This window comes from Myxocyprinus asiaticus, chromosome 20, assembly GCF_019703515.2.
Source record: "Myxocyprinus asiaticus isolate MX2 ecotype Aquarium Trade chromosome 20, UBuf_Myxa_2, whole genome shotgun sequence".
In the NCBI taxonomy this organism is placed as follows: Eukaryota; Metazoa; Chordata; class Actinopteri; order Cypriniformes; family Catostomidae; genus Myxocyprinus; species Myxocyprinus asiaticus.
In genome coordinates, this window is record NC_059363.1 from 37770389 (window position 1) to 38347104 (window position 576716).

The 576716-nt window shown below is 41.8% G+C and overlaps 2 protein-coding genes and 2 non-coding genes across 5 annotated transcripts; 2 read left to right on the top strand and 2 right to left on the bottom strand.

The window, feature by feature from the left end:
• Positions 1–5118: 5118 nt before the first annotated feature.
• Positions 5119–297058, bottom strand: LOC127410941 (leucine-rich repeat and fibronectin type-III domain-containing protein 2-like). Of its 2 annotated transcripts, XM_051646219.1 has the most exons (6): positions 296567–297058; positions 293609–293749; positions 216609–216754; positions 90148–90249; positions 16615–18010; positions 5119–7223 (listed from the first exon to the last, which is right to left on the bottom strand). In XM_051646219.1, the coding sequence occupies exons 5-6, from the start codon at positions 17988–17990 to the stop codon at positions 6254–6256; spliced, it is 2346 nt and encodes a 781-aa protein (XP_051502179.1). In that variant the 5' UTR covers positions 17991–18010; positions 90148–90249; positions 216609–216754; positions 293609–293749; positions 296567–297058; the 3' UTR covers positions 5119–6253. The 2 variants fall into 2 exon arrangements, with proteins under 2 accessions (XP_051502179.1, XP_051502180.1); XM_051646220.1 differs by lacking the exon at positions 293609–293749.
• Positions 297059–407780: 110722 nt separating this feature from the next.
• Positions 407781–407853, top strand: trnar-ccu (transfer RNA arginine (anticodon CCU)). Its single transcript has one exon. It is a non-coding gene; the product is annotated as a tRNA-Arg (tRNA).
• A 6-nt stretch (positions 407854–407859) lies between these two features.
• On the top strand, positions 407860–407931 carry trnam-cau (transfer RNA methionine (anticodon CAU)). Its single transcript has one exon. It is a non-coding gene; the product is annotated as a tRNA-Met (tRNA).
• Positions 407932–518077: 110146 nt separating this feature from the next.
• Positions 518078–529854, bottom strand: LOC127411114 (THAP domain-containing protein 1-like). The gene is made up of 3 exons (XM_051646473.1): positions 529647–529854; positions 529000–529412; positions 518078–518149 (listed from the first exon to the last, which is right to left on the bottom strand). The coding sequence occupies exons 1-3, from the start codon at positions 529852–529854 to the stop codon at positions 518078–518080; spliced, it is 693 nt and encodes a 230-aa protein (XP_051502433.1).
• Positions 529855–576716: the final 46862 nt, after the last annotated feature.

The window sequence follows — 576716 nt, forward strand, 5'->3', positions numbered from 1 at the left end:
ATTCAAACCCCTGAGCCCCTGGGATATGCTGTCATATCAGTAACCTTATAAAAGCTGTTTTATTCTACAGGACATGGAGAGGACCCTCTCATGGGGGATGCCATGTTAGGATCACATGACCAGACCACATGAATACCTCTTGTTTAATCTTAGTATCCACCCTGTTATTGGACACTTTCACTCATAGATAAATTTATCATGGCTGACGGTGAATAGTGAATAAATACAATGGCATCAGTAAATTAAAACTATTGTATTTGAATGATGCTGCATCCAGGCCCCTAGATGTCAGTTTAAGTCCAAGACCACGAAAAAAACCAGGGTTAAGCAACTGGATATAGTTTTTGCAACCAGGCACCCTCTAGCACCTAACCCAAACCCTGGCCTACGACCACCCTGTGTAAGCCAATTGCAATGTTTTGTCATAATACCTAACACTCATAATTACAGTGCATCCGGAAAGTATTCACAGCGCTTCACTTTTTCCACATTTTGTTATGTTACAGCCTTATTTCAAAATGGATTTAATTAATTATTTTCCTCAAAATTCTACAAACAATACCCCATAATGAAAACGTAAAAGAAGTTTGTTTGAAATCTTTGCAAATTTATTAAAAAATAACGATTGAAAAAAAAAATAAAAAAAAACATAATATCACATGTACATAAGTATTCACAGCCTTTGCTCAATACTTTGTTGAAGCACCTTTGGCACCAATTACAGCCTCAAGTCTTTTTCTGTATGATGCTACAAGCTTGGCACACCTGTTTTTGGGCAGTTTCTCCCATTCTTCTTTGCAGGGCCTCTCAAGCTCCATCAGGTTGGATGGGGAGCATCAGAACACAGCCATTTTCAGATCTCTCCAGAGATGTTCGATCGGTTTCAAGTCTGGGCTCTGGCTGGGCCACTCAAGGACATTCACAGAGTTGTCCCGTAGCCACTACTTTGTTATCTTGGCTGTGTGCTTAGGGTCGTTGTCCTGTTGGAAGATGAACCTTCACCCCACTCTGAGGTCCAGAGCGCTCTGGAGCAAGTTTTCATCAAGGATGTCTCTGTACATTGCTGCATTCATCTTTCCCTCGATCCTGACTAGTCTCCCAGTTCCTGCCGCTGAAAAACATCCCCACAGCATGATACTGCCACCACCATGCATCACTGTAGGGATGGTATTGGCCAGGTGATGAGCGGTGCCTGGTTTCCTCCAGACATGACGCTTGCCATTCAGGTCAAAGAGTTCAATCTTTGTTTCTCATGGTCTGAGAGTCCTTCAGGTGCATTTTGGCAAACTCCAGGCGGGCTGTCATGTGCCTTTTACTGAGGAGTGGCTTCCGTCTGGCCACTCTACCATACAGGCCTGATTGGTGGAGTTCTGCAGAGATGGTTGTTCTTCTGGAAGGTTCTCCTCTCTCCACAGAGAAATGCTGGAACTCTGTCAGAGTGACCATCAGGTTCTTGGTCACCTCCCTGACTAAGGCCTTTCTCCCCGATCGCTCAGTTTGGCCGGGCGGCCAGCTTTAGGAAGAGTCCTGGTGGTTCTGTTTACGGATGATTGAGGCCACTGTGCTCATTGGGACCTTCAATGCTGCAGAAATTTTTATGTACCCTTCCCCAGATCTGTGCCTCGATACAATCCTGTCTCAGAGGTCTACAGACAATTCCTTGGACTTCATGGCTTGGTTTGTGCTCTGACATGCACTGTTAACTGTGGGACCTTATATAGACAGGTGTGTGCCTTTCCAAATCATGTCCAATCAACTGAATTTACCACAGGTGGACTCCAATCAAGTTGTAGAAACATCTCAAGGATGATCAGTGGAAACAGGATGCACCTGAGCTCAATTTTGAGTGTCATGGCAAAGGCTGTGAATACTTATGTACATGTGATTTTTTTCTTTTTTTTCTTTTTAATAAATTTGCAAAGATTTCAAACAAACTTCTTTCACATTGTCATTATGGGGTATTGTTTGTAGAATTTTGAGGAAAATAATGAATTTAATCCATTTTGAAATAAGGCTGTAACATAACAAAATGTGGAAAAAGTGAAACGCTGTGAATACTTTCCGGATGCACTGTAGAATCACCATTTTAAAATATATGCATAATGTACTGTAGATGTGTTCATATGAAGTGTCCCCTGTTTTAAAATTTTAACATCTGAAATGATGGCTATACATGATTTACGCATATCTTGAACACTTTTTTTTGTCACTTAGCAAACTTTTAATCCGAAGCAATTTACAGTACACTAATAGCAGGGACAGTCCCCATGGAGCAACCTGAGGTTGAGTGCCTTGCTCATGGGCACAAAGATGATTTTTTTTGTTTTTTTTTTTCAGTTCATGGTTCACCTCTATGTGAAATCAAACCATTTGGCACAAATTAAGGTTTCTAGAGACAAATGTGATCCAGGTCCTGTCCTAAATGGCTGTCTGTCACTACAATATCTGGCGTAACACCCTGACCAGTATTCCAGAGTTGTCTTCAGTGTTCATGACTGAAGGAAAATCAGAAACATAAAATAATTTTTAACAAGGGGATAGATTTAGTTATACTGTTTCAGGGGGTCAATCCCAACATTAAATATCAGAAGGTTAGTACCCTTACAAAAAAAATACTGGGGCGATACAATGGCACAGTGATGGTATACGAGGAATGATTACCATATTTATATACCATTTGTACTATTTAAAATGGTAACTGTTTCATATACCATTTGCATGATACACCAAGGTTCTTTAAATTATACCGTGGTATTTACGTACCTTGGTACCATGTCCAAAACACCATTATAATAACATTTTTGTATATACCATTTTGAAACTTTATGGTACTTTTTTGTAAGTGTAGTAAAAGTTGATATCACACAGAACCTCTTCTTGGTTGGTTATATAATGTGTCGGTTGGGTATATAATGTGCATTACATAGTATCTATTTGCACGGAGGGTATGTACTGTACTTCTGACAGCCTTTTGTACTTGTACTAGTGACTGGTACTGATTTGTACTAGTACTAAATGTAATATGCAACAGCCAGTTTTCAAAAATTGACATGAGAAATTAATAGCGATGATTTCATAAGTTGAAGAGAGAGGCACATAATGTCACAAAATATTATGGATACATATATGCAGATGAAGTTTGCAGATATGACTATGACATAAAATCTTTCTGAACAATAGAATTGAATTCATTCTAAAGGCAAAATACTTAAATGAAAACAGTTGTGAAAGACTGTGCTATTTTCAACCCTTATGAAAACTCACCATGATAACCACAGGTTCCACCAAATAGTTACTGCAGTCACTATTACCAGAATAAAATAGTGGTAGCCTGGTATTAGCTACCACTGTTAGATATAAAATAAATAAAAAAATAAAAAATAAAAAAACACAAATTACAAATTTGAATATATTATGAAATGTACTTTAGTGACAATAACTAATGTAGTTATATTGGTAACATTTTACAATAAGGTTCCATTGGTTAACATTAGTTAACAGCATTATTTAACATGAACTTACAATGAACAATACTTTACAACATTTATTAATCTTAGTTATTGTTAATTAAAACATATACTAATATTTTTTTTCAATCAAAATTTTATTTGTTAACATTAGTTAATGCATTATGAACTAACATTGAACAATTGTATTTTTATTAACTAACATTAACTAGAATTAATAAATGCTGTAAAAGTATATTTGTATGTTTGTTCATTATGCTCAATGCATTAACTAATGTTAACAAATGGAACAAATTGTAAATTGTTACCGTTATATTTCTGTGGAAACTATGGTTACAATGGTGAATTTCTTTAAAGTCGGCATTAAATCAAAATTGACCCTGTTTATTTTATTAATGCATGTTACTGATCTTATTATGTACGATTTATTCATGCACATTTGCTATTATATATACACTGATCAGCCACAACATTAAAACCATCTGCCTAATGTTGTGTAGGTCCCCATTGTGCCTCCAAAACAGTAGCAACCCGCATCTCAGAATAGCATTCTGAGATGCTATTCTTCTCACCACAATTGTACAGAACGGTTATCTGTTACCATAGACTTTGTCAGTTCGAACCAGTCTGACCATTCTCTGTTGACCTAACTCATCAACAAGGCATTTCCGTCCACAGAACTAACACTCACTGGGTGTTTTTTGTTTTTGGCACCATTCTGAGTAAACTCTAGAGACTGTTGTGTATGAGAATCCCAGGAGATCAGCAGTTACAGAAATATTCAAACCAGCCAATCTGGCACCAACAGTCATCCATGGGGAGGCTAACTAATCGCAGGGTTAGCGGTTCGATTCCCGGCCCACATGACTCCACATGCCGAAGTATCCTTGGGCAAGACACTGAACCCCAAGTTGCTCCCAATGGCAGGCTAGCGCCTTGCATGGCAGCTCTGATGTCATTGGTGTGTGAGTGTGTGTGAATGGGTGAGTGAGTGAGTGAATGAGACACAATGTAAAGCGCTTTTGAACCGCTAAGGTTAAAAAAGGCGCTATATAAGTGTAGACCATTTACCATCCATGCGATTATCTAATCAGCCAATCGTGTGGCAGCAGTGCATAAAATCATTCAGATACGGGTCAGGAGCTTCAGTTAATGTTCACATCAACCATCAGAATGGGGAAAAATTGTGATCTCAGTGATTTTGACTGTGGCATGACTGTTGGTGCCAGATGGGCTGGTTTGAGTATTTCTGCAACTGCTGATCTCCTGGGATTTTCACACACAACAGTCTCTAGAATTTACTCTGAATGGTGCCAAAAACAAAAAAACATCCAGTGAGTGGCAGTTCTGCAGATGGAAATGCCAGGAGAGGTCAACAGAGAATGGTCAGACTGGTTCGAAATGACAAAGTCTACGGTAACTTAGATAACCGCTCTGTATAACTGTGGTAAGGACAATAGCCTCGTGCCGCCAAAACAGCACCAACCCGCATCTCAGAATAGCATTCTGAGGCACATTCAGAGGCACATAACTGAGGCACATAATTCCTCCTTAAATTTACATTTCGAAGGAGGAATAACTGTTAATTTGCGGTTGTGTTCGTGACATTTCACGCATGAATTGCTGAGATGATCACTACTGAATACAATGTGACTCGTATGCCTCTGGAGTTTATTCATATTTTTTAATGCAGGTATCTTGGGATGTACAGCACAAGGTGTTTTCCCTTTGAATTAAGTGCATTGTGATTTAAAATGTTGAAATATTGTGATCTTGTACTCACTTGTTTCTCTTCAGCTACAGCCTCGTCGTGAGCAAAGACCATGATGTACTCTTGTGTTATGTTATCAGCTAGATGAGATCGCTGCTCAACTCAATTTCCCCGGTAACCGGTTCTGGCTCAAGCAGCACAGTGGAAGGGGTGTGTGTTTGTGTCGACTGCAAACTTGCATTAAGATCTGCCTCCATTCAGGTATACAATGCCCACCTTTCAAAATCCAATCAACAACCGATGGATAAAATAATGTCCCAACCTGACATTTGCTCTTGTTCGATATGCCATTTCACTCAGAAATACGTCACAATATGGAAGTAAAGTTGGTAGCAACTTCCGTTTCATGCCGACTTTAAAGGGTGTTGATCAGGAAAGACATTCTGGCATTTTCTTTGTCTGCTCATACAAAATGGTGTGACATTAGGTTACAACACTAAAACTGGGGGGAAAACAACAGAAATGATTAAAAACAACCTACAAAAATTCACTATATTTGCATTTATTTTTTCATTTAATCTGCTGAACAACTGCTGTTGTCCCATCTCATGTGAACGCTTGGTCCTTTGTGATGCACATCCACTTTGCTGAAGAAAGTCCTCTTGGCAAACTGCAGTGCACAGTCAGATAAATTCTCACTTTTATTCCCCTTGCTTCTCTAGTTCTTGGGAATTTACGCATATCTGCTCTAATGCTTGAAGGCAACAAGAGATTTCTCACAACCAAATCTCAATAAACAGGGCCAGCACTGGCCTCAGCTGCTTGCCTTACTCAGACACAAACCTTTGAACATCTTTGTGATCAAATGGACAGAAGGACAATATAACTTACATGGAAAATCATGCATTACACAGTCATGGCCACAGTCATTAGGTGTCTTTTTATTATGGCCGTTTGTGTCCTTCTTGACATCATATGATGCAGCAAGACAAGTTCCTTCACAACTGGCATGTTTGAACAATATGTTATTTTTTGTTGTTCTTGTTTATTGGCAGAGCTAGTGTTTTGTTCCATGTCAGACTGTACTCTCCATGACCCACTCAGAGCTATCAAATGTTGCTTTATCACCTTCCCCTTCACTCTCGTCACATTGCAGGAGCATGCCATTGACAGAGAGACTCCTCTTAGTCCAAATGTTACTGATGCGTCGTGGGGCATTGCGAAGGCACTGCGAAGCACCAAAGTCGCCCATGTCGAATGAGTGGCTGCGCTTGGGCTTGTTCTCTGTTGGTAGCATTACAGGACTTCCAAGTCTGGAATTAACATGGCCTAGTAAAGGCTCCTTGTCAGTGGGTGGTCTCATTGTAATTGCCATAGTTCCTGAGGAAGATGGACAACCTGGATCTCTTGCAGGAGCCCTCAGGTCCAGAGAAGCAAATGCCCCAAGTAGGTTGTCCAGGTTTGGTCGTGTCTTGGTTGACGTTTGCTTCCACCTTTTGGGCAAGGTGCTGGACTCGCCATGCATGTTATAAGACTTGACTTTCTCGCTACCAAGGGAGTCTCCTGAAGATGATGATGAGGACGAGATGCTACTCTGCAAAGAGCCACATTTAAACTCCACCACTTCGTCCCGCATCACCACTATGGTCTTTGGAGCCTGTGATGTTGGAGCACCGTTGTTAAGTTGCTGAGTTGCCTGAGTTCTACCATTGGTCTGGGAGTAGGTGTTGCTCACTGTCACAAACTTTGCAATCTGCAAACTGCTGTTCACTTTGTAGCGAACCATAAGAATGACAATAAAGACCAAGAGGGTGGCCACGATCACTCCACCAATCACCAAGATCATGGTACCGCCCAGAAACTGACTATGTAGTGATTGGCAACGGGGGTACTCATCATGCATCTCAAACTGCACGCAACCAACTATGTTGGTGGCAGTGAGTGTTGTGGCAGTGTCTTCCCAGATGGCAAGCACACACAGGTCATACTGCATCCCTGGCATCAGGTTGTTGACCACAAAGGATTTGCTGGTCACTGGAATCATCCTGTGAATAGCAAGAGAAGAGACTTGCATTAATAGGAGAAGGCATTTTACTGGTTAAAATGATATACCAGTAGAAATGTGTCAACTTGTATACATTTTTGAGTATTGTCGTGGTTAAGCAAAATGTTGCTGCATGGAACAGAATGCACGTTCCATGTTTACATTTAAATAAAACATTTATTTTTGGCCATTACTTTGGAGTATTAATATACTTTAGTATTAGTATCGCCATTCTAGAAGGAAAAGATGCATAGAGTAAATGCAGTAGATTGAAATCACAGGGATATATTACACAGCAGGTAGTTATTCTTAATGTCTCATTGTTCAATGTGTTATGTTGGATTAAATACACACAATGCATGGAGTGTTGGTAGAAAACAATCATTAATCATTTTACTATTTTAAAAAGATAATTACTTGGAAAGCACTGATCATATAAACCTTGGAACTTCAGTTAGATTAAATAATTTTAATAAATATATTGCATATCATATAAATTTTGGGCTCAACATCCTAAAAAGCACCATAAGTACAGAGATAATTACAATTTATCTGTTTCTGACTGCATTAGTGTATTATTATCTACAACATTCTTTGCACATTCCTGGCAGTGGATTTAGACTGAGAATACTAATTACACAGTAATCTGGTGACCACTCAGCTCTGAGAAAGTTGAGTAACTGTTTAATGGATCAGCTCCGTTTTTTTTTTTTGTTTTTTTTTTCTCAGGATCTGTGCAAATGGAAGACAGATGTCTATGCAATATCATTATATATAATGTAAACTTCACAATTTTTATTATTCGTAGTACTATTAAAGCTGAAGTGTAATCTTTTTTTTTTTTTAATACTCAGTTTAATATGCACAGACAACTATAATAAAGCCATTGGTAGGCTGATTTGCCCAAAATTTGTAAATAATGTGGCACTATCCAAGCATTGCTCTGTTTGTTTGAGCAGCCCAATATAGCAACACTGACTTCAGATGCCGCGAGTTTAGGTTGTAACTTTCTGACGCTAATGGCACAGAGTTTACACACATCAGTTTTAAATAAAACATCAATTATGAATTCCATAATATGTAGTATTTAAATAATTGACGAGGTATAATAACAAAATGTAATATATAATGATGTACCAAGGTGCAATATACAATCAGCGATTACAGGTCATGTTTACTAGGTAATTGATGTGGTTCTCAATCCTACAATCTGCATATAGAGTTGCGGCACTTATAGGATCCCGTACTCTGTGTAAGAGACATCCTTTACCATGCTAAAACTATAGCATGGTGGCCTGACACATTGACTATCCTCGATGCTAGCTAGTCCATTACTCTTTCATAAGTCCCTTCCCATCACACTGGAAGATACTACATTCAGTGTTGACAGCTGAACAAGAGAGTCCAACCTTTTTCCACTCAAGCCTTTGTGATTGTTTTTTTCCCCCTGTTGTTGTCAGCAACCACAGGTTAACACTGCTCTTCAAGACTAGAAGAAAACAGATTTATACATAATGCCACATTTAGTTCAACAGCTTGATGTCATTAAGCAATTGAGAGTCTCCATTAAATGAAAAGTCTAGTTATTTTCGGTTGATTATATAATATTCTAAAATATTTATTATTTTTTTAAGACACATTTTGTTTACCGCTTATATTGATTTTCATATGAAATGCTGTATGTTCATCTCTAGTCTATGAAACAAAGGAGTTAGGGAGGTATTCATCCCCTTTTTATAGTCATCTTGTTGAGTAATTAAGCTTTTAATATTTTAAAATTGATCATTGTTGGCAGGCATTATATAAATCCATCTTACTAGCTCTTATAGAAAGCCTAATATTATAATATGTTTAAATTTTCATAGATGTTTTTGTTGTTGTTTGTTTTGTTTTATGGCTAGAGTATGTAAATGAAAAGCAATTATTTAGTATTTAAATAAAATACAAGACTTCATCTGCCAAAAATTATATTTAGACTCTCAAATAAATAATTTAACTGTATTTATTCATTTATTCTGTAAAGAATGCTTTAAGAGACACTGGGGATATATACAGTGCATCCGGAAAGTATTCACAGTGCTTCACTTTTTCCACATTTTGTTATGTTACAGCCTTATTCCAAAATGGATTAAATTAATTATTTTCCTCAAAATTCTACAAACAATACCCCATAATGACAACGTGAAAGAAGTTTGTTTGAAATCTTTGCAAATTTATTACAAATAAAAAACAAAACAAAACAACAACAAAAAAAAAAAAATCACATGTACATAAGTATTCACAGCCTTTGCTCAGCACTTTGTTGAAGCACCTTTGGCACCAATTACAGCCTCAAGTCTTTTTGAGTATGATGCTACAAGCTTGGCACACCTATTTTTGGGCAGTTTCTCCCATTCTTCTTTGCAGGACCTCTCAAGCTCCATCAGGTTGGATGGGGAGCGTTGGTGCACAGCCATTTTCAGATCTCTCCAGAGATGTTCAGTCGGGTTCAAGTCTGGGCTCTGGCTGGGCCACTCAAGGACATTCACAGAGTTGTCCCGTAGCCACTCCTTTGTTATCCTGGCTGTGTGCTTAGGGTCGTTGTCCTGTTGGAAGATGAACCTTCATCCCACTCTGAGGTCCAGAGTGCACTCGAGCAAGTTTTCATCAAGGATGTCTCTGTACATTGCTGCATTCATCTTTCCCTCGATCCTGACTAGTCTCCCAGTTCCTGCCACTGAAAAACATCCCCACAGCATGATGATGCCACCACCATGCTTCACTGTAGGGATGGTATTGGCCAGGTGATGAGCGGTGCCTGGTTTCCTCCAGACATGATGCTTGCCATTCAGGCCAAAGAGTTCAATCTTTGTTTCTCATGGTCTGAGAGTCCTTCAGGTGCCTTTTGGCAAACTCAAGGCAGGCTGTCATGTGCCTTTTACTGAGGAGTGGCTTCCGTCTGGCCGCTCTAGCATACAGGCCTGATTGGTGGAGTGCTGCAGAGATGGTTGTTCTTCTGGAAGGTTCTCCTCTCTCCACAGAGAAATGCTGGAGCTCTGTCAGAGTGACCATCAGGTTCTTGGTCACCTCCCTAACTAAGGCCCTTCTCCCCAATCACTCTGTTTGGCTGGGCGGCCAGCTTTAGGAAGAGTCCTGGTGGTTCCAAACTTTTTCCGTTTACGGATGATGGAGGCCACTGTGCTCATTGGGACCTTCAATGCTGCAGAAATTTTTCTGTACCCTTCCCCAGATCTGTGCCTCGATACAATCCTGTCTCGGAGGTCTACAGACAATTCCTTGGACTTCATGGCTTGGTTTGTGCTCTGACATGCACTGTTAACTGTGGGACCTTATATAGACAGGTGTGTGCCTTTCCAAATCATGTCCAATCAACTGAATTTACCACAGGTGGACTCCAATCAAGTAGTATAAACATCTCAAGGATGATCAGTGGAAACAGGATGCACCTGAGCTCAATTTTGAGTGTCATGGCAAAGGCTGTGAATACTTAAGTACATGTGATTTTTTTTTGTTTTTTATTTTTAATAAATTTGCAAAGATTTCAAACAATCTTATTTCACGTTGTCATTATGGAGTATTGTTTGTAGAATTTTGAGGAAAATAATGAATTTAATCAATTTTGGAATAAGGCTGTAACATAACAAAATGTGGAAAAAGTGAAGCGCTGTGAATACTTTCTGGATGCACTGTATATACATATATATATATATTAGTACTGTCAGCGTTAACACATGTTATTTAATTTAATTTAAAATGTTTAACGGATAAATGTTTAATTAAGACATGTACCAATCTGACATTATTCAGCTCCGTGTGAGTGCTGAACACTGTTAGATGGTGGAACCCTTGTGATGTGTTTAGTGGGGACATTACACTCAAAACACACAACAGCGAGTCTGTGCCAATGATCATGTGCAGGAGGAAGAATCTCTTATAAAACAAATGCTGAAGGGACTTCGTGGAACTTCACTGAAGTACTTCACGTGTCTTTTGTTAGTCAGCATTTTACCACATAAGCATGTCGATTCTTACAAGCCAACTGTGCAGCAAATGTTTCTCCCTGTGCTATCACTGTGGTAAATTGGGTCACCAGGCAGCAGATTGTTGGTATAAGGACATGGACTATAGAAAATGTGGCAAGAAAGGCCTGCAAAAACAAAAAGAATCAGCTAAGTAAAAATGCTGAACAAAATGGAAAATACATGTTACACACAGAGTGATTCTGGTTCTGAGGAGAAGGAGGATACTTTGCATGTCCAATCTGCTTCAGGTGATGGACAGTGGTACTGGGTGACTTTCTTCTGGAAGGGAAACCAGTGCAAATGCAGGTTCACACTGGGGCAGCTCTATCTCTGGTGACAACTACAAAGAAAAGTTGCCACATCTCACACTCCAGCCATGTCACAGAGGTGAAACTGTTCCAGCTAAGGCATGGTTGAGGTGACCGTGGAACTCAACATGCAAAAAGGAAGTTACCACTGTACCTCACTGGAGGCAACTGACCAGCTTTGTTAGGGTGAACTTGGCTTGGAAGAATAAAGCTTAACTGTCAAGAGGTCACCTTGGTCAGCAAAAACACAAAACCCCAAAGAATTTTGAAAAAGTATTAAGAAATGTTCATTGCCGAACTGACAGTGAAACCAGGCAGTAAACCAAAGTGTTTCAAAGCCAGACCTGTTGCATACACAATCAAACTCAAAGTCAAAGCTGAATTAGAGAGACTGTTGAAGACCGGAGTACAACAATCAGTAGATGTCAGTGAGTGGGTTACGCCCATTGTGCCGGTCATAAAAAAAGATGCAATTCATCGGCTCTGTGGTGATTTTAAGGTGACTGTAAATTCTGTCCTTGCTGCAGAGAAATCGACCTGAGTCTCATTAAAGACCTCTTTTCATGTTTAGCTGGGTGTAAAAATTTTAGCAAGATAGACCTGTGCCAGGCATACCTACAGATTCAAGTTGACCTAAGCTCACAATAATTTCTGACCATTGTGGCACACAAAGTAATGTACCAGTATTAGAGACTTCCTTTTGGAATTACTTCAGTGCCAGAATTGTTCCAAAGAGCAATGGCTCAAATCCTCAGTGGATTGACTGGTGTACAATGCTACCTTGATGATCTGTTCATCACAGGGAGAGATGAACAGGAGCACTTAATTAATAAAGAACTATGGTTTGAAAGTCTGTAAGGACATTTGTTTTTCTGTTCCTCAGTAGATTATCTGGGCCATGTGATTGGGTAGTTCTGGGCTCCACAAGGCACCCTCAAAAGTGAAGGCCATTGTGGAGGCCCCATTTCCACAGAATGTGAGTCAACTTTAGTCATTCCTGAGACTGTTTATATACTATGCAATGTATGTGCCAAACCTAGCAAACATGCTTAAGCCATTGAAAAAACCGTTGAACACATCCAAATGGTGGAATTGGGCCAAAAAAATGTGAGGAGGTTTTCAGACAAGTAAAGACAACTCTGGCACAGTCGGAGGCTCTCACTCATATCAACTCTGCCTTGCCAGTACAGTTGGCATGCGATGCATCACCTCATGATATGGCCGTGGTAGTGTCACACATCATGCCATCAGGGGAAGAAATACCTATCTCTTTTGCATCACGTACCTTGATCTAAGTAAAGAGAAATTATGCCAAAATAGAATGTGATGTGCTTGCATTCGGGTTAAAAGGTTCCATCAGTTTGGAAGGCGATTTACACTCTAAAATGGCCATATACCACTCATCTCAATCTTTAGCCCACATACTGGTATCCTTTCACTAGCAGCTACTAGAATACGGCATTGGGCTCTGCTCCTTTCTGCTTGTCAGTATGACATCAAATATAGATGACATTGTCTTCAAATGTAAATTAAGAGAGCAATAATCACATTTAAGGCTTTATATGACCAGGAGAAATTGGCTAACTGTAGAATCTGGATGTCTATTATGTGGCTCAAGGGTCATCTTTCCACCACCCTTAAGGCAACAGGTCCTTGAGGAACTCCATTCTGGGCACTGTGGGGCTACTTCTGGTGGCCAGGCTTAGATTCAGAGATTGAGGAAAAAGCCAAATTGTGCAGTGCATGCCAAAGATAGAGAAATGTACCACAGCCAGCACCATTACATCCATGACAATGGCCAGAGGAACCTTGGATGAGAATCCATATAGACTTTATGTGCCCATTGGAAGACCACATGTTTTTATTCATCGACACTCACATCAAGTGGCCTGAGGTCGCTGTGTTGAAAACATATCATCTAAAAAATCAGTTGAAGCTCTTGGATCAGTTTTTGGTAATTTCTTTTTATTCCAGCAACTGGTTAGTGACAATGGACCCCTGCTGGTCTCTGAGGAGTTTGAAACCCTGTACACACATGCAGCGACTTTATTGTTTAAAGTCGCTAGTCTATGTATTATGAAGTCGTTCGTGGGCATTCCTACTGCTGTCGCTCTAACTTAATTGCTAAATGTGATCACAGATTAGATATATTGCAAGTAAAACTAAGATATTATTCTAATTTGACAAGGTATTAGTTTTCATTGTTGCTAAAAATTTACATTCTGCTGTGGAGAGTGTTGTTTTGTAAACTAATGCAGAGCTCAATGCATTAAATCATTAACAGATTAACAATCTTCGAAATGTACAAAACAATCTCACTCAGACTGCCAAAAATTTCTAAGAAGTCATTCTAATTTGACCAAAAAAATCAGTTTTCTTGTTCCTAAAACAGAACATTTTGCAGGGGAGAGTGTTTTAATATGAACTGCAGCAGTGGTCAACTACTCATTGCATCATTTCATTAACCACATGAACAAACTATCAATGTACTAATCAAACTCACTCAAGCTACCGACATTTCCTTTCCACGTATCATTTTGTAACCATGTATGTAGTTACACATGAATCACACAGAACAGTGAAATCACTCACAGAAACTTCTCCTCTGTCCTGCCTGCAGTCAACTCTATTATCTCAAAGGAGACGGGTGACGTGATCTCCATTGACACCCTCTTCACTCCTATTGGTTGTCGCTCCTGAAAGTTGCTCCTCATTTGCATAAAGATAAACTTTTCTCAATTTGGCCACATCCACACCTGGTCGCCAGAGGTCGCTCTCGCTCGTGTCACCAGCTCTCAGCGTAAATGAATGTGATCAGGTCACTTTGTTGCTGGAAGTCGCTGCATGTGTGTACGGGGCTTGGAGTTTTTATGAAGGCGAATGGAATCTAGCACATCCGATCAGAACCTTATCACCCTTCCACTAATGGGCTTGCTGAGTGATTTGTTCAATGAAACAAGCTCTAAAGTCATCACAGGGTAAGGGATCACTTAACAAGTGCCTTAATACCTTCCTGCTGACCTATCAAAACACTCCTCATGCCACCACAAGAGTGTCTCCAGCCACAGCCATATTTAAAAGACAACTTCGCACCCACCTGGATCTGTTGAAACCACTAAAGACAAAACAGACTGCCCATGCTCAACAGCGCACTCAGGCAGAGAGACGCACTAAAGCTAAACACAGAAGCTTTATACACGGAGATAAGATCCTTGCTCATAACTATGGTAAGAGATAAGGGCACCAAACGGATACCAGCTTCACATTTTACATAGACTGGCACAGTGTACACTGTCAAAATAAATAACAACAACAACAACATCATCTGGAGATGACATGTGGATCAGATACTCGCTACAAAATTCAGTGACATCTCCGTCGAACAGGCAACTTCAGCGTCTCCCTTAGAGACTAACAGCCATTATGTGAACATCCACCATCACCATCTGTGAAGACTGAGGTGGCTGAGAGTCCATCAACCTGTGACAAAGACTGTGTTCAGAGCACAACTCAATTTGTGCCCATGCCCACATAGCCCCTTGTGAAAGAGACCGCAATTGTTACAGATCACTTCTACCCTAAGGGAGAATGATGACCTCCAAATAGACTGACACTTTAGTCTAGAGACTAACCCTCAACATTGGGGCAGGATAATTCCCAGGGTTGCATCTGGGAATCGAGGTAGTCTACCCTCTTTCCCTAGTAAAAAAAAAAGGTTGTTTGTTGTCTATATGTTGAAACAATGCTTTATTTTCTTAATAATGTCAAAAGTAATGGGGAAGGAATGTTGAATATTAACAGTTACTGACCCTTATGGGTTCCTGTACCCCCTCCCAATAGCATGTAATACAGATGAACCCTGTATGTTTAATACATACAGTAAATAAACAAATTGCTAAGCACCTAGTAAATTTCCCACCCGACTCCTGTGTATTACCCTAGTTAATTAAAAGGGAGGATATGACACTCCCTTTTTTATATTTTTATTTTTTATTGTATAGCTGTATAGATGTATGGCTGACATAACAATTTAGCAGTTTTATGGAAAGAAGATAAACATTAAATGCATCTATATATAAATAAACTTATTTTATATACATTTTCCTTAAATCAGTGATTTAGATCACGTTTTAAAGAAGAACATTTGCTCAAAAACCTTAAACTTGATTAGTGACTAGAAAACTTAATTACTGGCTGAAGTGTCTTTTCTTTCAATAAGTGGATCCTGGCATCCTCTCTCTCTCTTTCTCTTTATATATATATATATATATATATATATATATATATATATATATATATATATATATATATATACACTACCAGTCAAAACTTTTGAAACACTTGACTGAAATGTTTCTCATGATCTTAAAAATCTTTTGATTTGAAGGCATATGCTTAAATGTTTGAAATTAGTTTTGTAGACAAAAATATAATTGTGCCACCATATTAATTTATTTCATTATAAAACTAAAATTTTATATATATATATATATATATATATATATATATATATATATATATATATATATATATATATACTGTGTATTTACTTGAATAGCACGTTTTTAGGTTAGCTGACAAAACATGATCTGCAGTGTCCTTCCTTTCCTTTTACTCTGTGTGTATGCTCTTCAAATTTATTTATAGCTGATATTACTGTATGGCTGCATTTACTTCATACTGCAATTCACAATGGAATTACTGTGTAATGACCAATTCCTGCAGTTGTCATGTAATAGACGCTTGTCATTTTCAGTACAGACTTGCTGATTGAAAACAGGATGTAGCAACTGGTGTCTAGGCTGCCTAGACTCATCTTTTAAATGCCACCATATAAACTACCTTTGGTGTTAACCCAATAAACATTACATTTATCTGATTAAATGAACTGAATTAATTACATTAATAAGGTTGAATTGTGTTCTTGAATTTATTCATCATGTATCTCCAAGTACCTCCAAGGTCATGAAAAAGTAATGGAAGCTATTGGTAAGAAAGTGTGGGAACATTGCAATTGGTGTGTACGTAGATGTTTTAAGGAATAGAAACATGGAATATTAACCTGTAAATCAGGACGTCATCTTCTGAACAGTTGTACTGGAGCTGGTACATTTTGACTTTGGGTGCCACTTTGCTAACTGTCCACTTGACCAGAACAGAGACTGCTGTGATTTCTGACACTGAAACTACCTGCTCTGGTTGAGCATGTGTCTCCCCTTTACTGGTTTTAGTGGAGCTGGTGATGTCTGATAGTCTGGATTTGGGCTGGGATGTGTGGTTAGTGCTATTACTAAGGTGGGGGAGCTGAATGATGGAGAGCTCGATTGAGGCTGTCGATTCTCCAGCTGCATTTGCTGCAATGCAAGTAAATGTCCCATAATCCTTAGAAGTGGTTACAATAATGTCCAAAGTGCCATTTTCATAGACTGTAGCCCTGGATGAGTTACTGATTAGTCGGTCATCTGGAGCAACCCAGTGTATGAGAGGCATGGGGTCACCCACAGCCTTGCAACGTAAGCTGGCAGTCTGACCCTCTAGGACCAGTAGCTTATGTGTGTGTTGAGTAATTAATGGTGGCTCACAGACAAACTCTTCCTCTCGCACATACCAGAAGTAGCGACCTTTTAGACTCTGAGGGGAGGCACATGTTTCCATATCATCCTCCCGCTCTAGACGACGCAACCAGAGAATCTCACAGTTACAATGTAGGGGGTTTCCACCAAAGCTAAGAGACAGGACTGGGACAAAGGGTGTGCTGAGAAGAGTGTTGCTCTGTGATCGAGCAAAGATAGGATCTGGAGGAAGCTTCTGGAGATGGTTTGATGTCAGGTCTAACCGTGCCAACTTTTCAAGATCAGTAAAAGTGCCCTCTGCAATGTGGCTAATGAGGTTGTGGTCTAGACTCAGCTGGTGTAGGTTGAGCATTTTCCGGACGGCCTCCCAGGGCACACTCTGCAGGTTGTTGTAGGAGAGATCTAGGTCCTCCAGGGTAAGCAGCAGGTCATCAAAAGCTTCTTTGGAGATATGGGTCAGTTGGTTGTTGTTTAGGATGAGGTGTTGCAAGTTCACCAAGCCTCGTAGAACATCTGGGCCCAGCTCTGTCAACCGGTTACTGTCCAGGTGCAGCGAACGTAACGTTTCCAAATCCACAAATGAGAAGGGCTGGATGAAGCTTATGGTGTTCCGTGACAATGTAAGGTCCACAAGGCCAGTCATGTTGGTAAAGTCCTGTTGGGTGATCTTAATAATGTAGTTTCCTCCCAAGCGTAATTCCACAGTTCTTCTGTCAATGTCAGGGGGCACGAACAGCAGGCCTTTGGATGGGCACAGTGTACCCAAAGATTCTGAGAGGTTCTGGCAGACACAATATTTAGGGCAGGCGGTGGTAATCATCACTGCACTTCCCAGGAGAAGGAGGCTGCAGAGCACTTTGGCCATGGTAAATCACATGCAAGGACCTGGCAATGCAACAGGAAAAAAAGTGGTGAGGCCGACTTGTTCATACAATCATTCACTAACTCTGCAAAGCCTATCTGATACATATAGTATGATCTAATTATGAGATAGTTATTCTTAATTCTAACAGAAAAAAGTAACAGGCAACTGCCAAAATCCTGTCAGGCCCTGTTGTCACAAAGCAGGGAGCTTGAAATACTATACAGGTCTCTCTTTAATGGCTCTTTAATGAACACATTTTAGATGTGTAATCAAAACTGTTTGCATCCAAATAAATACATTGTCGCATGCAAAAGATGAAGGTTTTTCATTGGGCCAATGACTGAAAAGCAGTCAGCCTTTGGTAATGCCAGATCTTTATGCCTAGGCTGCATTTTGATAGAAAGAAAATCACAGATTTATACCAAGACATGTCAAACAGTTTGCCCTTGCAGCAATTACAAATACCCATCAGAATTCTAGCACACTAAAACAAAATGCCTTCTTGTTTCAAGGTCTGTAGAAATGCAATATTTAAAAGTTTCAAGAATGCCATTAAAAGATGAAAAAATAAATAAAAATAAAATGCTTAAATGGTATGCACTGTGCACCTAATTTCTAATTTCACACTATTTCACACAAAAGTAGACTTCTCGCAGAAAAGGAAAATAGTGCAGAGCGTATTTCCTTTTCCTTTCTTCTGAGCCAATTTCTCAAGCATCAATCCCAGTGAAAACATACTAATAAAATGTATAGCTTTAATCAATATATGAAATTAACTTCTTAATTAAGTGGCAATATTTGTCTCCAGGAATTAATTTTCAGAGGCATTTTAAACCTTCTATCTATCTATCTATCTATCTATCTATCTATCTATATATATATATATATATATATATATATATATATATATATATATATATATTTCTAACCATATGAAAACACAATCATGTTAAATGCTTCTATTACTGCATATCATAAATATATATTTAAATTATATAAATACAAATAAAAACAAAATATCTCACTATAGGAGCATTTTTTTAAATTTTTTATTTTATTTTTTTTGCCCCACATTTTAAATACTGTATATGGGCCATTTTTTGTCACTTTCTGTGCAATCTTTGCAATGGTTAATTTCTGACCCTGGCTTGAATGCACTGCAAATGTTTTGGATAAATGCCTCTGCCAAACACAATAAATGTAAATTAAACATAAATAAACAAAAAAAGTGGAACAATGTAAGAAATATGTAAAAAAAAAAAAAAAAAAAAAAAATGTGGGTGGTGGTCAGGCATATTGGTGCAGCAAGCGCAAAGAGCTTTGAAGGCACAGTTTTTCTTCATTAAAGTACTGTAGGAAGAACATTTAACCATAGACATTTGCAACTTTTCATTAGTGTTAAGGTTGTTGGAATTTATGGCTCATCTCATTTTCAATCACCTGCAATATACAGTATCCTACATTGAATAAAACGTCTTGGTTACTGTCGTAACCTCCATTCCCTGATGGAAGGAACGAGACGTTGTGTCAATGTAGTGACACTAGGGGTCGCTCTTGGGAGCCCCAAACACCTCTGATCTTTGAGAAAAGTCCCATGGGAATTGGCGAGTGGAATTTGCATGCCACTCCCCCGGACATATGGGTATAAAAGGAGCTGGCTCGCAACCACTCATTCAGGTTTTGCGCTGAGGAGCCGAGACAGGGTCCTGGCCATTTCAGCAGGTAGCTCAGCATTATGGCAAGAGGGACACAACGTCTCATTCTCTCCATCAGGGAACGGAGGTTACGACAGTAACCAAGACATTCCCTATCTGTCACTCACTCGACGTTGTGTCGATTTAGTGACACTAGGGGTCCCTAAACGAAATGCCACAACCAGCTGAACTATGTTACGTGGACTGGTGGTGCAGGTGCGGGCAGACCACTGTGTGCCTCGTAGCAAGTGCACCCGGCCCCCACGTAACCTCTCCCAACACCCCACGAGTGTCGAACGGCCCCTCGCACCCCGGGGACAAGACGCTCCTGGGGCATATGGCATCCCCAGCGGTGGTCACGCCGCTCGGGTTGATTCATATGAGACAGCTTAAGCACTGGCTTCAGACTCGAGTCCTGACGCCGCATGTTCATCACGCCGGTCTGTTGCCGTCTGTTCAGCCCTTGGACCGACCTGGCATTTCTACGGGCAGGGGTTCCCCTAGAGCAGGTCTCCAGGTGCGTCGTGGTTACGACAGACACCTCCAAGCATGGCTGGGGTGCCGTGTGCAACGGGAGTGCAGCCGCTGGTCCTTGGACTGGTCCACGACTGTGTTGGCACATCAACTGCCTCAAGTTGCTGGCAGTATTGCATGCCCTGCGGAGGCTTTTGCCATTGATCCAGGGCAAGCATCGGTAGCGTACATCAACCGCCAAGGCTCCTCTGGCTTGCTACGACCTGAGTCGCTGCTGACTCCACTCACATCCTGGGCAGCATCAACAGCACAGTGGACGCACTACCGTGGCAGGTTGCGCTCAGGGGAGAGTGGAGACTCCACCCCCAGGTGGTCCAGCTGATTTGGAGTCGATTCGGTCAAGCACAGGTGGACCTGTTCGCTTCCTGGGAATCCTCCCACTGCCCGTTCTGGTATGGCCTGACCGAGGCTCCCCTCGGCACAGATGCGCTGGCACACAGCTGGCCCCTGGGGCTACGAAAGTATGCGTTCCCCCAATGAGCCTACTTGCACAGACTTTGTGCAAGGTCAGGGAGGACAAGGAGCAGGTAGTCCTAGAAGCACCTTACTGGCCCACCCAGACTTGGTTCTCAGACCTCACGCTCCTCGCGACAGCCCCCCTGGTGAATTCCCCTGAGGAAGGGCCTTCTTTCTCAGGGACAGGGCACCATCTGGCACCTGCGACCAGACCTCTGGAACCTCCATGTCTGGCCCTTGGATGGGACGCGGAAGACCTAAGTGGCCTACCACCTGCAGTGGTAGACACAATCACTCAGGCCAGGGCTCCCTCTACGAGGCATCTGTATGCCCTGAAGTGGCATCTGTTCGCTAAGTGGTGTTCTTCCCGACGCAAAGACCCCCAGAGATGCGCAGTCGGATCAGTACTTTCCTTCCTGCAGGAGAGGCTGGAGGGGCGGCTGTCCCGCTCCACCTTGAAGGTGTATGTAGCCGATATATATCGGCACTTCACGATGCAGTAGACGGTAAATATTTAGGGAAGCACTACTTGATCGTCAGTTTCCTGAGAGGCGCAAGGAGGTTAAACCCCCCCAGATTGCGTTTCATCCCCTCGTGGGACCTCTCTGTAGTCCTTTGGGGCCTACGGGGTGCTCCATTTGAGCCCCTGGAGTCAGTGGAGCTAAAGGCACTCTCTTTGAAGACTGCCCTCCTGACTGCGCTCACTTCCATCAAGAGGGTAGGCTACCTGCAGGCGTTCTCTGTCAGCGAAACGTGCCTGGACTTCGGTCTGGCTTACTCTCATGTGATCCTGAGACCCCGACCGGGCTATGTGCCCAAGGTTCCCACAACCCCGTTTAGGGATCAGGTGGTGAACCTGCAAGCACTGCCCAAGGAGGAGGCAGACCCAGCCTTGGCATTGCTGTGTCCAGTGTGTGCTTTGCACATCTATTTGGATCACACGCAGAGCTTTAGGAGCTCCGAGCAGCTCTTTGTCTGCTTTGGTGGACAGCGGAAAGGAAGCGCTGTCTCCAAACAGAGGATCGCCCACTGGGTCATTGACGCCATCGCTATGGCATATCATGTTTGCGAGATTCTATAATCTCCGGGTTGAGCCGGTCTCGTCCCATGTGTTGTCAGGTACGAACAGGTAAGTTCCAGGACAGCTGGCCAGGTGTACCACTTGCGCATAGGGTTAGGGTTGTGGACCCTGGATGTCCTTCCTCCTTAGCCCTGTGGCAGTCGAGTTTACGGAGGAACTCGCTGCCGGCCCAGTACATGTGCTAACTAGGCCCTGTACTGGGGTAGGTGCTCCACATGTGCTGGTTGCCCATACGTAACCCAGTGTGATGTATCTTCCCAAAAAAGTTTCCCTGTTGGTAAACTGCATCTTCCTTGGGCAGAGGTTTCTCTGCCCCCAGTCACCATGTTTGTAGAACTCCTCCCCCCTCGAGTAGGACCACGGTAATTCTCCACATGAGATGCTTCTGACAAGACTCGGTAAGACAATGTGATGTATTTCCACTCAAATGCCCAGGGACCTGGTGCTCAGGCACCTCATCTGGTTGGGTCTGGGCGGGGTGTGGTCTCCATGGTGTCCTCCCCTTGGGAGGGACACCCCCTGATGAACAGACCCTATATGGCCCCCAACTGAATGATTTCTTTCCTCTTGGGGAGAAAAAAGAGAAGAGGCCGCAGCTGGGTCAGCCGGTCCCTAATTTTGGGCAGTCGACTTGTCCCTGAGGTGCAGGGGACCATTTGATGCCTGTTAGAACGTTGGGGGAGGTTATGTGACGGCAAGATGCGCTGGCTATGAGGCACGTAGAAGTCTTCCCATCTCGCACTGCCAGTCCACGTAACACAGTTCAGTTAGTCGTGGCATTTTGTATAGGGACCCCTAGTGTCACTACATCGACACAACGTCTAGTGAGTGACAGAAGGGGAACGTCTCGGTTACTGTCGTAACCTCCGCTTCCTGATGGAGGGAACGAGACATTGTGTCCCTCCTGCCATAACACTGAACTTCCCGCTGAAACGGCCGGGACCTTGTCTCGGCTCCTCAGCACAAAACCTGAATGAATGGTTGCAAGCCAGCTCCTTTTATACCTGTATGTCCGGGGGAGTGGCAAGCAAATTTCACTCACTAATTCCCATTGGCCTTTTCTCAAAGATCAGAGGTGTATGGGGCTCCCAATGGCGACCCCTAGTGTCACTACATCGACACAACGTCTCATTCCCTCCATCAGGGAACGGAGGTTACGACATTAACTGAGAGGGTTTAACCAATCAGTAGGGTGTCATGTCCAACCACTTGTGCAAATCAAATAATAAATTGTTTACTGATTTTAAGCACTTGAATGAAAAAATGAGAAATCGATCTGAATTCTTATATGAAACAAAAAATTTAAAATAAAGTGTTGTCTCAATTTTGCGAATTTCTTTTTAGAGAAAAAATTAGTAAACAGTCAATTTATTGTTTATTCCGTTATGAAGACAAAAACGAAAAAACGAATTATCCGAAGGTACACGGACCGTAAATTATGAAAGAATTTTCATATTTTGGGTGAACTTTCTTTAAGCCACTCCAGTCTGTCACAGAACAGCTGGTTAGGTTATAACTCAGTTTTGTCAAAAGGTGTAGTTACTGCCTTTTTGGCTTGGTTGATTGCTTTTTCTCCACTCTCTGATACAATTTCAATCTCATCCATTTATTTATTTATTTTTTTATTTTTGTGTGTGTGCATGTAGACAGTTTATATTTGTCTAGAAAACTAATTTTACAAATTTAAGCATAAGCATTTAGATTAAAAGTTTTTTTTTTTATAAGATTATGTGTGTAGTCCAAAAGAGAGGGAAGCTCACACACAATGTGAAGAAAAAGTCATACAATTTTTTAGTTTATTGAGAGCCCAAAAAGTGCAAAAAGTGCTCAGTGCAAAGACAAAACATATTCGATTTACATTATCATCAGTGTCCCATTAACAATAGCACACCTGATTCCATTTATAAAGAGGAAGTATTTACCGTATTTGTCCTAATAGAACTGACTTAAAAATATACAAATGTTTGCTAAATGTTATTGACATATACTGCCTCTTTATATGGTATACCGGCATTAACATATATTACTAAAGTAACAAAGACAACTTATCAAGAATCTAGGTGTATATATCAGGAGATAGAGAAGGACACAAATTACATAAAAATTACATATACAAAAATTACCCATTATATTATTATATCACAATCATATACCAATAATATTCATTATTCAAAGAAGAATTGTTGTATGCATACAAATCAGTAAGGAAATATATTTTGTGTCATATATACATTATACATCGAGAAATGTCAATTATGTCAATACAAATGCTGATCATGCATAATTCAAAATCATGGGCATAGTACAACAATCACCCGATATTCAAAAATGTCTACCCGTATTTCCAAAAGTACACAGTGTTCATAGTTATATTTGCAAATGTTTCAAATAAAAGTAAGCATGTGCAAATAGAGATGCGTCATAATAATCCTACAGAAAACAGCTGAGGGACAAATCTTCATTCATTCCCAGGGGATGTAAAGATTTTAAGTGAAATATCCATTGGGATTCTTTCTGTAGGAGTATCCGTTCTTTATTCTTTATAGTATTTATTTGCATACCACTCCCTCGGACATACGGGTATAAAAGGAGCTGGTATGCAAACACTCATTCAGGTTTTATGCTGGGAAGCCGAGACAAGGTCCCGGCCATTTCAGCGGGTAGTTCAGCATTGTGGCAGGAGGGACACAATGTCTCGTTCCCTCCATGAGGGAACAGAGGTTACGCAAGTAACCAGGATGTTCCCTATCTGTCACTCACTCGACGTTGTGTCGATGTAGTGACACTAGGGGTCCCCATACAAAAATGCCACAACTGGCTGAACTGTGTTACACGAACTGGCAGTGTGTGACAGGCAGACCACTGTGTGCCTCGTAGCCAGCGCACCAGGACGACACGTAACCTCCCCCAACACTGTTATGAGTGTCGAACGGCCCTTTGGGACAAGTCGACTACCCAAAAGATAAAGACGGGCTAGCCCAGTCTAAAAAAAGGGGATTATCCGACTGGCCCGACCAAGTCTAGTCGGGGGGGGTGTCCCTCCCAAGGGGAGGACACCGTGGAGACCACACCTCTCCCAGAGAGAGGGGGGGATATGTAAGTGAAAATATGTCACATGGTTTTGCCGGTTCACCAGCTTGTCCCTAAAAGGGGTTGTGGGAACCTTGGGCACATAGCCCGGTCGGGGTCTCAGGATCACGTGAGAGTAGCTCGGACTGAACTCCAGGCACATTTCGCTGACAGAGAACACTAGCATGTCTCCTACCCTCTTGATGGAAGTGAGCGCAGTCAGGAGGGCAGTCTTCAAGGAAAGTGCATTAAGCTCAGCTGAATGCAAAGGCTCAAAGGGGGCTCTCTGTAGACCCTGAAGAACTACAGAGAGGTCCCATGGGGGAACAAGGTGCGGTCTGAAGGGATTCAACCTCCTGGCGCCTCTCAGGAACCTGATGATCAGGTCGTGCTTCCCTAAGGACTTACCGTCCACTGTGTCATGGTGTGCCGCTATAGCGGCTACATACACCTTCAAGGTGGAAGGGGACAGCCGCCCTTCCAACCTTTCCTGCAGGAAGGAAAGCACCGATCCGACTGTGCATCTCTGGGGGTCTTTGCGTCGGGAAGAACACCACTTAGCGAACAGATGCCACTTAAAGGCATACAGGTGCCTCGTAGAGGGGGCCCTAGCCGGAGTGATCGTGTCTACCACCGCGGGTGGTAGACCGCTTAGGTCTCACCCGCTCCTCGTCTTCCCTGACCTTGCACAGGGTCTGTGCAAGTAGGCTAACTGGGGGAAATGCATATTTGCGAAGTCCAGGGGGCCAGCTGTGTGCCAGCACATCTATACCGAGAGGTGCCTCGGTCAGGGCGTACCAGAGCGGGCAGTGGGAGGATTCTTGGGAGGCGAACAGGTCTACCTGTGCCTGTCCGAACTGACTCCAAATCAGCTGTACCAGCTGGAGTCTCTGAGGGTGGAGTCTCCACTCTCCCTTGAAGGTAACCTGCCGTGACAGCGCGTCCGCTGCAGTGTTGAGTTCGCCCGGGATATGAGTGGCTCGCAGAGATTTGAGTTGCTGCTGACTCCAGAGGAGGAGCCGGCAGGCAAGTTGTGACATACAACGGGAGCGCAGACTGCCTTGACGGTTGACATATGCTACCGCTGCCGTGTTGTCTGTCCAAACTAACATGTGCTTTCCCTGGATCAACGGCCGGAACCTCCACAGGGCGAGCAGAATTGCCAGCAACTCGAGGCAGTTGATGTGCCAACGCAGCCGCATGCCCGTCCATAAGCCGGCGGCTGCGTGCCCATTGCATACAGCGCCCCAACCCGTTTTGGAAGCGTCTGTCATAACCACGACGCGCCTGGAGACCTGCTCTAGGGAAACGCCTGCCCATAGAAACATGAGGTAGGTCCAAGGGCTGACAAGGTGTTGACAGATCGGCGTGATGGCCACGCGATGTGTCCCGTGGTGCCATGCCCATCTCGGGATTCGAGACTGAAGCCATTGCTGAAGATGTCTAATATGCATCAACCCGAGCAGAGTGGTGACTGCTGAGGATGCCATATGCACCAGGAGCCTCTGAAAGAGTTTCAGTGGAACCGCTGTTTTCTGTTTGAACGCCTTCAAAAAGGTCAGCATCGACTGTGCGCGCTCGTTCGTTAGGTGCGCCGTCAATGAGTCCAACTCCAAACCAAGAAAAGAGATGCTCTGAACCCGGAGGAGCTTGCTTTTTTCCCAGTTGACCCGAAGCCCTAGTCGGCTGAGTTGCAAGAGCACCAGGTCCCTGTGTGCACACAGCATATCCCAAGAGTGGGCTAGGATTAGCCAATCATCGAGATAGTTGAGAATGTGAATGCCCACTTCCCTTAATGGGGCAAGAGCTGCCTCTGCGACCTTCGTGAAGACGCGGTAAAATCGAGAAGTGGAAGTACGCGTCCTTCAGGTCTACCGCTGCGAACCAATCTTCATGCTGGATGCTCGCCAGAATGCGTTTTTGTGTCAGCATCTTGAACAGGAGTCTGTGTAAAGCCCGGTTCAGTACTCGCAGGTCCAAGATTGGCTGCAACCCACCGCCTTTTTTCGGTACAATGAAGTAGGGGCTGTAAAACTCCTTCATCTCGGCCAGAGGGACAGGCTCTATCACATCCTTCTGTAGGAGGGTAGTGATCTCCATGTGCAAGGTAGCAGCATTCTCACTCTTCACCGAGGTGAAGTGGATGCCGCTGAACCTGGGTGGACACCTGGCGAACTGAATCGCGTAGCCGAGTAGGACAGCCATCGTGACAGATTGGAAAGCGCAAGCCACGCATCCAAGCTCCGAGTGAGGGGGACCAAGGGGACAATCTCGTCGGACGTACCGGCAGGTGGGGCCTCACGGCGGGGTGGAGCTCGAGGTGCCATGCCATGTTGTGGCCGTGCTGAGTTCAGGGACATCAAAGCACTTACCTGGCTCCTTGTGACCACCCCTGGAACAGCCTGGGATGGGGGAGGAAGAGGCCTGTCCTCGTGACCTGTGGAGACTGTCACATTGGGGACGGATTTGTGCCACAGCTGAGCGCGCAGGGGCGGGGAGACCGCCGCTGGAGCACCAAACCTGCAAGGATGGAAAGGTGGACGGTGGTCATGATGATGGCCGTGCACACTGGGTACGTGACCCAGGGAATGAGGAAACCGCTATTTTGCTGAAATGTTGGGTACCGCAGCCACTTGGGCATGCGGCAAAAATAAATGAAAAAGCAACAAAAGATTCTCCTCCCGGCCCTCCACCGGGGGATGGAGTGGTCTGCTTACCAGCTCCAAGGTATGTTTCATCGTCCCTGTGTCGCCCGTCTCAGGGGCGCTTCAAAGCCTTGCGAGGGTTCTTGGCGGCCAGCTGTGAGACGGGTGGGCTCCACACCCCGCTTTGGCCGTCAGGGACAACGTGAACCTACAGGCCTTGGACGGGAGCTTCGGGCGTCCATGCCAGATGGCGGCATTCTGCAGGCATAGGTGCACCGCGAGCGCCTTATCCACCGAGGGAATGGCCGAATAGCCCCTGGCTGCCCCACCATCGAGGGTAGTGAGGGCGGGGGAGCTGAAAGATCGGGACCGGGCAGTAAAAGGTGCCTCCCACGATCTTGTCAGCTCCTCATGCACTTCCGGGAAGAAAGGAATTGGAGTGGGGCGTGGCTGCTTTGAGTGGCGCCGCGAGCCCAGGAACCAATCATCGAGTCGCGAGGGTTCAGGGAAGAGTGGAGGGTTCCACTCTAGCCCGACGCTCGCGGCTGCCCGGGAAAGCATGTCCATCATTTCCGCATCAGCCTGTGACTGGACAACCGCACCCGAGGGGGGGAGCCCAGCTGAGGCTTCTGCGTCTGACTGGATGAGCCCGCTCCCCGATGCTGCGCTCGAGAGCTCATCAGCTTCGTGGTTCCGAACAAGAGGTCGAACTCACTGTGAGACGAGCCGGTGGACTCATCTGGAAGCCCAATCAGGGCAGATGAGCGTGCTGGGGAGCGTGAGGAGGTCCGTGGGGGGATACCCAGTGGAGGTGGTCCCATTGGGGTCCCCAAATCGCCCCCAGTGCTAGCCGCGCTGGCCTCATACCTGTAGGTAGAAGGACCGAGGCGGGGAGCCGCTGGGGTGTTTTGCTTGCTTTTGAAAGCAAGCCACGACCGCAACGTTGCCATGGTCATGTTCTCGCAGTGAGACATGAAAGATAGCGATCGTGACCGTCAGAAGTTGAGAGGTAACGACCGCAACCAGGAATAACACACAATCGGAAAGGCATCTTTAAAAAGATGCGTCTTTAAAAAGACGTTCCGTGTGTGCCGCTATTTTAGAGAAATATACTCTTTTAGAAAAATATACTCTCTTTTTTCTGCTGAAGCACCCAGGGGCATTCTCTGCAGTGCACCAGTGCAGAGGAGGGAGAAGCCGCTGAAATGTGCCATCAGATCCAGCAGAGGTGAATGAACAGTCAGCTCAGTAAACATCGACCGTTCGGGTCCAAAGAGAAAATCTGAATGAGTGGTTGCATACCAGCTCCTTTTATACCCGTATGTTCGGGGGAGTGGTATGCAAATACCACTCACCAATTTTCATTGGCCTTTTATCAAAGACCAGAAGTGTCTCGGGCTCCCAAGAGTGACCCCTAGTGTCACTACATCGACACAACGTCGAGTGAGTGACAGATAGGGAAACTGTTTTATACTGTTTACGGTGTCTGTTATACAGCTCCTAAACGAGCTGATTTTTCTGTTGTAATTCTTATAGGCGGCACAATTCAAACATAGAAAAATACCAGTGGATTCATCCAATCGCCCATCATTCTTATTATATGAAGTGAAAGTGTCTGCTTTAACTAAAAAAATCTAGAATATTTTTTTATCTATAATGTGCAAAGAGCAGAGGATCCTGAAAAAAGATTGGAACAAATAGGATCGCTTTTTAAAACATACCAATGTTTTTATTTTTATTTTTTTTTATTTCTTGGCTGTGCCAAGAAAAGGTTGTTGTACAAACCACAGAGATGTTTTTCTATTGCTTTTGGGTGAAGGAGGAATGGAACGAATTCCGTAAAAAGCATCATCTAGCCACTTTTTAGGATAGCCCCTGAGGTGAAATTGCTTATACATTTTTACTACCTCTGTCTCAAAATTGAATTCCATTTTCCTTTACTCTCAAAAACTGTGTATGGTAAACTCTTTTTTAAAATATGTTGGATGCAAACTCAACGCATGCAAAATACTGTTTTTGTCAGTGGGTTTTGTATATAATGTCGTATATAGCGATCCTAAATGCAAACGGTCTCTTGTATCCAAAAAGGATTCTGAATTTGGGTCTATTTCAGCATAAAATTCAACACAAAGTTTTCTTTAGATCCCCTGAAAATGCAAAAAATGTCATCAACATATCTTTTCCACATCAAAATGCTTTTGGAAAAAGGGTTATTATTCCAAATACTTTTTTTTCTTCTAGAAAACCCATAAATAAACAGGCATAGTCTAGGGAGAATTTTGAACCCATCGCAGCTCCCTGTTTCTGGAGATAATAGCGATCTTCAAATAAGAAATAATTCTTAAAAAGAAGCATGGACGTCACATCAAGAATAAAATTTATCAATTCTTGATTCAAGGAAAAACTCGAGAGCTTCCAAAACCATAACATGCGGGATGTTGGTATATAAAGAAATGACATCTAATGTGACCAGAAAGATATTTGCATCAAAACCTTCAAAATTAAACATCTTTTAGCTGTTGTATAAAATCACCTGTATCTTTCAAATAAGATGGAAGTTGTTCCATCAAAGGTTTAAGAATTCGATTGACATAATGAGATATGGGTTCCAAAAGACTTACATTGAAAGCCACTAAAGGGCGACCAGGAGGATGAATCAAAAATTTATGAACTTTAGGCAAGACATACATGACATGAGTTACTGGAAAATCCTTAATAAGAGCTAATTAAACCTTTATCACATGCATCATGCAAAAAAGGCATCTATCTCTTTTTTGACAAGCAAAGTTGGATTTGAATCCAATTTCTTGTAACAGATAACATTTGAAAGTTGTGATTTAATCTCAGAGATATAGTCGTTTTTATCCATTAGAACCAAACCCCCGCCCTTATCGGCAGGTTTACATCGTGTTTCTTTTGAAGCTACATCAAAGTCTGTTGTTCTTTCTGGCCACAACACTCGGGCTTGGGTAACTTCAGAGTTTTATCAATATATCTGCATCAACCAAATTGCAAAAAGCAATTTAAGATTATGAGAAATAAAATTCTATTGAGTCAAGTGTGTTCAAACGTTTGACTGGCAGTGTAAATGAGCTTAGCATGATCATTAAATCAACAAAAGCAGATTGAAGGGATTTGGAAATGTATAGGCCTGGACTTTTGTTTTGTCGGTTCAGCAGACATGAAGACTGAAGAATCATAGCTTTAATAAGTGAAAGAGTGTAAGAGCACATCAAAAAGTATTTTATCAAACATTGGAGAAGGTGAAACAACAGGATGTGAAAAAGAAAAGAGACAGCCAAACATAAAAAGGTGAGGTAAAAGCAGAGGCGGGCACACTCACACCGAGCTGAAGTGCAAGATGAAGGTAGAGCTGCCATAATATGGAGGCCCATTTATTTGAGTTCCAGGCAAGAACTCCCCAGTGCAGATGCCTGATTACCCACTAGCTAACCATTATGACAGCAGAAAGTCAGTATGACAGCCTTTTGTTGAAATCCTCATGACGTCTGAATGCATGATGAATCCTGCACTTGACATAATATTTAAGAAATGGACAACCATTTTGAGGTTTTTTTCTTAAAAAGCACACAACCATATATAAATGTCCATTCAACAAGAGTGTGAGAGAAAGTCATTGGATAAGAGGTTGTCTGGAAATACAGCAAGCGAAAGTCAAGAGAGCATGTCTCTAATAACATAAGACAAATAAAAAGAGAAAGAAAGCAATATAGACAAGAAAATAAAAAGAGAAAAACATACAATGCAAAAAAATAAAAAAAAATAAAAAAAATAAAAAAACGCTTTTACCGGGCACAATTCATCCATAGTAAATCCGCCCCTTTGTCTTGTTTTCAGAGGAATCTAACAATATTTAGTAACATTTATGCTTATAAGAAAAAAAATGCAAATAGGAGAAGAAAATAAAATAAAAGTTTGATTCAAGGGAAAAGACGTTTTTTTTTTTTTCTTTTTTTTAAGCATAAATACCACTAAAACTTGTTAGACCTACATCTCAAGAAGGAGAATGACATAAGAAATTAAGATATTAAATCTATTTCTCTTGTTTTAAGGATGTTTTGCTATTTACCCAGAAAATAAGACAAACATTTTACAAACAAATGTAAGAACATTTTTATTTATTTATTTATTTTATTTTATTACAGTGTGAAGAACAAAAAAAGAAGGAGAGAGAGAAAGACTTCCTACACTTTTGGACCAATGTATTTCCATTACTCATTTGTAATTAGGGGTCTAGCCCCGAAGTGGCGAAAGACCCCTATTGTTTTCGTTAGTTTTCTTATTTATTCATCTTCCGCTCTTGACTCTATGGCAGCTCACAGAACCGCTTGTGGGAAAATTATGCAATTTGGCACACAGATAGAGGACATTCTGATTTCTTACCACAGCAAATTTGGTGTCTCTACCTCAAACCCTCTAGCGCCACCAACTGCCCAAATTTGCACTCATGTTTATGTTAATAACTTTTTCCCTCTGATTCCTTAGCTCAATACGATTCGATTGCATGTCTATGATGTCATTTCGCGTCATGACAATTTTTCCGGCATTTTGAATTTTCTGAAAAAACTACTTTTTCGAACTCGTCCTAGAGGCACTCACGACAAAAAGTTATTCAAAGAATTTTGATAAACCATACCGTTTTCGAATGGCGCTTCAATCTCTGTAACGCTGTAGCATTTTCATACCAAACTTATTATTTGTCATAGGCACCATGACTCAAGGGTGCCTGCTCAGTTTCAGAACAGTGCCACCTAGTGGTCACGAGATATGAAAAAAGCACATTTTTGCTTATAACTTCTGAACAGTTTGTCATAAAATCATCAAACTGGTCTCATTCAGTGGGGTATAGCGAGTCCAACGATATGAAAAATTCCTATGTCGGCCATTTCGAATTTAGTCATAAAATGCTATATTTTACGAACGACTTCGTAATGTGTATCGTTATGAAACTCGGTATGTGTCTTTGACACCATGCTCTGAAGGGACTCAGTTTCAGGACAGCGCCAACTTGTGGTCAAAAATGATAATACTATTTATAAAAATGCTAATAGCTATTGACTCCTTTTGCCTACTGTTATGAGACTGGCCTTGATAGATTCCGTGGTTCATGCCGAGAACAATGATACCAATTATGTCATGATCGAGCAAACTTCCTGTCCGCCATTTTTAAATGTTTTGAAAACCTACTTTTTCAAATTCCTCCTAGACTGTTTGTCCGATTTGCACGAAAATTGGCCTGCATCATCTAGAGGCATTCATGACAAAAAGTTACTCACATAATTTTGATAAACCATACCATTTTCGAATGGCACTTCAATGAATTAGACAAAGAACGTGCAAAATTTAACTTTAGGCTGTATCTCTGCAACGCTTTGAGGGATTGGGACGAAACTTGGTACATGTCATCACCATTAGGCCCTGAGGTTACCTGCAGCGTTTTGGCACACTGCCCCCTACTGGTCAGGAGATAGAAAAATGGCTATTTTGGCTTATAACTCTTGAAGGCTTTTCTGCATGGTTACCATCATGCCCAGATACTACCTGAGCAGTTTCAGAACAGCACCACATACTGGACAAAAATTCTAAGAAGTAGCTATTTTTAGTTATTTTTAAAATAAATGTTTTTTTTTTTATGATCAAAAGTTTACGTTTTCTAACTCCTCATACACTGTTCATCGGACTCTAATCAAAAACATGTCACAAAGCTTCTTTTGCTGCTCATGGTGTCGATAATTGGCTTGACCCCAGAATCACTGCTTGCAGCTATATTTATTACTGTAATTATTACCCAGGGGCTTACTTGTCACAAGGAAAGTTTTCACAAGGGCTATATCTCTAACTATACAGTTTTGAGTCAAAAGTCAAATAAGAAAAAATTGGTTTTCTCTAGCATTATGCTGGTTTTAAACCCTCTTAAATTAATATCTGTGAATTCATGAAATTCATGAACAATTCTTCTTAAAACAATGATATTTTGATATATAAATACAATAAACAACATGTAAGCTATTTATGTAATAAACAATGTAATCAAATAATGGCCATTACATAAGATGATCAAACCAACATCAAATTCAAAAGTATCTGAAAATAATAGGTGTCATAACCCAATAAATGCTCTGTGAGGATACCAATAATCTGACAGTGCAACAGTTCACTATGTGAGGTGTATGTAGGGTGTATACAGGGCAAATGTGACAAAAAAAATTAATAATTGGGACAATTATTCTAAAATCTAGTCACCATTGGGACAGTGGGGAACACTTTGTGTGCATTCATATATGGTTTGATCAGACATCTTGTGTAATTGAATTACATCTTTACGTGTGCCAGTCTTATGCCGCTTTTCATCCTTTCTGTTGAGATGTGCACTCAAAAACAAAGATGATGTCCAACTTGCGGACAAATTACTACTTTGAACCGGGTCTTTTTATGAATCAGCTGAAAAGATTCACAAAAAGGACTTGAACTCAGGAGCTCAGGTTAGCAGTTTGAATCAGAGTCACTTTCTAAGCAAATTACACAGTGAATCAGCCTGTTAATACACAACTGACTACCGGGATCAAGGCTGTATTAAGGTACTGCAGGGCCCTGGGACTTACCCCTCTGCTGGGCCCTGCCAGTCATCTGATCGGGGTGGGCAACAGGGGGTTGTAAGCGGAATATTTTTACTCTCCAACCATGCACTACACAGACCGCTATCTCTATTGCGCACCATCTCCGTGTTTACATTTGCGACTCCAGCTGCACGTTTACATATGCTTTCTCCGGCGAGCGTTGACGGGGGAAAATAGCATGACGGTTGCCAAGACCACTGTAATCCACCTCTGGTTTGCATTCTGCTGGTGTTTATTTTGTGAAAATGACTGTCCAACTTCTCATTATCCAGCCTATTACAAGATTAATTGGCAGATAAATAAATAAATGGACATGAAACATTGATTTGATTTGTTTTTTTTTTTGCTTGCTTGTAGCAATCACTCAGGGATCCGTGAAGCAGGAAAAATGACTCGCAATACCCAGATGATCGGTCTGATATGTCCTAATCCCCGGATGTGCGTTTGTTACTCAGAGATATCAGGCTGCTAGATTGCACAATTGACAGTCAGAATCAAGTATTCCAGAGCGCAAAGAAATAAATCAAAATAACATAAAAATTGTGATATCTTAATATGTGATTATTAAGTGGAATAGGTACAGCTGTCTACGCACACACACCAAGTGACAATCGCACACCCAGTCTATTCTCTCTATTATTATTATTATTATTATTCTCTACATTCTCTCCATGAATATTAATTTTTGAAATATTAAAATCATACTTACACGTAATGATTGAAATATTGATTTTTAAAACTAAAACTAAAACTACCATTGACAACAAAAAAACAGCCATTGGCTCCTAAATGTTTCAGTTTCAGTGTCTCCATGGTCATTTTTTTTAGTCAGGAGCTCTGGTATATATTGCTTTTCTATTTATTTATTTATTTTGAATGGCAATTACAATAGCCAATACTGTGTGTGTGTGTGTGTGTGTGTGTGTATATATATATATATATATATATATATATACACACACACACCGTTCAGCCACAACATTAAAACCACCTGCCTTATATTGTGTAGGTCCCCTTCGTGCCGCCAAAACAGCACCAACCCGCATTCTCACCACAATTGTACAGAGCAGTTATCTGAGTTATTGTAGACTTTGTCAGTTCAAACAAGTCTGGCCATTCTCTGTTGACCTCTCTCATCAACAAGGCATTTCCAACAAGGCCGATCTGCCACCACTTGTTCAGCCCTTAGACGGACCTTGCATTTCTGCGGGCAGGGGTCCCCTTGTGCAATGCCGTGGGCTCCTGGACAGGGCCGCGACTGCGTTGACATATCAACTGCCTCAAGTTGCTGGTGGTATTGCTCGCCCTGCGGAGGCTTCGGCTGTTGATCCAGGGTGTGGTCTCCTTGGTGTCTGGACTCCTCCACCCCCGATGTGGACGCGGGGAACCGTACAACGCTCGTGGAGCATTGGGGGAGGTTACGTGAGGGCCGGGTGTGCTTGCTACGAGGCATTTTGTATAGGGACCCCTAGTGTCACTATATCAACACAACGTTGAGTGAGTGACAGATAGGTAACATCTTCGTTACTGTCGTAACCTCCATTCCCTGATGGAGGGAACGAGATATTGTGTCCCTCTTGCCACAACACTGAACTACCCGCTGAAATGGCCGGGACCCTGTCTTGGCTCCTCAGCGCAAAACCTGAATGAATGGTTGCGAGCCAGCTCCTTTTATACCCGTATGTCTGGGTATAAATTCCACTCGCCAATTCCCATTGGCCTTTTCTCAAAGATCAGAGGTTTTTGGGGCTCCCAAGAGCGACCCCTAAATGTCACTACATCAACACAATGTCTCGTTCCCTCCATCAGGGAACAGAAGTTACGACAGTAACCAAGATGATTTCTTTCAGAAATCTAACAAACCTTTTTTTTACAACAGTAATACTGTAGTTTCCATATAGTAACCATGATTTTACTATAGTATTGTAACCATGACAGTAAACATGTTAATTTTGTGGTTACTATAAGTTTACTACAAATACCACGGTTAAATAATAGTTACAAATACCATATGTTATAACATAACAAATACCAAACCGTACCAAAACTGTGACCTTAAAACTGTGATACGAACCGAATTTTGAGAAATTTAACCGTTACACCCCTAATTCCTAGAATTCAGCAACATTTTGGCTTTGAAACTTTTTTGAAAAATAAAACATACTTTTACAAAGTAAAACAAACTTTTTGTTTCATAACGGGACATGTTAAATATTGTATTAGTCATACTGGTCAAGCTAAATGACTAAAACAAATCAGATGTCTATCCAGTAAAAAACTGGCAGGGTCAGAGTGGAAAATATAATAACAATAAATCAAGGGACACACAAACAACGTCCACTAACAGTGTTACAATGACACATTTACCACAAATGAATACATCTTAGTGAGAGAATGTAATACTCATCTCTTAATTGTATGGGGAAAAAAATCAATGATTTAGCACTTATTTTTGTCAAAGATGTTTTACGTGCAGCTCTGGGGATATGAGAAAATGACACCATGCCATAGTTGAAAATTATTTCAATTATTTAAAATGTAACGTTTAGGCCCACTGCAGTGCGTAACATTGTAAATTGTCTTTTTTATTTTATTTTATTATTATTATTATTATTATTATTATTTTTATTTTTTTTTTACAAAGCCTATTAAAATAGTAATCAGGTGAAATTAAACAACATAAATACCACATCTTAAATGTCAAGCCAATGTTGTTTCGTGTTTTATTACTGGCTCTGTTGCTTTCCCTTTTTGCTTGCAGACTCTTCTTGGTTCAAGGTTTCTATATTTTGAAAATTGGTGATTTCCCAGAAGGTTGCATTTTTTAATAATCCATGGTCAGTGTTGCTCATGTGCTGTGGATACAAGCTTATCACCACACATATACATGTGCTGTAGTCAGGGTTGGGCTGTAATGGAATACATGTAATGCATTACGTATGCAGAATACAAAAATGAAGTAACTGTATTCAGCCCCCATTATGTTTTCAAGCACCTGTATTCAGAATACAGTTACTTTATGAAATTTTGTTAGAATACTTTTAGAATACTTCTCTCATAATGACCACAAAATAAGGAATAAAGAAAAAAAAAGATTCATGTCAATCAAGTGAGAAACTTGATTGTTTTTCTGAGCAGTTTTTTTTCTAAACAGCGTAGATGCGAGATGCAAAAGCATCCTCGTGCTCTCTCTTCCTTTAGATCAGCAGCTTCAGTTTTCCTTTAGATCAGTGACTGCCTTTTGCCATGGTTTCATGCCAAATTGGGTTAATTTGAAAACACAATCGCGGGTTAAAATTGAAGAATTGTGGGTTGTGTTTTTGGGATACTTTAAAAATGGACCACAGTAACTAAAATGTCTGAGGGTAGACGCTATAGAATAGAATTGCAATGTATTATTCATGTATAATGATTACCGGATTTAATAAACCAGCAAATCTTTACCCTGCTGTGACGTAGTTTCCGATTCATGAGAAAAAGGCTAATGGTTAAGCTACTTCCACTACGGCTTTGTGGCTATTACTTTAGTATACATTTGCCTCAAATAATGCTTCTTACCTCTTCTGAATGGTCTGTTTTACCACGAGTCGCAATATAATGTACACAGAAATGATTTATCATCTTTTCTCAACTGATTCGGCTACACAGGCTGCAGTCTCTTTTGAGTTTATATGCTCAAATACAGCGTTAGTGTGGTTTCTTCAACAGCTCCAGTCTCATTAGCATAAATTAATTTAAAAAAGCTTTACATACTCCAAGCACAGATGCAAAAATACAAATAGAATTCACTATGTCTCATTGAATGTTAAATGCAGTATAAATGTATACATAATCAAATGAATGAAACCAAGTCATCCTGTCAAATTTATTTTCCTATTTTCCTAAATTATATATATATATATATATATATATATATATATATATATATATATATATACTACCGGTCAAAAGTTTTGAAACACTTATTCTTTATTATAATTTATTTTCACATTTTAGAATAATAGTAAAGTCATCAAAACTATGGAATAACATAAATGGAAGTATGGGAATTATGTGGTGACAAAACTGTGTGATATTTGAGCATATTCAAAGTAGTCACCCTTTGCCTAGAATTTGCAGACATGTACTCTTGACATTTTCTCAACCAACTTCTTGAGGTATCACCCTGGGATGCTTTTTAAACAGTATTGAAGGAGTTCCCATCTATGTTGGGCACTTATTGGCTTCATTTCTTTATTATTTGGTCCAAGTCATCAATTTCTAAATCTTTTTTTTTTTTTAGTTAAATTTTAGTTTTATAATGAAATAAATTAATATGGTGGCACAATTATATTTTTGTCTACAAAACGCATTTCAAACATTTAAGCATATGCCTTCAGATCAAAAGATTTTTAAGATGAGAAACATTTCAGTCAAGTGTTTCAAAACTTTTGTAGTGTGTGTGTATATATATATATATATATATATATATATATATACACACAATGTACATTAACCCCACCATCCCAGTAACAGAGCAGCAGAGAGAAATAAGTAACTGTGCAATAAACAATGCATTTTATACTGATTATAACAATATTAATGAGTGCAAAGTGGAGTAAGCACTACATCGGACATTACAGCGTGGATTTACATAGTAACAAGTAACCTGCTTCTCATTCTGGAGCTGCACAGGTGTGTGAGAGAGTGGAGCTGGCTGCCGAAGATTTTCTCCATACACGTGATGTTTTACTTTCAGTAATGCAGAGCTGACCCAAACAGACACGGAGAATAACGATGAGAATTTATTATCTTATTTATCTTATTATTATAGTTATTTATTACTGGTGTAGTCTATGACCAGTAGCAGCTTTAATATCTCAGTGAATATGCTGGATTCAGTCGCATTATGCCTTCCTTAAAGTTGTCAGAATGTTAATTAGAGTTTTATAGAGTCGGCAACAAAGAATAAAGTCAGATCAAACATTTACATGCTATTTAATTTGTATGAAGATTTTGATTTCAGCAGATCTTGCTCATATTTCAATGGCCGTTGTTGATACCGGAGGTAAGTTCACCCTGCGAGGGACACCCCCGGAAGCGAGAAACTTGGAAGTGTGAAAAAGGCCCATCAGCTGTACATCAGTATCAATACGGTGAGCAACGTTTTTTCCACAAATGTTTTATTAACATAAACTTTCCCTTTGGATTGGAATCTCCCCTAAGATGGCTGAATACCACGTGAAGTCCACTTCGGAGGACCCTAACGGTCGATTGGAACGCACCTATTGTCTCCCGGGATTGTTGCTATGAAAATACATTTATGCAGCAGCTGATAGACATGCTTTTCCTTTATCTATATGTATTCTAAAAGTATTATTGTACTCTGAATATGTTACTTTTTATTAGATGTATTTGGAATACTTTACTGAATACATTTTAGAAAGAGTATTAGTATTCAGCCCAGAATACTTTCTTAAAGTAATCCGCCCAAACCTGGCTGTAGTAGCTAGCTGGACCTTCTTTTCTTTATTTACGGACGTGACGTAAACACGCATGGATGACTGACGGAAGTATGTAATTTCCTGCCAAATCCATCCTGACTGCTCTAAAATATAAATCATTTTTATTGGCTTACCGTAGTGAATGTGTACTGTGTACGGAGTTTTGGTGTACTTGCTCATTAATGAAATGAAAGCAAAACTAAACAGATTACTTACAGTATGCTCGCAACTTGTTGGAGTACCTGTTCTTCATATGTTTTAAAATGAACATCCTCAGAGAGTATTAAGACTAGCACACAATATTATCTGTGACACCCAACATGTTTGTCTGTGCAGCTATACAAATGTACTACTCTTGTGGCTTACTGTATATTATTTTTTTCTGTTATGGTACATTTATTTGTGATTGCATGTTGTGTCTGTAAATTAGGTAAGCTGTCTTGTTATTGGTGTCTGTGTTCACATGATGGTGATGATCTTGTACAAACTGGCACAAATAAAATGACTGAGAAATCAGACAAAGTATCAATCAATCAATCAATGATTTTATGAAGTTCCACATTTTTTGTGGGGAAAGGAATGACAATGACCTCATTTACATGCTGAAAATGCAGCGGAATTTCAACACTGATTGTGCCTGCTTAAACTAGATTGCAGGTGGTTTGTGACAGGTACTGAAAAATAAATGTTTTTCATTTCAGTTTGTTCTGAGCAAAAACTGTATTTTTTCATTCCGGTTCAGAAGTTCTGCAGCCTCCTTCCAAATGATAACCGGTTAGAACAAATAAAAGAATGGTTAATAACATTATTTTTTAAATGACAGTACTCTGCACAGTGTTATTATAGTTTTGGATTTTTAATGTTTTTATTTCTATTTTATATTCTATTTGTCATTACAATTTAGTTTAGTTTTTATTAGTTTTCACAGTTTGTCTGTTAGTTTTAGATTAGTTTTCATTTTCTCCGTGTTTTTTTAAAGTGTTTTTAGTTTTCAAAAAGCACATAAAGGCAGCATAAAAGTTATGCGTACGACTCCAGTGGTTAAATCCATGTCTTTAGAAGCAATTTGATAGGTGTGAGTGAGAAACAGATCAATATTTAAATCCCTTTTTACTGTAAATCCTGACATCAGCAATCTCCTTGGCAATCATGATTTCAAGCTCGATTATATTTCCCAGCGCCATCTACTGTACTAGTAAGTGTAATCAAACTTGAAATCATGATCGTTCCTGTAGACTGCAACTGCAAGATGTACAGTGAAACAGGAGTTACATTTTAGTCTGTTCTCACCCAAAACAGATTAGATCACTTCAGAAGACATGGATTAAACCACTGAAGTCATATGGATAACTTCTGTGCTGTCTTTATGTGCTTTATTAGAGCTTCAAGGTTTCAGACACCATTCACTTGCATAGTATGGACCTTCAGAGCTGAAATATTCTACTAAAAGTCTTAGTTTGTGTTCAGCTGAAGAAAGAAAGTCATATACACATCTGGGATGACATGAGGGTGAGTAAATGATAAGAGAGTTTTAATGTTTGGGTCAACTATCCCTTTATCTTTTTGAGGTTTAAAATTGATGATTTTACTTTGGGATGTGTGGCAGAACTCATTTCATGACTACTGGTGTGAAAATCAATCGTAAAGAAAATGACAGAAATTTGAGGTACATCTAGTTAAGCTTATAAACAAGTAAAAGTTAACTTTATGTTATGATGTGAAAGTGAAGAAGAAAATATTAAAATTAATTTCAAATATATACATTTTCTAGAGAATATTTTTTCCTCTGTCCCACTTTACCAGTAGGCCCTGCTGCTTAAACACATCTGGGATATGGTCAAAAGAAGATCTTTAAAGGTTTTACTTCCTAGTATTGAATATTTCTTAATTTTTGCTTTTGACTAAGGTAGAAGACATCCTATGCTTTCTTCATAGATATAATGTTAGGTTATGTGTCGTTTGGATCATAATTCAAAGTCTCAAGAAAAGAAACATTTCCAAAATTGTCCCACTTTGCTCATATTCACCATATTATGTCAAAAACTGAAACTAAAATTAATTTGAGATCATATTTATTTTATTTTAGTTCGTTCTGGAGTAATGAAAATGTATTTTGGTTTAGTTTCAGTTTATTTCCAATAATTTTATTTTAGTTAAGGAAAATGATTTTAGTTAGTTTTCGTTTTCGATAAATATAATAACACTTCTCTGCATTAAGGGGTGGGTGAAATACCAGTTGCAGTGTTGCCAGATCTCGCAAGAGAAACAAGCAATCTGGACTGGAAAAACAAGCCCAAAATAAGCCATTTTCCTCACCAAAATAAGCGAAAATAAGCAATTAATTTTTTCATGTGTGGTGGATTTATCAGCATAGAAATCATAAGCATACAGTTTTATCATTTTAATTACAGATGTGCTTCTCAGTCAAAACCCACATAAAATCTCTAATAAACTTTTCATTGTGTGTGGATTAGCCGTGCATGTATATGTAGTAATTATATGTAGTTTTATTTATTTATTTATTTTTCTCCCCAATTTGGAATGCCCAATTCCCAATGCGCTCTAAGTCCTCATGGTGGCGTAGTGACTCGCCTCAATCCGGGTGGCAGAGGATGAATCTCAGTTGCCTCCATGTCTGAGACTGTCAATCCGTGATTCTTATCACGTGGCTTGTTGAACGCTTTACAGCGCAGACGTAGTGCTTGGAGGCTTCACGCTATTCTCCGTGGCATTCATGCACGACTCACCACACGTCCCAACGAGAGCAAGAACCACACATTATAGCAACCACAAGGAGGTTACCCCATGTGACTCAACCCTCCCCAGCAACAGGGCCAATTTTGGTTGCTTAGGAGACCTGGCTGGAGTCACTCAGCACGCCCTGGATATTTGTGTACAATCAAAGTACTAACGAACTACATCTGGTCGAAATGTTCTGGTCTCCATTACACCTCATATTATTGTCAGAACAACAATTAAATTGACTACTTCCTTCAGAGACATGAAAGCTGGATGAAGTTTGCGGTTACCTGAGGTACTCTATGCTCAGGGGGCTCTGGAGATAATGGGAAATCTTTGTCAAGTATGAGCAAACTGCTGTAAGCAGCTTTGGGTTAAATGTCTTAGTGCAGAGAATGCCGTTCAGTCTGTGTAGCCCAAAAGTTTTGGTAAAGTTTGATGTTAGAAATTTTAAATTGATACTCTCAAATAATGTCATGAAACTGTGGACTCTATGGCAGCACCATGAACTAATCAGATTTCCTTGGAAGCATTTATGCAGTACTATTAAATATCATTTATTTAAAAGCCATAGCATTGCAAAAACTATAACTAATAACTTTAAACCTACTGTAATTCAAAAGTTACTGAACACTTAAGCTACACTTAAAAATGTATACATGTCATTGCATTAGGTAACACAATATCAAACTAAGCAGCATCTGTAAATAAAGGAAGCTACACCTTTTCCCAGAATTACTTTTTTAAAACCATTTTTGCAAGTGCTATTAATTAACCAAATGGTGCCAAGGGTCATTTTAGTAGATGTATGAGGTCAGTTCCTCTCAAGTTATGGTTTCATAGCTGAGTATTGCTTGCTTTGGGACAGAGGGAGAGACAAAATTATCTCTTCTTCTTTTGCTTGGCTCTCTCCAGTCTCTCATTCAATAAATCACCTCATCGCCTCTAAATCCATATCCAGAAACCTGACTCATCAACCACCCTTCTCATCCAAAATGTCTAATCCTCAATCTCATCTTCAGCACACTGGCATTTCATCTCAGAGTTGCCATGCAAATGGATCATTGCACCTTGCTTTCATTTATTCCTTATGCCAGAGTCTTTCATAACAAGCCCACAACAGAAAAGGTCAGATTTATTAAAAGCTCTCTCTCTCTCCCCCTCTCTTCCTCTATTGGCGTACTCACATCCAGTGCCGCTAATCATTTTCGGCCTTACACACAAGCAGTCCCTTTATCTCCCAGTCCTTTGATTAATGTGGGGATGCCACATAGCGCCATTTTAGCGGGAAGCGATGAAAGCCCTCAGAAGGAAAGAGGAGTGCAGCCAAAGGGGAGAGCAACACTTGGTTATTACATGCAGCGGGCAAATTAATTTTCACAGCAGGATGTGGAGGTTAAAAATGAGATTGCCTCTGCTCAACGACATGCTAATTAAACTTAACAGTTTATGTTGTGTCTACACTACCTTAATTTACAATTTTGTGTTTATTGTTTCTAAAGTGTGTGTGACTCTTTCACACAATAAAAACAACTCCATTTAAGTGAGCCTTCACTCTATAATTTGCTGGTTGATAATGAGATAATATAACACATTTGACCTTTCGAGCTGATAAAGATTTGTTTTTTATTTTTATTTTTTTTTTGTGTTTTTTCTATTAGCATTATTATGTGGTGATAGAGAATCAATGTAAATTGTACACAGTTGACAGCAATATGTTATCACATAACAGTTATCAGTGTATGATAGTAGTCTGCATTCCCGCGAAACTCCCGCAGGACCCCATGAGATTTTTTGCGGTGCGGGATTACATTTACGAGTTGAAGGCGGGAGCGGACGGTACTTCCATGAGATATGTAAGGGAGCGGGTGGTCAGAGAATAGCCTGAAAAATCAGATGTATATCTCTTTTTTTATTTCATTAATTAATGAATGCAAAAAAAAAAAAAAAAAAAAAAAATTTTTTTATAACGTAAAATAGAAATGCACACAGCTTGTGCATTAAATTATCCAATATTTAGAGCAGGCAGGTAGTCAACGGGCCTTTAGAAGAATGGCAGAGCAAAGAGCACTCTGTGTCATCAAAGAATGTGAAACTCTGGATAGAAAATGGTCAAATTGGCATAATTTTCACACATCATCTGATATTAGCAATAACAGAAATATAAAACGTTCTTTGTGTACACTTGTCTATTTGAATGGCTTTTGGTCTATGTGTAAAACAAATGCGGGGTTGCGGGAACGGGAGCGGTCATGAAGAAAATCACTGTGGGTGAACATGGAGTAAATTCAGTGGGAGTATTCGGGTTTGGGATAGAAACTTGCAACAGCGGGCGGGAGAGATATGGCAAAATCAGTCCCGCGCAGACCTCTAGTGTATGGGCCATGTACACATCTATAAAGACAACACTTTGAGTAATGCTGTTTTGGAGAGGTATTCATCTGATTTTATTGAATATATTTAATATTAATATATTAATTAACATATTAATATAAACTATCAAGCCACTTGTATTATTTATATTCATTTTCTGTTAAAGCATGATTTTCTGTAAGGACCAGGGCGGAGCCGGAGGCTCGGAGGACCGAGGCAGCACCAAAGGCTCGGAGGACCGACGTGGAGCTGGGGGATCGGAGGACAGAGGCGGAGCCGGTGGGGCTGAAGACCAAGGCAGAGCCAGAGGGAAGGAGGTCCCTGGTAGAGCCGAAGGTGGAGCCAGGTGGCCGACTGACCAAGGCGGAGCTGGAGGGACAAAGGACCCCGGTGATGCTGACAGCCAATGGTGGAGACGAGGGGACGTAGGGCCAAGGTTATGAAGTGAGATCGGAGGGCCAAGGTGGAGTCCAGGGTTAGGAGGGCGAAGGCGGAGTCGGAGGGTAGGCAGATTCCCTTGTCTGTGGAGTCACCGGGGCTGATGGTTGAGCCGGTGTCTTGAGGGGAACCGGCTGATCAGAGGGAGGAGGAGGAGCGGCGAATGGCTTAAATGGCGCAAGCGGAGGAGGAAGGGATAGGGCACGGGATGGAACCAGGGTGTCCATTATGCTGGCTGGAACCAGCAGAGGGTGAAGGGTAGTCAGGTTGGGTTTCAGGGCAGGAATAAAGTCCAGGTCTACCAACTTGGTGAGAGCTGGGTCTGGGACAATCGAGGCTACAGGCTCTGGCTCTGGGACGGTCGAGGCTACAGGCTTGTTGACCATGGCAGGCGTGGGCGCTGGCTCATTGACCATGGAAGGCGTCGAGGAGGGAGCTGTGGGAGGCAGGGGGACCACCACTGTGGAAGGAGATTTAAAGTCCTCTTCCTCCACACCCACAGTGAAAGGTGAGCATCCAGCGAGGATCCAGTGTGGATCCGCCAGAGGCATTAGCTCTTTTAGTGCACTACAGAGACCAGCCCTGAAGAAAACCACAAGAGAGTGGTCTTCATAGAAACTCACGAATGTGATCCTCAACTGGATGGTCCCCTTGCTTGAGGAAGAGGATTCTTACAGCCGGCAGATCCATCTCTGTTGGTCAGTTCTTCTGTCACAAGTTGTGGTAGAGAAGATGATGAAGGAGAGGCGAGAGGCAATGGATCTATTTTCAAGCTTTAATGAAGAAGAAGAAGAAGATATATAACAATGTGGAGAACTATAAACCATGAAAACAAAGAACCAAATAAACCACACACTAACATAAGTGTTACACGGACAACCAAAGAACAAAACAAGAGGGTATTTATACACAAACTGAACTAATGATGGAATGAAAGACAGGTGAGGATGATGGGTAACAGATGACTGTGATAAGGTCAGTGCACTATGGGAAATGGAGTCCAGGGGGAAACTTCAAAATAAGTCAATGGAAACAAGAGGGAGACAGAACGTGACAATTAACCTATGAACGGCTTACTTAAAATAGTCTCTAGAGATTTAGATGGAAACTATTAACATAAAAAATGTGTTTTTACCTTTAATAATGCCAGTATGACAAGTCACAGTGGTGAAGTTTAACAGAGAAGCCAGCAATCTGTGGTTGATAAGCAGGGGAAATAATAGAGTACCCATATTTTTTTTTATGCCAGTGTTTTTGGCTCCATTATGATACTGTCTATTGGCAGCCCACCCTAACTGGGTATGTAGCACATGTACATTAATCGCTGTTAAAGACCATATCCTGAGGGATTTTCTGTCACAGCCATGCAGCACAAGCACCAGTCTCTAACCGCCCACGTCCTCAATAGTTTTTAGCACACCACCATTGATGCAGTCCATAACTTTACCCCCTCCAGGCCCTGCGGGTGGGAGAACCAGGTCCTGCTCTTATCTGAAACTGCCAGACATCAACCCACCACAAGCATCCTACGCCCAGCCTCCAGACATGCCAAGGCATGAAGGGATGGCACCCGTATCAACTGCTGAGAGAGAGAGAGAGAGAGAGAGAGAGAGTGTGTGTGTGTGAGAGAGAGAGAGATAGAGAGAGAGAGGTTTGAAAATGACATAAAAAGTTTTTTTTTGTTGTTTTTTTTTCACTCAATGGAAGAACCTAGTTCTGTGGGAGGAAAGGTTTGTCCACCCCCTAACTTTTGGCTAATCTAATGTGGAGAAATGGCATAAAGCCCCCTCATGCTTTTAGAGAGCACAACACAGCGTCACTCTTAAGGGCTGTGATTTATGGCTGTCACTTGAACTCTGGAGTTCCTCTATATTAAATGTAAAGATGCAGATCAGGTAATTCTAAGTGTTCCATCCATCTTTTCTTATACCTCATTATAACACCCCTAGCAAGAGACAACTCACAAAAGGCTTAGACTCAGACAGTGGCAAACTGGGAAATTACAGTTGAGGAAAGTATGTGGATTTACCTGGATTTCTGCATAAATTGCTCATAAAATTAGATCTGATATTTAACTAAAACCTGGTACACACTGTAAAATTTTCTTTTCTGTCCTTTATGATTTTTGCTTGCCATTTTGTATGATAAGACCCCTGTGAGATCTTGGGTAAAAGCCAAAACGGACTGTGAGACATCAACTTTATGTCAGATTGTATGATATACATCTCAGCTAAAACTTTGGTGAGGATTGATATTGTTTACCAGTATGTATTATGTCACCAGTCTGTTTCAGTTCTGACATCCTCATTTAGATGTGAAATTTGAAAGATACCACACAAACTCAAGAAAACCTGGATGCAAATGTCAGCAATGTCACACTGGGGATGTGACAATGAGGATGTCACATCGGGGGCGTGTGCACCTTTCAAGGATGGTGCAAGTTTACAGGGATTTTTATTCATCCCATGGACCCACGTCTTTTGAATTTTTTCTTCAAAGAGATTAATTTAGATTAATTTACTGATGCATTCACTGATGCGTACCAATTTCTGTAGATTATGCCTTTACGCCAGTAGGTGGTGACAAATGTGTGTAAAGTTATTGAATCATTGATTCAACTAATTTGCCATTGAGTCGTTCACAAACGAAAGAACAGAAGTGAACAAGAATGCATTGTTCATTTAAATATCTCTTTAGAAAACACAGGTTCATTTTACTAACAAAACACTACTAAATTTTCATGCATATACTCAAGTGAAGCGAAAAAGATTGGACGAAACAGTGGAAGTATGACGATCAGTACATAAACAGATACAGATTCATGTGCTTTATGGCAACTACAGAACCACTTTCACAATGTGTTGTATGTTTTGAGATGTTTGCAAATGGCAGTTTAAAACCTGTGAAACTAATAAGACACTTAATTATATAGTATCTATAGAATACAGAATATATAGTTAATTTTATTAAGTGTTTTACAAAAACACTGCACATTGTTTGCTTTTGTCTATGATTTTGCAGTGTATGTGCTTAGGTGATTGACACAGTAACATTGGCATTTTCTCATTTTTTTATTAAACACACCATGTAAAGATTCACAGTGCAGGGTGGAAAAATTATGAAAATCTCTACACTAATGACTTCTCCAAAAGCTTACTGAAGTCAGAAATCAGCTAACCTGGAGACCAATCAATAAAACAATATTAGAGGTGTTATTCGGAGCCACCCTGCCCTATACAAACACATACAAATTGTGAGTTTGCTTGAGCTTCATGGCCCTGCATGCTCAATTTCCATTGGCTGGTCACCGTATGACTTCAAATTTTAGTTGTGGAGCATCATACACTACAAGATTTCTTCTATAGTCAGCTCTTACATTTCAAACATTTTTGATGAACTCTGACTAGAATGGAATCATTGGCTAAGAGTAAGAAATCCAAGAGTCTATACTCTTCATGCATTCCACAAGTTCCTGTGAAATCTTTGAACTCTGACTGGCCAAAAATATGCGGACTGGAGCCGATGCCGGGGGCTTGGAAGGGCATTCGTCAGTGTTCATTGCCTGACTGATCAAAATATTTGGAATCAAATTTAGACAAGCTCCTCATTGCAATAATGTTGAACAGTTTGTAAAATTTAATAATGAGGGCTTCATTTACAATCTGCCAGGCCACCCCAAAATCCTGTTCTCCATGGACAAACAGCTCTGGATTCCTCCTAGTTCTGCTACCATCTAACTAGAAAAGCTAATTATTCACAGTACACCCCTTACAATCTTTTGAAACTGAGCTAGAGATAAAGAAGAATAAAAAAATCAGATAAAAATATATAGAGGAATATAGATGGAAGCAGAGACACAGATTGGGAGGGGTAATACAGAGTTAAGGAATTGGTAAAGCTGAAAAGATGTTTATAGGTTAAAGAAACAGACATGCTAATAGCTTTGCATTTTTTATCTTTAGACAGGAACTACCAGCAGAGGAAAGAGACAACATAGCGTACACAGTGTCCTCTATATGAAAGGTTCCCCCAGCATCTCAAATTAGATGCTTTCTAACAAGTCTCATCCACCTGCTTCTTAATTGAGAATGTGTAGAGCAAACAAAACACGTTTGGCATCTACAGCAGCTGTACTTGTTCTTCATTTGTGAGCACTGTGTATTAACATGGCAGAATTTTGTTTATGCACTAAGATGGGCAGACCCAAGTGGAGGAACGTTATATAATTAACACTGCAGATGCTTGGAGACAGAGAATCCAGTGATAAGGGACAAACAGTCCATGGATTTGCATGTTATGCTGTACTTGGTCTTAATCATCAACAAGATGACTGTCAACACAGTAGGTAAACATTTTGTCTCTTATAGTTTTAAAGACTAAATTCCTGAAATGCTACGTCTATTCAAAAATGTAGATGGTCTAGATATTAGCCATAAAGTTTCAGGATGTATTATGCCATGTATGATTAGCATATGGATATGACAACATTTGCACAGAAATGAAATATGACAAATTTCTTCTGTTTCTCATTTGTAAGTTGTGCTAAATGACTAAAAGGGCTCTATTTCCATGACCGTGCTAGGCGCAGAGCTATGCACACTGACTGCTAAATCTTATTACATTTTAGTGAGAGTTAAAATTATAACTGCAATTTGTGCCAGCGCAAAATGTAAGTGAGCATGGGTGGGAGTGTTTGCACTATCTGTGGGTGTATGCACCCAAACTGTGGGTGTATTGTATGTTAATGAAGTGGTGCAAAGTGCAATTTTCTACTTTCCTGAGCAATAGGTAATTGTGATTAAACATCTGATAGTCACGTTTATTCTAGGCGCAAACTCTAAACTCAGTTCCTGCGTTTGCAGTTTGGGGATTCCACCAGCAGATGGCATCAAATAGCTATCTATCAATTTTAATACTCAGCCTGGCCTCATGAAATTTATGTGAGCATTGCAAAGTTTTTGCAAAACTGCAATTACGTACTTCATTACATGTTTAGCTGCAGCATGGACATGTACAGCATGTGAGGTTGTTATCAAACAATGTTTTTAAGGTGAATGTTAGATGGAGGTTTTAATACGAAAAATGTACCTCCCTAACAAGAAACTTAACCCTAAACCTAAAAAGTGTCAGAACAGGTAAATAAGAGATTAACAAAACAGACATCCTTACCTTAACTAATACCTAACACTAATCGATGCAAATAAAAAAAAAAAATTTTTTTTTTTTTTTTGGCTGGATTCGAACAGCAGTTGTCAAGTACAAAGTCCAATACTCTCTCAGGTGAGCTACCAAGACAGCTATTGATATAGGAATAAGTGTGTATATGTAGATAGGTCTGTAATTCATGTGTTAAAATGTTTTTTAAATCATGCGTTAAAGTAAAAGTGTTTTGATATCATAACATAGTGGGAGGTCAGTAATAGATTGAAAAATATGTTTTATTAATCATAATCAGCAATTGTACTCTTGATTTGTGTAACAATGAATAAAACGCACAGTTGTTGTAGCACCTCTACTGTACATTTCACCAAGAAACTGCAGCAAAATATAGAAAGTGGCACGTAAAAGTCAGTTTACAAAATTGTATATAGAGTAACATTCATTCTATGAGACCAGGTTGTTAATACTAGCAATGATTTGTGTGTCAGTAAAACAATATGATTAATAAAAAAATAATAATAACAATAATAATAATAATAATAATAATAAATATAGCTGCAAGCAGCAATTATTGGGGCCAAGCACTGGTTTTATATATGGCATTGTGGAGCGGGACGTGGTCGTGTGTCTGTCACTGGGGAGAGAGGAAGCGGTAAGGACTATCACCTGGTGATTAATGATGAGTAACACCTGTTTCTCGTTACAGTGATGACAGAGATGGCTTAAAAAGGCCGCTGAGAATGCCAGTGAGAGAGGGTGAGTTGCGTGTAGCTGGAAGCCACATCTGTGTCTGAGAACCTGTTTAGTGTTACGTGAAGCTGAAAAGCATATACTTTGTCTGTGAAGCTGAATGCTGAATAAAAGCTGATTTACCTGGACTGCCAACCTGCTTCCCGCTTCCTTCCTGCTGAAACCTTTACACTAGTGCCGAAACCCGGGAATTTGAAGGAAGACTGGTCGCTATGGACACCTCACTGCTGGGCGAAGTCATCCGCGCCCTGGCTAGCATCCAGGAGACCCATCACCAAGCCCTGTTCACCCAGGAGCGCTGTTTCCAGGAGCTCCTCTGGGCCCAGTCCGAGGATCGGCAGGCTCAACGGAGCTGGTTAGCTCCAGGCGGATCCTCCGCCACGACCACAGAGGTAGCGATGAAGCCGCAGCTCTTCCTGATGAAGATGGGCCCTCAGGATGACCCAGAGGCGTTCCTGGGTCTCTTTGAGTACTCAGCCACCGCCTCCGGCTGGCCTCAAGCCCAGTGGGCCCTCCACTTGCTACCGCTGCTTTCCAGGGAGGCCCAACTCGTGGCGCAACAACTGCCAGCTGTGGACCACCTGGACTATGTGAAACTGAAGACTGCTGTCCTTCAATGGGTGGGCCGCACCCCCGAACAACATCGCCAGAGGTTCCGCTCCATTATGCTTAGTGAAGTCGCCGCTGTTTGTATTTGCCCAGCAGCTCTGGAATGCCTGCCGAAAATGGGTGCTAGCTTGGGAAGGGTGCACCATGGAGGACATAATAGAGTTGATGGTGCTGGAGCAACTGACCGTTCGTCTGCCCAAGAATACTGCGGAATGGGTCCAGTGCCATCACTCCATGTCGGTGGATGATGCCGTCCAGCTGGCCGAAGCCCACATGACGGCCTATCCCGAAGCCAGTGAGCAGTCCAAGTCTCTCTCTTACTCACTCTCTCTCTCCCTCTCCTACTCCTCCCTCTGCCCCTCCCTCTCCACCCTCTCGACCTGTTCCCGCCCCCTGGAAACAGGGGGCGTATTTACCCAAACCGGTCCAACGCTTCCGCGGGCTGCATTACGCGCCAATCCCCTCCCCTACCCCTCTCCGTCGTCCTTCCCAGGGTGATGTCTCCGCCGCCACGGGTGCAGCTGGGGAGCCTGGGCTGGTCTGTTGGAGTTGCGGGGAGCCGGGACACGTCCAGGACCGGTGCCCAGTGATGGAAGTGGGGACGTGGATCCGGATCCCCGACACACCACAGGCCTCCCCCGATTGAGCTGGGATGTATTGCATACCGGTAAGGGTTAAGGGGCGTACATACCAAGCCCTGGTGGATTCGGGTTGCAATCAAACCTCGATCCACCACAGCTTGGTTCATGATAGGGCTTTTGGTACAAATCACAAGGTGTTGGTGAGGTGTGTGCATGGGGATGTTCACGAATACCCGGTAGTGACCACTGTTATTCAATTCTGTGGTGTAAAACATAGAGTGGAGGCTGCGGTTAATTCCCACCTCACCCATCCACTGATTTTGGGAACAAATTGGCCGGGGTTTAAAAGATTATTGAAAGCGTTATGTGCGGATGGGTCCTGCAAACCAAAAACATGGTGTGTGATGTGTGACGCGATGGTTGGGAGGTGGAGCCAGGGCCGTCCGCATCTGCTCAGTGTCAGAAGGATTTCCCTCTAGAACAGTCACGTGACGAAACCCTTAGGCACGCCTTTGGCCAAGTGAGAGTAATTGATGGCCAGCAGCTCCAGTCGGACGTCGCCCTCACATACCCGTACATTTCGATTATTAGAGACCAGTTGTATCGAGTGATGCAGGACACTCAAACTCATGAAAATACAACCCAGCTATTAGTCCCGAGGAGCCGCTGGGAAACACTTTTCCAGGTGGCTCACCTCAATCCTATGGCGGGTCACTTAGGACCGAAAAGAACATTACACCATTTAATGGCCCGCTTTTATTGGCCGGGCATTCACGGGGATGTGCACAGATGGTGTGCAGCATGCCGTGAATGTCAGTTGGTGAATCCACCGGCCACCCCAAGAGCACCATTGCGCCCATTACCGTTAATCGAGGTCCCCTTCGAAAGAATTGGAATGGACCTCATCGGGCCATTAGAACGGTCAGCATGCAGATACAGTTTTGTATTAGTCCTGGTGGATTATGCAACATGATATCCAGAAGCAGTGCCTTTACGCAACATCACAGCACACAGGGTTGCAGAGGCACTCTTCAAAATTATCTCCCGGGTGGGGATTCCGAAAGAAATCCTCACCCACCAAGGCACAACGTTTATGTCACGAACACTACGCGAACTTTATGAATTGCTGGGGATTAAATCGATTAGAACCAGCGTTTATCACCCGCAAACTGACGGGCTGGTTGAACGATTTAATCGAACCCTTAAAAACATGATCTGTAAGTTTGTACACGAGGACGCTAGAAATTGGGATAAATGGCTGGATCCCCTATTATTTGCAGTCAGGGAGGTCCCGCAAGCCTCCACGGGGTTTTTCCCCTTCAAGCTCTTGTATGAACGCCAGCCCCATGGGGTGCATGACGTCATATGGGTGGCATGGGAGGAAAGGCCTTCCCAGAGCAAAAGTGAAATTCAGTACGTCCTTGATCTTTGAGCAAAGCTACACACACTGGGTCAGTTTTCACAACAGAGTTTGCTTCAAGCTCAAGAGACACAAAGCCGGCTGTATAATAAGGGCACCCAGCTATGGGAATTTGCACCGGGAGACAAAGTACTTGTATTGCTCCCCACATCGAGCTCCAAATTACTCACCAAGTGGCAAGGACCCTTTGAGGTTACACGGCGAGTCGGGGATCTCGATTATGAAGTTAAATGAATGGATAGAGGTGGAGCACGTCAAATTTACCACCTCAACCTCCTTAAATTGTGGAGAGAGGCGGTCCCCGTATCCATGGCGACGGTTGTTCCGGAGAGGGCAGAGCTTTGGACAGAGGTGAAGTTCAAAGCCGTTCCATTCACCCCGGTCCCTTGTGGAGACCACCTCTCACCATACCAGCTCACTAAGGTGGTCCGGTTGCAAGAAGAGTTTGCCGACGTGTTCTCTCCTCTTCCCGGTCGGACTAACCTCATACAGCACCATATCGAGACCCCACCGGGAGTCGTAGTGCATAGTCGGCCATATTGCATACCCGAACACAAGAAAAAGGTTATTCGGGTTGAATTAGAGGCAATGCTCGAGATGGGGGTAATAGAAGAATCGCACAGCGATTGGGCCAGCCCAGTTGTTCTTGTACCGAAGAGTGACGGGTCAGTCCGGTTCTGTGTTGATTACCGGAAAGTCAACGTGATGTCTAAATTTGACGTGTACCCAATGCCCCAAATTGACGAATTGCTCGATCGGTTGGGTGCAGCTCAATTTTATTCGACATTAGATTTAACTAAGAGATATTGGCAGATCCCCTTAACTACATTACCCCGAGAAAAAAAAACAGCCTTTTCCACACCGTTCAGATTACACCAATTCATCACTCTTCCATTCGGTTTGTTCGGGGCTCCCGCCACGTACCAGCGCCTCATGGATAAGATCCTCCGGCCACATGCTGCGTATGCCGCTACCTACTTAGATGATATCATTATATACAGTAATGACTGGCAGAGGCATATGCAGCATCTGAGAGCCATCCTGAGGTCACTGAGGTGGGCGGGGCCCATCAAACCCAAAAAAGTGCGCGATTGGGTGAGTGGAAGTACGGTATCTGGGCTTCCACTTGGGTCACGGGCAGGTACGTCCCCAAATTGTTAAGACCGCAGTGATAGCGGCCTGCCCACATCCCAAGTCCAAAAAGGAGGCGAGGCAGTTCATGGGGCTAGCTGGCTTTTACAGGAGGTTTGTTCCTAATTTCTCTGATGTCACCAGCCCCTTGACTGATCTCATTAAAAAGGGGGCACCAGATCCATTCCAGTGGACGGAGCCGTGCCAACAGGCTTTCATGAGTGTGAAATCTGCACTCTGTGGTGGACCGCTTTTACATGCTCCTAACTTCTCTCTCCCCTTTATTTTACAGACGGATGCATCAGAGATGGGGTTGGGGGCCGTGCTTTCACAGGAGGTGGAGGGGGTGGAGCGCCCCATGCTGTACATTAGTCGTAAGCTCTCTTTGAGGGAGACTAAGTACAGCACCATCGAGAAAGAGTGCCTTGTCATCAAGTGGGCAGTCCTAACCCTCCGCTACTACCTGCTGGGGTGGGCCTTCATCCTCCACTCGGATCACGCCCCGTTTCAGTGGCTCCACCGCATGAAGTATACCAATGCACGGATCACTCGTTGGTACTTGGCACTTTAGCCCTACAAATTTAAGGTGGTCCACAGGCCGGGGCCACAGATGGTTGTGGCTGATTTCCTCTCCAGGAATGGGGTGGGGGGGGGAGTTTGCAGGCCGGACGTTGCCCGGGCCTGAGTCGGGTGGTGGGGGTATGTGGATCGGGACGCGGTCGTGTGTCTGTCATTGGGGAGAGAGGAAGCAGTAAGGACCATCGCCTGGTGATTAATGTTGCGTAACACCTGTTTCTCATTACAGTGACGACGGAGATGGGCTTAAAAAGGCCGCTGAGAATGCCAGTGAGAGAGGGAGAGTTGTGTGTAGCTGGAAGCCACATCTGTTTCTGAGAACCTGTTTAGTGTTACGTGAAGCTGAAAAGACTGTTCTTTGTTACATGAAGCTGAAAAGCCTATACTTTGTCTGTGAAGCTGAACGCTGAATAAAAGCTGATTTACCTGGACTGCCAACCCGCTTCCCTCCTGCTGAAATCTTTACAGGCATTTTTATATATATATATATATATATATATATATATATATATATATATATATATATATATATATATTTTTTTTTTTTTTTGGCCACAATATGTATATACAGTATATATTAATTAATTAAATAAATGAATTAAAATTATAGTGCATTGCATTTTCATTTCAATAAACTTAAACTTCTATAATTTAAAAAAAAAAACTTAACTGATTTCACTTGCACAATAATCTCCCAAGTGTCTTCTTTAAAGAGAGACCAAAATTAGGTCTCTAGTCCCAAGCATTCAAGAGTAACAACCATTTAAAGTTAAAAATGTAATTTTCTGGTAAATGCTAAAAAAAGGGGGAGTGGCAGTTAAGGGGATAGTATACCAAACATTTGTTAATTTGAAGTCAGAGATGACTGAGAGTAAAGAAATGCAGTGCAGTGAGTCAGATATTTATGTATTAACTGTTCTGGGCTGTGTTTCCCAAAAGCATTGTCAGTGTATGTTGATCGTAGGTACTATAGGCACAAATGGTCTTTACGAGTAACTTGGGCTAAAAATTATTTTGGTTAACACAGCCCTGAGTGATTCCATTCATTCAGTTGAACGATTTATCAGACTGAATCAACAAGCAAGTTTGTGAGTAAGAGTGAATTATTTAAAGAGGCAATGCTATAGAGTAATTTTTTGAATATGAGTAAATTTAGTGGAATGAGTGAAAATGACTACAAGAAAGAAGTGTTTTTTGGTTTTGTTACATTCAGTTTAGACTGCAAGCTCACAAAAACTTTTGATTAGCATGGTCTGAAGTTGATCTGAGCAAAATTTGGTGAAAATTCGATTATCGCTGTGGGAGGAGTTTGAAAAAGTAGGGTTTCAATTTAATTAATAATGGCTGACAGGAAGTTTGGCCGACCATGACAAATGTGGTATCATTGAACTCGGCTTGACCCAAGGAATCTATCAAGACCAGTATCCTAACAATAGGCTAAAATTATCAAAAGTTATTAGCATTTTTATATATTTCATTATATTTTTTGACCACAAAGTGATGCTTTCCTGAACGTGTTGAGCACCTTCAGGGCATCGTGCCAGTGACACATACCGAGTTTTATAACAATATGCCAATGCGTTTATAAAATACAGCATTTTACAACAAAATTAAAAATGGCCGACATAGGCAAAATTGGTATCATTTGACACAGTATGCCCCACAGAATCTACAGAGTCCAGTTTCGTGATTTTTGGACAAACCGTTCAGAAGTTATAAGCAAAAATAGCAGTTTTTTTTAATATCTCCTGACTCATATGGGGCACTGTACCGAAACGCTGCAGGTCACCTCAGGACATGATGGCTATGACACATATGAAGTTTTGTCACAATCCGTCAAAGCGTTGTGGAGATATAGCCTGTCCTGTGTGTCTCCAGATGACATGGCAATTTTGTGCAAATCGGACGTACGGCCTACAACGAGTTCGAAAAAGTAGGTTTTCCTGAAAATTCAAAATAAAATCTAATTGAACCAAAATTTAATCAAATTGAAACCATGATTCGGCATGAGCTCAGAAATCAGGGGGAAAATAATTTTGTCTCTAGGACGTTCAAAAGTTATTAGCATACACATGAGTGAAAATTTGAACTGTTGTTGGCGATAGAGGGTTTGAGGTAAAGACTTTTTTTGCTATGTTATCACTTCAAATTGTCCTCTACCTGTGTGCAAGGTAGAGGAAAGCGTTCTTTCCCTAGAACGCTTCTATGGGCTGCTATAGGAAACTTATAATAATAATAAAAAGAACACTAACAGAAACAATAGGAGTCTACGCACCTTCAGTGCATATATGGAATATGTTTATTTAATCATTCAGTTAATCCATTTTTGATAATTTAATTAATATGTATGCAATGATCTAAAAATGACAATGTGTAATCAATGTACTATAAATAACTGCATTATGAATGTTATTAAATATGTTAGATATTTAATCATTCACTTATTGATTTAATTATAATTTACTCTAATAATCAGTGCAAATCAATGGAAAAATGCAGCTTGACTTCTCTACAGAGAATTACAGCCTTTCTGTGAATGACCCTTTCTGTGAATGACCCAGAAAAAAAAATTGTGTACTGATACTAAAGGGATGATCTAATGTTTTAATTAGAACAGAGCCAGGCACTGTCTGGTACCTGCCTGAAAGAGGCAGAGGATACATGTGCATTAATTAGTGCTAGAAACGAGATGAAACAAATGTATATGGGTGTGTACACATTTCCCATCTTGCAGGAATGTGTGTAACCAACGACTGTAATGAGGGAAATCATTTAATATACTAATCAAATTAATGCAGAAAGTAATGATTGTTAGTTAATATAAAATATGTAACCATATGAAGTGATTACAGTGTGTTTTATGCATATAAAATGAAATAGTCATGCTTTTGCCACTAGAAGGGAGATGGTGATGTCGAAATTAGGGGGGCATAAGATGATTTTATTGGATGAAGAGGCCATCACTCAAAGAGATAAGGGGAAATAGGAACTGTATAAAAAATGGATGATTCTGAAGTGTAATTTTAGATGCTCCATGGAACACCTCGGCTTTGTTACTTCATAATAATAAAAATCGATTTTTGGAATCAGAACTTTGCACCTCCGAGAAATCTTTGACTCAACTGAGCTTCGATGGTTGTTTTGGGGAATCTGCCAAGACACTTGTCCCCTAATAATAATAATAATAATAATAATAATAATAATAATAATAATAATAATAATTTGTATAGCACCTATTCAAATCTAAAATATCCTGTACAGAAATTAAACATAGAAAATATAACAAATATACATTACAAAACAACTATACATTACAAAACAATGAACAATGGAAGAGAAGCAAAGCATATGTCAAGCAAGTGAGACAAGGGTGGGCAGAACAAGAGCCAACAGGCCGATAGAGAACAAATACAACACATACATCGTGGTCCAGAGCAGTGCAGACAATAATACACAGAGTTACAGAGCATGGATACATTGCATACAGCCCATTTACACTACCAAATTGTTATGAATGGGCTATCTTCATTTATATCAACATTGCTTGACATGAAATAGATTATATAATGGGACGCAGGTGGTACAATAGCCGGAAAAGAACCTCTGAATTAAAATGTACTTGGACCATCCTATTTTTCATGCTCGATTTCGCCAGCATACTTGTGCCTAGGCTTAACACATGCATCCACGAAAATATAAAAACTTCATGGCCATGCCTAATAACTTTATGCGTATGAAGTATCGCAAAGCGGTGCGCTTAAGACATAGTGCTCTTAAAATAGCCCCTAAATGTAAATGTTTTTCTCATTAAGTTTCCTAAGTATAAATAGGCCACAAACACACTGCAGCTAAATTTTAGTGCTTAATCCTGTTCTGTACACACACAGTGCGGTTAAATACGGGAGTGACAACCACATTCTTCAAACGAATTAACTGCCGAAAAATTCAGGTAGTGACAATCGCATTTTAAAAAATTTCACGCAGTGTGTACGGAACCGAAGTCAAGTCAAGTTATTTTATTTATAATTTGCACAGTTTACACAGGGTACCCTGGGCACTGAAATGATTGGGACAAGGCTTAGGTCACTGAAACAAAGACAGTGCAGGACAATTTAACATACAGGCAAACAGCACAGACATGGAAGTGAATGTAGGGTATGCAGATGCAGAGAGGTATTAGTAAAAAGACAGTACTGGGTCAGGAGTAGGTACCAAATATTAAACAATAGCCATAGATAAGAGTGTAGATTAATTGTCATTGCAGTGTAAGCTTTAATGTAGTGTAAATCAAGTACAGAGTGCTAAAGATACAGATGGACTCAGGTGAGAATAGCAGCAGGAGCTGTACAGTAAGTTAGCAGACTGAAGAAGAGTATGCAGTAATAAATACATGATAATAAATATACTATGTGTTATGAATATACAATGTACAGAATAAATACACTGAAAAGTGTTGGAGTGCAGAGTGGAGGTAGCTAGTGGCTGTTCAAAAATCTGATAGCTTGTAGATAAAAACTGTTTTTTAATCTAGTTGTTTGTGACTGAATACTCCTGAAGAGTCTGCCAGATGGCAGCGACACGAACAAATTGTGAGCTGGATTGATGCAGTCCCTGTTGATTTTATTGGCTTCCTTCAGACAGCGTGAATGGTAAGTGTCCTCTAAGGCCAGGAGTTTGCTGTCTATGATGAGCTCTGCTGTTCTCACCACACTCTACAGCGCTTTGCGGTCAAGTGCAGAGCAGCTGCCGTACCTGACCATGATACAGCCAGTTAGGATGTTCTCTATGGTGCAGCGGTAGAAGTTTGTCAGGGTGTCTGAGGCAATGCCAGACTTCTTTAGCCTCCGCAGGAAGTAGTTGATGGGCTGATCTCACTAACTTGTCTGTATGAAGGGACGTGATTAATGGCATGTGTGAGATGTGTCTGTCTTCTCCTGGTGTAAATTACACTTACAGAGGTATGTGTCTTCATTCATTCATATATTACAGTCTTTCACTCTCATCTGTATTTTCCCTCATCAGTACTGCGGTCTGGGGGTAACACATAAAGTACAGTCCAGAGCGCCCACGCTGTTTAACAACAGCCGTTTAGACGTGCATAAAAAAAAAAAAAAAAACAGAGATTCTGTCAACGGCAGCTAAGTAAACATTGTCGTATGATAATACATTTCTTGTGGATGATCTCTTTTCTCAAAAACAGCAAACACAAAACAGGATAAACTGGTGGCATTCATGTTTCATAGGCGCAAGATGCTGCACCGTTGCTATGGCTACAATTGTAAATTATCTCAACTGCGGTAGTCAGTCCTGTATTCTGTACACACATTGAATCCCCTAAATTGTCATTCCCTCTCAAAACTTTGTAGTATGTACGTGGCAATAGAGTGTCCTTGCAAAAAGAATAGCTTAGAATAGTATGTACTCCCATGTTAACCAGCTATTCAACCAGCATGTTTTTTCTGGTGATCCTGGTTGGCCAGGGAAGACTTGTTAGTTCAGATCAGTTTTTTTTTTTTAGTTTTTTTTTTTTAGACATGGTCAGGGTGCTTAAAGTATGAGTAGTTTATGTTTCTATTATGGATCCTAATGTTTGACTTTTATCAGTGCATATACTTTTTGGGATAACAAGCCTTGCCAAATATGCTTGGCTTCCATGTGAATTCACTAGTAAGAAAAAAAAAAGAAAAAGAAAAAGTAAGATCAGTAAGATTCTTTTATAACAAAGATTATATAATAAACCAAAATAGGGATTATAATATCATGAAGAGCTTTGTTTCTAAAAACTACAGGGAGACTTTTAGATAAAACAAGCTTTATGCAAAATATAACCTCAGTATATCAACCAGATTGTGAAAACCCCTCTACACTGTAACATTATTTGTAAAAAAAAAAAAATCCCAATTCTCTGGCATTTAAGCACACATAAATAGCATGCTCAAGTTGGTCTATGTTAAAAGAAGATATTACATGAATATATTCATAAAGAGCAGTTGTGCATAGAATGCTACAGAAGTCTGAATACATCTAGCATACACTTACATAGGCAGCTTGCCCTGTTTTCAGCAGAAAGCAAAATTTTAGTTTTTAACTCACTCTTGCATGTAGGCACGAGTAACCTCTGAGTTCAGTGTCAACAAACAAAGGTTCCCAAAAAGACACTGGGCGGCAATCGTGGCATTTCTGGCACATTAGTTTCACACTGTTGCTTCTGTCACACTGATTTACTGGGACAGAAAATGTATGCAGCTTTCAGTGGATCAATGCTACTCCTCCTGGGGAATTTTTGCATTGTCTGCAGCGCCAAGAAAAAAAACAAAACAAAAAAAAGTGGTGGCCTACTTTTATGATTGTTCCTTCCTGGGCTGTTGAACTGATGACTGTTCTTTTGGAAAGGAATTAAGAATGGAGGGAACTGTTTTGTCTGTGAGTGATTAATTGACATGGAAATAATTATCACCCCCCCCCCAAAAAAAGAGCAATCTCACAGTAATAAGAGATGATAACCTGATTTTTGCACAATTTTTTATTTGGCAGAGTCAGGTGGGGTAATTAACTAGACTTTAACTATAAGGAATTTGCACCCACTGATAGCTTACTTTATTTGCACACTGTCTACATTGTTTTAGCACCCTTTTCACTAAAGGAACAATGCAAACAGGTAATGGTGCAAACACGGCCCAAAATGCTGTGCTTAACAAAATTTCCATGGTGCAATGCCGATTTTGCCAATTAGCTCTGAGTGCTACTGTAGGTTGTGGAGGATGCATTCAGGTTTTGCTTGAACAGTCTTGCAACAGAGTAAAGCTGCTGGCTGCAGACAATTAAGACACAGGCTACCTTCTAAAATAAAATACCCCTGGTTACTATAAGACTTAAGAATAATGCAATAAGTTTAAACACACTTGTGTTCACTTAATGTAATTGCATATAGTAAGTACTAGAGGATACTTGCACACAAAGGGCTGTGCTAGTAACTGTATGTACCACACCTGAGTACAGGCATACTGAGTTGTAGTTCTGCTCTCTGCTTGTTTTATTTACAAATTTGACTGCTCTAATTCCTCCCCCATTTCTCTAGTGTGTGAGGCTGAGCCTGCCTTCTGTATGAAATATGAATGTAAATGTTCAAACAGTGACCTTTAGGGCCATAACACAACAGTATCAGCAAAGCAAACTCTAACACTGACAACAACAACATTGCTACATAGCACAACAGTAGAAACACACAACACAGCATTGTTAAAAACAATGAAATAATAAAATAAATAAATGTTTTTTTTTTTTTTTTTTAGCTTTGAGGACATCTTAATGCTAGTATACTCCTAAATGTTCACAAAATTAACTTTGAGCAGGTATACGCAATTACATTTTGCAGCAATTCTCTTCTGGCTGAAAAGACCAAAAATCTTGATGACTCATGGAAATAAACATATTTTTGTCCAATGAAATGCTCTCTTGAATGAGAATGTCTCTTCTTTTGAATACCACACGTAACCAGCTAGCAAGTGTCAAATCATGGTTCATGGCTGTGACAAACTCAAGCCTAATAGCTATTTAATTACTGTTTTGACAGGAAATACTGTATGTCATAATAGGAAATAAAAACAATTTTATGCTGTCTTTATAAGAAATAAAAATGTCCCACACATTTTTACATTTATACATTTGGTAGACACTCTCATCCAAAGTAACCATGCATGCAAGGTTTAAATTTATCAGTGTGTTTACTGTGAATCGATCCCATGGCCTAGATTATACCTTGCACTACCGGTTGAGCTACAGGGACATTTCCAAATTGTTTATACACTATGTGACATTCTCTTTAATTGTAAAATATCAATTTGTTGAAAAAAGGAGCAATAACTAGATTCCTGAAAGTGAACTGCTTGCAGCTAATTTGACTTTGGAGAGGGCAGTACTCATTGCAAGTCAAGGAAAGTAGTCAATGGCAATGAATGTAAGTTTTGAAAACCCATAAACATGGAATGGAAGGAGCTTTGGCTGTTAGTCTTGATATGTTAACAAAACTGCAAGCTGGTTGACTGGTTCTGGAGTCTTGGATTACTGAATCTGCATCTTCAAAAAAAAAAAAAAAAAAAAAAAAAAAATCTAAATTCTCCTTTGCCCATTTCTCAATAATTGACTGGGCTGGCCAGCATTAGCACCTGATGCTGGCTAGCCCAGTTCTGTATCTTTGTAGGCCATTAATAGACATATGTGTTAGCACTTGTACTAGTAAAAAACCAAAAATAAAATTGTGTTATTGTTATTTTTTTTAATTATGGAGAACGATTAAATTTTTTTTTTACTACTACAATTTACTACTACTGCTTGTGTAATTTTGTTGCAATGTCATATTTTTAATGACATATTCAGTATAATTATATATTTTTTATCACTATAAATATTAATCTCAAGATAAACCATGGTGCTGCACCACCCTCGCAATTTCCTTGACTGGCCATTTATCCCCACCACCAGAGAATATGTATTTTCTTAGTTTCTGCTATGTAATACCACTAATAATAATTAATATTATTACATTTTTTACACTTTTTTTTAAAGAACATAGTAAATGTAATGGCTTAAGAATAGACCACTGAAAAATGCTAATCAATTGACCACTAATATGAATAGTTATTTTATATCATTTATTAATCTTTGTTAATGTTAGTTCATAAAAATACTATTGTTCATTGTTAGTTCATGTTAGTTCATAGTGCATTAACTAATGTTAACAAGTACAACTTTAGATTTTAAACATGTATTACTATATGTTGTAATTAACATTAACTAAGATTAATAAAGGCTAAATAAGTATTGTTCATTGTTAGTTCATGTTAACTAATGTTGTTAACTAAAGTTAACAAATGGAACTTTATTGTAAAGTGTTCCCAGTTATGCTAATGAGGCAGCAGGTTTCTATTAGTTAAGCTGGTCCACCAATGTGGTCTTGCTCGTTAAGAAGTTCTTTGTCTATAATTGAACAGCCTGGTGGGGATAAACCATCACACCAGCACGTCATGTTGAGGACCAGCATACCATCATCCAAAACACAGCACATGATGGTTTTAAATGGGAAATCAAAGTGTAAGTGTGTTTCTTTAGCAAACACACACTATTCATGTGGAGTGGTCAATGGTCTTATGTTTCTCCTTTGCTACCTCATGTACCTTATATTGCCTCATTCACTTCATTTGTTGTTATAGTAGAATTCAATCAATTCCAGGTTATCAGATCTCATCCATTTATGGCTGGTCCCAATATCCCATTAAAAAAAAAAAAAAATTAGATTGCCAGATGGAAAATACAAAACAAAAAATGAACTGAGGCTCTGAAATTTTATTCAGAGTTAGTAGCATTGCCCAGCCTATTTAGTGGTTGTTGATTTTACTGCATTAAGGATTGAGGGTTAGATAAATACACAATGTTTATTTGTGAAATTTTAAGACTTGATATTTGCTAATTCTCTGTTTAAATCAGGCATGTGATCAGCCAAGGACAAAAAAGAAGGAAGGAAGGCTGCAACACACACCATATATTATATTAGGTCACACAGAGGAGGAATTGACCTTGGACGCTAGATGGAGCCTCTAACTCATGCATTAATCTTATTAAATTTAATATTATTAAATGTAATAATAGTATTTAAAAATGCAGCATTTTGCAGTTTTAGTACATTTAAGTAGACCCTTTGTTCCAGCGTGACTTAGAAACGAGGAGTAAGTCAAGCATTTGTATTGTTGTAAACCATTAACTAGTGGAATGGCCTTAAAATTGTTTAAGGCCATTTCACGATTTCAGTCTGTATGTAGTCTATAATGTTGCTTTAATGGATATCGTATAGACAAGCAAGAATTCCAAAATGTTAAGGTTTTACAGCGTTTCGTAACTTATACTGTCATGTCCTTTGCAGTTTCCCACCGAAGTGAAAATTACTGTTAATAAAAATTACTCTACATGTTTTTATGAGTACCAATCCATCTATGTTTGGTGTCTATTTTTCACGGACTCTCTGGATTCATTAAGATAAAGATGACTTACCTGAATTACATCCCGAATGAAGCAGTCGTTCTACGCATTCTCAACAAGTATGACGAAGAACATTGAAAGTGCCAAGGATCCAGTTGGGGGGCTTGGATGACGACGATGCGCGCAATCCCCCACCCCAAAAAATCGGATTTACGCAATTTACACGGCTCATCCCACCGAGGTAAGAAAATATGGAAATCCGTATTTATATGGAAAAATCACATCCCTGTTAAATACAACCAATCATTCTCTCAGTTCTGCAGCATGCACTTTTGGTCCATGAACCTTTAACCAGATAAGGAGTGTAGGCATAAGAGAACGTGTGCAAGTGACATGTGAAACCATTTTGGGGATATGAGTGGTATCTTATATTGTTGAGTGAGAGCTGTCGGATAACAGCAGCCTCTCAAAGACTTTGTTTCCCAATTAAAATATAAATGACCATTACAAGGACATGTTTTAGTGCAACATGATCACACAGGAAATCGGCATGCTGTTTCCGAAACACCCTAGGATCAGCGACAATATCCAGACTCACTGACATGCAACGTTTCCCACCAGACATTTTTTCATCGGTTTCAGTATGGTTCGACCAGCAGCACATTGCATCAGCAGCGTGAGAGACCCAGGTTTGTATCCACGTTAAAACCAGGAAGTAATTGTGTTTGCTTAATCCGTCTCAACATATCGCTAGCTGGCCCACACTTTTTCAGCCAATTAGAAATGCTTTCTGCCTGAGAATCATTTTGTGTGTTCAGGTCAAGGGGTCAAGGTTAAGCTGGTTAGCATGGCCCTGTTATCAACTACTGTAAATACACCATCTGGATGAAAAGAGCATATTTCTCCTTTGACAAACATTCATGCAAAACCTGAAAAAAAAAAAAAAAAAAAAAATGCCATTGAGATGAATTGGAATGCTAATGAATAGCTTTCTCTAGGTTATAGACCTCCTTGGTTTGGGTTTGCTGACATGTCTAGGGAGGGCAGAGTTTTGGAGAGAGTTTGTGTGGTCACGGAGGTTTTCATCTGCATAGACATTTAGTAAATTGTTGTGGCCTGCTATACACTTGTAATTGGTTAACCTTTATACAGTAATACAATCTACTGACTTTATCAAACTGCTGAAGGAAGAGCAAAGCAACAAAGATGTTGATTAGATGCCAGAGGGACTAAAACTTCATATTTAGAGAATAAATGAGAGTTTGTGTCTATAAAAATACCTAAGATTAACTTTTTGGTGGAGTTTTTGTTTTGCATGCATTTTCAAGCAAGAACTTGTGTGTGTGTATATATATATATATATATATATATATATATATATATATACACAGTTGTGCTCAAAAGTTTGCATACCACACCGTAGAAATTGTGAAATTTTGCCATTGATTTTGAAAATATGACTGATCATGAAAAAAAAAAACTGTCTTTTATTTAAGGATAGTGATCATATGAAGCCATTTGTTATCACATAGTTGTTTGGCTCCTTTTTAAATCATAATGATAACAGAAATCACCCAAATGGCCCTGATCAAAAGTTTACATATCCTTGAATGTTTGGCCTTGTTACAGACACACAAGGTGACACACACAGATTTAAATGGCAATTAAAGGTTAATTTCCCACACCTGTGGCTTTTAAAATTGCAATTAGTGTCTGTATATAAATAGGCAATGAGTTTGTTAGCTCTCACGTGGATGCACTGAGCAGGCTAGATACTGAGCCATGGGGAGCAGAAAAGAACTGTCAAAAGACCTGCTTAACAAGATAATGGAACTTTATAAAGATGGAAAAAGATATAAAAAGATATCCAAAGCCTTGAAAATGCCAGTCAGTACTGTTCAATCACTTAAGAAGTGTAAAATTCAGGGATCTCTTGATACCAAGCAAAGGTCCGGTAGAACAAGAAAGATTTCAGCCACAACTGCCAGAAGAATTGTTCAGGATACAAAGAAAATCCTACAGGTAACCTCAGGAGAAATACAGGCTGCTCTGGTAAAGATGGTGTGGTTGTTTCAAGGAGCACAATACGATGATGCTTGAACAAAAATGAGCTGCATGGTCGAGTTGCCAGAAAGAAGCCTTTACTGTGCCAATGCCACAAAAAAGCCCGGTTACAATATGCCCGACAACACCTTGACACGCCTCACAGCTTCTGGCACACTGTAATTTGGAGTGACGAGACCAAAATAGAGCTTTATGGTCACAACCATAAGCACTGTGTTTGGAGAGGGGTGAACAAGGCCTATAGTGAAAAGAATACCATCCCCACTGTGAAGCATGGTGGTGGCTCACTGATGTTTTGGGGGTGTGTGAGCTCTAAAGGCACGGGGAATCTTGTGAAAATTGATGGCAAGATGAATGCAGCATGTTATCAGAAAATACTGGCAGACAATTTGCATTCTTCTGCACGAAAGCTGCGCATGGGATGCTCTTGGACTTTCCAGCACGACAATGACCCTAAGCACAAGGCCAAGTTGACCCTCCAGTGGTTACAGCAGAAAAAGGTGAAGGTTCTGGAGTGGCCACCACAGTGTCCTGACCTTAATATCATTGAGCCACTCTGAGGAGATCTCAAATGTGCGGTTCATGCAAGATGACCAAAGACTTTGCATGACCTGGAGGCATTTTGCCAAGACGAATGGGCAGCTATACCACCTGCAAGAATGTGGGGCCCCATAGACAACTATTACAAAAGACTGCACGCTGTCATTGATGCTAAAGGGGGCAGTACACTGTATTAAGAACTAAGGGTATGCAGACTTTTGAACAGGGGTCATTTAATTTTTTTCATTGTTGCCATGTTTTGTTTTATGATTGTGCCATTTTGTTATAACCTACAGTTGAATTTGAATCCCATAAGAAATAAAAGAAATGTGTTTTGCCTGCTCACTCATGTTTTCTTTAAAAATGCTACATATATTACCAATTCTCCAAGGGTACACAAACTTTTGAGCACAACTGTATGTATATTATTCAATGGTATATTATTATTATTATTATTATTATTATTATTATTATCATCAATTTATTTTCTAAATGTGAAAACTGTCTTTGTGGGCATGTTCTTACTTTTGAAAAAGTCTCTGTTATTTTCCCTGAAGGTGCATCTGCTTATCTGAGGACAGATCTGTCATAGCACAAAGCTTCGTTACCTCTGGTAGTTTGGAGTGTTGATGCAAACTGAGAACGTCAATTGATTCCCAATTTCATTTTATAGGTACACTCTAAACTTAGACACAACACCACAGGGAAAACATATATGTGGCATTGAATATCCCAACATGAAATACTAAAACTTTTCCATTAAAATAGACTGAAAAAGAGTTAGACCACATAAGATCATCATAAACATGTACCCACTCCGATTATGTAATAAATGGGGGGGGGGGGGGGGGGAAATCATGTAGCAATATTATTGCGTAGCCTAAATTTAGAATTACATTCGGGCAATTTGACCTGGTGATGCCGATGCCCCTAACCCTAACCCTCACAGAAAACATTTTTGCATTAAAAAAAAAAAAACAAAAAAAACATTGTTTAGTATGTTTAATAAGCCATTTCCCTTGTGGGCCCCATGTTTATGTAGAATAAACATGTACACACACACTCAAAAATGTCTATTTTTCTTGATACTAAAACTCAAGAACTCAAACATTGCCCATTTGTCTTGATTACTTCTCTTTATCTTTTGAAAGCTGAAGAGGCCAATGCTAAATTGCCATACAGCTTGGCATTTTATAAATCATTCCATCTGCATGAATCATTTCTCATCACAAATATCCATGTGTTGCCAATTCCTGAGACAGTGCACCCGGGGAAAATTATTTTGATCAAAATGTCATCACTCATTGTAATTGTCAGGTAGAGAGGCCTGTATAATCAAAGATGACTACATCATGAGATACTACATCATTACCCATTTTTAGTAAAGGTTTATTCTAATGCTGAAATTAGACCAATTTGAGAAAACAATGTTATAATTATATTCTGAATAACATATTCCTCATAAATGGGCTTTGTGGCTAATAGTCTTTTAGTTCAAGGCTTGTAGTTAAGTCTTAGTTACATATTTTAACAACGTGTTTAGTTGTTATACAATGTTATAAAATGTTAATGCTTAAGTGTTATTTTCATTATTATTGCTAGCAAAAGTACTTCTGAGTAGTTTGAAATTGTAGATATCCCTTTCTTCCATTTGCTACTACAAAGTGTAAGCAATCCTTCAACCTTGATCCTGAAGCATCCAGACACAGCACATTAAAAATTCCATTACATATTCCATTTTATATACATATTCCATTCACATTCAATTTCTAGAAAGTGTAAAAAGAAAACCCAGCTCTCATTCCCAGCACACTAAATTATATATATATATATATATATATATGTATATATTTGTAATTCACTCTGTAATGCTAATCACAGTAGTGTAGGCAGAAACTTTTGTGTTGTTGGCCAGAAGAAAGTATCAATTGCATGATATCTGTAAACTTTTTATATATTTAGTTTTATTTTTTTACATTTTTGTTGTTCAGCTAATTGTAGCGTATTTAGGACATTTAGCTAATAATGGTAGTCTACTTTAAGAATATTGAAATATCATTTGAACAATATTCATGTTTGAGTACATTAAGACATTATTTATTTGATTTTACAAGTGTAACATGAGGAGACCTTGTGGCTGTTATTATTATATGGGGATTTGGGGGATTTACTGTAGAATAAAAAAAAAAAAAATAAAATAAAAAATAAACAGAATGGACATTTTAACCATATAATGGACCTTTTTTTCCCCCTAGCATAATTTGCTGGTGTGTCTTTGGACTGAATGTCGGAAGTGGATATAGTCACTATGTCTCTGCTATGTCAGTAAACTGATTTTTTTTTTTTTTTTTTTTTTTTTTTCTCTGATCATGTCACTGCGTTGCAACTCTACACACATTAAAGTGTGGGATAGATGCTATAGCACGGTCAGAGAAAAAAAGCATAAAGGAAGTTATGACATAAAATTCAAAGCAATAAATTCATGCATATGATATTTGGAAATAACGTCATTTTATTTTAGTTGTAAGAGAAAGAAGAAACTGGAGTTTAAAATGTTTTTGAGAGCATATTTTATCATACAAAATCATTTATTTCAGAGTAGCTTATTTATGCTGTTACGAGCTGCTTTTGATGCAATGAATAGAAGTCAGACTAACAAATACAGTTCATAATCAATTCATTTTAGGGCTGCTCGATTATGGCAAAAATTATAATCACAATTATTCTGGTCAACATTGAGATCACGATTATTTAACACGATTACTCATTGACTTTGGAAACATCATGCATTTATTGAACTTAATTTTTTTTTTTTTTTTTTAACATTGGATTTCCTCGAACTTGAAATGTAAACTGCACTGGGTAGGGGAGGCTATTGGCTATTGTCATATGATAATTATTTTATGTTACATATGGTAGTCAAATAAAGGAAAGCCTCCATCGCCATCATTTACAGCAGTGATGCTCAAACGTCTATGGAATGAGATCTACTTTTTCCAAGATCTACCATGTACAATAAAGGCTATACATTATCACAATACCTAAATTTCACTAGCCGGTAGTGAAATTTGACGATTCTCAATACCAGCTTCAAAACCACAACAAATAATAACACTAATTAATATGTTAATTAAGGAAGAATGGTTTCAAGTTCTTAAGTAATTATTCAAGACTAGTAAACAAAAAGCTTTTTTTTAACAGCTTTAAACGTTTTTACCAACAGTAGGCTATCAAGTATTCAAGTAAACATTCTGAATGAAATGCAACATAAAACTACTTCTGATCTTCACTGTATGATTATAATACATTAATACTTTTTAAAGCCACTAAAGTTACCCAGTCAAGAGCAGAGTGTTTTCTCATTTTCTTGTTATGGTTGTTTGATTATTATAATGACACACTACACTAGACGGCAGCAGGTCTATTAGCTTTCATTTACACTTACATTCACTTTAGGCATAATTCATTGTGTTTACATGAGTATCTCACTAAGACGGGCATTTTGGTGGACTTTTGAAATGTGTTTGACCGTTCAGGTGTGCATTAGTGTGAGCATTTTCATAACACACGCAAGTGCAGCACACACACATAAGCCGCCTGTCAATCAAACAGAGCACAGCTTTTCCTAGAGTCTGAATGAGATGAGGTGTTGTTCATGAAAAAAACTGAATATACTGGTAAACACGTTTACAAATGAAATGAACGACTCACTAAGTAATCTCATTTGTGAATGAGGATCTGCTGAATGACTGAATGAGAGGAGGCATGTCATTAATTTAGTTCACAATGTCAATCGCGTTCAACAGGGAAAGAAAGGGGTGAAATGCACTTGGTTATATATGTAGGCATGCACAAAACATAATCCCCAATTTATGAATGTCTAAAAATGACTAAAGATGTACAGTTAAAATGGCATGAATTACAAATGGAAATGTTGTGCTTTGATGCACAGTGTAAGATATTATTAGGCTTTTCTTGAACTTTTTCTCTGTCTTGGTAAAAAATTAACGCCAGCATTTGACAAGATATCGTGAAAATAAGACCTGTCATTTGTGGTGTAAATGGTTATGGTGTTTATGCTCCATTTTTAAAGTGTCTTCATACATTTGTAGACATGCAAATTCAATTTGTGTTGCTTTGTACTGCTTTTAAAGACTGACTATAATGCGAGATAATAGAATTATAGAGAGGCCTTGAAGGAGCCCCCTTACTGAATTAGTCAGTCATGTCGTTTGTGAATGAACTGAATGTACTGGTAAACTCATTCGTGAACAATATGCTGACTGGCTGAATGAGAGTAGAAGCTACATGTCATTCGTTCAGTTTGTCAATCTCGTTCAACAAGCTGGATTAATTATGAATAAAAACGAGTGAGGACCACACATTAGAATGACATATGGATGTTATTGAAACTCACAATTATATTTAAGCCAGTATTGTTGTCTATTTTTTTGTATATCTTGATAAAAAGTTGTGCTCAGCAGATCAGAATATGATAGATATATTGTATTGTCATTTGTCGTGAAACGCTAATGATGCTTAAACCCTGCAGTACTGAAGTCTCTTAGTAGAATTGTAAACAAAAAATTTTATTATAGGATATTAGACTTGTTCTGGTAATGAATGACTGCTTTTGGTTCAATACAATTACTTAAAAGACAGCCATTTGGCACCATCTACAGGCTTAAAGGTGTAGCTCGATAAAACGGTCAATGAACGAATCTGAACAAATCTTTTTGGTGAACAGTATCAAAATCACCACCACTATTGGTTTATATTTTGCCATTGCGCCGGGTAACCCCATCCGCTATGAACTGGCACCAGTCCAAAATCTTTCTCATAACAGTATATTGAAGTCAGCATCTCAGCTAAGTAGTTAAAATCTTTGGCTACCGAATGTTTTCACTGAGGTCTCTCTCTTTATGAGGAGGTCTGTCACAGATACTCACTGGTTCAGAATAGAGAGGAGGCATTCCCGCCTCCTCTATCCCTCTTAGTTTGATTGAGTACTCCATTTAAAACAAATGAGGCTGGGCATAGAAATGCATCTAGTCTCCCAAATAAAAACTCATCAGACATGTTTAGTAAGTTATGTTCTCTGGTTTGTGTGTAGCTGTGTTGTTGTTGTTCTGTTGTTACGAGGACTGGCAAGGCCCAGAAAAACTGTAAGCCCTGGAGTACCTTAATGTGGCCCTGCTTATGTGTGCTGAGCTCATTATGTTTAAAGCCAGGTGTGCTCATTATGTCGATCGCAAGACTATCATTGGTCGATGGAAAGAGGATAGAGATAGAAATGACAAAATAAAGAAAATCTTAATGATAGACTTTTCATTTCCTCTCCTGAAGGGGCATGCTATTTGACTGACAGGCTGCTTATGTGTGCGCGCTTTACATGTGCATATACTCTGAGAACACTCGTGAAAATGCAGAGATGCGCCTTATGGTCAAATATACTTTAAAATTATGCCTGACTTGGCAAGTTATTAATGTAAAGACAGTCAGTTATTTCAACTGAATGTTAACATTGTGACAAAACAGCTGATTTGTATCAAAATGTCATACTTGAGGTATACATGTAACCAGCCGCGGCCCATGCATTTTAAGTCTAGGCCTTCAGTGCGATTCATGCCATTAAGAAAACACAGTTTAACAATGAATAAGACACCGTATGCCTATTATACATTACGTGGCAGTCAACTAATAATACCAACTGACATTTTAAAAACACGTCCATGCACAAAAGCCAGAACCAAGGTCTAATACCAAGAATAAGCTCTCTAATAATATTTGCGATTTAAATTTTGCTTGCAATAAATTTTGTTTCATCAGGGTACATGGTTACTTTTCAAAACTTGATCCGATACTGAATGCTCAAGCAGACTAATTTACACTTAGAAAACTCCTGATATATTGCTATAACAATGCAAAAAGCACTTACCAATTTGCTTGAAGTGAAAATCAGTCCTCCTTTCCTGTTTAATTAATCAACCGCACGATCATGCAGAACATCTCAGGTTTTTAAATCCATAAGGATCTCAGGATGCCAGCAGTGATGACAGCCGACTCGTCAGCAAGATCTCGCGCTCTTCGCTTTCAAATTACGTACATCACTTAAAGCGTGATTGCATCACTCAAGGCCAGCTAGAAGGCCTGGACTGGGATATAAACTAAACACCACACCCACAAGAACAAATAAATCAATCAATCTGACTATCTGACTTAAGAATTTCCACAGAATCCCTCAACACTGCAGTGAATAGGCATCTAAAGGCTTGACGGGGTGGAGCTCAGACTCACGCGCTGCTTCGGCTAACGAGCATGGCTTCGGGTATGCGATTTGTGAAACAGTTGTCACACTTTGCTTGTAAGCATCGAGGAATAAGTTCTGATTGGATAAATTTGTATTTTTTTTGCTATTCGTTTGTAGATTAATTAGGAGTTGAAAATGAATGAAAATACATAGGCAAAAAGGTCAATGAGAATGAAAGGATGAAAAAATATTTATTTATTAGGCATGTTATGCCAGCAGAGAAGGCTTTGCTGGCCCTGAGAAATCGCCACTGCATGTAAAATAATAGACTTGCCACTGTCTAGTATGCCATTCTAACACTAATCAAACAATATAGGAAACGAGGTAATGATACAACCCCTCACTGCTCTTGACTGAATAACTTGTTTAGTAGCTTTAACAAGTATTGAAGACCAGCATTAGTTTTATGTCACATTTCATTTCATTCTGAATGTTTATGTGAATACTTGATAATGCTGTTAAAGAACTTTTAAAGCTGTTCTCTAACACTCAAGTGTGAACCCTCAAAGAGTAGCCTAAGTCTTTTTATTGACAGTAGAACATGGGCAAAACATTACGAAATTTTGGTTAAAAGGAATCATTAACAATTTCTTTTTTTTTTCTTCTTTTTTTTTTTTTTTTATTATATCACAGGATCGCAATCACAGTATTTGCAAAATAATTGCAATATAAAAATTGTGCAGCCCTAATTATTAAAAAGTGAATTAAAAAGTGAGTTTAAATTGACCGTTTTATTTCACCTTTCAACCATCTGAACTGTCATAATGGAAGGTAATGTTGGGCAGACAAAGCAGTGCAAACCTCTTTATAGTGCAGACATTGGCTTAGATGCTGTCTCCTACACCTGTTGCAAGCCACCACAATGTGATGAGATCTCAACTGAATATGGAATGCTTCAGCATTTTGAGTGCTTCAATACAGGAATGGGGTCCCCTTTAAGCGTCTCGCCATCTGACCATTTAAGCATGCTTTAGTATGGCACACAAAGCCTTCAATATAGGATGTTTCAGTGCCCACTAAAATACAGGACAATAGCGGTCCCATATGGGACACAGTAATTTTTGGCAAAATATATGGGATGAAATTAGACTCAAAATGATAAAAAAAAAAAAAAAAAAGAAAAAAAAAAAAGGTTGCATACTTATCCATCAATTTGATAAATGTTGCAAATGTATCTTATAATCCACAGATAAAATCCTTTCAACTTGTCTGTGAAATTCAAAATTAAATGAATGTGCTGGGATTTGCACAAATGGAGACACATTTATACAAAAGGGAACATTTGTGTTCACAAATATATCACAATTTGTGTATGCAACCAAAGGAAGAGGTTCCAAATCAAACACAAAATGGTCTTGTGAAGTATTGAATGTGCATTTGTGGATCAAGTGACACACATGCATTCGTTGATGTCTATTTGTGTTGATTCTGTTTGATTCATTTAAATTTTGAGACTTTTGTTTAGCTGTTTTTACCATGGCCGACTCCCACACAAACAACTACCAATGGACAAGTCCTAAATTTATTGTGCATATCTACCCATTAATTAGAAAAAAAGTTAACAAATGTGCATTTCAACCCTCAAAAAATGCATTTCAACTTGATTATTTTGGTGAACACAAATTGTTCTTGTGAAGCATTGAATGTGCACTTGTGCAACAAGAGATACACACACATTCATTGACATCTATTTGTGTCGATTCCCTCTGATTCATTTGAATTTTGAGACTTCCTTTCCGCTGGTTTTGCCTTGCACCATCCACACATAACTTTGTATGAGCATAGCAGCTACCAGTAGATGGCAGTCTCATTTTACAGATGTACCATCAGGCGGGGCATGGTTTACTCACAAGATCAACAATGAGCAAGTGGTCCACAATTCAAACAAACAGAGGCTGACATCAGCAGAAAGGATCAAAGGTTTATATAAATTTCTCTCATATATAACCAAGGATGATATCATGTAAGGCGAAAAAAGCCCATTATAGAGAGCAAGTCTGGAGGACAGAGTGTTTGTGTTACATGTCAGTAACTTCTAGTTAATAGGATTCCAACACCTGACTGACTGTGTCGTTTTTTTCTGGCACTAGTCAGCATTAATGTCTGTTGTTTTATTCTTAACAAAGTTTATAGACTGACAGTGGGTTGCAACAACAAGGAACTTGAGAATTATGTTGCACAAATGCATAATTTTGTGGTTACATTTATGTCAGTCTTGGAATCAATAAAAAATGCTATGGCGCAACCCATTGTCAGCCAATAAACTTTGTTAAGATTAAAACAGCAGACTTTAATGCTGACTGGTGCCAGAAACAATGACACAGTCAGTCAGGTGTTGGAATCCTATTAACTAGAAGCTACTGACATGTAACACAAACACAATGTCCCCAGGACTTGCACTCTAAAATGTTTTTTTTTTTTTTTCGCCTTTTAAAATGTGATATTATCCTTGGTTATATATGAGAGAAATTGAGACAAACCTTTGATACTTTCTGCTGACATCAACCTCTGTTTGCTTGAAGTGTGGACCACTTTTTCATTGACCTTGTGAATAAACCATGCCCTGCCTGATGGTATATCTGTAAAATGAGACTGCCATCTAGTGGTAGCTGCTTTGCTCACAAAACCAGCGGAAAGGAAGTCTCAAATTTCAAATGAATCAAAGGGAATCGACACAAATACATGTCAATGAATGTTTGTGTGTCTCTTGTTCCACAAATGCACATTCAGTGCTTCACAAGAACAATTTGTGTTTGGTTTGGAAAATCTCCTTTTGGTTACACACACACTTGTATTCACAAATTTGTCTTTATTTGTACAAATTCCAACACATTTATTTAATGATACATTTCTCAGATAAAAGTTGAAATGCATTTTTTTTAGGGTTGAAATACAAATTTGTTAAGTATTTTTCAAATTAATGGGTAAATATGCACACATTTCTTAATAAATTTAGGACTTATCCATTGGAAGTTGTTTGTGTATGAGTCAGCCATGGTAAAAACAGCAAAACAAAAGTCTCAAAATTCAAATGAATCAAACAGAATCAACACAAATAGACATCAGTGAATGCATGCATGTAACTTTATCCACAAATGCACATTCAGTACTTCACAAGACCATTTTGTGTTTGATTTGGAACATCTTCCTTTGGTTGCATACACAAATTGTGATACATTTATACAAAAGGGAACATTTGTGTTCACAAATATGTCTCTATTTGTACAAATCCCAGCACATTCATTTAATTTTGAATTTCACAGACACAAGTTGAAAGGCATTTGTGTGTGGATTGTAAAATACATTTGCAACATTTATCAAATTGACGGATAAGTATGCACGCATTTGTTAATCATTTTGAGTCTAATTTCATACCATAAAAATTCAGCATGTCCTGGGTAAAAACATGACAGTTGTAAACCCTAGGAGTAATAAACTGCTATTGTCTGTGACAAATGTGTTCATACTTGGATACTGTCCTCATGAAAAACATAATCAATGGCAACACATCCATTACCAAGGTGAACATACACAAGTTTGCATCCTTACTATGACAACCAATGTGGTTATGCTAGCAAAAGCAACTGCAGTATGAAAATAATAATAATAATAAAAATAATAAAAAATAAAATCTGGCCACACATAAAGTAACTTGCAGTTTGAACAATCTGTCTAGAAAATTGGATTTGAGAAAAAATCTGATTTCCCTGCAGTGTGAACAAAGCCTAAGAGTCCTACCCAAAGGTATAATGGTTGTAGAGCTGTAATATGATTATCAAAATTGTCTAATTTATCTTAAATGTCTTCCCTCCCTGGCTTGAAAACCGAAACCAATGCATGCCTATAAAAACCTACAGAACTGTCTGTAGCCAATGGGCTAACATCACACCACCTATTTAGGGATTTTCACACTTGCACACTTGGGTCATCCTTAACCCTGGGCAAACAAAATCCTGGGTTATTTTGTTTCACACTGTTCATACTTTATCCTGGGTTAACAATTAATCCTGGGTATTCATGTTCAGAAGTTTAACACTGTACATTTGTAAACCACCGGGTTAACATTCTTATTTGAATATTTGCAGTTTTATTAACAATGATTGGACAAATACAGCTCACGATGGACACATAACCAATCAAGGGAGCTGCTCTTCTGTGGAAATGTTGCCAAACAAATCACCTCTGTTTGTCTTTAATCTTCTGAAACATACAACAAAAAAATGCGCAAAAGGAATACTCTCTCTTCATCACCAAAGTTATCGTATTTGCCATCACTGTTCAACATTTTACCGGTTTTCCTCAGACAGAGAATGTTAACTGTGCATGTAAGTTTTTGTGACTGCACAAAGAATGAATTAAGAAAATAATAATAATAATTAAGGTAGGCACTGAGGCATTATATGATTGATTGAGTGCTGTTTAACTTTCTGTAAAATTCTAACACTGCGTCTTTTCACAGTGTATACATTTGGCACCACAAAGTGGCGCTAACCCTGCACTGGAGCATGATTTTACAACCCTGGATTAAAAGCGGGGCTAATATAGTATATTTTTATATATTATAGTACATTTTTATATATCAAACATAGAAAAAGTACTTATATAGAATAGTTTGAGCATTATTTTAATCCAGGAAAATAAAGATGAGACTGTAAGGTCTTCGTGACCTTGTTGAGAGAAACCTGGGCACTCAGCCATGACGAAAAAAGCACTCTTCAAAGCACTGAATGGCATAGCCAATAGCCAAATTATCTATCAGATTGTTATATTCTATTTACTTAGAATGTATACTTTCATAGTAAAGTGTTAAGATTCCACCATTAAAAAGAAGCCAGAGAGTCTGTGAGATAACGGTGGCGAACAAAGATAATGGAAAATTACACTTATTGGTTAAAATGGCAAAGAGAGGTGAGCTTATGAGGTAATGTGTTATAACAGAAGTGTATAAACAAGTAAGCTTTGTATGAGACGATGGATGATACAGCTGGCTTCTCTGCTTTGTTGTTTTGCTCAATAAAGTCTAACCTTTGACACCTGGAATCCCTGGACTTTGAGAGTTTTCTTACTGAGAGGGATAGAGACTTCAATATTCCACAACATAATTCATTGGCGCCCAACATGGGGCTGGAAAGGGGCCAAGAGAGCAGGAGAGCCCCTGCACGTTTGCTGACACAGACTACACAAAATCACTGGCGCCAAAATCTGAGGTATGGAGTTTTGTGTAGTCTGCTGTAAGTTTGGCCTGGGTAGTGGTAACTCTAAGAGCCTCACCAGTCCCGAACTTAATTGAATGATTAATTGGATAAAATAGAAAACTGGGTTCCAGGTTTCAAAAATTGTGCATGCAAATATAAATAAGTGTTGTAAATAAGTTGAAGCATGCAAAATCCTATGGATACTGCACTTCTAGGGAGAAGTGGGCTGCATTGGTAGGTCACCCAAGAGGGGTGTTGAAACCCTGCGGATACCGCTTTCTGTAGTGACACCAGTAGGGATAAGGAGCCCATTTTGAACGGTGGCCTTTGAACAGGCCGAGAGCAATGAGCCCACAATTTGATGGTTGGCATTGTTTCTCAAAATAGCACTGCATTAAGGGCTGAATTGGCAGGGTTTTTTTTTTTTTTTTTTTTTTTTTTTGCCAAATAGGGGTATTGAGATAGTTAAAGTATTTAATATTATTTATAAGCCCAGGCTGAATAATGTAAATATCTGTTGAATGGTTTGTTTATACACACACACACACACACACATATATATATATATATATATATTGGCTGTGTTGAGTTGTTTATAAAATTGACTGTATATTAACTGTGTTGGCTGTGCTGTGTTTATATTGAATGTACTGTGCTCATGCTGACTGCTCTGTGATATGCTGTATGTGTGTGAGACTAAACTGTGATTGTGTGACTGGGTGTGCAGATGAAAGTGTTTTTCTTGCATTCGTTTATGAGCTCTGTGGTGTGGAGAAACAGGTGTATTAAGTTCTGTATGTGATAACTGTGAAATGAATGATGAAAAAAGTGTGAAAAAAGTTAGAAAAGTAATTCCAATCACTAAAAAGTTCCAAGATATTGGCTTTGTCGATTATTTGGACATCATCCAAATTGTAGTCATTGTTATCCAGATAAAGAAACACAATTATTAATGAAGAAACTAAATTAAAGTTAAGAAAGACACTTGTTTCTCTCTCACACCGTGAGAGTTAAAGTTGCTGTCAGCAGACAGTTAGAAATCAGAGAGCAATTTTTTTCTCTGTTTTACTCTTAACTAAAATCTAATGTGGAGCCAGGCAATTGCAGAGTTTGAAAGAGTACGTTTAGCTAGATTAGCTGAAGCAGAAGAAAGGAGAGAATTAGACAGGACATTAATAGAGACAAGAGGCATTAGTAATCATTTTTGGAAAGAGTCTGAATATATAGATTATAAAGGACAAATAAAGGAATTGACAGAACAAAAGAAGAAAGAGTTTCTGAAAAAAAAAAATGACTACAATCACAAATTTGAGGGAAATAGAACAAGAATGGCTGTGTGGACTGGCGAGCAATAGTAAATAAACATTTGAATGTTGAGCCATTGATAAAAAATAAAAATAAAATATATGCTGAGTCCTACTCAATTGGGGCAATTAGCAGTGTCTCAGAAATACCAATTAACTCGGTGTATATCCCCTATCTCAGATGTGACGTTCCCTAAGGAATTAAGGGAGCCATCAGCCAGAGAGACTAGGAGCAACAATCTTAAATAATGTTTACCTTGCTGTCAGCTCGAGGGCAAGGTGAAGAAATAACACCAGTCTGCACAATGAATGGGACTATAGGAAGGTTGAAGTAGCAATTGTTTTAAGAAGACACCCAGAACAGATACAACAGGTGTGGGTGGAAATACACGGAGGCAAGAGAAAATAAAAAGAAGTAATACAATTACAATCAACTGTTGTAAATAATGAGTGATTTGTATAGAAGAAGGAGGGAAAAGGACAAAGAGAGGAAGGATAATTTTAAACAAAGTAGAGAGAGAAGCTCTCATTGATTCCCTTGAACCTTTTCATTTAGAATATTGTTATAGAAGTGAATTAAATGTTTCTGTGGTTCTATGGGGAGGGTGTCAAATAGAATTAACCCCATCTCTCACTTTTATGCATTGGGCAGGAGGAATAGCTGCCACAGGCTTGCTAAATGCCTGGGGGGATCCAAGATGAATGAGATCCTTGGAAAAGTATATCTAAGAGGAGCAATTGATAATCCAAAAATGGATGGGGATGCATTGACGGACATCGTGCTTATGTATGGACAGCATTGAGAAAAGAATACCCAACACGAATGGACCCAAAATCTCTGAGAGGAGAACCAATAGGTGAAACAGAAAATCCTTCCACCTACATTCAGAGACAACTAAGAAGATGGAAACAAGAGCTGGAGAGAAACCCAGAAGGAGATCAAGTGAACATTACTCAGAACAGCCATAGTAGATGCTATGCTACCCCCAGTGAAGGCCAAGTTGGAAGATTTATTTGGACTGAATTCCAAGACACACAGGGAGTTCTGTGAACATGTGACTCATGCTATGGACAATACAGGAAGAATGAGTTGAAACTAAAAAAAAAAAACAAGAGAGAGAACTGCAGAGAAAGCTGACACAACTACAACTTGAAGAACTGACTGGCAAAAGAAAGAAGATTTAAGCTGCAGTAAAAGAAAAAGAAGAACAAACAGCAGTAATGGCTCCTGTGAACATGTCTGCCCCCGCTGCCCAGACCACACTAGTAGCACCGGTACCTATGATCCAGAATGCAATGACAACAGCTGGAAATGCGCCACAGCCACCAGCACCAATTGTAATCTACCTAAAACCAGAACAACCAAACAACAGAAACTGGAACAGACAACAACAACAACAACAACGAGGAAGAGGAAGAGGGAGACAAAACAGTGGCCAGCAAAGAATGAATGGCCCACTAGGAATATGCTGGGGATGCAATCAGCCAGGACACAATAGAAGAGACTGCCCCACCAATCCATGGCAAAATGACCAACCACCAAGTCCAAGCAATAATCCATGGCAGCAAGAATATCAAGCTCAAGCACTAGGTCCAGTCAACCTGTGGCATGGACCACAACAGGGCTACTAGGGCTGCCAAGAGGATCCTACAGGGAGGGGTCAGCTTCCAACAATATCATCTGATGCTGATCAAAAACCTATGCTGCAAGTTAAAATAGAGGGCAAAACAACACCAGTTATGCTAGACACTGGAGCTACGTTCACGTGTATAAATCGAAATTATGCCTCTCACCTCCCCAAGTCTGGAAAATATGTAAAGACAGTAGGATTCTCTGGATTTACGCAGCTAATTCCAATGATGGCTCCAGTTAGCATACAAGTAAAAGATTCAGAGATAAAAATTCCCATTCTAGTATCAGAACAAACACCTGTTAATTTGTAAGGAAGGGATGCCATATGTAAAATGAATTTGCAGATATGGTGCTCTCCAGAGGGAATATTCATAGACAGCAGGGGAATTAAACAAATGACTGTCACAAAATTCCAAGAACCCCAAGAGCCACAAGCAAATATATATTGGTTAGGAGATTTAGGAAAAGATGTAGAAAAAAAAAAAGTCAACAAATGGGGAAAATACATCAAAGAGCAGCTTTGTGAATCAAGCTTGTCAAAAACTGAATTTCATTGTACTATAATATATGATCCAGGTAGGGACCCAGAGCTTGAAAAGAAATGGTCGAGTGACACAAAAGGACAATAAGTTCCATTGAGTTCACAATACATAATTGTAGGGCCAGAAGGAACAGCACTACAAACTGAGAAATGTAGTTTCATTGAAAAATGGTTTCAAGTACCTGATTCAGCTCCACATGTTACCTTATATGCAAGTAAGGGAAGTCAGGCAAAAGATTTAGGACCAATGATGAAGAGAGCAGAAAGGAAAAAGTGGGAGGAAACAGATAATCCTTTAATTTTTGAATCACTGGACAAAACATACTTAAAAATTCTGTGTACAACCATTATGACCCCAAGGGTTGTGGTGACAACTAAACAAAAAGAAAAATTGGATTCAAAAACAGTTGAATTAATGTTAGAAATGAAAAAAAAAAAAAAAAAAAAAAAAAAACACATGTACCTGCTGAATTGTGGTCTCAACATGATACAGATATAGGTTTAGTGAAATTTGCTAATCCAGTTAAGATTAAACTCAGGCCAGGAGCACAGTTACCAAGAAAACAACAATATCCATTGAATCAGGAAGCTGAAGAAGGAAATAAAAAGACTATTGAGGATTGATTAAGGCAGGAGTACTGATTGAAACAGCAAGCCATTGCAACACACCCATATTGCCATTTGCTAAGGCAGACAAATCAAAATGATTTGAGAGCAGTTAATAAGGTAGTGGAAGACTGGCCTGCAGAAGTTCCAAATCCACATACACTGTTGACTAATGTTCCACCTGCTGCCAATTATTTTACCGTTATTGACCTGTGCTCTGCTTTTTTCAGCATCCCTTTAGCAGATGAAAGCAGACACCTTTTTTTCATTCACCTATCAAGGTAAACAGTATACATACACCAGAATACCCCAGGGATTCAAACATTCACCACATGTGTTCAATCAAGTTTTGAAAACTGATTTGGAAGATTTTAGACTGAATAGCACGTTGATACAATAAGTAGATGATCTGTTGATTTGTTCTACAACATTAGAGCAATGTCACCAAGATTCTATCATAGTGCTCACTAAATTAGCTGAAGGAGGCCACAAGGTCTCTAAAGAGAAACTGCAATATTGCCTACCACAGGTAGAATACTTAGGACAAATCATTGCACATAAAACTAAAGCTATATCACCAAGCCAATTGGAAGGCATAAGTAAAGCACCTCAACCACAAACAGTGGGACAAATGATGACCTTTTTAGGCATGACAGGTTTTAGTGCTGATTGGATAGAAGATTATGCTATCAAAACAGCTCCCTTAAGGGCACTGATGAAACAGACAGGGCATCAGAATCTCCGGACTCGACTAACATAGGATACTGATGCACTGATCATTGCCTTTGAATCATTGAAAAAAAGAGCTTCAGACAGCTCCAGTCTAGCAACCCCAGACTATGCCAAACCATTTCATTTGTATGTAGGAGATAGAAAACATGGATATGCATCAGCAGTCTTAATGCAGGAAACTTGTAGTGGAAGAAAAAAAAACAACCAATTGCTTATTATAGCACCAAATTGGACAATGTAGCACAAGGCTACCCGCCATGATATCAAGGACTTGCAGCAGTGTATTTTGCTTATGACAACACTTCCACTGTGACAATGGGCTACCCAGTAATAATTTACACTTATCATAAACTAACAGAACTATTAGAACAAGGTAGATTTGTTTTAAACCAAGCTAGGTGTTTGACATATTCAACACTGCTACCTTACCCAGACATCACCATAAAGCGATGCACAACAGTAAACCCAGCCAATTACTCGTTTAAGACCAGATCTAGAATCAACACCAATCATTGAAGCAGAGGCAGATTATTTTGTCGCTGGGTCATGCTTTAGAGATCATCTGGGAAATCATGCTGGGTATGCTATTGTCAAAAGAGAAGCCAAAAACAAGCATTGTGAGCAGCCATGCTCGGCACAATTGGCTGAATTAAAAGCACTGACTGAAGCTTGTCTATTGGCTAAAAATCAAACTGTTAATATTTATACAGATTCTGCATATGCACATGGAGTGTGCCATCTATTTGGAGCAGTTTGGAAACAAAGATGATTCAAAAAGTGTGATGGGACACCAATCCAGCCCGGTGACCAAATAATCAAGCTCATTTCAGCCATGATGCATCCAAAGAGATTGGCTATCATCAAATGTCAAGCACACAAAAAAGGCAATGATTTTATCATTCAGGGTAAAAATGCTGCAGACTTATATGCCAAGAGGGCCTCATGATGCCAAGTAGCAGTAATGGCATCTTCAGTTTTGATTCAGCCTCAACCCCAAATAGATAATACAACACGTATGCAGCAACAAGCTGGCACTTATGAACACAGGGTATGGCAACAAAGAGGTGCAAGCAGGGATGTAAATGGTATATGGCGATCACATGAAGGACACAAGATTGCTCCAACAGCACTCCTTACTATTCTAATCATAGATGCGCATGGTTTTGACCATTGTGCAAGGGGGGAAGTGATTAGAAAAATAAAACGACAGGGATATTGGTCCCCATACCTACAGGCAATGGTAGATGAATTTTTAGCTGAATGTGAAGTTTGAGCCCAAAATAATGTCAGAAAGTGTACATCTGCACCAATACAGTAGGTCACATACCAGTCCCAGAAGGACCATTTAAACATCTGGTAATAGACTATGTGGATATGATAAAATCTGTGAGAGGAAAAAGATACATGCTGGTGATAACAGACAGATTCAGCAGATGGGTAGAAGCAGTACTGTCAGCAAATCAGGGAGCTCAAACTGTGATAACATTTTTGACTAGAGAAGTCATTCCAAGATTTGGTATACCATCTCAAATTAGTTCTGACAATGGATCAGCATTCATTCAAAAAACAGTGAAAACAGTGTTGCAACAGCTGAGAATAAAACAGAGACTAGGGTGTGTCTATCACCCACAGTCACAGGGAATGGTAGATAGAGTAAATGGAACTCTCAAAGCTAAGCTCAACAAAATTTGTGCTGACACTAAACTCAATTGGGTTGATGCTCTACCTCTTGCACTGAGTTACCGCATGCAGACCAATAGAATCACCAATCTAACACCGCATGAAATGCTAACAGGCAGACCCATGCCACTACCATACTTAAGAGGTCCTTATGAAGGCCCACTTCTAGAACAGTTGCAGATGGAATTAAGGGCTTACATGAGACAACTAACTGCTATACATGAAGCCATTTATTCACAGGAACAGAGCAGGGGACCCAGGGAAGAAGAAGAAGCACCCTGTCCCATAGTTCATGAAGACCAAGTGTACCTGAGAGTTTTTTGGAGGAGATGGAATGAACCCAGAATGGAAGGACCTTATAAAGTAGTAAGGGCAACCCCAACAGCAGTACAGGTAGAGGGTAGTACAACATGGTATCATTTGAATCACTGCACTAGAGTGCCTATATTGAGAACAAGAAGACGAGAAGTTCAAATAGATAGGGCAGAAGATGATCAGTAAGATTTAGATGTTGATTCTCCTGAAGTTGAAAGAGAACTTGAAGCTCATGACCAAGAAAGAGCAGAAAAAGGAGAGGAAAGGGCAGAGCAGGAAGGAGAGACTAGTAACACTGTTACACCTCATTCTAGGGCAACTAAACATGCTGAAGCAAGAAATGAAATACAACTGCAGGAGGAGGTACTGAAGTCAGCAGAGACAGAACAGGAAGGTGAGAGAGGTTCTGACATTATATTGATGCTGATACAGCTGATGCAGCAGTTGCCCCAGACCCAAGGATTTCCAGAGACCAATCTCCACATCCAAGGTGGGAAGAGTTTCCCACAATTGACTTCTCAGCCCTTGAGTGGTCTCCCGAATGGTCTCCATAATGCTACTGACCCGGCACAAGGTATTCAAGTAAATAAATACATTAAAAATAGGTCTTTTAGCCCCTCTTATGATGACTATGAAGATTATCAGGATCCGTATGGTGGTATTGATAAAGCAGACCCATTATTGGAAAAAGAACGATTTCTAGAGAATGCACATCAAAATGACTGGTTCAAATGGGCAGAGTGCACAGTAAAACAATCAGGAATGTCTAGTTGCATGTTATGTTCACCATCACCTCTGAAAAAGCTTACAGTAGTGCCCAACCAACATGATTATATACATTGTGCCCAATATTACTCACAAAATTGTGTTAAAAGGGAAAAGGCACCCTTTTGTCCAGCCGAGTGTCTGGCATTTTTAGGACATCCAAAATTTCAAAAATATTACGATAGGGAAGGACGGGGAGATGACTGTAAATATTTTGACATTCCAATAGATGCGAGAAAAAGAGAAAACCCCTTAGCATATGTAATAAACTGTACTTTTGAATATGAGTGTTTTAATAAATCCAAAGGAGAGGTAGATATGGGAAAACTTCGAGGCAAATGTGCAATAATTTGGCATCTGGACGAAAAAATGTATGATCAGGAAGGAGTTTATAAGTTTTGTTTGGGTAAATCTGGGGAAAGATGTCTTATTAACTGTGAAAACCAAACTTTAGTTTCCCCTGTGATAAAAAAAAAAATATATGAGGAACAAACAGTAGCCATAGCAGACTATTTTTTAGATTTGTGGAGGAAAACGATTGAGAGCTATATTACCTAAAGGGTGGAAAGAATATGTACCAGAGTAAGACTGGTGCAAGAAACAATAATGTTAACATGGAACCCAAATGAAGTTGAAACCCCAAATGAGTCTAGAGAGACTGTACAGACAAATTATAGAGTAAAAAGAGCTTATCAGCCTGACCCTAATGTATACTTAGATGCAATTGGTCAACCAAGAGGAATACCACAGGAATTTAAAGCTAGTGATGAAATAAAATCAGGCTTTGAGTCTACACTCAACGGATATGGAAATGATATGGATAACACCCAATAAGAATACAGAATGGATTAATTACATTTACTACAATCAGCAAAGATTCATAAATTACACTGATGATGCAGTGAAGGCCTTAGGAGAACAACTAGGACCTACAAGTAAAATGGCATGGCAAAATAGACAGACACTAAATTGGCTGCTAGCAGAAAAAGGAGGGGTCTGTGTAATGTTTGGAGCTGACTGTTGTACTTATATCCCAAATAATACAGCTCCTGATGGATCCTTTACTGAAGCAATGAAGAAGCTGAAAAGTCTGGGCAGGAAATGACTGAAAACACAGGAAGAGATCAGCATTTTGGAAACTGGTTTGACAAACTATTTGGATCCTGGAAAGAATGGCTTATTAAAGTGGGAGTAATAATAGCCATAGCTGTTGTTGTTTTGTTGTGTTGTGCCTCTCCTCAGATCCATGCTGGCTAGTGCTGCAGCCAAACAGATGATCAATGTGTCTGTAAAGCCATCTGGAATTTATATTGGGGCCACCATATGTACCATAGGCCCTGGACTGGATGAGCTGGACGAATTCTAGTAAAACCCTGGAATTACACAAGAGTGGTAGGGAAGGGGAGCCTTTTATTTTTGACTCTCTATTTATAATTTTCTGTTGTTTTTGGATAGCAAGGGGGTCAGCATACTCATTGTATTTTCTTTTATAACAAAATTAGGTAGTACTTTAGATTGGATAGGGTAGGCAGGAAGATTTTGGCATACGCCCCTTCCTGAAGTTATTACTCTTTTAGTTTTTCGAATTTTTCTGAAGTCATTTATCCTTTTCTTTTAAACATTCAATTTATGATGTTGTCGTTTAATCAAGTTATGTATTCCTTGAATATAATTTATTGTTTGAATCATTTCTGAAGGTACTATTAACCAAGTAAATTACTTTTAAATGAAATATAGTATGCATGTTTAAACTTTAAAAACACTGGAAGTACCACTGGAGGGCCAGAGGATAAGACACCACAAAATGATGAAAGGATCGACGAGCACCTCAGTGCTTAGCAGCAAGAGCAAGACTCTACTTGTGGTTTAAAAAAAAACACTGTCTGCTCCAACACCACCAGATAGCACTCCAGGCTACCGGAAATGTCTGTGAGTTCCTCTGGCACTGTGGGACATATCACATGCTGAGTAATTTGCTGAGATTGTTTAATCACTGAAGTATGTTAATCTACTGAAATATGTCTAATCACTGATGTACTCTACATAACGCAAGGCTAAATCTGCACACACATGCTTTTATACAAGAAGTTGATTTGTTTTTGATTGATGTCACCCCCAAGAAAGAACCTTGTTAGGGAGATGAGATCTTTTACTCCCTCCTAGCCAAATGTGGGGGGAGATGTTTGGTCTTATTTCTACTCTGGAGTACAGTTTCATAAGAGCAGAACATTGTTAGAGGAATGTGTGGCTTGCATTGGTCACTTGATAGAAATGAAGGAGACTGACTTGTGAGGTTGCACTCTGGGTAAGGGCAAGAGAGGTGAGACTTTGGGGAGTCTCAAAGGTGGGAATATATAGTATATTTTTTATATATTATATTATATTTTTTTATATCAAACATAGAAAAAGTACTTATATAGAATAGTTTGAGCATTATTTTAATCCAGGAAAACAAAGATGAGACTGTAAGGTCTTCGTGACCTTGTTGAAAGAAACCTGGGCGCTCAACCATGACAGAAAAGTACTCTTCAAAGCACTGAATGGCATAGCCAATAGCCAAGTAATCTATTAGATTGTTATATTCTATTTACTTAGAATGTATACTTTCATTATAAAAGTTAAAAATAAATTAAGTGTTAAGATTCCACCATTAAAAAGAAGCCAGAGAGTCTGTGAGATAACAGTGGCAAACAAAGATAATGGAAAATCATGCTTATTGGTTAAAATGGCAAAGAGAAGTGTGCTTATGAGGTAATGTGTGATAACAGAAGTGTATAAACAAGTAAGCTTTGTATGAGACGATGGACGATACAGCTGGCATCTCAGCTTTGTTGTTTTGCTCAATAAAGTCTAACCTTTGACACCTGGAACCCCTGGACTTTGAGAGTTTTCTTACTGAGAACTAACCCCCTTTCTAAATTACAAGTGTAAAACGTTGCTTTACCAGGGGTTAAAATGGGGGTTTAAAAAGACGATAACCCAGTATTAAGTGCAGTGTGAAAAGCCATTTTGTCACTGTCAAAGAACGATAATGACAAGTAAAGCAGGTAGAATTGTAAATTGATTGAATCAAAGGGTGTAAATCCATGCACTCTTCCACATCAACAAGTAGTTCCATCTTACCTATATTGTGTTTTCTGCCATATGGTTTCTTCTTGCAGCCTCAGTTTTAAATACTCTCAGACAGCAGCTTACACCCTGGTTTTCCAAAAATAGCCTCCCAGTCTACAAAAAAAAAAAAAAAGGAAAATAAATGGAAGCATTAGCTGTAGTTCTGTCAGGTAGACATGTAGCAGCACTATGCCTTTCATTCAATTCAGGTATCTCATCCAATTATAATCCAGCCTCTGCTTTATAGGATCCACACCTGTTGTTCATTGCTTGTTACGCCACTGTTTGTTTTCACTCACTTGCATGTTAGTGAAACTCACAATCGTCTTCATGCTATACCTTCACTTTTCAAGCAAACATTCGCTTCATATTGGAATATACATCGCGTTTTACCTATCTTGTGTGTTTTGCTGATTGAGGCCAGCTGCACTGAGGAGCGTGGACATCAAGGTAAGTTTGCTGTTTATTCTTCTTTTGGGGGAGCAATTGTCATACAACTAGCTGGTGGCTGTTGGGGTTTTATGCTTTTATGCTATCAATGTTTTCAACTCACTGTTCACCATATTCATTATACTGCATCAGCAATCACTTTTTAAGTGACAATAAGTATTTTATCATGTTTGGCGTGAGAATAATTGCGTGTTCCGCCAGCATGTCGGTTGCGTCACACAGGTGTGCCAGTCAGGTTCACTTTGCTCATGGTTTACCACAGCGTTTGCATGCCTGAGTGTACTCCTCATTGTGGAATCAGAATTCAATATTCATGCATGTCATTAAGCTTAAGTAATTCAGTGTACAGGGTCTAAGTTAAGATGATGCTACCCGCTTTCTGTTGGTCGCTCCTATAGCATGTTAAATCACAAAGTTTCTTCTTGACTTCATATGTCTGCATCCGCTGTTCTCCTTAAAGGGGAAGGATCATCTGTTGCTGCATGCCCTATGCCACCTAGTGGCAGGCATATCTCATTTAATTTCTGTATTTCATTAACAGCACAATGCATATTGCTGCTCTTATACAATAAATAATCAAATCAAATCAAGGGGGTACTAATTCTTTTATCATAGCTATGTTACACATTTAATTCTTTTAGACTCATTCTGGCAATGTTACAGTATAGATATTTATATTATTATGGGTGTTACCTTTTACCCCAGCGGCGATCTCAGCAGCTGTGAGTGTGTAACAGTTCGTTTAGTTCATGTTCGTGTAAATGATGAGTTGGACAAAATTATCCAAAACATGCTGCTTTATTTCCTCAGCACATATCCATATAATAAAATCTTCAGTGTTACAGTGAACATAAATTCCCAGGTGGCTTAAGAGAATGTAACAAAAACAACTTTATGGCTCTCCCTTCTTTTCACCGAGCCACACAGACAACCATGCTTTCTCCAGACTTCATTACCCATATGTAGAGCCAAGGAGGGCGGGGCCGGGCTGGAATGACGCACGCCCGGTGCCCAATCAGCCTGATGGGGCGCGCGAGGGATAAGGGCGGCCGGGGACGACAGTTCGAGAGAGAGAGAATTACAGGCAGCTGTACTGTGTGTTTATGGTTGTGTGTTTTTGGTTAAGTTGTTTATTAAATTATTATTTAAGTTGTCAAGCCGGTTCTCGCCGCCTCCTTTATCCGGGTTTCGGCACCAGTGTAAGGGGGGTTCGATGAAAAGGAGGAGACGAGAACCGGCTTGACAACTTAATAATTTAATAAACAACTTAACCAAAAATACACAACCATAAACACACAGTACAGCTGCCTGTAATTCTCTCTCTCGAACTGTCGTCCCCGGCCGCCCTTATCCCTCGCGCGGCCCGTCAGGCTGATTGGGGACCAGGCGTGCATCATTCCAGCCCGGCCCCGCCCTCCTTGGCTCTACACTATAATTCCCTCCGTTAGGACTACAAACCCCACAGTCTTACAACCTTGAAGTAATAGTCCCCCCCCCCTTCCCCCACAACACTACCCCCACTCTGGATGGTGATTAACTCTAATACCAATCCAGCACCCCTTACATAACTAACATGAAATGCATCAACATAATTTCACAGTGCAAATAACAGACAGAAATACATTCAACATACTGTCTCCCATTTTCTTTTTTTTTTTACCAGTCCGAAGGCAACTCCATTTGATGGAGCATACAGTCCATTTTAGCAAACTCCACTCAATAGACACTGGCCCATATAATCCAACCCCACATGACAGGGTAAACAGTCCATAAGGCAGCACTGTGCTGGGGGGACTTAAGAGTTCACTATACACAGTCCATTTTGAAAGCAACAGTAATCCAGTTCAAATATGGTTTGCTGAGTGCCCCCCCATGATAGACCAATTACACAACAGATAGAATCCACCTGGGTTTACACAGAAAATTTTACAGGCAACATGCTTCAGAGTTTTTTTTTTCTTTTTGTCAGTAGAACAAACAGTAGAACAATAGTGTATTGTCAACAAAGTGTCTTTTCTCAAGTAATTAAGCATCAATTTTTCCAGTCACCAAACCACTTTGGTGGTCCCCTAACTCGTTACGGCCTACCCCCCATTTGGCTGTTAACAGTCCCTGTTTTACTCTGTTGCACCGTGCTACCTTCACTGCACTGAACATCTTTATCCTCCTGTTCTGTAATTGACACACAAGTACAGGCACTTTGTCCATGCCGCTAACATTTACAGGTTCTTCCGCAAACAGGCAAGAGAGGTCCAGGTCAAGATCACTGAACTTGGCTGCAAGACTGGGAGTAGACTTCCTTTAAACACCCAGCTATTCTCCAGGGGTTGCCGGGAATGGAACAGCTTGAGCTTATGATGAACGACCTTCACTTTTGTCTTTGGACTTTTCTGAATCCTATACACCAAATCATCCAGGTGTCCTAGGATGAAGGAAGGACCCTCATAAGCAGGAAGGAACTTCCTGATCTTATTTTTCACCAGTTTAGTCCCTTTTATGAGGTACCACACAGCATTGCCGACCTTATAGTATGTTCTCGCAACCTTCTTGTCGTATTGCTTTTTGGCACGCTCGACAGATCGACCCAGTGCATCTCTGGCAATTTGATGTGCCAACTCCAGCCTTTCTCTCATCTCAGCAATGTATTGTGGGGGAGTTTGAGCTGAGGTATTGCTAGGGAGCATTCCTGCTACTAGGTCAATGGGCTCCGTCAACTCCTGCCCAAAGAGCATCATATTTGGAGTGAAGCTGGTGGAGCTATGTTTGGTAGCTCGGTAAGCCATCACAGCAAAGGGAACCATGAGATCCCATTCCCAGTGACAACGTTCCAAAGTGGTGGCCAGGATTTTCTGGAGGGTAGCATTAAATGTTCGACTTGTCCATCAGACTGAGGTCAGAAAGGTGTTGTTCGGGTCTTTTCAATTCTCAGTAGGTCACACATTGTTTTGAAGACCCCAGATTCAAAGTTAGAGCCTTGGTCGCTATGTAGTGTCGACAGTGCTCTGTAGCGACACACCCATTCAGCAAATATAATCTCTACAACAGTGACAGCTTGGCCATTGGGCAGGCTTCCAGCCACTTAGTGAAATAGTCCTACACCACAAGAATGTAATGATTGAAACGTTCAGTTTCATTCATGGGATCCATCAAGTCAACAGTGATAATTTCCATAGGAACCCCAACTCATACAGTGCACATAGGTGCTTGAGGCTTCTTTGTGGGTTGGGCCTTTGCAGCACAGCTGGTGCATGTGCGACACCAGAGTGTAACTGGCACCAGTAATACCTGGTTTGCAGCCAGGACATCGTCCGCTCCACCCCGAAGTGTCCACCCACTGGCTCATAGTGCATCTGATGCACGACATCCTTCCAGAACACTCATGGCAAGATGATCTGTGGGTAAAACTCTGGACCCTCCATCAGATAGAAGCGCAGAGGAAGGTGGAGCCGTGACTGGCTCGAGGGGTGAAGTTGTGGAAGGCAGAGCCATAGGAGGCTCGAGGGGCGAAGCCGTGGAAGGCAGAGCCATGGGAGGCTCAAAGGGCAAAGCCGTCTCGAGGGACAAAGCCGTGGAAGGCAGAGCCATAGGAGGCTCGAGGGGCGAAGCCGTGGAAGGCAGAGCCATGGGAGGCTCAAAGGGCAAAGCCGTCTCGAGGGACAAAGCCGTGGAAGGCAGAGCCATGCCAGGCTCAAGACAAAGAGTCCTGGATGACTGGGAAATGACCTCCGTGGTCGTGGGCACGGGCAGAGTCTCGGGAATGACCTATGTGGTCGTGAATGCTGGCAGAGACTCGGGGACAACCTCTGTGGTCGTGAGCATGGGCAGAGATGTGGGAACGACCTCTGTGGTCGTGAACGGACGGACGAGGCTGGCAACGCTGGCTCTGGGATGGACGGGGCTTCCAGCTCATTGGCCGTGGCAAGCGTGGGCACTGACAATTTGTGAGGAAGGGTCTTCATGGCCCTATGCACCGACATCAGTGGCAGATCATTCAGCTTGGAGACAGGGGCCATGGAAGGCTTCGAGACAGGGGCCACGGGAGGCTTGGAGCAAGGAGTCGCAGAAGATTTGGCTGTGACGTGGTGTGGAGCAGACTCGGACTTGGATGTGTCTTGGCATGGAGAAGACTCAGACGTGGCCGTTACATGGTGTGAAGCAGAATCAGACTTGACTGTGACAAGGTGTGGAGCCGACTGTGGCGTGGCTGTGACAAGGCACAGAGCAGACTGAGGCGTGGCTGTGACATGGCGTGGAGCAGACTCAGGTGTGGAAGGCTCGGGATAGAGAGAGGAGGATCCTCTGAAGCGAGAGTTTCTAATATTATCTTCACCATATTCCTCCCACGTGTAATCTCCGGTCTCTGGCAATTCCCTCCACTGGCGAGCTGTGAGTCCGATCCGGTATATGGATTTCAGGGTGGAATCATCAAATCCTGTGTGGCAGGCTACAGTGCTGAAGAAATGGGAGTATTCCCTTATCGATAAGTCTGCCTGGCTCAGTTGCACAAAGTATGCTGCTAGATCCATTTTGTGGTGAGTTGTTCTCTAACGTTTGGAAGGAAGTCATGAGAACTGGATCTAGATGCGGCTTTCAGAAGTTTAATAAAGAAATAAAGTAAGGTACAAAATAACATGGAAAACACTGGAACTAAGAAATAAAACAAACATTATATCTATGCTGGGAACTGATACGGGAACAGGAGGAAAAACACAACAACTTACAAAGACTGGGTAGAAATCAGGGCATTATATACACAGGAGGAAATGAGGAAATGAAACACAGGTGAGAACAATAGGGAACAGCTGGCAGTGATGAGGACAGGGAATTATGGGAAGTGTAGTCCAGGGGAAACAGATGACAGGAGCAAAACTCAAGGCAATCGTGTCTGATTCGCTGTTTGTTCAGAGGCGTGCAACGGGACCCTGTCTCGTGGAACAAGCGCATGTAAAGAGTTATCACTCCTTTTTCTCAGTTTCATTCGACTGAAAACTCTTTGCAAGAATAATGTAGTCTATGAGTATGCTGCAAATGATCTCCGATCATCTCGTGAGGTGCTGTGAGTTTAGTTTGCTTTATTTCCATGGAGCAGTTCGCTCTTACACATTGTGAATGCAGCTCTGCAGGTTCATTAATATATACAGGTATCTTTGTATTAAAGAAACAAAGACGAAAGTGATTAAATCATAAAGTAATACAAGACACGTTCACCTTGAACATAAAATTGAGTTCTATTTTCTTTTCTTTAGGCAGCATTAACTTTATTACCAAAACGCAATACAAACACATTCGATAAGAACACACATTTGGCAGCATTGTTTGGGAACACAAGGGAATTTATTAGGCTTATTTATTATAATGATTATTATAATTAACTTTAGTTCTTAATTTGTATGCTATTAGTAATTTTTCACCTGGTGTCATTGGTGGATGCTTGCATGATGGCAAATGGGGCCGTTGGAGATGGTAAATGTTTGGATTTGGCAGGTGGTTATATATAAGATTTTTTAATCACTTTGTTATTTTTATTGCTTTTTTCATTTCGTTCAATTTGAAGTGCACTTTGAATTTAGAAATGTCTTAAATTTTTCGTGTTTCAATAAAAAATTTTAAGGCAAAATCAATAAAGCAAAAATATTCACCGACCCTTGGCAGGGGGGTTTACCGTATAATCTGATATCGTGATATTTTAAAGGCAATTATCGTTAAAATATTTTTTACATATTGCCCAGCCCAAAAGGGAAGTTAAATTTTTATAAAGTAATTTTATGGAGACCCGCACAAACACGTGTACTCAATTCCATATTGCAACATGTTACCTATTAACTTTTGCATATTTGTTTTTTAGTCTATGGGCAATATAAACTTTTTTGAAAATAGTAAATTATTCGTTTGTGCAAATGGCTCTTTCGAACAAAATGCATCAACCAAAAATTTTAAAATGGTCTCCTTAGTGAAAAAGGTTCCTGACCCCTGCTGTAGATAATACAGGTTGGTCTACCTTTTAGGGGCTTAAATGAAGTCTGATTTTACAAAATTTTTTTTTTTTTTTTTTGCTGACATCAATTTTGTTTCTAAAGCAGTGTGATACAAATGCAATCCGTATTTGTTTAATTTAAGAAATGACATGATTTTTTTTCACAACAGAGTTTATTGCAGTAAATGTTCCAGGGTCATAGTATGATTTTAAGGGGTCATGATATGAGGAATCAAATTTTCCTTGATCTTTTGGCATTTAAGAGATAATTGTACTATTAAAAAAAACAAAAACAAAAAACACTAAGTTTCAGAACTGAAAACATCCTCCTTAACAGAAAAATAGCATTTATTTGAACCAAGCTCCAGAAATGGCTTGTTTGGAATTGGTGGAACTTGTGACATCACAAGGACCAAAAACATCTGCATATATCTCTTCAGCAAGACATCAATGCCTATTTTTCTTCATTGCATGCTTGGCCCCACCCACTGGTGCTCTGTCAGTCACACAGGTGAAGAGGAGAGAGGGCCTGTCATGGGAGATTAATGTGCACTTTAAAGGGGACTTACACAGGACACCTTCATGTCCTGGATTAAAATATTTTTCTACATAAACATGCACTAGACGAATGTCTTTGACCGCTATCATGTATCTTGCACTGCTTTTAAAACTGTCAATTTATAACTCTAAAAAGGAGAACTCTATTCTGTTTCATTCAGCTGCGCTGTTTCTTGCTGTTTAGAAGGCATCCTGGACAGTTTTTGCAACCATCTGCTCCATTTTTAATTGTTGGTCTTTTGTAAACAGGAACCAGGTGGACGTCTTTGATCGTTTTGATGTGTTGCCAGTGATGCGAGTAACGTTTTAAGAGCAGTACCAGCGCAACTTTTAAAACGTGTCTCATTCAGCTGCTGCCACTGACTGGGAGAAACCCATGCTGTTCCGTGTGTAACGCCTGGTTCTCACATCCTTCGTGAGCGGGGCTTGAATGAGGCGTGAGCTATGACAGCACGCCACTCTTTAACAAGTGCGAGCACTTTGAGTGAGAAAGTCCCTCAGGAAGGGAATGCATGAGGTACATTTAAGGAGAGTTATGATGTAAAGAGAAAAGAAAATAGATTTTACACGTGTACTTTTCGTCTAATACTTTATTTTAATTATATATTAATATAATTATACATATTATATACTCTGCACCCATCTACTGCGGTACTTTATCTTGGGAATTAACATTTCTTGCATTTGAACATCATATTTACAGGCAAATTTGCATCGTTTTTTTTAGACATTTCCATTGAAGCAAAGAATTGTGGGTTGTGAGTGCCCACGAAGGATACACCTCATGCATCCTCCAAATTCCGGTGAAAGAAGGTTGTATTCGAAGGCTGCATTCGAAGTGTCGAGACTGTCTCATTTCAGACTGTCTCGATGACATATGCAGCTGACAAATGTGACCTCCGGAGGACGCAGCCTTCCAAACGAGACACAGCCCATCTGTGGAAGTTTCACCCCTTTTGGAGTAACCCGCCCCCTTCTGGAGAAACCATGCCCTATTTTGGAGATTCTGCACCCAGCAAAGGAACTGTTATTGAAAGATGGGGCAGTAAAGACGCTTGGACCGCAAAACCGTAAGTAAAAAAATTAATTCATTAATATTTCATATGTCATGAGTGTTTGATAGTTTATGGTGCTGCTTGAGCGAACAGTTTTATATATTTAGATGAAATGTGTTGAATGTGGGTTATACTGTATGTTAATCCTGAAATTTAGTTTTATAAATGTTGTGGTCTTGTGGAGTTGGGTTCATTTTCTTTGGATTGTGTTTCAAATATGGCTGTATTGGAAGGGCTGCACGATGTAAGTGGATAACAGGTAAGATAATAAAATTATAATAAAAAAGTGTATGTCATGACCCCTTTAAGTTAGCTCAACATTTAACAAAGTAACTCTGCATTTCCACTTTGTTTTCTATTTTCACTATTATATAAGAGTCACTGATATTTATTTCTTTATTATTATTATTATTATTATTATTATTATTTCTTTTTTTATCCACCCTGCCCATCATGAGGTTTACTTACTAGCTCCATGTCATGCCCAGATCCACCTTGGCAGCCACATCCACACCTTTGTCCCAACACATGTCTCGCCCGACTCCAGTCCCTTTGTTATGCATTGCCAGCATCCCTAATATTTTCCCATCGTTTTATTTCAGTAGTGTTAGAAGTCAATATATTCATAAATCATTAAACAATTATTTTTATTTTTATTTATTAATACTTAAAGGTGCAATATCTAACAATTTTTTTTTTTTTTTTATTTTTTTTTTTTTTGCCAATGTTTGAACGGCTTTTAACGCAACTTAAAAATGAGCCCTTCCCGGACTTCCTAGGTTGCCTATTAAAGCCTGTAGACTGATTTTCATGCGAAGGGAGCAGGTCGCTTTTGCTTGGAAAATCCAAAGGATGTGAGGTTTATGCGCGCTCCTGGGAGCCTTGCCTCAGACAGACAGTCTGCAACACTAGGTAACTTTACCTTAGAGATGGAATCCAGCAAAAGTCCAGCTCCCAGCACAACACCGACTCCTACACAAACTCGGAGTAAGCCAAAAAAAAAAAAAAAAAATTATCTACTGAATTCCGTCTGGCTAAGCGGGAACATGGTCGTGGTCGAGTGAAAACTAGAGTGAACAACGGCAGGGCATTTGATTCCTGGAGGGAACCATTCGGTTTTGGGGATCAAAACCGACCCTGAATTGCCGTTCTTCTTATTGGACAGGTAAGCTTACATCTGTGGCTTAGTCTGTGTAATTTTAGCTAACTTGATCTTGCCTCTACAGTAACTGTCATAAACAATGTTAATCTGTAAATATTCAGCATGATAAACTACAATAACACATGAAATGAATGCTAGACAATGTTCAAGATAATGCGAAAAGACCCATTCATTAGTGTAACATAACTTGGTTATACAGAAAATATATACATTCTATTATTATAAAACAATAGCGCATCAATATATCAAAATGACAGTTGTGATGGAATCGCATAAATACTGAATTGTGTCAATATATTTATATTTTAGTCTATTTTATATCATCCATAGCTATTGATAAAGCTAGCTAGCTAGCTAACGCTGACATAGGCTATCATATAAATGCAGACAATGTATCATGCATCGTGTGCACGAGCGCGAGTACGAGCAACAGGTAGCTGGCTGCAGTTCACTTAATGGCCACAGGTGTCATTAATAACAAAGGTTTCTGAATCTTACATACTGCACCTTTATGTCTGGATTATGTTAATATTATAATTTGTGTGTGCATGTACTTATGTATATAATGTAATAATGTTATTATAAATAATTTAAGCTTAGATCATCCATCAGTGACCTTTAAGTTCTGGAAATTACAAAAATCTTTCAGGTAATGCAACCTATGGCTTTAGCTTGAGAAGGTGGGCTTCCAGAGCTGAGTTTAGTTTTTTTTTTCTCCAAGGTTTCCTACTCATCTACATAACATTATAGAGAGTTATTTCCTTGACATTTCTCAACATGGGATTGTAATGCACTATTTATTTATTTATTTATTTATTTTTCTGTAAAGTTGCTGTGGAACTACACACAGTAAAAACCATTACACAAATAAAACTGGAACATAGCAACACACTTTTAAAGAGTTTATTTTTTCTTGACATTGCTCAATAGGAGATTTGTAATGCACTTATTTATTTTTTTCTATTTTCTGTAAAGTTGCTTTAGAAAAAATATGTATTGTAAGGAGTATTATACAAATAAAACTGGAACACACTGTCAGAAGTCAGATGTGCTATTATATAGGCACATTTATAGGCACTGCATTACAGGACTGTGTGTCAACATGCAGTGCCTATATATATATATATATATATATATATATATATATATATATATATATATATATATATATATATATATATATATATATATATATATACAGGGGCGGATCTACCGGAGTGGCAAACGGTGGCAAATGCCACCCTAAGAAAATGCATTGCCACTCCATCTGCCACCCCAGTATAAGTATACAAATGTATAAAATATAAATGTAAGATGTTGATATTGTATAGGGGTTTATTCATTTTGAACTGCCTCAACTCTCACCAGATGCACAAATTACTACAAAGACTGATTGTGTGATTGATTACAGCATCAGCCAATAACGTGAACTTTAACCTGTCACGCAATTGACAACTGATATAAGAAGCGGCCAATGGCGTGATGGGTTACAGCAGCAGACAATTGCCTACTTGCTGCTGCAGTGCATGTGCAGTGTTTGGGTACTCGTGGGCTTAGGTCTTTTTTAGCTTATTTCCTCAACCACAATATGGACAAATACATGGAGAAAAAAGCAGTAATTTCTCTGTTTTTTTTTTTTTTCAAGTCTTCACTGAATGATTATTCAATATATTGTCATCAGGTGAGACATGTCCTCAGCACTTTCTGAAATAGCTTTCGTCAGGTATGTGTATAATCCAGATGAAACATCTCCAGTTCTTGAGTAGGAGTTTCTATTGCATCTGTTCTGTCTGTGTATGTTTTGATTGGCGATCCAGTGCTGGAATGTGGTATTTTGAATTTTATGGTAAATGTTCGTTGTGGCTGTTATCAGTGTCGTTTAGTGTCAGCAGTTTTTTCTGCAGCTCACACTCTTTTACTGGAAACAGAAAAGCAAAATATGTCCCCCATTGTGGTGGCCTTCTCGGCCGTATTGTTTGTGTGTATGTAGAGCATGTGTTTTGTCTTTATCTCCATCTCTCTTAATTACTCTCAGGTGTGGGGTAACCAGGTGAGCTGATTGTTAATTGGGAGCACCGGCACGCAGTGTGTTTCCTTCCTATATAAACTGAGTGTTCTATAGCTGGATTGTGCGATGGGACACGGGTGTGCCATCTTGGTCACCGATGCTCTCTCACAGATTCCCGCTGCTGGAGCAGAGAGGTTGTGGTTGTCGCTGTCTGAATTTCAGAGTTCACTGTTTTTTCAAATACAGAACGGTCAATAAATGTGACTGTTTCTGCTACTCTCGTCTCCCCACATCTTTTATTAAACTTTTTTTTTTTTTAAGTGTAACACCCATCCACTGACATACAGATGCAATCTTGATTTATTACAATAAAAAGTTATATTTGGGTGAATTAGAAACAGAACCTCTATAAACTAGACGCAAAAAGTTACCACTAGATCAGTCAGTCATGTTCTTGATTAAATTGCTGATCTATGTGTTCAACTACTGACTAACAAAATCATAAAACTGATAGTGGCAGATGTGGAGATTAAATTACCATATTCTGTGAAATATCTATTTGAGTGCTTGAAATGGTCATTAAGAATGACTCTTTATCAAAATAGGTGATTTAAAATAATCTTTTATTGTGCATAAAATAATTAGTATCGCAGCACTGCCACCCAAAGTACAGTTTTCCTAGAGTTTATTTTTATTTAGAACTAACTTTGTGTTAATGTTCCCTTTCAAATGGCTTTTTCCAGCTGTTACAAAGGTGATAGGCCTACAGGATTTTATTAGCAGAATAACATTTAGTATGCATGCACTCCATGCATACTAAATGGGTACACTTAACAAAATAAAAAATTTGGCACGCATAATGTGAAGTTTATTCCAGATTGCCAGTTTTATGTCAAGCTAAGAAACATTTAAAATTTGTTGATGTGTTTAATAGACAATGTCTTGGTACTCTGGAGATTTTTTTTTTTTTATGTTGGCAAATCAGTAGCAAAATGGTTACTATGTGTGGTTCCTGTGGAAATGCAGTTGTATTGCAAATTCATAGATATTTATCATTTGATAGTGACTCCAATTAATGAACTAGTACTTGTACAAATGAAGCTTGGTACCTTGATCCAAAAGAACTACGCATGGGCACTTGCTTTGGTGTTGCTACCCCTCATAGTCTTCATGTCACCCCCTTGCCACCCCATGAAAAAATTTCTAGATCCGCCCCTGTATATATACACACACAATTATTTCTGAATAACAGCACATGATATGATGTACAGCTGAGGCGGAGGGCATGTGTAAAAACACTGCTTGTTCCCTATCTGTCACTCACTCGACGTTGTGTCGATGTAGTGACACTAGGGGTCACACTTGGGAGCCCCAAACACCTCTGCTTTTTTGAAAAAAAGGCCAATGAGAATTGGTGAGTGGAATTTGCATGCCACTCCCCCGGACATACGTGTATAAAAGGAGCTTGTATGCAACCACTCATTCAGATTTTCTCTTCGGAGCTGAGCGGTTGTATTCAGTGCACTGAATTAAATTCTCTCCAAAGACGCACCTCAAAACTGCTGGATTTATGGCACATTTCAGCGGCTTCTCCACCTCTGCACCCATGGAGTGCAGAGAACGCCCCTGGGTGCTTCGGCAGAGTGAAAAAAGAGAGTATATTCTAAAAGAGTATATTTTCATTCACAAAAAGAGCGGCACACATGGAACGTCTTTTTAAAAATGCCTTTCCATTTGTGTGTTAATCCTGGTTGCAGTCATTATCTCTCCACTTCTGACGGCCACGATCGTTGTCTTACGTGTCTGGGCACTGCCCACGTGGAGACATCGTTCGTGGATGAGTCATGTCCTCATTGCGAGAACATGACCATAGCAACTTAGGGGTCGCGGCTTTCGTAAGAAGGAACGGGGCGCCGCCCCCGGCCATGCCCCGCCCCCATTCCTTTCTTCCCAGAAGTGCATGAGGAGCTGACAAGATCATGGGAGGCACCTTTTACTGCCCGGTCCCGGTCTTTCAGCTCCCCTGCTCTCACTACCCTCGATGGTGGAGCGGCCAGGGGGTATTCGGTGATCCCCCAGGTGGATAAGGTGCTCGCGGTATGCAAGTACACAAAGCCAAGGCGCTACAAGAACTGCACGAGGCTAGTTCTAACCCGGGATTGATGCAGGAACTGTGCTCGGTGACCGACCTCACGGCGCTGTCCACCCTGGTGGTCCAGAAGTGCCACCTTTGGCTCAACTTGGTCGAGATGGGGGAGGAGGACAAGGTACGGTTCCTTGACGCCCCCATTTCCCAGGTTGGCCTGTTTGGCGACGCAATCAAGGACTTTTCCCAGCAGTTCTCGGCGGTGAAGAAGCAGACGGAGGCCTTACATTATATCCTGCCCCGGCGTAGCTTAAGACCCCGCACCCTGTCTGCTCGTCGCCAAGGGTGTCCTCCTGCAGCAACAACACCGGCTCCGCCGCAGCCCAACTATCTCGACGACTGGCTAATCCTAGCTCACTCTCGAGAGTTGCTGTGCGTGCACAGGGACCTCGTGCTCCAGCACCTCAGCCGAGGGGGGCTTCGGGTCAACTGGGAAAAGAGCAAGCTCTCCCCGGTTCAGAGCATCTCTTTTCTCAGTTTGGAGCTGGACTCAGTCTCGATGACAGCACGCATCACGAACGGGCATGTACAGTCAGTGCTGAACCGTCTGAAGGCGTTCAGATGGAGGACAGCGGTTCCACTGAAACCTTTTCAGAGGCTTCTGGGGCATATATCTCATCCTCAGCAGTGGCCACAATGCTCGGGTTGATGCATATGAGACCGCTTCAGCACTGGCTTCAGACTCGAGTCCTGAGATGGGCATGATGCCGCGGGACACAACGTGTGGCCATCACGCTGATCTGTCACCGCCTCTTCAATCCTTGGACCGACCTTGCATCTCTACGGGCAGGAGTTCCCCTAGAGCAGGTCTCCAGGTGCGTAGTGGTTACAACAGATGCCTCCAAGATGGGCTGGTACGCCGTATGCAACGGGCACACAGCCGCCGGCTCCTGGACTGGCCCATGGGTGCATTGGCACATCAACTGCCTAGAGCTGTTGGCAGCACTGCTCGCCCTGAGGAGGTTACGGCCGTTGATCCAGGGCAAGCACGTGTTGGTCCGGACGGACAACACAGTGACGATAGCGTACATCAACCTTCAAGGTGGTCTACGCTTCCGTTGCATGTCACAACTCACCTGCCGTCTCCTCCTCTGGAGTCAGCAGTGCCTCAAGTTGCTACGAGCCACTCACATCCTGGGCAACCTCAGGGGAGAGTGAAGACTCCACCCTCAGGTGGTCAAGCTGATTTGGAGTTGATTTGGTCGAGCACAGGTAGACCTGTTTGCTTCCCGGGGAATCCTCCCACTGCCCACTTTGGTATGCCCTGACCGAGGCAACCCTCAGTATAGATGCGCTGGCACACAGCTGGCCCCCTGGACTATGCAAATATGCATTTCCCCCAGTGAGCCTACTTGCACAGATCCTGTGCAAGGTCAGGGAGGATGAGGAGCAGGTCATCCTAGTAGCAACCTACTGGCCCACTCAGACGTGGTTTTTGGATCTCAAGCTCCTCGTGACAGCCCCCCCTGGCAAATCCCCCTGAGGAAGGACCTTCTTTCTCAGGGATGGGGCACCATCTGGCACCCACGACCAGACCTCTGGAATCTCCACGTTTGGCCCCTGGACGAAACGCGGAAGACCTAAGTGGCTTACCACCTGCGGTGGTAGACATGATCACTCAGGCTAGGGCGCCCTCTATGAGGTGCCTTTATGCCTTGAAGTGGTGGCTGTTCGCTAAGTGGTGTTCTTCCCGACATGAAGACCCCCAGAGATGTGCAGTCGGATCGGTGCTGTCTTTCCTTCAGGAGAGGCTGGAGGGGCGGCTGTCCCCCTCCACCCTGAAGGTGTATGTAGCCGCTATTTCGGCTCATCACTGTGTAGTAGATGGTAAAGTACTAAGTACTTGGGGAAGCACGACTTGATCATCAGGTTCCTGAGAGGCGCTAGGAGGTTGAATCCCTCCAGACGTCGCCTCGTCCCCTCATGAGACCTCGGTACGGGTTACTCTCACATGATCCTGAACCCCCTGACTGGGCTATGTGCCCAAGGTTCCCACGACCCCTTTTAGGGATCAGGTGGTGAACCTGCAAGTGCTGCCCCAGGAGGAGGCAGACCCAGCCTTGGTGTTGCTGTGTCCGGTGCAAGCTTTAAGCATCTATTTGGATCGCACGCAGAGCCTTAGAAGCTCTGAGCAGCTCTTTGTCTGCTTTGGTGGACAGCGGAAAGGAAACGCTGTCTCCAAACAGAGGATCGCCCACTGGGTCATTGACACCATCGTGATGGCATATCAGGCTCAGGACGTGCAACCCCCTGCGGGGTTATGAGCCCACTCCACCAGGAGTGTGGTAGCCTCCTGGGCCCTGGCCAGTCGTGCCTCTTTGGCAGACATCTGCAGAGCAGCGGGCTGGGCAACACCCAACACCTTTGCGAGGTTCTACAATCTCTGGGTTGAGCCAGTCTCGTCCCGTGTATTGGCAGGCATGAGCAGGTAAATTCAAGGACAGCTGGCCAGGTGTACCACTTGCGCATAGCGCCTTTCCCCTCCCTTGAAGACGTGCGCTCTTGACTCCCAGTCGTGTTCACAGACTGTGTTCCCTGGATGACTTTCCTCCTTAGCCCTCTGGCAGTTAAGTTTGCGGAGAAACTTGCTGCCGGCCCAGTATGTGCGCTAATGAGCCCCTGTGCTGAGGTAGGTGCTCCACGTGCTGGTTCCCCGAAGGCGACCCCATGTGATATCTTCTGCAAAATCGTTTCCCTGTCAGCAATCTGCATCTTCCTTGGGCAGAGGCCCCTCTGCCCCCGGTCGTCATGCTCCTGTAGAAACTCCTCCCCCTTTGGGTAGGACCTACCATGGGACCTCTCCACATGACATACTTCCGACAAGACTCAGTAAGACCATGTGACGTATTCCACACAAAATGCCCCCCCCCCCTTTTTGGGTGGGGTGTGGTCCCCACTCTTTTTGGGGAGAAAAGAGAGGAAAACAGGCCTCGGCTGGGCTAGCCGAGCGTTGGGGGAGGTTATGTGATGGCCTGGTGTGCTGGCTACGAGGCACACAGCGGTCTACCCGTCACACACCGCCAGTTCATGTAACACAGTTCAGATAGTTGTGACGTTTTGTATAGGGACTCCTAGTGTCACTACATCGACACAATGTCGAGTGAGTGACAGATAGGGAACGTCCTGGTTACTTTCGTAACCTCCACTCCCTGATGGAGGGAACGAGACATCGTGTCCCTCTTGCCACAACACTGAACTACCCACTGAAATGGCCGGGACCTGGTCTCGGCTCCTCAGCACAAAACCTGAATGAGTGGTTGCATACCAGCTCCTTTTATACCCGTATGTCCGGGGGAGTGGCATGCAAATTCCACTCGCCAATTCTCATTGGCCTTTTTTCAAAAAAGCAGAGGTGTTTGGGGCTCCCAAGAGTGACCCCTAGTGTCACTACATCGACACAACGTCTCGTTTCCTCCATCAGGGAACGGAGGTTATGAAAGTAACCATGACGTTTTATTTATTACTATAAATTTCTGTTATTTTTTTAAATGGATGTGTGGATGCTGTGTGAAGTGCAATAATCTTTCTTGCTCACTGGAGTGAGTCTGATCACTTGTCATGACTGGCCAAAAAGAAAAAAGTACCCTCACTTCCAAGAAATGTTTATTTGAAACAGGGAGGATGTAATTCCACATAAGACCAATAATATGAGAGAGCCCAGTAATATCCTGTTTCTGTGTATACATTTTCTTTCTTTCTTTCTTTCTTTCTTTCTTTCTCTCATGATTCATTGGTCCAATAGCATCACCACAGAAACCAAAATAGACTCATCTAATTGTTTAGCAATTTAGTTGACACACTCACTAGCTCTCTGTTCATATTTTGTCCAAAATGTAGTGTAGTGCATCCTTAACACAGAGTTTCAAACATTAGAATGTTTGTTTGCAATCCTATTTTAGCAAATAATTACAGCGAGGATTCAGACAAAATGCCAGAGGACACAGATAAGGGCAAAAACATGACAATTTGAAAAGCAGTTTCCACAATACTCCATTTGCATTTCTTTTTCTCTGAGGGTCCACGATTTCCATATGCTCCGAGACGGATTAGTGTGATGCTCAAGCTTGAGTTATTTTTTTAGTACTTCCGTCACACCAGTTTACCGTATCACGTGAAGCAAAATGCCTTTCCGGTTTCCAGTCAGTACACTTTTGCAAGCGACATGACATGGGTGGGGTATTGACAGTCTCGAAATAGAAATGATGATGATGTGTGTGTACTTACTGTATACAATACAATTGTGTTTTTTGAATAAAGGATATTAATACAATATAGTGGCAGCCATTGTTCATGCACAGAAATATATGTTTATATATCACTACAATTCAAAACAAAAGCTTAAAAGAATAGATTAGCCAAAAAAATTAAATCTTTAATCATTTGCTCATCATTTATGCTTATGTTATTCCTAACTCTTATTACTTTCTCTGATCTGTGGAGCACATTTTAATCTTCTTTTTTTTTTTTTTTTTACATTATATTCTGCCTGCCCTTTACAATATAAGGAAGGTGAATGAAGACTGGGTCTGTCAAGCTCCAAAATGAAAAAGAAATAAATGTAGTCCATAAGACTTTAAATATAGCACATGAATCATAAGCTATACGATAGATTTGTGTGAGTAACAGACAGAAAATTAAGCTGAAATTCACTGATCACCTTCACCTCTGCAGAAGCTCCTAAACGTACTATAAAAGTTTTATGGACAACAAAAATGGCACATCAATACCATTGATGCCAAACACCATTGGCTCTCTCATGCCTCATGAATACATGCCATATTTGATTTGAGATCTACAGGAGGGGCAGATTTTAGATAATAACTACTTAAATTTATGTCTGTTCTTAACTTGGAATATATGGAAATAAGCATCCAAGGTGAACTATTCACAGTGAACTATTCCTTTAATGATATAGAGTAAGATCAATAATTTCCAAGGTTAACATTGACCTGCTCTAGAATGCATTTATGAAACATCAAAAGTAAAATGACTATTGACAACAAAATGAAATATATTTGTTAAGGCTTTTTAGGTGAATGCACACAGTTGAATAAAACAAATTACAAATTGCTAGCGAGATCTAAAAGCAGCAACATCTAATGGAGGGGACTGACCTTTTCAAAGAGTCTTTGGAGATAAATGAGGAATTACAAAATGCTGTAATGTGCTCAGTGACAGTCTCTGACATTTGCATTCAGAATAAACAAACACCTCTGTTTGGCTAAAAGAGGCTCTTGAGATGAGTACTGTGTTGCCAAGCCTCAAGAAAACAACTATTGAAATATCATCAATTAACATTAGATTAAACTTAGAGATATGAAAACATTCCCAGGCCATTCACAATTTAAGAAAGATTTTCTATGACAACGTGTTCCATATCATTACACACTGTCTGTTTTGTGTGTTAAAGTCACAGTGAGAATTTAGATGCATCTTCCTTTGATGGATGAATAGTCCCATACAAATAAACATCATGCCAACATAGAGACTTAAACAGATGTGTGGCAGCGGGGGCGTGGTCAAGCATCTCTCCGGAGAGAGAGAAAGCGGTAAGGGTGCTTACACCTGAGCTAAATTATGTCTAACACCTGTCTCTAATTTCAGTGAGCACGGGGAGAGTGGCATAAAAGGAGCCACACCGCCAGTAGAGAGAGAGAGAGAGACCGGCATAAGTAAAGCGATACCACCACGAAAGTTATTGTGAAGTTGTGTGTATTTGAAGTCAATAGTGTTCCTGCAAAGCTGTAAAACTTTAAACTGGATAAATTAAAGCACCCACCTGAACTGGGAAACCTCGCTTCTTGCCTCCTCCTTTACCTCGAATCCCCTTACAAGATGTTACATTGATGTTGGTAATTTTTAAAAATCTTAAATGTCTGATCTGTATTGAAAACATTGTGAAAAGTAGGGCTGGGCAATATACTGAATGTTCACAATATATTTCTTATGATTTAACGTGATATAAAACTAAGCAACATCATGAATATCACAATGATTTTAAATATACTTTTAATTTGGCCATTATGTTTTCCAAAGAGCATGGCATTAAACTAGTTTCACAATCATCCCTTGCTTCGCAATGTGCGAGTATGGGAGCAGTAAGACAAAGACTTTAATAGTCTACGTTCACACCGCATTTGAAAGTGTCCCAAATCTGATTTTTTTCACTCACATGTGACACAGATCTGTTAATTGGATGATTGTGTGAAAGTCAAAAGCACTCTGAATCTGACTTTTTCAAATCCGATCTGGGCCACTTTCATATGTGGAAATAAATCAGATACGTATTTCCAATGTGTCTTCGGTGTGAACAGCCAGGTCAGATTTACCTCGAATCCCCTTACACTGGTGCCGAAACCCGGGAATTAAGTTTGGTTGAAGATGTATGGAAGTCACCCCGTAGAGTCCTCCCAGTTGGCGGAGATCCTCCAAGCCCTCGCTGGCCTACATCGGAGCCACCAGCAAACACTGCTTGAGCTCCGACAAGATCAAGATCGCCGGTTTGTCGAGCTCCTACACGCTCAAGCCGAGGACCGGCAGGCGATCCGGAGCCTCCTCAGCCAGGAGGCATCCCCAGCCGCGACCCCGGACACTCACACGCCGTTACCCCTGCCTGCGTTACAGAAAATGGGGTGGGCAGACGACCACGAGGCCTTCCTGGATTTGTTTGAACGGACCGCCAAGATCTGGGGCTGGCCGCTCGGCCAATGGGCGGCCCGACTTATCCCGCTGTTGTCCGGGGAAGCCCAGCTCACGGCTCAACAACTGCCAGCGATGAGTCTCCTGGCTTACGGAGACTTAAAGAAAGCCATCCTGCAACGGGTTGGTCGGAGTCCGGAAGAAAGTCGTCAACTCTTCCGGAGCTGGAAGTTGGAGAGCTCCGACCGCCCATTTGCCTTCGCCCAACGGCTCCGCGACGCCTGCCGAAGATGGTTGCTAGCGGGGGACTGCGACGTCGACGGGATCATCGACCAGGTGGTACTGGAACAATTAATACATCATTAGCCAAAAAGGACGGCGGAGTGGGTCCAGTGCCACCACCCGGCGTCGCTGGAGGAAGCCGTCCGGCTTGCGGAGGACCACATGGCGCCGATCCCGAGGGCGGAAGAGCCCTCCTACACTCTCTCTCCTCCCTCCGTCTCATCCCCCTCCCCTCTATCCTCTCGTTCTGCTCTCTCTCCAGGTCCCGTTCCTGCCCCACACAGACGAGGAGGACTTCAACCTCTGAGACCAGTTCCCCGGGTGTGGGAGGCGATACCTTCCCCTATCCCGATGCCCCACCGCTCTCCCTCTCGGGGGGGGGCGCCCGCCGATGCAAGAGCGGGCATAGCGCCTGGGCCAGCCTGTTGGAGGTGCGGAGACCCGGGCCACTTCCGGGATCAGTGCCCTCTGATGGAGCTGGGGAAGGTGGTCTGGGTCTCTGACCTCCCACAGGCTGCCCCCGACCGGGCCGGAGTGTACCGGATACCAGTAAGTGTCAAGGGGGGTACTCACCAAGCGTTGGTGGACACCGGGTGTAATCAAACCACTATCCACCAACGCTTGATTCAACCCAAGGCATTGGGCACAACTAAAACGGTGAGGGTGAAATGTGTGCACGGGGATATTCACAAGTATCCGGTGGTGACCCTGACGATTAAATTCCGGGGGAAAAAGCATAGAGTGGAGGCTGCGGTTAGTCCCCGCCTCACCCATCTGCTGATTTTGGGGACTGATTGGCCTGATTTTAGAGTTCTATTAAAGGGAATTTGCGCGGATGGGTCCTGTATGAAGTTAGGGAGATGTGCAATGTGCGATGCTCTGGCAGGGGAGGCGGAGCCGGGGCCATCCTCGACAGCTCCGCGTCATAATGACGAGAGAGGGGGAGAGGCTGCAGCCCCTCCCCTTCTCAGGGAATTCCCTGAGGGAGATTTCCCTTTGGAGCAGTTGCGAGACAAAACCCCCAAACACGCCTTCGACCAAGTGAAAATCATCGATGGTCAACAACTCCAACCCGACATTGCCCTTTCATACCCCTATATTGCGATTATAAATGAGCGGTTGTATAGAGTGACATAGGACGCTCAGACTAAAGAGGATACAACCCAACTTTTGATTCCACGGAGCCGTCGGGAAATGGTATTCCAGGCGGCTCATTATAATCCCATAGCGGGTCACTTAGGAGAAAGGAAAACACTGAACCGTCTAATAGCCCATTTCTGTTGGCCAGGCATTGGTGGCGATGTCTGCAGGTGGTGTGCGGCATGCCATGAATGCCAGCTGGTTAACCCACTGGCCACCCCAAAAGCGCCATTGCACCCTCTTCCCTTGATCGAGGTCCCCTTTGAGAGAATTGGAATGGACCTGGTCAGGCCATTAGAATGGCCAGCACGCGGACATCGCTTTGTATTGGTCCTAGTGGACTATGCAATGCGATATCCGGAAGCAGTGCCTCTAAGCAACATCTCAGCACACAGTGTTGTGGAGGCACTCTTCAAAATAATCTCCCGGGTGGGGATTCCGAAAGAAATCCTCACCGATCAGGGCACAACGTTTATGTCACGGACACTACGCGAGCTGTACGAGTTGTTGAGTATTAAATCGATTCGCACCAGCGTGTACCATCCTCAAATGGATGGCCTGCTGGAACGATTTAATAAAACCCTCAAAAACATGATTCATAAGTTCGTGCACGACGATGCTAGAAATTGGGATAAATGGCTCGACCCCCTGTTATTTGCAGTACGAGAGGTCCCGCAAGCCTCCACTGGCTTCTCCCCATTCGAGCTGCTGTATGGGCAACGCCCACGCGGTGTGCTTGATGTATTGCGAGAGGCCTGGGAGGAGGGACCTTCAAACAGCAAAAATGAAATTCAATATGTTAATGATCTTAGAGCAAAACTCCACACTTTGGGACAGCTAACACAGGAGAATTTGCTCCAAGCTCAAGAACGACAGTGCCGACTGTATGACAGGGAAACTCAGCTAAGGGAATTTGCACCGGGAGATAAAGTGCTTGTATTGCTTCCCACATCAAGCTCTAAATTACTCGCCAAGTGGCAAGGACCCTTTGAGGTCACACAACGAGTGGGAGATCTCGATTATGAGGTTAAACAAACCGATAGAGGGGGCGCACGTCAAATATACCACCTCAATCTCCTGAAATTGTGGAGGGAGGCGGTCCCCATGACGTTGGCTACGGTAGTTCCCGAGAAGGTGGGGCTCGGACCGGAGGTGAGTTCAAAACATAAACAGTTCACCCCGGTCACTTGCGGAGACCACCTCTCACCGAGTCAACTCGCGGAGGTTGCTAGGTTGTAACAGGAGTTTGCGGATGTGTTCTCCCCTCTACCGGGACATGCAAACCTCATCCATCACCACATCGAGACTGAGCCAGGGGTCGTGGTACGTAGCCACCCCTATCGATTACCCGAACACAAGAAGAAAATCGTTTGGGAAGAATTGGATGCAATGCTCGATATGGGGGTAATAGAAGAATCCCACAGTGATTGGTCCAGCCCAGTTGTTCTAGTGCCTAAGAGCGACAGGTCTGTACGGTTCTGTGTGGATTATAGGAAAGTCAACGCGGTGTCTAAATTTGATGCGTATCCAATGCCTCGCGTTGATGAGTTGCTCGATCGGTTGGGCACTGCTCGATTTTATTCGACATTGGATTTGACGAAGGGTTATTGGCAGATCCTCTTGACACCAATTTCCCGTGAAAAAACTGCCTTCTCCACACCATTTGGATTACACCAATTTGTGACACTTCCGTTCGGTTTGTTTGGAGCCCCGGCTACGTTTTAGCGTCTCATGGACCGAATCCTAAGACCGCATTCAGCTTACGCCGCTACATATTTAGATGACATCATCATTTATAGCAATGATTGGCAGCGGCACATGCAACATCTGAGGGCGGTTCTGAGATCGCTGCGCCGAGCGGGACTCGCAGCGAACCCAAAGAAGTGCGCAATTGGGCGGGTGGAGGTACGGTATCTGGGGTTCCACTTGGGCCACAGGCAGGTGCATCCCCAAATTGACAAGACTGTGGTGATTGCGGCCTGCCCAAGGCCCAAGACCAAAAAGGGGGTGAGACAGTTCCTGGGGCTGGCAGCTATTATAGGAGATTCATGCCTAATTATTCGGACATCACCAGCCTGCTGACTGATCTCACTAAAAAGGGAGCTCCAGACCCGGTCCAGTGGACGGAGCAGTGTCAGCGGGCGTTCACGCAAGTTAAAGCTGCACTTTGCAGGGGGCCGCTTTTACATTCACCTGACTTCTCTCTTCCTTTTGTTTTACAGACAGATGCTTCAGACAGGGGGCTGGGGGCCGTACTCTCGCAGGTGGTGGGGGGAGGAGTGCCCGGTGCTGTATATTAGCCGTAAGCTCTCGTTGAGGAAAACTAAGTACAGCACCGTGGAAAAGGAGTGTCTCGCCATCAAGTGGGCGGTCCTCACTCTCTGATACTACCTGTTGGGGCGGGCCTTCACCCTCTGTTCCGATCATGCCCCACTCCAGTGGCTCCACCGCATGAAAGATACCAATGCCCGGATCACCCGTTGGTATCTGGCTCTTCAGCCGTTTAAGTTCAAGGTGGTCCACAGACCGGGAGTGCAGATGGCTGTCGCCGACTTCCTTTCCAGGAATGGGGGGGGGAGTGGTAGGCAGGCCGGACGCCGCCCCGGCCTGAGTCGGGCAGTGGGGATATGTGGCAGCGGGGGCATGATCAAGCATCTCTCCGGAGAGAGAGAAAGCAGTAAGGGCACTTACACCTGAGCTAAATTATGTCTAACACCTGTCTCTAATTTCAGTGAGCACGGGGAGAGTGGCATAAAAGGAGCCACACCGCCAGTAGAGAGAACGAGAGAGACCAGCATAAGTAAAGCGATACCACCACGAAAGTTATTGTGAAGTTGTGTGTATGTGAAGTCAATGGTGATCCTGCAAAGCTGTAAAATTTTAAAACTGGATAAATTAAAGCACCCACCTGAACTGGGAAACCTCGCTTCTTGCCTCCTCCTTTACCTCAAATCCCCTTACAAGATGTTACATTGATGTTGGTAATTTTTAAAAATCTTAAATGTCTGATCTGTATTGAAAACATTGTGAAAAGTAGGGCTGGGCAATATACTGAATGTTCACAATATAGTTCTTATGATTTGACGTGATATAAAACTAAGCAACATCATGAATATCACAATGATTTTAAATGTACTTTTAATTTGGCCATTAAGTTTTCCAAAGAGCACGGCATTAAACTAGTTTCACAATCATCCCTTGCTTCGCAATGTGCGAGTATGGGAGCAGTAAGACAAAGACTTTAATAGTCTACGTTCACACCGCATTTGAAAGTGTCCCAAATCTGATTTTTTCACTCACATGTGACACAGATCTGTTAATTGGATGATTGTGTGAACAGTCAAAAGCACTCTGAATCTGACTTTTTCAAATCCGATCTGGACCACTTTCATATGTGGAAATAAATCAGATATGTATTTCCAATGTGTCTTTGGTGTGAACAGCCAGGTCAGATTTAATGTGATTTTTACATGCTTGATTTCCAGAATATATACGCCTGTTATATCTTAAAACTTTTAAGTGCGAGTCATATCTGTCCAGTTAATGCATTCAGTTTCTTTTTAAGGAAAGAATATAAAAGTTTAGGCTTCAACAGTTGGGTTCAGTGATTCATTTGGATTGCATGTTAAATATGCGTATGAAAAGATACAGATGTAGATTTATATAACGGCGCTTTTTGCTTGTGTCGCTCACTCAGAAAACACAGTTTCTACACTGTAAAAAATGTCTGTAATTTTAACGGTAAAAGACTGTAAAATTGCTACAGTAAAAAAAACTTAAATTGGTTAACGAGTAGTTACGGTAAAATATACGTAAAAATTTTTTAGATGTAAAAAGTATGATTTTCCCATATAATAATGGTTACAATTTTTATTATGTTTAACAAGAGTGTACATGTACTTTTTATGGTAAAGTATGAAAGTAAAAAACTGTAATTGGGCGTTCCCAGAATTCCCTGCGTGACCTATTACATTTCATTATATTTTATGGGAATAGTTGTTTCTTCTTATATTTAATATCAGTTTGGGGTGTTATATTTGATGTAGTTTAGTTATTGTTTATTGCATAATTTTAATTTCACATGTGTTACCCTGATGGTGTTAAGTGTTTGTGTGAGTGACACTGAGCACTGTCTCTACAGTACATGTTTATTGGTCATTGCTCCTGGATGGGCCACTATTGATGAACTTTATGTCATCATGTGCCCTTCTGTAATTACTACGGTGATTAACAATACATTATAAAGTGAAAAGCAGATTTGTACAGTTTGAGAATGTCAATGTATTAAGTTTATCATTTAATAATATAAACAACGTTACTGCACCGTAAAATATACTGTAAAAAACAACAGTTTTATACTGTACAATTTAAAGGTTGTTCTGTAAATTTATTTAAAGTTTTACTGCATTTTTTACATAATTATTCTGGCAACCACAGCTGCCAGTTTTATTTTTTTTTTAAACAACATATTTTCTTTTACAGTGTATATTTCTCAAACTTATCAAAATATGAATGCAAGCCAGTCAATGGAAATCTGAAATAAATTAAGATAACACTTCTTACCTTACAAATAGGGTATGCAATGCAGTTTTTCCTGCTGTCTTTCCATTTTATGGTGTGTTTCGCTTGTAGGTAATATTACACTTCGATGATTATTTAAATTCCACCATACAAAAGCAAATGACTGCATGAAAATACTAAGGCTGGGAATCAATTACATTTAAAAAAAATAATTAATCGCCCAATTTTCTGTGATTAATTGCAATTAAATTATGGTACATGATACATTACAACAAACATAAAAAAATCATAAATATATTTAATTTATACTTTGTCTTAAAGAACTTGCAAGAAATTGGTTAGTCATAATTTAAATAAAATAAACAAAAATGTATGTTCAAACGTTTTTTTTGTTTTGTTTGTTTGTTTTTTTTGTTTGTTTTTTTTTGCGAGAGTTAATTAGACACAATTTTACAAGTATTAATCTTTGATACAAGTATATGTATACATACCATAAAATCAGTGGACATGCTGACAGCTTAGGGTTATTGTTACAGTGAGATTGTTCCTCACTTTTAGGAAAGCATGGTGCTGTTATTAAATGCATTAAAGAGCAAAATCCTCTGACATTTTCCAGTGGAATTTGTTTATTAATAGGATCAAATGGGCAGATTCGATTCATATCAAGCTTTATTGGCAAGATAAACTTAAGTGTAATGTACACTGACAATGCATTATTAGACACTATATATACAGATATAAAACATATTGAAGGCTGAAGTTTAATTTGCTGAAGTTTATAATCTCTCTGGATGCTGTTCAGTCTAGTATACTTGTCTGCAGCTTACTGAAAGGCCACACTATCATGCACCCATCCGGGGTGTCACTTTCACGGTTATGCTTTTGAAACTGGTCAGACGACAGTAGTTGCACATTTACAGGCGATGCGAAGAGATACAGCAGCTTGCCTGTTATATCTGGTTCATGCAAAGTCTCCATTCCCCATGCAGTAAATCCGCTCCCGTGTTTATAATGCCCAGGACATACGTTGCGTGTGATGAAATGTGCACTGCTCCACACAATTAGTTTTTGTGCTAAGATGTGCAGTCATGTCGAGTGTGTACCTCCTGAAAATGTATATATGCCAATTAGCCACAGAAAGTGGGGAAAACAATAGTGAAATTTTGCCCATTGTACAAAGGTGCCTGGGTTTGTTCCACCCCCCCACCCCCACCCTATACCTAACCAAACAGACCTAATTCACGCTAGCGCCATCTTTGATTTTTAATGGGAATGACAACGAGGCTGTGAGGGATAGATTTACAGTCTCTTTAATGGGTTGTACTGCAAGTGTTTTTGGATCATTCCGCAGACAAAACATTGATAAAATATCTGTCCAAGGACATTCAGTATACATAGAACTCCAGACAACATGAGTTGTGGAAAATCAGATGTGATCTAGCAGCTTTATACAGCTTTATACCATCCATGCAATTGAAGAGACTGTAAGTCTATCCCTCACAGCCTCATTGTCATTCCCATTAAAAAACAAAGATGGCACTAGCGTGAATAAAGTCTATGGAGCCAGTAAGGATGAGTAGCCTGCCAGGAACAACTCAAGACACCTTTCTCCCATCTTGCGAAGGACTTGGATGGTGAATAAAAAAAATGAATACTCCATTAACTGTTAATTATTTATTTTTTTAACACATTAAACTAAAACTATTAATCGCAGAAATTAACGCATTCAATTTCCCAGCACTAGAAAATACTTTATCTATCAAAGGTCTATCTCCATCACTCACAGACATATTATCAGAGAGGCATGTGTCCTATCTGCATTAAAAACGGATAATTAAATGTTTTATTATAATTTAATTCATTATTCATACTGTAATGATCAACATGTCAGAGTTTGTTATATGCATGCTCAAGGAGTGCTACATGCATGCGGGTCAGTTTAGGAGTGTCTGCTGTTCAGACCAGTGTCTGATATGGGCTACATTTAAAATGTCATGTGAACAACTTAACAAAAAAAACAAAAACAAATAATAAAAATAATAATCTGATTTGAGCAAACAAAACATCAGATCTGGGCCACATTTTGCTGCGGTGTGAATGTTGCCATATTGTCTCTGATTTCATTTGCAAAAGACAGATTTCAATCTTGTGTTTATTTAGTGAAAAACATTCCATGAATATTTAAGCAATTTTTTAAAATTATTATAATTTTATATTAATTTTTTATTTTATTTTATTTTTTCAGGTATTTTACCTTTGAAATCTATTTGGCTGTTTGGTTGTTGTTATGGTTCATAGCAAATTCATTTCAGAACAAATACATAACTATTGAGAGATATTTCAGGAATGTAATCGCAAAACTGAAATATATAGAGATATGCGTTTTTAGCTATATTGCATAACCCCTATCTGCAAGAGATTTAGAATTAGCAGTCTCTAAAAAATAATCCATGGGTTGGTTGTGAACATTGAGACCAGTGCAGCTGAAAGAACAGTCTGTTCCCTGTGGCTTGTATTTTCAATTTGCCTGCATCAATATGGAGGCTTTATGAGGGTCAGTGCTTTCAGAGCATGCGGCACACACATCCAAATACAAAATGGGAGTTACTCCATTGACAGAAAACAAGCCCACTCTTATTATAGTAGTAACCTGGGCTAACCTTCACACCAGTGTTCAGTAACTTACACTGGCTGAGCTTAGTAACACATGCTACTTTCCTCAAATCTGGAGACATATGAAAGTTTCACAGTGTGAAGTCTTATTGAACTTAAATAAGTTATTATGTTGCACTGTGTGGGCGGCTCTGTTGTGCTACTTAACAACACTTCGGCTCACACAAAAATGACATGAACAAAATCAAAGACTAAATGAAATTCTGGCAATGTCATCATACAAATCCAAAAGCAACATTGAGTATGGCAAAATCCAACAGCCAACATTGAGCATGGCAAAACTTGGGCAAGTGGCATAAAAATGAAAGGCAAAGCCACATGTTTCTATTCTGCATTGAATGCACAATAGACAAAGCTGCTATTTTGCACACTATACAAAGCCTCTTTGATTGGATCACCTAAGCCACCATGCATTGCTCCATTAGATTAATGGTTTTAAAAATCTATAGGCATAGACAACAACATAACCAATGCTTTTAGCCAGTATGTGGTAAGAATATTTATTCTTGTAAGACCAACAACAGATTAACCCTTACATTACCCTTTCTTTACACTTGACCAGTTTTGATATGTTTAAAAGACAATAATAAGTACTAAAGCTCCCTTCACTGTTTCGTATGCTTATATTTGTTTTACTGTAATACCTACTATGTTGCCAGAGACCACACTGAAAACCTGGACATAATTGAAACCTATAAAACAAATGCCATTAAAGCAAAAGGTGGACAAACCAAATGCTAAGGAATTCTGAAATCACTCAAGAGATTACTCAAATTGTTATGGTGATCATATATTTTGTATTGAATTTTTAAAAAAAAGCAAATTATAAGTATTTTCACAAGTGGTTTCAGACTTTTGGGTCTCACTGTATCTCTTGGATATGCAGCTGAATGAGTGTAACATGAGCAAGCCATCCAGATATCCAATGTACCATGTGCACGTAAACTTATTACCTGAAACATGTGAATTTGATATTACTGTATCTTTGAAACAAAAGCAGAAAGTAAATAGAAACTGCACTTCATAACCTCAAAAGAGATTCCACTCATCAGTGCCAGATTCCACGAATCAGTCTCATCAAGTGTATTGGTCGAGACCATCATACTTTATGAAGTCTTGTTCTGCCCTTGACCTTGTGGTTGGTATCAAGAATTTTGATGGAGAGCCTGTTCCACATCATGGCAGCTAATGTAGAGGAACTTCCTCTGGGACAGCATGAAATTGATATAGGACAAGTAAAGAAATATAATCACTCTCTCTCTCTCTCTCTCTCACTCTCTCTCTCTCTCTCTCAAAAAAAAAAATAAATAAATAAAAAAAATATATTATTTGGTAGTACTTCACAATAACACTATTGCTATTATTAGTTCATTATGCATTCATAACCGTGGGAAGTAGGGGTGCTGCACCCTACATGTGAGATTAATCAGATATATTCACAACATAAAAGTAATATTACAATTTACATCTGCACAGACAATGAAGTGAACACTCTTTATATGCAATAATTACAGGTGCTGGGCCTCATGTATTCAGATAGAAGACAAAGGCAGGCCTAACACAGTCGTAAACCTAACTGAGGCCCACATACAAAGTCATAAATCTTACTGATAAAAACCACGCCAAAATCAAACAAAGGGAGTCCAAAACAGACTACAAATACCATGAAGCCTTGCTCACTAAAGGATCAACTCCTGTTGGATGAGGCACCCGATAGAATGCCCCTCAACTATGATGTCATCAGGAGTAGAAATATCTCTGAGACGTTTCCGGGATTTACTTCCAGCAACTTTGCTCGCCGTGCGTAGACGCAGCTCATCGCTGCTCTCAGGTGTAGCCTCGTGGCACAAGGAAGTAATGTCCGACTTGAACATGTGGCCAAACAATCTCCATCTCGCTGGATGAGTTGAGATTTCTCTGTGTTCCACCGAACACTCTAATGGATCCCAAGGAGACTGCTGAGCAATCCGCATCTTCATTCATTTGCCTGCAGAAGTGAAGAGATAAAAGATTTCTCTTCCATCTTCAATCAAGTCGACATCGCTGATTTCTCCGCCAGCCCGCCGAGAATCAGCAGTTGTACCGCCCGCTGACAGATCGAGGAAACGGCCTCCCGTCATCACCCGAGCCTCAAGAAACCGAGTCAGAGTTAAAGGACGGATGAACACACATTCTAGCTGCATCCTCACGCGATTCAAATAAGAGGTTTCGTCTGGACAGAGATAGAATATTATAGTTTGTTATTCTTTTGTATCAAGGTTATTGCTTGTACAGTTTACGGACCGCCAAGTCCACTCATTGCTGCTAATAATACTCAAGGTATTACTGTAATGTACTGTTATCACGAATGAGATCTGCTGTGATCTAATACTGTGATGGTATTTCCGCCATCGCGGGTGAGACCGGCACACTGAGTTTATCCATTAAAGAATCAAAGACTGCGGGACGGTTTACGAGCCGTCCACCACGTCTCTGAGTGATAAACTAACAGCTGCTCTCTCTCTCATACTAACCACACACACGCGACCCCTCACAAACATTCTCGAACACACTTTTGGCTAGTAGATAACTTCGTGATAAAGCTCAGCTTTGTCCCTAAATTATCATACAAGTGGAGACACGCGGTAAATGGGCAGACGCCATTGACCGATTTCTCTCTGCCAACATTTGCGGCCATAGTCTCTGGCCGGAAATCTCACTTGATGTACTCTCCATGAGAGTCACGTCTGCCATTTTGTGAGCGTCCCTCCTTTCACACACACACATTCTCTCTCACACACACACACACCTTCCTCTCATGTGTTATAGGATTATTTTGGTTACCATACCTAATCATATCACTGTTTAGTTTGTAGTTGTAAGCCAGAAGTTTATTGACTGCATTGTATTGATTATTAATTGATATTACTGCATAAAGAAACTTTGTTATATTTCAAAGAGAAGTGTTTTGGTTTGTTTTGCATACACCTATGTCAAATGCTGACGGGATGTCAGTGCTCAGATTCAAGCCTTCATTGTTTTTTCGAAAATCGATATTCTTCGGATGTCAATTTTCCTAAGAGAACAATCTAATATTGAGACTGTTATACTATCTGGTTATTAGTTCCTGATTCCAGGGTGGTGCCCCGGCGATATTAATCCTTATTAATATTCTATTGATTTTTGATAATTGATAATTATCTATGATGATTGTTGAATTTGAAGGATCAATAAGCTAGTGTTAATTTTAATCAATGTTTCATCGATGTTAATAATTAATGATTATCTTTGATAATTGTTGATTTAAAGGATTAAAAAAGCTAAAATTGATTCTAATCAATGTTCTATTGATTTTAATAATTAATAATTATCTTTGATAATTGTTAATTATTGTTAATAACCAAACCCGCTCCTGAGCGTAGTACACTACATTTATTGGAGCCCGTATGAGGTTTTAATTAGTTAGATTATATTATTTACTTTAAATATTAATTAATAACTAAAGAAATAATTATTAATTATTTCTGATAGTAACACTGATCTAAACAACCAGTAAAGCCCTACACAGGAGCTCAAGAGCTAACAAGGACAGTTTTCACATGTATATTTTATGATCATAAATTAAATCTTATGTTTAAAAAAACTATTCACTAAAATGTGTTATCTTCGTCTACTAAAATTATTTGCCATTTTAGTTAAATGGACTCATTATAATGAATACAACATGTGTTCTATGTGTTCTGTATAGTGAGACACTTTGTAATAATATCAGTTTACTTAGTTAGGACATAGCATAAATGTAACTTTTGTCATTTGCCCCATAAGAAATGGATCACACAGCCAATGTTCTTTCATTGTTCTACATGACTGAAAACACACTTAATGGATAAATTAAATGCGAGATATAGTTAAGGCATCTTTAAGAAATGTTGAGGGGACATGAATACTGTCTTCACAGCTACCTCACACTCATGGTTCCCCTGTGAAGAGATGTAATCACATTTTCCACTAGGTTTGGGACAAGTGCACCTCAGATAAGAGCTTATCATATTCTTCCATGTTGTCATTATGTACCTCTTGCTTGAGGCCCCTGGGCATGTCCACTTATCTGGCCCCTGCAATTTGAGAGGTTTAGTACTATGTCTCTTTTCTTGCTGGGAGATGCATTTCAGAAAGTGATATTACTTTGCCTCTGAGGTTCCCTGGACAAAAAGAACCTAGAAATAAAATGGACTTCCTGTTGCAAAAAGGCCAGCTCGGAAGTCTAATAAGCACAAAAAATGGGCATTCTCACATAGTATGTATGTGTGTGTGTGTGTGTGTGTGTGTGTGTGTGTGTGTGTTTGTTTCTTTCTTTGTTTGTTTTTTCATATAAAAATCACAATGTTATTTTCTTAATGCTGCAATTCTCTCAGGCTGCCATGATGGATTGCCAAAGCCTTTAAAATATTATGTGCATATGCATGCCAAACAATAAATATTGGTAAGCTTAAGATAATTTGTTCAGTCAATTGTAATTCATAATAAGGATTTACTGTGCAGTACCTGTCACGTATTCCCTGTGTTTTTGCTTAGATGTTTATTTTGAAATTCTTTTTAGTTCCCCGTTCCTGTTTCCTGTTAATTTTGTAGTCCTTTGTAGTTTCTTTTCATGATTGTTTTCCCCAGGTGTTCCTCATTTCTTTGTTTGCCCATTTGTATTTAAGCCCTTGTTTCCCTTGGTTTCTTTGTCAGTCTTCACATGTGTTGTCACGTTCTGTGCCTGGTTGCCTGCGTTTCGTTTCGTTTCGTTTCGTTTCATTTCGTTTTGTTTTGTTTCGTTTCATTTCATTTCATTTCGAGTACTTTGTTTATCTTTGATTTCCATTAAAAGCAGCATTTAGATCCTCATTCCTCACCTGCCTCCTCACAGAAAGACTGACCAAGGAATGGATCTAGCGGCTGCCAGAATTCTACTCCTTCAACAAGGGGACCGTCCAGTTGAGGATCATATCCTCAAGAGTTTTTAGAGCTGGCAAATGAAGTGCACTATCCAGACCGCTCTCTGGTGTTTTTCTTCTGGGCCAGTCTGAAAAGTGCACTGAGGGAACTGATGCCTCTGGCTGATCCTCACTGGATGCTCGGCGAATATGTGGAGATGGCTCTGGAACTTTGCGGTTCCCATTATACAGTGGATTATGATGGGAACCCCGGGCCAAAACCTCCGTCTTCGGCCCCTGTCTCGAAGCCTTCCACGGCCCCTGTCTCGAAGCCTTCCATGGCCCCTGTCTCCAAGTTGTATGATCTGCCACTGATGTCGGTGCATAGGTCCATGAAGACCCTACCTCAAAAATTGTCTGCGCCCATGCCTGCCATGGCCAACGAGCCTCCTGACCCTGTCTCGGCCCTGCAGCTGCCTCCCAGGCCTCCTGACCCTGTCTCGGCCCTGTGGCCACCTCCCAGGAGTCCTCACCTTGAGGTCATCTCCTGGCCATCTGCCTGATCTGCTCTGGTCCCCTTGGTCTCCTGGCCGTCCACCTGATCTGCTCTCTGGTCTCCCTGGTCTCCTGGCCATCCGCCTGATCTGCTCTGGTTTCCTTGGTCTCTTGGCTGTCCGCCTGATCTGCTCTGGTCTCCCTGGTCTCCTGGCTGCCTGCCTGATCTGCTCTAGTCTACTTGGTCCTCCGAGACTGCAATGTCGCCCTGGCCCGCCATCCCTCTGGCTCCGCCTTGGTTCCAAGACTCCCTGACTTTGCCTTGTTCCTCTACTCCCCTTGTGCCCCCCTGAACTACCTGTTTTCCCCCACATAGAAGGCAGATAATATACAGTGCACTCAGAAAGTATTCAGACTACTTTTTTTTCCAATTTTTTTATGTTGCAGCCTTTCGTTGGTGACAGAGAGTGCCTGCAGGTCCCCCACCCTCTGATGGAAGTGAGCGTCACCAGAAGGGCCATCTTCAGAGACAAGTGCTGAGCTCGGCCTGCTCCAGGGGCTAAAAGGGGGCTCTCTGTAGGGCAGGTAGGACCACAGAGAGATCCCAAGAGGGAATCAGGCACGGACTAGGAGGATTCAACCTCCTTGCGCCTTTGAAGAACCTGTTGATCAGGTCGCGCTGTCGTGAGAGTCTCCCGTCCAGTGTATCGTGGTATGCTGATATGGCAGCCGCTTAAACTTTCAGGGTAGAGGGAGACAGCCATCTCTCCAGCCCTTCCTGAAGGAAAGACAGCACAGACCCGACGGCGCATCTCTGTGGGTCTTCCCCAAGGGAAGAACACCAGTTTGTGAAGAGATGCCACTTCAGGGCATACAGCCGCCTTGTAGAGGGGGCTCTGGCCTGAGTGATCGTATTTACTACCGCTGATGGAAGACCCGCTAGGTCTTCCGCGTCCCATTCAGGAGCCAGACGTGAAGATTCCAGAAGTCTGGCCGTGGGTGCTAGAGTGTGCCCTGCCGCTGAGTGAGAAGGTCCCACCTCAGGGGAATGCGCCAGGGGGGTGCTACTGCCAGGAGCATCAGATCCGAGAACCAAGTCTGGTTGGGCCAGTACGGTGCAACGAACAGGACTTGCTTTGCACAGAGTCTGTGCAATGAGGCTCACAGGAGGAAACGTATACTTGGCTGCCTTAGCGGTTTATGTATGCTATGGTCGCTGTGTTGTCAGTCCGGACCAATACATGCTTGCCCTGAATCAATGGCCGAAGCCTCCTCAGGGCCAGCAATACCGCCAGCAACTCTAAGCAGTTGATGTGCCATTGGAGTCGGGGCCCTGTCCAGAGACCTGACACTGCCTGCCCATTGCAAACGGTGCCCCAGCCTGAGTTCGAGGCATCTGTCGTGACCACGACGTGCCTTGAGACCTGCTCTAGGGGAACACCTGCCCGTAGAAATGCCAGGTCCGACCAAGGGCTGAAAGTCTGATGGCACTGTGGCATGATGGTCAAACGCTGGGTGCCATGGTGCCATGCCCACCTCGAGACTCGAGTCTGTAGCCAGTGCTGAAGCGGTCTCATATGCATCAACCCGAGGGGGAGAACCGCCACCGAGGATGCCATATGCCCCAGGAGCCTCTGAAATTGTTTCATTGGCACCGCTACCTTCTGCCTGAAGGTTTTCAGGCAGGTCAGCACTGACTGAGCACGTTCGGTGGTAAGACGTGCCTTGAGAGTGACCCAGTCCATCTCCATATCGAGAAAAGAGATGCTCTGCACAGGGGAGAGTTTGCTCCTCTCCCAGTTGACCTGAAGCCCGAGTTGGTCGAGGTGCTGAAGCACAAGGTCCCTGTGTGCACACAATAGATCTTGTGAGTGAGCTAGGATTAGCCAGTTGTCGAGATAATTGAGAATGCGTATGCCCTTTTCCCTCAGCAGGGCCAGGACAGCCTCTGCAACCTTGGTAAAGACGTAAGGGGACAGAAACAGACCGAAGGGGAGGACCTTGTACTGGTATGCTCATCCCTCAAAGGCAAACTGAAGAAAGGGTATGTGTCGAGGAAGGATCGATACATGAAAGTACGCATCCTTCAGGTCGATGGCCGTGAACCAATCCTGATGTTGTGCTGATGCCAGGATGTGCTTCTGCGTTACCATCCTGAATGGAAGCCTGTGTAAGGCTTTGTTCAAGGCACACAGATCCAAGATTGGGCGCGACCCTCCCCCTCTCTTGGGCACGATAAAATAAGGGCTGTAAAAGCCCTTGCGCAACTCAGCTACGGGGACGGGTTCTATTGCTCCCGAAGGACAGAGGCACCCTCGCCCCGCACCGTAGTGGAGAGGATGCCACTGAACCTGGGCGGGCGTCTGGCGAACTGGATCGCATAGCCAAGGCAAATCATCCCGATGAGCCACCGTGAGGGGCTGGAGAGCGCTAACCAGGCCTCCAGCCTCTGCGACAGCGGCACCAAGGGGACGACTGGACTACTTACCGTGCCCGGGCAGGGTGGTTCGCAGCAAGGCAGAGCAGGCACCCCACCTGGAAAACAGCCCAGGGGGGACGAACTGCTCCGCAAGCCCACAACGGTGGCTGGTGACTGGGGCGGGCGAGCGACCCCAGAGACCAGCACACTTACCTGTTCGCTGGCTGTCTCTCGACGGAGAACGAGGGATTGAGAGGTACTCACGTTCGCCTGATTGACCAGAAAGACTTCCAGTGCCTGGCCGTCACAAGTCCCATAGGGCACTCGGCGATGGAATACTCACCACGCGCTGGCCCAGGGGTGATGGTGGGGCTGAAGAGATCGGGACAGACTGGTCAGCAGTACGCAGTTCCTGCATCAAATTCCACTGCATCCTACCCTCGTGCAGATCTTTCAACGCCTTGGCCTGGTGGACTTGCAGGATGGCCATGGCATGCAGGGTGGAAGTGGCCTGACCCATGCCCTTGTAAGCCTTCGTCATTAAAGAGGAAGATAACTTACAAGCCTTGGAAGAGAGCCTTGGTCGGTCGCGCCAGATGGCTGCGCCCTGCAGGCATAAATGCACCGCTATGGTGTGCTCCACCTGGGGAAGGTTGACATATAGGGCAGTCAGAGTGGACGAGCCCGCGAAGCGTGTACGAGCAGAAAATGGTGCCTTCCACGACTTTGTTAGGTCCTCATGCACTTCTGGGAAGAAAGTCTCCGGGGCAGGGCGTGGCCGTGAGTCACGCTCTGAGCCCAGAAACCAATCATCCAGCCAAGAACATTCAGGTCAGGGTGGAGGGTTTCACTTTAGCCCGATGTTTGCAGCCGCCCGTGCAAGCACGGATGCCATCTCAGTGTCCTCCTCATCCTGTGCTCTACCACCCGTGGGCGGGAGCTCAGAAGATTCATCCGCTTCCGATAGCAGAAGCCCACCCTCCGATGCTGTGACCGAAAGCTTATCCTCGTAGCAAGCCACGAACGACACATTGAACCTGCCCTGAGGCGGGCCACTTGTATCGCTTGACAGCTCTTCCGGATAGAATGAGCATGCTGGGGGATGGGAGGTCCGCGGGGGCTGAGCCGATGGCAACGCTCCCGTGTCCACATCTAGATTGCCCGCGGTGCTTGCCGACCCGGCCTGCTGAGCATCAACCTGGAACGGACCAGGTTGGGGAGCAGCGCGGTGGCTCCTTGCTTCATGTAGAAGGAAGTGAGCTGCGACCGCAACGTTCTCATGGGCATGTTCTCGCAATGAGAACATGACCCTTCCACGAAAGCTGCCTCGGCGTGCTGGCGCCCCAAGCACTCGAGACAGATTTCATGGGAAAGATAATGGCCACATCCAGTAGCGCAAACACGGAAGGACATCTTTAAAAAGATGGCAAGCGTTTGCGTGAGCTCTTTTAGAAGGAAATATACTCTTTTGAATATACTCTTTTAGCACCCGTAGACTCAGCTGCCGAAGTGCCCAGTGGAAGCACAACACTCGACCGTGCGAGGGTGACCGCTGATATGCGCAGTAAAATCCAGCAGTGTAAGCGAAAGGTGAGAGGACGAACACAAGCATGCATTCCGCTCCGAAGAAAAAATCTGAATGAGTGGTGCACGCTATCTCCTTTTATACCCGTATGTCCGGGGCGGAATGTGGCATACAAATTCCACTCGCCAGTTCTCATTGGCCTTTTCTATTTTAAGCAAAGGTGATGGGGGCTTTCAAGATTGAACCCCTAGTGTCACTACATCGACACAACGTCGAGTGAGTGACAGACAGGGAACTTACTTTGTCTCACACAGCAAACCAAATATAAAAAAATTAAAAAATAAAAAATAAAATATAATGAGTAACTAATGATAGAATTTACATTCATTTCAATTCTAACATTTTAAAGTTGAAATATCACATTTGAAATTTTTTATAAATGTGACATTTTGATGGTGGAGAATAAACAGAACTACAGTGACATTTCCTTAAGACAGAGTGTTGCTAAATGGATGGTGGACCCTGAATTTGTCTATCCAAATCTTATTTCTTTGTTTAACAGCATGCACTGGTGTCACGTCTAGATGTGTTTTTGTTCATGTTTTGTGTTAATATCATTTATTTTGAAAAGTGTTTCCATGTCATGTTATTTCCTGTTTCCATGTCAAGTCATGTGATTATCCTGTTTCCCTCATGTTCATGTGTCCTGTTCCCATTGGTTATAGTCTTGTTATTAGTTCTGTTATGTCATTGGTTCATGGTCATTGTCTTGTTATCTTGTTTATTAGTTCAGTCTTGTGATTGGTTGTCTTGTTTACTTGTTGCCCATGTCTGTGTATTTAAGCCCTCATGTTTGCTATTGTGTCTTGTTAGGTATTGTTTATGTAACATTTGTATGTCAAGTCCAGTCAAGTCCAGTCCAGTCCAGTCCATGTTCACGGTTTTTGGATTTCACATTTATGAATAAACTGCACTTGGGTTCTTCACATCACCATCGTCTTCGTCTGCCTGTCATTGCCAGCATTCGTTACAACTGGGTCTCAACAATGGGTCATTTTGTGTTAAACCTCATGTAATAACATTTCTTGTTTGTTTGATGAAAGAAATCAGCCAGTGTTGGACTGTAAATTCAGTGTGTTCCCGCTGGCATCCAACACAAAAACAAGCGTGAAAGAAAAGCCAGTAAGGTTGGCTTTTTTGGTGTTTTGCTTTCACAGCATGCAACATTAAGTTGACATTTAAGAAGTGAGCTTTTTTCCAACAAATTTGCACAATACCTTTCAATTTATTTCCACCCGCAATCCATCCCCCTTCCCTCCTCCAGCACTGTGTAAACTATTTAAAGCCTAAAAATGACATGCAGAGTAAATAAGCTCAATCCAGCATGAGGAATCTGTTGAAGGAGAGATGTATAGTTTTTTTTTTTTTTTTTTTTTTTTTTAAGCTCCTGATATTCAGAGCTTTAATGCCTTTTCTCTCTCTCCCAACTCACCCACCCTTAAAACTGTGATGCATTACACATGGAAATTACAGCACCACACTTCATTCATTTTTCCTGTGGAGGTTTGGGAAAAGCTCCTCTCCGTGACTTATAAGTAATCATCTCATCACTCTAAGCATATTTGTAATACATAGTATAATCTCGCTTAACTTTCTGATAGCTCGTCTCGGTGGATTACGCTATGGTGGAACTGTCGGTTCTTCTTGCCTGATTCTGTACGTCTCCACACTACAGCAATATGTGACATTGATGGAATATAATTTCTTCATTTATTTATCCTCCTGAGACCTGAGCGTGACTGCTGTGTGTATTTCCAATTTCTCTTTTTGATTTGTAACTAGTAGCACCTAACAAACATGCAAAAAAAAAAAAAAAAAAGAGAAAAAAATTAATAAATAAAAATTATAAACAAATAGTTTTCCTAAAAATTAATGTCCACATATTTGGACAGCGGGACTAAAATGATATTAAATAATACCAAGCTATAGAAAGTATGATTTTTAAAATCAAATTGTTTGTTTCCAGGAGTGTTGATTATTCATGTTTTAGAGATGTTACAGTTATTAGGCCTACAGCTGATTTTCTGTAAAGCTGCTTTGCAACAATGTGTATTGGGAAAAGCACAAAAAAAAAAAAAAAAAAAAAAAAAAAAACCTATACAATTAAAAATGAATTGACATGATATGACTTTAAGGTTACAATGTATTACTTTGGCAACAAAATCTCAATGTTCTCTCTTTGTTCTATCTGGCAAACAAACAAGTTATAGCCAGTGCTGAAGCATTTTACCAATAAGAAATTAACATAAATAATTCTGATTCAAAGTAATGGCCAGCATCATCCAATCATTGCCAATCATGATAAAATAAAATTATACATTTTACATTGTGAATCTATATACTGATACCATTGTCCCATGTCTGCCAAACACGTTGAGTGATCCAAACAACATCTGCAGCCTGAAACTGAACTTTTGGTTGGATTTTAGGAGTGAATGCACTTGCATAGGGAAGCTATAGGATGCTCCCTTGCTCCCTATTGAGTGAATGCCTTAAACCCCAGTGTGCTGCCTGTCTGCACTGGTCTCAGAACAGTTTGAAATTCACCTTATTTTCATCCTTTCTCCATATAAAGCCTTTTGAAAGCAATTGTTTTTCTGCTTTTGGGTGAACCCATTGATTATCAATGTGATAATGCACAGTAAATATAGGATTTCTAAGGGAAAAAAAAATTGCTAAAGTACACATTAGTGTACATTGTGTTTAGCAGTGTGGCGTTCTTTATATAATTCTTTATTTTAACAATGGCATATCGGATGAAACTAGAGACTCTAATCTTTTGACTCAAACAGGTTCCAATGTCAAAACTTAATTAGGTTTCTTACCAGATGTAGTTTTGCATTTCTCCCAAAGACAAACTCTGCTGTGATTGGTGCCATATTGTTTTGTCACATGACTCTGTACATCGAAAGTTTAACCCTTTCCTGACAGCCCAGATCATACGCAACACATAATGTCCACGCATGTGTGCGCGGGGTTGCACAAAGTTATACAGTAAGACTCCATGTTCCAAATCTAATGTCAAAAATACTGAAAAGTACTTGTGTCTTCCTTGTGTGTTTGACTTTTTGCTCTTTGCAGCAAAAAGTCTGTTTTTTGTATGCCATTTATTTGTGGGTAAATATGAAATAGATACTGTATATCACAATAACAGACTGGCATGGAAAAGAACCCATTCAAAATATGATGCGGCAGTCTCCATGAATGGTTAGCATCTTAAAATCACAATTGCATGAAAAACAAAATTGCAACTTTGTCTTAATTTCAACTTTCTCTCACAATTTCAACTGTATTTCTTTATACTGCAAGATACAAAGTTGCAATTCTAAGAAACTGATTGCTGACACCGTCTTGAAGAATTTTCACAACAAAGCTTTTCTTGGCAAAATGTAAGTTTTAAGCCTATTTGGTGAGAATTTCATGTGTAAGACTCTGTCAAAATGACTTGCTTCACACTAAAATCATTGTGACAAAGAACTGGTGACTTCTCAACCATAGCTTTCCCCATCAAAAAGTGTTCAAGAGTTGTTGCAGCTGCAACCAATTACTGCATTTCCAGAGGCCTAAACAAATGTTGGTAGTATGTCTCTATAAAACTATCCTCTTTTATACAGACACTTGATGTTGTCATCTATGCCCTGCAAACTCTGCAAAAATGGATTCTACTCTTCAAGTGGCACTTGAAAATGTGGGAGTCCAGAAGATTTGAAATGTTACAGATTGACTATGTTTGCGTGGGAGTGTGTGTACAAGTGCACTTGCCAATTTGTGTGTGTGTGTGTGTGTACGAAAGAAAGAAAGAATGAGTGAAAGAGCGAGGCAGAAGTGCCGTGTTTGTTCTTATTTAAGTATGTGTTGCCTTGAGACATCAGTGCGCTCATAGCTGCAGTGCTTTGGACACCGGCGAATGAAATGTCAGACACCCGGGGACAAGATTCAGATCTCAGCTGCAGCGTATCGGAATATCAACACAACCCTCCAGCTAGATAAAGAAATTAACTGCTCAGAAAGGCTTGTTTTCCCAATATTCTATAGATGGTCTCTCTCTCATTTTTTTATTATTTTTTATTTTATTTTTATGCATAGCAATGTCCTCTGTGTTGAGAGAGATGGATGACTTTAGTTCGATGATGCTCTCCCTGTTCGTCCACATGGCACTCATCATTTTTGTCTTGGCCAATTTAATACTGGTTGTCTCAGGTCACTTATCAACCAGGCCATCTGCCATCTACTGTTTCTTGATATATGATCCAAACACAACTGTTTAAATTATCAACAGCAGCTAACACAATGCATTCAAGTTACACATTTTATTAAATCCATGCATTCCATGTACTTGCACAAATATATTTCCATATATACTGTAGATATTTCTTGACATTTTTCATGAGATTCACTCTTTTATTCCATCAACAAAACTCAATTCCATGGTCTCCCTTTTCTCTTTCAACAATACAGCAAACTAATTCAGTCAAACCCATAGCAGAGAGCAGCTTTCCCTTAAGGGACCTGTGACCATAATACCAGATTAATCCATTTAATTAATAAATTCAATGCACCAAATCAAATTCTGCCACAGAGCTGCTGCCTGCCATTGAGTTACCCATTCATGCCTCAGTCTATGTGACCGTATTAACACTATTACCCAGTGCCATGGAGGATATTTAATTATCAATGTGAATTATAAGGTAGGCTATTTTTTATGCTGAAAAAAAGGCAAAGGAGTCATGTTTGCAGGGCAGAATAGGGGCTTGTCTGATCTACACAAAACTCTGGCTTGACAAGTTATAAAAACAGTTATTTTACACCAGCCATTGCTTTGGTAAATAGAGGGTGCCTCTGCAATTTAGAAGGAGCTTGAGAATTCTAAACAACTATACAGCTGAAATACTGATTTAACCAAACACAACTACCACTTCAATTACGCCGATGCCTTTTAAAGGAATATATATATATATATATATATATATTATGGAACACATAGGAAGAAATGTGACGCTCCACTTTCCCATACAATGACAGTTCAATTAACTGTTCTGTTAACTTGAGAAATGGATGGAGTCAGTAAGTTAATCTTGAGAACCATATTGTGAACAAATTAACAAACTGAGCCTGTTCTTAAAAATGAATCAGTAGATCCGGTTCACAAATTGTATTGATCGTGTTTCTCGGGTTCAACTCACTGATACAATAATCTGGTCCCAATGGTTCTTGAGTTAACAGCTTACTGGAGGATGAAGATTATCAGAGAAAATGTCTTGTGCAAAGTATAGTTTTTAACTGTAAATAGCACACAATTCACATGGACTACTTATATGGTGTTGTTTGGCCTTTTAGAGCTTGACAGACAGTTAGACAGACATGGATATTTGGCTTGGCAGTTTCCATGGGGTAAGAGTGTTGATTTAGTGCTGTAGAGGCTGTTATAATATAACATAACACATTTTAAATAATATTCAGTGTAATATAAGTTTCAAGGAACATATTTCTGGTTTGGTGTCAATAAAAGGGTACTTGGGCATTCTTGATTTGGCTGTAAGGGTACATAGATTACTAAAAAGCTTGGGAAACACTGGTCTACATGACTTTGACTGATACAAATGCATCACTACTCAGCCTTAAAGAATATGCCCCCTCCCCCATGTAAACAAACCCTGAGTAAAATAAGCCTATCAGTTCCCCTGCCAGCACTATTTAGTTTGACATCTCAAAATAGTCCAAATGCTTCACATTCTGCAGTTATCTTGGCTTGGAATATCCCGTAATCACAACATCCCACAATCAATTTCCTCTGGGTGCTTTGGATCCTCTCTTTCCACTAGCTGAAATACCTTATCTGTAATCCATGAAAAATAAAATAAAATAAATAAATTAATAAAAGCTAACATACATTTGCTCAGTGTCACGTTGGGTTTGTTTCCTCTGCCTTGGGGAACAACAAGCCCCAAAAGTGAATCTGAAGGGAAAAGACCTGGGCCAGCAACCAAATTTAGTAAATATGAACCTGGTCAGTTCCGCTGACACAAGCACTTATGCTGATTTGATATAATTAATTTTGCCAGTGACGGTGAAGCCTGTGGTGTGACTGCTAGCAACAATCCCTATATGTAAAGGGCTCTTTTAAAGGGGATGAGGAATGTCGAGACTGGCTTAGCTGGCATGTTCTTATGTTTAACTGAAAAATTACTTTGGGAGAAAATGTATCCTGCCCCATTAAATAGGTGCAGAATTTTTGCTTTGCAGAGCCATTTCAGAGTCCAGGGGCTAGAGTTTATCAGGCAGCCCTTTTAATAGAACAGATCTAACATAATTCTTTATCATCTACCTTATAATTGCTTCAGTTGGTCAGGTCTAGGCAGCAACGTTATGCGGCAATAATATGAAGTCAGCTGACTACCTGAATGTACTGAATGGCCAGGTTATCCCATCAATGGATTTTTTTCTTCCCTGACGGCATGGGCATATTCCAGGATGACAATGCCAAGATTCATCAGGCTCAAATTGTGAAAGAGTGGTTCAGGGAGCATAAGGAATCATTTTCACACATGAATTGGCCACCACAGAGTCCTGACCTTATCCCCATGGAAAGTCTTTGGGATGTGCTGTAAAAGACTTTACAGAGTGGCCCGACTCTCTCGTCGTCACTACAAGATCTCGGCCAAACATTTTTGCAACTCTGGATGGAAATAAATGTTGTGACATTGCATAAGGTTGTTGAAACAATGCCACAACAAATGTGACCGGTAATCAAAGCTAAAGGCGGTCCAATGAAATATCATATCATTGAGTATGAGTATGAGTATGCAACCTTTTTTTCTGGCCAGGCAGTGTATTATCCAGAAGTTGATCCTGAGGTGCTGGCCTAAAGTAACCCCATCATCCAGATATCATTGAAAACATAATTTAGATTTTAAGAAATGTATTCAATATGGTTTAAAGGAATAGTTCACCACAAAATGAAAACTGTCATTATTAACTCATGCTCCAATTAGAAAAGGCGGGACATTTCTCTATTTAACCCAGCCGTCATTAGGAGGAGAGACAAAATAGACGATTACTGTTGAACACATGGACAAGGTTTTCTTGGTGCTGCTTGAGGGTGATATTGCCTCCATTGATGTATTAGGGGAGTCAGGGCCACATTAAAGCATGGGCTTGACTGGGCTGACTGGAACTCCCAGGTGGGGCCCAGTCTCCGCATCCACCATGCTATTCCCCCTTGTCAATGTTTGCAGGAGCATGCGCATGTAAATGCGTGCAGTGGGAGATGCAAATGTGAACACGGAGACAGTGTGCAACAGTGATTGCTGTCCGCGTAGTGCATGGTCACAGAGTAAAAACGTTCAGAAATATATTCCAACTGTAAAGTAAAATGTAATATTCACTGTAGTAGTAGTAGTAATAATAATAATAATATAATCATAATAATCATAATAATAATAAAGCAATATAAAAAATAATTACATTTATCAGATACCATTTTGATGATGAAATTTAATTAAACTTTAAAACATGGAATTCTGAAAAAAGAAAAAAAAAAAAGAATTCAGTAGGGCCCTGCTTAAATACACTTAAGCAATGCATACTTAAAGTAATTGAGAAACACTTGAAGGAAACATGCATATTTGTATTTATTATTTACATTGAAATTTAACTTTAAATAAGCTAAAAGAGTGTGTTCCATAGCACATTACCATATTAACATATTTTTGCTGTGGTATCGAAATTGGTATCGAGAACCATGAAACTTCACTCGTAGCGATACCGACTACTAAAATTTTGGTATCGTGACGACACTATTAGAGCGTAGTGCTAGCAATGGTCATGGATTTGATTCTGAGGCAACAAATACTGTATAAATAACGTATGTATGAATGCACTGTAAGTCGCTTTGGACAAAATTAGTTTATGCAAATGTCAGTTTGTATTGTAAAATACAATAATACAAAATTGACTTCCCTGTGTCTAAAATCTCATGAAACATATTAAGAACATGTCCAGGACTCATTTAAAAACTTAAGAAATAAGAAACTACATTTTGCTTAAAGAAAGTGAAACCTATTTTAAAAGCTTTAGGATCTCATCAGATCAGGGGCGTAGATTCCGGGGGGGTCACCCCCCAATAATCAAAACAAGCAAGTACAACCCCCCCCCCCCCCCCCCCCAATATGTATACCATGATAAATTGAAACATGTAAATGCTTCATGCATGCATCAGATTTCTTTAGGTGCGTGTGTACAGCATTCTGTGCATGTGACAAGAGCGAGGAAGTGTATTTGAACTGCAGTTGGCAATATTTACAGTGAAAACGTGACTACATTTTTGCCTGTTCCTTAACCAAAACCGATCAAACCATTTCACAAGACATTGATTAAAGCACTTGAGTTGCATGGATAACCTTTATGCTGCCTTTATTTCCTTTTTGGAGCTTGGAAATGTTGGAGTCAAGTCATTTTTATTTGTATAGCGTTTTCACAACACACATTGTTTCAAAGCAGCTTTACAGGAAATAATGCATTAAAAAATGAAACTGTAATATCTATAGAGTTGGGATACTCGAGTTTGGACTCAGACTCGAGTCCGAGTCACGAGTCCAATTTTAATGGACTTGGACTTGTCACGGACTCGGATGCATTTTTACTCGGACTTGACTCAGACTCAAGCCTTTGGGACTGATGCAATGAAAAAAATAAATAAATAACAAAACAGAAATTAATGAACACATCTCTGTCTGCATGCAGCTGTAGACATAGCCAGAGTTGTTTCACTGTGTTTAAGCAAACACACGCACATACACATACGCACATGCACAGGCACACTCATCAGTCAACCCATACGCTTGAATGTTACTACAGAGACTACTGTATAACATCGACTACCAAGGTGGCTGGCATGACGAAAGCATAAAGACGGGTATGTATCCAATGTAATAGAAACTAAACAAGGCAGTTTCACATGACACAGGGCCTGACAACTGGTAAAATTGCATGTGGCGTTTGTGCAGCCAAGGCCGTGCTCGCATTGCGGTTTTGTCGTGGTTAAAAACTTCATTGAGTCAAGTCACCCACATCATGTCTCTCACAGTTTACTAAAAACAGCATATCGAAATAAAAATAAAGAAAAATAGTATTACTATTGGATATTAAGTCTTTTTAGCCATAATGTATCTACACATGTAGGCTTCTGTAGTGGAAGGAAAAAGTGTGGAAGAAAAAGATGCACAACCAACCAAGAGAACCGCAGCCTTATGAGGATTGTCAAGCAAAATCGATTCAAGAATTTGGGTGAACTTCACAAGGAATGGACTGAGGCTGGGGTCAAGGCATCAAGAGCCACCACACATAGATGTGTCAAGGAATTTGGCTACAGTTGTCGTATTCCTCTTGTTAAGCCACTCCTGAACCACAGACAATGTCAGAGGTGTCTTACCTGGGCTAAGGAGAAGAAGAACTGGACTGTTGCCCAGTGGTCCAAAGTCCTCTTTTCAGATGAGAGCAAGTTTTGTATTTCATTTGGAAACCAAGGTCCTAGAGTCTGGAGGAAGGTTGGAGAAGCTCATAGCCCAAGTTGCTTGAAGTCCAGTGTTAAGCTTCCACAGTCTGTGATGATTTGGGGTGCAATGTCATCTGCTGGTGTTGGTCCATTGTGTTTTTTGAATACCAAAGTCACTGCACTCATTTACCAAGAAATTTTGAAGCACTTCATGCTTCCTTCTGCTGACCAGCTTTTTAAAGATGCTGATTTCATTTTCCAGCAGGATTTGGCACTTGCCCACACTGCCAAAAGCACCAAAAGTTGGTTAAATGACCATGGTGTTGGTGTGCTTGACTGGCCAGCAAACTCACCAGACCTGAACCCCATAGAGAATCTATGGGGTATTGTCAAGAGGAAAATGAGAAACAAGAGACCAAAAAATGCAGATGAGCTGAAGGCCACTGTCAAAGAAACCTGGGCTTCCATACCACCTCAGCAGTGCCACAAACTGATCACCTCCATGCCATGCCGAACTGAGGCAGTAATTAAAGCAAAAGGAGCCCCTACCAAGTATTGAGTACATATACAGTAAATGAACATACTTTCCAGAAGGCCAACAATTCACTAAAAATTTTTTTTTTATTGGTCTTATGATGTATTCTAATTTTTTGAGATAGTGAATTGGTGGGTTTTTGTTAAATGTGAGCCAAAATCATCACAATTAAAAGAACCAAAGACTTAAACTACTTCAGTCTGTGTGCATTGAATTTATTTAATACACGAGTTTCACAATTTGAGTTGAATTACTGAAATAAATGAACTTTTCCACAACATTCTAATTTATTGAGATGCACCTGTAGATGCATTGTCCTTTGTTAGTTGGCTGATGAAGGCTTTGTTGGCAATTAAATTATAGTCTATGTATTCCATTTCAAGAGTGTAGTCCATCAATAGACAAAGGTGATGCAGGCAGAGATCAATGAGGTGCATCGCAGTTCAACCAGCAGGTCATTTCAGTTTGGTGGGGTACATCCTAAGTCCAAGGTTCAGGCAGTGGCATATAAAGTATCCGATGTCTTACAGTTGGAGTTGGCATCAGTTCATCCTCTGAAGTCAAAAGACTGAAGTGATGTCTGGCTAGCACTGGCTGTAGTTTGTCGTCATCACTCAGCAACACGTAGCAGTGGAGTCCGACACCAAGCAGGAACGGAGTTCGATCTGGCCAGCTCTGGTAACCTCGGGATATGAATATGAATTCCATGAGACATGGAAACAAATAGAATAATATTAGCGTAGATGCCATTAAATTTTATGCTGAGTTATAAATCATAATATATGTTTCTGGTTCTGGCAGACCTAACTAAAGCAGCCAACTTTTGTCTGATTTGACAATTCCTCGTTTACACATACAAAGTGGTAGCAGTCTGATAAATTGGACATAAACCATGTTAATGCAAGTACACTAATGCCAACATAATTCTCCAACCTATTCGAGAGAATGCCTTGATCTATCATGTCGAAGGCAGCACTAAGATCTAAAAGCACTAGAAGAGAAGTGCAGCCTCGATCAGATGATAAGAGCAAGTCATTTGTAACTCTGATAAGTGCAGTCTCTGTACTGTGATGGGGCCTAAATCCTGACTGAAATTGTTCGTATATACCATTTCTCAGTAGAAATGAACATAGTTGGTAGGACACTACCTTTTCTAGTATTTTTGACATAAATGGTAGATTTGAAATCGGTCTGTAATTAGCCAATTCTCCAGGATCAAGCTGTGGCTTCTTAATAAATGGTTTGATAACTACCATTTTAAAGTTTCTTGGGACATGTCCTAAGGATAGCGAGGAGTTAATAATATTAAGAAGAGGTTCTGAGATTACAGGGAATACCACTTTTATGAGTCAGCTGGTATTGGATCTAACATTTATGATGTGGCTTTTGATTTTTTGATACGTTTTGTTAGCTCTTCATGACCTATGACAGCGAAGGATTGAAGTTGCTCGTGAGGAAAATTATGAGACACTGTTTTCTGAGGTGCTGTGACAGTTGATCATATAGTTCCAATTTTATTTCATTACTAATGAAGTCATTACTATTGTGCTGTGACGGAATATCTGGTTCAGTCAATACTCCATTTCTAACCAATTTAGCCTCAGTATTGAATAAACACCTAGGATTATTGTGGTTAATTTCTACGAGTATGCTAAAATATGCTGACCTGGCAGCTTTTAATGCCTTTCTGTAGCGACATTATCCTTCCATGCACCGCAAAATACCTCTAATTTTGTATTCTTCCACTTGTGCTCCATTTTCCGAGCTGCCCTCTTGAGAGCATGAGTGTGATCATTGTACCATGGTGAAGCTATCTTTAGTGGTCGAAAGAATGGTTCTACCTGAACAATAGCGTGGTGTAGATTGAGAGACATTAGCTGATCGTAGCAAACAAGAAACGAGGTAATGATCTGAGATGTCATCACTCTGCAGTAGAACTTCTATAGTATCAACATCAACTCCATATGACAGAATTAAATCTAGTGTATGATTATGGTGAGGAGTTGGTCCTGTCACATTTTGTCTGACTCCAAGAGAGTTGAGAATATCGATAAATGCTAATCCCAATGTGTCATTTTCATTATCTATGTGAATGTTGAAGTCACCAACAATTAAAGCTCTATCTACATTAACTACTAGACCTGATAGAAAATTGGCAAATTCACCAAGGAAATCAGAGTATGGCCTAGGTGATCTATATACTGTAGCAAGGGCAAAAGACGACAGAGATTTTTTTATTTATATCTGATGGTGTCACATTAAGCATTATTAGTCCAAAAGACTTAAACTTATATCCTGTCCTCTGAGTAACACCAAAAACTTCACTTTAAATTGTAGCAACACCTCCTCCTCGACCATTCAGATGAGGCTCATGTTTATAACAATAACTTGGAGAGTAGATTAATTTAAACTAATATATTCATCCGGTTTAAGCCAGGTTTCAGTCAAACAGAGCACATCCAAACTATGATCTGTAATAAATTCATTTACAATTAGTGCTTTGGTAGAAAGAGATCTAATATTTAGTAGCCCAATTTTTATAAGTTTGACTTTAATAAAACAAATTCTAAATGATTTAGTGAGAGTTTTGTGTTTGGTCATTCGGGGAACAGACACAGTCTCGATATGATATCTAGGTGATACAGTCTCTATGTGTTGTAGTTTATGTGACCTGTGTGACCAGTCTCTCAAGGCAACTAGCAGACATTCAGATTAACCAGTTTGTCTGCTTCCTGACCTCGGCCCCAGTTAGTAAAATACTAATCACTATTAAGTCTATGTGCCAAATTACTAGAAGTGGCACCTTCCCTGGAGGGATGGAGTCTGTCTCTCTTTAGCAGGTCAGGTCTACCCCAAAAACTCTTCCAATTGTCTATAAATCCTATGCTATTCTCCGGACACCACGCAGACATCAAGCCATTCAGTGACACTAATCTACTGTAAACCTCATCACTATGATGAGCAGGGAGGGGGCCAGAGCATATTACAGTGTCTGACATCGTTTTTCAAGTTCACACACCTCTTTAACATTATCTTTAGTGATCTCCAACTGGTGAAGCCGAACACCATTAGTGGCGACATGAATAACAATTTTAGAAAATCTAATTTTAGCATTAGCCAGCACTTGTAAATATGATCTGATGTCAGACACTCGAGCCCCGGAAGTGCATTTAACAATGGTGGATGGAGTCTCCATTTCCATGTTCATTACAATGGAATCACCAATTATTAAGGCTCTTTCAACATGATTCTCAGTGGGTGCATCACTGAGTGGGGAGAATTGATTGGAAACTCTAACAGGAATGGGCGAGTGGTGTCGCTTTGCTGAGTAAGTATGCCACCGAGACGTCACTCAAATGCCCTGCTGTGGGGGCTCTTCAGCTGGAAACCAAAGTGTGTGTGTTGCTCGCTGTACTACCAGCATCCGAAACAGTATTTACCGGCTTCTCTTTCTCACTGACCTCCACTAGTCAGACCTCCACTTTTGAGAGACCTTTGTCAGCCTGACTAATTCCTTACATTTATCACATGTGAATCCCTCACTGCTGACAGAAGAAGCTATAGTAAACTTGTGGCATGCAATGCAGGAAGAAATAACATGAGCAGATGCCATGACTTACTGCAATTGTTTGTTGTTGTTGTTGTTGTTGTTGTTGATATGGTTGTTCTTGAGCAGTGAGGGTTTGAGATCGATGTGGTTCATTGTCATTCCTAATCAGCAGATGTTTGAGATTGATGCAATAATCCATGTAAAACACAGTGGAGAAATTGAATGCACGCAGTCGAGACGTGAGATGTAGACAAGAGGAAAAAAAGAAAAAAGAGAAACGGGTGCGCACGGTAAAATACACGCAGTTGAAACTGTAGAAAAGCAGAAAAACCCACAGCACGCGGAAAAATGGCATCAATGATGAACATGAATAAGCAAGAATAAGCAATGCTAAGCAGGCTAGCAAGCTACAAACACAGATTTGTGCAGTGTGCCGGAAACAACTGGAACAGGTTGCTGCCTGGATTCATAAACAAAAAGTTGTTACTCTAAATACAGTCTATGCTATTCTGTCCTTTAAAATAAAAGGCACTAAAGTAACATGTCGTCTTTTTTCAGCAGATGACTCATTTGTGTGACAGCTCTAGTGAATGAATGAATGGCGTTCCTGTTGATAAATACAAACTTACCGAATGCACCTCAGAGGTGGGACAGCACGAGTCCCTTTAACCAATAGGCAACAAGCGTCATTCATAAAATAGTGTGGGGCATGATCATTGTGAGCGTGGGTTTGGAGGTTTCAATACCCTGACTGAAACAGAAACTTGCATTGTATGGTATATTGAAATCATATCTCCATCAAAATATCTCATATGAGTTTGAGATGGGATAAATGTAAGTAAATGATGACAGAATTATTTTAGGTAAACTGTTTCTTTAAACTTCAAGATCAGTGTCAGCAAAAATACCTTGGAATGTGAAAAAAATGCAGTCAAGTTCACACAGTCAGGGTTTACTGAAAATATAATTGTGAGTCCTGAAAATTTAATGGAGTTAATTTTGTTACAGAATGCCAATGTATGTGTAACCATAACTCTGTTTAGCATTCAAAAGCAGGACTAACAACCGAATTCTGCTGCTGTGTGGACATAGCGTAACAGTGCATTTACAGACTAATGCATTTCCGGTTAGAACATTATTGATTTGCTATCTTTACGCCTCTCATCCACACAGGAACAGAACTTGACATGAAACACAGACAACATAAAACACGGAATAGACTTTCGAAAACACTCTACATACCCGCATTTTGGAAAGCTATAATGTTAGTAAACTGAAAACGGTTTCAACTTAAAATGGTTTCAAATGAAAACTGAATAGTATGGAAGTGGAATTAACCTGGTATTAATATGTGTCTTGGGTGGTCCGTTCACATGTGGTCAGGTGAGTCACATCGCTGTTTACACCTGGATCACAAAACATTTTAGACCCCGTTTACACCTGCTCAAAATATATGAATATGCAATGTACAATAAATATACAAGAGGATGTTAAGAAGAATTGTTTGTGTATCAATCAAAGCCATTGTTTTCACCTATTTTGCTTGTGAAATAGCTACTAGATATCCTGCTAGCTAGCATCTGGAAGGCTGTGCATGTGTTTATGCATTTGGCATGTGTTCATGTAACCGTGACATGTGATTGACTGGAACGCACTTAGGTCAAAAGTAGGAAATTTTAACTCAGAATTTCCCACCTCCGACTTTGTCTGGTACGCAGCATTAGATTAATTAAAGTTTTCTTTATTCTAATTTAGCCTAACACACCTTCAAGCCTATCGACTTAACAAACCAACATTCAGCATCTTCCAAATATTACATTATATTGTATGAGTGCTTTGCAAGCATGGAAATGATTATTTTTATATAATAATGATATTTACATAAAGCAGATATTTACTGTCATGTGTATTTTGTTGATTCATGTCTTTTATTTTGAAAAGTTTAGTTCCTGTTCCCTTGTCATGTGATTTCATGTTTTCCCTCCATGTTCATGTGTCATGTTTTCATTGGTTTATTGTTTAATTATCTTGTTAGAGTTCTGTTTGTTCATTGGTTTATGTTCTCCCATGTCTTGTATTTAAGCCCCTGTAACGATCTGTGTAAGATCAGTGATGACTAGTTACACTTTGTTTGAGAAAAACTCTTCTTCTTGAGACCAACACTCTCCAAAACTCTCCTCTTGAGTTTAACCTTCTGGCAGTGTTTACCTTCAAGTAACTTTGTGGATTTGCTGTGGACTTCTTCAACTCACTCCTAAAGAAATTGTCAAGAACCTCGTCTACCGCATCAAGACTCTTATTCAGCAACAAACCAATGCAAGTAACCATTTACAACTGATTAGATGCGTGTTTAAGTTTGAACCCCTTTTAAGGTGAATTGTGCCTCTGATTCTCATTTAGGTTGTGGTTAATTGAGGTGAAATACTGCCTTTTTTTTTTTTTTTTGCTCTTCTCTCTCCTCTCCTTTCCTTTCCTTCATTCTATATATGTATGTTTGCTTAGTTTGTTTGTATGTTAGTTATAGTTTCATTTATTACATCCCTTATATTCACAACTGATTGTCTCTGTGTTCTGCTCACAATTCAAATTCACTGAATGTTGCTCCTTGCTACATGCTAAACTACTGCTAGCAATGTATAAGTAGGAAGGCTATTGTTCCTTGGCCAGGAAAGTAATCTTCCTAGAGTTGATAGATAATTATATTGTCTGCTCGGTGGACGGACAGATCAAGTAATTGTAATATCGATTCTGCTACAGTTAATTCTAAGATCTAATCTAAATATTTATTAATAACCAGTTATAATGAATTATAAATTCCCTTTTTAAGCTAATTTGCTGCATATATTAATGGTGGAGGACCACGGGCACATTCAAACTTTGTGTGTGAGAACTCGGTATCAATTTATTTGTTTTTGTATTATGCGCGCTCAGAGTGAGACAAGCCGCAACGCGGACTCACTCTTGATTGGATGGTTAAAGCCACCTCCAGTACTGTATTTTTAACAGCCTCTATTTGTCTAACATTTAGTCACTGTTAATCGTTTTTGTAAAAGTAAACTGCAGTTCATAATATTAAAATTCTTCTGTAAAGACGAAGAAACCTCTTTGCAGTACATTTAATATTATCAAAATCGCCTGTTGGAACAGAACTTCCTTCATTGCGATAAAGATGGATTTGAGCAAATTTCATTCAACTAGATGATCGTTACACTCTTGGGTTAACCATTAACGTACGAATGGGTGCCTAATTCAAATCTAATATCTAATTGGTATGTAAATGAGTTTTAAAAACCTTGATCAAGTGATGATTTGTGTAATAACAGCGAAGAAACCCTGCCACACACCTTTGCAGTTAATTTGCACAAACTAAAATTCGGTTTGGATCAAATTGCATTGTACTTGTGATCATTGTAGTAAATCAGCTGCTAGAGCGAGAGCAATCACACTAGACGTGCTCAGATTTAATCACAGTACCTTTGATTAACACTAGAGGGCAGTTTAGTTAAGTGTCTAGCACTCCTCAAATTTCACCTCTACCCTCTTTTCCTCTGAACCTTGGGTGGCTCACCCATGCCACCTTGTGGCCATTCTCAGTAGATTGGTTTTCCTTGGTTAAGCCCTGTCATTGCATTTGAAAAACTTATTCCAATTCTTCCTTGGTTTGTTAATTTATTTTATTAACTTATTTTCATCTTTTTTTTTTTTAATTGTTGTTCTGTATTCAGGCCTCGTTCTCTCTTGCCTTAGCCACCCACTTTTTAAATTTTATTTCAAACAGTGTTTGAATTTAAATGTAAAATTAATCTCTGTATTCTAGCCATTTGTGTGCACCTATAGGTAACACTCCCTCTAGTGCTTAGTTGGTGAACCGACAGTTGCCTCCACGGCGGATCACAGTGAGCTGCCACGGGATCCAGACTGGATCACCTCGATCCATCACTAAGCCTAACCCATAGAATACTGACCCTTCCAACTAGCGAAACCCCAAAATCAGGTTTCTCAACTTTTAAGAGCGAATCTTTGAGAATCATCAGAGAAAGCAGAGTAATAGATTGACGACCCAAGCTGCCAAAGTCTTTAGATGATCACGCCGTCAACAATCTTTTGTTAGATCCTTTCTGGTGCCCCACAACAATTAGACTCACCTTGCCATTCACGGCTGAGATAACAGGTGCCAAGTCTACCCTCCGTTAACTGTTTGTATCCATCAAACAGACCGAGCATAGAACATAAAAATTACTATAGTTGTAGCCTGCTAACGCTATAAGAACTTGCATTGGCCTGTGTGCTGTCCCTCTCTCTTCACCAGTGAGCCAACATGTCTCAATCATCCAGCCCTGATGCCCACTGGGACCGACTAGAGACCTGGCTGAGTGCCCTGACTAGCACCCTTATTCCTGAACCTGCCGGGGACCTGCAGAACATGAGCCGGGAACAGCTCGACGACAACCTGAGCGCCTTGATGGCCCACGATCCAACACAGGACTACAGCCACAAAGAGCTGGCCAAGATCGTCGGGTCACTGGCCCATAACCTCCTCAGCCAGGCAAAGCTGAGTGAAGCAAGCATCTCCCACCGGAACAGGAAGCAGCAGCGCTGAAGCTCCAGGCTGAGGAAGCTCAGAGAAACTGGATGCGCGCTCGGAGTCAACTGGACCAGCTAACCTCGGAGACTCGGCACCAGCACAGGACAGCGGACGAAAAGGACCCAGAGCTGCAGGAGGAAGTAGAGAGATTCCAGAACGCCCTGACTGATCTCCGTGTAGATACAGCATGACGAGAGCAGCAGGAAAAGGACACCAGAGAGGAGCTGAGTAAAAAAACTCCAGCAAGCTGAGGCTCTCCTGATGAGAGCAGAGACAGAACTTAAAGAAAAAGAAGCCAAGGCCTGTAAAGACCACCTGCAAAGTGCCCGGGCTGAAGTCAGTGCCCTGGCCCAACAAAGACTATTTGAAAGAAGAACTTGACACAGTTCACCGAGAGCTTAAACATTCATATAGACTGCAAAGTGAGTCTGAAAGGGAAATGCACACCACAGAATTTCCCCTAACCAGTAGACTGATACCTCCTAGACAAGAGAGCCCACTGCTCAAGACATCACCTGCCAGCATCCCAGAACCCCCAGCAGCAGAAAGGGGGTGGGAGCCTTTCCAAAGGCTGTCTTCCAGTCACGGTGTGTCACCTAAAGAATTGGATAAGCTGGCTAGAAACATTCCCACTTTCACTCCAAGCCCTGTAGGAGGCCACGATGTGCACGACTATTTAAAAGACACTGATTTTCACTTGCAAACAGTTGCCAATGTTACCACAAGAGACAGACTCTACCTGCTCAGGATCCACCTGCCATTTAACCATCATGATCCACTGTTGTCTGTCTCAATTCAGAGCATCTTCAGCCAAAAAGGGGGATTCTGTAACATCTGTGTAAGATCAGTGATGGCTAATTTCACTTTGTTTGAAGAGAAACTCTTCTTCTTGAGACCAACACCCTCAAACTCTCCTTGTGTTTAACCTTCTGGCAGTGTTTACCTTCAAGTAACTTTGTGGATTTGCTGTGGACTTCAACTCGCTCAAAGAAATCGTCGAACCTCGTCTACCACATCAAGACTCTCTTATTCAGCAACAAACCAGTGCAAGTAACCATTTACAACTGATTAGATGCGCGTTTAAGTTTGAACCCATTTTAAGGTGAATTGTGCCTCTGATTCTCATTTAGGTTGTGGTTAATTGTGGTGAAATACTGCCTTTTTTTTTTTTTTTTGCTTCTCTCTCTCTCTCCTTTCCTTCATTCTATATATGTATGTTTTGCTTTATGTTATAGTCTCATTTATTAAATCCCTTATATTCATAACTGATTGTCTCTGTTCCGCTCACAATTCAAAGTCACTGAATGTTGCTCCTTGCTACATGCTAAACTACTGTTAGCACTGTATAAGTAGGAAGGCTATTGTTCCTTGGCCAGGAAAGTAATCTTCCTAGAATTGATAGATAATTATATTGTCTGCTCAGTGGATGGACAGATCAGGTAATTGTAATATCGATTCTGCTACAGTTAATTCTAAGAGCTAATCTAAATATTTATTAATTATAACCAGTTATAATTATAAATAATTCCCTTTTTAAGCTAATTTGCTACACCCCCATGTTTACCTTTGTCAAGTATTGAATGTATGTGGATGTGTTTTTGTTCTAGTCAAGCCATGTTATCAGTACCAGCATCGTTACATTTACTGTTGATTTCCTTAACTCTAGAGCCTTACCAAGATAAATTTACACAAAGGGTGCAGCTATGTAGACATTCTTCTGTTTAATTGTAAATTGTAATTGACTGGTATAACAATCAGCTCACAAAGTACAAGGATAATGCTTTCCAATAGGTTCCATTCATTAACATTATTTAATGCATTAGGTATCATGAACAAATGCTGTAAAATATATTTAATATTTCTTGTTTATAAAAAATACAATTGTTCATTGTATTTGTTAACATTAAATAATGCAACTTTTGATTTAAAGGAATTAGTATGTTTAACATTAACCAAGATTAAAATAACTATTCATTGTTGGTTCATGTTAACTAATGTTTACAAATGGAAACTTATTGGGAGCATGGGTAGCTCAGCGGGTATTGACGCTGACTACCACCCCTGGAGTCACGAGTTCGAATCCAGGGTGTGCTGAGTGACTCCTGCCAGGTCTCCTAAGCAACCAAATTGACCCGGTTGCTAGGGAGGGTAGAGTCACATGGGGTAACCTTCTCGTGGTCACAATTAGTTGTTCTGGCTCTCAATGTGAATGGATCACAGATAATGGCATGAGCTTCCACATACTGTGAGTCTCCATGGTGTCATGCACAGCAAGACGTGATAAGCAACACGTGATAAGATGTGTGGATTGACTGTCTCAGAAGCGGAGGCAACTGAGGCTACTCACCTCAACCAGATTGAGGTGAGTAACCACGAGGACCTAGTAAGTAGTGGGAACTGGGCATGCCAAATTGGGGACCTTACTGTAAAGTTTTACCAGTTCAAGGATAAGAAAGGGAGTAACATGGATTTGTGTGCAAATAAATAGCACACAAGGACAATAACAAACCTGAATTTAAGTTTTACAGTAAGTTGGATAAGTTTAAAGTATTTTCTACTTTTAGTAAGGTTCCCACCACTAGTACGGTATTGAAAGCTTAACACTATTGTCCATGTTCTGATGCAAAGCAACGCTCGCTAAGGTAGGACCGCAAGATGACCCTGAGGCCTACACGAGCTGTTCGAGCAGATGGCCGAGGCATGGAAGTGGCCAAACACTCAGTGGGCGGTTCACCTACTGACGCTGCTGCAGGTGTAGGCGTGAAGTCTGGGCCGATCAGCTGGAGCTGCGGTGAACCTGGGCATTTCCAGGACCGATGCCCCACAATAGAGATGGAGACATTGGTCCGGGTCCCCGTTGTGGAGCTGACACTTTTGTACTATTGTACACGTACAATATCAGTGTATTTACACTCTTTAAAACATAATCCTGTTTACATATGTAGAACTTTAGAGACTTACAAATCCTATGAAAACTGGTCAGAACAGATTTCAGGAAGCTTTACCAACACTGGTGACAGTCTTTATAACTCTGTTATATCAGTAACTGATGGAAAAATGTGAACTGCAAATGTTTTTATAAATAAAATCTAGTTGGAATTAATAAAACTTAATTTAATTCAGCCATAATCATCACAGCACATGAAAAACACAGTAGCGGCTCATCAGGAGAGGCACAATACATGCAAGAAAGGCACAATACATGTCCACACATTTTGAGGTGGAAAGTGGGAGAAGACAATTTATTGTAAATAAAATTACCGGTTATTCATTTCATTCGTTCAGAATATTTATTCTTGTTTGCACCAATTTCAACATCTTAAAGCCATTTGTGCTAGCATTTATGACCATTCGGAAAATTGTACTATGGTGAGTAGGGCATAGAGAAGGGGAAGAAAAAAATTGGTTGAAAAAATAAGCCAAACACTTAAGTATTTCACTTTTTCAGAGATTAGAGTGTTGAGGGGAAAAAATGCAAAGGAGGAAAGCTTTCCTCTTTAAATGAAACAATCATCGTAGAGACGTAATATATGTGTTATTAGCTTGATCTGCTCCTGCTAATGATCTAGTCAACTTCTTAATTATGGAGAGTAGAGATATCAAATTGACAACAAATTTACAAAGCTACCATTCAAACAGCAGCTAAAAATAAAAACCCACACCTAAACTGGACATACAGCAATTGTCTTCATTAATGACTGAACGCTTATTTAACACTGACACTTTCAGGAAAACCGAGTTGCTAAGAGGCTCAAGATCTTTTGCTGGCCTGGTCTACTATTCGATGAATCACCTGGAGGATGTAATCCATGGATAACACATGGTTTTCACAACTAGTCCAAGAGCCATATACTGCATCTGCCAGACTTAAAATGAAGCTGTTCAGGCAGATTAGGACTGATGAGGCACATAATAATGAGCAGGTGGGAAAAATCAAGATCTTTTGTGCAAACTGATCATTGTGGTTCAATATTTGAGGAAACAAGAACAAGCATTTTGTGGCCATGAGTCTGCTGCCAGTAAAATCAAAGGGAATTTTTTTTCTAGTACTTCTAGATGCATTTCGAAGTTCAACTCATCACTTGCAGAGCATCTAAAAACATCCACTATTTTCAAAGGTACTTTGCAAAGCAAAATAAATAAGAGAGCACAGCCACTGTTGTACAAAATGAAATGGATGAAGACATTCAGTCTACTCCCTTCATTGCCGTACAAGCAGATGACACTAACAATATTTCTTGTAAATGTCAGTTGTCAGATTCTCCATTATGTGAATGGCAATGGGGCTTTGCAAGAGATTTTTAGGATTTCATAACGTTAGTGCAGACAGAGGTACCAAAGCACTGTTTGTTGTGTCAATTAACGTCATTCAGAAGTACAACCCAGAGTCAGTACAAAATTTTATTTGCTAAAAACAATTAAGGCACAAGTTGTGCAGCATGGGGGCATGAGGGCCCGCATGAAAGCACAATGCCCACATGCACTTTTTGTACATTGTCAAGCCCCATAGTTTAAATTTTGTGTTAGTGCAGGGGACAAAGAGCATTCAAGATGCCAAGACGTTTTATCCCTCACTGGATTTCCACATTTTTTTTCGCTTGATCACCAAAAAGGACCTTGTCACAAGGTTCAATGAATGATAAGGCTGGAGACGGCGATTCCAACTCAGGTACTTCACTCTTTATTCTTATGAACAGAAAACACGTTAGCACAAGGCGTAACGGTGAAGCTTCAAAGAAAAGTCACTACGGCAATGGCCAACACACAAAATATCTTTGGTTTCTCTCCCAGTCTCATGCACGCACACACAGCTTTGCGGCGTCTGTTTCTCTCTCTCTCACTCTATGGACTGGGCACCTTTTATTTCCCCTTCTCTCACTGTGAACATAGAAACAGCAATTACCAGCAATTCATCTCAGGTGAAAACCCTTACCGCTTCCTCTCTCCCCAGACGAACGCTCGACCACGCCCTCGCCTCCACAGACCTCTTCACTGACAGACTGACAATTTAGTTGGATTCCCGGAGGCTTTGCTACCGGGTGGGACTTCAAAAGCAGAGCTGTGAATGCAGTATGTGAAGGCCAAGAAATATCGTCTTTCCCCAAATCATAATAGAACCGGGTGGGACAATGACACTGTAGCTCAAGACATGGCATTCAAACTGAAATTGCATTTTCAAGTTGCTGGATGATTTTTGGACACAGATGTTTTGTTTTAGATTCTCCAAGCTAAGTTCTTAGATTTTATGCAGTCATTTTATCACATGGATGCTACCCTCAATGCCCTGCATTCCAGCATATTTATAATAAAACTGTTACAGCACATTTAAAGGCTTCTTCTTTGACAGAGGCCAGTTAAAAAAATTAGCTGCTTGTGAAGATGATCAATCAGGTCGATTTTCACACCACCCTGCCAGAATTGGTCATGCTAATAATTCCTGTAACATGCATGTCTGCTGAAAGGTCTTTCTCTGGCCTGAATATACTGTAGTGAAATTCTATCATCACAGTGATGTAGACAAGAAAAACTGTCACACCTGGCACCAATCTCACTGGAGTCAGCCTTAATTGGTAACTTGAAGAGGAAAGGAGTATTAAATGATAAAATCATCAGCACATATGCTGCTAAAAAGAACAGGATAGGTGATAATGAAATGAAAGTGAAAATACATTTTTAATGGATCTAAATATATGTCCCTTTCTTTAATTTTCTGTCAAATGATCAACAAAAGAAGCTATTATAAAACAGTTTATATATATATATATATATATATATATATATATATATATATATATATATATATACAAAATAATAATGTTATAATAAAATAAACTTGGAAAGCACATCCTTTATTGTCCTCCAACTCCATTGTTGCACCTTTACTAAGACTCTGAGCACCCCTTCAGTATCGAGAAAGACCAGAGTAAATAATAACAGATTCAAATCTATTAATTTAAACAGACTCTACACATTCACAAAGGATGTCTGGGCTGCATGTGGTCATGAGAGATTTGATAGAGCTTTCAAAAGAGTGAGACACAGTACAGCCCTTTGAATTGAAATTACTGATGTCTTCAAAGAAGCTGCAGTCCACCTCAATAGATCTGAGTGCTGTCATTCATTCATTAGGCAAGGACAACCTTTACTATTGCTTTAACTTGTGGTTTGGGATTTGAACAATCCCCAACTCCAAGTATTAAAATTCAGCATTTGATTTGCCCCATACTTTTTGTGCTATTGACTTGCATAATTGAGGAGAGGTATGGTATTCCTATTTTTTAATCTTAATCATATGGATGTTGTTACCATTCAGAACCAATGTCCATTGTCATCAGAATCATCAGAAATCAATGCATCAGAAAAGCCAAACTACAACATTATCATATTAATTTTTTTTTGATTGCTTGTCATTTGGAGTAACATTTTGAGTTAATAAAATATAGTAATAAAAATAATAATACGTTTAATTTACATAGCGCCTTTCCAGAGCTCAAGGATACTTTACAATAGTAACACAATAATACATAAACAAAGAACAGTCACAAAAACACAGTTCAGATAGCACAGTCATTGAGAGTGAATACATAACACATTAAGATAAATAACAATGAGAAAACAAAAAAGTTTTAAGTTGAGATTTAATCTCAACTTTAAATCTCGAGATAGAAGAGATGCTGCGAAGAGTCGGGGAGTGAATTCCATATACTGGGTGCTACTACCCTGAATGACCTGCCACCCATAGTAGAGAGGCGAGATCTAGGGACAGAAAGGAGTCCGGACCCAGAAGACCTAAGCGAGCAGATCGGGTTGTAGGGGAGAAGCAATTCACTAAGATAGTGAGGTGCCAGACCATGAAGTGATTTAAATGTAAGCAGGATTAGTTTATATTTGATGCAAAACAAAACTGGTAACCAGTGAAGTTCAAACAGGAATGGAGTAATATGAGCTGAGCGCTTGGTATGTGTAAGAATTCTAGCAGCAGAATTTTTAATATATTGCAACCTAGCAATAGAGTTAGCAGGTAAACCAATGAAGAGGGCTTTGCAATAGTCAAGACGTGAGGATATAAATGCATGAACCAGTGTTTCGGCATCTTTGAGACTGATAAAGGGACGAAGGCGAGCAATGCGGCGAAGGTGAAAGAAGGCAATGTTAGATACAGATTTAATATGAGCTTCAAAAGTGAGGGAGGGATCAAAGATGATAACTAAAAACAAATTACAGTATTGGATGGTTTAATGAAAGTGCCATCAATATCACAACCAAAGTCATAAGGAATTTATTTTTGTAAGTGTTGGTGTTCCAATAATAATGATTTCAGTTTTATCCATGTTCAATTTTAGGAAGTTGGAGTTTTGCCATGTTTTTTATTTTTTTTTTTTTATTTCATTTACACATGTTGATAGTGGACTGGTCTGGAGAGTGGGAGCAGATCTACAAGCTGTACATATTTGAATGTCATCAGCATAACAGTGGTAACTGAAACTGTGGTGGCGAATGAGTTGGCCCAAAGGCAGCATATACTGTATATAATGAATAGTAGAGGTCCAAGAACCGATCCCTGAGGGACACCTAATTTCAGGGAAACAGTAGGTGACTGATAATTTTGCATTGAAATGTAAAACTGTCTATCTGTGAGGTATGAAGAAATCCAGGAGAGAAAAGCACCAGTGACACCAACATCCGAGAGGCGGGAGAGAAGTAATTCATGGCAAACAGTATCAAAAGTAGAACTAAGATCAAGTAATAGAAGAATGGAGAGAAAACCAGAGTCACCAGCGACTTACAAGGGCGGTTTCAGTACTGTGAAGTGGGCGAAAGCCAGACTGAAAGGGGTCAAAAAGATCATTTTGAACAAGGAAAGATTGTAACTGGGAGGCAACAACTCTTTCCAGTATTTTTTAAATGAATGGTAAGTTAGAAATAGAACAGTAGGGTCCAAGTTAGGTTTTTTAAGTACTGGAGTTACTGCTGCAGTTTTAAGTGGTAAAGGGAGAGAAGCAGAAGCTAGAGATCTGTTTATGAAATGTGAGATAGGTGCAGAGATGACAGAATGACAGAGTTTGAGGAGGGATGTGGGAGCAGGATCAATTTGGCAAGATTAAGAATTGGACTTCAGTATTAAGTCACTGATAGGGGAGGGGTTTGTAGGAGTAAAACTAGACAAATATTGACAAGAGTGTTCTGGCATAAAACTAAAATCTGAAGCCTCATCTATAAAGCACTGGTGGACAGCATTCAACTTTTCCTGGAAATAATTCAGGAAAGAACAACAAAGCTCATCAGATGCATGGACATCATGAGCTGGAGGTTGGGTGAGCTTATTTATCGTGTCAAACAAAACCTTGGGCCTATTGCTTGCTTTATTGATAATTGTAGAGACATAGTTAGACTGTGCAGAGTTCAGAGCAATTTTGTATCCATTGAGGTGTTCAATGAGAGCTAGATGGTGAACAGTAAGACCTGTTTTCCTATAAAGCCTCTCAAGCTGTCTACCAGTAACTTTTAAGGCCCGGATCTCAGGTGTATACCAGTGGGGCATGTGGGAGGAGGGAACAGAGCTGGTCTTAATAGGAACATGCTCATGCAAAATTTCAGAAATAACAGAGTGGTACTTAGAAAGTAACAATGAAGGACGAGAGGCATATATGATCATATTGTGTTCCTGGAACATGATTTGGGTCTGAATGGGTTAAAAATACAATGGAAAACAGGAAATCAATGTATTGGCCAGCAAGTCATATTTATAGCTGGATGTGGAGCTTCTCAATCAACATTCACTATAGGAATCTTTACAATATAAACAGAACAGACTCTGCTTTGTATATATGTAGTAATAATAATAATAATAATAATAATAATAATAATAATAATTCCTTAGATTTATATAGCACTTTTCTAGGCACTCAAAGTGCTTTATATAGTATAGGGGGAAACTCCTCAACCACCACCAGTGTGCAGCATCCACCTGGATGATGCAACGGCAGCCATAGTGCGCCAGAATGCCCACCACACACCAGCTATTGGTGGAGAGGAGAGTAGAGTGATGTAGCCAATTCAGGGATGGAGATTATTAGAAGGCCATGATAGATAAGGGCCAGTGGGGGGAATTTGGCCAGGACACCTGGGTTACACCCCTTCTCTTTACGAGAAGTGCCCTGGGATTTTTAATGACCACAGAGAGTCAGGATATCGATTTAACCTTTACCAGCCAAAGCTTTCAAATTTGGGAACAATTATTCCCATGGTTCCTGTCTCAGTATCTTCGCCGTCCAATCACTGATTTTATTTCTGAAAACTGCCAGATACTCATGACAATATAAGCTAATAGCACAAATGATTGGTTAAGGGGTTACTGGGCGTGAATAATAAATGTATCGTCATCAGTGTCATCCTCCATTTGCCTGAGCAGAGCCAGAGAGGATATTCCAGGAGATTACCTCCAGTGCTGGACTTTTTTCAATATGAAGCAGTGAGGCGAACTTTCGATGTAAGACAAGTTATTTAACATGTGTTGTCAATATTGTCCGTTGAAAGTCAAAACGTTTTAGTTACGAAGCATTTATTTGTAGGAGTTATGCTAGTTATTTCTGGAAAAAATGACATGACCGTCAGCGTTCATCGGACAGGCAGATAGCCTCTATTTTTAAGCACATTTCTGTGAAACTTGCTAAATAAACATTAACTAGCAATACTATGTACATTTTTAGCTAAATATCAATAACTTTTTTGGCCAATTTTGTCGCTTGTGGATGATAGTCAAACCTTTTTAGTTACGAAGCATTTATTTGTAGGAGTAGTGCTAGCTAGTTTTTTTCTGGAAAAGTTGACGTGACTGTCATCAGCAAGCCTCTTTTTATATCAGCCTTTTTTTGGCAGTTTCTGTGAAACTTGCTAAATAAACATTAGCTAGCAATACTATGTACATTTTTAACTAAATATCAATAACTTTTTTTTGCCAATTTTGTCGCTTGTGAAAAATCTACCTGAAGTAATGTGAGGCAGAGAGCAGACGCTGTTCAGACCTGCCTGGAAACTGGCCTGCTAGTTAGATAAGTTATCTAGCTTGTTGATTTTCCCATGTAATAAAATGGTAGATATCTTTCTATAATTTAGCAGATAGCCTTACCCATCCATCACACAGACATGATTTTAAATAATCAGACATAAATAATCAGACATATATTTATATCATTTGAAAGCCCTAGTTCTTCTCTTCAATATGTTATATACAGTTCAGGTGTGTGATGTTATATGAATATGAATATGGATACGAATATCATATTCTGGCACAGAATGGAATTTTCAGAATTTTGGGCTTTAAAGGGTTAACATCTCATCTGAAAGACGGTGCTTTTTTACAGTATATTGTCCCCATCAGTATACTGGGGCATTAGGACCCACACAGACCGCAGGGTGAGCACCCTCTGCTGGCCTCCCTAATACCTCTTCCAGCAGCAACTTTAGTTTTTCCCAGGTGGTCTCCCATCCAGGTACTGGCCAGGCTCAACACTGCTTAGCTTTAGTGGGCAACCAGGCAAGAGCTGCAGGGTGATATGGCTGCTATGTGCTATTATGTACACATAATGATGAATTTATCTCGACTCTGTGAACAGTGAAGAGCTCAGCCTGTTCCTCTCTGCTGTTGCAGACTGATTTAATGAGTGTGAGGTGGTTTTGGGTGGTTTGGAATTACACTCAACACTGTTGCATTAGTTGAGTGCAGTCTGATGTATTATTAATTTTCAAATGATGGGGAGAGTCATATGACAGCATGCAAGGAACAGACGTGTAAACAATGAGCTCTGAGCACTTTGCTAGTTTTTAGTTATTTTTGTGTTATATTCCGGTGAGATTTGATACACCATGCTACATATTTGCTCTTTGAAGTCAATATGTCAAAAATTTTAAAAGACACTTATGTGCTCAAGCTGAAAACTCTGACGGGCCTGGCTTGGGAGGCACTTAAGGCGGTTCTTGGGGTCAGATCATACAGTATGCCTCATTCATCAAAAAATCCAAAGCACGAGAACTCATGGAGTTGGAAGGGAGTATTAAAAGTGCTCGGCCATTGATATTAATAACGCTTTTAAAGAATTCTATCTTGATCTTTATAGCTCCACGTCTTTGTCTACTGATGAAGATATTAGAAACTTTGTGGGACCATTAGAACTCCCTAAATTGACGACTGAGCAAAAAAGTTCTCTTGATTCTGAGATAAGCTTGGAGGACCTTGATGAGGTAATTAAGGCCCTTCCTACTGGCAAGGCTCCGGGGCCAGATGGCTTTGCCGCTGAATTTTTTAGATCTTATGCTACAGAATTGGCTCCACTTTTGTTAGAGGCTTATACTGAATCACTAAAGAATGGAAAGCTTCCTCCAACCATGACACAAGCCTGGATCAGTCTGATTCTTAAAAAGGACAAAGATCCAAGCGAGTGTAAAAGTTACCGTCCAATTTCCCTGATCCAGCTAGATGCAAAAATGTTGTCAAAATTTCTGGCTAACCGATTAAGTAAAGTTATGACATCTCTTGTACATATAGATCAGGTTGGGGTACTCATGAAATAGATCTTCTGATAACATCAGGTGTCTAATTAATATCTCGTGTTCAGTGGCGAATGATCCGAAAATGCCAAAAAGGCATTTGATATGGAAGAATGGGATTATCTTTTTAAGATTTTGGAAATGTATGAGTTTGGGAATACTTTTATTGGATGGATTAAGTTACTTTATAGACACCCGGTAGCGGCGGTACAAACAAATTGATTAATTTCAGATTATTTTACTCTGGATAGGGGCACCCGGCAGGGTTGCCCTCTTTCCCTATTGTTCTGTCTTGCCCTGGAACCGTTAGCAGCCGCAATAAGAAAGGAGGATGATTTTCCAGGAGTGATGGTGGGAGGTGTGGCGCATAAGCTTTTGCTTTACGCAGATGATATTTTATTATTCGTCTCCAACCCTACTAGATCTGTGCCTTGCCTCCACAGAATTATTAATTCCTTTTCTAAGTTCTCAGGATACAAAGTCAATTGGTCTAAATCCGAAGCTTTGGCTCAGACAGCATACTGTCCAGTAACAGCCTTCCAGCCGGGCACCTTCCAGTGGCCCAAACAGGGCATTAAGTATTTGGCCATTTTATTCCCAGCAAATCTGTGTGATTTAGTTAATTTTGACCCCTTAATAAAAAAGGTTTTTGAGCGATGTGGGCAGGTGGGCTTCATTACATTTATCTATGATTGGAAAGGTTAATGTTATTGAAATGAACTGTATTACAAAATTCAACTACCTGCTACAATCTCTCCCTGTAGATGTCCCCCTCTCTTATTTCAAGCAATTTGATAGCATAGCGAAGTCCTTCATTTGCAATGGTAAATGTCCCAGATTACATTTCAATAAATTGCATAGGCCAATTGATAAAGGTGGGTTAGGCCTACCCAAGATTTTGTTTTATTATTTTGAATTCGGCCTCAGACATTTGGTTCATTGGTCGCTTCCACCTGAGAGAGCCCCTCCCTGGTTTTGTATCGAAAAGAAAGTTCTTGCCCCTATATTGTCACTGCAAAGCCTATCTATTAAACTAACTGGAGAAGTTAAGTCACACCCCGTTATCTCGCATTTGCACACAGTATGGACAAAAGTGTCCAGAGTGTTCAATTCGGACATTTATTTAAATGTTGCCTCGAGCATATGGTGGAACCCAAAATTACGTATTAATAAGTCCCCTTTCTGCTGATCAGAGTGGGTTGTGAGGGAGGTTAATACACTCGGTGACCTATATGAGAGTAGAGTGCTGAGATCTTTTGAAAACATGGTTCAACATTTTAGGATTCCCAGATCTCAGTTCTTTAGGTATTTACAGCTGCGCCATCTGCTTTGTACTATTTTTGGGAGTAGCATACACCCCCCTAAAGCAGCAGTTACTCTGGAAGTGGTGATTACTGCTTTTGGAAAAGGTTATGAGGCATCAGTGTATTACTCCCTGCTAATTCAGAGTCTGGGTGATGGAGCTTTAACTTCTCTCAAGAGAGTGTGGGAGAAAAATGTTGGGAAAAAAAAAAATATGATTTCATGTGGTTGGATGTTGCATTTTCTGTTAAGTCTGTGTGATTCTCTGCATGGAATCAATAAAAATGGTAAAAAAATAAATAAATAAATTCAAATGATGGAAACATGTAGCCCAGAATTACACAGTCTCAAACCCTTTTATACTATTCATGTAATAATGATTATGGTGTTTTCGAGATTGGGACTATTACTGTAAACAGCATTGACTGACTGGTATATTAAAACATGGAATGGAAGGCATGGAAAGAAGAGGCAAAATGAAAAAGAGACGGGTGTGGATATAAATCTCTGTTTTGTTGTTATTATTGTTTATTATTACTGTATTTGGATGAAGTTTGCTCAATGTATTACATGCTGTTGTAAACATGAAACTGTTTATAATGTGATGAATCTGGTCTGTCAGGAAGGTTAGAGAGTAAGCTGTATAAAGGTTTATATTTTTAAAGGGTAGCCCATTCGGTTTTACCTTGACTTGCGTCAGGGTTTACTTTAGTCAACAAGCTAAAGTAAATGTCTTTATGTTTAACTAAGGTGAACGCAACAGTTAGGGGCTGTTTAGACCAAATGTGTTCTTGCATTCAAAAAGGTAGACATAGCACAATGAATGGAACAGTTTGCAGGTGTCTTAAGATGCATTTTAAAAGTTATTTTAACTTGACACGGGGGCTCTAATTTTGTGACTGCAATAGGTGCAGCGCTACGTACAACGTCTTATCAATTTTCATGAGAGCACTAATTCTAAGAGTAATTTTCATGTCAGCGCAACTGAGCATGGGTGGGATGTTTGCGCCATCTGTGGGAATATGCACGCAAAATGTGGGTGTATTGTTTGTAAAATAAGTGGCACAAAACACAATTTGCTATACTTCTTGAGAAATAGGTCATTGCACTAAGACGTCTGAGAGTAATGTCTCTTCTGGGCGCAAAATCTAAACTCAGTTCCTAGATTTGCAGTTTGGGAATTCCTCCAGCAGATGATATCAAATAATTATTGATCACTTTTAATACTAGCCAGGATTTGACTGTCAGTAGATCAATATGATTAATAATAATAATACATTTATTTTGTGTAGAGCCTTTCTAAAGCTCAAGGACACTGTACATAAATTAAACATAAACATTAAACAGAAGAAAATTTAACAAATATACATTTCAAAACAATGAACAATGGGAGAGAAGCAAAGCATATTTCAAGCAGTTGAGACATGGGTGAGCACAACGCAAGCCAGCAGTCCCAGAGAGCCTTTTAGAGGGCATATAGAGGCCGATAGAGACAGAAGCAGTGCCGTCGACAATACAGTCACAGAGCAGGGAATGCATTGCATACAGCCCATTTATACTATCAAATTCTTATGAATCTTCATATACATCAACGTTGCTTGAAAGGAAATGGAATATATAATAGGATGCAGTTGGTGCAATAAGTGGAGAAGAACCTCTGAATTAAACTGAACTTGACCCAGCCCATTAGCGCTTTGTGTGCATAATTCCGCCAACCAACTTGTGCCTAGACTTGCATGCTTACATACATATAAAACTTAACTGCCATGCCCACTGACTTTGCGTGTATGACGTATTGCATAGTGCTTAAGGCAAAATGCTCTTAAAATAGGGTTCGATGTTTAAAAAAAACTTTACTGGGACACCACAGTATTGCTCCATCACTGTAATCCAGACACCTGAGCTGGCTCTCTAAAGAGTCATGAAACCCCAGAATAAATTTTTTAAGATGTTAACAGATATGTATACTGTCAGTGATCTGGCACACTTTAATTGGACTGTTCAGTATTGCTCATCCACTGCAATCCAGACACCTGAACTGGTTCTATAAAGGGTCATGAAACCCAAAAACAGTTTTCTTTAAATATGTTAATAGATATGTACAGGTTGCACATCATTGAAAACAATTATAGCAATCATTATGTTTATTGTTAAGGGTAAAGTGGATTTTTTTTTCGTTCTTCCAGATAAAAAAAAAACAAACAAAAAACGTATTTCTTTCTGAAAAAAGTTCTGATTAGTATTAAAGTACACTATTACGTAAGTCGCTCATGAACGTTTCTCCACATTATTAACAGCCACGCCAGAGTCTGCTCCATGCCATGTCAAAGCAACACCTCAGCCTGCTCCATGCCATGTCACAGCCAAGCTTCAGTCTGCTCCATGCCACGTCACAGCCAAGCTTCAGTTTGCTCCATGCCATGTCTCAACCAAGCCCCAAACTGTTCCATGCCATGTCACAAGCAAGTCTCTGGTCCAATGTCCAGGCCCGCCTCTGCTCCACGGTCCAGGCCCGCCTCCGCTCTACGAGCCAGCGCTCCACCTGCCATGGCCAACGAGTCAGCATCCACACCTATCATGGCCAAGTCAGGATCTTGCTGTAGGGCTTTACTGCTTGTTTATATCAGTGTTACTATCAGAAATAATTGATAATTATTTCTTTAGTTATTAATTAATATTTAAATTAATTAATTGAATCTTAACTCATTAAAACATCATATGGGGCTCCAGTAAATGTAGTGCACTATGTTTAGGAGCGGGTTTGGTTATAAGCAATAATTAATAATTATCAAAGATAATTATTAATTATTAAAATGAATACAACATTGATGAGAATCAATGTTAGCTTTTTCTAATCCTTTAAATCAACAATTATCAAAGATAATCGTTAATTGTTAACATCGATGAAACATTAATTAAAATTAACACTAGCTTATTGATCATTCAAATTCAACAATCATCAAAGATAATTATCAATTAACAAAAATCAATAGAATATTAATAAGGATTAATATTGATGGGGCACCACCCTGGAATCAGGGACTAATAACCAGATAGTATAACAGTCTCAATATTAGATTGTTTTCTTAGGAAAATCGACATCCGAAGAATATCGATTTTTGGGAAAAAAACAATGAATGAAGGCTTGAATCCGAGCACTGACATCCCATCAGCATGACTCAGGTGTATGCAAAACAAACCAAAACACTTCTCTTTGAAATATAACAAAGTTTATTTATGCAGTAATATCAATTAATAATTAATACAATGCAGTCAATAAACTTCCGACTTACAACTACAAACTAAACAGAGATATGATTAGATATGGAAATCAAAATAATCCTATAACACATGAGGGTGTGTGTGTGTGAGAGTGTGTGTAAGGAGGGATGCGCACAAAATGGCGGACGTGACTCTCGTGGAGAGTATGTCACGCGAGATTTCCGGCCAGAGAATATGGCCTCGAATGTGGGCGGAGAGAAACCACTCAATGGTAGCTTAGGGACAAAGCTGAGCTTTATCATGAAGCTATCTACTAGCCAAAAATGTGTGCGAGAATGTTTGTGAGGGGTCGCGTGTGTGTGTGTGTGTTAGTACGAGAGAGAGAGAGAATTAAGTGATGGCCCCAAAGCCGATTTCGCGATCGTGGGAGAGAAAGCAGCTGTTAGTTTATCACTCAGAGACACGGTGGATGGCTCGTAAACTGTCCCGCAGTCTTTGATCCTTTAATGGATAAACTCAGTGTGCCAGTCTCACCCGTGATGGCGGAAATGCACAACAGTCCAATGTGGTTGGACTACAATACAGCAAATCATATTCGTGATAATTAATACCCTGAGTGTTAATCGCAATGAGTGGACTCGGTGGTCCGTAAACTGTACAAGCAATAACCGTGATAAACAAGAATAACACACTATAATATTCTATCTTTGCCCAGACGTAAACCTCTTACTTGAATCACTTGAGGACACAGGTAGAATGTGTGTTCATCCATCCTTTAACTCCGACTTGGTTCCTCGAGGCTCGGGTGATGACGGGAGGCCGCCAATCCTCACTCTCTCGGCGGGTGGTACGGCTGCTGATTCTCGGCGGGCTGGCGGAGAAATCAGTGACGTTGACTTGATTGAAGATGGAAGAGAAATCTTTTATCTCTTCACTTCTGCAGGCAAACAGATGAAGATGCAGATTGCTCGGCAGTCTCCTTCGGATCCGTTAGAGTGTTCGGTGGAACACAGAGTAATCTCAACTCGTCCAGTGAGATGGAGATTGTATGGCCACAGTTTCAAGTCGGACGTTACTTCCTTGTGCCACGAGGCTGCACCTGAAAGCAGCGATGAGCTACGTCTACACACGGTGAGCAAAGTTGCTGGAAGCAAATCCCGGAAGCATTTCGGAGGTATTTCTACTCCTGATGATGTCATGGTTGAGGGACATTCTGTTGTGTGCCTCATCCAATAGGAGTTGAGAGTTCGATCCTTTAGTGAGCAAGGCTTAATGGGATTTGTAGTCTGTTTTGGACTCCCTTTGTTTGATTTTGGCGCGATTTTTATCAGTAAAATGTATTACTTGGTATGTGGGCCTGAGTTAGGTTTTACGACTGGGTTCGGCCTGCCTTTGTCTTCTATCTGAATACATGAGGCCCAACATTCCCCCCTTTGGTCTGAAGAGTTGGTTGTTGTCCAGCATCTTTAGAGCAACTGAAGGGCCGAACAGTCCTTGTCGGCTCACAGTAACCTGTGGGTAACGCCATCCATGTATTCCTGATAGGAAAGAAAACGGTTGCACAGTCCATACAGTTCATTAGAGTTCACAGAGGCTTTATTGTCTGGACAGAGATTGAGGCACATCTGGGCATAGAACTTCTAGCTAAATCTAAAACTACATTCATCACATAAAAACATTTCAAGTTATTGGAAGGCACAGCATTAACCATAACACAATCCTTTGTTGTTCTTTGGTCATAACACAAAATCAAAGTAGATCCTGACATTGGTTACTAGGAACAAAATGTTAGAGGAAAGGAGGGTTAAAGGTTAAAAGGCTTATCCTTGGAAATGATTGGGGTTAACCTGTGGGATGGGCTCAGACTGGTGTGTAAAATGCGGCTGTACAAGGAGTGAGTCCAGTCTGGCCTGTAGGTGTTGAATGTACCTGTACATGGCATGTGCAATAATTGCTATGATCCAACCACTAAGGAGGAGCCAGAGGGCAATCAAACTGATAGGGTGTTCTTGGTAAGATGACAATCTGCTTATGTGACTAGGAATTATAGTGGTCAAGCCAGTCGGTTTGAGACTGAACTTCACTAATTTTGTCCCTTCAACATGAAGCTGCTGTTGAAGGGTGTCATCAATGGTGAGGTTGTGACCTCTAAATGCATCCATGATCTCAATTTCTGCATCATGTTTGTTGACGTTGAGATGATGGAGGACAATATTGTCAATGTGCATGGTTGCTCCTTGGGGAACCGTTAAGAACACCGTTTGGTTTGGTAGTGTTAGTTTAATGGCTGTATCATGGCGGTTGTATGACATTGGGACTTCAGTGGCTGGTGTGTTAACGAGCCAGCGATTGCCTGCTCGCTCTACCCTTGTCTCTGTTCCTTCATCTTTGATGGACATGCTACCTTGACACTTGTTCAGGGAATCTGGCTCTTAGGCCGCAGAGGTAGTTAGTCACCTCTCTAACAAAGGGGTTGCATTTGGACAAACCCAATGAATGTCCTTTGTCTTGGTACACATGTTAAAGTTAGGGATAAGGTAGAGCGAGGGGTCCTCATCATGGTAGGCGAGTGTTGGTGGTGTTTTGAGGTGAATGTGTGCATTACCTCTCTGAAAACCAACATTAAATACAGACTTTAGTCTATATATATTCTGCCTATGATGGTAGATTGAGGATAAATCCTATTTTGAGGTTCTGAGGATTTACATGGATTAGAATTTCAATGCCAAAACTATATGCCAGGTGTATCTGTGAAGGTTGCACAATGGAGGTAGTAGCAGATCTAAGGATTTGTTCGACAAGGTCTAGGGAGACCAGGTAAGCTGGAATCCTTCCACCACTCAGACTGTTGACTGAGGAGCTAATTTCCCTGAGGTTCTGCATTAGATCTCTAACGATACACACATAAGTTGTCTTCTCTGAGAAAGTCCCTAAAGTGTGCAAAGTGTTATTGATAAGAATGGAGTGCAAATTTACAGTGACTATAGTACCCTGAAGGGTTTTATTCAGGCCCTGTAATTGTTCTTATTGGAGTCGTCGTCTCTGCTGGATTTTTGGACGATGGCAACTTGTCCATCCAAGTGGTCTCGGTATGTCAACCTGAGCCCACGTGTCCACGACAGCAGTCAATGAGCAGAGCCAGTCGGTTCAGTAAGTCCTGGCCAATTAACAGTGGCTCTGTATTAATGGGACATATGTAAACAGGGTCTATTAGCATCATCCCTTGAAAGGTAATGTCGATCCACACCCGTTTGTGATAGACGACTTATCTTGCGTGTAGCTTGTGACGCTTACGCTGCAGTTCTGTCTGTAATAGTTTGCCAAGGGAGAGCTTTGCTCTAGCCACCTCTGCGAAGGTGTTGGAACCCATTACACTTATTTCGGAACTGGTGTCAGTAGTGCGTGGGAGCGGAATGACCCATATGTCAGGCGTTGCCCTTACGATACAGATCGCCCAAGAATGTCAGAAAAAGAGGGTGTGGAGTGTTAGGAGTGACTGTTTTGGGGAGCAACTTGGACCCTGTTCCCCTTTCCCCAACCTACAAAGTAAACTTTGGTGTTAACGGGAGAGGGTACATCGTCTAGTCATACTGACGAGGTTTCAGCGCAGTATTCCTTTGAGGAGTTCGGCCGACCTGGTGAACAATGGAGCACGTCAAGCTTCGTTACTAACTCAGTCAAGCATCTCCTTATATCCTCAATCTCTTTTCTCAAATCTTGTTCTCTGAGGGAATTTGAAACCTTTTCTACCCACCCACCTTCTTATTTGGGTTTTCGTTCGAACCGTGCCTTTCCTTTTGGCCAGCTAACGTTTTGTTGTTTAGGCCTGCCATGACCCTGGGGGTGTGTCTGGTCACCACCCCCCTGGTTTTGTTGCCTACCCTGCTGGCGAGGCGATCGGCACCTCTGGGGTCCAGTTCTAGCATTCACCTTAACGCGAGGCATTTCATTGCCTTCAAGCGCTAGGTCTGCATATTCTGAGGCTTGGATCCCCAGGGCTCTGGCGTCGCCTTCATGCCCTCGGGCAGGGCGCACACATGTCTCCCATGCCAGTTGCGCGTACCTTGTGATTTCTAGCATGGTGGGGTTGCCCGTTCTGCAGTGCATCATGACGTCATATCGCACGCACTCGTGGAGGTTGTGAAGGAAAAGAGACTTGAAAGCTCGTTCCTCCTCCAGACCTGGTTCATTACTTCCTTGGAAGTACGCGATTCTCAGGCATCTGTAATACTCACGCGGAGGCTCTTGCCTCTTCTGGGTGAAGGCGAAAGCAGCTATGGTAGCAGAGGGTTCGTCGATATACAGCGAATACTCCTCGCGTAGGGCTTTACACAGAGCTGAGTAGCGGTTTCGTGTACCAGTTGGTAGCGTTTCCATGAATGCATGGACACTCCTTACCATGGTCTTCCATATAAGCTTGAGTTTTTCACACGACGAAGCGTAAGGCAAGTCAACCAGGCAGTGCTCAATTTCTCTGAGATAATTGTCGATGTTTGAATCTCGATTACTTGGGTCAAAGCGCTCTATGTCCCCTGCGAGGGACTCGAGTTGTTGGATACGCAAGCGTTGGTGGCGGTATGACCACGGGTCGTCCGAGTCATCCGAAACACCATAGTCACTCAGATCGCTATAGCGATGAGGACGACTTCCTCCCCTTCGTGGTTGGGAAGGAGTCCAGTCAACATGTGGGGGTGGACCCCGGGTTGCATACAGCTCCCTGGCTAATGGGATCTTCGAGCCGCTTACACAACTCTGGGCTTGAAAATAATTGTCCCCCCTCCATGGTGTGGAATCAGTCAGTTTGAAATGCATGGTGGCGTGACTGAAAACTGACTGAGGAGGGCAACTGTAAGGAGGGGCACCTGCATCCAACCAGCGGGCCACTGGAGGAGCTTGAAAGGTGTCTTGGAGGATGAAGTCAGAGACTGTACCACTAGGGGCGGCTCGGCTCCTAGCGTGTGTCCCTGGGTTTCTCAGGGGCACATTTCTACGCGTAGCACTAAAGAGGGGGCCATCTTCTATGTCAAATGTTGTGCTGTGCATTTTAGCTGCACTTACCTGACCTGACTCTACTCTTGCGCATGGTTTTGTTTTCCTCCTGCATCCGGGCATTATCTTTCTGTGCCTGGACTTTCTCAGCTTGGGTGCACCTAATTTCTTGGTGCAGGCTGAGATTTTCCTTCTGCACCACTTGGTAGCTGCTCTGCAGCTGGGCGAGCTGGGCCTGGTGCTCTACGGTTTGCAGTTGGGTTCTGCGGTGATGAAGAAGGAACATTTGGCCCACTAGGTCTGGGATTGTGCGCTTTGGCTTCCCGACCGGGTTGTTGACATAATCAACTAGTTCCTGCAATGCTTCATCACAACGAATAATATTGTAGCCGTTAAGGTTATCTCTCTCCTCTACGGAGAGACAGAGGACAGCAGCGACCACATCTTGCAGTGCTGGGTCGACTAACCTCTGTGGAGCTTCAGCTCCAGTCACGCGGGGCGATTGGTGACTCATTTTACTGGGGCAGTAAAAATTCTTGCGACACAGTGGCTCTGATAGCTTGTTGTTTTACAGTTTCTATAATGCTAACACGAACGCACAGGTGAGAGTCTTCGACCTGTGGCTTAAAGGCTACTGTTATGTAATGTGCAAATTTCACTGCATTCTCTCTTTGGTGGACGTCAATGAAGTGACTTGGCACCTCTCTGTAACATCTAGATGAAAGCGTTAGGAGTTATATAACAACATCAGCAAATCTTAAGCAGACTATAGTAAATTTACCAACCCCTAATTTACTCTTAAGAGCACCTTCACACCACACTTATCTCACACCACAGTTATTACTTTGGATTCTTATGCATACACACTGTGACAAAGTAGGATGCCTCACACGGGGCACCAATTATTATGTAGGGCTTTACTAGTTGTTTAGATCAGTGTTACTATCAGAAATAATTGATAATTATTTCTTTAGTTATTAATTAATATTTAAATTAATTAATTGAATCTTAACTCATTAAAACCTCATATGGGGCTTCCAGCAACTTTGCTCTCCGTGTGTAGATGCAGCTCATCACTGCTCTCAGGTGCAGCCTCGTGGCACAAGGAAGTTACGTCCGACTTGAAACTGTGGCCATACAATCTCCATCTCACTGGACAAGTTGAGATTACTCTGTGTTCCACCGAACACTCTAACGGATCCGAAGGAGACCACTGAGCAATCCGCGTCTTCATCCGTTTGCCTGCAGAAGTGAAGAGATAAAAGATTTCTCTTCCATCTTCAATCAAGTCGACATCGCTGATTTCTCTGCCAGCCCGCCGAGAATCAGCAGCTGTACTGCCCGCCGACAGAGTGAGGAAACGGCCTCCCATCATCACCCGAGCCTCGAGGAACCGAGTCGGAGTTAAAGGACGGATGAACACACATTCTGCGTCCTCATGCGATTCAAGTAAGAGGTTTACGTCTGGGCAGAGATAGAATATTACAGTGTGTTATTCTTGTGTATCAAGGTCCGCTCATTATTAAGTGAGACCGGCAAACTGAGTTTATCCATTAAAGAATCAAAGACCGCGGGACGGTTTACGAGCCGTCCACCGCGTCTCTGTGTGAGAAACTAACAGCTGCTTTCTCTCCCACAATCGCGAAACCAGCTTTGGGACCGTCACTTTATTCTCTCTCTCTCTCGTACTAACCACACACACACACACACACGCGCGCGACCCTTCACAAACATTCTCGCACACATTTTTGGCTAGTAGATAGCTTCGTGATAAAGCTCAGCTTTGTCCCTAAGCTACCATTGACTGGTTTCTCTCTGCCCACATTCGCGGCCATATTCTCTGGCCGGAAGTCTCGCGTGACATACTCTCCACGAGAGTCACAACCGCCATTTTGTGCGCGTCCCTCCTTACACACACACACACACACTCACACACACACCCTCATGTGTTATAGGATTATTTTGATTTCCATATCTAATCATATCACTGTTTAGTTTGTAGTTGTAAGTCGGAAGTTTATTGACTGCATTGTATTAATTATTAATTGATATTACTGCATAAATAAACTTTGTTATACTTCAAAGAGAAGTGTTTTGGTTTGTTTTGCATACACCTGTGTCATGCTGACGGGATGTCAGTGCTCGGATTCAAGCCTTCATTCATTGTTTTTTTTTTTTCCAAAAATTGATATTCTTCGGATGTCAATTTTCCTAAGAAAACAATCTGATATTGAGACTGTTATACTATCTGGTTATTAGTCCCTGATTCCAGGGTGGTGCCCCGTCAACATTAATCCTTATTAATATTCTATTGATTTTTGATAATTGATAATTATCTCTGATGATTGTTGAATTTGAATGATCAATAATCTAGTGTTAATTTTAATTAATGTTTCATTGATGTTAATGATTAGTGATTATTTTTGATAATTGTTGATTTAAAGGATTAAAAAAAGCTAACACTGATTCTCATTAATGTTCTATTGATTTTAATAATTAATAATTATCTTTGTTAATTATTGATTATTGCTAATAACCAAACCCACTCCTAAACGTAGCGCACTACATTTACTGGAGCCCCATATGAGGTTTTAATGAGTTAGATTAAATTAATTAATTTAAATATTAATTAATAACTAAAGAAATAATTATTAATTATTTCTGATAGTAACACTGATCTAAACAACCAGTAAAGCCCTACACTGCCGTACATGTTACCACGTCATGCCATGTAGCCACGTCAAGTCACCACGGCCGCCACCCTCCCCCCTGCCCCCTACAGCTCCCTCACAGTGAACTTTGTGTTTATGTTTTGGGGTGTCGGGAGCCGCCCCTATTGGGGGGGATATTTCACGTTTATTTGTTTTGTTCTTGTTTTCATGAAGTTTAGTTCCTGATCAGGTCATGTGGTTCCATGTCATGTTATTTCCTGTTTCCCTGCCATGTCATGTGATTCCCTGTTTCCATGTCAAATCATGAGATCATCCTGTTTCCTTCCATGTTCTTGGGTCTTGTTTTCATTGGTTTATTGTCTTGTTAACTGTTATCAGTTCTAGTTTGTCATTTGTTTAAGTTTATTAGTCTTGTTATCTTGTTTATAGTTCTGTCTGTTCATTGGTTATCTTGTTACTCATGTTCATGTATTTATACCCTCATGTTTGCCATGGTCCTTTGTGAGGTATTGTTTTTGTGTAATGTTGGTTCTATGGTCAAGTCAAGTCAAGTCAAGTCAGTTCTAGTTGTTTATTTCTGTTTTGTTTCACGTTTGATTTACGGTTTTTGGATTCCACGTTTGTAATAAACTGCACTTGGGTTCATCACATCACATCATCTCATCTTCATCTGCCTGTCATTGCCTTGCCAGCCATCGATAAATGGTGGAAAGAGTACTGTTTTTACTTAAATAATTCACTTGAGTACAAGTAGAAGTACTAAGAAATATTATGACTCAAGTAAGAGTAAATAAGTAGTTTGCCAAAAAACTACTCAAGTAATTACGTTTCAAGTTACTTTATGAAAATTATATTATATATAGTATATACGCTTCCATTTTTAGAACACAGACATTTTTGTTCTTGAAAGAAACATGCTTCCTTTCACCAAGTATGCATTAAATTGATCAAAAATACTGTCAATATCATAAATTGCCAATATTATTACGGTTTGAAATGATTGTTGTAAGTGATATTTATTCCATTTTTTTCTTTACCCGTGATGGCAAACATATACTGTGTCACCTATTCCTTACAAAAGCATTCTAAAATGCCAATATTGTTCTTTTTTTAGAAAATTTTCTTATTATTAGAACAAAGGGAAATGGTTGCACTACCATGCAGAAATCACAGTACAGTCTGGTTTTTCCACATTTGCTGATGTATCGAGTTCTTACAAGTTGCTTTACATTTGCAAGTCAAATTTTTATTTTAAAAAAGGCAAAAAGAAACATATTTCTCCTGAAATTCTATTTTCTCCTAAAGTCCATTGTTCCCTATCTGTCACTCACTCGACATTGTGACACTAGGGGTCACTCTTGGGAGCCTCTGCTTTTTGAAAAAAGGCCAATGGGAATTGGACATATGGGTATAAAAGGAGCTGGCATGCAACCACTCATTCAGATTTTCTCTTCGGAGCCGAGCGATTGCATTCAGTGCACTGAATTCAATTCACCTAAAACTGCTGAATTTTACGGCGCATTTCAGCAGCTTCTCCCCCTCTGCACCCGTGGAGTGCAGAGAATGCCCCTGGGCGCTTCGGCAGGGCAAAACAAAAGAGTATATTCTAAAAAGAGTATATTTTCTATTCTAAAAGAGTGGCACACATGGAACGTCTTTTTAAAGATGCCTTTCCGTTTGTGTGTTGCTGCCCACGCGGAGACATCGTTTGTGGATCCGTCTTGTCCTCACTGCGAGAACATGACCATGGCAACGTTGCAGTCGTGGCTTGCCTTCGTAAGAAAGCAAGCCACCCCAGCGGCTCCCCGCCTTGGTCCTTCTGCCTATGTATGAGGCCGCATCGGCTAGCACTGGGGGCGATTTGGGGACTTCAGTGGGAGCACCTCTGCCGGGTAACCCCCCAACGGACCTCCCAAGCACACTCGCTTGCCCCGGTCGGGCTCTCGGATGAGACCGCCGGCTCATCTCAGGGCAAGTTCGACCTCTTATTCGGGGCCCGGGAAGACGTTGAGTTATCGAGCGCAGCATCGGAGAGCGGGCTCGTCCATTCTGACGCAGAGGCTTCGGCTGGGCTTTCCTCCTTTGGGTATGGTTGCCCATTCTTAGGCCGATGCTGAGATGACAGACATGCTTTCCCGGGCAGCCACAAGTGTCGGGCTAGAGTGGAACCCTCCACTCTCCCCTGAACCCTCACGGCTCGATGATTGGTTCCTGGGCCCAGAGCGCCGCTCACGGCCACGCCCCACCCCGGTTCCTTTCTTCCCGGAAGTGCATGAGGAGATGACAAGATTGTTGGGGGCACCTTTTACTACCCGATCCCGATCTTTCAGCTCCCCTGCTCTCACTACCCTCGATGGTGGGGTGGCCAAGGGGTATTCGGTGATTCCCCAGGTGGGTAAGGTGCTCACGGTGCACTTATGCCCGCAAAGAGCCACCACCTGGCGTGGGCGCCCGAAGCACCTGTCCAGGGCCTGTAGGTTTACGTCGTCTCTGACGGCTAAGGCCTACGGTGCCGCTGGACAAGCCACCTCTGCCCTGCACGCCATGGCTCTCCTGCAGGTACACCAAGCCAAGGCGCGACACGAGGGTAGTTCTGACCCGGGATTGATGCAAGAACTGTGCTCGGCGACCGACCTCGCTCTCCGGGCAAATCCCCCGGGACTATGCATATACGCGTTTCCCCCAGTAAGCCTCAGGGAGGATGAGGAGCAGGTCGTCCTTGTATCACCCTACTGGCCCACCCAGACGTGGTTCTCGGACCTCAAAGGTCCTCACGACAGAACCCAAAGGCAAATTCCCCTTAGGAATTCTTTCTCAGGGACGGGGCACCATCTGGCATCAGCGACCAGACCTCTGGAATCTCCACATCTGGGCCTTGGATGGGACGCAGAAGACTTAAGTGGCCTACCACCCATGGTGGTAGACATGATCACTGAGGCTATGGCTCCCTCTACGAGGCTCCACCTTGAAGGTGTATGTAGCCGCCATTTCGGCACATCACGATGCAGTGGATGGTCAGTATTTGGGGAAGCACAACTTGATCATCAGGTTCCTGAGAGGCGCTAGGAGGTTGAATCCCTCCAGACTGCACCTCATCCCCTCGTGGGACCTCTCTGTAGTCCTTTGGGGTCTACGGGGAGCTCCCTTTGAGCCCCTGGAGTCAGTTGAGCTTAAGGCACTCTCTTTGAAGACTGCCCTCCTGACTGCGCTCACTTCCATCAAGAGGGTAGGGGAACTGCAGGCGTTCTCTGTCAGCAAATCATGCCTGGAGTTTGGTCCGGGTTACTCTCACGTGATCATGAGACCCCGACCGGGCTATGTGCCCAAGGTTCCCACGACCCCTTTTAGGGATCAGGTGGTGAACCTGCAAGTGTTGCCCCAGGAGGAGGGAGACCCAGCTTTGGTGTTGCAGTGTCCAGTGTGTGCTTTATCTATTTGGATCACACGTGATGGCATATCATGCTCAGGATGTGCTGCCTCCCGTGGGGTTACGAGCCCACTCTACTAGGAGTGTAGCGGCCTCCTGGGCCCTGACCAGTGGCGCCTCTTTGGCAGACATCTGCAGAGTAATGGGCTGGGCAACACCCAACAACTTTGCGAGGTTCTATAATTTCCGGTTTGAGCCGGTTTTGTCCCGTGTGTTGTCAGGTACGAGCAGGTAAATTCCGGGACAGCTGGCTGGGTGTGCCGCTTGCGCATAGTGCCTTTCCCCTCCCATGAGGTGAAGACGTGTGCTTTTGACTCCCAGTTGTATTCACAAGTTGTGATCCCTGGATGACTTTCCTCCTTAGCCCTGTGGCAGACGAGTTTGCGGAGAAATTCGCTGCTGGCCCAGTACACATGCTAACTAAGCCCTGTACTGTGGTAGGTGCTCCACGTGTGCTGGTTCCCCATAGGTGACCCCATGTGATGTATCTTCCGGTAAATCGTTTCCCTTTCGATAAACTGCATCTTCCTTGGGCAGAGGTTCCTCTGCCCCCAGTCACCGTGTTTGTAGAAATCCTCCCCCGTTGGGTAGGACCTACCATGGGACTTCTCCACATGACATACTTCCGACAAGACTCGGTAAGACCATGTGATGTATTTCCACTCAAAATATCCCTCCCCCCCCCCGGTCTGGTCTCCGCGGTGTCTTCCCCTTGGAAGTGACACCCCCCTGATGTGGACACTTATGGCTCCCAGCCGGTAAACAATATTACACTCTTTTTGGGGAGAAAAAAGAGGAAAAGAGGCCATTGCTGGGTTAGCCTGTCCCTATTTGAGTTGACTTGTTACCAAAGGACCGTTCGACGTTCATAAGAGCATTGGGGGAGGTTACGTGACGGCCTGGTGCGCTGGCTATGAGGCACACATCGGTCTGCCCATCTCGCACCGCCAGTCCACGTAACACAGTTCAGCTAGTTGTGGCGTTTTGTATAGGGACCCCTAGTGTCACTACATCAACACAACGTCGAGTGAGTGACAGATAGGGAACGTGCTGGTTACTTTTGTAACCTCCATTCCCTGATGGAAGGAACGAGACGTTGTATCCCTCTTGCCACAACACTGAACTACCCGCTGAAATATTCGGGAACTTGTCTCGGCTCTTCAGCACAAAACCTGAATGAGTGGTTGCATGCCAGCTCCTTTTATACCCGTATGTCCGGGGGAGTGGCATGGAAATTCCACTCGCCAATTCCCATTGGCCTTTTTTCAAAAAGCAGAGGTATTTAGAGCTCCCAAGAGTGACCCCTAGTGTCACTACATCGACACAACTTCTCGTTCCCTCCATCAGGGAACGGAGGTTATGAAAGTAACCAGGATGTTTTAGAGAGATGAAGGCTATCCCATGCATTATTGTTCTGAAAAATGATCTCTAACCAGGATAGAAAGGGAAGTGGATGGGCAGATGCACAACAGAATACAAGTAAATCACAGTCTCTAGTTTGAGAAACAGACTCCTCACAGGCCCTAAACTAGCAGCATCTGCATTGCTGCAAGAGGATTCTTTGACAAAATTTTAAGAAAACAACATTAAATAGAAATAGCCATTTGTAACATTCTAAATGTCTCTAAATCATCTCTAAACTACATAATGTGCATTGTGACAGAAACACATTCATATTTCAGGTTTAATCGCATTCACGTATGTACAAGTATTTTGGCTATTAAATTTACATACTGTACAAAACTAATATAATGCAATATCATAGAGGAGGAAATTTATCCTTTATGATATTGCAGCAATTATCCAGATATGGAATTAAATTATTAAGGAAACTGTTATCAACTCCTACATGCCAACTAAGCAAAAATAAACATTTCACACAGTGTTTAGTGAGAGATATGATTGATTCAAACACTAAAAGTGCTTGTTCTGTAAATGTATTATTGAATTACAGTTGTAATAATAAAGTCTTAATTAACATTATGGTTATTTAACATATTGAGATATTAGTATTAAGTAAATTGTAGCATTTGGTGACATTATGTTTTGTGATTTCTCATACCTTCTTTTTATATAACATCCATCCCTTGTGCACTTTTGGCCTCTAGCAGGTGAAAAATATTGTTCAGTAAAAAGTTAAAAGAAGATTGCAATGTATGTAACTGTAACTATATCAGATAATAATTAATAAAACACAGGTAATCATTGCGTGGGCATTTTTTGCCCCCATATTTTCAATTTTGGGGATTTTTTTTTTGTCAATTTTGGTGGCATTTTTGCTCCGAGTCCCCATTAATTTCCGACACTATTTGCTTTATATCTTTCTAAAGTAAAGGTTTGTTTTAGACATATATGTGGGGATATCTTGTTTACTTGCTACTATATGTCAAACTATGTTGTTTTAATGTTTGACACAGTTAAAACATTGCCTACCTTAAAAACAAGTTAAGTTTGATCAGTGGTTAAACGTGTTCCTGAACATGTTCCCTCATACCTGAATGAATGGCTCCTTTCCTGATTAAAATGAAATATGCAGAAAATCACAGTATTACAGTTCTTGTACAGTGACAGGGCAGAAAGTCTTGAAGAAGCTAGAGAAGAGAGGACACCGGCAGCAGTTTATCAGAGCTGCTGTGCTCATGATGCTGTGCCCTGCGGGCTTCCGTCGTGCCGCACACAGCACGTTTTAGTTTATAAACAGATTTAATACTTATAACTTTCTTCTTCCCAAAAATTCCGAAATGTTATGTATTTTTTTGTACTTTGTAGTTATATACAAATATACAACATACAAAATTTTAATCAACTCAAGTAAAAGTACTATTATTTATTTATACTTAAAAAAAGTTGAAAATGTGAAAAATTTACTGAAGTACTGTAACGAGAGTAGTTGTAATTCATTACTTTCCACCTCTGCGCCTAGCCATCACAAGTTTAACAGCATTCACGGAACAGATAAGAAAGCGGACGTTTACACTAAACACCATGGTGAGATCAGAATCACTTGTCAGAATGGAAAGCAGTCCATAACCAGAACAGAACGAGCATGTTTGTTGGCTGCAGTTCTGCTACTTGCGCTCGAAACATGAAGCAGCTGTTTGTTTAGAGATGCTCATATTCCATTACGTCTTCTCAGTACATCTGATCATGGACAAGATAATACTACAGCTTGTTTAAAAACAGAAGACAATGGTGAAAACCAAAATCTCAAAGTCCTGTGAAATCTCTTTTTTGGTTTCCTTTTTTCCACATCATGTGAAAGGTACCATGATTTAGGCCTACATGGTTTACATGGTGCTCCGTCAAGACAATGAAGTTAAAAATACTGGATAACTTTACACAGACAAGGTTAGTAAGAGATTTCATCACACTAGAGTCATGATAACAAGTATTATGATAAAGTATTGTGGCTATACATTTGAAACAGTGTGTCCTTATTGTTTTGTGTATTGGACTTGTTTACATTAATTATGTGCCTTATATAACGTCGGCTGGCATTGGCAATGACAAAGACGATAACGATGGAATGAAGAACTCGAGCAATTTTATTAACAAAAGTGATATCCAGAAACCCTAACTACAAACGTGAATAAAACATAAACATGAACTTGACATAAACTTGACTTGACAATGGCAAACATGAGGCTTAAATACATGGACAAAGATAACAAGACAAATAAGTTAAACAATGAAAAGACAGAACTGGTAACAAGATAACTAGACAATAAACCAATGAAAACAAGACACATGAACATGGAGGGAAACATGAAATCACATGACCAGGGGACCACGTGACATGAAAAACATGAACCAACAGAATAAACATGACACCTTACTGAATTTTTTTTTCTTTAGAAAAAGAGGAATGAGTTGGAATTATTGTCTGTGGTAATTAATATTATGCCACGAATGCAGTCAATAGAGTTTAACTAGTATTAAACCCGAAACATTCCTTATACATTAATATCTATACATTAACAGTAAATTAGGCCTAAAAGCAGCACTGGTTTTGGTGGCAATGCCTGCTTTCACTTCATTCTCAAAAGTTTGAACAACATATCTGATGTCCCATGATTGATAAGCAAGTGCCCCAAAACTCTTTTGCATTTGTTTCTTCACATATTTTGATGTTTAGCCATCTCTATCATGACTGAGTGAATTGTTGTGCTTGACCCTATCCACTATCCTCCCACCTTTTTACATCTTTTCACACCCATTACATGAGCCTTTTTTTAAAGTCTGAGGTGTGAACAACTGGTGATGAATGAGAAGGATTTCATGGATATCTGCCACGTTGTAACACTCTTCTCTATAATTTGATTAATTACTGCTGCCATCATCAATAAAAATGTACATTATCATCTCTTTTTAATGATTTTTTACAGCCTGTTTTCTTCAAGCAGTAATAGCACCAATGATGCTGTGTCTTGTGAATGAGGCACAATAAGCCTAACCAATATACAAAGGAGGTGTATTTGCAGTGAAAAAAGAATGACAATTATTTAATTTAATTTACTGCTCATGTTGCATTTAGCACCTGGTTAAATTGTATTGCAAGCGGTTAATGAATGCAAGTTTTCACATTTAAATACAGCATAGCCAAAAGTGGTGCAACTGTTTAGTGAATTTGTTTGTATATAGAGTTTAAATGGCAAAAAGTTTTATACTAATTCAATGAGAGTCTCAAAAGCATCTGAAGGACAAAATTCAGAGCAAATTAATCCAATGTTTGTGCAGTGCGGCTACATGCTGCTTCACTCAGACATAATACACTTCCATACAAGAAACTTAGCATATTAGCATAATTTATCTTAAAATCTGATTATTTTACAAATAGGACATACACATAATATTTAGTGTAAATACACAACACAACCCTTACATAAAAGCACTGTGGAGGTACAGTGATGCTACCAGATGGTAATAATATGGTATTTATATATATACCATAATGCTGAATGTTACTGTACCCTATTCATGTACCAACAAATCTTGTCTTGCTATGGTACATTTCCAAATAAACATAGTTTGTTTTTGTTTTTTAAGTGGTATCTCAAATTTTTTCTGAAGTATCATTTATCTTCCTGCTTCTGTGACTGTATGAAAGCAAAATCACTCAAGGTACATTAAGCATTCCAATTTTTATTTTTTTGTATATCACTTGAGTATTCTGATAACGCTACATTAGCCTTGTTTTCATTTATACATATTCAAAAACCACCAGTCCCAAAAGGCAAAATCATGCATTGCAAGCATTCCAAATATGGAGCAATATCCATGGTGCATATTTTTGAATCAGAAATTGGAGACATGCTGGTATTTGCCTTGTTGACGTGATGCTTAGCTAACAGACGATACAGCCGAGAGAGATGCCTGGCTTAGGACCAAACTGGCACAAAGGTAACCACAGCTCTTGTGAGTGTGCTCACATAGTGGAAAACCTGATTCTGTCACCACTGGTCTGGCTATAAAGTGCCAAGTAGCTGGATGCAGCCCAAGTGGTTGCTAACAAGGTGGGCCAGCTCCAATCGGGAAAACATAGGGATCTTCATATCACCCTAAAGACAACAGGCAGCCTGTAATGCCATCAGCGAAGCACTTTCCACCACAAACCCCTTTTTATTGCAAAAGCAGAGAAGAGATCTCCCACAGCAAAAGGTTCTTCTTCTAGCAGGATGGGGACAGCTTAAACAAAGAAGCTACGTCAGCTGATTTAACAAACGAGCTGAGAATATTATCCAAAGATTATTTTAAGAGTGTGTATAACAGATCTCCTGAAAATGATAATGTTTCATACCCGTTTTGGGCATAGGGCTAAGCACTACAACCATGTTTTATCCAATTTTTGTGAAAACACTCAATGCTCAGTATGGACAAATGGTCCACACTTCTATTGTCTTATGTATTGCATACAGCAGATTTATACTTGCTACCAGCTTATGACATCTATACCTATATCTTCATTTATATCGCTTGCACTTTGCATGCACAATTTTGCTATTGTATGGCTTCAGAAGACTTGACACATATAGTGTAGCACACAAGTCTAATTGTAGTGAACATCAGAACAAGAAGGCATTCCAAATGTGCCTTAATTTATTGCAGGGCTCCTCTTTACCTGTCATAGAAATAAAAAGTGGCTTCATTTTGAATGGATCATGGTTTACCCATACCAACAAATGCCAAGCAGGCAATTGCCAGACAATTCTTGTGGGGCAGTAAGGAAGGCCCAAATAAACCTCCACATTTGAAAAGGACTTCTCACTGGTCTACAGGTGGGTCCTTATCTGCAGAACCTTTTGGCTCATCCTGACTCCCATCCTAAGATGTAAACTGAGGTGGCAATACAAATACACTGAGGTGGCAATAAAAAGGTCCTCCAGATACAGCACATTATTTAACTGCAATAGTTGTTGAAACAAAGAAAATCCACACATAAGAACAAATCCATCCATATAAATGCTTGGAATTCTTAAAATAGTGACAGATATTTTTTGCACACATATATTAAAATACTAACATATGGTATGGGCATCACTGCAGTGTGCAGTGATTGTGTTTATTTAGAGTCCCACACAAACACAACATTAATCCCTACCCTTAAACCTAACCTTAACCTTAGAAAAAATAACCTTGGTTTTACTACAGTAACCATGGTTTCACCATGGTATTTTTTTTGTAAATTTTCAGTAACCACAAAATTAACCATGGATACTATATTACCATCATAATACTGTACTAACTCCATGGTTAATTGCATTAAAACCAAGGTGTCTGCAAAAAAACATGATTACTACAATATTAGTAATAAAGTGATGCAATGTACACACAAGTGATGCAGAGCCGTGAGAACGAGTGTGATCGACAGACCCGCCTCTGGATCAAACCCTTCTCTACACTCCCTGACATTTACCGTGACCAAATTACTGCCATGAAATCAACATTTATATTCATTTTTATCTATTATTTTAAGTAGTATTAACGGAAATATTATGAGTGGAATCACAAAATCGGATGGATGACATGACATCATGATGGCTGCCTCGGTGTGGAGCGCTCCTATTGTTTTGTTGGTTTTGTTTGTTTGTCCTGTGTTTAGTAAACTTTTTCCAGTCAGTTTTACCAGAGACGAACTGCTGAACATTCGACAGCATATACCAGACAATCTTTTCCCAGTTTTTGAATATTCAGACGTTTTGCTGGACATTTTATTTGGAGGCGCGGCTGTGTTGTTTGGGAGACGCAGGCGAGGGAGACGAGCAGGGGCCTCCTGCAACCCCCCTCCTCCCCCCTCCTGCTACTCAACCTGCACTTAAGATCTGTGAAGATGATGTGTGCCGTGTCTTTCGAAAACAAAGGATAAGGAAAGCGCAGGGCCCAGATGGCATTTCACCTGCATGTCTTAGACCCTGTGCTAACCAGCTGGCCCACATCTTCACACAGATCTTCAATAGATCACTGGAGCAGTGTGAAGACCCATGCTGCTTCAAACACTCCACTATCATCCTCATCCCAAAGAAACCAAAAATCACAGGACTTAATTACTACAGACCTGTCACCCTGACGTCTGTGGTCATGAAGTCATTTGAGAGACTGGTGTTGGCCCACCTGAAGTACATCACTGGACCCTTTCTAGATCCCCTTCAATTTGCTTATCGAGCAAACAGGTCTGTGGATGATGCAGTCAACATGGGATTGCATCATATCCTGCAACATCTAGACAGACCAGGGACATATGCAAGGATCCTTTTTGTGGACTTCAGTTCGGCTTTCAACACCATCATCCCAGCTATTCTCAGGACTAAATTACACTCTCTGTTCGCACGTCTATCTGTCAGTGGATTACCAGCTTTCTGACAGACAGGCAGCAGCTTGTGAGACAGGGGAAATTCACTTCCAGCACCTGTAAAATCAGCACTGGTGCCCCCAGGGATTTGTGCTCTCCCCATTACTCTTCTCCTTCTACACCAACGACTGCATCACCAAGGACCCCTCTGTCAAGCTCCTGAAGATTGCAGATGACACCACTGTCATCGGCCTCATCCGAGATGACGATGAGTCTGCATACAGAACAGCTGTCTGTCTGGTGCAGTCAAAATAACCTTGAGCTGAACGTGCTCAAAACGGTGGAGATGATTGTGGACTTTAGGAGGAACACCCCAACACTGTCCCTCCTCACCATTCTAAACAGCACTGTGGCAGCAGTGGAGTCATTCAGGTTCCTGGGCACTACCATCTCACAGGACCTGAAGTGGGAGACCCACATTGACTCCATTGTTAAAAAGGCCCATCAGAGGTTGTACTTCCTTCACCAGTTGAGGAATTTCAACCTGCCACAGGCGCTGCTGATACAGTTCTACTCAGCAGTCTCCGAGTCTGTCCTCTGCACTTCAATAGCTGTCTGATTTGGTTCAGCTACGAAATCGGATATCAGAAGACTACAAAGGACAGTTTGGACTGCTGAGAGGAATATTGGTTGCCCCCTACCCTCCCTTCAAGAACTATACACCTCCAGAGTGAGGAAAAAGGCTGGAAAAATCACTCTGGACCCCACTCACCCTGCCCATTACATTTTTGAACTGTTGCCTTCTGGCCGGCGCATCAGAGCTCTGAGCACCAGAACCATCAGGCACAGGAACAGTTTTTTTCCTCAGGCTATCCATCTCATAAACAGTTAAAACTGCCCCATTGAGCAATAATTAATGTGCAATACACAGCTTAGTCTTTTTATATTATCCAACACATCCAACCTCTTGTGCCATTACATTCCCTTGCACTGTATATAATGATTTGTATTTAGATTTGCACTACGTATGTGTATGTGTGTATGTATGTATGTATGTGTGTGTGTGTGTGTGTGTGTGTGTGTGTGTGTGTGTGTATATATATATATATATATATATATATATATATATATATATATATATATATATATATACACACACACACACATACATACATACATAAACTCAAAACACATATGTGTGTATATATATATATATATATATATATATATATATATATATATATATATATATATATATATTTCACTATTAATAAATCCTTGTTTTGAGTTTTTGTATTACAGTCTTATTGTGTGCAGTGTTATTACAGTTCACTTACATAGTCTACTTAGGCTGTAGATTGTACTATAAAAATGTAGAATCTTTAATCGCTGCTCTACAGGTAAATATCTCAGAATCATCAAACCATGAGATTCATCAGCTCAGACGAGCAGTGCCGAAGCACAACTGAACTCGCATAAAGTGTTCCTCTGCAAGTTACTTGCAGTTTTATGCTTCAGCCGCTAGAGGGCCAAAAGTTACATAGTGTAGCTTAAATCATACATCAATAACAAGAAAATGAGAAAACAATCCACTGCTTTTGGTTGGATAACTTTAGTAGCTTTAAACATTATTAACGTATTATATTCATACATTGAAGACCAGTAATCTATGTAGTGTGTTACATTGCATTACTTGATACTACTGATAGAAACTTTAAGCACTGTTTTATTTTTCTTACCTAAATAACAGATTAGTTAGCATTAGTTTTGGTATTGAGAATCGTCAAATTCCAGTGGTATTAGTACTGACTGCTGAAATGTTGATATCGTTACAACATTGCCTACAATGTATATTTAAATTGTGCATGATAGATCTTACTAAAATATAATTATGAAAAAAAGTAGATCTCATGCCATGGAAGTTTGTCCTACACCTGTCCTAGACCGTAGCTGGTGAGCTACTCTAAAAAAACAAACATACCAAAAAAAAAAAAAAAAAATACTAATTTACATTTTAAGGTGCAGCGACTTCAGTGGGCTGAAAGACGAGTGTTTGTAGCTTGCTAACCTGCATAGCATTGCTTATTCTTATGCGTTCATCGTTTTATCCTTTGCCATTATGCTGTGTGCTTTGGGTTTTTCCACTTTTATACTGAGAATCATGTTGAAAGAGCCTTAATAATTGTTGATTCTATTGTAAGGAATGTGGAAATAGAGAATTTTTTTGACAGATATAAATAAAAAATCTCTGTCGTCTTTTGCCTTTGCTACAGTATATAGATCACCCGGGCCGTACTCTGATTTCCTTGGTGAATTTGCCAATATTCTATCAGGTCTAGTAGTTAATGTAGATAGAGCTTTAATTGTTGGTGACTTCAACATTCACATAGATAATGATAACGCTTTGGGATTAGCATTTATCGATATTCTCAACTCTCTTGGAATCAGACAAAATGTGACAGGACCAACTCATTGCCATAATCATACGCAAGATTTAATTCTGTCATATGAAGTTGATGTTGATACTATAGAAATTCTACCACAGAACAATGACATCTCAGATCATTACCTCGTTTTTTGTTTGCTGCGATCAGCTAATGTTACTCAATGTACACCACGCTATCGTTCAGGTAGAATTATACTTTCGACCACTACATTAGCTTTACTAATAATCTTCCAGAATTGTCTCACATACTCAGTAAGCCAAAAAGTCTAGAAGAACTTGATGTAATAATAGAAAATATAAATACAGTCTTCTCTAGCACTCTTGATAGTGTCACCTAATTTTACTCAATCTACACCACGCTATCGTTCAGGTAGAATTATACTTTCGACCACTACATTAGCTTTACTAATAATCTTCCAGAATTGTCTCACATACTCAGTAAGCCAAAAAGTCTAGAAGAACTTGATGTAATAATAGAAAATATAAATACATTCTTCTCTAGCACTCTTGATAGTGTCACCTAATTTTACTCAATCTACACCACGCTATCGTTCAGGTAGAATTATACTTTCGACCACTACATTAGCTTTACTAATAATCTTCCAGAATTGTCTCACATACTCAGTAAGCCAAAAAGTCTAGAAGAACTTGATGTAATAATAGAAAATATAAATACAGTCTTCTCTAGCACTCTTGATAGTGTCACCTAATTTTACTCAATCTACACCACGCTATCGTTCAGGTAGAATTATACTTTCGACCACTACATTAGCTTTACTAATAATCTTCCAGAATTGTCTCACATACTCAGTAAGCCAAAAAGTCTAGAAGAACTAATAACAGAAAATATAAATACAGTCTTCTCTAGCACTCTTGATAGTGTCGCCCCCCTTCGATTAAAGAAAAAAGCCCCACCCCATGGTACAATGATCACACTCATGCTCTCAAGAGAGCAGCTAGAAAATGGAGCACAAGTGGAAGAATAAAAAAATAGAGGTATTTTGCGGTGCATGGAATGATAGTGTCTGTAGCTACAGACAGGCACTAAAAGCTGCCAGGTCAGCATATTTTAGAAAACTCATAGAAAATAACCATAACAATCCTAGCTGTTTATTCTGTACTGTGGCTAAATTGGTTAGGAATAAAGCATCGACTGAACCAGATATTCAGTCGCAGAACAAAGTAATGACTTCATGAATTTCATTACTGATAAAATTGAAATAATCAGAAATAAAATTGAAACTATGCAATCAACTGTCACAGCACCTCAGAAAACAGTGTCTCATAATTTTTCTCATGAGCAACTTCAATCCTTCACTGTCATAGGTCATGAAGAGCTAACAAAACTTAGCGAAAATTCAAAAGCCACAAAATGTATGTTAGATCCAATACCAACTATGCTCTTAAAAGAGGTATTCCCTGTAATCTCAGAACCTCTTCTTAATCCTTAGGACATGTCCCAAGAAACTTTAAAATGGCAGTTATCAAACCGCTTATTAAGAAGCCACAGCTTGATCCTGGAGAATTGGCTAATTACAGACCGATTTCAAATCTACCATTTCTGTTGAAAATACTAGAAAAGGTAGTGTCCTCCCAACTATGTCCATTTCTACAGAGAAATGGTATATATGAACAATTTCAGTCAGGATTTAGGCCCCATCACAGTACAGAGACTGCACTTATCAGAGTTACAAATGACTTGCTCTTATCATCTGATCGCGGCTGCATTTCTCTTCTAGTGCTTTTAGATCTTAGTGCTGCCTTCAACATGATAGATCACGACATTCTCTTGAATAGGCTGGATAATTAAGTTGTCATTAGTGGACTTGCATTAGCATGGTTTAGGTCCTATTTATCATACCACTACCACTTTGTATGTGTAAATGAGGAATTGTCAAATCAAACAAAAGTATGGAGTGCCATAGGGGTCATTTTTAGGGCCTCTGCCTTTCTCCTTATACATGTGAGATATTTCAGGTATCATGGAATACGTTTCTACTGTTATGACGACGATACCCAACTTTATATTTCTTCTAAACCCAACAAAAATTCACAATTCTCCAAATTAGCAGAGTGTATCAATGAAATCAAAGATTGGATGGACAGAAATTTCCTTCTACTCAATTCCAACAAAACAGAGGTACTAATTATTGGACCAAAAACCTGTAAAATAAGCCGCTAAAATATAATTTGACTCTCAATGGATGTACTGTTACGTTGTCTTCTACAGCGAAGAACATGGGTGTTATATTTGATACCAATCTGTCCTTTGAAAATCAAATTTCCAATGTTTGTAGAACAGCATTCTTCCACCTCAGAAATATTACTAAGGTACGACACATGCTCTCTGTTGCTGATGCCGAAAAACTAATTCATGTATTCATGACCTCAAGACTAGATTATTGTAATGCATTTCTGGGAGGATGCCCAGCAAGTTCAATAAATAAACTTCAACTGGTTCAAAATGCAGCTGTCAGTGTGCTGACTAGAACCAAGAAATATGATCATACATCGGCTCGTTACATTGGCTACCTGTTAAATTTCGTATTAATTTTAGAAATCTTTTAACTACATACAAAGCTTTGAATGGTCTAGCTCCACTGTACTTAAGTGACCTTCTGACACGATATATTCCATCACATTCATTATGATCACAATTTACAATCATATTTAATCAAACTACACAATGATCACTCTAGACTTTATAGATATTACAGTTTCATTTATTTTTTTAATGCATGATTTTCTGTAAAGCTGCTTTGAAACGATGTGTGTTGTGAAAAGCATTATACAAATAAAAATGACTTGACTTGACTTGAAAGAAAGACCACCAGTGTATAAATATCTTTTCAGACATTTAGACAATAGACAGGCATGCCAATGTTCCTCATACATTTTTTTTTTTTTGGTAGATGTCAAAGCCAGCAGTTTGATACCAGGGAACCTAACTGAAATGAAATGACTAGAGCTTTGAGGCAGTAGACTGCCTGCGTTTTTCTAATTATAACACCTTTTTAAACTATCATCCAAAAGCCTTGACATAAATATGAAAACATTCTGCCACATAATGTTTAGCGCAACCACAGTCTCATTACTCCACCATTTGCTCACCCTGTTTTCCTACCAAATGATTCATCAACCCACTTCTGGCCTTTTGTTTGTGTGACAAGGAAATTTTATTTATTTATTTTTTTAGATTTAGTCATTTGTTTGCTCCTATCATCTTTTTTGAGCAGCTGTTCTGCTTGGATTCCGAGACCTAATTTGTTGCCGAGGTGAGAGTGGTTCTCTATCTACCTCTCTTTCTCTCCTCCACTTCCTCTACTTATTCAGACGAGCACACAAGGAAGAGCGCTACCATCCAAGATAAGCACATTTGAAGTGGCAAAACTAACAGCCAGTGATAAGATAACCCTGGATTTCTTCTGATGGACAGAAACAAACAACATGTGTGGCCTCTGCAAAACCTTGCATTTTATAGACCCTCCAGTGGGAAAATGTCAATCCATGGCAGGATGCATAAAAACATTGCTCAATGGCCATCTAACACTGAAAGAAATTAATTTCGACAAGACGGATCATTTCGATAAGATGGATTGTTAATACATAATGAATGAGGGTCATCAGAGCTAGCAATTTGTTTACACTATCATGACCGACATTGAATGTGAATAATGTGAATGTAATAGATTGTTTCATCGATTTGCAAGTGATTTAAGTGCTACAAGACACTGAGTCACAATTTATGACATGACATCTGAGAGGTCGTTATGAATAGTCTCTTCCTGGTATTCATGTGCATAACAAGTGAAGGTTACCAGGTTAATCTTCTTTTGTACTTCCAATGTCTTGCTGTTCTGTGAAGTGTTTATTTACTTATTTATTTTGTTTCTTTGTTTGTTTGTTCATTTATTAGGGCCCAAGCACTGAAAGTGTAAGGCCCTATTGTTCTTCTAAGGATTATTATTATTATTATTATTATTATTATTATTGTATTCTTCTTTTCAAGTTTTTCGGTACTTTTGGGGTACATAACATGCGTGAAAACTCTTGAAAGTTTGCACACACATCAGAGTCGCTGGCCATTAGGGCGTGGCAAAGTTACAGGTGGGGGGGTGCGGGGGGGGCTCTGCGGCACCACCTAGAACATGAGCATGTTTGGGGGGCTATGTAGCACATCCCTTTTGAGCTACAGTCACCAAACTTTATACATTTATTAATAAATAGACATTTATTAATTTTAATATCCTATATATATATATATATATATATATATATATATAGAATGTCTTGAAACTTGACACCAGGCAACGCACCCTAAAAAGCGGCACCGTTTGGTGTCGTGCAGAAGAGAAGAATGGTTTCATGCAGAAGAGCCACTTAAAAGTACGTTTTTTTTTTCTCTCTCGTAAATGTAAATGAGTGTAAATGCCAACATCATCATATATATCGAAAAGACTGATGCCTGTCAACTAAAACATGAGCTCATTGATGTCATTAAATGAGTCTGCTTTTTTATTCCATCTGTTACTCCTGGGCAGAGGCTTCAGTAAATATTTAGTTTATTCGTAGGGTTACGTCCTACATAAATGTAATGGCGCAACGCTCAAATATTTAGTAGAGTGTAAATTGTGACTTAGTGCCCATTTATGCCACAACTAGGCTAAGTTGTAACATACATATAGCTGGTGCAACTGGCCCCTGATGTTTATTTAGCTATTTATTTTATTTTTATTTTTATTTATTATTTATTTAAATGGTCAGCATTTGACTGATACTAAACAGTACTGATGTTTATTTAGCTATTTATTTTATTTTTATTTATTCATTATTTTAATGGTCAGCATTTGACTGATACTAAACAGTAATACTGATGTTTATTTAGCTATTTATTGTATTTATATTCTTTATTTTAATGGTCAGCAATTGACTTATACTAAACATACAGTACTGATGTTAATTAAGCTATTTATTTTATTTTTATTTATTCTTTATTTTAATGGTGGCAATTGACATACTAAACATACAGTACTGATTTTTATTTAGCTATTTATTGTATTTTTATTTATTCTTTAATTAAATGGTCAGCAATTGACTGATACTAAACATACAGTACTGATTTTTATTTTATTTTATTTATTTTATTCTTTATTTAAATGGTCAGCAATTGACTTATACTAACAGTGTCACATATGCCCTGTTTTTGTATTGACTTTTATGTTGAAATTCTTGTTTAGTTCCTGATTCCTGTTAGTTTGGAATCCTTTTGTAGTTTCATTTTATGATTAGTTTTCCCCTGATTGTTTTCTCCAGGTGTTCCTCGTTTCCTTGTTTGTCCATGTGTATTTAAGCCCTTGTTTCCCCTGGTTTCTTTGTCAGTCTTTACATGTGTTGTCATGTTCTGTGCCTGGTTTCCCATGTTTTTGTTTTGTTTAATTCTGAGTTACTTTGTTCATCTTTTGTTTTTCATTAAAGCCGCATTTAGATCCTCATTCCTCGTCTGCCTCGTCACAAACAGTTCTGCTGATTATTAAGCTATTTATTGTATTTTTATTTATTCTTTATTTTCTCAGTGTTCATTTCTAGAATTTGTTGACAATGTATAATATTAATGTCAAATGTTCTTTGTTAAAAATATTTGTTTAAGAAAGCAGCTTTCTGAGTACCTTTGCATAGTCATATCGGTGCACAATCCACATAGATAAGGTCTGTTTTCATTCCAGCTCAAAAATTAGCTATATCGGTAGCTATATCGGTCACCATATCGGTAATCGGTGAATTTTCCCTCTCTAAAATCGGTATCGGTCTCAAAAATCCCATATCGGCTCTAATTCTCAATCATCTTTTTGCCTATGTATTTCCAATCGCTTTCCACTCATAATTCATCTGCAAACGAATAGCAAAAAAAAAAAAAAAAAAAAAATTATCCAATTCCTTGATGCTTACAAGCAAAGTGTGACAACTGTTTCACAAATCGCATGCTTGAAGCCATGCTCGTTAGCCGAAGCAGCGCATGAGTTTGACCTCCACCCCAGCATCATGCATTCAGAATCCCTCAACAGTGCACATGAATAGGCATCTAAAGTCAGTTTGTCAGATTCATCAGCCAATCAGATTTATTTATTTGTGCTTGTGGGTGTGGTCAGTGTGAACATGCAGTATTCTAAACTAATTTATGTCCTCAATTGCAACATTAATTTAGAGGCTATTTAAACAGTTGTGCGTATGAATAACGAATGCAGACTCAAATTTAATGTACTTCATTTATTTTGACAGTGCACAGAGGAAAAAAAAAATGCAACAACAGAATTGCAACGAAATTACAAGCCTAAATGACTTCTGTGCTCATATTAAAATCTACTTAGGCCAACTTAACACCTAATGCCATGAATTACATTTGCTCATTTAATTTAAAGCTGGTTTATGGATAAATAAAAATGGTAAATAATTTAATTGCAATATAATCTTTAGATCTACATATTTCTTTCAATAAATAATTAAATTATAGCAAAAACGTTAAAATAATCAGTTAGCAAAAAATTTAAAATTACAATTAAAAATTGATATAGATAGATGATAGATAGATTCTCTGAATGGTGATTCATGAGACTGTTCTTCACCACATTTAGACAACAGTATGCCAAGACATAGAAGATGCTAAGTTGCGAACAGATTTTTAAATATTGTACGGTGTTGCCATGGCGATTCACTAAATTAATGGCAAAAATAGGCAAACAGGAAGTGTCACACATCTTCTGCGTTCATTGTGTGATTTAGATCAAAATTGAGTTGTATGTTTTTTCTTGGGGGTTAATCACATGTACGTGGCTATTGTGGGTCACGGTCGTAGCTCCACCCACTGGCAGCAGAAAGTGTGGCACTTACAACAGATTTTGAAAAAGTTATCTTACATTTACCCAAATTGCTTAAATTGTTTAGACACTGCTGATGGAATATTTTGAAGGGATGCTTGATAGCTTTAATAGTGTTGTCATGGTAATGGCTTAAATTACATGAAGTTGTAGTCAAACTGGAATGGTGGCATATATCTAATACACATTGTATATTTAGGGTCCAAGTTTACATTAATTTTGAGTTGCTGCTGTGTCCATCATGCTTTGTTTTCCGAAAGCCACCGAGTGGAAATGGACCCATGGTGCTTGGGCCCATCATCGCTGCTTGCAGCTATATTTCATCTTTATTTTGCTTAGGAAGAAAAAGCTAAGGGACGAGTTGATATTTTTTCCTGTGGTAATAAATAATTGCCAGAAATGCTGTGATAGAGCTTAACTTGTATTGAATCTGGAACATTCCTCTACCTCTAAAACATCATAATCACACGAGAAGTCAACATGTTGCTGCAGAATGTTCCAGTACCCTGACATCAGCCCAATTCGGCCAAGTTACTTACAAGCTGCATCCCCCATCAGACATTTTTCCATCAGATCAAGAGTGTTTACCTTCTCCTGTGGCTTGACCAATAGTGTGTTGCGTCAGCAGCATCAGACACACAGTTTCTTGTCCCATGTTGAAACCAGGAAGTAATCTCATTCACAAAATCAGTGATGGGTGTGATTCGGAGGTTTCAATTTCCCTCAAAGGTTTGTACTCTACAGACAGTTAGGTGCAAGGTTGGGGTAAGGGAGTAGAGTTCATAAAATATGCACTCCTCTTTACCCAATTACATTCTTTACAACTATAAACAACTCACTATATATCTCACTTTTGGCACATCTCTGTGGACATTTTACCCAGAACCTGTAAATACTTCATAAACACTTCCCACTTCAGCCACTGGAGGCAGTGCTTCAAATTTCGGTCAGCATACACTAAGATTAATTTAAGAACTGTCAACCTACTGTTGCCGAATTAATAGTAAGATCAGTGTGCTCCGAAACTACCTCAAACATCCTATGATCTGTGAAGATGAATCATGCAGAAAGCTTTTCTTTTTATGTCTGACCAGCCTGCTTTGAAAGAAAAAGTATACTTGTTTGAAAGGAAACGAGACATTGCACAATGACGCAATTGGGATTATGTCAGTGGTCTCACGTGGTCTGAAGCCTGTATACAATCACACAAATTTGTTGGCTGATGGCGCTTAAGCCATAGGGAGCCATGTCACAGGCTCTATATTGGCAAGTGCTTGGCACCATCTCGCCAGATTTTCTATAAAAGACATGAGCCTATGCAGCAACTAGAGAGTATCATTCCCTTTCAGGGAACCAAGGTTACATTCGTTCCCTTTCAAGGAAACATCAACGTTGTGTACTGACACAATTGGTACGAGATACCATCATGCCATGCGAACAGTAGCTGCCAACTCTCTAAGCCCCTGTGGCAAGCGTACAGCTGCATACAAGCGAGCTAAAGAAATAGAAGTCTCAAAAATTACTCCTAATCCAACAGAGAGAACTTGGGAAGCAGGAGACAAACACACGTCCAAATTATAAAATCTAACAGAAGTATGCAGAGAGGACCATCCTGCCACCATACAAATGTCTTCAAAGGACGCACCTCAAGCTGATGCCCATGAGGATGCCATTCTCCTCATAGAATAGGCTCAAATACCGAGAGGCAAAGGCAAACCACGTGCCTCGTAAACACTCGAGATTGCATCCACAATCCAATGAGACAGTCTCTGCTTGGACACAGAAACACCCCTGTTGTGGCCACCAAAGCACACAAACAACTGCTCTGACATACACCATTGGCTAGTACGGCCTCTTATGCTCCTCTTACTCAAATGGTAGAGGAGAAAAGGACTACAAATTAATAATCTGAGAGTGAAAGGATGCAGAGGTGACTTTAGGCAAATAGCCCAATCGAGGTCTCAGCACAACCTTAGATAACTCTGACACAAAATCCATGCACAAGGGATTGATCGACAGGGCATACAAATCATCAACCCTCTTAAACTATGCCAATGCTAATAACAGGGCCATTCTAAGAGTTAGAAATGTATCAGATAATGATGTTAAAGGCTTGAACGAAGCAGCCAAGAGTGACTCTAACACTATAGATAAATCCCAAAAAGGGAAGTGGATGGGACGAAAAAGTCTAAGCCTGCATGCTCCACGCATAAAATGAGAGACAAGAGAATGTCTTTCAATAGAAACTCCACTCACCAGTGCATGCTCAGCCACTATAGTGGCCACGTACATTTTAAGCTTTGCTGGGGTAACACTCTTGCAAAAAAATCCAGCACTGAACCAACCGGGCAGTGGACTGGATCCTCACTCTGTGCTGTGCACCAAGAGGCGAAAATACGCCATTTAAACGTATATAACCTTCTCGTTGACGGAGTTCTACTATTTAAGATAGTATCAATCACAGCAGGGGATAAATCATCATTCAAAAGAGAACACTGTTGAGGGGCCAAACCTACAATTTCCATAAGTTTCCGTGGGTGCCAAATGCTGCCCCGCACCTGAGACAACATGTCCATTCTGACTGGAGTCTCCCAAGGCATTCTCTCCTGGAGAGAGACCAGATTCGAAAACCATACTTGAGATGGCCAATACGGCGCCACCAACAGATATCGAACATGATCCTCCCGACCGAGTGCAGCAGGTTGATTGGTGGAAATGCGTAAAGACGTGCATCGATGCCCAGCGGTGCCAGGGGTGAGAGAGAAAACCAGAGGGGACAGTGTGACATCTCTCTTGACGCAAAAAGGTCCACTTCCGCTCTGCTGAACCTCATCCAGATTTGTTCTAAAATCTGTGGGTTTAATGTCCATTCTTCAGGCATCAGACAGGAGATCCCCCTAAATTCAACTGGCCCAGAACATGTAATGCTCGTAGAGATAGCACATTGTCCTGTGCCCACAGAAGAATGCGACGTGCCAGCCTTAGCATGGCAAGAGAGCGCACCCCTCCCTGACAGTTGATGTAGCCACCAATGACCTGTTGTCCGATCGTATAAGGACATGACTGCCCTGAATTTCCAGAAGGAAAAACCTCAAAGCCAACAGCACTGCTAGTATCTCAAGACAGTTTATGTGCCAGTTCAGCCGCTGTCCCATCCATATCCCTTGAGCAGGATGGTTCTCGTACACAGTGCCCCAACCATAGAGGAGGCATCTGTCATTATCACATTGCAGTGACACACCTGTCCCAACAGAACTTCCATTTGCAGAAAGCAGTTCCGTTTCTAAGGTAACAGAACTTGGTAACATCCATGCATCACTCTGATGGGATGAAACGCATGTGTCAGTGGTTGAAGTCCTTTTACGGAGTTCATCCAACACTGAAAAGGTCTCACATGCAACATGCCCAGGGGAATGACAGCGGATGCCGCAATCAAAAGCCCCAAAAACCTGTGAAACGTTCTTGCATGTCCAACTTTGAACATCGCTAGACACTGACAGAATGACAAAACGTGAGTTAGAGACAGGCACGTCTGCATGAGTCTAGCTTCACCCCTAGAAACAGCATCTGTTGCCTCTGAAACAATATGCTTTTGTCTAGGTTGACTCGCAGCCTTAGATTGTTCAAGTGACTGAGAATAACATCTCTGTGTAGAGCAGCCAAACTCTCTTTGTGAGCTAACACCAACCAATTGTCGAGATAATTCAAAATGTGGATGCTCTGAAGCCAAAAGGGCATCAGTGCTGCAACCATGCATCTTGTGAACATACGAGGTGCTAACGCAAGTCCATAAAGAAGGATGCAAAATTGGTTCGCTTTGCACCCATAAGCAAACATGAGAAAATGTCTGTGCCTTGGCGTAATTTGAATGTAGAAATAAGCATCATTTAAGCCTCTGGATTTTTTCCGCATAACAGCAGAATCAACTTAAAATACTCTAAAAATTGGGCATACAGATAAGTGTAAGACATCATTAGAAACTATAAAGGGTCTACTTTTATTTGTGAGCACTCACAATAACAACAAAACCTTGTGCTTTTGTAAAATAAAGAAAATAAACAGGGTGCACTTACAGGCGTCTCTGTCTCCGTGAGCATCTTTCTGAAACACGTCACAAAAATGAACTGAAACTCCACGAATACTTATCAGACAAATATGAAACATATGTCTAAAGAAAGCTTAAAATGTCTACTTTTAAATAAAACAATTCAAATTTAAAACAAATATTCTCCTGCAATGTAATCTGTATGAAACAAAGCGATGTACAGTTTCTCCTGGCTCAGCTCATTATCCCTAATGAGATCCCACCCACCAGCAGAGCGCGCTATTCATACGGTAATGTGCTGAGGCAATCAATGCAAATGGTAAACGCCTCCAACAGTGCCTTAAAAAACATCAAGTTCATCATCAGATTCATTCACTTTCCTGCACGTTTGGAAGATGGCACGCTACACAGGTGAGGAAGCTCTACAGATGGTACTGGATAGTGACGAAGAGTTCACATTTTCCTCAGAAGAAGAGCGGGACTCCGACGATGAACGTCATACATTTTGTAGAGGGACTTGATCCAGGCGAGGATACAATTCCGGATGAGTAAGTCATTTAATTTTACTTACATTAGTTGACATGCTATTTTATATAAACATGTACATATTTTACTAGCTGGACTATTTTCAGACTTGCCAGACAATTTTCAGAGTATTGAAATTTGAAATATGTCCTAATAGGCAAGTTTTAGTTACATTTAAATGTTGTTTCAGCTAAGGCAGGTATTTAAATTGTATGCTGTATGATATAAATATGATATGTAATATGATATAAAAATAATATGAATGTTTAGATTATATTTTAACTAGTGTTTATGCTGCCTCATTATCATCAACGAAGCTTGTGCTTGCAAATATCTGTTTGGGTGTAAATGTGTAAAATGTGCTGTAAATATGCCCATATTAGAAAATCAGCATATTAGAATGATTTCTAAAGGATTATGTGACAGTGAAGACTGCAGTAATGATGCTGAAAATTCAGCTTTGATCACAGGAATAAATTGCATTTTACAATATATTCAAATAGAAAAGTTATTTTAAATTGTACAAATATTTCACAATATCACTGTTTTTGCTTTATTTTGGATCAAATAAATGCAGCTTTGGTGAGCAGAAGAGACTTCTTTTAAAAACATTAAAAAATCTTACTGATCTAAAGCTTTTAAATGGTAGTATAGGTCTAAAGTAAAGTCTTTATGTAAAGAAAATGTATAGTCAGATTAATTATTTTAACTTAAACTTGATTTTGTGAATAAGCTACAAACATTCATTCTCTCTCAGGGGAGGGGTCTTTGTCTCCTCAGGTGTGAATCACAACAATATTCATGATCATCCACGCCTCCTCGCATATGGCCTTTCTAACACTAAAAGTGTCTTACAAAAGTTAAATGACTATATTGTTTTGTATGAATGAGTGATCAGGATGGTTTTCACATCATTTTATAGCAAAAACTCTAGGCTACAAGATCCTCAAAAGTATTGTTAACAAATGTTTAGTATGTGTTATATGGCCTTATTTCAGTGACTCAAAAAACACGCAAAAACGTTATTTTCTCAAAAAATACAAACATGTACATACATGTTGCTCACATATTATTTGTAGCCCAGTTTGTGCTGAATACAGTGTTATCAGACTTTAGCCATTAATATGTTTAAGCAACTGAAAAAAGCACAAATGTCAAGGCATGTCAAAACTTCTCCAGGGCCCAAAACACCCTCAGACCCCAGAGCATTAAATCTATTGTCACAAACCAGTCCCCTGGCTGCACTTGTGGCATAATGCTTTAAAACAAAAATGTATTCTCTTTTGTTTAGTTTACCCAATTCAGAATGCCTTGTAACTGCTGTCAAGCCATCACATGGCAGACAGAAGAATTAATGCATGATTCTCTATTGCACGCAATGGTAACCACTAGATGGTGCTCTTGGCTTACCTTTGGTGGCCGCCTTGCAATCAGCGGCACAGTGGAGGAAAGCTGTTGTGCCTCCATCATTGTGACTGATTGAATGGGGTTTAACAATGTATGTCTTATTATATTTAGGCATAATGATATATATATATATATATTTCCTGTTGTTTTGAAAGGGAAAGTGTATGAAAATTGGGGAAGAGCACTTGTGCTTATTGTACATCGAATTCTGTTATGCTTGTCCCAAAACCCTTGTCCATGGGAACAGAGGCCGAATTCGATCAGGCAATTTTAAAAAGAGGTCACTCTGAATGTATTTACAGCAGATGATGCCAGATAAAGCATCTTCTCTAGTATAGAATGGAGAAGAATGTGTGAACATGGAAGGAATTGAGAGCAAGCAGGTTTGCCACAATGGCCCCAGAATTTATTGTGGGGGAAACAGTGTGTGACATTTATGAGAGTGTGATTCGTGAACACTTTTGCTTATTATACATCGAATTCAGTTATGCCTGTCCCAAGATCCTTGGCTATGGGGACAGGCAGAATTCAATCGGACAAATAAAAAAGGGGTCACTCTGAATGTATTTACAACAGAGGACACCAGCATGAATACTTGCAATAATTATACATAGAATTCCATTATGCCTGTCCCGAGACCCTTGGCCATGGGGTCAGAGGCCGAATTTGATCAGGCAAATATAAAAAATGGGTCACTCAGAATGTATTTACAGCAGAGAATGCCAGATAGCCCATCTTCCCTAGCATTAGAATGGGGAAGAATGTGTAAACATGGGAAATAAATTAACATTAATCATATAATCCAATCATACATAAATTATGACCTGCTTGGTCCTCCATACACAAATCATGATCTACTCGATCATCCATACATGCTAAATCTCGAGTGTCTGATGCGTATCAAATGGCAGACTCATACAAGAAGCAAGAGCGTGACCAAGAGAGAACTCAAAACACAACTTCTTAACAATGGAAAGACTGCAAAATCAGTGAGTACAGAACTAACACATCTTAAAAGGAGCGAGGAGTGCAAAGTACGTGCCGCCATTGAACAGGGACAGAGATAGCATTTGCGTCTCTTCACCCTTCAAAGAAAAGATGGCCATGCAAACATCTGAGTTTCACACACTTGCCATCTCCTGATGGGACCCAGGGAGAACAGTAATGCTGACGAATCATCCCGCGAGTCAGTTCACAATATTGTATTGGAGAAAAATGCTCTTTTTTTGAGCCTCTTAAGTCCCCGGGCCTGAACACTGATCACGTGGGTGCTCGTCCTCCGCGGAACAGTGCTCCAAAAACGGGAGAGAAAGAAAGAGAGGCCGGGGCTGCGCCCGTGCCTAATTACATTTCTGTGAACTTTCTAGGGCAACAAAATAGAAGAAATTAGGTATTTTTAAACAAGTGCCTACCTTGTCCATCATTTCCACGATGAAACACCTCCAAACCAGCATTTCTTGATGGAAAGTGGCCTGCTTGATGTGTAACAACGCTGAACTAGGCCACGCACCAGATAAAGGAGGACATCTCGACGACGAGAATGGTACATCCATCTGGTCTGGTAAAAGTCCGTTATCCTTCTTCTTATGACAAGAGCTGGAGCATCAAGGCTCAAATGGCTCCTTTCAAAGGCCGCATTGTTTGACAGAGCCTCAATGAAGCACCATCGGGCCTGTTTAACAACACACAAACTGCTCATTTCTAACGATGTCCTCATGTGTTGTCACTCAAAAGTGAGAACATAGTCCTCATTTTGGCGTCAGTTGCCAGTAACCAACACGGGCTTTTAAATTTGTGTGCTGAAGTAAGAAAATCTGGCGAGATGGCACCAAGCCCTAACCTATATAGAGCCCATGACATGGCTCCCTATGAGTGTTGCTTAAGTGCCATCAGCCAATAAATTGCCGTGATTGTCCACTGGAATAGTCCCAATTGCATCATTATGGAACATTGATGTTTCCTTGAAAGGGAACCTAGGATATCTGCCTTTACTTGAGTTCCTTTTGATGAGTTGGCTTCAGTTAAAACTGATCCACCATCTTCAACTGACACCAAATATTCATACTAATGCACAGTTCTGCTATTTTTTTTTTTTTTTTTTTTTCATTAGCAATTTTCCTCTGTTCACCAGAGTACTGCTTTGATTGTCATTGCAACTTATCTGCCAGGAAAGCACAAAAAGTAATCCCCACAGGAAACAGGACCAGCACAACCTTTGTCAGCAACAATGCTGAGTCAAAGGGAGCTGTCCACCTGTCTTTATTATACAACAATCATGCAATTACTGTTTAAATTTAGCATCAAACAGTACAATTAAAAACCCTGGGGTTTCCCAAATATACTTAAAAGATCTTGGATGGTTACTGTATATTAGAAAGAATATGCTTGCACATGGCCTTGTACTTTGACGTGGGCAGCAGTAGTGAAAGACCCCAGTACACTATTAATTTGTCATGGTGAGCTGGGGAAAGAAATTTTTTCTTTCTCATTCAAGTTGAGCATAATGTATGTTCTTGCATTCATCTTGAAAACCCTATCACCTCACAAAGAGCCAATTTGGAGAAAAATAATGAAATCAAAAGTGATGTTTACATATTATGTATTTTCAGCTCTCTGAATTCCAAGAAATAAACTGAAAAATTCAGACAGTCCATATTCTAACGTGATCTAATTATATTTGTAGGTATGTGTGCGTAAAGTGTATGTCTGGCATACATACATTTGTCTGGTCAGAAACATTGTTACTACATACACAGACACGCACAGTCCTCGCAAAAGTTTGAGCAATTTCAGTTTTGACCAGTCTTTGGATGATTCTGAAAGATATCACTGTATCTAAATATGGACAACAGAACACTATATGGTTTGAAATGGTTTAAAGTTTAGAAGTTAAAGGTGTTGTACAGTGATTTTAGTCGTTCACAAATTTCCATGAGACTGAGCTGTTGAATTAGACATGCCCCCTCTTGAGGTTAAGACGTAATTTTCTATCAGTTGTCAACCTGGGGTGTGTTTCCCGGACAGTGATGCAACTCAGTACATAGCCACCATAGTGCAATGCATCATTGGAGAAATTAACTAGATAGTTATGACGGTTTCCCGAAAAAGTTGTAACTATGTTATACATCCATCGTTCGAACCACGTTGGTTCAACAACATAGTAGCTGTAGTGACGTTACTCAGGGGGTGGAGTAATAACTTCTGCAAATATCAAATTAGAATAACTAATTTACACAGACACCAGAAAGACATTTTATGTGAGAAAGCTGCTGAAGACATGAAAGCAGCGTGCACATTTTAATGCGACAGACTGATATGCTGCAATAGTGGAGTTTCTTTCTGCATTAGACTTCGGTCTTCCCCTGACACACTTGAGCAAATAGGCACATGCACACTCTTCAAAAACACATAAAACCCCTTTTCTCTGACAGAAACTGTGTATGATAAAGCACTTTCTATTTAACAGCCTTTAATCACTTAAACGGCTGCAACATCATGTTTACGTGGTGTTTTATAATGCCACTTTCTGCAAAACCCTGGAATAAATTGTTTTCTTAAATGCGTGTATATGTGGTCAAAGTGCTGACAGAAAGAAATATATACTGTATATGGAATGAAAGATATAGAAGCCTCATCAATGTGAAATGATGTCCACACAGCAAACTAATAAGGAAACATCTAGCCACAGGTAAAGAGCTCTAGTTACAACAACAATAGTTTGCGATGCTGTTTGCAAGTCCTCGTTGGAACTACAGTTTCGGAAAACACCAAATCGTTGAACTATGTTGGTAGCGATGGAACTTGCGACTATTGTTGGCTAACGATGCTTTTAGGAAATGCACCCCTGAATGATCCGCTATTACTACACTATATGACAACATGCAAAATGATTGACAGGCAGAGAACACATCAAAGTCTTCTGAATGGCTAACCAAAGAATGTTTTTTTATTTATTTTTTTATTGTCAATCCAAATACTAATTACATCACCCTGCATCTTCAGATACTCTAATGCCCATGGAAGGGGCCTTCGATCAATCTCACTAAAACACAATTGTACACACCGCAAAAACATTTTGGAGTGAAAGGAATATGTGCAGTATTACTTTTCACACACATTCAAGAACTCAATATGTTGCTAATTTGGTCCAATTAGTCATTCTCACTTGGCAGTAACACCGTAATATGTCACACTTAAGAAAATAGATTATAATCCTTCTTCTCAGACAAGTAAAAAAAAAACAAAAAAAAAATTACTGAATAAAACTGAAATGTAGCCATAAAGATAATTAATGTCTTCAGTTTCTGCCACAGATTATGCCCACAGTGATTTTATTGTATAGTATTACAGTATATTGCATTATGAATGTATGGTGCAACTATGCAACATTTTGTCTCTCTCTTTAAAACAAACTAAAACACTAAAAACTTGCCATCTTATTAAATGTTAACACTTTTAACAATTAGCATAATACTTTCAGTTGCAACTTTACAAACGGTCTCTTAAAGGTCGTTAAACAACAAGTTTACTAACATGCAAATGGAAAATCTGCCTCTTTCAATTTACAGACCTGCATTTTGTTTTTACAACAGTTCAATCACATTTACTGGCTGAATGAGTTTTATAAGACAACAAACACATTTTAATTTGGATGAATTTTTCATACCTTTTCTTTTCTTAATTAAATAGCCAAAGAGCAATTACGTATCTGATTGAAAAACAAAATCAGCATCACTTTGAAAATCTCTAATGTGAATCATCACAGGGGAAATTAATTATTCAGAGATCAAATACACCAGAAAATGATGCCACTTCCTTATTTTCAAGACTTTTAAAAGATTTACTTTTAACATTATACTTCTGAGAAGATGTTTAAGACACTTTACACAAGTTAAGGAATCTCTGTACCTCCTTCAAGTTCTGTGTAAAGATTGAATGCCACTAAAAAGCCATGATAGAATACACAACTCTTCTCATCCTCAGACCACAGTATCAAAGGCAGCTTTGATGCAGCTTTAGTTCTGTGACTTGACTGTGTATTTGCAGCATGATCACAAGGGAACTCGACATGTTGGTAACGAATGTTCCAGTACCCTGACATCAACCCCATTCTGCTGAGTTACTGACAAGAGCCATCTCCCATCAGATATTTTTGCATCATTGATTATAATGGGATCTATTTTATTTTGATGGGATGCAAGGCACAGCTCACGTCCGGTGCAGACAAGGTCAGAGACACGGGTTCTGGTCCTGAATAGAAACTAGGAATTTATCTCGTTTAAAAATTCGAAGGTTGCATTTTTGCTCTAAAATTTGATTTTTACTCCACTAATGATCAGGTTTAGGGTTGGGGTTTGGGTTATGGTTAATAAAAGAGGCCTTGCTTTTGTATTTCATTATTTACAAATAAAAACAACTCACTTTTGGCACCATCCTGTGAAAACTGAAATGCAGATGTTAAACAACACTTCCAGCATCAAACTGGTTCCATGTAAGTTGTGTTCAGCTTTTATGTTTTCTTTTTTTATTGTTTTTTTTTTTTTTTTTCACAGACAATTACAGGCCATCATAATCTGATCAGTTGCTAATTTTCTGAATTTAAAGATACATGTTTGATTCATCTGATGATTTTCTCTATTACTGGCACTAGCAATAATTATAAGCTGCGATTTATGGTATTATTAAGCAATTAAAAAATAAATAAATAAATAAATAAATACAAATACAAAAAAGATTCCAACCCCTTTATAGTATATCTAATCTTTACAGTTTGCATTCTTTCCAAGCTTCCAAGAGAAGATTGCTACATTTTATTTTATTTTATTTATTTATTTTTTGATGTGTTGCAGACTTTCAAGGTAATCGTTTCAGTCTAAAAGAAACAAAGACATTTTAAGAAAACTCTGACTGATAACTGCATTACTGACTCTAAGTACATTGTACAACTCCATGAATTCCTAGATAAGAGTGTTTTCATCTTGTCTTGCTAATTTAACGTTTTTAGAGTCAAATATGGCACAGCAAAGATAGACAAGATGGATGAGATCAAGAGGATTTTATCCCCTGTAGTTAACGTACCATAATTTTCCACGCCACACTGAGGACATTTTCTGTAACATTCACGCATACTGCAGAATATATAAAAATACAAAAATTTAGGAATACACTATGTTTGTAAAATACAAGTTACTGGGAATTAATGATCTGAGAGAAAGCTTGTGTTTGATTTATTTGCCCTGCACAACCACACTAAATATGCTACAATTAATCTCAAAAGTTTAAACGGTGACACAACACTATTCTGTCAAATTTAATGTGATCTAATGATGTTCAAGCAGTACTTCTTGTTATGACATAAGATTTACTAAAAACACTAAAATAAGGAAGTTAATTTAATCATCCTCAACTTTTTTTTTTTTTTAAGAAGTTAGTGTAGAGATGTTGTTGTACAGTTAGGGCTGTCATCAGGGGAGGACAACTGGGAATGTTGTCCCAGGCCCAGAAGTGCATGCAGTTTTCATGACTTCATATTGAGATGCTACACTGAAAATGTATACTTTTAAAAATAAATTTGTCACACCACATAACTTGTGAAGTCAAAAAGATGAATAAAAGTGGCAGAATAACTTATAGCATCTAAAACATGCACATTTCCTTATGCAAATATATACATTTTAACCTAGTATCTATAGGGGCAAAGGTCCATGTTCATTTGTCAACTACCCCTGTTTTAGGAATGCGCTTTTAATGCAGCCTAGCAGAGGAACATATTTTAAGTTTGGTTGAGTGGGCTTAAAATAAGGGGGCCAGTCACAGTCTGTTGTCATCGCCATCATGTATAACTATACCGTATCTGCATAGCTACAAAGAGGTATCATCTGTGTAGTGTTACACAGTATGAATATAAACACATTTAAATGTTTTGCGAATGCAATGCAAAACTTAGAGAAGAGATACAAGTGGTAAAAACAATGACACTCAGGGGAGTTTGCTACTTGAAAAAAGCCCAAGGACTCAAAATGTGAAAAAAGCACATCAGACTTCGCACACTAAATTAGCTGTTTTTGACTCTCATTTATTGAGGTTTGCAGTGGAACTTTTGGCATTTGTGTGACAGGCGAGGGCACTTCATTCTGTCTTAGAAGAGAAAGTGGTGCCAGATGGCTGAGGAGAGCGGCAGAGACTGTGGTCAGGTGGTGGACAGACATCCACTCTCAGAATACACTGGCATACTGGCTGACTGTCAGCAGACAGCATGTGGCTTGTAGGCAGTTTGCTGGCAGGTCACTACTTAATGGTTTACCTGAAGCGCTAAACATTTATACAGTCTGGACACAGTTAGTGTCCTGAGGGGCATTGGCTAAGCTGACAGAGAGCTTTAGAGTGCTCATATTTTAACTTGTCTGTTGCAACTGAAGAATATATATATATATATATATATATATATAATGTTGTTAATTTTACTTTTATTAAAGGAATTGTTCACCCAAAAATTTAAAAATTTTCATAATATACTCACCCTTATGGCATCCCAGATGTGTATGACTTTCTTTCTTCTGCTGAACAGCTCTTTTGGTCCATACAATGCAAGTGAATGGGTGCCAAACTTCTGAAGCTCCAAAAATCACATTAGTCAGCATAAAAGTAATCCACAAGACTCCAGTGGTTAAATCAATGTCTTCAGAAGCTATATGAAGTCAAAGTACAAACAGATCAATATTTAAGTCCTTTTTTTACTATAAATTCTCCTCTCTGCTCAGTCAATCTCCTTAACATTCACATTCTTATTCATGCATATCACCCCCTACTGGGCAGTTAGAAGAATTTCTAGCAAAAAAAAAAAAAAAAAAAGTAAATATTGATCTGTTTCTCAGCCACACTTATCATATCACTTCTGGACATATGGATTAAAACATTGCAGTCGTATGGATTACTTTTATGCTGCCTTTATGTTCTTTTTGGAGCATGAACATTTAGACACCCTTTGGACCTACAGAGCTGAGATTTTCTAAAAATCATAATTTGTGAAATGTAGAAGAAAGAAAGTCATACACATCTGGGATGACATGAGGGTGAGTAAATGATGAGATAATTTTCTATTTTGGGGTGAACTATCCCTTTAATGTAATAATACTTGAACATTTTTATTTTATTTTATTATTATTATTATTATTATTTTTTATGATGGAAATCTGAGTGGTGCTTGGCAGTACAAAATGTACCAGCCCAAGATAATTATGGCTGGTTGCAGTGGTGTTGGAATGTGGTTGATATGGTGTTCCATGTTTTAGCACATTTCATTGCAGTTACTAGGGTCAGTGGCGGTTCTGGCTTACTTGGAACCCTGGCCTTTACTTTTTTCATGAACTGTCTATTATGGAACTATGCTTTAACACACAAAATTAATAAAAGGGTTAGTTCACCCAAAAATGAAAATTCTCTCATCATTTACTCACCCTCATGACACCACAGAGGTGTATGAATTTGTTATTTTTGCTGAATACAAGTGAAAAAAATTTGAAGAATATCTCAGCTTTGTAGGTCCATTTAATGCAAGTGAATGTTGGCCAGAACTTTGATGCTCCAAAAATCACATAAAGGCAACATAAAAGTAATCCATAAGACTCCAGTGGTTAAATCCATGTCTTCAGAAGCGACATGATAGGTGTGGGTGAGACACATATAAATATTTAAGTCCTTTTTTTTTTACTCTAAATCTTTACTTTCACATCTGAAAGTCACATGTGATGACTTTTTAGTTTCACTTTCACATCTGAAGACTTAGAGTAAAAAGGGACTTAAATATTGATCTCACACATGAATGTAAATGTTTACATTCATGTGTGAGATCAATATTTATATCTGAATATCTTCATTTGTCTTCTGCAAAAGTTTCTGGAATGGCATGACTATGAGTTAATGATGAGAGAATTTTCATTTTTGGGTGAACTGTCCCATTAAATAAAAATAACTAGACAATGAATATAGAAATAAACTATATATATATATATATATATATATATATATATATATATATATATATATATATATATATATATATATAATTGGCAAATCATATTGTACATATTGTACATTGTATACATAACTTATATTGCTCAATTAAATCTTAGATTCAATAAATAAAGAAAACAGCAGAATACTTACAGATTGCTGCTTGTGCTATTACACCTAATTCATAATTTAAAATTTAACCCTCCCCTCCTAGTTTACATTGATGCAAAATCATCAATGAATTTGTCAAATCTGCCCAGCAATCACATGGTTGATACTTATTTTCTCAAGACCACTGCGGCGATCCTATTTCATGGTGTACCTATACTGTTGATCATGGTTATCTTATGTTTGTTCAGAATGTAAGAATGCATTGTGAACATCCATAATCCTAACCATATAGAGCCTTCAAGGTTGATTGGCCTATCAGGAGCAACTTGGGGCATCTTTCACGATCGCGATCTTGCAAGCTATGTGCGGGGTCAGGGTGACACGATTTGGGGCATCTTTCTCCCATCGCGAGCCAGGGGCGTGGCGGCACAATTCGGGACACCTTTCTCCCATCGAGATCTTGTGAGCTCTGTGCGGGGGCAGCTGATCAGGTAGGCCTACCCTTTCGTGCTGCCCTAGAGTGTGTTGCAGCCATAGGTGCCTACCTATATCGCCTATGCCAGGTTCCGCTAGTGACTAAGGTGTTCTGTTTCATTGCTTTTGGGTTATGGGTGGTTCCATCAAGCCAAGGTCGAAAGAGCCTACCTCTAAATCTCTATACTGAATAAAATGTAAAGTTAGAAAATGTGCCTCAAGTGGTAACATCTTAATTCATTGGTTTGATTCAAGTCAAAATAGTGTTTAAATTACTGAATCAACCTGAATACATAAGGTTACACAAACAAAACTATTTTAAAGTGTTAGATCAGGTTGAAATAGCTCCTTAAGATTTTAGCTCCTTAAGAATTACAAGTTTTATTTTTCAATGAAAATGAATGATAACTCAAATCACGGAGATGTGCTATATTACTTAACTAAGCATTTAGACTTACATTTTTTCCCTGGCAGATGATGAAAATGATCACAAAGACTTATACTGCAGGACAGACCATAGACAAATAGGAATCAGAATATCAAACTCACTATTAACCACCATAGCACAATGCATTGTTGGAGAAATTAACTAGCTAGTCAAGAGTAGTAACTATGCCACACATCCATCGTTCGAACCACGTTGGTTGAGCTGTCATTAATGTTACTCAGGGGGTCCACAATTTTTAATTATAATAGCTCATTTACACATACACCAGAAAGACGTTAATTGCGAGGAAGCTGCTGAAGACATGAAAGTGGCATGCACTTTGTAATGCAACAGATGCATTGTTCTGAAATAGTGAGGTTTCCCTCTACATTAGACTTCGGTATTCTCCTGATGCACTTGAGCATATAGGCCAGGGCCGGAATAAGATTCCAGAGTGCCCCTGGGCATGAATTTATGTAGTGCCCTGCAGGGGGCACTAGATGACTCATATAACCGAATTCTACATTCATCTACATTTAAATCTAAAAACATTTTATTTCTCATGGGAGACATTTTTATGTACGATAGTTATTTTTTAATAAAAACTGATAATTGCAAGGATTAATACATGTGAATGTAAATCCGCTTCAGCATTATCTATAGAAGCATTTGCAAAATCCTCCTTCATTAAGAATAAATGACTGTGATTGGTCCATCGTATTCAGCGCTGAGAAAAGTAAAATGTACCATGTGACAGCACCATCTACGTGCTGTTGCGCTGAGAAAGGGCGAATTCCAAACGGAAGTGAGCATCCCTATGCCCTACTCCCTCCGAAGGGCTGAGCCCTTGAAGTGAGAACTCTGGAGGGAGCAGGGCACACGCATCTCTTGTATGGCCGTTTGGAACATCTTTGATGAAGGGAGTAATGAAAGACATACGTCACTTCCACTTTATCTTCACCTGAAACATTACCATTAACTTGTTAATTTGTTGTTGCAAATAAATATACTTTTTGTGATTAGTTTTTTTTTTTTTTCAAATATTGAACTTTGTCTTATTTAAAATTGTGTACTGTTGCTGACAATAGAAGTTGGCGAAACCCAAGAAGTGCTGGAGTTCCTTGATGGTAGTAGGAGTGGGCCAGGATCGTACAGCCTCTACCTTCCCCTCGTCCATCTGGATACCCTCAGGGCTGATGTTGTAACCTAGGAACTGGAGGGACGACTGATGAAAGGAACATTTCTCAGCCTTGAGGTACAGATGGTATTCCCTCAGCTTTTCCAACACTAGCGCGACGTGTTGACAATGGTCGGTCTCGTTCCGGGAGTACACCAGAATGTCATCGATGTAAACGAATCGATGGAGGTACTTGCAGAACACCTCATTCATGAAGCCCTGGAACACGTAGGGGGCGTTGATCAGGCCATACGGCATCACCTGGTACTCGTAGTGGCCGATTGGAGTTACAAAGGCGGTCTTCCATTCATCTACCCTCTGGATTCGAATGAGGTTATACGTGCTGCGCAGGTCCAGCTTGGTGAAGATGGTAGCTCCTCTCAACAGTTCCAAGGCAGCTGGGACAAGGGGAAGTGGATATCGGAAATTTACCGTTATCTTGTTGAGGGAGCGGTAATCAATACAGGGCCAGAGACCTCCGTCCTTCTTCGGCACGAAGAAAAAGCTCGAAGCAGCAGGGGATGTGGAAGGTCAGATGTAGCCTTGGTTGAGAGCCTCCTCGATGTACTCATCCATGACCTTCTGTTCAGGGATGGAGAGAGGATATATTTTGCCATGGGGCACTGGCTCACCAGGGAGAAGGTCTATCGCACAGTCCTAAGGTCGGTGAGGAGGAAGTTGTGAGGCGTGGAGTGGGCAGAAGACGTCCTGGAATTGGGAGTAACAGGATGGGATTTCCACAGAGGTGGAGTGGACTCTCGATGGAGGTGGAGTTGAGATGGAGAGGAGGAGATTTCTTGGCGATAGTCGAGGGTCTTGGAATGGGAAGATTGGGGAAACAAGTAGGAAAGCACTGGGAGCCCCACTTCAAGACCAGGAAATGACGGGGGAATACAGTTCGAGCCATGGGCATCCCAATACTATGTCAGCGGTGGAGTTCTCCAAAACCAGGAGGGTGAGGGTTTCGTGGTGCAGACATCCGACTTGTAGCATCACGGGACCCACACAATGACGAATCACACCTCTACCGATGGGTTTGCCAATAATGGAGTGGATCTTTAGGTTGGGCTGACATGGCCGCAGATGGAGCTGGAGTTGGTGACAGAGCGCATCTGAGATGAAGTTGCCTGCTGTCGAGGAGTGTGAGTACTGTAAGGGAAAAGTTGGGAGCAGTAAGCATCACACTGGTAGACAAGGGAGAGGAACAAACTTTTCTGCATGGGCTCCCTGCCTGGTTCTGAAGATTGGATTGAGGGTGATCGTGCTGGAACAGGCGGAGATTGCAAGGCAGGCACTTCATTGAGGCAGGGCTTAATTCGGTTGGCGACTCGGATGGAAAGTTGGATGAAGCGCTCGAGCCCCATGGTGTCATCAAATGAAGAGAGATACAGCCGTAGAGTTGGGTCGAGCCCTGACGGTAAGTGGTGAGTAGAGCAGTCTCATTCCATCCACTGGAGGCTGCTAGGGTGTGGAACTTGAGAGCGTAATCTTGGATGGAGACTTTACCTTGATGAAGATTACAGAGTTGTTCACCAGCGGAAGTATCGAGTGAAGCTCTCAAAAGTTTGAGTAATGGGACTGTTTTGCTCCCAGAGTGGTTGGGCCCACTGCAGTGCTCATCCTGAGAGCAAGTTGATGATACGCCACCTTAGACCGCTCTGTGGGGAATAGATGCGGCTGTATCTCTATGGCAAGCGAACATTGAAGCAAAAAGCCGCCTCAGTTCTCCGCCGATCCAGAGTATGGTGCTGAATTGACCAAGGGACTTGCAGAATAGACTGGTGAAGAAATTGCGGAAGTGTTGTTCGAAATTGGCGGGGCATTGGGGTTAGATGAGGTGGTTAGTGCTCGACGGACCCAGCAGGTCCTGGATGGGTTCCAGACCTGCTGGGTTCATGATTCTTGAGGCTCTGGTATCCTGTAACAGTAACCCAGACTCGTAGATGGTGGTGAACCCAAAAGCAAGTATTTATTTGAACAACCACAAACACAGACAGCAAATGGCAGTGAATGAGCAGATTGGTTCAGGAACAGACTACAGTACTTGATGGAGGTTATTGTATTTGCAGGTAGAAGTATTACTTGGTTTGGAGGATAACACCAAAGGAAGGAGATTCAGGAGAGGAGACTTGGAACAGACTTTGGAATAGCGCTGGAGAACGTGTCCCTCAACCATGACGTCATCGAGAGTATAAAACCTCGGAGATCCTTCAAAGCTTTGCTTCCAGAGACAGTATGAGCCACATCTAGTTGCAGCCCTGCTGCTCCCAGGTGTAGCCTTGTTGCCCAAGGAAGTAACATACATACCTGAACTTTGGCCATACAATCTCCATCTCGCTGTACGAGCCAAGATTTCTCCGTGTTCCACTGAACACGCTAATGGATCCGAAGGAGACCGCTGAGCAATCCACGTCTCACCCTTTTGCCTGCAGAAGTGAAGAAAGAAGATGTCTCTTTCTCCTTCAACTGAGTCGACTTCGCTGTTTTCTCCGCCTACGTGCCGAGAATCAGCCACCGTACTGCCTACCGAAAGTGCGAGGAAACGGCCTCCCATCATCACACGAGCTTCGTGGAACTGAGTCGGGAGTCAAACGTCGGACGAACACACAATCTACCCACGTCCTCATGCGACTCAAGTATGAGGTTTATGTCTAGGCAGAGATAGATTATTACAGTGTATTATTCTTGTGTATCAAGGTAATTGCTTGTACAGTTTATAGACCACCGAGTCCGCTCATTGCTGCTAATAATACTCAAGGTATTATTGTAACTTACTGTTACCACAAATTAGATTTGCTGTGTTGTCGTCCAACCATGTTGGGCTGTTTGTGCATTTCCACCATCGTGGGTGAGACCGGCACACTGAGTTTATCCATTAAAGAACCAACAACCGCGGCGGATGGATTAAGAGCCGTTCACCGTGTCTCTGAGTGATAAAACTAACAGTTGCCTTCTCTCCTACGATCGCTAAAACCGGCTTCGGTGCCGTCACTCTGTTCTCTCTCTCTCATACTAACCGCACACACACACGGCCCCTCACAAACATACCCGCACACACATTTGGTGAACAGATAACTTGGCGATAGAGCCCAGCTTTGTCCCTAAGTTATCGTACCAGCAGAGACACGTGTTAAATGGGCAGACGCCCAGTCTCTCCGCCCACATTCACAGCCACATTCTCTGGCCGGAAACCTCACATGACGTACTCTCCACGAGAACCACGACCGCCATTTTATGCCCTCCTTCTCTCCTTACACACAAACACACACACACATATACACCCATTCACACACACATACCCTCCTCTCATGTATTATAGGCATATTTGTTACCATATCTAATCATGTTGCTGTTTAGTTTGTAGTTGGAAGTAGGAAGTTTATCAACTGCATTGTACTGATTATTAATTGATATTTGTAACGCTGGGTTCAAGGAGTGGAAGAGGAAGAGAGGAGACGCAGGAGTGGATACTTTCAATCTTTTAATAATAATCGCTGGAGTGGAACAAACAATAAAGCTAAACATGTTAACAAAACACAACGTAACACTTCAAGGACTGACAATGGATGAACAAAACTGGAGGGTATTTATACACAAGGAACTAAATGTGGGAATGGAATACAGGTGAGGATGATGAGGAGTAGATGGAAGTGATAAGGGCAGTGAACTATGGGAGATGTAGTCCAGGGAAAAAATTCAAAATAAGAGTCCTTGAAGAACATAAGGGAGACAGACTATGACAATATTACTGCATCAAAAAACTTTGTTATACTTTTAAAGAGAAGTGTTTTGGTACTGTTCTGCATGCACCTGTGTCAAGAGCTGGCAGGGGATGTCAGTGCTTGGATTCAAGCCTTCATTGTTTTCATTTTGAATGTTGATGTTCTCTGGATGTCGACTTTCCTAAGAGAACAATCCTATAGTGAGACAGCTATACTGTCTGGTTATTAGTCCCTGATTCCAGGGTGGTGCCCCGGCAATATTAAACCTTATTAATATTCTATTGATTTTGATAATTGATAGTTATATTTGATGATTGTTAATTTGAAGGATTAATAAGCTAATGTTTATTCTAATCAATGTCATATTGATTTTAATAATTCATAATTTTCTTTGATAATGTATGATTTTATGCATTGCACTGCTGCCACATGATTGGCTGATTACATAATCGCATAGATGATTGTTGTTGCCAGATGGGCTGGTTTGAGTATTTCTGTAACTGTTGATCTCCTGGGATTTTCACACACAACAGTCTCTAGAATTTACTCTGCATGGTGCCAAAAACAAAAAAAAACATCCAGTGAGCGGCAGTTCTACAGATGGAAATGTCTTGTTGATGAGAGAGGTCAACAGAGAATGGCCAGACTGGTTCGCACTGACAAAGTCTACAGTAACTCAGATAACCACTCTATACAATTGTGGTGAGAAGAACAACATCTAATTAATGTTGTGACTGATCAATGTGTGTGTATGTATATATATATATATATTGTAACGAACTGGCCATGGAGACGGTGTTAGGATCAGAAACAGGCAATGGTCATAACATGAATTATAGGTAATATTATTATTATTATATATATATATTTTTTTCCATTATAATCTGCTGTGACAAAAGCAGATCCTTTGAAGTAGGGAGGATGTTGTAATGGTATAATGGTGCCAAGCTTAGGGGACTCCTAAGCACACATATTTACAGCTACAGGATAAATCCTTCTTGGAGAACAGATGTACAGATGTACTTGCATTCTTGATGTGAATAAAATTAAAAACAAGCAGCTGCTTAAACACAAGATTTGGATTTTACCACCTCATGCAATTTATTGTAGCCTTTATATGTATATTTTCTTGTTTTTTTCTATATTTGGTTTCATTGCATAGCTTGCACATTATGGTTAGAAATACAGTAAACTCAATGTAGTTTTCCAAGTGCCCTATTAAATTATACTAACAATCTGAGAAACATTGTGAAGATTTCTCAATAGTTGCTAATGATAACATGTCTCTTCCCCCTGTTTGGGTGGCAATTATGTGCAGTATACAACAGAGCACACTGTGCAGAATACATTATGTAATGCATCTAACTTCCATTTATATTGTGAAGAGTGTACATAATATCCGATTTCCATTATCTCTTTCATGAATGATAATTTGTTCTAACAAAATTGTAAAAAAAATGTATGTCAAAATTTAGTTGCAAAATGCAATACTGTTATTTTTTATTTATGACGTTATAAACTCAGCACCAGTCACTAAATTAAATTTGCAACATGATGAGTTAATGTGACAACAATGTAGCAAACTACTGTAATGTTTATCATTTCATCATAGTTGCTAATTAATGTATTATTTTTTTTAAACAATAGTCAACTGTGTATGATGTATAATGTGCAGTAAGCAGCACCCTAGAATTGCATTTTGAACATAGCCAAAGAATGTGGCATGCTGAATGTAAAATCACTTTTATGTGACCGCCCTGCAGGGCAGTGCATAAATATAGACGTATTTATTTGATACACTATCATTCAAAGGTACTTACATTGCATTCAAGGCTTACAAGCCATATCTGTGTTTCCTGGGAATTGAACCCATGACTCTGGTGCTGTTAGCTCCATACTCTACAGAACATCAGGCAGCAGCATGTTCAGTGCAATTTCATGGCCAATACCGCACATAATGTGTTATTTATGCATCAAATAAAACGCATCTTATTAGATAATGGATTCCTTGAGACCATTATGAGTACTGCTGTGCTTTGAAAGCTTTCAGGAAATGACTGTTACCAACTCACCTGCACGACATGCATAGATTTGCTAGCCTGCAGATTTTTATCTCTTTTCCTGATATGATTATTTTAACTTTCTTTAACAGAATAAATCTCTTTGGTTCATCTGGTTCTGTTGAAGCCAAAAAAAAAAAAAAAGACTGTTAAAAACTAAAATAATTTTCAATTTGCTCACACACAAATCCCCACAGGTGTGAGTCAAGGCTGTATATGTGAGACATTTAAATTTACTAAAGTGGGAGTATTTCTCTCACTGTAAAAACAGTGACAGTTTTGTCAGGTCAGGTAACTTTAAAAAACACTCCTCATTTGGTAACATCTAAATTAACTGTTTTTGTTACTATTATTATTATTTTTTAATAGAACTTTGTTAGGTTTCAATTTATAAAACAATCAAACTTAATGGAACAGTTCAGATCATACAATATGATCCTGTGCCTTCAGAAGACTTGGTTTATGACCTACAGGTCACATGGATGGACAACTTTCATGACACTTTTGTGTCCTTTATTAATAGGGCTGTCACGGTCATGAAATTTGGTTGATAATGAATTGTCAAACAAATAATTACTCATGAATGACATGAAAATTAATGTTTTAGATATCAAAATATTTCTAAATTTCTAAATAAATTATGTCACTCTTTTTGGTCAACTTTAGTTTTGGTCAATTTTACATTTACACATTTTAATTACATTTCTTATAAAAAAATAAAATATATATTTTGTATACATTTCATTATATTTATTTTATATAATATAATTTTATATTATATTATATTATGCAATAGTAAAATATTTATGTCTTAATTTCTTCACTTTCACACAATATTTTAATGCTCATTGATTAAACCCACAAGCCCATTTCGCGGGAGTTTGGCACAAGCCTCTACTGATGGCGCTCGCATCAGAGCGCTTGAAAAGCAGTTCATGCATTCTTCCAGACAGGAGCTGCTCTGGTTGATGTCCGCGGGGCAGCTGAGTGACGCTCAGAGTTCAACAGAATGACACACAAATGCACCATTAATAGCATTTAATTATTCACAAAATTTATTTGGACATTAATATGTGACTGGAATTTGAAGTGCACAGTAATAGATCAAATAACTGCAATCAGATGATTATTTAATATTCGTGACAGGCAGTATTTCCTTTGTATGGATTTATCAAACGGGACATTGCTAAAATTGCATTCTGCAGAGAAAAAAAAAAGCATTATGGGCATGAAACAATATGAGGGTGATTAAATGATGACAGAAAGATCAGAAAAATTAAAACAGCGGATATATACACAAGCATGAGAACTTCACGGATCTTCTTCAGTGTGTCTGAGATTAACATGCAGGGACACTTATGAGAAGCACGAACATCTGCAGCTCAGGTTAATACAACTACTCCACTATAATAATAGACAATTCTGCTCGAAATGTTGATTTTGTGCTTAGATTAATTTACAAATGCTTCTGGGAGAAATAGTGCACAGTTTTTTTCTGACTTTGTTGTGGTTTATTATCATGCAGGAACACACTGACATAGTGATGGATGTATGTCGTCATGAAATAGAGTCCCTCCCCTCCAAATCCGATCACAAGTGGTCACAGAAGATGCATTTAAATGACCACCTGACCACATGTGATCGGATCACCCCAGACTTAATACCAGGTGGAAACGGGGTCAATGTGTCCAAAATCAGGGTAGTTACTAAGATTAAGCGAGTAGTATTCAGCTTGTCATGTGATGCTAATATGGCTGCCCCCATGAGGTGCCCCTGCTCCATGTAGAATAAAACACTTTTTATAAGGTTACTGATTTGACTGAACTATTCATCTCATAAGAATGGTTAAGATTTTATGCATACATGTATGTTTCAAAATTACTATCAATTTCTTTAGAAGCAAAACTTTTTAAATGAGGAAAACATTTACTGAGTGCACCTTTAAACTATTCCAAAACCTGTAGTTTCTGTGACTGGACACCTGTATGAACTTGAGTGGAACTGACTTCATACATCCACTAAAAATCACATTGAAAATAGTTGGTTAAAAGCATTTGAAAAATGACTAAGTTAATTCTGAGAAAGGTCTATCATCATTAACTTGCAGATGCCACTTGCTTTTTTTAATATATTTATTTATACACCTTTATTTTATGTGTGACTCCAGTCTCCAAATACCTTTTGGGGCTACTGAATATGTACAAAGTTTAAAGTTTAGGTAAAGCCACCCATATTACAATGTGCATTTCACAAAAGACACCCTTTCAGTAATAAAGAAGTGCAACAAACAAATCTTTGAATACCTACCACGAAAACCAAAGCATGTCCTTGCGATAATGTTGTCATTGTTTTGCCAAAACAAAAAATATGAAGTCTGTCATCATGGCTGGGTGAAAGAGGAATTTGTGGACTGCTCATTCTTCAGAGCAAACTCAAGATAGTTTTGATAGTACAATCATAACATGAAGGGAATGCTAAATAATGAGATTTATGTTGCATGCCATTTATCAAAATCTTTTAACTGAACATCTCTTTCACTTACTCTGTCACACACTTTGCCAGAGGCTCAGATATTCTCAAAGGCAAATTATCGGCCATCAGTTAGCATGTCACCATGATCAAAGACTGCAGAACTTTTCCCTACAATGAAAGACATCTTTTAAGATCGCCGGAATTTGAATCATGGCCAAAATTGTACAGTGAAACTTTTTCCTTTATTATTACATTATTACAATATCATTACATTTATGGAATCTGATTAATTTAATGAAGTCAAATTGGTGATAGAATTAAACATGCCATTGTTTAACAGTTTTCATTCTGATTTTATATTCATATCATTAGAAGTTTTAGACTAACATCAGTTCTGCTCTATGATGCACTTAAAGAAGCTAAATTCCAAATCATAATGTGTATTCACTGACATTTCATGTCTGGAATGTAGGTTGGCAGTGTTCACACTGACAGCAGTAACTTGCTGAAAAATCAAGCAGGAGTCCAAACATCTGTGTTGACACACATTGAACAACAGGCAGAATGACACGCTGCAGCGGGAGAAATGCAGTCGAGTTTGTTTACTGACCTTCCTGTCTCCCTGCTGGCAACAAACAATCAGAGATGTCTGTCTCTCTCTATTTCTGCTCTCGGAGAGCTGGGGCAAGGTGACTTCTGTTCCAGAACTCCGCTAAAGCACTCGCACTCTTCCGCCTCATTGGGTCACTTTTTCACCTGCAACAGAGAAAATACATTCATCTACCTCTGGACATTTGTTTACAAAGGTTTGAATGCTCAATTTGATAACCTGAAGATGTAGATGTAGAAAATGTATGCCACAATTTAGAAACACAAACAAAAATAACTTTGCAGTGAACCTGCAAATGTTAACTAGGGCATTTTTCACTTTTGTTGGTGCGACCTAATGTAGCCAGGTTGATTCGCTCATGTTAAATAATATTTTTGACTTGCATAAAACCAGTTAATGTAGATGTTACAATATGAAGCACATCTGTGGTTCTCAGCAGGAAGGCATTGATGAGAAGACAAGCTGTTGCTCTTGTTGCTGTTTGCTATTGCAAGCTGATTGCCGATACATTTGTTCTTGAACAATTTAGCAGTCTTACATAAATATTTTTGCAATGTATCTGGTTGTCATGATAATAACTAACATGCACTGAAAAAGTGCCAACCTGGAATTGTTACATAAAGATATATTCAATAGCGGTTTTAACCATCACGCAAACCACGCAATTGCGTGGGGCCCCAGACGTCGGAGGGCCCACTCTCCCAGTAGGAAAGCTTTGCAAAAACCACTTGGTTGTTCTGGGTACACGCGCGAATACGCTGTTGTCAGTGCTCTCAGAGTGGTTCACGTAAGAGGTTCGGTGGGTTTTGGTCAAACTAGGACTTTGGGTTTGGGTTTGTAATTTATGAAAAAATATACAAAACTCTCGAACACACCAAACACGTTTTTGCATGCGCCTGCTCTGTTTTTCCACTGTTTTCCTATGTAAACACGCTGGACGAACGTCCTTAACTGCTGCACCGTGACTTGCTGTTTCTTCAGTGTCTCACTCAGGACCGGCACATTTTTAGACACTGTATCAAGTTAAAAATAACTTGACACTGTCTCAAAAACACGTGCATTCTCAAAAACGCATGTCGAGACACCTGCGTTCTGTTTCATTCCTTGCTCTGTGTCTAGATTGTTTTTAGTGCAGGTGTCATAAAGATTTAACATTCTGAACAAGTTCAGGTTGCAAAGAGGTGACTGTTAACTTACAATGTTTAACATTATTCCCGATTGTTCAGCACCAAGCAAAGTTTCAGCGCTTGATAAACGGAAATGTTTTTTTTTTTACTTCTGCTCTATTGTGCTGAGGGGCTTCCATGCCTTGTATGTTTACTGTTACAATACTGTTAGGAATGTCGCCTACGATATTTACATAAAATAGTCTTTTGCAACATGATGAACAATACACTGAAGCACTAGAATATAAGCTCCAGGTGAAAGTAAATAAGACATGAATATATTACTACTGTATACAACAAATCCTCAAAGTAATAATAACAATACTATATCATACTGTATTATAATGAAAAACTGGACAACAATGAATAATTGTTGGGTTATGATAATCATAAATAACAACTGAATTCCAAAATGTTAGTGAGTGAACTAGTAGTTTTTATACACTCTGTATACACTCTGTGCATTTTTATCACTGTATTATCGAAAAAACGGGAAAACATGAATTAGTTATACTGAACTAGAATTTTCTTTCATTAAACATTTTGAATGTGGTCTGCAACCCGACCCGGGCCCAACGGGATCTGAGAACTCGCCGGGTTTCGGGCCGGGTTCGGGTCAGTTTTTCAGGAAGGACTTCAGGTTCGGGTCAGGTTTGGGTTTGTATCAATGAAAAAATAAACAGGCTTATCGAACTTGTTTTGCGCACGTGCTCTCACTCACAAACACGCACGGACGGACGAGTTAGGGGCCATTCACACAGAACGTGTTTTTGCACGCATCTGTTCTGTTTTCCTATTGTTTTCTTAGATAAACACATGCTGGACGAATGTCTTTGACATTTACACCATGTCTCACTTTTTCTTCAGCATCTCGCACAGGGACCGGCACATTTTAAACACCATGTCAAGTTAAAAAGAACTTAAAAGTTTCAAAAACGCATGTTGAGACACATGCGCTCTGTTTCATTTTGTTTTTAGTGCAGGTGTCACAAAGATTCAACATTTTAAACAAGTTCAGGCTGCATGAAGGGGACTGTTGCAGTGTTTCATTTTATTTCAGATTGTTCTGCACCAAGTGAAGTTTCAGCAAATAAATGGTAAGTCAGTGCTTTCCCCCTTCTGCTCTAGTGTACTAAGGGGTGGCTGTGCCTTGTTAAAACTGTGTTTACTGTTTCAGAACTGTTACAAATTTTGCCTATATGCTTAATAAAATACAGCCTATTGCAACAGTACTTGCTAGGAAGCAATTTCAGGTTCAGGTCGGGTTCGGGCTTAGAATCTGATGGTATTGTTCGGGCCGGGTAGGGTCGGGTATGGGTCGGGTTTCATTTTAAAGCCCGTGCAGATCTCTACTTGGCTACAATGGCTGATAGGATGAATTTAAAATTATGATTTGCTTGGGGCCCCATTTTAAACAAAATGAATCGTAAACCCACCCATGGATATATTGCTACTTGATGTAACCCAATAAAATGACTTTTGTTAGTCTAACCTAATTTTTCAGGTCATACAAGATTAAATAACATTTAAAAAAAAAAAAAAAAAAAAAAAAAAAAAACAGTTGCTTTAGATGTTACCTCATGAAGCACATTTTAGGTTAACTAACATTTTGAAACATTTAAAAACATTTTGCTGTAGTAATGCCTGAATGAAAATGTGCTTTCAATGAAGACCTGACAGAATCATATCCATCTCCACATAAAACACATGAAAATGCAATTGAGGTCTTTTTCGTCATTGTAAATGTTTTCTATTCTGCACAGACGAAAATCAGACATTCCAAAGGATTCCATGGATACTCAAAAATTCTGTTCAATCTTATGAAAATAGTTTAGCCTAGTCAAAGAATCAATTTGCTTGATATGGGGGAACTATGCCACCTATATAGTTTACCTGTTGATGCTAGATGACTACGGTCACGATTTAGTAAAGTTTAGAGAGATACAGACACATAGAATGGTGGTTAATGTGTAAAAACACATGAGGCTCTATTTTCGTACTTGCTTTAGGCATACCTGCACTACGTCCAGGATTGGGAGGGTTTTGAAATGTATTCCACTACAGATTACAGAATACATGCTGTAAAATGTAATTTGTAACGTATTCCGTTAGATTACTCAAGGTCAGTAACGTATTCTAAATACTTTGGATTACTTCTTCAGCACTGGTAGATTTTTTCATTTGTTTTGACTATAAAAACTCTACCAGTACAATAAGACAAAATACACATGTTAAAAATACATTCTCTGAAAAACCTAAATATCATATGCAGTGTTGTTGTCATGTGTATTGTATTGATTCATGTCTTTTATTTTGAAATTCTAGTTCCTGGTTCATGTCATGTGTTCCTGTTTCCCTTGTCATGTGATTCCTGTTTTCCCTCCATGTTCATGTGTCATGTTTTCATTGGTTTATTGTTTAATTATCTTGTTATCAGTTCTGTTTGTTCAGTCTAGTCAGGTTATAGTGAAGTTCATGTTTATGATTTATGTTTCACGTTTCTAGGTTTTTTTGTTCACGTACTTTGTAAATAAACTGCACTTGGGTTCTTCATCTTCACATCTTCGTCATTGCCATCATTGTCAGCAGCCAACAACGTTACAGAATACTTCACCAACCATGAACCCAGCAGTTTTACTTCTGCGCCTACGTCAGGGGAATCGTCCCCTGGAGGACTATGTTGAGGACTTCTGCGGTCTAGCCAGCCAGGTAGACTTTAATGAGGTTGCCCTCAAAGACTGTTTTAGATTTGGACTGAATGAGTCCATTTCTTTTTTGATGCCTGGCGGTCGCAGTTCCCTCAGCCTGGCTCAATATATCGACCTCGCCCTACGGATCACTGGTTCCCCGTTCATTGTGGGGGAGGCGGATGCCGAGCCAGAGTTCCACGTCACGGCCGCCGCCGAGCCAGAGTTCCACGTCACGGCCGCCGCAAAGCCAGAGGTCCACGACACGGCCGCCGCCGAGCCAGAGGTCCACGACACGGCCGCCGCCGAGCCAGAGGTCCACGTCACAGCAACGCCTCAGCTTGCTCCATGCCAAGTCACAGCAACGCCTCAGCTTGCTCCATGCCACGTCACAGCAACGGCTCAGCCTGCTCCATGCCACGTCACAGCAACGCCTCAGCCTGCTCCATGCCATGTCACAGCCACAGCTGAGCAGTGGGACCTGGAAATGGTTCCCACACTTATACCCACCCTTAGTTCTCCTGAGCAGGCAAGGGGAACTTTCGGCCCTCCGATCCCGCCTGGACCCTCCGAGCCCTGGACTTCGCCTTGGCCTGTCGGTCCCTCGACATTGCTTCAGCTCGGCATTCCCTCGGCTCCACTACGGTCCTTCAGCCTGTCGGCTTTGCCGGGGTCCCTCGTCCCTCCGGCTCCTCCTTGGTCTGTCGGTCACCTGGCTCTGCTTTGGCTCTCTGATCCTCTGGCTGTGCCTCGTCCCTCTGATCTGTCAGCTTCACCGGGGACCTCCTTCCCTACGGCTCCACCTTGGTCCTCAGTCCCACCGGCTCCACCTCAGTCTTCCGATCCCTCAGCTCCGCCTTGGTCCTCCCTGCCATCGGCTCCACCCTGGCCCTTTGAGTCTTCGGCTACTCTCTGGGCACCACGTTCCATGGCTCCGCCCCTTGAGCCTCTCACGGCTCCACCTTCCATGGCTCTGCCCCTCGAGCCTCTCATGGCTTCACCCCCCACGGACTTTGCCCTGGTTTCATGCCCCTCGCCTTTTCTCGCCACGCCACGCCCCACGCATCAACACCCCCCCCCCGCTCCCTACAGAACTTTGAATTTATGTCATGTTTTACGTGTTTTGTTTATGTGTTGGGGTGTCAGGAGCCACCCCTTAGTGGGGGGATATGTCATGTGTATTGTGTTGATTCATGTCTTTTATTTTGAAATTCTAGTTCCTGGTTCATGTCATGTGTTCCTGTTTCCCTTGTCATGTGATTCCTGTTTTCCCTCCATGTTCATGTGTCATGTTTTCATTGGTTTATTGTTTAATTATCTTGTTATCAGTTCTGTTTGTTCATTGGTTTATGTTCCCCCATGTCCATGTATTTAAGCCTCATGTTTTCCATTGTGTAGTTGTCGAGTATTGAATGTGATTGTATGTGTTTGTCAAGCCATAGTCAAGTCAAGTCAAGTCTAGTCAGGTTATAGTCAAGTTCATGTTTATGATTTATGTTTCACGTTTCTAGTTAGGGTTTTTTTGTTCACGTACTTTGTAAATAAACTGCACTTGGGTTCTTCATCTTCACGTCTTCGTCATTGCCATCATTGTCAGCAGCCAACAACGTTACAGTTGTGTCTAAAACAAGATGAATCAAATTGATCTTGTTTTAAGGATTTTCAGATATTTTTACAGGAAAACAATACAAAAATTATTATCAAAAATATGATTTTTGCCCTAATATCAAAGGTCTTACTAGAAAAAAGAAATGATGATCCAATGTGAATTTTCTTGATAAAAAAAAATATGATTGTGCCTGGTAACCTGCATGTAAAATGGCTAGAAATAGCATTTTAGCTTAGCGTAAAGCTGACAATTTGCACAAGGTTTATTTCTATTTCTTCTGCTCCAAACTTACTTCAATGTTACTTCTCTGTCTGCTAGTATGAATATAACACAACATAAGAAAGTGTTTCACCACTGTTCAAATGCACTTTGGATTGCATCATTTATAAGTATAAATGTTTTCCATCTGAAAGGACTAAATATTAAATGAAACAAATGACAATTAAATGCAAAGTAATCTCTTCAGTAATCAAAATACTTTTTGAATGTAACTGTATTCTAATTACCAATGATTTAAACTGTAACTGTAATGGAATACAGATACTTATATTTTGTATTTTAAATATGTAATCCCGTTACATGTATTTTGTTACTCCCCAACCCTGACTACATCTTATCCAATTTTTGTGAGAGCGCTAAAATAAAAGTGTAATTTTTGACAATGCTTGTCAGGGAATGGAATATATATATATATATATATATATATATATATATATATATATATATATATATATATAATTTAAATTGCACTTGTCCAAACCCATTCAAACATTATGTGCATTATATTGCCAACCCACTAATACTCAAATGCCCACTAACACACTAATGACTTAGTCTGGAAAATATCAAAACTGCATGTCCATGTAAACTGACTTTGCATTCAAATAGGGCTCTTACTTTGGCACAGAACATTTATCACACAACATTGTGTTTCATTTTAGCTTGAGAAAAGTCATTACCACTGTCACTATTAGGGACTCAACACTATTATCCAGCTAGAGATTCACACATTTGTGATAATTTAACTGTTATCAATGTCACTTAGACTGTCACCCAGGCCTATCTGAAGTCACGTTGCTGGGCTGTGTTATTGTATTTCACTGACGTAGTTGTCCTTGCTCACCATAACTCATGACAATGTCTTAAACGACACATTCTGTTTTGGTATTAACCATGATATAAAGATGCTCTAATCACGTGCCACTACTCTGATAAGCTGAAAAGACAGCAATAGAAGATATATTCCTGTCTCCATTAAACACTGCACATACTAGAACTTGGGTACATAAAAATTACCTTAGGAAATATTGTAGCTAACCTATTATATAATTTATACCACAGGTCTGTTGAATGCTTGATTCTGACTGGTTTACAGACATTCTAAGGTGTGCAATTATTTTTCAAGGAAACGCATGGCTATAAAGTAGTTCCAGGTCTTGACCGCATAACGGTTCCATATCACTTCGCCAAATTATTTCAGTTATTTCAAAGAGACTACAGGCTACTACAACAAAATAACAAATTAAAACAGTCATTGGTTAAAATAAATCGGTTAAGAATGTCAAAACAATGACTAAAATATCCTACACTTTACGGTAAATTACGGTTAAAAAGAGCCCTCGTGCTCCCTCATCTCCCCCGCACTTACACACGCTCACACACACACACACACACACACGCACACACACACTCGCACACACACACACACACGTGTGGTGCAACTATCCTTATGAGGACTCTCCATAGACAATGATTTTTATACAGTACAAACAATATGTTGGGCCTCGTGTATTCAGATAGAAGACAAAGGCAGACCTAACACAGTCGTAAAAACATAACTCAAGCCCCCACATTCCAAGTCATAAATTTTACTGATAAAAATCATGCCAAAATCAAACAAAGGGAGTCCAAAACAGACTACAAATCCAATGAAGCCTTGCTCACTAAAGGATCGAACTCTCAACTCCTATTGGATGAGGCACACAACAGAACGTCCCTCAAACATGACATCATCAGGAGTTGAAATGCCTCTGAAATGCTTTCGGGATTTGCTTCCAGCGACTTTGTTCACCGAGTATAGACGTAGTTTATTCGCTGCTCCCAGGTGCAACCTCGTGGCACAAGGAAGTAACGTCCGACTTGAAACTGTGGCCATACAATCTCCATCTCGCTGGATGAGTTGAGATTACTCTGTGTTCAACCGAACACTCTAACGGATCCGAAGGAGACCGCCGAGCAATTTGCATCTTCATCCGTTTGCCTACAGAAGTGAAGAGATTAAAGATTTCTCTTCCATCTTCAATCAAGTCGACATTTCTGAGTTCTCCGCCAGCCCGCCAAGAATCAACAGCCATACCGCCCGCCGACAGAGCGAGCAAACGGCCTCCCGTCATCACCCGAGCCTCAAGGAACCAGGTCAGAGTTAAAGGACGGAGGAAAACACATTCTACCTGTGTACTCATGCGATTCAAGTAAGAGGTTTACGTCTGGGCAGAGATAGAATATTATAGTGTGCTATTCTTGTTTCAAGGTTTTTGCTTGTACAGTTTACAGACCGCCATGTCCGCTCATTATTAACACTCGGGGTATTAATTATCACGATTTTGTTTTGCTGTATTGTGGTCCAACCAAATTGGACTGTTGTGCAATTTCGCCATCGCAGGTGAGACAGGTAAACTGAGTTCATCCATTAAATAGTCAAAGTACGCGGGACTGTTTACGAGCCGTCCACCGCGTCTCTGAGCGATGAACTAAACAGCTGCTTTCTCTCCCACGATCGCGAAATCGGCTTTAGGGCTGTCACTTCTCTCTCTCTCTCGTACTAACCACACCCACACACACACACACGCAGGCACGCGACTCCTCACAAACATTCTGGCACACATTTTTGGCTCGTAGATAGCTTAAATGCTAAAGCCCAGCTTTGTCTCTAATCTATCATACAAGCGGATACACGCGGTAACTGGTAGATGCCATCTCCGCCCCCATTCGTGGTCATATTCCCTGGCCGGAAGTCTCGCGTGACATACTCTCCACGAGAGTCACATCTGCCATTTTGTGCACGTCCCTCCTTACACACACACACACACACACACACTGACACACACACACTGTCTCACACACACACCTTATGTGTTATAGGATTATTTTATTTCCATATCTAATCATATCACTGTTTAGTTTGTAGTTGTAAGTAGGAAGTTTATTGACTGCATTGTATTAATTATTAATTGATATTACTGCATAAATATACTTTGTTTATATTACAAAGAGAAGTGTTTTGGTTTGTTTTGCATACGCCTGTGTCATGCTGACGAGATGTCAGTGCTCGGATTCAAACCTTCATTCATTGTTTTTTTCTTTTCGAAAATCGATATTCTTCGGATGTCGATTTTCCTAAGAAAACAATCTAATATTGAGACTGTTTTACTATTTGGTTATTAGTCCCTGATTCCAGGGTGTTGCCCCGTCAATGTTAATCCTTATTAATATTCTATTGATTTTTGATAATTGATAATTATCTTTGATGGTTGTTGAATTTGAATGATCAATAAGCTAGTGTTAATTTTAATTAATGTTTCATCGATGTTAACAATTAACGATTATCTTTGATAATTGTTGATTTTAAAGGATTAAAAAAGCTAACATTGATTCTCATCAATGTTTTATTGATTTTAATAATTAATAATTATCTTTGATAATTATTAATTATTGCTAATAACCAAACTTACTCCTAAACGTAGCACACTACATTTACTGGAGCAGCATATGAGGTTTTAATGAGTTAGATTCAATTGATTAATTTAATTATTAATTAATAACTACAGAAATAATAATTATTTCTGATTGTAACGCTGATCTAAACAACCAGTAAAGTCCTACAAATAGATTCTATCCCCTAACCTTACCCCTAAACCTAACCGTCACAAAAAACTTTCTGAATTTGTACATTTTCAAAAAACTTAGTTTAATATGTTAAGTAATTTGAATTATGGGGACCCTAGAAATGTCCTCATAAACCACATTTATAGCATAATACCCTTGTAATTACCAGTTTGTAACCTAAAAAAATGTCCTCGTAAACCACGCAAACCTGTACACACACACACACACACACACACACAACCTTTTTACTCCTATGGCGAAAAGCAGCGCATCCTCCGTTGCTAGTTCTAATGTGATGTTTTCGAATTAGCAATGAAGGCTTGAGCTGAATCAAAGCTAGATACACTTCATCAGTACAACAATTTCTATATTATCTGAAATATATGTGGGAAACATCCTCGCGCTCCCCCTCTCACACATCCCACACTCGTGGACACACATTATACGTGTAGCGCACACACTTAAGGCCCAAACATACTCAGAATTAGAATCAGAATCAGCTTTATTGTCAAGTATGCTTTCACATACAAGGAATTTGTCTTGGTGACAGGAGCTTCCAATGCACAACAATACAAAACAGCAACAAGACATAGATAATCATAAAAAATAATAATAATAATAAAAATAAAAAAAAATTGAATAGAAAATAAGTATATATGGAATACACAATGAGACATATATATATATATATATATATATATATATATATATATATATATATATATATACACACATATACATACACATACATACACATACAGTTGTGCTCAAAGGTTTGCATACCCTGGCAGAAATTGTGAAATTTTGCCATTGATTTTGAAAATATGACTGATCATGCAAAAAAACTGTCTTTTTTTTAAGGATAGTGATCATATAAACTTGGTATTGGAGAAGGGAGAGTGGGCTAGGATCCAAAAAAAAGCATCAGGTCTGCATCTAGAGATGCAAGGATCCATCTGATGCAATTTAAGATTTTGCATCAGTTCTACTGGACCCCCTCTAGATTGTATAGGCTTGGTCTTAAAGACTCACCCACCTGCTGGCGATGCCAGTCAGAAGACAGGGACACAACCCATGTTATTTGGGGTTGCATTAAGATTCAGGAATTTTGTTTGAGGATCCAGCGTTTTGTGTGTGACGTACTGGATACTATAAAAGGTTATAAATTGATTCCAGATGCATAATTTTGTGGTTAAATTTATTTTTGTCTGTCTTGGAATCAATAAAAAGTTTTAATAACAAAGGATAGTGATCATATGAAGCCATTTATTATCACATAGTTGTTTGGCTCCTTTTTAAATCATAATAACAGAAAACTCCCAAATGGCCCTGATGAAAAGTTTACATACCCTTGAATGTTTGGCCTTGTTACAGACACACCGGGTGACACACACAGGTTTAAATGGCAATTAAAGGTTAATTTCCCACACCTGTGGCTTTTAAAATTGCAATTAGTGTCTGTGTATAAATAGTCAATGACTTTGTTTGCTATTATGTGGATGCACTGAGCAGGCTAGATACTGAGCCATGGGGAGCAGAAAAGAACTGTGAAAAGACCTGCATAACAAGGTAATGGAACTTTAGAAAGATGGAAAAGGATATAAAAAGATATCCAAAGCCTTAAAAATGCCAGCCAGTTCTGTTCAATCACTTATTAAGAAGTGGAAAATTCGGGGATCTCTTGATACCAAGCCAAGGTCAGGTAGACCAAGAAAGATTTCAGCCACAACTGCCAGAAGAATTGTTCAGGATACAAAGAAAAACCCACAGGTAACCTCAGGAGAAATACAGGCTGCTCTGGAAAAAGATGGTGTTGTTGTTTCAAGGAGCACAATACGATGATACTTGAACAAAAATGAGCTGCATGGTCGAGTTGCCAGAAAGAAGCCTTTACTGCACCAATGCCACAAAAAAAGCCCAGTTACAATATGCCCGACAACACCTTGACACGCCTCACAGCTTCTGGCACACTGTAATTTGGAGTGACGAGACCAAAATAGAGCTTTATGGTCACAACCGTAAGCGCTATGTTTGGAGAGGGGTCAACAAGGCCTATAGTGAAAAGAATACCATCCCCACTGTGAAGCATGGTGGTGGCTCACTGATGTTTTTAGGGTGTGTGAGCTCTAAAGGCATGGGAAATCTTTTGAAAAATGATGGCAAGATGAATGCAAATGTTATCAGAAAATACTGGCAGACAATTTGCATTCTTCTGCTCGAAAGCTGCGCATGGGACGCTCTTGGACTTTCCAGCACAACAATGACCCTAAGCACAAGGCCAAGTTGACCCTCCAGTGGTTACAGCAGAAAAAGGTGAAGGTTCTGGAGTGGCCATCACAGTCTCCTGACCTTAATATCATCGAGCCACTCTGGGGAGATCTCAAATGTGTGGTTCATGCAAGATGACCAGACTTTGCATGACCTGGAGGCATTTTGCCAAGACGAATGGGCAGCTATACCACCTGCAAGAACTTGGGGACTCATAGACAACTATTACAAAAGACTCCACGCTGTCATTGATGCTAATGAGGGCAATACACAGTATTAAGAACTAAGGGTATGCAGACTTTTGAACAGGGGTCATTTCATTTTTATCTTTGTTGCCATGTTTTGTTTTATGATTGTGCCATTCTATTATAACCTACAGTTTAATATGAATCCCATAAGAAATAAATGTATTTTGCCTGCTCACTCATGTTTTCTTTAAAAATGGGACATATATTACCAATTCTCCAACAGTATGCAAACTTTTGCGCACAACTGTACATATACATACATACATACACACATACATACATATATATACACATATACACACACAGACACACGTAGTGCAAAACTAAATACAAATCTGTTATATACAGTGCAAAGGAATGTAATGGCAGAAGAGGCTGGATGTGCTGGATAAATATAAAAAAGACTAGACTGTGAATTGCACATAATTATTGTTCAATGGGTCAGTTTTAACTGTTCATGAGATGCATAGCCTGAAGGAAAAAACTGTTCCTGTGCCTGACGATTCTGGTGCTCAGAGCTCTGAAGCGTCGGCCAGAAGGCAATAGCTCAAAAAGATAGTGGGCAGGGTGAGTGGAGTCCAGAGTGATTTTTCCAGCCTTTTTCCTCACTCTGGAAGTGTATAGTTCTTGAAGGGAGGGCAGGGGGCAACCATTAATCCTCTCAGCAGTCCGAACTGTCCTTTGTAGTCTTCTGATATCCGATTTCATAGATTAACCAAACCAGACAGTTATTGAAGTGCAGAGGACAGACTCAATGACTGCTGAGTAGAACTCTATCAGCAACATCTGTGACAGGTTGAACTTCCTCAACTGGCAAAGGAAGTACAACCTCTGCTGGGTCTTTTTCACAATGGAGTCAATGTGGGTCTCCCACTTCAGGTCCTGTGAGATGGTAGTGCCCAGGAACCTGAATGACTCCACTGCTGCCACAGTGCTAATTAGAATGGTGAGGAGGGTCAGTGTTGGGGTGTTCCTCATAAAGCCCACAGTCACCTCCACCATTTTGAGCATGTTCAGCTCAGTTCATGTTCAGTTCAAAACAGTTGTTTTGACTGTACTAGACAGCCAGCTGTTTAACCTCCCTTCTGTATGCAGACTCATCGTCATCTCGGATGAGGCCGACGACAGTGGTGTCATCTGCAAACTTCAGGAGCTTGACAGAGGGATCCTTGGCGATGCAGTCATTGGTGTAGAGGGAGAAGAGTAGTGGGGAGAGCACACATTCCTGGGGGGCACCAGTGCTGATTGTACAGGTGCTGGAAGTGAATTTCACCTGTCTCACAAGCTGCTGCCTGTCTGTCAGAAAGCTGGTAATCCACTGACAGACAGACATGGGAACAGAAAGCTGGTGTAGTTTAGTCTGGAGTATAGCTGGGATGATGGTGTTGAAAGCCAAACTGAAGTCCACAAAAAGGATCTTTGCATATGTCCCTGGTCTGTACAGATGTTGCAGGATATGATGCAATCCCATGTTTACTGCATCCTCCACAGACCTGTTTGCTCACATAAGCAAATAGAAGGGGATCTAGAAAGGGTCTAGTGATGTCCTTCAGGTGGGCCAACACCAGTCTCTCAAATTATTTCATGATCACAGACGTCAGAGTGACGGGTCTGTAGTCATTACGTCCTGTGATTTTTGGTTTCTTTGGGACAGGAATGATGATTGAGCGTTTGAAGCAGCATGGGACTTCACACTGCTCCAGTGATCTATTGAAAATCAGTGTGAAGATGGGGGCCAGCTGGTTAGCACAGGATCTAAGACATGCGGGTGAAATGAAATCTGGGCCTTGTGCTTTCCTTGTCTTTTGTTTTCAGAAGCCATGGCACACATCCTCTTCACAGATCTTAAGTGCAGGCTGAGTAGCAGGAGGAGGGTTGCAGGAAGTGTTGGTGTTTGTGTGAAGTAAAAGTTAGGGTGGGTATGGGGTGTGAGATTGGGGTTTTCAAATCTACAGTAGAACACATTCTGGTCGTCAGCCAGTTGTTTGTCCACCACAGGGTTGGGGGCAGGAGTCCTGTAATTCATAAGTTGTTTCATGCCACTCCACACTGATGCAGGGTCGTTTTCAGCTTCTCAAAGTATCTTCTATTAGCTACTCTGATTTCCTTATTCAGTGTGTTCCTGGCCTGACTGTACAAGACTTTATCCCCACCTCTGTAAGCATCCTCTTTGGCCTGACGAAGCTGCCTGACTTCTGCTGCAAACCATGGTTTGTCATTGTTGAACGTTAAATAAGTCCTAGTAGGAATGCATATATCCTCACAGAAACTGATATATGATGTCACAGTATCTGTGAGCTCATCAAGGTTAGTGGCTGCAGCCTCAAAAACACTCCAATTAGTGCAGTCAAAGCAGGCTTTTAGTTCCAGCTCTGCTTCATTGGTCCATCTCTTTACAGTCTTTACTACAGGCTCAGCAGATTTTAGTTTCTGTCTGTAGGTTGGAAGAAGATGAAACAGACAGTGATCAGAGAGTCCCAAAGCTGCTCTAGGAACAGAGCAATATGCATCCTTTATTGTTGTGTAACAATGATCCAGTATATTTCTGTCTCTGGTGGGGCATGTAATGTGCTGTTTGTATTTGGGCAGTTCATGTGAGAGGTTTGCTTAGTTATTATTATTCTTGGGGATTTTAACAGAGTCCTGTACTGTTGTTCCATGTCTGTGATTTGATCAGCCAGCTGTTGCAGCGCTTCATTCACACACACGTTTGGCACGATATAAACACTCACCAGAATAAACGAAGAAAACTCCCGTGGTGAGTAGAAAGGCTTACAGTTAATAAAGAGCGCTTCCACATTAGGACAGCACATCTTCTTTAACAACTTTCATTGATGTAAAAGCATGTTCCACCACCTCTTGTTTTCCCCGTTAAATCCGCAATGTGATCCGCTCTGAACAGCTGAATGCCTGGCAGATGTAACGCACTGTCCGGAATGGCTTCACTCAGCCAGGTTTCTGTGAAGAACAATGCAGCAGAGGTTGAAAAGTCCTTGTTTGTGCGGGTGAGGATATGTAGTTCGTCCGTTTTGTTTTGTTAGGAAGAGAGTGGAGATTCACTAGATGAATGCTTGGCAGCGCTGTTGGAAGCCGTGCCGATGGAGCTTGATTAGCATGCCTGCTCGTCTCCCTTGCCTGCATCTCTTGAACAGGAAAGCTGCACCTCCGACTAAAATGTCCAGCAAAGTGTCCGAATATTCAAAAACCGGGAAAAGATTGTCTGGTATATGCTGCCGAATGTTCAGCAGTTTGTCCCTGGTAAAACTGACTGGAAAAAGATTACTAAACACAGGACAAACAAACAAAAACAACAAAAGAATAGGAGCGCTCCACACCAAGGCGGCCATCTGTGGCGCCATCATGATGATCTCGTGAGAGTAAAACAGAGTCATCATGTCAGCACAATCCTGCATCTCAGTGGGGATGAAAAAAAAAGTTATTAAGGTTTACAACGGGAACATGGTGACATGCATCTTGGTGATTTTGAAGCGATGTTACTTCTGACGAGAGCTGCAAAAAAAAAAAAAAAAAAGTTAATCCCAGAAGCGAGATCTCATTTTCTCCGTTTCTCTCTTTCGATCCCTCAAATACAAACTCACACACTAACTCACACACACACACACACACACACACACACAAACGCACTCACTTGTTACTCAAGTAAGTCCTCCAGTAAAGCAGCGCAAGCCCCACAGTCCTCTGTTGCTAGTTCTAACATGACATTTTCGAATTAGCAATGAAGGCTTGGACTGTATTAAAGTAAGATGCTGAATCTGTGGCGAAAGAAAGTAGTTCCTCTCATAAGAGCATTTTAGGGACGAAAACCAGAAAATGTCTTTAGATAAAACCCTGAACGATGTCTTAATGTGTGGTAACCATGGTATAAGGAGAATAACTGACTCCAGCCCATTAGGTCGTGACTGCATTACCACCTCGGGTGTGCATTATTTTTAACAGGCCGGAGTCAATTATTCCTTACGTGGCATATAACTTATAAACAAAGAGAACACTTCATAATGACAGTTGTATGTGACATTATGTACGTTGTTGTATGTATTACATGAAGGCAACCCTGAAAAGCTGCTTGGCATCAAAATGTTAAGATACAGCATCAAGGACACAACAGGCAAGCCAGTATGATTTAAGCTATGTGAGTTTGTACAATGTATCATTGTGATGAAAGTCAACCACATTTGCAGTAAACTGCTGTGAGCTGAATGTTTGCCTCAGATATTCTAATCAATGCTTATCTGCATATAGCTTGCTAATTAAAATGATATTTTACATATTAAAGAAAATATGCAAAGTGCTTGCACTTGCAAAAGTCGCTGGCATGATGCTAGGGTGCTGTGGGTGGTTGCCAGGGCATATTTATGCAGTTACTAAGGTGTTCTGAATGGTTTGCTAGGTGCTGGGGTCTTGCTTGGTGAATGCTAAGATGTTCTGGTCAGGTGATGGTTGCTTACTGGCCTAAGTCAAAAGAGATCACCCCCACGACTCTTATATATTCTGAGTAGAGCGTATATCATTCAAGTCTGTAGCATGAATGGTGCAGAGTTATGTCAAATCTGAACAGGGTTAACACTACAAGGTTTGTTAACACAGAAATGAAAATGTGTCGTCAGTCCCTAACATTCACTTAGAAAGTCATAGTGGATTGGAATGACATGAGTGACACTAATGATAACAGAATTTTTATTTTTGGGTGAGCTATCCTTTGAAGTATGAACAATAGTAACAGTGATGCTTGTATTAGTAAGCACTATTAATGATAATGGTCTCTTCCCTTCATTGTTTCTGCTTCACAAGTCTCTCTGAAGTAAATAACGAGGAATAATTGGAGGGATGAAAAACGTATCACTGCATTGACGGGCCAATAAGTTATCAATAAAAGATTAAAAACATTTGTTCAATTACTTAACCTTCATGACTTTGAAATGAAAGCTGGCTACCGTGATTAAAAAACATTTTGAAAACATATTCTTGTTTTCTTTCAAGTATAACTTCAAAAAATTATTTTCTTAATTAGTATTTTTGCCTTGTTTTCCAGTAAAAATATCAACATATCTTTAAAGAAAGATATACAGTATTTACTTGAGAAGCAAAATGGCATGAGATATACATTGTCTTGTTTTCAGAGAAATCTGACCAAATGTAGTAGACGTAAAAATAAATAAATAAATAATAATAATAATAATAATAATAAATAAATAAATAAATAAACAAAAGAAAATCTGCCAATGGAGTAAGAAAAATAAACTTGTTTTCACTTTGAAATATGTTTATTTTTCTTACCCCATTGGCATTTTTGATTTCTTGTTTTACGCATAAACCTCACTAAATTTTATTAGATTTTATTTTAAAAAACAAGACAAAATATCTAATGCCATTTTGCTTGTCAAGTAAAGTTAACTTGTTTAAAGAATGTTTAGATATTTTTAGTGGAAAACGAGACAAAAATACTAATAAAGAAATTATTATAATTATTATTATTATTGCAGCAGCAGCAGCAGCTTTTTATCTTTTAGCAAAACCCTGAAGTATCAAGGTGAACTAATTAGTATCTGTATGTATCATAGTTAGTAAGTGTACTTAGTCAGTAAATGAGTCAAACACACATTTATGTTACTCTATAACATAGACAGTCTTTCACTTACAGTATATTTAATACTATGAAATGATAATTAAACCTTTGATTATAATTAATTTCAGACATACAAAGCATGCAAATGACTTCTTTTATTAGTCATGTTTGGATTTTAATTATAAAAAATATTGGCACTAAAAAAGTATTTTCTTGGACAAAGCTTCTTTGTCCTTTACTGATAAATGAGAATCCCACTATGGGATTGAGTTTTAAGTTTTGAACTCAGCCACCTGTGGTGGTATTGTAGCAAATGTTCCACCAATTTCATTTAAGACTAGTGCTCTTCAAAAAACATGAATTTTTGTCCTTCAAGAAGGATAAGGAGGATGACGTCAACAGAGCCTTATTGCAAAGGTAATCTCCTCATTTTTTTTTTTTTTCATTTTTTTTTTTTATTGCAAGCCATTGAAATATGAATGTATAGAGATGCATCTGCTAATTAGGTGACATGCAGAGGCCAAACATAGAGAATTAATTACAGTAATTAGTAAAGCTGCTGGTAAAGCTTTCGCCAGATACAGTATGTAATGCTACACTGTAACAACATTCAGGAATGGTTTTAGATAACTGAGGTCATAAATATTTTATATTTCTGAGGTGTATCTTCACACAGTGATAGAAATCCCACACAGCTTTCAACTAATGTTGGAAGTCAGGAATATTTATGAGTGATGATGAAGTAGTTTTTGGTCAGAGATCTCAATTTATGATATGATGCTTCACACAGTGAAGATGTTCCAGTGACTTTCATGAAAGGCCAGATGCTTTAGATATTTTATCATACTGACCTACAGGCCGATTCACTTCAGCAAAATTCAATACTCAGAGACAAAATTGAGCTTGATACAGTTTAATTATTATTATTATTATTATTTTCATGTTTAAAACCCACAGCTATGGTCATATTGTTTGATAATAAGTTATGTTGTTGTAATGATTACATTCCATACTGTGTTTCTTTTTTAATTAAAGGGATCATTCTCTCATAAATGAAAATTTTGTCATCTTTTACTCACCCTCATGTCATTCCAAAACCATGTGCCTCTGTATCTTGTTGAACAGAAAATGAGATAGTTAGATCGGATGTTCATTCTTTCCTGTTGCATACTTTGGAAGTAAATGCTGACCAGCAAATTTCAAGCTCCAAAAACAGCAAAAAAACATCATAAAAGTTAATATGACGCACATGCTATATTCCAGGTCCTTTGAAGACATACAATAGCTCTGTGCGAAGAAACAGTTCAATTGAAAATTTATTGAAAATCCATCTTAGCTTTCAAATCTCATCTCTTTTCAAATCTCAATCTAGGCATATTGAAGTTCAGTTACAAGACATTTGAAAACCACTGACATTTGACATCATTGACATCAGACCTGGTGTGACAAATTTTGCACGATATTTAAATATATACAGTAGATGCTAACAACGTGAATGATATTTTAGAGCTGCGGCAGAGGGGAATATTTTCAATGGAAAACATCAGTTGCATATAATATTGCTTCAGAGGACTTGGAATATAGCACACAAATGTATTGACTACATTTATGGAGTATCTTGACATTTTTTATTTATTTATTTATTTTATTTATTTTTTGTCATTTTTGTCACCACTCACTTTCATTTGGAAAAGAGTAGCGTGAACATTCAGCTAAACTTCTGTGCTCCACAGAAGAAATAAAATCATACAATTTAAGATTGACAAGAGAGTGAGTAAATGATGACAGATTTTTTTCATGTGAACTATTCCTTTAAGACATCTTAACCTCAAGCCATACATGTGCAGCGAGGCACAGAATAAGATGATCAGTTAAATTGTTAGATTCTATTTCTTGAATCCTGTCTGGATGATCTGTAATCTTATTGAAATTGCACCTCAGCTGTGACATATTTTATCTTAGAGCCAGATGAAACCACAAAAGTCTAAGATACTAAAAAATAAGTCTTGCATATTGTTTTGCAAGGAAAATTACTAATCACAATAATTTATTCAGAAACCTAATCACTTTAATAATAATAATAATAATAATAAAAATCTGTCAATGCTCACAAAATGTGCTGCAGGAGCTGTGAAATGCACTGATAGAAATTCTGCTAACATTTCACATTAACCACTCTGTACAATCGTGGTGAGAAGAATAGCATCTCAGAATGATATTCTGAGATGTAGGTTAGCGCTGTTTGGTGGCACGAGGGGAACCTATACAATATTAGGCAGGTGGTTTTAATATTGTGGCTGATTAGTGTATAGTTACAGTATTCAATTTTACGCCATAGATAACCCTTTATAATACCTTTTATTACCATTATTGCATTATATTATGCTTAAAAAATTGCTAAAACTTCAGCTCTGCTTATATCCAACATTGCAGTAAGATGCTCACAGTTGATATGCACATAGAATTGCCGGTATTTATCAAACACTACATCTTAGCTCACTATCAAACATTGTAAAGTTATTACAGTGATCCTATTTGGTGATGAGCAGACCCTCCCTTAATACTGCATGCCATGCTGATAAATGGTAGGGATAACAGAGAAAACAAGACATTCAACCATATAATATTTAAATGATTAAGCTACATCTTATTGATTGCTTTACCATAAACTTTGCATCTCTGTTAGCCACAATTATAAATTCAAAAATATTTTCTCTGTTATTAAGCCTGACATCTTACTCTCGTCTTCCCATCTTAAAATATCAAAATGACTTATTTTAATCAATATTTTGAATTATTCTATGATTTTTTGGTTATTCACTGTAAGGAATTTCAAGAAAGCTTACTGAGCCGGAGTTGATTTTCCTGCGCTTTCGGGGCTACCAGGATTTTTCTGCAGTGCCAAACTCTTTTATCCCTAACCATGATACGTCATCTTTCCCACATTAATGTGACTATAGAGTTGCTGAGTGCAGATGAAGTGACAAGGTTGGAGAAGTCGTACATTTAATTAACCTAATACGGAGGAGAGACAACACAGCGAGTGAAAGCAGAGAATTAGCTAAGAAAGAACATGAGGCAATAGTCAAACTATTTAAAACATTTAAATGATTCAGCATGCAAGCACAGCTGAATCATGTAAGCCATGTGTGAAAACATTTATTTAAACTATGTTCATCCGATAGCTTCATTGAAACTGAAAATGTCTAAAAATTGGCATTTGAGGGTTATACAATATGCATAAACCTAACTCCAAGACAAACATATGGCATCCTGTTGATCTATTACTGACACCTACTTTTAGATTTGGTGTTAGCACATTTATTTTGCTGTAGAACTGTAGGAATTGAAGAGCAAGCACAGACAGCACTGGAAATAAAAATCACACTCCTGTTGAGTTTGCAGTTTATAGGCTCTTTTTGAGTCTGTTCTCATTTCTTAGAAATTGCTCATTCAGATACTTTTGACACTTTTTAGACAACCTCTAGAATTTGTTTCCGATGCATGCAATAGGGCAGTCTAAAAAGGAGGTGTCACTGTCAATCTTCGGATAGTATTGCGTGTGTTTAACCAAAATATTTTTTATTATACTTATATTAGTGTGGTCACATTACACAATATATTGATTATTTTATATTCTCTAACCCAACCCTAAACATAACCAACTTTCAACAATATAAAACATTAAAATAATTGGTTAGGTTTAGGAATGGGGTTTGGCAAATTTAGTAACAATAATTTAAATTTACATTAAACTCTTTTATAGATATTGTTAAGCAGCCAACCCCACCATTATGCCTAAACCTAACCAATTGTCAAAATATTAAAAACATAACAAGCAGATAAAGTACAGTCACAATAATTTATTTAAAATAAAAAATTATACAAAACTACTATCAAAAATATTCCAAAATATACAAAAGCATTGTGTGAGGAAGATTTTAATTGCTGAAAATATTCCCCTTCCGTGAAGGCAGTGTCATCCAATACCGGTCACACGTCTCATTCAAAAGATACATCTGAACTTGAGCTCATCATAATTGGTCACAAGACATGTGAGAGCCAATGGTGTTTGACGTTGCTGACGCCTTCTCAAGGTGACAAATTTTTCACTAGAAGACATGGAATACACCCGGAACCAAACAGGTCACTTCAGCAGAGAAAAATGTATACAGAAAACAATGGATTAAACATTAACCACTGCAAACTAATAAATGTTGCTGATTAAACATTATCACTGTGAATAAACGTGGCTGATTTCAAACATAATGAAAAGTATACCCCAACATATCATGTCAGAATGACAAAATTGTGCCCCAGCATATAATCCCTTACAAAAATTGAGAGTTCACTGCAAATTTGCCACAAATATGCCACAGATCATTTTCACATACAAATGAGCTTTGCGACAAACTTGCGGCAAATTGTCCATTGTTGCCAAAGGTTTGCCGGAGGCTCACCACTGCCAATGAATAGCTGCAAACTTCTGGCAAACATTTGAGATGAATCACAAGCTCATTTGCATGTGAAAATAATGAGCGGCAAATTTGCAGTAAGTTTGCAACCAGTTTAGATTTTTTGTAAGGGATTTCACAATGATAAAAATCTGATGCCCTTTGCGTCGTTCTTTGACGCTGAACATTTCTAATTGAAAGCAACGCGCTTGCTGGATGCATCGGAAACTGACGCCAAAGGCTGCTTTTGGCGTCCACCTGTTGACGTGCTGGGCTCTTGCACAAGCCTCGGGAGTGAGAACAGGTTGCATATCAGTAAGCAACAACTTTGGTTATAAAAAATGCAGTAAATGATGCCAATAGTGAAGAAATATCAGCACTATACTATACTAAATATAGGTATATGTGTTACGCCATGTTGTTCAGATTTATATATTTATATGAAAATATGGTGTCTTCTTGTGTTGATTGTGGTTATACACACATAAAGACAACAGAGTTTATGAGAACATGTTGCAAGATCTTTTTCATTTCGAATAATGAAATCTGCAAAAGTGATGTAAATTTAACAAGATGGAACAGGATGTTTGCATTTGCGTCTAATGCAGTATGTACAGTTTATTCAAATACTTGAAGTGATCTCTCAACTAATGTGACTCTCAGTGCACTGCGGTGTGGGAGTTACATGATGATGACTTTTGGTAATTATCCAGAACCCTTTTTATGTGCAGTTACATAAGTCATGGGCATCTCAAAAACATCAATTTTGGTGCCACTTAAAACAATGCTTGATGTTTATTAAAATACATGCAGAAAGTGATCCACCGCCTGATACAGTTGGATACAGCAGTTGTGTTGGAACGCCTTCTAGAAACTAACAGGTGCAGCAACTCTGTTACCTCCTGCAGTTTAGTTGCTGTAAGATTCCCCCTTAAGATTTATTTTACTACAGGTCACAAACCTTTGTAAAACCACAGTAATGCTCAGCCTTGAATGACTTAATGAAGTTACAAATGTAAGTTTGGGAGGAGCTTGTTCATCTAGGCCTGCCAATCATACCCCAAGGATTTATACAGTAAGTGCCTGCTTCCCTCGCTCCAGCAACGATTCTTCAGGCATTTGTCCCCACCCATGCTTTCATGGCTCTTGACTCAAAGCTCAAGCTGTTCCTCATCCGACAAGTTGTTCCTCATCTCAAGTAGAGCTGCTGTTGATCAGGAGCTGCAAAAGCAGCTCACAATCCTAATTCTTTCCATTTTAGCCACCACTGCCTTTACATTCCTATCTTCCCCATCCCAGAGCAGCCCGTAGCGTTAGGCAGCCTCCGATCGTGCCAGCTGTTCTGGGCTTTCTACCTGTGCTACATTTACCTTTCTCTGTTTAGCTCCTCTCCTCATAATCTTTCCCAGAGCACATTTGAGTGTGAGGCTGCCTTCACAACATTATTTACTTCGGCTTGACTACACTCAATCCTTATCATGATATCCTTATCGGATATCAATTATCATGGAATTTTAATTAAAATTTTGAATAATTCTGAAACATAATATTCCAGTCTGATCTGGTTCCGCTCACATGCCACCAAGATCTCGCTATGCAGCTCAGTTATATAGAAGCCCTATACACCATGTATACTTTCTCCCAACTACTCAATATCCTCTAGCAAAGTATACTGTACTTACCTCTACCATCGCATCTCTTGACAAACCCTTCAAGCACATGCAGCCACAGACCCCTAAAGCTTTGACTGTATGCTTTACCCCACAAGTAAGCATAAGCAGTATGAGGTTTTTCTCTCTACCAGCACAAGAGCAGCCCCCTCTTCAGTTACAGTGACCCACAGGATGCCATGGATCATAGATGCCATATTTGTTTTTTTGTTTTTTCTCAGACATTCGATTTCACTAATGATTCACTGGCTTAAGGTGTATCTTAACTTGACTAATCTGCTTCCCTTTCATAGTAACTCAAGCTGCATATTTGCTATGGGAAACCATCTGAGTGTCACATGGTATGAAGCCTTATACAAATCACGCCAATTTATTGGCTGATGACGCTTAAGAGACACCCCTAAGGAGCTTTGTCATGGGCTTCATAAAGGCGCTCACTTTCGCACCATCGGTGTTCTTCGGTGCACAATTTTGTCTAAGCCCATGTTTGTTTCTAGTGACTCAACTTGTAGTGAGTATTATTAATTCTTCCTTTTGAGTGGTGAACACATAAGGATGTTGTTTATACAGTGTAAATTTCAGAGCAATTTTAATTGGGTTTTTCCGAACATTACAAGGGTCCGAAGGGGACAGCGGTGCTTTTTGAGGCTCACAATTTCTCACCACGAGGCGTTATCCCTACTTGTTCCAGTCCACAGCTTCCAGATTGGATCTCCATGTGGGGGAGCCATTTGGGATTTTGGATGTGTCTGAGAGGATTGGAGTGCGAACAGAAATAGGATTCTTCCTCGTGTTTGTCGCCATCCCCCTGAGCAGAAGTGCGAGTCTCTTCGGACATACTCTGAGGCCTAGCTCGGCAGCCATTTTCTGATGAATAAAGCTTGCAAAAAAGATACCATGCACGTCTTGAGCCGTTGCCATTAAAAAATGCTGTATGAGAGAATTAGTCATTGGAAGGGAACAAATTGGCCCCTTTGTCCTTGTTGTCTTTTTCTGTGTCATTCTGGGAGAATGCACATGAATAAGGCAATGGAGGAGCGGCCTCTGCCTTTCTCTCTCTCCCCTCTCCATTCAAAGCAAACTACTCGCGGCGGAGGGGATCATGCATGGACCGGTGAGCCGGCCGTAGAACGAGGGGGCTGGAATAGAGAATATTCCCAAATGGAGAGATGGCGAACCAACACACAGAGTGCTTCATCGGTGCTATTATTCTTTTAGCATTCTATCAGGAGATGCAAGGTATTTTAACTTGTTTTTTCTTTCGCTTGTTCATGGACCACTCGGGCATTCTGGCGAGACAAGAGACGAGCACTGCTATCTCTGCTCAATTTTTCAGTGGCGGCATGAATGTTACTCATTTCAGTCAGCTGTTGGATCTACACACAATGGTTTTGCAGTCCAACTAAGCGCATCACGTTAAGAAATGCCTTTGAGTTAATATCGGCTCCATTTGGACTTTATCTCGTTTGGCTTGCGTCCCATTCTGGATTTGAGATGTTTGAATTTCACTCAAATGAAATGCCAATTCAGAATGCTGACGCAGAAACAAATAATGTCCAAAGAGCAGCCAGGGCCTGGTTTGTGAAAACAGATTTGAAGGACACTTATAAAAAAAAATCCATAATCAGATTGCGCCAAAGCACAGGCATTTTCTTAGATTTGCTTTCGGAGGCAAAGCATACCAATATTACGTCCTTCCGTTCAGACTTGCACTGGCACCATGCATTTTCACAAAATGGTTGGATACAGCGTTGACGCCCTTGAGGCTTCAAGGCATCTGCGTTTTGAATTATATCGACTATTGGATGGTGTTAGCCCACGTGGAGGCTTTGGCCAACTAGCATCGAGATGTCATTCTCAGCCATTTGAGCAATCTAGGGCTGTGTGTAAACCTAGACAAGAGTGTTCTGTTGCCAGGGCAACAGACTAGTTTATAGGAGTGGAGCTGGACTCGCGGATGACGCAGGCGCACCTGTCTCCAGCTTGCGTTTCTGTCATTATGCCAGTGTCTAGCGATGTTCAGAGTGGGACGTGTTCTCCCTGCGAAAACATTTCACAGGATTTTGGGGCTCATGATCATGGCTTCTGCTGTCATTCCCCTGGGCATGTTGCATGTGAGACCTTTTCAATGCTGGATGAACTCCACAAAGGGACTTCAACCACTGACGCATGCATTCCGTCTCTTCAAAGTGACATGTGGGTGCTCCCAAACTCTGTTACTATGGAAACGGACCCACCTTCTGATGTCAGCCATTCCGTTGGGACAGGTGTGTCGCCGCAAGATGATAACAACAGGCGCCTCCTCCACGGGTTGGGGCGCTGTACATAAACTGCATGGAGATGTTCACGGTGCTGCTGGCATTAAAGTTTTTCTTCCTGGAGATTCAGAACAGCCATGTCCTCACCTGGTCGGACAACAGGATGATGGTGTCCTACGTCAATCGCCAGGGAAGAGTGTGCTCTCATGCCACGCTGAGGCTGGAATGACACATTCTTCTGTGGGCAGGGGACAATGTGCTGTCTCTATGAGCTGTACATGTTCCGGTCTGGTTGAATTTGGGGGCAGATCTCCTGTCCAGACAGGACTTGGTGCCCAGAGAGTGGACATCCTCAGATTATGGAACAAATCTGGAGAAGGTTCGGCAGAGCAGAAGAGGACCTGTTTGTTTCAAGCGAGATGTCGCACTGTCCCCTCTGGTCTTCCCTCTTGCCTCCAACACTGCTGGCCATTGATGCACTGGTGCATCAGTGGCTGACAGCATGTCTTTATGTGTTTCTACTGATCAGTCTGCTGCACTGGGCAGCATTTGGCACCCCCGGCTGGATTTGTGGAAGTTATGGGTATGGCCCCTCAACGGGGCACTCTTCTGAATGATGGGTTATCCCCCGCTGTGGTTGATGCCATTCTAAATGCCAGAGCTCCATCAACTAGGAGGCTTTATACATTCAGCTGGCGTATTTTTGCTTCTTGGTGTACAGCGTAAGGTGAAAATTCAGTTCACTGCCATGTTGGTACAGTGCTGGAATTTTTGCAGGAGCATCTCGGGGCCAGGGTTGCCCTGGCAATGCTTAAAGTCTATGTTGCCACTATAGCGGCTGAGCATGCCCTTATGAAGTATTAATGGAGTCTCTGTTGGTAGACATTCTCTTGTCTTTCATTTTATGTGCGGGGTACGCAGGCTTAGATCTTTTCATCTCATCCGAGTTCCTTTATGGGATTTATCTGTTGTTTTATAGGTGCTCTTGGGTGCTCCGTTCGAGCCCTTGGTAACAGTCAATGTTAAGTTTTTGACTCTAAAAACAGCCCTGCTAGTGGCATTGGCATCATTTAGAAGAGTTGGTGATTTGCATGCCCTGTCGATCAATCCGATATGTATGGATTATGCGCCAGGGTATTCAAGGTATTAAGACTTCATTTGGGCTATTTGCCCAAGGTTAGTTCAACATTATTTCACTTGCAGACTATTAATTTTCAGGCTTTCTATCCTCCCCCATTTGAGTCAGAGGAGCATGAAAGGTTGCATATGCTTTGCCCAGTTTGCGCTGTGAGCTGTGAGCTTATGTTGACCATACTAGCCAGTGGCGTAAGTGAGAACAGTTTTTTGTGTGCTTTGGTGGCCGCAACAGGGGTGTTTTGGTGTCCAAGCAAAGACTGTCTCATTGGCTTATTGATGCAACTTCAAGTGCTTACGAAGCACACGGTTTACTTTCGCCTTCAGGTTTTCGAGCCCATTCTACGAGAGGCATGGCATCCTCATGGGCTTTGGCTAGAGGTCCGTCCTTTGAGGACATTTGTATGGTGACAGGGTGGTCAGCTCTGCATACATTTGTTAGATTTTATAATATGGACAAAGGTTTGACTCCTGTTTCCCAGGTTTTCTCTGTTGGAACAGGAGTAAACTCATGATTCATTCTTTTTATGCAGGTGCTTTAGCTTGCCACACAGGCTTAGACAGTTGGCAGCTACTGTTCCCATAGTGAATACACAGCTCGAGTTCCTACGAAAGGGAACGTCTTGGTCACGTGGAAAGTAACCCTGGTTCTCTGAGTGGGAACGAGATGCTACATAGCTGGCCATACTCTCTATCAGCTGCATAGGCTTCCTGCAGAAAATCTGATGCAATGGCGCGAAAGTGAGCGCCTTTATGGAGCCTGTGATGTAGCTCCCTAGGAGCGTCGCTTAAGCACCATCAGCCAATAGATTGGTGTGATTGTATAAGGGTTTCAGACCATGTGACACTTAGACAATGTCCCATAGTGAATACGCAGTGTCTCGTTCCCACTCAGGGAACCAGGTTACGTTCCACGTAACTGAAACATTTTCTAAAGAAACACGTGAAGTTATCTTTTGCTCCAACAACATCACCTTCAGCAGGTGTCAATAAGAGTTCTTTCCATTCTTCACATAGGATGGTATCCATTTTTTTTTTTACTGTTTTCCTTCTAGGTGTCTTACTAAACATATTGTTTCCTCCCAAAGGAGCCCACAGATGCCAAGCATCTGACTTGTTCCCCCTACAGACATGTTTGCATATGTCTACCATTCCTTCCACAGTGTTGTTTTCTCATCAGACTTTTGCAGGTATCTTTTGCCCCCCAATCGCATCTTCTTAGCAGATACACTATATTGCCAAAAGTATTCGCTCACCCATCCAAATAATTGAATTCAGGTGTTCCAATCACTTCCATGGCCACAGGTGTATAAAATGAAGCACCTAGGCATGCAGACTGCTTCTACAAACATTTGTGAAAGAATGGGCCGCTCTCTGGAGCTCAGTGAATTCCAGCGTGGTACTGTGATAGGATGCCACCTGTGCAACAAGTCCAGTCGTGAAATTTCCTCGCTACTAAATATTCCACAGTCAACTGTCAGTGGTATTATAACAAAGTGGAAGCGATTGGGAATGACAGCAACTCAGCCACGAAGTGGTAGGCCAAGTAAAATGACAGAGCGGGGTCAGCGGATGCTGAGGCGCATAGTGCGCAGAGGTCGCCAACTTTCTGCAGAGTCAATCGCTACAGACCTCCAAAGTTCATGTGGCCTTCAGATTAGCTCAAGAATAGTGCGTAGAGAGCTTCATGGAATGGGTTTCCATGGCCGAGCAGCTGCATTCAAGCCATACATCACCAAGTGCAATGCAAAGCGTTGGATGCAGTGGTGTAAAGCACGCCGCCACTGGACTCTAGAGCAGTGGAGACGCGTTCTCTGGAGTGACGAATCACGCTTCTCCATCTGGCAATCTGATGGACGAGTCTGGGTTTGGTGGTTGCCAGGAGAACGGTACTTGTCTGACTGCATTGTGCCAACTGTGAAGTTTGGTGGAGGGGGGATTATGGTGTGGGGTTGTTTTTCAGGAGCTGGGCTTGGCCCCTTAGTTCCAGTGAAAGGAACTCTGAATGCTTCAGCATACCAAGAGATTTTGGACAATTCCATGCTCCCAACTTTGTGGGAACAGTTTGGGGATGGCCCCTTCCTGTTCCAACATGACTGCGCACCAGTGCACAAAGCAAGGTCCATAAAGACATGGATGATCGAGTTTGGTGTGGAAGAACTTGACTGGCCTGCACAGAGTCCTGACCTCAACCCGATAGAGCACCTTTGGGATGAATTAGAGCGAAGACTGCGAGCCAGGCCTTCTCCTCCAACATCAGTGTCTAACCTCACAAATGCGCTTCTGGAAGAATGGTCAAAAATTCCCATAAACACACTCCTAAACCTTGTGGAAAGCCTTCCCAGGAGAGTTGAAGCTGTTATAGCTGCAAAGGGTGGGCCGACGTCATATTAAACCCTATGGATTAAGAATGGGATGTCACTTAAGTTCATATGTGTCTAAAGGCAGATGAGCGAATACTTTTGGCAATATAGTGTATGTTGGCATGTTTCTTTTATAGGTATCAACGAATGCTTCACCACTGCTTGATGTCTTAATATTACTTTCACAAGTGTCTCTGCAGATTTTATCACTACCTCATCCACAGATGTCTCATGGCAAACACCATAAATTATTTTATCTTAAGCAAGTTACCTTTACCCCAGCTACTGTTGCATTGTAGCCAAGGCAATAGCCACACAATTACTTTTTGGCCAGCCGCGGGGAGTCTATGATAAATAGTTATCTAACGCTGCCACTGCAGTGTTGCATCTATCATTCCCGCGGTTTTGCTCTCTGCTGGCCTCACCACAGTGATGCCGTACTCGGCTACCGCAGTGGACACGGAAGACCCCTCTGTCAGCTAATACTGCCGCAGCTGTATTTTACCATGTTTTTGCTGAATGCTATTATCTATGCTTCACCACAGCTGTAACGAGCCCCAACTTTGCAACTGCAAGCCCCCTTCTCCTCCAACTCATACATACTACCCTGGCGCCTCACTGCAAATCCTCAGGCGGTACGCCTGCTACCGGCTCTATACATCTCATAAGCAGCATTCAGGTTCTGCAACTGTCTTATGACACCACAACCATCTCATATTATTCCATTACATATTCCTTTACAGCTGCAGTCCCCATCTCCTTCTATCCATTTCAATCTCCCTTTTTCCCTGTCCCAGCACAGTCTGTCTTCAGCTCCTTGCCATTTTAATGGTGCCCCCGGGGCCGGCCTTATGTCTGAGGTTTCTCAGGGCTCGCATGGCTGGACATCACCTAGATGTGCTGTTTGGCGGGAGGATTTAATGATAAAACCATTTACAAATGTTTTCCACCATCACAGCCTCTACTTAATCAAAGCCATGTCCAGTGTGATGTCCATAAGTTATTTTACACCTTTTTGAGGGGATCTCTGTCCCGCGCTTGAGCCCCACCGTGCTTTGGGGGGGATCTCTTAGTCCCATGCTTGAGCCCCTCCACTTTGCATACCAAATATATATGCCAAATAAATATACAAACCTTAATACACAGCAGGACTATATGTACCTGCATACTAGTGAAATTAGCATTACAGGATTTTTTTTTTTTTTTTTTTAATTGGTAACATGCTTTTTTTTTTTTTTATACTGAGTACAGTTTTATTTTACAACATGCAACTTGACACATCAGATAATAGTATTTTATCTTCCAAAATTCACTGAGGCAAATATTCTCATGACATTTTCTCAGTTTTTACAAATATTGTTTTGTTGGCTGCATTTTTAAAGGTTAACCTCATTGTAAGAAAAAAAAAAAAGAAAAAAGGATCAATCAAATATTTTTTTCTATTTTATCAATAACTAGATATAATTTTCTTTCCCAAACCCATATTGATACATGCTGCACATTTTATTGTTATTATTATTATTATTATTATTATTGTAACATCCGAGGTTGTTACAACTCCTACCAACCACCAGAGGGAGCCCTCTCCCGAATACTAACTCTGTACCATTTCTTCTTTGGTGATTTCCTGTTTGAACTATATAAATACCATGCTGTTCCATTCTGACTCTGTGAAGTATTGCCAGTTTACCCTGCTTTGCCAAGTGTTTTTCCATTTCCATTTCCATTGCTGATTGTTCTCTTGTTATGACCATTGCCTGTTTTCCTGGATTTACCGCCTTTGGATACCCCTTTGTTTTGTTTTCCTTGTTGGACTGCCTTTTTAGTTTATTAGATTATACCGCCTGCTTAACAACAACTACCTCTATTTGCCTGCCGATTTGGATTGTTTGCTTGTGTACTTCAATAAACTTCCTGCACATGGATCCTAACACCGTCTCCATGGCCAGTTCGTTACAGAATACTTCGCTAAACATGGATCCAGCAGAAGTTTCACAGCTCCAGGCCGCATTCGCACACCAGTGAAAGGTATTAAGGGGTTACCAAGACCAGCTGAACAACCTACGAGCTGCCAACGAATGTTTGACAGAATACATTCACTCACTGCCAGCTCCCCGTGCTAAACCGGTAAGCTTTGCTCTACCTGATAAGTTTGATGGTTCTGCTGAAAAATGCCGGGGTTTTTTACAACAATGCAAGGTATTTTTCTCAAAGCGGCCTGAATAATTTGATCAAGACGCCAGGAAATTTTCTTTTTTGATGTCATTGCTTACTGGCAAAGCTCTCGATTGGGCCGCCGCTGTTTGGGATAAAGATACTCAAATCCAGGTTTCATTTGATTACTTCATTCAACAAATCCACAAAGTCTTCGAGTATCCAGCGGGCGGCCAAGATATCTCTGTTCAGCTACTTCATCTATGCCAGGGTCATCGATCAGCAGCGGATTATGCAGTTCTGTTCAGGACACTAGCAGCTCAGAGTGGGTGGAATGATGTCGCTCTGAAGACTGTTTTCCACGAAGGGCTTAACCTGAAACTCAGGACAGAACTGAACTGCAAGGGTGAAGGTACGAATCTTTCTGAATACATAACTATGGCCATCAAGATTGATAACCTGCTTCAGAATGCTTCACGGCCTCAGTTTCGCTGCACCTCGAATTCTACAGTCTCAGTACCGGCCCAGGCATCCGCTGTATCACCCAAACCCATGCAAGTTGCATACAATCGTGTTTCCATGGAGGAACGCCAATGTCGACGCAACAAAAACCTTTGCTTTTACTGTGGTTCACCAAGTCATTTCAATGCTGCGTGTCTACACAAGAAATCAAGTTCCTCTGAGTCAAGGCAGCATGCGAGTACCATGAACATTATATCACCCATCTCACTGTTGCCTGTAGAGATCTCCATTGGTGATCATGTAAGATGTGTTACAACATTAGTGGATTCTGGGGCTGCTGTTAATCTCATTAATCAGGAGATTGTTCAAGAACTCAACATACCCACCATTGAATGCTTTCCTAAGATTAACATCACCACTGTTGACAACGCACCTATTGGTACTGGCATAACACAACAGACTGTTCCTTTAACCATAAAGATTGGACTTTTGCATGTATAGAATATCTCACTAAATGTCATCAACTCACCCAAGCACGCTCTTATCCTGGGTCATTCCTGGCTGGCCATCCACGACCCATCGATATCCTGGAACCAAGGTGAGCTCACACATTGGTCAAGTTTCTGTCATAAACATTGTCTCCATGTTGCTGTTTCCAGGCCTTGATTTATCACCAGTATTGAGAGTCCTGAATTACAGAAGGAGACCACAATTCCCAAGGAGTATGCAGAGTTCAGTGAAGTGTTTAGTAAGATTAAAGCTACACAACTTCCTCCTCATTGTCCATGGGACTGTGCTATTGAACTTCTGTCCAATACAGCTCCACCGAGAAGCAAGGCCTATGCATTGTCATGCCCAGAAACCCTCACCATGGAGAATTACATTGAGGATGCCCTTGCCTCCGGATACATCCATCCCTCATCCCTTTTTTGTAGAGAAGAGGGATGGAGGTCTACGTCCCTGTATGGACTATCGAGGCCTGAACTGTCACCATAAAATATCGTTACCCATTACCACTTATCCCCTCAGCCCTTGAACAAATCTGTGAAGCCAAGATCTATACCAAACTTGATCTAAGGAGTGCTTATAACCTCGTCAGGATTCGAGAAGGGGATGAGTGGAAGACTGCTTTCATCACCACCAGGGGGCACTATGAATATTTGGTCATGCCATATGGACTTGCTAATGCCCCTTCAGTTTTCCAGTCCTTTATCAACGAAATATTCAGAGACTTACTGAATCATTGTGTGGTGGCCTACATTGACGACATCCTCATCTACTCACAAAACATGGAACAACATATCCAGCAGGCCAGGACAGTCTTATCTGTCTCCAGGAACACCAACTATTTGTCAAGGCAGAAAAGTGTGAGTTCCATACCTCTCATACCACTTTCCTGGGTTACAATATTAGCCATCAAGGTGTGGAGATGGATGTCTCAAAAGTAACAGCAGTCACTGAATGGCCTCGACCTTCTAAAATCAAGGAACTACAGCGGTTCCTGGGCTTTGCCAACTTCTATCGCCGTTTCATTAGGAATACAGTAACATTGCAGCACCACTCATGTCGTTGCTCAAGGGAAAGCCAAGCAAGTTGCCATGGAATGATGCCGCATACCAAGCCTTCATCTCCCTCAAGTCAAGCTTCATGACCATTCCGATACTGAAACATCCTGACCCCAATATTCCCTTCGTCGTTGAGGTAGACGCTTCAGATTGTTGGATTGGAGCGGTCCTGTCACAACGTCACTGAACACCAGGCAATCTTTACCCTTGTGCCTTTTTCTCCAGGAAGTTGAACACAGCTGAACATAACTATGATGTGGGGAATAAAGAATTACTTTCCATGAAAGCAGCACTCGAGGAATGGGATCACTGGTTAGAGGGGGCAGTCCACCCATTCCAAGTTATCACCAATCACAAGAATCTTGAATATATCAAGGCAGCCAAGAGATTGAACCCATGTAAAGCACGATGGTCATTGTAAAATTGAACCTGGTGTAAAACAGTCACTTACCGTCCTGGCAGCAAGAACAGCAAGGCACTATTACGCAGACATGATCCACCTCACCACCAAACTCACCCAGGGTCCATCCTTCCACCATCTGTCATCATAGCACCGATTAGCTGGGACATCATGGAGACACAACGAGCACAACAGCATGAACCGTCACCACCTAACTGCCCCCCTACCAAGCAATACGTACCCTAAGCTCTACATCAGAGGACTATCCAATGGGTCCACAATTCCCTGAGCACAGGACACCCTGGTATCCAAAGAACTGTTACACTGGTACGTAATTCTTTCTGGTGGCCATCGTTAATTCATGATGTGACTAACTATGTGAAGTCTTGTCAGTTGTGTGCCCAATCCAAGACCCCCAGAGAACTGCCCATGGGGTTGCTTCAACCACTGCCCATACCACAAAAACCATGGTCGCACCTGTCCATCGACTTCGTCACAGACCTGCCAAACTCCCATGGATATACTACCATTCTGGTAATAATTGATCGATTTTCTAAATCATGTAGACTTGTCCCTCTCAAGGGTTTACCCACTGCCATGGAAACCGCTAATGCTTTGTTCCACCAAGTGTTTAGGATCTATGGATTACCAGAAGACATCGTGTCCAATCGAGGTCCACAGTTCACGTCCCGAGTTTGGCAGGTGTTCTGCAAACAACTGGACATTAATGTGAGTCTCACCTCTGGTTATCACCCTCAGGCCAATGGATAGGTGGAACATCTAAACCAAGAGATTGGCAGATATCTTCGGAGCTATTGTAGCCATGAACAGGAGAATTAGAGCGACTTCCTGCCCTGGGCCGAATATGCACAGAATTCCCTCACTCATACCTCTACGGGTTTAACCCCCTTCCAGTGCGAGCTGGGCTACCAACCCCCGATGTTCCCTTGGTCAGGAGAACCTTCTATGGTGCCAGTGGTGGATGACTGGATTAGGCAAAGCGAGAGGGTGTGGGACAGTGCACATGTCCGGATACAGCGAGCGGTCTGAGCACAATGCTTCCATGCTGACCGACGGAGGCGCCCCCATCCCAACTATTAATCAGGACAGAGGGTCTGGTTGTCCACAAGGGATTTCAAGTTGCGGCTACCCTGCAGGAAGCTTAGTCCAAGGTATGTGGGTCCTTTCAATATTATCCGTCAAATAAACCTAGTTACTTACCGTTTAGAGCTTCCTGCTAATTACCGCATTTCTCCTTCCTTTTAATGTGTCCTTGCTGAAACCCATCCACCCAGCATCTTGTTCTGGAACCACGGATTCTGAGCTTCCACCTCCACTGGAGGTAGATGGAGCCCCAGCGTATATGGTCAGAGAGATCATGGACTCAAGACAACGAGGGAGCCAGATGCAATACTTGGTGGACTGGGAGGGCTACGGACCAGAGGAGAGATCATGGATAGCCACCAAGGACATATTGGACCCGTCCCAGAACCAAGAATTTCATCATGACGTCCAGCACCACGACCAAGGGGACATCCCAGTAGAAGAACACCAGGAGTTGTTCATAGGGAGGGGGGGGGTTCTGTAACATCCGAGGTTGTTACCCCTCCTACCAACCACCAGAGGGAGCCCTCTCCCGAATACTAACTCTGTACCATTTCTTCTTTGGTGATTTTCTGTTTGAACTATATAAATACCATGTTGTTCCATTTTGACTCTGCAAAGAATTGCCAGTTTACCCTGCCTTACCAAGCGTTTTTCCATTGCCGTTGCTGATTGTTCTCTTGTTATGACCACTGCCTGTTTTCCTGGATTTACTGCCTGTTTTGTTTGCCTTGTTGGACTGTCTTTTTGGTTTATTGGATTATACTGCCTGCTTAACAACTACCTCTATTTGCCTGCTGATTTGGAGTGTTTGCTTGTGCACTTTAATAAACTTCCTGCACATGGATCCTAACACCGTCTCCATGACCAGTTCATTATTATTTAATAAAATGTGTACATTTAAAAAAAATAAAAAATTTGTTTACTGAATAGTACATTACAAATTCATAGAAATCTGGGTTTTAAAGTACATTTAGACAGATGTCACCGTATAGGGGCAAGAATGCAAAACCTCATAGTAAAATAATGGAAAATAAAATCGCTCATATTTAATTTGAGCTCCTGAGTTTAATGACAAACATATTCTGCTCATTTCATTTAAAGAAATACACATATAACACATTTATATGTTGGAGTTGTTAGCACTACCTCTGAGCATTATATGACCTCTGTATTTCTAACCGTTCTCATATTAGTCAACGAAGTCTGAGGATTGGTAAGAGAGACACATAAGCCCTGCTTGGACACAGTCTGGCTTAAGCTTTGATGTTCACTTCATCCCTCACTGACAGCAAGTTAACACCAGCTTTACTTATGATCAGACAGCTTTCAGTCATCCAGAGAATAGAAGAACAGGTGGCAGACTCGCCACACAGGTGAGAACACACCAACACATATCCTGTGCACACCAATCAGACACCATTAGTCTTATGTTAGAAAATGCACTCTACTGACATTTATCCGCACACTACGAAAACCACATTCTGGACATGTTATCATGTTGTTTTAGAGGAATCTTACAAGCCTCTGTTATCTTCTGATGTCTTTGCCAGATGATGTTTTTTTTCTGTGTGATGCGGTTGCATTTCTCATGACATATTCTAAGTATTAAGGAGAGCTGGATTAATGGGCCAGTGCCTCAGGGACTCAGACTGTCAGGTGCCTCTAAAGCCTCAGGCTGTGCACCCCTAGACAACTAAAGCGAGCAGACCACTAAGGCTCTCGGGCCCAATGGTGCATAAAGTGCAAGTTGATTATTCACTATTTTTAATTGTCTAATTATAGCCTAACAAATACAAGTGCACAGGAGCCTTGCACAACCATGAATTATCTGTGATAATGGGTAAACTTATTGCACATTATTGTCCACTTAAATTGTATGACTTTCATCACATTGTGCCGTATAATGCAACAGCACAAGTTGCATGATACTTCTTTGCATGCTATATTCCACCATGCATCATATACAGAACAATCAAACATATGTATGCAATTTACATGTGGGAAACTCAGAATTCTAGATCATACTTGAGTTGTAGAGTTGTGGCGTTGGAAAAGGTGTGTCGACGTGAAAGATGATGGGAAGCAATGATTTAGCAAAGTTATTTAGATTTCAGTGCTTTATTTCAATAATATTAATATGATACTGTATATGTGACAGTCAACTAATGACTAACCCTTCATGGTTTGTTTTAAGGAAATTAATATTTATTAGATAACATGCATTAATACATCATACGGTATTAAGTCATGTAAAAGTGATGCAGGTGTGTTCAGTTATTCTTATCCACTGGTACAACAGAAAAAAGAGCTTTTGTAGCCATTCATTGTGTATTTGTTTAAGTCTGGTGTCTTCCGTATTTTGTTTTACACTTGAAGCATGTCATGCCGTATTAACAAATGCCCATCTCGGATTGAAGTGCTTCCCAGGTGCACTTGAAGGCAGCATAAATACTTGTACTTGGTTTTGGTGTCATCATTTCATATTTCCGAGTACAAGTACATTAACATAATGACATGGTTGGTCTCTCATGCTGTTTATGGTGCTTCTAAGTCCAGTCTGAAAACATTATAATCATGTAGGTGTTTGAACCATTTTAAATCTAGAATATCAGTTTTTATTTTATCCACCTTTACCTGATATTTACGCGGCTTCACTCAGGTGCATGCATACTCACCTCATTCATATCTCGCTTTCACAAGAGCTTGTCAGTCATGTATGTTTTTTTTTTTTTTTTTTAACAGATAATTCTAAATGTTTTCTTTCAGCTTGACAGACAAAAAATGGCATTCAAGTCCATCTTCACATGATACGGCTTCTCTCTCTCTGCACGCTTGTGTTTGAAGGAGAGCAAAAAAATGCTTTCATCAGACTCACGCCAGACAGTCATTGTTGTCTTAAACAGTGCAACTCCAAAAGTCACATGTGTTATTTGTAAAGAAGATACTGGAAAAAGGGATAGGAGTTATTGTCTGTCACTTTACTTAACAACAACACAGGATAAAGCAATCAAACAGACATTAAACTCTGTCAGGCACAACGCAACAAATCTAGAACAAATTATCAATACTAAGGCTGCATTGCCCACTCAGTGAATGCCCTGAACAAAATGCAGTACATAAAATAACACCATCAAAGAATGAATAATGTCTCATATATGTTGTTACTATCATTAAGTGAGTTGTATTCATCTGGTTATGTGATCTCAACAAGGCAGCCCCACATGAGGGGACCTTCTCCATGTTGAATAAAACAGCTTTATAAGTATACTGATATGACTTGAGTCTTCATCTCTTTTATACATACATATAAAAATTAATTGCCATTTCTTTTGGAGTAAAAGTGTTTTTTTTGTTTGTTTTTTGTTTTTTTTAAAGAGTGCCTCTTTAAGTGTACACGCACATACAGTATTTGTATGTTTGGATAGACACTAGCTGCATTTCCATCCAACTATTTTTATGCACATTTTGAAAATGCGCATAAGAAATCCTGAATGGAAACGCTTGATATGTGAATAAACTCTCAAAATTCACATACAATTGAATGCACTTGGAGGAGGTGGATTTTCTAGTTTCGCATTAGTTAAAATGCACATTAAAGTGATGGAAACGATTTATTCGCATGAACAATGACATGTCATGACCATTTGTAAAGCGCAATGGCAATGTGCTCGTCGAATGGTATAGGTGTGCGAGAGCTTGACGTAACTGGCTCAATGAAAGGCCCGACCATGGCACACAATTCTTCATACACTATATTGCCAAAAGTATTCGCTCACCCATCCAAATAATTGAATTCAGGTGTTCCAATCACTTCCATGGCCACAGGTGTATAAACTGAAGCACCTAGGCATGCAGACTGCTTCTACAAACATTTGTGAAAGAACAGGCCGCTCTCAGGAGCTCAGTGAATTCCAGCGTGGTACTGTGATAGGATGCCACCTGTGCAACAAGTCCAGTCGTGAAATTTCCTCGCTACTAAATATTCCACAGTCAACTGTCAGTGGTATTATAACAAAGTGGAAGCGATTGGGAATGACAGCAACTCAGCCACGAAGTGGTAGGCCACGTAAAATGACAGAGCGGGGTCAGCGGATGCTGAGGCGCATAGTGCGCAGAGGTCGCCAACTTTCTGCAGAGTCAATCGCTACAGACCTCCAAAGTTCATGTGGCCTTCAGATTAGTTCAAGAACAGTGCGTAGAGAGCTTCATGGAATGGGTTTCAATGGCCGAGCAGCTGCATCCAAGCCATACATCACCAAGTGCAATGCAAAGCGTCGGATGCAGTGGTGTAAAGCACGCCGCCACTGGACTCTAGAGCAGTGGAGACGCGTTCTCTGGAGTGACGAATCACGCTTCTCCATCTGGCAATCTGATGGACAAGTCTGGGTTTGGCAGTTGCCAGGAGAACGGTACTTGCCTGACTGCATTGTGCCAACTGTGAAGTTTGGTGGAGGGGGATTATGGTGTGGGGTTGTTTTTCAGGAGCTGGGCTTGGCCCCTTAGTTCCAGTGAAAGGAACTCTGAATGCTTCAGCATACCAAGAGATTTTGGACAATTCCATGCTCCCAACTTTGTGGGAACAGTTTGGAGATGGCCCCTTCCTGTTCCAACATGACTGCGCACCAGTGCACAAAGCAAGGTCCATAAAGACATGGATGAGCGAGTTTGGTGTGGAAGAACTTGACTGGCCTGCACAGAGTCCTGACATCAACCCGATAGAGCACCTTTGGGATGAATTAGAGCGAAGACTGCGAGCCAGGCCTTCTCGTCCAACATCAGTGTCTGACCTCACAAATGCGCTTCTGGAAGAAAGGTCAAAAATTCCCATAAACACACTCCTAAACCTTGTGGAAAGCCTTCCCAGAAGAGTTGAAGCTGTTATAGCTGCAAAGGGTGGGCCGACATCATATTAAACCCTATGGATTAAGAACGGGATGTCACTTAAGTTCATATGCGTCTAAAGGCAGATGAGCGAATACTTTTGGCAATATAGTGTATATTTATTTATTTATTATATATATCCTTCTATGGTACCGTGCTGCCTCCAGGCAACATAGCCTATTTTATTATTTTTTTTTTTTATAAAATGAGACACCCATGTATTTGGTCAATGCTATCTCAGGGGAGGAGAACTCAAATACTAACCAGTGAAAATGCAAAAAAGTGGTCACATGACCCACAGGGGTACATTTTGTTACCTCTTTCAGCATATGTGCACATGTCACATGGCTCCATATTTTCTCCAATGAAAAGTGCATTTTTCACTAATTTTCGTCCAGATAATCGCCTACAAAAAAATCTGAGTCACCTTCATTGGTAAGTAAACAAGTATTTTCAAAAACTTTACATTATATATAATCAAATGTATCATAGGGCATTACAAAAAAACTGCATGTTGCCTCATGGCAACATTGTACAGTAATTGAATCACATAAGGCCATACCAGGCATACTAGGTTGGCTACAAGCTGTACAAAGTGTGCCCACTGCTGACATCCCTCTTGGAGAAGTTCCAAGCAATCCCAATTGATGGAAATCTTTGTGTGGATGAACAAATTGTCCCATTCAAGGGGAAACAGTACAATCCCAAGAAGCCAAAACCCTGGGAATATAAAATCTTTGTTCTTGCTGATAGCAGTGGCATAGTCTACAACTTTGAGGTGTAAACTGGGTGTATCTCTCCCTGTAATGGGCAGCCTGACATAGGCGCGAGTGGCAACGTAGTGCTAACCCTTTCAAGCATCATTCCAGAAAACATCTCCCACAAGTTGTTCTTCGACAACTGGTTCTCCAGTGTTGACCTGCAGATGCTGCTGGAAAAGAGGAATATTCACTGCCTTGTCACAGTCAGAACCAGCTGTCTCCCCAGTGATCGAGATATGAAAAGGATAGGAAGGGGGGCTTTTGAGGAAAAGGAGACCATTTATAATGGGGTTACTATCAGAGCTGTGAAGTGGCATGATAATCGTACAGTCACTCTCCTCTCTACCTTTGCCTCAGCAAATCCAACAACCACTGTGATGAGATGGGACAAAAAAATGAAAACAACATTCCAGGTGAAATGCCTGAGCATTGTCACCATGTACAACAAAGGGATGGGAGGGGTTGATCAACTAGACTCCCTCATCACCCTCTACAGAACAAAGATTAGATCCAAAAAATGGTATCACCGAGTGGTCTTCCACATGTTTGATCTGGCTGTTGTTGAGGCCTGGCTCCTCTACTGGAGAGACAGCAGAGACTGTGACATCCCCCCAAAGGATGTGTGCAGCCTTGCAAAATTCAAAGCTGAAGATGCAGCATGTCTCTGTATGGAGAGGAAGGCCTTGAAGAGAAAGGGGAGACCATCATAGCACAGTGAGGAAGAACAGCCTGAAAAGCATCCAAAAACCCCTGTAGAACCACGACCATCAATGCTGGTTCGCTTTGATCAGACAGGTCATTGGCCTGTTTGGGTTGAAAGAAAAGGGCGATGCAAATACCCAGGTTGTTCAGGCATTGTAAAAGTGCAGTGCTCAAAATGTGCTATCTACCTGTGTTTTTCTGTTGAGAGGAATTGCTTCCTCAACTTTCACAAGCAGTGAGGTGCCATTAGCAAGGAAGGAGATTTTGTGTGTATGTGCTTGTGTACACGCAGGTCCTTGTGTGTGTATGTGCATGCTTTTAAGGATAAGGTGCATATTAGTATAAGGTTATGGTGATTTTTAATGTTTTACCTTGAAACAACACTGATTGTATAGTTTTGAAATGATAACTTGATGATATGATGGTTTGGTAATACTTGTGTTCCACGATGGTACAATGTTGCCTGAGAGGGATATGAAATGTGTAATACATTAAAAACAAGATAAATCTGTTTTTTCAAGTGTTTGGTTAAAGAAACTGATGTTTTCAATAAATATATTTCTTTTTTCTGCATGAAAATGTCAAATGTTTCAATTTGTCCATTGTGGTACAATGTTGCCTTGAGGCAACAAACTTTTAATAAATAAATAAATTTCAAAATAATGAAAATGTTTATTGATATTGTTATAGTGTCCAATTTTAAGCAGGAAAAACATCACAAATATTTTTTTCCTCATTGATATCATATTGCGTACCATAGAGGGATATATATAAACTGACCCTGACCCTTTCTTATTGTAATACACATTACTGTGCTGCATCCAAATGTGGGGCTGGTCATATTGTATTCATCTGTGTACATTTTTCATACAAATATTCATATAAATAATAATAATAAATAAAAAATACCTCTGCAAATATTTCAAAACTGTTACTCCACCATATAGAAAATACAACAATTTGCTTTGTGTAATGTTCCTCACATATCGATCTGAAATGCTTCGCTGTGCTCGCCAAACACATGCAGGTAATGTAGAGAATCACTCTATGTATAGTAAACGATAAGGCCTCATTACGAGCAGTTTAGCATGCTCGCCTCCTGAGTAAGGAGCATAAAAATTCACAGGGCACATACATTTACAAAACCTTTCATTAAGGAACAAACGGGAATTCATGTAGAATCGATGAGTCGTAGAAAACAAGCTCTGGCATAGAAGGTGCTCTGAACATTAATCTTAATGCCTCATATTGTGCATGCATACTATCTGCAGACAGTGCCCGGTAATGAGTTAACCAGAAGATTTATTGCAAACATCTCTTAAATGGAAAGAAAGAAAGAAAGAAAGAAGGTCACAATTTAGTGCCCATGTAGTAATGTAACAGTATCAAAATCCAAGTACTTTTCATGTAATTTGGAACAGCCTGTAATTAACTACGGCAAGAATCACTATTAGGTCTACTATTGCTTATTCTTAGGGTTAAGGTTTTGAACAAGCAACTTTTTTAAAGCACTATTTGTACTAGGGACGGGATGAAAACCTAAAGTCGTGCAGCTTATTGAGTAAATACATGTTGGCTTGTTTGTGTGAATGCAGCATTTTTGTCTTCGAGAGTGAAAGTGAGTTTTTAAGTGCCACAACAGTTTCCTGTCTTTCCAAAATCTGAGCCACCCGCCATTCTAAGCATCCCCCACGTCTCCCATTACAGCCTTGGTCATTATCAAATTACACCAGTGAATCTTAATGACTCTATAGCTTCATTCCAACTGTCTGCCCACCCCAAACAAAACCATCTATGCAGAGGCTTCGTGCAGCAATGCCAAAGCTCTAAAGCTAACTGAGTCATCAAACTACCACTAACACCCATGTGGCAGGAAATCTTTAATCCAGTCTGTCAACCCCATAGGTTGTCCAGCCCCTCTTACTCACAGAAATAAACTCTTCTCTTCTCTCCTAATTCAGTCCCTTTCCTCTCTGGATTCTATTGTTTTTCTGATAGCATTAGCAGGCTTCCATTTTTTTCCAAATTGAGAGAAGGTTGGCCACTGCAGGGGAGGAGGCAATCTTTTTTATGGAGTGTGGAGTGGCCTCATAATGTTTCATTGAATTATACCCTTTTGCCATTTGAAGTCAGTCAGCAAAGCCTCTTACACTGACTGCGGGACTCGCAATGAAGCCAGATGCTATCTGATATCTCCCAACACCAATTCCATAGCAGGAAAGCAGTATGAGAAAATTATTTTCATCATGTGCAATTTTCACCACAGGCTTGGCTCTGTAAAACTGCAACTTGCGCATTCTCCCCCAGCTTTGTGTTAGTCTTGCACAGGCTCGTGATAAAAATACATTGCATCGAGCTTTTAAAGGAATAGTTCACCCCAAAATAAAATTCTGTCATTATTTACTCACCCGCGTGTTGCTCCAAAGCCCATATATTCTGGTCGCTCTTTTCCATGCAATTACTATGAACGGGGACAGGAGATTTCAAGCTTTAAAATGGACACAAATACACCATAAAAGTATTATAAAAATAGTCCATATGACTGGCTATATTCCTACGTTATATTGCAATACGCCACAAGATAGCTTTGTGTTGCATCTCTTTTTGTGTTCCACAGTGACAGGGAAGAAATTAGGGAAAAGGTCAAAAAGGTTTGGAACATGAGCATGAGTAAAAGACCACATAACTTTCATATTTAGAATTGAATTGAAAATGCCTTAATTTCAATTAAATTCCGGTGTTCTTATATACCCAGTAGTCTTGGATCCTAACATCAACATATAATCAATTTACTCATAATTTGACGTCAATATGCATTTTTTCCTGGACTTTTCACCAAAGATTTGCGACAACTGCTTGGTGCAAATATGTGGCCATGTTTGACACAGGGGCCTGTTGGAACACTCTGCCTTTTGTAAGGTTTGTGTGTTCTACTCACAGTTTGTGTTAGTCTTGCATGTACTGTGTAACATTGGAATGGAGCTCACTGCTTGGAGCCACAGCACTAAATGTCAATGAAGAAATTTAGTTTGTTTTGAATGCTCCAATTGTATTTTGAGACCTTAATACAGCATTTTCTTGACACTATTTCCAGCATAGTTTTATGCATGGTTAGGGCAAGGGAAGAATATTACAATGTGCTGCAGTGCCCTGAGGCACTGAGTGCCCCAAAACTTTGCAGTTAAATTCTCAATTTACACAAATATTACAGCAGCATTCATCATCCAGAAAAAGAAAACCTTCCCCTTTAAAAAGCGATGCCTTTGCCGTTTGAGTAGAACATATATCTTGATCAAATGTGCCAGTTAACTTTTCATTGCATGCTTTGTAAATGTCATGGCAGTTGTTGAGCAAGAAAATAAGGTATGTGGGTCTCTGTTGTATTTATTTATGCTTTTTTTTTTTGTTTTTTTTTGTTGCCAAATTGGCCCTTTAGAAGGTGAAAAAAGTATGATGTTTGTTTGAAAAGGCACAGCAGAAAATAAATCTGATGGAAATGCAGCTTCAACTACATTCAAGTTGAAATATTTGTCTCCCTGAAATGTTTTTGATATTTATTTGAAATGCTCAATATTATGTAAGTCTGAGACACATGGCTCAATAAACAAAGTTTATTACAGTTTATATAATCATGAGTGTTCTATTCTTTCCAGACAGTGTTTACTTACTTATTAAGGATCCTAACACAAAGTTCTCACTTTTCAATTGTGTATATATTTGTGTAGGTGTTTTGGTGTGATTGGTGGGTGGGTATATGTGAAGACTTGTGGGTATCCAGCTTTTTATGGAAAATTGCTGTTCATATTAGTTGATTTATGGGCAATTCTTCAACTATGGTCATTGTTACTGTCCGAGGGGTTTTTGTTTATTTCAACTGTGGCAGAACAACCCGCCCTTCCCTCATGTCATTGTCACCACGCCTCTTAGGGCCGTCCTCCAGCAAGGCCAACAACAGAAGTGGGCAGGAGAGAGGAGATGTGCAATTTTATAAGCCTTGTTTGGGCAGCGGATGATGAGGCACACCTGAAGTGAATATAGCCTCATCATCGCTGCCATAAAACCTCCTCGGGGAGCTGGCTTCTGTCTCGTGTGCATACACTGGCATCTTCACAGGTCCAGGAACAGGGCGGGGAGGGTCCGGTGTGAATTAGATACAATGCCGGGGATTGGAGCATGCAAAGCAGCCGACAGGTCAGGATACCAGGTTGCCATTTCCCTGGTATGCTGCAGCCCCAAGGAAGCCAAGATGCTCAGAGGAAGCCGCCGCCCCTTGCCCCTCGGATCTAGGAGCGGAGCGCGTTGCGGCTGCCGGACCCCACTCATTATACCTGGACCTTACTCTCTCTTCACTCCCCACTTTCACATAGCCCCATTCACCACGAGGGCTCCAGAACACCCTTTATTTTGGACACATTTCCCCTTTAACACTTTAATTCCACATTATTTAATATTTTATGTTCATTATTATTTCCAATAAATGTGTCACCAAGGCCTGACACCACATCCACTGTGTTGGTCTCTTGCTCACCCCACCACACAACAAACAAATATAAAGTTTCTTTTTTTGTTTAATAAGACAGGAGGAGATGTCTCCCCTCCAATTATCAATGAAACCAACAGCTCTGTACACAGGCAGGGCCGGACTGGGGCAAAATTTCAGGCCAGGAGTCTCACCACTCATCCAGGCCACCCCATAATCCACCCTGAAAAAAAAAAAATGTAAACCTAGAAAATGTGCTTTATGTTGTAACATCTAAATTTTAGTTTCAATACAAGTCAAAAATATTATTTAACATCACTGAATCAACCTGACTACATTAGATTACATTGATAAAAATAAAATGTTACGGGTTAAAAAGTAGAAATATGTTCTTTAGATAACAATTACTTGTAAGCATGCACATTTTACAGTGCACAACAACATTTTGAAATGACAACTACTGTAATGCATCACAAAAAAATAAAATAATTTGCATTACTTTAAATATGATTAGAAATGCTTGGAAAGTGATACCATTGTTCCTTTCGTATTTTTGTTATTCCTACCTCTGAAATGTATCACAGCTCTATCTGAACTATAACAAATTAATTATGGCCTTAATAAAAGCATAACAAACATACTGTAGTACACTGTATGTAGAATAATGGCTTTTAAATAAATACATCCTCAAATAATAAAAATATTTAAAATACAACTAGACAATTGGCTCAAATCTATGAATAAATATTTTTCTTGAGCAAACGCACACTGATCAAGCATCATGGTGTAGTGGAGGAGTTGGGACAGACTGATCCCAGGTTGGCTTGTATGGAGAAAATGTTTTTTTTTTTGAAGAGCAGAGGTGTCAAACTCTTTTATATATATATATATATATATATATATATATATATATATATATATATATATATATTTGCCTGCCTGGTTGTACTTATAGACATCACCTTGTGGGCCGAACAATTTACTCTGTGTAAAACATCCTTCTGTCATGTTATAATCCATCATGCTCACTACGGTCGCTAAATGTCGCTCAAACAAATGCAGTGTTGTGACACCCTTACAGTGTTGAATAACTCAACATGCGTATAGCATAAATTTATAGCTCTCTCTTACTATGAACCAAATCTAGGAAAGAAAATATCATAGGGACCTAGGTGTGGGCTCTTTTGACATAGGCAAGTAACCAACCACTGAGAACAGGCTAAGAAACACTCAGAAAACCTAGGTAACTGCATTTCAATGCCCTGTTATCCATCCTGTTATTCATCAGCAGTCAATTCTCCACACCACAAACCCACAGACACCCTTCACCAACACACAACCCACTCATCACCTCTTTTTTCCCCTTCTCTGAGGCTGAAGTCTCTAAACTTCTCCTCTCCAGCCACCCTATAAACTGTCCACTCAATTGTATCCCCTCACATCTCCTCCAGGCCATTCTATCCTACCAGTACTCACACACATAATTAACACTTCTCTCTTCACTGGTACCTTTCCCACTGTATTTAGGCAGGCTCGACTAAACCCACTGCTTAAGAAACCCACACTATACCCTGCACTCTTAAATACAATTATAGACCGGTCTCTCTCTCTCTCACCCAGTCATAACAAAAACACATGAATAAGTCTTGTTCATCCAGGTCTCCTCTTTTTTCTCCCAGAACAACCTTCTAGACAGCAACCAGTCTGGCTTCAAAAGCGGACACTCAACTGAAACTGCCTTGCTGTCTGGCACCAAAGCTCTGAGACTTGTGAGAGCAGCATTCAAATCATCAGTTCTCATTCTGCTGGATCTGTTTGCTGCTTTCAATACAGTTTAATTGCCAGATTCTCCTTTCTACCCTCTAGACAATGGGTATCACTGGAACCGCACTCCTCTGGTTTGAGTCACAGAGGTGTCTTGGAGGAGAGAGGTGTCCAAGTTACACACACTAGCTACTGGGGTACCTCAGGGATCAGTGCTTGGGCCCCTCCTCTTCTCCATGCACATTACATCACTGGGATCTGTCATTCAAGCAGATGGCTTTTTCTATGCAGATGACACAACTCTACCTCATTCCAGACTGACAATCTTACAGTAGCTACATGGCTCTCAGCCTGTCTGGTAGACATGTCGTGCTGGATGAATGAACACCATCACCAACTCAACTTAACTGAAGATGGAACTTAACATTGTTCAAGTGAACCCAGTTATAAAACATATCTTCACCATTCAGCTAGAGACTCTTCAACGATTACACCATCCAGAATAGCCAGAAACCTTGGGGTCCTGTTTGACGATCAATTGAACTTCATAGACCTATGAAAGCCCGATCATGCGGATTTGCACTGTGCAACATAAGAAGCATCAGACTTTTTCTATCTGAGCATGCTACATAATTTATTTTCCAGGCTCTTGTCATATCTAGACTAGACTACTGCAATGCTCTTCTGGCAGAATTTCTTGCATGTACAGTCAAACATCTGCAATTGATCCAGAACACAGTGGCACATTTGGTTTTCAACAAGCCCAAGAGAGTGCATGTCACTCCTCTCTTCACTGAACTGCACTAGCTGCCAATGGCTGCTCGCATAAAGTTCAAGGCATTTATGCTTTCTTACAGAACAGCCACTGGTTCTTTGCTAATTTTGCTATAAGCCTCCTGACAGTTTAACCTCAGTGAGGTTGACCCATACTGTGGGGTGTTGAACTTATTCATAGAACCTGAGTTACCTGTGTAACCCTACGTTTTCAAACAACCTTTGCCAACACCCCTTAGACTCATCATGCCCTTTCACACTCTCTGATTCCTTATAAACAAATAGGTCATACTAAATAAAAGGTGATAAATGTAGCAATAAACAAGACCAAGGACATTTACACACCAGACAGAAAGCATCGCAGTGGAATTGGCTCATCCACTAACATCGCTGGATTGAATGGCAGCTGGGTGTGCGGGGGATCTAGCACTTGGTTCTTCTGGTACCTAGTAAGCATAACGATACATCTTCTGACTATCTTACGAATTTCTCTGAAGCTCGACAGTAATGAGCTAATTTGTGTGGCAATACCCTAGTGTAACTTACCTGTCGAGGAGCAACATGGCAAGAATCAAACCCCAAAAATTCCCTCAAAGTCCTCCACCTTGTAAAAGTTCACTCTGGTTTTACTCCCTTCTCTGTCTCTTTGTCTTTTAGTAAGTCTTCGAAGTTTGGCGAAGCTAAGTTTCTTTGTCTCTGTAACACATCTGCCATGGACATTCATATTCTCCTGGTTGAAGAGTTTACTACAAGTAGCCATGCCCCAAACTCATGCTATAGGTTGAGCTAGAAAGGGATGGGTGGAGCTGAATGGGCCGCTCAAAATATAATCATTAATGTTTTGATAGTGCCTGGGAGGGTCAGTGTTTATACTTTTGGGAGAGGTAAACCCACAAATGGCTTACTTATAGCTGTCAGTGAACAATAAACTAGGATATCTGAAAGTTTTTTGACATCAAAAAAGTTACATACTTCATATTTAAATGTCCATCAATGTTGACTGCATTATGATTACACAGGGAGCATGGCTTCCCCTAAGTTAATGAAATGTCACACACACACACACACACACCTTGCATGTCAACAATATTAATGAATACAAGTGTAAAATAATAGCACAAATAATGTATTGGGACACTGTTCGTTCAGTTAACACTGTTCACTTTTATTCTTTGCAAACAAGTCCATAAGCCATGCTTTAGTGAGAGTCCATGACACATGCCTGTACACATGGTTTTAATAATATGCGCAATGTATCGGTGGGATGGGTGTGACAGGTACCCACCACATTTTGCTAAGGCCAGTTTTGTCCCCACCACTTTGTGAAATTGCTTGCATCAGGGGTGTGTCTAATACAGATAAATAATAAATAAATAAATACAAAAAACATCTCCAGTTCTTAAGAAGGAATTTCCATTTTGTTCATGTGTCTTACAATTAGTGGCAAACCAGCACGGGAATTTGTTATTTTTTTATGTTATGGTGAGTCCTCGATGAGTTAGTTATACAGATGTAGGGCTTGAACAAAGCTGAGCTTTAGCACGAGCAATCTACGAGCCAAATATGTGTGCCAGAATGTTTGTGAGGGGTCGCGTGTATGTGTGAGTGTGTGTGGTTAGTATGAGAGAGAGAGAGAGAGAGAGAGAGAGAGAGAGAGAGAGAGAGAGAGAGAGAGAATTAAATGACGGCCCCAAAGCTGATTTCACGATCGTGGGAGAGAAAGCAGCTGTTAGTTTATCACTCAAAGACGCGGTGGACGGCTCGTAAACAGTCCCGCGTTCTTTGATTCTTTAATGGATAAACTCAGTTCGCCGGTCTCACCCGTGATGGCGAAAATGCACAACAGTCCAATTTGGTTGGACCACAATACAGCAAATCAAATTTGTGATAATGAATTCCCTGAGTATTAATAATGAGCGGACATGGCAGTCCGTAAACTGTACAAGCAAACAAAACTTGAAACACAAGAATAACACACTATAATATTCTATCTCTGCCCAGACGTAAACCTCTTACTTGAATCGCATGAGGATGCAGAATATGTGTTCATCCGTCCTTTAACTCAGACTCGGTTCCTCGAGGCTTGGGTGATGACGGGAGGCCGTTTCCTCGCTCTGTCGGTGGGCGTACGGCTGCTGATTCTCGGCGGGCTGGCGGAGAAATCAGAAATGTCGACTTGATTGAAGATGGAAGAGAAATCTTTAATCTCTTCACTTCTGCAGGCAAACGGATAAAGATGCGGATTGCTCGGCGGTCTCCTTCGGATCCGTTAGAGTGTTCGGTTGAACACAGAGTAATCTCAACTCATCCAGCGAGATGGAAATTGTATGGCCACAGTTTCAAGTTGGATGTTACTTCCTTGTGCCACGAGGTTGTACCTGAGAGCAGCGATGAGCTGCATCTACCCACTGCAAGCAAAGTTGCTGGAAGCAAATCCCGGAAGCATTTCAGAGGTATTTCTACTCCTGATGATGTCATGGTTGAGGGACGTTCTGTTGTGTGCCTCATCCAATAGGAGTTGAGAGTTCGATCCTTTAGCGAGCAAGACTTCATGGGATTTGTAGTCTGTTTTGGACTCCCTTTGTTTGATTTTGGCGTGGTTTTTATCAGTAAGATTTACGACTTGGTATGTGGGGGCTGAGTTAGGTTTTACGACTGTGTTAGGCCTGCCTTTGTCTTCTATCTGAATACATGAGGCCCAACACAGACAAACTACACTAACTTTCCACTGCTCGTGCTCTTTTCCAGTAAAATCACAAAGCAAAATGCAAACAAATGCATCCCCAATCATGTTATTCATCCATGGATGTAAAGATGCAATTGTGATTTAAAAAAAAAAAAAAATAATTATATTAGGGCGGATTAGAACCCAGAACCCTTTAAACGTGATGCAAAAATGTTACTACTAGACCAACAGGTATTGCTTGTGAAATATTAGATGATCCATGTATTTATCAACTGACTAACAAAATCTCAGGACTAACAGTGGCAGATGTACGGATGAAGTTATAAAATTATTATGTTAACTATACAGTATATTTGACTGCTTTAACAGGGCCTTGCTTCCCAAAAACGATTGATCTTTGCGGTTCAGAGTGTTTTCTACGAGCGATTTTACAAACGTTCATTATTTTTTTATGTGCGTATCCTAAACCTGCACTTAACATGAATATGTTAGGAGAGTAGCTGTCCGTGTGACAGTGCTAAAATGTGACCGTATATTGCTGCTCATCATTGTAACTTCATTATATTTGTGCATAACTTTATAAACGTTTGTAATTTACCTCGCTGGAAATATTGTAAAATATTTTCTTAAATGTTCAGCCTAATTAATCACATAATTACATATTGTTTTGCAGTCATTTTGTGCAGAACAATCACTGCTTAATTCTGGGGTCCCCAAACTTTTTGCTGCCAGGGCCAGGTTACTCTGCTATGTTTTCAAGAGGGGCCGGCGTGAGCCTACAGTATTTTTGTCACAGAGATTATTCTTCTGCTTTAATTACATGGATTAATTTTACAATTAAAATCACAGAATATTATTTTAATATTGGTAACTTTTTTGTATATTTCCATTTCTTAGTGACCTGCTTTAAGGTAGGCCTAATTTGTCATGTATACATGCTATCTCTGTTCATTGACACGTGCATGTCAAGACATAAAGAGGGGGGAAAGGTCCAGTCATTTCAACTGAACTTTCAGTACGTTTTTCTATTGCAGGCTAACAAGAAAAAAACTTAAAATCTGTGTCAAATGTTACATTTTAGCCTTCTTCATCTTACATTAGTGGATCAATCCATTGGCTCAAAGAACTTGTATTAAGTACTCTATCCAGTACAGGTGACGATTTTGATAAATCTCAGTGACTCGAGTCCTTGTAGTCTGTTCTCCAAAAGGATTTGTTCAGATTGTTCATTGATTCGTTCATTGACCATTTCTCTCAAATGACTCGATAGTATGGAATAACATGCGCTAAATATGAGTGATAGATTAATTTCTCTTTGGCATAAACCCCGTCCTTCGGTTCAGCATCTGGATTCTCGCTTGAACCATCAGATCCTGCCGGAAAGCAATGGCGGCAGGGGAGAGGAACTTACCCCTACAGCAGTACGGGACCTAAACTGGTGGTGTTGGGGTGGCGGTGGGTGAATGCTATGAGTTGTATGAGCAATGGGAGGTAGCTCTAGAAACTTATAAGGCATAGACAAGATCATAATTGGATGAAATCCCAGAATTGAATGAATGATTGATGTAATGTTACTACAAGTGCTCTGCGAGAACTATAGCTTACGCTTCCATTTCGGCAAATTATGCTTTTGTGCCAGATGGTGCCAAACGATTGTCTTTAAGGCTATGAACGAGTTACTCATGATCAGAAAAGGTCTATTATCATTTATTAAAATTTGCATCTCAACAATTCTACTAAGAGACTTCAGCACTGCAGAGTGTTTAAGCATCATAAGCATTTCCAAACAAATGTCAACAGAGCATATCTATCATACAGTGAACTGCTGAGCATGACTTTTTATCAAAGTATAAAAAAATTTAAAAAAAAGACAATACTAGCCGAAAAAATTATTATGAGTTTCAATAATGTCCATATGCCATTGTAATAAGTTGTTTATCACTCCATTTTATTCAATATTCATCCGGCCCATTTTCTTGTTAAACGAGATTGCCGAATTGAACAAAGGACTTGCCTCTTCCTCTCATTTAGTTGTTCAGCAGATCCTCATTAATGATGAATGATTCATGCATTATGTTCGCAAACAAGTGTACCAGTACATCAGTTTCCTCAAATGACCAAACTGAACTTCAGGGAAGGGGAGTATTCGTTCAGCAGGTGAAACCAATGATATGCTCCTTAACAGCCTGTACTCGAATGCTATTGGCTCACGCTATAGTCAGTCTTACATGCATGAAAAGCCACCAAAGCAGTCTCACGCTTCAAGTGCGAGTCGGTCAATACGTGTGACAGACATGGTTCAGCGAGCTCGTCAAAACATTTTGGAGGGCCGTACTCAGCCCGCGGGCCATAGTTTGGGGACCCCAGGCTTAATTCATCAGATGTGCATTTGTAATATCTTGTTTTTACAAATTCCTCTGTGGGTCGAAATGAAAGCTTCCAGGATCAGTAAAGACAGCGGAGGCCCTGTATATGATCCTGCTAATGACAAACATTAATTTAATATTATGAGGTTCACCGTCTTATTGTGGAGCACAAAATAAGGAGAGCTGTGCTTTAGGGACATTCACCATTAAAGGGAGGTCTGGTAACAGCAATGCTACAACATGTGTGGGTATAAACAACATGTGGTGAGGGCAAGAGCACCCTTGGGTGTCAGAGAGGAAGAGGACACAAGGATGACGAGTCAATATGTGGATGATTTTCATGCGCGGCAGCAAGTTGTTGACTTTTTTTTCTTTTCTTTCTGATTTTAATGTGTACAGTTCTTTGCAACAATCATGCCAACACGTTGTTGTTACCAACTCATCTACACAAATAACTTTTGGGAAATGGGCCGCAAAACTAAGATGGATTCTACGATCTGCTTAGGCTTACAATGATTTGGGGAATTAAGGCCCAGGTCCTTAAGAGTGATTATTAAAAAATAAAAAAACTTAAAAGATTATTTGAAATTATTTGTCTATAGCCTAATTAATATTTATGAGATTTGCCATTCATTAAACATCTAAAACGTCAAAACGTTTGTGCACATATCAATATTTATTGGACAAAATAAAAACATAATTTAAAACATAATTTTGGATCCAGCCAGGAGGCAAGCTTCAGTGGAAAGTTATGAGAATGTTAATTATTGAACATTTCACTTTCTTAAGAAATGTTTGAATTTGAATTTATTAAGGTTGCATAAGGCAAGTACAGCTTAGTTGTAGTTTGCATGAAGTTAGGATTTCAATTCTGTTTAACTCTAACTGTAAATACATTAGTTTCACCAAATATTATTATATACCTCTGTCAGTTTTTTAGTGACATTTATCTATCCCAATTTAACCTACAAAATGCCCAGATAGTGTCAAATTTTCAAAGCATTTTCAAGATATTTAGAAAATAATAGAATAGAATATATTCTGATATATTTTGATGTTTCATTTTTCATATATCAAAGAGATGATGCAACACATATAGAACAGATTAATTACTTCCACACCGAAATTTTTGGCTGTCAACTGGCTGTCAAACACATATTGAGCTACACACAACACATGAGCTACACATATGTATTTTCTCCTGCACTTTTTGAGTCTAAATAGATGACCCTATGCACTTTTAGTAATCAAGCAGTTATATATATATATATATAGCTTATTTATTTATTTATTTATTTATTTATTTATTTACACTGTTCAGAAGATAAAGGTTGAGGAAAACTAAAGAGGTGTGGGCATAACTCCAAAAAAATGGATGAGGTACAGGGGGTGGAATGAGGTTCCAGCTCACTAAAGACTTGAGGTATGCATTAAAGGGTTAAATCCCTAACTCATAGTATGAGCAATAGGAAACATGATGCTTGCCTTAGCAACAACCACTAATTGATTAATACTGTTTCATCACAATTGTGGAAATTTGTCTTTGGCTTCCCAGACAAATACAAAAACAACATAAAAAAGACAGGGTTACATTTGTTTATTAAGCATCTTAATTGCTGTGTAACAAAATAATTTTTAAAACATTTCTAGATATCTTTGACATTCTATACCTCCTAACTGATGGAAGCAGTTTAGTGAATGCATAAAATCAGATGTGATGCTCCTTGCTCTTCTGAGAACATCATCTTGGTAAAAGTGTTCAAGCTGTAACTGTTGATGCCCAATAATTTTCCCTGCTATTCCTAGAATCCTGGACAGCCTGTTTTTACCTCAGACTCACATACCAGACTGCTTTATTAAACACTAAGACACTTTCTATTTGACTCATGCAGACCATTGGCAAGACTGATTGAACAACATTAATAAAGTGGATTAAAGTAGGTCTACTTCTTTTGCTGTTGATAACTGACATACTTTTCCTCTTTTGAAAATCACCAGCCCCCAGTGGACTCCAGGGAATATCAACAGGCAAAAGAATAAAGAAGCACCACCTTCAAATGCAACACATGTATAAAGAAAACATGTAAAAACACGTACTGTATAAAGTACCAAAGATGTGGCTACTATATGAGTTACTAAGAAACTTGCTAAATCAAATTCTGTTAGCAAAATAAAATTATCATATGTTCATTATGCTAATAATTTACTGTTAACACTGTATCACCATGTACCAACAGTGGGCTGTGTTACATTTGCACAAAACAGTAAATAAAATCCGCAAACCTTGAAACAGCTGCAGCTTTTAAAAGGTGTCAAAGAGCGGTGGTGCAGACTCCATATGTTCCTGGAAGTCTTTTGGCAACCTCTCTGCTCCCTACCCATATACCCTTTGTTGTGTCCCTGAAAAGCTGACTGCACCCATGCACCTCATATTTATCGGACACCATATGTGCCGCCCCCCCCAAGAAATCGCTCACACTCTTACAAACACAAGTTCTAGAGCTACTGCTGTCATTGCTGGAGTTATTTTTCTTTCAAATTTGAATGGCAAGGTTTAGATCTTTAATAGAACACAAAATAATTTTTGGGTTTTCAAATTTATTCTGTGGGAGAGATGGGACAGGAAGTGACGGGTACAAGAAATGGGAAATATTGTGAGCTGCATGGGCACACTTTTTTTTTTTTTTTTTATAAGTGGTAGTGACTAAGGAGGTTAAGAAAGTATGTTACCATTCACATTAATTTTCATCCCCCTAAATCGAACATGGCAATGTCCTCATAAATTGCACCTATGGTGACCTACTGTCACCCATTTAAGCACTACAGCTCAACATGTGCTAACTGTTAGGCGCTAATGGTATGTTACCATTCACATTAATTTTCATCCCCCTAAATCGACCATGGCAATGTCCTCATAAATTGCACCTATGGTGACCTACTGTCACCCATTTAAGCACCACAGCTCAACATGTGCTAACTGTTAGGCGCTAACTGCTACAAAAAACGACTACAAAAACTTTTTCATCCTTACAAAAGGTTCCTATATTAGGTCTTATCACTACTCCTTAGCATAGCAATTAATACTACTGCCATGGTATGCTAACCTGAGGAGGGCAAATGATTAGAATGCTGGATGTTTTTATTGTAGACTTTGCTCAAAACCACATGCTATCCGATGGCATGATGATGATTATAGGTTAGCTTCATAGAGGGGAGTTTTAGAAAGCAGTGTTTGCGACTAATTGATTTTGCCATAGGGGTGTGGCACCAAGCCTGAAAAATCTCACTGGTGAATAGCAATCATTTTGAAAGCATTCTGAAACAGACGCTAATGAGAAATAAATCAGTTGACATTACATGTGACGAGAACGCATCTCGCTCAGAGGGGAGCGTGAAAATCGGCACTCTGTATCTTCATCTCTTTGAAAATGATAACACGATTATTTCATAATTGATAATGCCAGTTGTGGGAGATGTTAAAAGATGCATTAGCTTGAATTAAAATTTCTTTGATTGTCACAGATGATAAGAGGAGGCTTCACGGCTACATTTCATTTCATAGTCGACATCTCTGCTGTTGGTGACAAAGTTAGACAATAAGAAACACTCAAGGGATAAGTAATCCTTATAAACATCCCTATAAAAGCCTGTGAGGAGAACACTGTAATTCTGGATGAAGGCTGCTTGAGGGTTTCACAGAGAAGGAAGAACAGCAAGGTGATACCGACTAATATTTATGTGTCTGGAGAAGTGTTGGCAACCCAACAAACTAGGGCTGTGCAATGTAACCCAAAATATAGATATTGTTATAATATCTAAAAATATATTCAGCCTTCTTAAGATATTCAGTGTATATCACAATTATAATTGGTCTGAAATGGCTTTAAACTGTGTATTTAATAATTTATTTAAATTAGAGGAGCCATTATTTGGAGCACATGCTTAAAGGGACAGTTTACCCCCCCCCCCCCCCCCAAAAAAAAAAAAAACATTTCTGTCATCCTTTCCTACCCTCGTGTTTATCCAAAACTATTTGCCTTTATTTGTGGAACACATAAGATATTATCTTTCCCCTTAAAATAAAAGTTTCCACACATTTTTTTCTACTAAATGAAGACAAGGAAGACCAATGTTAATTTTCATATAGGCCTATATGCACCTATACAATACATCATAATAAACAGCAATATTTACCAACATCTCATTTACTAAAACATTTTAACATTTGAAAATGCCCCACAGAAACTATGTGAACACTTGCTATTGATGACACCAATTAATCACAATTTGAACTAATTTATGGAAGTGAATCAACCTTAAATCAGAGACACTATTAAAGCATCTGTCTTAAAGTTCTTATAAGGAAGGATTACAAAACTAGTCTAATTAATGTCTTTAGGAAACATAATGTCCAAATAAAAAGTGGATTATAATCATTGCAAAATTCACAATGTTACTTTAAGATTAAGTGAGTAATTTCTGTGCCACTAGTGGCACCAAATGGACTGCAAAAGAAAGTATTGTTTTCAAACAGGTTTCCCAAACACTCCCCCTATCTGTCATTGGTTTTACATAGATAGCAAACAATTGCAAATAAATAATAACTATTAACTACATAATGCCCAGCCCAACAACAAACTAAAAATGTCTTTTCTTGGATATCCTCCTCTTTTGGGGGGATGCTTGTGTAAAAACATTGTCCAACTAGATCGATCAGTCATGTAGGGACTGGTATGGCAGCAGTGATGGACTTTCAACATCAGCGATCCTTTGAGTGGCACTCACGTCCACGAGCTTGTTTTCCATCACTGTCGCATGACTGACATCTAAACGCACTACATTCAGACGGGTGGCTGTGGAGCACGCAGGCAAAAAAATTTAGTTTTGAGATTAGACATGATAGATGGCTGTAGAATACAGAGGGGCTGACTCCTGCGACTTATCCAGTGTGTCTGTGTGTGTAAGTGTGCATGTCTGTCTGTCTGTCTGTTTGTTTGAGAGACTGTTGAAGCCTCTGTTGTTACATGCCTGCCATGTTTGTGACTGACACTGTCAAGAATTCTTGGGAGAGGGATGTTTATATGGTTTCTGTTTGTGTGCGGGTTACTTAGCTCTTGTTTGCGGATTCAACTTTTCCCCAAAACTGAACTAAATCTACAAAAACCTCCCATTGGCGACATCCTCAGTTGGAAAAATAAAAAATAAAAATACTGTTTTTTGTTTGTTTTTGTTTTTTAAAAATTTAAAAATCAGGAGAAAAAAAAATATTTAAGGGGTATGGTTAGGTTAGGTTATTGTTAGGGTTAGTCTTAATAAAGTGAAGGTCAGTAAAAAAATAAAATAAAATAAAGTCAATGGATAGTTCCCACCATGAAAGAAATCAAATGTGTGTGTATGTTAGCAGACCTTAGCACCACCTTGACCATTATTTGCTCTATATCATTGCTTTAGTGACCCTTGTGCTAATCAAAGGGCACAAGCATGCATTAAACACAGCTAAAAAAAATAAATAAAATAATAATAATAATAAAAATAATAATAATAATAAAAAAAGAAAAAAGAAAAATATAGCATAAAGTCATATGTGTGTATTTGTCCCATCATCTTACAGACCTACCTAAGTTAATTTAAATGACTATAGAAAATGTACTCTCTTTTAATCTGTTGCACACAGCACTAATAAATGAGCTATTCTAGAGTATATATTAAAGTAATCCTTGTTAAGCCTTTGTTAAATCATAACACTGATTAATAAATCAATGCTGTCTTACAACCATGAACCAAAAACTGCTTTGGAATTACACTATTTTGTTTTTTAGAGTCTGTCACTGGTCTTCTGTCAAGTGTGTGGCATATAACATTTTATTTGTTAAGTCTCATTAAAGGATTAGATCACTCAAAAATTGAAATTCTGTCAATTTACTCACCCTAATGACATTGCAAACCCCTATGACTTTATTCCTTATGCAGAAAACAAAAGGAGATTTAGTGAATATTGTGGGCTGTCTTTTCAGTACAACAGCAGTGGACAGTGTCTCACTTAAAACCTTATAAAAGACATCCATGCAGAATGTTCATCATAATCCAAGTCTTCTGAAGGCATATCAAAAACATCTGTTGCACGTTCATGAGTGCTTTAAGTGAAGCTCATTCACTTCCGTTGTTTATTGCTAAAAAAATGTCATACAGGTTTGGAACGACATGAGGGGGAGTACATAATGGCATTTTGGGGAGAACTATTCCTTTAATCCTAAAACATCATTTAAAACACTGACAACCCATCAAGTGGACACAAATGCAGCCTTTGCTACTCTCAGTGTATGTGACTTCACTGAGTGAATGTGACTTCACTGAGTGAATGTGACTTCTTTGGATGTTAAAGGAATGTTCAATACAAGCTAAGCTTTCTCTGCAGCATTTGTGGCATACTGTAATGTCAGTTACCACAGAAAATAATTTTGTTCGTCCCTCAATTTTTTTCTTAGATTTTTGTTTTCAAAATAAAAATCACAGTTACAGTAACATCCTTAAAATGGAAGTAAAAAGAGTCAGCATTCCAGAGGGTTTTATTGTAGTAATTTGAAGCTTGTATTTTTTGTTAAAACATTTATAAATTATTAAATCCAAACCTTTTTTTATTATCTGAGCTGTAGCCATTGCCTAAATTTTCTTTTTTGATGTGGGAATGTATGCATCATCGACGTAATTCCTGTTAGTAGAGTGAGCTCCATGTAGATAGTCCCTTTCTGGTATCATTATGCATATCAGGCTAAATTGGTGATGTTTTTTATGTTGAAAGATACTGGATATAACCTGGGGCGCATCGACGCACAGGCTCACACGGGCTGAAGCCCAGGGGCCCACAACTCCCAGGGGGACCCCTCTCGTGTCATCCGCCACCCCATTCTCCCCCGTTGATGTTCGTGGGAGGAGCGCATCTAAACACTTTCAGCAGAAGACACAGATGTAAACACAGCGACGGTGCGTGAAAGCCATTAGTGTAGCGCATGTTCATAGAACAACAGTAACAAAAGAAGCACGCGCCGGACAACGTGTTGCATCTCTACTAGGGAATACAAAGATAACTGCACATATAAATTAATCTGGGTTTTGACTATAAATTAATATGATACATAATGTTAATAATGATAAAGTTATGTGTAATAAGTCTTTACTGGAGACTGGTTCATATAAAAGTCAATGAAATCTGGTTACATTTCACATTTAACCATGGTACAATGTTTATGAATAATAACCATGTGCTAATGAAAATGTCTAACAGATACATTTGCAAAACTCATTTAAAATGAAAAAGATAACAAAAGAACTTAGGTACAACCATAAGAAGAAAAAGGAAAAAACACATTAAAACATTAACAACAAAGCAATAGTTATAGATTTTCTGAAGAAGATGTAAAAATGGTGCTTGCCAAAACTAGGGTGTTTTGGGTGGTTGCTAGGGCATTACTATGCAGTGACCTACTGTTGGTGCTCTTTGTTTTAGTTTTGTTACACAAGCCTGTCACCTTATAAACCAGCTAAATTAGACTTATTTTCTTATTAATTGACTGGGGCCATAAATGTCTACGTCGGGGGGGGGGTTTCACTCCCAAGGGGAAGACACCACGGAGACCACTACGTCGGGGGGGTAATTTTGAGTGGGAATACATCACATGGTCTTACCGAGTCTTGTCAGAAGTATGTCATGTGAAGAAGTCCCATGGTAGGTCCTACCCAACAGGGGAGGAGTTTCTACAAACATGGTGGCCGGGGCAGAGGGCCTCTGCCCAAGGAAGACGCAGTTTACCGATAGGGAAATTATTTAGCGGAAGATATCACATGGGGTCACCTACGGGGAACCACCACATGTGGAGCACCTACTTCAATACAGGGCCTAATTAGCACACGTACTGGGCTGGCAGTGAAAACTCGTCTGCCACAGGGCTAAGGAGGAAAGTCATCCAGGGATCAAAACTTGTGAACACGACTGGGAGTCAAAAGCGCACGTCTACACCTCATGGGAAGGGATAGGTGCTATGCGCAAGCGGTACACCCGGCCAGCTGTCCCGGAACTTACCTGTTCAGACCTGACAACACACGGGACGAAACCGGCTCAACCCGGAGATTATAGAACCTCGCAAAGGTGTTGGGTGTTGCCCAGCCCACTGCTCTGCAGATGTCTGCCAAAGAGGTGCCACTGGTCAGGGCCCAGGAGGCCGCTACACTCCTAGTAGAGTGGGCTCATAGCCTCACGGGGGGCGGCACGACCTTGGCGTGATATGCCATCACGATGGCGTCAACGACCCAGTGGCCGATCCTCTGTTTGGAGACAGCGCTTCCTTTCCGCTGTCCACCAAAGCAGACAAGAGCTGCTCAGAGCTTCTAAAGCTCTGCGTGCGATCCAAATAGATACGTAAAGCATGCACCAGTCACAGCAACGCCAAAGCTGGGTCTGCCTCCTCCTGGGGCAGCGCTTGCAGATTCACCACCTGATCCTTAAACGGGGTCGTGGGAACCTTGGGCATATAGCCTGGTCGGGGTCTCAGGATCACGTGAGAGTAACCCGGACCGAAATCAAGCACGATTCGCTGACAGAGAATGCCTGCAGGTCCCCTACCCTCTTGATGGAAGTGAGTGCAGTCAGGAGGGCAGTCTTCAAAGAGAGTGCCTTAAGCTCAACTGACTCCAGGGGCTCAAAGGGAGCACCCCGTAGACCCAAAGGACTACAGAGAGGTCCCACGAGGGCATAAGGCGCAGTCTGGAGGGATTCAACCTGTTAGCGCCTCTCAGGACCCTGATAATCAAGTCGTGCTTCCCCAAATACTTACCATCCACTGCCTTGTGATGTGCCAAAATGGCGGCTACATACACCTTCAAGGTGGAGGGGGATAGCCGCCCCTCCAGCCTCTCCTGCAGGAAGGAAAGCACCGATCTGACTGCGAATCTCTGAGGGTCTTCGTGTCAGGAAGAACAAACGCCACTTCAAGGCATATAGGTGCCTCGTAGAGGGAGCCCCACCCTGAGTGATCATGTCTACCAACGCGGGTGGTAGGCAACTTAGGTCTTCCACGTCCCTTCCAAGGGCCAGACGTGGAGATTCCAGAGGTCTGGTTGCGGGTGCCAGATGGTGCCCCGTCCCTGAGAAAGAAGGTCCTTCCTCAGGGGAATTCGCCAGGTGGGGGCTATCCCGAGGAGCGTGAGGTCCGAGAACCACATCTGTGTGGGCCAGTAGGGTGTACTAGGACGATCTGCTCCTCGTCCTCCCTGACCTTGCACAGACCCACAGGGTCACTGGGGGAAACGCGTATTTGCATAGTCCAGGGGGCCAGCTGTGTGCCAGCGCATCTATACTGAGGGGTGCCTCAGTCAGGGCATACCAAAGCGGGCAGTGGGAGGATTTCCGGGAAGCAAACAGGTCTACCTGTGCTCGACTGAATCGACTCAAAATCAGCTGGACCACCTGGGGGTGGAGTCCTCGCTCTCCCCTGAGCATAACCTGTCGTGACAGCGCGTCCGCTGTGGTGTTGAGGTCACCCGGGATGTGAGTGGCTCGTAGCGACTTGAAGCGCTGCTGACTCCAGAGGAGGAGAGGGAGGGCGAGTTGTGACATGCAACGGGAGCGTAGATCGCCTTGACGGTTGATGTACGCTACCATTGCCGTGTTGACGGTCCGGACCAATACGTGCTTGCCCTGGATCAATGGCCGGAACCTCCGCAGGGGCGAGCAGTACTGCCAACAACTCGAGGCAGCTGATGTGCCAACGCAGCCATGGGCCAGTCCAGGAGCCGGCAGCTGTGTGCCTGTTGCATACAGCGCCCCAGCCCATCTTGGAGGCGTCTGTCGTAACCACGACGCGCCTGGAGACCTGCTCTAGGGGAACCCCTGCCCGTAGAAATGCAAGGTCGGTCCAAGGGCTGAAGAGGCGGCGACAGAATGGCGTGATGACCACACGATGTATCCCGCAGCGCCATGCCCATCTCGGGACTCGAGTCTGAAGCCAGCGCTAAAGTGGTCTCATATGCATCAACCCGAGCGGTGTGGCAACCGCTGAGGATGCCATATGCCCCAGGAGCCTCTGAAAAAGTTTCAGTGGAAACACTGTCTTCTGTCTGAATGCCTTCAGACAGTTCAGCACCGACTGTGCGTGCTTGTTCATGAGGCGCACCGTCATCGAGACTGAGTCCAACTCCAAGCTGAGAAAAGAGATGCTCTGAACCAGGGAGAGCTTGCTCTTTATCCAGTTGACCCGAAGCCCCCAGTCGGCTGAGGTGCATGAGCACCAGGTTCCTGTGCGCACACAACACATCCTGAAAGTGAGCTAGGATTAGCCAGTCGTCGAGATAATTGAGGATGCGGACACCCACTTCCCTTAGCGGGGCAAGGGCTGCCTCTGCGACCTTCGTGAAGACACGAGGGGACAAGGACAGGCCGAAGGGGAGGACCTTGTACTGGTGCGCCCGGCCCTCGAAAGCAAACCGCAGGAAGGGTCTGCGTCGAGGTAAGACTGAGACGTGGAAGTACGCATCTTTCAGGTCTACCGGGAGTCTGTGCAAGGCCTGGTTCAGTACTTGCAGGTCCAAGATTGGTCGCACCCCACCGCCTTTCTTTGGTACGATGAAGTAGGAGCTGTAAAGCCCCTTCTTCATCTCAGCCGGAGGGACAGGCTCTATCGCACCCTTCCGTAGAAGGGTAGCGATCTACGCACGCAAGGTAGCGGCATTCTCACCCTTCACCAAGGTGAAGCGGATGCTGCTGAACCTGGGCGGGTGCCTGGCAAACTGAATTGCGTAGCCAAGTCAGACGGTCCGGTCAGCCATTGCGACGGGTTGGAAAGCGCGAGTCACGTGTCCAAACTCCGGGCGAGGGGGAACAAGGGGAGAATCACGTCAGATGTACCGGTGGGCGGGGCCTCGCAGCGGAGTGGAGCCTGAGGTGCCACGTTGAGGGGGCTCGAACCCCATGGCCGTGCTGAGTCCAGAGACATCGAAGCACTTACCTGGCTCCTGATGCCCACCATAAAATTGGTCGAGGAGGGGGGAGGAGGAACATCGTCCCCGTAGTCCATCGGAACCAACCCATTGTGGGCATGTTTGTGCCACAGCTGGGCGCGTAGGGGCAGGGGGTACGCCGCTAGAGCGCCAAACCTGCCAAAAAGGAACGGTGGATGGTGGTCGTGATGACGGCCGTGCTCACCTGACATGTGACCCAGAGAACAAGGAAACCACTCTTTTGTTGAAGTTTTGGGTACCGCAGCCTCTTGCGCATGAAACAAAAATGAAACAAAAGATTCTCCTCCCGGCCCTTCACCGGGGGATGGAGTGGTCTGTTTACCATCTTCGTAGAAGTGGGTCTCCTCATCCCTGGGTCGCCCATCTCAGGGGTGCTTCGAAGCCTTCCAAGGGTTCTTGGCGGCTGGCCATGAGACGGGTGGCGTCTGCTTCCTGCAGTGGGCTCCACGCCCGGGCCGGGCCACAGGGCGGGCTGCAGCGGAGCCGGTGCTGTTGCTGCAGGAGGACGCCCTTGGCGACGAGCAGATGGGGTGCAGGGTCTTGAGCCGCACCGGGGCAGCATGTGCTGAATGGCCTCTGTCTGCTGCTTCACCGCCGAGAACTGCTGGGCAAAGTCCTCGACGGTGTCGCCGAACAGGCCAACCTGGGAGATGGGGGCGTCAAGGAACCGTGCATTGTCAGCCTCTCTCATGTCAACCAGGTTGAGCCAAAGGTGGCGTTCCTGGACCACCAATGTGGACATCGCCTTCCTGAGAGACTGTCCGTGACCTTTGTCACCCGGAGAGCGAGGTCGGTCGCCAAGCGCAGTTCCTGCATCAATCCTGGGTCAGAACTACCCTCGTGCAGCTCTTTTAGCACCTTGGCTTGGTGTACCTGCAGGAGAGCCATGGCGTGCAGGGCGGAGGTGGCTTGTCCAGCGGCACCATAGGCCTTAGCCGTCAGAGACGTCATAAACCTACAGACCCTGGACGGGAGCTTCGAGCGCCCGCTCCAGGTGGTGGCGCTCTGCGGGCACAAGTGCACTGCGAGCACCTTATCCACCTGGGGGATCACCGAATACCCCTTGGCCGCCCCACCATCGAGGGTAGTGAGAGCGGGGGAGCTGAAAGATCGGGACCGAGTAGTAAAAGGTGCCCCCCATGACATGCATGCAAATTCCAAAACACTCGCCAATTCCCTTTTTTCAAAAAGCAGAGGTGTTTGGGGCTCCCAAGAGTGACCCCTAGTGTCACTACCTCGATACAACATCGAGTGAGTGACAGACAGGGAACTAGGAGTCAGATGGTCATTTTCACAAAATAAACACCGAAAGAACTCTTCAGCGATTTATTTCTTCTCACGTAATTACATAATTTCAATTAAATAAATTTTTCATGTCCAGGTATTTATATTTTTGGTTAGTAGCCGTGTAATAAGCAGGATGTACAGTCAGCTGGTTGCTATTGCAAAATAAACCCTGTCAGGCTGATACAAGACTGATCCTGATCACCCTGTCAGGGTTTATTTTGCGAAAACAACTGACACAGGATTATTCCGCCATTTTTTATTTTTATTTTATTTTTTTACATGGACATAAAAATGTAGAAAAACACACTAATAATTACTATCAATAATTTTTCACTCAACCAGTTATGCATACATTTTCCATCCCTTTCCCTAGACCAGTGGCACCAAATGGAATTTTGCAAAAATAATGATTATTTCCAAAAAGTTTTCCCAAACACTCATACTACCCTTTCGCCCAGTCCTATCTGCATTTGATAATTTACCTACTGAATATTCTGTTTCACTTGGGAATATATTACATTACAAAAGTTAAATGTGTTGTGAATGCTTTTGCACCTTGTCTTAATGGTCTTTCACAAGTTGCCAAGTGGACAGGACAGTAGCATGATAGCATAATAACTGCAAATTAAACCCTCGTCAGATCAATGTATTTGTATGATTGTAATTTGACTTGTTTCATGTCCCCCATCCCTGCCTTTTCCTTGATTAATAGTGCAGCTCACAACCACACAAGACACTGAAATGTGGGTCACTATGACAGAAAACTGAAAACCTCAGCAAAGTTTCTTAGACATATTGATCTTGTACATTGCCTGTTCAGCGTCAGACAGAGTGAATCAATAATGCCTTTCAGCCCTCTATTTAAAAATGGGTATTAGTTTACTGTAGAAACTCAAGAGTACTGTTTTCTCAAATTACAATAAAATCTTAAAAAAAAAAAAAAAAAACAACGATTCTTGCATTTGGAATATATATGAGTGACTGTTAAATTATGGGTATTTTGACTACATGAAACCTCTATGTTTCATCTACTGGATGTTTAAACATTTATTAAATGTCCTGAATAAAGATCTGATCTTGGCCTTTAATGTGTTATGGTAAGATTTTTTGATATTGTGTATGATGATGATGGTAATTACTATTTGTTTTCTTCAGTTTTTTGAGAAAAAAGTTTGACTTGCTAGACAAAGCTTTGGATTTGCTAACACAAGTTAACTAGCAGTCAATAAACTATCAAACCTTTTTCAAAACATTGTTCTCTAAACAACTTGCCATGATGGTAATGACCATCTGACCAGTATATATACTGTATATTGTATATACAGGGTCAGGGAGTAATGGAATACATGTAACGAGATTACGTATTTAAAATACAAAATATGAGTAACTGTATTCCACTACATTTACAATTTAAATCATTGGTATTTAGAATACAGTTACATTCAAAAAGTATTTTGATTACTGAAGAGTTTACTTTGCATTTTATTGTCATTTGTTTCATTTAATATTTAGTCCTTGCAGATGGAAAAATGTATACACATGTATGATGCAATCCAAAGTGCATTTGAACAGCGGTGAAACACTTTCTTATGAAGTGTTACATTCATACGAGCAGACAGAGAAGTAAGTCTGAAGCAAGTTTGGAGCAGAAGAAATATAAATAAACCTTGTGTAAATTGTCAGTTTACGCTAAGCTAAAATGCTATTTCTAGCCATTTTACATACACGTTACCAGGCACGATCATATTTTTTTTATCAAGAAAATTCATGTTAGATATTTTTTATTTTTTTCTAGTAAGACCTTTGATATTAGGGCAAAAATAATATTCTTGATAATATTTTTTTTTTATTGTTTTCCTGTAAAAATATCTAAAAATCCTTAAAACAAGATAAATTTGATTTATCTTGTTTTCATTTTTTTCTCTCCATGCAATGAAAGTAAGAGAATGTATTTTCTCTGTACTGGCAGAGTTTTTATAGTCAAAACAATTGAAAAAATCTACCAGTGCTGAAGAAGTAATCCAAAGTATTTAGAATATGTTACTGACCTTGAGTAATCTAATGGAATACGTTACAAATTACATTTAGCATGTATTCTGTAATCTGTAGTGGAATACATTTCAAAAGTAACCCTCCCAACCCTGTGTATATATACAAATTGTATGCATGAAAACCATAGTACTTAAAAGAATACATTTTCAAGTATAGATAAGAAATTAAAAATTCTTGATAGAGGACACGCCCAATATAGTAAAATTCTGTCCAATTTACTATTTCAATAATCCCAAAATGAAACATTTTATTTAAGAGACAGAACACAAGTTTAAAGCTTTCATAATCAATCCTTTAAAACTAGAATGATTGTTTTTATTTAAAATCATCCCTGTGGACAGAAAAGCTCACTTTATTGAAGATTCACCCTTATATCCCTTATAAAGGGAATTTTGGCTCTATATGGCTAGAGTCAAGTTACTGGTTCTAGGCAGATTACCAGGAGATTTCTGATGCTGTGCATGGCAGTATTTCTCCCCTACTATGCCTGCCAGCAATGTATCATTGAACAGTGCACATAACCCAAATTGTTCTACAAAAATACATTCAGATCAGGTTGTTCTTAAGGGGCTCTGGGCCCACTCTGGAGACTTTAAGACAGCTGTTTTACTAGCGGCGTTCTGGATTCCTCTAAAGCTACACCCACCTGATCATACGGTTATAAAGAGTTAATCAGCACGCCCACTTACTCAACAGAGCTCATTTCAAACTTGGAGGATGATGACAGACCCTGCTCTGCGGAGAGCTGATTTGCTTTGCCAAGGCTCAGAATGCAGAATAGAGCATCTTATGCTCTCAGTGTTTTTCAGAGAGGACAACACCCAGAGGCTCTTGACATGAAAATGAATGTACATGCTTCTGTCTGTGTCCTTGAGCACAGAATCATCTTATTCCTCCCCAAATGTACCCACTACCCCCCACCCCCTTTCAGCCACCCCACTCCAATGACCCTTCACCATAGCCACACCAGCAGGACGTTAAGACAATAGCTGAAAACCCTGCTGAAAATAAACAAATAAATAAAAACATCTTAAACCAGTCTAATGCAGTGTGCTGGTCTTAGCTAAGCCACATGCTGGTTTCAACTAGCCAGACTTGTCTAGTTTAATGGATTTAAAGGGGTTTTGGGCACGGGAGACAAGATGACTGACCAGCTAAACTAGCTACTGCCAGCAAAACCCCTTAGGATGGTTTAAGATGGCCTTTTCTGCAGCAAATTTAAGAGATTTCTCTTTATGTCCCCTTGAGAGTGTTTTGCTCTGTTCCAAAACCTAGTACAGTAAGCTAACTACCTGGACAGCACTTTAAGGCATCATATGTACACTCTAAAAGCAAAGGTTATTCCAGATGGCAGCAACATTATGCTGCCTTCAAAGATACCACATTTTGAACAAAATCTAAGGCAGTTTAATTTGCATCTTTCATGGAAAAGCCCATTCCTGAATGCATTACAATGAGCTCAGCGGGAAAAAAAATATGGTGGTATATAAAATGCATTCTTGCATTCAAACAACTGGATGGAGTGCAATTATGAAGGCAGGGTTCACAAGATGTGTTTTTATTTATTTATTTATTAAGTTTCAAACAACGTTTAACTTGACACAGCGACCTAAAAACTATGTGTTAATGACACAACACAACCAAAGTGAGACGCTCCAAAAGCGTCCGTTGGATGCAGGTGTACTTTGACGCATCCTTAGGCAAATAAATCTCAGACAGATTTACTAATTCAGTTGCAAAGTGGATTGCTGTGAACTATAGGCCAATTATAGGCTTATTTAAAATTATATGGAAATTTACATATATTATCTTATAAAGCCACTTTTTATATTATCTTTTCAAGTCATCTGCCACAATAAATGCCATATTTAAATCCATTTCACCAACTGTCTTTCTAAATCAGCGCAGAACGTGGTAAAAAAATAAAAAAAATAAAAAAAAGTTCTGAAGATTCCATATGGGCCAGCTTATGAGGTTCCATTCCAATTAGAAGGCAGATTTCCATGAAGGCAGTGGACAGCAAGGCAGCTCACTAGATTTTGGAACAAAGCTTATGTGTCTGTGAGAGTGTGTTGTCGAATGTGAAGCTGTGTTTCCCTCTCAAAGTGACTCATCCCTAGAGTTTTTCCTTCTTTCCTGTATTTGTCCCCTTTCTTTAACCCAGGATGCCACCAGATAAGCCTTGGATCCTGTCTAAATTACAGCCTCACAGATCCACATCCCCAGCTGAGCCTGAATGTTATCGCCCCACCACTGTACATGTAGCTCTCCATTTTCAGTATGTGGAGTGAAACTGTTTTAACACTTTCCTAAGGGTCTGCAAGCATCCCTCCTCCTTACTCTAATCCATTTAAACAAGGGGTCTGAAAAAAGCCAGTGTCCAAGAGCTGATGTCTTAACTACGCATACTGCTGCCCTAATACACAGACCCAAAAAACATATTGAAATACATAATATGTGGCCAGAGCTAACTGCCCATGGCATGATGATAAACCAACATATGATATACTGGCCTCCTGTCTAAACATTCAGTATCTTTTTAAGTGTGATTTTCTTTTTATGTGCTGTAAAATCCTGGCAGTATTGCAGTACACTGGCTGCTCTAGACATAATCAACTCAAGCATGAGTTCACAAGGAGCCCACAGGGAATACTAACTGTGGAATAGGGCTTCCCATAGCTGCATGCAGAGCTTGTTGGCACAGAGCAGTTGGTGGCTATTGTCCTGTGTATTCTGTTGATTCATGTCTTTTATTTTGAAATGTTTAGTTCCTGTTTCCCTTGTCATGTGATTCCTGTTTTCCCTCCATGTTCATGTGTCATGTTTTCATTGGTTTATTGTTTAATTATCTTGTTATCAGTTCTGTTTGTTCATTGGTTTATGTTCCCCCATGTCCATGTATTTAAGCCTCATGTTTTCCATTGTGTAGTTGTCAAGTATTGAATGTGAATGTTGTTTTGTAGTCATAGTCAAGTCTAGTTTATGTTTTTGTTAGATCACGTTTATGGTTATGGTTAGGGTTTTTGGATTTCACTTATATAATAAACTGCACTTGGGTTCTTCATCTTCACATCATCATCGTTTTCATCTGCCTGTCATTGCCAGCTTCGTTACAGAATACTTGACCCACCATGAACCCAGCAGTTTTACTTCTGCGCCTACATCAGGGGAATCGTCCCCTGGAAGACTATGTTGAGGACTTCTGCGGTCTAGCCAGCCAGGTAGACTTTAATGAGGTTGCCCTCAAAGACTGTTTTAGATTTGGACTAAATGAGTCCATTTCTTTTTTGATGCCTGGTGGTCGCAGTTCCCTCAGCCTGGCTCAATATATCGACCTCTGCCTACGGTTCATTGGTTCCCTGTTCACTGTAGGGGAGGCCGCCGCCGAGCCAGAGTTCCACGACATGGCCGCCGCCGAGCCAGAGTTCCACGACATGGCCGCCGCCGAGCCAGAGTTCCACGACATGGCCGCCGCCGAGCCAGAGTTCCACGACATGGCCGCCGCCGAGCCAGAGTTCCACGTCACCGCAACGCCTCAGCCTGCTCCATGCCATGTCACAGCCACACCTGAGCAGTGCGACCTAGAGATGGTTCCCACCCTTATACCCACCCTTAGTTCTCCTGAGCAGGCAAGGGGAACTTTCGGCCCTCCGATCCCGCCTGGACCCTCTGAGCCCTGGACTTCGCCTTGGCCTGTCGGTCCCTCGACATTGCCTCAGCTCGGCGTTCCCTCGGCTCCACTACGGTCCTTCAGCCTGTCGGCTGTGCCGGGGTCCCTCCGGCTCCTCCTTGGTCTGTCAGTCACCTGGCTCCGCTTTGGCTCTCTGATCCTCTGGCTGCGCCTCGTCCCTCCGATCTGTCAGCTTCACCGGGGACCTCCTTCCCTACGGCTCCACCTTGGTCCTCAATCCCACCGGCTCCACCTCAGTCTTCCGATCCCTCAGCTCCGCCTTGCTCCTCCGAGCCTCCAGCACCGCCTTGGTCCTCCCTGCCATCGGCTCCACCCTGGCCCTTCGAGTCTTTGGCTACTCTCCGGGCACCATGTTCCATGGCTCCGCCCCTCGAGCCTCTCACGGCTCCACCTTCCATGGCTCCGCCCCTCGAGCCTCTCACGGCTCCACCTTCCATGGCTCCACCCCTCGAGCCTCTCATGGCTTCACCCCCCACGGACTTTTCCCTGGTCCCATGCCCCTCGCCCTTTCTCGCCACGTCATGCCCCACACCTCAAGACACCCCCCCCCCCGCTCCCTACAGAACTTTGAATTTATGTCATGTTTTACGTGTTTTGTTTATGTGTTGGGGTGTCGCGAGCCACCCCTTAGTGGGGGGGATATATCATGTGTATTCTGTTGATTCATGTCTTTTATTTTGAAATGTTTAGTTCCTGTTTCCCTTGTCATGTGATTCCTGTTTTCCCTCCATGTTCATGTGTCATGTTTTCATTGGTTTATTGTTTAATTATCTTGTTATCAGTTCTGTTTGTTCATTGGTTTGTTCCCCCATGTCCATGTATTTAAGCCTCATGTTTTCCATTGAATAGTTGTCAAGTATTGAATGTGAATGTTGTTTTGTAGTCATAGTCAAGTCTAGATTATGTTTTTGTTAGATCATGTTTATGGTTAGGGTTTTTGGATTTCACTTATATAATAAACTGCACTTGGGTTCTTCATCTTTGTCATTGTCAGCAGCCAACAATGTTACAGCTATTTGGACTGTAAGAATAAAAAACCCTGAGTAATATTACCTGATTTAAGACAAATAGTTTTTTAGATTTGTGTGCAGTATTTAATGCTACATACAAAATAATGCACTACACTGAACAAAGACCCATATTTTTTTTTACAATAAGGTGTCACATTGCACAGTATTTATACTGTAAGTATAGTATACTATGTATAATGTAAGAAGTTTTTGTAAGAACGAAACAAGGTTGTAAGAAATTGTACAAGAAGGCTTGTACAAAACGATTTATTGTAAATTTAATCCCTAATGCCAAACATAACCTAACCATAGTGTAATACCGTAGCCAGACCCAAAACCTAAACATGATTTTTGGAGGAAATTCACTGTTGTGTACCAAGAATAAGGATGAGAATCCTAAAGAATTTAACAATTCTAATTTCCGATTCCTCTTAACGATGCCGGTTCCTTAACAGTTCCTGTTAATGGAACCAAAAGTCATGAAGATTATACGGTTCCGGTATTTTTTTATAAAAATGGAACTGGTTCTGAACTAGAACTGTTCTCGGTACCCAACCCTAACCATGAAAGAAAGGAAAACATGGTGGTTTGGATCGAGGCAAGGTATTGTCTATAAATTGCATAATAAGTAACAAAATTTGTTCATAGGCATTTCCTTTATTTTAAAAAAGTGCTGGATAGGAGGTTAACAAAAATTTACTGTGTATATTGTATCGATTTGAAATTGTGTTTGTTGACTGGTTTGTTGTGTGAATGAAACATGTACGATATTGAACGATTTTGCCATGGTGTACGAATATACAAATTGCTGAACTTTCTTCTAGAATGTCTTCTCTTTCACACGTCAACATGTAGCACCGGGGAGCTAGACTGTAGTTTAACTACTTTAAATTATGAGTAGCTTGTAGCATTGAACACCTAGACAGGTCTGGGTTGCTTTTCAGCGGTTCCCGACACACACAACCACATCGACATGTGTCTCTCTCTCTCCCCGTCTGCTGCTATCTCCTCTCCTAAAATACTCCCGCCGCCCCTCACTGGAATGCGAGACCGGTGTGGTACACAGGTGGAGCTCATTCACCACTTATATTCCCAGCCTAGCGCTGCCCAGACGCTGCTCGGCCCCGCCATGCTCGCCACAATGTGCCTAGAGCCCTTTTAATGGTGGCGGATTAAAGAAATTTAGGTTACAAAACCTGACTCTATTGCATTCCTAAACATGAGCACAAAGGCTTCATCTCTTTGGGCACCTCTGATCATGGGTGGGAATAATGATGTTCTTATATTTCACGGTGAGATGAGAACTGCTCCCCAGAGTCCCAGCAGGGGTCTCTAATTCAGTTTGTGGCTGCAGGACATGGCCCAGATCTTTTCGATTCACTGTCCCTGAGGTGCCATTGCTCCAGTTACTTCCTGTCATTGTCAGAAATCAGGTCTCACAAGTCATTTCTTCAACACTGCCTTTATCAGTAAATCACCAAGTCATACCCAAGAACAGCCAATAAAGGAAAAGTTGCCTTGAAAGGGATGTGATCACAATCTTTTTAATGGACAGAGACAACCACAGGTTATGCTGAGGACTACCATTACCACACTACATCCAATATAGCACCACAACCTAGATCATATAATTTAGTTGTGATTCTCAACTGGTTTTGCTTCAGGACCCAGATTTTAAATTGGACATCAAGTGGCGACCCAACATATTGTATTGGAAGTAAAGAAAATGCTCTTAAAATCAAAACTTAAATGTATTAATATTACCATGAACTGCACAGGCCAAACAATATGCATTTGCAAATTCTTCACAACTTCTAAATGTATCTTGAATTTGGATGATTTTATGCTTTCAGCAGCTAATAATTTATCATCACAAAACACATTTTGAACAGCACAAACCATGTTTATCCTAGTTGCAAGTGTACTGGTATTTAGTTTAGTCTGTCGTATTTTGTTTTCGCTTGAACAATTTTGTTCATAGTTTTTGAAGATGAGGGAATGTCATGCACCCTTCCATGTTTGCATCTACCTAATTTGGCTAGCGCTTACCAAGTGACAGATGGATTTCTGAGTTTTGATGTCTACAACAAAAAAAAATATGATAGCTTTTTCTTCTTTATCTATGCATGTTTATTTGGTTAGTTACATTTTATTATCTGTGTAAAGAGATAATTTTCCATCCGTTCCGGAGTGGAACTTCAATAGATTGCCCTTTGAAGGTCTCTGCGTTGTTCTCTCTTTTCTGAGCGCTGAAGTAAAGCAATTATTGTTAATTTACACTTTACAAATTGATTCTGTTACTAATTTTATCTGACTCCAATTTTATATTAATCTGACTCCAATTTTAAGTTGACCTCTAATTTATATTTAAGCTCTAATTAATTTCTGATCATTCTTTTAATTTGATATTTTTAAATTATTGATTACTCTGAATCATCTTAATTTTCATTTGTCCTTTCGATCAATACTTGAATGTCGCTTAGAGTCTCTCGCCAGCCGTTATTTCAATTACGAGGATCTCACGTCACAAGCGAGCCAGTTCAGTTCATAGTCAGAGGTTGTAGGGTAATCTAAATATCACCTGATTTGGCTTCTCTTATAATCAGATGATACCATCGCTTAGACACATACACACAACTTGCTATGACGGACGATAAGCAGTGACTGAAGTCTTACATGGATTCTCCTATCATTAAGCTTCAGTAATGGTCTTATCCTGGTCTCATACTTGCAGTAACAAACAGTATCTTAACACAATCTACCAGTCACAAATGATCTCAGAGAAATTCAGAATAAATCAAATAATAACAATTTATTTGCCAGGTAGGATATAAAACATAAGTTACAAAATCAATCAATGCCAAATTCACACATGATCAGAATAAACAAACATTTCTAAAAATAAAAGACAAGTCAAAGTAGCATACCTGGCAATAGAAAATGACATGCAGCGATAAGAGTGGGAGATCTGGCTTACAGATTCCCCGACAAATATAAACTACATGCAGCGGTACAGCATGGGAGATCTGCTTACAGATTCCAAGAGCTCGAAGTACCAAACGATTCTATTGTTATTTCAGATGTGTATGTTTGATGTTATTTAGGATTTGGTTTACAATTTAGGGAGTTGTAAGTGGACCTTTGAAACTTGATAGTGTAGGTCGTTTGATGTTTACAAAGAACGCACCTAATCTGCATACAGCATTTGGTCTCAGTGAGAAATCTGGGAGGGGTCGTGCCCCTGATAGAATACAGTATTTTACGAAGTTCTTAAATCTTACTTGTGATTTGACTTCGCTGAAAGGGAATGAGACTGCTTTACCAGTTGCACTGAGACCTCTGAATGATACCAAACATGTATGATCAGAAAACCTTTTACATTACAAAACAGGATAAGTCATAACTTAGTTTTTGGTGTCCTTAAAGTGACCTGAGGTGAGAGAGAGGGCAGATGTGAGATTTGAGTTTTATGGTCCTTAAAAAGTAGCGAGTGTTGTCTTGGGTGGTGATGCTCATCTGTGTGAGAGTTTTATGACGTTCGTTCTCACAGAGCCTTTTGGGTGTAGACATTCCGGTGCCAGCCTTACATCTGTATTTAGCTTTTTATGTTCCCTGCTGTCTGTGATGTATCGCAACAGACCAGCAACTCAATTTTGGGCTGTTACCCATCAGTTGAGAATCACTGCTTTTTTGCTGAAGACACTCAATTATGTTGCATAGGGAACAGGCCAATAGGCTTTGCTTCCTTAACTCCAGATATGTTTGCCCTTCACTTTCATTTATTAGACCAAAGCTATTATAACTCTCACAGTCAGTCTGCACCACTTTAAAAAAACATGCAGCATGAGAATTGTGATCATTTACAATAAGTTTTAGTTGGGCTTGGCAATAATGGGCTAGAGTTTTGCTTCCATTTATTATGGAAGGAAAGATGTGCAAGCGGATGTTGTGTTCTGTGCAATCAAGGGAAGTCTGGGAGGGTTTTCAAACACCAATCAATAAGTCCATTAAGTAATTTATTTGCTGATCTTGTAGTACATGTTTGCTAAACACCCATATCACCATCCAAATATGGCTTCATTTTTTTCTGTATTACCTTTTTTACCCAATAATGCTTCTGTGGACATGCTTATATCTAGACTTACATGCACACCACCCACACACTGCCTTCTGTCACAGTGGATATAAAGAAGATGATTATATCTTACTCACTATATGACCTTATGCACTGGGAGAACAGAGAAAATTTTATCAGCTCTGGTGGTCATGATCTCTTACCACCTAAGGCACACTTGGTCATGACACATTAGTTTAATAATAAGACAGCAAATGAAGACATATACTTAGAGAAACTGACAAAGCAATTTCAGATTGGCCCTTAAACACCTCAATTTTGATTATTACTATTCATACTAATTTGCAGAGACAGACAAACTTTCTTTAAAAAAAAAAGAATCTAAGAATTAAAAACTCTGATAGGGGGCTTGGGTAGCTCAGCAAGTAAAGACGCTGACTATCACACCTGGAGTCGCAAGTTCAAATCCAGGGCATGCTGAGTGACTCCAGTCAGGCTTTGTAAGCAACCAGTTGGCCCGGTTGCTAGGGTGGGGAGAGTCACATTGGGTCAGCCTCCTCGTGGTCGCTATAATGTGGTTCTCACTCTCTGTGGGGAGAACGAGAATAGTGTGAGCCTCCATACGTGCTAGGTCTCCACGGTAATGCAGTAAACAAGCCACATGATATGATGTGTGGATTGACTGTCTCAGATGCGGAGCCAACTGAGATTCGTCCTCCACCACCCAGATTAAGGCGGGTCACTACACCACCACAAGGATTTAGAGCGCATTGGGAATTGGGCATGCCAAATTAGGGAGAAAAGGTGAGAAAATAATTTTTTATTTTATACTCATCCCATTAAACACTGCAAATAATGTAATGAAATCAGTAATGACAATACAATATAAATGGGAGTCAATAGACAGTTTGGGACCCTGAAAGGGTTTTTAGGTTCAAAGAGTCCCTGGACTAGGGTTACCTTCAATTTAGACTTGAATTTCTAGGCAATTGATCTTTGAAAATCACTGGAAACACTTATAAATACAAGCCTTTGGATAGCCTACACAACAACAACAAACAAACAAACAAACAACAAACAGAAGTCCTGCAAAGATGTCTTCAAACATTGCCGAAAAGCTCACTCCAGACCGATGCATTCATATGGAGAGTACAGGGTGCTTCAAAAGTCTCTGTAAATTGGGTCCAGTGGGTGAGAGGCTTTAACTGTAAGTTCATTAAGGAAATTTCCCTAATCCCCAAAGGGCTAAGGCAGAGTAAGTATTTTACTGCCAAACGTAGAGATTAGGCATGCAGCACTCCTGGCCATGTCGTTCCTATGACTGAGTGGATGTCAGTTTGGATGCCTAGAGGACTGTGTAGAATTTTTATAGTAGACTTTTGTTAAATCTTAGTCTGGAGGGCTCTTTCAAAGCTTGCATAATAACTACTGTTTGAGAACAGATAGTTTGAGAAGTTCACCCAGTTTTAGTGTAGATTATGTCTGTTCCATAGGTTTAGTACACCAAATGGGATATGGTCTTACATTTTCAATTAGACATAGTAACCTCAATGCTAAGTCTTCACAGTACACATGCAGTATGTCCTCAAAAAATGACTGTGAAATGGAAGCCAGTATTAAGTACTCAGCATTTGCATCCTTCTCTATAACATAAACTCTAAACAATATGATTGCATTTATTACATATAGGGAAGACAAAAGATGCTGTGCAGTTCAGAGTACACTGACAGAGCATACAAATGATGGTAGTATCATGGGAAATTTATGTCAACAATCTTACACTGACAACAGCTGTGGAGAGACAAGTACATGAGCCCTTCTATGCTCAGACAGCCCATGAAAAGATGGCAAACCATCTGTCCAGACCACCGGAATGGTACAAGAGCCTTTTAGGTGGTTAAGACTAAGCAAAGCAGGTTGATGTCAGGTTAATCATAGGCCAATTGGTGGTAATTGTTTGAGAGGTGAGGTGGCTTTAAAAATTGACCACCGGTCTCCACTATAATTACTTTTCTTACTCTGTGGTTTGATTTGAAACTATAATCTAATCTAAAACATTTATGCCATATGTGCACAAACTATTTAGATGAGGGCTATGGTTGAACAGTTTTAAACACTTGCTAAGAAATGTGTTTAAATCTTATATTATAGATTGCCATTTTGGCTTAATTTGCATAGATAATTAATTAAGCACATTTTCAGGCTTTGTTCTCAGTTATATTAGGAAAGGTTGGGAGCAGGTAAACAAAGGGAGGGAGCTGCCAATGCACATAAGACCTAATCAAACTGGCTTTGTGCTGAAGCTTGTGCATCTAATTCCTCACACATTTACACATTCCATGTTCTGGCCATGAGGAGAAGGCTGCTGTCATCTTTGTGCCTAACAATTATCATTGACATCTGCCAGAGAGGCTAATTATGGTCTCAAAAAAAAACAAAAAAAAAAAAACAAAAAAGAATTCTTATTCAAGTGCGATCTGTTGCAACACAAAACCACAACAAAAGTCCAATGCGCGACTCGGGTGCTGTCCATGGCACTGAAAATCATATAACTCCTGTCCAGTCTCACCATTCCATTGCACACTGGTGTGATGTGTTGTGCAAATACTATAATTATCTATGATATGTTATATACTATAAATATTTTATGATACTTATTGGCCACCCTGTGCAAAATAATCATATGTTTGTTTCTTACGTGGTTATAATGTCATTATAGGGGCGCTAGATAAAGACGATAGGAAAAGTATGCAGCTATGATTAGAAACTCATCTACCACTCCCATGAACACAGGTGAGTGCAAACGATATAATGCAAGTATAAGCGGAGTTTCCATTGCTTTTTATGTATATAACATATATTTGTGAATTATACATTGCCTGCAAGTGTCATGTAAATAACACAAGGGAAAAACAAGATTTTTATATAACCTTTCAAAATGAAAGCAGATTTCACCTCCCCAAAAACATTAGCACAAATAGAGGCAAACTATCCAAATAAACCTTTGAGAATTCAGTTGGTCAAAAGAACACTCCTTGGAATAATTAGCTTGAATCCACTGAAGTCATGGCATTGTGCGTAATTTCGGTTTGGGTGGGGGGCAATATTGAACACCTTAAATGTTGTCAACTGACGCTTATCAAGGATCAGCAATGGACACATTGTAGAACGCTTAACTTTCCATATTAAAAACATCTCACATATTTACATTTGCATGAATTATATTCAAAGGATAAACCGGGCATGTCAAAGGCACAGGTTCTGTACAACTGTAATTGAACGAATGCGTTGACTGCTATACAAAACAACATTGTGCTTTGATGGAAATGCTGCGTCGATGTCTTAGTAATAATGCTGCATTAATTTGCAATTGTTTCAGATTGGGTGCTCAAGCCTTTCACCTACCTTATTCATTGGAAACGTATCCATTCGCTTTGATTCCACTTTATTCTGAATGATGTTCCTAATCGACCGTTTCAAGAACGCATCTTCTAGAAGCAGAAAAACGGAGCAAGGTGCATTATTTTGCACAACGACTAGCGCTGAAACAGGAGTCCTAACACACCATGCTTGTGTAGTTTCCACCAAGTTGAGCCAAAAACGACCACACACACTTCTAGATTAGGCAACACATATCCTAGGTTTGTTTAAAATTGTTATTCCTCTCCGAACGCCACCCATTTATTCCGGTGTTTCATTTGCTGTCTGTTTCTCCATTGTTTTGCTGTGAATCCATTAAAGCAATTGGAATTCCGGTTGCAAACTAAGTAGATATTCAAAAATACCTGAAGAAAAGTGGACAGATCGAGGCTAGGTTAATAAAGAATATGTTGAAAGGAGCCCAGAGCATTGGAAGCATGCACTGATCATGTGCATACTATGATCTTGCTCTCTGGAGCAAACCTGTGTAAATCTGTAGATGGCACAAACGAGTCAGAACGAACATGGTGCGTTGCAGGGACAACTCAGAGAAGCTTTTCAGGATCACAGTAATGCACAGACGGATCTGTGTTCTCCGTCTATTATAGCGCATGCCGGGGCGTCCGGGTTTACGCATTATCTGTGTTCACTGAACCTTCATCATTAGTCTTTCTTTGTGGGACTGGACGGATCGGTGTTGACTGCGCTCAGCCGCAGAATGTCCGACTGCGACGGATCAGTTTGTACTGCGTTTATTCGGATTATCTGTGCCCTTACTTACCCTAGATGATGTCTTTTCGTTTGAGCAGATTTCTTTTGAAGTTACAACTTACAAAATACTGCGCCTGCCATGTCTTAAAACACAGAAAAACACAGAATGAAATGTTAATAGCGAATTCATATAGCTGCCATCAAATGAAACTTCTGATTATAACGTTAGCAGTCAGAATCAGAATTGTCATAATCCTTGATGGTTAATTATGGATCACCTTAATCCTTTAACTAGGCCTATTTTAAAATGGTCAGTATGTTCAATAAAAAAATATCATGCATAGCGAGCCAAAACACTTGAACAATCCACTGAAAAGACTAATTATTGTCTTTTCGTAAGTCTATCCCTCACAGCATCATTGTCATTCTCATCAAAAATTAAAGATGGCGCTTTATATCTAGAGCGCAACAGTGCCCGTCCATTTTTCTGGGTTCTGGAAATACACACACACACACACACACACACACACACACACACACACACACACACACACATATATATATATATATATATATATATATATATATATATATATATATAAAACCTGTAATAGATTTTAAAAAAAAGTTAGTTAATCTAACTCTAAGCTAAAACTGTGCTTACTGTGGTTAGTTCTGCTGTATGGACACTGCAATTTAATATACAACATACAAACAATTACTGTTTTAATTTTACTGTACAGCTAATATACTGTATTTTAAAATACATAATAAAAACAACTACCGTAATTAATTTTACAGTACAGCACATACTGTAAATCATTATACAGTAAACTGTAGATAGTTTTACAGTAATTTTACTATAGTATAGGATACAGCAGCTTGCTGGCTATTTGTTGGCAGTAAGTTACTGTTGATTTTACGTAAATGTCTTTACAGTGTTGAAGCAAAAAAGTATTAAAAAAAATCGGACAAAAAGACAAAGGTACAAGACTGTGTACTTACCGTCTTTTATGAGGGCATGAACTATAATCCCATGAAGCACTGCAAATGACGTATTAAATTAAAAGAAGATGAAAAACGTATCTATTGATTTAAAGTTGTTAATTATAAGTATAGAAACAATTTATTTTTATTTTATTGCAAAATATTTATATATTTGCAAATATATATGTAGTTTGAGAGTGTAGGCAGACTCGATTGCATCATTCACAGTACAACTTGCAAGAGAGAGAGAGCTGTGGAGCTTGTTTTGTGCGCCTTGTTGACCACGATCCTCTTGACTGGTGGAGCGTTTCTTCTCAGATCATAGGTGGTGTAGTTCTTCACAATACTTTTCCACTATTAAACACGATTTCTACTTTTATCCACAGCCATATCACCCTGTAGCTCAAGACCGGTTGCCCACTGAAGCTAAGCAGGGTTGAGCCTGGCCAGTTCAAGGTTGCTGCTGGAAGAGGTGTTAGGAAGGCCAGCAGGGGGTACTCACCCTGCAGTCTGTGTGGGTCCTAATGCCCCAGTATAGTGACAGGGACACTATACTGTAAAAAGGCACCGTCCTTCGGATGAGACGTTAAACTGAGGTCCTGACTCTCTGTGGTCTTTAAAAATCCCAGGGCACTTCTAGTAAAAGAGTAGGGGTGTAACCCCAGCGTCCTGGCCAAATTCCCCCCATTGTTCCTTCTCAATCATGGCCTCCTAATAATCCCCATCCATAAATTGGCTCTGTAACTCTACTCTCTCCGTACCGGTGCACTATGTCTGCCGTCACATCATCTAGGTGGATGCTGCACACTGGTGGTGGTTGAGGAGAGTCCCCTGTTCACTGTGTAAAGCGCTTTGAGTGTAGTGTCCGAAAAAGCACTATATAAATGCAACATTCATTCATTCATTCATTCATTCATTTCATAAGTAGCTTCTTTTTTTGCCAGGAAGATTGTGAGATGGTGTATTCTGTTTCCATGGAGCTGCATCATGCATTTGTTAAGTTCTGCCTGACTGACATTATTGCAGCTTGAGATTTACGTTATCCATTTTCTGCCACTGATATGAAGAAATATCTGTAACACTCCTTCAGGTTCGGGTATGGGAAAGGAGGAGATGGGGAGCAGTGACACGCTTCAGGTAGGCTTTTATTTGTCTGCCTTCCACACTCCATGTGTGCGTTCTTCACAGTGTGTTTCTTATTTAAAACAGTTCAGTGTAACAAAACTCTCAGTCAACATAAACTTCTTGAAATCTTCAGCTTCACAAAACTCAGGCATAAACTACTTGAAATCTCAGCTTCACAATACTAAAAACATTAGAACACTGAAAATAAGACACGCAAGTCGCTGTACACTCGTGTCCCTCTCTCTCTCAGCTCGCTGGTGTGTTTCGGCTGCTTTTGAGGCCTCTCCCCGCTATCACTGTAACAACAAACAGCTGTTAGAGATCATGTCAACCAGCTTGATGAGCCACACCACTCCCTCTCTCCTGCAAACAGACACACGACCACGCCCCCATCACCACAATATCACTGTGAAATATCACAGAAATAACATACACCACTGTCTGTAAATTATCACATGGTTAAGAGATCTCTCAATGAGAATATGTGGCATTTTTTTTACTCATTAATGGATCTAAATAGATTTCTTTTCCAGTAAACTTCAAGGTTGGCTATGTTCCATTAATGGAAAGTTTTATGTATAGAAGAAGAAAGGAATTGCTGATGAATTAAAACATGCCAGTTCATCTTTGCATTATGATCATGGAAGCAGTAGTTATCACTGAAATTGACACATGTATTTTTATTTATGATATTGAAACAGCAGCAGCATGGATTCTGAAAAATATAGAAACATCTGCCCTGAGAATGGCTGTTATAGGGGAGAGCCGGGCACAAACTAATGCTGGGCTAGTTGTAACACACATGGTTTAAAAGTTTCCACACACACTGGTCAGACAAAACTTCATTTGTTCTCTTGTTGCGATATCAACACTGCGTAGAGAAAAAAATGGCAGCAAATAAAATAAATAAATAAATAAAATACTTTGGAAGATAACACCAAAAGCTAATTGTACATGTAATATTTCACTGTAGAACAGCTTCACAGCACTAGGGAAGGAGAACACAGGGAAGCAAGTTTTTCCAGGCTCAGGTAGGACTTTTAATAGGCCACTTCAATGCTTTACAACTTCACGAACTCATCAGCTACACAGGCACGTAGTCACTTAAACACATCAGCTTCACAGGCACGTAATAACTTAAGCACAACAGCTTCACAAACATAGCAGATCAAACATAACAGCTTCAGCTTCAGGAGCACCGTGGCCTTCCTTATGACAGACTCTCTCTCTCTCTCTAATGGTAGCGTGGCTGCTTATATGCCGTTCTCCCCATGCTCACTGGAATTAGTGACAGATGTCAAACATAATCTAGCTCAGGTGCAAGCGCCCTTGCCACTTTCTCTCTCTCTCTCTCTGGATGGATGCTTGACCACGCCCCCACTGCCACATATCCCCACCGCCCGACTCAGGCCGGGTAGACATCCGGCCTATCTACCACTCCCCCCCATTTCTGGAAAGGAAGTCAGTGACAGCCATCTGCACTCTCGGTCTGTGGACCACCTTGAACTTAAACGGCTGAAGAGCCAGATACCAACGGGTGATCCGCGCATTGGTATCTTTCATGCGGTGGAGCCATTGGAGTGGGACGTGATCCGAGCAGAAGGTGAAGGCCCACCCCAACAGGTAGTACTGGAGAGTGAGGACCGCCCACTTGATGGCGAGACAATCCTTTTCAATGGTGCTGTACTTAGTCTCCCTCAGCGAGAGTTTGCGGCTAATGTACAGCACCGGGCCCTCCTCCCCCTCCACCACCTGCAAGAGTATGGCCCCCAGCCCTCTGTCTGAAGCGTCCGTCTTCAAGACAAAAGGAAGAGAGAAATCAGGTGAATGTAAAAGCGCCCCCCGCAAAGTGTGGCTTTAACCTGCGTGAACACCTGTTGACACTGCTCCGTCCACTGGACCGGGTCTGGAGCTCCCTTTTTAATGAGATCATTCAGCGGGCTGGTGACACCCGAATAATTAGGCACAAATCTCCTATAATAACCAGCCAGCCCCAGGAACTGTCTCACCCCCTTTTTGGTCTTGGGCCTTGGGCAGGTCGTAATCGCCATAGTCTTGTCAATTTGGAGACGCACCTGCCCATGGCCCAAGTGGAACCCCAGATACCGTACCTCCACCCACCCAATCGTGCACTTCTTGGGGTTTGCTGTGAGTCCCGCTCGTCGCAGCGATCTCAGAACTGCCCTCAGATGCTGCATGTGCCGCTGCCAATCATTACTGTAAATTATGATGTCATCTAAGTAGGCAGCAGCGTAAGCCGAATGCGGTCTGAGGATTTGGTCCATGAGATGCTGAAACGTAGCCGGGGCTCCAAACAAACCGAACGGAAGTGTCACAAATTGGTGTAATCCAAACTGTGTTTTTTCATGGGAAATTGGTGTCAAGGGGATCTGCCAATAACCCTTTGTCAAATCCAGTGTTGAATAAAATCGAGCAGTGCCCAACCGATTGAGCAACTCATCAAAGCGAGGCATTGAGTACGCGTCAAATTTAGACACCGCGTTGACTTTTCTGTAATCCACACAGAATCGTACAGACCCGTCGCTCTTAGGAACTAGAACAACCGGGCTGGACCAATCGCTGTGGGATTCATCAATTACCCCCATATCGAGCATTGTATCCAATTCTTCCCAGACAATTTTCTTTTTGTGCTCTGGCAATCGGTAGGGACGGCTACGTACCACCACCCCTGGCTCGGTCTCGATGTGGTGCTGGATGAGGTTCGTACGACCCGGTAGAGGGGAAAACACGTCTGCAAACTCCTTTTGCAACTTGGCAACTTCTGCAAGTCGATACGGTGAGAGGTGGTCTTCGCAAGTGACCGGGGTGAAATGATTGTGTTTTGTATTCACCTCTGGCCCGAGCTCTGCCCTCTCCGGAACTACCATAGCCAACGTCACAGGGACCGCCTCCCTCCACAATTTCAGGAGGTTGAGGTGATATATTTGACTCTATCGGTTCGCTTTACCTCATAATCGAGATGCCCCACTCGTCGTGTGACCTCAAAGGGTCCTTGCCACTTGGCGAGTAATTTGGAGCTCGATGAGGGGAGTAATACGAGTACCTTATCTCCTGGTGCAAATTCCCACCTCCGAGTTCCCCTGTCATACAGTTGGCTCTGTCGTTCTTGAGCTTGGAGCAAATTCTCCTGTGTTAGTTGCCCCAAGGTGTGGAGTTTTGCTCTAAGATCAAGAACGTACTGAATTTCATTCTTACTGTTTGAAGGTCCCTCCTCCCAGGCTTCGCCTATGACATCAAGCATGCCACACGGGTGCCGCCCATACAGCAGCTCGAATGGGGAAAACCCCGTGGAGGCTTGCGGGACCTCTCATACTATGAATTACAGGGGATCGAGCCATTTGTCCCAATTTCTAGCATCCTCGTTCATGAACTTACGAATCATATTTTTAAGGGTTTTATTAAATCGCTCCACAAGGCCATCTGTTTGTGGATGGTAAATGTTGGTGCAGATTGATTTATTTACCAATAATTCGTAAAGCTCGCGTAGTGTCCGTGACATAAAGGTTGTGCCCTGATCGGTGAGGATTTATTCCGGAATCCCCACCCGGGAGATTATTTTGAAGAGTGCCTCCGCAACACTACATGCTGAGATGTTGCGCAGGAGCACTGCTTCCGGATATCGCGTTGCATAGCCCACTAGGACCAATACAAAGAAATGTCAGCATGCTGACTGTTCTAATGGCCCGACAAGGTCCATGCCAATTCTCTCGAAGGGAACCTCGATCAACGGAGGGGGCGCAATGGCGCTTTTGGGGTGGCCGGCGGATTCACCAGCTGACATTCACGGCAGGCCGCACACCACCTGCGGACATCGGCGCCAATGCCCAGCCAAAAAAAATGGACGGTTTAGTGTTTTCCTTTCCCCTAGATGACCCGCCATGGGATTATAATGAACCGCCTGGAACACCATTTCCTGGCGGCTCCACGGTATTAAGAGCTGGGTTGTATCTTCCTTTGTTTCAGCATCCTGCGTCACGCTATACAACCGCTCGTTTATAATTGCGAAATAGGGATATGAAAGTGTGACATTCGGCTGGAGTTGCTGACCATCGATCACTCTCACTTGGTCAAAGGCGTGCTTGAGGGTTTCGTCTCATGACTGCTCCAAAGGGAAATCCCCTCGGGACATCCCCTGAGTATGGGAGGGGCTGTAGCCTCTCCCCCCCTTACGTTATCCTGACATGGAGCAGACGAAGATGGCCCTGGCTCTGCCTCCCCAGCCAGAGCATCTCATCGCTTTAGTGCAGGACCCATCCGCGCATATTCCCTTTAATACATTTTTAAATTCAGGCCAATTAGTCCCCAAATTCAGCGGATGGGTGAGGCGGAAATAACCGCGGCCTCCACTCTATGTTTTGTTCCCTGAAATTTAATCACAAGGGTCACCACAGGGTAGTTGTGAATATCCCCATGCACACACTTCACCCTCACTGTTTTAGCTGTGCCCAATGCCTCGTGTTGAACTAAGCGTTGGTGGATAGTGTTTTGATTACAGTCCGTGTCCACCAATACTTGGTGAGTACCCCCCTTGACACTTACTGGTATCTGGTATGCTCCGGCCCAGTCGGGGGCAGCCTGCGGAGTGCCAGGGATGCAGACCACCATCCCCAGCTCCATCACAGGGCACTGATCCCGGAAGTGTCCTGCGTCGGCGGACGCCTCCACCTCAGGGGGAGAGCGACGGGGCACCGTAGTTGTTGGGGGTACTGACCCCCGCGCACAGGGAACTGGCCTTGGTGGCGGGACTCCTCGCCTCCATGGGGCAGGAACGGGCTCTGGAGAGAGAGCAGAGTGAGAGGGAAGAGGGGAGGGGGAAGAGAAAGGGGAAAACACAGGGGGAGGGGAGAGAGAGTAGGAAGGCTCTTCCGCCCTTGGGTACGCTGCCATATGGTCCTCTGCCAGTCGGACAGCTTCCTCCAGTGTTGCCAGGTGGTGGCACTGGACCCACTCCGCCATTCCTTTTGGCAGTCGATGTATCAGCTGCTCCAGCACCACCTGATCGACCACTCCCACGATGTTGCGATCCCCCGCCAGCAGCCATTTCCGGCAAGTGCCTTGGAGCAGTTGGGTGAAGGCAAATGGGCGGCCGGTCTTCTCCAGCTTCATGGACCGGAAGAGCTGGAGGGACTGCTCTGGACTGCAGCCAACCCACTGCAGGATGGACTTCTTTAGGTCCTCATAGGCCAGGAGGTTCACCGCCGGCAGTTGTTGTGCAGCAAGCTGGGCTTCCCCTGACAGCAACGGGAGGAGCCTGGCTGCCCACTGTTCACGCGGCCAGCTCCAGATCTTGGCGGTGCGTTCAAACAAGTCGAGGAAGGCTTCCAGGTCGTCCTCCACCCCCATCTTCAGAAGCGTAGGTGGGGGCAGGGGGCTGTGGCTGTCCGGGGACGCGGCCGAGGCCCTCTTCTGGCTGATGAGGCTCCGAATCGCATGCCGGTCCTCTGCCTGAGCTCTGAGGATCTCAAAGAACCGGTGGTCCTGATCTTGATGTAGCTCAAGCAGAGATTGTTGGTGTGACTGCTGTAGGCTGGTGAGGAACTTGAGGCCAACTTCGAGGACTCCATGGGGCGTACCTCAGGTTCCCGGGTTTCGGCACCAGTGTAGAACAGCTTTACAGCAGGGAAGGAGAACGCAGGGAAGCAAGTTTTTCCAGGCTCAGATAGGACTTTTAATAGGCCAATTCAATGTTTTACAACTTCACAAACTCATCAGCTTTACAGGCACATAGTCACTTAAACACATCAGCTTCACAGGCATGTAATAACTTAAGCACATCAGCTTCACAAACATAACAGATCAAACGTAACAGCTTCAGCTTCAGGAGCACCGTGGCCTTCCTTATGCCAGACTCTCTCTCTCTCTCTCTGCTGGTGGCATGGCTGCTTATATGCCGCTCTTCCCATCCTCACTGGAATTAGAGACAGGTGTTAAACATAATCTAGCTCAGGTGCAAGCATTCTTACTGCTTTCTCTCTCTCCGGACGGATGCTTGACCACGACCCCCCCCCCGCCCCGCCCCGCCCCGCCCCGCCACGCCACATTCACATGAAATTTAATTTTCATCTCTGTTTTTTGTGTTTATTTAAAATGAGGCAAACTTGTATCATTTTAATCTCCAATCTGTTAGTTAGCATCTTGCATAGTCTTTTAATTCTCAACTAGCCAGCAGAGGAGACTAGCCAGATTTAAATCTCAGTTGCGCTGACGGGGCACATTGTAACACTGCATCACAATATGCCCCAATTAGAACAAACTACATGCAGTCAGATATGTAATTTACATAATTCCCCTTTATGTGTGTGTGTGTGTGTGTATGTGTGTGTGTGTGTGTGTGTGTGTGTGTGTGTGTTGTGTTATCAATCCATGCACTATTTTGCCCAATGCTGTGGCTTTGTTGTATATTCACTGTCAAGTGTCAAAATCATTGCTATATTATATATGACAAAGTTCATAAATTACTTTTTTTGACATAATATTTTAGTTTATCTTTTAGATATTTTAATTAAATTGGATACAGTTGTTAGAGGGGGATTTTAAGCTGACATATGGTCATGTTATAATGTGCCCCTCACATGTTACAATGTGCCCCGCTTATTAGACACGTTGTAACATTTCACTTTCCTTCTTTCCAGGTAGATGGCGAAAACATTATGCTCTGTATTCATGTAACAAGACCAAATATTTGTAACAGACATGTGTAAAATTAATGTGAAAAATAAAAATACTTTGAAACCCCAAGTGCATTTACACAAACTTAAGAAAAACAAAAAGTGTTAGTTTGTGCCCTGCTCTCCCCTTCATTCTTGGCAGAGACTCTTCAAGATATGGCGATGTCATGATGTTTCAGGTTTCAGACAGTTGTCAATTGCAAAGTATTTGCAACTAAATAGTACTGTTAATATGGATCTATCTTAAAGGAATAGTTCACCCAAAAATGAAAATTATCTCATCATTTACTAACCCTTAAGCCATCCCAGATGTGTTTGACTTTCTTTCATCTGCTGAACTCAAATGAAGATTTTAAGAAGAATTTCTCAGCTCTTTTGATCCATACAATGCAAGTGAATGGGTGCCAAAATTTTGAAGTTCCAAAAAAAAATAAAAAAATAAATACAAATAAAAAATAAGCTCCAAAAAATCACATTAGTCAGCAAAAAAGTGATCCATAAGACTCCAGTGGTTAAATCAATATTTTCAGAAGCGACATGATAGATGTGGGTGAGAAACGGATCACTTTCACATTCTTCTTGTGTTTTTGGTGATTTAAATTTTTCATGCACATTGCCCCTACTGGGCAGGGAGAAGAATTTTAATCAAAAAAGGGCTTAAATATTGATCTGTTTCTCACCTACACCTATCATAATCACTTCTGAAAATATAGATGAAAACACTGGAGGTGTATGAATTACTTTTATGATGCATTGATATGCTTTTTGGAGCTTCAAAATTTAGGTTCCCATTCACTTGCATTGTACCTACTGAGCTGAAAAATTCTTCTAAAAATCATCATTTGTGTTTTGCAGAATAAAGAAATACACATCTGGGATGGCATGAGGGTGGGTAAATGATGAGAGAATTTTCATTCCTTCGTTTAATATCCCTTTAACCTATATTTAAGATTTTATTTAGTTTTATTTTATTTATTAGGCTTTCATCAATAACTGAAATAGACATTTAATATCTACATTTATAAAAATTTATAGTTACAGTCCTGAATGCTGACTGGACAACCCAACTGTGCTAAAATACACAATATAATAACAGCTATTATGCTATGTGTATATTACAGAGCAGCACACATAGAGGTCAATAATTAACTTCAGTTTACATGTCAGAGTCTATATCTTCTAGTGGATCTTCTAGTTAATAGTTTTTTATATTTGTATAATGTAGTTACCATTTTATAAAAGCAATAGGCCTGTACCATATTGTGAATATACTCGCTGCTGAGGGGGAGCATGTGCCTACAATGCCGAATAAAAGGCATAGTTACAGTCTCTCATACCTTATTGCTTACATAATACACAATAAAAACAATTTGTGTGTAAACCTCAAAAAATAAAAAAAATAAAAAAATAAAAATATATATATATATATATATATATATATATATATATATATATATATATATATATATGTTAATTATTATTACTATTATTAGTAGTAGTAGTAGTAATTGTAGTAGTAATATTAATAATCATCATCATTGTATGTGGGGTGGAATATGAATAATAAAATAAAATAGTTAGGTTGCTGAGATTTTGAATTAAACAAATCCATTTATCGGATGAATTTAAAAATAAATAAATACAAAAAAACAAAAAACAAAAAAAAAAACACCAATGTATCATAACACATTCTAGTTCAAAAGCTGTAAATGCTCTCTTTGATATGAAATTCCTATTTGTAACGCACACATACAGAAGCAAAAGCAGAATTATTTTTTTTTTTTAATGTGAGCTTTGCTTAGATAACTAAGCAATGAAGAATAGTAAGTATCTGTTTGTGCTTGCTGGAGGTTAACCCAGGCGTGGATGTGATTTTTGGCAGATGCTCTCGATGAACACCCCCTTTGATTGGGTTCACAGAGAGGGCTCCCACAACCTTCCCTCACAGAATGATCGATGTAGACTGCAGGAGACCGAATGAGCCCCCACTTTCTCCCCTCCCCTCCTCTTAGCTCAGCTGACAGCTGTGTGTGAGCTCCATAAAATACCAGACCAACAGCTCAAGAAACAGCATCAGGAGAATCTCCATTCAACATCTCATTACTGAAGTTAGAGCTGAAGCAGAAGATGGGAAGGGTAATAGTAAACTGACTGATACACACATTGAAGGTATTTTGAGGTCTTTGCCTTGGCCTATGCAATGTTTCTTCAGGTGTTCTTGATTTGAACCACAATGTTCCTTTGATACATTCTGAAAAGATAGTTAATTTACTAAATGAGTTTGTTAGAAATGTACTTGGAAATACTGAGGATGTAAGCCCCTTATTTATTTATTTACTTATTTAAATGTGTTTATTTGTTTGTTAAATTTGATTATTAATTAATTTGTTTGTTTGTTTGTTTATTGGCCCCAACCTTGTTAAAATGGTTTGACTAATCCCAATCCCATTGACAATCTGCAAAACTGAAAATTCTGCTGATTATTTTTATTCATAAAATTATTATGGATTGTTTCCCCACTTAAATGTTAGCAGATTTTCTTGCACCAAAAATGAGTTCTTCTGAAGGATGTGCATAGTGGAAGGTGCTACACAGCCAGGAACAGCACATGGTTTGACAGACTTGCCACATTTCACTGTTATCAATAGTTCTTTGTTATTAGGAACAACAATATCTGAAATACACTGTTGACATGTAAATGTGGGTGGTCATGTATGAATGTGTTCAAAATTATTAATTTGTCTGACATCAGAAAGTTGCAGAATTTCAAAACAAGCCTTTTTTAAGCTTACTTTCAATAAATGGTTTTGACTAGTGATGAAGTTTTTAGTTCTGAAGGTTACAGTTTTCACAACACAATGGTTTCTTTTATGTTGAAAGATCAAGGAACATGTGATGATTCATGATATGACCCCTTTAACACATTTTGACATTACATTTTCTGTTCAGGCTTTTGTGTACAAGCAGAGAGAAATATTGCTGAACATTTACCTTGAAACTGCAGCCTAAATGCTGTAGGACACCGGTGGGATCAAAATGATCATCAATTCCAGGTAAACATGCTGGCAGCATTGATCCATAAAGACAGATACTCATAGAAAAACAGTGCATTAAGATGCATATCATCGCACATTGTGATAAATTATGACACTTGATAGACTTTTTTACTTTAACAGATTTATGTATACATTTTATTTGATTAAAGTAGAATATAGCTTTCATAGAAAAACATTTTGAGAAAGGAAAGGGATTTTTTATTTTTATTTACTATTTTCTTTGTGAATAAATGCATACAGTGCATCTGGAAAGTATTCACAGCGCTTCACTTTTTCCACATTTTGTTATGTTACAGCCTTATTTCAAAAAGGATAAAATTCATTATTTTCCTCAAAATTCTACAAACAATACCCCATAATGACAATGTGAAAGAAGTTTGTTTGAAGTCTTTGCAAATTTATTAAAAATAAAAAACAAAAAAAATCACATGTACATAAGTATTCACAGCCTTTGCCATGACACTCAAAATTGAGCTCAAGTGCATCCTGTTTCCACTGATCATCCTTGAGATGTTTATACAACTTGATTGGAGTCCACCTGTGGTAAATTCAGTTGATTGGACATGATCTGGAAAGGCAAACACCTGTCTATATAAGGTTCCACAGTTAACAGTGCATGTCAGAGCACAAACCAAGCCATGAAGTCCAAGGAATTGTCTGTAGACCTCCGAGACAGGATTGTATCAAGGCACAGATCTGGGGAAGGGTACAGAAAAATGTCTGCAACATTGAAGGTCCTAATGAGCACAGTGGCCTCCATCATCTGTAAATGGAAGAAGTTTGGAACCACCAGGACTCTTCCTAGAGCTGGCTGCCTGGCCAAACTGAGCAATCGGGGGAGAAGGGCCTTAGTCAGGGAGGTGACCAAGAACTCGATGGTCACTCTGACAGAGCTCCAGCATTTCTCTGTGGACAGAGGAGAACCTTCCAGAAGAACAACCATCTCTGCAGCACTCCACCAATCAGGCCTGTACAGTAGAGTGGCCAGACGGAAGCCACTCCTCAGTAAAAGGCACATGACAGCCCACCTGGAGTTTGCCAATAGGCACCTGGAGGACTCTCAGACCATGAGAAACAAAGATTGAACTCTTTGGCCTGAATGGCAAGCGTCATGTCTGGAGTAAACCAGGCACCGCTCATCACCTGGCCAATACCATCCCTACAGTGAAGCATGGTAGTGGCAGCATCATGCTGTGGGGATGTTTTTCAGCAGCAGGAACTGGGAGACTAGTCAGGATCGAGGGAAAGATGAATGCAGCAATGTACAGAGACATCCTTGATGAAAACCTGCTCCAGAGCACTCTGGACCTCAGACCGGGGTGAAGGTTCATCTTCCAACAGGACAACGACCCTAAGCACACAGCCAAGATAACAAAGGAGTGGCTTTGGGACAACTCTGTGAATGTCCTTGAGTGGCCCAGCCAGAGCCCAGACTTGAACCCGATTGATCATTTCTGGAGAGATCTGAAAATGGCTGTGTTCTGATGCTCCCCATCCAACCTGATGGAGCTTGAGAGGTCCTGCAAAGAAGAATGGGAGAAACCACCCAAAAATAGGTGTGCCAAGCTTGTAGCATCATACTCAAAAAGACTTGAGGCTGTAATTGGTGCCAAAGGTGCTTCAACAAAGTATTGAGCAAAGGCTGTGAATACATGTGATTTGTTTTTTTCTTTTTTTTTTTCAGTTTTTTATTTTTAATACATTTGCAAAGATTTCAAACAAACTTCTTTCATGTTGTCATTATGGGGTATTGTTTGTAGAATTTTGAGGAAAATAATGAATTTAATCCATTGTGGAATAAGGCTGTAACATAATAAAGTGTGGAAAAAGTGAAGCGCTGTGAATACTGCACTGTATATATTCTAAGGATAAACAGGTATGTTAACTACATTCGAAGGTTTAATCTTATATAATAATTAGATGTGACTGTCAGGTAATAAAACACAGACAGGCGGAATGTTGAACCCAGATGCTGGAGGCTTTATTAACAGATGTAAACACAACCGGATGAGTATTGTTTTCGAGAAAACATCTTAACTTGCAGACGAGAGAATAGTCCAGGTGATGTCACACAGTTAGTAAGAACCGAAGTCTTTCAGGTAAATCTAGCAATGAAGAAGATTGTACTAAGAAATAGTAAACACTACTGGAAGAGAGCAATGCGTTCTGTAGTGTTCCTAAGGGAGCCAAGATGATGACTGTTTGGAGGAAGTGGTATTTATGTGGTGCTGATTGTCCAAGTAATTGTGTGCAGGTGTGGGTGATCAGAATTCTGCAGAGTGTGAACAGGTGACTGAGCCCGGTGGAGGCGTGACAGTGACAATCACGATGTACTGTATTAATGTTGTCATATTGTGATTATTTAATTATTTCTCTCTAATTATATTTACATCCATTGAATGTGAATGAATAATATGTATCACTGATTGCATATTGTAAGCAACATGAAGTTTAATCTGAGTATTAATGAAATGTTCGAATAGCAAGATGATTGGGTTTACATATTCAGTTCTTTAACAAAAAAAAAAAAAATAAAAATAAAAAAAATATGAAGCATACCAAAATACTAAAGCTTTCTTAATCTGGATACATAATTAATAGCACACAAGCAAGAATGTTATTGCTCTATTAATAAACAATATTCGATTCAGACTTTTTTGCCTGGTGGATGATAGAATAGAAGGGGTGGACTCTTTTGATTTGGGCCATTAAGCTAACACCTATCATCAGCCCAGAATACCCTAAAGCAGGTCTTAAACCTTTTTTCAGGCAAGGACCCCTTGGTGGGTAGACAGACAGAGCAGGGACACCCTGTTACATATTGTATGACAATGAGTGTTTCGTTATGCCTCACCTATTATAGTATGTGTATGGTACCATATTAGTGTATGTACATACATTATGATGTTTACATTGTAAAGCCATTAAATAATCATTAATGAATAGTCCAGGTTCAATGCAAGTTAAGCTCAATCGACAGCATTTGTAGCATAATGTTGATTACCACAAAAACAAATTTTGTGGTAACATTTCACATTACTGTTGGGATATGTACTGTACATGGTACTTATTCCTATTATAGCATGTGTTTGGTACCATATTAGTGGATGTACATACATTATGATGTTTACATTATAAAGCCATTGCATAATCATTAAAGGAATAGTCCAGGTTCAATACAAGTTCAGCACAATCGACAGCATTTGTAGCATAATGTTGATTACCACAAAAACTAATTTTGTGGTAACATTTCACATTACTGTTGGGATATGTACTGTATATGGTACTTACTCTGCTACAAGTCTACCTATCTTTCTGTTGCAAGATAAGAAGGACAAAGTAAAGAGAGAGAGAGAGAGAGAGAGAGAGAGAGAGAGAGAGAGAGAGAGAGAGAGAGAGAAAAGAAAAGAAAATACAATTGCCCCCAGTCTGTTGTCCTCCTCTCAGAGTATCTCTTGGATGCTTTAGGCAGATGCAGTTACTTTTAATAAATCATTCAGAGCTACAAAGCACTTAGCCAAGGTCAAAAATGCTGTGAGCAGTGTTGAACGGAGGCTGAATAACTTCTCTAGTAACACTTGGAGGCACAGCGAAATGGACACCATGAACATGCTGTTTACTGCACTGTTAACTGTAGTGTAAAAGAGTCTCTTTAAGACATCATTGAAGCTCATTGCCAGTGACCTTGTGGAGAACATGCCACAGCCTTCAAATGTAAAAAACTGCAGTATGTGTCAAGGTTACTGATATGACTTAAGTCTTCATGACATGTGAGTGCTTATGATTTTACACATACGTTTCAAAATTCATTTCTTTAGGGGTAAAACTTTGTAATTGAAGAATTACTGAGTGCAACTTTAATCATGTTGATCTGAGAGTTGCTATTGTGTGTGTGTGTGTGTAGGCTATCATTCTGAAAGTAAAAAGCAACTAATAGTACAAGAAACTGTAGGCTGCATAACACCACAGTGTGACCAAAGCAACATAGATGCATTTACTGTACTTGCACAATCCTCTACTGCAGCGCTCCTCAAACTGATCTGTTTTAACATGGGGCTTTTAACATGTTGAGGGACTTTTAACTAAATTAAATACATTCTCCTCTCTCTCCGCTGTGGTACCACTGTTGAAGAACCTTGCCCTAAAGACAGCTTGTGCTAACAACTACTCAGTGTACCTTATCAACCATTCTAGATACTTATAATACACTAACATTGTGCTGGTGAGTCCAGCAAAAGCAAACATCACTCACATTTTATTCAAACAGTTTGCCTCTTATTCATTATATAACATAAAATGATTTTACTTGTCGTAAGGACAACCACTTTTGTAAATGCAATGATCTGTTTGCTTGTACACCATAGGGTAGACTCAGAGTTGTTGCTATGTAACTCATTTTCTACAAGACAAATATCAACAGAGGACATTGTGTCAGTTGCACACTTGCTGATTATTCATGTGCGTGACACAAGTTCTTTAATTCAGGCTTGTACATCAACAGGCGTGCAGTGTGATTTTTTTCAAGACTTGTTATTGAGATGTTATGGACAAACATAATTCTCTGAAAATAAAAACAATAAAAAAAAAAAATACTTGACACATGCCAGTACTGCAGTGTTTACATTCGAAGGCCGTGGCACATTCTCCACAAGGTCACTGGCAATGAGCTTCAATGATGTCATAAAGAGGCTCTTTTACACTACAGTTAACAGTACAGTAAACAGCATGTTCATGGTGTCCATTTTGCTGTGCCTCCAAGTGTTACTAGAGAAGTTAGTCAGCCTCTGTTCAACACTGCTCACAGCATCTTTGACCTTGGCTAAGTGCTTCATAGCTCTGAATGATTTATTAAAAGTACCTACATCTGCCTAAAGCATCCATACTCTGAGAATAGAACAACAGACTGGGGGTAATTGTATTTTTATTTTTTTTTTACATTGACCTACATATATTACAACAAATGATAGGTGTAGCAGAGTAAGTATCATATGCAGTGCATATACCAACAGTAATGTTACCATAAAAATATTTACATTGAGAAATACTTAATATTATTATGTCAGATGTAGAAATCAGAGTTTACATTGCCCCAATTGTGGTAGTTTGAAAAATAAATGTGTGACGAGGAGGAGGGCGGGGCCAGGCCGTGACTACACACGCCCGGCCCCCAATCGGGCTAATCAGCCGAGAAGAGGGATAAGTGCAGTGGGATGTGGCAGTTCGAGAGAGAGAGAGAGCCACATGCAGCTGCCGTGTGTGCGTTTCTGTTTTGTATCTTTTCATTTAAGTTTAAATTAAAATATTATTTTGACTGTTCAGCCAGTTCCCACCTCCTCCTTTCCCATTTTAACGTTGTTACATTCCGATTGGGGGCCAGGCACCCGCCCTCCTCCTCGTCACAAAATTATATTAGCCTGCTCCTCTGCATTTCAAATAAGAGCTCACTTCAAAGTAATAATAATGCTATAAAACTTATAAATGGTATTAAAGTCAGAATTGTGTGATATATATTTGAAATTGTGATATTATATCACACGATTACGAGTTTATATCATGAAATTATGACATTATATTCACAATTGACCCTTCGCTAAGCCCTGTCTTAAGTGTTTCTGACCAATCCTATCTTAACAACTGTTGCCATGTGCCATTTCTCTGACAAGCATTGGTTTTTGTTTTGTTTTTTCCAATGAGAGTCTTCTGAAGTAATGTGTGTTTGAGTAGTTTTAAGTGGAATTTTACAGAAACAATACACAAAATGTAAAAAAAAAAACTTTGTTGCTGGGTCACATGTAATAGTGACATAACATACCTAGAAAGAATATCAGTATTGTTGTTTTTTCTTTCTTTAAAAAAAAATTAAATAAAAAATATCAAGAAGAGCATGATGTGGATTATACTGTGTCAGCCCTCATTTCCAATTGATCATGTATAAAATCATCAAGGACACCTATATTTGCTCCAAGGCAAATTAAAACTAATTGTCACATCATCATTGTCTTCATTCCTGCCACTTCGTCTTCATCATCACCCCTCTGTTCATAAGGACTCTTATTTTGACACTGTTATTGTCTTGTGTTGTAGTTTGCCCCCATACTACAATTCTCATGATGCCCTGCTCTCATCACATCCATCTGTTCCCCATCTTCCTCAGCTGTTCCTTGTTCCCTCATCAGTCATCCGTGTGTATATATACCCTCTTGTTTCATGCACTCATGGTCAGTTCTTGTTCTTATGTGTTTATGTTGAGATGTAACATTAAATGTGCATATTTAGTTCTTTGTATTCCCCTACGTTGATTGTATCACCTTCTTCCTCATTTTCATTAAACAAGCCTGCGATTTGATCCGTTGCTCTGCACTACAAAACGTTACAGAAGAACTGACCCAACAAATGGATCTAGCGGCTGTACAAATACTCCTCACTCAAGGGGACTGTCCATTGGAGGATCATGTCCGTGAGTTCCTTGAGCTGGGCAAATGTGGTGCACTATGATGACTACCCTCTGATGTCATTTTTAGAGCTGGTCTAAATGGAGCATTAAAGGCACAGATGCCTCAGGTGGATCCTCACTGGACTCTATGTGAGTATGTGGATGTGGCTCATCTTTTACTGTAGGGGAAGAGGAAGAGGACATTAATTCTCCCCCCACAGAGAATGCCCCCCGGGTGGCCGTCACTTCTATAGCTCCTTCCTCCAGGCCTCCCACGACCCCTTGCTCCAGGCCTCTTGCTCCAGGCCTCCCATGGCCTCACCCTCCAGGTCTGCCACGGCCAACGAGCCAACAGCCACGCCTGCCATGGCCAGTGCCCACTCCTGCCACGGCCAACGAGCCAGCATTGCAAGCCTCGTCCGTCCCAGAGCCAGCATTGCAAGCCTTGTGCGTCCCAGAGCCAGCTCAAGCCCTAGAGGAATTTTCAGGGGGGCCCCTCCGCCTTCCATGGCTCTGCCCCTCAAGCCTCTCATGGCTCTGCCTTCCATGGCTCTGCCCCTCGAGCCTCCCATGGCTCTGCCCCACGAGCCTCCCATGGCTCTGCCCTTCGAGCCTCCCATGGCTCTGCCCTTCGAGCCTCCCATGGCTCTGCCCTTTGAGCCTTTCACGGCTACACCTTCCATGGCTCTGCCCCTCGAGCCTCCCTCATCTCCACCCACCTTCGTCGAGCCTCCCTCGGCTCCGCAGTCACTGCCAGTGCTCTTGACCACAGAGGTCAGTGCCAGCTCTCTTCAAGCCTTCCATGGCTTCACCCCTCGAGCTTCTCACAGCTCCGCCTTCCATGGCTCTGCACCTCGAGCCTCTCACAGTTCCGCCTTCCATGGCTCCGCACCTCGAGACTTTCACGGCTCCGCCTTCCATGGCTCTGCCCCTCGAGCCTCCCTCATCTCCACCCGCATTCGTCGAGCCTCCCTCAGCTCCGCAGTCACTGCCAGTGCTCTTGACCACAGAGGTCAGTGCCAGCTCTCTTCAAGCCTTCCATGGCTTCGCCCCTCGAGCCTCTCACAGCTCCGCCTTCCATGGCTCTGCACCTCGAGCCTCTCACAGCTCCGCCTTCCATGGCTTCGCACCTCGAGACTTTCACGGCTCCGCCTTCCATGGCTCTGCCCCTCGAGCCTCCCTCATCTCCACCCGCATTCGTCGAGCCTCCCTTGGCTCCGCAGTCACTGCCAGTGCTCTTGACCACAGAGGTCAGTGCCAGCTCTCTTCAAGCCTTCCATGGCTTCACCCCTCGAGCCTCTCACAGCTCCGCCTTCCATGGCTCCGCACCTCGAGACTTTCACGGCTCCGCCTTCCATGGCTCTGCCCCTCGAGCCTCCCTCGTCTCCACCCGCATTCGTCGAGCCTCCTCGGCTCCGCCCTCAGAATTTTCCACGGCTCTACCTTCAGAGTCATCCACGGCTCCGCCCTCACCCCAGAAACTCCACCTCCAGCGGTTCCGTCCACTTCGCCTCCTGAGGCTCCATCCTCTCCTGAAACTCCACCTCCTACGGCTCAGCCTGCTCCACCACTGTCTCCACCTCCTAAGTCTCAAACCCCAATCCTCCTGTTGCTCCATCTGCTCCACGTCTAGTTCCTCCTCCTGAGTCCCAAATCCTCCATCCACCGGACCCCATTCCAGTTCCTCTTCCTGAGTGTCCAGTCTTGGATCCTCCAGCAGCTCCACCTCCTGACTCTCAAACTCCTGCTCTTCCTGTGGCTTCGCCTGCTCTTCATCCTGAGACTCCTCCCTCTCCATCTCCAGATCCATCTCCAGAGTCACTCCTGTCTCCACCTCTGGATCCATCTCCAGTTCTGCCATCGGGATCCCAAATCCCTACTCCTGCTGCTCCGCCTCCGGATCCTCCTATGGCTCCACCCCCTAAGTCTCTACCTCCTGCGACCAAATCGCCAGATCCTATTTCCTTCCTGGAGCCACCTCCCAAGCCCCCTGACCCTGTCCCTGCTCTACGGCCGCCTCCTAGGCCTCCTGACCCTGTCCCTGTTCTGTGGCTGCCTACCAGGCCTCTTGACACAGTCCCTGTCCTGTGGTCACCTCCCTGGCCTCCTGATCATCTGCAGACTCCTCACTGGCCACTTGTTTGTCCACCAATTCCTCCTTGGCCTCATAATCATCCCCTGGATCCTTCCTCGTAATCTGCTTCATCCTGCCCTCCTCATCTGTCTTTGGGTGCCAGGAGTCACCCTTTGGGGGGGGGTTTCTGTCACATCGTCATTGTCTTCACTCCTGCCACTTCGTCTTCATCACCCCTCTGTTCATAAGGACTCTTATTTTGGCACTGTTATTGTCTTGTGTTGTAGATTCCCCCATACTACAATTCCCATGATTGCACTGCCCTCATCACATCCATCTGTTCCCCATCTTCCTCAGCTGTTCCCTGTTCCCTCATCAGTCATCTGTGTGTATATATACCCTCTTGTTTCATGCACTCATGGTCAGTTCTTGTGCATATTTAGTTCTTTGTATTCCCCCACGTTGATTGTATCACCTTCTTCCTAATTTTCATTAAACAAGCCTGCGATTAGATCCATTGCTTTCTCTCCTCATCACTACAAAATGTTACACTAATAACTTAACATTAATACATTTATGTAATGATTAAGGTCTTAGTAAAGGCAATAGTAAGTAGTAACCACAGCACCACAGCATCATATTGAGTGTGTAATTAGATGTAGCCATTCTGTTCACTTAATTATACTAATGTTATCAGGTGTGTAAGCTTGATTTAAATGGGGCTTGTCTGTGGCTGTGATAATCATTTGCCCCGATTCAGATTCACAGTCTCCAAAGTTTTCAATCAAATTACTGTGTAATTTAAAATTGATATAAAAAAATAAAATAAAAAAAGTCAAATAAATACGCTTTACAATGTCACTCTTCATTCCACCCCTCATAAAAATAGTGTCAGTTCTGTTTCTGAGAATATTGTGCTAAAATACAGTATACCATTAATTCCTATGGGGAGTTCTGCAAATCTTTTCAGAGCGACTAGTGGTAACCAAGGGAGCTGGAGCTTAGCGAAGGGCCAATTGCGACTTTATTTCTCACAATTTCTCGCAATTGCAAAATATTAACCTGCAATTGCTTGAAGTTGCAATTGCGAGAAATTAAATAGAAATTGAGAGGTAAAATTGTGACTTTCCATCTCGTAATTGTGAGTTTATATGACACAGTTGTGACTACACAGTATATTACACAATTGCGAGTTAATATCTCACATATGCAAGTTATAAATCTGCAATTGCGAGAAATAATTAGAAATTGTAAGACACAAAATTAGAATTACCACTTTTATTTTTTCATTCTGTGGTGGGATCCAGTTTCCATACTATATAATTGCCCATTCTCCCCAAATGAAGAATAAAAACATAATAAAAAATAGAAAGAATACAAATATTTTTTTTAGATTGTATTTTCTATTTACTTATCCTCAAATTAACATCTAGTGTGGTTTAAATAGAAACATTGCAAAGTCAAAAATTACTGGACTAACAGAAGTATATAATATAACATGTTGTCACTGAGAAAACACTTTGACAGAGGACTATGCTGAAAGTGGCTGGTGCTCTTTTATGCATTAACCAATGTTCACTCAATTGCAAGAGCCTCCAGCATCAATGTTACCTCATAATTAATCACACCTCTGAAGTTATCGATTTAGCAGTCAACACGATAGAATTTGTTTGACAAAATTACATCTGTTGTCTAAAATCGTCTGTGCGGTTTGAGAGATTTTGATTTTACAGCACTATTTAGATAGAGTGAATGGGACCAGGACACATCATGGCTCAGATTCAAAGCTGCATCACCCACTTAAGCGCCATAGCTCAACATGTCTGAAGCAAATGCTAACTAACCGCTGCACCATGGCTTGGCTCCAAAATAGGGTTACTATCCATTCTGTATCATCCGGGATGTCCTGTATTTTCAGTGCTGGGTAGTAATTTATAACATGCAATCTGGATTGCATAACCAGATTATGAAACTCAAGTACTTGTAATTGTATTAAATTACATTTTAAAATACTCATAATCAGACTACAGCTATTTTCTTTTGGATCACATTATTACATGTTAATTAGGCAACAGCAGTAAATTGTTCATTATATGGATTTTTTTCTTTTTTAAATCTTTAACAGTTTTCACTCAGCCTAACTATGATATACTGTATGTTCTTAGATTTCCCCAAAAATGTAATCTGCGTAATGACGTTACTGATTGCAATTTTAAGATGGTAGTGAAACCCTGAGAGTTGTGTAGATCAGTGACAAAATCCAAAGCGATATGGGACCAAGGACGACGAGGGGCAGGCAGAGGTTGAAGGAGACCAGATGGGAGCTGTGGAACAGACTTAGAGGTGGCACACACATTGCAGTTCTTAACATAGTCAGCGACCTCAGTCGCTAGGTTCTCCCACCAAAACCGGTTTTGAACTAACCTGCAAGCAGCTTGTGCGCCTGGATCTCCGGAGCAGGCCGAGTCATGTACCCACTGAAGAACTCTGTTGCATAAGGATCTGGGAACAAAGACCTTATCAGGAGGGCAGTCAGTGGGAGTGGGTTCTTAGTTCTGAGTTTGGGTGATGTCTGCCATAATGTCCCACTGTACGGGAGCGACAATGAGGGTTGGTGGGATTATTGAAGTCACAAGGTTGTTGCAAGTAGTGGACCCGTAAATGCAGGACAGGGCATTGGCTTTGGTATTCTTGGAGCCAGGTCGAAAGGTTATGGTGAAATCAAACCTGGAGAAGAATAGAGACCATCAAGCTTGACGAGGATTTAGATGCTTAGCAGACTGGATGTATTCCAGGTTGCGATGATCCATGATCACCAGGAAAGGATGACGAGCTCCCTCTAACCAATGTCTCCACTCCTTGAAAGCCACTTTCATGGCCAACAGTTCATGGTTGCCGACGTCGTAATTTCTTTCAGCAGCTGACAACTTGTGTAAGTAGAAGGCACAGGGATGGAGTTTGGCGGGAGATCCTTGTCATTGAGAGAGTACTGCACCAACACCTGAATCAGAGGTGTCCACTTCCAGCACGAAGGGTCGAGTGGAGTCTGGATGATGGAGAATGGGTGCAGTCGTAAAGCGTCGTTTGAGATCATCGAAGGCTTGACGAGCAGAAGATGTCCAGATTAGTTTCAGAGCTTTTCCTCGGAGCAATGAGGTGAGTGGAGCAGCCACCGAGCTAAAACCTCGGATGAATCATCTGTAGAAATTGGCAAAACCAAGGAAGCACTGTGTGTTCCTTGACAGACACAGGTAGTGGCCATTGCAGCATGGCTTGCACCTTAGAAGAGTCCATGGTGACCCCCTCGGGGGAGATGACCCCAGGAAAGAGATGGTAGATTGGTGAAACTCACATTTCTCCATTTTGTCATACAGTTGATGTTGAACGAGGCATTTGAGCACCACTCTGACCTGTTGAACATGTTCATCAAGGGAAGAAGAGTATATCAGAATGTCATCGATGTAGACAATAACCCATTTGCCAATAAGATTGCAAAAAATGTCATTCACATAGGCTTGAAAGACAGATGGGCTGTTGGAAAGTCCGAAAGGCATCACCTGGTATTCGTAGTGGCCAGTGTGTGTAGAAAAAGATAGTCTTCCATTCATCCCCCTTCCGAATGTGGATTAAATTGTAGGTGTTACTAAGATCCAGTTTGGAGAAGATTTTGCCACATCGTAACTGCTCTAATGCTGCTGGTACCAGAGGGAGAGTATAGCGATATTTGATGGTGACTGTGTTCAAGCCTCGGTAGTCAATGCATGGACGAAGGCCCCCGCTCTTCTTTCCTAAGAAGAAGAAACCAGCAGAAGTAGGAGAAGTGGATGGTCAAATGAACCCTCTTTCTAGGGACTCTGATATGTACTCCTCCATAGCTTTAGTTTCAGGTGCAGATAAGGGGGATATTCTTCCATGTGGAGGAGAGGTGCCTGGCAGAAGGTCAATGGCACAGTCACAGGAACAGTGAGGAGGAAGTTACGAAGCCTTTGATTTGCTGAATGCCTCCTGGAGATCCGAATAATAATATGGCAGGATCAACATCTCCTTCTCAATGAGGATAATCATGGTGCTTACAATAGGGAGAGAGATGGGTTCAGGAAGGTTGAGGCAAGACTGGAAACAGGAAGCACTCCAACGAGTGATTTGTCCCTCTCTCCACGAAATCTCAGGGTTGTGAAGTCTCAGCTATGCCAGGCCAAGAACAATCAGGTTCTTAGGAGAGTGAGTGACTAGGAATTGAATCTCCTTATGATGGAGTCCAACTTGAAGATGAATGGGTTGGGTGATCTGTTGAATCTTGCCAGATCCCAGAGGTCGTCCGTCTAGTGCTGATACATGTAAAGGAGGGAGACAGGGGACAAAAGACAGAATCAGATTCGTGGCAAGACCCAGGTCAATAAAGTTTCCTGCTGCCCCTGAATCTAAAATGGCAGATACGTGATGTTCATTATCTAGTACATGCAAAGTAACAGAAACTTTAAACTGTTCGATAAGAATTAGGTTTGAAAGTTCCAAACTCACCGCCACGTCCCCCTTCCTAGGGTGACGAGTAGGACAGGCAGCCAGTAAATGTCCCGACTGTCTGCATTAGATACATAATCTCTCCCGGAGGCGGCGTCTTCGTTCTTCGGAGGAGAGAGAACAAAGACCCACTTGCATGGGCTCGTGATAACTGGTTGCAGCGATGTCAGAGTTAAGTGTATGTTGTGAGCTGACTGGATGACGGGCTTTGATCAGGTTATCCAGGTGAATGGCTAATTTGATGAATTCATCAAGAGATCTCCCCTCATCACGACATGCTAGTTCAGCTTGACAATCAGGATTTAACCCCGATGGAACAACAGTTTCAAAGTGTCCTCCACCCACATTGTTTGCGCTGCTTGCGTGCGAAAGGATAAAGAGAATTCAGCAGCAGACCTCTTCACCTGTTTTAAACACAATAGAAGTTCTCCCGGGTCCTTACCACCCTCAGAATGTTCAAAAACCTCTCGTAAATGAGCTAGGAAGTGAGACAGAGAGCATCTTAAAATGTTCTCACGACTCCATACTGACAGCAGTGATACAGTAAAGGAAAAACGAGCTTCATCATTGGGATACATTTGAGGTAGTTGAGATAGAAAAAGCTCACATTGCAAGAGAAATCCTTGACACTTACTGGGTGATCTGTCAAACTTCTCAGGAAGTGAGAGTCGAGGATTAACAACAGCTGTAGGGTGTGTTGCGCTGCTGGCAGAGTTACTTGTGGAAACCCCCAACGGAGATACTTGCGGTTCTGGCTGCACGGATTTAAAACTGTAACAAGCTCGTGTAACTGTTAGAAGGCTGCTGGACCTAAGTTTGGCGAAGTCTTCTGTAGCGAAGACACCGGGGCAGTAATGTTAAGATCCATATGCAGTTTAATAAAAGTATAAACAGTACAACAAAGTAGCAAATCAAAGGGTAAACAAAAAAGCAGGCAAGGGTTTGGTACACAGGAAGACAGTACAAGAAAGGCAAACCAAGTAAGTCTGAGAGACCGAGGGGCAATCCAGTAAACCGGCAATAGGTCCAAAAACACACAAGCAGGCTGGGAAATACGATGAACAGGCAGGAGTCAAAACACAGGGAAGGGCTGGCAGGGGATGTCAGTCCTCGGATTCAAGCCTTCATTGTTTTCCTTTTGAATGTCGATGTTCTCCGGACGTCGACTTTCCTAAGAGAACAATCCTATATTGAGACTGTGTAGAAGGTTCAACAATAAGGAAGCAGGAAGCATGGTGGCAGTCCAGGTAAATCAAGCTTTAATGGTTTTTCCCAGTCTAACATACAGTCTTTGGCTTTTCAGCTTCACAGCAGTGTGTTTACTCTTCAGCTTCACAACAAGGTATCTACTTTAGCTTTAGTCATAAGAGACAACATAAACTCATAAATAATTAAGGTTAACAGCTTTGCAGCATTTAGCTTCATGATCTGGCAGGTCTGTGTGACTGGGACTCTCTCTCCCTCACTGGCATTCTCGGCGGCCTTTTCAAGCCCATCTCCATCATCACTGTAATGAGACACAGGTTACGTATCATTAATCACCTGGTGATGGCCCTTACTGCTTCCTCTCTCCCCAGTGACAGACACATGACCACGTCCCGCTCTACATACCCCCACCGCACGACTCAGGCCCAGGCAACGTCCGGCCTGCAAACTACCCCCCCCCATTCCTGGAGAGGAAATCAGACACAACCATCTGTGGCCCCGGACTGTGGACCACTGTAAATTTTAAGGGCTGAAGTGCCAAATAACAACAAGTGATCCGCACATTGGTATCCTTCATGCGGTGGAGCCACTGAAGTGGGGCGTGATCCGAGTGGAGGATGAAGGCCCGCCCCAGCAGGTAGTAGTGAAGGGTTAGGACCACCTACTTGATGGTGAGACACTTTTTCTCGATGGTGCTATACTTAGTCTCTCTACCGAGACTGCCCTGCTGTCTGTCACTGAGTTGCTGAGAGAGGAGAAAGCTGAATCCAGATCATCCGTTCTGATTCTACTGGACCTTTCTGCAGCCTTCGACACAGTCAACCATCAGATCTTACTCTCCACCCTATCTTCGCTGTGCATCACAGGATCTGTGCTTGACTGGTTTAATTCCTATCTCTCAGGTAAGTGCTTCAAGGTAGCCTGGAGAGGTGAGGTGCCCAAGCCACATCAGCTACTTACTGGGTGTGGCAGCGGGGGCATGGTCAAGCATCCGTATGGAGAGAGAGAAAGCGGTAAGGGCACTTGCACCTGAGCTAAATTATGTCTAACACTTGTCTCTAATTACAGTGAGCATGGGGAGAGCGGCATAAAAGAGCCACACTGCCAGCAGACCAGAGAGAGAGAGTCTGGGTCTAGAAGCCTCTTCGTGAAGCTAGAGTGCTGCTAAAGTGTTACTGTGAAGCTAGTGTGTTACTGTGAAGCTAAAGAGTTTTTGTTAAAGCTTATGAAGCTGGCCTTGTGGCAACCCTGTAAGATCCACATTACTCCATTAAAAACCCTTACCTGAGTGGAAGAAACCTGATTCCCCGTGTCCTCCTTGTGAAACCCTTTACACTGGTGCCGAAACCCGGGAACTTTGAAGATGGAAGGAAGTCGCCCCATAGAGTCCTCCCAGTTGGGCGGAGATCCTCCAGTCCCTCACTGGCATACACCAGGCCCACCGAAAAACCCTGCTTGAGCTCAGGCAAGACCAAGATCGATGTTTTTTTGAGATCCTACGGGCTCAAGCAGAGGACCGGCATGCAATCTGGAGCCTCCTCAGCCAGGGGACTGCCCCAGCCGTGACCCTGGACACCCCTTTCCCCTTGCTCCCACCCACACTGCAGAAGATGGGGGCGGCAGACAATCCAGAAGCCTTCCTGGATTTGTTCGAGTGCACAGCTGAGACCTGGGCCTGGCCGCACAGCCAATGGGCGGCCCGACTCATCCCAATGCTGTCTGGGGAAGCCCAGCTCGCGGCTCAACAACTGCCAGCACCGAGTCTCCTGGCCTATGAGGACCTGAAAAAGGCCATCCTGCAGTGGGTCGGCCGGTGCCCGGAAGAGAATCGCCAGCTCTTCCGGGGCATGACACTGAAGAAGACTGACCACTCATTCGCCTTCGCCCAACGGCTCCGAGACGCCTGCCGGAGATGGCTGCTGGAGGGGGACCGCGACGTCGAGGGAATCATCGATCAGGTGGTACTGGAACAGCTGACACACCAACTACCGAAAGGGACGGCGGAGTGGGTCCAGTGCCACCACCCAGCATCGCTGGAGGAAACTGTCCGGCCTGTGGAGGAACACTTGGTGGCATTCCAGAGGGTGGAAGAGCCCTCTTACTCTCTCTACCCTCCCCCTGTGTTTTCACCTGTCTCTTCCCCCTCCCCTCCCCTCCTTCCTCTCACTCTGCTCTTTCCCCAGGGCCAGTTCCTGCCCCGCACAGAAGAGGAGGACTACCAGCACCGAGGCCAATTCCCCGGGCAAGGGGAGGGGCTCCCCCAACTCCTACGATCCCCTCGCTGCTCTCACCCTCAGGTGGGGGCGCCCGCCGACGCAGGTGTGAGCGTAGCGCCTGGGCCAGCCTGTTGAAGTTGCGGAGACCCAGGACACTACCGGGATCACTGCCCTCTGATGGAGCTGGGGAGGGTGGTCCGGGTCTCCCACATTCCACAGACTACCCCCAACCGGGCCGGAGCGTACCGGATACTGGTAAGTGTCAAGGGGGGTACTCACCAAGCATTGGTGGACACAAGTTGTAATCAAACTACTATCCACCAACGCTTGGTTCAGCAGATAGAACAGTGAGGGTGAAGTGTGTGCACAGGGATATTCACAAGTATCCTGTGGTGACCCTTGTGATTAAATTCCGGGGAAAAAAGCATAGAGTGGAGGCTGCGGTTAGTTCCCGCCTCACCCATCCACTGATTTTGGGGACTGATTGGCCTGATTTTAGAAATGTATTGCAGGGAATTTGCGCAGATGGGTCCTGCACTAAAGAGATGTGAAATGTGCGATGCTCTGGCAGGGGAGGCGTAACCGGGGCCGTCCTCATCAGCTCTACGTCAGAATGACGAGAGGGGGGGAGAGGCCGCAGCCCCTTCCATCTTCAGGGTATTCCCTGAGGGGGATTTTCCTTTGGAGCAGTCGTGGGACGAATCCCTCAAGCACACCTTTGACCAAGTGAGAGTAATCAATGGTCAACAACTCCAGCCAGACGTCGCACTTTCATATCCCTATTTTGCAATTATAAATTAAAGGTTTTATAGAGTGACGCAGAATGCTCAAACAAAAGAAGAAACAACCCAACTCTTGATACCGTGTAGCCATCGGGAAATGGTATTCCAGATGGCTCATTATAATCCCATGGCAGGTCACTTAGGAGAAAGAAAAACACTGAACCGTCTAATAGCCCATTTGTATTGGCCGGGCATTGTCCGCAGATGTCCGCAGTTGGTGTGCGGCATGCCGCGAATGTCAGCTGGTTAACCCAACGGCCACCCCAAAAGCGCCATTGTGCCCTCTTCCGCTAATCGAGGTCCCCTTCGAGAGAATTGGAATGGACCTCGTTGGGCCATTAGAGCGGTCAGCATGAGGACATCGCTTTGAATTGGTCCTAGTGGACTATGCAACGCGATATCCGGAAGCAGTGCCTCTTCGCAACATCTCAGCACGCAGTGTTGCGGAGACACTCTTCAAAATAATCTCCGGGGTGGGGATTCTGAAAGAAATCCTCACCGATCAAGGCACAACATTTATGTCATGGACACTACGCGAGCTGTACAAATTATTGGGCATTAAATCGGATCACACCAACGTGTACAATCCACAAACAGATGGCCTGGTGGAACGATTTAATAAAACCCTTAAAAACATGATTCGTAAGTTCGTGCACGAGGATGTTAGAAATTGGGATAAATGGCTCGACCCCCTGTTATTCGCAGTATGGGAGAGGTCCCGTAAGCCTCCACTGGATTTTCCCCATTTGAGCTGCTGTATGGGCAGCGCCCATGCGGTGCGCTTGATGTCTTACGCGAAGCCAGGGAGGAGGGACCTTCAAATAGTAAGAATGAATTTCAATACGTTCTTGATCTTAGAGCAAACTCCACACTGTGGGGCAACAAACAAAGGAGAATTTGCTCCAAGCTCAAGAACGACAATGCCGACTGTATGACAGGGGAACTCAACTAAGGGAATTTGCACCGGGAGATAAAGTGCTTGTATTGCTTCCCACATCGAGCTCTAAATTACTCGCCAAGTGGCAAGGACCCTTTGAGGTCACACGACGAGTGGGGGATCTCGATTATGAGGTTAAATGAACCGATAGAGGGGGCGCATGTCAAATATACCACCTCAACCTCCTGAAATTGTAGAGGGAGGCGGTCCCTGTGATGTTGGCTACGGTAGTTCCAGAGAGGGCGGAGCTCGGGCCAGAGGTGAATTCAAAACATAATCATTTCACCCCAGTCACTTGCGGAGACCACCTTTCACCAGGTCAACTTGCAGAGGTTGCCAGGTTGCAACAGGAGTTTGCGGATGTGTTCTTCCCTCTACCGGGTCATACAAACCTCATTCAGCACCACATCGAGACTGAGCCGGGGGTCGTGGTACGTAGCCGCCCCTACTGATTACTCGAGAACAAAAAGAAAATTGTTCGGGAAGAATTGGATGCAATGCTCAATATGGGAGTAATAGAAGAATACCACAGCGATTGGTCCAGCCCGTTTGTTCTAGTGCCTAAGAGGAATGGATCTGTATGGTTCTGTGTGGATTATAGAAGAGTCAACGCGGTGTCTAAATTTGACGTGTACCCAATGCCTCATGTTGAGTTGCTCGATCGGTTAGGCACTGATCGATTTTATTCGACATTGGATTTGACGAAGGGTTATTGACAGATCCCCTTGACACCAATTTCCCGTGAAAAAACAGCCTTCTCCACACCGTTTGGATTACACCAATTTGTGACATTTCCGTTCGGTTTGTTTGGGGCCCCGGCTACGTTCCAGCGTCTCATGGACCGAATCCTCAGACCGCATTTAGCTTATGCCACTACCTATTTAGATGACATCATCATTTACAACAGTGATTGGCAGCAACACATGCAGCATCTGGGCCTCCACCCTCTGTTCTGAGGTTCTGAGGTCACTGCAACGAGTGGGACTCACGGAAAACCCAAAGAAGTGTCCGATTGGATGGGTGGAGGTACGGTATATGGGGTTCCACTTGGGCCATGGGCATCTGCGTCCCCAAATTGATAAGACAGCGGTGATTGCAACCTGCCTGAGGCCCAAGACCAAAAAGGGGGTGAGACAGTTCCTGGGGCTGGCTGGCTATTATAGGAGATTCGTACCTAATTATTCGGACGTCACCAGCCCGCTGACTGAACTCACTAAAAAGGGAGCTCCAGACCCGGTCCAGTGGACGAAGCAGTGTCAGCAGGCGTTCACGCAAGTTAAAGCCACACTTTGCAGGGGTCTGCTTTTACATTCACCCGACTTCTCTCTCCCTTTTGTTTTGCAGATGGACACTTCAGACAGAGGGCTGGGCACCGTGCTTTCGCAGGTGGTGGAGGGGGAGGAGCGCCCAGTGCTGTAAATGAGCCGTAAGCTCTCATTGAGGGAAACTAAGTACAGCACCGTAGAAAAAGAATGTCTTGCCATCAAGTAGGTGGTCCTCGCTCTCTGATACTACCTGTTGGGGCGGGCCTTCACCCTCTGTTCAGATCACGGCCCACTCCAATGGCTCCACCGCATGAAAGACACCAACGCGTGGATCACCCGTTGGTATCTGGCTCTTCAGCCGTTTAAGTTCAAGGTGGTCCACAGACCGGGGGCGCAGATGGCTGCCACTGATTTCCTTTCCAGAAATGGGGGGGGGGGGAGTGCTAGGCGGGCCAGATGCCTCCCCTGGCCTGAGTCGGGCGGTGGGGATATGTGGCAGCGGGGGCATGGTCAAGCATCCGTCCGGAGAGAGAGAAAGTGGTAGGGACGCTTGCACCTGAGCTAAATTATGTCTAACACCTGTCTCTAATTACAGTGAGCATGGGGAGAGCGGCATAAAAGAGCCACACTGCCAGCAGACCAGAGAGAGAGAGTCTGGGTCTAGAAGCCTCTTCGTGAAGCTAGAGTGCTGCTAAAGTGTTACTGTGAAGCTAGTGTGTTACCGTGAAGTTAAAGAGTTTTTTTAAAGCTTATGAAGCTGGCCTTGTGGCAATCCTGTAAGATCCACATTACTCCATTAAAAACCCTTACCTGAGTGAAAGAAACCTGATTCCCTGTGTCCTCCTTGTGAAACACTTTACACTGGGGTACCTCAGGGTTCAGTGCTTGGGCCACTTCTCTTCTCTATATACACAAATCACTGGGACCCATCATTCGGGTACATGGTTTCTCTTAGTGAAGAAAGAAGATTTCTCTTCCTTTTTCAACCGAGTCGACTTCGCTGATTTCTCTGCCAACCTGCCGAGAATTGGCCGTCGTACCGCCCGCGGACAGAGTGAGGAAAAGTTTTCCCGTCATCACCCGAGCTTCGAGGGACTGAGTCGGAGCCAAATGACAGATGAACACACATTCTACCCACCTCCTCACATGACTTAAGTAAGAGGTTTACATCTGGGCGGACATAGATTATTATAGTGTGTTATTCTTGTGTATCAAGGTTATGGCTTGTACAGTTTACAGACCGCCGAGTCCGCTCATTGCTGCTAATAATACTCAAGGTATTACTGTAACTTACACTTACCAGGAATGAGATTTGCTATATTGTCGTCCAACCACGTTGGGCTGTTTGTGCATTTCCACCATCACGGGTGAGACTGGCAACCTCTGTTTATGCGTCTCTGAGTGATAAAACTAATGGTTGCCGTCTCACCAACGATCGCTAAACCAGCTTCAGTACCATCACCCTGTCTCTCACTCGTACTAACCGCACACACACATGACCCCTCACAAACCTACCCGCACACACATTTGCTGAACAGATAACTTTGTCCATAAGTTATTGTACCAGCGGACACACGGTTAAACAGGCAAACACCATTAACCAGTTTCTCCGCCCACATTCGTGGCCAAATTCTCTGGCCAGAAACCTAGCGTGATGCACTCTCCATGAGAGCCACGCCCGCCATTTTGTGCACTCCTTCTCTCCTTACACACACACACACACACAAACACACACACACAACTACCATCCTCTCATGTATTATAGGCTTATCTGTTACCATCTATTATTATAGGCTTCTCTGTTACTGCATCAATAAACTTTGTTATACTTTAAGGAGAAGTGTTTTGGTATTGTTCTGCATGCACCTGTGCCAAGGGCTGGCAGGGGATGTCAGTGCTCGGATTCAAGCCTTCATTGTTTTCCTTTTGAATGTCGATGTTCTCCGGTTGTTACGTTTCCTAAGAAAACAATCCTATATTGAGACTGCTATACTGTCTGGTAATTAGTCCCTGATTCCAAGGTGGTGCCCTGGCAATATTAATTCTTATTAATATTTAATTGATTTTGATAATTGATAGTTATCTTTGATGATTGTTGATTTGAAGGATTAATAAGCTTATGTTGATTATAATTACTGTTCTATTGGGGTCCTGGGAAGCTCAGCAAGTATTGACGCTGACTACCACCCCAGGAGTCACGAGTTTGAATCCAGGGTGTGCTGAGTGACTCCAGCCAGGTCTCCTAAGCAACCTGTGGTTGTAGTATGTGTTTTCCTCCATCCTTTAACTTTGACTCGGTTCCTTGAGGCTCGTGTGATGATGGGAGGCCGTTTCCTCGCTCTGTCGGCGGGTGGTACGGCTGTTGATTCTCGGCGGGCTGGCGGAGAACTCAGAAATGTCAACTTGATTGAAGATGGAAGAGAAATCTTTAATCTCTTCACTTCTGTAGGCCAACGGATGAAGATGCGAATTGCTCGGCGGTCTTCTTCGGATCTGTTAGAGTGTTCGGTTGAACACAGAGTAATCTCAACTCGTCCAGCGATGGAGATTGTATGGCTACAGTTTCAAGTCGAGGTTGCACCGGAGAGCAGCAAAAGCTACGTCTTTATTCGGTGAATGAAGTCGCTGGAAGCGAATTCTTTAAGCATCAGAATTATTTGAACTCCTGATGATGTCATGTTTGAGGGACATTCTGTTGTGTGCCTCATCCAATAGGAGTTGAGAGCTCGATCCTTTAGTGAGCAAGGCTTCCTGGATTTGTAGTCTGTTTTGGACTCCCTTTGTTTGATTTTGGCACGATTTTTATCAGTAAAATTTACGACATGGAATGTGTGGGGGCTGAGTTAGGTTTTACGACTGTTAGGCCTGCCTTTGTCTTCTATCTGAATATATGAGGCCCAACACATATACATATGAAAAGAGTGAATACATTGCAATGCATCATGTCTTTTATTAAGCCTTAGTGAGTAATCTTATAGACTGATGTCCAGAAGCAGGATAGCATCACGTTGTGACAGTATGGTTTGTTCCATAATTAAGAATATCATGTATTGCTACAGACTAGGTCACGCAAAATGAGCATTTCCTGCTGTGTATTTTTTTTATAAGGATAAACAGTATCTTTTAAAAACAGGACTGATGAGAAAAGCTACAACAAAAAGGTTTTTCTAGATCTGGAGAAACATACTGTATGTCTGCAATACATAAATAGATTCTTGGTTGCATTTAGTTGACACAGGACTCACTCTACTTCCATTGCAGATTTATTGATCTCTAAAACATTATCTCCTAAAAACAATGCAGGTGTATTATACACAGGGTTGGGAGGGTTACTTTTGAAATGTATTCCACTACAGGTTACAGAATACATGCTGTAAAATGTCATTTGTAACATATTCCGTTAGATTACTCAAGGTCAGTAACGTATTCTAAATACTTTGGATTACTTCTTCAGCACTGGTAGATTTTTTCACTTGTTTTGACTACAAAAACTCTGCCAGTACAGTAAGACAAAATAAACATGTTAAAAATACATTCTCTGAAAAACCTAAATATCTTATGCAGTGTTATTTCTAAAACAAGATAAATCAAATTGATCTTGTTTTAAGGATTTTTAGATATTTTTACAGGAAAACAATACAAAAATTATCATCAAGAAACAATTTTTTACTTACTAGAAAAAAAGAAATTATGATCCAACGTGAATTTTCTTGATAAAAAAAAAATATGATCGTGCCTGGTAACGTGCACGTAAAATGGCTAGAAATAGCGTTTTAGCTTAGCGTAAAACTGACAATTTACACAAGGTTTATTTCTATTTCTTCTGCTCTAAACTTACTTCAAACTTACTTCTCTGTCTGCTCGTATGAATGTAACACATGATAAGAAAGTGTTTCACCGCAGTTCCAATGCACTTTGGATCACATCATTTATATGTATAAATGTTTTCCATCTGAAAGGACTAAATATTAAATGAAACAAATGTCAATAAAATGCAAAGTAATCTCTTCAGTAATCAAAATACTATTTGAATGTAACTAAATTCTAACTTTAGTGGAATACAGTTACTTATATTTTGTATTTTAAATATATAATCCCGTTACATGTATTCTGTTACTCCCCAACACTGATGGATCACCATATCTGCTTGATGTTTTAATTTCACAAACAGGTCCACCGTCTTTTGAAGAATTCCCAAGAGGGGTCTGATTCTGGCATTGATAATGGGTGCTGGAAGAGACATGCTGATACAGATTTGAGTTATGGGTTTACTTATTTGCTTTTCATTGATCACAGACCATTTTGAGTCACATAAAATATATATATTTACAGCGTGCACCCGTTTTCTACATCTCGCATCTCGACTGCGTGCATTCGACTGTTTTACACGGATTATTGCATCAATCTCAAACATCTGCTGATCAGGAACCACGTTGAATCACATCAATCTCAAACCCTCGCTGCTCAAGAATAACCATAACAACAACAAAAATTGCGGTAAGTCATGGCATGCACTCATGATATTTCTTCCTGCGCTGCATGCCACATGTTTACTATATCTTCTTCCATCAGCAGGGAGGGATTCACATGTGACAAATGCAAGGAAGGAAGGAGGCTGACGGAGAAGATTAATGAGTTACGGTCACGCATCCGAATGCTAGTGGAGGTCAGTGAGAAAGAGAAGCCAGTAGACACTGTTTCAGATGTGGGTAGTACAGCAAGCAACACACACACTTTGGTTCCGGCTGAAGAGCCCCCGCAGCAGGGCATTTGGGTGATGTCCCTGCAGCATACTCGTAGGGCAAAGCGACACCACTCTCCCGTTGCTGTTAGGATTTCCAATCGATTCTCCCCACTCAGTGATGCACCCACTGAGAATCATGTTGAAAGAGCCTTAATAATTGGTGATTCTATTGTAAGGAACGTGGAAATAGAGACTCCAGCCACCATTGTTAAATGCATTTCCGTGGCTCGAGCATCTGACATCAGATCAAATTTACAAGTGCTGGCTAATGCTAAACGTAGATGTTCTAAAATTGTTTTTCATGTCGGCACTAACGATGTCCGGCTTCACCAGTCGGAGATCATTAAAGATAATGTTAAAGAGGTGTGTGAACTTGCAAAAACTATGTCAGACACTGTGATATGCTCTGACCCCCTCCATGCTCATCGTGGTGACGAAGTTTATAGTAGATTAGTGTCATTGAATGACTGGATGTCTAAGCGGTAAGCATAGGATTTATAGACAATTGGAAGAGTTTTTGGGGTGGACCTGACCTGCAAAAGGGAGACAGACTCCATACCTCCAGTGAAGGTGCTGCTCTCCTCTCTAGTAATTTGGCTCATAGCCTTAATAGTAATAGTATTTGACTAACTGGGGCCCAGGTCAACAAGCAGACAAACTGGTTAATCCGAACGTCTGCTAGCTACCTTGAGATGTCATACAGGTCACATAAACTACAACACATTGAGACTGTATCACCTAAATATCATATAGAGACTGTGTCTGTTCCCCCAAACTACCAAACACAAACCCCTCACTAAATCATTTAGAAAAAAATGTATTAAGGTCAAACTTGAAGAAAAATAGAGATAAACACCATAAGATAAACATCATATAAAAGGTAGGGCTACTAAACATTAGATCTCTTTCTACCAAAACACTAATTGTAAATGAAATTATTACAGATAATAGTTTGGATGTGCTCTGTTTGACTGAAACCTGGCTTAAACCAGATGAATATATTAGTTTAAATCAATTTACTCCCCCAGGTTATTGTAATAAACATGAGTCTTGATTAAAGAAAATTCAAGAAAAAAGCCCCGCACCATAGTACAATGATCACACTCATGCTCTCAAGAGAGCAGCTCGGAAAATGGAGCGCAAGTGGAAGAACACAAAATTAGAGGTATTTCACGGTGCATGGAAGGATAGTGTCTGTAGCTACAGACAGGTACTAAAAGCTGCCAGGTTAGCATATTTTAGCAGACTCATACAAAATAACCACAACAATCTTAGGTGTATATTGGTTAGGAATAAAGAATCAACTGAACCAGATATTCCGTTGCAGCACAATAATAATGACTCTTCTTTACTGATAAAATTGAAATAATCAGAAATAAATTTGGAAATATGCAGTCAACTGTCACAGCACCTCAGAAAACAGTGTCTCATAATTTTCCTCACAAGCAACTTCAATCCTTCGCTGTCATAGGTCATGAAGAGCTAACAAAACTTCCCTGCAATCTCAGAACCTCTTTTTAATATTATTAACTCCTCACTATCCTTAGGACATGTCCCAAGAATTAAAATGGCAGTTATCAAACCACTTATTAAGAAGCCACAGCTTGATCCTGCAGAATTGGCTAATTACAGACCAATTTCAAATCTACCATTTATGCCGAAAATACTATAAAAGGTAGTGTCCTCCCAACTATGTTCATTTCTACAGAGAAAAGGCATATATGAACAATTTCAGTCAGGATTTAGGCCCCATCACAGTACAGGGACTGCACTTATCAGAGTTACAAATGACTTGCTCTTATCATCTGAACGCTGCTGCATTTCTCTTCTAGTGCTTTTAGATCTTAGTGCTGCCTTCAACACGATAGATCATGACATTCTCTTGAATAGGCTGGAGAATTACAGTTACAGTGCTCAAAAGTTTGCATACCCTGGCAGAAACTGTGAAATTTTGGCATTGATTTTGAAAATATGACTGATCATGCAACAAAACTGTATTTTATTTAAAGATAGTGATCATTTATTATCACAGTTGTTTGGCTCCTTTTTAAATCATAACGGTAACAGAAATAGCCCAAATAGCCCTGATCAAAAGTTTACACACCCTTGAATGTTTGGCCTTGTTACAGACACACAAGGTGACACACACAGGTTTAAATGGCAATTAAAGGATAATTTCCCATACCTGTGGCTTTTTAAATTTCAATTAGTGTCTGTGTATATACAGTCCATGAGTTTGTTAGCTCTCACGTGGATGCACTGAGCAGGCTAGATACTGAGCCATGGGGAACAGAAAAGAACTATCAAAAGCCCTTTGTAACAAGGTAATCTAACTTTATAAAGATGGAAAAGGATATAAAAAGATATCCAAAGCCTTGAAAATGCCAGTCAGTACTGTTCAATCACTTCTTAAGAAGTGGAAAATTCGGGGATCTCTTGATACCAAGCCAAGGTCAGGTAGACCAAGAAAGATTTCAGCCACAACTGCCAGAAGATATGTTCGGGATGCAAAGAAAAACCCACAGGTAACCTCAGGAGAAATACAGGCTGCTCTGGAAAAATACGGTGTGGTTGAAGAGATGCCTCATTTCTCCAATTACCCACACCCTGTAATCAGACCCCCTGAACGCTCTGGTACTCAGAGGAGCTGGATAATGAAAACAATATCAGAAAGGTCATCACAAGGCTTCATCATGGCTTAAGGGATTCCCAGTGCTACCCTGGATTGCACATGTTTGGGGGATGGGTTTGTCTGGTGGAGCCCTCTCTCACCAGCTGAACCAGAGACAACAACTTCCTGCTCACCTCGTTGACCCCCCTCCATACCCACCCTCACCCTGCATGAATTACACACCCAGCCTTTGACAAATGCCGCAGCTTTCAATCAATATATAATTACCAGCCATTTAATTGCCCGTTTTAGGTGCAGATCAGCTTCCCGTTAAGTAGTAATCGATGAGCTGCTTTTACGTGCATGTCAGCTTGAAAGGGCAATTTCAAAGCAAATTATAAGTGCATTAAATGTCATCAAGGATCTTATTCGTGGTGGGGGGAAATTAATCTTTTGAAGTTTTATTACCAAACTTGAAATCCAAAACCCTAACTATAAATGTGAACAAATACAAAACATGGACTTGACTATAAACTTGGCATTGACATGACATGACATGACATGACATGACATGACATACACAAACAAACAATACCTGACAATGGACAATGGCAAACATGAGGCTTAAATACATGGACAAAGGTAACAAGACAAACAAGTTAACCAATGACAAGACAGAACTGATAACAAGGTAACTAGACAATAAACCAATGAAAACAAGAAACATCAACATAGAGGGAAAGATGAAATCTCATGACCAGGGGACCACATGACAAGATCACATGACAGGAACAAACATGGCATGGAACAAAACACATACAACCCTGACAAGTTGAATCACACGATTCTAATAGCCTGGGATTATGGAAATACCCACAAACCAGCAACAATAGATTTGGTTACTGCTTGTGCACATAAGCATCCTTAAAGGAATAGTTCATCTAAAAATGAAAATCATGTCATTATTTACTCAGCCCCATGTCGTTCCAAACCTGTAAGTTTATTTATTTATTTTTTTTTTTCTGTGGAACACAAAATTAGAATTTTGGAAGAATATTCACACAGATGCTTTCCATATAATAACAGTTCATAATGGCCACATTTGTCTAACCTCCAAAACAACAAAACCCACTTTAATAGCACTATTTAAGTAATCCATTCAACTCATGCACTATTTTCCAGGTCTTCTGAAGACATATGATAGCTTTTAATTTAAGTCATTATTCACTCGGATCAAATTAATAATGCAAATCATCATGCAACTCTCAAATCGCAAATGTTTTGACATCATGACTTTTGGTCACAAGATACTCAAGAACCAATGATGTTAGATGTTATTGATGTTCAACCTGCACCACATGTGCCAAATTTAATTTGAGAGCTGCAGAAAAATGATTTGATTTGAGGGTAAATAATTACTTAAATTTTCATCTGTTAATCTCACAATGCTTTTGCCATAAGAGTTGCATGGACTTCTTTTATGGTATTTGTTTGTACTTTGTAAACCATAAAAAATACAGATGTGGTTACTATGAACTGTCGTTGTATGGAAATGACCAGCATGGAGACTCTTACAAATGATTCTTTTGTAATTCACAGAAAACAATAAGAGCATACAGTATAAGTTTAAGACTGGCCTGACAAAAAAAAAAAAAAAAAGCCCTCAACTGGGTTTTTATGAATTCCATAACAGGAATTCAAAACAGATGAATAATCACATTGCTGGTCGGAGTTTGATAGAAGACAAAGCTGTCAAACCATTTTGCCTTTGAGACACCCACCACTTGTTGCGAATGCAAGGTCTTGTGCTTTTGTTTTTCTTTATCTACTACTGAATCCTTATTTTGTGTGATCAAGGCTTGCTTTGTATTCTTTCATTCTGCACAAACTGGCAGAAGCGATTTGCCAGAAATCCTCTAAGAATGACATTCCTCAATCTGTTTGACAAAGAGCCAGAGCAGCTCAAAGCAACAATTTGCTGGAGAGATTATGATGACTTTTTGTAGTTTAAGACGTGAGTGACATTTATTTTCTCACCTACCTGCCTCCTGCCAGGACTTCCATCCAAATGATTTCAGGTCGCAGGTGTATTATCGGATGTGTTCCACAAATAGGCAAAATGCATAAACTAAAAACAATGAAAATGGTGTTGAAGCAATTTTTAAACTTCAAAAGAAGACAAGAAAAAGCCAAGTGTCAGCAAAGGGAAGGAATGCAATGTGCAAATACGGCACAAAACATTATAAATTGGGGAGTTGCAGCAGTTCTTGCCTTGTGATACAGAAAACGGTTAGGCAAGAAGAGGGGGCATAATTACAGGGAAGATAATCCTGTGGATATGGGACAATATTGTGATAGACTGTACTATTGGTTTTGATGTTAGCAGTTACCTGAAAGTATGACAGCAAGACATTAGGGTTGGAAAAATAAAATAAATAAATGTACCTCTTTATTACAACTCCTGACACTAATAAAAGGTTTTTGAACCATGTACCAAGGTTGTGTCATGGCATTCTTTGAAAAATCTTAGAGTACCATGTAAATACTACAGTATATGAATATGGTAATCATTCCGTATCATTGCATATATCAAAGAACCATGGTATTACAATCTAATACCATAACTCTACTATTGTAGCATCACTACAGGCCTTTTTTGCAACCCTGATACCCATTAAAAGAGATCTTTTGCATTCAAAAGCTCAGAGGGGTTGATAGTGGTCAAATCCTATTGGATGATACAATCTGGGCAACTGTCACAGGCCACTAGGCCAGACTCCAGCTCTCAATGTCATCTCTCTTTCTCTCTTCTGAGGTATGGGCTCCTTATTTCTTGTGGCTTCTATAAAGCTGTGCTTTTTCCCTTTTTCTATCTTTCAGTCTATTTCATGCAGGTAGCATATTTCACTCTAACTTGTATCTTCTTAATCTTAATTGTTACAACCTGAAGAAGCAACTGAGGCATGCTGTAAATAAACCCTTTTTTACTTTCAGTTCATGTGTAGCTTAATGGCACTGTGAAGACATAGTAAGAGTAAACACTGAAATGTAACTTATTGCATTACAATACGGTCACAATGAGGTTCTAAGCTGTAGCAGTAGCAAAGTAGCAGAGAGTGTTAATAGAAAATAAGTGCAGTTTTATATCATCATGCAGTCAATTCAGTATTCTTACAGCTGAACCACTGAAGTTAAAACTACCCTAAAGTTTAATTCAAAAAGTTTTGCTCATGATAAAGTAAAGAATAAAATATGACAGTTAATAGTGATTTTTTGTTTTTTGTTTGTTTGTTTGTTTGTTTGTTTGTTTCAGCAATTCCTTTACTCTTCAGTCCACAGGCCCAGGTTTCTGATCAGTCCTGTCATCTCTACAGGTATCTAGGCTATCCTTTTTCATCTCTCTCTGATTCAGTGAGTATTCAATTACCTTATAAAATTACTTGTGAGGGGTGCTCATATTGACAATGATTTGCAATGTCAAATCTACCTGAAGTCATTAATTTTCATTTAGAGTTGGAGATTGGTGGTAACATAAGTGACAGCAACCGTTGACAATATGAAAGTATAGTTAAACTTGATGCAAATGAACAGCAATGCAATGTGGCAACAACCAATGGGAGTGTAGATAGTGGATTCACATGATCTGCCTCCTGATAACAGCTGGTTATTGCAGGAGAGCATGAATGCCTACTAGCAACCAGTGGTGGAAAGAGTACTGTTTTTTCTTTTTTCTTACTTTTTTTTTTTTTTAACTTAAGTAAAAGTACTGCTAATGAAGAAATAATTCACTTGAGGACAAGTAGAAGTACTGAGAAATATTATGACTCAAGTAAGAGTAAATAAGTAGTGTGCTGAAAAACTACTCAAGTAATTACGTTACAAGTTATTATATTATATATAGTATACACGCTTCCATTTTTAGAACACAAAGACATTTTTGTTCTTGAAAGAAATTGATGCTTCCCTTCGCCATGGATGCGTTAAATTGATCAAAAATACTGCCAAAATCATTCATTGCAAATTATTATTACGGTTTGAAATATTTTTTTAATATGCTGTTTATAAATTTTGTTCTTTACCTGTGATGGCAAACATATACTGTGTCACATATTCCTTACAAAAGCATTCTAAAGTGCTAATTTGGTACTCAAGATATGTATTTTTTGTTATTATTAAAATAATTGAAAATGGTTGTGCCAACAAGGGTTATTCTCATTCATGTATGTCCAAGTATTTTGGCTATTAAGTTAACATACTGTACAAAACTAATATAATGCAATACCATAGAGGAGGAAATCTATCCTCTGTGATATTGCAGCAATTATCCAGATAAGAAATGAGATTATTAAGCAAATTGTTATCAACTCCTACATGCCAACTGAATAAAATAAGGCAAAAATAAACATCACACAGTGTTTAGTGAGAGATATGATTTGATTCAAACACAAAAAGTGGTTGTTCTGTATATGTATTATTGTATTACAGTTGTAATACTAAAGTCTTAATTAACATTATGGTTATTTACGTAACGATGGGCTGGCAATGACAGGCAGATGAAGACGAGATGATGTGAAGAATCCAAGTGCAGTTTATTACAAACGTCAAATCGAAAAATCATAAATCCAGACGTGAAAAAAACATAAACATGAACTTGACTAAACTTGACTTGACTAAACTTGACTTGATTTGACTAAACTTGACATGACATGACATGACATGACATGACATGAAAAACCCAACAATGTTACATTAACAATACCTGACATTTCAGACAGATAAACAACAGCACAGCACAGGGCAGGGAAGTACAGTACAGTGAGTGAAAGTGCTACCCACTAGGACAGTTTATTTTGAACAAGAGGGGTGAACGGTTATGGAATTTAATGCAGGATTACAACACCGAACTGATGCGGATTGATAGAAGCGGAGAAGCCCGTCTGTATGCGCAACGATGCGAAGAACCGGACGGCGGTAAAAAATAACGTTTCAGTAAAAAATCAAAAGAAGATTGCAATATATGTAATTGTAACTGTATCAGATATTATTAATAAAACACGGGTGTGCATTTTTTGCCTCCATATTTTGAATTTCAGGGATATTTTTGTTAATTTCGGTGGTATTTTTGCCCCGAGTCACTAATTTCTGACACTATTGGCATTGTATCTTTCTAAGGTATTTAAAAGTTTGTTTTAGACATACAGTATAGTAACAAGTAAACAAGATATCCCCACATATATGTCAAACTACATTGTGTTAATATTTGACAGTTAAATCATTGCCTACCTTAAAAACAAGTGAAGTTTGATCAGAGGTTAAACGTGTTCAGACAGTTCTCTCATACCTGAATGAATGGCACATTTCCAGAATAAAATGAAATACGCAGAAAATCACAGTATTGCAGTTCTTGTATAGTGACAGTGCAGAAAGTCTTGGAGAAGCTAGAGAAGTGAGGACACCGGTAGAAGTTTATGCAAGCTGCTGTGCTCATGATACTGTGCTTTGCGGGCTTCCATTGTGCAGCGCACAGCTGGTTTTACTTTATAAACAGATTTAGCGCTTATAACTTTCTTCTTCCTAAAAATTCTGAAATATGATGTATTTTGTTGTACTTTGTGTTGAAAAATAACTGTAGCAAAGTTGAATACTTCTTTAAGTATTTAGACTTAAAAAAAAGTAGAAAAATTTGAAATATTTACTCAAGTACTGTAACAAGAGTAGTTTTAATTTGTTACTTTCCACCTCTGCTAGCAACCAGCAGTTGAAAATTACAGCCTGATCTCATGAACATTACTTAAAGGAATAGTTCACCCAAAAATTTAAATTCTCTCATTATTCACTTACCCTCATGCCATCCCAGATGTGTGAATGTCTTTCTTCAGCAGAACACAAATAAAGATTATTAGAAGAAGATGGAGCTCTGTCAGGTCCTTATAATGCAAGTAAATGGGTGCCAGCACTTTGACGGTCCAAAAGTCACATTAAGGCAGCATAAAAGGAATCTACTCGACTCCAGATGATCAAATAATGTCTTCACAAGCAAATCGATACGTTTTTGTAAAAAAATAAATCGATACTTAAAACATAATTAACTTTTAAAAAGTGCTTCCTGCCAGCAGTTGGCATGTCACGTAGCTGTCTCATGATGTAAGCGCGTTGGCAAGTTCATGCGATAATTTGGAAGCAGCACTTATTTACAACAGAAGAACGAACATCAAGTGAGAGTTAGTTAATTTCAAACAGCATCAGAGCCCTGGATGGAAGCACCAATTTCAAGTTAAAGATGTTTTAATTGTCGACTTGTTTCTTACATAAACCTATCGTTTCGCTTCAGAAGATATTCATTGATCGACTGGAGTCGCATGGATTACTTTTATGCTGCCTAAATGTGACCGTCAAAGTGCTGGCACCCATATATGTGCATTATAAGGACCTGACAGAGCTCTATCTTCTTCTAAAAATCTTCATTTGTGTTCTGCTGGAGAAAGACAGTCATACACATCTGGGATGCCATCAAGGTAAGTGAATAATGAGAGAATTTTAATTTAGAAGAAGATGTAGTCACCAGTAAACAACAACTGACAAAGGTAAAAATGTCAACAGTGGATGTTCATGTTAAGAACACGTGTGTGAGGAGGTCTGGAGATACCTGCATTTGTATAACTTGAGTCTGAAGGACTATAAAGGCATCTCTGTGTCTAAACTCCTTAAGAGAAATATCCAGTGTCTCGTACAGTCATAGCGTGTATGCACCAGCCGCCTATGTATGTGTGCACAGTCAGATGGAGTAAACTTTGACAGGCTCACGTTCGATTGTACGCAAACGCTAAGCATTTGTGTCAAAATTGAAGTATACTTTGGGCTTTAGAATAAAGGTGTTTTGATATCATAACATAGCAGTGTGCAAAAAAGTGTAATAGGTCAAAAAATAAGTGTTTTCAAAGTCATAATCTTCCAATATACTCATGATTTGTGTGAAAGTGAATACAATTCAGAGTTGTTATAGCACCTCTAGTGTTAATTTCAGCAGAAAACTGCATTGAAATGTAGAATGCAGTACGTAAAAGTCAGCTTGCAAAAATATAGTTATAGTAACGTTTATTCTGTCAGACTAAGTTGGAAAATTAATGCACACCCAGGTGTAACAGCCTCTCTGCTTCATTTCATGACCACATTTAAACCTTAGGGTGTATTAGTTTCAATAATTAAATGGTACAATTAAGTCAATTATTCCTGCATAATAAATATTAATAATAATTTCAGTATTTTCTTTTAAATCACCTGCAGATATATAATAATTTATAGATTGTTCTTAATCAGGGTTAATTTAACATTGCACAGTTAAAAATATTTATTGCATCAACAAAATGGTCACAATGTAGCAATGATCCACATTTGTTTATTATAATCTGATAACGTCATGGTTACTGGTGTAACCTCCGTTCCCTGATGGAGGGAACGAGACGTTGGTGTCGATGTAGTGACACTAGGGGTCACTCTTGGGAGCCCGAGACACCTCTGGTCTTTGATAAAAGGCCAATGAAAATTGGCGAGTGGTATTTGCATGCCACTCCCTCGAACATACGGGTATAAAAGGAGCTGGTATGCAACCACTCATTCAGGTTTTACGCTGAGGAGCCGATATAAGGTCTGGCCATTTCAGCGGGTAGTTCAGCGTTGTGGCAGGAGGGACCAACGTCTTGTTCCCTCCATCAGGGAACGGAGGTTACACCAGTAACCATGACGTTCCCTATCTGTCACTCACTCGACGTTGGTGTCGATGTAGTGACACTAGGGGTCCCTATACAAAACGCCACAAGGCTGAACTGTGTTACGTGAACTGGCGGTGTGTGGTGGGCAGACTTGCTGTGTGCCTCATAGCCAGCACACCAGGTCGACACGTAACCTCCCCCAACACAGTTATGAGTGTCGAACGGCCCTTTTTGGGGACAAGTCGACTACCCAAAGATAGAGACAGGCTTAACCCAGTCATGGCCTCTTTCCCCTTCTCTTTTTCCACTCCCTAAAAAGAAGGGGGATTATCCGACTGGGCCGCCAGGTCTAGTCGGGGGGTGTCCCTCCCAAGGGGAGGACACCGCGAGACCACACCTCGCCCCAAGAGAGGGGGGATATTTAAGTGGAAGAATACATCACATGGTCTTTCCAACCATGTGGAGAGCCTTCAAGGTAGATCCTACCCAATGGGGGAGGAGTTACTACAACATGGAGACTGAGGGGCTCTGCCCAAGGAAGACGCAGTTTGCCAGTAGGGAAACGAACTAGCGGAAGATATAGATCGCATGGGGTTAGCCTTACAGGGAACCGCCACATGCGGAGCACCTACCCCAGAACCGGGCTCTTAGTTAGCGCGTGTACTGGGCCGGCAGCGAGTCTCTCCGAAAACTCGACTGCCACAGGGCTCGGAGGAAGTCAACCAGGGAACAACCTTTGTGAACACTACTGGGAATTAACAGCACACGTCTTCAGCTCAAAAGGAGGTGGAAGGCGCTATGTGCAAGCGATACACCCGGCCGGCTATCCCGGGCTTATCCGCTTGTGTTGCGTGCCACTACCTGGGACGAAACCGGTTCCACCCGGAGGTTGTAAAACCTTGCAAAGGTGTTGGGTGTTGCCCAGCCCGCTGCTCTGCAATGTCTGTTAGAGAGGCACCTCTGGCCAGGGCCCAAGAAGCCGCTACACCACGAGTAGAATGGGCTCGTAGCCCTACCGGGGGCGGCATGTTTTGGGCGAGACATGCCATAGTTATGGTGTCAATGAGCCAGTGGGCGATCCTCTGCTTGGAGACAGCACTTCCTTTCCGCTGTGCACCGAAGCAGACAAAGAGCTGCTCAGAGAGTCTAAAGCTCTGCGTGCGATCCAAATAGATGCGCAAAGCGCGCACCGGACACAGCAACGCCAGGGCTGGGTCTGCCTCCTCCTGGGGCAGCGCTTGCAGGTTCACCACCTGGTCTCTAAAAGGAGTGGTGGGAACCTTGGGCACATAGCCCGGTCGGGGGTCTCAGGATCACGTGAGAATAGCCCGGACCGAACTCCAGGCACATTTCGCTGACAGAGAACGCTTGCAGGTCACCTACCCTCTTGATGGAAGTGAGCGCAGTCAGGAGGGCAGTCTTCAAGGAGAGTGCCTTAAGCCCGGCTGACTGCAAAACTCAAAGGGGGCTCTCTGTAGACCCTGAAAAACTACAGAGGTCCGATGAGGGAACAAGGCGTGGCCTGGAGGAATTCAGCCTCCTGGCGCCTCTTAGGAACCTGATGATCAGATCATGCTTCCCTAAGGACTCACCGTCGACTGCGTCATGGCGTGCTGCTATGGCAGCAACGTACACCTTCAAGGTGGAAGGGGACAGCCTCCCTTCCAACCTCTCTTGCAGGAAGGAAAGCACTGATCTGACTGCGCACCTCTGGGGGTCTTCCTGATGGGAAGAACACCACTTAGCGAACAGACACCACTTAAAGGCATACAGGCGCCTCGTAGAGGGAGCCCTAGCCTGAGTGAATATGTCTACCACCGCAGGTGGGAGACGGCTTAGGTCTTCCGCGTCCCGTCCAGGGGCCAGACATGGAGATTCCAGAGGTCTGGGCGCGGGTGCCGAATGGTGCCCCTTCCCTGAGAAAGAAGGGCCTTCCTCAGGGGAATTTGCCCGGGGGAGCTGTCACGAGGAGCGTGAGGTCCGAGCACCACGTCTGGGCGGGCCAGTAGGGTGCTTACCAGGACGACCTTCTCCTCGTCCTCCCTGACCTTGCACAGGGTCTGTGCGAGCAGGCTCACTGGGGAAAACGCATATTTGCGAATGTCAGGGGACCAGCTGTGCCAGCGCGTCTATGCCGAGGAAGGCCTCGGTGAGGGCGTACCAGAGCGGGCAGTGGGAGGATTCTTGGGAGGCGAACAGGTGCACCTGTGCCTGACTGAATCGACTCCAAATCAGCTGGACCACCTGAAGGTGGAGTCTCCACTCTCCCCTGCGGGGAACCTGCCGTGACAGCGCGTCCGCTGTAACGTTGAGGTTGCCCGGGATATGAGTGGCTCGCAGCGACTTGAGGTGCTGCTGACTCCGGAGGAGGAGACGGCGGGCGAGTTGTGACATACAGCGGGAGCGCAGACCGCCTTGGCGGTTGACATATGCTACCGCTGCCGTGCTGTCTGTCCGAACTAGCACGTGCTTGCCCTGGATCAACGGCCGGAACCTCCGCAGGGTGAGCAGAATTGCCAGTAACTCGAGGCAGTTGATGTGCCAACGCAGCCGCGGACCCGTCCAGAGGCCGGTGGCTGCGTGCCCGTTGCAAACAGCGCCCCAGCCCGTCTTGGAGGCGTCTGTCGTGACCATGATGCGCCTGGAGACCAGTTCTAGAGGAACACCTGCTCGTAGAAACGAGAGGTCGGTCCAAGGGCTGAAAAGACGGTGACAGACCGGTGTAATGGCCACGCGGTGTGTCCCGTGGCGCCATGCCCGTCTCGGGACTCGAGTCTGGAGCCAGTGCTGAAGCGGCCTCATATGCATCAACCCGAGCGGGGTGGCCACCGCCGAGGACGCCATATGCCCCAGGAGCCTCTGAAAATGTTTCAGTGGAACCGCTGTTTTCTGTTTGAACGCCTTCAAACAGGCCAGCACCGACTGGGCGCGCTCGTTCATAAGGTGCGCCGTCAAGGAGACTGAGTCCAACTCCAAACCGAGAAAAGAGATGCTCTGAACCGGGAGGAGCTTGCTCTTTTCCCAGCTGACCCGAAGCCCTAGTCGGCTGAGGTGTGAGAGCACCAGGTCCCTGTGTGCGCATAACCCGTCTCGAGAGTGAGCTAGGATTAGCCAGTCGTCGAGATAGTTGAGAATGCGAATGCCCACCTCCCTTAACGGGGCAAGGGCAGCCTCTGCGATCTTCGTAAAGACGCGAGGAGACAGGGACAGGCCGAAAGGGAGGACTTGTACCGATACGCCTGACCCTCAAACGCTAACCGCAGGAAGGGTCTGTGTCGAGGAAGGATCGAGACGTGAAAGTACGCATCCTTCGGGTCTACCGCCGCGAACCAATCTTGATGCCGGACGCTCGCTAGAATGCGTCTTTGCGTCAGCATCTTGAACGGGAGTCTGTGTAAGGCCCGGTTCAGTACTCGCAGGTCCAAGATTGGCCGCAACCCACCGCCTTTTTTCGGTACAATGAAGTAGGGGCTGTAAAACCCCCTCTTCATCTCGGCTGGAGGGACAGGTTCTATCGCGTCCTTCCGTAGGAGGGTAGCGATCTCCGCGCAAGGTAGCAGCGTTTCCATCTTTCACCAAGGTGAAGTGGACACCGCTGGACCTGGGCGGATGCCCAGCGAAGTGAATCGTGCAGCCGAGTCGGACGGTCCAGACCAGCCCTCGCGACGGACTGGAAAGCGCAAGCCATGCACCCGAGTTCCGCGCAAGGGGGACCAAAGGGACAACGTCATCGGATGTACCGGCGGGTGGGGCCTCGCGGCGGGGCGGAGCCTGAGGTGCCACACCCCATCGTGGCCGTGCTGAGTCAGAGGACATCGAAGCACTTACCTGGCTCCTTGTGACCACCCCCGGAACAGCCTGGGACGGGGGAGGAAGAGGCCTGTCCTCATGACCCGTGGAGACTGTCACATCGGGGGCAGATTTGTGCCACAGCTGGGCGCTCAGGGCGGGAGACCGCCGCTGGAGCGCCAACCTGCCAAATGGAGTGGTGGACGGTGGTCGTGATGCCAGCCGTACACACCGAATATGTGACACAGGGAACAAGGAAACCACTCTTGCGGAGCTCTTGAGTACTGCAGCCACTTGGGCATGCAGCGCAATTAAATGCAAAAGGTAACAAAAAGAAGATCTGCTTACCAGCTCCAGAGCAGCGGGTTTCGTTGTCCCTGGGTCGCCCGTCTCAGGGGCGCTTCGAAGACCTCCGTGGGTTCTTCGGTGCCGGCTGTGAGACGGGTGGCGTCGGCTTCCTGCGGTGGGCTCCACGCCGGGGCCGGGCCGGAGGGGCGGGCTGCGGCGGAGCCGGTGCAGTCACCGCAGGGGGACGCCCTCGGCGATGAGTAGATGGGGGGATCTTGAGCCACGCCGGGGCAGGACAAGCCGGCTAGCACCCATCTACTGCTCTACCATCGAGAACTGCTGGGCAAAGTCCTCGACAGTGTCGCCGAATAGGCCCGCCTGGAAAATGGGGGCAGCAAGGGATCGTGTCCTGTTGGCCTCACCCATCTTGACCAGGTTGAGCCAAAGGTGGCGCTCCTGGACCACTAGTGTGGCCATCGTCCGCCCGGGAGACCGTGCCGTGACCTCCGTCGCTCGGAGAGCGAGGTCGGTCGTCGAGCGCAGTTCCTGCATCAATCCCGGGGCGGAACTACCCTCGTGCAGTTCCTTTAGCGCCTTGGCAGACTTGCAGGAGAGCCATGGCGTGCAGGGCGGAGGCGGCTTGTCCAGCAGCGCCGTAGGCTTCGACCGTCAGAGACGACGTAAACCTACAGGCCTTGGACGGGGCTTTGGGCACCCACGCCAGGTGGCGGCGCTCTGCGGGCATAGGTGCACCGCGAGCGCCTTTATCCACCGGGGGATTGCCGAATAACCCTTGGCCACCCCACCATCGAGGGTAGTGAGAGCGGGGAAGCTGAAAAGATCGGGACCGGGCAGTAAAAGGTGCCTCCCGCGATCTTGTCAGCTCTTCATGCACTTCCGGGAAGAAAGGAACGGGGCGGGGCGTGGCTTTGAGCGGCGCCGCGAGCCCAGGAACCAATCACAGAGCCGCGAGGGTTCAGGGAAGAGCGGTGAAATCCACTCTAACCGACGCTCGCGGCTGTCCGGGAAAGCATGTCGTCATCTCCGCGTCAGCCTGTGACTGGGCGATCGACCCCGAAGGGAGGAGCCCAGCCGAGGCTTCCGACTGGACGAGCCCGCTCTCCGATGCTGCGCTCGAGAGCTCATCACTTTCGCGGGCTCCGAATAAGAGGTCGAACTGGCCGTGAGACGAGCCGGCGGACTCACCCGGAAGCCCGATCGGGGCAGACGAGCGTGCTGGGGGATGGGAGTTCCGCGGGGGATACCCGGCGGAGGCGGTCCCATTGGGGTCCCCAAATCGCCCCCAGTGCTAGCCGCGCTGGCCTCAAACCCGTGGGTAAAAGGACCGAGGCGGGAGCCTCTGGGGTGGCTCGCTTCCTTACGAAGGCGAGCCGCGACCGCAACGTTGCCATGGACACATTCTCGCAATGAGAATGTGACCATCCACGAACGCTGTCTCCGCGTGAGCAGTGCCCAGACACGAAAGACAGTGATCGTGACCGTTAGAAGGCGAGAGATAACGAGCACAACCAGGAATAACACACAATCGGAAAAGCATCTTTAAAAAGACGCGTCTTTAAAAAGACGTTCCGTGTGTGCGCTCTTTTAGAGAAATATATACTCTTTTAGAGGGGAAAAATGCTCTTTCAGAAAATATACTCTCTAGTTTTTCTGCCGAAGCGCCCAGGGGCGTTCTCTGCAGTGCACCAGTGCAGAGGAGGGAGAAGCCGCTGAAATGCGCCGTCAGATCCAGCAGGTGAATGAACAGTAGTATTCAGCTCAATGAGCATGACCGTTCGGCTCCGAAGAGAAAATCTGAATGAGTGGTTGCATACCAGCTCCTTTTATACCCGTATGTTCGGGGGAGTGGCATGCAAATACCACTCGCCAATTTTCATTGGCCTTTTATCAAAGACCAGAGGTGTCTCGGGCTCCCAAGAGTGACCCCTAGTGTCACTACATCGACACCAACGTCGAGTGAGTGACAGATAGGGAACAGTTTTGATCCTGTTATATAAGTTATAGGTGCTAAATCACAGAAACATATTTCTTTGGTCACTTCAGCCCTACAGACCCAAACAAAGCCCTTTTTTAGTACAAGCACATAGTGTACATATCAAAGATTTCTTTGCTCCCTAGTCACTGATGCTGACCACTGAACAATTGACAAATAAGAGGGAGCTCTCATAGCTTATCTAATAAAATATCAGCCTTCAGGAAAGAGAAGGGAGGTTATCCATGTTGTCTGGCCACCTGTGGTTTAGCAAAAAAGCTTCTGTGGTCTCTTCTCCAGAGAGTTGTGTCATTTACATATTTATTCTATGCATTTTGTCAAACAGTTGTATTATGACAACAGTCAACACATAGCTACAGCCCCCATTCAATGTCCTTTGTTGCATGTTTGCAAAATAATTCAACGGAGCTCTCCAATTTTTTTCTTGTACTCTGACAGGGTATGTTACAATTACAGTGATGTTCTAATTCAAGCTCACTTCAATTGTCCTGGAAAAATTGGAGGCATGTCAGCAAAAGCAACATGGGCTTCATGCTAAATATGCAGTGGTCTAACAAGCTGTTGCCGTTAATAGAAGCAACATTGTTGTTTCCTCATCTGAATACCAAAGCTTCCACAGTGTTACTAAGGGCCTCCCTCTGTTTCTCTCTGCATCCAGAACAGGAAACCACATCGTTTGTAATCTATTTTTAACGTAAAAAATAAAATAAAATAAAAAACCTGCTAGAAGCAGGACTTCAAAACACACTTCTTACAGGATTTTTTTTTCTTTTTTTTTCTAGGTCACACAAAATGTACGTTCACACAGTCACAATAAAAAAGACAAATGGCAACACATGGTATTAAAAGGAGAAAGTTAACTTAAAACAAATTCTATCATTATTTACTCACCCACATGTTGTTCCAAAACAAAGAATGTAATGGCCATTATTTTCCATATAGTGAAAATGAATGGGGTTCAGGTCAAAAAGCTCCAAAATTACATAAAATAAAAACCTTCCCTTTGCAACAACATTTTTGTAGTTCATATGACTATTTAAGTCTGTTTCAGAGAGTGAAAGATTATCAGTTAAATTTTTTAATTTTATTTTGGTCTGTCTCACAGAAAGCTACTGAATGGCTTCAGAAGACTTGAAATTTTTTTTTAAATAAGTCACAGACTACTTTTATGATGCTTTCATACAGCTTTTTTGTCATTTAGTTCCTATTTACTGTTCACTCATTCTGAGATAAGGGACAAAACATGTCTTAAGCCCTATTCGGATGGCAATTGTTTATCAGGGTGACGTCTGTAAAAGTAAATTTTCATGGCTCCTCTGTGATAAAACTCATGCGTTCGGATGACAATTAAATCACGGGGGACGAGCGAGACTTTTTGTCGATCACACGATTGCAGTTGCTCTTGTTATACAGAAAATTCATCAATCCACAAACTGTGTCCTCTGTATTTGCATTTAAATATGTTTGGAATTACGCTAAAGTAAAAATATAATTTTTAAAGCATGAGGCAACTGTGCTGCAAAGCGCTGCGGACATTTACAGTGTACATTTTCACATACGGAGCAAGCCAAAATTCTTGCGAAGAGCAATTAAACAAATCAAGAAACTTTAGGGAAAAGACTGTTTATCAATGCAGCTAAATAAATCTGTCAATGGGGGTTCACATTTTGTCACCCGCATCACCTCAGTTGTGCGGCTAGTGCGATCTCTCCTAAGCGCACGCAAGGAGATATAGAAGCCCACAAATCAAGGACAGTAAATATAGTACCAGACCCCCCATAAGAGTTAAGGGAACCCCCATAAGGCACAAGGATAAAGTGACATTTTAAATAAACATATCCAAAACTACAATGAATTCATGAATCTGTGCAACCAGTATTTCTGAAGTGTAAACCTTATGAATGAAAATGCACACACTGTGATTTCAAATCGGATGGGCCACTCCGTTTGCAGCCTCTGTTAACTGTACGTGTCTGGAGCTTGTCAAGTGTAACATTAAGATACGACATCATATACACATTCCACTTCTTGAAATGTCTATGTTAATGTATCATACGACACATTATCGTGATCCATCTTTTAAGGTTGACCACATTTATGTCCACATCAGTGATTAAAGTAATTAACTGGTTAAGACTTTATTCCGAGAAAAAAAATTAAATGCTCCATAAAGGTTTAAATGCTCCATAGATTATTCATCTATTCGGAATATTCCTTCTTTTGTTAATTGAAGAAACTGAAACTCTGTCTTTTTTTTAAATTATTATTATTATTTTTAAACTGTGCTAAATTTGAAAATGTTCAATGTTCTTGAACTCTGGTAAGGTGCTATATAAATGTAACATTATTATTATTAAATACTAAATAATGGTAGACTTACAGGCTTTCACCTGTTTGTAGGCTATATTGATTTTATTTTAATTTATTTTAATGTTTGAATTTGTATTTATTATTCACTGCAAAATGTGCCTCCAGAATAATGTTGTTCCCTATCTGTCACTCACTCGACGTTGGTGTCGATGTAGTGACACTAGGGGTCACTCCTGGGAGCCCGAGACACCTCTGGTCTTTGATAAAAGGCCAATGAAAATTGTCGAGGAAGGATCCAGGGGTATAAAAAGAGCTGGTATGAAACCACTCTTTCAGATTTTCTCTGCGGAGCCAAACGGTCATGCTCATTGAGCTGAATACTACTGTTCACTCACCTCCGCCTAGGTCCTTTTACCCACGGGTATGAGGCCAGCGCGGCTAGCACTGGGGCCGATTTGGGGACCCCAATGGGACCGCCTCCGCTGGGTATCCCCCCGCGGACCTTCCATTCCCCAGCACGCTTGTCTGCCCCGATCGGGCTTCCGGGTGAGTCCGCCGGCTCGTCTCACGGCGAGTTCGACCTCTTATTCTGAGCCCGCGAAAGTGATGAGCTCTTGAGCGCAGCATCGGAGAGTGGGCTCGTCCAGTCGGAAGCCTCAGGTGGGCTCCTCCCTTCGGGGTCGATTGCCCAGTCACAGGCTGATGCGGAGATGACGACATGCTTTCCTGGGCAGCCGCGAGTGTCAGTTAGAGTGGCTCTCTGAGCGACGGAGGTCACGGCACGGTCTCTCGGGCGGACGATGGCCACACTAGTGGTCCAGGAGCACCACCTTTGGCTCAACCTGGTCGAGATGGGTGAGACCGACGAGACATGATTCCTTGCTGCCCCCATTTCCCAGGCGAGCCTATTTGGCAACACCGTCAAGGACTTTGCCCAGCAGTTCTCGATGGTAGAGCAGTAGATGGATGCTAGCCGCATATCCTGCCCCGGCACGGCTCAAGATCCCGCACCCCATCTACTCATCGCCAAGGGCGTCCCCCTGCAGTGACTGCACCGGCTCCACCACAGCCCGCCCCTTCGGCCCAGCCCCGGCGTGGAGCCCACTGCAGGAAGCAGACGCCACCCGTCTCGCGGGCGCCCAGAACCCGTGAAAGGCTTCAAAGCGCCCTTGAGACAGGCGACCCAGGGACAACGAAACCTGCTGCTCTGGAGCTGGTAAGCAAATCTTCATCTTTTTGTTACCTTTTGCATTTTGCGCTGCATGCCCAAGTGGCTGCAGTACTCAAGAGCTCAGCAAGAGTGGTTTCCTTGTTCCCTGGGTCACGTATCCGGTGTGTACGGCCGTCATCACGACCACCGTCCACCACTCCATTTGGCAGGTTTGGCGCTCCAGCGGCGGTCTTCCGCCCCTGAGCGCCCAGCTGTGGCACAAATCCACCCTCGATGTGACAGTCTCCACGGGTCATGAGGACAGGCTTCTTCCTCCCCCATCCCAGGCTGTTCTGGGGGTGGTCACAAGGAGCCAGGTAAGTGCTTTGATGTCCTTAGCATGGCCACGACGTGGTGTGGCACCTCGAGCTCTGCCCCGCCGCGAGGACCCACCTGCCGGTACATCCGATGACGTTGTCCCTTTGGTCCCCCTTGCGTGGAACTTGGACGCATGGCTTGCGCTTTCCAATCCCTCACGAGGGCTGGTCTGGACCGTCTGACTTGGCTGCACGATTCACTTTGCCGGGCATCCGCCCAGGTTCAGCGGTGTCCACTTCACCTTGGTGAAAGACGAAAACGCTGCTACCTTGTGCAGAGATCGCAACCCTCCTACAGAAGGGTGCGATAGAAACTGTCCCTCCAGCTGAGATGAAGAAGGGTTTTTTCAGCCCCTACTTCATCGTACCGAAAAAAGGCGGTGGGTTGAGGCCAATCTTGGACCTGTGAGTTCTGAACTAGGCTTTACATAGACTCCCGTTCAAGATGCTGACGTGAAAACACATTCTGGCGAGCGTCCGGCATCAAGATTGGTTCGCGGTGGTAGACCTGAAGGATGCGTACTTCCACGCCTCGATCCTTCCTCGATACAGACCCTTCCTGCAGTTCGCGTTCGAGGGTCAGGCATATCAGTACAAAGTCCTCCCTTTCGGCCTGTCCCTGTCTCCTCGCGTCTTTACGAAGGTCGCTGAGGCTGCCCTTGCCCCGTTAAGGGAGGTGGGCATTCGCGTTCTCAACTATCTCGACGACTGGCTAATCCTAGCTCACTCTCGAGACATGTTGTGCGCACACAGGGACCTGGTGCTGTCACACCTCAGCCGACTAGGGCTTCGGGTCAACTGGGAAAAGAGCAAGCTCCTCCCGGATCAGAGCATCTCTTTTCTCGGTTTGGAGTTGGACTCAGTCTCCTTGACCGCGCGCCTTACAAACGAGTGCACCCAGTCGGTGCTGGCCTGTTTGAAGGCGTTCAAACAGGGAACAGCGGTTCCACTGAAACTTCATCAGAGGCTCCTGGGGCATATGGCATCCTCGGCGGTGGCCACCCCGCTCGGGTTGATGCATATGAGGCCGCTTCAGCACTGGCTCCAGACTCGAGTCCCGAGACGGCCATGGCGCCACGGGACACACCACGTGGCCATCACGTTGGTCTGTCACTGTCTTTTCAGCCCTTGGACCGACCTCTCATTCCTACGGGCAGGTGTTCCTCTAGAACTGGTCCCCAGGCGCGTCGTGGTCACGACAGACGCCTCCAATATGGGCTGGGGTGCCGTTTGCAATGGGCACGCAGCCGCCGGCCTCTGGACGGGTCTGCGACTGCATTGGCACATCAACTGCCTCGAGTTGTTGGCCATTCTGCTCACCCTGCGGAGGTTTCGGCCGTTGATCCAGGGCAAGCACATGTTAGTTCAGACAGACAACACAACAACGGTAGCATATGTCAACCGCCAAGGTGGTTTGCGGTCTCATTGTATGTCACAACTCGCCCGCCGTCTCCTCCTCTGGAGTCAGCAGCACTTCAAGTCGCTGCAAGCCACTCACATCCCGGGTAACCTCAACACTACGGCGGATGCGCCGTCACAACAGGTTACCCTCAGGAGAGAGTGGAGACTCCACCTTCAGGTGGTCCAGCTGATTTGGAGTCGATTCGACAGGCACAGGTGCACCTGTTCGCCTCCCAAGATTCCTCCCCACTGCCCACTCTGGTACGCCCTGACCGAGGCCTCCCTCGGCATAGACGTGCTGGCACACAGCTGGCCCCCTGGCATTCGCAAATATGCGTTCCCCCAGTGAGCCTGCTTGCACAGACCCTGTGCAAGGTCAGGGAGGATGAGGAGCAGGTCATCCTGGTAGCACCATACTGGCCCGCCCAGACGTGGTTCTCGGACCTCATGCTCCTCGCGACAGCTCCCCCCTGGCAAATTCCCCTGAGGAAGGACCTTCTTACTCAGGGAAGGGGCACCATCCGGCACCCACGCCCAGACCTCTGGAATCTCCATGTCTGGCCCCTGGACGGGACGCGGAAGACCTAAGCTGTCTCCCACCTGCGATGGTAGACACGATCACTCAGGCTAGGGCTCCCTCTACGAGGCGCCTGTATGCCTTTAAGTGGCGTCTGTTCGCTAAGTGGTGTTCTTCCCGTCGGGAAGACCCCCAGAGATGTGCAGTCAGATCAGTGCTTTCCTTCCTGCAAGAGAGGTTGGAAGGGAGGCTGTCCCCTTCCACCTTGAAGGTGTACGTTGCTGCCATAGCAGCACACCACGACGCAGTCGACGGTAAGTCCTTAGGGAAGCACAACCTGATCATCAGGTTACTAAGAGGCGCCAGGATGCTGAATCCCTCCAGGCCGTGCCTCGTTCCCTCATTGGACCTCTGTAGTTCTTCAGGGTCTACAGAGAGCCCCCTCTGAGCCTTTGCAGTTAGCCGAGCTTAAGGCACTCTCCTTGAAGACTGCCCTCCTGACTGCACTCACTTCCATCAAGAGGGTAGGTGACCTGCAAGCGTTCTCTGTCAGCGAAACATGCCTGGAGTTCGGTCCAGGTTACTCTCACGTGATCCTGAGACCCTGACCGGGCTATGTGCCCAAGGTTCCCACCACCCCTTTAGAGACTAGGTGGTGAACCTGCAAGTGCTGCCCCAGGAGGAGGCAGACCCAGCCCTGTCGTCGCTGTGTCCGGTGCGCGCTTTACGCATCTATTTGGATTGCATGCAGAGCTTTAGAATTTCTGAGCAGCTCTTTGTCTGCTTTTGGTGCACAGCGGAAAGGAAGCGCTGTCTCCAAGCAGAGGATCACCCACTGGCTCGTTGATGCCATAACTATGGCATATCTCGCCCAAAACATGCTGCCCCGGTAGGGCTATGAGCCCATTCTACCCGTGGTGTAGCGGCTTCTTGGGCCTTGGCCAGAGGTGCCTCTCTAACAGACATTTGCAGAGCAGCGGGCTGGGCAACACCCAACATCTTTGCGAGGTTCTACAACTTCCGGGTGGAACCGGTTTCGTCCCAGGTAGTGGCACGCAACACAAGCAGATAAGCCCGGGATAGCTGGTCGGGTGTATCGCTTGCACATAGCGCCTTCCACCTCCTTTTGAGCTGAAGACGTGCACCGTTAATTCCCAGTAGTGTGCACAAAATTTGTTCCCTGGTTGACTTCCTCCGAGCCCTGTGGCAGTTGAGTTTTCGGGGAGACTCACTGCCGGCCCAGTACACGCGCTAACTAAGAGCCCAGTTCTGGGGTAGGTGCTCCGCATGTGGCGGTTCCCTGTAAGGCTAACCCCATGCGATCTATATCTTCCGCTAATTCCTTTCCCTGCTGGCAAACTGTGACTTCCTTGGGCAGAGCCCCTCTGCCCCAGTCTCCATGTTTGTAGTAACTCCTCCCCCATTGGGCAGGATCTACCTTGAAGGCTCTCCACATGGTTGGAAAGACCATGTGACATATTCTTCCACTTAAATATCCCCCCTCTTGGGGTGAGGTGTGGTCTCCGTGGTGTCTTCCCCTTGGGAGGGACACCCCCCGACTAGACCTGGCGGCCCAGTCGGATAATCCCCCTTCTTTTTTAGGGAGTGGAAAAAGAGAAGGGGAAAAGAGGCCACGACTGGGTTAAGCCTGTCTCTATCTTTGGGTAGTCAACTTGTCCCCAAAAAGGGCCGTGCGACACTCATAACTGTGTTGGGGGAGGTTACGTTTCGATCTGGTGTGCTGGCTATGAGGCACACAGCAAGTCTGCCCACCACACACCGCCAGTTCACGTAACACAGTTCAGCCTTGTGGCGTTTTGTATAGGGACACCTAGTGTCACTACATCGACACCAATGTCGAGTGAGTGACAGATAGGGAACGTCATGGTTACTGGTGTAACCTCCGTTCCCTGATGGAGGGAACGAGACGTTGGTCCCTCCTGCCACAATGTTGAACTACCCGCTGAAATGGCCGGACCTTATATCGGCTCCTCAGCGTAAAACCTGAATGAGTGGTTGCATACCAGCTCCTTTTATACCCGTATGTCCGGGGGAGTGGCATGCAAATACCACTCGCCAATTTTCATTGGCCTTTTATCAAAGACTAGAGGTGTCTCGGGCTCCCAAGAGTGACCCCTAGTGTCACTACATCGACACCAACGTCTCGTTCCCTCCATCAGGGTATGGAGGTTACACCAGTAACCATGACGTTATTCATGCACAGACAAATGAAAATTCTGTTTCATGCAGATATTAATATCTGAAATACCAGGAGAAACCAAAGTTAACAACATATTGCACAGTTAATATAGCCTACAAATTCAGCTTCATCTGGTAATAAAAAAAAATAATAATATTTGTTTAAATAATAATTGAATAATAATAATAATTATTATTATTATTATTATTATTATTATTATTATTATTATTGTTATTATTATTATTATTATTATGCTAGTATTATGAAAAGGCATATACAAGGCATATTTTATTAATATAAACTATAAATATAAGAGTAACACTTAAAAATGGGCATTTCATTTTGCTTTGACGCACTTCCGGTTTAAGCCCCGCCAACACATGGTTATATCCGAATACAGAGACAGATACAGATAATTTTGTCATATGAACAGATACAGATACAAATACAGATAATGGCTTCGCTGCACACCCCTACAACACAACATTGTCCATTACCTGTCCCAGTTTTCATAAATAATTAAAACCAATTTTTACGTAGGGAATTTCTAAACGTGCCCGAGTGGGCAGCGCGGTGTTTTCTGAAGGAAATTATAGAAGGTGACTGGGTGACACTGGCAGAGTCAATCCTAATTTTCACCTCACAATAATGGTAAGATAAATTTTTTCTTTGATATATTATTGTTGGTTCTCCTAAATTACTAAAATTAAATAATATTTTATCTTACAAACAAAACCGTCCTGAGGTTAATAAATATGCACGCGGTTAATATGCACGTAGTTTCCCAGTATTTAACAATACATGTTCGCTTACTATCAAACAGTTGTAAAGTTATTACATGGTTGCTATGTTAAGAAATATCTTAGTCTATTTATTATGTTGTGTCTGTGACAAACGGTTGTCCCTTAATATCTTTAAATATGCAAGTCATGCTGATAAATGATAGTAACAACAGAAAAAAAATATGTCTAACCTAGACATATGATTTTACTATGCATGTGCTACTTCGTACTTATAACTCCACTATTTACTATGCATCTCAGCCAAGGTGACCAATTTAAATTCTAAAAGTTATAGTATAGTATTGAGCCTAACATCTTACTCTTGTCTTACAAGTCATTAAAATATAAAAATGAATAATTTTAATAAATGTAATAAATTATTTTTAATTTTTGGTAGGGATTCATGTAGGGATTCTTGTGTGCGTCTGATGTAATTAATTCAGTTCAAACGTGGTAGGCAGTCCCGTGCTTTAGCATCTACCAACATTTTTCTGCCACCCTGAACTATTTTCTACCGCGATATCGCCATCTTTCCCCACATTAATGTTATTAATGTGTTGCCAAGCGCCAATGCCTTGGCATGGTCAGAGAGACTGGAGCAGAGACAACATAGAGAGCTACAGCAGAGAAACTATTTCAAGCACTGGGCATCTCCAGCACAAAAGCTCAGCTAAACCAGGTAAACTATGTTTGTGATGTTTGTGGTCAAGTAAACATGTGGTGCCATGTTTTGTTAGAGAAACCCAAGAGAAAAGAGATAACAGTGTGATGAGTAAACTCTATAATATTATTGAAATAAATTACATAAGTATCATCTGGAAGCTGTTTTTATGTGAAACTTTACAGGTTAGTGAAATGTTGATTGTTTTTTCCTTCTAAATTGTAAAATGTAAATTTAATGTTGAAATTGCTGTTTTTAACTCATGTTTTTAAAGTTAAGATTAAAGATGGTGTTAAGGGTTATTTTCTTTTGCTTTTCAAATGTATGTGATTTGGTTGCTTATTGGAAGTTTTAGGGGGCAGTGGTGGCTTGGCAGTTAAGGCTTTGGGTTACTGATTAGATGGTCAGGGGTTCAAGCCCCAACACCGCCACAATGCCACTGTTGGGCCCTTGAGGAAGGCCCTTGACCCTATCTGCTCCAGGGGTGCTGTATCATGGCTGACCCTGCACTCTGACCCCAGCCTAGCTGGGATATGTGAAAAAAAAAAAGGAATTTCACTGTATATGTGCAAATGTATAATGTGTGATAAATAAATAAAATTATTAATTATAAGTGTCATTTTTTGTGGTATAGAAAGCATTCAGCCAGGCAGGTTAATCCCAATAAGGGAAAGAAGTGAGTATGTTGGGTGTGACTTAATGTATTTATTTGGAGTGTGAATGTGGGTTGTGGCTTACTAATTTTAATTTGTCTTTTTTATGTGTAGGTTTTCCTATACCATATTAAGTACAGCATGTATTAGTACAATGATTTAGTTTTATTTATTTATTTATTTTTGCATTGATTTTGTTTTGCTGCATGTTTGCCTAGGTTTAATTTCTGTTTTTGTAGTGTCCCCTACTACATGTGAGCTAAACCTAACTGGGGAAAGTACCCATTCAGCTGTGCTCATTGACAAAACGTCATGGTTACTTTCGTAACCTCCGTTCCCTGATGGAGGGAACAAGACGTTGTGTCGATGTAGTAACACTAGGGGTCATTCTTGGGAGCCCCAAACACCTCTGCTTTTTTGAAAAAGGCCAATGAGAATTGGCGAGTGGAATTTGCATGCCACTCCCCCGGACATACGGGTATAAAAGGAGCTGGTATGCAACCACTCATTCAGGTTTTGTGCTGAGGAGCTGAGACCAGGTCCCGGCCATTTCAGTGGGTAGTTCAGCGTTGTGGCAAGAGGGACACAATGTCTCGTTCCCTCCATCAGGGAATGGAGGTTACGAAAGTAACCATGATGTTCCCTATCTGTCACTCACTCGACGTTGTGTCGATGTAGTGACGCTAGGGGTCCCTATACAAAATGCCACAACTATCTGAACTATGTTACGTGTGTGATCGGCAGACCTCTGTATGCCTCGTAGCCAGCGCACCAGGCCATTATGTAACCTCCCCCAACGCTCTTATGAGCGTCGAACGGTCCATCAGGAACAAGTCGACTACCCAACTATAGGGACAGGCTAGCCCAGCCGAGGCCTCTTTCCCTCTCTTTTTCTCCCCAAAAAGAGTGGAATTTGTTAACTGACTGGGAGCCATAAGTGTCTGCGTCAGGGGGTGTCCCTCCCAAGGGGAAGACACCATGGAGACCACACCCCTCCCAAAAAGGGGGGGGGGGGTATTTTGAGTGGAATACGTCACATGGTCTTACCGAGTCTTGTCAGAAGTATGTCATGTGGAGAGGTCCCATGGTAGGTCCTACCTGAAGGGGGAGGAGTTTATACAGAGCATGGCGACCGGGGCAGAGGGGCCTCTGACCAAGGAAGACGCAGTTTGCCGACAGGGAAACGATTTTGCGGAAGATATCACATGGGGTTGCCTTCGGGGAAACAGCACATGTGGAGCACCTACCTCAGTACAGGGGCTCATTAGCGCACATACTGGGCCGGTCAGAGAGTTTCTCCGCAAACTCAACTGCAAGAGGGCTAAGGAGGAAATTCATCCAGGGATCACAGTCTGTGAACATGACTGGGAGTCAAGAGTGCACGTCTTCACCTCAAGGGAGGGGAAAGGCGCTATGTGCAAGCGGTACACCCGGCCAGCTGTCCCGGAACTTACCTGCTTGTGCCTGCCAATACACGGGACAAGACCGGCTCAACCTGGAGATTGTAGAACCTCGCAAAGGTGTTGGGTGTTGCCCAGCCCGCTGCTCTGTAGATGTCTGCCAAAGAAGCGCCACTGGCCAGGGCCCAGGAAGCTGCCACACTCCTGGTAGAGTGGGCTCGTAACCCCACAGGGGGTGGCACATACTGAGCCTGATATGCCATCGTGATGTCATCAATGACCCAGTGGGCGATCCTCTGTTTGGAGACAGTGCTTCCTTTCCGTTGTCCACCAAAGCAGACAAAGAGCTTTTCGGAGCTTCTAAGGCTCTGCGTGCGATCCAAATAGATCGTAAAGCTCACACCGGACACAGCAATGCCAAAGCTGGGTTTGCCTCCTCCTGGGGCAGTGCTTGCAGGTTCACCACCTGATCCCTAAAAGGGGTCATGGGAACCTTGGGCACAAAGCCCAGTCGGGGTCTCAGTATCACGTGAGAGTAACCTGGACCGAACTCCAGGCACAATTCGCTGACAGAAAACGCCTGCAGTTCCGCTAACCTTTTGATGGAAGTGTGCGCAGTCAGGAGGGCAGTCTTCAAAGAGAGTGCCTTAAGCTCAGCTGATTCCAAGGGCTCAAAGGGAGCTCCCTGTAGACACTGAAGGTCTACAGAGAGGTCCCATGAGGGGACGAGGCGCGGTCTGGAGGGATTCAACCTCCTAGCGCCTCTCAGGAACCTGATGATCAGGTCGTGCTTCCCCAAGTAGAACCTGATGATCAAGTCGTGCTTTGCCCCAGCCCATCTTGGAGGCACCTGTTGTAACTATGACGTACCTGGAGACCTGCTCTAGGGGAACCACTGCCCATAGAAATGCAAGGTCGGTCCAAGTGCTGAAGAGGCGGCAACAGATCATAGTGATGGTCATGCGATGTGTCCCGCAGCACCATGCCCATCTCGGGACTCGAGTCTGAAGCCAGTGCTGAAGCGGTCTCATATGCATCAACCCGAGTGGTGTGGCCGCCGCTGAGGATGCCATATGCCCCAGGAGCCTCTGAAAAAGTTTCAGTGGAACTGTTGTCCTGAATGCCTTCAGACAGTTCAGCACCGACTGCGCACTCAAGTTCGTGAGGCGCGCTGTCATAGAGACTGAGTCCAACTCCAAAACCGAGAAAAGAGATGCTCTGAACCAGGGAGAGCTTGCACTTTTCCCAGTTGACCCGAAGCCCCAGTCGGCTGAGGTGCCGGAGCACGAGGTCCCTGTGTGCGCACAGCAACTCTCGAGAGTGAGCTAGGATTAGCCAGTCGTCGAGATAGTTGAGGATACGGACGCCCACTTCCCTTAGCGGGGCAAGAGCTGCCTCAGCGACCTTCGTTAAGACGCGAGGGGACAAGGACAGGCCGAAGGGGAGGACCTTGTACTGGTATGCCTGGCCTTCGAAGGCAAACCACAGGAAGGGTCTGTGTCGAGGTAAGACCAAGACGTGGCAGTACGCGTCCTTCAGGTCTACCACCGTGAACCTATCTTGATGCCGGATGCTCGTTAGAGTGCATTTTTGCATCAGCATCTTGGGCGGGAGTCTGTGCAAAGCCTGGTTCAGTACTCGCAGGTCCAGGATTGGTCGCAACCCACCGCCTTTCTTCGGTACGATGAAGTAAGGGCTGTAGAACCCTTTCTTCATCTCGGCTGGAGGGACAGGCTCTATCGCGCCCTTGCGCAGAAGGGTAGCGATCCCCACACGCAAGGTAGCGGCGTTCTCGCCCTTCACCGAGGTGAAGCGGATGCCTGGTGAACTGAATCGCGTAGCCGAGTCGGACAGTCCGGGTCAGCCATCGCGACGGGTTGGAAAGCGCGAGCTACGCGCCCAAACTCCGGGCGAGGGGGGCCAAGGGAATGATCATGTCAGACGTACCAGCGGGTGGGGCCTCGCAGCGGGGCGGAGCTCGAGGTGCCACGTCGAGAGGACTCGAGCCCCGTGGCCGTGATGAGTCCAGGAACATCGAAGCACTTACCTGGCTCCTGCCGCCCACCATAAGATTGGCAGAGGAGGGGGGAGGGGAATCTGCTTGAATTTTTGTCCCAGGAGTGGCATAAAATCACCAAACAGCAATGTGAAGTTTTATTCCACCAAATAATGATTTCTGAAATCTTCTTAAGTTAAAACGTTAGAACTGTGTTGTTTAAAAATGAATATGAACTTGTTTTCTTTGTATTATTTGAGGTCTGAAAACACTGCATCTTTTTTGTTATTTTGACCAGTTGTCATTTTCTACAAATAAATGCTCTAAATGACAATATTTTTATTTGGAATTTAGAAGAAAATTTTCATTTTACTCAAACACATACCAATAAATAGTAAATCCAGAGAAACTGATAATTTTGCAGTGGTCTCTTAATTTTTTCCAGAGCTATATATACATATATACTGGCGGCCAAAAGTTTGGAATAATATACAGATTTTGCTCTTATGGAAAGAAATTGGTACTTTTATTCACCAAAGTGACATTCAACTGATCTCAATGTATAGTCAGGACATTAATAATGTGAAAAATTACTATTATAATTTGAAAAGAAATATCAGAACTTCATAAACTACTTCAAAGAGTTCTCATCAAAAAATCCTCCACATGCAGCAATGACAGCTTGCAGATCCTTGGCATTCTAGCTGTCAGTTTGTCCAAATACTTTTCACCCCACGCTTCCTGTAGCACTTGCCATAGATGTGGCTGTCTTGTCGGCCACTTCTCTCGCACCTTAAAGTTTAGCTGATCCCACAAAAGCTCAATGGGGTTAAGATCTATAACACTCTTTTCCAATTATCTGTTGTCCAATGTCTGTGTTTCTTTGCCCACTCTAACCTTTTCTTTTTGTTTTTCTGTTTCAAAAGTGTCTTTTTATATATACACACAACAGTTAGTTCCAGTCCTCGAATCTGATTGGACGTGAGACGTTCCATGAGTACTGATGGTCTCACACCATCAGCACTCGGACTCCACTTGTGTTCAAACCATTCTAAACTAAAGTGTAAGAGCAGTGCAGATGTGTTAAGAGCCATCTGTCTCTAAACATTTAATTTTGTGTCATTATATATTTTAGCCAGCAGGTTCAGGCAAAAGACCATTTTTTGTGTAATATGAGCCAGTTGGTGACGTGAAATGAGTCAGCATCACTCAGTGATTATGTTCAATAGCGCATCGTGATCGCTCGTTTTACTACTACACTACTAAAGCTAGGAAATAGCTTAAAATGGCTTTAAACTAACAACTGAGAGACACAACAGACTGATTAATTACACAAACTCAAGGCGCTTACCTCTTACTAGACTTTCCACATTGGAGAGGACAAAATGGTTTCTATAGTGAATGACTCTTGCGCACCAGCTACCGTGAAATAGGGAGGAATACCCTCACTCGGACGGCTATTTTTCCACTGAGAAAATAGGATGAATTTGACCAAAATGTCATTATCTTCAGAAAGCTGACTAACAGACTACAGCATCATCAACAGGTGATCGCACATCTCTCTCTCTCTCTCTTACACACACACACACACACACACACACACACACACACACACACTTGTTTCTCCAATAACATGTTAGAAACAGCCCAAGCTGTGATACAAGTAGTACTAAAGTTATGTTTTTGAGAGGCTTGGATGCATCATTTGGTTTAAACCAGCAACGGCAGATTCTGATCTGTCGTGTAAGAAAGTAGTTCCATGCACAAATGTGTTTTTTGTGACTCTACTCAGTTTTTCCTCATTTTTTTAAAATGTACTTGTTCATTGAACTGTTGTATATAAGCAATATCACACTCGCAACTGTGCTATATGGCCCTAAATCAGCACTGCTGTGATTACCTATGGCACCCGGCCTGCGGACGAATCACAGCAGTGCTGATATAGGGCCATATCACACTCTTGCTTGTGTGATATTGCTTAAATATATATATACTGTATATATATATATATATATATATATATATATATATATATATATATATATATATATATGAGTTTACTATTCCTATTAACTACTGAGTTAACTAAAGTCATATGGAAAGACAAGAAGGTAAATAATGACAATTTTCAATGCTGATGAAGGACTTAGTTCTGGGAAACAGTCTCTGCTTTTGGATGAAATGTTTGACTTAGCTCTAAAATGTTTCTTGGTTCCCAATCAAACTGGTTCAACTAATCATGAGGACTCTTGAACTTTTAAAGTGGAAAAAAATGGTAAGTTGTGAGTGCCCTCAAGCAGAACAAGATGGAATGCACATGCCCATTTGGAAGGCTGTTGACCTCTTTTGTAACTATGCTTAGAGAGATATGCAAATGTAAAACCCTTTAATAGCAATTATAACAAATTATTTATTATTATTATTAGTAGTAGTAGTAGTAGTATTAGTAGTAGTAGTAATAGTCCAGATGTGAATATTTAATCAACCCAAAAATACAGTTGCAGGAAAAAGTATTTGAACAATTGAGATGCTTTTACAGGACTTCAAGAGAGTGATTCAAACAGAACATACAGATGTTTATAGGTAAAACGTCCTAATCCCTTACGATTTCCCTTAAGTATTTATTTTTTCACTTAAGTACACCCTTAAAAGCCATGAAGTGTTGCATAAAACACCTTAAATGGCTTTATGCAACTAAAATTTTGTAGCCTATACCTTAAGTTTAGGAAAACTTCCCCCGTAAGTGTATGTTAAGAGTTACAAGGTTTCTTAAAGATGAAGAAATGGCTAAGTTTATTCAACCAATTGAAGAGTACAGTGTGCCAGGGCAATTTTTTTTCTATAGGGAGAAAGCAGCTTTGACCATTTTAGCGATGGAAAACCTGTTACAGGAGAACAGAATTGACAATCATGCAAAATGAGAAATCACTAACAAGCTGGAGGGTGATCTAATAGGAACACACACATACTAGAAGTGTGCCTAGTCATTTCTGTTCTCTGCATCTTTATAAACTGCATTAAAATCATTTCACAAGTTAATTTGCGAAATATCGCAAATATTTATATATATTCTACACCCCTACTGACCACCACTAATATGGATGGCAATCAGTTCTCTACACAGTTATACAAGCATCTTAACGTCTTGCACCTCTAATCCACCCCCTATCTGGCACAGTCTTTCAAAGGTGTCTTTCTCAAGAGGGCACATACTGGCCGTAAAAGGAGAATCCTCCATTAATTGGTCTGCATCCAAAACTCAGGACATTTTTCTGACTTACACCGGAAAAATTTGTACACAAAAAAAAAGTGTTTGAATCAATTACTTTCGAGGATTGCACCTCAGATACAAATGAAAATCCACCCATGTAACCTCCAGAAAATGAGTTTGAAAAAATATTTATGCAGTAATCACAAACAACTGTGATTGATGCATCCTGAAAAGTTCTGTGAAAACTAACAGGTGCCACGTGACAACGCTGTTTATGCGCTGCTTCAGAAGAGGTCATACAATAATTTACACATAAATAATGATACTGAGAAACTTTAATAGTAATTAAAATGATAATACAAAAAAAGAAAACATAGTATAAAGTATTTCCTTTGTAGTAAAATTGCCCAAGTGTTGGTGGGGACATTTTTGATCTTCAGAAATTTGGTAGGGATATGTTGTGTCCGTGTAACAGTAGAATTGTATTATGGTAAAACCTGGCTCACTGTTGTAAATCCTTTAATGGTTTCCCTTACCTAACGTAATTGTCTAAGGGAGTATATGCAACGCTCTCAAGTCATTCCTTCAGTAAGGGGAAATCATGCTTAAATTTTATACTTAAAGGTTCACTCAGTAATTTTTTCCTCATTAAAAAAGTTTAACTCCTAAAGACATTAATTGTAATTTTGCAATATATATAGAAAATCATGACCACTCACATTATAATGAAGACTCCAGTCTTATCATTAACCTTATAAAACTTTTTATTCTACAACCCCAATTCCGAAAAGTTGGGACAGTATGAAAAATGCTAATAAAAACAAAAATGAGTGATTTGTAAATTATATTCACCATTTGATATATTGAAAGCACTAAAACTACGCATTACATGATGTTTAACCAGTGAATTTCATTTTTTTATTTATTTCTTATTTTTTATTATTTTTTTGTACAGTAATTTCAAATCAGATGATTGCAACATGCTCCAAAAAAGTTGGGACAGTCAAGTGTTTTCCACTGTGAAACATCACAGTTTGTTCTAATAACACTTATTAAGCATTTGGGCACTGAAGACTTGAAGTTTGTCAAGTTTAGATTGTGGAATTTTCATTCATCCATTATGTAGGTCTTTAGCTGCACAATTGTACGGGGTCTTTGTTGCCGTGTTGTGTGCTTCATAATGCGCCACACATTCTCAATTGGAGAAAGATCAGGACTGCAGGCAGGTCAATCTAGCACACACACTCTCTGCTCATACAGCCATGCACTTGTAATCCGGGCAGTATGTGGTTTGAAGTTGTTGTGCTGGAAAATGCAGGGACATCTCTGGAAAAGATGGTGCAGGATGGCAGTATATGTTGCTCCAAAATGTGTACATATCTGTCTGCATTCATGGTGTTCTCACAAATGTTCGAGTTACCCATGCCATGGGCACTGGCACACCCCTGGTCCTTTTCCTCTTTGGCCCGGATAACACAATTGCTGTGTTTTTCAAAAATGTTTTTAAATGTGGACTCTTCGGACCAAAAACACAGTTCCACTGTTCTACTTTCCATCTAAGATGAGACCAGAAAAGTTGGCAGCACTTCTGGACAGTGTTGATATAGGGCTTCTGCTTTGCATAGTAAAATCTTAACTTGTATCTGTGGATGCAGCGGCGAGTGGTGTTGACAAACAAATGTTTACTAAAGTTATCCCAAGCTGTCCCATGTTTATGATATCCGTTACAGATGAATGCCGTTAAAACAGTGACATCTGAGGGATCAGAGATCATGCACATTCAGAAGTGGTTTTCGTCTTGCCCTTTACGCACCGAGATTTGACCAGATTTCTTGAATCTTTTAACTATATTGTGCACTGTAGAGGTTGAAATGCCCAAAATCTTTTCAGTTTGTCTTTGGGGAACATTGTTCTCAAAGTGCTGGATTATTTGCTGAAGCATCTCTTGGCAAATTGACAAGTCTTGAATGATCCTTGCTCTTAAAGGACTAGGCTGTTTTTGGAGGCTCCTTATACAGTATACAGTACTATGACACAATTGCCTCACCTGTTTAACATCTCCTGTTTCACATCGCTTTGTTATTTCAACTCGTCAAATTGTTATTAGTCTTAAATTGCCCCGTCTCAACTTTTTTGGAGTGTGTTGCAATCAACTGATTTGAAATTACTGTACATTTTCAAAAGAAACAATGAAATTCTCAAGGTAAAACATCATATAATGTGTAGTTGTAGTGCTTTCAATATAGCAAAAGCTGAATATAATTTACAAATCACTCCTTTTTGTTTTTATTCCTAGTTTTCATACTGTCCCAAATTTTTGGAATTGGGGTTGTTCATGGAGAGGGTCCGCACATGGGGCTGCCATGTTAGAATCACATGACCAGCCGAATACTACTGGCTTAGTCTCAGTAACCGTCCTGTTATTTGACACTTTCACTCACTGGTTAAAGAAATCATGGCTAACTGTGAATATTATATTTCTACAATGGCAACTGAAACTGAAAACTATTGTTTGACAGCCATTGATATAAAGTGTTTTATGCATCTGGGCACAGCAATTTAGTTCAGAAATACAGGTAAATGAAAAGGGTTCACATATTTTTCCTGCAACTGTATCTCAAGAACATTATTCTGAAAAATGTACTTTACCATTATATAAATGTGTATATATATATATATATATATATATATATATATATATATTGTGGCGGAATGATCCGCCCCTCCGGCTTGTCATCGTCACCCCGCATTTTAGAGCTGCCCTTCAGCCAGGCTCACGATGGGAGTTGGGCAGGAGAGCGAGAAGAGGTGCATAATTAATAAGCCTTGATCTGACAGTGGTGACTGAAGCACACCTGATGTGAATAATGCTTCATCACCGCTGTCTTTAAAACGTAGAGCACACCTCTTCTCGGGGAGCCAGCTTCGAATCTCCATGTCTGCACATACTGGCATCCTCACACGCCTAGGATCAGAGCTGGGAGGGTTCGGAGTTGGACGCGCTGACGGACCCATTCCTCGGACCCCCAAACGCATTAATGAGTCGCCGGGGGTAAACAGCTCACGTCGCCGCTGACGGGCTAGATGCCGGACCGCCTTCCCCTCACACCTGCCACGGGCCTGGGAAGACAGGCCACCAAGGATGCTGCTGGCCCCCGCGCCGTGGACCCTGGAGGGGAGCGTGAGCGGCCGACGGACCCAGATCATGCCTGGGCCATTCTAGGGACAATACCCCACCCTTCACGGAGCCCCCCTTTATTATGAACACTACCCCCCCCCCCCCCCCGACACTTTATTATCCCCCTTTATGGACATGTTTTTTTATTATTATTTCCAATAAATGCTTCACATCCACTGTGTCTGTCTCTTGCTCACCCTGCCACAATATATATATATATATATATATATATATATATATATATATATATATATATATATATATATATATTATACCTCTCAGAAGTCTTTTATTACAGGATGAGTTTCGAAAGATTTTGCCTTTGAATGCTCTGAGATGTTCTGCACCATCATCTTCTAATGTTCAGTTTGAAGCGAAGGAAAACATATTTTTCTTTAATGTTGCACGTGAACAGCTTGCAAACTCTTCAAAGAACCAACATAACATGCAGCATCTTCTGTCTGATTCATCTAATTCACACTTGCTTGCTTTCTCTTTAACCGTGACAGCAACATCAAGCTAGTTCACATTCGCTGAGTGTAATCTAACAGCTCACCACTGCATGTCAGATGCGACAAGTGAGGTTCCCTATCTGTCACTCACTCGACGTTGTGTCGATGTAGTAACACTAGGGGTCACTCTTGGGAGCCCGAGACACCTCTGGTCTTTGATAAAAGACCAATAAAAATTGATGAGTGGTATTTGCATGCCACTCCCCCGGACATACGGGTATAAAAGGAGCTGGTATGCAACCACTCATTCAGATTTTCTCTTCGGAGCCGAACGGTCATGAATACTACTGTTCATTCACCTCTGCTGGATTTGACGGCGCATTTCAGCGGCTTCTCCCTCCTCTGCACTGGTGCACTGCAGAGAACGCCCCTGGGCGCTTTGGCAGAAAAACAAGAGAGTATATTTGCTGAAAGAGCTTTTCCTCCTCTAAAAGAGTATATATTACTCTAAAAGAGCGGCACACATGGAACGTCTTTTTAAAGACACTTCTTTTCAAAGATGCCTTTCCGATTGTGTGTTATTCCTGGTTGCGGTCATTATCTCTCAACTTCGGATGGTCATGATCGCTGTCTTTCGTGTCTGGGCGTGACCCACACAGAGGCAGCATTTGTGGATGGTTCATGTTCTCACTGCGAGAACATGACCACGACAACGCTGCGGTCGCGGCTTGCTTTCGTAAGAGGCTCCCCGCCTCGGTCCTTCTACCTACTGGTATGAGGCCAGCGTGGCTAGCACTGGGGGCGATTTGGGGACCCCAATGGGATCGTCTCTGCCGAGTATCCCCCCGCAGACCTCCCATTCCCCAGCACGCTCGTCTGCCCCAATCGGGCTTCCGGATGAGTTCGCTGGCTCGTCTCACGGCGAGTCTGGCTTCTTGTTCGGAGCCCGCGAAGATGATGAGCTCTCGAGCGCAGCCGGACGCAGAAGCCTCAGCTGGGCTTCCCCCTTCAGGGATGATTGCCCAGTCACAGGCCGATGCTGAAATGATGGTATATGCTTTCCCGGGCGGCTGCGAGTGTCGGGTTAGAGTGGAACCCTCCGCTCTCCCCTGAACCCTCGTGGCTTGATGATTGGTTCCTGGGCTCATGGTGCTGCTCAAAGCAGCCACACCTCGCTCAAATGCCATTCTTCCAGGAAGTGCACGAGGAGCTGATGAAGTTATGGGAGGCACCTTTTACTGCCCGGCCCCGATTCCGCAGTTCCCCCGCTCTCACTACCCTCGATGGCAGGGCGGCCAGGGGCTATATGGCCATTCCCCCGGTGGATAAGGCGCTCGCGGTGCACCTATGCCTGCAGAGCACCGCCACCTGGCGCGGACGCCCTAAGCTCCCGTCCAAGCCTTGTAGGCTCACGTCATCCCTGACGGCTAAATCCTACAGCGCTGCTGGACAAGCCGCCTCTGCCCTGCACACCATGGCTCTCCTGCAGGTCCACCAAGCCAAGGCGTTGAAAGAACTGCACGAGGGTAGTTCCGCCACAGATTTGATGCAGGAACTTCGCTTGGCGACCGACCTCGCTCTCTGAGCGATGAAGGTCATGGCGCGGTCTCTCGGGCGGACGATGGCCACACTAGTGGTCCAGGAGCGCCACCTTTGGCTCAACCTGGTCGAGATGGGCGGGGCCGACAGGACACGGTTCCTTGCTGCCCCCATTTCCCAGGTGGGCCTATTTGGCGACACCGTCGAGGACTTTGCCCAGCAGTTCTCGGTGGTGAAGCAGCAGACAGAGGCAATCTGGCACATCCTGCCCCGGCGCGGCTCAAGATCCCGCACCCCGTCTGCTCATCACCAAGGGCGTTTCCCTGCGGTGACTGCACCAGCTCCGCCGCAGCCCACCCCTTCGGCCCGGCCCAGGGGTCTGTAGAGCCGAGGAGGGCGGGGCCGGGCTGGAATGACGCACGCCCAGTCCCCAATCAGCCTGATGGGGCGTACGAGGGATAAAGGCGGCCGGGGACGACAGTTCGAGAGAGAGAGAATTACAGGCAGCTGTACTGTGTGTGTGTTTACGGTTGTGTGTTTTTGTTTAAGTTGTTCATTAAATGATTATTTAAGTTGTCAAGCCAGTTCTCGCCTCCTCCTTTCCCTCGAACCCCCTTACAGGGTCAAAATGAACTCTAACTAAATCAGACAAATTTGCTTGGAATAAAATGCCCAAATACTTAATGCCCTGTTTGGGCCACTGGAAGGCACCCAGCTGGAAAGCCGTTACTGGGCAGTACGCTGTCAGAGCCAAAGCTTCAGATTTAGACCAGTTGACTCTGTATCCTGGAACTTAGAAAAGGAATTAATAATTCTGTGGAGGCAAGGCATAGATCTAGTAGGGTTGGAAACAAATAATGAAATATCATCTGTGTAAAGAAAAAGCTTATGCACCATACCTCCTGCCACCACCCCTGGAAAATCATCCTCCTTTCTTATCATGGCTGCTAATGGTTCCAGGGACAGACAGAACAATAAGGGGGAAAGAGGGCAACCCTGCTGGGTGCCCCTATCCAGAGTAAAATAATCTGAAATTAATCAATGTGTTTGTACCGCCGCTACCGGGTGTCTATAAAGTAACTTAATCATCTAATAAAAGTTTTCCCGAACCCATATATTTCCAAAATCTTAAAAAGATAATCCCATTCTACCATATCAAATGCCTTTTCAGCTTCATGTGATATGGCAGCGACAGGAGTCTGATCAATCACCACTGACCACATGATCTTGATGAAACGCCAAATGTTATCAGAAGAGCTGCGGCCTCGAATAAACCCCACCTGATCTATATGTATAAGAGATGTCATAACTTAATCGGTTAGCCAGAATATTTGACAATAATTTTATGTCTGGCTGGATCAGGGAAATTGGATGGTAACTCTTACACTCGCTTGGATCTTTGTCCTTTTTAAGAATCAGACTGATCAGGGCTTGTGTCATGGTTGGCGGAAGCTTTCCGTTCTTTAATGATTTCGTATAAACTTCTAACAAAAGTGGAGCCAGTTAGCATAAAATCTAAAAAATCTAAAAAATTCAGCAGCAAAGCCATCTGGCCTCGGAGCCTTGCCTGTAGGCAAGGCCTTAATTACCTTGCCAAGCTCCTCCAAGGTTATCTCAGAATCAAGATAATTTTTTTTGCTCAGTCATCAGTTTAGGGAGTTGTAATGATTCCACAAAGTTCCTGATATCTTTATCAGTAGACAAAGATGTAGAACTATAAAGATCAAGATAAAATTCTTTAAAAGCATTATTAATATCAATGGCCAAGGTAAATGTTTCACCACCAGCAGATTTCACTGAGGGAATGGTAGAAAAAGACACTCTCTGCTTTATGTATCTAGCCAAAAGCTTCCCTGCTTTGTGCCCTGACTCAAAGTATGACTGTCTTGCCTTGAATAGCCAAATCTCCACCTTCCATGAAAAAATAGTACTATATCTATATTTCAGTCGGGTCAATTCTCTGAGGCCATCAGACAACATTTGGTGCTTCAGCTCTGCCTCGGCACTTTTAATATTCCCTTCCAACTCCATGAGTTCTTGTGCTTTGGATTTTTTGATGAATGAGGCATACTGTATGATCCGGCTACTAAGAACTGCCTTAAGTGCCTCCCAAGCCACGGCCACAGAGGATACTGAGGACCAGTTGGTCTTCATATAAACATTCATTTCAGCCTTTAACATTTGTTGAAATTCAGGATTTTGCAAAAGGGATACATTAAAGTGCCAATTATATGATTTCTTTTTCTCTGTATGTGGCAACACCTCTAAGCTCACCAGGGTGTGATCTGAGACTAAGATGTTTCCAACTGAGCAATCAACAACAGATGAAATAAGGGACTTAGGGACTTTATAAAAAATAAAAAATACACATTTTTACACATCCTGTGAAGCGTCAATGTTGCTCTTGGGGGCTTGCACACATTTGCTTCACTATGATCAAGGACTGAATCCATTAAAAGATTAAAGTATCCTCCCAATATTATATCATGAGGGGTGCCAGCGGCTTGCAACATCCCTTCAAGATCTATAAGAAAGCCCTGATCATCATCGTTAGGTGCGTTAATATTAGCCAAAATCAACCTTTGCCCCGAATTTCTGTTAAAACAATAATGACTCTTCCTAATTTATCTTTAATCTGTTTGAGACATTTAAATTGTAAATGTTTACTTATCAGTGTAATGACTCCCCTGCTCTTACTCGAGCCAGCACTAAAGGAAACATGCCCACCCCATATCTTCCCAAATTTTTCAGCTTCCTGCGGGGAAAGATGCATTTCTTGAAGAAATACTATATCATATTTCTTACGTTTAAGAATAGAAATAACCTTCCTTCTTTTTATGGGGTGCCCCAGCTCATTCACATTTCATGTGGGGAGAGATAATTAGTTATATTTAATGCATTATAGCTTTTATTAAAGTTCAAATAATAAGGAAGCAGGTCATGTAAATAATTACAAACTCTGAAACTGGCATTTCTCTGTGTGGTCAGTGCCTCTTCTATGAGTTGCGTGAATGTCCCCGATCTAAGGGGAGAGATTGAAACTGCACCTGCTGAGGCACACTCTGTCACGGGGACGCTCATCCCTCACGTGCGAACGCTTAATGCAGCTAGATTATAACGTGATGACTTGCGACTTATATCATGATTCAATAAGTCGCTGTGCATTTCTTATCTTGAAGAAAATTGGCAATAAGCAGCTTTATTAATTAGAGAGGTTTTTTTTTTTTTTGTGAGTTAAAGATGGACTGAAGTGAACAGAAAGGTGAGAGAGGTAGCCTTCACCCCATTATACACTGCAACAAAATACGTTTTTGATTTGTTTTTGTTTTGGCTTGTTTTCCATATAAATATCTAAAACTCCTTTATAACAACATACATTTCCTTTAGTAGCTATACTGCAGAAGAAAATTTTTTTATCTAAGAATGTTGAATATAATATTAAAAATAGAAATATTTTAAAATATCTAAAAATCCTTTTGATGCATTTACCTGAGAAGCTGCATATAAGATATTTAGACTTGCTTTTAGAGAATAAATCTTGAATATAAGTAGATTTTGTCTTTACTGCACTCGCAGAAGTATAACCAATTGAAAAAAATACACTTATATACAAAATACACTTATATTTAAGATACATTCTCTTAAAGCAAGTCTAAATATCTTATATGTTGCTTCTCAAGTAAATGTATCTTGTTTTAAGGATTTTTAGACACTTTTAAATGGAAAACAAGACAAAAACACCTGATAAAAATAGGATTGCAGTTAATTGCTTTACTGGATTAAATTTAAAAGTATTTTGTTTTTCTTTTAATTCAGTGAATGTCATTTAGAGGTATTTTTAAAAGATGAATTTGTCCTCTATTGTTAGTAAGCACGTTTAATTCAACCTTTTAAGTCAGGGCACAAGCTGAATAATTGGTTAAGAGCTAATGATTAATCATCGCAATAATCACCGAATAGTCGAATAATCATTCTAATAATCGTTAGATTAATCGATTGTCAAAATAATCGTTAGTTGCAGCCTTAGTCATCAGTCCGTAAATTGAAGCTCAAATGCAACTGGATTATTCAGCAAGACAATAATCCAAAGCATAGGAGTAAATCCACCTCTGAATGGCTGAAAAGAAGCAAAATTAAAGTTTTTGAGTGGCCTAGTCAAAGTCCTGACTTGAACCCGATTGAGATGCTGTGGCAGGACCTTAAACGGGCAGTTCATACTCGAAAACTCTCCAATGTGGCTGAACTAAAGCAGTTCTGAAAAGAAGAGTGTGCCAAAATTCGACCACAGCGTTGTGAAAGACTGATCTCCAGTTTTCTGAAGCATTTCGTTGCAGTTGTTGCTGCTAAAGGTGATATAACCAGCTATTAAATTTAAGGGGGCAGTTAGTTTTTCAAATGGGTGATGGATAACTTTTTTGCTTAAAAAAAAAAAAAAAAAAAAATGTTATAAATATATTTGAAAACTGTATTTTGTGTTAGGTACTCAGGTTGCCTTTGTTTTATGTTATATCTCATTTGAAGATCTAAAACTATTTTGTGTGAAAAATACACAAAATTAGAAGAAATCAAGATACTTTTTCACAACACTGTATAATATATATATATACACAATATTGCCAAAAGTATTCGCTCATCTGCCTTTAGACACATATGAACTTAAGTGACATCCCATTCTTAATCCATAGGGTTTAATATGACGTCGGCCCACCCTTTGCAGCTATAACAGCTTCAACTTTTCTGGGAAGGCATTCCACAAGGTTTAGCAGTGTGTTTATGGGAATTTTTGACCATTCTTCCAGAAGCGCATTTGTGAGGTCAGACACTGATGTTGGACGAGAAGGCCTGGCTCGCAGTCTTCGCTCTAATTCATCCCAAAGGTGCTCTATCGGGTTGAGGTCAGGACTCTGTGCAGGCCAGTCAAGTTCTTCCACACCAAACTGGCTCATCCATGTCTTTATGGACCTTGCTTTGTGCACTGGTGCGCAGTCATGTTGGAACAGGAAGCGGCCATCCCCAAACTGTTCCCACAAAGTTGGGAGCATGGAATTGTCCAAAATCTCTTGGTATGCTGAAGCATTCAGAGTTCCTTTCACTGGAACTAAGGGGCCAAGCCCAGCTCCTGAAAAAACAACCCCACACCATAATCCCCCCTCCACCAAACTTCACAGTTGGCACAATGCAGTCCATCAGATTGCCAGATGGAGAAGCGTGATTCGTCACTCCAGAGAACGCGTCTCCACTGCTCTAGAGTCCAGTGGTGGCGTGCTTTACACCACTGCATCCGACGCTTTGCATTGCACTTGGTGATGTATGGCTTGGATGCAGCTGCTCGGCCATGGAAACCCATTCCATGAAGCTCTCTACGCACTCTATGCACTTGAGCTAATCTGAAGGCCACATGAACTTTGGAGGTCTGCAGCGATTGACTCTGCAGAAAGTTGGCGACCTCTGCGCATTATGCGCCTCAGCATCCGCTGACCCCGCTCTGTCATTTTACGTGGCCTACCACTTCGTGGCTGAGTTCCTGTCATTCCCAGTCGCTTCCACTTTGTTATAATACCACTGACAGTTGACTGTGGAATATTTAGTAGCGAGGAAATTTCACGACTGGACTTGTTGCACAGGTGGCATCCTATCACAGTACCACGCTGGAATTCACTGAGTTCCTGAGAGCGGCCCATTCTTTCACAAATGTTTGTAGAAGCAGTCTGCATGCCTAGGTGCTTCATTTTATACACCTGTGGCCATGGAAGTGATTGGAACACCTGAATTCAATTATTTGGATGGGTGAGCGAATACTTTTGGCAATATAGTGTATATATATATATATATATATATATATATATATATATATATATATATATACACACACACACACACACACACACACAACAGTTAGTTCCGTTCCTCAAATCTAATTGGACAAGAGAAGTTCCATGACTACTGATCCACCATCACACCATCACACTCTGACGCTTCACTGTTTGTATCACTCCGCTTGTGTTCCTGCCGTTCTAAACTAAAGTGTAAGAGCAGTTCTTATGTGTTAAGAGCTATATGTGTCTCTTTAAATTTAATTTTGTGACTACATATTTTAGCCAGCAGGTGGCAGCAAAAAACCATTTTTATGTGTAATATGAGACAGGTGACATGAAGTGAGTCAGCGTCAGTCAGTGTTTTCATTCATCAGTAGGCCTGTCACGATAACTACTTTTGTTGGACGATATATTGTCCCAGATATAATTGCAATAAATTATATTATTGCCATTTTAAGACCATTATATGCCACTGATATAATGATAATATAATAGCATAATAATGCAAGTACACCCTTTCAAAGAGCAATTAACTTTTAATTCTTAAGAATATTCAGACTGGGGGCCTGGGTAGCTCAGCGAGTAAAGACGCTGACTACCACCCCTGGAGTTGTGAGTTTGAATCCAGGGCATGCTGAGTGACTCCAGCCAGGTCTCCTAAGCAACCAAATTGTCCCGGTTGCTAGGGAGGGTAGAGTCACATGGGGTAACCTCATTGTGGTCACTATAATGTGGTTCTCGCTCTCGGTGGTGCGCGTGGAGAATAGTGTGAAGCCTCCACACACACTATGTCTCCATGGTAACGTGCTCAACAAGCCTGGTGATAAGATGCGTGGATTGACGGTCTCAGACGCGGAGGCAACTGAGATTCATCCTCTGCCACCCGGATTGAGGCGAGTCACTTCGCCACTACGAGGACTTAGAGCGCATTTGGAATTGGGCATCCCAAATTGGGGAGAAAAGAGGAGAGAAAAAAAAGAATATTCAGACATTGAAATCGGAATATTCCCAGTTCGGAAAACTGGATGGGATGGTTCTGTCTTAGATGAGCTTTTAGGTTAGTTGTAGGGCTGGGCGATATGGCTTCAGAAATTATATCTCGATATTTCTCAGCAAATTGGTGATATTCGATATATATCTGGATAATTATGTTTTTGCTCTGAAATAGCATGAGTGTTTGTTTGTTTTTTTCAATCAGAGGAACCATCATTTCATCTAAACAGCCATTGTAGCCAAGTAGAATTCTTATTTCAAAGGTATTAAATAAAAACCTATTTATAAATGATGAAGGCATGTTTCCCACAGTTTTTTACTAAATTAACACAAGGGAGAGTAAAATGTAATCATTTATACTGATTTGCACGTTTATACTTATGTTTAACAAACAATCATACATGGAAGCTTAATAAAAATCTTATTTACCATCATATATTTTTACTAAAACATTTTTCTTTGTGAATGAACAAGGTGTGCAAAAACTTCACTTATTTAATTATTTTTTTAAACCAGATGAACATTGCATCATACTATAAATTATTACTGTGGAACCCAATCAAGTTTATTATTATAATATAATACTGAATTATTATTATTTTCAGATTTGTTAAAGATAAATTAATATATTTCTGTCCTATTATTTTTATTATTTTGACAAAGCATGTGCAGTAGTGTTTATTTCATCTTCAGCAGGAGCTTTTATTATGAAAGTGCACTGTTTGTTTGAAAGTTATGAGTTTTGCATCTTGTGAACTGCTGTCAAACTCTCCTTTAATGTTCCACATATGTAGATTTGTATAATAACTTTATAGCGGTTAATAGTGTTTGGAATTGTGCAAATGCTTGAACCTGCAGTACTTCACAATGCACATGAACTGCGCTACAAACACGAGCCCCTGCGCGTGCACAGATCAGCGCATCACCAGTTCATTCTGAAGTGCACACAGACCATGTTTATCTGTCTTTAATCGCAGCCTTTGGCGGTTAAATAATCACTTATGATTATATCTCCATTTTTATGTTATTTTGAATAATTATACAGCCCTGAAGGATCATGAAATTAGTCTACTGATGCACTCTATGAAACTTAATGGCCAAATAAATGGCTCATTAAAATCATTGCGATATTCACAATATTGTGGAATTTTATATCGTCAGCAAAATCATCGGGATTATCTCGTGGGTATTTGATGTGTCACCCAGCCCTAGTTAGTTGTATTGTCACTTTTCGTTGCCACTGTTTTAAAACAAATTCGACATACCGGCTCATTCACATTAATGGGCTCTCCTCTCTCATTCGGCTTAAAGCCAAAATGTTCCTACACCAGAGCTGTGGAATGCAGCTTTGAAACCAAGTCCATTTGGACTTATTCTTCCAAACTTTCTGGCTGGAATTATGCAGTCGTCGGGAAAAACACCTATTAAAAAAACTTATTAGCCTCACGTAACATGTAATCTTCACCTGTCGCTGTCTGCTCTGTGTGTGTGTGTATGTGTGGAGGAGCTGCCTGAACCCCACCTCTGACACAGAGAGAGGATGAGAGGACAGAAGCAGAGCAACTGGCTAAAATGTTGCTGACATTCATTCTTATGTAAACAAACATGCATGTAAACACAATGAGCAATATCGAGGTCAGCAAAAATTATTGAGGTCATGTCCATATATCATACGATAAGTCGATAACGTAATTATTGTGACAGGCCTATTCATCAGCACTCCATGATTGCTTGTATTACTACTACACTACTAAAGCTTGGAAATAGCTTTAAACAGATTTAACAACTTCAGCATTAAGGCTCATCACAGCTGAGAAGACACAACAGACTGATTAATTACACAAACTCAAGGCGTTTACCTCTTACTGGATTTTCTACATCGGAGAGGACATACTATTCAAACTGGCGGAAGAGATTGCGGTTTCAATACTGAATGACTCTTGCGCACCGGCTACCGCGAAATAGGGAGGAATACCCCCACTTGGACGGCTATTTTTCCACTGAGAAAATAGGATGAATTTGACCAAAATGACATTATCTTCAGAAAGCTAACTAACACACTACAGCATCTCTGCTTGGGAGAGACCGGTGATCTGTCCCTCTCTCTATCTCTCTCTCTCTCTCTCTCTCTCTCTCTCTCTCTCATCTCTCACACACACACACACACACACACATCCTTGTTTCTCCAATAACTTGTTAGAAACAGCCCAAGCCATGATACTATTTATAAAGTGACATTTTTGAATTACTAACGAAGGCTTGGACGTATCATTTGGTTTGAACTAGCAATGGCAGATTCTGATCTGTCACATAAGAAAGTAGTTCCATGCACAAATGCGCTTTTTATGACCATATTCAGTTTTTCCTATTTTTTTTTTAATTTACTTGTTTATTGAACTGTTGTATATAAGCAATATCACATTCACAATCATGCTATATGGCCCTAAATCAGCACTGCCTTAATTACCTTGTGCCTGCGGCCGAATCACAGCAGTGCTGATGTAGGGCCATATTGCATTTGTGTTAGTGTGATATTGCTTAAATATACAACAGTTAGTTTCGGTCCTCGAATCTGATTGGACGAGAGACGTTCCATGAGTACTGATGGCCTCACACCATCAGCACTCGTACGCTTCACTGTGTGTATCACTCCGCTTGTGTTCGTGCCATTCTAAACTAAAATGTAAGAGCAGTGCAGATGTGTTAAGAGCCATCTGTCTCTTTACATTTAATTTTGTGACTTTACACATTTTAGCCAGCAGGTGGAGGTAAAAGACCATTTTTGTGTGTAATTTGAGTCAGTTGTTGACGTGAAGTGAGTCAGCGTCACTCAGTGTTTACATTCAACAGCACTCCGTGATCGCTCGTATTGCTACTACACTACTAAAGCTAGGAAATAGCTTTAAATTGCTTTAAACTAACAACTTCAGAATTAAGGCTCATCACAGCTGAGAGACACGACAGACTGATTAATTACACAAACTCAAGGCGCTTACCTCTTACCGGAGTTTCCACATTGGAGAGGACGTACTGTTCAAAATGGCATATGAGATTGCGGATTCTGTAGTGACTGACTCTGCGCACCAGCCACTGCTTGGAAGGCTATTTTGCCATTAAGAAAATGGGATGCATTTCACCAAAATGACATTATCTTTAGAAAGCTGACAAACAGACTACAGCATCATCAACAGGTGATCGCACATGCTCCATCTCTCTCTCTCTCTCTCTCTCTCTCTCTCTCACACACACACACACACACACATACATCCTTGTTTCTCCAATAATATGTTAGAAACAGCCCAAGCCATGATACTAGTAGTTCTAAAGTAATGTTTTTGAGAGGCTTGGATGCATCATTTGTTTTGAACTAGCAGCGGCAGATTCTGATCCATGACTAAAGAAAGTAGTTCTATGCACAAATGCGTTTTTTATGACTGTACTTTTTTAATTTACTTGTTCATTGAACTGTTGTATACAAACAATATCACACTCACAACTGTGCTATATGGCCCTGAATCAGCTCTGCTGTGATTCGGCCGCAGGCTGAGTGCCGTAGGCAATCACAGCTGTGCTAATATAGGGCCATATCGCACTCTTGAGAGTGTGATATTGCTTAAATATATACAGGTGCATCTCAATAAATTAGAATGTCATGGAAAAGTTCATTTATTTCAGTAATTCAACTCAAATTGTGAAACTCGTGTATTAAATAAATTCAATGCACACAGACTGAAGTAGTTTAAGTCTTTGGTTCTTTTAATTGTGATGATTTTGGCTCACATTTAACAAAAACCCACCAATTCACTATCTCAAAAAATTAGAATACATCATAAGACCAATAAAAAAAACATTTTTAGTGAATTGTTGGCCTTCTGGAAAGTATGTTCATTTACTGTATATGTACTCAATACTTGGAAGGGGCTCCTTTTGCTTTAATTATTGCCTCAATTCGGCGTGGCATGGAGGTGATCAGTTTGTGGCACTGCTGAGGTGGTATGGAAGCCCAGGTTTCTTTGACAGTGGCCTTCAGCTCATCTGCATTTTTTGGTCTCTTGTTTCTCATTTTCCTCTTGACAATACCCCATAGATTCTCTAAGGGGTTCAGGTCTGGTGAGTTTGCTGGCCAGTCAAGCACACCAACACCATGGTCATTTAACCAACTTTTGGTGCCTTTGGCAGTGTGGGCAGGTGCCAAATCCTGCTGGAAAATGAAATCAGCATCTTTAAAAAGCTGGTCAGCAGAAGGAAGCATGAAGTGCTCCAAAATGTCTTGGTAAACGGGTGCAGTGACTTTGGTTTTCAAAAAACACAATGGACCAACACCAGCAGATGATATTGCACCCCAAATCATCACAGACTGTGGAAACTTAACACTGGACTTCAAGCAACTTGGGCTATGAGCTTCTCCACCCTTCCTCCAGACTCTAGGACCTTGGTTTCCAAATGAAATACAAAACTTGCTCTCATCTGAAAAGAGGACTTTGGAACACTGGGCAACAGTCCAGTTCTTCTTCTCCTTAGCCCAGGTAAGACGCCTCTGACGTTGTCTGTGGTTCAGGAGTGGCTTAACAAGAGGAATACGACAACTGTAGCCAAATTCCTTGACATGTCTGTGTGTGGTGGCTCTTGATGCCTTGACCCCAGCCTCAGTCCATTCCTTGTGAAGTTCACCCAAATTCTTGAATCGATTTTGCTTGACAATCATAAGGCTGCGGTTCTCTCGGTTGGTTGTGCATCTTTTTCTTCCACACTTTTTCCTTCCACTCAACTTTCTGTTAACATGCTTGGATACAGCACTCTGTGAACAGCCAGCTTCTTTGGCAATGAATGTCTGTGGCTTACTCTCCTTGTGAAGGGTGTCAATGATTATCTTCTGGACAACTGTCAGATCAGCAGTCTTCCCCATGATTGTGTAGCCTAGTGAACCAAACTGAGAAACCATTTTGAAGGCTCAGGAAACCTTTGCAGGTGTTTTGAGTTGATTAGCTGATTGGCATGTCACCATATTCTAATTTTTTGAGATGAATTGGTGGGTTTTTGTTAAATGTGAGCCAAAATCATCACAATTAAAAGAACCAAAGACTTAAACTACTTCAGTCTGTGTGCATTGAATTTATTTAATACACGAGTTTCACAATTTGAGTTGAATTACTGAAATAAATGAACTTTTCCACGACATTCTAATTTACTGAGATGCACCTGTACTGTCTATATATTGAAATCACTGCACCAAGTTTTATTTCAGAAATTTCCTTATAATGGTTTGACTATCCTGTTTCTTTGTCTACATAAAGGATGCAGAGGCATGCATATCATATACATTCATATATTTCTTCGTATTTATTATTTATATAATTTATGTGTCTATTACAGGAGAGCCCCAACAGCCACTTGATGTAAAAAACCTGTGCCAAGTCAAATATGCAGATCACGGATGGTCCGCTGTGGCGGCCCCTAATGCCCTATTTTTTTTTTTTTTTTTAATTATTATAACAAAGTTTACTATTTAGTCTTTCAAGATGAAAGAAAAATAATATTATAAATATAACACTTTGTAAAGTTTCTGTCAGATACATTTCTGTCAGATGTATATCAGAGTGCTAATGGCATATTTAACCCATAAAGCCTAATGTATCGAATTTGATACACATAGTTTCAACAAAGTCATTTATTAACTTAAACATAGATCTTTGAAACAATGATAGGCTAGTCTTATAAAGCAAACATTTATTGTCAAAAAATTTCAATAACTTTAATTATAATTTTACCTTGAATTTTTTAAATAAGCTGTCATTTATCGCAATATAGTCACTTTTCACACAAGTCTGTTGCCATTTTTTAACTTACCGATTTAAAATATTAAAACTATTGTTTTTCCACAAATAACCACTAGATGGCGCCATAAACATGTGAAACTTACATACCATAAGTTGTTGACTCATTTGCTTGAACAGCCAGTGAAATGAAAGCCCTCAAACATTGTGTGTCATATTTGATATACATGGCGTTATAGGGTTAAACTTCTCAATTTGTGTTCTATGGAAGAAGAAAAAAAGAAATACAGGTTTGGAACTACATTAGGAAATAATTTTTAATTTGTGAGTGAACTAACCCTAACCCAAACCTATACCTTTATTAGCAAGTAATAATCACATTTTCTATACCCACTTTTACTGTGTAGGGCCATAGGGGGTGCCAGAGCCTACCCCAGCTCCCTTAGGCCAAAAGCAGGGGTAATCACATAAAGTACTTGAAATTTCATAATCTACTGTGCAATACATAGTAAGGTTTAAAGTTATGACATTTACTGCCCTGTACTTCTTCGTAGAACTGTAAGAATATGCCTTAACGCTGGCACGAAGCATGAATCACCCAGACTGAATGCACAAGGTGTGACATGATTCAGGGATGCTGAATGCATTTGCATGCAGAATCACATCCATCAGTAGGGCCACACTAGTGTGCTCCCTTTCATTCAGTCCCGGTCGCCTGGGTAATGGACAATAATTGTGTTGTGTCTTTTGTCACAATGCCATAAAGCTCTGCAGTCAGTCAGGCAGAGCAATCTTACTGAGTTCCTAAAGCGAGGCTGAGCTGCTCATAAAACCTGACAGCTGGGAAAGCACTGTTGCAGTCAAACTCAGTGGAAAAGAATGCTAATGTAACCCAAGCCTTCTGTTTCTGTGTCCTTCTATTTCATTGCCATTGTTCTATATCAGCTACAAACCCTTGAGCATTTAGAACATCAGTCATGTTCATTTGACCTTCTTTGATGAGGCAGTTAGCATTAATTAGAATTCATTGTATATGAATCCACATGCTCTCAAAGCATTATGTCACTGATTGCCCCCTCTTATGCCTTGCTAATCTGTGGGTGTTCATACGTAATGCCATAGTGACCTTGTTGATGCCCAGTAGCGTCCAGGGTCGGTAGTCTTCCTGAGTCTTCTGAAGATAAAGTTGTATGTTTTACAGTTGATGAGAGCTGTCATTGTGCACAGTCACTGTACCATGAAATATAAATTGCAGAGCAATGAGAGAGCAGCAGAATTCAAGTGCAGACATAAATGGCCCTGCAGAGGTTCAAAATAGTTTGGTAGTATATCAGTCTAACTTTGCTGAATGAGTGGGATAACAACTTCGTAAGCTATTATCATTCACAAAGCATATCAAGAGCCAGAAAACACGCACAAAATGAGGAATAAAACAACTTGTGGGATGCTTGGTTTGACAATTTATTTCATGCAGTTTCTTTGCAATAGCAGAGAAGAGTACGTTCAGAGTAAAAATATCATGTTAACATGCATATAACGCATATATCATGTTATTTAAAACCAAACCTATACCCGTTTCTGTCTTCTACGCACACACACACACACACACACACACACACACGTTGATATGGTTATCCTTATGAGGACTCTCCATAGAGATAATGATTTTTATATTGTACGAACTATAGATTCTAACCCCTTCCCCTAAACCTAACCCTCACAAAAAAATGTCTGCATTTTTACATTTTCAGAAAAACATCGTTTAGTATGTTTAAGCGATTTTAATTATGGGGACACTAGAAATGTCCTCATAAATGACATTTATAGCATAATACCCTTGTAATTATCAGTTTGTAACCTAAACAAATGTCCTCGTAAATCACCCAAACCCACCCACAAACACACACACACGCACATATATACTATATACAGTACTGTGTAAAAGTTTTAGGCACTTATGAAAAATGTTGCATAGTGAGAATATCTTCAAAAATAATGCCATAAAAAGTTTTTATTTATCAGTTAACATCATACAAAGTCCAGTAAACATAAAAAAAACTAAATCAATATTTGGTGTGACCACCTTTGCCTTCAAAACAGCACCAATTCTCCTAGGTGCACCTGGACACAGTTTTTCTTGGTTGTTGGTAGATAGGATGTTCCAAGCTTCTTGGAGAATTTGCCACAGTTCTTCTATCTATTTAGGCTGTCTCAGTTGCTTCTGTCTCTTCATGTAATCCCAGACTGACTTGATGTTCAGTGGAGGGCTCAGTGGGGGCAATGCCATCTGTTGCAGGGCTCCCTGTTCTTCTATTCTATTCAATTAGCAAAAGGAATGGAAGCGGTTATCTGAGTTACCATAGACTTTGTCAGTTCGAACCAGTCTGGCCATTCTCTGTTGGCCTCTCTCATCAACAAGGCATTTCCATCCACAGAACTGCCATTCACTGGATGTTTATTGTTTTTGGCACCATTCGGAATAAATTCTAGAGACTGTTGTGCGTGAAAATCCCAGGAGATCAGCAGTTACAGAAATACTCAAACCAGCCCTTCTGGCACCAAAATCATGCCATGGTCCAAATCACTGAGATCACATTTTGCCCCAATCTGCTGGTTGATGTGAACATTAACTGAAGCTCCTGACCCGCATCCAGGGTTGGGAGGGTTACTTTTGAAATGTATTCTACTACAGATTACAGAATACATGCTGTAAAATGTAATTTGTAATGTATTCCGTTAGATTACTCAAGGTCAGTAACGTATTCTAAATACTTTGGATTACTTCTTCAGCACTGGTAGATATTTTCACTTGTTTTGACTATAAAAACTCTGCCAGTACAGTAAGACAAAATACACGTTAAAAATACATTCTCTGAAAAACCTAAATATCATATGCAGTGTTGTTCCCAAAACAAGACAAATCAAATTGATCTTGAAGAATTTTCAGATATTTTTACAGAAAAACAATAAAAAAATTACTATCAAGAATACGATTTTTGCCCTAATATACTAGAAAAAATAAATTATGATCCAACGTGAATTTTCTTGATAAAAACAAATATGATCGTTCCTGGTAACATGTGCATGTAAAATGGCTAGAGATAGCATTTTATCTTTGCGTAAAGCTGACAATTTACACAAGGTTTATTTCTATTGCTTGTGCTCCAAACATACTTCGAACTTACTTCTCTGTCTGCTCGTATGAATGTAACACAACTTAAGTGTTTCACCGCTGTTCAAATGCACTCTGGATCGCATCATTTATATGTATACATTTTTCCATCTAAATATTAAATGAAACAAATGACAATAAAATGCAAAGTAATCTCTTCAGTAATCAAAATACTTTTTTGAACTGTATTCTAAATACCAATGATTTAAATTGTAACTGTAGTGGAATACAGTTACTTATATTTTGTATTTTAATACGTAATCCCGTTACATGTATTTCGTTACTCCCCATCCCTGCCCGTATCTGCATGATTTTATGCACTGAACTGCTGCCACACGATTGGCTGATTAGATAATCACATGGATGATTGTTGGTTTCAGTATTTCTGTAAATGCTGATCTCCTGGAATTTACATGCACAACAGTCTCTAGAATTTACTTTGAATGGTGAAAAAAAAACAAAAAAACAAATCCAGTGAACGGCAGTTCTGTGGACAGAAATGAGAGAAGTCAACAGAGAATGGCCAAACTGGTTTGAACTGACAAAGTCTACAATAACTCAGAAAACCGCTCTGTACAATAGTGGTGAGAAGAATAGCTCAGCGGGTTGGTGCTGTTTTGGTGGCATGAGGGGGACCTATACAATATTAGGTAGGTGGTTTTAATGTTGTGGCTGATGTACATGTATAGTCAGGACATTAATAACGTGAAAAATTACTATTACAGTTTGAAAAAAAAATCAGAACTTCTTAAACTACTTCAGAGTTCTCGAAAAAATCCTCCACGTGCAGCAATGACAGCTTTGCAGATCCTTGGCATTCTACCTGTCAGTTTGTCCAGATACTCAGGTGACATTTCACCCCACACTTCCTGTAGCACTTGCCATAGATGTGGCTGTCTTGTCGGGCAATTCTCACGCACCTTACAGTCTAGCTGATCCCACAAAAGCTCAATGGGGTCAAGATCCATGACACTCTTTTCCAATTATCTGCTGTCCAATGTCTGTGTTTCTTTGCCCACTCTAACATTTTCTTTTTGTTTTTCTGTTTCAAAATTGGCTTTTTCTTTGCAGTTCTTACCATAAGGCCTGCACCCCTGAGTCTTCTCTTTACTGTTGTACTTGAAATTGGTGTTGAGCAGGTAGAATTCAATGAAGCTGTCAGCTGAGGACATGTGAGGCATCTATTTCTCAAACTAGAGACTCTGATGTACTTATCCTCTTGTTTAGTTATACATCTGGGCCTTCCACATCTCTTTCTGTCCTTGTTAGAGTCAGTTGTCCTTTTTCTTTGAAGACTGTAGTGTACACCTTTGTATGAAATCTTCCTTCAAAGCCTTCATTCCTCAAAACAGTGATTGACTGATGAGTTTCTAGAGAAAGCTGTTTCTTTTTTGCCATTTTTGACCTAATATTGACCTTAAGAAATGCCAGGCTATTGCATACTGTGGTAACTCAAAAACAAACACAAAGACAAAGTTATGCTCCATTTAACGAACCAAATAGCTTTCAGCTGTGTTTTATATAATGGCAAGTGATTTTCTAGTACCAAATTTGCATTTAGCATGATTACTCAAGGATAAGGTGTTGGAGTGATGGCTGCTGGAAATGGGGCCTGTCTAGATTTGATCAAAAATGACTTTTTTCAAATAGTGATGGTGCTGTTTTTTACATCAGTAATGTCCTGACTATACTTTGTGATCAGATGAATGCCACTTTGGTAAATTACGTACCAATTTCATTCTGAAACAGCAAAATCTGTACATTATTCCAAACTTTTGGCTGCCAGTGTAACACACACACACACGCACGCACACACACACACACACACATATAGTAGTGAAGGGCTCCATGGCATTTACAGTTCAATTGATTGGTTCTCTACTCAAGGCATTATACTGTAGACTTCATTGGTTGCAGTTTGAGCATTTATGGTGATTCAGGCATGTTTTGGAGATTTAAACTTAAACTTAAATTGAACCTTCATCTTTTTAAAATGATTTATTACTTTTGGAATAACAGCATTGCAATGAACATATGTCAGTGAATTCTGTGACCGCTCTAGGCATGGAAGATTGGAATTTAATGCACTGAATGGTCATTAACATTCCTGAGCCGCATCTGCTTACAGTTGTCCAATTTCAGTTTTTGTGTAATTCCTACAAGTCTTACACAGGGGTAAAATTGAAAATGAATATTCCATTAAATGTATGTGTATGCTGTAATTGGCTTTAGTGGAGGTGGGTGAGGGGTGGTGTGGCACAGCTTGCACTAATACTTTGCTGCCATTGGGCACATGCACTTATCTTGCTCCTCTTTGTGAAGTGAAAAAAACCAGAGCAAGGAATTTGAAATGGGCTTGCTATGCAGAACAGATCCTCTCTGATATTTTCTGTAACACAGACTGATGCTTATTGTGAGGCAAACAAGTTTTTTAACTAGCAGAAACCCAGTTGTGAGCATATTTCTGCTGGGTGACATTTGGTTTTACCATGGTTTTACAACTGGTTCTACATCAGGACCCAGATTTAACAATGAACATCAAGTGGCAACCCAACACAGTACCAAAAATGTTTACTGTACTAAATTAAACAAAAATTACCTTAAAATCAAGGATTGAAAGTGATTAATATTACCCACTGTAAAAATTAAAATAAATTTGAGGCAATATCCTCATATGCCACACTGGTAGACCCCTCTGGAGAACCTCTAGTCACCCTTTCAGTTCTCTGAGAAAAATACTTTTAGTTCCTTCAAGAACTCTGACTGCCCATCATAAGGGAATGACTTTGAGGCACTTGACATTTTTCTTGAAGTTCACTGAGTACATAAATAGGATATCTGAGGTCCTCTGTAGGGTGCCTTAAACGTTCTCCATAGGATTCTGCTGCCGTGGCATGTAGGGAAACCCAAATGGTGCCTCAAGTATTTTTTGTATTTTTACTGTGTACAATATGCAAAATTATTGAGTGTTTGGTTTCTAAATGTCTATTGAATTTTGATGACTTCATGCTCTCAAAAGAGAGCACTGCAATGCACAACAAAATGACCATGACAACGTTAAAAAACATGGAAAATGTTTTCTCCTCCCTTTTAGTTGATAAGTTAATAGGCCTATTTAATGTGCTGTCCTAACTTTGCATGATTATATGGTAAGATTCATTTTATTATTTCGCATTTAGCATTGTTTCTGCCCTAGGCCTAACCAGTTAGAACTACAGACTTTGAAGTGTTGTCTTGTTCCTCATTTGAACACATAGAAATAACATTACTTTCAAAGAGACTTTCAAAGAGGGGAAAATAACTTTTGCCTTACAAAACCTTTTGACTTCACATCCAATTTTTAAAAGCATTTGGAGGTTCTGTATATTCTAAATATAAAAGTATGGATTTTCCTACCATATGAGCAACTCAAGCTTGAAGCATTTGTTTTGACGAGCCGTGTCAATGGCTGGCAGTACATCTCAACAACCCTTACAAGCAGCACAGCCTCAGAATGAGAACCATTCACTTAGGAGGAAGCACAACAGGTGGGCGAAGCACAACAGAACACAGGAACCTTGAGACACGATTTAAATGTTTAAACTATTTTTATCTTGGCACAGCGTCCTAAAAATGCAGCGTTTATGTCGCTGAATACCAGTGAGACATTCAAAATGGGTCCGTCTGAGGCATGCACATGTATTGTACATAGAGCGACATTTAAAAATAGCACAGACGGAACTTAAGATCTCATACTGTGAGAACTGTAAACATTGACAATCTCAATGCAAAACAGAGAGCTGTCAACTGTAGGCTTGTTTAATTATATGAGAATAAAACAAACAATATATTGAGTTCTTGAGCAACTTTTTGTATTGTTTAACCAATGCTTTATTCAACTGTGTGGTGAACAATCGGACCAGATGACATTCCAGGAGCCAGTTTATGGCAGAGCCCCTCCCTGACTGTCAAGGCAAAGAAGTGTGGCTCCATTTTTATTGGATCATGGCAGGACCAGCACAAACAAATGTCAAGCACAGCCATCAGATAAGCTGCTTGAACAACTACCAGATACTTCAGAAAGGAAGGCCCTGGACCTTCCAACATGTTGGAAAAGACTTCTCATTGGTCCATGAGTGGTTTCTTAGCAACCTCTCAAACCCCCCATCCTAAGGTTTGCCCTAAGACCAGAGGTGAGAATGACCATAAAAATTATTCAAGACCTCTCGAAGCAGCATTAACTTACCATGTGGAAAAAGCTGAAACAAAGAAGCCACAAAGACAAATCTTTACACACAAACTTTTAATCCTAAAATGGACACCAACTGCTCATGTTAAATTCATGTTTGTTCACAGAACTCTTTATGTAAATTGCAGTTGTTCAGTTATCACTATAGTTCACACAAACTGAACTATGGTGGAATAAATTAATGCATGTGTAATATTTAGTTTTTCAATAGCATATTTGCATGTCTTCGGAAAAATGCCAAGAGTATTTTTAAAGAAGTTTGGAAAGGAAACAATGCATAGAAAAACTTGTAAAAAAAAAAAAAAAAAAAACTTTATGCAAAAGCTTCACACATAGAAGGAAGGATGGGCCACACTGTGTGTTCCACCTCTCATCTTACCACCCAATCATAACCTTCAAACAGGAAGGCGCCAAACTGAAATCTCCTCCTCATTAGGAAGGTATAAAACTAACCTTCGAATGACCACACCTTTGTTCTGAGTTACCGGCTGTTCGAATTTGGGAGCAATAACAGAATAATAAAAACATTCTGAATCTCCGGCTTGAGTGGTAGGAGATGCAACAAAATAGAAAACACCTTGGTCCTGAGTCCCCATCCAGAGGGTCGTTAACAGGATACACTTCTATAATACTTCTCCATTCTGGTCTCACTCTATGACAGAGAGAGGATAACAGCTCATCCAACGTTCTTAGTCTCCATCCGAGAGACAAAGTACCAAGTCTCACTACAAGAGACTGTTGCAACACCAAGTTCGGAATACCTATACCAGGGAGATAACTACAGCGACAAGGTTTAGCTCTGGTGAGCAAACCTTCTCTTCAAGTTTTGTGCATCTGCATGTTCCAGATTGCAAGAACTCTCTCGGTTCTCGGCTCCCAAGAGATAAGAATTCCTCAGCTCCTTCGTGTCCAAGGCTGTAACGTGGCTCTGAGCCCCAGTGGAAGACATCGCCATCACCAAACTCATTGATCGATCAAGCAGAACGTAAATATATCACTAACCAAACTTCTCTCCAGATACCTTGGCATTAGTGTATATTATCAGTTTTTGATTTTCTAATGTTCTTTAGATTACATAACCTGTGTATCAAATGTCTTACAAAATCTTTGTTATTTGTTTAATTAGGAATAAGATTTTCATCTTATTTATTAACAGAGAAAGAGCAATTTATCTTTCAAAGATAATAGTCATACTTTGCCATTTCTACATCCAACTCAACCACCTAAGCACTTTTCTTTACCTATTCATTTATATTATTCTTTAACATATTAGTGCCATTTTGTAGTTTTTGTTAGTTATTCTTGATTATCTTTTTGTTAATAAAACTCATTTTCTTACAACTGCATGTTCCTTGTGTTGATGATGCAGAAGAGCTCTAAAGGGTTAGGGAATCTCACAAATCCTTCAGATTATTCAAATGCCCAACTCTCTCTGATTTACATAATTTTAATTTACTGAATGGTCCATTTGTATATACAGTTGTGCTCAAAATTTGCATACCCTTGGAGAATTGGTAATATATGTACCATTTTTAAAGAAAACATGAGTGAGCAGGCAAAACACATTTCTTTTATTTCTTATGGGCTTCATATTCAACTGTAGGTTATAACAGAATGGCACAATCATAAAACAAAACATGGCAACAAAGAAAAAAATGAAATGACTCCTGTTCAAAAGTCTGCATACCCTTAGTTCTTAATACTGTGTATTACCCCCTTTAGCATCAATGACAGCGTGCAGTCTTTTGTAATAGTTGTCTATGAGGCCCCAAATTCTTACAGGTGGTATAGTTGCCCATTCGTCTTGGCAAAATGCCTCCAGGTCATGCAAAGTCTTTGGTCGTCTTGCATGAACCACACGTTTGAGATCTCCCCAGAGTGGCTCGATTATATTAAGGTCAGGAGACTGTGATGGCCACTCCAGAACCTTCACCTTTTTCTGCTGTAACCACTGGAGGGTCAACTTGGCCTTGTGCTTAGGGTCACTGTCATGCTGGAAAGTCCAAGAGCATCCCATGCGCAGCTTTCGTGCAGAAGAATGCAAATTGTCTGCTAGTATTTTCTGATAACATGCTGCATTCATCTTGCCATCAATTTTCACAAGATTCCCCATGCCTTTAGAACTCACACACCCCCAAAACGTCAGTGAGCCACCACCATGCTTCACAGTGGGGATGGTATTCTTTTCACTATAGGCATTGTTGACCCCTCTCCAAACAGAGCGCTTATGGTTGTGACCATAAAGCTCTTATTTGGTCTCGTCACTCCAAATTACAGTGTGCCAGAAGCTGTGAGGCGTGTCAAGGTGTTGTCGGGCATATTATAACTGGGCTTTTTTGTGGCATTGGTGCAGTAAAGTCTTCTTTCTGGCAACTCGACCATGCAGCTAAATTTTTGTTCTAGTATCATCGTATTGTGCTCCTTGAAACAACCACACCGTCTTTTTCCAGAGCAGCCTGTATTTCTCCTGAGGTTACCTGTGGGTTTTTCTTTGTATCCTGAACAATTCTTCTGGCAGTTGTGGCTGAAATCTTTCTTGGTTTACCTGCCCTTGGCTTAGTATCAAGAGATCCCCGAATTTTCCACTTCTTAATAAGTGATTGAACAGTACTGACTGGCATTTTCAAGGCTTTGGATATCTTTTTATATCCTTTTCCATCTTTATAAAGTTCCATTACCTTGTTACACAGGTCTTTTGACAGGTCTTTTGACAGTTCTTTTCTGCTCCCCATGGCTCAGTATCTAGCCTGTTCAGTGCATCCACATGAGAGCTAACAAACTCATTGACTATTTATACACAGACATTAATTGCAATTTAAAAAGCCACAGGTGTAGGAAATTAATTTTTAATTGCCATTTAAACCTGTGTGTGTCACCTTGTGTGTCTGTAACAAGGCCAAACATTCAAGGGTATGTAAACTTTTGATCAGGGCCATTTGGGTGATTTCTGTTATCATTATGATTTAAAAAGGAGCCAACAAACTATGTGGTAATAAATGGCTTCATATGATCACTATCCTTAAATAAAAGATTTTTTTTTGCATGATCAGTCATATTTTCAAAATCAATGCCAAAATGTAACAATTTCTGCCAGGGCATGCAAACTTTTGAGCACAACTGTATATATATATATATATATATATATATATATATATATATATATATATATATATATATTTTACTGTTAAGGTGAAACTCCTTAGCTGGTGCCCCGAGGATGGAGGGAGGGGCTGTCTGCTATTAATAATCACACACAAATACACCTTAAGTGAAGTGTGATCAAAAATCAACACATACTTTGGTGTCTTGTGTGAGGCCCAGTTCATTTCAGTTGGTGCCAGGGTGATTCTCACTACTTCTGCCACAATAATGCAATTTATTTCAAACAGAATTTCAATCTGTAATATATCTTTATTATAGACCCTACATATTATACTGTATTTAGATATTTTGAATTATTATGCATTATTTATATGAATTATTTTTATTTGGGGGCCATTCTCAGCAAATAATTATGTATGTGATTAATTGCAATAATTTCAATTAGTTAATCAGCATGATGTCATTAATTCAATTAAAAATTTGAATTGATTGACAGCCCTAATCTACAGTAATTTTATTATTATTGCTTTCAAAGTGTAATGTTGTGAGGAGATGATTCGAGATCACAGGAACTAGACACAGCTTTTAATTAAAGAAATGCAAAACAAACACTGGAGACTCAAGAAAATCAAACACTATAGACATGAGAAAACATCAAACACTTCATCCATGAAGGAAAAAATACTGACAAAGAACACAGGGGAACACAGAAATAAGCAAGGAACTAATAAGAAAACAAGGAACACCTGGAATTAATAAACACAAGAACCAATGAACAAAGACAAGGAAAAGAACTACAAAACCCATAAGCACACAAAAGATTAGAAGTGAAAAAGAAACATATATAGTGACCCCTAGTGGTCTCCAGGGTAACCCTTACAGAGCCCCCTTTTTAATGAGCAGCTCCTGACACTCCTAAACACACACATGCACACAGACACACACTCTAAATAGTTCATAACAGGAGCAGGGGACCATGGGTGAGCAGGACACCAAGGGGGATTGGACAGAGCAGGGGATCCAGATGGACCTGGAGACCACAGAGGTTTGGGTGAAACAGGAGACCACAGGGGCTCGGGCAGAGCAGAAGACCACAGGAGATCCAGTGGGCAGCCATGAGAGCAGGGCGGACCAGGCGTGGCAACAGGAGACCACTAGTGATCAGGAGCTGATGCTGGAGACCATGGGGGACCAGGAGGATGGGAAAGAGTTGATGGTCAACCAGGCGGATGGCCAGGAGACCAGGGTGGACCAGGCAGATGGCTAGGAGACCAGGGCGGACCAGGTGGACAGCCAGGAGTCTAGGGCAGACCTGGTGGACGTACAGGAAACCAGGGTGGACCAGGCAGATGGCCAGGAGTCTAGGGCGGACCAAACAGACAACAAGAAGTCCAAGGTGGACCAGGTGGATGTCAAGGAGACCAGGGTTGACCAAGTAAGGCAGAGAGTGACCACTAGGAACACAGCAGACAGCCGTGAGAGGCTGGCAGGGTCCAGGAAACAGGAGATGTTGGCATGGTCCAGGCAACAGGGTAATCAAAGGGCTCAGATGCAGGGCAGCTGGGGGCTCAGAGGTCAGGACAGCTGGGGAATCAGAGAGCAAGGCACTAGAGGACTCAGAGAGCAAGGCACTAGGGACTCAGAGAGCAAGGCACCTGGAGACTCTGGGGTGGAACCACTGGAGACTATGGGGGTGGAGCCACAGGAGACTCTGGGGGCTGAGCTGCAGGAGTCTCTGGGGCAGAGCCTCAAGAGACTCTGGGGCAGAGCAGTGGAAAATTAGGGGGCGAGGCAACAGGTGGAAGAGGCTCAGGGGACATAGCTGCAGGAGGCAGATGATCAGAGGGTGACCAGGGAAATGTCAAGGCGGGGATACAGCGTTCAAGGCAGACGGGGACTCAGCAGTCAAGGCAGTGTTATGTTCACATGAAGGGTATACACTCCAGAGTGAATTTGATGTACTCCCTCCATGTGAGGTCTCCCATCTCTGGCCAAATTGTATTGTCATAATAATTGAGACCTATCCAGAAAATGGATGTGAGGTAGGAGTCTTCCCAGTTAGATCGGCTGGCAATGGCGTAAAAGCACACAGAATATTCCCAGAAAGGGATTTCTGCCTGACATTGCTTGCCAAATTCAGCTGCTAGATCCATATTTTCGTTAGTTCTTCTGTAATGTTGTGGAGAGATGATTCAAGAGCACAGGATCTAAACGCTAGTGATGGCAGAAACTAAGCTTTCCAAAACTTTGAGTCAACTGAACCAATTACTTTGGAAAATGATTCACTATTCTGAAGTGCTCGAAACGCTGCACGCTGAGTCATAGGCGTGTAAATGCAGTGAGAAGACTCGAGTCAAAAGCAGCTACAATAACACAATGCATTGGAAATTATTTACTGCCCTGTATTTGTCATATATGTTTTATGCTTGTCTACAATATCCTGAAATATATACTGTATAATATAAAATTGGGAGAATATGTAGACCTTCATACAGTACTGTGCAAAAGTTGTAGGCACTTGTGAAAAATGTTGCATAGTGAGGATGTTTAAATAATGCAATAATGCAATAACTTAATGCCATACAAAGTCCAGTAAACATATAAAAACTAAATCAATATTTGGTGTGATCACCTCTTCAAAACAGCACCAATTCCCCTAGGTACACCTGGACACAGTTTTTCTTGGTTGTTGCAGGTAGGATGTTCCAAGCTTCTTGGATAACTTGCCACAGTTCTTCTATCTATTTAGGCTGTCTCAATTGCTTCTGTCTCTTCATGTAATCCCAGACTGACTTGATGTTCAGTGGGGGACTCTGTGGGGGCCATGCCATCTGGTGCAGGGCTTACTGTTCTTCTATTCTATTTTATTTGCAAAAGGGATGTTCGGGAGTCTAAAATGTATATTTCCTATTGACACACTAAAGCTGAAGATATAAATAACCATCTTAAGACAAATTTTGTGAAACATCTTATGTGCCTTAAACTTTTGCACAGTACTGTATACAAGTTAGCCTTGTTATTACTGTTTTAAAATGATTTTAAAAACTGAAGCATTATATATATATATATATATATATATATATATATATATATATATATATATATTTGTAAAACAACACTTTGTTTTGTATAAACATTTATATAAGTTTGACAAATATTTATGCTTTGACAGATTGTGCAATAAACATTTGAAAAGGATACATTATGGTAATAAGTTGCACACAGACAGAGTGGGTTCTCATTAACCTAACAAGTCCTGTAAATGAATTGCAGAGTGTGTTAACCACTACACGATGCAGCATTTCTAGCAAAATGTGTATACTAAATACAAAAAAGTGAAGGTGCTATATGTACAGTACAATAGTCCAAATTCCAGATTATCAGTTTGTAAAACAAATAAATCTCTTTAAATATTACAAAATACCTATGTCTCTCTCTCAGATTTCTCTCATAAACACAACATTTGGACTTTTCTTTTCCCCTTTGGGAACACAACTCAAGGTGATCAACAGTAAAATTAAAATGACAAAATTAAAATCAGCAACTCTTGTTTGAATCACTCTGGCTTTATAGACCCAAGTTATTGCTGAACTGATTCAAGAACAGTTACAGCCTGCATTTATCAGTGATTCAGTGTTTCAGTGCAGGATCAACACCACCTAGCGTAACCGTAAACAGTTTCTAAACAGTGTGAGGTACTGAAGCCTTGTTTGCTGAAATCAAGTGACTTGGCCAGTTTTATATGCGCTCCAAAGCATTGGTTCGAAACAAATGATTCGTAGAAGTTTCGAAGCTGCATGAAGCAGTGTTTTGAAAGCACCCATCACTACTATATGCAGCTTTTAATTAAAGAAATGCAAAAACACTGGAAACTCAAGAGAACCAAACACTAGAGACAAGGGAAAAACCGCAAACACTAGAGACAAGGGGAAAAACCGCAAACACTAGAGACAAGGGGAAAAACCGCAAACACTACATCCACAAAGGACAAGAACTGACAAAGAACACAAGGGAACACAGGGATTAAATACACAAGAAACTAATGAGAAAACAAGGAACACCTGGAACTAATAAACACAAGAACCATTGAACAAAGACAAGAAAAATAACTACAAATCCCATAAGCAAACGAAAGACAAGAAGTGAACAAGAATAGTGACCCCTAGTGGTTGCTAGGGTAACCCAAAAAGTCCAATTCATATTCCTGATTCCCTATATAACAACAGTTCTTTTCAAATTAAGAATACAAGCATGTTCTCATTGTCTTCTATCTTTAGTAACATTAATTGTATGACTTTTTTTTACTCAGCAACTGACAAATCTAAATTTTTTATTTTATTTTATGTTTCCTAATGTTTAAAGGTGCAATATGTAAAAATTTCATGTAATATTTGCATTTTTTTTGGCAATGTGTGAACGGCTTGCAACGCAACTTAAAAAATGAGCCCTTCCCGGACTTCCTAGGTTGCCTATTAAAGCCTGTAGATTGATTTTCATGCGAAGGGAGCGGGTCGCTTTTGTCAGGAATATCCAACGGATGTGACATTTATGCACGCTCCCGAGAGCCTTGACTCAGTGCTTCTCTTCCAACAGACAACAAACTGCAACACTAGGTAACGTTATCTTAGAGGTGGAATCCAGCAAACGTCCAGCTCCCAGCACAACACCGACTCCTACACAAAAAAACAAAAAAAAACACAAAAAAAAAACAGAACATTTATCTACTGAATCAAGTCTAGCTAAGCAGGAACGTGATCATGGTTGAGAGAAAACTAGAGTGAACATCGGCAGGGCATTTGATTCCTTGAGGGACCTTCGTTCGGTTTTGGGGATCAGAACCGACCCTGAATTGGCATTCTTCTTATTGGACAGGTAAGCTTACATAACTGCAAAGCATGTGAAATATAGTGCCATAATTAATCTGTGTAATTTTAGCTAACTTGATCTTGCCTGCTAACGATGACGAATTGCAAGCTACCTTGCTTTGTAACTTTCTAATAATTTCAACGATCTTCTCTTTATACTAAAGTTAGGTATACAGGATAAATTTAAGCAAATGGTTTCTTATTCGTAGTACAACATATGACATACAAAACATACAATAGTGCAACACAACTACAGTGCAACAGTAAACTGTCTGGCATAGTTAGGTAGTATGTAGCTGTATATGTGTATCAGTATGCTATGTTAGCTGATAAGTAGTTTTAGTTTAGTCTCAAAGATTGTAGTAAAACAATCATAACTGTAATTTTAATTATGCTACCTCATCTGTCAGCATGATGCCGGTGAATCACGTTGTCCCTTTGTATGTTACGTCATTGTTTTGGTCGATGCTCGCTTGCTCGCATCCCTATGGAGTGTACACGAGCATGAGCACGAGCAACAGGTAGCTGGGGTAACCCATTACGTAATATTTTAGATGATACTTTTTAGGTACATTTATTTTAATTTAAGTTGTGTAATTTGTAATCAGTACCTGACTACATTTCAGAAGTAATCTGCCCAGCACTGCCTCTGGATTAGTATGGTTATCAATACAATACGAGTATTCATCACAACAGCTTTTGTTAGATGTTGGACCGACATTGTTCTGACCAATTTTCTGAAAAGAGAGTTTGTGTGATTTTTGGAGAGTTGGTTACAAAAACAGGAAGTTGCTGACATTTCTTTTTATTAGTCCCACTAAAATCATTAATTGCCAAGGATACTTCTTGACTTTTTATCTGGCAAGTATTACCGTCCATCTTTCAGAGCTGAAAGAGCACAACAATCGTGCAGCCCATGCTGTCAGCACCATTATTCTGTGCAATTGTATTGGCTGACTTTTTTATTATTAGAAATATAAGGCAAATATTCTAAAGGATTTTAAATTGCAAGATCATGACTCATGATGTATTTTGCTAAGATTAGGTTTCATGTGTTTTCAGGAAATCAGATTTGAAGGAATTACTGTACGTTTGCATCTTTTAGAATACTTTATTTAATCCTGATACAAATTAAAAGACAGACATTCAAAAGAGGAAAAAATGCTTTGAATATTGAAAAATAATTCATATTTGAGGTCTATGAAGAGAGTACAAACTACAGCTCATTTGATTTATACAAAGATCATTTATCTTCAAGGACTTGATAACTTCTTCAATGCCTCTAACTGATAACACTGTGACTTCAATCTGCCAGACAGCATCACGGTTACAAATGTAACGTTGGCTCCCTGAAAGGAGAGAACGAGACACTGTGTCTGTAACTTCTAATTCAGTAAATAATCTATTCTTAAGGACTGCCTTTGACAAGCCCAGTCCAAACTCAAAACAAGAGTCTTGGACAACAGGACATGTAGGTCCATGACATGTTTTACTGAAGTGTTCAACAAGAGTATGTATAAGCTTACCTCATCTAATGGCTGAAACGGGGCTCCCGTAAGCACTTCCATGACCAGTGTTATGTCCCAGACTGGGGCAGAAGTGGGAAAAGAGGGTATCAGCCATCTGTCTCCATTTGAACATTTGCTGACCAAAGGCTGTTTGCTTAGTGACAAACCACCTAAAGGGTCATGTCCGGCAGCTATGGCAGGGACAGAAACTTCAGAAAAGCGCAACGACAGAAAAGGCACCATTTCAAGGTGTAGAGCAGTCTCATTGTCGGAGCTATGGCTTTTAATTTGATGTCGAGCATTGACTGCGGCAACCCCTGAGTGTCTGACAAGCCTAGATCAAGGGCCAGCCATGTTCCCACAGCTCTGGCTGGGAATGCCAGATCATGCCTTGAGCTTGAGAGAGCAGATCTCTCCTAAAAGGAATTTTCCATGGAGAAGCATCCAAATGTTCTACCAGCTCCGGAAACCAAGGGTGGTTGGGCCACTAGGGTGCAACCAACAGCACAGATTCCCTGTCTTCCCAAACTTTGCATAACACCTGGTGTAGCAAACAGACAGGCGGGAACACATACTTGAGTTTTGCAGGCCATTTGTGAGAAATTGTGTTCACACCCAGTGGAGATTGTGTCATGGAGTGCCAAAGGCGACAATGGATAGTGTCTGAAAAGGCAAAAAGGTCCACTTTGGCTTCCCAAATACCTCCCAAATCCTCTGTCCTGTCTGAGGATGAAGACTCCATTCCCTCAGTTTGACCCCTTGACACGAGAGCAAGTCTTCCCCACAGTTCAGGTGACTACGTACGTGCATTGCACAAATACTGTAGACAGATATGTTTCTTGCTCCAGAGGAGAACACAACAAACCAAATCCAACATCGGGCATTAACTAACTCCCCCTGGCTTGTGTACCTGTCTCGTTTTGGGAAGCTGGCAACTGTTGCACAGGGCACTCAGCTCGAGCTCATTGTGAAAACTTGGCCCAGTCTGAACACATGGCCCAGCACAACACCCTTCTGATAAAACAAAAGTGTTCTCCAAATCACAGAATCACTGAGTCAAGTTTTATTCCCAAGAAGGAAACCTGCAGACTGGGCACCAAGATAGACTTCGGCACGCATCTACATCTGAGTTGTTTAACCCTCTGGAGTCGACGGATGTGCCGGCGCATCCTGCTGGATTTTTTCCTCATAACAGCAGAAACAACTTAAAATACTCCGTCATTTTTGGGCATACAGATAAGTGTAAGACATCATTAGAGACTATAAAGGGTCTACTTTTATTTGTGTACACTCACAATAACAACAAAACCTTGTGCTTTTGTAAAATAAAGAAAATAAACAGGGTGTGCTTTCAGCCGTCTGTCTCTGAGAGCATCTTTCTGAAACACGTCACAAAAATGAACTGAAACTCCCCGAATACTTATCAGACAAACATGAAACATATGTCTAAAGAAAGCTTAAAATGTCTACTTTTAAATAAACTAATTCAAATTTAAAACAAATATTCTCCTGCAATGTAAACTTGATATTGTGAATAAGCTACAAACAATACATTCAATCATTAAGTCTCCTCACATTCATTCTTTCTCGGGGAGGGGTCTTTGTCTCCTCAGGTGTGAATCATATCAATATTCATGATCATCCACGCCTCCTTGCATATGGCCTTTCTAACACTAAAAGTGTCTTACTAAAGTTAAATGACCATATTGTTTTGTATGAATGAGTGATCAGGATGTCTCTCAAAAGTCTTACATAAGAACAAATGTTTAGTATGTGTTATATGGCCTTATTTCAGTGACTTAAAATATTTATAATATTCAAAAACCATGCATAAATTCTTCTCAAAAATACAAACATGTACATACATTTGCTAACATATTATTGTAGCCCAGTTTGTGCTGAATACAGTGTTATCAGACTTTAGCCATTAATATGTTTTTAAGCAACTGAAAAAAGCACAAATGTCAAGGCATGTCAAAACTTCTCCAGGGCCCAAAACACCCTCAGACCCCAGGGAGTTAAAGCTGGTGAGCCTCATGCAGCCGCAACGAGGTCATGTGTTGAAACATTGCAGCTTTCTGGCATGTCGCTACAAGTAATAAGGGCACTCACAAGACCAACACAATCATGTTCTCATGAGAGTGTGAGAGCATTGTCCTGGGAATGTGAATGAAACTTTCCAGGGCTTAACCAATGTGCAGGCCTCATGTATACGTGGTCCTTCATTTGTTGCGACATGGCAGTCTTCTGGTACGTCACCAACAATAGTAAAACCAGCCACCAGAATGACCTGCGTCATGCCACAAACTCGCTCATGGCTCGCAATGAAGTGGGCTGTGTTGGGAATTTGTGAATCAGTGCATTTTGTGTGGGTACATGACTTAAAAGATTATGCTGCAACTTGGAACTTCACTAATAACAGCAAAGACAGGCAATAAAGTGACCCCGCAAACTCGTTCCCAGGGCTGATTAATAGAGGGCTGCTTAGTTACATGGTGATATTTTTCACCCGGGTCTCTCAAGGGCAAGACGAAACCACGTGCATGCCTTAAATCTCTGTGTTGTGACATGGCAGTCTTCTGGCATGAAGTCAACAACAGTAAAAAAAACAGGCAGAGACTGTCCAATGTTTAAGAGGAGATGTTGCACTCTCTGTACCAGTTCACAACAGCTGGGAAAATGAGAATCAGATCCCTGAAAATTCAGCCAGGTATGTCACTGCACTGACACCAGGCAGCCCATAGACCTGCTCATTTCCTGTGCAGAGATCCTGGTGGCTGGAGCCCCAAATTTGTGGCAGTCACCAACACTGTGAAGGCAGCAGCCCCAAGAACCTGAACTTTTGCTGAATAGGGAGAGCACCAAGTTATAACAAGCTGCTCATGTAGCTCTGGAAAGAATGGCAGTGGCAGCGAAACTTGGAGATAAGTTTTATGCACTTACAATGAATGTGGTCAATCTCAGTGAGAACTGCTTCAGCATGGGCTCGACCCAGGACAACAAACAGTGCTTGTGCCTGACAGAGGGATAAATTGCTAGGAAAACACTTCTACACCATCCTGGAAAAGATGTGCTAAACAATCAGCTCTTTTAATTTATTTAGCAACAAAGAAACACTCAATACAATTCAATACATTCAAATACACCATAATGCAAAGGACATGCTTATTGTTGGAAGCACAACAGGGCAATTTAAAATAATCCACTCTCTATTTAGAAGTGCAGAAGGGGAGATGTAATTGCGACCCTGAAGGAGAACATTTCTGATGAAATGACACTATGCTCCAGTTTATTTGCCCAATTTATGATGTATCCGTGCTTAAGGGGTAAAGTGTCAGCACCATCTTCCAACAGACTGGCATGATTCTATACATGCTTCAGAGATCGTCACTCCTACAAGGAGTTCCCATAGCTTCAGCTACTGACGCATCATCAAGAGACCGACTTGAAAGTGAAACTGAGTTTAGACAAATTCAGTAATAGCTACTGTATAGAGACCATAGATGACCTAATGCCAGGAGTGCGAGCAAGAAGAATGCGTTCGAATTCCAATTTAGCTACTGAAGAATTGAGGTAGCAAACAGGATCCACAATTATGATTACAATTTTAAGGAAGTAGAATTAAAATGGAATATAATTCAAAGAAATGTATATGCTGAATGTGCAGTTTTTAATAAGGCATTTTATTTTTACAGTGCATCCGGAAAATATTCACAGTGCTTCACTTTTTCCACATTTTGTTATGTTACAGCCTTATTCCAAAATGGATTAAATTCATCATTTTCCTCAATTCTACAAACAATACCCCATAATGACAACATGAAAGAAGTTTGTTTGAAATCTTTGCAAATTTATAAAAAATTAAAAAAAAAAACACATGTACATAAGTATTCACAGCATTTGCTCAATACTTTGAAGCACCTTTGGCACCAATTACAGCCTCAAGTCTTTTTGAGTATGATGCTACAAGCTTGGCACACCTATTTTTGGGCAGTTTCTCCCATTCTTCTTTGCAGGACCTCTCAAGCTCCATCAGGTTGGATGGGGAGCGTCAGTGCACAGCCATTTTCAGATTTCTCCAGAGATGTTCAGTCGGGTTCAAGTCTGGGCTCTGGCTGGGCCACTTAAGGACATTCACAGAGTTGTCCTGGAGCCACTCCTTTGTTATCTTGGCTGTGTGCTTAGGGTCATTGTCCTGTTGGAAGATGAACCTTCGCCCCAGTCTGAGGTCCAGAGCGCTCTGGAGCAGGTTTTCATCAAGGATGTCTCTGTACATTGCTGCATTCATCTTTCCCTCGATCCCGACTAGTCTCCCAATACCTGCAGCTGAAAAACATCCCCTCAGCATGATGCTGCCACCACCATGCTTCACTGTAGGGATGGTATTGGCCAGGTGATGAGCAGTGCCTGGTTTCCTCCAGACATGACGCTTGCCATTCAGGCCAAAGAGTTCAATCTTTGTTTCTCATGGACTGAGAGTCCTTCAGGTGCCTTTTGGCAAACTCCAGGCTGGCTGTCATGTGCCTTTTACTGAGGAGTGGCTTCCGTCTGGCCACTCTACCATACAGGCCTGATTGGTGGAGTGCTGCAGAGATGGTTGTTCTTATGGAAGGTTCTCCTCTCTCCACAGTGATATGCTGGAGCTCTGTCAGAATGAACATCGGGTTCTTGGTCACCTCCCTGACTAAGGCCCTTCTCCCCCGATCGCACAGTTTGGCCAGGTTGCCAGCTCTAGGAAGAGTCCTGGTGGTTCCAAACTTCTTCCATTTACGGATGATGGAGGCCACTGTGCTCATTGGGACCTTCAATGCTGCAGAAATTTTTCAGTACCCTTCACCAGATCTGTGCCTCGATACAATCCTGTCTCAGAGGTCTACAGACAATTCCTTGGACTTCATGGCTTCTGACATGCACTGTTAACTGTGGGACCTTATATAGACAGGTGTGTGCCTTTCCAAATCATGTCCAATCAACTGAATTTACCACAGGTGGACTCCAATCAAGTTGTAGAAACGTCTCAAGGATGATCAGTGGAAACAGGATGCACCTGAGCTCAATTTTGAGTGTCATGGCAAAGGCTGTGAATACTTATGTACATGTGATTTTTTTTTTTCGTTTTTTATTTTTAATAAATTTGAAAAGATTTCAAACAAACTCCTTTCACGTTGTCATTATGGGGTATTGTTTGTAGAATTTTGAGGAAAATAATGAATTTAATCCATTTTGGGATAAGGCTGTAACATAACAAAATGTGGAAAAAGTTAACCGCTGTGAATACTTTCCGGATGCACTGTAATACACATTATTCAAAAACACATAAAAATGTTATTATATTAACAACAAAGTATTTACAGAAAAATTAGATGATATTAATAGTCAGATGCGGTCCTGACTTACATGGTGCTCTAGGCAAGATGCTCCATTAATCAAATTAAGTAAATGATGTGCCGATTAATCTAATTAATTGCAATTAATCATACCAATATTTACTGAGAAAGGCCCACAAATAAAGGTAATTTAGAATAATTAACATAACTATAAATATAACAGGCCTAATAAATATTATAATTCAGGTTATTCAAATAAATTACATAATATTGTGGCAAAAGACAAGAAAAACATTTAGACAATAATTTTGGTAACAAAAAACCCGCCTCCATTGGCTGCTCGTGAACAGCTTTGACCTGCCCTCAAACACTACACTAAGTGGTAGACCAATCACAACAGACTGGAACATCTGACCAATCAGAGCAGAGTAGTCTCTCTGAAAGGAGGAGTTTAGAATGAATCCTTTAGAACGGATCATTGAACGAGTCGTTTTTGACACTGGGAAAATAAGGTAATGCTGCAATTTAAATTATGAGCAAATTAAAGTGTTTTTTGACCTTGGATGCATGTAAATCTATTATATGAGACCTTTAAAACAAAATTAGGCACGTTTAAAAAACATAACAGGTGCTCTTTAAAAGTGAAAATGTTGTAAACCTGTTTTTATTTCAATATGATTGAACAAAACCCTATTATTGACCTGCATCCCTCTGCTCTAGTTTTTATTGTTGGCAGTGGTGGACAGAGTACTGATTTTCTTTGATTTTTATAAATTTTTTTACTTAAGTAAAAGTACTTCTACTGAAGAAATAATTCACTTGAGTACAAGTAGAAGTACTGAAAAACTACTCAAGTAATTATGTTGCAAGTTACTTTATGAAAATTATATTATATATAGTATATACGCTTCCATTATTAGAACACAGAGACGTTTTTGTTCTTGAAACAAATTGATACTTCCTTTCACCAAGGATGCATGAAATTGATCAAAAATACTGCCAAAACCATTAATTGCAAATTATTATTACAGTTTGAAATAATTGTTAAGTGGTATTTATTCCATATTTTCTTAACCCATAATGGCAAACATATACTGTGTCACCTATTCCTTACAAAAGCATTCTAAAGTGTTAATTTGGTACTCAAGAATATTTTCTTATTATTAGAACAATTGAAAATGGTTTCGCTACCATGCGGAAATCACAATACATTTGGGCTTTTTTCCCCCATTTGCTGAGGTATTGAGTTCTTACAAGTTGCTTTACACTTGCAAGTCAAATTTTGGTTTTAAAAATAGGCAAAAAGAAACACGTTTCTCCTTAAATTCTATTTTCTCCTAAAGTCTATTGTTTTAGAGAGATGAATGGTATTCCATGCATTACTGTTTTGAAAAAATTATCTCTAACCAGGATAAAGAGTGAAGTGGACAGCCCCAGTGGCCTAATGGATAAGGCACTGGCCTCCTAAGCCAGGGATTGTGGGTTCAAGTCCTATCTGGGGTGAGTTTCAGCAGAGTGGCGCAGCGGGAGCGTGCTGGGCCCATAACCCAGAGGTCGATGGATCGAAACCATCCTCTGCTAATGTATGTTTTGGGGCAGTGGTGGCTCAGCAGTGAAGGCTCTGGGTTACTGATCAGAAGGTCAGGGGTTCAAGCCCCAGCACTGCCAAGATGCCACTGTTGGGCCCTTGAGCAAGGCCCTTGACCCTATCTGCTCCAGGGGCACCGCATACTTGAATAATCAATTCAAGTAAAAGTACTATTACTTATTTATACTTAAAAAGCAGAAAAATTTGAAAAATGTGCTCAAGTACTGTAACGAGCGTAGTTGTAATTTGTTACTTTCCACCTCTGATTGCTGGTCTATGTACTCATGTGTTAGACGGACACTTTTGGAGCGTCTCACTTTGGTTGTGTTGTATCTCACTAGTTTGTAGTGCCTCTAGTCATAAGTGCTGTGTTTTTAGGATGCTATGTCAAGTTAAACCGTTTGAAACCTTTAAAAACCTCACAATTTTTTTTAGCTGTGGTCCTTTTATCTGTCATTGAGCACAAAGGCATGTCTGTGGAAGGCTGTGGCACAGGGGCTTAAGTGAATTGATGAATTGTTAATTTTAACCAATTAATTTACATGAACTGTCCGAACAAACCACTCGATTAACTTAACGATATGTTTAAATGCATATGGCCTTCCCATTCCCAGGAGAGAGAGAGGACAGTTTAGGTAAACACGTTTGATTACTGCCTTGGTATAATACCTGTCATTGTACCATTACTTATCAGAAAAAGTAAGTTCCTCAAAAAGTTAGACTTTGTGAAAACAACTGAACTACTGTCATGCTATTATATAATGTAATTAAGCTAGTATTTACTTACAACACTGATGCAGGGGTTCAGCCCATCAGGGTACCCCAGGGCATGCTGCCACTCTAGGGGACTGCCTATATTGCCTATGCCAAGATTCACTTCTGTTATTAATGAATATTGCTGCAAATGCTGGTCAACAATTTTTTTTTTTTTTTTTTTTTTATTTATGTAAGTTTCATTATATTAAATATATACATTTTAATTGTATAAAATATGTTGGAAGATTTCTTAATTTCCCAAAATGCTCTCAAATTTACCCCATATATATATTGTTATCTGAAAATGTGTCTCTTAAAGTCTCTTTAAAATAGTATTTTTGTGTAGTATTTTTAAATAAGTAAATATGCATTCTACATATCTGGGAAAAATAGGCATTATAAGACAAAATCCATTAAGTAATCATTTATGTTTTATAGCGAAACCTGTGTTGGAGTTATACAAACTCTTAAGCCCTTTTTGTATGGTAATTGTTTCTCAGGGTGACATCTGTAAAAGTACATTTTCATGGCTCCTCTGTGATAAAAATGCGTTCGGATGACAATTAAATCACGGGGGACGGGCAAGACTTTTTATCAATCACATGATTGCAGTTACGCTTGTTATATGGAAAATTCATCAATCCACAAACTGTATCCTCTGTATTTACATTTAAATATGTTTGGAATTACGGTAAAGTGAAAATAGAATTTTTAAAGCTTAGTTTAATTTCTGCTATAATTTCTTAAGCAAAATCAAAGTGGTGCCAAAGTTATAGCCCGCAGTGATAAGTTTATTGCACATTTTTGATGTTATGTTTGATGTTGATGTTAATTTTATTTAATAAGCATGAATTTCAGTTACGTTTTTCAATAAAAATCAATGATGACAATTAAGACATTACAGACATTACAGCATAATTTTCTGTGAAGCTTCTTTGAAACGATGTGTATTATGAAAAGTGCTATACAAATACAAATTACTTGACATAATTTCTGATGAAGAACCTGGAACTCTGCAAATTTATTTTCACAGTCGGCTCGTAAGCCACGACAATAAGGTAGGCTACATGTTGGAAGACTACTCAAAAACTATAATTTATTCAAAGTAATAGTAGAAATTACATAAACTAAATTGTAACAAAAGAGACCAATAACAAAAACAACACAAGTCTGAATAGGGGAGAGGAGCCTTGAAGATTTGTAGAGAGCTGGGGTGGTTCTCATTTCTTAAAGTGCCTAATGTCCTTTCCTTGCTTCCTTTCCTAGTTCCCTGATGGAGGGAACGAGATGTTGTGTCGATGTAGTGACACTAGGGGTCACTCTTGGGAGCCCGAAACTATGAAAATTGGTGAGTGGTATTTGCATACCACTCCCCCGAACATATGGGTATAAAAGGAGCTGGTATGCAACCACTCATTCAGGTTTTGTGCTGAGGAGCCAAGACAAGGTCCCAGCCATTTCAGCGGGTAGTCCAGCATTGTGGCAGGGGGACACAATGTCTCGTTCCCTCCATCAGGGAACGGAGGTTACGCAAGTAACCAGGACGTTCCCTATCTGTCACACACTCGACGTTGTGTTGATGTAGTGACACTAGGGGTCCCTATATGAAATGCCACAACTGGCTGAACTGTGTTACTTGAACTGGTGGTGTGTGACGGGCAGACCACTGTGTGCCTCATAGCCAGCGCACCAGGCTGACACGTAACCTCCCCCAACGCTGTTATGAGTGTCGAATGACCCTTCGGGGACAAGTCAACTGCCCAAAAGATAGAGACAGGCTAGCCCAGTCGTGCCCTCTTATCCTCACTTTTTTTTCCTCTCCCCAAAAAGAGTGGAATTTGTTAACTGACTGGGAGCCATAAGTGTCTGCGTCGGGGGGTGTCCCTCCCAAGGGGAAAACACTGCGGAGACCACGCCCCGCCCAGAGATGGGGGGGGGGATTTTGAGTGGAAATACGTCACATGGTCTTGCCGAGCTTTGTCGGAAGTATGTCATGTGGAGAAGTCCCATGATAGGTCCTACCCTACGGGGGAGGAGTTTCTACAAACATGGTGACTGGGGCAGAGAGGCCTCTGTCCAAGGAAGACACAGTTTACCAGCAGGGAAACGAATTAGTGGAAGATATACATCGCATGGGGTTACCTAAGGGGAACCAACACATGCGGAGCACCTACCCCAGTACAGGGCTTAGTTAGCACATGTACTGAGCTGGCAGCGAGTTTCTCCGCAAACTCCTCTGCCACAGGGCTCAGAGGAAATCATCCAGGGAACACAGTTTGTGAACACTTCTGGGAGTCAACAGCACACGTCTTCAGCTCAGGGGAGGTGAAAGGCGCTATGTGCAAGCGATACACCTGGCCAGCTGTCCCGGACATACCTGCTTGTGCCTGCCACTATACGGGACAAAACCAGTTCCACCCGGAGAATGTAGAACCTCGCAAATGTGCTGGGTGTTGCTCAGCCCGCTGATCTGCAAATGTATGTTAGAGAGGCGCCACTGGTCAAGGCCGCCACACTTCTGGTAGAATGGGCTCGTAGCCCTGCCGGGGGCAGCACATCCTGGGCATGATATGCCATTGTTATGGCGTCAATGACCCAGTGGGCGATCCTCTGCTTGGAGACAGCGCTTCCTTTCCGCTGTCCACCAAGGCAGACAAAGAGCTGCTCAGAGACTCTAAAGCTCTGCGTGTGATCCAAATAGATGCGTAAAGCATGCACTGGACACAGCAACGTCAGGGCTGGGTCTGCCTCCTCCTGGGGCAGCGCTTGCAGGTTCACCACCTGATCCCTAAAAGGGGTCGTGGGAACCTTGGGCACATAGCCCGGTCAGGGTCTCAGAATCATGTGAGAGTAGCCCGGACCAAACTACAGGCACGTTTCACTGACAGAGAACATTTGCAGGTCTTCTACCCTCTTGATGGAAGTGAGTGCAGTCAGGAGGGCAGTCTTTAAAGAGAGTGCCTTAAGCTCAGCTGACTGCAGGGGCTCAAAGGGGGCTCTCCATAGACTCTGAAGAACTACAGAAAGGCCCCTGAGGAAATGAGGCGTGGTCTGAAGGGATTCAACCTCCTGGCACCTCTCAGGAACCTGATGATCAGGTCGTGCTTCCCTAAGGACTTACCGTCCACTGTGTCGTGGTGTGCTGCTATAGCGGCTACATACACCTTCAAGGTGGAGGGTGACAGCCTCCCTTCCAACCTCTCCTGCAGGAAGGAAAGCACCAATCCTACTGCGCATCTCTGGGGGTCTTTGTGTCGGGAAGAACTCCACTTAGTGAACAGATGCCACTTGAAGGCATACAGGCACCATGTAGAGGGGGCCCTAGCCTGAGTGATTGTGTCTACCACCGCGGGTGGTAGACCAGTCAAGTCTTCCGCATTCCGTCCAGGGGCCAGACATGGATATTCCAGATGTCTGGTCATGGGTGCCAGATGGTGCCCCGTGCCTGAGAAAGAAGGTCCTTCCTCAGGGGAATTCGCCAGGGGAGGGGGGCTGTTGCGAGGAGTGTGATGTCCGAGAACCATGTCTGGGTGGGCCAGTAGGGTGCTACCAGGATGACCTCCTTCTCGTCCTCCCTGACCTTGCAAAGGGTCTGTGCAAGTAGGCTCACTGGGGGAAACGCATATTTGCATAGTCCAGGGGGCCAGCTGTGTGTCAGCGCGTCTATACTGAGAGGTGCTTCGGTCAGGGCGTACCAGAGCGGGCAGTGGGTGGATTCTTGGGAAGCGAACAGGTCTACCTGTGCCTGCCTGAATCGACTCCAAATCAGCTGGACCACCTGAGGGTGGAGTCTCCACTCTCCCCTGAGGGTAACCTATCGTGACAGCACGTCCGCTGCAGTGTTGAGGTTGCCCGGGATGTGAGTGGCTCGCAGCGACTTGAGGTGCTGCTGACTCCAGAGGAGGAGACGGCGGGCGAGTTGTGACATACAATGGGAGCGTAAACTGCCTTGACGGTTGATGTATGCCACCGTTACCATGTTGTCTGTCCGAACTAACACATGCTTGCCCTGGATCAATGGCCGAATCCTCCGCAGAGCGGGCAGAATTGCCAACAATTCAAGGCAGTTGATGTGCCAACGTGGCCGCGGGCCCGTCCAGGAGCCGGCGGCTGCATGCCCGTTGCATACAGCACCCCAGCCCATTTTTGAGGCGTCTGTCGTAACCACGACGTGCCTGGAGACCTGCTTTAGGAGAACGCCTGCCCGAAGAAATGTGAGGTCGGTCCAAGGGCTGAAGAGGTGGTGACAGACCGGCATGATGGCCACGCAATGCGTCCCGTGGCACCATGCCCATCTCAGGACTCGAGTCTGGAGCCAGTGCTGAAGCTGTCTGATATGCATCAACCCGAGTGAAGTGGCCACCGCTGAGGATGCCATATGCCCCAGGAGCCTCTGAAACAGTTTCAGTGGAACCGTTGTCTTCTGTCTGAATGCCTTCAAACAGGTCAGCACTGACTGTGCGTGCTCGTTCGTGAGGCGCGCCGTCATCGAGACTGAGTCCAACTCCAAGCCGAGAAAAGAGATGCTCTGAACCGGGAGGAGCTTGCTCTTTCCCCAGTTCACCCGAAGCCCTAGTCGGCTGAGGTGTGAGAGCAGCAGGTCCCTGTGTGCACACAACACATCCCGAGAGTGAGCTAGGATTAGCCAATCATTGAGACAGTTGAGGATGCGAATGCCCACTTCCCTTAACTGGGCAAGGGCTGCCTCTGCGACCTTCGTGAAGACGCGAGGGGACAAGGACAGGCCGAAAGGTAGGACCTTGTACTGATACGCCCGACCCTCGAATGCAAACCGCAGGAAGGGTCTGTGTCGAGTCAGAATCGAGACGTGGAAGTACGCGTCCTTCAGGTCTACCGCTGCGAACCAATCTTGATGCCGGACGCTCGCTAGAATGTGTTTTTGCATCAGCATCTTGAACGGGAGTCTGTGTAAAGCCCGGTTCAGTACTCGCAGGTCCAAGATTGACTGCAACCCACCACCTTTCTTTGGTACAATGAAGTAGGGGCTGTAAAACTCCTTCTTCATCTCGGCCGGAGGGACAGGCTCTATCGCACCCCTCCGATTAGTGATTTCCGCACGCAAGCTAGCGGCATTCTCGCCCTACACCAAGGTGAAGTGGATGCCGCTGAACCTGGGCAGATGCATCTGGGAACTGAATTGCAAAGCCGAGATGGACGGTCCGGACCAGCCATCGTGACAGGTTGGAAAGCGCAAGCCACGCGTCCATGCTCCGGGTGAGGGGGACCAAGGGGACAATCTCGTCGGATGTACAGGCGGGTGGGGCCTCACGGCGGGGTGGAGCCTGAGGTGCCATGCCGTGTCGTGGCCATTCTGAGCTCAGGGACATCAAAGCACTTACCTGGCTCCTTGTGACCACCCCCAGAACAGCCTGGGATGGGGGAGGAAGAGGCCTGTCCTCGTGACCCGTGGAGACTGTCACATCACATGTGCCACAGCTGGGCGCGCAGGGGCGGGGAGACCGCCGCTGGAGCGCCAAACCTGCCAAAATGGAATGGTCGTGGCCGTGCGCACTGGGTATGTGACCCAGGAAACAAGGAAACCGCTCTTTTGCTGAACTCTTGGGTACTGCAGCCACTTGGGCATGTGGTGAAATTAAATGAAAAGGTAACAAAAGATTCTCTTCCCGGCCCTCCACTGGGGGATTGAGTGGTCTGCTTACCAGCTCCAGAGCAGTGGGTTTCGTTGTCCCTGGGTCACCCATCTCAGGGGCGCTTCGAAGCCTTTCGTGGGTTCTTGGTGGCCGGCCGTGAGACGGGTGGTGTCTGCTTCCTGCGGTGGGCTCCACGCTGGGGCCGGGCAGTGGGGGCAGGCTGTGGCAGAGCCAGTGCAGTCAGCGCAGGGGGACGCCCTTGTCGACGAGCAGACATTGTGGGATCTTGAGCCATGCCGGGGCAGGATGTGCCGGATAGCCTCCGTCTGCTGCTTCAACACCGAGAACTGCTGGGAAAAGTCCTCGATGGTGTCGCCAAACAGACCAACCTGGGAAATGGCCTTGTCGGCTTCTCCCATCTCAAGGTTGAGCCAAAGGTGGCACTCCTGGACCACCAAGGTGGACATCGCCTGCCCGGAGGGCGAGGTCGGTCGCCGAGTGCAGCTCCTGCATCAATCCCAGGGCGGAACTACCCTCGTGCAGTTCCTTTAGCGCCTTGGCTTGGTGGACTTGCAGGAGAGCCATGGCGTGCAGGGTGGAGGCGGCTTGCCCAGCAGCACCATAGGCATTAGCCGTCAGGAATGACGTAAACCTACAGGCCTTGGACGGGAGCTTTGGGCGCCCGTGCCAGTTGGCGGCGCTCTGCGGGCATAGGTGCACTGCGAGGTCCTTATCCACCGGGGGGATCACCGAATAGCCCTTGGCCGCCCCGCCATCGAGGGTAGTGAAGGTGGGGGAGCTGAAAGATCGGGACCAGGCAGTAAAAGGTGCCTCCCACGACCTTGTCAGCTCCTCATGCACTTCCGGGAAGAAAGGAACTGGGGCGGGGCGTGGCTGTGAGCAGCGCCGAGAGCCTAGGAACCAATCGTCAAGTGAGTGACAGATAGGGAACTATTGTACCAGATGTGAAAGGGGAGGAGAATTTATATGCGAGTCAGGTGCTTTGTCAAAAAAGTGTTCCGCATATGCACCTGTGCTTCCTCGCTCAAGTGTCCTTGGCAAGCTTCCTCCATACTCAGTCCTCACCTCCTCAGAGTGCATTTAGAGGCTATGTCTCGTTTGGAAGGCTGCGTCCTCCGGAGGTCGCATTTGTCGGCCGCATACTTCATCGAGGCTGTCTCGTTTCAGAAAAGCGAGTAGGACACTTCAAATGCAGCCTTCGAATGTGACCTTCTTTCATGGGAATGGGTGTATGAGGTGTATCCTTCACTGAAAAAAATTATACTTTGGACCAACTTAAAAAAATTACTCTAATTTGTTACACCCAAATGTTTTAGTTTTTCTCATATTATATTTATGATTTGGTTTAAGCCTCAAATTTTGATTTAATATTAATAAAAATATTTATTTTCCCTAAGACAAAAATGTACATTCATACAAAGTAAAAAGATTATTTATTATAAAAACTGTACACCATTTTTTTACTTTGTTACAACTTAATTTTTTTTTCATTTTGGAATAACCTAATATTTACAATTACATCTAAGTATAGTTTTTACTTTTCTTGAATAAACTTATTATAAAAAACTCTCATTTTGTTACAGGCAATTTTATTAACTTATCTCAAGTTAAATTTCTGATTATGTAAAAACTATAATTTATAAAACTTAATATATTTTCTTTAGACACAAGCCAAAATGTTACTTAATGTAGGTCAGTATAATTATATATTATAAATATTTATTTATTTATTTATTTTTGCTTTTGAACAACTTAAATTTCACCATAAACAAAAGCTATAGTAGCTATAATATAAAAAGTAGATTTTTCACTTAAGATAAAAATAAACACATTTTGTTAGTCAATGCTTAATATAGTTTACTTACTATTAATAAAGACAGGAATATTCTCTTCAAAAGACCTTAATATTTATCGTAATGTCTTTTTAAAATATGCATCACCTTTTCTGTTATGTTCAACAACAAAAAACACCAACAAAATAAATAAAACCCACAATAATTTTTGCAGCCAGTAAAGCTATCCAGTATGTTTTTTACTCATTAACACTTGTTGAAGGGGAAAAAAAAAAACATACCAAGTATAAAATTAAGTAAATTGTGGTCTCTTCGATATGTTTTAAACATTCTGCAACCTTAACCACATAAATCTTGACATGTAAAACTGGTCTACATCTCTCCTTTATAACTTGATATATGTAATGTAATATCCATAAATAAGTGTAAAAATAGAGTTTCTAACATTATTCAAACTTGGCTATCCTTTGAAAAAATGACCAGAATGAATTTGAATACAAGCTATAAAACAGAACAAAAAACATGCTGTTTCCAAATGTCTTCTGTTGATTAATCCAATATTTAGAGCTTGACACTCAGACTGCACACTCTGCGTGTCATTTTCTTTGGTTCTATCTCCATGAATATTTTCTGCAGCGCATCAAAAGTGTATTTAAGCTCACTTGGATAGCTCAAGTTAAGAGCATAGATGAGGCCAAATAACATAGCAAATGCATGTGCAACTGATGGTAACTCATTAAGGACTTCTACACCTTCAATAACAATCCCAATTTCATGTGGTGGCTGGAGAGGATCCTCCTCCTCCCTGATGACAAACACTGCCATTGTACACCTCTCAAGCTCTGTTTTAGCAACCTGATAAAAGACAAGACATTTATTAAAAAGTTATTCTGTTGAAACGAGTGTCTGATGTACCAATATAAAAAATAATTATCTACACAATTCTCCCAATCAAATCTCAATAAAAAACTTAAATTGGGGTTCTAGTGATGCAAAAATGTAATGACTTGCAAAGTCCAGCAGAGTTAACGAAGGCTCCTCCAAGTATTTTTCTCATAGCAAACATTTGACTTTATCGCAAATAAAGCATTGGTACAAGTATTAATAATAGCTATCCTCCAAAAACCTTTGACATCTGCTGTGACAAAAAATATTAAATAGTACAATACAGTAGTATACATTTACTTCATTTAAGAGTCACTATAATGTTAAAAGATAAAACTGCGTTGTGTTTTTATCTTTTCATTAATTTCATAATCTGGCCACAGACTGACACTTTCCACAATGCAATATTTGGATATAATATCCATTTTATGTCCAGGTTTTCACTGCTCCATCTGCACTGCTGCTGCTCTGAAGTGGCAAATATTTCACACTGTAATCTTGATATGTTCCAGTCACATACAGTATAGCCACACTATACAGTGTTTTACAAAATATAAACCAGCACAGAAAACTTAGTCTGTGTATTAGACATATTAAATAAAAAAAAAACTGTGTAGATTAATGACCACTGGGGGACAGAGAACTTAACAATAATTATAGGCATAGGCAAATATGCAAATATATGATAAGCCTGAGTGTTTTGTAGGACCTGAGACCATGTATATGGGCTTTAAAGTTGAAATATTCAATGTTTTATCTTGTCTAAATTTTAAGTAATTAATGCAAAACTACTTACCAGATACTCCTTGATAAGTCTGTCCGCGTTTTCTCCAAGGTACACAATGAGGCACTTCAGCAGACACTCTCTTTTTAGATTCACCTCGAGGCTCTAGGTGAAAGCGCAAACACACACATAATGCAAAATTATGCTGTTCAATTTTGCAGCTTGACTGAAGATGCAAACGCTACACAATACACAAATGGGCACTTGGAGTTACAGTAAATGTGATTTACAAATGCTTTGGGCAAACCAGTTAAAAGGCCTGTCAAGCTCAGAAGATAAACTTAGTACATCTTCCAATGTGCAATCTAACTTCACAATCAAATGTGTTGACAAAATGAATAGTATTACTATTTATGTGATATAAGGCTAATTCTGATGTATTGAGCAAGTAGTACATACAGTATCTGATCAAGAACTTTTAGTATATTCTGGGTCTTCTCTCTGACAACTCCTCCCTTGTTTCTGATTATCTCAATCAGCTTGCTGTGGTGCTTGTCTAAAGAAGCCAGGAATCGTGGTTGAAGTGGAATGGTTGTAATTCTCAGAAATTCAGCATTGATCTATAAAAAACAAAATAGCACATGCAAATTTGATTACCTTACATGTTACATTACGACTGTGTGGTAAGATCTTATTTTTGACATCATGGGCCAAAACATGCATTCTTAATTGGTTTGGCTTAATTTCTTAGCAGGTTTCTTATGATAGGGAATAATATTATACTTTAGAGGCCACCTCTGACCTAGTGCCATTGATTAAAAAAGTTACTTACCTCATCCATTGTGAACAATGCAGGCCATCTCTCTTTCAACTCTTCCACTCCTGATTCCTTTTCCACAATTTCCTGTCTTCGCAGTGAAAAAGTCATGGTCATTTTGTCCTTTATCACTGCACGATTGTTTCGCTTCTTCACTTCACATAAAAGTGACTGTCTCGCATTTTCCAATTTGTCTGTGGTCTCTCCCAGTTGAAATCTCGGGTATGTGGTTGGCCTCTCCTCTCCTAGGTCTCTTTACTTTTTTTGCTGGCAATGCATCCTCTGGAGCTTTAGACTTAAATGAATTTGCAAGCAATTCAGAACAGTCAATGCCCTTTCGGTAGTTGCCCATTTTTGTTTTCAGCCGCTGCTTCCACCAGATTCAGAGATGCATGGATGCTTCTTGATTAGTGCTTCGGCAACATCACTGTAGTCAGCATCTGTTGGTAGCTTTGTACTTGAATATCTCTTCAGCTATCTTTTCCAGAATATCTGACTTTGTTTTTGAACTCGGTGTCAGCCTTGTCATGTTTGACCTATACACCGCATTTCTCTTTTTTAACTGCAGTTCAGTGTCATAGGAGAAAGTTGGTACCGGAAACTCTCTTGGCCACATCTGAGTTCTTGTAGAGACAGTGCTGGAGGGTGTAGACAGGAGCTCTGTGTCATCCGACTGAGTAGACACAAAATCATCTCAGACAGTGAGATTAAATCCTGGGCTGCAATCATTAGTTATTGGGATGACCTTGACAGTTGCCAAATCATCAAGTTCTGCAGTAGATGTCAAGTTTACTAGTGCATCTCCAAAGTCTCTGTCTTGGTACTGCAGTCTTAATTTTCCATTTAACCCACACACCTTTCTGACTTCATCCATAAACTGTTCCATTGTCTCTGGAATTCCATCAGGCAGAATTAGCTTCCTGGTGTCATCAGGATTCAGAATAACTCGCAACTTGGCTGGCCTTTTCACTGCCATGTCAGCCCATCCAAAAGGATCTAGTAAAAGCTAGAATTAAAACAGTAGTATTAGTTGTAGTACAAAATTGGCCATAACTTGCATGTTTTTCACATTAACAAATTAATTGATTCACAATTATCCCTTTTCAGAATTCTGGTGAAAAAGACATTTTATACCAAATATTACTTTAGGACATTCCCAAGATTTGTCAAACTGCTAAGGCCTTATGTTAGGTTTAGCAGAGTCTGAGTTCTCTTTCATAAGTGATATGCCTGTATAGATAGAAGGAATAATTGCCACCAAGAACTCTTGTTCAGTATACATACAGGCATGCAAGAATTGATTTCACATGCAAAAGTATTAATTCATAAAAGTGCAAAAGGTATTTTTCATTTACTTTTCTGGTATTTAGAAGGTGTACTCTTATCCTAAGCTGTTTGTTTATAGTTAACTGGTTGTCTGAATCACACTGAAACTTTCCCATAATAACCGATCCCAACTAACAATTGTCTTAATATTATACACAGGACACTATTTAATTTATACACTATTTTATAGGAAACCATTTAAGGACATCTCAAATGCACACTATATTTCTAATTACAAAGCTATTCAGCTATTAAATACATGTTGTTAGTCGGTTGCACAGCTGTATAACATACTATAAAAAACTGCCTATTTTATCAGAAATTAATTAGATCAGGAGTGATTAAAGGTTAAGGGGACATTCTTAGAAAAGAGGGTGCATTGTCTGGCAATTAAATAGACACTGATAAAAGAAAGCAAGTTCAAAAAATTAAATTTCTTCAACATTTTCAACACCACACCCATACATATACAACCTTATGCAGGTATGAATCTCTTCAGAGGGATGAGGTGCCATCCACCATACATGTAGTGATTCAGAGGGTAGGGATCTGTCAGTTCATGTGCCCCAACAAGCCTTAGTTCTCTAGCAGTAGATATGACCAAGTCATAAGCTCAATAATATTCCAGGTACCAGGTATCCAGTTTTTTGACAATGAAAAATAGTGTCTCTTGTAGAACAATCATATGATCTATTTCACAAAACTCTGGAAGTCCAGCCAGCGAACCATGGGCTCCCACCATTCCAGTCCAGTAGTTGAAGCCATTGTAGGATACATTTTTGCAAGGTTCACAGTGTCCATATGTGGGTGTTTCTGTTTCACTGCCAGTGCAATATCCTCTTTAATAACATCTAGTGGAAGCATTGACACATCAGTAACCTCCAAAGATGGCTTAGAAAATCTACACAAGTGCAGATTATTTGCAGTCTGAAACTGGTACCTTTGAGCTAATGAATACAGTACATTTTTGTATTAGTTTGTATGACAGATTACTCTTTTGAAGAAGCTGTTTTGCTTTGAATCTCATAGTCCATAGTGCAACAAGGGGGCCAAACTGGCGTATCAACCGTGAATAATGCTCCAAGTAATGATGTTTGTGACGAATTCTTGCATGGGGGAAAACCTCTTGGAATACTGTCCTGTGTTCAGATATCTTGAAGTCAAGATAAGAAATAGAGTCCTCAGTGTGAAAAGGTGCAACAAAGTTCTACAATGACCTTTAATTCACAGAGCACTTTCCACGCTGGTTCATTTAAAGGAATTCTGGTTCCAATCAAGAGAAGAAGAAATCTCAACAGGCTCCAATTCTCTCTTGAATAGGTGAGGGGCACAAGATGGTGACGATTTGTCTTATCAGTCCATTTAAATGGAAATGTTGTTATTGCTTCATTCAAATTGGCTAATGTAAAATATTTTTTTAGAAATCAACATAGTAAGACAAAGAGCAATCTCAACAGGGATAACTCCTTCAAAAAGGTCATGAACTATATCTGGGGGAAAACTCTGCATCACACTGAAATATGACAGATTTTCTGACAGCACACACTTCCTTTTTACACCAAAATGACAAGCCAATGAATTTTCTTCAATAGCTTTCAGATGAGAAGTATGAATGTCCTTTCTTCTTAGACAAAATGCTCCTGACTTGACTTCTTTTGTTTGAATGTCTTCATTTACTGCTGTACAAAATCTGCAAATATATTTACCTGAAAAACTTTCCATGAAACCTGCTATATTGTGGGCCCCGAGATTGTGTGCTACTACACAATGAACAAATCCTTTCACAGTTTTCCCAAACTTGGCAATAAACAGTCCTTGTTGTTCTAATATAATGAGATCATCTACTAAGGGCTTCAATACACTGTCATAACCATAGCACTTAACATCCTCACTATGAATCAGTGCAGCTAAATATATATTGGACAGCGATGAGTGCTAGCAGGTAAGTTCCCCAATGCCCAATGTATTCCACAGAATTTATGTTTTTTTCTGGAGGTGCCAAGGGGATTAAAGATTTAAAAATCATCTATATACAAAATAAGTGAAATAGCACACTCCTTTGACAACTGCAAACTTTCTTTGTAATTAATACCATCATAAAAGGATTTATACTGAATTGTATCAGACTGAATTTGATGGGGAGATTTCAAATTGATTGCTTCATCCAAAAAAGTTCTACAATTTAGGATCTGCTGTAAAGATTTTAGTATAGAGATGTATTGAAAGGATTTTCTGTTTTGGGAGTCAAGCACAAATTCTGTAGATTCTACAATATTAAAATGTTTTTTTGTAGTAGGTCTTTCACTTCCAGGCAGTGGAAAGAGGGCCCTGACCACCAAAAGAAGCTGTAACTGGATTTGACTTACAAAGAGTAGATGTTAGCTCTTGAAGAACAGTTTCATCTACTTGACAGTTACCATTCTGTAAGTGCTGAGCTAAGGTTTGATGGATAAGAGGAACAGAAGCAGTGCTTATTAAATAGTCAAACTCTTGCAAAAGTTCATCAACAGCCACACTAGGAACAAGATAAATATGTTCTAGCTTCAGTAAGAGAGAGGCAACTTTGAGCTCAACATTACATAGCAAGTCATTTAAATCCTGAACATCAAAACTAGAATCACCTAAGTCCTCTGTACTTAAATCGTCTGAGGGCTCAGTACCAACACTATCAATCTGGATACTGTCAGAATAATGACTTTCAACAGAAAGATCTAAGCTTGACCCCTGTTTCTCAAGTATTCCAGGCTTTAAGTCATTTACTGAACAATCCGTATGATTTCTGCTTCTGTGAGTTCGAAACGAACCATAAATATTTGTTTTGTATGAACACCCCTGAAACACACAAACAACTGTTTCGCTGTTTTGCAGATGCTGTGCTATATGTTGAAAATAGTCTTTTAAATTTGAACATTGATTGCAACTGCATAAGAGACATTTAAATGTGGTCAGTTCAGTTTGTGAGGATGGCTGATGACATCTTGACAAGTGGCTCAAAAGTGCATTCCAAGTCTTGCAGGTACATGGACAGATGAAATAGATGCATGGATAAGAATGGTGTCGTCCATAATGTCTGTGTTCAAGCTTATAATGTTTAAGAAGCTCAGAACTTCGTGAAACAGAAGTACCACAGTCTTTGCATTTCCACATTCATCGGAAGACTAGGAAGAAAAAAAAAAAACACCGTACCCATTTGCCACTTAATACAATTTACAAAATGCAGCATGGTGCATTTGCATTTAATTGATAGAAACAGTTAAGTTTGTTGTCAGTTATTGTTATTATTTTATTTTTTGCATTTTAGGAAATTATAGAACATTAAAAAAATGTACAGTGAACAAAATTCAGTTACTTCTTCAGCAGAAAAGCAATGCTTTTAAAAGCAACTAGATATTAATTTCATTTTACTAGTTCATAGAGTATTTAAACTTGTAACTCTTTCTAGAGGTATCATTATTTGTTTCCATAAATCTTTTGAATTGATCAAGCCATGCTGAAAATCTGCATACTCTGCAATGATTCAAAAGCTGAAATAGGTAAATAGGTTTATACTGTATGAGACACAAAAAACATAGTGATTACTTTCTTTGCAAGATAACAGCAATCATTCTCTTTTAACGTTAATATTTTAGATCGATTTTTAAGGATATTTAAAACTACATGAAATGACTTACCATTTTATTTATTGTTATTGTCTGATTACATTGGGTGGGTAACTTTATGTTTGTTTTGATTTGTGTTTACAATTCTTGAAAAATAAATATAAAAATACTAATGTGAAGTGAAGGTGCAGTTACATTTTCATACTGTCATGTAATTTCCACTACATTACAAATTCAACTGAAATTGCTGAACTCACATTTACATATTATATTAGTAGGTATACATCTGTGGTAAGTTCAAAGCTGTTCTCTAAAGTGCTGCATTTCTATTTTGTATTTAAACATTCATGCAAATAATGTTCAAAGTTGTTCATTTTGGGACTTACCAACTTTAGCAAAATGTTTAAAATTGCGACCTTTTCAGGAAACAACAGCAAACCTGTTAACACAAAAGGAAAGGAGAGATTTCACATTTAGTTTTATGTTAGGACAGTTTGCATAATTGTCACTGCAGACTTATTTATTAACTAGACCTTAGGCATACTGATGGTACTGTACTATAATGCATTATACTGACAGATGAATGAAATATGAATTGTTCCTCTTCAGTCAGTACTCATTGTCTAGTACGTAATCATAAAAATTATGCATAAAAGAATGAAAGTAGTATTCATATGAGTTCACAATATTTATATTACAAAATGAGTGGGTCGGGGGAGCCTAGCCTCACCCTCGGCAAAAACATGCCCAGACACAGAGCAGGACATGCCCTCTCCTAGTTTATTCAAGCACTATAGAAAAAGGAGCCTTATCATACTACCAATTAGTGATGGGAAGATTGGATCATTTTACTGACTTTACAGAATTAAATTAAAATGTTACATTTTCAATAGCCAACCCCCCCCCCCCCCCAATAAGGAAAAAATTATAATGCAGCCAAGGACAAATTATGAGAAACAGAAAGATTAGTTCACCTCTGGAATCTTCTTGTCCGAGTCGTTCATTCTTCTGTCACGTGACAAAAGAATGAATGACTCGGACCAAAAGAGTTGAACTAATAATTTCTGTTTCCTGTACAGCGCCTATGCAGTTTCCACATAACAAACGAACGGAGGTTGTGCAATGCGCATTGTCAAATGGAGGCAACGAAAGCATCGTCCTTTGTATTGGGTTAGCTTAGCGGTTAACCTTAAGTCTATGGCGTGCAACAACTACTTTACAAAGACAGTCTGTAAACTAGTTGTCCATGCTGCCACTAACCCTAAATGTGCATGGAAAACACACACTTCCCTTAAAACAACACAATTTCAAATTCTTACCTTGTTTAAAAGAGTTTTCTTGTACACCAGACGGTCTTCTCTTTCGAAGCGAGATAATGGCCGACAGAAAAACTCGACATGGAGCGACCTGATGCAACGTCATATGGTCACGTGACACGAAAACCTCTGGTGTCAAGCGAAAATACTATTTAACCAAAATTGTTTCTTTTACGTTTTTCTAAGGGGAATGTTATTTGCTTTTGGTCAAACTGAACAAAACCGGTTTAAACCGGAAAACACGATTTTCGATTAGACCAGTATAAAAATGCACTTTAAATAAATGACACGGTCGTTTAACTTTTTTCAGTGTTCGTGGGCACTCATAACCCACAATTCTTTGCTTCAACAGAAATGTCTAAAAAAAATGATGCCAATTTGCCCATAAATATGATGTTCAAATGCAAGGAATGTTGAAGTACCTCAGTAGATGGGTGCAGACTATATAATATGTATAATTATATTAATATATAATTAAAGTAAAGTATTAGACTAAAAGTACACCTGTAAAATCTATTTTCTTCTCTCTTTACATCATTATAACTCTCCTAAAATGTACTTCCTGCATTCCCTTACAGAGGGACTTTGTTCCCTTCTCACTCAAAGCGCTCGCGCTTGTTAAAGTGTGATGTGCTGTCATAGCAACCATGTTCCATTCCATTTCCATTTGTCCTACGAAGGTCGTCTCGTTTAAACGAGGCTTGTTTAAAGGAGGATACTCGGTATACTGCAGCCTTCAAAGGACGCATCCTACCTAGCACGCAACCTTCGAAACAAGACACAGCCAGAGAATTGATACGTCCTTAATGATGGTGGACATTGATCGGTTTCCAGGTCACAGGCTCGAAGACAGAGGACAACAACAACACTAAACTTCAATCAAAAGAAGGGATTGTAACATACAATTGAGGGGAAAATACAGAAATTAAGTTTAATGGATGCATGCTGTAAAAAGATGCTGTTATAACATTATGAAGACAGCTTTTTTTCTTCTGCTGCTATCACAGCTTGATATAAGATGACAGAAAAGACTGTGTAATTCGCTTTGAGGAACAACAAAAATCTGACTGGATTACATTTTATTTTGTTTCTTGTGCCAACTCACTGGCAATTAATCATGGAAAGCATTTGAACAGTCACTCTGGAGCAGATGACTTTGTTTACCATAGCAATTAATGTACAATAGGTGGCTCAACACACCTTTGAGCTGGTCCCCCTTTTGCCTATGACAGATGAGAAGAACTACTACTTGACAAGTTTACAAAACAATCAAGACAAGAAAATGAGTTATTGTAAAGTAAAGGCAGGCTCACGGCATGGATTTGTATGAACCCAAGTGAAGTTTTATTAAAGTCCACAGAAAATACAAACATAAATTCAAGATCAAATCCAAGAACAAGTTCTACAGGAACAGGGTAATCCAAACATTAAAACTAGAACTCATCAGAACCTACACACAACTTAACTATGTTAACAACATTAACAACTGACACAGACTAACAGAACACAAGGCGTGTATACACAGACTAGGGAATCAAGCTAACAAGACAACCAATGATGGAACAGAACGAATAAACATGATAAAAATGACAATAGGTTTGTTCAAATTGAACTGCACCTCAATTTATTAATCTCTGAGATTTACCTGTTGCAGTCAGGGGAGGAGTTGAAAAGAGAGCTGTTTTCATCTGTGGATGATGCGAAGAAATTTCTGACAACCCACCGCAGTATCCAATAACAGGTAACGATTGCCAGTGAAAATTCCTGGTTGCCTCTGACATTATTCAGGTTATGGGGTTGCTTCGTTATATGATCGAGGACATTTGGATGCCGATAAACAATTTTCTGTTCCTTTGTTGTCAGCCGTGTGTATTTGCTCATACATTTGGTAATATTTATAGTTGACAATGTTTTGTATACTATGTCTGGTTCAAAGAGGTAGCGCTTGGACTTTGTTTACAAAAGACTGTGAGATCAGGCCAACTGGCTGCACCATATGTTCTTTTATGTGAGCATCGCCATATGTTCATAACCTCCTTTAATAACTTATTATTTTTTTAATTTGTTTTGTGCTGGTTTTAGTATTTCTTGTACTGAATAACTTTTTTTTAGGTCTTAATATGCAACTTATAACTTATGAACATATTATTGCTATGCTATTGAACTGTTCATCTTAAATCCTTCTGATTGCCACATTATTGCTGTCCACCTTATTTTCTTTTAATATGGGGGTTCTTATTTTGGTTTTAGGGATTAAGTATTGAATGAGGTAAGGTGGAAGTAGGGAAGTGTATAGATTTTGTTAAAGTTCTAAGAGGCTTTGTGATGGGGGGGTAGAGTGCTTATTGGGGTTTGGGTTTACCTGATGGGAGGGTTGTTGGGGATGTTCTCTGGGGCACATTCAGCTGACTCTGTTTTTTTATGCTTATATGTCGCCTTTTTTCCCATTGGAGTTACACATATGGCCTGACTTTATGAGCGTACAGTTTATACTGCATCTTAGGTTGGAGGGGTGAATCCAGATCTCCTAATTCACACATAGAGCTTTGACATTGATACTAATGGGTAGTGACTTAAGATTTGTGAGTTGGAACGTTAAGGGCTTAAACCATCCAGTGAAGAGAAACAGGGGTCTCTCTCATCTCAAGCAGCTTAATATAGGGGTAGGATAGGAATCTTAAAAGCTTTTTTTCTGAATATGGTATATCAGATGTGTGGCGTTTTTTACATCCTACGAATAGAGAATATTCTTTTCAAGTGTAAACCACACTTATTCTCGGATTGATTCCCCTCTTTTAAAGCATCAATAAATCGCCAGATGTTTCAGACTCAACAGTGTGGGAGGCTCTTAAGGCATATTTAAGGGACCAAATTATCTCCTGTGCCGCCAATAAAAGAAAACATTCTAAAGAAAAGCAAACCTTCCTAGCGAATGAGATCTCTCGATTAGACAAGCAATATGCTAGGTCTCCTACACCAGATCTGCACAAGGGACATCTGAAACTTCAAACAGAGTACAATCTGCTTTCAACCAACAAAATAGAGTACCTTCTGAGAAGAACTAGAAGTGATTTTTATGAAAATGGCAAGAAAGCATGAAGGTTACTGGCCAATCAGTTACACGGGATCTGAGCTAAACAAATTATAAGTGGGGTTCGTCTAGAAAGTGGGGAGATAACAATCTAAGACAGGGCAATCAGTAATAGATTCAGGGAATTTTACTCTACATTGTATGCTTTAGACTCCATTTCTATGCAGGAGGCCATGGAAGAATTCTTTGGCCACCTTAATATACCTACTTTATTTTCTGAATTTCATACTCGTTTGGAAGAACCAATTTCTCAGAAGGAGGTGGTAGCTTCCATTTTTTTTTACTTGCAATCAGGGAAATCCCCAGGACCTAATGGGTTTCATTCAGAGTTCTATAAAAAAAAATAAAAAAAAGATTCTGAGCAGCTCACTTGACTTCTGTCTTTTTTTTAATCTTTTGGAACTGAGGCTCTTTACCCAACAGATCCCTTGGATAGTGCCTCATATAGGCCTATCTCTTTATTTAATTGCGATGTTAAAGTTCTAGGCAAGGTGCTAGCCTCAAGGCTTGAAGATGCCCTCCCCACTGTTGTTTCCCCTGATCAAACTGGGTTTATAAAAAACCACCAGTCCTTCTTCAATGTCCACCATTTATTCACAGTTATTTATTCTCAGCAACAGGTCCTTCCTGAATGCGTAGTTTCCTTAGATGCCGAGAAGGCCTTTGACAGGTTGGAGTGGGAGTATATTTTTTTAGTTCTAGAAATTTGGATTTGGTTCAGTTTTTATTTCCTGGATTCATTTATTGTACAGGGCTCCCTCTGTAGTAGTTGCTACCAATAATCAGTACTCAAAGCCATTTGATTTGCACCATGGGACTCGACAGGGTTGCCTTTTGAGCCCGTTAGTTTTCACTCTAGCCATTGAGCCTTTGGCAATTGCTTTACGTGGCTGTCAGCAGATCACCAGATTAAACTGTGGAGGTGTTGAGCATAGGGTGGCTCTTTATACAGATGACCTACTATTTTTGTTGCTAACCCACAGACTTCTTTGCCTGTAGCCTTATCCTTGCTCGAACATTTTGGTCAATTTTCCAGATATAAGCTTAATCTGCACAAGAGTGAACTTTTTCCCATTAACAGTGCAGCTTTGCAAATACAGTATTTAAATATACCATTAAAGTTAGTGAAAAGTAAATTAACTCTTGGAGTATGTGTTACACACCACTATAAACACCTCTTCAAACGTAATTTTGTTAAACTTCTTGAACAGATTAAAAAAGATCTCTCTAAGTGGTTCCCTCTCATTGGACGTATTAATTCTATTAAAAATGACAGTGCTTCCTATATGTATCCCCTTGTCTTTCTTTAGGTCTTTGGATTCTACCATTTCTTCATATATTGGGAATGGTAAGCATTGCATAACAAATTTCTTTAGAGACTTAAATGCATTTGTGGCATGGCCCTACCTGACTTTAAATTTTACTATTGGGCAGCTAACATATGACATATGCTGTACTGGTGGTATTATCATCTCGGTTACTGTCATAACCTCCATTCCCTGATGGAGGGAACGAGACGTTGTGTCGATGTAGTGACACTAGGGGTTGCCCTTGGGAGCCCCATACTCTGATATTTGAGAAAAGGCCAATGGGAATTGGCGAGTGGAATTTGCATGCCACTCCCCCAGACATACGGTATAAAAGGAGCTGGTTTGCAACCACTCATTCAGGTTTTGTGCTGAGGAGCCGAGACAAGGTCCCGGACATTTCAGCGGGTAGTTCAGCGTTGTGGCAGGAGGGACACAACATCTCGTTCCCTCCATCAAGGAACGGAGGTTACACAAGTAACCATGACGTTCCCTATCTGTCACACACTCGACATTGTGTCGATGTAGTGACACTAGGGGTCCCTATACGAAATGCCACAACTGGCTGAACTGTGTTACGTGAACTGGCAGCGTGTGGTGGGCAGACTGCTGTGTGCCTCATAGCCAGCACACCAGGTCGACACGTAACCTCCCCCAACATAGTTATGAGTGTCGAACGGCCCTTTTTGGGGACAACTCAACTACCCAAAAGACTTTAAGAGGCTTAACCCAGTCGTGGCCTCTTTTCCACTCCCTAAAATAGAAGGGGGATTATCTGACAGGGCCGCCAGGTCTGGTGGGGGGTGTCCCTCCCAAGGGGAAGACACAGCGGAGACCACACCTCACCCAAAGAGAGGGGGGGATATTTAAGTGGAAGCATACGTCACATGGTCTTTCCAACCAAGTGGAGAGTCTTCAAGGTAGATCCTGCCCAATGGGGGAGGAGTTACTACAAACATGGAGACTGGGGCAGAGGGGCTCTGCCCAAGGAAGACGCAGTTTGCCAACAGGGAAACAAATTAGCGGAAGATATATAATCACATGGGGTTAGCCTTACAGGGAACCACCACATGCGGAGCACCACCCCAGAACAGGACTCTTAATTAGCACATGTACTGGGCCGGCAGCGAGTCTCTCCGAAAACTCGACTGCCACAGGGCTCGGAGGAAGTCAACCAGGGAACAAAGTTTATGAACACTACTGGGAATTAATGGCGCACGTCCTCAGCTCCAAGGGAGGTGGAAGGCGCTATGTGCAAGTGATACACCCGGCCAGCTATCCTGGGCTTATCCACTTGTGTTGCGTGCCACTACCTGGGATGAAACCGGTTCCACCCAGAGGTTGTAGAACCTTGCAAAGGTGTTGGTTTTTGCCCAGCCCGCTGCTCTGCAAATGTCTGTTAGAGAGGCACCCCTGGCCAGGGCCCAGGAAGCCGCTACACCTCTGGTAGAATGGGCTCATAGCCCTACCGGGGGTGGCATGTTCTGGGCGAGATATGCCATAGTTATGGCGTCAATGAGCCAGTGGCTGATCCTCTGCTTGGAGACAGCGCTTCCTTTCCGCTGTGCACCAAAGCAGACAAAGAGCTGCTCAGAGACTCTAAAGCTCTGTGTGCGATCCAAATAGATGCGTAAAGCACGCACTGGACACAGCAACGACAGGGCTGGGTCTGCCTCCTCCTGAGGCAGTGCTTGCAGGTTCACCACCTGGTCCCTAAAAGGAGTGGTGGGAACCTTGGGCACATAGCCCAGTCGGGGTCTCAGGATCACGTGAGAGTAACCCAGACCGAACTCCAGACATGTTTCGCTGACAGAAAACACTTGCAGGTCACCTACCCTCTTGATGGAAATGAGCGCAGTCAGGAGGGCAGTCTTCAAGGAGAGTGTCTTAAGCTCGGCTGACTGCAAAGGCTCAAAGGGGGCTCTCTGTAGACCCTGAAGAACTACGGAGAGATCCCATGAGGGAACAAGGCGTGGTCTGGAGGGATTCAGCCTCCTGGCACCTCTTAGGAACCTGATCATCAGGTCGTGCTTCCCTAAGGACTTACCGTCGACTGCGTTGTGTTGTGCTGCTATGGCGGCAACGTACACCTTCAAGGTGGAAGGGGACAGCCTCCCTTCAAGCCTCTCCTGCAGATGCCACTCGAAGGCATACAGGCGCCTCGTAGAGGGGGCCCTAGCCTGAGTGATCATGTCTACCACCACGGGTGGTAGACCGCTTAGGTCTTCCACGTCTCGTCCAGGGGCAAGACATGGAGATTCCAGAGGTCTTGGCGTGGGTGCCAGAGGGTGCCCTGTGCCTGAGAAAGAAGGTCCTTCCTCAGGGGACTTCACCGGGGGGAACTGTTGCGAGGAGCGTGAGGTCCGAGAACCACGTCTGGGTAGGCCAGTAGGGTGCTACCAGGATGACCTGCTCCTCATCCTCCCTGACCGCAAGAAGGGTCTGTGTCGAGGAAAAATCAAGACGTGGAAGTACGCATCCTTCAGGTCTACCGCCGCGAACCAATCTTGATGCCGGACGCTCGCCAGAGTGCATTTTTGCGTCAGCATCTTGAACGGGAGTCTGTGTAAAGACCGGTTCAGTACTCGCAGATCCAAGATTGGCCGCAACCCACCACCTTTTTTCGGTACAATGAAGTAAGGGCTGTAAAACCCTTTCTTCATCTCAGCTGGAGGGACAGGTTCTATCGCGTCCTTCCGTAGGAGGGTAGCGATCTCCGCGCACAGGGTGGCGGCGTTTTCGCCCTTGACCATGATGAAGTGAAAACCGCTGAACCTGGGCGGGCGCCTGGCGAACTGAATTGCGTAGCCGAGTCGGACGGTCCGGATCAGCCATCGCGATGGATTTGAAAGCGCGAGCCACGTGTCCAAATTCCGTGCGAGGGGGACCAAGGGGACAACGTCATCAGACCTACCGGCAGGTGGGGCCTCCCGGCAGGGCGGAGCGCGAGGTGCCACAGCACGTCGTGGCCATGCTGAGTCTAGGGACATCGAAGCACATACCTGGCTCCTTGTGACCACCCCCAGAACAGCCTGGGACGGGGGAGGAAGAGGCCTGTCCTCATAACCCGTGGAGACTGCCGTGGGTGGCTGTGTGCCACAGCTGGGCGCTCAGGGGCGGAAAGGGCACTGCTGGAGTGCAAATACCACTCGCCAATTTTCATTGGCCTTTTATCAAAGACCAGAGGTGTCTTGGGCTCCCAAGAGTGACCCCTAGTGTCACTACATCGACACAACGTCGAGTGAGTGACAGATAGGGAACTATATGTAAAGATGTAGTGTGCAATTTACACACCAAAACAGAATGTGTCAAAAAACAGAATTGCAAAAACTATGCAAACAGGTCTCCGAAATACAATCTGACTTTTAATTTACAATGTATATTTTACATATGACTGTACTATAATGCAAGATCTCAAACGGAAAAAGAAAGTGTGAACTCATTCTTGAAATCCACAGCATATGCTTTTAACGATGACCAAATATGTGCTGTAGTTGTATTTTATTGATGTGATGTAAGGTATTTAAACCGGTACTGACAGCAGATCTTTGGAAACCCAATGCATACAATTGTAATAGCGTCTGAAGTCAAATCAATATAAAAAATATGTTATGCATGAGGATCTCATACAGGTCTAGACAAGCCATAAAATAATAGACACATTCATTAATCACAATACTGCGCTAATTGATTTTGTTGCAAGAAAGAACACTTACGACAATCCCATTACCCAAGGGCCTAAATAGTAGAAAAACGCACTTCAATGTGTTCTTGTTATCCACTTTGCAGCTTAACATGCAATATACATGTGAACACATAAGGCCATAGACCATACAGTTCAATCATATTTAAACTCAGCTAACTAAAAACAGTGACACTAAATGCACCAGCCCCCATGTGACTGAATGAATGAAAATCAGAAACTGATTGCTGTGCAAGAAATAGTGTAAATAACAACATGCTTCTCTTTTTGCATAATTACTGTAATCACTGTGTATCGGGCACCCCAGTGATATGAACCAATTACAGTATATTGGTTATGTATCATAATTTATTTATTTTTGCTCCATATTATTCTTGCATAGCCAGCAAAAGGTCTTGTTTATATCAAAGTCCTTTTAAGGCATGTCAGGTCACTTGGCGGCCATGTTTGTAATTCTTTCTGGCAGCAATTTTCTGTCACTCTCTTGGACACAAGTGTGATACAATTACAACTCTTAAGTACTTGAATAGGGAAATATCGAAATCTCAGAAACAGTTGGTCAATATTAGGATCAAATGTTTCAACTCTGCAATGAAAACTGACAATGGTATCATAAAATGTGCTTCTTTAGCTCAGATCACGAAAAAAAAAAAACTTACATAGAAAACTCAATGAAAACAAACAGGCGATGTCACTACTGAAAAGGAGATTGGCTCTTTGAACTGTAAAGCCAGACTACCATTCCAACAGACACCATTATTCAGCATTATGATTTCTCCCATTCATTAGTACTGTACATGTACAGTACATTCATTGACCTGTCTCATTCTGTCTCTGTTTTTACTGCATGCTATTTAATTCAAGAACTGCCCATTTAGACAGGAAGTGCCATCTGACTGAGTGTTCAGTCACAGTTTGTATTGTTACTATGTGCTGTTTATAAATGGGTAAACTTTAAATGGACTGTTATAAAAGCCTGTGTGCCAATCAGATTAGCGCTTACAAGAACAAGAAAGCATTTTCCATTTTTAAGTGTAATAAGCATCAGATGGTTAGTCGGTGTATTGTGGGCAGTCCATTTGTGTGCCATCTGAGAGAAGCTCCGCACAGAAGCAGCATCAAAGAAGCAAATACTGTAAACAGTTCAGGGTGTTTACAAAAACGTTTAAATGCCGCCCAGTTTTTAGAACAGAGCTCCATTCTAGAATTGCTTCAGTCTCATTTGTCAAAATCAAAACTTTATTGAGATTAACATTTTAATCTACAGCACTGAAATGATGTACATTACCACCAGATTTGCACTTTCTAAATATTTCAGCCCAGAATTACAGAGAAAAAATAACTGAAGGGATAGTTCACCCAAAAATTAAGTAGTCATTTACTTACAATTACATTGTTCTAAACCTGTATGACTTAATTTCTTCCATAGAGCATTCATTCATTAAAAAAATTATTGATGCTAACATTCTGCCTAACATCTCGTTTTGTGTTCCTTGGAAAAAAGAAATACATGCAGGTTTGAAACAATGTGAGAGGGGTGTAAATTATGACAGAATGTTTATTTTTGGGTCAACTATCACTTTAAGAGAAGGTTAATTTACCCAAAATCAAGATGCTAGCCATCAAGTTAGCAAGATTTGGTTTGATTCTGGTGGACTCTATTCCAGGAAAATTGCTTTCTTTTGGAATAAATTACAATACTCTGTTGATATTAACCTTTGGAGCTAAGGGAGATAATCATGGCATAACAATTTGATTTAGCTTTCATATTGCTGACATTTAATCTGTTCAAAAGAGTAAAGACATAACATTGTTTTTTTATTTTTTTTATAAAATTATATGTACAAAGTAGATTACCATATTCAATCAATCTGTGGTAAACCTTATTCATGATAAAACACTGAATTTCGTTACAAAACAAACACAAGTGTTTAAGTCGATGTCATTCAATGTTTTTATGCAATTGCAAATTGCTTGTGCTTACCCACCAGTATTCATGTTGCATATCTTTCAGCCTTCCTTCATTTTATCTTATGTTTGAAGTTATCTTGCCAAAGGCATTCTCTAAATGAGGAGATTGAGAATCAGAAAACAAGCTGCAGTATCAAAAGACTCTATTGAATTTTTTATTTTATGACATAATGCCAGTTAGGCAAGAGCAGTTTCCTCCACTCATTACACACTCATTCTATTGCTCATTAATACAGTGTGCTGACTAAATGCGGTGCCAAAAGCATAATGATAAATGAGCATACTTCACAGGGGTGGGCCAGTTTAACCTTCATGCAGCAAAGCCAAAGTATGTTTACACTGAGAAAAAAAAAAAAATAATAATAATTTTTGGTCAAGTAAATACAGCAAAACATATTTAGTTGGCCTAATTTTTACAATGAATAAATTAGTTTCAGTGTGAACTTGAACCTTTAAAGCTGCTTCTACATTTGTACTCAATTCAAGCATGTAGAATAAAGTTTTAACTTAGAGGTAAATATTTACAATCAGTCCTTATATATCAATGTCACAGCATAGGAACCTTGTTATATTTACATATTTTAGTAAAATTATATAATACCAAAAAGGTAAAATCTACTTAACTTCACAATGTAATTAAGTGTACTACTATACATCAGTGATGCATTTACTAAATATCAGCATGGTTTATTTGGCCATACTTATGAGGCCCAGGGGTAATTACAGCCATATTAATATTAAATGTAAAGTTTATGTCAGATTGCTTTTATACAAAAGCTCTATGAAAAAAAAATAATAATAATAATTTGCCACTTTGCAATAAGGTTCCATTTGTTAACATGCATTGGGTGTCATGAACAAACACTTAATCTAATTTTCACAGCATTTATTAATTTTTGTTAATGTTCATTAATAAAAATACAATTGTTCATTGTTAGTTCATGTTAGTTTATAGTGCATTAACTAATGTTAACTATTATAACTTTTGATATTAAAAATGAATTACTATATGTTGAAATTATCATTAACTAAGATTAATAAATGGTTAATAAGTATTGTTCATTGTTAGTTCATGTTAATTAATGTTGTTATCTAATGTTAACAAATGAAACCTTATTGTAAATTGAAAATAATATTGAGTAATATGGACAGGTATGTTTGTTTGTTTTTTCTTAAATTTTTGATCCCCTTATGAAAAACATATGGACATTAATACATTAATTTACTTCTTTCAAGCACTCCATCGGAAGCCATTTTTATTCTTTTCACCAACCACTGAACCACATGTACAGGATTTTAGGATATCTTTAGTAGTGAAGGACACATGGTGCCTTAAAACACTGATCAGATGAAGGCATTTTGTAGACAACATTGGATTTTGTTGTGCCTTGATGCCTTCCTCCATATACTGTCTGCATAGGAAGCATTTTCACATTTTAGACACAGCCATTTCAGGGGCATCACTGTGGAAACAGCATGCACCAGAGCGACCCCTTCATCAGTATGGGTCAGTGTTGAATCCACTTTTCTCTTTTCTTTTTTGCTGAGACACATGGATGACCCACATTTCTGCTTTTATCTGTGAATGTTTGTCATTGGTCCTGAGACCGATTACATTTTTTGGCATCACTGCTAAGCTTGAGATGATAAAGATGGTTTGTGCATTTGACTTTCAAATGTGATGTGAAAAGAAGCTCTGCTTCAGACTGGAAGCTGCATTGCCTACCCAATAAAACAGAAGATGTGAATATAAATATGAAAAAGATAAAACCATTTAACTGTTTTACCATTTACAACATGTTAATGTTTTCCTGTAACCTTTGTCAGAGAAGTGAAAGCAGTGTTTCATCAGTAATTGAGTTTATTTTGACTATCTGAAGGCAGCATAATGCAAAATACATTCATTTGCAAATCTTATTTACACTTCTAAAAAAATTCCAAACACTCCATTAAGCTCCTGCTGTTTTATTGCATATTATTTTAGTTAATTAGCTTGCACTATGTCATTTTAGAAAATTAGCTTGCACCATGTCATTTTTGTTAATTAGCGAGCACAGGTATTAGTACCCATTGCTTGTGTAATGATGAGTCATCAGAGTTGAGATCCATGTGCAGCTTAAATAATGATAAATGTCGTAATCCAGACAGGCAGGGTCAATCACTAGCAACAGTAATAACAAAGATAATGCAAAACCTCAGAGAACACTTAGAAATGTCAGCCAGGGCAAAACAAGACTTCGCAACGATAGAGAGTGAGAGTGAGAGTGAGACTTAAATAGCTGAGTAAATGAGAAACAGCTGAGCAGGTAATCAGTGACAGGTACGGGGATTATGGGAAATGGAGTCCAGAGAGTTAAAGTCAATCCCCAGGTGATGGAGCCCTCTGGTGATGAGTGGGAGGAACAACAAAGGCGGGAATCATGACAGACCCCCTGTGAGCGGCTCCCGAAGCGAAGAGGCAGGTGATGCCAGGGTCCAACGAAACCAGGGCAGATCAGGTAGACGACCAGGGAACCAAGGAAACCAGAGCAGATCAGGCAGATGGCCAGGAGACCAAGGGAGCCAGAGCAGACCAGGCGGACAGCCATGAGACCAGGGATACCAGAGCAGGTCAGGTGGAAGGCCAGGAGACCAAGGGAGCCAGAGCAGACCATGCGGACGGCCATGAGACCAGGGATACCAGAGCAGGTCAGGCGGATGGCCAGGAGTCCCAGGAGACCAGAGCAGATCAAGCAGATGGTCAGGAGACCCAGAAGACCAGAGAAGATCAGGTGGATGACCAGGAAACCCAGAAGACCAGAGTGGATCAGGCGGACGGCCATGAGACAAGGGGACCAGAGCAGATCAGTCAGACGGCCAGGAGATCCAGAAGACCAGAACAGATCAGGTGGATGGCTAGGAGACCCAGAAGACCAGAGCGGATCAGGCAGACGGTCATGAGACCAAGAAGACCAGAGCAGATCAGGTGGACAACCAGGAGACCCAGAAGACCAAAGTGGATCAGGTGGCTGGCCAGGAGACCCAGGAGGCCATCTCAGGGTAGGGACTGGATCAGAAGACCTGGTTGACGACCACAGAGCTGAAACAGGGTCAGGAGGCCTGGGTGGTGACCCCAGATTGGAGACTGGAGCCATGGAGGACTCTGAGGGCAGAACTGTGGTAGGCGGAGCTGTAGGAGGCTCAAGAGGCAAAGCCATGGAAGGCTGAGCTGTGGCAGGCTTGAGGGGCAAAGTTGTAAAAGGCGGAGATGTGGCAGGCTCGAGGCTAAGAGTCCAGAATGACTGGGAAATTACCACAGTGGTCATGAACATGAACAGAGTCTCGGGAGCGACCTCTGTGGTCGTGGGCATGGACTGAGACTCGGGAATGACCTCTGTGGTTGTGAACACTGGCAGAGACTTGGAAACGACCTCTGTGGTCATGAACACTGGCAGAGACTGGGAAACGACCTCTGTGGTCGAGAACACTGGCAGAGACTTGGAAATTACCTCTGTGGTCATGTACATGGGCAGAGACTCAGAGATGACCTCTGTTATCATGAACATGGGCAGAGACTTGGAAACAATTCCTGTGGTTGTGAACATAGACTGAGACTCAGAGACAATCTCTGTGGTCGTGAACACTGGCAGACACTTGGAAATGACCTCTGTGGTTGAGAACACTGGCAGAGACTTGGAAACAACCTCTGTGGTCCTGAACACTGGCAGAGACTTGGAAACGACCTCTGTAGTCGTGTACATGGGCAGAGACTCGGAGACGACCTCTGTGGTCGTGTACATGGGCAGAGACTTGGAGACAACCTCTGTGGTCATGAACATGGGCAGAGACTCGGAGACGACCTCTGTGGTCGTGAACATGGGCAGAGACTTGGAAATTACTTCTGTGGTCGTGAACATAGGCTGAGACTCAGAGACAATCTCTGTGGTCGTGAACACTGGCAGAGACTTGGAAACGAAAGCTTTTCTCCTCCTCCTCCTCATCCGGGATGCCGAAGTTGGCGGTGCAGGTTCTGGGATGGGACGAGGCTGGCAACGCAGGCTCTGGGATGGACAAGGCTAGCAATGCAGGCTCTGGGATGGACAAGGCTGGCAACGCAGGCTCTGGGACGGATGAAGCTTCCAGCTCATTGGCCATGGCAGGCGTGGGCGTTGGCTCATTGGCCGTGGCAGGTGTGAGCATTGGCTCGTTGGCCGTGGCTGGCGTGGGCTCGTTGGCGTGGCAGGCATGGGAGTCAGCTTGGTTACCGTGGCAGACAAGGCCACTGACAATTTGTGGGAAAGGATCTTTGTGGCCCTACGCACTGATATCAGTGGCGGATAATTCAACTTGGAGACAAGGGCTGTGAAGGCCTTCAAGCAATGAGTTGCGGAAGTCTGGACTGTGGCATGGTGTGGAGCAGACTCAATTTGACTGTGACAGGGTGTGGAACAGACTCAGACGTGGCTGTGACATGGCATGGAGCAGACTCAGATGTGGCTGTGACATGGCATGGAGAAGGCTGAGGTTTGACTGTGACATGGTATGGAGCAGGCAGAGGCATGGCTGTGACATGGCGTGGAGCAGACTCAGACATGGCTGACTCGGAAGTTGGAACCGGGATTGTGAGAGGAGGATCCTCTGCGGCGTGTGTGTCGAGTACTAACCTCACATATACCTCCCACGTGTAGTCTCCGGAGTCTGGCAATTCCCTCCACTGCCATGCTGTGAGTCCGATCCGGTAAATGGATTTCAGAGCAGCAGCATTAAAACGAGTGTGGGCGGCAACGGTGGAAAAGAAATGGGAGTACTCCCTTATTGATAAGTTCGCCTGGCTTAGTTGAACAAAGAATGCTGCTAGATCCATGGTGCGGTGAATTGTTCTAGATGAGGCCGGTTGTTCCACTGGGTTCGATGAAGGAGTTGAGACCTCGGTGGTTAGTTGAAAAAAAGCTGCTGGATCGGTTTGTGGCGAAGTCTTCTGTAATGATGAGTCATCAGAGTTGAGATCAATGTGCAGCTTAAATAATGATAAACATCGTAAAACAGGCAGGCAGGGTCAATCACCAGCAACAGTAATAACAAAGGCAATCCAAAGAGGTAGAAAATAAACAGGCGAGAGGTCAGGGCAGGCGGCAGACAATCACAGATTATTTCCAGGTAAACAAGGCAGTAGTAGTAGGCAGGCAGCAATGGGTCAAAACAGGGTAAACAGTCCAGGATCATACACAGATAATGCAAAACCTCAGAGAGTGCTTACAAAAGACTTCGCAATGATAGAGAGTGAGAGTGAGACTTAAATAGCTGAGTTAATGAGAAACAGCTGAGCAGGTAATCAGTGACAAGTACGGGGATTATGGGAAATGGAGTCCAGAAAGTTAAAGTCAATCCCCAGGTGATGGAGCCCTCTGGTGGTGAGCGGGAGGAACAACAAAGGCGGGATTCATGACAGCTTGTTTTTATTTTTTTAATTTTTTTATTACGTTTATGCTTAGGCTGAAGATCCAACAACACACCACTAAAAGGGAATCATGCATTACTTTTTTATTGTTACTCAACATATTTAAGGACTGGATTAATTGTTCGATTTGTTTTCATATTGTAGGATATAGCTTGAGATGACCAATACGAAGAGGTAACAGCAGTGTAGCACTTCAGCAGGGTTTACATATTTCAGCTGAAACCCAGCATCTTTCACAGCCACAATCTAGCTTACCAGGCACTTTTCCATGATCACGATGAGTCAACCAATGGTGAGTCACTATGTGACTCACTGTGTCACTAAAACTGTTCCATTTGCACGGTTTTCCTGCAGTGAGTAAATGTTCTGATGAAATGTATATGGAGAGACTGGTCAGTTGTAACATTTTTCAGATTTTTGGGTAAAATTTAGAAACCAAATAAGCTACACCACCAATTTTTTGGCACAAAAGAGGTATATTTATCAGCAGTGCTCATATCAACCAAATATTTCTACCACGTTATTGTAATACTTGAAGATATTTTAAATAAATACAAGCAAGTTAAAGGGATAGTTCACCCAAAAATGAAAATTCTCTCATTATTTACTCACCCTCATGATATTCCAGGTGTGTATGACTTTTTTTCTTCACCAGAACACATCTGAAGAAAAACAGAAAAATATCTTAGCAAAATCCTTAAAATGCAAGTGAATGGTGATTTCTCATTTGAAGCTCCAAAAATCACAGACAGTCAGCATAAACGTCATTGATACGACTCCAGCGGTTAAATTTATGTCTTCTAAAGTGATACGATCACTTTTTGTGCGAAAAAATATTAATATTTAAGTACTTTTTATCTATAATCCAATGCTTCCGGGAGGGTGGAGTTCAAGGGGTCTCCGTGTGACGTATTTGTCTTGCCATGAATCAGAGGTAATCTCACGTTCTCCACTCAGCCGAGACATCCAGAATAAGCACACCAACGCACCACTGTTAGTAAAGAAACAGATAAATACAGATCTAAACCAAAACTCACTTCTAAACAGTGCTGCTCTTCCGGCTGTGACACCACACGTGCATCAGTTCTCGTGTTTCAAATGTCAATGCGATTACATCACTAGCGTGTACCGCTCCTGACCAGAAGCATGATTTAGAGTTAAAAATAAATTACTTAAATATTTATCTTTTTCGCACCAAAAGCAATTGTGTCACTTTAGAATACATTAATTTAACAGCTGGTGTCAAGGATGACGTTTACGCTGACTGTCTGTGATTTTTGGAGCTTCAAAAGAGAAATCACCAGCCATTTGCATTTTAAGGACCTACTGAGCAAAGATATTTTTATATTTTTCTTCATATGTGTTCTGGTGAAGAAAGAAAGTCATACACACCTGGAATATCATGAGGGTGAGTAAATAATGTGAGAATTTACATTTTTGGGTGAACTATAAATGTTAAAATTGACCCCAACCTTGACCGCCGGGTCAAGATATGTGGTTTGTTGTAACATCTAGTTTAATACAATTTGTTTTTTTTGTTTTTTATTACAACAGCATTTGCATACCCTAGTTTACTGTACACATTGAGCAGTGAGAATCCTGCATTTATTGCACAAGTTCTTTCTGGGTACATTTAATTTCTTAAGTTTAGGTATGTTTATGCATTGTTCTGGCTTGTATTTCATCACTGCTGTAACTCTGTATAGTATTTAACTGCTTTTTTGTCGTGTTTTCTGTTATTAACTCCGATAGCACCTTATGCCATGATCGCTTGAATTGAATTGCTTCAGATGTCAATAATCAATGTTCTCACTTTAAGGAATAGTTCATCCAAAAATGAAAATTCTCTCATCATTTACTTACCCTCATACCATCCCAGATATGTATGACTTTCTTTCTTCTGCAGAACACAAATGGAGATTTTTGGAAGAATATCTCAGCTCTGTAGGTCCATACAATGCAAGTGAATTGGTGCCAAAATTTTGAAGCTCCAAAATCTACATAAGGGCAAAATAAAAATACAAATATGATATCACGATATGATAGTTGTGTGTCAGATCAATATTTAAAGTTAGGGTGTGTAATCCAGAAAGGCTAGCAGTTAGCAAGTTAGCTTTGAAAGCATAGAGCCCACCCTCGCTTCAGAGGTTTCTCCAAAGCCACGCCTCGTCTATCACACATGAAAACACACACACACACAGAGTTAATTCTGCTTTTAGCATGCTCTTGATCCAGACGTTTTTTTCATTGTAGAAGTTTCTAATGCGGTCTTTCTTTTCTTGTTTCCTTTTACTGGTGGTTCAAGAGGAACATAAGGTAGCTGCGGTTCGCCTTCCATTCTCACGCTCGCTCTGCACAGCGTCAAGGAACAAGTTGCGTGGCGGTATGCAAATATAGATTGACAGACAGGAAGGACATCCTATCATTACATTCGGACCAAATGCAATGATTGGTTGATAATGTTTTAGTCCTGTCCCTTCCACAGAAGATATACTGTATATATATATATATATATATATATATATATATATATATATATATATATATATATATACACGGCTATATATATATATACACTGTATATTTTTATTTTACATTAAGACCACTTAAATTATTGATTGCTATCAGGATGTGAAGATACTTGCAACCAGTAAACCAAAAAAAAAAAAAAAGAATGTCTGGAAAAGATTGCACACCCTAGATTTAAGTCCTTTTTTTACTATAAATTTTCCTCCCTGCTTTGTCAATCTCCATTTCAGTTTCACTTTCTCATTCTTTGCCTTCTTCTGTTTTTGGTGATTCACAGTCTTAATGCATATCACACTCTACTGGGCAGAGAGGAGAATTTATGATAAAAATGACTTAAATATTGATCTGTTTCTCACCCACACCTATCATATTGTGTCTGAACATATGGATTACTTTTATGCTCCCTTTATGTGGATGTTGGTGCTTCAGAATTCTGGCACCATTTCTACAGAGTTGAAATATTCTTTTAAAAATCTTAATTTGTGTTCTGCTGAGCCTGTGTGTGAGTGAGACAGAAGTGATGATAGATGATGATAGAACAAGCAGTTGCCGCTTGCGAAGGCAGCTTCACGCTACGATCTGCTTGGGGGATAGGAAACTGAGAGCTACAGGATAGGTAGAGAATGAGTAGAGTGAAAATAGGAGGAAACACTGATGAAACAGTGGTGGTTGCTGCCGCATGGAAATGAGCTCTCACGAAGCTGCTTTTGCGTTGGAGGACTCTGCAACCCCCCAGCCCCAGCGATGAGCTGCATCTACACATGGTGAGCAAAGTTGCTGGAAGCAATTCCCGGAAGGATCTCAGAGTTATTTCTACTCCCGATGACGTCATGGTTGAGGGCCGTTCTGTTGTGTGCCTCATCCAATAGGAGTTGAGAGTTCGATCCATTAGTGAGCAAGGCTTCATGGGATTTGTAGTCTGTTTTGGACTCCCTCTGTTTGATTTTGGTGCGGTTTTTATCAGTAAGATTTATGACTTGTGTGTGGGCCTCAGTCAGGTTTTACGACTGTGTTAGGCCTGCCTTTGTCTTCTATCTGAATACATGAGGCCCAACACTTGTAAAAAGACTATAGGTGAGCCGATTTGAACCAGTCATTGGAGGAAGAAAAGAGAAGAGGTGGATGAAGAGAGAGAGAGAGGGGGAATCTGTCATTGCACACTCTCGCTCTAACCACCTTTGTTAACCAAATTGAAATTATTTATTAAGTCATATTTATTTAAGTTTTAAACTGTGTGCTCACGTCTACTTAAATAATCTGTTTAATAAAAACAAGTCATCTTTCTATCTTTCTATTTCCATTACAATTATGCTGTCAAAGAAGGCTAATGTAACGTTATACTGCATTACGTGTCTTGTAATTTATATCGCATCGCATGCACAGACTGCGGAGGCTGCCTATTGATTTTATAGCAATTTTTTTCCCCTGGACATACGGGTATTTACAGTTGAAAGAGTATATATTCTTGCAGAAAAATAGTATATTTCCTCTAAAAGAGTGCGCACTGACGGAGAGTGTCTTTTTAAAGATACCTTTCCATCTATGTGTAGTTCCTGGGTGCGGTCGCTATCTCTCCACCTCTGACAGCCACGAGCGCTGTCTCACGTGTCTGGGAAATAGTCATGTTGAGGCGGCATTCGTGGATGGTTCGTGTCGTCACTGCGAGAACATTACCGTGGCAATGTTGTGGTCACGGCTTTCCTTCTTCCGGGGGAAAGCCAATCCAGCCGCTCCCCACCCCGGGCCTTCTACCTACGGGTACGAGGCTGGGTCAGTTAGCGCTGGGGGCAATTTGGGGACTTCAATGGGAGTGGTTCCGCAGGGTAATCCCCCAAGGACCTCCCATTCCCCGGTATGCTCGTTTGCCCCGTTCGAGTTCTGGGATGAGACAGGCAACTCACCTCAGGGTGAGTTTAATGTCTCTTTCGGAGCTCGTGAGCAAGATGAGCTCTCGACCGCCGCATCGGAGAGTGGGTTGCCGTAGTTGGACGCTGAGGACTCGACTGGGCTTCCACCTTTGGGTGTGGCCACCCAGTCTAAGGCTGATGCGGAGCTGACCACCATGCTTACCGGGGCCGCCGCGAGCGTCGGGCTGGAGTGGAACCCTCCACCCTGCCCTGAGCCCTCGTGGCTTGACGATTGGTTCCTGGATTCGGAGCACCGCTCACAGCCGTGCCCTGCCCAGGTCCCATTCTCCCGGAGATGCACGAAGAACTCACGAAGTCATGACGGGCACCTTTTACTGCCCGGACCCGATTTCTGGGTTCATCTGCACTCATTACCCTCGGTGGTGGGGTGGCCAGGGGGTACACGGAGATTCCTCAGGTGGATAAGGCGGTTGCGGTGCACTTGTGCCCGCAAAACTCCATCACCTGGCGGAATCGCCCGAGACTCCTGTCCAGGGCGTGTAAGTCTACGTCATCTCTGGTGGCCAAAGCTTACAGTGCCACTGGACAGGCCGCCTCTGCCTCCGCCCTGCATGCCATGGCCTTCCTGCAAGTACACCAGCCCAAGGCATTGAAAGAGCTGCACGTGAGTAGTCCTGACCCTGAAGTGAAGCAGGAGCTGCGCTCAGTGACTGATCTCGCCCTCCGGGCAATAAAGCTCACGGCGCGGGCACTCGGGCAGGCGATGTCCACCCTGGTGGTCCAGGAGCGCCACCTTTGGCTGAATCTTGTTGAGATGAAGGATGCCGACAAGGTCTGCTTCCTCAATGCTCCCATCTCTCAGATCGGCCTATTCGGTGACACCATTGAGAACTTTGCCCAGCATTTCTCAGCGGTGAAGAAGTAGACGGAGGCGATTCAACACATCCTGCCCTGGCGCAGTTCAAGGTCCTGCACCCCGTCTGCTCACCGCCAAGGTCGTCCCCCTGTGGCTGCAACTCAGGTGGCTCTGCCCCAGCCCAAGCCGACCGTTTGGCCCCAGCGTAGAGCCCCCCGCAGGAAGCTGACGCCCCCGTCTCACGGTCCGGTGCTAAGAGCCCCAAGAAGGCCCCCAAGTGCCCCTGAGATGGATGACCCAGAGAAGAAGAGGCCTGCTGGAACCCCGGAGCTGGTATCCAGACCACTTCATCTCCCGGTGGAGTACTGAACCGGGCCCTGACCATTCAAGATGCTGACTCAGAAACTTGCTTCTGTCATGCGTTTGGAATCAAGATTGGTTCATGGTGGTAGACCTGAAGGACTTCCATGTCTCGGTTTTACCTCGGCACAGACCCTTCCTGCAATTCACTTTCGAGGTCTGGGCATATCAGTACAATGTCCTCCACTTCGGTCTGTCCCTGTTGCCTCACGTCTTTTCGAAAGTCGCAGAGGCAGCCCTTGCCCCGCTAAGGGAAGTGAACATCCGCATCCTTAATTATCTTGATGTCTGGCTAATTCTAGCCCACTCTCGAGATCTGTTGTGTGCGCACAGGGACCTGGTGCTCAGGCACTTCAGCCGGTTGGGGTATCGGGTCAACTGGGAAAAAAGTAAGCTCTCCCCGTTTCAGAGCATCATTTTTCTCGGGATAGAGTTAGACTCAGTCTCCATGATGGCACGCCTCTCGGACATACGTGCACAGTTGGTGCTGAGCTGCCTGCAGTTGTTCAGGCGGAGGACAGCGGTCCCAGTGAAATATTTTCAGAGGCTCCTGGGGCATATGGTGTCCTCTGCGGTGGTCACGGCGATCAGGTTGATGCATACGAGACCGCTCCAGCACTGGCTTCAGACTCGAGTCCCAAGATGGGCATGGCACCATGGCACACATCATGTGGCCATCACACCGATCTGCCGCCACACGTTTAGCCCTTGGACAGACCTTGCATTTTTTTGGGCAGGGGTCCCCTTACAGCAAGTGTCCAGGCGTGTCGTGGTTACGACTCCAAGTTAGGCTGGGGCACCATGTGCAATGGGCACGCAGCCGCAGGCTCCTGGACATGACCGCGACTGCATTAGCATATCAACTGCCTCGAGTTGCTGGTGGTATTTTTGGCCATGCGGAGGCTTCGGCCGCTGATGGTCCGGGCAGCTGTCCCCCTCCACCTTGAAGGTGTATGCGGTCGCTATAGCGGTGCACCACGACGCAGTGGATGGTAAGTCCCTGGGGAAGCTCGAACTGATTATCAGGTTCCTGAGAGGTGCCAGGAGGTTGAACCTTCCTAGGCCGCGCCTCATTCCCTCATGGGATCTCTCCGTGGTCATGCTGGGCTTGCAGAGAGCCCAGTTTGAGCCCCTGGAGTCAGTTGAGCTAAAGGCGGTCTCATTAAAGGCTGCCGCTCATGTCTATCAAGAGGGTTGGGGAACTGCAGGTGCTCTCTGTCAGAGACACCTGCCTGGAGTTCGGTCCGGAATACTCTCACGTGGTCTTGAGACCCCGACCGGGCTATATGCCCAAGGTTCCCACAACTCCTTTTAGGGATCAGGTGGTGAGCCTGCAAGCGCTGCCCCGGGAGGAGGCAGACCCAGCTTTGTCGTTGCTGTGTCTGGTGCATGCTTTGCGCATCTACTTGGATTGCACGCAGAGCTTTAGACGCTCTGAGCAGCTCTTTGTCTGCTTTGGCAAACAGTGGAAAGGGAACACTGTCTCCAAACAAAGACTTGCCCACTGGATCGTGGATGCCATCGCGTCCTCCTGGGCACTAGCCAACGGCACCTTTTAGCAGACATCTGCACAGCAGCGGGCTGGGCAACACCCAATACACCTAATTTTACAATCTCTGGGTTGAGCCGGTTTCGTCCCATGTGGCGTCAGGTACGAACAGGTAAATTGCGGGACAGCTGGCCGGGTGTACCACTTGCACACAGCACATTTCCCTTCCGGGAGGGGAAGACGTGCGCTTTTTCCCAAATGCGAGTTCACAAGATGGTATCCTGGATGTCCTTCCTCCCTGCCTGTGGCTAGCTAATTCGGTGGAGGAATTCATAGCCGGGCCCAGTACGTGATGTATTTTCCGCAGTACGGTTTCCCTGTTGGTACATCCGCGTCTCCCTTGGGCAGAGCTCCCTCTGCCTCTGGTCGCTGTGTTTGTAGAGCTCCTCCCCTCCGGGTAGGACCTACCACAGCGCCTCTTCCACGTGCAGCTGGCAAGCTCATGTGTCATATTTGCCACATGTTAACCTCCCCTTCGGGTTGGATGTGGTCTCTGCGGTATCTTTCCCTCCTGGGGAAGAACTCCTCCCTGACGCAAATACATATGGCCCCAACCGAAAAACGTTTTCACTCTATAGGGAGAAAAAAAAAAGAGAGAAAAGGCAGCAGCTGGTGCGGCCTGTTCCCATTGTAGATACGTCTTGTCATACCTTGTAATGGTTAGACAGAGGCCTGGAGAGGCCTTCAAGCCACAGTGTCTCGCACCCACTGTAAAATTTGGTGGAGGATCAGTGATGAGCTGGGGGTGCTTCAGCAAGGCTGGAATCGGGCAGATTCGTCTTTGTGAAGGATGCATGAATCAAGCCATGTACAAGGTTATCCTGGAAGAAAACGTGCTTCCTTCTGCTCTGGCAATGTTCCCCAACTCTGAGGATTTGTTTTGTCAGCAGGACAATGCTCCGTGCCACACATCCAGGTCAATCAAAGTGTGGATGGAGGACCACCTGATCAAGACCCTGTCATGGCCAGCCCAATCTCCAGACCTGAACCCCATTGTAAACATTGTGAATGTGATCAAGAGGAAGATGGATGGCCGCAAGCCATCAAACAAAGCCTAGCTTCTTGAATTTTTGCACCAGGAGTGGCATAAAGTCACCCAACAGCAATGTGAAAGACTGGTAGAGAGCATGCTAGGACGCATGAAAGCTGTGATTGAAAATCAGGGTCATTAGTATTGTGTTGTTTAAAAATGAAAATGAACTTGTTTTCTTTGCATTATTTGAGGTCTGAAAACACTGCATTTTATTTTTTATTCTGACGAGTTGTCATTTTCTGCAAATAAATGCTCTAGATGACAATATTTTTATTTGGAATTTGTGAAAAATGTTGTCATTACTTTATAGGATAAAACAACAATTTTCATTTTACTCAAACACATACCTATAAATATTAGATCCAGAGAAACTGATCATTTTCAATGGTCTCTTAATTTTTTCCAGAGCTGTATATTTTTTATTGGTTGTAGGTAGTAGGTATAGTCAGTAGTGTGGTAGTGTCTGAAGAGGTGGGCATACTGTGAATAAATAAATAAAACATGCACCCAGTCTAAAAAATTCATATATTTACATTTATATACAGTACATATATAAAATGTGTGAGAAAGATATATATATTTTTTCCATTAAAAAAAATACAAATAAAAAATAACTGTTGTAATTATAGTCCCACATGAACTTGTGTATATCAAAATGTATATCAGGGTAAGTTTCTTGCTGGCATGGTGTACAGTACACTACTAAGAACCAAGGTATTGTAACTTGCTGTTAAATATGTATTTAAATTAATAGGTGTTAATGTTCCTTTCATTAGGCTACAATGAAAATTGTTAATACTTTGTAATTACTACAAATAATAAACTAATACATACATAATATGCAATAAACTGTTAAGCATTATATGAGTTTAATAATGTTCAAGTTAACACGTTATCTTGTAATATCACAGGGTTGGGAGGGTTACTTTTTAAATGTATTCCACTACAGATTACAGAATACATGCTGTAAAATGTCATTTGTAATGTATTTCATTAGATTACTCAAGGTCAGTAACGTATTCTAAATACTTTGTATTACTTCTTCAGCACTGGTAGATTTTTTCACTTGTTTTGACTATAAAAATTCTGCCAGTACAGAAAAAGTACTCTGTTAAAAGTACATTCTCTGAAAAACCTAAATATCTTATGCAGTGTTGTTTCTAAAACAAGATCAATCAAATTGATCTTGTTTTAAGGATTTTTAGATATTTTTACAGGAAAACAATAAAAAAAAAAAATATCAAGAATATGATTTTTGCCCTAATATCAAAGGTCTTGCTAGAAAAAAGAAATTATGATCTAACGTGAATTTTCTTGATAAAAACATATGATCATGCCTGGTAACATGTACATGTAAAATGAATAGAAATAGCATTTTAGCTTAGCATAAAGCTGACAATTTACACAAGGTTTATTACTATTTCTTCTGTGCCAAACTAACTTCAAACGTACTTCTCTGTCTGCTCGTATGAATGTAACACAAAGTGTTTCAGCACCGTTCAAATGCACTTTGGATCGCATCATTTATATGTATAAATGTTTTCCACCTAAATATAAACTAAATATTAAATGAAACAAATGACAATAAAATGCAAAGTAATCTCTTCAGTAATCAAAATACTAATTGAATGTAACTGTATTGTAATTACCAATGATTTAAATTGTAACTGTAGTGGAATACAGTTACTTATATTTTGTATTTTAAATACATATTCCCATTACATGTATTCCGTTACTCCCCAACCCTGTAATACCATATACTGTATAGTCTACATAAGAATTAATGGTTATTTGTTTTATTTGTGTACTATAATGTGCACCAGCTGGGAGAGAATTTGTTTTCTGAAATAATTTGATATCACGAGAAAAAGGCACATCCGACAGCAAAATAAAAAAAAAAAATTGATATTATTGACACAGTTGTCCAGCATCTGTGAAGCTCCAAAAACTAGCACGGGTGCAATTATATGCAGTATTTTCAAGTTTAATTGTATATATAAAATTTATATATGTTTCGCAGGGAAATACATTTACAGCGCAAATTATGGTTACTCCAGGGATGCTTGTGCATCAGCATTAGATGCTGGAAATGTCCCACCCCTTACTGAAATCGAAAATATGATTGGTTAGCAAATATCCAATCGCATCTGAAATGAATGTTCTGATTGGTGGATCAGCTTAGTCGGACTGTCTGTCTTGCCCGTGCCATCAGTTGCTCTCCCGCTGCTCCGTGTACACTTAAAAAAAATACAAATCAACAGTGCAGCGGCATCGCGTTAGTAGAAAAGTTTCAGGTCAAAAGCCTACTTGTTGTTCTGGCAGCCATACGTATCATCACTTATTTTAGGTGGGCATACGCAAAATCCCAAGAAAGATAGGTGGGCATATGGCATATGCCCTAGACTACACTACTGGGTACAGTAGTACAGAAACGAGTAGCTAAACTAAGCTAAGCGGTCACGGCAGTCTTGTACGTGAAGTTAAAGGACATTTTGTCCCTTTAAGAGCACTTTAAGAGTTTAAGAGCCCTTTTGTCCCTAAATACACCAAATATAAATGTGCATCAATGCAAGTTGTTTTCTTCTAAATTAGCCCATTTTTCTATAACTTCGTAAATAACTCAGTGTTTTGCCTGTCCAAACAGCACTTTTCATGATAGACATACAGTATAATGCAGCCTAATAAAGATTAATCCAAGCTGAATCATTTCCAGAAGTGGCCCAGACCAAGTGGCCTGATCTGGCCCAGCTGTGTTGAGCCAGAATCGGCCCAGTGCTTTAAAAAAACAAAAAAAAAAAACAACAACAACAACAACAAAAAAAACACGTGAGGCAGCCGGCTGTGGGTATCACTTGGCCCAGATTATACCTGCCGATTCCGAGTCTGAGCCGCAGGCACCGCTGTACTACCGAGCTCTGGCCGATTACTACATGCTACCTGTGATGTACCATATAAGCCCACTTATTGTTTTATTTTGAAATATAAAAAAGACAGAATTTTTTTTAGTTGCAGATTAAATGTACACATATGTTAAAATCATTTTACTTTTTATTTGGAGCCAATCAAATGTTTCGTTCTTGAATCTAAACTAGCCGCAAACTTGCTGCAAATTTGCCACTCATTATTTTCACATGCAAATGTTTGCAGCTCTTCACCAGTAGTGGTGAACCTCCGGCAAACCTTTGGCAACAATGGACAATTTGCCGCCTCATTTGCATTTGAAAATTATCTGTGGCGAATCTGTGGCAAATTTGCAGTGAACTCTCAATTTTTGTAAGGGGAGTTCCCTGTCTGTCACTCACTTGAAGTTGTGTCGATATAGTGACACTAGGGGTTCGCTCTTGAGAGCCCCAATCACCTTTGCTTTATTCAGAAAAGGCCAATGAAAATTGGCGAGTGGAATTTGCATGCTACTCTCTGCCCTGGACATTCGAGTGTTGTGGTTCCCCTGGGCGCTTCGGCAGCTGAGTCCACAGGTGTTATTATTTTGTAGGGTGCCTCCGTAACACTGCGTGCTGAGATGTTGCGAAGAGGCACTGCTACTGGATATCGCATTGCATAGTCCACTAGGACCAATACAAAGCGATGTCCGCTTGCTGACCGCTCTAATGGCCCGACGAGGTCCATTCCAATTCTTTCAAAGAGAACCTCGATCAACGGAAGGGGGCACAATGGCGCTTTTGGGGTGGCTGTGGGTTAACCAGCTGACATTCGCAGCATGCCGCACACCACCTGCGGACATCGCCGCCAATGCCCAGCCAATAGAAATGGGCAATTAGACGGTTCAGTGTTTTCCTTTCTCCTAAGTGACCCGCCATGGGATTATAATCAGCCGCCTGGAATACCACTTCCCGACGGCTCTGTGGTATCAAATGCTGGGTTGTATCTTCTTTTGTCTGAGCATCAGACTAAGCGTCACTCTATACAACTGCTCATTTATAATTGCAAAATAGGGATATGAAAGGGCCGATGTCCGGCTGGAGTCGTTGACCATCAATGACTCTCACTTGGTCGAAGGCATGTTTGAGGGTTTTGTCTCGCGACTGCTCCAAAGTGAAATCTCCCTCAGGGAATTCCCTGAGAAGGGGAGGGGCTATAGCCTCTCCCCCTCTCTCGTCATTATGATGTGGAGCTGTCAAGGACAGCCCCGGCTCCACCTCCCCTGCCAGAGTATCGCACATTTCATATCTCTCTAATTTAGTGCAGGACCCATCCGCACAAATTCCCTTTAATAAAACTCTAAAATCAGGCCAATCCGTCCCCAAAATCAGCGGATTGGTGAGGCGGGAACCGCGGCTTCCACTCTATGCTTTTTCCCCCAGAATTTAATTGTAAGAGTCACCACAGGATTCTTGTGAATATCCCCGTGCACACACTTCACCCTCACCATTTTATCTGTGCCCAAAGCCTCGGGTTGAACCAAAGGTTGGTGGATAGTGGTTTGATTACAACCGGTGTCCACCAACGCTTGGTGAGTACCCCCATACGCTCCGGCCTGGTCAGGGGCAGCCTGCGGGATGTCAGAGACCCGTACCACCGTCCACAGCTCTGCACCTCCAACATGCTGGCCCAGGCGCTACGCCCGCACTTGCGTCGGCGGGTGCCCTCACCTGAGAGGGAGAGCAGCAGGGCATCGGGGCAGGGGAAGGTGTCGCCTCCCACGCCCGGGGAGCTGGTCTCGGTGGCGGAAGTCCTCCTCGCCTGCGTGGGGCAGGAACGAGCCCTGGGAAGAAAGCAGAATGAGAGGAGAGAGGGGAGGGGGATGAGACAGGGGAAAACACAGGGGGAGGGGAGAGAGAGTAGGAGGGCCCTTCCGCCCTCGAGATCGCCGCCATGTGGTCCTCCGCAAGCCGGATGGCTTCCTCCAGCGATGCCGGGCGGTGGCACTGGACCCACTCCGCTGTCCCTTTTGGCAGTCCAGTACCACCTGGTCGATTGTTCCAGTACCACCTGGTCGATGATCCCATCGATGCTGCAGTCCCTCGCTAGCAGCCATCTCCGGCAGGCATCGCGGAGCCCTTGGGCGAAGGCAAATGGGCGGTCAGACTTCTCCAGCTTCAGGCTCTGAAAGAATTGACGATTCTCTTCCGGACTCTGACCAACCCATTGCAAGATGGCTTTTTCAGGTCACCATAAGCCAGGAGGCTCGTCGCCGGCAGTTGTTGAGCCGCGAGCTGGGCTTCCCCGGACAACAGCAGAATAAGTTGGGCCGCCCACTGGCCAAGTGGCCAGGACCAGATCTCGGCGGTGCGCTCAAACAGATCAAGGAACGCTTCTGGGTCGTCCACCGTCCCCATCTTCTGTAACGCGGGCAGGGGCAATGGCGTGTGGATGTCCAGGGTTGCGGCTGGGGCGGCCTCCTGGCTGAGGAGGCTCCGGATCGCATGCCGGTCCTCTGCTTGAGCCTGTAGGAGCTCCACAAAGTGGCAATCTTGGTCTTGCTGGAGCTCAAGCAAGGTTTGCTGGTGGTTCTGATGTAGGCCAGTGAGGGATTGGATGATCTCCGCCAACTGGGAGGACTCTACGGGGTGACTTCCGTCCATCTTCAACCAAGATTTTCCCGGGTTTCGGCACCAGTGTAAGGACAGTCAATAAGGAGGCAGGTTGCTCCACTCACAGGTAAGGCTTTTAATGACCACACTAATCTCTTCAGCTTCACAATAATAAATTCTTAGCTTCACAATAATAATTTCTTCAGCTTCACAATAATAACTTTCTGGACCCAGGCTCTCTCCCTGGTCTGCTGGCGGTGTGGCTCTTTTATGCCACTCTCCCCGTGCTCACTGTAATTAGAGACAGGTGTTAGACATAATTTAGCTCAAGTGCAAGTGCCCTTACCGCTTTCTCTCTCTCCGGACGGATGCTTGACCACGCCCCCGCTGCCACAACTAACTACTCCCTTAAACTTAATAGCTGGTTGTGCCACCTTTAGCAGCAACAACTGCAACCAAATGCTTCCAAAAACTGGAGATCAGTCTTTCACAAAGCTGTGGTGGAATTTTAGCCCACTCTTCTTTGCAGAACTGCTTTAGTTCCATCACAATGGAGTGTTTGAGCATGAACTGCCCGTTTAAAATAATCCAAAAATAATAACAGCCACAGAATGTAGAAGGTTTGGCATTCCGAAGAACATGTAATGTTAAATTTTTATTGATTGTCATTTTCACATTAAAGGGGAAAAAAACAGTGTTACGGATGTGACGTTTCTTCATTTCAAAAGTGACAATTGTGAAAGCAGAACTTCCATCATGAGGTAAAACCATCCAAAAGGCTTTGAAATTTGAGACATTTTTATGGTATCCATGAAGGCCGCATGATGAATTGAAATAAGATTTAAAACATTATTTTTTCATGGTATGGTTGACATTTCTGTGGAATTGCCCTAGTGGTAGGTAATTGCACAACAACATACTCAATTATAAATATCAACACAGAATGCATTGCATTCTATGAGAAATAATTATATTAAAAAAGTTATGGTATTTCCTATAAAGTATATTCCACAATCATGCTAATGTATTTTCTGTTTATTTAGAGGTTATTTAGTAACTTTACCAGCTTAAGTTATTTGTTTTATGTTTTAAACTGTAAACTATTAATACTTGAATTTACAAGATTAACCTTTCTGCACAATGCAATTCATGAGGGCAGTCTGTCCTCAGCGCAGCTGGTCTCCATTGGCAAGATATGCAGTATGCATCTGTCTTCTCCTGTCTGTTGCGTCTCCCATATAGCGGGTGCTTTGTCTTTGTGTCACCACGTGTCTGTGTTTAAGTTTGGTGTGTTTGACACAGCTCTCTGAACTCAGCTCAAGTGAAGGAGGTTCATTTTTCTTCCACCGCAGCAATGCACTCACCTGCACTGTTACTGTCCAGTTCTGATCCACCTTCGATGCCCATCAAAGAGCCCTGCCTCAATCCTCCTACACCCTACACTGGGGAGCCTGATGGATGCAGAGCATTCCTTTCGCAGTGCTCACTGGTTTTTATGCTCCAGCCGTCTATGTTCCATACCGAAGCATCCAGGGTGGACTACATTGTTACCCTTCTGGCAGGTTTAGCATGATATGGGGAATGGCTGCCTGTGAGAACATACTGCCATGCTGTGACTCATTTCAGGCATACTCTGAGGAGCTTAGGAAGGTTTTCAACCATGAAGCACAAGTGAGAGAGGTGGCTCAATGTCTGACGGAACTCCGACAGGGTGGCAGCTCTGTGTCCGAATAATCTATTGAGTTCCGGACCCTCACCACCTCCTGTGGTTGAAACAAGAAAGCCCAGTGGGATATATTCCTTGGAGAGCTGTCTGAATCCATCAAGGATGCTATCTACACCTTGGATTTGCCAAGCGGCCTCGACAATCTCATTAGTTTGGCTATACGTGTGGACCATCATCTCACACATCGCTGATGAATACACCCTGCATTAATATCGCCTGCCCAAGAATGCTCATCCTCGCTCTCAGCCTCCACGAAGCCAGAACCCATGCAACTGGGATGGACACTGCTGCCTCAGAAGGAGAGGGACTGCTGATGTTGCCTGGGGCTGTGTGCTTACTGTGGCGGCAAGGGGCACACTGTGTCGGTATGTCCAGTAAAAGCCAGGTTCTCACCAAAAATCAGGGGACTTTTTGAGTGCCACACAAACTAATCCATCCCCCATGCTCCACACCACTCTGCCAGCAGTCATCCACTGGTGCAAAGCACTCCACTGGGTTTTGGCCCTTGTTGGCTCCAGTGCTAAGGGAAATCTCCTGGATACGGGTATGGACATCGCTTGGGGTGTGCCTGTTGTTCTGGTGGATCCACCTATTAACATCTGTTCTCTCAGTGGGGCCTCCTTGGGTCAGATCACCAGAGCAACTATCCCAGTGAGTCTGAGAATTTCCTTTAATCAAAAGGAGGAGACTGTATTAGGAGATTGCTGTCTCATGAATCTCCCTCTGTCTGTATGTTTCAGGAGGTGGCAGTCGATTTGTCTGGGGTCCTGGCAGTCTATCATGACTTGAGGGCGGTCTTCAGCAAGTCCCGGGCTGTATCTCTTCAGTACCGATTTTACATTAGATTTTGACATTTTATTCATCACCATGTGAGTTCTGAACATTCATTAGAGGGGCGGAACCCTTGTGATGTGTCCACTGGGAACATTACACTCAGTTACACACTACAAACGTCTAGGTTACTATTGTAACCCCGATTCCCTGAAAGGAGGGAATGAGATGTTATGTTGGAGGTGACGCTAGGGGTCAAACCTTGTGTAGTGATTTCTACTCAATTCACCGATGACTTAGTGATTATTGATCATGTGTCACTTAAGGTGTGGTTATGAGTGTATCAGATGACCCCTCCCCCTTTGCAATATGGGGCACCAGTTAAGAATACTATCTTAACAATTTAAGAACATTCCCAAAAGAGCTGTTCAATGATTTAGTATTAATGTAAACTAGAGGGAGTTGGTCAGCTGATATATCTGAAGGATTTGTGAGAGTCTGGACAACTAGTAGAGTCTTTGATCATCAACACAATGAAGACACAGTTGTAATAAAATTAATTAAATTTATTTTCAATAGATATGCAAGAGTAAATACCACAATGATTAATAATGCTAATAATGAATATGCACTGCTTAAGGATAATAAACTAATAACCAAAAAGGAAAGTACTGAATTAAACAATAAAACAAATAAATGATTTGAACACAGAATGGATAAATGCAATGCTGTTGTACTGAATGTAGCAATGGGAGAGAATTGTATGGGAATGCTCCTTATGGGAAACCACCTAATGGCTCTAGCAAAATGGTGATAAATAATGCTTATTTATCATTAATCAAATAATATACCTATTATGTGTTACAATCTGACCCCAGGTAACTGTTATCTAAGCAAGTTAGAAAAACATATGCTGCAGGTATAAACTAATGCCAAGGTCTCTAGAAAGAGGTTTGGTAAGTTTATATTTATGTTCCACACAGTCGGGTGATCAGTCCGGCAGTAGAGACGTCTTCCACTGGTGATGCGGATAGCGTGCAGTGGGAAGGACTCAGAGTTGCGATCCAGTAGTCATTGCCACACTGGGCAGGAGCATGCTGAAATTCGGTTGCGCCAAGAGGGTCCTTAAAGAGTGGACTGGGCAGCTGGGTCAGTTGAGTCTTCACAGGGTCCTTTGCAGGCTGGCTGCGTCACTGAGGAGCCTTGTGGGACAGGCAATGTCTGCCGATGCAGAGGTCCTTTGTGGACTGGGCTGCGCTGCTGGAGGAGCCGTAAGGGTCAGATAAGGTCCCTCAATGCTGGGTCCCTTTTACAGCTAAAGTGCAGCCAAAAGCAATATAGAAGGTTTTGCTTGCAAAAGCTTAACTATCTTGTAGTATCTTTCCTCGTCAGGTCAGAAACTCAGGACGTGGTGTGTCTGCTAGTGTCTTCTTCCCCGTCAAGCTGGAAATGCAGAAGGGTGTGTCTACCCGGGGGACATATTTATCCCTTTCTAACGAGGAGGAGATTGAAGTCTGGCACCTTTCCAATCCTGGAGTGTGATTGGCCACTGGTGTCTGATGTAGCCACAGTGTTGCCCACCCTAGTGTGGAACTCATTTGCATAGCATAAAGTACAGTGTTAAAACAGTGTTTACCCATGCATTATTTCTTTACCAAACCTCTTTCAAATTATTAAAGGCATCGTATGGAGCATATAGAGACCAAACACGATAAGAAACTGTTAAGTCATCGTCCATGCATCGTTTATCTGTTAATAGGTCTTTCCTGTGAACTGTTGTGTTAACAGTCAATAACCATTAACATAAACTGTGCTTTGCATGAAGATGGAGTGGATGTGTTGCAGTTTATATTAATTTAAAGCCTGCAAACATAGGTATGAATAGATCTCTGTGGCCCTCCACTGCTGCTGCATCTGGGAGGTCCTGAAGGAATTTTTATGGCAGTTCTTGCCTAAAGCTTAGGAATGAGTTTGGTGGTTAAAGTCAACCTGTAGTCCAATGAGAAGTCCTCTCCTTGGTGGTGGTGGGTGCAGAAGGTCCCCCTTCCTGCCCTGTAAGAGATGTCTGGCAGTTGTCTTAGCATCTTATCTGATGTTGCTGCACATTTGTTTATGTTCATTCACTAAGGATCCAATCACAGTGTGGCACATCTTCTTCCACACCGGCAGTTAGAGAGGGGCCCTGCCATAAACTGGTCCCTGGAATGCCATCTTAACTGATGTTCACCACATCTCCCCCTGCTCGGACTGATCGAGGACCTGAAGTCGTTGATCTGGGCGATATACTGAAATGGGAACAGCAGGAACAAAACACAAACTTCGCCTCATCCTTCAACCATTGGCAGTTTGAGTAACTATAATTAAATTGTTCATATACTAAATTTAGTGAGTATACTAATGATATCCTGTATCAGTAATACTAAACAGGTTACACATGAACCTACATGTAAAGAAGGGGAAACTATGGATAGTCAAAAAGAGAACGATAAAGACTATTCAGTGAGTGGTGTCTAGAGAATAAAGCAGTCTCCTGCTACTTCCGTCTAGTCAGTGTTGCTTGTTATAGCAGGAGAAAGCTCAGGGAGTGGTCTACACATATTAGATTTGAGCTCAAGAGCTTCACTAAGTCTCAACCTTTCTGCTCTGACAGGCTAGCCTGCAGTTTGTGGATTCGCTGGTACAGTATCCACCCCAGGGGGCCCATTGTAGCCCACCCACATAGTGTGAAGGTAAGTAATAGGCTGTCACTGATATCCCACCCCCAAGTCAATGGTACCTTCTTAGGTTTTGGTTCCACAGGTTTAGTTCAGAGGCTACCTAACTGGAGACTGATCTTTGCTAATTTAGGTCCCTCAAACAGAATTTGATTCCTGAGTGACTTACACTACCGGTCAAAAGTTTTGAAACACTTACTCATTCTTTATTATATTTTTTTTTCTTCACATTTTAGAATAATATTAAAGTCATCTAAACTATGGAATAACATAAATGGAACTATGGGAATTATGTTGTGACTAAACAAAATCCAAAATAAATAAAAACTGTGTTATATTTTAGCATCTACAAAGTAGTCACCCTTTGCCTAGAATTTGCAGACATGTACTCTTGACATTTTCTCAACCAACTTCTTGAAGTATCACCCTGGGATGCTTTTTAAACAGTATTGAAGGAGTTCCCATCTATGTTGGGCACTTATTGGCTGTTTTTCTTTAATATTTGGTCCAAGTCATCAATTTCAAAAACGTTTTCTTTTTTTATTAAATTTTAGTTTTATAATGAAATAAATTAATATGGTGGCACAATTATATTTTTGTCTACAAAACTAATTTCAAACATTTAAGCATATGCCTTCAGATCAAAATATTTTTAAGATCATGAGAAACATTTCAGTCAAGTGTTTCAAAACTTTTGACCGGTAGTGTATCTAGTTCCAGAGTGTGTCCTTTAAAGGCATCCACTATTTCAAACTCCACATCATGCACATTAGCATCAAGATGGTATAAAACTAAATGTTTGATGTGGAGAATTGCTCCTACTGGGATTTGAATTAGCATAGTTTCATTAGGGAGGAGTATTGGAGTAGCTGTATCATGGTGGTTATATATAATTATGCCTTCACTAACAGGTGTATTAACTAGCCACTTATTTCCTGCTCTCTCAGTTTGGGTGGTAGTTGCATCCTCCCTGTGTGTAGCAACATCATTGCATTTGTCTTCCATGATTAACCTTTTAATGCCACATAGGCCTTCAATGGGGTCTCTTACGAAAGGTTAACTGGGGCATAGCCAGTGAATATCTTTGACAACTGTATACATATGTAGGTTAGGTGTCAGATCCATGTCAGGATTTTCATCTTGATAAGCTATGAGTGAGGGTGTCTCAGTTTTTATGTGTATATCTTGAGACCAAAACCCTATGTTTAACACTGATTTCAACCTGTATATGTTTTTAGTGTCAATTATCAGGAGATTTATCAGGAAACCAATTTCTTTAGCCTCTGGGTTAACATGGATTGGTATAGCACTTCCCAGGCTGTAAGCTAAATGTACCTGCAGTGTTTGCATGATTCCCTGCAATACCAGACTCAAGATATTCTTCACTAACTCCACCGGTACTAAGTATGAAGTGATCCTATTCAATGCCAAACTGTCAACAGCAGAGCTGATTTCTCTCAGCAAGTCTTGCATTAGTATTTGAACCTTTTGTACATGGGAATAGTGATCTTGTATGACATCCACTATCCTGCCTATACTGCAGATTGTATCATTTAAAAGGGTTGTATGTTGATTTACGGCGAGGATTGTACACTCCAATGTTCTGTCTGCAGCTGCTTCTGCTGAACATACATTTTCTCTTGTATCTTAGGCATTTCTCTTTTCAACCCTTCCACATGTTTTTTTCAATGTGGATATGCTAATGCTTTTAACTTTTGAAGTACCAACTGAGAAGAGTGAGCCTAGGGCTGATCCTGCTGTCAGCAGTGTACCAAGGAAATGCTTCAGGCGTCTAACTCCCCTTAATTCTTCCTGTGTCATGGTGACTTTTTGTAGCTGTTTAAGCATGTGGAATGTATCTAACTGAGCGTGTCCTATGACGTCCTCGCTCCATTGGACGACATGCCAGGGGACCGTCCTCCCTGAGGTCACATGCTTTTTGTACACGTAGGCAGGGTCGAGCCGAACAAAGACTCTCTGTGTGTGCATATAACAGTCAGTCACTAAAATACCAGGGGCATCCTGAAGTATACTGCCTGATTCCACTATTTCCATGGGCTGGACTGCATTGAGTACGCAGATCACTATGATTAGGCTCAGCAGATTCATTCTGAAATTGCACATATACGGAGTGTCACTTCACTACTTTGTAAGCAGAGTACAGCTAACAAATACCACTATGACTAACCACAACAGCTAGTCACAGATGCACTGGCAACAGTGCCTGACACAGTGTAGACTTCTCTACACTGCCAGAGACCTTACACCTTAACAGAAGTTACTCCTGAGCGGTGTCCACCCCTTGTATTCCCATCTAGGGTTTGTATGGCTTAATCTGGTTAAAGTGGACCCACTTGTACTCAGGGGATCTTTTCCCTTTTGAAATTTTAATACGGTATGCTACTGGTGATAGTTTTCCTACAATTTCATGAGGACCAGACCAGTTTGGGAGTAACTTTTTTGAAACACCCACTGGCTTTGTGAAGTTAAAATACATCACCTTGTCTCCCACTTGATATTCTGTAGAGCTAGCCTTTTGATCATAGTATGTTCTCCTGCCCTCAGCACTTTTCTCCAATTGTGATTGTGCCCATGCGAAAGTCTGCCCGAGGTGAGCCCCCAGGTCTGCCACATACTGGTGGGCAGTATATGCGCTGGTTACACTGACATCTTCAGGTTGGTAGAAGAGATGCAGAGGGAGTGTCATCTGCCGCCCTGTCATCATTTCAAAAGGTGTGACACCTGTAGAGTTATGGGGTGTGGACCTAATGGCCATTAAGACCAGGGGAAGTTTTATATCCCAGTCTTTTCCATTAGCTGAAATGTACTTCCTCAACATCCCTACAACAGTGCAGTTTGCCCTCTCCACCTGTCCTGATGACTGAGGTTGATAGGAAATGTGAAGTTTTGCCTGGACCCCCAACATTTTCCATAGTTCAGTCATTACAGTCGCTGTAAAATGAGTACCTCGATCTGAATCTACAGAGAGGGGTAGCCCCCACCAGCTAAACACATGATTAATCTGCAAGATAGCCATGGTCTCTGCTTTTTGAGCTGGGAGACATTCCACCCACTTGGTGAATGCACATGTCACATTAAGAAGGTATTTGTTACCTCTGGAGGACTTAACTACTGGACCAATCCAATCTATCTGAATGTTAGACCAGGAAAATGTTATTCCTGCCTTCTGAAGGGGGATCTGTGGGGGGGTTAGATGGTTGAAACTGACAACAAACCAGGCAACCCTGGATATAGGCTGCAATGTCCTGTTTCATCTGTGGCCAGTAGGCTAACTGACAAAGGGTCTCATGTGTTGCCTTCACCCCCCTGTGGCCTCCACAAGGTTCATCGTGGGCATGCAGGAGCATCCTTTGCTTGCCTACATGTGACAGCATTAACACTTACAAGCGTAGGCTCTGATGTTGGAAGCCACTCCTCCTGGAACTGCCAGGGGATGCCTGCTATGGCGCCTGCTGTGGCTAGCCTGTCAGCTTCATTATTGCCTATTTTGTCTGGACCAGGGGCTTGTGAATGCCCTTTTACCTTCTTCCAGTACACGGTCATGCCTTTCTGACTGACAAGTTTGTCACAAGCAAGAAACAATTCCTTATGCTTAACTTCCTTTCCTCTGGCATTTTTCTCACCATTCTATTTCCAATGAGGGAGGTGAGAGACAAAACTGTGTCTGGCATAGTTTGAATCAGAACAAATTACCAAGTCTCTGATACTATACTGTGCTGCTTGTTGCAAAGTTATGAGTGCAGCAGCGATTTCTGCATACTGACTAGACTTGGAGCCTAAACAGAACTGCTGTGAACCACAGGGGGAATCAGCCTCCCAGACTAATCCTACTCCAGCCTGTGTGTGTTGTTCATGGTGATAAGAGCACCTATCAGTGTAGGCCTTAAGAAGACCTGCGCAGATGTTTTCATCATAGTAATGATGGCTTGATGTCAGCGGGGGTGTGGTGATTACTGTGCTGGCTTCTTGTGCGTATTCTCCATCAATGCAATGTTGGCACACAGCTAATCCTTGGCCTAGTGCCATCTTATTGTTCTGTGCATATCTCACCTCCACCTCATAACCTTGCAAGGCCTCCACATCATCCATGTGGGAATGCGACTGTTTGAGACTCTTTGGCTATTTAGGAACTGAACAGGTTGATGACATGTCTCAACAATGACTTTCTGACCCCCAATATAGCTATGAAAATGTTCAATTGCTCACACTGTAGCAATCAAGGCTTTCTCACAGTCTGATAACTTAATATCTATACTACTGTGTGCCCTACTAGCATAGGCAACAACCCGCTTGTCTTGGTCATGCTTTTGGGAGAGTGCTACACTGAGACAGTGCTCGGAAAAATCAGCCTGAAGGAAAAACACTTTGTCTTTGTCAGGGTAGGCTAAGCATGGGGCAGTGCACAACCTGTCCTTCAGTTCTTTCATGGCCTATGTCTTAGCTGTCTTTCCCCCCAGCTAAATTTTCTACCTTTCTGAAGTAGTTCATGCAGTGGTTTGGCGATGTCTGCATAATCTTCTATGAACTGACAGGAGTAATTGCATACTCTTTGGAAGCTACGCAGTTCAGAGACATTTGTAGGGGGTTTAATATTCTTTACTGCTTCTATTCTACTAGACTGAGGCTGAATACCATCAGGGCCAACAGTCAGTCCAATATACTCCACTTTTGTACGGCACCACTGTCCTTTGACTAATGACAATTTAGCACCTGCCTCAGTGAGCTGGGTGAGAACATGTCATATCTCTGCTAGATGATCTGACCAGGTCTGACTAGGCATAAGGATATCATCAATGTAGATCAGGTTACCACGTGTGGCTGCATTACCCATTGCCTTGTGTAGAAATATATTAAACACAGCAGGGGAGTTTGAATAGCCAAATGGGCACCTGTTCCAAGTGAACTGTCTACCTCCAAAAGAAAATGCTTGCTTATACTGATCTGCTGGGTCTAACTTCATTGTCCAAAAAACATTTGCCACATCAACTGTGGAGAAATATTTAGCTGTAGTAACCTTTGCTAGCTCTTGGTCAAGATGTATCATAGGCCAACGTGATAGGGGAACCTGTTTGTTGAGCTGCCGGTAATCTACAGTTAAACGCCACTTTCCGCTTGGCTTTAAGATAGGCCAAACTGGAGAATTGTAGGTGGAATTGCACCCACGTATTATCTTTTTCTCTAACAGGGAATCCATAATTTCCTGAATGGAGTCAAAAGCAGTGAGTGGAATTCTGTATTGCTGCACAAAGGTAGGCGGGGCATTTGGATCTGTGGGAATACGGACTGTATGGATGTCTGTGACTCCACAATCATAGGAATCCTTAGAAAACATTTCCTCGTGTTCATAAAACACCTGCCTTAATTTCTGATGCTGAACCTCCGTGTCAAGAGCGTCTGCTTGGTCTAGCTGTTGTTCAACTTCTGACTCAAAGCCAGGGTATGGTTCAGCGCACTTTTCTGCATCTTTCTCATAGTTCACTGGTGCATGCGACTCTTGGGACATCACAGTATGTATCACTATCTCACCGTCACTTTCAAAGTATACTCTACACATAGCTCCCTCAAACGCCCCTGGGTGCGTTATGATGGAAATCATCTTGGTAGGGTAGGTGAGATACACTTGCTCACAGTTGTTTCTCTCTATTGGCAAGTCAGGAAGCTCTCCTATGACAGGAATAGTTAATTCAAAATCATGAAAGGAGCTATTAATCAGGTATCCTAGAGGAGTGTGGGGAGGAATACGAATATTTCCTCTGGTGAGATTTTGTTGAGCGGTTGTACAATTCAAGCTGAGTCCCAAACTGCAAAACTGAGCAGAGGGCTGGAAGAAGGCTAGTACTGTCTGGTTCATTTCTTGACCCCTTTTTATGACTAGTCTGACTGGGACCTCTGCAGTTTGGGCAGGGACCACTGTGTCAAACTCATTCATAACCTGACATGCTTGGGGAACTGTCTGACTAGAACGCATGTTGTTAGGATCACATGATATTACATTAGGGCCAATATCTGCTCTGGACCACAACATATTGTTGACTGTGTCCAACTGCACCCCTAGTCTCACTAACACATCAGAACATCAGAATGTATACTGAGTGTGTCAGGTCAGGTACCACAAGCATGTAGTGCTTGAACTGTTTATGGCCAAGCTTAAGGGAGACAGAGCAAACTCCAACACACTTAACTGTTGTTTGGGGGCAGCTAGCAAGCCAAAATTTCTGTTTCTTTTCTACCATGGGAATTATGCAAGGTTTCTCTTGTAACAGTTGATACAGTTCCTGACATATTGCTGACTTCTCTGACCAGAGTGCAACCACAGCATCCTCGACCAGTACTTCATTAACATGTATGCCCCCCACCACCTGTGGATTATATACCTGGATGTTAAGAAGTTCCAGGGCACACATTAATTTTTCTTCTCTAACAGCTCTTGGGGGATCTTGTTCTCATGAGCTGTGTCTGCTGACTGGGGGCTGGTGATTTGCATTTCCCTCACTCGGGTGCCTCTTCATTAAGGTGGGAATCCTTCATTATCAGCTGACTAGAGTCAGATGTCCTCTTTACCTCCACTGCCTTGCATAGCCTCTTTGATGGGCCGTGGGATTCTGACCTGGGCCCACAACTGACAGCTTGTGATGTGAGCTTATTCAACAAATCCTGACCAATAAGAAGCTGTTCTGTGTCAAGACCAACAACACAGAGAGAGTGAACTATCTTCATCTCACCAAAGGTTAACTCCACCCATTGGTTAACAGGGGCCTGATCTTGTGTGTAGCTAGCTATCTTGACCTGACAACTCTCTATCTTGAGCCACTTACCAAGTGAGTTGGTTACTTGGGTGAGTTTTTTAAACAACCCAGGTGACAGCAAAGAAATTTCTGAGCCAGTGTCTAGCATTGCGTCACATGTTAATACACCTTCAATGGACACAGAAATGTAAATCCTTCTGGCCCTGCCTCTCTGTCAAGTCACCAAGGAACTGACAGAGACTGGGGTTAGGTCTGCTGACATCTGGTAGGTTAGGCCTCACAATCTGTTGCATGGTTCCCCCTTCCCTTGGCTCTTCCCCCCACCCTATGAAGTACACTTTAGGTGGGGGAGGGGTCCCAGCCTAGTCATTGCTTAGAAAAAGGGTGCTTTTCTTTGAGGGCTTAAGCAAGTATTTTCTGAATTTGCTTCAAGTTATCATGATCCCTTTTTCAGTCCCTTTGAACTCCTTTTTCATCTGACTGCCCTGTTTGTGACTGTCCCTTGATTTATCTCTGAACCTCCTGTGCCTTTCTTCTCTGTGTGTATGTCTGCCACCCTTTTACCCTCCATTGCTTGAGGATATTTTGGTTCTGTGTGTCCTGTTGGAACAGACTTTGGCCGAGAGGGCCGGCTAGTATGGGCTGGTCCACTTTGGGGAAGCTTTGACCCATCTAGTTCAACAGGAGGCTCCCTGTTATGTCGGAGTTCAAAAACCTGGGTCCCTGTCTTTCTTGTCTGTGTGTAACTTCTCATTCTCCCAGGCCCTCATTGCAAGCTGTCTTAACTCTGCTGCAGTCATGTGATCAACATCTACCAGCAGTGAAAGGGATTTCCTAATTGTTGGATGCAAATTACTTACAAACAGACTTTTAAACATCACATCACAGTAAAATACACTGCGTAAGTGTTCATAATACTCTCTGGGTGATTCATAACGATTTTGCTTAGTCTGCAAGGCAGAAAGCCTGGAGACAGACGGGTTTTGATATATTGTGTATTCTGCTCTCAGGACCCTACACAGTTCATTGTGATTACCAGCAATGGCTGGACTTTGTCTCTCCATGAAACCATGGACAGTTCGCACTGTTGTTTTCCTCAGAAGGAGGAGTTTATCTGCCTCTTTCTCTGCAGACAACCTATTAGCTTCCACCTTCAAATGGTCATTTGCATGACGCAGATCAGCCAGCTCACTCTTTAGCTCTTGGATCATCATATCCCTATCTCTCATCTGTTCATTAGCAAGGGATACTCTGTCTATTGCTTGGGTTAACTCAGCAGCCCAATTTAGTGGCCTCAGGGATGTATGACAGTACGTAGTTTATATATTTAAGGTTCAACTCTATGTTGCTTCCAGGGGTATAAGGATTATACACTTCAATGTCACATGCTAATTCCCTAAGCTGACACAGCCTACTGTCACTGGACGGCGCTATACTAGGGAAATCAGGGATGGAGCAACTGGTTTTTCCCCATACTGGGGAGTCAGAATCTACTCCGTAAGAATGGCTGGGACTAGCAGCAGGGGTTGGGCCACTGGCAGCTACAGCATCACCATGGGGTTGATAAGTAAGGGGTCTTTCACTGGTGGGCTGAATGAGCTGAAATGCACACTTGGTGGTTCAGGTTCATGGGGCATGCCCCTATTTATGTCTAACTGCTCCATTCTTTTGCCTATTTCCTCTAGCCTCTGCTCTGCAATACCAGCTTTATCTGCCCACTCTTGGGCTCTGGCAGCAATTCTGTCATTAATGTTTTGTACTTCTAATAATTTATTGTCTGCCCTAGCCAAGTCCTCCTTGAGTTGAACCTAAGCCTGTTTTGTCGCTTAAACAACTCTGATTGCTCGCGGGCATCAATAAACAGTTTGTGTTCCATTTCAAAGTCCATTTTCAAACTAGAAATTTCAGACAAGGCTGACTTTAACTCATCCTTGGCCTGTTTCTCACTCATACTCACTACTCTTAATTTGTTTGCCTGTGCTGTCAAATCATTTTGAGCCTGAGCCAGCTCTGTTTGCAGAGCAGCTATATCCTGGCTTCCGGGTACAGTGACTGAACCTAAGCACTCATTCTTGAGCTGTTCAAGCTCAGTTTCTAGGTCTAGATTTTCTTCTTTTAACCTTTTGATTTCCTCTTCTTGGCCTGTCTGTAATACACTGCTAAGTCTTCTTTCTCTGAAGACAACCTATTAGCTTCCACCTTCGAATGGTCATTTGCATGACTCAGATCATCCAGCACACTCTTTAGCTCTTGATCATTATATCCCTATCTCTCATCTTTTCATTAGCAAGGGATACTCTGTCTATTGCTTGGGTTAACTGAGCAGCCCAATTTAGTAATTAGCTAGAGAGGAGTTTGATTAGTGAGGTGCCTTTTAAGGCCTGGCCTGCTGCTTCAGCGGTTAGCTGTGTTGTTTTGAGGCTGATTTCATCATAATCTAAGCCCTTAATTGTCTCTATGTAACCTGGGTTCACAGCACTGGTCAGGTCTACAACCAGCTGTTCAGGTAGGGTCAATTCTGCCAATTATGACAGATACTTTACTGCACCTTGCAACTAGCTAATCTCAGTATTTATCACAAAAGTTTTGATAGTTTGAAGTCACTGGGATGATGTAAGTCACACACTGACTAGTGATAAGGATTTTAGCCCTTGGCAATGAATGGTCAGAGGGAAGTACCCTTATCAGACACTTATCTAAGTTCACACAGAACTCTCACATTTTGATAGACTTACAAGGTATATGAGCCCTTTGCTATACTTAGTAGTAGCAATTAGTTATAATTAATAATCACAACCTCTGCTAACACTATAGTTTCCTGAATGAGGAAACCCTTACCTGCACTGTAAAATGGTCCAAAGCTTAAACAATTCAACTGCAACAAATCCTGTTCATAAATAGTACCACAGAGCTGAGTGAAGAAACTATGAATCAGGCTTGGGAGGAACCACCTGCTAAGCAAACAGTAACTGACCAAACTGAGAATTTTAGTTTCCTGTTAAAGTAATTACCTTGCAGTCTTTTAGGTGAATTCTTTTGTGTTGATGAACAGAAGACTCATTTCAATCTTAGTAGGCCTCACACGGGGCACCACGTGTAGTGATTTCTACTCAATTTACAGATGAACAGTTCACACTTAAGGTGTGGTTATGAGTGTATCAGATGACACCTCCCCCTTTGCAATATGGGGCACCAGTTAAGAATACTATCTTAACAATTTAAGAACATTCCCAAAAGAGCTGTTCGATAATTTAGAATTAATGTAAACTAGAGGGAGTTGGTCAGCTGATTTATCTGAAGGATTTGTGAGAGTCTGGACAACTAGTAGAGTCTTTGATCATCAACACAATGAAGACACAGTTGTAATAAAATTAGTTAAATGTATTTTCAATAGATATGCAAGGGCGAATACCACAACGATTAATAATGCTAATAATGAATATGCACTGCTAAAGGATAATAAACTAATAACCAAAAAGGAAAGTACTGAATTAAACAATAAAACAAATAAATGATTTGAACACAGAATGGATAAAAGCAATGCTGTTGAACTGAATGTAGCAATGGGAGAGAACTGTATGGGAATGCTCCTTATGGGAAACCACCTAATGGCTATGGCAAAATGGTGATAAATAATGCTTATTTATCATTAAACAAATAATATACCTATTATTTGTAACAAGCTGACCCCAGGTAACTGTTATCTAAGCAAGTTAGAAAAACATATGCTGCAGGTATAAACTAATGACAAGGTCTTTAGAAAGATGTTTGGTAATTATATATTTATGTTCCACACTGTCGGGTGATCAGTCCGGCAGTAGAGACATCTTCCACTGGTGATGCGGGTAGCTTGCATTGGGAAGGGCGCAGAGTTGCGATCCAGTAGTCATTGCCAAGCTGGGCTGGAGGATGCTGAACTTCGGTTGCTCCAAGAGGGTCCTTAAAGAGTGGACTGGGCAGCTGGGTCAGTTGAGTCTTCACCTGGTCCTTTGCAGGCTGGCTGCGTCACTGAGGATCCGTATGGGACAGGCAATGTCTGCCGATGCAGAGGTCCTTTGTGGACTGGGCTGCGCTGCTGGAGGAGCCGTAAAGGTCAGATAAGGTCCCTCAATGCTGGGGCCCTTTTTCAGCTAGAGTGCAGTCCTGTAAGAGGTATCTACCAGTTGTCTTAGCATCTTATCTGATGTTGCTGCACATTTGTTTATGTTCATTCACCAAGGATCACAGTGTGGCACATTTTCTTCCACACCGGCAGTTAGAGAGGGGCCCTGCCATAAACTGGTCCCTGGAATGCCATCTTAACTGATGTTCACCACACATGAGAGCCCAATCTCACTCTGACACTATACCATCACGCCAATTCCATTGGCAGATGAAGTTCGGAGCTCCGCCCCCGTACTTTGCACACATATCGCGAGTATATAAGGAGTCCGTACTTCATCATACCTCAGGATTTTAACCTGAAGTGGCGAGACAATGCTCAACCTTTTCAGCGGAAATCAGTATTATGGCCGACTTACTTAACGTCTCTTTCCCTCCTTTCAGGGAATCAGGGTTACAAAAGAAACCTAGACGTTCCCTTTCAAGTCAGTCACTTCAACATTATGTCAGGGCTGACACTAGGGGTCCCTATACCAACACACCAGAATACTGATTTAGGCTGCACCTACTAACAGAGTTGGTAGTAAAGCAGCTGAAAATGTCTCCACATAACAATGTGGAAAAGAGTCATTTATATGAAACCACTCAAGAATACATTAGCTCCACACCAGCAGGGGGGTAAGTTAACAACTAACAGTATAGTCAGCAGGGGGCAAAAAAAGACTACTTAGAACACATAAGAAGCACCCTGTAAGGGAATGTGCTTAATAAAACACATAGACTAAACCAACAGGTTAAGTCACAGACTGCAATTTACAGAAATGTATGCTCCTAAGCTGATGCTGACAAAAAATTATAATTTCCCAATTCTCACTCATAGAGGAAGGTTGTAGAAAATATATCTAAGAGCAAAAGTACAACTTTGCCCAGCTTATGGGGCTTTTCCACTGCATGGTAGGGCTCGACTCGACTCTGCTCGCTTTTGGGGGGTTTTCCACTGTGGATAGCACCTGGTACCTGGTACTTTTTTAGTACCACCTCGGTCGAAGTTCCAAGTGAGCCGAGCCGATACTAAATGTGACAGCAAAACCCTGCAGATCACTGATTGGTCAGAGAGAATGGTCACTACCAGCGTCACTGGATTTGCAACACGGGACATCAACATGCTAGTTTTAAAGTTAGCAACAGCGATAACAGTATCATTTGTTGCAAATTCACGCCGTGGTCAATAAACGAGGTGCAGATGTTCCTCTCGTTAGTAGCCAAGGAGAGGATCCAACAAGAGCTGGATGGGGCGACGTGAAGAGGCGGCGCAACTATGACGATCAGCCTATAATCCCACCCACATTGAGGCTGCACTAAACTGCAGTGGAAAAGCAAGCTCAGAAAAGTAAAGCGAGTAGAGTCGAGTCGAGTCGAACCGTAACGTGCAGTGGAAAAGTGCCATTAGTCCCACTTCACAGAGAGCACCTGGGAAGAGATAGAAGGGACCTGCAGGTTATAAAACCTAGCAAAGGAGTTAGGAGAGGCCCATCCCACCACCTGGCAGATGTCCGACAAGGAAATACCATTTGCCAAAGCCCAAGAGGAAGCCATTCCTCTGGTGGAATGTGCTCAGGCTTCTACACTTCTTGTGTCAATGACCCAGTGCAGCCTCTGTTTGGAGACCGCAAAGCCTTCAGAATGACCTCCAAAAGATACAAAGAGCTGGTCAGTCAGCCTGAACGAATCCGTATGTTCTGTGTTAATACACAATGCACGCACTGGGCACAGTGCCGAGCGCTCCTCTTCAGACTGAGGAGGAGAAAAATCTTGCAAAGTAATGACTTGTGCCTTGAAAGGAGTAGTCAGAACTTTGGACACATAGCTCTGGGATTAATAACAGTTTTGGAAAAGCCTGGGCCAAATTACAAACAGGAGCTGACAACGGAAAGATCCTGTAAATCTCCCATGCGCTTCACTGAAGCAAGGGCAAGGAGCAAAGCGGTCTTCAACGAGAGCGCGTGTAAAATCACAGATTCTAATGGCTCAAAGGGAGGGCCCAAGAGTGCGTTCAGGACCTTGGAGAGGTCCCATGTGGGAACCAATTGCGGCTTAGATGGCCTCGACCACCTAGCTCCTCGCAAAAACTTAATGATAAGGCTGTGTTTCTCCAGGGAAAAGCCGTCAACAGTCTGATGATGCGCCGCAATAGCAGACACATATATTTTAAGGGTGGAGGGGGTTAAACCCGCATCCAAATGCTCTTGCAAAAAATGAAGTACTGTTCCCACAGCACAACACACCAGGTCTGCATTGCGAGATGAACACCAGTCAGTCAAAAACTTGTGATTTGAGAGAATACAGACACCTCGTAGATGGGGCTCTGGTTTGTAAAATGGTCTCAATCACTGTGTGTGACAACCCATCTAAGTCACACAGAAGCTGTTCAGCTGCCAAATGTGCAGATTCCACAATTCTGGGCATAGGTGCCAGATTGTGCCTTTTGCCTGGGAGAGAAGATCTCTTGTGGGCCAGGGCATCTGTCCCCAATGGTGCTTGTGACCGAGAGTACCACATAGCACAGTGGGTGGTCTTCTGAGAGGCAAAGAGGTCCATCTCTGCTTTGCCGAACATCTCCCATATCATGCGAACACACTGGGGATGAAGTCTTCATTCGCCCTGGAGAATCCCCTGACACGAGAATATGTCCACTCTGCAGTTCAGGTGACCTTGAACGTGCACCGCACAAACTGACCTGAGGTGTTTCTGACACCACAGAAGGAGCCGTCATGACAGAAACATCATTGGACGCGATCGGTGACCTCCCTAGTGATTTATGTATGCTACCACAGACGTGTTGTCCAATCAGATTAGCATGTGCTTGTTCTGCAGTTCTGGTTGAAATGTTTTCAGAGCCAGAATGACAGCTAGCAGTTCTAAGCAATTTATGTGCCACTTCAGCCTAGCTCCTGTCCAGGAACCAGAGGGTGGATGTCCATCACACGTGGCTTCCCAGTCTGTCTTGGACGCATCCGTCGTAACAACTACTTTTCTGGACAAAAGTTTCATCCATGGGCTGAACGTTGAAATGCAGTTTTGCGTTACCGGACGTGCCAGCAACTGTGCACCAGAAATGTCGTGGAAACTGCATACGTAACCAGTGTTGAAGGGGTCTCATATGAACCATGTAACCACGGCTGATGTGGTCATGAGACCAAAGCTCTTTGAAAAAGTCTCAAAAAGGCCAGAATCCCAAGCTTGAATGGTTTTTCAAGCAGCGGAGAATAGAAGTGATGCTTTCGTTTGTGAGACACACTGATGTGAGTCTGTCCAACTGCTATAATGAGCACTGAGTCCCTGTAATCGCATGGCTGTACCTGCGGCTGTGCTAAAATAGCCAGCTGACTAGGTAGTTTAAAAATGTGAACGCCCCTCATAGAGGGTGCGAGCGCCACATCACCACATCTCGTGAAAGTGCGAGGCGCCAGGGACAACCTTAAAGGGAGGACCTTGCACAAATAAGAAATCCCCTCAAAGGCAAATTCTAAAGAAAGGCCTCTGAGAACCCATGTGAAACGGCCATTAAAGCGTGCCACATGATCGCATAATGCACAAGTGGGCACAGATACACTATATTGCCAAAAGTATTCGCTCATCTGCCTTTAGATGCATATGAACTTAAGTGACATCCCATTCTTAATCCATAGGGTTTAATATGACGTTGGCCCACCCTTTGCAGCTATAACAGCTTCAACTCTTCTGGGAAGGCTTTCCACAAGGTTTAAGAGTGTGTTTATGGGAATTTTCTGACCATTCTTCCAGAAGCGCATTTGTGAGGTCAGACACTGATGTTGGACGAGAAGGCCTGGCTTGCAGTCTTCGCTCTAATTCATCCCAAAGGTGCTCTATCGGGTTGAGGTCAGGACTCTGTGCAGGCCAGTCAAGTTCTTCCACACCAAACTCGCTCATCCATGTCTTTATGGACCTTGCTTTGTGCACTGGTGCGCAGTCATGTTGGAACAGGAAGGGGCCATCCCCAAACTATTTCCACAAAGTTGGGAGCATGGAATTGTCCAAAATCTCTTGGAATGCTGAAGCATTCAGAGTTCCTTTCACTGGAACTAAGGGGCCATGCCCAGCTCCTGAAAAACAACCCCACACCATAATCCCCCCTCCACCAAACTTCACAGTTGGCACAATGCAGTCAGACAAGTACCGTTCTCCTGGCAACCGCCAAACCCAGACTCGTCCATCAGATTGCCAGATGGAGAAGCGTGATTCGTCACTCCAGAGAATGCATCTCCACTGCTCTAGAGTCCAGTGGCGGCGTGCTTTACACCACTGCATCTGACGCTTTGCATTGCACTTGGTGATGTATGGCTTGGATGCAGCTGCTCGGCCATGGAAACCCATTCCATGAAGCTCTCTACGCACTGTTCTTGAGCTAATCTGAAGGCCACATGAACTTTGGAGGTCTGTAGCGACTGACTCTGCAGAAAGTTGGCGACCTCTGCGCACTATGCGCCTCAGCATCCGCTGACCCCGCTCTGTCATTTTACGTGGCCTACCACTTCGTGGCTGAGTTGCTGTCATTCCCAATCGCTTCCACTTTGTTATAATACCACTGACAGTTGACTGTGGAATATTTAGTAGTGAGGAAATTTCACGACTGGACTTGTTGCACAGGTGGCATCCTATCACAGTACCACGCTGGAATTCACTGAGCTCCTGAGAGCGGCCCATTCTTTCACAAATGTTTGTAGAAGCAGTCTGCATGCCTAGGTGCTTCATTTTATACACCTGTGGCCATGGAAGTGATTGGAACACCTGAATTCAATTATTTGGATGGGTGAGCAAATACTTTTGGCAATATAGTGTATTAATAGCTGCCGTTTATCAAGCGTCAAGTGCGTTTGCAACACATTTCCCACTCAAAATGTGGCACGCGTTTGTGCACAGCATTAATTAGTGTAAGGCTCAAGTGAGACAAAGAGCTCATTCACTCACAGCATATACAGAGAAAAAAACAACCCTTCAGCAGACAGCACAACACAAGGAACTGTATGCCAATGATTGGCTTATGTTCAATAGTATACAAATAAACAATACATTGGATTCTAAAGCCGCTTTTTGTATTGTCTTATCAATGCTTAACTCCTCTGCCACAATAATGTAATGCATTTTAATTATCTGAATATTTTTATAATATTATATTTATATATATATATAAAATTTGTAATTATTTAAAGCTACACTATGTACCTTTTTTTTTTTTTTATAAAAAAAAATGTTATTAATGAGAGAGTGCAACAAAAATCCATCTTCCAAACCGTGTCTTTACCTAAATACACTTTGATAAACCTATAATAAAGATTTATATTTTAGAGCTGTCGGGACTGATTTCATGGAAAATTGCATACATATGTAATTCGCCCGTGCGTGTTCGCGTGTTCACATCATATCCGTACAGAGAGAAAATAAGCTCTGGCTATTGTAGTGTGTGTATGGTGTGGGAGTAGCATGAAGCTGAAAGTTTGTTGTTACAACGAATGAGAAAAACTGACCATGGATCATTCAAAACGGCAAACCTTCGGGGAATCATCGATTGTAAAAACAAAGAAACCCTGAACAGAGCAGAGTCTACAAGCAAAAAGGGAAAGCAACAGAGTCCATAATAAAACCTGAATCAACATTGGCTTGGCTTTTCAGAGGTGGCGACAACACCGAGATCTGAAAGGATTTAAATGCAACCCAGAGATGGCTTTTTTATTACTCAACAGGTAAGATATTTTATTGATATGGTCAGGGTTGGGGAGTAACGGAATACATGTAATGGGATTACGTATTTAAAATACAAAATATAAGTAAGTGTATTCCACTACAGTTACAATTTAAATCATTGGTAATTAGAATACAGTTACATTCAAAAAGTATTTTGATTACTGAAGAGATTACTTTGCATTTTATTGTCATTTGTTTCATTTAATATTTAGTTCTTTCAGAAGGAAAACATTTAAATGATGTGATTCAAAGTGCATTTGAACAGTGGTGAAACACTCTTATGATGTGTTACATTCATACGAGCAGACAGAGAAGTAAGTTTGGAGCAGAAGAAATAGAAATAAACCTTGTGTAAATTGTCAGCTTTACGTTAAGCTAAAATGCTATTTCTAGCCATTTTACATGCACATGTTACCAGGCACAATCATATTTTTTTATCAAGAAAATTCACGTTGGATCATAATTTCTTTTTTTCTAGTAATACCTTTGATAGTAGGGCAAAAATCGTATTCTTGATGATAATTTTTGTATTGTTGTCCTGTAAAAATATCTAAAAATCTTTCAAACAAGATTAATTTGATTTATCTTGTTTTAGAAACAACACTGCATAAGATATTTAGGTTTTTCAGAGAATGTATTTTTAACATGTCTATTTTGTCTTACTGTACTGGCAGAGTTTTTATAGTCAAAACAAGTGAAAAAATCTACCAGTGCTGAAGAAGTAATCCATAGTATTTAGAATACGTTGAGTAATCTAACGGAATATGTTACAAATATCATTTTACAGCATGTATTCTGAAATCTGTAGAGGAATACATTTCAAAAGTAACCCTGCCAACCCTGGATATGGTTTATGTATAGTTGTGTAATCACACACACACGTCTGCATTTTATTTACAAACGTAAATGGAAGGTGGAGCCGTGAGAGGCTCGAGAGGCCTGGAGAGTAGCCGAAGACTCGAAGGGCCAGGGTGGAGCCGATGGCAGGGAGGACCAAGGCGGTGCTGGAGGCTCGGAGGAGCAAGGCGGAGCTGAGGGATCGGAAGACTGAGGTGGAGCCGGTGGGACTAAGGACCAAGGTGGAGCCGTAGGGAAGGTGGTCCCAAGTGAAGCTGACAGATCGGAGGGACGAGGCGCAGCCAGAGGATCGGAGAGCCAAAGCGGAGCCAGGTGACCGACAGACCAAGGAGGAGCTGGAGGGACGAGGGACCCCGGCACAGCCGACAGGCTGAAGGACCATAGTGGAGCCGAGGGAACGCCGAGCTGAGGCAATGTTGAGGGACCAACAGGCCAAGGCGAAGTCCAGGGCTCAGAGGGTCCAGGCGGGATCGGAGGGCCGAAAGTTCCCCTTGCCTGCTCAGGAGAACTAAGGGTGGGTATAAGGGTGGGAACCATCTCCAGGTCCCACTGCTCAGGTGTGGCTGTGACATGGCATGGAGCAGGCTGAGGCGTTGCTGTGACGTGGCATGGAGCAAGCTGAGGCGTTGCTGTGATGTGGCATGGAGCAGGCTGAGGCGTTGCTGTGACGAGGCATGGAGCAGGCTGAGGCGTTGCTGTGACATGGCATGGAGCAGGCTGAGGTGTTGCTGTGACGTGGCATGGAGCAGGCTGAGCCGTTGCTGTGACGTGGCACTCTGGCTCGGCGGCGGCCATGTCGTGGACCTCTGGCTCAGCGGCAGCCATGACGTGGAACTCTGGCTCGGCGGCGGCCATGACATGGAACTCTGGCTCGGCGGCGGCCATGACGTGGAACTCTGGCTCGGCGGCGGCCATTTCGTGGAACTCTGGCTCAGCGGTGGCCATGACGTGGAACTCTGGCTCGGCGGCGGCCATGACGTGGAACTCTGGCTCGGCGGCGGCCATGACGTGGAACCCTTTTTTTAAATGCAGTTTTTATAAATGCAGGATATTCTGTCAAAATAGACCACGGTAGTAACTAATTTATAGATTGTCATTGTTACAACCAGTGGTCAACATCATTTCAAGGCTCACATGTCCTTGGCAAGCCTAGGACTAAAAGATTTATTCAAATAAATTATTGCCTGTCATGTGTATTCTGTTGATTCATGGCGGCCATGACGTGGAACTCTGGCTCGGCGGCGGCCTCCCCCACAGTGAACGGGGAACCGATGAACCGTAGGGCGAGGTCGATATATTGAGCCAGGCTGAGGGAACTGCGACCGCCAGACATCAAAAAAGAAATAGACTAATTCAGACCAAATCTAAAACAGTCTTTGAGGGCAACCTCATTAAAGTCTACCTGGCTGGCTAGACCGCAGAAGTCCTCAACATAGTCCTCCAGGGGACGATTCCCCTGACGTAGGCTCAGAAGTAAAACTGCTGGGTTCATGGTTGGTCAGGTATTCTGTAACAAATGCTGGAACTGCTGACAATGATGGCAATGACGAAGATGACGTGAAGATGAAGAACCCAAGTGCAGTTTATTATATAAGTGAAATCCAAAAACCCTAACCAAAAACGTGATCTAACAAAAACATAAACTAGACTTGACTATGACTACAAAACAACATTCACATTCAATACTTGACCACTAGACAATGAAAACATGAGGGCTTAAATACAAGACATGGGAGAACATAAACCAATGAACAAACAGAACTGATAACAAGATAATTAAACAATAAACCAATGAAAACATGACACATGAACATGGAGGGAAAACAAGACATCACATGACTAGGGAAACAGGAACACATGACATGAAACAGGAACTAGAATTTCAAAATAAAAGACATGAATCAACAGAATACACATGACAGGCAATAATTTATTTGAATAAATCTTTTAGTCCTAGGCTTGCCAAGGACATGTGAGTCTTGAAATGATGTTGACCACTGGTTGTAACAATGACAATCTATAAATTATTTACTACCGTGGTCTATTTTGACAGAATATCCTGCATTTATAAAAACTTTACAGTGTTTGACCTTATCAGACTAGTACTCGTTATGTCTAATGTTAACGAACGTTGCCTAACTTTTGTAACGTAATTTATTTCAAAACATCAATGTTTCCAATAAGTCAAAACAACAGCATAAGATATTGCACTTTCCTGCTCATATGACTTGTTTTCGGATATCTGTCTTTTCCTTTCTGTCGTTATTTATTTGTCCATTCACTCTGATAAGATGTCCTGTATCCATGTGTACAGCAATGCCTCGAACCACATTCATCCGTGCAGAGGAGCAGAGCCGAAGCACAACCAAACCAACGTTCTTCCGCAAGATGCATGCAGTTTTATTTTTTAACCGCTAGAGGGCAAAAAGTTACATAGTGTAGTTTTTAAAGATAACTATTTATAATTATTTCATCATTATATATTGAATTATTGTTATTCGAGGGGCTTTCTCAGCAAATGTTTATATATGTGATTAATTCGATTAATTAATCGGGACACCATGTAATTAATTTGATTAAAAAAATTATCTATTGACAGCCCTAAGTAATCTGAATGATAAACCATGTTTATGGCATTCAATTTAGACGTGCACTGCCTGAATTCAACAGGGCAATTCCTGCAGTAGCTTCTGTCAGGAAGCCCAACTTTTGATTCAGAAAATTCTTCCTTTCTAGCAGAAATGGGCAATATAATACATTCAACCTTCTCAGAGGAAGAGCATTTTTACAACCGTTATTTCCTAGTTCAGAAAAGGATGGCTGCTTGTGTCCAATCCTGGATTTGAGATGATTGAATTCACTAATTAAATATCACTTCAGAATGCTGATACTAAAACAGATAATGTCACAAGTACAGCCAGGGGACTAGTTTTTGAAAATAGGTTTGAAGGACTCTTATTTTCTCATTCAGATTGTGCCAAAGTACAGGTGCATTCTCGGATTTGCTTTTAGGGGGAAAAAAGCATTCCAGTTTTGCGTCCTTCTCATTTGGTCTTTGGCACGTGCACGTTCAAGAAATGAATGGATGCAGCTCTGTCCCTTCTAAGGCTTCAGGGCATCTGCATTTTTAATTATCTTCATGACTGGTTGGTGTTAGCCCAGTCAGAGAGTCTGGCTGCCCAATACCGAGATGCCATCTCCAGCATTTAGACAGTTTAGGGCTGAGGGTCAACCTAGACAAGAGTATTCTGTTACCAAGGCGACAGACTCTGTTCCTAAGTGTGGAGCTAAATTTTCTGGGGATACATGCACACCTGTCTCCAGCTCATGTTCAGTTATTGCACCAGTGTCTCGCAAAGTTCAGAGAGGGACGTGTTCTTTCTGAGAGAGCATTTCACAGGCTGTTGGGGCTTATGATCATGGCTTCTGCTATCATTCCCATGGCCATGTTGCACGCAAGGTCTTTTCAGTGTTGGATTAAATCCAAAAAGGGACTTCATCCCCTGAGGCATGCACATTGTCCATTCAAAGGATGTTACCAAGACCTGTTGCCATGGAAACAGATCTGCTTTCTGTTGTTTAGTAATTTGCTGGGACAGGTTTGTCCCTGGGGGGGATTGCATTCCATGCATGCATCCATGCTTAAAAGGTTAGTTCACCCAAGAATTAAAATTCTCTCATCATTTACTCACCCTCATTCCATCCCAGATGTGTATGACTTTCTTCTTAGACACACAAATTAAGATTTTTAGAAGAATATTGCCGCTCTGTAGGTCCATTCACTTCAAGTGAATGGGTGCCAAACTTTTGACCTTCCAAAAAGCACATTAAAGGCTGCATAAATGCCTCTACTATATGCTTGTGCCCTGTTTGTTTAAATCTGTTTCTCACCCACTTCTGAAGAAGCGATATGATACCACTGGAATCTTATGGATTACTTTTGTGCTGACTTATGTGATTTGTGCAGCTTAAAAATGTTGGCACCTATTCACTTGCATTGTATATGAGATCTGAGAAATTCTTCTAAAAATCTTCATTTGAGTTCAGCAGATGAAAGAAAGTCATAGATATCTGGGATGTCATAAGGGTGAGTGAATGGTGAGAGAATTTTTTTTTTTTTTTTTTTGGGCCAACTATTCCATTCTATTGGAATAAGAAACTATTCTATGGGTGCAGGATAACATACTGTGTCTCCGAGCCGTACAGATCCCAGTTTGCTTGTATTTGGGGGCAGATCTCTTGTCCAGGCAGGGTCTGAGACTGGACATTACAGCCTCAGACTGTGGAACAGATCTGATGGAAGTTTGTCAGAGTTGATGTGGAATTGTTGCTTTGAGCGAGATATCACATCATCTGCTGTGGTTTTCCCTCTCAGCCCGGCCCCCGCTTGTCATCGGTGCACTGGTGTATCAGTGTCCGACAGTATGATTTTCCGCCGATTAATCTGCTTTACGTAGTTCTGCAGAAGGTCCTGGAGGATCGCGTTTGGCTTTTGTTGTGGCACCGTATTGGCCCTCCCACACATGATTCTCAGCTCTGGTCTCTCTCCAGGAGGAGGTTCCTTGGGAGATTCTGTTCAGAAAAGATTTCTTGTCTCTGGCACAGGTCAGCATATGGCACTCCAGGCCAGACTTATGTAAGTTATGAGTTTGGCCCCTCAAAGGGGCGCTCTCATGAATGATTGTTTATCCCCCACTGTGGTTGATACCATCATGAATGCTAGAGCCCCATCTACAAGAATGCTATTCACATTTAAGTGGCAAGTTTTTGCTTCTTGGTATACATTGCAAGGTGAGGAACCAGTTCACTGCCATATACTTTAGGTTCAATGCAGGAGATTTTACAAGAGGGTATTTGGGGTAGGGTTGCCTCGGCAATGCTTACATTTATGTCATCACTATAGTGGCTGAACACAAGCATGTGAATGGGGTTTTGATTGGTAGACATTCTGTTGTCTCTAGCTTTATGAATGCACAGGCTATGAACTTTTTGCCCTGTCCAAATCCTTTCATGGGATTTGTCTGTGGTGTTAAAGGTGCTCTCGGGTGCTCCGTTTGAGCCCTTGGCATCAGTTTCTGATAAGTGTTTGACTCTTAAAACTGCCCTGCTATTGGCATTGGCATTGGCATTGTTAAAAAGGGTTGGTGATTTACATGCCCTGCCAGTCAATCAATCATGTATGAATTTTGCATTGGGGTTTTCTTTTGAGATTTTTCCCCAAGGTTGTTTATACACCATTCAGCTCGTAGGTTATTACTTTGCAGTGCTTCTCTCCTCCCCCATTAGATGTTGGATGAGAGTGAGAGGTTGTATATGCTATGCCCTGTTAGAGCTTTGCGAGTCTATGTTGATCACACTAGCCAGTGGCATAAGTCAGAACAGCTGGTTGTGTGCTTTGGTTGCTGCAACAGAGGGTTTTCGGTCACTAAGCAGAGGCTGTCTCATTGGCTTGTTGATGCAGTTTTTCGGCTCATTCTACGAGGAGTTGTGCATCCTCGTGGGCTTTGGTTATATGTGCATCCTTGGAGGACATTTGGGCAGGTTGGGCCTCTCCGCATACTGTTGTCAGATTTTATAATCTGGACAAGTGTTTAACCTCTGCATCCTGTGTTCTTTCTGTTGGAACAGGTAAATTCTTATACACCTAGTCTGCTTCTGCACCACTATATTTTTGCCACACGGGCTAATAAAATTGCCAGCTAATGTTTGCATGGCATTATGGTATACTGTTCCCAATGCATCAGAGCTGACACAGTGTCAAACTGAACTACAAAAAGGAACGTCTCAGTTACACATATAACCCTGGTTCCCTGAGAAGGTAACAAAGGACTGTGTAGCTGGCCATACTCACTAGTTGCTGCACAGGCTTGTGCCTCTTGCAGAAAATCTGAGTTATGATGCTAGAGCAAAGGCTTATAAAGAGCCCATAATGTATGTATGTATGTTATTTTTACTGTGTAATTTTTGTGCGGACACCAGGAAGACTAGCATCTACTTCTGGAAGCTAATGTTTATCCAAATAAAGAATAAAGAATGATGTAGCTCCTCATGGGGCGTCGATTAAGCGCCATCAGACAATAAATTGTTGTGATTGTACAAGGGCTTCAGACCACATGACCACTTGTGTGCTCCCAATACATCAGAATGCATCTCATACCCTGCTCAGGGAACCAGGGTTACATACGTAACCGAGACAATATGAATACATTCAATTATGTATATTACACAAAATTCCAAATAAGCTTTTACTCTGAATGTGATTACTAATGATTATGTAAGCTGTTATGGTTAGTGATTTTTTTTGGTTTTGTTTATTTATTATTTATTGTAGCAAAACAAGGTGTCTATAAACGTTCAGTCAGTCATAAGCACAGTATTCGTTTCAAGTTTGCTGATGGATAAATGATCATATTTGACTCCGTGTTTGAGAAAATTAGCTGTTGGCAGAATAACAGCAAACAGCAGCAGTAAAAAGTAATCGTCATCAGTCTAAATGACCAGTACAAGCTCAGCAGAATCCTCAGACCATGTCAACATATCTTTTTATGAGCCACTGTTAAATAATATTTCTTTTCCACTAGCAAAGCACAGATAATAATGTGACTAATGTCTTTGTCAAAAAAAAAAAGAAAAAGAAATAGTTCACATTATAATAGTTCAAAAATAATAATTTGTACTTTCTAAAAAAGTCTTCGCTCATGTAAAAGTAATGCCCACAAAGCTCAATATTTTCATTATTATTTATGCTAAAGGCTCATTGCATTATCAAAGTAAATCCCAACAGAATTCATAATGACAGATTTTACTAGTGCAAAACCTTCCATATGTGGTCCTAATGGAAAAGAAAATAGGCTCTAATAAAGCTGAGCTGATTCTGCACAAGGCCATAACCATGCATTGAACATTGGGGGGGAACAAATCGTTTCGGGGTGGGGGTTCACGGGTCACAAAAATAATGGTCCTCTTTGGCCTTTTAATATAGTAAAGGCGCTGAATACAAGAATTTTCTGAATAAAGGCTTGAAATGTGCTAAAGGCCCAACATTTTATGTTTTAAAAGATGTATTTTTTTAAAGTTCACACAGTACAAGACATACACTGTGTCTGCATTGCTAGCAATTTGCCTGTTTCAGTCATCTTTTCTTTCTTTTTTTGTGCTGTTTTAAAGAAAAGATTAATATAATTTGAAATTCTTTTCATCACTGATTTATCTGTAAAATGACATGACTGTGTCAGCTGGCTAGCAAAAAGAAAATACACACAATTATTTATTGCCCTTAAGTTGTCCCTCATTGTTTTGTCCTCCCAGTAGAATCTTAACACAATCTTTTCTTCAAGAATCCTAACGCTGCTCTGTTCCATACAAAAACAGTTCATATTGACCACTGCTGTAAAGGTACAAAGAGAGAAAAAATACCATAAAAGTAGTCCATACAACACATAGCTTTTGTATGGCCCCAGAAAGCTTGGAATATAATGCATGTGTCATATGGACTACTGTTATGATGTCTTTATACTGAACCTTTAACAGTGCTTTATAGTATTTGTCCTTTTTGAAGCTTGACAGCTCCTGCTCATTATAAACTGTTATTCCATGGAATAGAGCTGCTTAAAATAACTATTTTTGTGTTCCAAGAAAAAACCCAGCATATGTGTTTTGAACAACATAAGGGTGATTAAATGAGTGAGTAAAAGTACATTTTCCATTTTTAGGGAAAAAAAAATGTAGGCTAATTTTTTCCAGCTCATTCACATTTGCGCTTTATCTTAAGCCTGACATGCTGAAAACTGCTCCATTAATGTTTTCACATTCACAATTATGAATGACATACGAAGTACTGTACAGGACATATTTTAAATTCAAAACGGCGAATTTCGCCAAATGGTGAATAGTTTGCATCTTTGGAAATTATTGTCGGTTGGTACAACATTTCAGTCATAAAACACTGGTCAAATATTGCAGTTATTGCAGTTCATTTAGTTAGATACTTACATCTCACATGACACAAACACTCTTAACCTGAACTGCTTGCTGATGCATGGCACTGGGATAATCCACGAGGTTCCCGCTTAGCGTCTTAAACTTGAGTCTCGCCTTCATCGATTTGATTGCTATCTCATATGACATTGACGAGCAGTGTTAGACTACTGAGCGCAGTAAAAATTCTACTTTTTTAAACCATTATGTTATTCCTGTCACAACTTAATGACAATTAGACAGCGGTGCATAATGGTTGCAGCAGAACAGCAACAATGTCAATTATTGGGGGGGACAATCTGGCCATATCTGGGTCTGCAGAAAGCTTGTTTAAGATCATGTATATGTGTTGTTCCTGAGAGTTTTTCATTGTGACTGTCACCTTTAACTTGTTTACCACTTGTATGGCACACTATTTTCAGTAATGCTGCTTTGGAACAATCTGACTTTAATAGAATGACTTAAGCTAGATTTAATTTAAGAAACAACATACTTATAAAATCACACTTTTTTCATACATAGTATAAATGGGTCTATAAATGAAAACCTACATATAGCTGCCTTTTATATTTTAGAAAGGGGGTCCCTTTTAAGGGGATATTCGTATTTGGGGTACTTGGCATTAAAATGTTTGAAAAAGTCATGGTTACCTCCCTGATGGAGGGAACGAGACGTTGTGTCGATATAGTGACCCTATTGGGTACCGCAGCCACTCGGGCATGCGGCGAAATCAAACAAAAAGGCAACAAAAAATTTTCCGCCCAGCCCTCCACCGGGAGATGGAGTGGTCTTTTTACCAGCTCCAAGGGAGTGGGTTCCTTCGTCCCTGAGTCGTCCATCTCAGGGGCGCTTTGAGGACCTCTGTGGGTTCTTAGGTGCCGGCTGTGAGACGGGTGGCGTCTGCTTCCTGCGGTGGGCTCCACGCCGGGGCCAGGCCGAAGGGGCGGGCTGCGGCGGAGCCGGTGCAGTCACCGCAGGGGGACGCCCTTGGCGACAAGCAGACGGGGTGTGGGGTCATCGTCCCCGAAGGGCGAAGCCCAGCTGAGGCTTCTGCGTCCGACTCTCCGATGCTGCGCTCGAGAGCTCATCATCTTCGCGGGCTCCAAACAAGAAGCCAGACTCGCCGTGAGACTCGCCATGAGAACATGAACCATCCACAAACGCTGCCTCCGTGTGGGTCGCGCCCAGACATGAAAGACAGCGATCATGACCATCCGAAGTTGAGAGATAACAACCGCAACCAGGAATAACACACAATCGGAAAGGAATCTTTAAAAAGACGCGTCTTTAAAAAGACGTTCCGTGCATGCCACTCTTTTAGAGAAATATATACTCTTTTATATTCCTCTTTTAGAGGAAAAGCTCTTTCAGAAAATATACTCTCTTGTTTTTCTGCCGAAGCGCCCAAGGGCATTCTCTGCAGTGCACCACTGCAGAGGAGGGAGAAGCCGCTGAAATGCGCCATCAGATCCAGCAGAGAATGAACAGTAGTATTCAGCTCAATGAGCATGACCGTTCGGCTCCGAAGAGAAAATCTGAATGAGTGGTTGCATACCAGCTCCTTTTATACCCGTATGTCCGGGGGAGTGGCATGCATATACCACTCGCCAATTTTCATTGGCCTTTTATCAAAGACCAGAGGTGTCTTGGGCTCCGAAGAGTGACCCCTAGTGTCACTACATCGACACAACGTCGAGTGAGTGACAGATAGGGAACCCCAGGACTACATTACAGATTCACATCACTTTACCATGTTCTTTCCTAAATGAAAATTTTCAAATTGATGGAACTTTAAAGAGCCTACAGCCTAGAGTACCAAAAGAATGAGAAAAAGACAATGACCCCAGCCACAGAAATGTAATAAAAATCAAAAACAATTTAGATTTTTCTGATATCGTTTTAATATCAATGGAAAGTATGGCAATTTCGCTTCACTTTATGGCAACATTATTAGTATGCTATAATTAAATGGTCCATCATCAGTTTTCTTACTCTTTTTCACAACATCCTGAGCTGCCTCCCTGAACCTACTGACTAGATTTGCAGTTGCCGTCTAAGGCATAATCCTAACCAAGATAACCACTTAAGTGTTTGCAACTCTCTACAAGGGCAGCAATTTTTGTGAGAAATACAAATAGCATTTTTCACGTGACATGCATAGAGACCAGGTGCGGTGCTAGGGGTGGGCTTACCAGGCTTAAGCCCCAAATGTTTTGGGAAAAGCCCTGAATGTTTTGATAACCTTGTACTAATCACTGAGTGTTCATACGCACAGTAAAATAAAATCCTTGTCTTGATGAGGAGATTTAGTAGAATATTGAAACGGATGGCCAAAAAAAAAAAAAAAAAAAAGAAAAGAAAAGAAAAAAGAAGAAGTAAAACAGCCTTAGCCAGCATCAGCACTTCAAAGGCAAGATGTGGCTGCTTCAGGTATGTGTAACTACTCTATGACTTTGTAAATGCTCTGTCAATTTAGGCTAACTATTTGTCGCTTAACAGCCATATAACAATAGATATAGACTATAGATTTCATTATACAGTATTATTTCCATGTTTGTCTTTTTTTTTTTTTAAATGTGAGAAAGAAAAGCTAGCAAAGTTTCTGACTATCCCTGGTGCGCGCGTGCGCACACACACACACACACCACCAATTATATGAATGCTCTGTTTCCATGACATCTATGTGTGGATCGCATAGTCTATAACAGGCTTTAACTTTATCTGATCTGGATGCATAAAGTTGTTTGTGCAAGACTTTACTCTGTGTTTAATTATGAATGGCTTCAGCAAGTGTGTTCGTGTTATGCATCTACATATTTGTGTATAACAAAAACAGATATCAAATGTAATATGTGCTTGACAAATGGGCGAGGGATCTTTACTTATTATAGAGAAAATGTATTTATTTATGAATGTATTTATTCTTAAAAAATTTATATATATAAAAAAAAAAAATTCAGTGATTGAAAAGAAGTTGGGATTCACTGTCATCATAATATGAAAGAAGAATGGACTGACTTGTCATCAATGGGTGCAGCAGAGCACGTTAAACCTTACCTACTGTGCTGTACCTTTGTTTGTAAATCCACTGTAACATCTTGGAATGTCTTGTATTCTCAATTTGTGGTCATGCATTTTTATTGATGAATATTATATAATTTGTGGATGTTATGTAGATAGGTTCTTAATTAGACAAGGAATAACAGTTTGGTGTCATAGCTCTGGATTTGTAGGTTTTAAACATATAGCCTATGTGTTCAGTGAGTTTGATTACAAATAATAATAGCATTGAGCAGTATTAAAAATGATTGCGGATGATTGTCTATAGTGGTGAATAAAGGTAGATCTGAGAAGTTTTTATTCCAACTCATTTTATGCTCAGGCATAATTTTTTGTTTGTTTGTTTTGTATTTTTTAACAAATAATTTTGAAAGATTTTTTACTTCATTTAAAAATGCCGATAAACATATTTTCAAGTTTATTCGGTGTGTTGATGCATACATGGATGTCTCTGGGCTAAGCCCTGAATATCCATTGACCCTAGAAATGGAAGCATGGCGGTAGTTCTGTAAGGAAGATTCATTCTAGCACACACCATTCATTCAATTCCTTTTGCTTTTTGAATTTGGATTATACATTGCTGGTTTACTCACCTCGAAGTTCATGCTCCTCAGCGCAGTGGTCTCATCAGCAAGTTATGCAAGTACATGTTTATTCTTCTCTTGGGAGAAATATTGTCATATACACATACACAATTGGTGGTCAATGGGGTTTAAGTTTTGCTATCAATAATCTCAATTATCTCTTCATCATTCATACACTGGCAGCCAGAAGTCTGGAATAATGTACAGATTTAGCTGTTTCAGAAGGAAATTGGTACTTTCATTCACCAAAGTGGCATTCAACTGATCACAAAGTATGGTCAGGACATTACTGATGTAAAAAACAGCACCATCACTATTTGAAAAAAGTAATTTTTGATCAAATCTAGACAGGCCCCATTTCCAGCAGCCATCACTCCAACACCTAATCCTTGAGTAACCATGCTAAATTGCTAATTTGGTACTAGAAATCACTTGCCATTATATCAAACACAGTTGAAAGCTATTTGGTTCATTAAATGAAGCTTAACATTGTCTTTGTGTTTGTTTTTGAATTGCCACAGTATGCAATAGCCTGGCATGTCTTAAGGTCAATATTAGGTCAAAAATGGCACAAAAAAAAAAAAAACTTTCTCTAGAAACACATCAGTTAATCATTGTTCTGAGGAATGAAGGCTGTACAATGCTTGAAATTGCCAAATATCTGAAGATTTCATACAAAGGTGTAAGAGATGTGGAAGGCCAGATATACAACTAAACAAGAGGACAAGTACATCCTAGTTTGAGAAATAGATGTCTCACATGTCCTCAGCTGACAGCTTCATTGAATTCTACCCACTCAACACCAGTTTCATGTACAACAGTAAAGAGAAGACTCAGGGGTGCAGGTAGGGTGACCACCTGGCTATTGCTCTGTTGCAGGTCAGCAGACCTGAATTTGCGTGACAATGCAGGACATGAGGGAGTGATAACTTACTATTGTTATACTAAGTGAATAAATATTGATTTTATATTAGATGTCTTTTTGCAGTGATGTTAACATGCTTTAAATCGCTAATAGGCTTTATAAAATATTAATGACGGCGCTGACCGGCGCTGTGAACGTCACTCAGTTTGGCACAAGGCCTATGATACAAACTAATTTTAACAGTACGGACCTACTCAATCTAAATATAATGAAGTGAAAATAATAATCTAATCGTGAAAAAGCACATTTCCAAATAAGCACATAAATTCCATTAGGAAAGACTAGAAAGATTAAATGCGTTCTTACCGGATTCAGTGCATCTTGAATTTATATTTTTTGTCTGATCTGGCAGCTTCGAGTAGGGCCTTCTCATTCATTACGTGTCTGTAGAACTCCTGGCAGGTGTAGCTGTAGTTCACTTTCACCAGGAGTTCACTTTTTATGAGGTCCACAGTTGCTCGGTTCCTTGTCTCTGTCCACGCAGCGGTCATCAGATAAAACACCCTCTCCATGAACGCGTTGGTGACAGGAATGCTCAAAGCCAAAGATACTAGAGCTGTCATGTTTGGGGCACTGCCATGCTTCAGCAGAGCTGGCCACTTTGACGCAACAGGATTTGTTGTTGTTGCGATTTCCTTTACGCATGGCAAAAGAACACAGAATTCATCATACAGCTGGTTCATGTCCAGTTTAAAGCTCATTTTTAATGCTTCAGCTGCTCCACGGAGGTCTTGGAAGCTAAATTCCCTATTGATAGCCAGGCATGAGATGTGCTTTAAGCAGTTGCCATCAGTGAAATCAAACCACTTGTTTAGGTAAGCAAGCACTCTTTGATAGAATATAAGAAAGTCCTGCTCTATAACAGCAACCTTTGCAGTGGGAAACTGTTGCAGGAGAGTGCTGGTCTCCAATCCAAAGAATCAATCCTTTTCCTTTTGCCCGAGTTTCAATTTGAGATTGGTCATCAACTCGAAAAGCTCACACACAGTTGTCTCGTCTCCCTCAACCTTAAGCACTGCGTCAAAAAACTTTGAGGCTATTTTGCATCAGGTATGCTTGGAGTTCACAGGACACGTCCTCTCCATCCTCACCATTTGCGTGCAATTTCCAAAGTGCTGATGGACAGCACTCATCTCCAAGAGTTAAAAAATAGCTTTTGACAGCTGGCCAGGAGTCGTGCAGATGCGTGACAGCAGGCCACAAACTTAGCCACCTTGTCGGCACATTCTTGTAAAGAGTCGTGTACTCCTCGTCCTTGATAATTGATGCATTCTTGTCCGTCAGTTTTTTTATACACCGAGTTATGCACACCATAATTAACGCTGGCGTTATCAGCCGAGTATGCAGAGATCCGTTCTAACCCCAGGTTTCTCTCCTCGAGCCTTGAAAAGACCTGGTTAAAAATCGCACCAGAGTTTTTGTTGCAATCATCATAAAAGTCCAACAGTTTGTTCTGCACTCCTGGGTCGGGTGTGTAATATCTTAATGCTAATGGGAATAACTTGGTTGTTCCATGGTTTGATGCATCAGATGCAATTGAGAAATGTGGAAGAGAATCCAGTCTATCTGCAGTCATTGGAGTATTTAACTGTTTCAAGCATTTATCTAAAGATGCTGGTGCAAGCACACCTGTAACAATGGATGCACTCTTAGTTCTTCCACAAGCAAGCTTCTTTGCTATTTCTGAATCGGGGAAAATGACCGGGGCTAGTTTAGTAGTACAGTCGCCTGACCGATACGATAAACCATGCTGTACATTATAGACACTTGTCACTTCAGCTGCTGTGATTTTATTTTGGTTGCTATCTTTTGGTGGAGAGAAATAACTTGTCATGCTAGCATTAGCATTTCTTTGTTGTGCATTTCTCTTGTGACTTTCCCCATCTCCACGCCTCCTTATATTCCCCTCACCTCCATGCGTGATGGTGAAACTTCGGTGGCATACACTGCACTCTCCTTTTTTAGAGTCACCTGTAACTGGTTTTAACCATGTATATTTTTTCTCCCATTCTTTATTATACGAACAAAGATGCTTTTTCTTCTCGGGAGCTCCGGATAGATACATTTTTCTGTTGCAGTTTTTTTTTTTTTTTTTTTTTTTTTTAAGTGTTTTCCCGCTCTGGCCAGAACCAAAACGGCTGCACTGTACATGTTCAGTGTTTTATTATTAACTTTTTTTTATTGTGGATTTGTAATTTAAAGGACGATGAAATAAAATGATGCAGAAATAATAATAATACAAAATAATACAGACAAAATTGAAATGTGGGACACTGCTTATGACTTACAGGACGCGGGACAAAGCTTCCAATTTCGGGACTGGTGGTCACCCTAGGTGCAGGCCTTATGGGAAGAATTGCAAAGAAAAAGCCACTTTTGAAACAGAAAAATAAAAAGAAAAGTTTAGAGTGGGCAAAGAAACACAGACACTGGACAACAGATAATTGGAAAAGAGTGTTATTGATTTTAACCCCATTGAGCTTTTGTGGGATCAGCTAGACTTTAAGGTGTGTGAGAAGTACCCGACAAGACACATCTATAGCAAATGATACAGGAAGCGTGGGGTGAAATGTCACCTGAGTATCTGGACAAACTGACAGCTAGAATGCCAAGGATCTGCAAAGCTGTCATTGCTGCATGTGGAGGATTTTTTTTTATAAGAACTCTTTGAAGTAGTTTAAGAGTTGTTTTTTTTTTTTTTTTTTTTTTTTTACTCTTGGGAGTTTAATTTTAATTAGGCCTAAATTCCTTTTGGGGTAAGTTCCTCTCCCCTGCCGTCATCGTCTTCCGGCAGAATCTGATGGTTTGAGTGAGATTCTGAGCGCTGAACCACAGGACGGGGCTTATGCCAAAGATAAATATTCTGTCCCCATTTTATGATTATTCTCATTTATTCGAGTCTTTCTGCTAGAAATTTAAGCATAATGGTAGTTCTGTAAGGAAGACTCATTCAGCATACACTATTCATACAGTTCAAGAGTCTTGCCCAATCATAATCTAGCATCTTCTTTATAACTCTGCAGCTGTCGGTTATCGCTCATCACGCGTGTTGTTTTCACCCCCCCATCCACCCCTTCACCACCAGTTTAGGTCCCATCCTGCTGTAGGGGCTAAGTTCCTCTCCCCTGCCGTCATCATCTTCAGGCAGGATCTGATGATTCGAGTGAGATTCTGAGCGCTGAACCGTAGGATGGTGCGTACGCCAAAGATAACTATTCTATCCCCATTTTATGATTATTCTCATTTATTCGAGTCTTTCTAGTAGAACTGGCTCTGACAGAGACTCAACTCACTATTGATTTCAGTAGAGTTTGATGTTAGCATGTTGCTAAGCTAATAACACAGTACCAAAGTCTCTTTCAAGGCAAGTCAGTCTACTCAGCTGTAATCTTTTGAATACTCCAGGGCAGGCTGTGCAGTTATTTTCAAAGTAAACAAGCAGCATAAAAGTACAGCTACTATCTACTTGAATGGGGAAAGACCAAAATCACCAAAACAGTTGTTCAAAATAAAGATCAAAGAAACAATTTAAAACCAGCAGTCAAATCTGACAACAATGGTATCATAAATTGTGCTTTAGCTTAGATCATGCTTGAGTTGACAGACAGGCGATGTCTAAAATTTGATTTGCTCTTTTACCTGTAAGGTGGGACTTCTTTTTCTAATTCCAGGTCCTTCTCTGTTAAACTGTTTCTGACTGTACTGTAACAAGCATAACATGAAAGTATTGGGTTAAATAGTCAATATTTATCTTTTCTTTATGTATAAGTATTTTTTTATTATTATTTTCTTATTATTGAATAAAATGTAAGTGTATTTACAGTATAATCCATATTTCTCTAACTTCTGCTATATTCTTGGATTTATATATAGATATATATATATATATATATATATATATATATTATCGGGTTAATATGTTTAGTATTGTGATAAACAGTCAATATTTAACTTTATATATCTATAATTTTTTTAAAATTATTTTATTAGTATTGAATTGTAAGTGTATTTACAGTATAATCAATATTTCTCAAACTTCTGCTATATTCTTGGATATATATATATATATATATATATATATATATATATATATATATATATATTAGGGATGTAACGGTATGAAATTTTCACGGTATGAAAACCATCACAAAAAATACCTTGGTATCACGGTATTATGGTGCTTATCTTATAAACCTTTAATTTTAGGTTTGGCACATGTCTGCTAAACATGCAAAAATTTTTTTTTCTTCTTTTTTTTTCAGTTATAACAAGTTCTTTAACTTTATTTTTTTATTTCTTTAGAACACTTTCTTAATTATGTGACATAAACATAAACATAAAATAATCATAAAACAAGTTTAAAAAAAGTTAAAAAAATGTTTGCAATAAGTCAAATGGTTTTTAATATAATTGAAAAATGTAAAATATATGTCAAATCAGATTCATACTCCATATCAAGTCAGGGTAGGTTGTGATACAAAAAAGTAACGTCATGGTTACTTGGGTAACCTCCATTCCCTGATGGAGGGAACGAGACGTTGTGTCGATGTAGTGACACTAGGGGTCACTCTTGGGAGCCCGAGACACCTCTGGTCTTTGATAAAAGGCCAATGAAAATTGGTGAGTGGTATTTGCATGCCACTCCCCCGAACATACGGGTATAAAAGGAGCTGGTATGCAACCACTCATTCAGGTTTTATGCTGAGGAGCCGAGACAAGGTCCGGCCATTTCAGGAGGTAGTTCAGCGTTGTGGCAGGAGGGACACAACATCTTATTCCCTCCATCAGGCAACGGAGGTTACGCAAGTAACCAGGATGTTCCCTATCTGTCACTCACTCGAAGTTGTGTTGATGTAGTGACACTAGGGGTCCCTATACAAAAAGGCGCAACTGGCTGAACTGTGTTACGTGAACTGGCGATGTGTGATGGGCAGACAACTGTGTGCCTTGTAGCCAGCGCACCAGGCCGACATGTAACCTCCCCCAACATAGTTATGAGTGTCGAACAGCCCTTTGGGGACAAGTCGACTACCCAAAGATAGAGACAGGCTAGCCCAGTCGTGGCGTCTTTTCCCCTTCTTTTTTTCCACTCTCTAAATAAAAGGGGGATTATCTGAATGGGCCAACCAGGTCAAGATGGGGGGTGTCCCTCCCAAGGGGAGGACACTGCGGAGACCAAACCTCGCCCATAGAGAGTGGGGATATTTAAGTGGAAAATACGTCACACGGTCTTGTCGATCATGTGGAGAAGTCTCATGGTAGGTCCTACCCAACGGGGGAGGAGTTACTACAAACATGGAGACTGTGGCAGAGGGGCCTCTGCCCAAGGAAGATGCAGTTTGCCAACAGGGAAACGAATTAGCGGAAGATATACATAGCATGGGGTTGCCTACAGGGAATCGCCACATGTGGAGCACCTACCCCAGAACAGGGCTTTTAGTTAGCACATGTACTCACTGGGGGAAATGCATATTTGCACAGGCCAGGGGGCCAGCTGTGTGCCAGCGTGTCTATACCGAGAGGTGCCTCGGTCAGGGCGTACCAGAGTGGTTAGTGGGAGGATTCTTGGGAGGTGAACAGGTCTACCTGTGCCTGTCCAAATCAACTCCAGATCAGCTGGACCATCTGAGGGTGGATTCTCCACTCTCCCCTGAGGGTAACCTGCCGTGAAAGCGCGTCCGCTGCAGTGTTGAGGTCGACCGGGATGCGAGTAGCTCACAGCGACTTGAGGTGCTGCTGACTCCAGAGGAGGAGACGGCAGGGGAGTTGTGACATACAATGAGAGCACAGACCGCCTTGGCAGTTGACATATGCTACCGTTGTCGTGTTGTCTGTCCGAACTAACACATGCTTGCCCTGGATCAATGGCCGGAACCTCCGCAGGGTGAGCAGAATTGCCAGTAACTTGAGGCAGTTGATGTGCAAATGCAGCCGCGGGCCCGTCTGTAAGCCGGCGGCTGCGTGCCCATTGCAAACAGCGCCCCAGCCCGTTTTGGAGGCATCTGTCGTGACCACGACGCGCCTGGAGACCTGCTCTAGGGGAACGCCTGCCCATAGAAATGTGAGGTCGGTCCAAGGGCTGAAGAGATGGTGACAGACCGGCGTGATGACCACGCGATGTATCCTGCAGCACCATGCCAATCTCAGGACTCAAGTCTGAAGCCAGTGCTAAAGCGGTCTCAAATGCATCAACCCGAGTGGAGTGGCCACCGCTGAGGATGCCATATGCCCCAGGAGCCTCTAAAAAATTTAAGTGGAACCGCTGTTTTCTGTTTGAATGCCTTCAAACAGGTCAGCACCGATTGTGCGCACTCGTTCGTGAGATGCGCCGTCAACGAGACTGAATCCAACTCCAAACCGAGGAAAGAGATGCTCTGAACCGGAAGGAGCTTGCTCTTTTCCCAGTTGACCCGAAGCCCTAGTCAGCTGAGGTGCGAGAGCACCAGGTTCCTGTGTGCACGCAACACATTCCTAGAGTGAGCTAGGATTAGCCAACCGTCGGGATAGTTGAGGATGCGAATTCCCACTTCCCTTAGCGGGGCAAGGGCTGCCTTGCGACCTTTGTGAAGACGCGAGGGAACAAGGACAGACCGAAAGGGAGGACCTTGTACTGCACACCCGACCCTCGAATGCAAACCACAGGAAGGGTGTGTATCGAGGTAGAATCAAGATGTGGAAGTATGCGTCCTTCAGGTCTACCGCAGCGAACCAATCTTGATGCCGGGCACTCGCTAGAGTGCGTCTTTGCGTCAGCATCTAGGACAGGAGTCTGTGTAAAGCCCGGTTCAGTACTCGCAGGTCCAAGATTGGCCGCAACCCACCGCCTTTTTTCGGTACAATGAAGTAGGGGCTGTAAAACCCTTTCTTCATCTCGGCCGGAGGGACGATTTCGTCAGACATACCGGCGGGTGGGGCCTCGCGGCGGGGCGAAGCCTGAGGTGCCACACCGTGTCGTGGCCGTGCTGAGTTCAGGGACATCAAAGTACTTACCTGGCTCCTTGTGACCACCCCCGGAACAGCCTGGGATGGGGGAGGAAGAGGCCTCTCCTCGTGACCCATGGAGACTGTCACATCGGGGATGGATTTGTGCCACAGCTGGGCGCTCAGGGGCGGGGAGACTGCCGCTGGAGTGTCAAACCTGCCAAATAGAGTGGTGGACGGTGGTCGTGATGACGGCCATGCACACCGGATATGTGACCCAGGGAACAAGGAAACCACTCTTGCTGAACTCTTGGGTACTGCAGCCACTTGGGCATGCAGCACAATTAAATGCAAAGGTAACAATAGATTCTCCTCCCAGCCCTCGACAGGGGGATGGAGTGGTCTGCTTAAGAGCTCCAGAGCAGCGGGTTTCGTCGTCCCAGGGTCGCCTAAATCAGGGGCGCTTAGAAGCCTTTCGTGGGTTCCTGGCAGCCACGAGACGGGTGGCGTCTGCTTCCTGTGGTGGGCTCCACGCCGGGGCCAGTGCAGTCACTGCAGGGGGACGCCCTTGGTGACAAGCAGATGGGGTGCGGGATCAGGAAGTGCCGATAACCTCCATCTGCTGCTTCACCACTGAGAACTGCTGGGCAAAGTCCTTGGTGTCGCTGGACTGGCCAACTTGGGAAATGGGGGCAGCAAGGAACCGTGCCTTGTCGGCCTCTCCCATCTCGACCAGGTTGAGCCAAAGGTGGTTCTCCTGGATCACCAAGGTGGACATCGCCCACCCGAGAGACCGCGACCTTTGTCGCCCGGAGAGTGAGGTCGGTCGCAGAGTGCAGCTCCTGCATCAATCCCGGGGCGGAACTACCCTCGTGCAGTTCCTTTAGCGCCTTGGCAGACTTGCAGGAGAGCCATGGCGTGCAGGGCGGATGCGGCTTGTCCAGTGGCACCGCTGGCCTTGGCTGTCAGAGACGACGTAAACCTACAGGCCTTGGACGGGATCTTTGGGCGCCCACCCCAAATGGTAGCGCTCTGCAGACATAGGTGCACCGCGAGTGCCTTTATCCACCAGGAGTATTGCCGAATAGCCCTTGGCCGCCCCACCATTGAGGGTAGTGAGGGCAGGGAAGCTGAAAGATCGGGACTGGGCAATAAAAAGTGCCTCCCACGACCTTGTCAGCTCTTCATGCACTTGCGGGAAGAAAGGAACGGGGGCGGGGCGTGGCTGCTTTGAGCGGCGGCGCGAGCCCAGGAACCAATCATCAAGCCGTGAGGGTTCAGGGGAGAGCGGAGGATTCCACTCTAGCCCGATGCTCGTGGCTGCCCAGGAAAGCATGTCATCATCTCCGCGTCCGACTGGATGAGTCCGCTCTCTGATGTTGCGCTCGAGAGCTCATCACTTTCGCTGGCTCTGAATAAGAGGTCGAACTCACAGTGAGACGAGCCGGCGGACTCATCCAGAAGCCTGATCGGGGCAGACGAGCGTGCTGGTGAATGGGAGGTCCGTAGGGGGATACCCGTCGGAGGTGGTCCCATTGGGGTCCCCAAATCGCCCCCAGTGCTAGCCACGCTGGCCTCATACCCGTGGGTAGAAGGACCGAGGCGGGAGCCTCTGGGGTGGCTTGCTTTCTTACGAAGGTAAGCCATGACCACATCGTTGACATGGACATACGAAATGCCTCAAGCACTGAACTGTGTCGCAAGGTAAAGAGGAGCGGACATGGGCAGGCTGCTGTGTGCCTCGCAGCGAGCGCTCGACCACGTCGTGACCTTCCAGTGAGTTAGGTAAGGCATCTCCTTGGTCACGATAAGGGTGGGAGGAGGCACTTACCCAAGGAAGCTACAGGCGGTGGCCTTTCCTGAATTTTGTATTAAGCAATTTCCCACCAAGCACCTGCAAGAATAACGCTGGGGAAGTGCTCTTCCCTCTCCAGGAGGGAGAGCACTATGGAGATCACATCCTACCGGAGGGAGGTTAACATGTGGAGAATACGTCACATGGACTTACCGACGGGGAAGTTCACATATGGAATGATGCCACTGGGGAGGACCCTATCTATGGAGAGGTTACACAGCAACAGTGACCGAGGCAGAGCAGGGCCCTGACGAGGGGAAACACAGGTTCACCAGAGGGGAAACCAAACAGTGAAAACGCATCATACGGGATTACCGAGGGGGGAATCACCATGTATGGAGCACTGAGCCCAAGTACATGGGCTCACCTGAAAAGGGGCATACCACAAGTACTGGGCCAGGTGGCGTTACTCCTCCGCCGAGTTCGCCACTGAATAGTGCTTAAAGAATTAAAGAGGCATCCAGTGTTCACCAGTTGTGGGGAACTGTTGAGGACAAGATAGCGCACATTATCACCTTAAAAGGGGAAAGGGGCAATGCAAGCGATACACCCGACCGGCTGCCCGGCCTACCTGTTGTTACCCCGTAACACTCAGGTCGAAACCAGTTCTATGCGCAGGTTGTAGAACCTCGCAAAGGTATTGGGTGTAGCCAAACCCGCTGCTCTGCATATGTCTGCTAGAGAGGCGCCCAACACCTCTGGTGGAGTGCGCCCGGCCTATGGTAAGCCAGAGAATTGGCATCCACAATCCAATGGGACAGCCTCTGTTTGGAGACAGCATTCCCCAAAGAGCTACTCCGAGCATCTAAAGCTCTGCGTGTAGTCCAGATAGAAGCACAGGGCGTGACCTGGACACAGCAACGACAAGGCCGGGTCTTCCTCCTTTGAAGGGAGCGCTTGCAGGTTCACCACCTGATCCCAGAAGGGAGTGGTGGGATCTTTGGGCATGTAACCAGGCTGGGGTCTCAAGATCACGTGAGAATGTGCCGGCCGGAACTCCAGGCATTCACTGGTGACAGAGAGCACCTGCAGGTCCCCAACCCTCTTGACAGAAGTGAGCTCCACCAGGAGGGCCGTCTTCAGCGACAAAGTGCTGAGCTTGGTCTTCTCCAAGGGCTCAAAGGGGGCTCTCTGTAAGGCAGATAGGACCACAGAGAGATCCCAAGAGAGAATCAGACATGGTCTGGGGGATTCAGTCTCCTCACACCTTTGAGGAACCTGGTGATCAGGTTGTGTTGTCGTGAGGGTTTCTCATCTAGTGTATCGTGATATGCTGCTATAGCAGCCACGTACACCTTCAGGGTAGAGGGAGACAGCCGTCTCTCCAGCCCCTCCTGTAGGAAGGACAACACAGACCCAACTGTGCATCTCTGTGGATAATCCTCGTGGGAAGAACCACAATTTGCGAAGAGATGGCACTTCAGAGCATACAGCCACCTCGTGGAGGGGGCTCTGGCCTGAGTGATCATGTCTACCACCGCTGGCAGAAGGCCTGCTAGGTCCTACGCATCCTGTCCAGGAGCCAGACGTGGAGATTCCAGAGGTCTGGCCATGGGTGCTGGAGCATGCCCTACCCCTGAGTGAGAAGGTCCTGCCTCAGGGGAATGCGCCAGGGAGGGGCTACTGCCAGGAGCATCAGGTCTGAAAAAAAGTCCGGTTGGGCCAGTACGGCACTACCATCAGGACTTGTTGCCCATTCTCCCTGACTTTGCACAAAATCTGTGCAACGAGGCTCACTAGGGGCAACGCGTACTTGCGCAGCCCCTGAGGCCAGCTGTGCACCAATGCATCTGTGCTGAGGGGAGCCTCAGACAGGGAGTACCAAAGGGGGCAGAGAGGACTCTTGGGAGGCGAATAGGTCCACCTGCGCCTCCCCGAATCTCTCCCAAATTAGCTGGACTGTGCAGGGGTGGAGACTCCACTCTCCACGGAGCGTTACCTGCTGTTAGAGCACATCCACCACATCGTTGAGGACACCCAGGAGGTGAGTGGCTCGCAGAGACTTCAACGTCTGCTGACTCCAAAGGAGGCGGCGGAGGGGCAAGTTGCGACATGCGATGTGAACGTATGCCTCCCTGGCAGTTTATGTACACCACAGTCGCTGTGTTGTCCATCCGGACCAACACGTGCTTGCTCTGAATCAATGGCCAAAGCCTCTGCAGGGCCAGCGATACTGCTAGCAACTCTAGGCCATTGCAGGTGGGGCCCTGTCCAGAGCCCCTATACTGCCTTCCCATTACACACAGCACCCCAGCCCGAATTCGAGGCATCCGTCATGACCACAACACGCCTTGAGACCTGCTCTAAGGAAACCCCTGCCCATAGAAATGCCAGGTCTGACCAAGTGCTGAAAGTTTGGCACCACCGTGGTGCCATGCCCACCTCAGGACTCGAGTCTGTAGCCAGTGCTGGAGCGGTCTTATATGCATCAACCCGAGGGGAAGTACTGCTGCCGAAGATGCCATATGCCCCAGGAACCTCTGAAATTGTTTCACCGGGACCGCTAGCTTCTGCCTAAAGGTTCTCAGGCAGGCCAGCACCGACTGTGCATGCTCGTTCGTAAGGTGTGCCATAAGGGTGGCCAAGTCCAACTCCATACTGAGAAAAGAGATGCTCTGCGCAGGGAAGAGCTTGCACTTTTCCCAGTTGACCTGAAGTCCCAGTCGGTTGAGGTGCTGAAGCACAAGGTCCCTGTGCACACACAATAGATCTCACGAGTGAGCTAGGATCAGCCAGTTGTTGAGATAATTGAGGATACAAATGTGAATGTAAAGACGTGAGGAGACAGGGACAGACTGAAAGGTAGGACCATGTACTGGTATGCTCGTCCCTCGAAGGCAAACTGAAGAAAACGTCTGTGTCGAGGAAGGATTGATACGTGAAAGTACGCGTCCTTCAGGTCGATGGCCGCGAACCAATCCTGATGTCGTACAGACGTCAGGATGCGCTTCTGTGTCAGCATCTTGAATGGAAGCCTGTATAAGGCTCTGTTCAAGGCAAGCCCTTGTGCGACTCAGCTAAGGGGATGGGTTCTATCACCCAGAAGGGTGGCGACCTCCGCCCAAAGGACCAAGGCATCCTTAACTCGCACTGCAGTGGAGAGGACACCACTGAACCTGGGCGGCTGTCTGGCAAACTGGACCGTGTAGCCGAGCCAGATCGTCCTGATGAGTCATCGCAACGGGCTGGAAAGTGCTAACCAGGCTTCTGCGCTAATGGCACCAGGGGGACAACTGGATTTATCCCACCGAGGGTGGGTGGTTCACGGCAAGGCAGAGCAGACGCCTCACCGGGAAGATTGTCCAGGGGAGGTGTGCTGCCCGGCAAGCCCACAACGGTGGCCGGTGGCTGGGGTGGGTGAGCGGTCCCAAGAACCACCGTACTTACCTGTATGCCGGCTTTCTTTCTATGGAAAACAAGGGAACGTGACATACTTGCATCCCGCTAGCTGACCGGAAAGAATTTCAGAGCCTGGCCGTCGCGAACATGAGGGCCGGAAGGGCTGAGCATTAGAGAATGACCCAGGGAATGAGGAAACTGCTCTTTTATTGACAATTTGAGTGCCGGGGCCCAAAAGGCACCTGCCGATGTTACGAGGATACCCACCTCGTGCTGGCCCAGGGGCGGGAATGGGGCCTGTGCGCACACCTGGGTCAGGCCAGTCAACTAGAGTTGCCTCATCCCTGGGTCACCACTTCGAAACTAGGGTTCTTGGCAGCCGGCTGGCGGGCAGGCGGTGCCACCTTCCTGTGGGAGGATCTTCTTCTCAGAGGCCGGCTTATGGGCTCCGATGGTGGGGGAGCCGGGGCCGACACCGCAGGAGAACGGCCCTGGCGAGAGGCAGACGTGGCGTGGGACTTCGGAGGCCTATAGGTGGCCAAGTCACGCCACGGCAGGATATGTTTGATGGTCTCCGTCTGCTTCTTCATCATCAAGAACTGATGGGCGAAGTCCTCAAAAGTGTCACCAAAGATCCCGCCTTTTCTCGCATCGAGAAAGCGGACCTACTCGGCATCACGCATCTCCGCAAGGTTGAGCCACAGGTGCCGCTCTTGGACCACCAAGGTGGACATCATCCAGGCCATGAATTTTGTCGCCTGTAGAGCGAGGTCGGTCATGGTACGCAGTTCCTACATAAGCCCTGGGTTGGTCCTACCCTCGTGCAGATCTTTGAGCACCTTGGCCTGGTGGACCTGCAGGATGGCCATGGCATGCAGGGCAGAGTTTGTAAGCCACAAGTGTCAAAGAAAACTTACACACCTTGGAAGGGAGCCTTGGTCAGTACCTCCAGGTGGCTGCATCCTGTGGGCATAAATGCACTGCTACGGCACGCTCTACCTGGGGAAGCTCGACGTATCCCTTAGCCGCCCTGCCGTCGAAGGTAGTTAGGGTGGATGAGCTGGCAAAACGTGTACGGGCAGAGAAAGGTGCCTTCCATGACTTTGTGAGCTCCTCGTGCACTTATAGGAAGAAGGGTGGAGGGTTCCACTCATGCACGATGTTTGCTGCCGCCCGGCAAGCACGGCTGCCAACTCAGCATCCGCCTCATCCTGAGCTTTACCGCCCAAGAGCGAGAGCTCAGAAGATTCGTCCGCTTCCAAAAGCAGAAGCCCACTCTCCGATGCTGTGACCGATAGCTCATCCTCGTCGTGAGCCCTGAACAAGATATTAAATCTGCCCTGAGGTGGACTGCCTGCCTCGCTCGTGAACTCTACCGGGCAGAACGAGCATGCTGGGGGATGGGAGGTCCGCGGGGACTGAGCCGGCGGGAACACTCCCATATCCACATCCAGATCACCTGTGTCTCAACCCAGGACGGACCGGGTCGGGAAGCAGCCGCAGTGGCTCTCTGCTTCAAGAAGAAGGAAGAGAGCCGCGACCACAACGTTCTCATGGGCATGTTCTCACAGTGAGAACATGACCCCTCCACGAAAGCTGCCTCAGCGTGCTGGTGACCCAAGCACTCAAGACAGATTTCATGGCCATCTGGTGGGGAGAGATAACGGCAACACCCAGTAGCACAAAGGCGAAAGGACATCTTTAAAAAGATGGCATTCGTTTGTGCGAGCAATTTCAGAGAAAATATACTCTTTTGAAATATACTCTTTTAACACATGTGGACTCAGCCGCAGAAGCGCCCAGGGGAAGCACAACACTCGATCGTGTGAGGGTGACCACTGATATGCGCCATAAATTCCAGCAGCAGAAGGTAAGGTGACAGGATGAACACACATGCACTCGGCTCTGAAGAACAAGTCTGAATGAGTGGTGCACGCCATCTCCTTTTATACACGTATGTCCGGGGTGGAGAGTGGCATGCAGATTCCACTCCCCAATTTTCATTGGCCTTTTCTGAATAAAGCAAAGGTGATTGGGGCTCTCAAGAATGAACCCCTAGTGTCACTACATCGAGTGAGTGACAGACAGGGAACATTCAGCACACAGATTAAAATCACGTCATGTCCTAGTGAGATTATTTAACAGAAAAAGTTGTGATTTAATGAGATAAATAGATAATTTTCTCATGCAGCGTTTTAAATGTGAGTGCTTGTGAATGTGTGGAGCCGGTGTTGTGCAGGCATAGAGACAAACTGCTCATACCTTTAGAGATCCTTTCTTTTTCTTTTTTTTAATCTATTGTCAATGCCTTTTATGTATATGCACTTACATTTATAAAACTGTTAACCTTTTTTGCATTCCCAATAAAAAATAAAATAAAATGAAACGAGACAGCCTCGATGACGTATGCGGCCGACATATGCGACCTCCGGAGGACGCATCCTTCCAAACGAGACACAGCCTATGTCAGAGCTCTTTGGTCTAACAACACAGAAACACTTCAAAATAAAAGCTCTGCCAAAATAAAAGCACAATTTCAATGAAAAATGTATGACAGAAATAGATCACTGCTATATAGTTATGTAATATTCACTGTTATACTACTACTACTAATAATAAATCAATAGTAACTGTATTATATTTAAGAAATATCTCACATCTGTGATGATGCAGCACTTTTATGCAGCACTTTATTTGACAAAAATAACTCCAATGTTGTATTTAGGATTGTGCTGTGAGGTTCTGTATAAAATCACTTCATTTGATAAAAATAATACAAGTTCATGTCGAAAATGTATTCTTATACTTTCATTTGATTACATTTTTAATTTATTTATTTAAACAATTTTGATGATAACATTTAAATAAACTGCTAAAAGTATCGGTACTCATACTCATTCTCAAAAAAAATGGTATCGGAACATCCCTAGTATAGCTTCACCAAAATACCATTAGTGCTACTGATGGCCTGTAAGTCCATAGCAGGAGCATAATACAGTCTGTGCCAGCAGAGCGTTCCATGTTTACAACACCTATTGCACCTTTAGCCAGAGAGCCAGTTAATGTTTCTTTAGAATACAAAGCACTTAGTGCCTAGGCTCAAATGCAATGCTTCATAAAGAAGCCATACAAGTGCAATGGAGATGCAGTCAAATGACTGCAATGATGAAGGCTGCACAAAGTGAAAATGAAATATTTGTGCTTTGGAAGTGCCCTTAAAATGGTCCCTATGTGAGCATTTTTGCTGCAAAAGAATGAAATATGCATCATTACCAAGCTAAAGCTGGGGTTTGTTAACCATGACACACTTTCTTCTTGCTCATTTATGTACCAAGATGTTTTCAACTTCTTTACGTTGTCACAATGCGTCGCCATAATGGTTACTGCTTTTCAGCAGTCACAGATACTGAGAGAGCTAACTACTGTTCCAGTGACAATCAAAAATCACCTTTGAGAACCCAATTAATTGTTTTTCTTCTTCTTGTTGTTGTTCTTTGTTCTGCACTAAGTAGGTTCATTTCGAGAGACAAGGTGTCAGACTTCGGGTTCTAATTAAACTCTTGTAAAAGCTAATTTGCTTTAGTGTCACGGAATATGCATAGACCAGATATTGTTCTCCTGTCAAAGTGCTTTGTTTGAGTCCTTATCAACAGTCAATTATTAGTTTATTAGTCCACAACATTGGGTCACAATTATTATTGTAATTAATTTTCATCAGAAATAAAGAGTTTCCATATATGGTTAGGATTAGGGTAGGGACAGGGTTAGGGCATCTGCTGCCAGCCAGGAACAAACCCAGGCACCTTTCTACAATAGGCGAATCTTCACTAATGTTTTTCCCCAGTTTCTGACAAAAAATTTGCTTATATACATTTTCAGGAGGTGCACGCCTGACTCGACTGCACATCCTAACACAAAAAAAGAAACTGATTGAGTAGAGCAGTGCATGCTTATTCAATATGCACGACGCATGTCCCAGTCATAATAAACACGGGAGCAGATTTATTGTACGGACAATGGAGACATCAACCGCAAGCAGTGAACCAGGCGTGCGAGAGATAATGGCAAGCTGCCGTATCTCTTCACATTGCCTGAAAACGCTCACACACTTTCACCCTTTCATTTCATGAGAGAGACCTAGTGTGTGCACAATAGTGGCTGAGAAGGACCTGGCCATTCAACGAGCTGCAGACCGGTGTGCTTGTAGAGACTGAACAGCAACCAGAGAAAATAACGGTTTTGAGATTTTAAACTTCAGAAAATTAAACTTCAGCATTCAAAAGGTTTTATATCTGTTTGCATAGTGTGTCTAATAATGCATTGGCAATGTGCACTTAAGTTTCTCTTGCCAATAAGTTTGATATGGATTGAATCTGGCCATTTGATACTATTATTTTTAAAAAAGTCCACTGTAAAATGGCAGAAACATGTGACAGCATGTCCCCTTTTTTATGCATGTATACATAAACTTGTATCAAAGATTTATACCTATAAAATGTGTCTAATTAACTCTATCTGCTAATATACAGGTGCATCTCAATAAATTAGAATGTCGTGTAAAAGTTCATTTATTTCAGTAATTCAACTCAAATTGTGAAACTCGTGTATTAAATAAATTCAATGCACACAGACTGAAGTAGTTTAAGTCTTTGGTTCTTTTAATTGTGATGATTTTGGCTCACATTTAACAAAAACCCACCAATTCACTATCTCATAAAATTAGAATATGGTGACATGCCAATCAGCTAATCAACTCAAAACACCTGCAAAAGTTTCCTGAGCCTTCAAAATGGTCTCTCAGTTTGGTTCACTAGGCTACACAATCATGGGGAAGACTGCTGATCTGACAGTTGTCCAGAAGACAATCATTGACACCCTTCACAAGGAGGGTAAGCCACAAACATTCATTGCCAAAGAAGCTGGCTGTTCACAGAGTGCTGTATCCAAGCATGTTAACAGAAAGTTGAGTGGAAGGAAAAAGTGTGGAAGAAAAAGATGCACTACCAACCGAGAGAACCGCAGCCTTATGAGGATTGTCAAGCAAAATCGATTCAAGAATTTGGATGAACTTCACAAGGAATGGACTGAGGCTGGGGTCAAGGCATCAAGAGCCACCACACACAGACGTGTCAAGGAATTTGGCTACAGTTGTCGTATTCCTCTTGTTAAGCCACTCCTGAACCACAGACAACGTCAGAGGCATCTTACCTGGGCTAAGGAGAAGAAGAACTGGACTGTTGCCCAGTGGTCCAAAGTCCTCTTTTCAGATGAGAGCAGGTTTTGTATTTCATTTGGAAACCAAGGTCCTAGAGTCTGGAGGAAGGGTGGAGAAGCTCATAGCCCAAGTTGCTTGAAGTCCAGTGTTAAGTTTCCACAGTCTGTGATGATTTGGGGTGCAGTGTTATCTGCTGGTGTTGGTCCATTGTGTTTTTTGAAAACCAAAGTCACTGCACCCGTTTACCAAGAAATTTTGGAGCACTTCATGCTTCCTTCTGCTGACCAGCTTTTTAAAGATGCTGATTTCATTTTCCAGCAGGATTTGGCACCTGCCCACACTGCCAAAAGCACCAAAAGTTGGTTAAATGACCATGGTGTTGGTGTGCTTGACTGGCCAGCAAACTCGCCAGACCTGAACCCCATAGAGAATCTATGGGGTATTGTCAAGAGGAAAATGAGAAACAAGAGACCAAAAAATGCAGATGAGCTGAAGGCCACTGTCAAAGAAACCTTGGCTTCCATACCACCTCAGCAGTGCCACAAACTGATCACCTCCATGCCACGCTGAACTGAGGCAGTAATTAAAGCAAAAGGAGCCCCTACCAAGTATTGAGTACATATACAGTAAATGAACATACTTTCCAGAAGGCCAACAATTCACTAAAAATGTTTTTATTGGTCTTATGATGTATTCTAATTTTTTGAGATAGTGAATTGGTGGGTTTTTGTTAAATGTGAGCCAAAATCATCACAATTAAAAGAACCAAAGACTTAAACTACTTCAGTCTGTGTGCACTGAATTTACATGAGTTTCACAATTTGAGTTGAATTACTGAAATAAATGAACTTTTCCACGAGATTCTAATTTATTGAGATGCACCTGTATATATATATATATATATATATATATATATATATATATATATATAAGCAATATCACACGCGCAAGAGTGCGATATGGCCCTACATCAGCACTGCTGTGATAACCTACGGCCGAATCACAGCAGTGCTGATTTAGGGCCATATAGCATGATTGCGAGTGTGATATTGCTTATATACAACAGTTCAATGAACAAGTAAATGTAAAAAAAAATAGGAAAAACTGAGTACGGTCATAAAAACACATTTGTGCATGGAACTACTTTCTTACGCCATGGATCAGAATCTGCCGTTGCTGGTTCAAACCAAATGATGCGTCCAAGCCTTCGTTATTAATTAAAAAAATGTCACTTCAGAAAACGTATCATGGCTTGTGCTGTTTCTAACAAGTTATTGGATAAACAAGGATGGATGTGTGTGTGTGTGTGTGTGTGTGTGTGTGTGTGTGTGTGAGAGAGAGAGAGAGAGAGAGAGAGACGCTAATATATCTGCTAATATACAGGTGCATCTCAATAAATTAGAATGTCGTGTAAAAGTTCATTTATTTCAGTAATTCAACTCAAATTGTGAAACTCGTGTATTAAATAAATTCAATGCACACAGACTGAAGTAGTTTAAGTCTTTGGTTCTTTTAATTGTGATGATTTTGGCTCACATTTAACAAAAACCCACCAATTCACTATCTCATAAAATTAGAATATGGTGACATGCCAATCAGCTAATCAACTCAATACACCTGCAAAAGTTTCCTGAGCCTTCAAAATGGTCTCTCAGTTTGGTTCACTAGGCTACACAATCATGGGGAAGACTGCTGATCTGACAGTTGTCCAGAAGACAATCATTGACACCCTTCACAAGGAGGGTAAGCCACAAACATTCATTGCCAAAGAAGCTGGCTGTTCACAGAGTGCTGTATCCAAGCATGTTAACAGAAAGTTGAGTGGAAGGAAAAAGTGTGGAAGAAAAAGATGCACTACCAACCGAGAGAACCGCAGCCTTATGAGGATTGTCAAGCAAAATCGATTCAAGAATTTGGATGAACTTCACAAGGAATGGACTGAGGCTGGGGTCAAGGCATCAAGAGCCACCACACACAGACGTGTCAAGGAATTTGGCTACAGTTGTCGTATTCCTCTTGTTAAGCCACTCCTGAACCACAGACAACGTCAGAGGCATCTTACCTGGGCTAAGGAGAAGAAGAACTGGACTGTTGCCCAGTGGTCCAAAGTCCTCTTTTCAGATGAGAGCAGGTTTTGTATTTCATTTGGAAACCAAGGTCCTAGAGTCTGGAGGAAGGGTGGAGAAGCTCATAGCCCAAGTTGCTTGAAGTCCAGTGTTAAGTTTCCACAGTCTGTGATGATTTGGGGTGCAGTGTTATCTGCTGGTGTTGGTCCATTGTGTTTTTTGAAAACCAAAGTCACTGCACCCGTTTACCAAGAAATTTTGGAGCACTTCATGCTTCCTTCTGCTGACCAGCTTTTTAAAGATGCTGATTTCATTTTCCAGCAGGATTTGGCACCTGCCCACACTGCCAAAAGCACCAAAAGTTGGTTAAATGACCATGGTGTTGGTGTGCTTGACTGGCCAGCAAACTCGCCAGACCTGAACCCCATAGAGAATCTATGGGGTATTGTCAAGAGGAAAATGAGAAACAAGAGACCAAAAAATGCAGATGAGCTGAAGGCCACTGTCAAAGAAACCTTGGCTTCCATACCACCTCAGCAGTGCCACAAACTGATCACCTCCATGCCACGCTGAACTGAGGCAGTAATTAAAGCAAAAGGAGCCCCTACCAAGTATTGAGTACATATACAGTAAATGAACATACTTTCCAGAAGGCCAACAATTCACTAAAAATGTTTTTTATTGGTCTTATGATGTATTCTAATTTTTTGAGATAGTGAATTGGTGGGTTTTTGTTAAATGTGAGCCAAAATCATCACAATTAAAAGAACCAAAGACTTAAACTACTTCAGTCTGTGTGCACTGAATTTACATGAGTTTCACAATTTGAGTTGAATTACTGAAATAAATGAACTTTTCCACGAGATTCTAATTTATTGAGATGCACCTGTATATATATATATATATATATATATATATATATATATATATAAGCAATATCACACGCGCAAGAGTGCGATATGGCCCTACATCAGCACTGCTGTGATAACCTACGGCCGAATCACAGCAGTGCTGATTTAGGGCCATATAGCATGATTGCGAGTGTGATATTGCCTATATACAACAGTTCAATGAACAAGTAAATGTAAAAAAAAATAGGAAAAACTGAGTACGGTCATAAAAACACATTTGTGCATGGAACTACTTTCTTACGCCATGGATCAGAATCTGCCGTTGCTGGTTCAAACCAAATGATGCGTCCAAGCCTTCGTTAGTAATTAAAAAAATGTCACTTCAGAAAACGTATCATGGCTTGTGCTGTTTCTAACAAGTTATTGGATAAACAAGGATGGATGTGTGTGTGTGTGTGTGTGTGTGTGTGTGTGTGTGTGTGTGTGTGAGAGAGAGAGAGAGAGAGAGAGAGACGGAGCGTGTGTGATCACCTGTTGCCACACCCAAGCAGAGATGCTGTCAGCTTTCTGAAGATCAGCTTTCTCAGTGGAAAAAATAGCTGTCGAAGCGGTGGTAATTCTACCTATTTTGCGGTAGCCGGTGCGCAAGAGTCGATCACTATAGAAAACTCAATGTCCTCCATTTTAAACAGTGTGTCCATTCCAGTGTGGAAAGTCTGATAAGAGGCATGTGCCTTCAGTTTGTGTAATTAATCAGTCTGTTGTGTTTCTCAACTGTGATGAGCTGTAATGCTGATGTTGTTCGTTTAAAGCTGTTTAAAGCTATTTCCTAGCTTTAGTAGTAGTAATACAAACGATCATGTAGTGTTGTATGTAAACACTGGCTGAAGCGGATTCACTTCACGTCACGTAACTGGCTAATATTACGCATAAAAATTATCTTTTGCCACCATCTGCTGGCTAACATATGTAATGTCAAAATACATGTAAAAAAAAAAAAAAAAAAAAAAGACAAACCATAGCTCTTAACACATCTGCACTGCTCTTACACTTTAGTTTAGCATGGCAAGAACACAAGCGGAGTGATACACATACAGTGAAGCGTACGAGTGCTGATGGTGTCAGACCATCAATGCTCATGGAATGTCTCTTGTCCAATCAGATTCGAGGACCAGAACTAACTGTTGTGTGTGTATATATATATAATATATATTTTTTTTTATTTATTTTTTTACATGTACATGTTTAAATAATTAAAATAAATGATGACTAACCAATTTCTTGCAAGTTATTTTAAAACAAAGTATAAAGTAAATATATTTATGATGACTTTTGTAATGTATCAAGTACCATAATTTAATCGTGATTAATCGTGAATAATCACAGAAAACAAATTAGTTAAAATGCTTTAATCAATTTGCAGCCATAGTATTTTTCAATAAGGTCAGTTCAGCATTGCTCACATTACACAACTATATTTTATATCTTTAGAGGTGTTGTTATCTTAGCGTTGTGCATATTACATGACACAACTCAGACAGGGTGCTGTATTTTGATCAGGAGGTGATTCGTTTCTCAAATCGGTAGAAACATCCATCCACATCCATTGTTTGAACCATGTTTGTTTAGCAAAATTGAGCTGTTGTTATTGACGTTACACACAGGGTGAAGTAATAACATCTAAACAGATCAAATGTATGTCAAATTATAATAGCTCATTTACATGGACACCAGAAAGTGGTTTATTGAGAGAAAGCGGCAGCAGCATTGGGCTTCATTAGTAGGGCTTCCCTCTTATGTCAAACTCTGACCCAGGCTGAAGCCGAAAAGGCATTTGATATGGTAGAATGGGATTATCTTTTTAAGGTTTTGGAAATACATGGGTTCAGGAGTACGTTTATTGGATGGATTAAGTTACTTTATAGACACCCAGTCACGGCGGTACAAACAAATGGACTAATTTCAGATTATTTTACTTTGGATAGGGGCACCCGGCAGGGTTGCCCTCTTTCCCCATTATTGTTCTGTCTTGCCCTGGAACCATTAGCAACCGCGATAAGAAAGGAGGATGATTTTCCAGGGGTGGTGGTGGGAGGTATGGCGCATAAACTCTTGCTTTACGCAGATGATATTCTATTATTTGTCTCTGACCCCAGTAGATCTATGCCTTGCCTCCACAGAATTATTAATTCCTTTTCTAAGTTTTCAGGATATAGAGTCAATTGGTCTAAATCCGAAGCTTTGGCTTTGACAGCATACTGCCCAGAAACGGCTTTCCAGCCGGGTGCTTTCCAGTGGCCCAAACAGGGCATTAAGTATTTGGGTATTTTATTTCCAGCAAATTTGTGTGATTTAGTTAGAGTTAATTTTGACCCCTTAATAAAACGTTTTCAAGTGATGTGGGCAGGTGGGCTTCGTTACATTTATCTATGATTGGGAAGGTTAATGTTATTAAAATGAATTGTATTCCAAAATTCAATTACTTACTGCAGTCTCTCCCTGTAGATGTCCCCCTCTCTTATTTCAAGCAATTTGATAGCATAGCAAAGTCTTTCATTTGGAATGGTAAGCGTCATTACATTTCAATAAGTTACATAGGCCGATTGACAAAGGTGGGCTAGGCCTACCCAAGATTTTATTTTATTATTATGCATTCGGTCTCAGACATTTGGCCCATTGGTCACTTCCACCTGAGAGAGCCCCTCCCTGGTTCTGTAGAGAACAGGAAGTTCTTGCCCCTATTTCGCCACTGCAGAGCCTTTCTATCAAATTAATCGGAGAAGCTAAAGTACATCCCGTTATCTCGCACTTGAACTCGGTATGGACTAAAGTGTCCAGACTGTTTAATTCTGACATTTTTTTAAATGTTGCCTCGAGCATATGGCTGAACCCCAAACTATGCATCAACAAGTCCCCTTTTTGCTGGTCAGAGTGGATTGGGAGGGGGGTTACTACACTCGGTGACCTGTATGAGAATGGAGTGTTGAGATCCTTTCGAAATTTGGTTCAACTTTTTGGGATTCCTAGATCTCAGTTCTATAAGTATTTACAGCTGCGCCACCTGCTCTGTACTGTTTTTGGGAGTGGTTTACGCTTTTGGAAAAGGTCATGAGGCATCGGTGTATTACTCCCTACTAATTCAGAGTCTGGGAGATAGAACTTCAACTTCTATTAAGAGATAATGGGAGAAAGATCTAAATTTGGTATTGGAGGAGGGACAGTGGGCTGGGATTCTAAAAAATGTCAAATCTGCATCTAGAGATGCAAGTGTTCGCCTCATGCAATTTAAGATTTTACATTGAGTCTATTGGACCCCCTCTAGATTGCATAGGCTTGGTCTTAAAGACACACCCACCAGCTGGCGATGTCAATTAGAAGATGGAGATACAGCCCATGTCTTTTGGGGATGTGTTAAGATGCAGGAATTTTGGATGAGGATTCAGAGTTTTTTGTGCGAGGTTTTGGCCTTTCAAATTTTATTTTGCCCCAGACTCTGTATCTTGGGAGACGGGGCAGTCATTAATTTGGAGCACGTGAAAAACTGGGTCCTATCTAGTCTTATGATCGCCAGACAGATTACTTTGAGGAGTTGGAAGTCGGCTGGTGCACCCCCTTTTTGGGAGTGGTGTTCAGAGATGGCCAGAGTGGCAGCTCTTGAGGAGGGGGTATCCAGAAGACTGGGGATTGTATATTGATTCTGTATATGTGTGTTCTGCTATGTATATATTTAATGGTTGAATCAATAAAAAAATGTTAATCGAAAAACTCTGACCCAGGCACACTTGAGCACATGCACTCATGCACACTCTACAAAAAGCAGTAAGAATGCTGCTTATGCATTTACATGGACACACATGCTCTCAGGCAGAACCCAAGTTTTTGCTTCTAGGAAACAGACCTCTGAGCATGCATCAATTTTGTTGCGAGGTTTTTGGGGGTTTTGTCACAGACCTCGAAAATATGTCTGCAACAGCAAAATCTGAACAGAAATTGTGCAGTAAGGGCATGGCTTAAGTTCATTAAATCATCATACATCAGTCAGTAAATATGGTTGAAGACATGCATGTCAGGAATGTCCCAGGCACAAGTTACTAGGATAGTTCAAGTGCAGAAAATTGTTGGTTTCCTTCAATATTCTTGCAAATAACTCCTAAATATTTTAGAGTAGCCAAAGGTTTCCCCTCTTGGATTCCTTTTCCCCAGGAAGTTCAAACTGCTAAGGCATAAGGTTGTGAATTATTGCAAGTGTTGTGTTAGTGGTTGCTAGTTTGGTACTAATTCATTACTCCTTCTGTTTGTGTGTGAGAGATTCAGTTGCTAGATACTTACAAAGTAGTCTGACGTACTGATAGTCATACTGTGATTGTTAACACCTAATTAGCAGCTCAAGGAACAGTTAATAATACAAAGCAGTTGGTCGTGAGTGACAGGTAAGTGGTCCCCCCTGTGCATTCTTTTCTTGGGATAATGAGAAAGTGTTTCCCACAGAGCAACGGGTGTCGTCAGTTGCCACCCTCAAAACTCAGCTAAGGTTTTAGAATTGTTAACTCGTAAAGAGTTCCTATAGGGGTCCGCTGCACATCACCCTCTCAGCTGTCTAACTAGGGAGAACTACTGGCTGATGCCAGTCCCCATCAGCGTCCGGAGCTGAAGCTCCCAGGTCAGGTGAGGAAACCTCACTCTCCAACTGGGCTGCTGACCTCCTCCTTGTCTCTAGAGAAGAAAGGGAGGAGCTTAACAGCTACACACAATCTCAGTGTGACGCTGAAATGGCCGCCGTGGTGTATAATGCACACGATCCTCAAGGGAAGGTAACCATTACCCAGGAAGTAGTTGGTAGGCTGTTTCTATTCTACCACCACAAGGCCCAGTTGCAGATAGCAACACTCAAGGGTGAGGTAAAGACACTTACAGCCCATTGTAGTCGGCTTGATGCAAGCAATTGCGCTTTACACCGAGACCTCCAGACCACAAACACTATGCTGGAGGAGTGTGTAGAAAGACTCCAGTCAGCTGAAAAAGATGACCGAGTCTGGCAGAAGAATTGAGACATACAGGCCAAGGCTCAAGAAGTGCTCCACTACCCCACCTTTGACCAGAGTGGGGCAGAGGACTCAGAGACCGGCACTATGGCGAAATACCCCACCCCTGGTTCAGGTAGTATTTCGAAACCATTACTCCAACTCCCAGAGCTAGAGCGCATCCCTGTTCGAGTCCACCATGTTTCGGGGGCAAGGACACATTTCAGCAATCTTCCTTTCAGGCGTCTTTCAGGCCCAACCCCAGCAGGACACCTTCCTCAACACAAGGAGGAAGTGGTCCCACCCAATGCCATGGCAATGGGGCGGGCACTGGTACCCATCCTCTGACAAGTCAGATGGATACAAGCGGGACCAAGCAACAGGTCTGCACATGCACCAGCTTGACTCCTTTGCGAAGGACATAGAACATTTCGACCCAACAAGCCAAGATTCAAATGTCAACGATTACCTCAGGGAAAACGAACATTATCTTGCCGACTTGCCTCATGCCTCGGCACGTGAGAAGTTGAAACTCATCTGGAAAACAACTTCCAGAAGCGTCCACACTTTCATCGAGACTCAACCGCCACGCATTCAGGACAGCTATCTGAGGCTTTGCAGGGTTCTGTGCAAGGAGTACTCACCATATACTGATGAAACATCAGCCACCCTCAGTGCCATCTGCATCCAACAGAAGCAGTTGGAGCCTCCCAGGGAGTACTATAGGCATTTAAGGAATGCATATTTTCAAGGAAGTAATGAGCCAGGTCTGGAAGAAGAGCGAGGTTTCAGATCTCTCGTCCTCCATAACCTCCATACCTGCGTGCGAACCCACATTACACTGATGTGTAAACAGGGTAGACCGACCATGCCGGGAATTAGAAAGATGGCCCAGATGACTTGGGAAACAGTTGTGTGTCCGACTGATAAACAAGAAGACGATGTCAGAGTCCTAGACATCCAGTCTTCAGAGAGGGCAGACTTGGGGCTTGAGGGCTATGAAATGCCTCAACCTAGAGTAAGCAGTGAAGCAGCAGCCCCAAAGCGCTTGCCCAACCACCCACAGGGTGGTGGGAGGAACCAAGGGAATGACCACAAGGGTCCCTCCCAGGGTCAGAAAAAAACCCAAAAACAGAATCCCTTTCCAATGAAAAGGAATGTCGGGTTTGTGAAAAAACCCAGACATTGGAATGGAAACAAAGGGAATCGTTCGGAGCCTCCCGAAAAGAGTGATCTGAAGCGTCAGCTCAGCCTCATCCAGAAAAGCCTAGCGGATGTGACAAAGCACATCGAAGGGCCAGACGATGGCCACAAGGAACCCGATGGTGACAGTCCATCAGCATGACTAGGCCATACACTTCCCCCCTCTTCCCCTAGAGTCTACTTCGTAGGCTGGGGGAAGAACACAGGGGAGACCCAGATGCTCCCAGTGGCAGTCATGCCCAATACCCATGCTCCGCTGCTTCAACTCTTGGGAGACCTTGTCCACAAGGGGAATGCCAGACGCATATACACCTCAGTGTCAGTAGGAAGGTGTATAGACATCCATGCGTTACTGGACAGTGGGTCTGAAATCAGCCTAATATGCGAGGAGACTTTCGCAGAAGTCGCCAGGGCAATGCTCTCTCTTGGTAAACCACAGCAGACAGAGCCCTGTGATGTGAGCCTTGTCAGCAAAACAGAGCCCCCATCACAAAATGTGCTTGGCTTGATATCACCTTCCAGGAGATGACCCTCAATGATCCCATCTACATTTGTGCTTTTGACACAGAACAACTTCTTATTGGCCACGACATGCTTGACTGACTGGCCCCGCTGATCGACTGCCTTCACGGGCACATGTGGGCCCAGGTCGCAACCCCGAATCCAGTCCACCCAGGCCACAGCATCACGCTTCAGACAACTGAGTCACTTATATCCAAGAGTCAGGAGAGCCCACTTGTGACACTGTTCTTGAGTCTGCACATTGTCATCACCCAGACATCCAGACTAATCTTGGCTCTGAGCCTCTTGAGTCATCTGTGACTCCACCGACACCGCAGCTTGGCGGACCCGTGAGCACCCACGAATCATTCCTTTGCTCACTACAAAACTCAAACCCAGCATTGTACAGCCCCTGCATAGCTGGATGTGTGCATGCTAACAGTATCTTGGTACCTGATGTGTTTGTCACACTCTGGTCTGAAAAGTCCGCCGTTAGTCAAGCTTTGTACGACAAGTTGTGTCAGAACAGCTCCTCTCTGTCCTTTGTGCACAAAAGTCACTGCCTTCTTTCTGCAGAGTCACTGCAGAGGCTATTGGGATATGTGCTCTTTCCATTCAAATTGGAAAGAAGAGGTTTACACACTTCATGAGTGTGATTCCCCAACTTTACCCCTCACTCCTCGTGGGGGTCGATATCCTTGTTAGGTTAGGTGCTCTGCTGGACACTGTCAACCAGGTCCTATGGTCTCAGGCAAGCATTGAAAACCATCCTGTGGGGGTTGATCCAGAACACAAGTTGCCTGATCAGACCATCCCTCAGGCATGTCAGGCAATGAGCGAGTTTGACATGACTATCCAAGCTAGAACTGCAGGTGCCCCTGTCCACCTCATGATCCTCAAGGGACAGATGATACCGGGTTCACAGGCATTCTTCCAACCCTTGCCATACTTCTGGGAACTCAGCCTGACCGTCTGTGGCACACCTCTGCTTGAGCTCAACAACTGCTCAGCTTACTTGCTTGTCCAGAACCTAACAAACATACCAACTGTTGTGACGTCACGTAGACCATTAGGGCTGCTGATCGACAGCTCGTTTCATGACTTCAAGCTGACAGTGCCCGTGATTGGAGAGCTGCCTCCATCCTTGACGAGGGGGGAGAACCTCGAACCCCTCCTTCTCACCTTCCCAAACAAAATGATCACTGTTTCTTGTCATGAGGCGCTACACAATGAAGAAATCCTCAGTACTGCCTTGGGCACAGAAACGGACATGGTTGTGTATGCCCTTGCTGCTAATTCTGGTGACATGATTTCAACTGGTGACAAAGCCGAATCCCCGCTAGAGAAACCTTATCTGGGATTCAAGGATGAAATAGAACAACAACTGACTAAGGCAGATGCCTTAATGACAGAGGGTCAAAGACAAGAACTGCAGAAGTTGTTTCACGACTTCCAACAGATCTTCTCAAGGGATTCCAATGACTGTGGAATCACCGAACTCCATACAGTTTGTATCCCAACTGACCCAAATGCACCACCCACATACGTACGCCAGCACAGAATTCCTTTAGCCGCCTACGAGTCAATCCAAAAGAAACTCCTGTTACAACAAGAACAATTACTGGATCTGGGGAAAACCCTGCAGGGTACCATACTCACTGTAAACATGTTTTCTGCAATTCAAATACCACTTTGCATGCTCTGGATGCCTTGTCAGAAGTTGTGAGATCAGACATAACATATGTGCGAATGGTTAGAGATCTAATGCATGACCTTGTGAGGGAAATTAGCACTTCAGTTAACAGCCTGAGTGGTGGAAAGATCCCATCCTACCTAGTTCCCCTAAACATGGTTGAACAAATCCTTAGATCTGCCACTACTGCCGTTGTGCAAACTTCTCAGATTCATCTGGCATACAGCCTTGGCAGTGCATGTAAATCCTCAGAACCTAGAGATAGGATTTATCCTTAACTTACCCATTATAGAGAAACAGAACATTTACCGACTAAAATCCATATTGAACGTTGGGTTTTGGAAGAATAATGTACATGTACATATCAAAACACCGCCTGTGCTTGCCTACCACGATGATAACCCCTCTCTCTACCTTATTCCCAATCTGAACATGTGTACGAACACCAAGGACATATACATATACATATACAAGGACTGTACATATAGCCGACATTGTCCTTCACCATCTCAGTCCAGAGAGACACGATTCAGAGATTGAGATGATGGACGCATTCAGAGGCCACAACCTCACTATTGACAACACCTTTCAACAGCAGCTTCTAGCTTAAGGGACCAAATTAGTAAAGTTCAGTCTCAAATCGACTGGGCTCACGACTACATTTCTCAATCGTATAGGAAAATTATCGGCTTATTAAGAACACCCCATCAGTTTGACTGCCCTTGGGCTCCTCCTTAATGGTTGGATCATCATGACAGGTATCACATACGCCATGCACAGACACATCCAAACACTACACACTAGACTGGATGCCATGACACTCATTCCACAGCGTTTCAAGCACCTGTCTACCCCTCTACCACTAACTGCTCCTAACTCTGCCCAGGAACAGTTTTACTAACTGTAACAATATTTTCATTTTCCTTTTCATAATCATTGAAAACTCAGGGATAACAAAGAGTTGTTGCAATGTTTGATGTGTTTACTGATGTGAAGTGCTATGTTTTGATAGAAATTATGTTAGTTAGCCTAGTTAGAATTCATCTGCCCAGATGTTACCTACTATGACTGCCCAGGTGTCAAAAGCCTTTATGAACTGTTAATGCTTCCAGGAACTAAGCTCATGCTAACCCAGGACACATGGACTGTATAACTTTCGGGTTGTCCTCAGGGACTAAACTGTTAAACTTTTGGGTTGCTCTCAAGGACTGTGGCAGGAACTCCAACCTTAAGACCAAGGGGTGGGGGGGGTGTAGGGCCTTGGCCAACTCAAAATGGCAGCAGAGACCGCATGGCCCTTTGTTTTATAATCAAAGGAGAGACATTGAACTCAGTTTCCCAGGATCCTTCACAATTTCACAACTGGATGTGAAGTCCCAACCATGAACTCAGTCTCAAACGCCATTGGTCGAAAGCGGCCTACGACCGATGACGTCATCTTGTCAATAAAACCAGTGGACAGATGTAGTTTGGCCTCTCTGTGCTAAGCTCTGGCTGGCTGTTAAGGGACATCTATATTTTTTCCCTCCTTTTTGGACTAAGAATAAAGAGACCACGTTTTTCTAACCTCACCATCTGGCCACGGTAGAGTAAGATTAACTTAGCTTTGTTCAAGTCTTCTAGTATACTTATAATAACCGGTTCAGTTTCACTGCAAGACAACAGTGAATTTATTTTGAAAAATGGAAAGGTGACCAGTTTCCCTTCTCCCTCTTTTTCTGTCAACGTTGAATACCTTCTGCATTCTTATCCACCGCTGGATCCGAAGAATAAAGCAGAGACGCATCTTTTCGCTGATGAACGTAAGACAAGGGACCATTCAGACCATTTCTCCTGACCACTCAACGCCACAGGAATTCTACGGACAACCCTACTGAAATCACACAGGATTTTCCAAGTAAGGCTTGATATCTGGGCAGATTTAGTTTAGAAACTGTGATTTTTCTTGCGCAACTAAATCTTATATTTGATTCTAAATGCTGATGTTTTGAGTATATTTGTATGTTAAACTCTGCTTGCTGTTTGCTGTTTTGAGTTGGGAGATTTTCATTTTTGGGTGAAGTTTGCTTTGTTGAGTGATCTGAACTAGTAATTCAGTCCCGCTGTTACGAGCGGTTACCCTCAATTAAATTGCATGCACCTTCTCTCTCTCTCTCTCTCTCTCTCTCTCTCTCTCTCTCTCTCTCTCTCTCTCTCTCTCTCTCATTCTTTCTCTCTCTCACTGTTATTCACTGAGTGAGCGGTGCCGCAGTTTATGTCCGACTCAGGCTGGTGAACTAAATTCTCCCGCCTGTTTCATCAGTTTCTTTGTGAGTCCACTCATTTCCACCCTCACGTGGTATCAGCTCCATTTTGGATCTAATCCTCCATTTTGAATCTGATCCTCCATTTTGGTTCCTTTGTTACCGCATCTACACACACACACACACACACAATAGCATATAGCTCCACTGTTAGTTTAGGATTTCCTTGTTATGTTTTGGTTATATTCAGCTAGTATTGGCTGTGTTCATTAGTGCTTGATAATAATAAGAATTATCAATAATAAGAATTAATAATTATAATAAGAAGTACTACTGTTTGTTTTTGTTTGAATATTGTGTTGAAGCCAACCTCTGCCACGTCAAGAACTCCCATGTTACCTCTGCGTACTGTTATATTATTGGTGTTAGAAACTAACTGTAATTAGATTACTATTAGATTTGTATGGCAATAATTTAACTAGTTACTCCCCTTTTTGATTATTTTGATTAATTTGATTAAAATACCCAATCTTCAGGGTAGTTTGTTTTATGAGACTCGATCAGTAACTTGCTATCATTTTTCTCGTCAAAGAGTGGTGCCCCAAGGATAGAATTTAATGATTTAAATTCTATTATTTAATTTAAATATTAATTAATAATTAATCAATATTAATTATTAATTATTTCTGATAGTAAAACTGATCTAAACAACCCGTAGCACCTACAAGAGCCACTGCACCAACCTCACTGTAAGGAAGGGAGGGCTGGTCATCAACCCTCAATACCCATGATAAGTGAAGTTAGGTGGTTCGAGGGATCGAACCCTATTCATTTAAATTGCCATTGGACCCATAGTTGGGGCGATGGATCATACCCCTTACGTGGACACCCACTTGGCTACTAGCTTGGTGGCCATCTGTCACTTTGCCATTACTTTGGGGTAAGTTTAATTTTCCCCCTTATCTCGCCATATGGACACCTCTAGGGGCACTCTCGAGTTGTCATGGTCACTTCGGGGAGTTCCCACAAGCCACCTGCTGCCCACGGGGCATTTAGTAATGTGAACAGTGTCCACAGAGCCTCTTTTTGTCCACCTTAACACCAGTCTTCATCATAGTCTTCCTGTTGTCCACGAACTCACTTCCTATGTCCCCCTTACCCACTATTCTTCTAAATGGGCTTCCTGTTGTCCACAAACTCACTTCCTGTGTCCCCCTTACCCACTAGTCTTCATCATAGTCTTCCTTCCGTCCACAGAACCACTATTTGTCCCCTTACCCACTAAACACTACTTTGGCATGCCTTTGCCCCCAGTGTGCCCCCTGATGCCATACATCACCCTAATTTGTGCCGGGCAGTGCACAGGCATCCCACATGCCCCCTATAAGTGTGTTTTTAGGCGTTCCTGACACAAATTATTTTTTGTTACATTTGTTAATCCATTTCCTCATCATGCCCACTGTGCCCACCCAGAGTCGTTTAAAGGTGTTTTCTGACGTTCGACCAAAACTTCACTGAAATCGTTAGCACTCTCAGTATGTCTTCAACAGGCCCACGAGGGGTCACTATGTGAAATTTGGGGTCTCTGGGACCTCTGGGCAAGCTGCCAGGGCACATCCCATGAGCAATTTATTCCATTCATTTCTATAGGTGTTTCATGGACACCCCTCAGAAAGCTCCAAATGACTCCAATTTGAAATCTATAGCTTCTCAGGGGCCCCTTAGTAAGTGTGCAAAATTTGAAGTCTGAATGACTTCGTTAAATATTTAATTGGCAGACTTGTGAATGAAAAGTGACATTTTTCTATAATATATTTCTTGATTTTCTTAAAGTACTTCCCAAACTCTGAGGAACACGGCTTTTTAATATGTTGTTTCTTAGGGCCCTATGATGAAGCATTCGAAGTCCCCAGGTCTTAGCATCAAATTTAAGGCTGTCCACGAAACACCTATGGAATTGCATTGGTTTAATGGTCAAGTGGGACGTCTAGAAAAGGGGGTTCTGAAGGCCACATGACCTTGAAATTTGAGATCATCGACTGTCAGGGGCCCCTAAATCAGGCCCCAAAATTTGGGGTATCTAGATCCTTCCTGAGCATAGATCCAAACCCTACCCTAGTTGTCTCTAATCTTATTCAAGAGGCTCTGTCAATCTGTGCATAAACTGTAAAAAAGACTTTTCCTCTTTTCTAGAGCCTCATGCTCTCAATATGTCTTTCGAGAGACATCGGGCACCCACATGTGAAATTTGGGGACTGCAGGACCTTTCTAGAAAAGTCCCACCTGCAATTTATTCCATTCATTTCTATAGGTGTTTTGTGGACACCACTCAGAAAGCTCCAAATGACTCCAATCTGAAATGTAGAGCTTCTCAGGGGCCCCTTAGTAAGTGTGCAAAATTTGAAGTCTGAATGACTTCGTTAAATGCTTAATTGGCTGACTTTTGAATGAAAAGTGAGTTATTTTTCTATAATATTTTACTTGATTTTTTTTAAGTGCTTCCCAATTGGTGAGAGACATGGATTTTTAACACGTTGTTTATGAGAGCACAAAGATGAAGTACTCGAAGCCCCTAGGTCTTAGCATCAAATTTAAGATTATTTTCACCAGGTCACACAGGAAGTGCCCACGTACAATTTATTTGAATGGTGAAAAATACATGGTTCATGGACAGTAATTCTTTAGCTAATTATACATTATTTGGAGCTGTAAGTTGCATAAATGGGTTCCATTGAGTATGTTGAGTGATATACTTGATGTTTGATTGATAATATTACATGCAAATAGCAAGAAAAGCTTTCAAAATGACTTGGCAAAAACACAGGAAGTGCCCACATGCAATTTATTTGAATAGTGGCAAATACATGGTTCGTGGACAGTCATTTTTTAGCTAATTATACATTTTAAAGAGTTGCAAGTTGCATAAATGGGTTCCACTGAGTATGTTGAGTGATATACTTTATGTGATATACTAATTATCAAAGATAATTATTAATTATTAAAATCAATAGAACATTGATGATAATCAATGTTAGCTTTTGTAATCCTTTAAATCAACAATTATCAAAGATAATCATTAATGGTTAACATCGATGAAACATTAATTAAAATTAACACTAGCTTATTGATCATTCAAATTCAACAATCATCAAAGATAATTATCAATTATCAAAAATCAACAGAATATTAATAAGGATTAACATTGACGGGGCACCACCCTGGAATCAGGGACTAATAACCAGATAGTATAACAGTCTCAATATTAGATTGTTTTGTTAGGAAAATCGACATCCGAAGAATATCAATTTTCGGGAAAAAAACAATGAATGAAGGCTTGAATCCGAGCATTGACACCCCGTCAGCATGACACAGGCGTATGCAAAACAAACCAAAACACTTCTCTTTGTAATATAAACAAAGTTTATTTATGCAGTAATATCAATTAATAATTAGTACAATGCAGTCAATAAACTTCCGACTTACAACTACAAACTAAACAGTGATATGATAAGATATGGAAATCAAAATAATCCTATAACACATGAGGGTGTGTGTGTGTGAGAGAGAGCGAGTTTGTGTTTGTGTGTAAGGAGGGACACGCACAAAATGGTGGACGTGACTCTCGTGGAGAGTATGTCACGTGAGACTTCCGGCCAGGGAATATGGCCGCGAATGTGGGCGGAGAGAAACCAGTCAATGGTGTCTACCAGTTACCGTGTGTATCCGCTTGTACGATAGCTTAGGCATAAAGCTGAGCTTTAGCGTGAAGTTATCTACGAGCCAAAAATGTGTGCCAGAATGTTTGTGAGGGGTCACGTGTGTGTGTGTGTGTGTGTGTGTGTATGGTTAATACGAGAGAGAAAGAGAGAGAGAATTAAGTGACGGCCCCAAAGCCGATTTCACGATCGTGGGAGAGAAAGCAGCTGTTAGTTTATCACTCAGAGATGCGGTGGACGGCTCCTAAACAGTCCCGCGTTCTTTGATTCTTTAAGGGATAAACTCAGTTTGCCAGTCTCAACCGTGATGATGAAAATACATAACAGTCCAGTTTAGTTGGACCACAATACAGCAAATCAAATTTGAGATAATTAATACCCTGAGTATTAATAATGAGTGGACATGGTGATCCGTAAACTGTACAAGCAAAAACTTGAAACATACGGCTGCTGATTCTCGGCAGGCTGCCGGAGAAATCAGAAATGTCGACTTGATTGAAGATGGAAGAGAAATCTTTAATCTCTTCACTTCTGCAGGCAAATGGATGAAGATGCAGATTGCTCGGCGGTCTCCTTCGGATCCGTTAGAGTGTTCGGTTGAACACAGAGTAATCTCAACTCATCCAGCGAGATGGAGATTGTATGGCCACAGTTTCAAGTCGGACATTACTTCCTTGTGCCACGAGGTTGCACCTGAGAGCAGCGATGAGCTGCATCTACCCACTGCAAGCAAAGTTGCTGGAAGCAAATCCCGGAAGCATTTCAGTGGTATTTCTACTCATGATGTCATGGCTGAGGGACGTTCTGTTGTGTGCCTCATCCAATAGGAGTTGAGAGTTCAATCCTTTAGTGAGCAAGGCTTCATGGGATTTGTAGTCTGTTTTGGACTCCCTTTGTTTGATTTTGGCGCGGTTTTTATCAGTAAGATTTACGACTTGGTATGTGGGGGCTGAGTTAGGTTTTATGACTGTGTTAGGCCTGCCTTTGTCTTCTATCTGAATACATGAGGCCCAACACAATAGACCAACACAATAAATTGGAAATGGACATTTAATATGTTGGTGGACACAATAGACCAATACAATAAATTGAAAAAGGACATTTAGTATGTTGGTGGACTTAGGGTTAATACACCAATACAATAAATTGGAAATGAACATTTAGTATGTTGTGGACACAGGGGTAATACACTTATACAATAAATTGGAAATTGACATTTAGTATGTAGGTGGACTTATGGGTAATACACCTATACGATAAATTGGAAATGGACATTTAATATGTTGGTGGACTCAATACACCTACACAATAAATTGAAAATGGACATTTAGTATGTTGGTGGACTTAAGGTTAATACACCTATACAATAAATTGGAAATGGTCATTTAGTATGTTGGTGGATTAGGGTTAACTCACCTATACAATAAATTGGAAATGGACATTTAGTATGTTGGTGGTGACAGTGTGTCAGAGTGTGCACCTCCTCTCTGTAGGCTGTTTCATCATTGTCAGTGATTAGATCTACCACCATCGTATCATAAGTTATTTAATTGCTACTGCACCCACTTGCAAGTCAGAAATATTTTAACATGGTCAAAGGGGACAAATAATTTGTCCTTGGACAGACCCACTGCCTCCCGGACACACACAGATGGTCCTCAGACCAACAGTGAGAAAGTTGTTCAATTTAATGGGTAAATGGACAAATAGTTGTTTTATGGTCAGCCCCGCCCCCTCCAGGACACACCCCCGGGGTCCGTGGACCCCCAGGGACAAAGTCCTGTAATATAGTGTGAAGGTGGACAAATAGTGTGTTCGTGGTCAGCCCCGCCCCCTCCAGGACACACTCCGCGGTCGGCCAATCAAAGGCTCGCTTCTGTGGGCTTTTTCCCCAAAATAGCTGGTAAGGGGCGGTCCTTGGCACCCCGAGGAGGAAGTGATGCAATATAGTGGGCATTTGGGCTTATAGGGTTTTTGTGGTCACCCCCACCTTCCCCAAAAAAAGAGCCCACCTGTGGTTTATTTGAATGGAGAGGGAGCCCACTGCAATAAGCCTGCAGTGGGGACGTGGTGGAACCACCCAGCGGTCGGCTGCAGAACTGCATGGAAAAATGTTCAGTTTTTGATTGCTCATAGCGCGGCCACCATGGGGCACAGCCGCTCGGGGACACCTCTGGTCATCTTCAGGGGACCCACCGGTCGACACAGAGCAGCGCTGCGCGTCGGCAAAAATCATCTAGGGGGCATCGCGCAGCATCCACTAACCAGCAGCCACGGAGCTACCGAATAAGTGCTCCGAGGACCTCCCGGCCTTACTACCTCCATATGGCATATTAGCATGTGACTGCCATGAGATGGGTGTGTTGGAGGTAAAGGCACTCAGCAGACTTCAGAATAGCACTTTGATGGAGAAAAGCAAACAGGATAGCACATTTTGCCTCCAAGAGGTGAAGGGTAAACTTTAATTGAAGAGGGACCATCAGTACTTCTATCAGGTGCAGACACAAATTCATCTGACATAAGTAAGCTACTGTGACTTTGCTGTCTGGGGACCAGTGAAAGGAGGCAAAGGGGATATCCACATTGAGAGAATTCTTCCTGATACTGACTTTTTTGAAACCATGTGTGAAAAGGTTCACACATTTGTCCAGAAATGTGTCATTCCAGAGCTAGAAGCAAAAGTGTTTACAGCTCATATTCTAGCAACATCACATGATACCACCAAACCATCTGAAGGCAAGGGCTGTTACTGTGGGGTGCCTGTCCTGTGTAATGAAGACACAGACTTGAGTGTAAATCAGGAATCTGTAAAAGACAATACATTTATATAAGTTGTTTAAAGCTGTACACCACTCGTTTAAAAATGTCAAATTGGAAAAGCAAAATCTGTATATTATTCCAAACTTTTGGCCACCAGTGTGTGTGTATACAGTATATATATATTATATATATATATATATATATATATATATATATATACACACACACACACACACACACACACACTGGCGGCCAAACGTTTGGAATAATGTACAGATTTTGCTCTTATGCAAAGAAATTGGTACTTTTATTCACCAAAGTGGCATTCAACTGATCACAATGTATAGTCAGGACATTAATAACGTGAAAAATTACAATTTGAAAAAAATGTTCAGATCTTCTTAAACTACATCAAAGTGTTATCATCAAAAAATCCACCACGTGCAGCAATGACAGCTTTGCAGATCCTTGGCATTCTAGCTGTCAGTTTGTCCAGATTCTCAGGTGACATTTCACTCCACGCTTCCTGTTGCACTAGCCATAGATGTGGCTGTCTTGCTGAGCACTTCTCACACACCTTACGGTCTAGCTGATCCCACAAAAGCTCAATGGGGTTAAGATCCATAACACTCTTTTTCTAATTATCTGTTGTCCAATGTCTGTGTTTCTTTGCCCACTCTAACATTTTCTTTTTGTTTTTCTACTTCAAAAGTGGCTTTTTCTTTGCAATTCTTCCCATAAGGCCTGCACCCCTGAGTCTTCTCTTTACTGTTGTACATGAAACTGGTGTTGAGCGGGTAGAATTCAATGAAGCTGTCAGCTGAGGACATGTGATGCATCTATTTCTCAAACTAGAGACTCTGGTGTACTTATCCTCTTGTTTAGTTGTACATCTGGGCCTTCCACATCTCTTTCTGTCCTTGTTAGAGCCAGTTGTCCTTTGTCTTTGAAGACTTTAGTGAACACCTCTGTTTGAAATCAATGTATAGCCTTCATTCCTCAAAGCAATGGTTGACTGGCGAGTCTCTAGAGAAAGCGTTTTTTTTTTTTTTTTTTTTTTTTTGCCATTTTTGATCTAATATTTACCTTAAGACATGCCAGTCTAAATAGCTTTCAACAGTGTTTGATATAATATCAAGTGATTTACTAGTACCAAATTAGCAATTTAGCATGATTATTCAAGGATAAGGTGTTGGAGTGATGGCTGCTGGAAATGGGGTCTGTCTAGATTTGATCAAAAATGACTTTTTTCAAATAGTGATGGTGCTGATTTTTACATCAGTAATGTCCTGACAATACCTTGTGATCAGTTGACTGCCACTTTGGTGAATTAAAGTACCAATTTCCTTCTGAAACAGCAAAATTTGTACATTATTCCAAACTTTTGGCCGCCAGTGTGTGTGTGTATATATATGTACAAAAACGATATATATATATATATAGTTTTTGTACATAGATGCATATAGTTATAATGATGTATATATTTATTTATGTTTAAAAGTATGAATGCATCATTGTCATTTTTTCATTAATGGAAATAGTGCAGTAACACACACGTTTTTCTCATGTTTAACCCAAAGGAACAATTAAGGGAGCCAAATTTGTCAGTGCACATCACACATTGACTATTTTATCTAGAGGTGTGAGAACTTTAGGATGCTCAGCTTCACACATTTGAATTCCAACTGTACTTTTAAGTATGGTATACCGATTCCTTGCCTCACGATAACTCTCTCAACATGGATCCTAACCGATGCAAGTCCTCGTGTGGACTCCAATTCCACTGGACCCAATTGCTTTTTCCTTTCTGTGAAAGCTGGGATCTTAAGCTCAGCATTGTACAGACCAACTGAATCTGCCACATCAAACCCTCTATCAGCTAGTATCATATCACCTGGGCTGAGGTGATCCAAAAATCCACTTATTTTAGTCAAGTGTTTGTCTGGTGTTCTGCCACCCCATCCTTTTGATATAAAATAAACTGTTCCTTGTGGTGTTATGTCAATTAGATATTTCATGGTATGGTGATGTTTGTATTTTGAGTATGTCTATGCTCTTGCTCTAATGTCTCTAGGCTTTTCAATTAAAATCTCAAAGCAGTCAATAATACAGGCACATTTACGAAAGACCTAAATATCATAGTCATTGACAGCTGAAGCTCTTCTCAATTTGGCCAAAACACAAGTGCTCGAACAAGCCTTGCATTCAACACTTCAGTGGTGCTTCTAAATGTTCTGCTGGCAGTTCGAATTGAGATCTTAAAGATACAACCAAGTAGTGAAAGGGGAAGGCTCATTTTCAGCCTCATAAGAGTTAACAATGGCTGTTGGTAGGGAGAGAGGTTTGTACCAGTCTGCAGAAATGATATCACAAACGTTAAAACTACTTGTAACTTGGAATATGTGGGGATTCCAGTCATTGCCTTCACCATTTCATCATATTTTCCAAAAGCCAGTGCGTCAAATGTTCCTGATTTAATAATGTCCTTCAGCCTATGATTTTCCTCCCTGAGGACATTACATTCCTTTTGTAATCTTGCAAACTTTTCCTTGCATGGTTTGTTGTCACACTGTTGTTCATCCTCAGCAGGTGGCGCAGGCTCAGCATCTGGCACTGATGACAATTCTAGGACATCCACTGCATCTTGCTGTTTTTGCTCCTCCACACTCTTGTTGTGCATTCTCCTGTGCTGCTCATACCTTTTCATGTCTTTCTCCCTTTTCCTCTTCTTGGTGGTTGGTGTGTGCGAGAAGACAGATGGAACCCAGTCAGGGGACAACAGGTCATCAGATTTGGCACCTATAATGATTCAAGTGGGTTTATGTCCAACATATGCCAACAAGTTAGAAATAATGTTAGTAACGTTTGTGATATCATTCTTGCAGGCTGGTAAAACCCTCTCTCCCTTCCAACAACTGTTAACTCTTCAGACTGAAAATGAAACTTCCCCTTAACTAGATAACCTATTATTTAGCTAGCGTTAGCTAACTGTTAACGTAACCATTTCCCAACTCAGGAAATAGTTCCGCTTACCTTTGATGAAATGTTCGCTGCAAAGACGTGTGTACTTTGATGGTTGCCATTCTTTGCCCTCCCCAGGGATGGAGGTATGTCTAATAGCACAAATCCACAATCTCCTCCTCTCTGGGTTTTCTTTCTCGGATGGGATTCTGTAAAAGCACAACCCAGGCTTGTCTCCTCGTTGGTTATTGCATCCGATTGAACAACAACTATCCGGCATTTTGGCTAAACAAACCTGGAAAAAATAACTGGTGGGCAGCGGATGAAAGCTGTGTTTTGCCCTCGAGGTGGGCGTTCCTATAAGGATGTGACGTCACATGAAAATGATGAATAAGCAGGTGGTGTTCCCATATTTTTAATCATGCAATTAATTTAGCCTACAGCATGACAGTAAAAAACACAGTGCTAAAGCTTCGTCATTCTAGATGTGATTTCTTCCGTACATTTATTTTACAGAGAGATTTGTTTGATATTTCCTATCATCTCTCCAGTGCTTTTGATGTACGGTGGACAAGCAGTCACACATCAGGCTTGCAGCCAAGTATGGTGAATTTTTTTCTGAATCCCTTTATGAGTGATGTCTGATGTTTTCATTATGTTCCCTGCCTTAAGCAACATGGCAGAAGCCTATAATTGATGCCTGCTTTCAAGTTGTCCCAGGGTGCACACCTCTAATATCAGACATTTTCTAACAGCCTGACAGCATTTTCACTCAATATGTGAGAAAAAGTTCTTAAGAGAAAAAGTTATTTCTTATGGGAAGTTTACATGTTGCTACTCAATGTTCCAGTGCCGACATTGACCCCATTTTGCTGAGCTTCTGACAAGTAACTTCTCCCATCAGACATTTTTGCACAGTTTAATCAGTCTGTTATTTCCATGATAAACGTCCAGATAATCTTCCTATGATAATAATTATAATAATATTTTTATTTTCATTTTTATTTATGCAATGCCTTTCCAAAAGCTCAAGGTTGCTTTGCAATCATTTGCCACTTGCTTTAAAAGTATTCTTGCTCACGCTAAAGATGCAGTCTCATCTGAGAGCAAATGCCGCAAGATCTTTGAGTAAAGCCAAGTGTGTAATACTCTAAATCTGTTGAAACACAATAAACACCTTTTGGTTCTAAAATGTATTGTACATTTAGGGCCCTTTTTTAAGAGTGCTCTGCCTTAAGTGCATGGCTATGCGATACATCATATGCACAAATTCAGTGGGACTGGCCATTGATTTTTGATATTTTCGTGCAAGCATGCACTAAGTTTCAGCACAAGTGGGTTGGTGAAATTGCATGCACAAAGCACTAATGGGCTGAGTCAAGTGCAATACAATTCTGAGGTTCTTCTCCAGTTATTGCACCATCTGTGTCCAATTATATATTCCATTTCCTGTCAAGCAACATTGATATAATGAAGACAACCAATTCACAAGAATTCAGTAGTGTAAATAAGCTGTATGCAATAAATCCCCTGCTCAGTGACTGTATTGCCCTCTGCGCTGCTCCGGACCTCAATGTACTGTATGTGTTGTCAGGACCGTTTCTGAGCAATCATAATCTTATTTAATGATTTATAGCCCAGAGTGTTTTCCAGTTTAGTGAATAAGTGTAAACACTAAAAATGATAAAATGGCTATGTTTATATAACCAATTGAAGAGCACAGTGCGCCGAGGCAAATTTTTCGTGGTAGTGACAACACAGTTTAGACCGCAGGATCCCCTAAAGTGCAGGGCCTGGTGTGACTGAACCAGTTGCACCGCCATAATGACAGCCCTGGACACATGACCATCCACGTTTACACATCAGTGACACCTATTGGTACATGCAGTAAATATGTTGTACCTACAGACAAATGTGTAGTAACAAGATGTATTTACTTACCTGAAGTGTTCATAAATGGTAACTAATATTAAACATTACTGCACTTACCAATGGTACATGGTAATTATGTTGTACCTACAGACAAATGTGGTGTATATACTACACATATTACAAAGGTTAAAGAGCTGGTAATTCCTGTGTAATGGTTGCGTACAATGCTGCAATTTATTTTATAGTCCTGTTTCCAGGGATTTTCAATGGTCGTACCAGTGAATGTACCTAGTAGTTTTGTAAATGTACTGCAGGTATTACAAAGGCTAGAGAACTGGTAATTCCTATGTACTGGTTATGTACAATGGTGCACTTTATTTTACAGTCTTATTTCCAGGAAATTACTATGGACGTACTAGTGAATGTACCTAGATGTTAATGTATAAGTTATAGAGTACATGGGGGAGGGGAGTTGTAATACAAGCGTGGATGAAGATACTTACTTGTAAGTACCATTGCAGTTCACCTTACCTAACAATCTTTAACTGAACACTGATTCTCTTAACTGATTGGTACAGTATGTACCATGACATTACCCTACTTACATAGTTGTAATTTCTGTCAATTCATAAAGGGATTTTTGATGACATACGTAATAATTATGTGTGTGTTGACAGTTCTCATTTTGGACATAGGCTGTAGCTACCAGACTCATTTTTGTACTTGACATTACCAGTTGTCAGGTGAAGAAGGCCTTGCTTAAAATGAATAAATACTAACCCTTTGAAGTACTGTATAGTTACTGTTGTGTTTCATATTAGGTTCTATGTAAGATCCCATCCAACTTCCAAAGCATTTACCATGAGGACTTGTACTTACTAATACCTATCATTTTTAAAGCATTGGTAAGTACCATCATGTTTCACATTAGTTAATATGTACGTACACTTTAAGTGCCTATTATTACCCCACACTTGTTTGTAAGTACTACATATTTACCATGCGTGTAGCATTGAGACGTACTGTAAAGTTTCATTTTAGTTAACATGTAGGTACACTTTAGATAAGTATGTATTGTTATGCCACATTAGTCTGTAGGTACAACATATTACCATGCACCATTGCTAAGTACAGTAATGCTTCATATAAGTTACCATGTACATATACCGTAAGTAAGTTCCTGTGATAACCCTGTGGAGGTACAACATAATTACCACGTAGGCCTTTGTACCATTGGTAAGTACAGTAATGTTTCTTATTAATTACCATTTACGAACAGTTCAAGTAAATACCTAATGTCACTACACATTTGTCTGTAGGAACGACAACATATTTACCATATACAGTGCTTTCAGAAAGTATCCATCCCTTAATATTTTTCACATTTTGTTATGTTGCAGCCTTATACTAAAATGCTTAAAAAAAAAAAAAATCACATCAATCTACACTCCATACCCCATAATGAGAACACAAAAACCAGATTTTTGATAACTTTATCAAATGTATTAAATTTATTAAAAAGAAAAAAACTGAAATATCACATTGACATAAGTATTCAGACACTTTGCTATGACACTTGAAATTTAGCTTAGGTGCATCCCATTTCTCTGGATCATCTTTGAGATGTTCCTACACTTGCCACCTGTTGCAAATTCAATTGATTGGACATGATTTGGTAAGGCACACACCTATCTATATAAGGTCTCACAGCTGAAAATGCATATCAGAGCAAATCCAAGCCATGAGGTTAAAGGAACTGCCTGCAGAGCTTGAGACAGGATTGTGTCGAGGCACAGATCTGGGGAAGGCTGAAAAAAAACATTTGGCTGCATTGAAGGTTCCCAAGAGCACAGTGGCCTCCATAATTTTTAAATGGAAGAAGTTTGGAACAACCAGGACTCTTCCTAGAGCTGGCCACCCAGCCAAACTGAGCAATCGGGGGAGAAGGGCCTTTGTAAGAGAGGTGACCAAGGACCCGATGGTCACTCTGGTTTAGCTGCAGAGGTCATGTGTGGAGATGGAAGAAACATTCAGAAGGACAACCATCACTGCAACACGCCACCGATCTGGGCTTTATGGCAGAGTGGCCAAACGGAAGCCTCTCCTCAGTGCAAGACACATAAAAAAGCACCTTAAGGACTTTCAGACTGTGAGAAACAAGATTATCTGGTCTGATGAAACACAGATTGAACTGTTTGGCCTCAATTCCAAGCCTCATGTCTGGAGGAAACCAGGCACCGCATCATCACCTGTGCAATACCCTCCCAGCAGTGAAGCATGGTGGTGGTAGCATCATAATGTGGAGGTGTTTTTCAGTGGCAGGGACTGGGGGACTGGTCAGGGTTGAAGGAAAGCTGAATGCAGCAAAATACAGAGATATCCTTAATGAAAACCTGGTCCAGAGTGCTCAGGACCTCAGACTGGGCTGAATGTTCACCTCCCAATGGGACAATGACCCTTAGCACACAGCCAAGACAACACAAGAGTGGCTTAGGGACAACTCCGTGCATGTCCTTGAGTGGCCCAGCCAGAGCCCTGAGTTGAATCCAATTGAACATCTCTGCTTGAGAGGATCTGCAGAGAAGAATGGCAGAAAACCCCCAAATCCAGGTGCGCAAAGCTTGTTGCATCATACCCCAAAAAACTTGAGGCTGTAATCGCTGCCAAAGGTGCTTCAACTAAGTACTGAGTTAAGGGTCTGAATACATATGTCAATGTGGTATTTCATTTTTTTTTTCTTTTTAATAAATTTGCAAAGTTATCAAAAATCTTGTTTTTGCATTGTCATTATGGCGTATGGAATGTAGACTGATGTAGAAAAATATTTATAGCATTTTAACATAAGGCTGCAACATAACAAAATGTGAAAAAATAAAGGGGTCAGAATATTTTCTTAATGCACTGTATATACCAGGAAATTACACATACTGTAAAATAAAGTGCCATCAAAATAGTTATACATCCTAATAAGTAGTTATAATGAGTAATAATAAGTCATAGTAAGCAATAAACTAGAGAACTGACCTCATAAAACTGTAGCCTATCAGGCTGTAGTAATAAGTGCTTCTCCCCTGTCTAGCCCATTCCTGCCCCCATGATGGCCCATTTCCAGGTGCAGAGCTTGGAAAGAATCCAACGCATCATTTATCAGCTTCCTAACTGCTGGCAGCACAGCATGCAATAACATTCATCCACCAAAAACATGTGCACCAATGATGGTCTGTTTTGTGGCCAGTGTGAGATTTGTACCATTGCATTACCATGAGCATATTTACCCAGCATTTTTCCTGATAGCTTAAGGCTCTGTATTTTTTCACTTGATATCAGACTGATGCATATTGAAAGTGTGCAAAATCACCTAATTTCTTACATAATTTCTCATATTATTAGTTAGTTTGATTGACTGATTAAGGAATAGTTCACCTAACAATGACTATTTACTCACATTTATATTGTTCCAAACCAATTACATAATTTAAATTTTTGAGTAAAATGTTCTGAATTTTTATATTCCTATATGAATAAAACAGACTAGCACAGACACATAGGAACAGTGGGATTTGGGCCTAGGGGTTGATGAAGCCTAGGAAAAGCTTTGGTGTAGAAATTCATATTCAAATGTCAACAAGGCAGCTGCAGAAGATGGCCAGAGAAAGATTAATTCGTGATTGAAGCCATCCAATTACTCAGTCCAGATGATTCTTCCAGGTTAAAGAGAGAGGAAGAGAGCCAGAGGTGCCAGTAGTCACACCAGTGGGTTCTTGCAGCACCTCAGCATGACCCATAGTTCCCAACTCTTAATTGAGTCACTGATCGTTTTCCCTCATATTGCCATTGAGGATAAGCTGGAACAGAGCCAATTAAACCTACTGTGGTGTGGGAGTCACAGACCCTACAAGCTCATGATTACCTCACACAACTCCAAAAAGGATCATCACATTAACAGATGAGGATGAAGTAGAAATTACCTTACCACTACTCCTCATATATCAGCTCATCTCGAAATGCTGTAAGGTTTAAGGAAAAGTTCACCAATAATTCTGTCATAATTTACTCACCATTATGTCTTTCTACACTGTAAACATTTTTTGTCAGATAACCTAAAAATGTGCTTTATGTAGTAACATCTAAATTAACTGGTAAGTAAAAAATGTTATCTAATCTGACAGGCCTGCCTAACTTGTTTTGCCCACATGCTCTCACTGAATTAGGGGCTGTTCACACCAAAGGTGTTTTTGCATACGTCTACTCTGTTTTTCCATTGATTTCCTATGTAAACATAGGCTGGACAGACGTCTTTGACTGTTGCACCTCATCTCACTGTTTCTTCAGCATCTCGTGCAGAACCAGCACATTTTTAGACACTGTGTCAAGTTAAAAAGTACCTCAAATTTAAAAACACATCTGTTTTCTGTTTCATTCATTACACTGCGTTTAGCTTGTTTTTAGCGCAGGTGTCACAAAGATTCAAAGTTGTGAAAAAGTTCAGGCTGCAAAGAGGTGACTGTTACATTGTTTAACATTATTCCAGATTGTTCTGCACCAAGCAAAGTTTTTTTTTTTTTTTCCTTCTTCCTCAGTGTGCTGAGGGGCCACTGTGCCTTGTTAAAACTGTGAATGTTTACAGTTACAACACTGATATGAATGTTGCCTATGACATAAAATTCAGCCTATTGCAACAACACATGCTAGAAAAGATATTTTAAAGAGAGTGAGCGATTTAAAGTCGGGTTCGTCTTAAAATCTGACGGTATTGTTTGGGCCGGGCAGGGTTGGGTCACATGGTCTTGGATAGTGGTGGTGATTTTGATTCATTTCAGTGATTCCGTTCATCAAAAAGATTTGTTCATTGTTCGTTCATCTGCAGGTTATGCCTTTGTGCCAATAGATGCGGCTAATGACTGTCTTTTAAATAATTGCATATAAAAGCAGTCATTCACGACCAGAACAAGTCTAATTATCATTTAATACAATTTGAATGTCTGCAATTCTACTAAGAGACTTCAGCACTGCAGAGTGATTAAACATCATAAGCGTTTCCACACAAATGACAACAAAGAATATTTATCATACTGTGAACTGCTGAGCACATCTTTTTCTATCAAACTATATAAAAAAAAAAAAACAACAACAATACTAGATTTATATTAACCAATAATGCTCATATATCATTCACTCATTCATAATTCTTCCGGCCCCTTTTCTTGTTGAATGAGATTGAAGAACTGAACGAACATCTTGCCTCCTCTAAACGAGTGTATATTTCGACTCAAATTCTCAGCTTGTTCAGACGCAAACTCGAATGGTTCAGTGAAGGGGTGTATTAGTTCAGCAGGTGAAACCTTACAGACTGCACTTGAATGCTATTGGCTTGTGCTACAGTCAATCTTTACAGGCATGAAATAGTGCTCATTGGCTTCAAATGGGAGAGATGTCAGTGAATGAGAAATATGAGTCAGTGTATGGAGTTGAACGAGAACGATTAACTCAGAAGATTCGTTCAAAAGGACTGATGCATTCACGAACAAAACATCACTAGTCTCAGGTCTGGGTCTCATTTTAAAGCCTGTGCAGATATCTGCTACCAAGCTAGGCGGTGTGTGAATGAATTAATCCTTCTGTCATGCTTAAAAATAACATCTGTGATGTTCGGGTCAAAAGTGTGATTAACTGCACACTCATCTATAAAAATTAAAATGAAAACTGGTACAACCAGTGCTGCTCAACTCGCTCCGAGTGGGATTCGAATCAGCATCATCCGGCATGGGAGGCGGGTGCGCTTACGAGGAGGTTAAATGCTACAGCCTCTAATGTCAGTCGCTGGTGCGCCTCTTGAGGCCAGGGGAGTGAGGTTTTCACATACTGCATAGCTATCATGCTTCCCTACATGTTTTCACACTGATCACAGGCTTACATAGTGGCATTTTAACAGGAAAGAGCACACCTGTATGTTAGTTGTGGTATTACTTGTGTATGGTAGATATACGGAAATCCTAAGCTTTACTGTAAGGATTTACAGTACTAAAATAAGATGATATCTAGATTACTTACAAATTTGATCTGTTTGAAAGAAAAACAGAATAATGGTTTATATTTAGCAAAATGACATTCATAGTGATATTGCAAAAAAGAGCGTGTACTATTGTACAACAAATACATTGTCAGCATAGTCAAATCAACATTGTGCTGTTAAACTAGAAACGACTGTGTGTGTGTGTGTGTGTGTGTGTGTGTGTGTGTGTGTGTTCAGGTATATATGGTTTACGAGGACTATTCACTAGCACTATTCTAGATAATACACATGTAATTTGCTATAAACGTGGTTTATAATACCTCAAGTGTCCTCATAAACCTAAAGGCTTAAAAAACATACTAAAACAATGTTTTTTTTATTTATTTATTTTTATTAAAAATGCAGAAAGTTTTCTGTGAGGGTTAGGTTTAGGGGTAGGGTTGCCATCGTCCCGTAAAATACGGGACCGTCCTGTATTTAAATATAAAATTATGTGTCCCGTTTTGATACAGGACACAATTTGTCCCGTATTTAAGCTGGTCAGATGCCGTCACGGTGAAATCTGTTACGTCTGAGCGGTCTCCCATCCACCAGAGGGAGCCCTCACCTGAATTCTGAACAGTCACTTACTGTTTCCTGCCACATCAGTTCCTGCCATGTCACTTCCTGTTTGCCTTGTATATAAGCCATGCATTCACACTCCCATATTGCGAAGTATTGCCTTACCAAGCGTTTATCAAGTGTATTCTCGATCTGCCTCATGTTATGATCTTCTGCTTGTTTATTGGATTCACGTTCCTGGATTACCCTTTCTGTCTTGTTGACCTTTTTGGATTGTTTGCCTGTTACCTACCTCTGCCTGTTGTACTGACCACGTTTGAGAATTCTGATTTGGATTTGTTCATTAAACTCTTCTGCATAATGGATTCTAACCCGACCTCCAGTCTGAGTTCGTAACAGAATACTTCACCTGATCTGAATCCAGCGGAAGTGTCACAGATTCAAGCAGCCTTTAACTACCAGAATGAAGTGTTACAAGGATTCCAAACACAACTCACCAGTCTGCGCGCTGCTAATGAACATATGGCTCATTATATTCAATCTCTTCCACCGACCAGAACGGAATCGTTAAGATTTGCCCTACCAGACAAATTTGATGATTCAGCTGATAAATGCAAGGAGTTTTTGTGCCAATGTCAGATATATTTCTCCAATTAGCCTGATGTTTTTCGTTTGGAAAAGACTAAGTGTTCATTTACTATGACTCCACTCACTGGAAAAGCACTGGACTGGGCATCAGCTGTCTGGGATACGGACAATCAGGTACAAACCTCGTTTGAGTATTTCTTGAAACAGATTAAAGAAGTGTTTGAATATCCTGCGGGGGGACAGGATGTTTCTGTACAACTATTACACTTACACCAGGGAAAACACTCAGCTGCTGAACACGCTGTTCAATTCCGCACACTAGCCGCTCAAAGCGGATGGAATGATATTGCTTTAAAGTCAGTCTTCCATGAGGTGCTTAATCACAATTTACAAGCAGAATTGGCATGCAGAGATGAAACCACTACCCTGTCTCAATATATTAACATGGCTGTCAAGATGGATAATTTAATTAGAAATATTCCCCGATCAAAAATGTCTCAATCCTCTTCACCACCGATCACATCAGTCAATCATTCAATCCCAGAACCACCAAAAATGCAAACAGGATATACAAATTTATCATCAGAAGAACGCCACCGATGTCAGTGCGAAAGGCTGTGTTTCTACTGCAGACATTCAGGTCACCATTGTGCTGCATGCCCCAATAAAACCAAGACCTCCAACAAAGAAGTGAGTCAGGGAATTTCTCCATTTCCTTTTAGACAAAGCTTCAAACTACCACTAACAATAGATTTTAATGGTAGTCCTCACTATGTTTCAGCGTTAGTGGATTCCGGGTCAGCTGTAAATCTGATCCATCATGAACTCGTCACTGAACTCAATATACCTACCTTACCATGCACACCATCCATATACCTCTGACTATACGGATTGGTCTATTCCACACTGAAAGGATTTCATTATATGTAATATCCTCCCCAACGAACCAAATCATCCTGGGCCACCCATGGTTAACTGTACATAATCCCAACATATCCTGGGCACAAGGTGAACTCATTAAGTGGTCAAGTTATTGTTAGCAAACTGCTTCCAGTCTGAAATCACTCTGCCATGTCTCTCCACCAGCATAGAAAGCCCCGATGTTCAAGTTCAAACCAAGATTCCAGAAGAATATGCAGAATTTGCTGAAGTTTTTTAATAAAACCAAAGCAACCCAACTTCCCCCTCATCGTCCTTGGGATTGCGCCATCGAACTCCTGCCCAATGCAGCTCCTCCTAAAAGCAAGGTATACACACTATCACTTCCAGAGACTCAGGCTATGGAAAATGATGTCGAGGAGGCATTAACTTTATGCTTCATATGCCCTTCCACATCCCCTGCTGCAGCTGGATTCTTCTTTGTGGAGAAGGATGGTGGTCTCAGACCCTGCATTGACTACCACGGCCTCAATTCAGTGATGGTCAAGTATAGATATCCACTGCCACTAATTCCTTCTGCCCTAGAACAACTGTGTGAGGCTCGAATTTTCACCAAATTAGACCTCCGAAGTGCATACAACCTCGTCCGAATCAGAAGATGAATGGAAAACAGCCTTTCTCACCACAAGGGGGGACTATGAATATTAAGTCATGCCATACGGTCTTGCCAACTCACCAGCTGTATTCCAGTCTTTCATAAACAACATTTTCCGTGACCTTCTAATCCAGTATGTCATTGCCTACATACCTGTAGATGACATCCTTATTTACTCACAAACCAGAGCATAACACATTCAACATGTCAAGACAGTACTAACTCGGCTACAAGAGAACCAACTGTATGTTAAAGCTGAAAAATGTGAGTTTCATACCACCAGTACTATGTTCCTAGGATACAATATCAGTCACCAAGCGGTGGAGATGGATATGTCAAAGATCAAGGCAGTAACAGAATGGCCATGTACTACAACTATCAAGGAATTACAAAGGTTCCTAGGCTTTGCAAACTTCTACAGACTGTTCATTAAAAACTACAGTATCACCGCAGCCCCGTTGACTTCCCTTCTGAAAGGTAAACCCAAGAAGTTCCAATGGACTGACTCAGCACAAAAGCATTCGAAATGCTCAAGACCAATGTCACGACAGCCCCTATTCTCAAACACCCGGACCCTAACCTTCCATTCATTATAGAAGTTGACGCTTCTGACTGTGGAATAGGAGCTGTTCTCTCACAAAGACATGGCACACCAGGCAGAATGTATCCATATGCTTTCTTTTCCAGGAAGCTGACCACTGCAGGGCGGAACTATGATGTGGGCAACAAGGAGCTTCTCTCCATCAAAGCTGCATTAGAAGAGTGGGGACACTGGCTAGAGAGGGTGGCCCACCCATTCCAGGTAATAACAGACCACAAGAATTCAGAATACATTAAGAGTGTGAAACGTCAGGAACCCTTGACAAGCATAGCACAACACATTCACAACATGTCAAGACAGTACTAACTCGGCTACAAGAGAACCAACTGTATGTTAAAGCTGAAAAATGTGAGTTTCATACCACCAGTACTATGTTCCTAGGATTTCTGATGTCTATTTCTGACTGTGGAATAGGAGCTGTTCTCTCACAAAGACATGGCACACCAGGCAGAATGTATCCATGTGCTTTCTTTTCCAGGAAGCTGACCACTGCAGAGCGGAACTATGATGTGGGCAACAAGGAGCTTCTCTCCATCAAAGCTGCATTAGAAGAGTGGGGACACTGGCTAGAGGGGGCGGCCCACCCATTCCAGGTAATAACAGACCACAAGAATTTAGAATACATTAAGAGTGCGAAACGTCTGAACCCTCGACAAGCATGGTGGTCATTGTTTTTCACAAGATTTCAGTTCACAGTCACGTGTTGACCCAGCAGCAAAAACAGCAAAGCAGACACCATCTCCAGGAGGTATGACCCTTCACACGCCCCTAGTCACCAAGACTCCATTCTTCCACCATCAGTTATTATCACCCCAATCTGATGGGACATCATGGGAGAGATTCAGCATGAACAACAAACAGACCCAACCCCAACAGTATGTCCTCCTACCAAACAATATATACCATATACACTCAGACAGTGCATCACGCAGTGGGTCCATACGTCTCTCAGCACCGGACACCCAGGTATCCAAAGAACTATAAGGCTAGTACGTAATTCATTCTGGTGGCCGAGTTTAATTCAAGATGTTACTAACTTTGTCAAGTCTTGCTCCATCTGTGCACAGTTAAAAACCCCCAGAGAACTTCCCGCTGGACAACTTGAACCACTCCCCATTCCACAGAGACCCTCGATCTCCCTAGTTCTAATGGTTTCACTACTGTTTTGGTTATTATAGACAGATTTTCAAAGTCATGTCTTCTGGTTCCACTTGAAGGTCTCCCTACAGCTATGGAAACTGCTAACGCCTTGTTTCATCACGTTTTCAGAGTTTACAGAATACCAGAGGACGTTGTGTTGGACCGGGGTCCCCAGTTTACTTCACAAGTATGGCAGGCATTCTGCAAACAGCTAGACATTAATGTCAGTCTCACCTCAGGATACCACCCACAGGCTAGTGGACAGGTGGATAGACTCAATCAGGAGATCAGTCGCTGTCTCAGATCGTAATGCAGCCATGAACAGGAAAAATTGAATGATTTTCTTCCATGGGCTGAGTATGCCCAGAATTCCCTCACCCATTCCTCCACAGGACTCACTCCCTTCCAATGTGTTCTGGGCTACCAACCACCCATGTTCCCTTGGTCAGGTGAACCTTCAACAGTACCAGCAGTGGATGATTGGGTCAGGAGAAGTGAGAGGTTATGTGACAGCGCTCATGTCAGGCTCAAACGTGCCATCCGGGCTCAACGAATTCAAGCCGACCATAGGAGATGTCCCCACCCCAACTACCAGCCAGGCCAGAGGATCTGGTTGTCTTCAAGGGATCTTCGATTGTGACTACCCTGCAGGAAGCTCAGCCCCAGGTACGTAGGTCCTTTTCAAATCCTGAGACAAATTAATCCTGTGACTTACAAGCTAGAGCTTCCTGCTAACTACTGCATGATTCAGCTGATAAATGCAAGGGGTTTTGCACCAATGTCAGATATATTCCTGTATTTAAATATAAAATTATGTGTCCCATATTGATACGGGACAAAATTTGTCCCGTATTTAAGCTGGTCAGATGCCGTCACGGTGAAACCTGTAATGTCTGAGCGGTCTCCCGTCCACCAGAGGGAGCCTTCACCTGAATTCTGAACGGTCACTTCCTGTTTCCTGCCACATCAGTTCCTGCCATGTCACTTCCTGTTTACCTTGTATATAAGCCATGCATTCACACTCCCATATTGCAAAGTATTGCCTTACCAAGCGTTTATCAAGTGTATTCTCGATCTGCCTCATGTTATGATCTTCTGCTTGTTTATTGGATTCACGTTCCTGGATTACCCTTTCTGTCTTGTTGACCTTTTTGGATTGTTTGCCTGTTACCTACCTCTGCCTGTTGTACTGACCACATTTGAGAATTCTGATTTGGATTTGTTCATTAAACTCTTCTGCATAATGGATTCTAACCCGACCTCCAGTCTGAGTTCGTAACAGAATACTTCACCTGATCTGAATCCAGCGGAAGTGTCACAGATTCAAGCAGCCTTTAACTACCAGAATGAAGTGTTACAAGGATTCCAAACACAACTCACCAGTCTGCGCGCTGCTAATGAACATATGGCTCATTATATTCAATCTCTTCCACCGACCAGAACGGAATCGTTAAGATTTGCCCTACCAGACAAATTTGATGATTCAGCTGATAAATGCAAGGAGTTTTTGTGCCAATGTCAGATATATTTCTCCAATTAGCCTGATGTTTTTCGTTTGGAAAAGACTAAGTGTTCATTTACTATGACTCCACTCACTGGAAAAGCACTGGACTGGGCATCAGCTGTCTGGGATACGGACAATCAGGTACAAACCTCGTTTGAGTATTTCTTGAAACAGATTAAAGAAGTGTTTGAATATCCTGCGGAGGGACAGGATGTTTCTGTACAACTATTACACTTACACCAGGGAAAACACTCAGCTGCTGAACACGCTGTTCAATTCCGCACACTAGCCACTCAAACGGATGGAATGATATTGCTTTAAAGTCAGTCTTCCACGAGGGGCTTAATCACAATTTACAAGCAGAATTGGCATGCAGAGATGAAACCACTACCCTATCTCAATATATTAACATGGTTGTCAAGATGGATAATTTAATTCGAAATAATCCCTGATCGAAAATGTCTCAAGCCTTTTCACCACCGATCACATAAGTCAATCAATCAATCCCAGATAAATAAAAATAAATATATTTTTAACATATACATTTTTATTTATTTTATTTATTTTTTTTAAATAAGTCAGGAAAGTTCTAATTTCAGCATATAAGGAAGGGCATACTATTTTTATTAATAATGCATATTAACCCTTTTTTTATTTTGTATTTTTTTATTAACATTTTTATTGATTCCATCCACAAAAACCAATAAACACAACATAAAATATGGAATCAGTTATATAATGTAAACCCATTCACCCCGAACAATTGTGAAAATCGTGTGTCCAACACATCACACACAAATCTTAGAATCTTCAACCAAAATTCCTGCATTTTAACACATCCCCAAAAAACATGGGTTCCCTATCTGTCACTCACTCGACGTTGTGTCAATGTAGTGACACTAGGGGTCACTCTTGGGAGCCCGAGACACCTCTGGTCTTTGATAAAAGGCCAATGAAAATTGGCGAGTGGTATTTGCATGCCACTCCCCGGACATATGGGTATAAAGGAGCTGGTATGCAACCACTCATTCAGATTTTCTCTTTGGAGCTGAATGGTCATGCTCACTGAGCTGAATTCTACTGTTCATTCACCTCTGCTGGATCTGACGGTGCATTTCAGCAGCTTCTCCCTCCTCTGCACTGGTGCACTGCAGAGAACGCCCCTGGGCGCTTCGGCAGAAAACAAAAGACTATATTTTCTGTATATTTAAGGCAGTGGGTTGTGGCCAATCTTGGAACTGCGAGTACTTAACCGGGCCTTTCACAGACTCCTGTTCAAGATGCTGATGCAAAAACGCATTCAGGCGAGCGTCCGGCATCAAGATTGGTTCGCAGCGGTAGACCTGAAGGATACGTACTTCCACATCTCAATCCTCCCTCGACACAGACCCTTCCTGTGGTTTGCATTCGAGGGTCAGGCGTATCAGTACAAAGTCCTCCCTTTCGGCCTGTCCCTGTCTCCTTGTGTCATCACGAAGGTCGCTGAGGCTACCCTTGCCCCGTTAAGGGAGGTGGGCATTCGAATTCTCAACTATCTCGATGACTGGCTAATCCTAGCTCACTCCCGAGACATGTTGTGCGCACACAGGGACCTGGTGCTCTCACACCTCAGACGACTAGGGCTTCGGGTCAACTGAGAAAAGAGCAAGCTCCTCCCGGTTCAGAGCATCTCTTTTCTCGGTTTGGAGTTGGACTCAGTCTCCTTGACAGTGCGCCTTACGAACGAGCGCGCCCAGTCGGTGCTGGCCTGTTTGAAGGCATTCAAACAGAAAACAGCGGTTCCACTGAAACAGAGGCTCCTGGGGCATATGGCATCCTCGGCGGTGGCCACCCCACTCGGGTTGATGCATATGAGGCCGCTTCAGCACTGCCTCCAGACTTGAGTCCCAAGATGGGCATGGCACCATGGGACACATCGTGTGGTCATCACGCCGGTCTGTGGCCGTCTTTTCAGCCCTCCGACCGACCTCTCGTTTCTACGGGCAGGTGTTCCTCTAGAACTGGTCTCCAGGCATGTCGTGGTCACGACAGACGCCTCCAAAATGGGCTGGGGCGCTGTTTGCAATGGGCACGCAGCCGCCAGCCTCTGGACGGGTCCGCGACTGCATTGGCACATCAACTGCCTCGAGCTGTTGGCAAGCACATGTTAATTCGGACAGACAACACAGTAACGGTAGCATATGTCAACCGCCAAGGCGGTCTGCGCTCTCATTGTATGTCACAACTCGCCTGCCGTCTCCTCCTCTGGAGTCAGCAGCACTTCAAGTCGCTGCGAGCCACTCACTTGAGTACAGCGGACACGCACGGTTACCCTCAGGGGAGAGTGGAGACTCCACCCTCAGGTGATCCAGCTGATTTGGAGTCGATTCAGACGGGCACAGGTGGACCTGTTCGCCTCTCAAGAATCCTCCCACTGCCTGCTCTGGTACGCCCTCACCGAGGCTCCCCTCGGCATAGACGCGCTTACACACAGCTGGCCCCCTGACCTTCGCAAATATGCATTTCCCCCAGTGAGCCTACTTGCACAGACCCTGTGCAAGGTCAGGGAGGACGAGGAGCAGGTCATCCTGGTAGCACCCTACTGGGCCACCCAGACATGGTTCTCAGACCTCACGCTTCTCGTGACAGCACCCCCTGGTGAATTCCCCTTAGGAAGGACCTTCTTTCTCAGGGACGGGGCACCCTCTGGCACCCGCGACTAGACCTCTGGAATCTCCATGTCTGGCCCCTGGACGGGACATGGAAGACCTAAGTGGTCTGCGGTGGTAGACACGATCACTCAGGCTAGGGCCCCCTCTACGAGGCGCCTGTATGCCTTTAAGTGGCATCTGTTCGCTAAGTGGTGTTCTTCCTGATGGGAAGACCGCCAGAGATGCGCAGTCAGATCAGTGCTTTCCTTCCTGCAGGAGAGGTTCCACCTTGAAGGTGTACATTACCGCCATAGCAGCACACCATGACGCTGTCGACGGTAAGTCCTTAGGGGAGCTCGACCTGATCATCAGGTTCCTAAGAGGCACCAGGAGGCTGAATCCCTCCAGACCATGCCTTGTTCCCTCATGGGACCTCTCTGTAGTTCTTTAGGGTCTACAGAGAGCCCCCTTTGAGCCTTTGCAGTCAGCCGAGCTTAAGGCACTCTCCTTGAAGACTGCCCTCCTGACTGCACTCACTTCCGTCAAGAGGGTAGGAGACCTGCAAGCGTTCTCTGTCAGCGAAACGTGCCTGGAGTTCAGTCCGGGTTACTCTCATGTGATCCTGAGACCCCGACCGGGCTATGTGCCCAAGGTTCCCATCACCCCTTTTAGGGACCAGGTGGTGAACCTGCAAGCACTGCCCCAGGAGGAGGCAGACCCAGCCCTGTCATTGCTGTGTCCGGTGCACGCTTTACGCATCTATTTGGATCGCACGCAGAGCTTTAGAATCTCTGAGCAGCTCTTTGTCTGCTTTGGTGCACAGCAGAAAGGAAGTGCTGTCTCCAAGCAGAGGATCGCTCACTGGCTCATTGATGCCATAACTATGGCATATCACACCCAGGACATGCCGCCCTCGGTAGGGCTACGAGCCCATTCCACCAGGGATGTAGTGGCTTCCTTGGCCCTGGCCAGGGGTGCCTCTCTAACAGACATTTGCAGAGCAGCGGGCTGGGCAACACCCAACCACCTTTGCAAGGTTCTACAACCTCCGGATGGAACCAGTTTAGTCCCAGGTAGTGGCACGTAACACAAGCGGATAAGCCCAGGATAGCCAGCCGGGTGTATCGCTTGCACATAGCGCCTTCCACCTCCTTTTGAGCTGAAGACATGTGCCATTAATTCCCAGTAGTGTTCACAACTTTGTTCCCTGGTTGACTTCCTCCGAGCCCTGCGTCAGTCGAGTTTTCGGAGAGATTCGCTGCCAGTCCAGTACACGTGCTAACTAAGAGTCCTGTTCTGGGGTAGGTGCTCCGCATGTGGCAGTTCCCTGTAAGGCTAACCCCATGCAATATATATCTTCCGCTAATTTGATTCCCTGTTGGCAAACTGCGTCTTACTTGGGAAGAGCCCCTCTGCCCCAGTCTCCATGTTTGTAGTAACTCCTCCCCCATTGGGCAGGATCTACCTTGAAGACTCTCCACATGGTTGGAAAGACCATGTGACATATCCTTCCACTTAAATATCCCCCCCTCTCTTTGGGCGAGGTGTGGTCTCCACTGTGTCTTCCCCTTGGGAGGGACACCCCCCGTCTAGACCTGGCAGCCCAGATGGATAATTATTTTTTAGGGAGTGGAAAAAAGAGAAGGGGAAAAGAGGCCACGACTGGGTTAAGCCTGTCTCTATCTCTTGGGTAGTCGACTTGTCCCCAAAAAGGGCCGTTCGACACTCATAACTATGTTGGGGGAGGTTACGTGTCGACCTGGTGTGCTGGCTATGAGGCACACAGTAGTCTACCCACCACACACCGCCAGTTCACGTAATACAGTTCAGCCAATTATGGCGTTTCATATAGGGACCCCTAGTGTCACTACATCGACACTGAGTGGTTGCATACCAACTCCTTTTATACCCGTATGTCCGGGGAGTGACATGCAAATACCACTCGCCAATTTTCATTGGCCTTTTATCAAAGACCAGAGGTGTCTCAGGCGCCCAAGAGTGACCCCTAGTGTCACTACATCAACACAACGTCTCGTTCCCTCCATCAGGGAATGGAGGTTACACAAGTAACCATGACGTTGTGTCCCCTTCTTCTGATTGGCATCGCCAGCAGGTGGGTGTGTCTTTAAGACCAAGTCTATACAATCTAGAGGGTGTCCAGTATAATTTATTCAAAATCTTAAATTGCATCAGACACAGCCTTGAATCTTTAGATGTAGACCTGATGTTTTTTAGAATCTTAGCCCACACTCCCTCCTCCAATACCAAGTTTAAATCTCTCTCCCATAATCTCTTGAGAGAAGTTGAAGCTCCATCCCCCAGACTCTGAATTAACAGGGAGTAATACACTGATCACCACTTCTAGAGTATCTGCCATTTAAGGGGGGTGTATGCTACTCCCAAAAATAGTACAGAGCAGGTGGTGCAGCTGTAAGTACCTGAAGAACTGAGATCTAGGAATCCTGAAATGTTGGACCAAATTTTCAAATGATCTCAACCCTTCACTCTCATATAGGTCACCGAGCATATTAACACCCCTCACAATCCACTCTAACCAGCAGAAAGGGGACTCACCAATATGCAACTTTGGGTTTAGCCATATGCTCGAGGCATCATTTAAATAAATGTCTGAATTAAACACTCTGGACACTTTTGTCCATAGCACGTGCAGATGCGAGATGACGTGGTGAGACTTAACTTCTCCAATTAGTTTAATAAACCTATCTTATGGTAAAGGCTTTGTAATAGTAAAATAGGGGCAAGAACTTTCTGTTCAATTCCAAACAGGTAGGGGCTCTCTCAGGTGGAAGTGACAAATGCATAATAATAAAACAAAATCTTGGGTAGGCCTAGCCCACCTTTGTCAACCAGCCTATGTAACTTATTGAAAGGTAACCTGGGACGCTTTCCATTCCAAATGAAGGACTTCGCTATGCTATCAATTTGCTTGAAATAAGAGAGGGGGACATCTATAGGGAGAGATTGTAGTAGGTAGTTTAATTCTGGAATACAATTCATTTTAAAAACATTAACCTTTACAATCATCGATAAATGTAATGAAGCCCACCTAGTCACATCACTCGAAAACCTTTTTATTAAAGGGTCAAAATTAACTCTGATTAAATCACATAAATTTGCTGGGAATAAAATACCCAAATACTTAATGCCCCATTTGGGCCATTGAAAGGCGACCGGCTGAAAAGCCGTTACTGGGCAGTACGCAGTCAGAGCCAACGCTTCGGATTTAGACCAATTAACTCTGTATCCCAAAAATTTTGAAAAGGAATTGATAATTCTGTGGAGACAAGGCATAGATCTAGTGGGGTCGGAGACGAATAATAAAATATCATCCGCGTAACGTAAAAGCTTATGTGCCACACCTCCCGCCGTCACCCCTGTAAAATCATCCTCCTTTCTTATCGCGGCTGCTAATGGTTCCAGGGCAAGACAGAACAATAGTGGAGAAAGAGGGCAACCCTGCCGAGTGCCCCTATCCAGAGTAAAATAATATGAAATTAATCCATTTGTTTGTACCGCTGCTACAAGGTGTCTATAATGTAATTTAATCCATCCAATAGAAGTATTTCCAAACCCATATATTTCCAAAATCATAAAAAGATAATCCCATTCTACCATATCAAACGCCTTTTCGGCGTCAAGTGAGATGGCAGCGACCGGAGTCTGATCATTCGCCACTGACCACATAATATTGATGAGACGCCTAATGTTATCAGAGGAGCTGTGGCCCCGAATAAACCCCACCTGATCTATATGTATAAGAGGTGTCATAACTTCACTTAATCGGTTACATCTAACTGGATCAGGGAAATTGGATGGTAACTATTACACTCGCTTGGATCTTTGTCCTTTTTAAGAATCAGACTGATCCAGGCTTGTGTCATGGTTGGAGGAAGCTTTCCATTCTTTAATGGTTCCATAAAAACTTCTAACAAATGTGGAGCCAGTTCTGTAGCATAAGGTCTAAAATATTCAGCAGCAAAGCCATCTGGCCCCAGAGCCTTGCCAGTCAATTTAGGGAGTTATAATGGTTCCACAAAGTTTCTAATATCTTCATCAGTAGATGAAGACGTGGAACTATAGAGATCATGATAGAACTCTTTAAAGGCATTATTAATATCAATGGCCAAGGTAAAAATTTCTGGGTTTTGGATGGAATTGTAGAAAAAGACTCTCTCTGTTTTATATATCTAGCCAGAAGTTTTCCTGCTTTGTCCCCCGACTCAAAGTATGACTGTCTTGCCCTGAATAACCAAAACTCCACCTTCTGCGACAAAATTGTATTATATCAATATTTCAAATGGGTCAATTCTCTGAGGCCATCAGATGACATTTGGCGCTTCAGCTCTGCCTCTGCACTTTTAATATTCCCTTCCAACTCCACGGGTTCTTGTGCTTTGGAATTTTTGGTGAATGAGGCCTACTGTATGATCCAACCCCTAAGAACTGCCTTATGTGCCTCCCAAGCCACGCCCACAGAAGATACTGAGAACCAGTTGGTCTCCATATAAACACTGATTTCAGTCTTTAACATTTGCTGGAAATCAGGATTTTGCAAAAGGGATACATTAAGGTACCAACTATATGATTTATTTTTCTCCATATATGGCAACACCTCTAAACTCACCAGGGCATGATCTGAGACTAAGATGTTTCCATTAAGCAATCCACAACAGATGAAATGAGAGACTTTGCCCCTGAATTTCTGCTAAAACAATGACTCTTCCTAATTTATCATTAATCTGTTTGAGACGTTTGAATTGTAGATGTTTACTTATCAATGTAATGACTCCCCTGCTCTTACTTGAGCCAGCACTGAAGAAAACATGTCCACCCCATTATCTTCCCAAATTTTTCAACTTCCTGTGGGGAAAGATGCATTTCTTGAAGAAACACTATATCACATTTCTTACGTTAAAGAAAAGTAATAACCTTCCTTCTTTTTATGGGGTGCCCCAACCCATTCACATTCCACATGGAGAGATATAATCCACTCACATTAACATCTGACATTTTGACATAATAGAAAAAATAAATTGTGTGTCAAAAACAAAATTATGAAGACCACATTTCAACATTAGTGCAACAGTAAAACCCCAACCCCCCCCCCCAAACAAAACAAACAGAAAAAAGAAAAACATGTGTGGGCACGACAGCACGACAGCGCCAACCGGCGTCGATCCCTCTAAACTCAGAGTCCATGCACGCCTACGAGAGCCCCCGTGACAACTTTGCTGTCGGAATGCTCAAGCCCGGTTCTTCTATAAAAATTTTGTGAGGTAAAATTATATAACAAAAGATACTTTCAGCCAATAGAAGGCATAAGCACAAAGAACAAGCAGATTCATCCACAGCTGTCCCGAAGGTACACTATATTGCCAAAAGTATTCGCTCACCCATCCAAATAATTGAATTCAGGTGTTCCAATCACTTCCATGGCCACAGGTGTATAAAATGAAGCACCTAGGCATGCAGACTGCTTCTACAAACATTTGTGAAAGAATGGGCCGCTCTCAGGAGCTCAGTGAATTCCAGCGTGGTACTGTGATAGGATGCCACCTGTGCAACAAGTCCAGTCGTGAAATTTCCTCGTTACTAAATATTCCACAGTCAACTGTCAGTGGTATTATAACAAAGTGGAAGCGATTGGGAATGACAGCAACTCAGCCACGAAGTGGTAGGCCACGTAAAATGACAGAGCGGGGTCAGCGGATGCTGAGGCGCATAGTGCGCAGAGGTCGCCAACTTTCTGCAGAGTCAATCGCTACAGACCTCCAAAGTTCATGTGGCCTTCAGATTAGCTCAAGAACAGTGCGTAGAGAGCTTCATGGAATGGGTTTCCATGGCCGAGCAGCTGCATCCAAGCCATACATCACCAAGTGCAATGCAAAGCGTCGGATGCAGTGGTGTAAAGCACGCCGCCACTGGACTTTAGAGCAGTGGAGACGCGTTCTCTGGAGTGACGAATCACGCTTGTCCATCTGGCAATCTGATGGATGAGTCTGGGTTTGGCGGTTGCCAGGAGAACGGTACTTGTCTGACTGCACTGTGCCAACTGTGAAGTTTGGTGGAGGGGGGATTATGGTGTGGGGTTGTTTTTCAGGAGCTGGGCTTGGCCCCTTAGTTCCAGTTAAAGGAACACTGAATGCTTCAGCATACCGAGAGATTTTGGACAATTCCATGCTCCCAACTTTGTGGGAACAGTTTGGGGATGGCCCCTTCCTGTTCCAACATGACTGCGCACCAGTGCACAAAGCAAGGTCCATAAAGACACGGATGAGTGAGTTTGGTGTGGAAGAACTTGACTGGCCTGCACAGAGTCCTGACCTCAACCCGATAGAGCACCTTTGGGATGAATTAGAGCGAAGACTGCAAGCCAGGCCTTCTCGTCCAACATCAGTGTCTGACCTCACAAATGCGCTTCTGGAAGAATGGTCAAAAATTCCCATAAACACACTCCTAAACCTTGTGGAAAGCCTTCCCAGTAGAGTTGAAGCTGTTATAGCTGCAAAGGGTGGGCCGACGTCATATTAAACCCTATGGATTAAGAATGGGATGTCACTTAAGTTCATATGTGTCTAAAGGCAGATGAGCGAATACTTTTGGCAATATAGTGTATGTTCCTCCACAAAACAAACTACAGCCGCTAGGCAGAACCAGCACAAAAAGAAACAAAACAGGCGTCCCGGTTCCTCGGGCAGTCCAGTGTATATTTAATGAGTTGAGTTAACTCAGAGGCCACGTAAGAAATACACCATGATTTCCTCAGTCCATCAACTCTATAAAAGACATCGCTTGTTGTAGGCATATAGATATTTTGAGTAACGCATATTAACTCTTAACGCATTTATTGCTAAAACTTTGGAGGATGTGGTTAGGGGCTGTGATCCCCCCCACCTTCATTTAATTGTCTCTTATTTTAAAACTTCAAAAGTGGCAACCCTAGGTCGGGTTAGGGGATATAATATATAGTTTGTATAGTATAAAATACATTATGGCTATGGCGAGCCATCGTAAACCACAAATACCAACTTGTCTGTGTGTGTGTAATATCTGAAACTGTTAACCCTACAAAGCTGTGCATATAATATTTGGTTCTTGATTTACTAAAGACTTTACATAAGGGTCTTCAACAGGTGGTCCGTTACCCCCAGGGTGTCCGCGGTGGTACCGCAGGGGGTCTGCAAGTTATTGCTTGATCCACCATTGGCATTTGTAATAATCACTCACTCACTCACATGTGAGCAACAGTGAGAGAGAGAAGTTTGAATTTGAGTCTATACACAGACGGTGACTCATTGTTTTCCCCATTACAAATTTTTACTCAAAGAAATTAACAGTAATTTTGAAATATATGTGTAAAATCGATCACTCACATGAAATGAAGTCTCCATTTTAGTAACCTTATAAAAGTTGTTTTATTCTGCATGGACAGGGTCTGTCTTTTTTTCTTTCTGTCTGTATGTCTGTCTATCTGTCTGTCTTTTTCTTTCATTTTGGAGGAGGTTTGGCACAGGGATTAACAGTGGAAATTAAAAATGTCACATCATGCAAAATTGTTGCAGACCCCTGCTGAAAAGACCAGCTAAAACCAGCCTAAGCTGGTTGGCTGGTTTTAGCTGGTCGCCCAGCTTAGCCAGGCTGGTCAGTTAGCTGGTTTCAGAGGGGGTTTGAACACTCATTAGCTGGTCAGGCTGGGAGACCAGCTAGCCTCTCAGCTTAAACCAGCTTGCCCAGGCTGACCAGCCAAGACCACCTTGACCAGCTAAGACCACACTGACCAGCCTGAAGAGTTAAGACCAGCCTGACCAGCTAAACAAGTGTTCAAAACCCCTTTATAACCAGCCTGACCAGCTACTGTATGACCAGGCTGGGCGAGACCAGCTAAAATCGGCCAATCTTATGCTGGTTTTAGCTGCTCTTTTCAGCAGGGCATCATTTAATGATTATTTCAATGGCTTTGCAATGTAAACATCATGAAGTATGCACATATAATAATATGGTACCGCAGCACCATACACATTTTTATAGGCATAAAACGCATCACACAATTTTATACAATATGTAACAGGGGTCCCGGCTCCGTATCTCTACCCACAAAGGGGTCCTTGGCAAATAGTTGAAGGCCCCTGCTTTACATCATCAACCAGTGGCGATTTCTCAGGGCCAGCATAACCTTCTCTGCTGGCGTAACATGCCTTATAAATAAATATTTTTTCATCTTTTCATTCTCACTGACCTTTTTGCCTATGTATTTTCAATCGCTTTCCACTCCTAATTCTTCTACAAACAAATAGTAAAAAATAAAAAGTTTATCCAATCAGAATTTATTCCTCGATGCTTACAAGCAAAGTGTGACAACTGTTTCACAAATCGCATGCTCCTTAGCCGAAGCAGCACGTGAACTGAGCTCCACCCCTTCAGGCCTTCAGATTCATCAGCCAATCAGATTGAATGTTCTTGGTGGGTGTGGTCTTTAGGATATGTCCCAGTCCAGGCCTTCTAGCTGGCCTTGAGTGACACAATCATGCTTTAATTGATGTATGTAATTTGAAAGCGAAGAGCGCGAGATCTTGCTGACGAGATGGCTGTCATCACTGCCTCATCACCATTGAGAAAGAGATCCTTATGGATTTAAAAACCTTAGATGTTCTGCATGATTGTGCGATTGATTGATTAATTAAACAGGAAAGGAGGGCTGATTTTCACCAAGCAAATTGGTAAGTGCTTTTTCTTTGTTATAGCAACATTCTTTTTTTTTTTTTCTTGTCAAATAAGTTTTATTGGAAATCAAAATTTTAAAGAAAGGATTGCAATCTTACAGATTCCATTTCTTTTGTGTATACATATACAAATACAAAGAAAAGCACACACACACACACATATATATATATATATATATATATATATATATATATATATATATAAAATAAAAATAAAAAATCACAAACCGTCCCTTACCAGACCCGTTTACATTGAATTGAAAAGGTATGATGAAACATGTTAAATGTTAAATTTGTAATGTTAAAACATTACATTGCCAAAATGATGTGTTAGTCAATATGGTTTCCATCAAGTAAACAGATAAAAGGGTGCCAGATCTTGTCAAACTGTTCAAATTTACCCTTCAGACAATATCTAATTTGTTAAGTGTAAAGTAGAAATCAACTCTCCAAGTCATAACTTGACAGTAGGAGCCTCCTTTTATTTCCAGAGCAGCAGTAGTAACTTCTTGGCCATAATTAAACTGTACGCAAGTAATTCATGTTGCACTCTAGATAGTGGGTGTGTAATATCGGAAAGTCCCAGAATGATGAGTGCAGGGTCCGGTTTAATTTGCACACTGAGTATTTCTGAAAGCACATCAAAAATGTAATATCAATAACTCTGTATCTTGGAGCAGAAAATAAAACTATGGGACAAGTCAGCATCAACAGAGTTGCATTTATCACAGAGAGGTGAGATACTCTGAAAAATTCTATGCAGTTTCTTTTTCGAATAATGTAATCTATGAATAACCTTAAACTGAATTAGGCAGTGTCTAGAATTGATGGAGTGTTCATTAATATCCTTTAAACTATTCTGCTGAGTTTCCTCAGGAATTTTCACTCCTAGCGCTTTCTCCCATTCCTCTAAGTTATTTTTGTAGAGGGAGAGTTAATGGATTGCAACAGGTCATAATTAATGATAACGCATTTTTACTTCCTTTACACTGATCAAAACACTTTTCAATAACTGAGGGTGATGTATTATCCAAGGACGGTGTATGAGCACGTATATAATTCCTAATCTGCAGAAATCTAAAAAAATGACTCTGGGGAAGTTCAAATTTTTGTAGCAATTGAGTAAAGGATGCCAGAGCCTCATCAAAGAAAAGGTCCCCTATAGTATGCACCCCCATTTCTTCCCACTGAGTAAAAGTCCCATCCAACCTAGAAGGTATAAATGATGGATTCCTAGCAATAGGAGTTAGAAATGAAAGGGACTTTATCTTAAAATGTTCTTTTATCTGTTTCCAGATACGAAGTATATTCCTGATTACAATACTGCTATTGAAATTAGAATGGTCCAGAGTCACAGGGGAGAGAATCACCACTCCAAGATTGTAGGGATAACACTGATCACGATCTATCTGCAGCCAGTTTGGAGGATCGATAGGATCATCCAACCACATTGAAATGAATCTCATGTGAGAGGTCCAATAATAAAGACGAAAGTCTGGAAGTGCCAAACCTCCCTCTCGTTTGGGTTTACAGAGATGTGCCTTCTTGACTCTATGGTTTTTATAGCCCCACAAGAACAGAAGAAGAATCTAATCTAGATGTGTAAAGAAGGATTTAGGTAAAAAGATTGGAATATTCTGAAACAGATACAATATCTGTGGCAGGAATATCATTTTAATTGCATTTATTCTGCCAAACAGAGAAATTGGAAGAGTTCTCCAATATTGTATATTAGCTTGCAATTTGGACATTAAAGGGGTAAAATTAGCCTTTAAGAGCTAAGAATATTTATTAGTAACTACAATTCCAAAATATGTAAATGTTTCCATTGATATTTTAAATGGGGAAGACTGTATCGAAGACAGATCTTTCAGTCCAACAGGCACAAGTTCACTTTTATTCAAATTCAGTTTAAACCCAGAAAACATCCCAAAAGTATAAATAGTGTCCAGAATAATAGGCAAACTCATATGAGGTTTGGTGATATAAAGCAGGATATCATCTGCATATAAAGATATTTTATTAACTGTACTTAAGGTATTAAAACCATGAATAGCTGGGTGAGAACGGATGGTCTGAGCAAGGGGTTTTACGGTCAAAGGGAATAAGAGAGGCGAAAGGGGACAACACTTCCTAGTCCCTCTTTGAAGATTAAAGGGATTGGACAATATTTTATTGGTTAATACCTGAGCTATATGATTTTTATATAGAATCTTAATCCAACCTATAAATGTATCGCCCACGTCAAATTTTTCTAGCACTGCAAATAAATAGTGCCACTCCACTCGTTCACAAGCTTTTTCAGCATCGAGGGAAATTATTACCAAATTATCTTGAATAGCTTTGGAGTGATGCATTATGTTAAACAGGCGCCTAGTATTCTGTGAGGCATTCCTGCCTGGAATAAATCCATTCTGATCATAATGAATTAGTCCACTAATTAATCTGCTAAATTTATTTGCGAGGGTTTTAGACAATATCTTCTGATCAACACTGAGAAGAGAAATAATTCTGTATCCTTCAACCTCCTCTGGATTTTTACCTTTTTTGGGAATAACAGTTATAATTGCTTCATTGAATGTTGATGGTAGTCCATTCACTAGTGCCTGCGAGAATGTTTTGAGCAAGTAGGGAGAGAGAGTGTCACTAACTTTTTTATATAATTCAGAGGGTAAACCATCTGGGCCTGGAGTTTTATAGTGCCTTTTAACTCTTCTAAAGAAATATCCAAATTAAGGGAGGCATGGGAAAGAGAGGGGAGGTTGCATTTATTTAGAAATGTATCCATAAATCAACGCAGGGATCCGAAAAGTATAACGTTGTGTAAAATTCCTTGAAGCATTTGTTTATATCCTTAGACGAGGTACATTGTACTCCAAGATTTGTCCTGATTTTATGAATTGTCTTGTCATTTTCTAATTTACGCAACTGCCTTGCAAGTAATTTATGTGGCTTTCCCCCGAATTAATAATATTTCTGTTTAACGAAAAGGAATGATTTGCTTAATTTAGCGGAAACATTTTTATTATACTCAAATCTTAACTGTAGTATTTTTTTGTATGTTTCTATGGAAGGATTTGTGTGTTTTCATTATCTAATTGATGAATTTGTTTCTCTAGCTACAGAAGTTTTGCTTTATACAATTTATTTATGGACCCCTGATAAGAGATAACACATCCTCTTAAATAGGCTTTCAGTGTTTCCCAGAGTAGTCCTGGTGAGACTTCGGGGGTGTCATTATTCTCATAAAATATTCCCAATTGCGTAAGCATGAAGTCGTAAAATTTAGGATCGTTAACAAGTTGGAGATCCATTCTCCACACAGGACGTGAGGATGACATATTATTGAAGACAAGTTCAAATGTGACAGGAGCATGATCTGAAATTAGTATATCATGTATCTTATTGTTCAAGACATTAGAAATAAACTTGTTTTCTACCAGAAAATAATCAATGCGTATATATATGTTATGAACGTGTGAGTGAAAAATATAATCTCTCTCAGTTGGATGAAAAAGTCTACATATATCCACTAAATTGGAATTGTTAATAAATGTGTTAAAAAAGATTAGTCTGAGAAATGTATGGAATAAGAGAAAAAACTTTCTTGAAGAAATCCGGGTCATCATAGTTCGGGGCATAGACGTTCACTAAAGTAATGGGAAAAGAATGTATCTCACCAGACAAAATAAGATACCAACCATCTTTGTCTGTTTTCAGGGTTTTAAGTTAAAATGGCACACCTTTTCATATTAGGATAGCGACCCCTCAAGCTTTAACAGAGAAATTAGATTTATATATATGCCCTATCCACCTGCATTTTAACTTGTCTTTAGAATCAGATTTCAGGTGCATTTCCTGCAGAAAAATTATATCTGCAGAGAGCGATTTCAAATGAGATAGTACCTTACTTCTTTTAACGGGGTGGTTTAATCCCTTCACATTCCACAAAGCAAAAACAAGCTCTTGTCTGTTACTTGAAATTACATTATTGCTTTGCATTATTAAGGACCTAACATATTGTTATCACCACGCATTTTACCCCCTTGAAGTGCTATAAACAGGCCCCAACCCCTCCCACCCACAAACTTAAATAACAACCCCGTCATCTGACCGACAAACTAGAACCTGTGGCGCGAGACAAAGTAATTACAGAATAATAAAAATAGTGACAGAACAGTAATAATAAAAATAATAACAATTAAGTTAAATAGTCTAGAAAACACCTAGTTTAAGTATCCTATATGTTAACCTTCAAACATGAGATCAACACAGATCAACACAGCTCCACAATAGAGAATTTCAGAAGAACATCTCAAAACAAATTATAAGAAAGGAAAAGAACAGTTACAGAATGGGTCAATGTTCAAAGAATTTCCCACTTGGCATTACCAAAATAGGTTCCACCTAACAAATTATATGTTATTCGTACTTATCTCAGTTGCAGGGCATCTTTTAAAACAGTCACCCAGTTCCGAAGCAGTTTTCTGCAAACTTAACGGCCTTGTCAGGGTCCGTAAAGTAGTGTTCCTTGTCATTGTATGAGATCCTTAATTTTGCTGGGTATTGTAGACCGTACTTGACTCCAGGTTTGTCCCTCAGCAATTCCCTTGCTCGTTTGAAAAGCGCACAGCGTTTTACCACTGCTGGAGGATAATCTGTGGAGATGTTAATTCTTTGCCCCTTGAAAATGACTTTCTGCATCTTGGCCGCCTTCTGCATAATTTCTTCCATCTCGTGGGTGTGGTGTAGCCAAAGAACAAAAGCCCATGGTGGTTCATCATCCCTTGGATGATTTCGCAATGCCCGGTGAGCATGATCCACAAGTGGAAGATTATCTAGTGACAATGCCTTCATCAGAAGTTGCATGACAAAGTCCCTTGGTTTCATTCCGGCTTTGGCCCCTTCCTTGATGTGTAGTATGTGGATGTTCTGTCTCCTACTACGTCTTTCAAGGTCCATGCATTTGTCTGTGAGCTGTCCTACCACCTGTTTTAGGTGCCCCACTTCTTGTTCAAGCTTGACAACCGTATCCGAAGAAGTGGAAGCATTACTTTCCAAGCTTGCTAGTTTTATAGCATGCTCATCCACGGTCATTTTAACAGCCAAAATCGCGGAGCTGGCCTCATTTTGGAATGTCGTAAACTCTCCTCTGATAGAGACAGCAAGCTGTTCGATCTTGGAGTCTATTATTTCCACAATATCAGATCTAATTGAGCGTATTTCAGAACGGAGAGAAGAAATTGCACTGAGAATCGTGTATTGCCCGTATCTTGAATATTTCCCGGGGCACGTCCTCCATAGCAACATCCGAGGCGGCCGCAGCCTGATCCGCTGCCTTACGAGGTTTGCCTGGCATGTTTAACTGTGAGTGTACAAAGTCACCAATACTGATAGGTCAATTGTAGGTCGAATATCTATTTCTTTCCCAACAAAATAATGTATTTAAAAAGATGTTCTGACTGAATTATATTGGATTTAGTGCGGAGCTGTCGTAGAACGCGTGCTACCCACTCATGTTGAAACCTGAAGTCCACATCAGGAGTTTTCTTAGTATAAATTAGGCTGCTGGAGCATTCAGTGTCGTATCAAGTTTTGAAAAGTAACCATGTACCCTGACAAAACAAAATTTAATTGCAAGCAACATTTAAATCGCAAATATTAGATAGCTTTTTCTTCATATTAGACCTCCTTGGTTCTGGCTTTCGTGCATGGACATGTTTTTAAAATGTCAAATATTATTATTAGTTGACTGCCATGTAATGTATGATGGCATACGGTGTCTTATTCATTGTGAAACTGTGTTTTCTTAATGGCATGAATCGCACTGAAGGCCTAGACTTAAAATGCACGTGCCACCTCTGTCATCAACAGACTTTGTGATGCACATGTCTTTTTGCTATGAAATCTTTGCTGATTTTGACAAAGTAAAAATGACAATAATGTTTATATTATTACTGATATTTCTAAATGAGTATTTGCTGAATTGAAGCAGCATGTGCTTGGTTAAAAACTTGAAATGAGTGTATCAAATATGGTTAAACAGGCTTTTGTGTGCGTGTGTGGGGGGGGGGGGGTTAAGTGGTTTACGAGGACTTTTTTTTAGGTTACAAACTGGTAATTACAAGGGTATTATGCTATAAATGTGGTTTATGAGGACATTTCTAGTGTCCCCATAATTTAAATTGCTTAAACACACTAAACAATGTTTTATTGAAAATGTAAAAATGCAGAAAGTTTTTTGTGAGGGTTAGGTTTAGGGGAAGGGTTAGGGGATAGAATCTATAGTACGTACAGTATAAAAATCATAATGTCTGTGGACAATCCTCATAATGATAGCTGCACCAACGTGTGTGTGTGTGTGTGTGTGTGTGTGTGTGTGTGTGTGTGTATAAGAGAGTGTTTGAGAAGTAATATCCGCTTTTTCACTGGGTCAAGCCATGGTGTCCCAAGTGGTCTCTCCACTTACAGCAGGACACTGTCATGATCTCAAACCATGGAAAGCTCTTCCTTTGGGCACCGCTTTGTCCATTGTGTGAATTTGTAATATGTGCACCATTTTTTTCACTGAGATGCATGTGCGTGAGATCACACAAACATGTCGGCACCCAGAGATGTACAAAGTTAATGATAAACATTAACATTTATTAAATGGTATCAATCAGTGAGTCAAACATTACAAGATATTAAAGCTTGTTTAACAAACATTTGCAGAGACAGGTGTACAAAACATGGTAAATTAAACTCTCTTTTGATGATCGTAGCAGAAATGCTAGCATAGCATCATTGTTTATCAGTAGGGTTGCTAGGAGACGTCTTAACCCCTGTTAAGCTAATGGGAGTGTTGTAGTTTTGGTTTTTTAAATGTCATTTTCCAAGCATCTGGCAATGGAATTCTTTTAAGGTTGGAGATCGGGGAATTCAAGTAGGAATATCCCACATTCCAGACTGACTTCACAAAATCACTGCCGCCAAAAACTGAGGTAAGATTTTTGCTTAAATTGTGTTTTTGTGTAGTCTGCTGTAAGTTTTGCCCAGATAGTGGTATCTCTGAGGGCCTCACCAGTCTCAAACTTAATTAAATGACTAATTGGATAAAATAGAGAACTGGGTTCCAGGTTTCAAAAACTGTGCATGCAAATGTAAATAAGTGTTGTAAATAAGTTGAAGCACGCAAAGTCCTACGGATACCGCCTTTCTTGAAAGAAAGGGGCTGAATTGGTAGGCATTGAAATGCATTGAAATCCTGCGGATACCACACTCCTAGGTAGGGGTGGGCTGACATTGGTAGGTCACGCAAGAAGCGTGTTCACCCAAAGAGGGGTGTAATGAAATCCTGCAGATACTGCTATCTGTAGTGACACCAGTAAGGATGAGGAGCCCGTTTTGAACTGTGGCCTTTGAGCTGGCTGAGAAAAGTGAGCCCACAATTTGATGTTTGGCATTGTTTCTCAAAATAGCACTGCATTTAGGGCTGAATTGGCAAATTGCCCAGGGCTGAAGAGTGTAAATGTTTCTTTGTCTGGTTTGTCTATACATGTATGTGTTGGCTGTTTTGAGTGGTTTGCAAAACTAACTGCATTGTTTGTTTATATGTATTGTTTGTATTAACGGTGCTGTGTTTACACTGACTGCGCTGTGCTATGTTGAATGAGATTAGACTGTGAGTGTGTGGTTGAGTGTTCTGATATACAGTATATCCATGTAATTTTCTTGTGAGTACTGTGGTATAAAGAAACGGGTGTATTAGGCCCAGTATTTGATAATTGTAAAATTAATAATGAAAAAGTGTGAAAGAAGTTAGAAAAATTATTCCAAGGACTAAAAACATTCCAAGAGATTGGCTTTGTCGATTATTTGAACATCATCCAAATTGTAGTCGGTGTGATACAGATAAAGAAACACAATTATTAAAAAAGCACCTGTTTTTCTCTCTCTCTTTCTCTCTCTTTCACACAGCAAGAGTGAAAAATATAAGGCTGATTGTGTGGTGTGGGGACCTGTGACTGAGAGAGAGGGCAGGAAGCGAGGGGCTGAACTAACAGAGAGAGCGAGAAAGGAGGGGCTGTCAGCAAACGGAGAAACACAGAGAGGGCATTTTTCTCCGTTTTCCTCTTATCTAAAATCTAATGTGGACTCTGGCGATTGCCGAGTTTGAAAGAGTACGCTTGGCTAGAGTAGCTGAAGCAGAAGAGGAGAGAGAATTATAAAAGATATTAATAGAGACACGAGGGATTAGTAATCATTTCTGAAAAGAGTCTGAATACATAGATTATATAGGACAGACAAGGGAATTGACAGAACAAAAGAAGAATGAGTTTCTGAAATAATTGACCACAATCATAAATTTGAGGGAAATCGAATATGAATGGCCATGGGTGGACTGGCAAACAGTAGTAAATAAACATTTGACAGTTGAACCATTAGTAAAACAATTAGAGGGACTTTATATGCTGAGTCCTACTCAGCTGGGGCAATTGCCAGTGTCAACAGAAATACCCATTAACTCAGTGTACATCCCCTATCTCAGATGTGAGATTCCCTATTTCAGAAGGAATTTAGGGAGCCATCAGTCAGAGAGACAAGGAGGAGGAGGAGCAACAGTCTTAAAGAATGTTTACCTTGCTGTCAGCACAGACATACGACCAGTACAGTGGAAGAGTAAGGTAATATTCAGTAGAGAGCAAGGTGGAGAAATAACACCAGTCTACACAACGAATGGGACTATAGGAAGGTTGAAGGTAACAATTGGTATAAGAAGACACCCAGAACAGATAAGTCAGGTGTGGGTGGAAATACACGGAGGAAAGAAAAAATAAAATTAAGTAACATATTTAGCAATCAACCACTGTAGATAATGAGTGATTTTTATAGAAATGGAAGAGGGAAAGGCAGAAAATGAGGAAAAAGAGGAAGGGGAATTTTAAACAAAGAAGAAAGGGAAGCCCTCATTGACTTCCTTGAACCTTTTCATCTAGAATATTGTGATAGAAGTGAATTAAATGTTTCTGTGGTTCTATGGGGAGGGTGTCAAGTAGAATTAACCCCATTTCTCACTTTTATGCATTGGGCAGGAGGAATAGCTGCCACAGGACGCTGAGGATGAGCTTTGGAGTTTTGACATAATTAGCCTAAGAGGAGACATTATCTGAATGCAGAACAATTAACATTGGTTAGGAGCAAAGGAATTACCTATAAAACCATTAACTAGAAAACAAATAAATTCTGTTTTGAAATCCAGGGGTAACCAGGACGTTCCCCATCTGTCACTCACTCGACGTTGTGTCAATGTAGTGACACTAGGGGTCCCTATACAAAATGCCGCAACTGGCTGAACTGTTTTACGTGAACTGGCGGTGTGTGACGGGCAGACCAATGTGTGCCTCGTAGCCAGTGCACCAGGCCGACACGTAACCTCCCTCAACATAGTTATGAGTGTCGAACGGCCATTTAGGGACAAGTAGACTACCCAAAAGATAGAGACAGGCTAAACCAGTCATGGCCTCTTTTCCCCTTCTTTTTGTCCACTCCCTAAAAAAGAAGGGGGATTATCCGACTGGGCCACCAGGTCTAGTCGGGGGGTGTCCCTCCCAAGGGGAGGAAACCGCGGAGACCACACCTCGCCCAAAGAGAGGGGGGGATATTTAAGTGGAAAATACATCACATGGTCTTGCCGACCATGTGGAGAGTCTCATGGTAGATCCTACCCAACGGGTCGATATATCTCATAATAATGAGAAACTTTTTCATAATAATGACTTAATATCTCATAATAATGACTTAGTATCTCGTAATAATGAGAAACTTTCTCATAATAATGACTTAGTATCTCATAATAATGAGAAACTTTCTCATAATAATGACTTAGTATCTCATAATAATGACTTAGTATATCATAATAACGAGAAACTTTCTCATAATAATGACTTAGTATCTCATAATAATGACTTCCCAGCTAACAATGACCTATCGGTCCGCCGGCGTTTTTTGGATAGCATGCCACCAGAGGCTTGCCACGGTTGGTCCTCCGTCAGCCGACCACCGGCAAGCCGACTGTCGGCAGCACTCATCAGTCCACTGGCGTTTTTTGGGTGACAAGCCGACCATCGGCAAGCACTCGTCGGTCCTAATAAGTTTCTTGTTATTATGAGATACTAAGTCATTATTATGAGATACTAAGTCATTATTATGAGAAAGTTTCTCATTAGTACGAGATACTAAGTCATTATTATGAGATACTAAGTCATTATTATGAGAAAGTTTCTCATTAGTACGAGATACTAAGTCATTATTATGAGATACTAAGTCATTACTATGAGAAAGTTTCTCATTATTATGAGATACTAAGTCATTATTATGAGAAAGTTTCTCATTATTACGAGATACTAAGTCATTATTATGAGAAAGTTTCTCATTATTACGAGATACTAAGTCATTATTATGAGAAAGTTTCTTGTTATTATGAGATACTAAGTCATTATTATGAGATACTAAGTCATTAAGAGAAACTAAGTCATTATTATGAGAAAGTTTCTGGTTATTACGAGATAATAAGTCATTATTATGAGATACTAAGTCATTATTATGAGAAAGTTTCTCATTATGAGAAAGTTTCTCATTATTACGAGATACTAAGTCACTATTACGAGATACTAAGTCATTATTATGAGAAAGTTTCTGGTTATTACGAGATACTAAGTCATTATTATGAGATACTAAGTCATTATTATGAGAAAGTTTCTCATTATGAGAAAGTTTCTGGTTATTACGAGATACTAAGTCATTATTACGAGATACTAAGTCATTATTATGAAAAAGTTTCTCATTATTACGAGATACTAAGTCATTATTATGAAAACGTTTCTCATTATAGAGTTGCTACAAACATGGAGAATGTGGCAGAGGGGGCTCTGCCCAAGAAAGACGCAGTTTGCCAACAGGGAAACGAATTAGTGGAAGATATACATCGCATGGGGTTACATTACAGGGAACCACCACATGCGGAGCACCTACCCCAGAACAGGACTCTTAGTTAGCATGTGTACTGGGCCAGCAGTGAGTCTCTCCGAAAACTCGACTGCCACAGGGCTAGGAGGAAGTCAACCAGGGAACATAGTTTGTGAACACTACTGGGAATTAATGGCGCACGTCTTCAGCTCAGAGGAGGTGAAAGGCGCTACGTGCAATCGATACACCTGGCCGGCTATCCCGGACTAATCCGCTTGTATTGCGTGCCACTACCTGGGACGAATCTGGTTCCACCCGGAGGTTATAGAACCTTGCAAAGGTGTTGGGTGTTGCCCAGCCTGCTGCACTGCAAATGTCTGTTAGAGAGGCACCCCTGGCCAGGGCCCAGGAGGCCGCTACACCCCTGGTAGAATGGGCTCGTAGCCCTACCGGGGGCGGCACGTCCTGGGTGTGATATGCCATAGCTATGGCGTCAATGAGCCAGTGGGCGATTCTCTGCTTGGAGACAGCGCTTCCTTTCTGCTGTGCACCAAAGCAGACAAAGAGCTGCTCAAGGATACTAAAGCTCTGCGTGCGATCCAAATAAATGCGTAAAGCGCGCACCGGACACAGCAACGACAGGGCTGGGTCTGCCTCCTCCTGGGGCAGTGCTCGCAGGTTCACCACCTGGTCGCTAAAAGGGGTCGTGGGAACCTTGGGCACATAGCCCGGTCGGGGTCTCAGGATCACGTGAGAGTAGCCCAGACCAAACTCCAGGCACGTTTCACTGACATAGAACACTTGCAGGTCTCCTACCCTCTTGATGGAAGTGAGCGCAGTCAGGAGGGCAGTCTTCAAGGAGAGTGCCTTAAGCTCAGCTGACTGCAAAGGCTCAAAGGGGGCTCTCTGTAGACCCTGAAGAACTACAGACAGGTCCCATGAGGGAACAAGGCACAGTCTGGAGGGATTCAGCCTCCTGGTGCCTCTCAGGAACCTGATGATCAGGTCGTGCTTCCCTAAGGACTTACCATCCACTTCGTCGTGGTGTGCTGCTATAGCAGCTACGTACATCTTCAAGGTGGAAGGGGACAGCTGCCCTTCCAACCTCTCCTGCAGGAAGGAAAGCACCGATCCGACTGCACATCTCTGGGGTCTTCCCGTTGGGGAGAACACCACTTAGCGAACAGACGCCACTTAAAGGCATACAGGCACCTCATAGAGGGGGCCCTAGCCTGTGTGATCATGTCTACCACCACGGATGGTAGACCGCTTAGGTCTTCTGCGTCCCGTCCAGGGGACAGACATGGAGATTCCAGAGGTCTGGTCATGGGTGCCAGATGGCGCCCTGTCCCTTCCTCAGGGGAATTCGCCGGGGGGGTCTGTTTCAAGGAGCGTGAGGTCCGAGAACCACGTCTGGGTGGGCCAGTAGGTTGCTACCAGGACGACCTGCTCCTCATGCTCCCTGACCTTCCACAGAGTCTGTGCAAGTAGGCTCACTGGGGGAAACGCATATTTGCGTAGGTCAGGAGGCCAGCTGTGTGCCAGTGCATCTATGCCGAGGGGTGCCTCGGTCAGGGTGTATCAGAGCGGGCAGTGGGAGGATTCTTGGGAGACAAAAAGGTCTACCTGTGCCTGTCCGAATCGACTCCAAATCAGGTGGACTTCCTGAGGGTGGAGTCTCCGATCTCCCCTGAGGGTAACCTGCCGTGACAGCGTGTCCGCTGTAGTGTTGAGGTCGCCCGGCATGTGAGTGGCTCGCAGCAACTTGAAGTGCTGCTGACTCCAGAGGAGGAGACGGCGGGCGAGTTGTTACATACAACGAGAGCGCAGACCGCCTTGGCGGTTGACATATGCTACCGTTACCGTGTTGTCTGTCCAAACTAACACGTGCTTGCCCTGGATCAACGGCCGGAACCTCCGCAGGGCAAGCAGAATTGCCAACAACTCGAGGCAGTTGATGTGCCTATGCAGTCGCGGGCCCGTCCATAAGCCGGCGGCTGTATGCCCATTGGAAACAGTGCCCCAGCCCATTTTGGAGGCATCTGTCGTGACCACGATGCACCTGGAGACCTGCTGTAGGGGAACACCTGCCCGTAGAAATGAGAGGTCAGTCCAAGGGCTGAAAAGACGGTGATGGACCAGCTTGATGACCACGCGATGTGTCCCGTGGTACCATGCCCATCTCGGGACTCGAGTCTGAAGCCAGTGCTGAAGCTGTCTCATATGCAACAACCCGAGCAGGGTGGCCACCGCTGAGGATGCCATATGCCCCAGGAGCCTCTGAAAGAGTTTCAGTGGAACCGCTGTTTTCTGTTTGAATGCCTTCAAACAGGCCAGCACCGACTGTGCATGCTCGTTCGTGAGGCATGCTGTCAAAGAGACTGAGTCCAACTCCAAACCGAGGAAAGAGATGCTCTGAACCGGGAGGAGCTTTCTCTTTTCCCAGTTGACCTGAAGCCCTAATCGGCTGAGGTGCGAGAGTACCAAGTCCCTGTGTGCACACAACATGTCCCGAGAGTGAGCTAGGATTAGCCAATCATCGAGATAGTTGAGAATGCAAATGTCCACTTCCCTTAACGGGGCAAGGGCTGCCTCTGCGACCTTCGTGAAGACGCGAGGGGACAAGGACAGGCCGAAAGGGAGGACCTTGTATTGATATGCCTGACCCTCAAATGCAAACCACAGGAAGGGTCTGTGTCGAGGTACAATTGAGACGTGAATGTACGCGTCCTTCAGGTCTACCGCCACAAACCAATCTTGATGCCGGACGCTCGCCAGAATGCGTTTTTGTGTCAGCGTGTTGAACGTGATTCTGTGTAAAGCCCGGTTCAGTACTCGCAGGTCCAAGATTGGCCGCAACCCACTGCCTTTTTTCGGTTCGATGAAGTAGGGGCTGTAAAACCCCTTCTTCATCTTGGCCGGAGGAACAGGTTCTATCGCACCTTTCCGTAGGAGGGTGGCGATCTCCGCACGCAAGGTAGCAGTGTTTTCGTTGCCAAATAGGCCAGCCTGGGACATGGGGGCAGTAAGAAACCGTGTCTTGTCGGCCTCACACATCTCGACCAGGTTGAGCCAAAGGTGGCACTCCTGGACCTCTAATGTGACCTTCGTCACTCGTAGAGTGAGGTCGGTCGCTGAGCACAGTTCCTGCATCAAATATGGGGCGGAACTACCCTCGTGCAGTTCTTTCAACGCCTTGGCTTGGTGGACCTGCAGGAGAGCGAAAGACAGCGATCATGACCATCCGAAGTTGAGAGATAACGACCGCAACCAGGAATAACACACAATCGGAAAGGCATCTTTAAAAAGACGCGTATTTAAAAACACGTTCCGTGTGTGCCGCTCTTTTAGAGAAATATACTCTTTTAGAGGAAAAGGCTCTATCAGAAAATATACTCTCTTTGTTTTCTGCCGAAGCGCCCAGGGGCGTTCTCTACAGTGCACCAGTGCAGAGGAGGGAGAAGCCGCTGAAATGCACCGACAGATCCAGTAGAGGTGAATGAACAGTAGAATTCAGCTCAGTGAGCATGACCATTCGACTCCGAAGAGAAAATCTGAATGAGTGGTTGCATACCAGCTCCTTTTATACCCATATGTCCAGGGGAGTGGCATGCAAATACCACTCGCCAATTTTCATTGGCCTTTTATCAAAGACCAGAGGTGTCTCGGGCTCCCAAGAGTGACTCCTAGTGTCACTACATCGACACAACGTTGAGTGAGTGACAGATAGGGAATCGCAGACTCTTAACTCCAAGTGCATGCTCAAACAGCCCTAAAAGAGAATATAAATATGTTTCAGGCAGCCTGCTCCTTGAGGATGTGTCAAAAGAGAAGCCATGCTGGAAAAGGAGTACAGAAGGCAGATTAAGGAGAACAACAAGCATGCATTTAGCAAGTGAGTACCCAAGCAATGTGCATCTAACCAATGAATTGTTAAGTAGCATGGCCTACTTGATGAACATACAAACAACATGGATATGTCTGATGAAGATTCAAGTGACATGCATCAACCCAGAAGATATCCAAGCGACATGCATCAACCCAGAAGATATCCAAGCGACATGCATCCACACAGTGAGGAAGTGGAACAATATTCCATAAGTATTCCATGAAGAGATGCCCAGTAAATACCTTAAAAAAACAGTGTCCAATTTTAATCAAAGGCACACAAGGACAGTATGTGCCATGGGCCAATCAGGACCTTGATGGACTGATAGCCCGCCTTCCGGACATCCATGAGGGGGCTGGCAAATGGATCAGAATGGTTGAGGAGGAAATGATGGGTAAATTACTGGCAATTGGGGATATCACTAGCTAAATGTCTGGGGGGATCCAAGATGAATGAGATCCTTAGAAAAGTGCAACTAAGGGGAGTAATTGACAATACAAGAATGGATGGAGCTGCATTTGAAAGATATCACACTGACATATGGGAAGCATTGAGAGGAGAATACCTAACACACATGGACCCGAAATCCCTGAGAGGAAAACCAATAGATGAAGCAGAAAATCCTACTACTTGCATTCAAAGACAACTAAGAAGGTGGAAACAAGAGCTGGAGAGAAACCCAGAAGCAGACCCAGTGATGACTACTTTATTCAGAATAGCTATAGTGGATGCCATGCCGCCCCAGTAAAGGAACAATTAGAAGATGTAGTTGGACTGAACTCCAAGTCACACAGGAAGTTCTGTGAACATGTGACTCATGCTGTGGAACAACACAGGAAGAATGATTTGAGACTGAAACAACAAGAAAGAGAACTACAGAGAAAGCTGACACAACCTCAACTCTAAGAACTAACTGGAAAAAAGAAGAAGATTCAAGCTGCAGTAAAAGAGAAAGAAGAACAATCAGCAGTAATAGCTCCTGTAACTGTGCCTGCACCTGCTGCCCAGTCTACATATGTACCACCTGTACCTACATATGTACCACCTGTACCCAGAATACAATTTCATCAGCTGGAAATGTATCACAGTCAACCGCACCAATTGTAATTTATGTAATACCAGAGCAACCAAACAACAGAAAATGGAACAGACCACAACAAGGAGGAAGAGTTAGACAGAACAGTGGCCCTAGAAATAATGGCCCACCAGTAATATGCTGGGGATGCAATCAGCCTGGACACAACAGAAGAGATTGCCCTACTAATCCATGGCAAAATAACCAACCCCCAAGTCCAAGCAGTGCTCCATGGCAGCAAGAATACCAAGCTCAAGCACCAGGTCTAGTCAATCCATGGCGTGGACCACAACAGGGCTACTAGGGCTGCCCAGAGGATCCTACGGGGAAGGGTCAGCTTCCAATGATATCATCTGATGCTGATCAAGAACCTATGCTGCAGGTTAAAATAGAGGGCAAGACAATACCAGTTATGCTAGATACTGGAGCTATGTTTAAGTGTATAAATCCAAATTATGCCTCTCACTACCCCAAGTCTGGAAAATATATAAAGACAGTAGGATTCTCGGGACTAACGCAGCTAATTCCAATGACGGCTCCAGTCAGCATAAAAGTAAAAGACGCAGAAATAAAAATTCCCATTCTAATATCAGAACAAACATTTGTTAACCTGTTAGGGAGGACTGCTATATGTAAAATGAACCTATAGATATGGTGCTCTCCAGAAGGAATACACATAGACAGTAGGGGAATCAAACAAATGACTGTCACAAAATCCCAAGAACCTCAAGAGCCACAAGCAAACATATATTGGTTAGGAGATCTAGGGAAAGATGTAGAAGAGACAGTGAACAAATGGGGAAAATACATCAAAGTACAGCTTAGTGAATCAAGCCTGCCAAAAATCAAGTTCCATTGTACCACAATATATGATCCAGGTACAGACCCAGAGCTTGAAAAGAAATGGCTGTATGACACAAAAGGACAAGAAGTTCCATTGAGTTCACAATACATAATTGTAGGGCCAGAAGGAGCAGCACTACAAATTGAGAAATTTAGTTTTATTGAAAAATGGTTTCAAGTGCCAAATTCAGCTCCACATGTTACCTTATATGCAAGTAAGGGAAGTCAGGCAAAAGATTTAGGACCAATGATGAGAAGAGCAGAAAGGAAAAAGTGGGAAGCCACAGAAAATCCTTTAATCTTAGAATCAGCAGATAAAACATTTCTCAAAATTCTGTGTACCACTGTAATGCCTGTTATGTGACTACTAAAGAAAAAGAAATGTTGGATTCAAAAACAGTTGAATTAATGTTAGAGATGGAAAAACATGTACCTGCTGAACTGTGGTCTCAACATGATACAGATGTAGGTTTAGTGAAATCTGCTAATCCAATTAGAATTAAATTTAGACCAGGAGTGTAGCCACCAAGAAAACAACAATATCTGTTGAAACAGGAAGCTGTAGAAGGAATTAAAAAGACTATTGAGGGACTGATTAAGGCAGGGGTGTTAATTGAAACAGCAAGTCATTGCAACACACCCATATTGCCAGTTGCTAAGGCAGACAAATCAAAGTGGCGCTTAGTGCATGATTTGAGAGCAGTTAATAAGGTAGTGGAAGATTGGCCTGCAGAAGTTCCAAATCCACATACGCTGTTGAATAATGTTCCACATGCTGCCAATGACTTTACTGTTATTGACCTATGTTCTGCTTTTTTCAGCATCCCTTTAGCAGAGGACAGCAGACACCTTTTTTCATTCACCTATCAAGGTAAACAATATACATACACCAGAATGCCCCAGGGATTTAAACATTCACCACATGTGTTCAATCAAGTTTTGAAAATGGATTTGGAAGATCTTAGATTGGATAGCATGTTGATACAATATGTAAATGATCTGTTGATTTGTTCAACAACATTAGAGCAATGCCACCAAAATTCTTTCAAAGTGCTCACTAAATTAGCTGAAGGAGGCCACAGGGTCTCAAAAGAGAAACTGCAGTACTGCCTACCACAGGTAGAATATTTAGGATGAATCACTGCACACAAAACTCAAGCTATATCACCAAGCCAACTGAAGGGCATAAGTAAAGCACCTCAACCACAAACAGTGGGACAAATGATGACCTTTTTAGGCATGACAGGTTTTAGTGCTGATTGGATAGAAGATTATGGTATCAAAACAGCTCCCTTAAGGGCACTGATGAAACAGACAGGGCATCAGAATCTCCGAGCTCGACTAACATGGGATACTGATGCATTGATAGCCTTTGAATCATTGAAAAAAGAGCTTCAGACAGCTCCAGCTCTAGTAACTCCAGACTATACCAAACCATTTCATTTGTATGTAGCAGATAGAAGAGATGGCTATGCATCAGCAGTCTTAATGCAGGAAACTTGTAGTGGAAGAAAAAAGCAACCAATAGCTTATTATAGCACCAAATTGGACAATGTAGCACAAGGCTACCCGCCATGCTATCAAGGACAAGGCAGTGTATTTTCCTTATGACAAAGCTTCTACTGTGACAATGGGCTATCCAGTATTTTTTCATACTCATCACAAAGTAACAGAGCTATAGAGCATGGTAGATTTGTTCTAACTCAAGCCAGGTGTTTAACATATTCAACACTACTAACTTACCCAGATGTTACCATAAAGCGATGCACAACAGTAAACCCAGCCAATTACATTCCTCTAGAAGGAGAGGGAACACCTCATGAATGTGTAGTGGATTCCCTAGCTTTTACTCATCTAAGACCAGATCAAGAGTCAACACCAATCACTGATGCAGAGGCAGACTATTTTGTAGATGTGTCATGTTTTAGAGACCATCTAGGAAATCACGCTGGGTATGCTATTGTCAAGAGATAAGACAAAAATTTTGTCCCAATTGTGTTGCAGCATTGTGAACAACCATGCTCGGCACAATTGGCTGAATTAAAAGCACTGACTGAGTCTTGTCTATTGGCTAAAACTCAAACTGTTAATATTTATACAGATTCCGCATATGCACATGAAGTGTGCCATCTATTTGGAGCAGTTTGGAAACAAAGAGGTTTCAAAAAGTGTGATGGGACACCAATTCAGCACAGTGGCCAAATAATTAAGCTCATTTCAGCCATGATGCATCCAAAGAAATTGACTATCATCAAATGTCAAACACACAAAAAAGGCAATGATTTTGTCATACAAGGTAACAATGCTGCAGACTTACATGCCAAAAAGGCCTCAGGATGCCAAGTAGCAGTAATGACAACTGTATCAGTTTTGATTCAGCCTCAACCCCAATTAGATGATATAGCACGTATGCAACATCAAGCTGGCCCTTATGAACATGCGGTATGGCAACAGAGAGGTGCAACCAGGGATGTAAATGGTATATGATGAGCTCATGAAGGACACATGATTGTTCCAACAGCATTCCTTACTATTCTAATCTCATATGCACATGGTTTTGTGTAGAGCAGAAGATGATCAGGAAGATTTAGATGTTGATTCTTCTGAAGTTGAAGGAGAATGTGAAGCTCATGACCAAGAGAGAGCAGAACAAGGAGAGGAAAGAGCAGAGCAGGAGGGAGAGAGTAGTGAAGCTGTTACACCTCATTTTAGGGCAGCTGAGCATGCTGAAGCAAGAGATGAAGTACAGCTGCAGGAGGATGTACCACAAACAGTGGAGACAGACAGGAAGGTGAGAGAGGGTCTGACGTTGATACTGATGTTGGTACACCTGATGCAGCAGCTACCCCAGACCCAAGGTCTTTCAGATACCAATCCCCAAGGCTTTCCAGAGACCACTCCACAGACTCAGAACAGGACGGGCCTCTCCAACCCAACATCTCGCCAGGGCTGGGAGAATTTCACACAATCGACTTCAGAACTTGGGGATATGCACTTTCACTAGCTCAACATAAGGTACTTGAGTAAATAAATCTATTAAAAAGAGGTCTTTTAGCACCTCAACCTCTAACCCCTCTTATGATGACTATGAAGACTATCAGGATCCTTATGGAGGTACAGATTACCAGTCTGTAGCATTGCCACCAAAATGCCATACTGATGAAACAAAAAAATCAGTCCAAAATCAGGTATTCAGAATTACCATTAGAGGTGCCTAATAATGACACAGATTATGAAATTGACCTGACATTGGAAAGAGAAAGATTATTAGACAGTGCATATCATAATGATTGGTTTAAGTGGGCAGACTATACAGCAAAACAATCAGGAATGTCTAACTGCTTGTTATGTTCACCATCACCTTTGAAAGAACTCATAGTGGTACCCAACCCACATGATTATACACAGTGTGCACAACAATAATTAGAAAATTGCGGTAAGAAAGGCAGAACACCTTTCTGCCCAGCTAAGTGTTTGGCAATATTAGGAGCTCCTGAATTCTACTCATATTATGAAACTAATGGTTGGGGAGATGAATGTAAAAGCTTAGATGTTAGAGTAACTGCAAGAAAAAGAGAAAAACCTTTAGCATATGTTATAGACCCAAGACTTGAATATGAGTGTTTTAATAGATCCATTGGAAAGGTTAATGTGGGAACATTTAAAGGCAACTGTACAATAACTTGGCATCTGGATGAAAAAATGCATAAACAAAAAATAATCTATTCTCTCTATACAATATTTGAAAAAGCTACAATACAGGGCCCCCAAGATATGCAAATAAAACTGGGCAAGGGGGCCATGCAGGAGATGTAAACCAAATTGTAGTGCCTCCTGTGATAAAATTATATGAAGATTAAACAGAATCAGAATCAGAATCAGCTTTACTGCCAAGTATGCTTACACATACAAGGAATTTGGCTTCCAGTGTACAACAATACAAAAATAGCAGGAAGACATTGATAATAATAAAAAATAAAGAATAATTCTACACATACGTACATACACACACATACATACATACATACACACACACACACACATACACATACGTAGTGCAAATCTAATACAAATCTGTTATATATTATGTACAGTGCAAATACAATCTGTTATATACATTGCAAATGTTTTTTTTTATTATTATTTATTTATTTTCAGAGGAATGAAATGGCAGAAGAGGCTGGATGTGTTGGATAAATATAAAAAAGACTAAACTGTGTATTGCACATCATTATTGCTCAATGGGGCAATTTAACTGTTCATGAGATAGATAGCCTGAGGGGGAAAAACTGTTCCTGTGCCTGACGGTTCTGATGCTCTGAGCTCTGAAGCGTCGGCCAGAAGGCAACAGTTTCAAAAAGGTAATGGGCAGGATGAGTGGGGTCCAGAGTGATTTTTCCAGCCTTTTTCCTCACTCTGGAAGTGTATAGTTCTTGAAGGGGGGCAGGGGGCAACCAATAATCCTCTCAGCAGTCCGAACTGTCCTTTGTAGTCTTCTGATGTCTGATTTTGTAGCTGAACCAAACCAGACAGTTATTGAAGTGCAAAGGACAGACTCAATGACTGCTGAGTAGAACTGTATTAGCAGCACCTGTGGTAGGTTGAACTTCCTCAGCTGGCAAAGGAAGTACAACCTCTGCTGGGCCTTTTTCACAATGGAGTCAATGTGTGTCTCCCACTTCAGGTCCTGTGAGATGGTAGTGCCCAGGAACCTGAATGACTCCACTGCTGCCACAGTGCTGTTTAGAATGGTGAGGGGGGTCAGTGTTGGGGTGTTCCTCCTAAAGTCCACAATCATCTCCACCATTTTGAGCGTGTTCAGAGGGGTCCTTGGCGATGCAGTCATTGGTGTAGAGGGAGAAGAGTAGTGGGGAAAGCACACATCCCTGGGGGGCACCAGTGCTGATTGTACAGGTGCTGGAATTGAGATCCCCTGTCTCACAAGCTGCTGCCTGTCCGTCAGAAAGTTGGTAATCCACTGACAGATAGACATGGGAACAGAGAGTAGTGTAATTTATTCTGGAGTATAGCTGGGATGATGGTGTTGAAAGCTGAACTGAAGTCCACAAAAATAATCCTTGCATATGTCCCTGGTGTGTCCAGATGTTGCAGGATATGATGCAATCCCATGTTGACTGCATCATCCACAGACCTGTTTGCTCGATAAGCACATTGAAGGGGATCTAGAAAGGGTCCAGTGATGT

Bases quoted from the DNA above. Each gene is read 5' to 3' on its own strand.
- LOC127411114 (XM_051646473.1), bottom strand. From the start codon at position 529,854: ATGCCGGATAGTTGTTGTTCAATCGGATGCAATAACCAACGAGGAGAC. The intron at 529,413-529,646 runs GTAAGCGGAACT...GAATCATTATAG, and splicing joins CAGCGAACATTTCATCAAAG to GTGCCAAATCTGATGACCTG. The intron at 518,150-528,999 runs GTAGTTTTAACG...TCCTATCTCTAG, and splicing joins CCACATATTCCAAGTTACAA to GTTCTGAGGATTTACATGCA.
- LOC127410941 (XM_051646220.1), bottom strand. From the start codon at position 17,990: ATGGCCAAAGTGCTCTGCAGCCTCCTTCTCCTGGGAAGTGCAGTGATG. The intron at 7,224-16,614 runs GTTAATATTCCA...TGCTATTCACAG, and splicing joins GATGACGTCCTGATTTACAG to GATGATTCCAGTGACCAGCA.